Source organism: Pleurodeles waltl, chromosome 7, assembly GCF_031143425.1.
Source record: "Pleurodeles waltl isolate 20211129_DDA chromosome 7, aPleWal1.hap1.20221129, whole genome shotgun sequence".
NCBI lineage: Eukaryota > Metazoa > Chordata > Amphibia > Caudata > Salamandridae > Pleurodeles > Pleurodeles waltl.
In genome coordinates, this window is record NC_090446.1 from 422323273 (window position 1) to 422810859 (window position 487587).

Here is a 487587-nt window from a genome sequence, read left to right on the forward strand (position 1 = left end):
CTTAGTGTCATTTAGGGGATAACTAGGACTTAAGATACTTCTTAATGTTTTACCCCTACGGTATGTAATCTCAGGTTTTTCACCAATAATGTCTTTCAAGGAATCATCTTGTGATAGAATATACCAATATTTGTGTATATACTTGCGCAATGATTTTGCGTTCTGTGTATAGTCTGTAATCAGTCTAACCTTTCCTTGTTCATTTTTAATAGAATTTTTCTTAGGCTTAAGTGTATATTCTCTTTGTATATTTTTAGCTCGCCGTTTTGCACTATTGATGATACTTCTGTTGTATCCCCTTTGCTCAAAACGTTGACACATATCCTCAATACATTCTTCAAAGTCCTTATCCTCACTGCAATTGCGTCTCGCCCTAATCATTTCACCATATGGGATTGCTGATATTTGGTGATGCGGATGAGCACTTGCAGCATGTAGTATAGAGTTGCCGGCAGTTGATTTTCTATATAGCCTGCTCTGAATTCTGTTGTTATTAACATATAGTTGTACATCCAAAAAGTCAATAGAATGTTTACTATGTTGATACGTGAATTTTACATTCATATCATTTGCATTTAGATATTCACAAAATTCAGTGAGTTGTTCCACATTTCCTGTCCATATCATCAAGCAGTCGTCTATATACTGACCCCAATATAAAATGTTAGAGTGCCATTTGGCGGCATTAGGGCCCCAGACCCACCTCTCCTCAAACCAACCCATGAATAGGTTGGCGTAAGAAGGGGAGAATCTCGAGCCCATAGCCACTCCCTGTTTTTGCCTATACCAATTTCTCTTGAACAAAAAATAGTTGTTGTTCAAAATAAGTTCAATCATGTCAAGTATCATTTTCGTGTGCTCCCAAAGGGTGACTGATTTTTTGTTGAGAAAGGTCTCAACTGCCTTTAAACCCACCTCATGTCTAATGCACGTGTATAAAGAGACCACATCCAAAGTAACAAGTGTCATATTATCATCCCATTCCAAGTCACTTAGAACACTTAAAATATGTGTGGTATTTTTAATGAATGATGGTAAATTGTTAACCACAGGTTGGAGGAAAACATCTACATATTCAGATATTTTTTCTGTGGGCCCCGAGATTCCCGAAATAATCGGCCTCCCTGGAGGGAATGGTAATTGCTTGTGTATTTGTGGTACAGTGTAAATGCATGGGTATCTCGGTGTGGCCACTAGTAGGTACTGATATTCATCTTTATCCAATAATTTTCGTTCGTGCCATTGTTTCAATTTTTTCTGTATATTATTGGTCAGACCGGGAATGGGATTATACGTAAGTATCTCATAACAACATGTATCCTGCAGTTGAGAGATAATTTCTGCCTCATAATCGCGTGTGTTCATTATTACCACGTTTCCCCCTTTATCCGCTGGTCTTATAATGATTACATCATTATGTCGAAGTTCTTCAAGAGCCTTCTTCTCTCCTTGACTGAGGTTAGGGCAGGTAAAGTGCGGTTTAATCTTATCCAGATCTTTACAGAGTGTCGGGGACCCAGGCTTGGCTGTGCACAAAGGAAATCCTGGAACAGTACACAGGAGCCAGAGCAGCTGCAAATCATGAGGTACCCAGCTATGCAGTCTAGCGTGGGGAGGCAAGGACTTACCTCCACCAAACTTGGACTGAAGAGTCACTGGACTGTGGGAGTCACTTGGACAGAGTTGCTGAGTTCTAGGGACCACGCTCGTCGTGCTGAGAGGGGACCCAGTGGGCCGGTGATGCAGTCTTTTGATGCCTGCGGTTGCAGGGGGAGGATTCTGTCGTCCTACGGGAGATTTCTTCAGAGGTCCTGGTGCAGAGAGGAGGCAGGCTACCCCCAGAGCATGCACCACCAGGAAACAGGCGAGAAAGCGGCAGGATCAGCGATACAAGGTTGCAGTAGTCGTCTTTGATACTTTGTTGCGGTTTTGCAGGCGTCCTGAGCAGTCAGCGGTCGATCCTTTGGCAGAAGGTGAAGAGAGAGATGCAGAGGAACTCTGATGAGCTCTTGCATTCGGTATCTAAAGAATTCCCCAAAGCAGAGACCCTAAATAGCCAGGAAAGGAGGTTTGGCTACCTAGGAAGGAGGATAGGCTAGTAACACAGGTAAGAGCCTATCAGAAAGAGTCTCTGACGTCACCTGCTGGCACTGGCCACTCAGAGCAGTCCAGTGTGCCATCAACACCTCTGTTTCCAAGATGGCAGAGGTCTGGAGCACACTGGAGGAGCTCTGGGCACCACCCCTGGGAGGTGCAGGTCAGGGGAGTGGTCACTCCCCTTTCCTTTGTCCAGTTTCGCGCCAGAGCAGGGCTGGGGGATCCCTGAACCGGTCTAGACTGGCTTATGCAGAGATGGGCACCATCTGTGCCCATCAAAGCATTTCCAGAGGCTGGGGGAGACTACTCCTCCCCAGCCCTGACACCTTTTTCCAAAGGGAGAGGGTGTAACACCCTCTCTCTGAGGAAGTCCTTTGTTCTGCCTTCCTGGGCCAGGCCTGGCTGGACCCCAGGATGGCAGAAACCTGTCTGAGGGGTTGGCAGCAACAGCAGCTGCAGTGAAACCCCGGGAAAGGTAGTTTGGCAGTACCCGGGTCTGTGCTAGAGACTCGGGGGATCATGGAATTGTCTCCCCAATGCCAGAATGGCATTGGGGTGACAATTCCATGATCTTAGACATGTTACATGGCCATGTTCGGAGTTACCATTGTGACGCTATACATACGTAGTGACCTACGTATAGTGCACGCGTGTAATGGTGTCCCCGCACTCACAAAGTCTGGGGAATTTGCCCTGAACAATGTGGGGGTACCTTGGCTAGTGCCAGGGTGCCCACACACTAAGGGGGTCATTCTGACCCTGGCGGTCGGTGACCGCCAGGGTCACCGACCACGGGAGCACCGCCAACAGGCTGGCGGTGCTCCGTCGAGCATTCTGACCGCGGCGGTTGAGCCGCGGTCAGAAACGGAAAGTCAGCAGTCTCCCGCCGACTTTCCGCTGCTCGGGAGAATCCTCCATGGCGGCGGAGCGCACTCCGCCGCCATGGGGATTCTGACACCCTCTACCGCCATCCTGAGACCCGCCAGGAACAGGATGGCGGTAGGGGGTGCCACGGGGCCCCTGGGGGCCCCTGCAGTGCCCATGCCAATGGCATGGGCACTGCAGGGGCCCTCGTAAGAGGGCCCCACAAAGTATTTCAGTGTCTGCAATGCAGACACTGAAATACGCGACGGGTGCCACTGCACCCGTCGCACCCCTGCAACTCCGCTGGCTCCATTCGGAGCCGGCATCCTCGTTGCAGGGGCATTTCCACTGGGCCGGCGGGCGCTCTTTTGGAGAGGGCCCGCCGGCCCAGCGGAAATGTAAGAATGGCCGCCGCGCACCCACCCTTCACCAGGTGAAGGTTAGACATATAGGTGACTTATAAGTTACTTAAGTGCAGTAGTAAATGGCTGTGATATAACGTGGACACTATTTCACTCAGGCTGCAGTGGCAGGCCTGTGTAAGAATTGTTAGAGCTCCCTATGGGTGGCAAAAGAAATGCTGCAGCCCATAGGAATCTCCTGGAACCCCAATACCCTGGGTACCTCAGTACCATATACTAGGGAATTGTAAGGGTGTTCCAGTATGCCAATGTGAATTGGTAAAATTGGTCACTAGCCTGTTAGTGACAATTTGTAAAGAGAGAGAGCATAACCACTGAGTTTCTGGTTAGCAGAGCCTCAGTGAGACAGTTAGGCATCACACAGGGAACACATACATATAGGCCACAAACGTATGAGCACTGGGGTCCTGGCTAGCAGGGTCCCAGTGACACATAACAAACATACTGAAAACATAGGGTTTTCACTATGAGCACTGGGCCCTGGCTAGCAGGAACCCAGTGAGACAGTGAAAACACCCTGACATATACTCAAACAGGCCAAAAGTGGGGGGTAACAAGGCTAGAAAGAGGCTACTTTCTCACAGGACCCTCTTTTGTAACTTCACGTGGACTCCGGTTCACTCTTCCTCTAAGTGCCTGTTGGGGGTACTTCTGCGGGTGCTGCCTGCGTCCGTGAGGGCTCTCTGAGTTGCTGACCGCCCCCTCTGTCTCCTCCTCCAAGTGGCGACATCCTGGTCCTTCCTGGTCCTCAGCAGCACCCAAAAACCTCCACCGCAACCCTTGCAGCTAGCAAGGCTTGTTTGCGGTCTTTCTGCGTGGGAACACCTCTGCAAGCTTCATCGCGACGTGGGACATCAGTCTCCCAAAGGAGAAGTCCCTAGTCCTCTTCTTTCTTGGAGGACTCCAAGCTTCTTCTAAACAGTGGCAGCTTCCTTGCACCTTCAGCTGGGGTTTCCTGGGATCCTGCCCTTCACCCCCCCCCCCGGACACTGTCGCGACTATTGGACTTGGTCCCCTTGTCTTACAGGTACTCAGGTCTGGAAATCCGTTGTTAGTGCACTGCTGGTGTTTGTTCTTTCTGCAGTATCCCCCTATCACGACTTGTGTGCTCTCTGGGGGTAGTAGGTGTACTTTACTCCTACTTTTCAGGGTCTTGGGGTGGGGTATTTTTCTAACCCTCACTGTTTTCTTACAGTCCCAGCGACCCTTTACAAGCTCACATAGGTCTGGGGTCCATTCGTGGTTCGCATTCCACTTTTGGAGTATATGGTTTGTGTTGCCCCTATACCTATGTGCTCCTATTGCAACCTATTGTAATTCTAAAAAATGTAAATTAGCACTTGTATAGCGCACTACTCACCCGTTAGGGTCTCAAGGCGCTGTACTCATACCGCTATGGAACCCCTCCTGGCTTTTCCCTGTGAGGGGCCCACTCCTGAGCACCCCCAGGGTGAAGCCAGGCATCCAAGCGCTGTCGGGGCAGTTGTGGAGATTAAGCAAGCTATTGCCCAGAGTTGCAGAGTGGGACCCATGAATTAGATTAGGCACTGAGGCGAGAATTATCTGGTCAAGGGGAATTGAGCCCAAGACCTGCCGAAGCGGGACTTGAACCCTGGTCTTGAGCCAGATCTCTGCTTTAGGGTCTGCCGCTCTAACCATGGAGCCACAATTCTACACTGTTTACATAACTTTTCTTGCTCTTACTTACCTTATTTGGGTTGCTGTACATATAACTTGTGTATATAGCTTATCTTCCTACTGAGGATACTCACTGAGATACTTTTGGCATATTGTTATAAAAATAAAGTACCTTTATTTTTAGTAACTCTGTTGTAGGAGGCTGGCCTGGCTTGTAGTGGGTACCAGAGGTACTTACACCTTGTGCCAGGTCCAGTTATCCCTTATTAGTGTAGAAGAGGTGTTTCTAGCAGCTTTGGCTGATAGAAGGTAGCTATGGCAAAGCAGCTTAGGCTGAACTAGGAGACATGTAAAGGTCCTACTATACCACTTGTATCCTATGCACAATATCACAAGAAAACACAATACACAGAGTTACTAAAAATAAAGGTACTTTATTTTTATGACAATATGCCAAAAGTATCTCAGTGAGTACCATCAGTATGAGGATAAGTTATATACACAAGATATATGTACACAAACCAAAATTAGGTAAGTAATAGCAAGAAAAGTAATGCAAACAGTGTAGAATCACAATAGATTGTAATAGGAGCACATAGGTATAGGGGCAACACAAACCATATACTCCAAAAGTGGAATGCGAACCACGAATGGACCCCAAATCTATGTGAGCTTGTAGACTGTCACTGGGACTGTAAGAAAACAGTGAGGGTTAGAAAAATAGCCCACCCCAAGACCCTGAAAGGTAGGTGTAAATTGCACCTACTACTCCCAGAGAGCACAGAAGTCATGATAGGGGGATTCTGCAGGAAAGACAAACACCAGCAATGCAACAACAGTGGATTTCCGGACCTGAGTACCTGTAATACAAGGGGACCAAGTCCAATAGTCGCGACAGTGTCTATAGTGGGCAGGAGCCCAGGAAATGCCAGCTGAGGGTGCAAGGAAGCTGCCACCGGTTGGAAGAAGCTTGGAGTTCTGCAAGAAAGAAGAAGACTAGGGACTTCTCCTTTGGAAGACGGATTTCCCACGTCGCGATGAAGCTTGCAGAAGTGTTCCCACGCACAAATAACGCAAACAAGCCTTGCTAGCTGGAAGGATCGCGGTAGAGGTTTTTGGGTGCTGCTGTAGCCCAGGAGGGACCAGGATGTCGCCACTTGGAGGAGGAGACAGAGGGGGCGCCCAGCAACTCAGGGATCCCTCACAGAAGCAGGCAGCACCCGCAGAAGTACCCCAACAGGCACTTAGAAGAAAAGTGAACTGGAGTCCACGTGAAGTCACAAAAGGGAGTCCCACGACACTGGAGGACAACTCAGAAGGTTGTGCACTGCAGGGAGGAGTGCCGGGGACCCAGGCTTGTTTCTGCACAAAGGAAATCCTGGAAGAGTGCACAGGAGCCGGAGCAGCTGCAAATCACAGGGTACAGAGCTTTGCAGTCTAGCGTGGGGAGGCAAGGACTTACCTCCACCAAACTTGGACTGAAGAGTCACTGGACTGTGGGAGTCACTTGGACAGAGTTGCTGTGTTCCAGAGACTATGCTCGTCAGGATGAGAGGGGACCCAGAAGACCAGTGTTGCAGTCTTTTGGTGCCTGCGTTAGCAGGGGGAAGATTCTGTCGACCCACGGGAGATTTCTTCTGAGCTTCTGGTGCAGGGTGAAGGCAGGCTACCCCCAAAGCATGCACCACCAGGAAACAGTTGAGAAAGCCGGCAGGATTAGGCGCTACAATGTTGCTGGTAGTCGTCTTGCTACTTTGTTGCGGTTTTGCAGGCGTCCTGAGCAGTCAGCGTTCGATCCTTTGGTAGAAGGTGAAGAGGGAGATGCAGAGGAACTCTGATGAGCTCTTGCATTCGTTATCTAAAGAATTCCCCAAAGCAGAGACCTTAAATAGCCAGAAAAGGAGATTTGGCTACTAAGGAAGGAGGATTGGCTACCAAGAGAAGTAAGGGCCTATCAGAAGGAGCCTCTGATGTCACCTGCTGGCACTGGCCACTCAGAGCAGTCCAGTGTGCCCCCATCACCTCTGTTTCCAAGATGGCAGAGGTCTGGGACACACTGGAGGAGCTCTGGGCACCTCCCCTGGGAGGTACTGGTCAGGGGACTGGTCACTCCCCTTTCCTTTGTCCAGTTTCGCGCCAGAGCAGGGCTGGGGGATCCCTGAACCGGTGTAGACTGGCTTATGAAGAGATGGGCACCATCTGTGCCCATCAAAGCAGTTCCAGAGGCTGGGGGAGGCTACTCCTCCCCAGCCCTTCACACCTATTTCCAAAGGGAGAGGGTGTAACACCCTCTCTCAGAGGAAATCCTTTGTTCTGCCTTCCTGGGCCAGGGCTCCCTGGACCCCAGGAGGGCAGAAACCTGTCTGAGGGGTTGGCAGCAGCAGCAGCTGCAGTGGAGACCCCGGAAAGGCAGTTTGTCAGTACCCTGTTTCTGTGCTAGAGACCCGGGGGATCATGGAATTGTCCCCCCCAATACCAGAACGGTATTGGGGTGACAATTCCATGATCTTAGACATGTTACATGGCCATGTTCGGAGTTACCATTGTGACGCTATACATAGGTAGTGACCTATGTATAGTGCACATGTGTAATGGTGTCCCCGCACTCACAAAGTCCGGGGAATTTGCCCTGAACGATGTGGGGGCACCTTGGCTAGTGCCAGGGTGCCCACACACTAAATAACTTTGCACCCAACCTTCACCAGGTGAAGGTTAGACATATAGGTGACTTATAAGTTACTTATGTGCAGTGGTAAATGGCTGTGAAATAACGTGGATGTTATTTCACGCAGGCTGCAGTGGCAGGCCTGTGTAAGAATTGTCAGAGCTCCCTATGGGTGGCAAAAGAAATGCTGCAGCCCATGGGGATCTCCTGGAACCCCAATACCCTGGGTACCTCAGTACCATAACAAGGGAATTATATGGGTGTACCATTATGCCAATGTGAATTGGTAAATTTAGTCACCAGCCTGTAGTGACAACTTTGGAGAAGAGAGAGAGCATAAACACTGAGGTTCTGGTTAGCAGAGCCTCAGTGATACAGTTAGGCACCACACAGGGAACACATATAGGCCACAAATTTATGAGCACTGGGGTCCTGGCTAGCAGGATCCCAGGGACACATAACAAACACACTGACAACATAGGGTTTTCACTATGAGCACTGGGCCCTGGCCAGCAGGATCCCAGTGAGGCAGTAAAAACACCCTGACATACACTCATAAACAGGCCAAAAGTGGGGGTAACAAGGCTAGAAAGAGGCTACCTTCCTACACCCCCCCCCCCCAAACAAAGGACAATAAGGCAAACCTTGGCCAGTTGAGTCTTTATTGTCTAAGTGGTTATAAGTAGAGAGTACCTCTGCAGTAGCTTGGTTACTCCCTTTATCATCCACTATATGGTTACTTCCCTGTGGGGATGTAAACCATCCTGTTTGAAGTTCTTTAGCTAGCCAACAATGTGAAGTTATATTTTCAGAGTTCCTATTAGTATTTGTTAGTTTAGAGCAGTGGGTATTGTCCACTGGACCCATATCTAATGATGAGAATGCCAGACAGGGATGCTGTCTCAGTAAAGCCATAGCTGGGCAAACACTCCGTCCATATGGCTCTAAGAGAGAACAGGGTTGCTGTTTCTCTTGAGTTGGAGCAGGGCAGGAATGCTGTCCTATAAGCTCCACACTAGGGCAGGGCTGCTGTCCTAAGTGTTGTGAGGTAGTGCAGAGTTTCTGCACTAAACTTTCTCTGGGAGGGTTGGAGGGATGCTCCATGTTAAATAAAATGGTTCCCTTTTCCTCACCAATATTAGTTATCCCACAGAGAGGTACTTCTACCTCAGGGAGTTCAGCTTTGCCAGCTGATGGTTCCCTTGGTACAGGAGCCACCCCAGGAGAGGTTTCTCCTACCACAGGAATGGTATCCTGAATGGCAGGGTGGGTAGGGGATACTGTGATGCCCTTTTTACCTGTTGTTGGAGAAGGATCCTGAGTTTTCAGGCCTTTTTCTCTCCTTTGCCTTTTCATTTCAGCTGAAATGAGAGGAAGCAATTCCTCAGGGATACCCAGCATGGCTGCATGGGTATTAAACTCTACCTCAGCCCAACCTGAGGCCTCTAGGTCATTACCTAAGAGACAGTCTACAGGTAAGCTAGGTGATACTACCACCTGGTTAGGGCCAGTAACTCCACCTCAACTAAGCTGAACTATAGCTAAGGGAAGAAACTTAGTGGAGGTATGGACATCAATAATCTTGTACTGTTGTCCAATGATGCGTTGTTCAGGAGACACTAGGTTTTCAGTCACCAAAGTGATACTGGCACCTGTGTCCCTGTAGGCCTGGGCCTCTACACCATTTATTGAAACTGTCGGCCTGTACTTATCCATTGTAAGGGGACAAGCAGCCAGAGTGGCAAGGCCAATGCCACTAGGTGTGACAGAAACTGTCTTGGGACTGACTACCCCAGTTTCTATGATGGACCCATAAGTGAACCCAACAACACCCTTATTTTGACTGTTGCCAGCAGTTCCACCACTATTACCACTACTGCTAGGGGCACTAGAGTTTGGTGTATTAGTGGTGGTAGGCTCAGGGGGTTTACCTGGACAGGACTTATCCCCTGGCCTATGGTCTTTATTTTTACACACAAAGCACCAAGGATTTTTAATGTGTGTATGTTGTGAAGAAGAGGAATAATTTGATGTATCCCCACCCCCTGAAGAGTGTTTAGGATTTGAAGAAGAATCTTTGGTTTTACCCTTATCCCCATGCTTATCCTGAGATTTCTCACCATCTATCTTCTTGCCATCCTTGTCACCCCCTGTATGAACTTTTCTGTTCACTCTTGTTCTGACCCATTTGTCTGCCGTCTTTCCCAATTCTTGGGGAGAGGTCAGATCTGAGTCCACTAGGTATTGGTGCAACAAGTCAGACACACAGTTATTCAGAATATACTCTCTCAGAACAAGATTATACAGGCTTTCATTGTCAGATACCTTACTGCCATGTAACCACCCTTCCAAGGCCTCATTGAACAGTCCACAAAATCTGTCCAGTCTTGAGAGGACTCTTTTCTGGTGTCTTTAAACTTCATCCTGTATTGTTCAATGGTTAAGCCAAATCCATCCAAGAGTGCATCATTCAATACTGTGTAGTTCTTAGCTTCACTTTCTCAAACAGTAAGGAGCCTATCCCTACCCTTTCCAGTGAAAGATAGCCACAAAATAGTAGCCCACTGTCTTTGAGGGACCCCCTGTACCATACAGGCCCCTCTCAAGTGCAGCAAACCACTTGTTGATGTCATCCCCCTCCTTGTAGGGGTGTACTATCTTGTGCAGATTCCTGGAATCATGCTCTTTAACAGGATTACTAGCAGGAATACTGCTGCTGCCACCATGGGGTCCTAACCCCAACCTCTGTCTTTCCTTCTCAATGTCTAGGGATTCCCTATCTAAGGCCAGCTGTTGCTGTTTAAGCTTCAGTCTGGTCTCTTCAACCCTCAACTTTTTGAGTTCCCTTTCTAACAAGTTATCCTCAGGGTGGGTGGGTTGGGAATGCTTTCACACAGATGACAAATGGGAAACTTCAGAGGGGGACCTGCCCCCAACTGTCTGGACCCTGGTAACTTGGCTTCTAGGAATAAAGGATGCCCTACTGTGATGGGAACCTCCATTACTACCAACATTACAGGGTGTCCTGCTAGGGTGCAGATCCTGTTCAGAACCCTCTGCACCCTTCTCAGCGAACTTTCCTGAATCAGACTGGGAATTTTCTATATGTTCCAACCTCTCATTTGATGGACCAGCTTGGTTCTCATCTACCATAAGCATGTTGAACAGAAACTCTTTTGTAGGGTTCTTTCCTATAACTAAACCTCTATCTAGGCAGAGACTCCTTAAGCTCTTGTAATTCAAAATGTCATAAGTAGCACTGACAGGTTTGGGAGCAGAATCTACCACAGACATGATAGCAAAAGGTTTAGAGATAGTGAGAAGTGAGAAAAAGTTTTAGAACTTTAGAAAGCACAGAGAAAAAAACTTTTTCTAACTTTTAGAAAACTTTTAGAAGTTTTAAGAAACTTTTCAGAACTTTGTAAAAAGTTTAAGAGTAGAAAAGCAAACTTTTTTGGTTAAGTGTACATACACTGAACTGTTTGGTATATGATTCTCTTATGAAAAGTACAAAATGACGAAGTGGTAAGTAGTTACAAGTACTTATCCACACCGCTGCACAACCAATGTAGGAGGCTGGCCTGGCTTGTAGTGGGTACCAGAGGTACTTACGCCTAGTGCCAGGTCCAGTTATCCCTTATTAGTGTAGAAGAGGTGTTTCTAGCAGCTTAGGCTGATAGAAGGTAGCTATAGAAAAGCAGCTTAGGCTGAACTAGGAGACATGCAAAGCTCCTACTATACCACTTATATCATATGCACAATATCATAAGAAAACACAATACACAGTTACTAAAAATAAAGGTACTTTATTTTTATGACAATAAGCCAGAAGTATCTCAGTGAGTACCCTCAGTAAGAAGGTAAGTACTATACACAAGTTATATGTACAGAAACCCAAATCAGGTAAGTAAGAGCAAGAAAAGTAATGCACACAGTGTAGAATTTACAATAGATTGCAATAGGAGAACATAGGTATAGGGGTAACACAAACCATATACTCCAAAAGTGGAATGCGAACCACAAATGGACCTCAGACCTATGTGAGCTTGTAGAGGGTCGCTGGGATTGTAAGAAAACGGTGAGGGTTAGAAAAATACCCCACCGAAGACCCTGCAAAGTAGGAGTAAATTGCATCTAATACCCCCAGAGAGCACAGAAGTCGTGTTTGGGGGATTCTGAAGGAAGAACAAACACCAGCAGTGCACTGACAATGGATTTCCGGACCTGAGTACCTGTAAGACAAGGGAACCAAGTCCAATAGTCGCAACAGTGTCCAGGGGGACAGGAGCCCAGGAGACCCCAGATGAAGGTGCAAGGAAGCTGCCACCGGTTGGAAGAAGCTTGGAGTTCTGCAAGAAAGAAGGGGACTAGGAACTTCTCCTTTGGAAGACGATGTCCCATGTCGCGATGAAGCTTGCAGAGGTGTTCCCACGCAGAAATACCGCAAACAAGCCTTGCTAGCTGCAAGGGTCGCAGTGGAGGTTTTTGGATGCTGCTGAGGACCAGGAAGGACCAGGATGTCACCTTTTGGAGGAGGAGACAGAGGGGGCGCTCAGCAACTCAGAGAGCCATCACAGAAGCAGGCAGCACCCGCAGAAGTTCCCCAACAGGCACTTAGAAGAAGAGTGAACCGGAGTCCACGCGAAGTTACAAAAGGGGGTCCCACGACGTCGGAGGATAACTCAGAAGGTTGTGCACTGCAGGACGGAGTGCTGGGACCCAGGCTAGGCTGTGCATGAAGGAAATCCTGGAAGAGTGCACAGGAGCCGGAGCAGCTGCAAATCACGCAATACACAGCTTTGCAGTCTGGCGTGGGGAGGCAAGGACTTACCTCCACCAAACTTGGACTGAAGAGTCACTGGATTGTTGGAGTCACTTGGACAGAGTTGCTGTGTTCCAGGGACCACGCTCGTCAGGATGAAAAGGGACGCAGAGGACCGGTGATGCAGTCTTCTTGTGCCTGTGTTAGCAGGGGGAAGATTCCGTCGACCCACAGGAGATTTCTTCGGAGCTTCTGGTGCAGGGTGAAGGCAGGCTACCCCCAGAGCATGCACCAAGAAAAACAGTCGAAAAAGCCGGCAGGATTAGGCACTACAATGTTGCTGGTAGTCGTCTTGCTACTTTGTTGCGGTTTTGCAGGCGTCCTGGAGTAGTCAGTGGTCGATCCTTTGGTAGAAGGTGAAGAGGAAGATGCAGAGGAACTCTGGTGAGCTTTTGCATTCGTTATCTGAAGAATTACCCAAAGCAGAGACCCTAAATAGCCAGAAAAGGAGGTTTGGCTACCAAGAAAGGAGGATTGGCTACCAAGACAGGTAAGAGCCTATCAGAAGGAGTCTGACGTCACCTGCTGGCACTGGCCACTCAGAGCAGTCCAGTGTGCCCCCAACACCTCTGTTTCCAAGATGGCAGAGGTCTGGGACACACTGGAGGAGCTCTGGGCACCTCCCCTGGGAGGTACTGCTCAAGGGAGTGGTCACTCCCCTTTCCTTTGTCCAGTTTCGCGCCAGAGCAGGGATGGGGGATCCCTGAACCGGTGTAGACTGGCGTATGCAGAGATGGGCACCATCTGTGCCCATCAAAGCATTTCCAGAGGTTGGGGGGCGGGCTACTCCTCCCCAGCCCTTCACACCTATTTCCAAAGGGAGAGGGTGTAACACCCTCTCTCAGAGGAAATCCTGTGTTCTGCCTTCCTGGGCCAGGGCTGCCTGGACCCCAGGAGGGCAGAAACCTGTCTGAGGGGTTGGCAGCAGCAGCAGCTGCAGTGGAAACCCCGGAAAGGCAGTTTGGCAGTACCCGGGTTCTGTGCTAGAGACCCGGGGGATCATGGAATTGTCCATCAATACCAGAATGGTATTGGGGTGACAATTCCATGATCTTAGACATGTTACATGGCCATGTTCGGAGTTACCATTGTGACGCTATACATAGGTAGTGACCTATGTATAGTGCACGTGTATAATGGTGTCACCGCACTCACAAAGTCCGAGGAATTTGCCCTGAACGATGTGGGGGCACCTTGGCTAGTGCCAGGGTGCCCACACACTAAGTAACTTGGCACCCAACCTTCATTAAGTAAAGGTTAGACATATAGGTGACTTATAAGTTACTTATGTGCAGTGGTAAATGGCTGTGAAATAACATGGACGTTATTTTACTCAGGCTGCAGTGGCAGGCAGTGGCAGGCCTGTGTAAGAATTGTCAGAGCTCCCTATGGGTGGCAAAAGAAAGGCTGCAGGCCATAGGGATATCCTGGAACCCCAATACCCTGGGTAAATCAGTACCATATAGAAGGGAATTATATGAGTGTACCAGAGTGCCAATGTGAATTGGTAAATTTAGTCACTAACCTGTTAGTGACAAATTTAGAAAGCAGAGAGAGCATAACCACTGAGGTTCTGGTTAGCAGAGCCTCAGTGAGGCAGTTAGGCACCACACAGGGAACACATACAGGGCACATACTATGAGCACTGGGGCCCACAAGGATTAAAACAACATACATACAGTGAAATACGGGGTAACATGCCAGGCAAGATGGTACTTTCCTACACTCCACTGTGCCCCAGACCTCTGCCATCTTGAATGCAGAGGTGTGAAGGCACAATGGAGACCTCTGAGTGGCCAGTGCCAAGCAGGTTAGGTAGCCAATCCTCCTTTGAGGGCTATTTAGGGTCTCTCCTGTGGGTTTCTTTTCAGATAACGAATGCAAGAGCTCACCAGAGTTCCTCTGCACTTCTCTCTTCAAGTTCTGCCAAGGATCGACCGCTGACTGCTCCACGACAAATCCAAAACCGCAACAAAGTAGCAAGAAGACTACCAGCAACATTGTAGCGCCTCATCCTGCCGGCTTTCACGACTGTTTCCTGGTGGCGCATGCTCTCAGGGCTGTCTGCCTTCACCCTGCACTGGAAGCCAAGAAGAAATCTCCCGTGGGTTGACGGAGTCTTCCCTCTGCTAACGCAGGCACCAAACTTCTGCATCACCGGTCCTCTGGGTCCCCTCTGATCTTGACGAGCGTGGTCCCTGGAACACAGGAGCTAGATCCAAGTGACCCGACAGTCCAGTGATTCTTCTGTCCAAATTTGGTGGAGGTAAGTTCTTGCCTCCCCACGCCAGACAGTAAACCTGTGTACTGCGTGATCTGCAGCCCCAAGGGCTTCTGTGCACAGCACAGCCCAGGTCCCCAGCACTCCGTCCTGCATTGCCCAACTCGCTGAGTTGACCTCCAGCTTCGTGGGACCCTCTTTTGTTGTGTTGAGGCGACTGCCGTGCTCAGATTTCCTGAACACCTGTTCAGGTGCTTCTGCGGGTGCTGCCTGCTTCAGCGTGGGCTCTCTCTGTTGCTGAGCACCCCCTCTGTCTCCTCCTCCAAGGGCCGACCTCCTGGTGCTTCCTGGGCCCTGGCAGCACCCAAAATCTTCAACCGTGACTCTTGCAGCTAGCAGGGCTTGTTTGCGGTCTTTCTGCGTCTAAACAACTCTGCATCCTCCAGCACGTCATGGGACATCTTCTGACCAAAGGAGAAGTTCCTGGCACCTTCCGTTGTTGCAGAATCTTTGGCTTCTTCCACCCGGAGGCAGCCCTTTTGCACCTTCATCCGGGGTTTAGTGGGCTTCTGCCCCCCCTGGACACTTGCGTGACTCTTGGACTTGGTCCCCTTCCTTTGCAGGTCCAGGAATCCGTCTTCAGTGCTTTGCAGTCAGTTGTTGCCTTTGCAGAATCCCCTATCTCGACTTTATTGTCTTTCTGGGGTAGTAGGGTAACTTTACTCCTACTTTTCAGGGTCTTGGTGTGGGGTATCTTGGACACCCTTAGTGTTTTCTTACACTCCCAGCGACCTTCTACACACTACACTAGGCCTGGGGTCCATTCGTGGTTCGCATTCCACTTTTGGAGTATATGGTCTGTGTTTCCCCTATGCCTATTGTCTCCTACTGCATTCTATTGTGTTCTACAGTGATTGCACTACTTTTCTAAGTGTTTTACGTACCTGATTTTGCTTTGTGTGCATATTTTGTGTATTTTACTTACCTCCTAAGGGAGTGTATCCTCTCAGATACTTTTGGCATATTGTCATAAAAATAAAGTACCTTTATTTTTAGGAACTCTGAGTATTGCCTCCTACATTGGTGGTGCAGCGATGGGATAAGTACTTTTAATTGCTTTACCACTTTGGCATTGGTGTTTTTCATAAAAAAAACATATATCAAATACTTCAGAATATACACAGTAACCTAAACAATTTAACTTTCCTTCTCTAAAACTTTCTAAAAAGTTTCTGAAAAGTTTCTGAAAACTTTCAAAAGTTTTTCTCTGCTCTTTAAAAAGTTCTAAAAACGTTTTTCTCTCTGTCCTAAACCTTTTCAGTCATGTTTGCAGTAGAGCTTACTCCCATAGTTGTCCAGGCAACATATGGGAATCTAAACTTTAAAAGTTTGAGGGGTCTCGGCATTGAAAGAGGTTTAACAATTGGTAAGAATCCTACCAAAGATCTTCTCCTTAGCCTTCTCTTAGAAAGTGACCAGAACTAGTATGGCCCATCCCAGGATCAGGAGGAAGAGGAGGGGGGCACCCAGCAAGACTCAGAGGAGTCCCCTGAGGATGCTGGGGAGAGTTCTTCCAAGGAACTGTCAGCTAACAGGCCATCTAGTGACACTGGTAGTGGGAGGGGGGGTCACACACTAGTAGGGCACCTTTCACTCCTAAAGGCCAGGTTACTAGAGTCCAGTCAGTTAGGGACAGGTCTCCCTCTGCCAGTTCCCACATTTCTTCTGTGTCTCACAATTCCCAAGCCTCCCACCCTGAGGATAACGTAATGGAAAGGGAACTCAGAAAGCTGAGTTTGGAAGAGGCCAGGCTGAAGCTTAAACAGCAGCAGCTGGCCTTAGACAGGGAATCTCTGGATGTGGAAAGGGAAAGGCAGAGTTTGGGGTTAGTTCCCCATGGTGGCAGCAGCAGTGTTTTTTATAGTAATCCTGTTAGAGAACAACATTCCAGAAACCTGCATAAGATAGTCCCCCCTTACAAGGAGGGGGATGACATCAACAAGTGGTTTGCTACACTGGAGAGGAACTGTATGGTACAGATGGTCCCTCAAAGGCAGTGGGCTGCTATCTTGTGGCTATCTTTCACTGGAAAAGGTAGGGATAGGCTCCTTACTGTCAGAGAAAGAGATGCTAATAACTACAACGTTTTGAAGGATGCACTCTTGGATGGATTTGGCTTAACCACTGAACAATACAGGATTAAGTTCAGAGACACCAGAAAAGAGTCCTCTCAAGACTGGACAGACTTTGTAGACTGTTCAGTGAAGGCCTTGGAGGGTTGGTTACATGGCAGTAAGGCGACTGACTATGAAAGCCTGTATAATCTAATCCCGAGAGAGCATATTTTGAACAATTGTGTGTCTGGTTTGTTGCACCAGTACTTGGTAGACTCAGATCTGACCTCTCCCCAAGAATTGGGAAAGAAGGCAGACAAATGGGCCAAAACAAGAATGAACAGAAACGTCACAAAGTAGTATGGTAAGCCTTCTGACAAGGGTGGGGACAAAGATAAAAAACATTCTGAGTCTTCATCAGGCCCACAAAAATCCTCTGGGGGTGGTGGGTCCAAATCCTCTTGTCACAATCAGAAAAAGCCATGGTGTTATTTATGTAAAGTAAAAGGCCATTGGGCAAGTGATGCCACTTGTCCAAAGAAAAACACCAAGGTTCCCACTACCACAACCCCTACTGCAACCTCTAGTGCCCCTAGTAATAGCAGTGGTGGTGGGAAGTCTACTACAAATAGCCAATCCAAGGGTGTAGCTTGGCTCACTATTGGCAGTGTAGTTGGGGTTGGTCTTGTTAGGGAGACCACAGAGGCTGTTTTAGTAGCTGATGGTGGCATTGACTTTGCCACCTTGGTTGCTTGTCCCCTTAATATTGGTAAGTACAAGCAACTACCCCTAATTAATGGTGTTGAGGTTGAGGCCTACAGGGACACAGTAGCCAGTGTAACTATGGTTATAGAGAAACTGGTTCACCCTGATCAACACCTACTTGGTCAGCAGTACAAAGTGACTGATGCTCACAATAACACACTTAGGGGGTCATTCTGACCTTGGCGGTAAAAGGCCCATACCGCCGGTCAGAACTCCGCCATACTACCGCTGCGGCAAACCGCCACGGTCATTCTGACCACCAACTGTGAATCCGCCAAAAACCCGACATCCAAGGAAGGCCGCCTCATCAGCGGGCCGCGGAAAACTGGAGATGACCAAACCTCCACCGCCACGCCAACACAAACACGCCCATGCCATTCTGACCCACCAATCCACGCGGCGGTCTTTCAACCGCGGTATTCCATTGGCGGTACACACCGCCGCGGTCAAAATACACACACACATACAAAACACTGCCACATTGGGCAATTTGAAATACACACACCTGACACACATCCGAACAACACTCCCACACATCCATACAACTATAAAACACACACCCACATCACCCACAAACCCCTACGACCGAAGATCAGAGACGAAGGAGAGAGAGACACATCACAGAATAGAGAGCTACATCACACAGAGGCACACTACACCATCACACACACCACATAGAAGCACAAAGCACCACACACCAACACACTCATCACCATATACACCACCCCACACCTCATCCACACCACCCCATGGCACCCCAAAGGCACCCACGCTTTTCGGACCAAGAACTCCGGGTCATGGTGGAGGAAATCATAAGAGTTGAACCCCAGCTCTTCGGCTCACAGGTGCAGCACACCACTATAGCCAGGAAGGCGGAGCTATGGCAGCGGATCGTGGACAGGGTCAACGCGGTGGGACAGCATCCCAGAAATCGAGACGACATCCGCAAACGCTGGAACGACTTAAGGGGAAAGGTGCGCTCGATGGTCTCGCGACACAACATCGCAGTGCAGAAGACTGGCGGGGGACCCCCACCCACTCCACCCGAATTCACAGCATGGGAGCAAGAGGTACTAAACATCCTGCATACTGATGGCCTCGCTGGAGTACACGGAGGAATGGACTCTGGTAAGTACAATCTCAACTACTTCACCCCCCCCCCCAGCATGCTAACCCCCACCACCACCACCACCCTCACCCCCAACCCCCCATCACACATCCTCCCTGAGAATGTCTCTCCAGCACAACACACCCAACACCAACCCCTGCATGCCACCACAAACTATGGACACCCATCACCCAAGCATGACCACTGCACATACCCCCCCCCCCCCCAAAACACCCCCACAACACCTCCCCCAAGGGAATGGCAGCACTGGGGGACAAGGGCACCAATCAATGGGACGCAATAGCACACACAGAAACAATAACCATACTCTCTTACCCCATGCAGGACCCGAACGCCAACACACCGGCCAGGAGGGTCCAGAAATGTCCATCCCCCCCCCCCGGAAGAGGCCCCCAGTGATGACAGCAGCTCTGTCGACCTGGAACCTGATGACCAGCCCGGACCATCGGGGACCTCTGGACAGTCGGTTCCCCACACACAGGCCACAGCAGACCCAACCCCCTCTGGGACCAACAGCACAGCTCCCACCCAGCGGGCCCATGCCTTTGTCTCTAGGACAGGTCAATCAGCGGTGTGTCTGCCACTACAGGGCACCCAGGCTAACCCACCACCCCAACAACAACAGGGACCTGGGGGCAGTGGTAGTGGGCACACCGTCCAGGGGACAGAGGCCCAGGGAAACAGGGCAACTCGGAGGGCTGCTGTGCGACAGGGGGGGAGGAGAGGCCCAGGGAACCCACTCTCCAAGAGGCCCTCACCACCATCATGGCAGCCTACCACCACTCCCAAGAGACGATGGCGACGGTACTGGCCAGGTTCCAGGAGATCCAGGCACAGCAGGAGGAACGCTACATGGGGTTCAGCAATCAACTCACCAACATCTCTACCGCTATGGGGAGCATAGTCCAGGCCCTCAACCGGATAGAAGACACGTTGCGGGACCATGTGGCACCACACAGGGCCCCTGTCACTACCCAGGAACAGCCTACCACCTCCGCCGGCGCTAGTGGACAGGAGGCCCCACCACAACGACAGGCCACCAGAACCCCACATCCTGCTGAAGAACAACCACCCCGCAAGAGGAGCCTGAGATCAAAAAAATCAACAGAGTAGGATGTCAAGACCCCCGCCAGCATGAGACACCTCCTGAAGACATCCCACTGTCCCACATTGCCACCCTGTCCAACCTTGAACTGCCCCTGCTCCATCCTTCCACAGGCATATGGACAATGCACCTGTGAGACTGAGAACTGGACTCTGCCATGGCCATTACTCCACCCCCACCCATCACCGTGTTTATATCATGTACCATTATCTTGCACAAAAAATAAATCACTCAATGCACCGAAATCAAACAGGAGTCAGGCTGTATTATTTACAAATGTATAACACATTACCGATCAATTATGTTCTGTTAACTTTGTGCTGAACACATACCGAGATCAATAAGCATTAGTCCATGGGCTAACCAAGCAGTAGTCACGGAGTGGGACATACAGCACTGAAAAGGGAAGGGAAAATCAAACAGTTTAAAAGAACTGGGGGGTCATAGACAAAGTTGAGAAGCAGGAGGCTTGCAGGAAAAGTAAAATGGCGTGGGTGATTCTTACCTGTGTGCTACTGAAAATACTGTTGGATAACTCTGTCCCTGTTGTCTGTGTCGTCCTCTGAGTCTTCCTCCTCTTCACTCTCCGCAGGCTCCACAGCTGCTTCAACACCACCATCTGGACCATCCTCCTGCAGGAAAGGCACCTGACGTCGCAATGCCAGATTGTGAAGCATACAGCAGGCCACGATGATCTGGCACACCTTCTTTGGTGAGTACATCAGGGATCCCCCTGTCATATGCAGGCACCTAAATCTGGCCTTCAGGAGCCCAAAGGTCCTTTCTATGATCCTCCTAGTTCGCCCAAGGGCCTCATTGTACCGTTCCTCAGCCCTGGTCCGGGGATTCCTCACTGGGGTCAATAGCCAAGGCAGGTTGGGGTAACCAGAGTCACCTATTAGCCACACACGGTGTCTCTGTAGCTGTTCCATCACATAAGGGATGCTGCTATTACGCATCACATACGCGTCATGCACTGACCCAGGGAACATGGCATTCACATGGGAGATGTACTGGTCAGCCAAACAGACCACCTGGACGTTCATAGAATGGTAACTTTTCCTGTTTCTGTACACCTGCTCATCGTCTTTTGGGGGGACTAAGGCTACATGGGTCCCATCAATGGCACCAATGATGTTGGGAATATGTCCAAGGGCATAAAAATCACCCTTCACAGTGGCCAAATCAACCTCCTCAGGGAATATAATGTAACTCCGCATGTGTTTCGTCAGGGCAGACAACACTCTAGACAAAACTTTGGAAAACATAGGCTGAGACATTCCAGATGACATGGCCACTGTTGTCTGGAATGAGCCACTTGCAAGAAAATGGAGGACTGACAGAACCTGCACCAGAGGGGGAATTCCTGTGGGTTGGCGGATGGGGGACATCAGGGCTGGCTCCAGCTGGGCACACAGTTCATGGATAGTGGCACGGTCAAGTCGGTATCGTAGTATGATGTGGCGTTCTTCCATTGTCGACAGGTCCACCAGCGGTCGGTACACGCGAGGATTCATCCTTCTCCTCGCAAGTCCCAGCGGACGGTGCCTAGGAATGACGACATGGAGCACAGAGTCAAGCCAATCACTGGTACGTTCACCACAGCTTGCATAGCACATGGTTATCTATGTTTTGAAAGGCGTGTATGTGTGGCAATGCAAGGCCTAGGCCTGTGTGTCGCAGTAGAAATTATGCCATGTGGGCCCTTGAAATGGCGGCTGCCTGACCTGTGAAGTGGGACAATGGGATGTGAGGTCAATGCGCTGGCGGAGCACACCGTGGCGGTAGGCGGTCGAAGACCGCTACACGGAGCCGCATTGGTTAACATTGAAGCCTATGGGTTTCAGGAGCCAATGACGAGGTGCGCCGGCGGTAGCGGTACGCACCGCCGCGGGCGTGACCGCCATTTTCTATCTGCCTAATCACTCGAGACCTGATCATCCACAGGAGAGGACCTATACTGCAAGTGCTGCTGTGACCTCGGTCTGGAAGTGACAATGGCTGCTGCGACTGGGGAAAGGGCCCCTGCCTTCACATCTGAAGAGTTGGAGAAGGTGGGGCCAATCACATCTAACATGCAGTAAGTTGATGAATGTTTCCTTCCCACCCTGTACATGTCACATAGGTCAGCGCCCATCAGAAAGTCGAGATTTGGCGTGCCATCGCCAAGGAAGTCCGGGCCCTGGGGGTCCACGTCAGACGGGGCACCCACTGCCGCAAGAGGTGGGAGGACATCCGCCACGGAACCAGGAAGTCCGCCGAGTCACTGCTGGGGATGGCCTCCCAACCTAGGAGGGGTGCCAGTCGTACCCTGACCCCCCTGATGTCCCGGATCCTGGCAGTGGCCTACCCTGATTTGGATGGGCGCTTGAGAGCATCACAGCAGACACAAGGGGGTGAGTATCAGCACATTCTGCTATCTTTTTGCGCAGTGGAGGCGTCTGGGTGGGGGAGGAGGGTTGTGGGTGACATTAGGCCAGGGCGCTTTCTGCAGTGTAGTCCTCTCCCTTAGGCATGGTCCTGTGCTCCCGGCCCCCACCTCTGTAGGGTGACAAGTACAGCTATTGATGGTCCAGCCTCACACATCTGCGCGTTTGTCCTCTCTTGAACTGTTGTCTTAGTCAGAAGTACTGAGTAGTGTACCCCGAATGCGCGGCTTAGTGCATGAGGCTCCTGTGTCTGTCCTCTCCGCCAACGGTGTTGACATTGCATGCACTCAACCTGGTCTTCTTTTTTCTCCCCCCACCCTTCTTCTTCATCTTCTTGGGCATGTGTGCATTAGCATCATCAGGCGGAGGAGATTTGGCATCGGAGCACGAGGGAGCTGCAAGTCACAAGGCCCCGGTGGGCCCAGGAACAGACACCGAGGGCACCAGTGATCCGGAGGGCGAGGGGAGCACCACAACGGGGACCGGTGGTGAGAGCAGCGACACAGACACGTCCTCGGATGGGTGCTCCCTAGCGGTGGCGGAAACATCCGGGACCCCCGCCTCTACAGGTACAGCCGCCACCCAGCGCACCAGCCCCGCCCTCCCTGCAGTCCCTCAGCCTACGCTCCGTGCCCGCTCGCCCAGGAAGGCGGGCGTCTCCTTCGCCCCAGGCACCTCAGCCCCTGCCCCTGTCACCCCTGCTGCCCTCAGTGCGGAGCTCATTGACCTTGTGAGGACGCTCATTGTTGGGCAGACTACCCTTTTGAATGCCATCCAGGGGGTAGAAAGGGAGGTGCATCGGAGCAATGCCTACGTGGAGGGCATTCATTCGGGTCAGGCTGCCCATCAACGATCGTTCACTGCTCTGGCCTCAGCACTGACGGCAGCCATTGTCCCTGTTTCCAGCCTCCCTCTTCTGACTGCCTCCAGCCTGTCTCTGTCTCCTGTTCCTCAGCCTATCCCATCCACACCATCTGACCAGCCTGCACACACCTCAACACCCAAGGGCAGCTCATCCAGACACAAGCACCACAGATCCCACAAACACTCACCCAAGCAACACCCAGATGCAGACATTCCAACAGTCACTGCCACCCCTGTGTCCCCCTCCTCCTCGTCTCCCTCCTCCCTCCCTGTGACGTCTACACTCACACCTGCATGCACACCAACATCAGCCAGTGCTTCCATCACCACCACACCCTCCTGTACAGTCCGCACGCGTGCAGTCACCACCCCCACTGCCATTTACACGTCCCCTGTGTCCTCTCCCACTGTGTCTGTCACCCCCTCTTCCAAGACACACAAACGCAGGCAGCCACCCACCCAACAGCCATCCACCTCACGACAGCCTACAGCACCAGCACCTTCACCCAATGACAGCACACCTGACTCTCCTACAACGACATCCTCTTCCTCCACTCCCATCACCACTTCTCCTACCCTTTACCTTGGCCCTAAAAAACTTTTCCTGGCTAATCTTGACCTCTTTCCCTCCGATGACCTACCCCCTCCATCTGCAAAGAGTCCCAAGAGCACCACAGCCACCACTAGCCCAGCTTCGGGTGTCACTGTTGTGCATGGGTTCTGGAGTCCACCCTTTGCCAGCAGTGACACCTCAATCAGCAGCAAGGACACATCCAGCCCCCCCCCCCGGCAAGAGGACCAGGAAACACAAGGGCTGCCGTGCGAGGACTGACACGGCTGCCCCCAAGGAGCAAACTTCGCCCACTTCACCAGCCACATCATCTAGGGGAGGCAAGGGCCCGAGAGCCCCATCTAAGGAGCGTAAGGGCAGCAGGGTGGAGAAGTCAGGCAGCAGGAGCGTGGAGCAGGTGGGCCCCACATGCCACATCCCAGCTGGAAAGGAGGACACCAAAGGGCCCAGGACTCTGTCCCCGAAGGGTCCAGAAGCATCACGGTCGGAGGGCGACTGAGCAGGGAGTCCAGGCCAGGTCTGGCTCCCTTGACCTACTGGATGTGCACCGCTGAACAGGGCCCGCCGTGGAGAAGAGCACCGCTGAACAGGGCCCGCCGTGGAGAAGAGCACCGCTGAACAGGGCCCCGCCGTGGAGAAGGGCACCGCTGAACAGGGCCCCGCCGTGGAGAAGGGCACCGCTGAACAGGGCCCGCTGTGGAGAAGAGCACTGCTGAACAGGGCCTGCCGTGAAGATAGGCACCGCTGAACATGGCCCCGCCGTGCAGAAGAGCACCGCTGAACAGGGCCCGCCGTGCAGAAGAGCACCGCTGAACAGGGCCCGCCGTGCAGAAGAGCACCGCTGAACAGGGCCCCGCCGTGCAGAAGAGCACCGCTGAACAGGGCCCCGCCGTGGAGAAGAGCACCGCTGAACAGGGCCCCCCGTGGAGAAGAGCACCGCTGAACAGGGCCCGCCGTGGAGAAGAGCACCGCTAAACAGGGCCCGCCGTGAAGATAGGCACCGCTGAACAGGGCCCCGCCTTGCAGAAGAGCACCGCTGAACAGGGCCCGCCGTGGAGAAGAGCACCGCTGAACAAGGCCCGCCGTGAAGATAGGCACCGCTGAACAGGGCCCCGCCGTGGAGAAGAGCACCGCTGAACAGGGCCCGCCGTGGAGAAGAGCACCGCTGAACAGGGCCCGCCGTGAAGATAGGCACCGCTGAACAGGGCCCCGCCGTGCAGAAGAGCACCGCTGAACAGGGCCCGCCGTGGAGAAGAGCACCGCTGAACAGGGCCCCGCCGTGGAGAAGAGCACCGCTGAACAGGGCCCCGCCGTGGAGAAGAGCACCGCTGAACAGGGCCCGCCGTGGAGAAGAGCACCGCTGAACAGGGCCCGCCGTGGAGAAGAGCACCGCTGAACAGGGCCCGCCGTGAAGATAGGCACCGCTGAACAGGGCCCCGCCGTGCAGAAGAGCACCGCTGAACAGGGCCCGCTGTGGAGAAGAGCACCGCTGAACAGGGCCCGCCGTGGAGAAGAGCACTGCTGAACAGGGCCCCGCCGTGCAGAAGAGCACCGCTCCGCTGGGCCCTGCCGTCTCAAGCACCGCTCCGCTGGGCCCCGCCGTCTCAAGCACTGCTCCGCTGGGCCCCGCCGTCTCAAGCACCGCTCCGCTGGGCCCCGCCGTCTCAAGCACCGCTCCGCTGGGCCCCGCCGTCTCAAGCACCGCTCCGCTGGGCCCTTCCTGTCAAGCACCGCTCCGCTGGGCCCCGCCGTCTCAAGCACCGCTCCGCTGGGCCCTTCCTGTCAAGCACCGCTCCGCTGGGCCCTTCCTGTCAAGCACCGCTCCGCTGGGCCCTTCCTGTCAAGCACCGCTCTGCTGGGCCCCGCCGTCTCAAGCACCGCTCCGGTGGACCCTTCCTGTCAAGCACCGCTCCGCTGGGCCCCGCCGTCTCAAGCACCGCTCCGCTGGGCCCCGCCGTCTCAAGCACCGCTCCGCTGGGCACCGCCGTCTCAAGCACCGCTCCGCTGGGCCCTTCCTGTCAAGCACCGCTCCGCTGTGCCCTTCCTCTCAAGCACCGCTCCGCTGGGCCCCGCCGTCTCAAGCACCGCTCCGCTGGGCCCCGCCGTCTCAAGCACCGCTCCGCTGGGCCCCGCCGTCTCAAGCACCGCTCCGCTGGGCCCTTCCTCTCAAGCACTGTTTATGGTTCACTGTGCCCACCATGCCTCCTCCTTGAGCAGTGGACACTGTCATCCACCAGATGGACTGTGGCTTTGCACTCCCCAGGATGGTGAAGTGGGCAAGCCACCCACTGTAGAGACTTGAGAGACTGTGGCTTTGCACTCCCCAGGATGGTGAAGTGGGCAACCCACCCACTGTAGAGACTTGAGAGACTGTGGCTTTGCACTCCCCAGGATGGTGAAGTGGGCAACCCACCCACTGTAGAGACTTGAGAGACTGTGGCTTTGCACTCCCCAGGATGAAGCAGTGGGCAACCCACCCACTGTAGGGACTTGAGAGACTGTGGCTTTGCACTCCCCAGGATACATCAATGGGCATGGTGGCCCCTTCGTGGATCTGGCGTCGTGGACTCATGTGGCTGTGGTGCCTCCCCCTTCCCTTCCCCCTGAGGTGCCTGTAATTTTTTCATCAGATGCCCCTGCAGTGTTCTCTCCAAAGGACTCAGGTCTCCTGTGTGGGCTTTGCCCTTGTGTCGCTACACTGTAGCCCACGGACTGTTCCATTTAACTTTCATGTACAGGACTAATTGCCTCGGTTCTCCATGGCAGTGTACATAGTATCATTTTGTTATGGATATTTTGCATAGTTGATCGCTCCATATCAGAGTCTATTTTTTATAAAATTTTTCGTCCCAAATTATTTCTGTCTTTGCATTCTTAAGGGGGGTTTGGGTGGTGTCACTGTGCATTGTTGCTCTGCATTAGTGTGTACATAGTTTGGGGGGGGGAGGGGTGCGCATATGTGTGTGCCGTAAGCTTCCCTCCTCCCCCCTCCCGTGTGTCGTAGGTGCAGTACTCACCGTTGTCGTCTGCGCCGGAGTTCGTACTCGTGGTAGATGAGAAGGTAGACGAGAGCAGGTAGGATGTTTAATTCGGGTTCCATGCTGTCCTCCTTCCTCGTGGAGTGTGTTTTGGTGCGCGTTTTCCCGTTCGTAGTCTGTTTCCGCCGTGTTTTTATCGGCGGGGCTCCCGCCCCGGAAAAGGTGGCGGATTGGTGAGTTGTGATAGTGTGGGCGGTACATTGTCTGCTGCCTGCCTGTAGGCGGTGACCGCCACGCTGTTTGTCTGCACCGCCGCGGCGGTCGGAGTGTTAATGTGGCGGGCTGTGTTGGCGGTTCCCGCCAGGGTCAGAATTCCATTTTTTTGACCGCCGGCCTGTTGGCGGGTTGGCCGCCGCTTTATCACCGACCGCCAGGGTTAGAATCACCCCCTTAGCCACCCCATGGCTGTTGTGAATCTCAACTGGGGGGGGTTAATGGTCCAAAGAAAGTTGTGGTAGCCACTTAATTACCTGTAGATTGCTTACTAGGCAATGATTTGGAGACATCAGTTGGGCTGAAGTGGAGTTGGAGGCTCATGCAGCAATGCTGGGCATATTTTTGCTTTAACAAGGGCTCAGGCCAAAAAGTAAAAAGGACAGGGAAACTTGGATCCTGGAACAATGGGCCAAGTGCTCCAAAAAGCTAGTGGTAGGAAGGGTAAATCCCTGCCCACTATCCCTCCCTCACCAGAAGATTCCCCTTTTGAGGAAGTGGAATCCTCTCCCTGAGCAGAACCTACACCAGAGGAGCTGGCAGCAGACACTGCTGAGCTTTTGGGTGCAGGGGGGCCTGCTAGGGAAGAGCTGAGTGTGGCACAGCAAACCTGTCCCACACTAGAGGGTTTGAGACAGCAAGCTGTCAAACAGCAGAATGGGGATGTCAGTGATAGCCATAAGGTGTATTGGGAAGACCCCCTCCTGTATACTGAATCATGAGGCCCTAAACCTGGATCTGCCAGGAGATTGGTCATCCCTTTGCAATACAAGGAGTTCCTTCTTACCTTGGCACATGACATTCCTTTAGCTGGGCATTTGGGCCAACGTAAAACTTGGGACAGTCTTGTTCCCCTGTTTCATTGGCCTCATATGTCAGAGGACACCAAAGAGTTTTGTCGCTCTTGTGTGACCTGCCAAGCCAGTGGCAAGACTGGTGGCACTCCAAAGGCCCCTTTAATTCCACTTTCTGTGGTTGGGGTGCCCTTTGAAAGGGTAGGGGTTGACATAGTTGGCCCCCTTGATCTGTCCAACAGCTTCAGGCAATAGGTTTATCCTGGTGGTAGTGGACTATGCAACTAGGTACCCTGAAGCTATCCCCTTAAGGACCACTACAGCTCCTGCAGTGGCAAAGGCCCACCTGGGAATCTTTTCCAGAGTGGGCTTCCCTAAGGAAGTGGTGTCAGACAGAGGTAGTAGCTTCATGTCTGCATACCTCAAAGCGGTGTGGAAGGAGTGTGGTGTAACATACAGGTTCACTACTCCTTATCATCCACAAACAAGTGGTCTGGTTGACAGGTTTAATAAATAATGGGACTCCCTGAAAAACTCAGAAGGTGATGGGATGCCCTGTTACCTTGCCTCCTTTTTGCTTACAGGGAGGTACCCCAAAATGGAATGGGCTTTAGCCCATTTGAACTCCTCTTTGGGCACCCTGTGAGAGGCCCCCTTGCACTTGTTAAGGAGGGTTGGGAACAACCTTTAAAAGCTCCTAAACAGGACGTTTTGATTATGTACTTGGCCTAAGATCAAGAATGGCTGAGTACATGAAAAAGGCCAGTAAAAACCTTCAGGCCAGTCAGGATCTGCATAAGCAATGGCATGGCCAGAAGGCTGTCCTGACCCAGTACCACCCAGGACAGAAGGTGTGGGTATTGGAGCCTGTGGCCCCAAGAGCACTCCAGAACAAATGGAGTGGACCCCATCTAATTGTTGAGAAAAAGGGTGAGGTTACCTACTTGGTAGACCTGGGCACTGCCAGGAGTCCCCTTAGGGTGCTCCATGTCAACTGCCTAATACCCTACTATGACAGGGCTGATCTCACCCTGCTCATGGCAACTGATATGGGACAGGAAGAAGAGAGTGACCCTCTCCCTGATCTCTTCTCCACCACTGAAGATGATGCCTTAGTGGAGAGAGTAGTATTTGCAGATTGCGTTACTGCTGAGCAGAAAGATAACTGTGTAAATCTTTTAAGTCAGTTTTCTGAACTCTTCTCACTGATACCAGGTACCACTACTTGGTGTGAGCATATAATCAATACTGGAGACAGTTTACCTGTCAAAAGTAAGATTTATAGGCAGCCTGACCATGTCAGGGACTGAATTAAACAAGAGGTTCAGAAATGTTAGACTTAGGAGTGATTGAGCCGTCAGAAAGCCCATGGGCTAGCCCAGTGGTGCTTGTTCCAAAACCTCACAGTAAGGATGGAAAAAGATAGATGAGGTTTTGTGTTGACTATAGAGGACTCAACCAAGTAACCAAGACAGATGCTCACCCTATACCCAGGGAAGATGAGCTGATTCGTACACTGGCTTCTGCCAAGTATCTAAGCACTTTTGATTTAACTGCAGGGTATTAGCGGATTAAATTATCAGAAGTTTCTAAACCCAAGACTGCATTTTCAGCCATTGGAGGGCACTATCAATTCACTGTGATGCCCTTTGCTCTGAAGAATGCACCTGACACTTTTCAGAGGTTGGTGAACACAGTCCTGCAAGGGTTGGAAGCTTTTAGTGCAGCATATCTGGATGATATAGCTGTCTTTAGCTCCACCTGGGATGATCACCTGGTCCACCTGTGGAATGTTTTGGAGGCCCTGCAGAAGGCAGGCCTCACTATCAAGGCCTCAAAGTGCCAGAAAGGGCAGGGGAAAGTGGTTTATCTGGGCCACCTGGTAGTTGGGGAACAGATTGCACCACTGCAGGGGAAGATCGAGACCATTATGGAATGGGCTCCCCCTACAACTCAAACCCAGGTGAGAGCCTTTGTAGTCCTCACAGGGTACTATAGGAGGTTCATCAAGAATGATGGCTCCATTGCAGCTCCTCTTAATGACCTCACTAGTAAGAAGATGCCTAAAAAGGTATTGTGGACAGCTAGCTGTCAAAAAGCTTTTGATGAGCTCGAACAGGCCATGTGCTCTGCACCTGTACTAAAAAGCCCTTGCTCCTCCAAAAAGTTCATAGTCCAGACTGATGCTTCTGAATTGGGGGTGGGGCAGTGCTATCACAGCTTAATACTGAGGGCCAGGATCAACCTGTTGCTTTTATCAGCATGTGGTTGACCCCTAGAGAAAAGCGTTGGTCTGCCATAGAGAGGGAGTCCTTTGCTGTGGTCTGGGCACTGAAAAAGTTGAGACTATACCTGTTTGGTACTCACTTTATTGTTCAGACAGACCACAAACCTCTATTATGGCCTAAACAAATTAGAGGTGAAAACCCTAAATTGCTGAGGTAGTCCATCTCCCTACAGGGAATCGACTATACAGTTGAACATAGACCTGGGAGTACCCACTCCAATGCAGATGGACTCTCCAGATATTTCGACTTAGATAATGAAGACTCATGTGGGCAAGGTTAGCCTTATTGTCCCTCGTTTGGGGGATGGGGGGGTTGTGTAGGAAAGTACTATCTTGCCTGGCATGTTACCCCCATTTTTACATGTACGTCAGTCTGTTTTTGCCTGTCTCATTGAGATCCTGCTAGCCAGGACCCCAGTGCTCATAGTTTGTGGCCTGAATGTGTGTACCTCTGTATTGACTAACTGTGTCACTGAGGCTCTGCTAATCAGAACCTCAGTGCTTATGCTCTCTCTGCCTTTAAAATTGGCACTATAGGCTAGTGACCATTTTCACCAATTCTAATTGGCACACTGGAACACCCTTATAATTCCCTAGTACCTAGTTGGGTACTGGGGATCCAGGAGATCCCTATGGGCTGCAGCATTTCTTTTGCCACCCATAGGGAGCTCTGACAATTCTTACACAGGCATGCCACTGCAGCCTGCGTGAAATAAAGTCCATGTTATTTCACAGCCATTTACCACTGCACTTAAGTAACTTATAAGTCACCTATATGTCTAACCTTCACCTGGTGAAGGTTGGGTGCAAAGTTACTTAGTGTGTGGGCACCCTGGCACTAGCCAAGGTACCCCCACATCGTTCAGGGCAAATTCCCCGGACTTTGTGAGTGCGGGGACACCATTACACGCGTGCACTATACATAGGTCACTACTTATGTATAGCGTCACAATGGTAACTCCGAACATGGCCATGCAACATGTCTAAGATCATGGAATTGCCACCCCAATACCATTCTGGTATTGGGGGGAACAATTCCATGATCCCCCGGGTCTCAAGCACAGAACCCGGGTACTGCCAAACTGCCTTTCCGGGGTCTGCTCTGCAGCTGCTGCCAACCCCTCAGACAGGTTTCTGCCCTCCTGGGGTCCAGGCAGTCCTGGCCCAGGAAGGCAGAACCAAGGATTTCCTCTGAGAGAGGGTGTTACACCCTCTCCCTTTGGAAATAGGTGTGAAGGGCTGGGGAGGAGTAGCCTCCCCCAGCCTCTGGAAATGCTTTGATGGGCACAGATGGTGCCCATCTCTGCATAAGCCAGTCTACACCGGTTCAGGGATCCCCAAGCCCTGCTCTGGCGCGAAACTGGACAAAGGAAAGGGGAGTGACCAGTCCCCTGACCAGTACCTCCCAGGGGAGGTGCCCAGAGCTGCTCCAGTGTGTCCCAGACCTCTGCCATCTTGGAAACAGAGGTGTTGGGGGCACACTGGACTACTCTGAGTGGCCAGTGCCAGCAGGTGACGTCAGAGGCTCCTTCTGATAGGCTCTTACCTCTCTTGGTAGCCAATCCTCCTTCCTTGGTAGCCAAACCTCCTTTCCTGGCTATTTAGGGTCTCTGCTTTGGGGAATTCTTCAGTTAACGAATGCAAGAGCTCACCAGAGTTCCTCTGCATCTCCCTCTTCACCTTCTACCAAAGGATCGACCGCTGACTGCTCCAGGACGCCTGCAAAACCACAACAAAGTAGCAAGACGACTACCAGCAACATTGTAGCACCTAATCCTGCCGGCTTTCTCGAATGTTTCCAGGTGGTGCATGCTCTGGGGGTAGCCTGCCTTCACCCTGCACCAGAAGCTCCGAAGAAGTTTCCTGTGGGTCGACGGAATCTTCCCCCTGCTAACGCAGGCACCAAAAGACTGCAACACTGGTCCTCTGGGTCCCCTCTCATCCTGACGAGCGTGGTCCCTGGAACACAGCAACACTGTCCAAGTGACTCCCACAGTCCAGTGACTCTTCAATCCAAGTTTGGTGGAGGTAAGTCCTTGCCTCCCCAAGCTAGACTGCAAAGCTGTGTGCCGTGTGATTTGCAGCCTCTCTGGCTCCTGTGCACTCTTCCAGGATTTCCTTCGTGCACAGCCAAGCCTGGGTCCCCAGCACTCCGACCTGCAGTGCACAACCTTCTGAGTTGTCCTCCGGCGTCGTGGGACTCCCTTTTGTGACTTCGCGTGGACTCCGGTTCACTTCTCTTTTAAGTGCCTGTTGGGGTACTTCTGCGGGTGCTGCCTGCTTCGGTGAGGGCTCTCTGAGTTGCTGAGCGCCCCCTCTGTCTCCTCCTCCAAGTGGGGACATCCTGGTCCCTCCTGGGCCACAGCAGCACCCAAAAAACATCAACTGCGACCCTTGCAGCTAGCAAGGCTTGTTTGCGGTCTTTCTGCAAACTTAATCGCGACGTGGGACATCCGTCTTCCAAAGGAGAAGTTCCCAGTCCTCTTCTTTCTTGCAGAACTCCAAGGTTCTTCCAACCGGTGGCAGCTTCCTTGCACCTTCAGCTGGCATTTCCTGGGCTACTGCCCCCTCTGAACACTGTTGCGACTATTGGACCTGGTCCCCTTGTCTTACAGGTACTCAGTTCCGGAAAACTGTTGTCAGTGCACTGCTTGTGTTTGTTCTTCCTGCAGAATCCCCCTATCACGACTTCTGTGCTCTCTTGGAGTAGTAGGTGCACTTTACATCTACTTTTCAGGGTCTTGGGGTGGGGTATTTTTCTAACCCTCACTGTTTTCTTACAGTTCCAGCAACCCTCTACAAGCTCACATAGGTCTGGGGTTCATTCGTGGTTCGCATTCCACTTTTGGAGTATATGGTTTGTGTTGCCCCTATACTTATGCTTGTCTATTGCAACCTATTGTAATTCTACACTGTTTGCATTACTGTTCTTGGTATTACTTACCTAATTTTGGTTTGTGTACATACAACTTGTGTGTATATGGAAAATGTCACTTACCCAGTGTTCATCTGTTTGTGGCATGAGATGCTGCAGATTCACATGCTGTGCATTATCCTGCCATCTAGTGTTGGACTTGGAGTGTTACAAGTTGTTTTTCTTCGAAGAAGTCTTTTCAAGTCAGGCGATCGAGGGACTCCTCCCCTTTCGGCTCAATTGCGCATGGGCGTCGACTTCATCTTAGATTGTTTTCTCCGCAGAGGGTGAGGTAGGAGTTGTGTATATAGTAATAGTGCCCATGCAATGGAGTAAGTATGTATGTACATAATGTGTCTGAAAGTGCTATATATTTACAAATGTACAAGTTTTATCTTTATCAACTTATAACGGCTACAGGCTCCCGGGGAGGTGGGAGGGCGCATGTGAATCTGCAGCGTCTCATGCCACGAACAGATGTACACTGGGTAAGTGACATTTTCTGTTCGATGGCATGTGTAGCTGCAGATACACATGCTGTGCATAGACTAGTAAGCAGTTATCTCCCCAAAAGCGGTGGTTTAGCCTGTAGGAGTTGAAGTTGTTTGAAATAATGTCCGTAATACTGCCTGTCCTACTGTGGCTTGTTGTGTTGTTAACACATCCACACAGTAATGTTTTGTGAATGTATGAGGCGTAGACCATGTTGCTGCCTTACAGATTTCTGTCATGGGTATATTTCCTAGAAAGGCCATTGTGGTGCCTTTCTTTCTAGTGGAGTGTGCCTTCAGTGTAATAGGCAGGTCTCTCTTTGCTTTTACATAGCAGGTTTGAATACACTTAACTATCCATCTGGCAATGCCTTGTTTGGATATTGGATTTCCTGCATGATGTTTTTGAAAAGCTACAAACAATTGTTTTGTTTTGCGAAATTGTTTGGTTCTATCAATGTAATACATTAGTGCCCTTTTGATGTCTAATGTATGTAATGCCCTTTCAGCTACAGAGTCTGGTTGTGGAAAAAATACTGGGAGTTCCACAGTTTGATTTAGGTGGAACGGTGATATAACTTTTGGTAAAAATTTGGGATTTGTGCGTAGAACCACTTTATGTTTGTGTAGTTGAATAAAGGGTTCTTGTATGGTAAATGCGTGTATTTCACTTACTCTTGTAAGAGATGTGATAGCTATTAGGAAGGCAACTTTCCATGTTAAGTATTGCATCTCACAAGAGTGCATGGGTTCAATTGGTGGACCCATGAGTCGTGTTAATACAATATTGAGGTTCCATGAGAGAACTGGTGGTGTTCTTGGGGGAATTATTCTTTTTAGACCCTCCATAAATGCTTTTATGACTGGGATTCTAAAGAGTGATGTTGAATGTGTAATTTGCAGATAGGCAGAAATTGCTGTGAGATGTATCTTAATGGATGAAAAAGCTAGCTTAGTTTTTTGTAAGTGTAATAAGTAGCTTACAATGTTTTTTGTGGACGCATGCAGTGGTTGAATTTGATTATTATGACAGTAATAAACAAATCTTTTCCATTTGTTTGCATAGCAATGTCTTGTAGTAGGTTTTCTAGCTTGTTTAATGACCTCCATACATTCTTGTGTAATGTCTAGATGTCCAAATTCTAAGACTTCAGGAGCCAGATTGCTAGATTGAGCGATGCTGGATTCGGGTGTCTGACCTGTTGTTTGTGTTGAGTTAACAGATCTGGTCTGTTTCGTAGTTTGATATGAGGTACTACTGACAGATCTAGTAGTGTTGTGTACCATGGTTGGTGAGCCCAAGTTGGTGCTACTAGTATTAGTTTGAGTTTGTTTTGACTCAATTTGTTTACTAGATACGGAAGGAGTGGGAGAGGGGGAAAAGCGTAAGCAAATATCCCAGACCAACTCATCCATAACGCATTGCCCTTTGAGTGAGGGTGTGGGTACCTGGACGCGAAGTTTTGGCATTTTGCGTTTGTTGCGAATAGGTCTATTTCCGGTGTTCCCCAGTTTTGAAATTAAGTTTGCAGTATCTGGGGATGAATTTCCCATTCGTGGATCTGTTGGTGATCTCGACTGAGATTGTCGGCCAACTGGTTTTGAATTCCTGGGATGTACTGTGCTATTAGGCGAATGTGATTGTGAATCGCCCAATGCCAAATCTTTTGTGCTAAGAGACACAGCTGTGATGAGTGTGTCCCTCCCTGTTTGTTTAAGTAATACATTGTTGTCATGTTGTCTGTTTTGACAAGAATGTGTTTGTGGGCTATTAACGGTTGAAATGCTTTCAATGCTAGAAACACTGCTAGTAGTTCTAGTTGATTTATATGAAGCTGGCTTTGTTGAGTGTCCCATTGTCCCTGGATGCTGTGCTGGTTGAGGTGTGCTCCCCACCCTACCATGGAAGCATCTGTTGTGATCACGTATTGAGGCACTGGGTCTTGGAAAGGCCGCCCTTGGTTTAAATTTATAGGATTTCCACCATTGAAGCGAGGAGTGTGTTTGGCGGTCTATCAACACTAGATCTTTAAGTTGACCCTGTGCTTGTGTCCATTGTGTTGCTAGGCACTGTTGTAAGGGCTGCATGTGTAATCTTGCGTTTGGGACAATGACTATCCATGAAGACATCATGCCTAGAAGTTTCATCACAAACCTTACTTGATACTGTTGGTTTGGGTACATGTTTAGTATTACGTTTTGGAATGCTTGTACCCTTTGTGGACTTGGAGTGGCAATCCCTTTTTCTGTGTTGATTGTTGCTCCTAAGTATTGTTGTATTTGACACGATTGTAAGTGTGATTTTAGGTAGTTTATTGAGAACCCTAGCTTGTGAAGGGTTTCTATGACGTATTTTGTGTGTTGAAGACACTGTTTCTGAGTGCTGGTTTTTATTAACCAATCGTCTAGCTACGGGAATATGTGTATGTGCTATCTTCTGATATGTGCAGCTACTACCGCAAGGCATTTTGTAAATACTCTTGGTGCTGTTGTTATCCCGAATGGTAACACTTTGAATTGGTAATGTACTCCTTGGATTACAAACCTTAACTATTTCATGTGGGAAGGATGTATGGGTATATGGAAGCAAGCATCCTTGAGGTCTAATGTTGACATGTAGTCTTGTTGTTTGAGCAAGGGGATTACGTCTTGAAGTGTCACCATGTGAAAGTGATCTGATTTGATGTAAAGATTTAGTGTTCTGAGATCTAAGATGGGTCTCAGTGTTTTGTCCTTTTTTGGTATTAGAAAATACAGGGAGTAAACACCTGTTCCTTTCTGATGGTTGGTTACTAGTTCTATTGCTTCTTTTTGTAACAACACTTGGATTTCTAGTTGTAATAGATCCAAGTGCTGATTGGACATGTGGTGTGCTTTTGGAGGCACATTTGGTGGTAATTGTAAGAATTCTATGCAATAACCATGTTGGATAATGGCTGGGACCCACGAGTCCGTAGTTATGTCTACCCAATTTTTGTAATAATCTGTGAGTCTCCCCCCCCACCCCTGGTGTTATGTGTTGGGGATTTGTGACATTGGAGTCACTGTTTAATTTGTGGGGTTTTTGGGCTTTGGAATTTCCCTCTTGTTTTAGGGAACTGTCCACCCCTATATTGTCCCCGAAAGCCTCCACTTTGGTATTGGCCCTGGTATGTGGGTCTGGCCTGTTGAGGTTGAAGGTTCTGTGCTTTGGGCCCGAAACCCCCCTCTAAAGTGTGGCTTCCTAAAGGTGCCTCTGCTCTGTGGGGAGAAGAGTGCGCCCATGGCTTTGGCCGTGTCCGTGTCTTTCTTTAGCTTTTCTATAGCTGTATCCACCTCCGGCCCAAACAACTGTTGTCCATTAAAATGCATATTCAGCACAGCCTGCTGGATCTCTGGCTTAAATCCGGAGGTGCGTAGCCATGTGTGTCTCCGAATGGTGACCACTGTGTTTACTGTTCTGGCGGCTATGTCCGCTGTGTCCATAGCCGATCTTATTTGGTTGTTGGAGATACTTTGGCCCTCCTCCACCACTTGTTGTGCACGCTTTTGAAACTCTTTGGGAAGATGTTCAATGAAATGTTGCATTTCGTCCCAATGAGCCCAGTCATATCTTGGCAATAAAGCCTGTGAATTGGCAATGCGCCATTGATTGGCTGCTTGTGCTGCAACCCTTTTCCCTGCTGCATCGAACTTTCGACTTTCTTTGTCGGGTGGTGGTGCATCCCCAGAAGTCTGAGTTTGCCCTTTTCCGGGCTGCCCCTACTACCACCGAGTCAGGTGTTAGTTGTTGCGTGATGTACACAGGGTCCGTAGGGGGAGGTTTGTACTTCTTCTCCACCCTAGGTGTGATAGCTCTGCCTTTGACTGGGTCTTGAAACACCTGTTTCGCGTGTTTTAACATGCCTGGTAACATAGGTAGACTCTGGTATTGGCTATGTGTTGATGACAGGGGATTGCATAAGAAGTCATCCTCTATAGGTTCAGAATGCAGTGCTACGTTGTGAAAAGTAGCTGCTCTGGAAACCACCTGCATGTAAGCAGTACTGTCTTCTGGTGGTGATGGTCTTGCCGGGTAGCAATCCGGACTATTGTCAGATACTGGTGCATCGTATAGATCCCATGCATCTGGGTCATCTTGGCTCATCCATGTGTGCATTGCTGATTGCATCATTGGGGGTGTTGCAATTGGGGACAGTTCGGTGAGTGCTGTGGCGATGGCTGTGGAGAAAAACGTGGTGGAGTTTTTTCTTTAGCCACCTTTGCTTTTGGCTGTTTTTCAGTTTCCTGAAAAGCGAGTTCCCGTTTCATTTTAATTGGGGGACAGAGTTCTTATTTTCCCTGTGTCCTTCTGTACATGGAGCCTTCTCTGTGTATAGTCTGGCTCTCCCATCTCTAGTTCTTGTCCAAACTTATGGCCTTGTAGTTGTGATGGACGGCCTTGTTCTTCGGTATAGGAGCTTTGTTTCGGCTCCGAGGCGGGATGTTTCGGCATCAAAACCTTTTCAGCAGTCTTTTTCGGCTCCGAAGCCACCTTTTTTGGTTTCGGGGTGCCGATATCTCGGTGCCGAGTTTGGTCGGAGCCGGTATCTCGGTGCCAAGTATACTCTGTGCCGGTATCTCGACCGGAGTCGGATGTCTTCGGCATGTGTGTGCCCTTTTTCGGTGCCGATGCTTGGTCACCGTGCTTACGGGTTAAGCCATGGCCTGTCAGCAGTGGCATCCCCTGGGCTTTCATTATTATTGTGTAAGTTTTGGCCGGGGCTGTTTTACTCACGGTTTGTTGCCTCGCCAGCTGCTCACTCTCGGGCTCGTCTGAGTCCGAATCTGGAATGGAGAAAGTCTCCTCTTCTTCGACGTCGGGGTGTCCTGCCGAAGTCGACGCCATTTGAAGCCTTCGAGCTCTCCGGTCCTGTAGCATTTTCTTCGACCGAAATGCCCGACAGGTATCCTCTTTGTGTTCGGGGGACAAACACAAATTACAGACCAAATGCTGGTCTGTATAAGGATACTTAGCGTGGCATTCGGGGCAGAAGCGGAATGGGGTCCGTTCCATGAGCCTTGAAGACGCACGCGGTCGGACCGACCAGGCCCCGCCGGGGAATGGAAGCCCCGAAGGGCTACCGGAGCTGCTCTTTTCTTCGGTGTCGATGTGCTCTTACTAAACCGATACTGAGCGCAAACAATACAGTCAAATTTTCCGATAGTTAACTAACTTTTCCAAACCAAAAACGGTGCGAAGAGGAACACGTCCGAACCCGATGGCGGAAAGAAAACAATCTAAGCTGGAGTCGACGCCCATGCGCAATGGAGCCGAAAGGGGAGGAGTCCCTCGATCTCGTGACTCGAAAAGACTTCTTCGAAGAAAAACAACTTGTAACACTCCGAGCCCAACACTAGATGGCAGGATAATGCACAGCATGTGTATTTGCAGCTACACATGCCATTGAACATAAGTATATAAGTACTGAACTATTTGTATATAATTCTCTTATGAAAAGTACCAAATGACAAAGTGGTAAAGCAGTTGCAAGTACTTATCCCACCGCTGCACCACCAATGTAGGAGGCTGGCCTGGCTTATAGTGGGTACCTTGTGGTACTTACACCCTGTGCCAGGTCCAGTTATCTCTTAATAGTAGAATAGAGGTATTTCTAGCAGCTTAGGCTGATAGAAGGTAGCTATGGCAAAGCTTAGGCTGAACTAGGAGACATGCAAAGGTCTTACTATACCACTTGTATCATATAGAACAATATCATAAGAAAACACAATACTCAGAGTTACTAAAAATAAAGGTACTTTTTCTTTTATGACAATATGCCAAAAGTATCTCAGTGAGTACCCTCAGTTAGAAGGTAAGTATTATACACAAGTTATATGTACACAAACCCAAAACAGGTAAGTAAGAGTAAGAAAAGTAATGCAAACTGTGTAGAATTACAATAGGATGAAATAGGTGAACATAGGTCTAGGGGCAACACAAACCATATACTCCAAAAGTGGAATGCGAATCACGAATGGACCCCAGACCTATGGGAGCTGGCAGAGGGTCGCTGGGACTGTGAGAAAATAGTCAGGGTGTCCAAGATACCCCAGCCCAAGACCCTGAAAAGTAGGGGTAAAGTAGCCCTACTACCCCAAAAGGACACAATAGTCGTGATAAGGGGATACTGCAAGAACCACAAACACCAGCAAAGCACTGAAGACGGATTCCTGGACCTGAGGACCTGCAAGGCAAGGGGACCAAGTCCAAGAGTCGCGATAGTGTCCGGAGGGGCAGGAGCCCAGGAAACCCCGGATGAAGGTGCAAGGAATCTGCCTCCGGATGGAAGAAGCTTAGGATTCTGCAACAACGAAGAGGACTAGCAACTTCTCCTTTGGATGGAAGATGTCCCACGTCGTGCTGAAGGTTGCAGAAGTCTTCCCACGCAGAAATACTGCAAAAAAGCCTTGCTAGCTGTAAGGGTCGCAGTAGAGGTTTTTGGGTGCTGCTGGGGACTAGGAAGGACAAGGATGTCGCCCCTTGGAGGAGGAGACAGAGGGGGCGCTCAGCAACTCAGAGAGCCCCCACAGAAGCAGGCAGCACCCGCAGAAGTACCGGAGGAGGCACTTAGAAGATTTGTGAACTGGAGCTGGCTCAGAGTCACAAAGGAGGGTCCCATGACGTCAGAGTCCAACTCAGAGGGTTGAGCACTGCAGGACGGAGTGCTGGGGACCCAGGCTAGGCTGTGCATGAAGGAATCTTTGGAGGAGTGCACAGAAGCCGGAGCAGCTGCAAATCAAGCAGTACACAGGTATGCAGTCTAGCGTGGGGAGGCAAGGACTTACCTCCACCAAACTTGGACTGAAAAATCACTGGACTGTGGAAGTCACTTGGATGGAGTTCCTGTGTTTCAGGGACCACGCTCGTCAGGATGAGAGGGGGACCCAGAGGACCGGTGATGCAGTCTTTTGGTGCCTGCGTTAGCAGGGGGAAGATTCCGTCGACCCACAGGAGATTTCTTCTTGGCTTCCAGTGCAGGGTGAAGGCAGATGACCCCCAGAGCATGCACCACCAGGAAACAGTTGAGAAAGCCGTCAGGATGAGGCGCTACAATGTTGCTGGTAGTCGTCTTGCTACTTTGTTGCGGTTTTGAAAGCGTCCTGGAGCAGTCAGCGGTCGATCCTTGGCAGAAGTCGAAGAGGGAAGTGCAGAGGAACTCTGGTGAGCTCTTGCATTCGTTATCTGAAGAATTCCCCAGAGGAGAGACCCTAAATAGCCAGAAAAGGAGGTTTGGCTACCAAGAAAGGAGGATTGGCTACCAAGAAAGGTAAGCGACTATAAGAGGGGGTCTCTGACATCACCTGCTGGCACTGGCCACTCAGAGCAGTCCAGTGTGCCCCCAACACCTCTGTTTCCAAGATGGCAGAGGTCTGGGACACACTGGAGGAGCTCTGGGCACCTCCCCTGGGAGGTACTGGGTCAGGGGAGTGGTCACTCCCCTTTCCTTTGTCCAGTTTCGTGCCAGAGCAGGGCTGGGGGATCCCTGAACCAGTGTAAACTGGCTTATGCAGAGATGGGCACGATCTGTGCCCATCAAAGCATTTACAGAGGTTGGGGGAGGCTACTCCTCCCAGCCCTTCACACCTATTTCCAAAGGCAGAGGGTGTAACACCCTCTCTCAGAGGAAATCCTTTGTTCTGCCTTCCTGGGCTTGGGATGCCCAGACCCCAGGAGGGCAGAATCTTGTCTGAGGGGCTGGCAGCAGCAGCAGCAGCTGCAGTGGAAACCCTAGAAAGGCAGTTTGGCAGCACCCGGGTTCTGTGGTAGAGACCCATGGGATCATGGAATTGTCCCCCCAATACCAGAATGGTATTGGGGGGACAATTCCATGATCTTAGACATGTTACATGGCCATGTTCGGCATTACCATTGTGACGCTATACACTGTTAGTGACCTATGTATAGTGCACGCGTGTAATGGTGTCCCCGCACTCACAAAGTCCGGGGAATTTGACCTGAATGATGTGGGGGCACCTTGGCTAGTGCCAGGGTGCCCACACACTAAGTAACTTGGCACCCAACCTTCACTAAGTGAGGGTTAGACATATAGGTGACTTATAAGTTACTTATGTGCAGTGAAAAATGGCTGTGAAATAACGTGGACGTTATTTCACTCAGGCTGCCATGGCAGGCCTGTGCAAGAATTGTCTGAGCTCCCTATGGGTGGCAAAAGAAATGCTGCAGCCCATAGGGATCTCCTGGAACCCCAATACCCTGGGTACCTCAGTACCATGTACAAGGGAATTATATGGGGGTACCAGTGTGGCAATGAGAACTGCTAAATTTAGTCACTAGCCTGCAGTGACAAATTCAGAAAGCAGAGAGAGCATAAACACTGAGGTTCTAGTTAGCAGAGCCTCAGTGATACAGTTAGGCACCACACAGGGAACACATACTATGAGCACTGGGGTCCTGCCTAGCAGGATCTCAGTGACACAAGGGCTAAAACAACATACATACAGTGAGAAATGGGGGTAACATGCCAGGCAAGATGGTACTTTCCTACAGTCTTCGTATAATAAGTGTGTCAGTGAAATCCCCTTCAACCGTGGAGGGTGAGCATCCAAAGCTGGAGTCAAGTCTGCCATAAACAAGTTGAAGAGATGTGGGGCAAGCACACAGCCTTGTTTCACACCAAGGGTTGTGGGGATTTTCCTTGAAAGCCTTGTGCCATCACCAATTTTTATTAGTACTGATGTGTCAGAGTATTAAAAGATTATTGCATTCAAAGAGGGGCTGGGAGGCCCTACTGCTTCAGTTTACTCCAAAGCAGATGTCTCTTCACTCAAACAAAAGGCAGCCCTAAAGTCAATAAAGCCAAGATGTAGTTTTCTACGCCGCCGTCTACCCTGCTCTGTGAGAAAGAAGGTTATTAGGATATTCGTTGTGGTGCCCAGCCTTTTCATGAAGCCTGTTTGGTTCGGTGGAATAATATTGAGTTTATCTGACCATGCTGTTAGGTCAGCGAGGAGCAAGGACGCGTAATTTTTTGCCTCAACTTCTATAAGGGCAATTAGTCTGTAGTCACCCAGGTTATCTCTGTTACCTCCCTTGAAGATAGGATTGATTATAGAGCCTCGGCAGCTCTCCGAGATGGCTCCTCACAGTCTTATTTCCTTATATATGGAGGTCAGCATTTCTGACCAGAAGACTGCTTCTTCCCTAAAGATGGCTTGTGGAAGGCCATTTGGCCGGGGAGCTCCTTCTAGGCGGGCCTTAAGGAGTGCTCGATATGTCCTGTCAGTGGACAGAGTGAGATCGATCATCTCCCCGTCATCCGGCAGGAGAATGTTTCCCCTCTTAGGTGTCCACGGTGGTAATTGTTGGTTATTTCCACAGGGTTGGCATGTGGTTAGGAAAATAGGTGGCTCACCCAGCCGTTTTCAGAAATGTTTGAATTACTGATTAAGTTCCCTCAGGTATTTAAGTGATCGATGATTTCCCAGAATTTCCTGGGATTTTTCCCTTTCACAGCATATATTAGTTTAGACCAGAAAATAGTTGTGGTTTCGGTATTTTATTTTGATATTTGTCTTTTATATTCTTTTTTGTGTTCTTCAGTTGTATCCAGAGGTGTTGATTGCCTGGACATGCCTTCAGGCGTGTTGCCAGCTTCCTTTGTGATTTTTTTTCATGAGGTGGCTTGATTTCATTAGGTGAGCAGGGGTGATTTGACTGGGTTGCTGAGCAGGCCATGATAGATTATGGGAGTGCTTATCTAGTATTTTCTCTCTGAAGTTGTCCCAAGCGTCCATTATTTGTCCGTGGTTTTTTAGACTTTCCTGCATCTGCGACTTTGCCAATGAAGATAGAGCTGTATTGTGTCAGATGACCAGCATAGTCTCTTCAAGCTTGTTGACTCTATAGAGCCCACCTGTACCGGGGCATGGGGGTGGACAGGTAGGGAGGACCTAAGGGTGAGTATTTGATAGGAATGGTCGCTAGATGTGGTGTATTTTATTTTGAATTGTCGTACCAATGGGGATCAGAGGCAGTGTGACTAAGATGTAATCAAGAATAGACCTTGAGTTGGGACCATGGAAAGTGTGACTTGGTTAGGAATCACCTGGCAACCTTCTATTTAGGGCCGGTAATTTGAGATATTCCAACGATGTCACCAACTGCGCACCTGTGTTGTGACATTCCAGCAGGAGTTGTCAGCACTTAGGGGCATATTTATGGTACCCCAGTGCCACCTTGCACTGCATTAACGTCATTGTTTTTTTACTTTAATGTGGCCCAACGAGGCCAAAATCACAGTGCCTTATTTACAGGGTGGCCCAATGTATTCATTGTGCCACTCTAACCCCTTGCGCTATATTACACCTCCGCCAGGCATAAATGCATGCAAAGTGGGCGTTTCCCTGTTAATGGAGCTGGAAGAATGGCGTGAGGAAATCTATGAGATTTCCTTATGCCAATCTATGAGATTTCCTCGAGCAGGCGTTAAAACGGGCCTTCCATTCTTTAGAATGGAGCCCTATGTCCTCTGCAGGAGCAGCGCCAATATTTTGGCGCTACTCCTGCAGAGTACATCAATAGCATCAAGAATAATGAAGCTATTGGCCCCTAGCCTGCGCCATGGTGCGCCGTATTTTAAATACGCGCACAGATGGTGGCGGTAGTGGGGGTGCAAAGGGGCACAGGGAAAGTGGCGCTGTTCTCGGTGCAGCGCCACTTTCCATGAATCTGCCCCTTTAGTATTTCATCATCCACCTTCATCCTGATTAGGTTCAAGTTAAAATCTCCTGTCAGGATAATGCCCCAATCTGGGTGGCTCTGTCAATAGTCTGAGATAGTGTCAGTTAGCCTTTTTATTGCTGCCCGCTTGCGTGAAGGGCCAGTATGAATGTAAGAGTTAACCAGCAGCATCGGTGGCCTATCGTTATTGGTCCAGTTGGATAGTTTATTCACTTGGCAACCTGGGTCTTCTTGCGTGAGCTCTTCGGTATGCATTTTCAAGTCTAATGAGAAGTAATGTGCCAGACCACCACTTGGCCTTCCAAACTGCTTGTGCTTAACTGCATTTTTACGGTAGGACATGAAGCCCGAGAGCGGAAGATTCTGTTGAGAACAGGTTTCCTAGAGTGCAATTATGTCCATGTGGTGCCAAGCTTTGGGAGGACAATCAGTTTCTAGCAAGGATTGGGCACCTGCTATATTCCAGGATAGAAGCCTTAGGTATTCGGATCTGAACATGCCTCTGGTAATTCTGTTTCTCATGTGAGGAGCGTTGAGCCACTTCCATCTGGCACCAGCTGAGGATGTTTGAGTTTGGGTTGGCTGAATTCTTTGGTTACCTGGCTGCATGGGGGAAGCGCCTAGAGCACCCTTCAAAACCATTAAAGGTTGTGCATGTAGGAGGCTGGCCTCATTTGTAGTGGGTACCTTGGGTACTTACACCTTATACCAGGTCCAGTTATCCCTTATTATTGAAAATAAGTAGTGTTCTAGCAGCTTAGGCTGATAGAGGTAGCTGTAGCAGAGCAGCTTAGGCTCAACTAGGAGACATGTAAAGCTCCTGCAATACCACTATAGTTACACAGTACTTTTACACAATAAAAGACAATACTCACTGTTACCAAAAATAAAGGTACTTATTTTAGTGACACAAGGCCAAAAATATCTTAGAGGCAATACTCCTTCTGGAGGTAAGTATTATAGACAAAATATACCAAAATAAGATAAGTAAAGTCATAGGATAGTAGTGCAAACAATAGAAAATACCATAGAATGAAATTGGAAGAAATAGGTCTAGGGGCAACACAAACCATATACTAAGAAAGTGGAATGCGGATCACAGATTCACCCCCTAGACAAGAGTAGTGTGTAGAGGATCGCTGGGAGTATACTAACAATGACGAGTAAAATTCCCCACCCCAGAGCCCAGGAAAGTAGGAGCAAAGTACTGCAAGTTTCTTTAGGACACACTACAAGTCGTGAGTATACTTATTGCAAGAACTAAGCAAGACTCCAAGCAACAAATGGTGGATTCCTGGACCTGGAGAACTGTAAAGAGAGGAGACCAAGTAAAGAAGTTGCAGAATATTCCAGGAAGGACAGGAGCCCCTGCCAACCTAGAAGATGGAGCAAAAGAGGATTCTGCAGTTGGAAAAAGTCTGCAGAAGAGCACCAAAGAAGATGGCTGCTGGTTCCTATGTGATGCAAAGGATGTCCCATGTGGAGATGTTGAATGAAGGTGAGTTGCAGCGCAGGATTCGTCCAACAAGCCTTGGTTCAAGCAATGTCGCAGATTGTGTCAAAATGGCGCTACCTGGAACCAGGAGGGACCTGGGGGCCTCAACTCAGACTGAGGAGGCTCCCAACACTGGAGGGAACCCACAGATGACCAGGCAGCACCCACGGAGGTCCCAGGACACAGGGGCAAAGAAGGTGCAAATTGCGGTTGTTGCAGCACTACAAAAGAAGGTCCCACACCGCCGGAGAACTAAGGGAGTTGAGCGTCGCAGGATGGAGTGCTGGGGACCTGGGCCAGGCTGTGCACAAAGGATTCTTGCAAATATTGCACAGAGGCTTCAGGAGGTGAAGATGACGCGGTGCACAGGGGTGCTGTCGCAAACGGGGTAGGCAAGCTCTTATCCAAATTTGGACAACAGGACCTTAGGACAGCCTGTGTCGAAGGGGTCCACCACCTGTGCTCCAAGGAGCACGCTCGACGCCAGGAGAGGAGTCCAGGAGAACTGGTCATCGTCTTAGAAGGTGCCTGCTGGAGCAGGGAAGTGACTCCGGGGGAGATTTCTTCAGTCCTTCTGGTGCAGGGTGAAGATGAGTCCCCAGAGCATGCACACTGTGGAAACTGTTGCAATTGCTGGGTGGTGCTGAAGTTGCAGAGTCGAAGTAGCCCTTCTGGATACTTTGTTGCAGTTACAGCGGTTCCTGGAGCAGTCAGCGGTTGATCTGAGGTCAGAGGATGAAGCTGTAGTTGCAGAGGATTCCTGATGGAAACGTGCAAGCAGAAACTGAAGAGGAACACACAGGAGAGACCCTAAATTGCCCAGAGAGGGGGATTGGCTACCTAACCAGGTATGCACCTATCAGGAGGGGTCTTTGACATCACCTGCTGGCACTGGCCACCCAGAGGCCTCCACAGTGTTCCCACACCTTGGAAAACAAGATGGCTGAAGTCTGGGACACACTGGAGGAGCTCTGGGCACCAACCTTGGGGTGGTGGTGGACAGGGGGGTGGTCACTACCCTTTCCTTTGTCCAGTTTCACGCCAGACAAGGGACTGGGGGTCCCTGAACCAGTGTACACTGGTTTATGCAAGGAGGGAACCATCTGTGCCCTTCAAAGCATTTCCAGAGGCTCTGGGAGGCTACCCCTCCCAGGCCTGTAACACCTATTTCCAAAGGCAGAGGGTGTAACACTGTCCTTTCAAAGGAAATGCTTTGTTCTGCCTTCCTGAAGGGCAGAATTAGAGCTTAACATGCTGTGCGCTATCTTAGCCTAGGTAGGAGTTAGTCCATTGATTATATTGACAATATGATAGCATTGTTTTTATGCTACACTCTTTACAATTTTAATACGGTCATGTTGTGTCATTCTGGTTATTGCAGCTCACGCTTTGCTATCTAAGGTGCAGTTGTTTTATTAAAATCATTATTGAAATATATACTGCTTTGTTTGTCATTTATATATGAGACTGAATTGGTTGCGTAAGTGTATCACATGGTGAGGTCACACAAACACCATACAATACACCAGATTTCCTCACAATACCCATTGACGTTGTGTTTCTGGACTTGATGATTGTATAAAGAATGGTATCTACCTGTGGAATTTTAAAATAACATATATGGAATCTTAAACAGTTGTACAATAATTTTATTTTTTATGAACTTATTGATCGTATATTTTAGTGATCGCTATTTATCCGAAATAAAGACTTCGGCTACATTATGATTATTAAGTATGCATTTCACTTTATAGTAATAGAATAGTCCAACAAAAATAGGTTAATAGTTAACTGGTTGTATGTATTTATATTATCGATTTTGTATGTATCGGTGAATAACAGTTTTCTTGCTGTGCAAATAAAGCAACAAATATGAAAACACCTAATTTACAAAGCCATTTTGAGCACACTATTATCAATAAAGACAGTCCAGACAAACATTCTAAAACAATAGTCTAGTCATGATTTTTTTTTTATTATTGAATGTACAAAATAGATTATAAGACAATCGTATTGAGCTTTGTGACAGACAAATCTTTATTAGATATGTCTCCTGAAGGTGGATGTTCTAATCTCAGGAGCAAAGCAAATTACGTATGATGACTTCAGCAGACAATGGTTATTCCAATGCAATCAACCACCGCCTAACATGTCAAATTCAGTCTCTGAGAGGTTTAACAAAGTCAACGCCTGTTGGGAGGAGCAGAGAGCAGTAGAATGAACAAGTGATTCATTTAGAGAAAGCCACGAAAAACAGGTATTCTGCAGTTTTTGGGGTAATTGAGCAGAAACACAATTCTGAAAAGGACGATATGTGAGAAAAGAGGCCAGAAGGACCAATGGTTAGTCCATGTCTTAGCAATTGAAACAGCTGCGAAACGTGCTTCCTTCGGAACATTCAATGGATCTTTGCTCTCTTGTCCCTGCCACCTCTCCATCATCACCCCTCCTTCAACTTAAGTGTTTAAGAAGCATGCATTCAGCTCCAGCTTGCAACATCTTCTGGTTTGGTCTCCAGGACATTAGTGACCAGGCCAGTCCCAATGGTTCGGTTACCATCCCGCAGGGTGAATCGCTGGCTCTTCTCAAGTACCATCGGCTGTCGCAGAGTAAGGATCAGAGATGTGTCTTCCCCGGGCATCACCAGCTCCTATAAGAGAGAGACAGTCAAGCAAAGCTCAGGCGTAGAGCCAGTAAAGCAATACTTGAGGGAATGGGGCAGGTAAAGTGTACATGAAGAAAAACAGGAGGAAGGTTAGGCACCCCAGCTGATGTAGGGGAAATCACAAAAAAAAGAGATGGCAAGGCATGTGAAACAGTACGGCAAAGCTACACAGGCACAAGCAAGCTAAGTTGAGAAAACATTAAGGCAAATAACAAAAAAATACAGACAGTAAAGGGATAGCTATGGTATGGTCAATATAGTTGTGTAGAAGTTTGATGCAGATGGGTGATGCAGAGGGGTAGGTTTAACTTGATGATCACTCCAGGTGGGGAGATTGTTTTCCCAATACTGACATTTTGGGGCTATGATTTCAACAATATATAAATTACCGGAATGAACAGAACGTAACAATGTTTGCGTGCCTGTCTTCATCCGGTTTTTAGTGTTATTCATAACAGCAGTAGCTGTAATACACCAAACTTGACATGTTATCTTGGCCTCCCCGACAGGCCACATTGTGCGATAATGGGCAAATTACTACATAACCAGGATTCAGTCCATATATTTGCTGGCTGACTGTTTGAAGATGATGTTATCAATTCTAAATCAATTTGAGTGATGCTTCATTGTGCCTCTTGCTGAATGATAGCAAGAATGCTTCAAAAATAGCACGCAGTGGATAAAACCAAAGCACCTGTGTCTAAGCTCATTTAAAGACCACTACTATTTAAAAACCCACTAGTCCTGCCAAGCATACCAAACAGTCTCCTGTTTTTTTGGACTGACGACCTGGCTGTCCTCCCATCAACAGGGCAAAGTGAGAATCTAATCACTTGGACCTGCCATTAGCACGTCACAATAGCATCTGTTATTTACAAATGGCACAGATGTGACAGGGAGCACAATGAGAAAAAACTGAACAGATATGGTTTCCACTGTCTCAAGGAGCTAATCCTAATATCAATATGCTACAAAGGCCACCATTCAAAAAGACACCACTCATTGTCTAGTGTGGCACGGTTACCTTGTTTGAAGGCAATACGACCCTACAGGCCATGTCCCATGTCAGCGAGAACATCACAGGCATAAAGTTGGTAACAAAGGGTTTGTGTCGTCCGCCTTCCTCCTTACTGAGAATATAAACCTGCAGGATAGATAGGAGGGAAACCAGATTACTTGCCTTTCCTATAAACAACTGAAGAGGCAGTCTATACTGCCTAGTATTGTGCTACAATATCACAAGTAAATCTTCCAAAAATAACACTACTCATTAGTTCTAACAATACATTCTTGAAAAAAAAGAAAAAAAAAAAAAAAAAAGAAAAAAAAAAAAACAACATATCCCATCATGTTTGTTCCCAAAATATACAGTGTAGAGAACAAGGGCTAAGTATATGAAGTTAGGGTTAAGGATTAAGGATTTAGGGTCATTAAAGTTTTGAGATACGGGGTAGACATTATAGGTTAAGTGGGGATAGGGAATAGTGGTGGAGGTTTGAAGGTCAAAGATTTGGCGGAATAGGGTTAAAGTTTAATAGTTTGGTAAGGGGGTTAAAGGTACATGATTAAGGCTAAAGGGATGAGGGCTACAGAGGGGTGGTGATTATCCCCTTTGATTACGTATATTTGAATTCATGGTGCGAAACATATTCAATTTACAGTCTGCTGATGAGTGCTACAATTATTTTAGCTTATATGTTTTGGGGATAAGCGCATTTGTTTTTCACAGTGACTGAATGGAAATTACTTCAGTTTTGATGTGATGCAATTATATGTATTTAAAAGAAACGGATGCTATTTCCCAGTTAAAAACAATTAATAAACTAGGAACAACCTGTTGTGTAGCCATTTTAGTCATAGCTCCATGCATGTTATTTTAGCATACTAGGCCTCCCGCAATGCACTTTAACCTAGATATATTGTATTCAGCTTCATTTTATTATTGTTACAATAGCCACTTTTGCGGTCTTGTTTTATTTTACTCTATCTAGCTGTTCTTGCCTAGACCATCACTGCGTTCTCAAACAAGACATTCTTGCTCACTCCGTGTTTCTTTCAAGACTGTAGTAAGAGAGGTTGACAATGAACGTGGTACAAGTTTTGTCTCTGACATTCATAGAAAACACACATCCTTACGTAGGGACATTTTCTTAGAACATCAGTTGTTTTATTATAAAAACACTTCTTTGTCCCTTACACGTTAGAGGGAGTGTAGGAGGCTGGCCTGGCTTATAGTGGGTACCTTGTGGTACTTACACATTCTGCCAGGTCCAGTTATCCCTTATTAGTAGAATAGAGGTGTTTCTAGCAGCTTAGGCTGCTAGAGGTAGCTATGGCAAAGCAACTTAGGCTGAACTAGGAGACATGCAAATCTCCTACTATACCACTTATATCATATAGCACAATATCATAAGAAAACACAATACTCAGAGTTACTAAAAATAAAGGTACTTTATTTTAGTGACAATATGCCAAAAGTATCTCAGAGGATACCCACACCTAGGAGGTATGTAATATACTCAAATTATATGTACACAAACCCAAAACAGGTAAGTAACAGTAAGAAAAGTAGTGCAACCAATGTAGAATCACAATATGATGCAATAGGTAGACATAGGCCTAGGGGCAACACAAACCATATACTCCAAATGTGGAATGTGAATTACGAATCGACCCCAGGCCTATGGGACGTTGTAGAGGGTCGCTGGGACTGTGAGAAAACAGTAAGGGTGTCCAAAATACCCCACCCCAAGACCCTGAAAAGTAGGAGTAAAGTTACCGTACTACCCCAGAAAGACAGAATAGTCGTGATAGGGGTTTCTGCAAGAACCAAAAGCACCAGCATGACATTGAAGATGGATTCCTGGACCTGAGGACCTGTAAAGGAAGGGGACCAAGTCCAAGAGTCCCGAAAGTGTCTGGGGGGGAGGAAAGGGGGGGGGGGGGGCGGCAAGAGCCCACTACCACTAAACCCCGGATGAAGGTGCAAATGGGCTGCCTCCGGGTGGAAGAAGCCAAAGATTCTGCAACAACGGAAGGAGCCAGGAACTTCCCCTTTGATGAGAAGATGTCCCACGGCGTGCTGGAGGTTGCAGAAGTGTTTCCACGAAGAAATACCACAAAAAAACCTTGATAGCTGCAAGAGTCGCGGCTGAGGTTTTTGGGTGCTGCTGGGGACCAGGAAGGACCAGGATTTCGCCCCTTGGAGGAGGAGACAGAGGGGGCGCTCACCAACTCAGAGAGCCCCCACAGAAGCAGGCAGCACCCGCAGAAGTACCGGAACAGGCACTTAGAAGACCTGAGGACAGCGGTCGACTCAGAGTCACAAAGGAGGGTCCCACGACGTCGGAGTCCAACTCAGCGAGTTTGGCAATGCAGGACGGAGTGCTGGGAACCCAGGTTAGGCTGTGCACAAAGGAAGTCCTGGAAAAGTGCACAGAAGCCGGAGCAGCTGCAAATCACGCAGTACACAGGTTTGCTGTCTGGCGTGGGGAGGCAAGGACTTACCTCCACCAAATTTGGACAGAAGGGCCACTGGACTGTGGGAGACAATTGGACCCAGCTTCTGTGTTCCAGGGACCACGCTCGTCAGGATGAGAGGGGACCCAGAGGACCGGTGATGCAGAATTTTGGTGCCTGTGTTGGCAGGTGGAAGATTCCGTCGACCCACGGGAAATTTCATCTTAGTTTCCAGTGCAGGGTGAAGGCAGACAGCCCTCAGAGTATGCACCACCAGGAAACAGTCGAGAAAGCCGGCAGGATGAGGTGATACAATGTTGCTGGAAGTCGTCTTGGTACTTTGTTGCGGTTTTGCAGGCGTCCTGGAGCAGTCAGCGGTCGATCCTTGGCAGAAGTCGAAGAGGAAAGTGCAGAGGAACTCTGGTGAGCTCTTGCATTCGGTATCTGAAGAATACCCCAGAGGAGAGACCCTAAATAGCCAAAAAAGGAGATTTGGCTACTAAGAAATGAGGCTTGGCTACTGAAAGAGGTAAGCACCTATGAGGAGGGGTCTCAACGTCACCTGCTGGCATTGGCCACTCAGAGCTGTCCATTGTGCCCAAACACCTCTGAATCCAAGATGGCAGAGGTCTGGGACACACTGGAGGAGCTCCCCTGGGAGGTGCAGGTCAGGGGAGTGGTCCCTCCCCTTTCCTTTGTCCAGTTTTGTGCCAGAGCAGGGCTGGGGGATCCCTGAACCAGTGTAGACTGGCTTATGCACAGATGGGCACCATCTGTGCCCATCAAAGCATTTCCAGAGGCTGGGGGAGGCTACTCCTCCCCAGCCCTTCACACCTATTTCCAAAGGGAGAGGGTGTAACATCCTCTCTCAGAGGAAATCCTTTGTTCTACCTTCCTGGGACTGGGCTGCCCATGCCCCGGGGGGCAGAAACCTGTCTGAGGGGTTGTCAGCAGCAGCAGCTGCAGTGTAGACCCCGGAAAGGCAGTTTTGGCAGTACCCAGGTTCTGTGCTAGAGACCCGGGGTCTCATCAGAGGTTTCTGTTAAAAAGGAAGAGAAACCTCCCCAACAAAAACTACAATTTAAAAAGAAAAAGGTGGCAGCAGTTGCAGTTCGACATGCCACTCAAGAAGAGGGTCCTTTTGAAGAACAGGACATGGGCCCTAACACTGCTAGACAGCGCGGCAGAGGTCACAATCGTTCGCCGGAATCTTCTAGAGCATCTGGAGGTGAAAGCAACTGATGACTTTCTACAAGTAGAAACTGCGGACATGCGTGTCTCCACGCCTGAGAGGGTGTACAAAGTAACGCTACAGTTAGAAGGAGACATTGAACGCACAATAGACGCAATCTTTTGGAATCGCGTAGTGAACATATACGATATCTTGTTGGCTGAACAAGATTGGACACCTGAATTTGTCCGTACCTGTCCCCCCAATACCAGAATGTAGACCCAGTCTCCCACACCGCAGGCGATCCTGGCGCTCAAAATCCAGTAGTCTCATTAGTATAATGAAAGCCTACATGACATGGCGCAACAGGCTCTAATTTTCGGGTCCTCCTGAGTATCTCGGGTCTCACTATATACAAAGACACCTCAGTACTATATACGGAGACGTCCGTGGTATTGAGGATTTCCTCCTCAGCTAAGTAGAGAACACCTAACTGACACTGGAGGTTGTTCAAGCTTGAACTCTAAATGGATAATCCCCATTTGGTGTGCTTATCTCTGAACAAACTTACCATTCACTATGGCGAAATCGATACAGGTAGCAATTGCAGTCAATATGAGACCGCCCTTTACTGCACATTTATTGGAAAATGGCATAACGGCACAGGGGGGTCCAGTCACATTTGTTGTTGACGCAGATGCAGCACATAGAATAGGACTATTTTATTATTGGGTCACTTTTCCAGCAGTTGATGGGAATACAAATACATTTAATCATTATACACCAGCAAACGTACCTGGACAATAATAGAGCATATGCATGTTTAGAAACACCTTTAACATATCAAGAACATAATAATTGGCTTGATGGCGCCCTACCCCACACAATTTTACCAGTAAGGTTAGGTCCTCTAACTAATGATGGTCCTACCTGGCCTTTATTGCCCATTTATACATCTCACCCTGCTGCAGCGAACCTAACGGTAGCTGAAGTCCGTCGTTTATATACTGATCTGACGGCAATATACAGACATTCAGTACGGTTTGTAACGCAAACATTAAATACAAACCCAGTACGTGCTGCTCCAGCGCAACCACATGCAGTGACGCCAGGTATTAATCCTGCAACTGTGCGTTCAATCGTGGGTAAAGTACCAGCAAAAAGAAATTCCATTTTGGTTAGCTCAAAAAATAAATGCACTGGAAGCAGTTTGTCCTCACACAGGACCTCAGAATAAACATAGAATACTGTGCTTGCCATTTGGGATGGTTCCCACAGCAGATAACTGTAATACATGGGGCACGGTATTTGCCGCGCTCTATACAACCGCACACGATACATCGACACTTGCCAACTTACCAAAAGTGTTGAAACAAATTCAAGATGAATATGGGGCTGCCCCGGCCCTAGACTTGGGGATGCAATTAATAGGCAACTTTGCCACAGTATCCTCAATCATTTTAAGTAACCTTAAAGGGGAAGCAGTCGCACTAGCGGTGCACATGTGGCTCTGGGATGTTCCCCTACAGGATCAAGAATGTGAATTGCCAAATATTGTCGCAGAGACCTACTCTAGTATTGGTTGAGATAAACTGGGGGCCATAACAACAAAACCACAATTTCAGGGTAAAGCTAATTAAGATTTTAGCAAGCAGGCTCCTGAGGGTAATAAGAAACACAGGGATAAAAAAAAAAAAAAAAACACTACGAACTCCTAAAAAAGAAAGTGGAGAATCTCCGCGTACGGAGACCCCACAGAATAGATAGTATATTGATATCTGTCAGGCGTTTTTATATTATCACGATTTCTAAGTTTATGATACAAGCCAATCTCGTTCCTTTCAGGACTCATCAGAAAAATGCAGTGAGAGAGGTGGGCAGTCAGAGCTAATAACAGAGTACATGAAACCGAGACAGGAATCACAACGCTCATCAGAGGTTTCTGTTAAAAAGGAAGAGAAACCTCCCCAACAAAAACTACAATTTAAAAAGAAAAAGGTGGCAGCAGTTGCAGTTCGACATGCCACTCAAGAAGAGGGTCCTTTTGAAGAACAAGACATGGGCCCTAACACTGCTAGACAGCGCGGCAGAGGTCACAATCGTTCGCCGGAATCTTCTAGAGCATCTGGAGGTGAAAGCAACTGATGACTTTCTACAAGTAGAAACTGCAGACATGCGTGTCTCCACGCCTGAGAGGGTGTACAAAGTAACGCTACAGTTAGGAGACACTGAACGCACAATAGACGCAATCTTTTGGGATCGCGTAGTGAACATATACGATATCTTGTTGGCTGAACAAGATTGGACACCTGAATTTGTCCATACCTGCCCCTATGGGGAAGATGTTATCAAACCTTCTTTCTCGCCCTTAGTTCCAGAGGAGCTCACAGCATCCTACGCCATCGATTGGGCATTGCCGCAGGCACCCGGGTTATATCGCAATCACATAGGACGGGACAAAGATTCACCCTACCACGTAATTCCTATTAAAAATCAACCCCAACCTCAACCCCAGTATCCAATAAAACATGATGCTAAAGCACCCGTGAGAGAGATCCTCACACAACTGGAGTACCAGGGCGTAATTGAACCCTGCGTCTCCCCAATGAATAACCCGTTATTCCCAGTAGCTAAACCTGACCATTCATACTGAATAGTCTTAGACTAAAGACATTTAAAAAGTCATACACGCACATATGCTATACAAAACTCACATAGCACAATACTAATGAACAACATAGTGCGCAAAAAATACAAAACAACACTGGACATTTCCAATGGTTTCTTCTGCCAGAATATAGCCCCTGAGAGTACAGACTTAACAAGTTTCAGTGCACTAGGCTCCCAGAAACAATCCTGTTGCGTACATCAGGGGTACAAGAACAGTCCAGGACTGTTCTCAGTCCGTGTGACTGCAATTTTGCACGACATTGACCCTGAAGCATTGTCCTATGTAGACGATATCTACCGCATGGATGATGAATTGCTGCAACATTTAAGACGGGTAGCCCACATTGTTGTGGGATTTGCTGAATTTGGCTACAAATTCAACTTTAAAAAAACCAAAATAGCCTTCCTGAGCGTCCTGTTTGTGAGATAAGTAAATTTTGGACAGTCGTCCGCACACGGATTCTCAGAGACCTGCAGACAGACATGCTTGCAGCACATCATCTTCACACAAGGGACAATAAAACACACTTGGTCATCAGAGTTATTGCTGGTGCCATTGGTTTCACCTATGTAACTTTTAAAGATGGTGAGACCGTCCTGATTGCATAGAAATCACACTTGTACTCAACAGCAGAACAACGCTTTCCTCCTACTGAGAAAATTCTCACTGCTGTATAGATGGCTGTCGTTAAAGAAAGACCTCTAGCTCAGGGCAAATGCATTATCGTCGTCTCCCCAATCCCAGCCCTTGAGGCTGTCACCAAGGCCAGCGTTCCCAACGCTAAAGCATTACATCCACGTTGGATACAATGGGCCACGTCTTTGACAGCCACTGATGTAGACTAAATTTTTGATCCAAAATTACAAATTGAAGAATTTTTGCAATATGAACTAGAATGCCCAGTTCCTGCAAACACAATGCCTACTGATCAGTATCAAAGTGTCATGCACACCGATGGCTCTGCACAACCTGCAATTGGCACAAAGCATCAATACTCCGCTGCTTGCGCAGTCGTAAGCGGCTACATGGAGGATAATACATACATTACGCAACCCCTAAGGGATTGCACAGATAGCAGAGCTAAAGGCTCTGGTGATGGCACTGGAACATACAGATCCAGCACATCTAACACTGATTGTTTGTGAGTCGTACTATTGTGTCCAGTCCTTCAATGAATACCTACATTACTGCCGCCAGAATGGGTTCACAGACACTAAAGGTACCACCATTAAACACAGATTACTGTGGGGGAAAGTAGCGGATCTTAAGGAAACGCTACCAAATATCCATGTTGTACATACACTTGGGACACTAGCGTGTTGGAATCCACATTGCTGGGAATACACTGGCTGATGAAGCTGCAAAGTCAGCAGTCGCTACGGCCACTGTTGCTGCAGTAACCCGCTAAGATGTGAAACTGGACGAAGGCATATGGGCTGCTGTGAAAGCTACTGCTGATGGTACGCCCTATCTAAAAGCATTTCCTGCTAAATATTCCTACGACATGGGAGGCTGCCTAAACGCTGAGGTTGAGATACCAAGCATAGGGGTTCGAGAAAATTCCAATAAAGATATAAGACCAGAGTTTATTAAAGCAGCACATGAGGGGGCAGCATCTGCCCATCCTGGTGTGGCGGCTACAATATCATTGTTACAAGCCCATTTTTGGTGGCCAGGCCTATACAAAGAGGCCAAGCAGTATGTCCTTTGTTGTGACATCTGCCAACAAATTAAAGTTTCCACTGCTAAGCGCCCACCGCAGACACCCCTCCTAATTTCCAATAAACCTTTACAATGTGTGTACTTGGACAGTCGAGGTCCCCTAACACCGGACAGTGCATACAAATAATTTTAGTCGCTGTTAACCCTTGCTCCAGATTTCTATGGGTGTGGCCACAACGCTCGGCTGACGCTCGGACTATTAAAGATTTGCGAGTCTTTATCGGTACATATGCAGTTGCGGCTTTCCATTCTGACCAAGGCCCTGCTTTCGCCTCAAGGGCATTCAGGGATGCCATGGCTTCGTTGGGAGTCCAACTCCAGTACTCGTCTCCATTTCATCCTGAGGGAAATAGTGCTGTGGAGCAAACCATGATTTATAGCAATCCTTAACAGCCAGAGTCTTAGGTACGGGTCGTAGTTGGCTTAACCACCTGTATGGAGTCCAGAGAGACACTTAATCTTCCTAGAAGGTCCCTGGGGGGGTTGTAGTACATATGAGTGCCTGTTCGGAACTCAAATGTATGTACCAGATCCTGATGGTCCTGCCGTGGAGGCGGCAGAAATACCCTTTGACATAAATGAACGTGTCACTGTCTTACAGGATTTGCAACAGTTCCGTGACGACAACGCTTCTGCCACTGCTGCCTCCACAGGAATTGAGGATTTTCCTATAACACCTACAGGCTGTATTCCTTAAGTCCGGGATCTAGTATATGAAAAGGTTGCTGTGAAAAAGGAATTTGACCCTTCTTTTGTGCACCAGTCCCAGTTTTGGGAATACACGGTACCAGAACTGTGATACTACCACCACTGGCAGGTGCTAAAGAAAATCGCTTTGTCTCTATCGACAATGTCAAACTACACCATGTGGCTGATTCTGCACAGCAGACCAAGAGGAACAGCCAGTACTTCCCAAATCCCTCTCTCTACTCGTCAAGAAGTTCCTATACAAGTTGTAAGCAGCAACACGGACACCTCTCCGAGCTTGGGGAGGGTGGAAAATGACCTTGCATTGGTTCCACTAATATCAAATAATACAGAAATAACTGATCGATTTGACACAACTTCAACACAGATGGATAGCGCCATTTACTCTGAGCCACCGCAGGAAATACCCACTCCACCTACAGATACGACTCAAGTTTTTGCACAAACTGCTTCTGGATACTTTGCCGTCAATTAACAACAACGTTTTGGACTTGTTCGCCTCTTCGACACCTGAACTGTCAAAAACACGTAAGCTGATAAGCTGGCTTAAAGCAACTTACTTTATTCTTCCATATAACTATCTGTGGCTTTCCTTGAGTGTACTTGCTTTCCTACTTTGGATTGGGTTTGTCATAACGTTCTTTTTATTAATACATGGTAATTTTCTCCCTGAAAAATCAACAGCTGAGCTGGTGGATGAGGTCCTGAAACCACATTTTTCTTCTCATACGGTACGCAGAGACTTGTCTTTTGTGAACATTTCAGCCATACCAATTCCTGATGGGATTGTTTGGGATAAAGTAACATTTGATATATACGGCCCCACAGAGGTCATTCAAATACCATATGCGTTTAAACTTTCAATGAACGATATAATAATACCCAGAGTTGTTTGTGATGATTGGGATATGAAAGCAGTTGATTCTATGATGACTGAATTGCAGTATTATATTGTCTTTAAAAACGAAGATGTTTATCAATCTAAAGAGAATTATGGTGATATGTTTTGCTACAATTATTATGGGCACCATTTCATGGACACAGCAAGTACCCCAAAGACTGTTTGTATTTACACACAATGGGAACATTGTCTAACTCCTCCGCAAGGGAGTTCTAAAACATATTCTGAAAAGTTCACCTATTTTTCTGGGCACAGTGTTAAAAATGCTGAGTCATATTATTTTAAATAGACACCGACAGTAAATGTACGCATACTATTGACAAATATGAAATTTATTTATTTGGATTCCTTTGTTTCCCGGTTGACCATAGAAGGCTATGAATATTGGCTAAAGTCGATCGACTTAAAAAGCATGTGGGGAACCAGACATTGGCAAATAAGGGGGAAGGAAGCTTTGTTTAGAGCATGCCTGATACCTGTTCAAATGACATTTTCAAATGAAACTGTAGCAAAGATTAAGGAATTGAACAAGCCCAGTATTCCTACACCTGCAAAATGTTATAAATGGCAAAAATATATAAATGCAACTCAAGATCTGTGAGAAAGTAGCCTCTTTCTAGCATGGTTACCCCCACTTTTGGCCTGTTTGAGTGTGTGTCAGTGTGTTTTTAGTGTGTCACTGGGATCCTGCTAGCCAGGACCCCAGTGCTCATAGATAAAACCTATATGTCAGTGTGTTTTGCCTGTCTCACTGGGATCCTGCTAGCTAGGTTAGCCAAACTTTGTCCATATGGCTGTAAGGGAGAACAGGGTTGCTGTTTCTCTTGGGCTGGAGCAGGACAGGGCTGCTGTCCTATAAGCTTCACACCAGGACAGGGCTGCTGTTTAGAGGCAGTACAGGGTTGCTGCACTAAAGTCTCTCTGGGAGGCCTTGAGGGATGCTCCATATTTACTAAAATGGTGCAGTTTTGCACATCTGGATTAGTAGCTCCACAGAGAGGTACTTGTACCTCTGGGAGTTTAGCTGTGGTAGCTGATGGCTACTTTGGTACAGGTTCCACCCCAGGAGATTTTTCTTCCACCACAGGAATGGTATCCTTGGTGGGGAAGGGATACTTTGATACCCTTTTCACATGCTGGTAGAGAGGGATCCTGAGTTTTCAGGCCTTCTTCTCTCCTTTGCTTTTAAATTTCAGAAATGAGAGGAAGAAATTCCTCAGGAATACACAGCATGGATGCATGGGTACTAAACTCTACCTCAGCCCAACCTGAGGCCTCTAGGGCATTCCCTAAGAGACAATCTAGAGGTAAGCTAGGTAATACCACCACCTGCTTAGGGCCAGTGACTCTACCCCAACTAAGTTGTACTACAGCTAAGGGGAGAGACAGAGTGGAGTTATTGACATCAGTAACTTGGTACTTCTGTCCAAGGAGGTGTTATGCAGGTGACACTAGGTTTTCAGTCACCAAAGTGATACTGGCACCTGTGTCCCTGTAGGCCTGGGCCTCAACACCATTTATTAATATTGACTGCCTGTACTTATCCATGCAACTGGTCATCTCACACACCCACTCTGCCGGTCACACTCAACGCCATCTTCTCCTCCAGCAGCCACATCACCTTCATTCACACCACCGAACTCCACTGGACCGACCACCGTTGTGTTCATTTTTCCTTCCTGAAACCCACCAGCCACCACCACCAGCCCCGGATCCCCCACCACAAGTGGAACAAGATCTCCAAGGATCAACTGATCTCCAACCTCGCCCTACCACCCACAACCAACAACCCCAACGCCGCCGCCCTCAACCAGTGGCTCGACGACTGCGCCAACACCCTCACCCCTTTCAAGAAAACCACCATCACCGTCGCCAACAAGAAAGCTCCCTGATTCACAGCAGACCTTCAGTCCTCCAAGCGAGAATGCCGGATAGCAGAGAAGATATGGCTCCAAGAACATTCATAATGCAACCTCGCCGCCCTCAAATCAGCCATCTGCAAATACCACTAGATCTTTCTACAAAGAACGAATTGACAACAACACGCACAACAGCAAGGAACTATTCACCATTATCAAGGAACTCACCAACCAAAAGTCCTGCTCCGCCGACCCACCCCACTCACAAGACCTCTGCGACTCCCTCGCCACCTTCTTTCACCGCAAGATCACAGACATCCATGGAAGCTTCGCACCACTGTCTCCCACCACCAACATCAAGGTCGACCCCATCGGGCCCTGTCGCACCAACATACTGAGCGCCTGGACCCTCACCAACGATGAGGAAACCACCAAGACCATGAGCACCATCCACTCCGGCTCTCCCGCTGAACCCTGCCCTCACCACATCTTCAATAAAGCCAGCCAAATCATGGCCCCCCAACTCCGGACTATCATCAACAGCTCATTCGAGACCGCCATCTTCCCGAAGAGCTGGAAACACGCTGAGGTCAATGCCTTGCTCAAAAAGCCCAAAGCCGACCCCGAAGACCTCAAAAACTACTTTCCTATCTCCCTAGCCCCCTTTACCGTGAAGGTGATTGAGAATATAGTCAACAACCAACTTTCCCGCTTCCTGGAGAACAACGACCTACTCAACGTCTCCCAGTCCGGATTCCGCAAAAACCACAGCACTGAGACCGCCCTCATCACCTGCACCGACGACATCAGGAACAGGCTCGACAAAGCTGAAACCGTCGCCCTCATCCTTCTTTACCTTTCCGCAACCTTCAACACTGTCACCACACCCTACGCACATGCCTCTTCAACTTTAGAATTCGCCACAGAGCCCTGGGCTGCCTCACCTCCTTCCTTTCAGGAAGGACCCAAAGAGTGCGCCAACCCCTGTTCCTATCTAAGGCCACCAAGACCATCGGCTGAGTTCCACAGGGCTCCTCCCTCAGCCCCACCCTCTTCAATGTCTACATGGCTCCGCTCGCCAGCATCGTCCAATCCCACGGCCTCAACATTGTTTCCTACGCCGATGACACTCAGCTCATCCTCTCTCTCACGAAGGACCCCGCATCCGCTAAGAACAACCTCCACACCGGACTCCAAGCCATTGCCAACTGGATGAAAGCAAGCCGCCTCAAACTGAACTCACAGAAGACAGAGACCATCATCTTCGGCCCCAACAGCTCTGCATGGGACGACCCCTGGTGGCCTGCCACTCTGGGGTCGACCCCAACGCCAACCACCCACGCACGCAACCTCGGCTTAATACTGGACTCTGCGCTCTCTATGACCCAACAAGTCAATGCCATCTCGTCCTCATGATAAAACACCCTTCAAATGCTCCGCAAGACCTTCAGATGGATTCCCGTGGACACCCGTAGAACGGTCACCCACGCCCTTGTCAGCAGCAGACTGCACTACGGCAACGCCCTCTATGCGGGAACAAAGGACAAGCTCCAAAAAAAACTCCAGCGCATCCAGAACGCCTCAGCACGACTTATCCTCAACCTCCCTGGCCACAAAAACATCTCAGCTCACCTCAAAGACCTCCACTGACTACCAGTCAACAAAAGGATCGTCTTCAAACTCCTAATCCATGCCCAGTAAGCTCTCCACGACGATGGACCGGCCTACCTCAACGAGTGCCTCCACTTCCATGTCCCGACTCGCCAGTCCAGCTCCGCTCCGCCAACCTCGCCCTCACATCCGTCCCCCGCATTCACCGTACCACAACCGGCAGCAGATCCTTCTCCCACCTTGCTGCCAAAACCTGGAACTTTCTCCCTGCCAACATACGTACGACCAAGGACCTCCTTACCTTTAGGAAGCACCTCAAAACCTGGCAATTCGAACAGTAGCCCACCCGCACCAAGACCTTCTCGGTGAGTAGTGCGCTTAACAAATATCTGATTGATTGATGTTAAGGGGACAAGCAGCCAATGTGGCAAGACCAATGCCACCAGGTGTGACAGAAACTGTCTTGGGACAGTCTACCCCAGTTTTTATTATGGTCCCAAAAGTGAATCCAACTACACCCTTAGTTTGACTATGCCAGTAGTCCCACCACTATTACCACTACTGCTAGGGGCACTAGAGTCTGATGTCTTAGTGGTGGTAGGCTCAGGGGCTTTACATGAGCACGAGTTATCCCCTGGCCAATACCTTTATTTCCTCACACATAGCACCAAGGCTTTTTCTGATTGTGTGAAGAGTTTGAAGAAGATGAAGAAGGTTTATCCCCAGAGGAGTGTTTTGGACCTGAAGAAGGATCCTTGTGTTTACTTTTATCCCCATGCTTGTCCTGAGATTTTTCACCATCTTTCTTTTTGCCATCCTTGTCACCCCCGTATGAGCTTTTCTGCTCACCCTTGTTCTGACCCATTTTTCTGCCTTCTTTCCCAATTCTTGGGGAGAGGTCAGATCTGAGTCCACAAGATACTGATGTAACAAGTCAGACATACAATTATTCAAGATATGCTCTCTCAGAATCAAGTGATATAGGCTTTCATAATCAGACATCTTACTGCCATGTAACCAACCTTCTAGGGCCTTCTCAGAACAGTCTACAAAGTCTGTCCAGTTCTGTGATGACTCCTTTTTGGTCTCTCTGAACTTAAGTCTGTACTGTTCCTTGGTTAAGCCCAGACCATCCAAGAGTGCATTTTAAAGAACCTGGTAATTATCTCCATCATCCTCTCTGACGATAAGAATTCTGTTTCTACCTTTGCCAGAGAAGGATAACCAAAGGATGGCAGCCCACTGTACGTGAGGGACCCTCTGAACTTTACAGGCCCTCTCAAGTGCAGCAAACCACTTGTTGATATCATCATCATCCTTGTAAGGAGGGACACAGGCTGCAATTGCAGGCCTGTGCAAGGGTTTGTCTGAGCTCCCTATGGGTGGCTCTCTAAAGTGCTGAGATCCCCCTCTTCCTCCGCACACTATGTTGAGGCTCCCAGGTCCCCCCTGGGTCCACCCAGCGCCATTTTGACGCAAAGCGCACTTTTGTCGTAGCCAAGGCTTGTTGGCGACTTCCAAGTATAAATCGCAACGATCTTCACGTCGTGGGACATCCTTTGCATCATGCAGAAACCCACTGGCATCTTCCTATGGTGCATTTCTGCAGTCTTCGACTAACCGTGGACTCTTCTTTTGCACCCTGTTCTGGGTTGGCAGGGGCTCCTGTCCTTCCTGGAACTTTTTTCGACTTCTGGACTTGGTCCCCTTCCTTTGCAGGTCTTCAGGTCCAGGAATCCAGCAGTTGTTCTTTGCAGACTTGGTTGGCTGCTGCAAACTCCCAATCACGAGGTGTGGTGTGTCCTAAGGAAACTTGCAGTACTTTAATCCTGCTTTTCTGGGCTCTGGGGTGGGGTAATTTACTTACCTTTACTGTATTCTTACTCTCCCAGCGATTCTGCCCACACTACCCTTGTCTAGGGGGGAATTTGTGATTTGCATACCACTTTCTTAGTATATGGTTTGTGTTGCCCCTAGACCTATTTTCTCCCATTGCATTCTATAGCATTTCCTATTGTTTGCACTATCCTTTGTCTAATTACTTACCTTATTTTGGTGTCTAGTGTGTATATTGTGTATAATACTTACCTCCAGAAGGAGTATTTTGGTACTGTGTCACCCAAATAAACTACCGTTATTTTTTATATTTAATTGTGTATAAGTACTGTGTGACTATAAGTGGTATTGCAGGAGCTTTGCATGTCTCCTAGTTCAGCCTAAGGTGCTCTGCAATAGCTACCTCTATCAGCCTAAGGTGCTAGAACACTACTACATTTCACTTATAAAGGATAACTGGACCTGGTGTAAGTACCGAAGGTACCCATTACAAACCAGGCCAGCTTCCTACAGTTGCTTCATTAAAATATTATTGAAACATATACTGCATCTGGATGTCGTGTATGTGAGACTAATGTAATTGAGAGAAACAGATGAGACCCGAGTGACCACAGTTTCCCTGAGAAATCAACTATGTCATGCGCTCGGCTGCCCAATCATCCCCACCCTTGGTGGAGATGAGGCACTGCTAGTTAGCCGGAGCAAAACCCGGATTGGGGCGACAGTTGTCACATGTAGTGGGTCAGACCCAGTCTCCCACATCGCAGGCGATCCTGGTGCTCAAAATCCACTAGTCTCTTTAGAATCATAAGAGCCTATGTGACAAACCTAGCTCCCATTCAGCTAATTCCTGGATAACATGCATTCTGCAGGACTTTTATCATTGTTATACCAGCACTTGACAGAGGTGGTATCAGATAACACCTCCAATCACATAATTCAATAATGTTATCTGTATACAAAGAATCTCCTCCCGTTAGACAATCTGTGAATGAGGAGTATACTCTAGGACTCTAACATCCACATCATCATCACATCCTCTATATTTCCCCAAATCACACTTACCTGTGCTTCTACTTTCTGATGGGGCTTTATGGAACCAGGCTTGCACATCACCATTCCCCTTCGAACATCTTCTCTCTTCAGCCCTCGCACAAGGGCACCAAGGTTATCACCTGCCTCCGATCGGTCCAAGCTCTGATGGAACATTTCAATACCTGCAAAGTAGTAATAAAAGGTGGTGCACAAAATATCCATAAACATTTTTCACCATCTATAAAATGTGTGTACAGAAGTACTAACGTCAAGATAGACAGAAGCCGACAAGAGACTTGTAAACAGATAGCAATAACCTCTATCATCAACAAGATGAAACCTCCAGCATTTTTCTGAACAAATCAGAGGTACTTATCAAGCCTAAGAAGGAAGCTTTCTAGAAATTACTGGGTAGTCTATCAACAGAATGAGATAATGACCTCCTGCATGTATGTAGCTGAGACAAAACCAGTGAAGGAACCAAAGACCGTGGTCTGCACAGCACGGTAAGCTGCACAGCAGGGTTTGTGACAGGTAGTAGACATACTAGGAACTGGAACACTTACCAAAGATGGGACACAATTACCAAAGAAGGCACACAATAATCCGTCTGCGTATCAAATGCAACCAGTTAGAAGTAGGTACACAGTAGGAGCCTGACCTGTTACAACAGAGCGGATGTGTTTATTGTGTCCAACAAATTCACATTCATCTCCTTTCTTCACTGTTCCTCTCTCCATTGTTCCAGTTACCACTGTTCCACGGCCTGCCAGACACAAATGGACTAATTACAGAAGCAATACAAAATGGGCAACATTTACGTCCAAAATGGAGGACTCAAAGAAATAAGTTAACAGACTCCGATCCTCACCCACCCCATCCAATTGCTGCCCGCACTCCTCACCTTTCAAATTAAACTTATGCCACCAAACTAACATCGGTATTAGATGTCAATAAGTACATATAATGTGCTTGCTCTGAAGAAGGAAAAGATGGTGGTGCCTTAAAATAAATAGATTAAAATAATCATGCAATGCTTCAATTGAAGAGCAACCCGAACAGTACCTTGGTGTAGGAAAGTGCCCCTTGTGACATGGGCCCAACCCCCCCTCCCCTCAACCACACACACGTTTTGCCTGGTTTCTGGTGCAATTACGACTGAAAGTGCACTGGGTTTCTGCTAAACAGGTCTCCAGTGCCAGATCTCCTTTCCTAAAACTGCACAGTAGTTTTCCCCAATTGTCAAACCTTTAGTTGCCACTCTAAGTTCCTAGTAAATGGTACCTAGGGATGGGGTACTAAAAGGACACTGAAGGCTGCAACACAGATTGTGCCACCCTCAGGGACCCTCTCACCTGAGTGCACACAGTGTTACCTTCGTAGGCTGTGTCTTGGTGCAGACCTAAAACAAAAACACAACATGGCACACACCATGTGTGCCCTGTCCCCTGCATGCACTATATGTAAGTAACCCTCTGGCAGGCCTTCCAGCCCTAAAGGCAGGGTGCATTATATTTCATATGAGGGCATATCTGCATGATCCGATATGCCCACAATGCGTCTATGTCGATTCTCAGACATAGTAAGTGAAGAGTGCAGCCATTTTAAGTACATGTGCTGGACACCTGTCATCACGAGATGCCCAGCTACATGATGACTTCACTGCCAATAGGGATTTTTGGTATCAAACATCTCATATTAATAAACCCTCACTGAATCGAGTGATGGATTTATTAATACATGCACTTAGAGGGCACCTTAAAGGGGCCCCCATTCCAACCTACCAACTCCTAGAGTGGGCACTGACTGGTCAGCACCAGTGCAGCCACTTTAGACAGAGTTCTGGTCCCCTGAGGTGACAGTCAATGCTCGTGAGGTCTCAGAAGAAAGGCCTGCTCTGGGCAAAGGTGTAACCTCCTCTCTCAGGCAGGAAGGACATTCTAGGGTGGGGAGCTTCAAAGGCCTTGCTGCCTTTGAAATGCAACCCAGGCCTCTCCAAATGGCAGTGGAAGCCAACTCCCACTTCCTGACCCCACTGTTGGCAGCAGCACTGGCAGGAAAATTAAATAAATTAGGAGGAGTGCCCACTACTTTTTAAATTCCTCCATCTTGCACGGAAGGAATTAGGCCAATAGGGTTAGGGCTATGCCACTTCCCATATTTTTAATGTTTGACAGGATGCATACTGTTTCAAAGGAAATGTCTAGTTGTGAATGATTCTATGCATAACTTTTTTGCTCTTTCCTAGCTACAATACTAAATGAGTACCATGTGAACAGTTGTTTTTCTGTGCTAACACTGCAGACTTCGGGCAGAAGGTCGAAAGTTGTCAAATGCTGCCACTCAATCTCCATGCATGAAGGTAGGGTGTTGACAAGTTTGGGTAGGGAACCTTCCACGGCTGCTATGACAGAAGATCCTCCCGAACAGGCAGCCTGATCGGAGGACCATTCCTGATCTTGAGAAATCTGGTCAGAAGTGGTATGGGCGGAAAGGCGATCCAGGAGGCCTGAGTTCCTGGACTCAGGGTTCAGGAGGATAAGCCTGAAACTGCACCATGTCCAAAACAGCTCTAACGAAAACGAGCATTTGAGAGGGAATCAGGTGTGTCTTTGGCATGTTTATACTGAACCCCAGCAAGTGCAGGAGGTCCACTGTAGCCTGGAAGTGGGAGACGACAACCTAGGGCGCGCCCACCTTTAACAGCCAGTCATTGAAATAGGGGAAGACTGGCATCCCTGATCTCCGCAGATGAGCTGCGACCACTGCCATCACCTTGGTGAACACACCTATGGGGTGCTGATAAGGCCAAATGGAAGCATGGTGAACTGAAAGTGCTGGTGGCCTACCATGAACCGCAGGTAACGCCTGAGGGAAGACAAGACGGGAATGTGGATGTAAGCATCCTGCAAGTCCAATGCTACCATCCAGTCTCCTGGGTCTGGGGCAGACAGGACTTGAGTAAGTGTGAGCATTTTGAATTTTTCCTTCTTGAGGAAGAAGTTGAAAGGGCGCAGGTCTAAGATCAATCAGCAGATTTGTAGAGCACTTCATATCAGCTGTAATGGTATCCAGGTGCTGGCAGGGTCCAGCTGATTAGCTGAACAGCCAGGTCTTCAGGGACTTTTGTAACTCTAGAAGAGATGAGGTGGTCCGGAAATTAACGGATAGCTTGTTCGATGTCTTCACTTCTAGGTAGAAGGAGCGAGCTCCGCATCTGCTATGTCTGATGTGGGGATGAGGTTTAGAGAAAGAGAAGCAGAGGAGAGGTGTCTGGTGGGCTGATTAAAGTTCAGGCTATGGTTCAAGTAGGTGGGTTTGCAGTTGTGGTGGGCCTTGTATGCATGGGGTAGGAGCTTGAACTAGCATGTTTTCTGTACAGGGAGACAATGCAGTCCCCTGAGGTAGGGGGTGATCTGGGTTTATCTAGGGAGATTAAGGATGAGTCTGGCTGCTACGTTCTGTATGGTCTGTAGTCATCAGAGGAGGTGACGTGATCAGTGCATAGAGAGCATTGCCGTAATCAAATCTGCTGGAGATGAGGGCCTAGGTGTTTGCGCGCCTTGAGCTTTATAGTAGCCATTTGAATATCTTATGAAGCATGAGGAGGGTGAAGAAGTAGTTGAGATAGGATGAAGAACTCTGTCCTTCTTGGGCACCAGAAAGAACTAAGAATTACAAACACAACCTACTTCTGGAATTAGCACTCTCTCTAATGCTCCCTTGGACAAGAGAGTCATCACTTTCTGGTGGAAAAAGGAGAGGTGGTCCCCCGTTAGTCTTTTGCAAGAGGGTAAAACAGGTGAAGGGGAAGTCACAAAAGGGAGGGAGTAGTCCCTTCGGACACTCTGAAGAACCCGTGAGGGGAATAAGGGTAAACTAAAGGGTTTGGAGGCTGTGGCTGCCGGGGCAGTGGTGTACTGGCAAAACCTATAGCTGCCTGACTCAAGGAGTCTAGGTACCAAGTCCTTGGCCACAAAGAGGCTGGAAAGCTTGTGCACCCTGGTGGCTGGGTTTGTAAAGATGTGGCTGGATCCCCCTTCCGTGGCCATGAAAGGAGCAAAAGGCAGACTGGGGTTGGAGAGGGGCCATGGATAGACAAAACGTTCTGGCCATACCCCTATTATCCTTAAAGCGCTCCAGTGAGGGGTCCACCTCGTCTCGAAGGAGACGGGTGCCATCAAAGGGCCTGTCCATTAGCAATGCATGAACATCCCCTGAAAAACTAGTAATCCTCAGCCAGGTGTGGTGCTGTAAGTCCACCGTCGATGAAACCCTTCTGCCCAGAGAATCTGTGGTGTTCAGTCGAATGGTGAACTTGGCTGCATCGCTTCTGTCAGCAACAGTTTGGGAGAGCATGGCCCGGGCCTCCTCCGGGACCGTTGAAAGCATCTGTGGAACTGTATCCAACAGTGTGTGGAAGCCCAAAAAGCATGCAGTGTTGACAGACTGCAGTGTTGACAGACTGCAGTGTCAGACTTGTGGAAGAAAACATTTTCTTTCCCGAGATGTCCAGCCTCTTGGATTTCCTGCAATGCGCCAAGATTTAAATGGGATGTTGAGGCTTGGACCACCAGGCTCTCCAGAATAGGGTGTTGGGTGAGGAAGCAGGGGTCCCCTGGGGTGGGGTGATGGCGGCAGGCAATCAGCCTGTTCACAGGAGCCCCAGGTGCAGGGTTTAGGGTTTGGACCAAGAACCCACTGGGGGGGGGGGGGGGGGGGGGAGATTCAAAGATAGGAATCTGCGGCTAGAAGTCTCTCCCAGATACATTTGTTTCAACGATAATTTAGTCATTTTGATACTTCAGATACTATAAGAACTGAGGTATCGAATCATAGTCAGAGAGGGACTTCACGCTAGGATGATCATGTGAGAAATCACACCAGTTGGCAATGCCACTAAAAATAGCGCCTGTTCATTTTGTGATATAAGTATATTACAGGGTACCAATTACACATCATCTTACAAACAGAAGTATCCTTAATGCAGGGGGTGCAGTATTATTTGTTGTAAATGCACATGCTGCTTATGCCTTTCCAATTTTTTTTTTTACTCATGAGGGAGTTTGATACTGTAGATACTGCCTTTTCACACATATACCCCTGCAGCAGAGTTTCAACATCCCCATACTTACTAAGCTTTAAAATCCTTTTGACGTACTAAGAACATCAAAACTGGTTTGGGGTCAGTAGTCCCGTACAGCACTGAATGAGAGACTGGGTCCCTTGAGTATTTAAGCAACCACCTGACCTCTCTATTAGCACTGTTTACACCTTATCCGAATACAACACATTTGCAGGTTGGTGATTAAGATTATTAGATCAGATAGTAGGCAGAATGTAGTACAGACTGTTGCCGGAGCAGTTCCACTAGAACGTGTAACAGTGTAACATAACCCCAGGCTACCATACAAGCAATATAGTTCACATACTATAACCACCAATATGGGCAAGATGCCTGTAAAATGTGACAAAATTGCATTCTGGATTACTCGCAAAGCAAACATGCTAGAAGTGGGTTACCTCGTACAACACCCTAGGACAAGCACAGAATCTTAACTTGTCTTGCCCGAGCAATGGTGCCACACTTGAGAGTGCAAAGTTTGGGGATTTATATTTGCAGGTATCTATACTACTATGCCTGGCATGGCACACCCTCAATAGAAGTGGTCACAGCTGTATTAAAGCAAGTACAAAATGAACACAGAGCTGCACCCACACTTGATGTAGGGATAAAACTAATATGAAATTTTGGAACTGTTATTCAATCATTGCACTGGTTCCTTCAGGATCATGAATGGGAGCTACCACAGATAATTTGGGACATATACAAACTGTGGACTGTGAAACATTGAGCTTGCGAGCCATCAAACCTCATGATGTCAAAACAAAAAGTGAGACTGAGGGTTCTGTCAAAGAAAAAGCTGAGCCGGATACTAGGAAGTAGCAAAGAGTGGGGGAAAAAAACGACTGATTCTCAGTCAATTCAGGAGTTGTGCGAGGGTGGTTTTAATTTGAGCGAGTGTGACCGGATCCAAAAGCCGGATCTGTATCGGTATTCTGATAGCCGTTTATTCCATTCTTTTCACAGCTCCAACAGTAAAAGGTCAACAAGGAAGAGTATATCAAGTAGAAAAGTGAACCAGGAAGTAAAGCTGAGGCTAGTGTAAAGAAGGGACAGAAAGGTCCCAACTCTAAGACGCACCTTAAAAAGAAAAAAAAGGGCGGTCTAGTAATCAGTACAATAATGAGTTAGACGGTACCCCAGTGCACAAACAAGATTATTGGAGACCCAAGAACTATACAACGTGGCACTGGAGCGACTCCGCTGCCATGATTATAAAAACTACATAGCTAGGGCACATGAGGAGGAGGGGAAATCGGGGCGACTGTTGGCCTGGCTGATCTGCCCTGATATAGGAAGGACCCCTGTCACCCGATTGCTAACTGCAGGGGGCCTAGTGCTTTACTCACCCACCCATTTCAACAAAGAACCTAAGCACTGTTATGGGTCCATATATGGACCACCCGGGTAGAGATGCCGGAGACCATGGAGGGATTTCTGGCTACATTTCCTTGGGTGAATTTCTCCGAAGCTGACAGGGAGGCACAGGGAGCACAGTTGTTGGTAGGAGAGGTCAAGGCTGCCTTAAAAGTCCTAGCATCTGGTAAAATCCCAGGCACCAATGGCTTACCCCCAGAATTTCATAAACTCTTAATAGATACACTGTTGCCTAAGCTAACAGAACTTTACGCCGAGGCTTTTGAGAGGAGGACTCTGCTGGCCACAACCCGAGAAGCTCTAGTGATTTCACTGCCTAAGACTGTGCAGGCTAATGTAAAAGTCACTGATTTCTGTCTGCTCTCCAATTTAAACACAGACTTTAAGATACTCAATTAGCCCCTGGCCACTAGACTCCGACCCCATAAGAATACTTTGATACATAAAGATCGGAATGGGTTTATTCCCTCCTGTAATACCTCTCAGAATCTCGGGAGGCTCTACTCCCTACTCTTTGATAGTGTCCATCCCACGTACCCAGGGGCAATCAGAGTATTGGTGGACCTCGAAAAGGAATTCAACACGGAGCGCTTGGACTTTCTTGAAAAGGTCATGTTGCACATGGGGCTGGGAAAGGCTTGAGTCATCTGGGTTAAGCTGCTGAACAAGCCATACAGCAAGGGTTTGGACAGAACAAACGATATCAGACAGCTATGACATTCATATAGGGACTGTAGGAAATTACCATCCTGCCTGGCATGTTACCCCCATATTTCACTGCATGTATGTTATTTTAGTCCTTATGTCACTGGGACCCTACCAGGCAGGGCCTCAGTGCTCATAGTATGTGCCCTGTATGTGTTCCCTTTGTGGTGCCTAACTGTCTCACTGAGGTTCTGCTAACCAGAACCTCAGTGGTTATGCTCTCTTTGCTTTCCAAATTTGTCACTACAGGCTAGTGACTAAATTTACCAATTCACATTGGCATACTGGTACACCCATATAATTCCCTTGTATATGGTACTGAGGTACCCAGGGTATTGGGATTCCAGGAGATCCCTATGGGCTGCAGCATTTCTTTTGCCACCCATTTTATGCAGTCCCTGACATGGTCAGGCTGCCTATAGATCTTACTTTTGACAGGCATGCTGTCTCCAGTATCTATAGTGTGCTCACACCAAGACAAGAAGTGGTGCCTGGCACAGTAGAAAAGAGTTCAGAAAACTGACCCAGGAGATTTATGCAGTGGTCTTTCTGCTCAGCAGTAAGAAAATCTGCTAAAACTACACCTTCCACTAGAGCATCTTGTTCTGTGGAAGAGAAGAGATCAGGGAGAGGGTCACTCTCTTCTTCCTGTCCTTCATCTGTTGCCATGAGCAGGGTGAGATCAGCCCTGTCATAGTAGGGTTTCAGGCGATTGACATGGAGCACCCTAAGGGGACTCCTGGCAGTGCCCAAGTCAACCAAGTAGGTGACTTCTCCCTTCTTTTCAACAATAATGTGGGGTCCACTCCATTTGTCTTGGAGTGTTCTTGGGGCCACAGGCGCTAATACCCACACCTTCTGTCCTGGTTGGTACTGGATCAGAAAAGCCTTCTGTTCATGCCATTGCTTTTGCAGCTCCTGGCTGGCCTGAAGGTTTTTACTGGCCTTTTTCATGTACTCGGCCATTCTGGATCTTAGGTCCAGTACATAGTCCACTATGTCCTGTTTGGGAGCTTTTAAAGGTTGTTCCCAACCCTCCTTCACAAGACTGAGTGGACCTCTTACAGGGTGTCCAAAGAGGAGTTCAAAGGGGCTGAAGCCCACTCCTTTCTGGGGTACCTCCCTTTAAGAAAAAAGGAGGCAAGGTAACAGGACATCCCATCTCCTCCTGAGTTTTTCAGGGAGTCCCATTAGTCTGTGGATGGTACGGAGTGGTGAACTTGTAGGTAACACCACACTCCTTCCACATTGCTTTTAAGTATGCAGACATGAAGTTGCTACCCTTGTCTGATACAACCTCTTTAGGGAAACCCACCCTGGAAAAGAATCCCAGGAGGGCCTTTGCCACTGCATGAGCTGTAGTGGTCCTTAGAGGAATAGCTCCAGGATATCTTGTGGCATGGTCCATAACCACCAAGATAAACCTATTGCCTGAAGCAGTAGGACGGTCAAGGGGGTCAACTATGTCAACCCCTACCCTTTTAAAGGGCATCCCAACCACAGGTAGTGGAATAATGGGAGCCTTTGGAGTGCCACCAGTCTTGCCACTGGCTTGGCAGGTCACAAAAGACTTCCACAAATCTTTTGTGTCCTCTGACATCCTAGGCCAGTGAAACAGGGGGACAAGTCCCTCCCATGTTTTGATCTGGCCCAAATGCCCAGCCAAAGGAATTTCATGTGCAAGAGTTGGGAGGAACTCTCTGTACTGCAGGGGAATGACCAATCTCCTGGCTGCTCCAGGTTTTGGGTCTTTTGCCTCTGTGTACAAGAGGTTGTCCTCCCAGTAAACTCTATGTGAGTCACTGACATACCCATTTTGCTGTTTGACAGCTTGCTGTCTGAGACCCTCTAATGTGGGACAGGTTTGCTGTGCCACAATCAGCTTTTCCCTGGCAGGTCCCCCTCCACCCAAAACCTCAGCAGTGTCTGCTGCCAGCTCATCTGGTGAAGGTTCTGCACAGGGAGGAAATTCTTCTTCCTCAGAAGGAGAATCATCTGTAGAGGGAGTGATAGTGGGTAGGGATTTACCCTTGCTACCCCTAGCTTTAGGGAGCACTTGGTCCATTCTTCCAGGATCCAAGTTACCCTGTCCTTTTTGCTTTTTGGCCTGAGCCCTGTTTAAAGCAATATGTCCAGGAATGCCCAGTATTGCTGCATGATTCTCCAACTCCACTTCTGCCCAAGCTGATGCCTCTAAATCATTCCCTCGTAGACAGTCTACAGGTAAATCTGAGGCAACCACAACTTTCTTTGGACCTGTAACCCCCCCCCCCCCCCCCCCCAACCCCTCCCCATTTGAGATTCACAACAGCCATGGGGTGGCTAAGAGTGTTGTTATGAGTGTCTGTCACTTGGTACTGCTGACCAGGTAGGTGTTGTTCAGAGTGGACCAGTTTCTCTATCACCATGGTAACACTGGCGCCTGTGTCCCTGTAGGCCTGAACCTCAACACCATTTATTAGGGGAAGTTGCTTGTACTTATCCATATTAAGGGGACAAGCAACCAAGGTGGCCAAATCCATGGAACCTTCAGAGACTAAAACAGCCTCTGTGGTCTCCCTAACAAGACCAACCCCAACTACATTGCCAAAAGTGAGCCCAGCTACACCCTTGGATTGGCTATTAGTAGATTTGCTCCCACCACCACTGCTATTACTAGGGGCACTAGAATTTACAGCAGGGGTTGTGGTGGTGGGAGGTTTGGTATTTTTCTTTGGACAACTGGAATCAGTTGCCCAATGGCCTTTGACTTTACACAAACACCACGAAGGCTTTTTAGGTTGATTATTGGAAGAGGATTTGGACCCACCACCTCCACCAGAGGATTTTTGTGGGCCTGATGGAGACTCAGAATGTTTACTTTTGTCCCCACCCTTGTCAGAAGACTTACTATCCTTCTTCTTGCCATCCTTGTCACCCCCTGTATGAACATTTCTGTTCACCCTTGTTCTGACCCACTTGTCTGCCTTCTTTCCCAATTCTTGGGGAGAGGTCAGATCCGAGTCCACTAGGTATTGGTGCCCAAGTCAGACACACAGTTATTCAGAATATGCTCTCTCAGAATATTATTATACAGGCTTTCCTAGTCAGATACCTTACTGCCATGTAACCACCCTTCCAAGGCCTTCACTGAACAGTCTACAAAGTCTGTCTAGTCTTGAGAGGACTCGTTTCTGGTGTCCCTGAACTTAATCCTGTATTGTTCAGTGGTTAAGCCAAATCCATCCAAGAGTGCATCCTTCAAAACTGTAAGATTGTTAGCTTCACTTTCTCTAAAAGTAAGGAGCCTATCCCTACCCTTTCCAGTGAAAGATAGCCACAAAATAGCAACCCACTGCCTTTGAGGGACCCCCTGTACCATACAGGCCCTCTCAAGTGCAGCAAACCACTTGTTGATGTCACCCCCTTTTTGTAAGGGGGGACTGTTTTGTGCAGATTCCTGGAATCATGCTCTCTAACAGAATTACTATCAGGAATACTGCTGCTGCCACCATGGGGTCCTAACCCCAACCTCTGTCTCTCCTTCTCAATGTCTAGGGATTCCCTGTCTAAGGCCAGCTGTTGCTGTTTAAGCTTCAGTCTGGTCTCTTCAACTCTCAACTTTTTGAGTTCCCTTTCTAACAAGTTATCCTTAGGGTGGGTGGGTTGGGAATGCTTTGACACTGAAGACAAGTTGGAAACTACAGAGGGGGATCTGTCCCTAACTGACTGAACCCTAGAAACTTGGCCTCTAGGAATAAAGGCTGCCCTACTGTGATGGGAACCTCCATTACTACCCACATTACTAGGTGTCCTGCTAAGGGGCTGACCCTGTTCAAAACCCTCCCCACCTTCCTCAAGGTATTCTTCTAAGTCAGACTGGGAAGCCTCTATTAACCTCTCATCTGATGGGCCTGCTTGGGACTCATCATTTACAATAAGCATGTTAAATAGAAACTCTTTTGTAGGATTCTTTCCTATCACTAAACCTCTATCTAAGCAGAGACTCCTTAGGCTCGTGTAATTCAAATTGTCATAAGTTGTATTGACAGTTTTAAGAGCTGAATCTACCACAGACATGATAGCAAAAGGTTTAGAGATAGTGAGAAGGAAGAAAAAGTTTCAGAACTCTTTAAAGAACAGAAAAACTTTTTCTAACTTTTAGAAAACTTTTCAGAACTTTGTAAAAAGTTGTAGAGAAGAAAAGCAAAACTTTTTGGTTAAGTCTACATACACTGAACTGTTTTCTATAGGATTGTCGTATGAAAAGTACACAATGACAAAGTGGTAAGTATTTACAAGTACTTATCCCACCGCTGCACAACCAATGTAGGAGGCTGGTCTGGCTTGTAGTGGGTACCAGAGGTACTTACACCTTGTGCCAGGTCCAGTTATCCCTTATTAGTGTAGAAGAGGTGTTTCTAGCAGCTTAGGCTGATAGAAGGTAGCTATGGCAAAGCAGCTTAGGCTGAACTAGGAGACATGTAAAGCTCCTACTATACCACTTATATAATATGCACAATATCATAAGAAAACACAATACACAGAGTTACTAAAAATAAAGGTACTTTATTTTTATGACAATATGCCAAAAGTATCTCAGTGAGTATCCTCAGTAAGAGGATAAGATATATACACAAGTTATGTGTACACAAACCAAAATTAGGTAAGTAATAGCAAGAAAAGTAATGCAAGCAGTGTAGAATTACAATAGATTGCAATGGGAGCACATAGGTATAGGGGCAACACAAACCATATACTCCAAAAGTGGAATGCGAACCACGAATGGACCCCAGACCTATGTGATCTTCTAGAGGGTCGCTGGGACTGTAATAAAACAGCGAGGGTTAGAAAAATAGGCCACCCCAAGACCCTGAAAAGTAGGAGCAAAGTGCACCTACTACCCTCAGAGAGCACAGAAGTCGTGATAGGGGGATTCTGCAGGAAGAACAAACACCAGCAGTGCACTGACAACGGATTTCCGGACCTAAGTACCTGTAAGACAAGGCGACCAAGAAAACTCCAAAAACCCTAACTGCGAACCTTGCAGCTAGCAAGGCTTGTTTGCCGTCTTTCTGCGTGGGAACACCTCTGCAAGCTTCTTCACAACGTGGGACATCCATCCTCCAAAGGGGAAGTTCCTAGTCCTCTTCATTCTTGCAAAACAACAAGCTTCTTCCATCCGGTGGCAGCTTCCTTGCACCCTCAGCTGGCATTTCCTGGGCATCTGCCCACTCTTGACACTGTCGCGACTCTTGGACTTGGTCCTCTTGTCTTACAGGTACTCAGGTCCGGAAATCCACTGTTGTTGCTTTGCTGGTGTTGGTCTTCCTTGCAGGAATCCCCCTATCACGACTTCTGTGGTCTCTGGGGGTTATAGGTGCACTTTACACCTATCTTACAGGTTCTTGGGGTGGGCTATTTCTCTAACCCTCACTGTTTTATTACAGTCCCAGTGACCCTCTACAAGCTCACATAGGTTTGGGGTACATTTGTGGTTCGCATTCCACTTTTGGAGTATATGGTTTGTGTTGCCCCTATACCTATGTGCTCCTATTGCAATGTACTGTAACTTTACAGTGCTTGCATTACTTCCTTTTGCTATTACTGCATATTTTTGGTATTGTGTACATATATCTTGTGTATATTTGGCATCCTCATACTGAGGGTACTCAGTGAGATACTTTTGGCATATTGTCATAAAAATAAAGTACCTTTATTTTTAGTATATCTGTGTATTGTGTTTTCTTATGATATTGTGCATATGACACCAGTGGTATAGTGGGAGCTTTGCATGTCTCCTAGTTCAGCCTAAGCTGCTCTGCTATAGCTACCTTCTATCAGCCTAAGCTGCTAGAAACACCTCTTCTACTCTAATAAGGGATAACTGGACCTGGTACAGAGTGTAAGTACCCCTTGGTACCCACTACAAGCCAGGCCACCCTCCTACAATACGTATGAGCACTGGGGCCCTGCCTGGCAGGGTCCCAGCGACACATAGACTAAAACAACATATATACAGTGAAATATGGGGTTAACATGCCAGGCAAGATGGTACTTTCCTACAGGGAGTCCATTCCATGCATCCGGGGGCCTCCACCATGGACCCCCAGTACTGCCAAACCAGCGCTCTGATACTTGCACTGGAGATTCAGCTTTTGCCACCTCACAGACAGGGTTCTGCCCTCCGGGGTCTGAGCAGCTCAGTTCCAGGAAGGCAGAACAAAGCATTTCCTTTGGGAGGAGGGTATTACACCCTCTCCCTTTGTAAATAGGTGTTACAGGCTTGGGAGGGGTAGCCTCCCAGAGCCCCTGGAAATGCTTTAAAGGACACAGTGGTGCCCTCCTTGCATAATCCAGTCTACACCGGTTCAGGCACCCCAGTCCCTGCTCTGATGCGAAATTGGAAAGGGAACGGGGAGAAACCACTCCTCTGTCCATCAACACCCCAGGGGTGGTGCCTAGAGTTCCTCCAGAGTGTCCCTGGCGTTAGCCATCTTGGATTCCAAGGTCTGGGGACCATCTGGGAGCATATGAGTGGCCAGTGCCAGCAGGTGACGTCAGAGACCCCTCCTGATAGGTGCATCCCTGTTTAGGTAGCCAATCCCATTGTCATGGCTATTTAGTGTCTCTCCTGTGGGTGTTTCCTCAGATTCGGTTTGCAAGACTCCACCAGGACTCCTCTGCATCCTCTGCTTCAGCTTCTAACCGTCAGATCAACCGCAGACTGCTCCATGAACTCAGTAGCTGAAACAAAGTATCCAAGAAGGCTACTGTGACCCTGCAACTTCAGCTCCAGCCAGCAAATGCAACAGTTCCCAGGTTGTGCATGCTCTGAGGATTGACTGTCTTCATTCTGCACCAGGAGGACCAAAGGAATCTTCGTGGAGTGACGGAGTCATTTTCCTGCTTCAGCAGGCACCTCTCTGCAACGACAACCGGTACTCTGGGACTCCTCTCCTGTCAACAAGTATGATCCCCGTTACAAAGGTGGTGGACCAAAGTGATCCTGACTGTTCAAAGGTCCAGCTGTCCACATTTGGTGGAGGTGAGAGTTTGCCTCCCCGGGCCAGACAGTACCCTGTGCACCGCGTATTCTGCAGCTCCTCGGGTTTCTGTGCACTTCTTAAAGAAATCCTTTGTGCACAGTGTTGCCCAGGTCCCCAGCACTCTATTCTGTGAGGCTCAGCTCCCGGATTTCTTCTCTGGCGGCGTGGGATCCCTTTTTGTAGTACTGCGATGACCGCATTCCGCAACTCCTTTTTCCCCATGTTCTGGGACTCCTGTGGTTGCTACCTGGTCTTTTGAGGGCTCTCTAAAGTGCTGAGAGCCTTTGCTGTCTCCTCAGTCCGAGTTGAGGGACCAAGATCCCTCCTGGCCCAGGTAGCACCAGTTCCCGCCAACCGCAACATTTGCGTGAGCCAAGGCTTGTTGGCGGATACAAGGACGAAAACCAGACTGCATCCAACGCCTCAACGTGGGACATCTCTTGCACCAAGCAGGAACCCACAGCTGTCTTCTTTGGGAGATTTCTAACTTCTTCATCCAACAAGAGAATCCACTTCTGCAACTTCATCCGGGTTAGCAGTGTCTCCTGTTCTTCCTGGACTCTTCATCGACTTCTGGATTTGGTCTCCTCTATCCGTAGGTTTATAGGTTCAGGAATCCATTGTTGGTGTCTTGCAGTTTTGCTTGGTTTTTGCATAATCCTTTACCACGACTTCTAATGTGTTCTGAGGAAACTTTCTGTACTTTACTCCTGTTTTCCTAGGCAGGTACTTTACTTACCTTTGGAGTTTTCTTACACTCCCAGCGCCCCTCTACACACTACACTTGCCTAAGGGGGAAACTGACATTAGCATTCCACTATTTTAGTATATGGTCTATGTTGCCCCTAGGCCCATTGCAACCTATTGTGTTTTTCACTGGTTGCACTATTTTCTGACTGTGTACTTAACGGATTTAGGTTACTAGCGTATATATTGTGTATAATACTTACCTCCAGAGGGAGTATAGCCTCTAAGATATTTCTGGCCTTGTGTCAGTAAAATAAAGTACCTTTATTTTGGTAACACTCAGTATGTGTGACTATAGTGGTATTGCAAGAGCTTTGCATGTCTCCTAGTTCAGCCTTGGCTGCTCCGCCTCAGCTACCTCTTCACAGCCTAAGCTGCTAGACACTGCCTACATTTCACTAAGGTGGATCACTGGACCTGGTATAAGGTGTAAGTACTTCTGGTACCCACTACAAATCAGGCCAGCTTCTCACACTTCTGTGCTGCTATCTCAGTGGGTCACAATCCTGTGATCTGTCTCCCATGAATGTCTCCCGGCTTGGGAACACCAGCTGGTGCAGAAGCTACTAAGACGCATTAGGAACCATATAAGGCAGTCTCTTCCCCAACCATCGCCAAATGGGTGCATTGGGTCATGAAGAAAGCAGGCATTGACACAAAAATATTTGCTGCAGGGGCACAATGGCTTTAAAAGCGTTTACACTGGGTGCTAGATTGGAAGATATTATGAATGCAGCAGACTGGTCTTTGGAGTCAACATTCAAAAGGTTCTCTTTAAAACCAGTCATCCATAGGGATACTGGAGTAGTCAATAAGCTTTAAGTTAGCATAATTCTCTACTCAGGTGTAGGAGGCTGGCCTGGTTTGGAGTGGGTACCTTGGGTACTTACACTTTACACCAGGTCCAGTTATCGCTTAGCAGTGAAATGTAGTAGTGTTCTAGAAGCTTAGGCTGATAGAGGTAGCTATAGCAGAGCAGCTTAGGCTGAACTAGGAAACATGCAAAGCTCCTGCAATACCACTTATAATTACAAAGTACTTATACACAAGTAAAGACAATACTCAGTGTTACCAAAAATAAAGGTATTTATTTGGGTGACACAGTACCAAAAATATCTTAGAGACAATACTCCTTCTGGAGGTAAGTATTATACACAATATATACACTAGACACCAAAATTAGACAAGTAAATAGTCATAGAACAATGCAAGTAATAGGAAATGCTATACACTGCAATGGGAGAAAATAGGTCTAGGGGCAACACAAACCATATACTAAGAAAGTGGAATGCGAATCACGAATTCCCCCCTAGACAAGTGGAGTGTGTAGAGAATCGCTGGGTGAGTAAGAATACAGTAAAAGTAAGTAAAATTACCCTACCCCAGAGCCCAAAAAAGCAGGAGTAAATTACTGCAAGTTTCCTTAGGACACACTACACCTCGTGATTGGGATTTTGCAGCAGCCAACCAAGTCTGCAAAGAATAACTGCTGGATTCCTGGACCTGAAGACCTGCAAAGAAAGGGGACCAAGTCCAGAAGTCGAAAGAAGTTCCAGGAAGACAGGAGCCCCTGCGAACCCAGAAGAGGGTGCAAAAGAAGAGTCCACAGTTAGTCGAAGACTACAGAAATGCACCCCAAGAAGATGCCAGCGCGTTCCAGCGAGATGCAAAAGATGTCCCACGGCATAAAGATCATTGCAGAAGTGATTTTGTGTTGGAAGTCGCCAACAAGCCTTGGCTACGACAAAAGTGCATTTTGCGTCAAAATGGCGGTTGATGGACCCAGGAGGGACCTGGGGTCTCAACTCTGTGTGAGGAGGAAGAGTGGGGCTCTCAGCATTTTAGAGAGCCCACAGGATGCCAGCCAGCACCCCCGGAGGTCCCAGGACATGGGGACAAAGGAGGTGCAAAACGCGGTTGAGGCAGCACAACAAAGGAAGGTCCCACGCGGTCGGAGAACAACTCAGTGAGTTGAGCGTCGCAGGATGGAGTGCTGGGGGACCTGGGCCAGGCTGTGCACTAAGGAATTTTGCAAAGAGTGCACAGAGGCCTCAGGAGGTGAAGACGACGCAGTACATAGGGGTACGTCGCTCTCAGGGAAGGCAAGGTCTTACCTCCTCCAAATTGCATCAGCAGGACCTCAGGACAGTCTAGGTCATGATGTCCACCCCGGTGTCCTTAGGAGCACGCTCGTCGCTGTGAGAGGAGTCCCAGGGTACCGGTCATCGTCTTGGAAGGTGCCTGCTTGGAACAGGGGAGTGACTCCGTCACTCCACAGGAGATTTCTTCGGTCCTAAAGGTGCAGGATGAAGACAGGGAGTTCCCAGAGCATGAACACCGAGGAAACTGTTGCAGTTGCTGACTTGGAGCTGAGGTTTCAGAAGAAAAGTGTCTCTTGTAGACACTTTGTTGCAGTTACAGCATTTCATGGAGCAGGCTGCGGTTGATCCAAGGTCAGAAGAGTCTGAAGTTGTTGCAGAGGATTCCTGAAGTAAACTTGCAAGCAGAATCTGACGAGAACCCACAGGAGAGACCCTAAAAAGCCCTGAGAGGGCGATTGGCTACCTTATCAGCTAGGGACCTATCAGGAGGGGGGTCTGATGTCACCTGCTGGCACTGGCCATTCAGAGACCTCCACAGTGCCCCCACACCTTGCAAAGCAAGATGGCTGAAGTCTGGGACACACTGGAGGAGCTCTGGGCACCACCCCTGGGATGGTGATGGACAGGGGAGTGGTCACTCCCCTTTCCTTTGTCCAGTTTCGCGCCACAGCAGGGGAGAAGGGGTCCCTGAACCGGTGTAGACTGGTTTATGCTAGGAGGGTACCATATGTGCCCTTCAAAGCATTTCCAGAGGCTGGGGAGGCTACTCCACCCCAGCCCGTAACACCTATTTCCAAAGGGAGAGGGTTTAACACCCTGCTCTCAGAGGAAACGCTTTGTTCTGCCTTCCTAGGACTGGGCTGCCCAGACCCCAAGAGGGCAGAACCGTGTGTGTGAGGTGGCAGCAGCTGTAGCTGCAGTGCAAGCCTCATAGAGCTGGTTTGGCAGTACCTGGGGTCCATGGTGGAGCCCCCAGGATGCATTGAATTGGCTCCCCAATACCAGATTTAGAATGGGGGACAATTCCATGATCTTAGACATATTACATGGCCATATTCAGAGTTACCATTGTGAAGCTACATATAGGTATTGACCTATATGTAGTTCACAAGTGTAATGCTGTCCCCGGACTCACTAAGTCAGGGGAAATGGCCCTGAACTATGTGGGGGTATCTTTGCTAGTGCAAGGGTGCCCTCACACTGAGTAACTTTGCACCTAACCTTCAGCAAGTGAAGGTTAGACATATCGGTGACTTATAAGTTACTTATGTGCACTGAAATTGGCTGTGAAATAATGTGTGCGTTATTTCACGCAGGCTGCAATGGCAGGCCTGTGCAAGTGTTTGTCTGAGCTCCCTATGGGTGGCAAAAGAAATGCTGCAGCCCATATGGATCTCCTGGAACCCAAATGCCCTGGGTACCTAGGTACCATATACTAGGGACTTATATAAGGAGGGGCCCAGTGTGCCAACTGAAATTGGTAAATGAAGTCACTAGCCTATGGTGACAAATTTAAAAGCAGAGAGAGCATACGCACGGAGGTTCTGATTAGAAGAGCCTCAGTGACACAGTCAAGCACTACTGACAACACACATATTAGGCCACAAACTATGAGCACTGGGGTCCTGGCTAGCAGGATCCCAGTGAGACAGGCAAACCACACTGATATATAGGTTTTTTATCTATGAGCACTGGGGTCCTGGCTACCAGGATCCCAGTGATACAGTAAAAACACACTGACACACACTCACAAACAGGTCAAAAGTGGGGAGTAACCATGCTATAAAGAGGTTACTTTCTCACACCTCTATATATGATGGCAGGAAAATAGCCTAGCAGTGTTAGGGATGTGACCTCTTTCCAGAGGAAGTGGTCACATAGTGGGTGTAGCCTCCCAAAGGTAAGTGGCCCACTGGCCACTACTAGGTACTCCCCCTTAACATCCACTAAATGCAGTATTTAGTGGGCATCCCTATACCTCCAGATCACATTCGACAAACACAAGAAGACCAACGACAAAGTTCTCGAGAACATAAGTCCTGCTGCAAGAAGAAAAAGGTGCTAAACCCTGCCTGCTGCACCCAGGACTCGACAATCGCCACTGGGGGGGTCGATTGGACATCGGACAGACTCTAAGAAACCCCAGAGGACCTCCAACCTTCTAAAAATTGCAGAAAACTTCCCTCCAGAGTGAAGGCATCACTCCCTACACCCAGCAGGGGAGAACCAGTGAAGTACAGTTCACTGACCAGCCACTGACCAATGAACTAACACAGTAGTCAGAGCAAATTTCACTTGATGGACCTGGAGGACAAACCTTGCCAGTGTGCCATGTTTTTGTGGCACTTTGATTTCCAGTGGCTGAAATGTGCCATAGCCCGAGGTACTGGAACCCCAGTGCCAGAAACCCAGAAGAAAAGTCCACTCCGGACCCTCAGAGGACCAGAAATAAGCTAAAGTCAAGGGACTGCAGGACACCCAAAAACCACCCCCCAGAGTTGCCCTGCTGAACTGCAACCCACCCTCAAAGTGACCTGTAACTGGCTCCAAGGTCCGTAGAACGCACAATCCTTGGCTGACCAGATTTGCAAAGCAAGCGGCCTCCCTGGCCACTGCATCGGAAAAACAGCTGTGCTCTAGGGGTCCCTAATCCCTGGCGACCTCTACACTCCAAGGGGACCTACCAGACTTACCTTTAAATCCTCCTTTGCAGTGTTTCTCAAAGTGGTCGTCTCCTCTTTTCTGCACCAGCTCCAAGACTTTCAGCCGCTGCTCCCGCTTGAACCAGGAACTGCCTGAACTTTCCGGCTGGCCACAGGACATCTCGACAACCTCCACCTAAAATAGGAGGTGACACTTGTGAGAGCATTGCCTGATTGTATATGCATTTTTAAAGTTTTCTCCCATTGATTCCTATGGTATGTAACTACGCACAAAAAGACGATTTTTGTTAAACTTTGAAAAGTCTTAACTTAAAAAGTACTCATTCGATCTTGATGATCTTGGTCTTAAAATTTTTACAAGAATCTTAAGTATTTTTCTAAACTTGTCTCGAGTTAGTCTTTTGAGTGTCCACATTTATTGGTACTGTGAGTACAACAAATGATTAGCACATCTCCAAGATTTTCCTAACTGCTTGACCAAGTTACCATTAAAAAATTCAGCATTAGGTGGCCCACTTAATACCTCTGGATACCAAGGTGGGGTAGCTTGGACACTCTGCACAGTACACATCATTTTGTACACTATATAGAGAGCCAGCCTCCTACATTGGCATTCATACCAGTTCACTCATCCTGAGTTTACGTGTTCTGTAGTTTACAATTGTGCATCTTTGTTTTAATTTCATGCATTTTAAAACAACACATTTCACGTAGGGTAGAAATTTTTATACTTTATATTTTAATTAACCGAAGTAACAATGACTTGCGCACTTGCCATGCCCAGTGTTGACATTAATGATATCATTTCAGATACGATCAGTGATGTTATCATTTATGTCACAGAACACGTCATGGGTGATGCAACATGGAAGGTCATGAGTGATGCAACATGGAAGGTCATAAGCAGTGCATGGCAAGTGTGCAAGTTATAGTTACTTCAATTAAGTATTCAATCAATCAATCAATCAATCACATTTGTAAAGCGCACTACGTACCCGTAAGGGTTTCAAGGCGCTGAAAAGGGGAGGGGGGGGGGGGGGGGGGTGGGGGTGCTGCTACTGGTCGAAGAGCCAGGTCTGAAGAAGTCTCCTGAAGGTGAGAAGGTCCTGGGTCTGTCGCAGAGTGGTCGGGAGGGTGTTCCAGGTCTTGGCGGCAAGGTAGGAGAAGGATCTGCCACCAGAGGTCTTGCGCTGGATGCGGGGAACGATGGCGAGGGCAAGGTTGGCAGAGCGGAGTTGGCGGGTGGGGGCGTAGAAGTTGAGTCTGTTGTTCAGGTAGGCTGGTCCGGCGTTGTGGAGTGCCTTGTGAGCATGGGTGAGGAGCTTGAAGGTGATCCTCTTGTCCACGGGGAGCCAGTGGAGGTCTCTCAGGTGGTGGGAGATGTGGCAGCGGCAGGGTACGTCGAGGACCAGTCGGGCGGAGGCGTTTTGGATGCGTTGGATGTCTTTTCCTGGGATGCCTGTGTAGAGTGCGTTGCCGTAGTCTAGTCTGCTGCAGACGAGAGCCTGGATCACCGTTCTTCTGGTTTCAGTCGGGATCCATTTGTAGATTCTACGGAGCATGTGGAGGGTGTTGTACCAGGAGGAGGAAACTGCGTTGACCTGCTTGGACATGGTGAGGGCAGAGACGAGGACGAAACCCAGGTTGCGTGCGTGGTTGGCTGGCGTTGGCGGGGCTCCCAGTGAGGTGGGCCACCAGGAGTTGTCCCAGGCGGAGGGGGTGCGTCCGAGGATGAGGACCTCCATCTTGTCTGAGTTCAACTTCAGCCGGCTGTATCTCATCCACTCGGCGATGGACTTCATTCCCTCGTGGAGGTTGGCTTTGGCGGTGTGTGGGTCTTTGGTGAGGGAAAGGATGAGCTGGGTGTCGTCGGCGTAAGAGAGAATGTTGAGGTTGTGCTGACGGGCCAGTTGTGCGAGGGGGGCCATGTAGATGTTGAACAGCGTCGGGCTCAGTGAGGAGCCTTGGGGTACGCCACAGATGATGATGGTGGCTTCGGAGAGGAAGGGTGGGAGGCGGACTCTCTGGGTTCTGCCGGAGAGGAATGAGGAGATCCAGTTGAGGGCTTTTTCTTGTATTCCGGCTTCGTGGAGGCGTGTTAACAGGGTGCGATGGCAGACCGTGTTGAAGGCTGCGGATAGGTCCAGGAGGATGAGGGCTGATGTTTCGCCGTTGTCCATTTGCTGTCTGATGTCATCTGTGGCGGCGAGGAGTGCTGTCTCGGTGCTGTGGTTGCGTCTGAAGCCGGACTGGGAGGAGTCCAGGATGGAGTTGTCCTCGAGGTGGTGGGTAAGCTGGGCGTTGACGATCTTCACCGGGAAAGGGAGCAGGGAGATCGGTCGGAAGTTTTTGAGGTCGTTGGGGTCTGCCTTGGGCTTCTTAAGGAGGGCGTGGATTTCGGCGTGCTTCCAGCTTTCCGGGAAAGTTGCGGTTTCGAAGGATAAGTTGATGACCTTTCGAAGTTGGGGGGCGACGGTAGAGTTGGCTTTGTTGTAAACGTGGTGGGGGCATGGGTCCGAAGGGGATCCTGAGTGGATGGAGTTCATGATCTTGCGTGTTTCAGTGTCGTCTACGTAGGTCCAGGCGGTCAAGCGGTGGTGCAGGTGGAGTTTCCGGGGGTGGGGTCTGACGGAGGCATGGTGTTGAGGCTGTTGTGGATGTCGGCGATCTTTTGATAGAAAAAGGTGGACAGGGCGTCGCAGAGTTCTTGGGATGGTGGGATGTCGTTGACGTTGGCGCTGGGGTTGGAGAGCTCTTTCACGATGCAGAAGAGTTCTTTGCTGTCGTGTGTGTTGTTGTTCAGGCGTTCTGTGAAGTGGGATCGTTTGGCGAGTCTGATTAGCTGGTGGTGCTTGCGGGTGGCCTCCTTGTGGGCTGACAGGCTGTCGGGTATGTGTTCGAGGAGCCATTTCTTCTTTAGTTTCTGGCAGACGCCTTTGGAGGTTAGGAGCTCGTCAGTGAACCAGGTGGCTTTTTTTTATTCTTGGTTGTCTGTGGACCTCTTGAGTGGTGCAAGGGTGTTGGCGCAGTCGTTGATCCACCGTCGTAGGTTGAGTGCGGCGGTGTCTGGGTCGGTGGAGTCGGTGGGTGGGTTCTGGGTGAGGGTGCTGGTCATCGGTGACTTTGCTCCAGCGGCGGTGTGGTGGTTGTTGGGTGCGGTGGTGCTCGATGTGCTTCTTGAATGTGAAGTGGATGCAGTGGTGGTCGGTCCAGTGGAGTTCGGTGGTGTGGTTAAAGGTGACGTGGTTGCTTGCGGGAAGAGCGTGTGGCCGGCGATGTGGGTGGGTGTGTTGACCAGTTGTCTGAGGCCGAGGTTGGAGAGGTTGTCAATCAGAGATGTGGTGTTGGCGTCGTCGTTGTTCTCCAAGTGGAAATTGAGGTCTCCAAGGAGGATGTAGTCTGTAGAAGGGAGCACGTGGGTGCTCGTGAGGTCCGCGATGGAGTCGCTGAAGGGTGCTCGTGGTCCTGGGGGTCTGTAGATGAGCGTTCCCCTGAGAGTGGTGTTGGGGGTCAGTGTGGATCCGGAAGTGTAGGTGTTCGGCGGTCTTGAGGGTGTCGTCCGTGTGGGTGTGGATTTTGAGGGTGGATTTGTGGGCAATGGCTATTCCTCCTCCGATTCCGTTGGGGCAATCCCTTCTGGTGATCTTGTAGCCGTCCTGGCGATGTCAGGTGCTGAGGAGTCGTTCCACCAGGTTTCGGTCAGGAAGGCTACGTTTGGGGAGGTGGTGTCGAGCAGGTCCCAGAGCTCGATGGCGTGCTTGCGTGCGGAGCGTGTGTTGAGGAGTATGCAGTGGAGGTGGTTTGTGCCGGTTGGTGCAGGTTTCCTTGTTCTGTCGCAGGTGAAGTTGCAGGCGCAGCAGGAGAAGGGTCCTTTGGTGTACTTTGGTGAGGCCTGGAAGCATGTTGTGGAGCAGCCGGGGTTGAGGGCGATGAGCTGGATGGCCGAGTAGCGGCGTCTGGTGGTGCGGGGGTCGTGCGGACCAGGGGGGGTGGCACTGGGCGCAGTCCAGGCGCGGACCGGCGCAGACGGGCTTGCCTCTGGCGCGCCCGCTGCGCAGATGCGCAGCGCCAGCCATTAAGAAGGGAGGGGGGAGGGAGGAACAGCTGGGAGGGAGTGGCAGATGGGGGCGGGCCGCAGGGAGGCAGCGGCGGGGAAACGCGGCTAAGGGGAGCGCACAAGGGGCAAAAAGGAGTCACAAAACAGTCAAAAAAGCATAAACGTCACTTTAGCCTTTGTTATTTTCAGTGAATTGCCACCCCCTTCCACTATGTCCTTTAGCTATGTGTGGTGTTGGGCGCAGGGCCTGGCCCGCGGAGAGGCCTGCGCCCAACCTGCACATAGGCAGCTAATGCCCCACTGCTCGCCAAATGACCACCAGATATGCAGAAACAAACACTCACCCACCATTTTTGTCTTTTTTTTGGTTCCACTGTAATCTTGTGGGCATTTTGCAGTACTCCTTTAAAGTTTCACAGGGGCGGAAGGGAAGCGAGGAGCAGAATGCAGAGTACAGCAAGTTCACTAAGAAACAATCCCTGAACCCCCTCCCTAAGTGTCAGGGTACTACTACTAGAGACACGGGGACAGAGTTCCTGAGTCCTAAAATAGCATCCACAAGATTTATTTTCATGTAATGGCCAGTTGATCAGAGCTCGGTCTCGCAGGACTGGTTGCAGTCCAGCAGGACCAACCAATCAGAATGCAAAATTTATTGTTTTTTCCCCCCTCAGTATTTCCACGTTGCTAGATATCTATTAATTCTAGAGCTTAATGTAGGAACGTGCACCTTTTTGATATGGAGACCCCCACTTTTTTGCCTGGTATTTGATGCAATTTTAACTGAAAGTGCAATAGATTCCTGGTAACCAGGTCCCCAGTGCCAGATCTCGTTCCCTAAAACTGTGCAATTGTTACCCAATTGGCACCACTTTTGACACCTGTGTAAGTCCCTAGTAAATGGTACCCCTAGTACCTAGGGCATTGGTACCAAAGAGGGTCCACAAGGACGACAGCATCTACTGTGCCACCCTCAGTTACCCCTTACATAGCACATGCGGACTGCCATTGCAGACTGTGCGTCTTAGTGCAGCTTAAAGTGAAAACACGACATGGCACACAGCCAGTGTGCCGTGTCCCTTAACACTGCATGCAATACATGTATGTAACTCCTACAGCAGGCCTTACAGCCCTAGGGCATATTTGCAAGAGGAGGTATGCCCCCGCTGTGTCTTTGTCGATTCTTAGACATAGTGAGGGAACAGGGGAAGCCATTTTAAGTACATGTGCTGGACACTAGTCAATACGAGTTCTGCAGCAACATGATGGCTTCACAGTAAAATAGAAGTGTTCTTTTTTCAACCATCTCATATTAATAAACCGTCACTGATGCCAGTGATAGATATATTAATAAATGCACCCAGAGGCCACTTTCCAGCCATTTTAAGTACATGTGCCGGCCCTGGTCAATACAAGTTCCCCAGCATCATGATGGCTTCACTGAAAATAGGGATGTTTGGTATCAAATGTCTTGTGCTAATCAACCGTCACTGATGTCAGTGATAGATTTATTAATAAATGCATGTAGAGGGCACCTCAGAGGTGCCCCCTAAAAAACCTACTATTTACCTGTGTGCTGGCTGACTAGTTCTAACTAGAGCCTTTGCTCTTGGGCAGACAGGAAGCATACAGGAACAAAGCCTTCTCTGGCAGGGGTTTTAGCACACCCCTACCAACTGGATGGCCTACAAATCTGCATTCCAAGGCACGGGGCTTCAAAGAGGCCCACCAGACGTTGTAGGAGAGGATGCCAACCTCCCTGTCCCAGGGCCCATTTGGCACCTGGACAGGCTGCAAAATTAGTAGTCAGAGAGGCGTGCCCACCTCTCAGGTCAGGCCCACCCCTAAGGTGAGCTGCCTGATGTGGATGCCATTTTTGTAAATCTGCCATTTTGGTTATGGCAGAACTAGGAACTCTGGGGAAGGGTAGTACCCACTTCCCACAGGAAGTGGTCATATAGGTGGCATAATGATCCCAGGGGTAAGTAGCCCATTGGCTACAACCCTCCACTCCCCTAAATTCAGTATTTAGGGGAGTCCCTGGCACCAGGAAATCAGATCCCTGCTGACCAGAAGAAGAACGCTCTAGAGACGCAAAAGACAAGAACTGAAGACCAGTGACTGACTCTGTGCCAACCCTTCCAGCCTGCCTGATGACTTCAACAATTGAGAGAAAGACTCCTTGTCCTTCAGCTGCTGAACTTCCAAAAGCCCGGGAAGACTGTCAGTAAACTGAACTCCTGTGGGGCAGCGGAGCTGCTTCCCGGCACCTATGAAACACTGAAGAGGACTCCAGACCAGCAAAACCCGATGCTGGACACCACAACTGCACCTGTGCCCCGTAGCTAGAGTTCAAGTGAGCAAACGGTGCCAGTGTGGTCCCCAGCCTCTCCAGAGAATGTCCATAGGGGGTTTCTTTCAACTTTGACACTGATGACTGTAGCCTCTTTGTGCAGGCTCCCCTCAACCACAACCACCTTCTGTGATGGCAACCCAAAAGAACACTGCACCTCTGCACCCAGATGCCCCCGACCGAGGAGAAGAGAACCGCTGGTGTCCCTGCGTCCGCCACGCTTGTGAGACTTGAGCCCACTTATTGGTTCAGATGGACTGGTCCCCCAGTCCACGTCTGCAGTCTGTTTCTGTGGCCCCCCTCCACCACAACCAACACTGTTGATGTAAACCTGATGGTCCAAGAAGCCTCTGCACCCCGGATATGGATTAACGGCTCCTCAAACATTAAAGCCTGCAATTCAATAACTCTGCCCAAGGTTATGACCGCGACTAGAGAAACTACTTTACAAGAGAGGTACTGCATCTGGCAAAATTAGAATAGCTCAAAAGGCATTTCCACGAGTCTCCCAAAAACTACAATAAAGTTTCACACAGGAACCAGTGGTGTCCTTGGTGGAGGAATAACTCTTTTTAAGGTCTTCCATAAATGATTTAGCTACTGGGACCTTCAATAAATATCCATGTTGTTTGTCTTGCATGTAAGCCACTGCTAAATGGAGCCGAAAAATGTGTATGCCAACCTTGATTTCTATAAATTTGACACATAGCAGGTAGGATTGTATAAGTCTACTAATGTAGTGATGAACAAATAGTTTCCATTATTTGGTCTCCACCAGAACTAGATCCTCACACTGACCTGTTGCTTTTGACCACTGCTTGAACACAGAGTCCTGTAATGGATTCATGTGCAGTCAGGTGTTTGGAACTATTGCAATATATGATGCCATCATGCCCAGCAAATTCATGTTGGAGGAAGTGAAGTGGATGCAGCCTTTGAAATGCCACCACTCTGTCTTGGCTGGGATAGGCTTTACCTCTCACTGTGTCCAATAGAGCTCCAAAATAGGTTATATCTGTTAGGGGCAGGTGAGACTTTTTTGGCAGACACTGTGAAACTTAACTTATGAAGTGACACTACTTTGAGTGTGTGCTAATGCATAGCTGCTGGCTGCTGTTCCTTATCAGCCAGTTGTCCGGACGCGAATGGTGCTGCCGCACAGCTAACTTCTCACCACAGCTAGACTACCCTTGAGGGACTGTTGTGATGTGAATGGTAACACTTTGGATTGGTAGTGTTGTCTACTTATCACAAATTTGAGGTAGCAATGATGAGGCAGATAGATGGGGGTGTGAAACTAGGCATTCTTGAGGTTGAAGGCTGCCATTCTATATCCTATGTAGTGCAAAGGAACAGCATCCTTCAGGGGTGGTCTTCTTGAAGTATTCAGACAGTATGCAACGATTAAACAGCCTGCGTTTTAGGATAGGCCTTCCTGCCCTTTCTTTCAGATGAGGAAGTATAGGGGGTACACCCCTTGACCACTTTGGTGCAGAACTGGTTCTATAGTACCTCTAGTGAGAAGAACTTACACCACCTCATACAGCAATGTTTGATGTTCCTGACAGATTGTGGGTTGGCAATATGGGATGCTTACTGGTCTGGTGTGACTTTCTAAGCAGTATTATCGCAGGACAATTGACATGACCCACGTGTCCAGGATTATTTCTTCACACTGTGGAATAATAACCTCATCCTTCCCCAAATAGATGTATGACTATGGGAGGGGGAGAATGGTAGGCAAGTCATTGCTTGAGTATGGATTCACAACTCCTTTCCTTGGCCGCCTCTGCCTTTTCCTCTGTCAATGCCTTTAAGTTCTCCTCTAGCCTAAGTTTTCTGAGGCTGTCACTCCTGAATGGTTGATGTATGGAAAGCCAGAACGCTGTACTGTTGCTTAAGCTTCAGCTGTCCCTGTTGGCACTTAAAACCAGTTCAGCCTGTCTGCTAGGCCTTGGCCGGTTTACTGTCCTTTAGTTTCTTCCTCTCATGGTATCTATGGGTGTTAAAGTATAGTGTTTCCCATCAAATGTGACATTTATGATGTGCTGCTGAACATCAGGAAGGAATCCCAACACCTGCAGCTATGCATGTCTTCTTAGGAGGACACTGGTGTTCATCTCTCTAGAGGATGTGTCTGCTGCATCCAAAGCAAAGCTGATGTTAGCGCTGGATATTATTTTTCCCTTTTGTACCAACTCCTTACCAACGATGTTTCAAACCGTGCTTCACTGACCCCAATGGTACTCATCACCCCTTGAGAGAAGTCCCACTGATTGCCGAGGCACCACTGTGTTGCCACTCCTACTGCACCAATGTTGTGATTTTCCTTTAGTGGAGGAGGAGCATTGTCAGTTCTCTGCACGAAGGATCTTCTTAGCAGTGTGTACTACTAGATCCTAGTCAGGTGGTAAATGGTTTCTGACGTAGAGTGGGTTTATATTTCTTTTCCACCTTGTGTGTTACAACCCTCACTTTGACTGTCTCTTTAAGGTTCTGTTCTGCACACAGTCATGCTCTTTAGCATGGGCAGAAACTGCACAGAGTGCAGTGTTTTAGATAAGGGCTCCAGGAAGAAACTGTGTTCTTCCTCAATCATATTGAGGTTTCACATTATGGTGTTCTGCTGCTCTTTGAATCACTGCATGGCATGCCTCTGCACCACCTTGTGGGGAACACTAATGGGTATAGCACAGAGTTGGCATCATCCTGTGGACCTACACCATAATCCTGTCAAGGATCCGCTCCATTACCAGTAGAGACGAGTTCATGGTATGGGTCCAATAGGTCTAACTTAATGTCATGCTTTATATACGTATATGTTGACTGCTGTAGTGAAGGTGCAGTTTGTGGTGACTGTGGTGGTGGAGGCACAGGGATAGCTTGAGGCTCAGGAACGTGTTAAAATCCTTACTGATAGCCTACTTAAAAGTTAGTTTTCTCTTCTTTACAGGAGTTGGCTCTACGTCTTGCTGAGGAGGAAAATCCCATACCTTCCCTGAATGAGAGCAGATGTAAATTTTCCTTTGCTCAACATCAGGCTGTTCAGGGAGCTTAATGACTGGGTCTAATTTGCTTGCCGTCAAATATGCTGTCAAAACAGGTCTCAGAGCAGACTTCTGCACTTCAGGGCAGAGACAGTGTTTTCCAGCTTTGAGGCTTAGTGCCTTCTGCTCAAGGCTTGCCCGAAGAAAGGATATTCTGTTACTGCAGAGAGGCTCTAAACAGAACAGCTTAATTCCTTGTGGTCTCTAGGCAAGCAGAGACTGAAAACCCTTTGATGGCATGACCAATGGAACTCATTACTGCACTTGGGGCATTATTGGAAGGGCATGTTCTCCATAACCAACCCACCTGCGAGTCACACTATGCTGTGGGGCAAAGAAAAAACCTCTGGTCAGAGTCCAAGACCTTATTGGTGGAAAGTGTGCCTTTGCAGATGTGGAGACAATTTCACTGCCCAAAGTCTAACAATAACTAGTTTGATGGACCCAGAGCCACAAAAGCACATCCAAGTCCAATAGCAAGAAAAGAAAAACAATCTGAGGTGGAAGTCTTTTTACTGGTGCATTGTGGGTTTTGAGAAGGGATCACATATCACCTCGAAACAGAAAATGACACCTCAAAGAAAAATTTGCAACATCCATGCTAAACACTAGATGGCAGAAGTTTGCAAAGCCTTAATCAATATGCTACAAACGTATGGATTCATACTCGTACATCAAGTCAATTCATCCCTCCAGGTGGGTGGCTCAGCTTCACTGAAGATCCATTTTCATTTCACTGTAACAGACACATTGACCTAGTAACTCCCTCTAGTGGAGTATTAAAACTTTCCACAATTTCACACTAGCACTTCATATTCCATTCTCACTTATCATAATCCCATACGTCAAGGACACTTCATTTTTACTTTCAAATGTTGAAGCTAGATGTAAGAAGAACTTGGCATCTTCTTTACGTCCTCCAGCGAACTTGCTCCATGGCTCAAAACTGCATCTCCTGAGGACTCATTCTCTGTCACCTTCCAATTGATACCTTTCTTCCAAAATTCAGGATGCTCAAATGTTCAAAAGTGGAGAGTATAGGTGGAGCTCAGTACATATTTTAAAGGACATTCTAACCAATTCACAACATACTGGCTTTTGCTGTTTATTCTATATTTCTTGCCATGTGGCATACATATTTTGCAACTCTTTAATTGAGTAGCAAGGAATACTTAGGTAGAATCCACTAGTTATTTCTTGCATATATTCTTAGTCTGTGTTCTTGAAATGACTGCAGGTTAGTGTAAATCTAATAGAGCCTGCTTTCATGCACGTAATCTAAGGTTGTATGTACCCCCTCCAATATTCTGCCTATATCTAAATTATTATTTATCAGGTGCCAGTCTTTCCCCAGTTGGAACATTCTCTCAATTTTACTAGATTCACAATTAAAGTCTGTTAGCTGTATGGGGTGTGGCCAAGATGGTGGCCACAACGGCAGCACTTTAGCGAGCTCCACGACTGGTCCGCCAATAATCCTTCATAATCCTCGCCACCCAACTCCATACACCCGACTCTGAGCCCCGACATGCCATTCTGACAAGGGAGTTCCTGGCTGACACCCCCCACGAGCTCGGAGGCCATGAACGCCAGGTGGCCAAAGCAGCGATAGGACCCGCAACTGAGGGCTACACCAATCCCTGCCGGCAGTACCTGTGGGTGACTGAGACTGCGGCTACCGCGACAAGTATGCGAGATGAGGGGCCGGGTGATGTTGCACCCGGGGCCAGAGGTGTGCGCCAGAAGACGAGGCGATCAAGGCAGTGAGGTTACTGAGGCCCACCTCGGCAGGCAGTCTGTAGAATGAGGTTCCGCACTGGAGGGAAGACTCTCGGCAGAGCAACAGCACACCAGGCCACAGTGTCTGCCTGCTGGGGAGTCCCCAGCCGCAGTGTAGCACACCACTGCTCTGTACTGGGGGACAGACACTCTCAGTCTACCCGGCGGGCCACCTCGACGTAAGCAAACAACGGAGGAGCACGGACCTCTCCCAGAGGATTGGAGACTCCAGCTGTTGCTTCCACGTGGTCCACTGACTAGCGGAGATGCCTATGGCCTAGGTGACTGGGGCCCAACATCGCTGCTGTAGTGAATGTAGACAGAGACGATGGGACATGTGCGCAGTGGGACGCAACTCAACATCAGAAGGTGACGGAGGCTATTTGGGACCGCAACAAGCCACAAAATGACTGTCTGCTAACAGCAGGCTGTGCCACCAGGAAGAGTTCCTTGCCCCCCGCCTGTAGGCTGCTCCAGAGGGGTGGTGGAGGTTCAGTGGCAGTCCCTGAGTTAAGGAGTGGGCACATGATTAATACCCTGGGTGACACCCTATGCCCACCCCCCCCCCCCCCCCCAAGGACTATTTACTGTATTTACTGTATTCAGGACCCCACCTGTTGCCTTGCAGATCGCGGTCCTAGTACCCAGATCCTATCAGAGACTATTCTTGCGTGATGAATGTCAACGAAGCCTGACATGATTGGAGTGTTGGATATTGCAGCACAGGTGAAGCCTTCCCTGTGGTGACTGGGACTCTGTGTCCCCCCGCCCTCCATAGGTCTCTTGTGGTGGAAGAGTGGTGGCCCGGGGATGTAAAGGAAGACTGCCCTCACAGCTCAAGAGCATGGGGAGCTGAACTGCTCTGTCCCCCTCCACCTATTCCCCCAACATGGCCCTCACCTGGCACCTGAACCATGTAGAAGGATAGAACTCAAAGAGAGGTCCAACAGGTGAAAATGGATCAGTATATAGCACATGGAGCAATTGAGAGAGCAATGGGGCAAATCACAAGATCCGCCTGGGGAACTAATCCTAGCTGCGATAGAAGCATCCAACACAGCAGTGCAGGCCAAGCTAGACAACGACTTCTTAGATGTCGGACTATTAAGGATGGAAAGATCCTTGGCTACAGGGCAGCATCTAAATACACTGCAAGCTGAGGTGACTTCCCTGAAGATCACCCTCGCCAACTTAACAGCCAAAATGGACACCCTGGAGTGGAGGGCCGAAGTGGGAGGTGCAACCTCCCGCTTCGATCGTTTTCCAGAGGATGGCACAGGTCAGACACCCAAAAGTTTCCTGGAACCCTGGATCAAGGAGGCATGCCTGACCGCAATGTTATCTCCAGTTTTTGTAGTAAAGAGAGCACACTGAGCCCTCACCCCAAAACCACCTGTGGTAGTCACTCCTCATACTATCATTGCAAAAAAAACGAATCTATGGAGATCGCGACTATTCTACGAGAAGTATACTAGACGGACGATCCTAAGTTTGAAAACCTTAAGATCTGTATTTTCCCTGATTAGAACTGCCTAGTGCAGCAGCTAAGGACATCCGTTGGAGGCGTGAAACAAAAACTGAGGGCTATGTGACTCCAGTACATGCTGCTCTACCAAGCTGAAAGTTCTGCACGCTGACCATGCACATTTCTTCACTACTACTGAGGCAGTCTGGGACTGGCTTAAGTTGCAAGGGGATGGCCTGATTTTTGCACTGCGCGCAACTGGAGATAGCCTCACAGAGTCACAGACCGCTGGCAAAGGCGAGGAAAGAGGGGACTTGGTGGGCAGCACTAGTCTGGTGGATGGGATCCCGCCATCCGAGGGGTTCTGAGACTGCCGTTTTCAAGACAGAACATCATTATTGTACAGCTGGCAAAGTGCAGGTCATTGGCCAAGCACCATAAGACAGGAACTATGACTGAACTAATACGAGATCTGCTGGGACTCCTTCATATGGTTGATGTTGTGCTGTCAGGAGTGGGCAAGAGATGGGTGCAGGATATTGTGACTGTGGATGACTGATGTGTCAGAGCAGTACAAGGGCAATACTGGCAGAGTTAGTGTGTTCACTGACAATACCAAGTTGAACATAACAGAGTTGAGTGAGTGAGTGACGACGGCTGGAGGTGGTGGCTAGTTACTGTGGGCCTCGATATTAGCAATGAATGTTGGCGAGCGGCCGTCTCTGCGCTAGCTATTCCAGGGATGTGTGTGTATTGGTGCATGAAGATTAACTGCAGTGGGAGAGAGTTGGTAATTGTTTCTAGCTACCTTTAAAGGCATAATTGCTCTTTACTTCTTGTAATTTGATCAGGACTTTAAGTTGTGTACTGATAATTGTAGGCTAAGATATGAGGGCAGTAGCAATGATTTAGGATGCACATTTTAGGAAGCTGGCTCTGTATAGACTATATCAAAATTAGATATAGTGTGCACAGCGTCCAGGGGTTCCCCAGAGGCTTAACAGAGGCTAAAGTAGATAATACTAATGCTCTCTTTTGTGGTGGTGTGGTCGAGCAGTTAGGCTTATTAGAGGGTACTGCAAAGCATTTGTTGTACACACACAAACAATAGAAGAAGCACACACTCAATAACTTAACTCCAGACCAATGGTTTTTATAGAGCAAAAATATATTTTCTTGATTTATTTCTAGAACCACAAGATTCAAGTTGCAGGTATGTACTTCAATAGATGTGTGTTTCACACATATATCAATAGTACTTTATTTGGAATCGATATGTTGTACAGTTTTTGAAACATTGGCAATTATCTGTTTTAAAAGTTGAACATTTTCAGAAACAGTTCCTAGGGGGAAGAAAAGTTAGATCGATTTGCAGGGAAGTACAACACTTACAGTTCCAGTCTCTGGGGGTTAGGAAGTCCACAGGTTGGGGTTCAAGTTAACCCCAAATCCCCCCGACCAGCACCAAGGGGCCGGCCAGGTGCAGAGGTAAAAGTTGACGCAAATTTAACATTGGCTCCTATGGATACTGGGGCGCTCGGTTTCAGATTTGCAGACAGGTAATTACCAAAGTCTTCGGAGGGCAGACCTAGGGGATATAGAAGAGCACTGGAGGGACAACAAGTAGGAACCAAACACACACACTCAGTGGCACTGGGGCGGCCGGGTGCAGGGTGCAAATAAGGCGTTAGGTTTCCAATGATTCTCTATGAAGGGACCCCGGGGGTCACTCAGAGGCTGCAGGCGAGGTCTAGGGGGTCGACTCGGGTAAAGGACAGGGTGGACAGGGAGGAGGGCCGCCTGCTGAACGTAGCTGCACTGGAGGTCAGGTTCTCCAAGGCCTGGGGGCTGCGGGTGCAGTGTGTCTTTAGGCGTCAGATATCTTTGTCCAGAGCTTTCGCGGTCAGGGCAGTCCTCGGGATTCCCTCTGCAGGTGTTGTAGTGGAGGGGTCAACACAGTGTGGGCTCTTGCTCAGAATCGCCTGGAGATCCTCTGTAGCTGGCTGGGTCTCCTAGACACTGGCCATGGGGTTCTGTGCAGAGTTGTCAGGACTCACACATTGGGAGTGAGGCTGGAGTCCTTGCTGGTTGTTTCTTCTTGGACAGTGACGCTGTCCACTGGAGTTCTTGGTCCTTTTGGGTGCAAGGCAGTCCTCTGCAGCTTGGCAGGGGTCATTGGTTCTGCTGGAGGAGTCGCTGTTCTTGTGCAGGAGACAGGCCGGTAGGGCTGGGGGAAAGTCAGTTGTAGTCTTCCTTCTTCTCTGCTGGGGGTTCAGCTAAGCAGTCCGTCTTTCTTGTCAGGTCGCCCGGAATCTGACTTAGGCTCAGGGAAGCCCTTAAATCCTAGATTTAGGGGAGTTTCAGGGGTCAGAGGGGAGTAGCCAACAGCTACTGTCACTGAGGGTGGCTACACCCTTCTTGGGTCCACTCCCTTTGGGGAGGGGGGCACAAACCTAAACCTATTGGTCCCTGTCCTTCAAACCAAGATGGAGGATTCTGCAGGAAGGGGGGTCACCTCAGCTCTGGACACCTTAGGGGAGGTCCTAGCTGGGGTGGTCACTCCTCCCCGTTTTCCCTAATTTTCCCACTGGTTTTGCTGCCAAAAGTGGGGCTTTGCCCAGGGGGTGGGGGGGCAACTCTTCTGGTTGGAGTGCCCTTGGGCACTGTAACCCGAGGCTGGAACCTTTTAGGCTCACTTTAAGGTGTTACAGTTCCTACAGGGAGGAGGTGTGAAGCCCCTCCACCCAGGACAGACTGTTTCTGACCAGAGACTGCACAAAGGCACTCACCCTATGTGGTCAAAAACTTGTCTGAAAGTGGCAGGCTAGCACAGACCGGTCAGTACTGCACTAGAATGTCCGCTAACATACAGGGAACATCTCCTTCTTGGTGCATTTTTCAATAAATCCCACACTGGCATCAGTGTTGGTTTATTGTGCTGAGAGGTTTGATATCAAACTTCCTAGTATTCAGTGAAGCCACTATGGAGCTGTGGAGTTTGTAATGACAAACTTCCAGACCATATACTCAATATGACAACACTGCATTTACAAAGTCTAAGACTTAGACACTGTAGGGGCATATTGCTCATGCAGCAATGCCCTCACCTGTGGTATTGTGCACCCTGCCTTAGGGCTGTAAGGCCTGCTAGAGGGGTGACTTACCTATGCCACAGGCAGTGGTTTGTGGGCATGGCACCCTGAGAAGGGTATCAGTTGACTTTGCCTCTTTCTCCCCACCAGCACACACAAGCTGCAAGGGCAACAAACATGTGCTTGGTGAGCGGTCCCCCAGGGTGGCACAATACATGCTGCAGTCCTTGGGGACATTTCCTGGCCACAGGGCCCTTGGTACCAGGGGTACATTTTACAAGAGACATAACTGTGTGCCATGGGTCAATTGCAGAAACAAAGGTACAGATTTTGAGAAAGAACACTGGTGCTAGTGTCTGGTTAGCAAGGTCCCAGCACACTTTCAATCAAAGTTAGCATCAACATAAGGCAAAAAGTGGTGGGGTAACCATGCCAACAGTGGCACTTTCCTACACACACCCACAAATGAAAGAGGAGACAAACCTGTCCCAAGGTAGTATTAATTTTCTAAGTGGGAGAACTTAGAAAGACCATCTGCAGTCCCAGGTCTGTGTTCCTCTGAAAAGTCAAATTCCTGTAGGGAGATGGACCACGTCAAAGGTTTAGGGTTCTGACCTTTCATTTGCATTAGCCACATGAGCGGTATGGCAGTTTGAACAGTAAAGTGAATACCAAATAAGTAGGGTCTCGGGTTTTTCAGGGACCAAACCACAGCAAAGGCATCCCTCTCAATGGCACTCCAACGCTACTCCCTGGGGAGTAACCTCCTGCTAATGAAAGCAACAGGCTGGTCAAGGCCACCATCATTAGTTTGGGACGGGAATGCTCCTATCCCATCCTCAGAGGCGTCTGTCTGCACAATGAACTGCCTAGAATAATCGGGGGCTTTGAAAACTGGTGCTGAGCACGTTGCCTCTTTCAGGGTGTCAAAGGCCTTTTGACAGTCAAGAGTCCAGTTTACCTTTTTGGGCATCTTCTTTGAGGTCAGTTCTGTGAGGGGAGTCACAATGGATCCATACTCCTTCACAAACCTCCTGTAGTAACCAGTCAAGCCAAGGAATGCCCTGACTTCAGTCTGGGTTTTTGGAGCTTCCCAGTTCATAATGGTCTGGATCTTGGGTTGTAAGGGTTGCACTTGGCCTCCCCCTGAAAAGCAGCACAACTATACAACTGTGCCCTGCCCTATTTGGTACATTGATGCTTTAACAGAGGCCTGCTGATTGCAAGGCCTGCAAAACCTCCCTCATGTGGATCAGGTAATCCTGCCAGCTGGTGCTAAAGACAGCAATATCATCTAGATATGCTGCACTAAAGGACTCCAAACCAGCAAGGACTTGATTTACCAACCTTTGGAAGATGGCAGGGGCATTCTGTAAGCCAAAGGGCATCACAGTAAACTGATAATGCCCATCAGGTGTACAGAACGCAGTCTTTTCTTTTGCTCCAGGTGCCATCCTAATGTGCCAGTATCCTGCAGTTAAGTCAAAGGTACTTAAGAATTTGGCTGCACCTAATTTGTCAATTAGTTCATCTGCTCTGGGTATAGGGTGTGAATCTGTCTTGGTGACAGAGTTGAGACCTCTTTAGTCCACGTAAAACCTAATTTCTCTCTTGCCATCTTTGGTATGAGGTTTGGGGACAAAGACCACTGGGCTAGACCAGGGACTGTCAGAGTGCTCAATTACCCTTAACTCCAGCATCTTGTGGACTTTTTGTTATGATGGGTAAACTGTCTCCTGTGTCCACGTCATGAGTGCACAGGTGTGTCTGTTCAAGGGTGAAAGAGCAGCTCAGCCTACTGCCATAGTACTTGCCTGCAGTCAGTCTGCTGTTGGGCAAGAGGGTGTCTGAATAAACAACTCCATCCACTGATCCATCCTTAGGATCAGTTGACAGGAGGTCAGGGAGAGGTTCACTCTCGGCTTCCTGATCCTCATTAGTAACCATCAACATGATTATGTCTGCCCTATCTTTGTAGCGTTTCAGGCGGTTAACATGGATCACTGTCTTGGGTGTCCGGCTAGTGCCCAGATCCACTCAGTAGGTGACCTGACTCTTCTTTTCTAGTATTGGGCAAGGGCCACTCAATCTGTCCTGAAGTGCCCTAGGAGCCACAGGCTCTGGAACCCAAACATGCTGCCCTGGCTGGAATTCTACCAGTGCAGCCTTTTGGTCATACCACAACCCTGCCTTTTCCATGTACTCAGCCATCCTAGAGCGGAGGCCAAGCATATAGTCCACCACATCTTGTTTAGTCTCATGGGGAGGTCTCTCGCAGCCTTCTCTAATAAGTGCCAGTGGTCCCCTTGCAGGATGGTCTAACAGAAGTGCAAAGGTGGAAAACCCTACTCCTTTCTGTGGCACCACTCTGTAGGTGAAAAGCAGGCATGGCAGGAGGAAATCCCATCTTCTTTTGAGTTTTTCAGGGAGCCCCATGATCATGTCCTTCAATGTCTTGTTGAATCTTTCAACAAGGCGACTGGTTTGTGGGTGTATGGTGTGGTGAATTTATAAGTCACCCCACACTCATTCCATGTGTTTTAGGGTACGCTGACATGAAGTTTGCACTCTGTCAGAAACCACCTCCTTAGGACAACCCACTCTGGTAAAAATACCAATCAGGGCCTTTGCTACTGCAAGAGCTGTAGTAGACCTAAGGAGAATTGCTTCAGGGTATCTTGTAGCATGATCCACTACTACCAGTATATGTACTGGTTCCCTGAGGCGGTGGGTGGCTCAAGTGGACCCACAATGTCCACACCAACCTTTCAAAGGGAACTCCCACCACAGGATGTGGAATGGGGGGGGTGGGGGCTTTGGGTGGCCAACCTGTCTTGACAGGTGACACAGCAGCTACAAAACTCCTTACGTTTCTGGGACATATTGGGCCAATAAAAGTGGTTGACAATTCTGCTCCACGTTTTGGTTTGCCCAAATGCCCAGCTAGGGTGATGTCATGGGCCAAAGTTAGGATAAACTCTCTAAACTCCTCAGGCACTACCACTCTCCTGGTTGCACCAGGTTTGGGGTCTCTGGCCTCAGTGTAAAGGAGTCCATATTCCCAACAGTCCCTGTGGGAGCCACTAACGTCTCCCCCTTCTCCTGTTCAGCAGCTTGCTGCCTCAGGCATACAAGATGGGACAAGTATTTTGTCCCTGGCACAGCTGTTCCCTTGAGGGTCCCCCTGGGCCCAGGAGCTCAACCTGGTAAGGCTGTAGTTCCATGGACTCAGTTCCCTCAGGGGCTAAGACATCTTCCTGTTTCTTGAGCTGTTCAGGTGCTGGTCCCCCAGTCCTCTAACCTTTTCTCTTGGAAGGTTGGGCCATTATTACAGGCTCCAACACTTCTTTTTCACCTTGTGCTCTGCTTTGTGCTTGTTTTCACACACACCAGTTGAGGAATTCTCAGCATGGCTGCATGGGTTTTGAGCTCTACCTCAGCCCAAGCTGAGGACTCCAGATCATTCCCTAGCAAACACTCATCTGGGATTGTAGAAGAGACCACTACCTGTTTCAGGTCAGTAGCCCCTCCCCTTTCTAAAGTCACCATAGCCATGCAATGGACCTTAGTTGCATTGTCAGAATTGGTGACTGGAGAAGTTTGAACAGCCAGATACTGTCCTGGGGAAACCAGATTATCTGTCACCATGGTGACATTGGCATCTGTATCTGTCAGGGCTTCTGCCTTTGTCCCATTAATTAAGAGCTGCTGCCTGTATTTTTACATGTTAGATGGCCAGGCAGCAGGCGTGGATATATCCACCCTACCCTCTGAGACTAGAGTAGTTTCATTGTGAACCCTGATTTGCTTGGGCACACTGTTGATCCCACCTGGAGACTGGCTATTCCAGTACTAACTGGAGCAGTGCTAGGGGGATTCTTTTTGGGACAGGCCATGTCTCCAGTTTGGTGTCCATGCTGTTTACAGCTGTGAACCCGGCCTTCTTGGGATCAAAGATTTTACCTTTGTACGTACTTGTGGACTGTGAAGAGGCTCGAGGCCCACCCTCCTGAGCAGGATCTTGGAGCCCTTGTGAAGACTCATTGTTTTTGTCCTTAGGTGTCTCACCTCACTTCCCCTGGGGAGGCTTTGTGACCCCTTTCTTTTGGTAGCCCCCTGTGGAAGTCGTGGTCACCCTAGTCTTGACTCAATGGTCTGCCTTCTTTTGTAATTCCTGGGGAGAAATTGGACCTAGGTCTACCAGACGTTGATGCAACGTGTCATTGAAACAGTTACTTAACAGGTGTTCCTTCATAAACAAATAATAAAGCCCATCTGTAGGAAGCTGGCCTGGTGTGTGTGGGTACCTATGGTACTTACACCTTTTACCAGGTCTAGGTATCCACTCTTAGTGAAGTGTTGGCAGTGTCTAGAAGACAGGCTCTCTAGAGGTAGCTGTGGATGAGCAGCCAAGGCTTATCTAGGAGACATGAAAAGCTCATGCAATACCACTACAGTGACACAGTACTTACACACAAGAAAGAAACACTTGGTTGTACAAAAATAAAGGTACTTTAGTTTTGGCACACAGTATCAGAAAATACTAGAGAGGCAACCCTCCAATAGGAGGTAAGTAAATACACTATATAATTTCTTGAAACCCTCCAAAGCCCCAGGTCCAGAGAAGATACCGGGAAACCTATGTAAGTCTGAGCCAGTGATTTGGTCCAGTTATATAAATATGATATGTAATGCAATAGCAGCGGGGGGTTAATACCCAGTACGTGGAAAGGGGCTGAAATAGTTCCTATTTACAAACAGGGAGTGGTGAGTTCCTCTGGCAATTATAGACCTATTAGCCTTATTGATAATCTTTAAAAAAAAAAATGGCAAACAACTTTTGGGAAGGCTTTTAGATTGGGTTGATACCCATTACGAGATGTCTCCACTTCAGGCAGGCTTTCGCCCCAAAATTAGTACCATGGATCAGGTTTTTAGGATGGCACTTTTATTATGTAAATATGTAATGCTTGCTAAACAAAAATTGTATGTTGCCGTTGTGGACTTTCGGTCTGCGTTTGACATGGTCCCTAGAGGGAAATTATGTGATGTTCTATATAAAATAGATATTCCAACGAACATAATTTACCTCCTACAACGGTTACATGAGGGCACATACGGCCATGTGAGGTGGGGTAATCAGGGTGAATTGACAGAACATATTGCTATTCAACGGGGGGTTTGTCAAGGTTGTGTTTTGGCACCAACCTCATTTACTTTATACATAAATGAGGTGGTACAAGCTGTGTCTCTTTGCCAAAACGATGCCCCTTCCTTGAATGAGCAAAAGATCCCCATACTGCTTTTTGCAGATGATTCTCTCCTTATCTCTAAGACCCAAATGGGTCTCCAGACCCTTGTGGATAAGTTTACAACCTTCTGTACTGACCATGGCTGGAACTAAATGCTAGCAAAACCAAATTAATGGTGCTTAGCCCTCAATCAGCCAGGAGATGTACTATTACTTTAGCTGGGGCTCCCCTGGGGGAAGTAAGTTCAGTAGATTACCTGGGTGTGAGGATATCTAATAAATTGCTCTGGGAAGGACAGATTAACAAGAGTGTGTCCCTTCTCCAACATAGATCTGGGGCTATTCTGCGCTTTTATAAGAGTATAGCTACATCATCATAATTTTATTTGAATATCTGGAATCTCCGGTAAACTCCTCACTCTCTAGAAAATACTGTAATGGAACTCGATTTTGCACTGATGTAAATTTATCAAGTTTTATATACCTGTCCTGAATGAATTAAGGATGTGTTTTATTACTTTTTCTATTTATTTATAATTTTTCTTATACATATTTATTGCTAAATGTGTTATTATTTGATACTTTTATGGCTTGTTGAAAGTCGAATAAAGTCTGTTTGATGATGATGAGTATAGCTACAAAAGCCATTTCTCCGGCTATAAAGGTTTATCTAGCTAAAGTGCAAAATGCTGCTATTTATGGTGCTGAAGTGTGGGGCTCTTGTAAGACTTTTAAATTAGCGGTGGGTGAGAATAACTTTGCTAGAGCATTAATTGCGTGCCCAGGTAGCACTCCCCTGATCCCAATTTTGTTAGATCTAGGTTTTAATCGTATCTCTGATATGATAGCCCTAAAACTGCTATTGTTCTGGGTAACAATTTGAACGACTCCCCAGCTTGTCGTCTACAGGGATTCTCTTCGCAATCTTTTAAAAAGATCCAATGTCATATCCATTCCATGGTTTAGGCAGGTCTCTAATTGGTTCCGTATCCTGGGGATCGGGAATTATTGGGAGAACCCACAAGATTTGGAGAAGGACCACAAATTGTCTTTGAAAAAAGTATATTTGTCCTATGTTTGTTAGGAACAATGATCTCCTTGGCTTATCAAATGGATGATTGACTAATGCTTTCCTTGGTTTTAAATGGTATCCTGAGTTTGAGCCTTTTTTAGATCTCATCCCCAGTACTTTGGGGAAGAGTCTGTATGTTTGCTTTCATTACGGGTGTTTACCGCTACTGTCCTTTGCTAACAGTCGGAGGCCATTGCCGATACTTAGACTATGTCCATGTTGTAATTCTGCTTTGGAATCAGTTGAACATTTTATGTTCTTCTGTACAGCGTACGCCTTTCCCCGTCGTAAGTGGATTTGTCCAGTCTGTCAGATGCTCGGCTTTAGGCAATTTGTTACAGCCGTTATAATTTAAAGGAGTGATACTTCTGTTATTTTGATCCAGGCAGTTAGCAAGTTCCTTGTGGCTGCATGGTATATTCAGACTCATTTTTTTAAAGTATTGTAGTTCATAATTAGGCATGCTCTGGGATATGCATTGAGAGATTTTATTGGTCTTATTGTTAATAATGAATGATGTTTTTATTGTCTGTTTTTTATTTTTCTTCAGTGAATATTATTTGTGTATGTAATTATATGAATAATGTTTTTTCTGCTTTGATGGTTTATGAGCGAATAAAGCTTGTGTTACACTATATATATATATATATATATATATATATATATATATATATATATATATATATATATATATATATATGGAAAATGTCATTTTGATCCAGGCTGTTAACACAACCACGCAGTAGTGCTTGGTAAACGTATGAGGCGTAGACCATGTGGCTGCCTTACATATTTCAGTCATTGGAATGTTTCCTAGAAAGGCCATGGTAGCACCTTTCTTTCTAGTTGAGTGTGCTTTTTGTGTTATAGGCAGTTCTCTTTTTGCTTTGAGATAACAGGTTTGAATGCATTTAACTATCCATCTGGCAATGCCTTGTTTGGATATTGGATTTCCTATATGAGGTTTTTGGAAAGCAATGAACAATTGTTTTGTTTTTCAAATTTGTTTTGTTCTGTCAATGTAGTACATTAACGCTCTTTTTATGTCTAATGTATGTAGTGCCCTTTCAGCTACAGAATCTGGTTCTGGAAAGAACACTGGTAGTTCTACTGTTTGATTCAAGTGGAACAGTGATATGACTTTTGGTAAGAACTTAGGATTTGTTCGTAAAACTACTTTATGCTTGTGTATCTGAATAAAGGGTTCTTGTATGGTAAATGCTTGAATCTCACTTACTCTTCTTAGAGATGTGATGGCAATTAGAAATGCTACTTTCCATGTTAAGTATTGTATCTCACATGAGTGCATGGGTTCAAATGGTGGACCCATGAGCCGTGTTAAGACAATGTTAAGGTTCCACGAAGGAACTGGTGGTGTTCTTGGTGGGATAATTCTTTTCAGACCCTCCATAAAAGCCTTTATGACTGGGATCCTAAAAAGTGATGTTGAGTGCGTAATTTGCAGATAAGCTGAAATTGCGGTGAGATGTATTTTAATGGATGAAAAAGCTAGCTTTGACTTTTGTAAGTGCAGTAGGTAGCTGACGATGTCTTTAGCAGATGCGTGTAAGGGTTGTGTTTGTTTATTATGGCAATAATACACAAATCTTTTCCACTTATTTGCCCAAGTTGGTGCTATTAGTATGAGTTTGAGTTTGTTTTGACTCAATTTGTTTACCAGATATGGAAGGAGTGGGAGAGGGGGGAAAGCGTATGCAAATATCCCTGACCAACTCATCCATAACGCATTGCCTTGAGACTGATCCTGTGGGTATCTGGATGCGAAGTTTTGGCATTTTGCCTTTTCTTTTGTTGCAAATAGGTCTATTTGTGGTGTTCCCCATCTTTGGAAGTAAGTGTTTAGTATTTGGGGGTGAATCTCCCATTCGTGGATCTGTTGGTGATCCCAAGAGAGATTGTTTGCAATCTGATTCAGAATCCCTGGAATAAACTGCGCTATTAGGCAAATGTGGTTGTGAATCGCCCAATGCCATATTCTCTGTGGCAGGAGACACAACTGTGTCGAGTGTGTTCCTCCCTGTTTGTTCAGATAATACATTGTTGTCATGTTGTCTGTTTTGACAAGAATGTGTTTGTGGCTTATTATAGGTTGAAATGCTTTCAACGCTAGAAATACTGCCAGTAGTTCTAAGTGATTTATGTGAAACTGTCTCTGCTGAGTGTCCCATTGTCCTTGGATGCTGTGTTGATTGAGGTGTGCTCCCCACCCTATCATGGAGGCATCTGTCGTTATTACGTATTGAGGCACTTGGTTTTGGAAAGGCCGCCCTTGGTTTAAATTTATATTGTTCCACCATTGAAGCGAGGTGTATGTTTGGCGGTCTATCAACACTAGATCTAGAAGTTGACCCTGTGCCTGTGATCATTGTGATGCTAGGCACTGTTGTAAGGGCTGCATGTGCAATCATGCCTAGTAGTTTCATCACCATCTTCACTTGTATCTTTTTTTTGGGTACATGGCCTGTATTACATTGTGAAATGCTTGTACCCTTTGTGGACTTGGAGTGGCAATCCCTTTTGTTGTGTTGATTGTCGCCCCTAAGTATTGCTGTGTTTGACACGGTTGAAGGTGTGACTTGTAGTTGAGTGAGAAACCTAGTTTGTGGAGGGTTTCTATGACATACTTTGTGTGTTGGGAACACCGTTCTTGCGTGTTGGTTTTGATTAACCAATCGTCTAGGTACGGGAACACATGTATTTGCTGCCTTCTGATATGAGCAGCCACTACTGCCAGGCATTTTGTAAAAACTCTTGGCGCAGTTGTTATCCCGAATGGCAACACTTTGAATTGGTAATGTACCCCTTGGAATACAAACCTTAAGTACTTTCTGTGTGAAGGATGTATCGGTATATGGAAGTATGCATCCTTTAGGTCTAGTGTTGTCATGTAGTCTTGTTGTTTGAGCAATGGGATTAAGTCCTGCAGTGTCACCATGTGAAAGTGATCTGATTTGATGTAGATATTTAATGTTCTGAGATCTAATATAGGTCTCAGACTCTTGTCTTTTTTGGGTATGAGAAAGTACCGTGAGTAAACTCCTGTTCCTCCCTGATGAATTGGTACGAGTTCTATTGCATCTTTTTGTAACAACGCTTGGACCTCCAGTTGTAGAAGATCCATGTGTTGTTTTGACATAATTTGTGTTTTCAGGGGGAACATTTGGAGGGAATTTTAGAAATTCTATGCAATAACCATGCTGGATAATTGCTAGGACCCAAGTGTCTGTTGTTATTTCCTCCCATTGTTTGTAGAACTTGGTTAATCTCCCCCCCACTGGTGTTATGTGTTGGGGATTTGTGACGTTGAAGTCACTGCTTGTTTTGTGGAGTTTTGGAACTTCCCTCTACTTTTTGGGAACTGTCCCCCTCTATATTGTCCCTGAAAACGTCCCCGCTGATATTGGCTCTGATAAGTGGGCCTTGTTTGTGAGTTCTGTGCTTTGTCCTCGAAACCCCCCCTCGAAACTGTGTTTTACGAAATGTGCCTCTGCTCTGTGGGGAGTAGAGTGCACCCATGGCTTTGGCCGTATCAGTGTCCTTTTTAAGTTTTTCGATAGCAGTGTCCACCTCCGGCCCAAACAACTGCTGTCCGTTAAATGGCATATTCAGCACGGCTTGTTGTATTTCCGGCTTGAATCCTGATGTACGCAGCCATGCATGTCTCCGTATTGTCACTGCTGTGTTTACAGTCCTAGCAGCTGTGTCTGCCGCATCCATTGCTGACCGTATCTGATTGTTTGAGATACTCTGTCCTTCTTCCACTACTTGCTGTGCTCTTTTTTGAAACTCCTTGGGCAAATGTTCTATAAAGTGTTGCATTTCGTCCCAATGAGCCCTATCATATCTGGCCATCAAAGCCTGTGAGTTGGCAATACGCCACTGGTTTGCTGCCTGTGCCGCCACTCTTTTCCCTGCCGCGTCGAACTTACGACTCTCTTTGTCTGGAGGTGGTGCATCTCCTGAAGTGTGTGAGTTCGCGCTCTTGCGAGCTGCCCCTACTACCACTCAGTCTGGTGTCAACTGTTGTGTGATGTACACGGGGTCTGTTGGTGGCGGTTTATATTTTTTCTCCACCCTTGGAGTAATGGCCCTTCCTTTCACAGGCTCCTTGTTTGGAGTGTTTTAGCATTCCAGGTAGCATGGGGAGGCTCTGATACTGGCTGTGTGTGGACGACAGTGTATTAAATAGAAAGTCGTCTTCAATTAGCTCAGCATGCAGGCTGACATTATGAAATGCCGCTGCCCTTGACACCACCTGTGCGTAGGCTGTACTATCCTCTGGTGGTGACGGTCTAGCTGGATAACACTCTGAACTGTTATCTGACACTGGCGCATCATAAAGATCCCACGCGTCTGGATCATCCTGACTCATCCCTGTATGAGTTGGGGATTGCATCATTGGTGGAGTGGCTACCGGTGATGGTTGTGGAGAGCGTTGTGGAGATGGTGGCGGGGTTACTTGTTTAGCCACCTTCGCCTGTGGCTGCTTGTCTTTCTCTTGGAAGGCAAGTTTTCGTTTCATTCGAATTGGAGGGAGAGTACTGATCTTCCCTGTTTCTTTTTGGATGTGGAGCCTTCTTTGGGTGTAGTCTGGCTCCATTGTCTCCAGTTCCTGTCCAAATCTATGTGTTTGCATTTGTGAGGACAGGCCTTGTTCCTCTGTGTAGGAACTTGATTTCGGTTCCGAGGCCGGATGTTTCGGTATCAAAACCTTTTCGGCTGCCTTTTTCGGTTCCGACGACACTTTTTTGCTCTTTGGCGTACTGATTTCTCGGTGCCGACTTGGTTCGGTGCCGAGATTGCTCTGACCCGGTGTCTCGGGGTTGAGTCTGCTCTGACCCGTTGTCTCGGGGTCGAGTGTGCTCTGTGCCGGTATCTCGACCGGAGTCGGATGACTTCGACACATGCATGCCCTTTTTCGGTGCCGATGCTAACCAGAACCTCAGTGGTTATGCTCTCTCTGCTTTCCAAATTTGTCACTCCAGGCTAGTGACTAAATTTACCAATTCACATCGTCACACTGGTACACCCATATAATTCCCTAGTATATGGTACTGAGGTACCCAGGGTATTGGGATTCCAGGAGATCCCTATGGTCTGCAGCATTTCTTTTGCCACCCATAGGGAGCTCTGACAATTCTTACACAGGCCTGCCAGTGCAGCCTGCGTGAAATAACGTCCACGTTATTTCACAGCCATTTACCACTGCACATAAGTAACTTATAAGTCACCTATATGTCTAACCTTCACTTAGTGAAGGTTGGGTGCAAAGTTACTTGGTGTGTGGGCACCCTGGCACTAGCCAAGTTGCCTCCACATCGTTCAGGGCAAATTCCCCGGACTTTGTGAGTGCGGGGACACCATTATACGTGCGCACTATACATAGGTCACTACCTATGTATAGCGTCACAATGGTAACTCCGAACATGGCCATGTAACATGTCTAAGATCATGGAATTGTCACCCCAAGACCATTCTGGTATTGGGGGGACAATTCCATGATCCCCTGGGTCTCTAGCGCAGAACCCTGGTACTGCCAAACTGCCTTTCCGGGGTCTCCACTGCAGCTGCTGCCAACCCCTCAGACAGGTTTCTGCCCTCCTGGGGTCCAGGCAGCCCTGGCCCAGGAAGGCAGAACAAAGGATTTCCTCTGAGAGAGAGGGTGTTACACCCTCTCCCTTTGGAAATAGGTGTGAAGGTCTGGGGAGGAGTAGCCTCCCCCAGCCTCTGGAAATGCTTTGATGGGCACAGATGGTGCCCATCTCCGACAAGCCAGTCTACACCGGTTCAGGGATCCCCCAGCCCTGCTCTGGCGTGAAACTGGACAAAGGAAAGGGGAGTGACCACTCCCCTGACCAGTACCTCCCAGGGGAGGTGCCCAGAGCTCCTCCAGTGTGTCCCAGACCTCTGCCATCTTGGAAACAGAGGTGTCTGTGGCACACTGGACTGCTCTGAGTGGCCAGTGCCAGCAGGTGACGTCAGAGGCTCCTTCTGATAGGCTCTTAACTCTCTTGGTAGCCAATCCTCCTTCCTAGGTAGCCAAACCTCCTTTTCTGGCTATTTAGGGTCTCTACTTTGGGGAATTCTTCAGATAACGAATGCAAGAGCTCACCAGAGTTCCTCTGCATCTCCCTCTTCACCTTCTACCAAAGGATCGACCGCTGACTGCTCCAGGACGCCTGCAAAACCACAACAAAGTAGCAAGACGACTACCAGCAACATTGTAGCAGCTAATCCTGCCGGCTTTCTCGAATGTTTCCAGGTGGTGCATGCTCTGGGTGTAGCCTGCCTTCACCCTGCACCAGAAGCTCCGAAGAAATCTCCAGTGGGTCGACGGAATCTTCCCCCTGCTAACGCAGGCACCAAAAGACTGCATCACTGGTCCTCTGGGCCCCCTCTCATCCTGACTAGCGTGGTCCATGGAACACAGCAACTCTGCCCAAGTGACTCCCACAGTCCAGTGACTCTTCAGTCCAAATTTGGTGTAGGTAAGTCCTTGCCTCCCTACGCTAGACTGCAAAGCTGTGTACCGCGTGATTTGTAGGTGCTCCGGCTCCTGTGCAATCTTCCAGGATTTCCTTCGTGCACAGCCTAGCCTGGGTCCCCAGCACTCCGTCCTGCAGGGCACAACCTTCTGAGTTGTCCTCTTACGTCGTGGGACCCCCTTTTGTAACTTCGCGTGGACTCCAGTTCACTCTTCTTCTAAGTGACTGTTGGGGTACTTCTGCGGGTGCTGCCTGCTTCTGTGAGGGCTCTCTGAGTTGCTGAGCACCCCCTCTGTCTCCTCCTCCAAAAGGTGACATTCTGGTCCTTCCTGGTCCTCAGCAGCACCCAAAAACCTTTACCGCGACCCTTGCAGCTAGCAAGGCTTGTTTGCGATATTTCTGCGTGAGAACACCTCTGCAAGCTTCATTGCGACGTGGGACATCAATCTTCCAAAGGAGAAGTCCCTAGTCCTCTTCTTTCTTGCAGAACTCCAAGCTTCTTCCATCCAGAGGCAACTTCTTTGCACCTTCATCCAGGGTTTCCTGGGCTCCTGCCCCCCCCCCCCGGACACTCGCGACTATTGGACTTGGTCCCCTTGCCTTGTAGGTCCTCAGGTCCGGAAATCCGTTGTCAGTGCACTGCTGGTGTTTGTTCTTTTTGCAGAATCCCCCTATCACGACTACTGTGCCCTTTTGGGGTAGTAGGTGTACTTTACTCCTACTTTACAGGGTCTTGCGGTGGGGTATCTTGGACACCCTGACTGGTTTCTTACAGTTCCAACGAACCTTTACAAGCTCACATAGGTCTGGGGTCCATTCGTGGTTCACATTCCACTTTTGGAGTATATGGTTTGTGTTGCCCCTATACCTATGTTCTCCTATTGCAACCTATTGTAATTCTACACTGTTTGCATTACTTTTCTTGCTGTTACTTACCTAATTTTGGTTTGTGTACATATAACTTGTGTATATTACTTACCTTCTTACTGAGGGTACTCACTGAGATACTTTTGGCATATTGTCCTAAAAATAAAGTACCTTTATTTTTAGTAACTGTGTGTATTGTGTTTTCTTATGATATTGTGCATATGACACCAGTGCTATAGTAGGAGCTTTACATGTCTCCTAGTTCAGCCTAAGCTGCTTTGCCATAGCTACCTTCTATCAGCCTAAGCTGCTAGAAACACCTCTTCTCTATTAATAAGGGATAACTGGACCTAGCACAAGTTGTAAGTACCTTTGGTACCCACTACAAGCCAGGCCAGCCTCCTACAAGTGTTACAAGTTGTTTTTCTACGAAGAAGTCTTTTCGGAGTCACAGGATTGAGTGACTCCTCCTCTCGATTACAGTGCGCATGGGCATCGACTCCATTGTTAGATTGTTTTCCCGCAAAGGGTGAAGGAAGAGGTGATAGAATATAAGAATACAAAGAGATGTCCATGCAAACGTAAATGTATATACATATGTACAAATGTTAAACTTAAACAACTACAGGCTTCCGGGGAAGAGGGGGGGCACATGTGAATCTGCAGCACTACATGCCACAAACAGATGTTCACTGGGTAAGTGACATTTTCCGTTCAATGGCATGTGTAGCTGCAGATACACATGCTATGCATAGACTACAAAGCAGTTAGTCCTCCCAAAAATAGCAGTGGCTAGCCTGTAGGTGTTTAAATTGTTTGAAATAGTGTTCTTAAGACAGCTTGGCCTACAGTGGCTTATTGCTGTGAAAAAAACATCAACACAGCAGTGTTTTGTAAATGTATGAGGAGTTGACCATGTGGCTGCTTTACATATATCAACCACTGATATGTTTCCTAAAAATGCAATTGACGCACCTTTCTTTCTTCTAGAATCTGCTCTAGGAGTAATCAAAAGTTGTCTTTTTGCTTTGATGTAGCATGTTTGTATGCTTCTAACAATCCATCTAGCTAAACCTTGTTTTGATATAGGATTGCCTTTATGTGGTTGTTGGAAAGTAACAAAAAGTTGTTTTGTTTTTCTCAAATCTTTGGTTCTGTCTATATAGTACATAAGAGCTCTTTTGAGATCTAGGGTATGAAGAGCTCTTTCTGCCACAGAGTCTGGCTGTGGAAAGAAGACTGGCAATTCCACTGTTTGGTTGATGTGAAAAGGAGATACTACTTTAGGTAGTAATTTTGGATTTATTCCAAGTACAACTTTATGTTTTTGCACTTGGGAAAAAAGGTTCTTCTAGAGGGAAGGCTTGTATTTCACTAAGTCATCTTAAAGAAGTAATAGCTATAAGGAAAGTGACCTTTCATGTTAAATATTGAATTTTACAAGAGTGCATGGGTTCAAAAGGTGGTCCTATGAGTCTGGTAAGTACGATATTTAAATTCCACTATGGAACAGCTGGTGTTCTAGGTGGAATAATGCGTTTTAATCCTTCCATGAAGGCTTTAATAACAGGAACTCTGAATAGAGAAGTATGTTGAATATTCTGTAAGTATGCAGATATCGCAGTGAGGTGTATTTTGATGGATGAAATGTGATTTTTGTAAATGAAGTAAATAGCATACAATGGGGGTCATTACAACCCTGGCGGTCAAAGACCTACAGGACTGTTTTGGCGATTGCACTGCCAACAGTCTGGCGGTGCAATCTTGGGTATTTTGACCGCAGCGGAAGCGCCGCGGTCGCACCGCCGAGGCCGGCGGTTTCCCGCCACATATGCCCCGGCGGTGATAATCCGCCTGGGCAGCGCTGCCCAGGGGATTACGAGTCCCCGACCGCCAGCCTTTTCCTGGCGGTTTGAACCGCCAGGAAAAGGCTGGCGGTATGGGGAGTCGCGGGGCCCCTGGGGGCCCAATGCAGCTTTTCACTGTCTGCTATGCAGACAGTGAAAAGCACGAAGGGTGCAACTGCACCCGTCGCACGGCCGCAACACCACCGGCTCCATGTGGAGCCGGCTCCTGTGTTGCGGCCGAGATCCCCACTGGGCCGGCGGGCGAAAACCAGGTTTCCGCCGGCCGGCCTAGCGGTGGCCTCATAATGACCGCGCTGGAGTGCGGTTGCATTGGCGGCAGCCCGGCAGTCAGATACAGCCGCCCGCCAAGGTCACAATGAGGGCCAATATCTTGTGTGGATGCTGTAAGTGGGTCAGTGTTTTTAGATTGACAGTACTACACAAATCGTTTCCACTTGTTTGCATAGCATTGTCTAGTAGTAGGTTTACGTGCTTGTTTAATAACTTCCATACAATTCTGGTGGTAGTTTTAAGTAACCAAATTCTAGGACTTCAGGAACCAAATTGCTAGATTGAGAGCATTGGGATTTGGATGCCTGATTTGACCTGTGTTCTGTGTTAACAAATCCAGACTGTTTGGGAGTTTGGAATGGGGTACTACAGACAGATCTAGGAGTGTTGTGTACCAGTGCTGACGTGCTCATGTTGGTGCTACTAGAATCATGGTTTAGTGACCCCCCCCACCAATTCAATACTCCTCAGTGGTGAATCCTAAACCCTCAATCAGGGTAGCCTTCATGTGGTCATAGGATTCAGCATTTACACCAGTGAGTGTGAGGAGTATATCACTACACTTACCAGTAAACACTTCCCAATGGAGAGCTCCCCAGTGAGATCTGTTCAACTTTCTGGTTGCACAAGCTCTCTCAAAGGCTGTGAACCACTTGGTGATATCATCACCCCCTTCATATTGTGAGACAATCGCTTTGGGATTTTTTAGGATATCAGTATTCACTCTTACCCTATTTGTATTGCTACCACCATTAATGGGTGCTAAGCCCATTTCTGTTTTCTCCCTTTCTATAGCTAGGAGCTGTTGCTCCAAAGCTAACCTTTTAGCCATCCTTGTTAAAAGGAGGTCCTCTTCATTGAGGCTGCCCTCAATGTTCCCAGAAGAGCTGGACTCCCCTGTGGAAGGTCCAGATCCTGTGAGCACTATCCTTGGAGATAAGGGCCTTGGGGCCTTTGTTTCCCGAGTTAGGTGAGGAGGGGAAAGGTCATCCTCCTCATCTCTAATATTTTCCCTGTCTGAGTGGAGATCTTCCTCCTCAGCAGGGTGGTCCCTGGTGTACTCTGCCAAGAGCTCCCGGAGCTTGACCTTGGTAGGGTTGAAACCTGTTCTAATCTTTTTCAGCTTAGAAAGGGACCCTAACTCTGCCATCCCTACTCGGAGGTAAGGGGTGAGGTTGAATTCCACAACCATTTCCTCTGAGCTGCTCATTATGTTACTAAATGTTGGGATTACTTTTTAGAAACGAAAAAAGTACTTCTAGTAACTAACTCCTAACTTACAGTAACTTTTAAATCTAAAAAGAAATGTTAAAGGGACTTAACCAAGGCTCTAGCAGGACTTTTAAAAAAATAGCAAAAATTTGCCAAATTCAAAAATAGGTTTCTAAGGACAATTTTGGAATTTAGTTGTGTGATCAGGTATTGGCTGAGTAGTCCAGCAAATGCAAAGTCATAGACCCCACTGCTGATCCACCAATGTAGGAAGCTGGTTCTGTTTATTCTATATCAAATGAGATATAGTATGCACAGAGTCCAGGAGTTTCCCAGAGGCTTAACAGAGGCTAAAGTAGATAATACTAATGCTCTCTTTTGTGGTAGTGTGGTCGAGCAGTTAGGCTTATCAGAGGGTATGCAAAGCATTTGTCGTAGACACACAAGCAATAGAAGAAGCACACACTCAATGACAACTCCAGGCGAATGGTTTTTATATAGCACAAATATATTTTCTTAATTTAGTTCTAGAACCACAAGATTCAAGTTGCAGATAAGTACTTCAACAGATTTGTATTTCACACATATATCAATAGTACTTTGTTTGGAATCAATAAGTTATACTGTTTTTCAAATATTGGCAATTATCTGTATTAAAAGTTGACAGTGCAATTTTCAGAAACAGTTCTTGGGAGGGAAGAAAAGTTAGATTGATTTGCAGGTAAGTACAACACTTTCAGTTCCAGTCTCCAGGGGTTAGGAAGTCCACTGGTCAAGTTAACCCCAAACACCCCACACCAGCAACACGGGGCTGGCCAGGTCCAGGTGCAGAGGTCAAAGTTGAGGCAAATTTAACAGGGTCACTCCTCCCTGTTTTCCCTAATTTTCCCGCTGGACTTGCCACCAGAAGTGGGGCTTTGTCTGGGGAAAGGGCAGTTCCACTAGCTGGAGTGTCCTGGGGCTCTGTAACCAGAGGCTGGAGCTTTTGAGGCTCACTGCCAGGCGTTACAGTTCCTGCAGGGGGGAGGTGTGAGGCACCTCCACCCAGGAAAAGATTTGTTTCGGACCACAGAGAACACAAAGGCTCTCACCCCATGTGGTCAGATACTTGTCTGAAAGTGGCAGGCTGGCACACACTGGTCAGTCCTGCACTAGCAGTTTGGCTAACATACAGGGGACAACTCCAAGAGGCCCTCTGGGTGCATTTTTCAATAAATCCCACACTGGCATCAGTGTGGGATTATTGTGTTGAGAAGTTTGATATCAACATTTCAGTATTCAGTGAAGCCATTATGGAACTATGGAGTTCGTAATGACAAACACCCAGACCATATATTCAATATGGCTACAGTGAAGAAGAATGGACTTAAACAGTGTAGGGGTATATTGCTCATGCAGCTATGCACTCACCTGTGGTATAGTGCACCCTGCTTTAGGGCTGTATGACCTGCTAGAGGGGTGACTTACCTATGCCACAGGGAGTGGTTTGTGGGAATGGCACCCTGAGAGGGGTGTCATGTTGACTTTGCCTTTTTCTCCCCACCAGCACAGACAAGCTGAAAGGGCAGTGTACATGTGCTTCGTGAAGGGTCCCCCAGGGTGGCATAATAAATGCTGCAGCCCTTGGGGACCTTCCCTGGCCACCATGGGTACTTTTTACAAGGGATGTAACTGCATGCCATGGGTATGTCAATTGCAGAAACAAAGGGACACATTTTGGGAAAGAACACTGGTGCTGGGGCCTGATTAACAGGGTCCCATCACACTTTCAATCAATGTTAGCATCAACATAAGGTAAAAGGTGTGGGGGGGAGGGGCAACCATGCCAACAGTGGCACTTTCCTACACACGTTGGTTCTTTGTGGCACTGAGAGATACTCTGTTCCGAGAGTAGCTCTGCAGGGCGACAGCTGGGTACTTCGACACAAACTGGCTATCCACAGCCTAGAGGGGTTTGGAGTGACACACCGTGAAGGTAGGGATTTGCAGAGAATGCCTCTCCAGAACTGGAGGCACATGGTGAAGAGTTGAGAGGGAGTTGCTGGAAGCAGAGGAAACTCTGACGGACCTTCAGTGGTATGGGCCAGAGATTGGGGTGTGTTGTGACTACCTACTGTAGGTGCAGCACCAAGTTGGTGACATTTGGGACAGACTGGACTGCTTGACCACATGTGAATACCGACAGTTTCTGCATTGGGAGGAGGATAAATCGATGAGACTTTCAACATGGCTACTGCGATGGGAGCGTCCACCCCCCATTATTCTACCATTGAGACGTCATGATGGAATGAAGGTGACCACTCAGGCCGGCATAAACATGTTACTAAGGGACCATCTGACACAAGTTTATGGTGGGGGCCTGCGTGCTACCCCAGTGGCGGTTCAGGAATTTGTCAGATTTGTTCCTCCTACGCCTCACGGAGTCACAGATCAGGGGTCCTGAGGAGGACCTCCAGTTGGAGGAACTGCAGGAAGAGGTTGGAGCTATGGCACGCTGCAAGATCCCAGGCCCGGACGGGCTGCCAGTGGAATATTACCAGATGTTTGTAGGCCTCTTGTTGCCTCGCCTGCCGGAGTCACTTCAGGAATCCGGACAGTCCATGCAGGAGGCCCAGACTGTCATGCTCCTAAAGCCGGGCAAGGACCCAGGGATCCCAGTTCATATTGACACTTACCCACGGTGGGAGTAGACACCAAATTGCTACCTAAGGCCGTGGCAATGCATCTGGGATGTGTTGTGACTCACCATGTCCATGAGGACCAATACAGCTTTATGCCAGGCAAAGGAACTTATCTGAATCTGTGGAGACTGTACCATGTACTTCACTCTGTGGTGGGCACGGGCACACAGGCAGCCATGGTTGCACTTGATATTGAAATGTTTTCAACACCCTCTGCTGGGATTACTTAAGGGACGTATTTGGAAGGATGTAACTGGGATCAGTGTACCTCTTGTGGGTCTGCCTGTTTTACACCCAGCCGACAGACCGTGTCCGTACTGGAGCGGTGGTCTCTTGAGAGTATACCCATAGAGGGGAATGAGGCAGGGTTTCCCGTTGTCCCCACTTCTCTTAGCCTGGGTATGGGCCTCAATGCACAGTGGCTAAAATGTGACATGGCCCTGTGGGGTATAACTATGGGGAGCTGTACTCATGTTGTATCCCGCTACGTGGCTGACGTGCTAATTTCTGTGAACCATCTGCAACAATCAGTCACTGCAATGTTGGAAATTATGACAGCATTTGAGAGTGTCTCAGGCTTACGCGTCAACCGTCAGATACCTGCCATTTTCCTACTGGTGAGTCTGGAAAGGGGTGAATGCCTCTACCTTGCCCCGGACAGGGCTCAGCTGGTATAGCAATAATTTTCAATACCTGGGCATACAGACGGCCCCCACACGGAAACAGACAATTACAACTTAAACATGGATGAAGTGGTCACTCGCCTTGAAGCCTCTATAAACTTCTAGAACTGCTTCCCGCTCTCCATAATGGAGACAGCGGCACTGAGTAGGATGGTCCTGCTCCCCTGTTGTCTCAATGTGCTGCAAAATTGCATGTGCCGCATACAGTGGCCATGTTTAACAAATGGAACAGCCTTCTGTTATCCCTTGTGTGGGCCGGCAGTCGGAGCAGAGTGAAGTTGAAAGTGCTGAAACTGGGCATTGAGCTTGGAGGCCTGGGCATTCCAGACCTACATCTATACTACTTTGCTGGGGTACTGAAATACACTGTCCAATGGTGCTCAGAAGGCCCTACTGGAGAAAAAAACCCTCCTGGCAGGGTGGGATGATGTGGCAGATCTTCCAGGATATTGGGATATATGATGGGGGGAGGAGGGGTCGAGGATCCCAACGGAATCCCCATTTATAGTACACTAGGTTGCGGAGCTACGGGAGTGAGTAGTCACACTGGTACTCCGCAGAGCCCCATACGCGAAACTACTGCCACTGGACAGGCTTCCAGGCTTTAGACAGATACAAGGGGTGATGACCATGCCCTGATGGTGTGCTGGGGAGTGCTCCACAGCTGAAGACCTGTACCTAAATGGTGCTTTCCTCACTATGGAAGAAGCCCTGGGCTGCTATCAGCTGCCACCTGGTCTATTCCTGCAGTATGCCAAGAACTCCAGTACAATCCGGGAGATATGGCCAACCTTCCCCGCAGAACTAGAGGAGCCACACACACACACACACACACACACACACACACACTACAGTTTCTGCTGGACCTTGGCACCACCAGAGGGATGATCTCTCGCACAGGTAAAGCCCTGAAAAGCCCTGAACCTGATGAGGTTCAGGATAGATGGTCAGAGGGCCTGCCAAACCCTTCGCAGATGGGGAGTAGAAACAGACATATGCACAAGTTCAAGAGGTGGCCAGCAATGCTCGGTTTAAGCTCACAAAGTTCCACTCTCTGCACCATACTTATCTTACACCACAGAGACTACAGAAATTTACCCCGATGCACTCCTTCAAGTGCCCTTGCTGCAGATTTGAACCAGCGACATTTCTCCACATGAGTTAGAAATGTGTTGAGCTGCAAAGCTACTGGGCCGAGACACTAAGCAAGCTACAGGAGATCATGAGAATCCAGATCGAGACCTCGATCAAACACTGCCTGATGTGTATACTGCCAACTTCCTAAAAGGGGACCGAATACGGCATAAGTGTACTCTACTGGTCCTGGTACTGGCCAAACGCCATATTGCAATACACTGGACCCTGGTGCAGCTGGAGAGGTCGGCCCTGTCACCTGAGGAATGTACATGTGTGTGGAGATGAGCGGGGAGGTGTGAAAGCGCATGGCTGCGTATGTGTAGCAGTGAAGAAGGGAGGGTTCTGCGCAATGACTTCCAATATGCACCTTGCTGACGGCCACTGAACCGCGTCCCCCATGCCCTCCACCCCCTGAGAGTATTTTAGCCTGCAGCCAGGGATCGCCGAGGGTACAAATATATTGGACGGGTAGTACCCAAGTCTCCAGAAGCACATACAGCAGGGATTCTCTCTGCAGGGGAGTGAATACAAGTATTGGTAGATTCCACCTCCCTGATCCCACACATTCCCCCCTTCATACGTATGACAAAGGTAGTTGATCACACACTGTCTTCCTGTTGCCACAATTGTTAACTGTTAAGTAATGTTTGGAAAACAAATATCTTCTTAAACCCTTGCTGATCGAATGTCTGATGGCATTATATGAAAGCACTCTTGTGGGAGTGACCCCCAAGGGGCAAGAATAGCACAGGTAGTTGAGACTCTCCAGAGAGGTCCTATGGGGTCCATAGACTCACACTAACGTATTATTGTGCTATATGCCTGTCATAACTGGATGACTACAGTGAGCTCTACTATCATGCTTTTTATGTACTCACTGTATTTGACAATCCGTATATGATATTCTGTATGATCATAGAATAAATATAAGTTTTAAAAAAAAGTTATGAGCACTATCTCCTCAGTATGTTCTTTCTTCATCTGCAAATTGTTGTTTTTAGCTTTAAGGATAACCTCGTTTTATGCAGCTCTCTTCACAGATCTGTCTGCGTGCTACAGCATGTTTCTGAAATGTATACTGCTTTTGATGTGCTTGTTATGGGTTACATGGATGTTGTTCGACTACTGGATTGTGATCCTAACCATAACCTATGAATTACAGTAGTTTTTCCAGTTTAAATTCGTAACCATAAATGCACTGTAACAGTGTTTTAGATTAAAAATATATATATATATATATATTTTTTTTAACAGCAATGGCTGTAGGATGAGTGCCTGGCGCAGATTATCAGATCTCTGGTCCCTTAACCGGAGCGGTGTCCATAAGGAATTATTTTAGCAATCTGAGAATAAACACTTTACTCCATGCAAGTCAAATTCAGTTATTTTAATATGTAAAAGTCTTCAAATGGTTCCAAAAAATCTTCAATAGAAACGCAATGTAACGTAACAGCCACATCCAGCGACAACACATGTTTTGTGACCTTGTAGCTACTTAAGGGCTGGTAATGCCACAAAAAGATATACACAATAAATCAACACATTGAGAGAGTTATGAACTTGTTGAACATAAACCAGTAAGTTGTTGCATGACTTTTAAGAGGACAATCTGAATATCAAAAAGCTATCGACATTAGGCCACCATACCTCAATTACATACACTTTTTTTTAATTCTAAAAAGAGTTACAAAAAATAACATTCAGATAGAGTAGTGGATTCATTCAACAGAAAAGATTATTACTGCTTGACATTTCATCTACAGTTTAGCAAAAACTTAACACTGGGTCACCACAACGTATTCAGATATACATAACAATAAAGGTGTGATTGAGGAATATTTCAAGCAAGCAGAAATATGAAAACATGGGACAAAGCAAGAGAAAAAGATAAAGGAAGAAAAAAACAAGATGAAAAGCTTGAAGGGAAAAGCAAGCAAAATAATTCATTCTGTAACCTATAACCATTTGAGTGGTTAGCACTATTTAGAATTATAAACCCTCTTAAAACAATCAATAAAGGTAACCATTTTGACAATATAACATTCTTGTCATAAGTTACCTGATGCACAAAATGGATGAAAAATAGGTCACATACAGAAACCGGATTTTAGTGGCAGACACATAACAAGCATGCGTTCATGGGGAAACGATTCACAATCCCTAAAATATGGAGACAGAAAAAGACAAGAATAAAAAAAAAAAAACCTGTGTATCAAACTGTAGCAAGACTCCCTATTCAGCAAACATACATGTTGAGTTATCATCATGTTAGGCGATAACCCCCGTTTAGCTGATGCAATCTAAATCGCAGATAGTAACCTGAGAGAGTCTTAGATATTGATTTCCAAAATATCATGTTCCAAGCAGTCAGTCACCAAGCCCATCAAATCCTAGTGAAAACAAAAACTACCTTAAACTGTATTACACAATTATCTTCCGCCATTTCACAATAAATTGACTAGTTCATACACCTATGCATGGTAATAAAGAGTTAACAATAGGAGGCAATCTATATACCAGACCGAAACATAATCTTCATATACTTAAGAGGTTGCCCATCAAAATGTGTCAATCTCCACTCAAAAGGTGCCCATCCTACCAAACACCAACAGAACACTCAATTTCAAAGTCCGCACTAGCCACCACAATATTACACTCCTCAAAGAAAAAGATGCCCACAATACCAACAACAATGATGTGTATTAACACAAGTTGCCGTAGCTCAATAGCAAAATATCAAGGTCAAGTTAAACCCCATCCATCCATATTGAAACCGCTGCACACCCATATTCAGATTTGCAGCAACAAAAAGACCAACAATTATTATTCCAATTCTTTCAAAATGATAATTTCACAAAGAGAATCGAACCCATATCATAGGCCCTAACAAACCAAAAAAAGAACAATACCATTGGGCTATATGCGGTATGTACAGAATCCCCTCGAGACCCCCTAATGCTAAGCTCTACATCAATTTAAACTATTACATTTGAGAGAACAAAGCCTAAAAAAATAGGCCCCTCAAACGCCCGACACAATCAAATTCTTAGTTACTTTCATCCACAGGTATTCCCAGGATTCGAACGCATTACCCTGGCCATGTTGACCTACATGATTATACTCTTAAACTAGGAGGCCCGTGTAGTCTTAATCTAGGTCATTGACCAAATCGGGTAGGATAGTATCATCACTTAACACAACAGTAACACAGACTTAAACAAAATGCCCCAGTACCAAAGCTGAATCTCTTTAAAAAAAATTTTTATAAAATAAACATAAAACGAAACCAAAAATGTGAACTGCCCAGCCACAACCAAAATCAAATTTCAGGTTATAGTTCAAACTGAAGTACTCCCAGGGTTCAGACCCGTGTCCATGGCATATTACTCTGCAGAAATATACCCTTAAGCTACACAGCCCGTTTCCTCTCTTAAACCAGTTTCCAAGACCATACATGTACTTCATCAACACTACTGGCACCCAATCATATAATCTAAATGTCACAAGCCATTCGCTGGACCTAAGAATAAGAATTAATATTCCAGTTAAAATAAAGAATACTACAGCCTTAAGTATTCAAATTAACCATCTTAGTAGCCCCTTAAAACAAGGGTATACAATTCTATATCAAAATAAGTCCCTTCAAAATAGTATTCAGTTCAATGATCCAGTAAGTCTCCCTGACTCAGACCCTATCTATATCTCCACCTCGTCTGGTCTCTTTGGATATGTTCTGTACCCATGAATTTCAGTGGGTCTAATTCGGAATTAGAGTGTTAATGGTTAAAGTGTACAGCCATTGGCTACTTAGAGTCATTATTTGTTAATCGCTCATATATTTTCCTTCCATCTTTCCTTTAAGTGTTATTAAACCAACGTACTGTTCCTTACAAGGACAAGTAACCACATATATTCAATTTATTACATTGAAATTAGTGAATTAAAGAATATCAAATTCTTTCCTGCCGGTTACATCTGTAAAGATTCCCAGTTTGTTGACATAATTACAACACACACACTCTGATGAACTGATCATTGTGAGAGAAGCTGACAAAGAAGAAAATGTGGTGTTCGTGAATTTTTGTGAATACCATACGGAGGCTATGAGACAAGATTAGTGTGTTGGCAACGTCCATTAGGATACTGAAAAGTAAACTTAAAAACTATATATGTATCACCAATTAACTGATTTGGAAGAATACAATTTCATGAACGTTTCTTTTCCTGTACCCCGATTACATATTTTCTACCTAGGATACATAAAGGGGATAAGGTCCCTCCTAGAAGGCCTATCATATCCAGGATTGAGTCCCATACGGAACATGTATCTAAATATGTTGATGTATTTAAAGCAGCCTTTGTCAGCACACTACCTTCATATGGTAAGTGTAGGAAGTATGCTCTGTATATACTATCTCAAAGTGAGGGATAGTGTGCACAGAGTCTGTGTGTTCCCCTTAAAAGTTGATAGTGGCAATAATAGATAATACTAATGCTCTATTTGTTATAGTGTGGTCGAGCAATAGGCTTATCAGAGGGTAGTGTTAAGCATTTGTTGTACACACATAGGCAATAAATGGGAACACACACGCAAAGACTTAACTCCAGGCCAATAGGTTTTTATATTTTAAAAAATATTATTTTCTTAATTTATTTTACAACCACAAGATTCAGAATTCAAATACGTACATAAATTGTAAGGTACTTGGCACAGGTAAATATAGAACTTTGAATGAAAACAGTAATGTACACAGTTTGGCACAAAATGGCAATAAGCTATTTTAAAAGCGGACACAGTACAAAATTCAATAGTTCCTGGGGGAGGTACGTAATGGTTAGTTTGTCAGGCAAGTAAAGAACTTACAAGTTCAGTCTCCTAGGCATAGGCAGCCCACCGTTGGGGGTTCAAGTCAACCCCAAACACCCAGCACCAGCAACACAAGGCCGGTCAGGTGCAGAGGTCAAAGAGGGGCCCAAATCTCATAGGCGCCTATGGAGACTAGGGGTACCCCAGTTCCAGTCTGCTAGCAGCCAAGTACCTGTGTCCTCGGGGACCAGACCGGGGGGGTTTGTAGAGCATTGGGGGTCCCGAACAGGCACACAAAATACACCCTCAGCTGCACGGGGGCCGGGTGCATTGTGCAAAGAAGGTGTCAGTTTCTGCGTTGAAATCAATGTAGGGACCCGGGGGTCACTCTGGCAATGCAGGTAGGGCACGGGGGGGGCTTCTTGGGCCAGCCACAGACTGGGCAAAGATGAGAGCCGCCTACTGGTCACTCCTGCACCAGTAGTTGGTTCCTCTCGGGCCTGGGGACTGCGGGTGCAGTGCTTCTCCAGGCATCAGGTTCATTGTTACGGGACAGTCGCGGTCAGGGAGATCCTCTGGATTCTCTCTGCAGGCGTCATCGTGGGGGTGCAGGGAGGTCGTCTCAGGGTGGACACGCTGTGAGAGTCGCCTGTGGGTCCTCGCTGCAGTGCTGGTTTCTCTGGACACGGTCCGGGGGCATTGGGTGCAGATTGTTGGGGATTGAGGTGAGAGTCCCTTTAAAGATGTTTTTTTCTTATTGCTTTTGACAGAGCCGCTGTCCATGGGAGTTTCCTGGTCCTTTGGGTTTGCAGGGCAGTCATTTGAGTCGGCACAGGTCGCTGGTCCCGCTGGATGCGTCACTGTTGCAGGTTCTCTGAATCTAGAGACAGGACGGTATGGCTAGGGTCAAAGCAGTTGTTGTCTCCTCCTTTCCTGTGGGGTTTTCAGGTCAGCAGTCCTCCTTCTTGTTAGGTAGTCAGGAATCTGAATTCCTGGGTTCAGAGTTGCCCCTAAATGTAGTGGTGTGTTTAGGGCTGGAGGGCAGTAGCCAATGGCTACTGTCCCTGAGGGTGCTACACCCTCCTCGTGCCTCCTCCCTTTGGGGAGGGGGGCTCCTCCCTAATCCTACTGGGCTAAATCCTCCAAAGCAAGATGGACGATTTTTTAAGGAAGGGGTCACGTCAGCTCTGGACGCCTTAGGGGCTGTCCTGGCTGTAGGGTGACACCTCCTTGTTTTTCTCATTATCTCCTCTGGACTTGTTGCCAAAAGTGTGTGTGTGTGTGTGTGCGCGGGGGGGGGAGGTAGGTGGGCATCTCTACTAGCTGGAGTGCCCTGGGGAGTTGTAACACCAGGCTTGAGTCTCTAAGGTTCACTGCCAGGTGTTACAGTTTATGCAGGGTGAGGTGTGAGGCACCTCTACCCAGGACAGGCTTTGTTCCTGGTCACAGACTGCACAAAGGCACTCACCCATGTCGCCAGAAACTAGTCTGGAAGTGGCAGACTGGCAGAGACTGGTCAGCCTAGCACTAGCAGTTGGGCTGGCAGGCAGGGGGCATCTCTAAGATGCCCTCTGAGTTCATTTCTCAATAATTCTCACACTGGCATCAGGGTGGATTTATTGTGCTGAGACGTTTGTTACCAAACTTCCCAGTTTTCAGTGTAGCCATAATGGAACTGTTGAGTTTGTGTTTGACAAACTCCCAGACCATATACTCTTTATGGCTACCCTGTAATTACAATGTCTAAGAATTGGCATAGACACCATAGGGACATAGTGCTCATGCAGCTATGCCCTCACCTGTGGTATAGTGCACCCTGCCTTAGGGCTGTAAGGCCTGCTAGAGGGGTGACTTACCTGTGCCACAGGCAGTGGGTTGTGGGCAGGGCACCCTGAGGGGAGTGCCATGTCGACTTAGTCTTTTTTTCCCCACCAGCACACACAAGCTATGAGGCAGTGTGCATGTGCTAAGTGAGGGGTCCCCAGGGTGGCATAATACATGCTGCAGCCCTTAGAGACCTTCCCTGGCTACAGGGCCCTTGGTACCAGGGGTACCATTTACAAGGGACTTATCTGCGTGCCAGGGCTGTGCCAATTGTGGATACAAAGGTGCCATTTTAGGGAAGGAACACTGGTCCTGGGTCCTGGTTAGCAGGGTCCCAGCCCACTTTCAATCATAACTAGCATCAACAAAAGGCAAAAAGTTAGGGGGTAACCATGCCAACAGCAGCATTTTCCTACAATAAGGATACTAAACTCTTTTGGAGCCGGATACAGGACATCACAAGGGATACAGGTTACTTACTGGTGACCATGGATGCGAGTAGTCTTCTATGACATTGGCTCTATGTCTATGTGTCTCATGACATTGGTTTGGAGGCCTAAAATCTTTTATATTTACCAAGTCGGCTAACTACTTCAAACATTCAATTATGATTTTAGATTTGTCGGAATTTGTATTGTCCAATCATTTTTTCTACCATCAGGAAAGCACTCCTCATCAAGTGAGAGGGACCGCGATGGGATCCAAGTTTGCTCCCTTTATGCAAATCTTTTTTTCGGGCTGGCATGAGAGGAAACATGCCTGGAATGCCCCTTGGAAGAAGAACTCTGAGAAGGTGGTGTACTGAGGATGCTATATTGATGATATTTTTATGGACTTATAGAAGCTTCTAATTGCAGATTCCCTACCTTAGAATTTTCACCTAGGTGCCAGGCTGGATCCGGAGATTTTTTTTCTACGAACAATACCGTTGCGCATCAGTAGGTGGCATTGGTCAACTCTGTGGGCATCATTGGCGTCGTAGTCGCTGTGATGATGTCTGGAGTAGTACATAGATGCCACCTCAGCGCAATGACGTCAGTTCTTTTATTTCCGCGCCACGCGCTGATCCAGAGACAGCTACCCAGGTCTCTTTCTGACCGATTTTGAACCTTTATGGTGAGTTTTTTGGTGCGTCGAGGATGTTCCCGAAGACCAGACCTGCATGATGTCAGTGACGAATCCACATCAGATCTATTTGTGGTGCCTGGAGCGCGACCACGACCCGAAGTTGTGCTCCGAGTGCCGGGCCATACACATGACGGCCTTGAGGGAGCGGTCCCTCAAGCTTATGGCGGCCCGGTGCTGGACTCCAGTAGGTCCCAGTCTCGAGACTGCTCGTGGAGCCACCACTATACTTCCTCGAAGTCTTTGGGACAAGGTAAGAAGAAGAAGAGGTCCCGTTACCCTTCAACTTCACCCCGTTGCTCAGCTGATGCGACGAGGAAGGACACTCAAGGCCTCCGTCTTCAGAGCCTGCTTCTTTGTCCGCTACACGCTTTCCTGAGTTTCTGGGAGCTGGAGCAACCCCTGCCCAACTGAAAGACTTTTATGGGCTCATTTTGGGGCACGCCTTCGGGTTCTGCACCGGTGGCTTCGGCTCCAGCCACCGAGGTACCCTTCAGATCCGCTCTCTAATCCGCACTGGTGCCGTTCGTACCACTGAGACCTTTCCCGGCATTGGTTCGAATGCCGGCGCTGTCGACGTCTGTGGTACCCACCATAGACGTCGACCCATTACTCATACTCGACGACTCAGAACATCGTTGGCCGACGCCGGCTCTGTCTTCGATGGGGCCTATTCACCCCAGGTCAGATTGTGACCCTTTTTCTTACGGGTACGAATTCGAGGAAGGACTGGAGGGGTCCCTGGACCCTTATGAATACCAGGATGACCCCAATTTGGACGGGGCACAGGCGTTGGGTGACACTTCTCCAGACGCTGGCATGGTGTCTCCTCCTACCGAGGCTAAGGCGGAGGGAGCGACTTATTCTATGGTGGTCAGTAGGGTGGCTGATGTTCTTGGCCTTGTGCTGCCTATTGTTCAGGTCAGATCAAATCTAGTGACGGAGATGCTTAGGCCAAGGACATCTGAGCCCCTTCAAAGCCCTAACCAATGTCCTATTGGGTACTTGGTCCAGACCCAACACAGGGGCACCTGTGAACAGGACTATCGCACGCCCCCATAGGCCCGCCTCGAAAGACCCTAAATTCCTTTGCCAACACCCCACGCCTGAGAGCCTGGTCATCTAGGCAGCCTCTTCCTCGGGTGCATTCCCTTCTGCACCCCGGATAGGGAATCAAAAAGGCTGGAACAATTTGGGAAAATGAAAATGTCACTTACCCAGTGTACATCTGTTCGTGGCATCAGTCGCAGTAGATTCGCATGTTCTGCAATAGCTCGCCATCTGGTGTTGGGCCGGAGTGTTACAAGTTGTTTTTCTTCGAAGAAGTCTTTCGAGTCACGGGACCGAGTGACTCCTCCTTTTGTCTCCATTGCGCATGGGCGTCGACTCCATCCTCGATTGTTTTTCCCCGCAGAGGGTGAGGTAGGAGTTGAATTGTAGTAATAGTGCCCATGCAATGGAGTGACTAAGTATGCACTTATTTAAGGTTGAGATGATACATATATAAATAATTGAAGGTAACTTCCAAACTGCTACAGGCTCCCGGGGAGGCGGGTGGGCACATGCGAATCTACTGCGACTGATGCCACGAACAGATGTACACTGGGTAAGTGACATTTTCAGTTCGATGGCATCTGTCGCTGTAGATACGCATGTTCTGCAATAGACTAGTAAGCAGTTATTTCCCCAAAAGCGGTGGATCAGCCTGTAGGAGTGGAAGTAGTCTGAAATAATGTCCTTAATACAGCTTGACCTACTGTGGCTTGTTGTGCGGATAACACGTCTACACAGTAGTGCTTGGTGAATGTGTGAGGCGTAGACCATGTGGCTGCCTTACATATTTCTTGCATTGGGATGTTTCCTAGAAAGGCCATGGTAGCACCTTTCTTTCTGGTTGAGTGTGCCCTTGGTGTAATGGGCAGCTGTCGTTTAGCTTTAAGGTAGCAGATTTGGATGCATTTAACTATCCATCTGGCTATACCTTGTTTTGAAATTGGGTTTCCTGCATGAGGTTTTTGAAATGCAATAAAGAGTTGTTTAGTCTTTCTGATGTTCTTTGTTCTGTCAATGTAATACATTAATGCTCTTTTGACATCTAATGTATGTAGTGCCCTTTCAGCTACGGTATCTGGCTGTGGAAAGAACACCGGAAGTTCCACTGTTTGATTTAGATGGAACGGTGAAATAACCTTTGGCAAAAATTTAGGATTGGTCCTTAGGACGACTTTATTTTTGTGTAGTTGTATAAAAGGTTCCTGTATAGTAAACGCCTGAATCTCGCTTACTCTTCTCAGGGAAGTAATGGCGATGAGAAATGCCACCTTCCAGGTTAGGAACTGTATGTCGCAGGAGTGCATGGGTTCAAAAGGTGGACCCATAAGTCTAGTTAGGACAACATTTAGGTTCCATGAAGGAACAGGTAGTGTTCTTGGTGGTATAATTCTCCTAAGGCCCTCCATGAATGCTTTAATGACTGGTATTTTATATAGGGAAGTTGAATAGGTAGTCTGCAGGTATGCAGATATTGCTGCAAGGTGAATCTTAATGGAAGAGAAAGCTAGGTTAGATTTTTGTAAGTGAAGCAAGTAACCCACTACATGTTCTGGAGTTGTGTGTAATGGTTGTATTTGATTAATATGGCAGTAGCAAACAAACCTCTTCCATTTACTTGCATAGCAGTGCCTGGTGGATGGCCTTCTTGCTTGTTTTATGACTTCCATACATTCTTGGGTAAGTTGTAAGTGCCCGAATTCTAGGATTTCAGGAGCCAGATTGCTAGATTCAGCGATGCTGGATCTGGGTGTCTGATCTTTTGGTTGTGCTGTGTCAACAGATCTGGCCTGTTGGGCAATTTGATGCAGGGTACCACTGATAGGTCTAGCAGCGTTGTGTACCAGGGTTGCCTTGCCCAAGTTGGTGCTATCAATATGAGTTTGAGTTTGCTTTGACTGAGTTTGTTTACCAGGTAAGGAAGGAGAGGGAGAGGAGGAAAAGCGTAAGCAAATATCCCTGACCAGTTCATCCATAGGGCATTGCCTTGGGATTGTTTGTGTGGGTATCTGGATGCGAAGTTTTGGCATTTTGCGTTCTCCCTTGTCGCAAACAAGTCTATCTGAGGTGTTCCCCAGAGTTTGAAATAAGTGTTCAGTATTTGGGGGTGAATTTCCCATTCGTGGACCTGTTGGTGATCTCGAGAGAGATTGTCTGCGAGTTGATTTTGTATCCCTGGTATAAACTGTGCAATTAGGCGAATTTGGTTGTGAATTGCCCAATGCCAAATTTTTTGTGCTAACATGCTTAACTGCGTGGAGTGCGTCCCTCCCTGCTTGTTTAGATAATACATTGTTGTCATGTTGTCTGTTTTGACGAGAATGTATTTGTGAACTATTATTGGTTGGAAAGCTTTTAGTGCTTGAAAAACTGCAAGAAGTTCTAGGTGATTGATATGCAGTTTTGTTTGATGTACGTTCCATTGTCCTTGTATGCTGTGTTGATCGAGGTGTGCTCCCCACCCTGTCATGGAAGCATCTGTTGTTATTACGTATTGTGGCACTGGGTCTTGGAAAGGCCGCCCCTTGTTTAAATTTATGTTGTTCCACCACAGAAGCGAGAGGTAAGTTTGGCGGTCTATTAACACCAGATCTAGAAGGTGACCCTGTGCTTGAGACCACTGTGATGCTAGGCATTGTTGTAAGGGCCTCATGTGCAGTCTTGCGTTTGGGACAATGGCTATGCATGATGACATCATGCCTAGGAGTTGTAATACCATCTTTGCTTGTATCTTTTGTGTTGGATACATGCGTTGTATGATGGTGTTGAAATTTTGAATTCTTTGTGGACTTGGAGTGGCTACTCCTTTTGATGTGTCTATTATGGCTCCCAGGTATTGTTGTACCTTGCGTGGCCGAATCTTGGATTTTGTGAAATTGACGGTGAACCCTAGTTTGAAGAGGGTTTGTATGATATGATTTGTGTGATTTGAGCACTCTATTAACGAATGGGCCTTGATTAGCCAGTCGTCTAGATATGGGAACACATGTATTTGCTGCCTTCTGATGTGTGCAGCGACTACCGCTAGACATTTGGTAAAGACTCTTGGTGCGGTTGTTAATCCGAAAGGCAGTACCTTGAATTGGTAATGTATTCCTTTGAATACAAACCTTAGGTATTTCCTGTGCGATGGGTGAATTGGTATATGGAAATAAGCATCCTTGAGGTCTAAAGTTGCCATGTAGTCGTGCAGCTTTAGCAATGGCAATACTTCTTGTAGTGTGACCATGTGGAAGTGGTCTGATTTGATGAAAGTGTTGACTACTCTGAGGTCTAGGATTGGTCTCAGTGTTTTGTCCTTCTTTGGTATCAGAAAGTACAGTGAGTAAACTCCTGTGTTTATTTGTGTGTTTGGCACTAATTCGATTGCATTCTTTTGCAATAGTGCCTGCACTTCTATCTCTAGGAGATTGGAATGGTGTGTTGTTAAATTTTGTGCTTTTGGTGGTATGTTTGGAGGGAACTGTAGAAATTCTATGCAGTAACCATGTTGGATAATTGCTAGAACCCAAGTGTCTGTAGTGATTTTCTCCCATGCTCTGTAATAATGACCTATTCGTCCCCCCACTGGTGTTGTGTGGAGGGGGTGAGTGACATGTGAGTCACTGTTTAGTAGTAGGGGTTTTGGGGCTTTGGAATCTTCCTCTATTTCTAGGGAATTGCCCTCCTCTATATTGTCCCCGAAAACCTCCTCTATACTGTCCTTGGTAACTGGACGGTGTGGCTTGTGAGGTGCTGGCTTGTGTGCTTTGACCCCGAAACCCCCCTCGAAAGGGCGTTTTACGGAATGAGCTGTAATTCCCTCTGCTCTGCGGGGAGTAGAGTGCGCCCATGGCTTTGGCAGTGTCCGTATCTTTTTTGAGTTTCTCAATCGCTGTGTCCACTTCTGGACCGAACAGTTCTTTTTCATTAAAAGGCATATTGAGAACTGCTTGTTGAATCTCTGGTTTAAATCCAGACGTTCGGAGCCATGCATGCCTTCTGATAGTTACAGATGTATTAATTGTCCGTGCAGCTGTATCTGCAGCGTCCATGGAGGAGCGGATCTGGTTGTTGGAGATGGCCTGTCCCTCCTCAACCACTTGTTTTGCCCTATTTTGGAAGTCTTTGGGCAGATGTTCAATGAGATGTTGCATCTCGTCCCAGTGGGCTCTGTCATAGCGCGCAAGTAGTGCCTGGGAGTTCGCGATGCGCCACTGGTTTGCAGCTTGTGCTGCGACTCTTTTACCAGCTGCATCAAACTTGCGGCTTTCTTTATCTGGGGGTGGTGCATCTCCAGATGTGTGAGAGTTGGCCCTTTTCCTAGCTGCTCCTACAACAACAGAATCTGGTGGCAGCTGTGTTGTGATGAAAGCCGGGTCTGTAGGAGGCGGCTTATACTTTTTTTCCACCCTTGGTGTGATTGCCCTACTTTTGACCGGTCCTTAAATATGTCTTTTGCGTGCCGGAGCATACCAGGGAGCATAGGCAGGCTTTGGTAGGAGCTGTGGGTGGAGGAGAGTGTGTTGAACAGGAAATCATCCTCGACCTGTTCTGAGTGGAGGCTTACGTTGTGAAATTGTGCTGCTCTAGCCACCACCTGAGAGTACGCGGTGCTGTCTTCTGGTGGAGATGGTTTTGTAGGGTATGCCTCTGGGCTGTTATCTGACACTGGGGCGTCGTATAGGTCCCATGCGTCCTGGTCTTGGTCACCCTGGCTCATGGTGGTGTGAGCTGGGGAGTGTGATGGCGTTTGTGCTGGTGAAACGTTAATCACGGGCGGAGGAGAGGGTGGTGGTGTAACTCTTTTCACCACTTTTGGTTGTGGTACTTGTTCCGCCTGGAACTCCAACCTTCTCTTTCTCCTAATGGGGGGAAGGGTGCTTATTTTTCCTGTCCCCTGCTGAATGAAGATACGCTTTTGCGTATGGTCCGCATCAGTTGCTTGTAGCTCTTCCTCAAACCTATGCTTCTGCATTTGGGAGGTTAGCGAGTGCTCTTCTGTATAAGAGCCTGAAGCTGGGTCGCTTGCAGTTTGTTTCGGCGTCGAAACTGTGTCTGCGTGTTTTTTCGGCTCCGAGGTGACTTTTTTCCTTTTCGGTGCCGAAACCTCTCGGCGTCGATCTGTTTCGGTGCCGCTGTCTCGGCGTCGAGCCGTGTCCACACCGGCATCTCGGTGTCGAGGCTTGTCTCCAGCACTTTCTCGGTCCCGAGAAGGCTGCGTGCCGGTGTCTCGACCGGAGTCGGACGATCTCGGCACTGTTTGGGCCTTTTTCGGTGCCGACGGTCGGTCACCGATTTTATGGGTTGAGCCATGGCCTGGTGGCAGTGGCGTCCCCTGGGCCTTGTAAATGTTTCTTTGTGTGGTTTTCGACGTCTTACTCACGGTTTGTGTATCGTCGAATCCTTCGGAGTCTGAGTCTTGGATCGAGAAGGTACCTTCCTCTTCCTGTTCCTCGAACTCCCGTTGGGCTGTCGGTGCGGACGCCATTTGAAGTCTTCTGGCTCGACGGTCTCGGAGTGTTTTTCGGGACCGGAACGCACGACAGGCCTCGCAGGTGTCTTCGCTGTGCTCAGGTGACAGGCACAGGTTGCAGACCAAGTGTTGGTCTGTGTAGGGGTATTTATTGTGGCATTTGGGGCAGAAACGGAACGGGGTCCGTTCCATCGGCGTTCCTCAGCACGCGGTCGGGCCGACCAGGCCCCGACGGAGGATCGAAAAACTACCCCGAAGGGCACCGGAGCTCTTCGATCTTCGATGCGGTGTTGAATCTAAGTACGCCGATCCCGAACGCAACAATACCGACGAAAATCTTCCGAAATTAACTATTTTTTCCGTTCCGAAACTCGGAGCGACAGGAACACGTCCGAACCCGATGGCGGAAAAAAAACAATCGAGGATGGAGTCGACGCCCATGCGCAATGGAGACAAAAGGAGGAGTCACTCGGTCCCGTGACTCGAAAGACTTCTTCGAAGAAAAACAACTTGTAACACTCCGGCCCAACACCAGATGGCGAGCTATTGCAGAACATGCGTATCTACAGCGACAGATGCCATCGAACATATGTTTTCTTCCTCCAGTCTCCCGCTACGGACCATGAACACTGCATGCCTTTTGGACCACTATACCCACTCTCTGTGGGATACAGTCGTACAGGTTCTGCACAGATACCGGAGGAGGCCCGTGTTATTGTCTCCCACACTGTCACCGCTGGGAGAAAGGCGCCAAAGTTCATGATCAGATGTGGGCTGGACACGACTGACTCTCTAGGTAGATCGGTTGTGACGACGGTGGCCTCGAGGTGCCAACGCCTGGTTGCGTGCATCTGGTTTTTCGGGGATGTCCAACAGACTCTTATGGACATGCCTTTTTATGGCTCCAGTCTCTTTAGAGACAAGGTGGACTTGGCTTTGGAGAGGTTCAAAGACTACCAGGCTATGACTCGGTCCCTTGGCCTTTCCACTGCCCTTTGCCCCCAACAGTCCGCCTTAAATGGCAACGGAAAGGGCTCCCTGTCACGTCCCCATACCAGCCACCATGCCACTCATGCTGTTCGGGGACGCCGAATCCCAGGTGGGCATGGGACAGAGTACCAGAGGTCTGCCCAGTCCAGCCCTGCCCCCGCTGCAGCCTCCAAACCCCATAGTCTGTCTCCTCACTCTGATCCAGTTGGCGGCAGGATTAGCCATCACCTGCCCCACTGGGAATCCATCAATAAGGACAGGTGGGTTTTGCAGATCGTTCAAAGGGACTACTCCCTTCCCTTCAAATCTGCCTGATCAGCCATGCCTCCATCAGTCAGCCATATTCCAGAGGATAGTTTGGCACTTCTCTGCCAGGAAGCTGCAGCTGTCTTAGCCAAGGTAGCCATAGAGAAAGTCCCTGCACCAGAAGTGGGTCTTGGTTGTTATTCCCACTACATTCTGGTGCCCAAAAAGGACAAGGGCTTACGTCCTATCCAAGACCGTCAGGACCTCAATTTCTTCAAGAAGGAGAAATTCAAAATACTCACCCTGGTACAGCGCCTCTCAGCCTTGGACCCAGGAGACTGGATGGTAGCATTGGACTTGCAGGATGCTTATTTCCACATTCCCATCCTGCTTGCATACAGACGTTACCTACAATTTGTGGTAGGTGACAAGCAATTTACCATGCTCCCCTTCAGCCCTACCAGTGCCCCTCAGGTGTTCACTAAAATGATAACGGTGGTTGCAGCTCATCTGAGCAGGTTGGGGGGTTTCAGTCTTTCCCTACCTCGATGACTGGCTGTTGAAGGCAGACTCACCCCAGAAAGTAGGCTCCCACCTTCAGACTACTGCAAACCTCCTGCACACGCTGGGGTTCACTATAAACGTGCTGAAGTCACACCTGACTCCCTCTCAGGCACTCCCTTTCATCGGAGCTGTTCTGGACACAGTGCACTTTCTGGCTTATCCTCCCGAAATGCGAGTCCAAGATATTCAGGCTATGATTCGTATCTTTTGCAGCATTATGGAAATCTGTCTGACATGGTCCAGATCTTGGTGGGTCCATGGCAGATCCCTCTTGCTTCCCCAGTCAGATCTATCCATTGTGACAGATGCGTCACTTCTAGGATAGGGCGGCCACATGGGAGAGGTGGAAATCAGAGGCCACTGGTCTCCATCAGAGCCTGGGCTCCACATCAATCTTCTGGAGCTCCAGGCGATCAGGCTTGCGTTGGAAGCATCTCTTCGCCCTCTCAAAGGGAAGGTAGTGCAGGTGTTGACGGACAACACTACAGCCATGTGATATTGCAACAAACAGGGCGGAGTACGATCCTGGACCATTTGTCAGAAGTCACATGGCTGAAACGTCAGGACATTACCCTGGTGGTTCAACATCTGGCAGGCTCTCTGAACGCCAGAGCAGGCAAGCTCAGCCGTCGATGCACAGCCGATCACAAATAGCGTCTCCATCCGGAAGTGCCGCAAGGTCTCTTTCAACAGTGGGGCGAGCCTTGGTTAGATTGGTCTGCCTCCGTAGAGAATGTGCAATGTCAGCTGTTTTGCACGATGGAGTTTCTAAGGCGGCACTCGCTCTGAGACGTTTTTTGTCTCAAGTGGAACTCAGGCCTCCTTTACACCTATACCACTTCTGCCCAGAGTTCTCAAGAAGATCAGGAACGACCGGACCCAAGTTATCTTGGTGGCTCTCGACTGGGCAGGGAGACCGAGCTATTGAGTATGGCAACTGTTCCTTCACTCAGACTGCCTCTCAGACGGTTCTCCACCTGAACTTGTCCAATCTCCACCTTCACGCTGTAGGAGGCAGGCCTGGCTTATAGTGGGTACCTTGTGGTAATTACACCTTGTGCCAGATCCAGTTATCCCTTATTAGTAGGTTAGAGGTGTTCTAGCAGCTTAGACTGATATAGGTAGCTATAGCAGAGCAGTTTAGGCTGAACTAGGAGACATGCAAAGCTCCTACCATACCACTTATATCATATAGCTCTATATCACAAGAAAACACAATACTCAGAGTTACTAAAAATAAAGGTACTTTATTTTAGTGACAATATGCCAAAAGTATCTCAGAGGATATACTCCCTTAGGAGGTAAGTAATATACACAAAATATACACACACAAACCAAATCAGGTAAATAAACAGAAAAGTAGTGCAAACACTGTAGAACACAATAGAATTCAACAGGGAAAAATAGGCCTTGGGGCAACACAAACCATATACTCCAAAAGTGGAATGCGAACCACAAATGGACCCCAGGCCTAGTGTAGTGTGTAGAGGGTCGCTGGGAGTGTAAGAAAACACTAAGGGTGATGAAAATACCCCACCCCAAGACCCTGAAAAGTAGGAGTAAAGTTACCCTACTACCCAAGAAAGACAGTAAAGTCGAGATAGGGGATTCTGCAAGGACAACAACTGACTGCAAACTACTGAAGACGGATTCCTAGACCTGAGGACCTGTAAAGGAAGGGGACCAAGTCCAAGAGTCACGCTAGTGTCCAGGGGGGCAGGAGCCCACTAAACCCCGTATCAAGGTGCAAAAGGGCTGCCTCCGGGTGGAAGAAGCCAAAGATTAGGCAAAAATGGAAGGTGCCAGGAACTTCTCCTTTGGTCAGAAGATGTCCCACAGAGTGCTGGAGGATGCAGAGTTGTTTCCACCCACAAACAAGCCTTGCTAGCTGCAAGAGTCGCGGTTGAAGGTTTTGGGTGTTGCCAGGGCCCAGGAAGGACCAGGAGGTCGCCCCTTGGAGGAGGAGATATAGGGGGCACTCAGCAACACGGAGAGCCCATGCAGAAGCAGGCAGCACCCGCAGAAGCACCTGAACAGGCGTTCAGGAAATCTAAGCACAACAGTCGACTCAGCACAACAAAAGAGGGTCCCACGAAGTCAGAGTTCAACTCAGCGAGTTGGGCAATGCAGGACAGAGTGCTGGGGACCTGGGCTAGGCTGTGCACGAAGGAAGTCTTGCAAAAGTGCACAGAAGCCTGAGCAGCTGCAGTTCACACAGTACACAGGATTACTGTCTGGCGTGGGGAGGCAAGGACTTACCTCCAATAAACACAAAAAAGTATGGGCTTCACCAATGATACGGAGCTAAAACCACGGGAGATTATCCACGGGCTCCTAGACCTCGCTGGGTATCAAAAAGTGGGGTGTGAGTGCTGTGGGATGGTGATGAGTGAGGGGAGGGGGTATTTCTTTTACAGACTAGGTGGTCTCACACACTATATAGTGTCATGCTTCATCATTTGACCACCTAGCCCCACCCAGGTAGGACAGTGCCACCTGGGCGGACTCAACCTCACCGTTAAAGGAACGGGAGGGAGTGTGTAAATATATTTTTATCTGGAGTTAGTGGGATCCAGCTAAGGAAAGATATAAAAAACACCTAGGCAGTTACAAGTGTGCAATCTACACTTTTAATAGTGGTGTCTGCTGGTGTATTAATCCTATTATTGCAGAATCCTCTATCTCAACTTTACTGTCTTTCTGGGGTAGTAGGGTAACTTTACTCCTACTTTTCAGGGTCTTGGGATGGGGTATATTGGACACCCTTAGGGTTTTCTTACACACCCAGCGACCCTCTAAACACTACACTAGGCCTGGGGTCCATTTGTGGTTCGCATTCCACTTTTGTAGTATATGGTTTATGTTGCCCCTAGGCCTATTGTCTCCTATTGCATTCTATTGTGTTCTACAGTGTTTGCACTACTTTTCTAACTGTTACTTACCTGATTTTGGTTTGTGTGCATATATTTTGTGTATATTACTTACCTCCTAAGTGAGGGTATCCTCTGAGATACTTTTGGCATATTGTCACTAAAAGAAAGTACCTTTCTGGGTATTGTGTTTCTTATGATATAGTGCTATATGATATAAGTGGTATAGTAGGAGCTTTGCATGTCTCCTAGTTCAGCCTAAGCTGCTCTGCTATAGCTACCTCTATCAGTCTAAGCTGCTAGAACAGTACTAATCAACTAATAAGGGATAACTGGACCTGGCACAATGTGTAAGTACCATCAGGTACCCACTGTAAACCAGGCCAGCCTCCTACAAAGTGGTCAAAGGAAATTGACGTCACTGCGATGAGGCAGTGTAGGAAAGTACCATCTTCCTTGGCATGTTACCCCCATTTTTAACATGTGTAAGATCATGGCATTGTCCCCCCATTGCAAATCTGGTATTGGGGAGCCAATTCCATGCACCTTGGGGGCTCCACTATGGACCCCCAGTACTGCCAAACCAGCTCCCTGGGGTTTTCTCTGCAGCTACAGTTGCTGCCACCCCACAGACAGGGTTCTACCCTCCTGGGGTATGAGCAACTCAGTCCCAGGAAGGCAGAAAAAAGCATTTCCTCTGAGAGTAGGGTGTTACACCCTCTCCTTTTAGAAATAGGTGTTACAGGCTGGGGAGTGGTAGCCTCGACCCAGCCTCTAGAAATGCTTTGAAGGGCACAGAGGGTGCCCTCCTTGCATAAGCCAGTCTACACCAGTTCAGGGACCACTTGTCCTCTGCTTAGGTGCGAAACTGGACAAAGGAAAGGGGAGTGACCATGCCCCTGTCCATCACCACCCTAGGGGTGGTGCCCCGAGCCCCTCCAGTGCGTCCCAGACTTCAGCCATCTTGCTTTGCAAGGTGTGGGGGTACTCTGGAGGGCTCTGAGTGGCCAGGGCCAGCAGGTGACGTCAGAGACCCCTCCTGATAGGTCCATACCTGAAAAGGGAGCCAATCCCCCTCTCAGGGCTATTTGGGGTCTCTCCTGTGGGTTCCCTTCAGATTCTTCTTGCAAGTTTCCTTCAGGAATCCTCTGCAACTATTACTTCATCCTCTGACCTCTGATCAGCCACAGCCTCCTCCAGGAACCGCTGTAACAGCAACAAAGTATCCACAAGGGATACTTTCTTTCTGCAACTTCAGCTCCACTGCAACAGTTTCCACGGGGTGCACACTCTGGGGACTCCCTGTCTTCATCCTGCACCAGGAGGACCGAAGAAATCTCCTGTGGGGTGACGGAGTCAATCCCCTGCTCACGCAGGCACCTTCTACGACGATGACCGGTACCCTTGGACTCCTCTCACAATGACGAGCATGCTAAGGACACAGAGGGTGGACCCCATCGACAGACTGTCCTCAGGTCCTGCTGATGCAATTTGGGGGAGGTAAGACCTTGCCTTCCATGAGAGCGACGGTACCCCCGTGTACTGAGTCGTCTTCACCTCCTGAGGCCTCTGTGCACTATTTGCAAAATTCCTTTGTGCACAGCCTGGCCCAGGTCCCCAGCGCTCCATCCTGCGATGCTCAACTCGCCGAGTTGTTCTCCGGCGGCATGGGACCTTCCTTTGTTGTGCTGCACCAACCGTGTTTTGCACCTCCTTCATACCTGTGTCCTGGGACTCCCGTGGGTGCTCTCCGGCATCCTGAGGGCTCTCTAAAGTGCTGAGAGCCCCCTCTTCCTCCGTGCACAGAGCTGAGGCCCCCAGGTCCCTCCTGGGTCCAGCCAGTGCCATTTTGACGCAAAACGCGTATTTGACGTAACCAAGGCTTGTTGGCGACTTCCAACACAAAATCATGTCTGCGCCCATCTTCACGTTGTGGGACATCTTTTGCATCACACAGGAACCCGCTGGCATCTTCCTAGGGTGCATTTCTGCAGTCTTCATCCAACCGGGGGACTCTTCTTTTGCATCCCTGGGGACTCTTCTTTTTCACCCTCTTCTGGATTTGCAGGGGCTCCTGTCCTTCCTGGAACTTTTTTTTCGAATCTAGCAGTTGTTGTTTGAAGACTTGGTTGGTTACTGCAATAATCCATATCACGAGATGTAGTGTGTCCTAAGGAAATTTGCAGTACTTTACTCCTGCTTTTCTGGGCTCTGGGGTGGGGTAATTTACTTACCTTTACTGTATTCTTATTCTCCCAGCAATTCTGCACACACTACACTTGTCTAGGGGGGAATTCGTGATTCGCATTCCACTTTTAGTATATGGTTTGTGTTGCCCCTAGACCTAATTTCTCCTATTGCATTCTATAGCATTTCCAAGGATGCCTGTGGAGTCGACCGACGCCACCTACCGATGCGCAAGGGTATTGCTCGGAGAAAAAATCTCCGGATCCAGTCTGACAACTGGGGGAAAATTCTAAGGTAAGGAGCCAGCAACTAGAATATGTCTCTACCAGATATATCATTACCGAAGGTAAGTAACTTGTACATCTGGCATGGTATTTAACTATATCATAAGACATCCCATTAATATCTAAATTTGAACAGATATAGGGGGTTATTCTAACTTTGGAGGAGTGTTAATCCGTCCCAAAAGTGACGGTAAAGTGACGGATATACCACCAGCCGTATTACGAGTTCCATAGGATATAATGGACTCGTAATACGGCTGGTGGTAAATCCGTCACTTTTCCGTCACTTTTGGGACGGATTAACACCTCCTCCAAAGTTAGAATAACCCCCATAATGTCAACCTGAGTCTGGAATATGGTTATAGGAAAGGATTATGTTACTTACCCTGTAAACATCAGCTCGTGGCACGTAGTGCTGTAGAGTCACATGTTCTGCATACTTCTACCATTTAGTGTTGGGTCTAAAGTGTTGCAAGTTGTTTTTCTTCTAAAAAAAAAATAATAAACATTTTGAGTCACAGGATCGAGTGACTCCTCCTCTAAGTGATACTGCATATGGGCAACAACTCCTTTGTTACACTGTTTTCCCGCAGGCTGTAGCTACACATGCTCGGCATAGACTGTAAAGCAGTGGCTAGCATGTGGGAGTTGCAGTTGACTGGAAAAGTGTTTGTAGCACAGCTTGACCTACATTGGCTTGCTGACGTGGTAGCACATCCACAGAGTAATGCTTTGTTAATGTATGTGGTGTAGACCATGTAGCTGCCTTACACACGTCAGCTTTAGGGATGTTTCCAAGGAAAGCCATAAAGGCACCCTTTTCCTAGTAGAATGTGCTCTAGGAGTAACAGGTAACTGTCTTCTTGCTTCAGCATAGCAAGTCTCTATGCACTTTATTATCCATCTAGCTATTGCTGTTTTTGAATATTGGACTGCCCTTGTGAGGTAGTGAAAAAGCTACAAAGAGCTGTTTAGTCTTCCTAAAGTGTTTGGTTCTGTCAATGTAAAACATAAGTTCTCGTTTAACATCTAGTGTGGTGAGCTCTTTCTGCAAGAGTCAGGCTGCAGAACAAGACTGGTAGCTCAATGGATTGGTTGATATGGAACTGGGAAACCATTTTAGGAGTAACTTCAGGTTTGGGCGAAGGACCACCTTGTCTCTATGAATTTGGAAGAAAGGTTCTTCCAAGGTTAGGGCCTGGATCTCACTTACATGTCTGAGTGATGTGATGGCTACTATTAACACCACTTTCGAAGAAAGGTATTGAAGAGGACATGAATGAAGTGGCTCAAAAGGAGGGTCCATGAGCCTAGTAAGCACAATACTGAGGTTCCAGGATGAAGCAGGAGGCACTCTGGGAGGAATAACTCTTTTAATGCCTTTTGATTTAATAACTAGGATTCTGAACAAGGAAGTAGGTTGTCTGTTTTGTAGATATGCAGCTATAGCTGGGAGATGTAAGGGAACAGAAGTGTAAGCAAAATTTGTTTTCGGTAAATGGAGCAAATAAACAATGTCTTGAACAGAAGCTTTAATGGGAATAATACGTTTGGGTTTGCAGTAGCATACAAAATGTTTCCATTTTGCAACATAACATGCTCTGGTTGTGGGTCTACGAGCTTCCCTGAGAATGTCCATACACTCCGCATGCAAACCTAAGTAATCAAACTATGACTTCAGGAGTCATATCGCACGGTTGAGTGACTTGGGGTCTAGATGTCTGATCTGTCCTTGATTTTGAATTAGACGGTCCGGTCTGTTGGAGAGCTTCTCGTGGGGAACTACTGAGAAGTCCAGAAGTGTAGTGAACCATGGCTGAAGTGCCCAAGTAGGAGCTATAACGATCGTAGAGGGAGATGTTTGCCTGATCCCCTGAATCAGAAATGGAATGTGGGGGAAAGGTGGAAAAGCATAAGCAAATATTCCTGACCAGTTCATCCACAAAGCGTTGCCCTTGGATAGAGGGTGTGGGTACCTGGAGGCGAAGTTTAGCATTTTCTGCTGTGGCAAAAAGGTCTATCTGAGTAGTTCCCCACTGTATGAAGTATTTCTGAAAGACTTAATAAGTGGAGTTCCCATTTGTGGACCTGTTGCTGCATCCCGCTGAGCAGACCTGAAAAATCATTGTCAATTCCTGGGAGATACTCCGTCACCAGGTGAATGTGGTGGTGGGGAGCCCACTTGCATATTGTCTGAAAGAGTTGTGACAACTGGGACAATCATGCCCCCCACCTTGTCCGTGAGGATTAAGACAACCATGTGACAGAGGTGATGAAGAAATGCTTTCAGGGCTAGAACTACTGCCTGAAGCTCGAGGTAATTGATATGTAGTATCGGTGCCTGAGATCTCAAAGGCCCTTGTAGGAGGCTGGACTGGCTTGTAGTGAGTACCAAGGGGTACTTGCACCTTGCACCAGGCCCAGTTATCCCTTATTAGTGTATAGGGTGTCTAGCAGCTTAGGCTGATAGATCATGGTAGCTTAGCAAAGCAGCTCAGGCTGAACTAGGAGACGTGTGAAGCTACTACCGTACCACTTAGTGTCATATGCACAATATCATAAGAAAACACAATACACAGTTATACTAAAAATAAAGGTACTTTATTTTTATGACAATATGCCAAAGTATCTTAGAGTGTACCCTCAGTGAGAGGATAGGAAATATACACAAGATATATATACACAATAGCAAAAATATGCAATATAGTCTTAGAAAACAGTGCAAACAATGTATAGTTACAATAGGATGCAATGGGGAAACATAGGGATAGGGGCAACACAAACCATATACTCCAGAAGTGGAATGCGAACCACGAATGGACCCCAAACCTATGTGACCTTGTAGAGGGTCGCTGGGACTATTAGAAAATAGTGAGAGTTAGCAAAATAACCCTCCCCAAGACCCTAAAAAGTGAGTGCAAAGTGCACCAAAGTTCCCCTAAGGACAAAATAGTCGTGTTAGAGGGAAAATGCAAGGAAAACACAAATCAGCAATGCAACAACGATGGATTCCTGACTGAGGGTACCTGTGGAACAAGGGGACCAAGTCCAAAAGTCACAAGCAACTCGGAGATGGGCAGATGCCCAAGAAATGCCAGCGGTTGGTGCAAAGAAGCTCTTACTAGGCTGAAGAACTGTGAATACTGCAGGAACGACAAGGGCTAGAGACTTCCCCTTTGGAGGATGGATCCCCCACGCCTTGGAGAGTCGTGCAGAAGTGTTTTCCCGCCGGATGGACGCCAACAAGCCTTGCTACACGCAAATCGTGCGTTTGGCGTTTTTGGACGCTGCTGGGGCCCAGGAGGGACCAGGAGGTCGCAAATTGGACCTGCAGAGAGAGGGGACGTCGAGCAAGACAAAGAGCCCTCACTGAAGCAGGTAGCACCCGGAGAAGTGCCAGAAACAGGCACTACGAGGATGCGTGAAACGGTGCTCGCCGAAGTTGCACAAAGGAGTCCCACGTCGCCGGAGACCAACTTAGAAAGTCGTGCAATGCAGGTTAGAGTGCCGTGGACCCAGGCTTGGCTGTGCACGAAGAATTTCCGCCGGAAGTGCACAGGGGCCGGAGTAGCTTGCAAAGTCGCGGTTCCCAGCAATGCAGCCCAGCGAGGTGAGGCAAGGACTTACCTCCACCAAACTTGGACTGAAGAGTCACTGGACTGTGGGGGTCACTAGGACAGAGTCGCTGGATTCGAGGGTCCTCGCTCGTTGTGCTGAGAGGAGACCCAAGGGACCGGTAATGCAGCTTTTTGGTGCCTGCGGTTGCAGGGGGAAGATTCCGTCGACCCACGGGAGATTTCTTCGGAGCTTCTGGTGCAGAGAGGAGGCAGGCTACCCCCACAGCATGCACAAGCAGGAAAACAGTCGAGAAGGCGGCAGGATCAGCGTTACAGAGTTGCAGTAGTCGTCTTTGCTACTATGTTGCAGGTTTGCAAGCTTCCAGCGCGGTCAGCAGTCGTTTCCTTATCAGAAGGTGAAGAGGGAGATGCAGAGGAACTCGGATGAGCTCTTGCATTCGTTATCTAAAGTTTCCCCAGAGACAGAGACCCTAAATAGCCAGAAAAGAGGGTTTGGCTACCTAGGAGAGAGGAAAGGCTACTAACACCTGAAGGAGCCTATCAGCAGGAGTCTCTGACGTCACCTGGTGGCACTGGCCACTCAGAGCAGTCCAGTGTGCCAGCAGCACCTCTGTTTCCAAGATGGCAGAGGTCTGGAGCACACTGGAGGAGCTCTGGACACCTCCCAGGGGAGGTGCAGGTCAGGGGAGTGGTCACTCCCCTTTCCTTTGTCCAGTTTCGCGCCAGAGCAGGAGCTAAGGGGTCCCTGAACCGGTGTAGACTGGTTTATGCAGAATTGGGCACATCTGTGCCCAACAAAGCATTTCCAGAGGCTGGGGGAGGCTACTCCTCCCCTGCCTTCACACCATTTTCCAAAGGGAGAGGGTGTCACACCCTCTCTCAGAGGAAGTTCTTTGTTCTGCCATCCTGGACCAGGCCTGGCTGGACCCCAGGAGGGCAGCTGCCTGTCTGAGGGGTTGGCAGCAGCAGCAGCTGCAGTGAAACCCCAGGAAGGGCAGTCTGGCAGTACCAGGGTCTGTGCTACAGACCACTGGGATCATGGAATTGTACCAACAATGCCAGGATGGCATAGAGGGGGCAATTCCATGATCATAGACATGTTACATGGCCATATTCGGAGTTACCATGGTGAAGCTACATATAGGTAGTGACCTATATGTAGTGAACGCGTGTAATGGTGTCCCCGCACTCACAAAGTTCAGTGAATTGGCTCTGAACAATGTGGGGGCACCTTGGCTAGTGCCAGGGTGCCCTCACACTAAGTAACTTTGCACCTAACCTTTACCAGGTAAAGGTTAGACATATAGGTGACTTATAAGTTACTTAAGTGCAGTGTAAAATGGCTGTGAAATAACGTGGACGTTATTTCACTCAGGCTGCAGTGGCAGGCCTGTGTAAGAATTGTCAGAGCTCCCTATGGGTGGCAAAAGGAATGCTGCAGCCCATAGGGATCTCCTGGAACCCCAATACCCTGGGTACCTCAGTACCATATACTAGGGAATTATAAGGGTGTTCCAGTAAGCCAATGTAAATTGGTAAAAATGGTCACTAGCCTGTTAGTGACAATTTGAAAGTAATGAGAGAGCATAACCACTGAGGTTCTGGTTAGCAGAGCCTCAGTGAGACAGTTAGGCACCACACAGGGAACATATACATGCACACCTATGAGCACTGGGGCCCTGTGTGACAGGGTCCCAGTGACACATACATATAGGCCACAAACCTATGAGCACTGGGGTCCTGACCAGCAGGATCCCAGTGACACATAACAACCATACTGAAAACATGGTGTTTTCACTATGAGCACTGAGGCCTGGCTATCAGGATCCCAGTGAGACAGTGAAAACAGTGACAAACACCCTGACATACACTCACAAACAGGCCAAAAGTGGGGGTAACAAGGCTAGAAAGAGGCTACCTTCTCACACAACCCCCCCCCAAACGAAGGACAATAAGGCTAACCTTGGCCAGTTGAGACTTTATTGTCTAAGTGGTGATAAGTAGAGAGTAGCTCTGCAATAGACTGGTTACTCCCTTTATCATCCACTATATGGTTACTTCCCTGTGGGGATGTAAACCACCCTGTTTGAAGTTTTTTAGCTAACCAACAATGTGAAGATGTATTTTCAGAGTTTCTATCAGTAAGTTTTAGTTTAGAGCAGTGGGAATTATCCACTGAACCTATTTGTAATGATGGAAATGCCAGACAGGGATGCTGTCTCAGTAAAGCCATAGCTGGACAAAAACTTTGTCCATTTGGCTGGAAGAGAGAACAGGGATGCTGTTTCTCTTGAGTTGGAGCAGGGCAGGGATGCTGTCCTATGAGCTCCACACTAGGGCAGGGATGCTGTCCTAAGTGTTGTGAGGCAGTACAGGGTTTCTGCACTAAAGTTTCTCTGGGAGGGTTGGAGGGATGCTCCATGTTAACTAAAATGGTGCTATTTTTGTCACCAATGTTAGTTATCCCACAGAGAGGTACTTCTACCTCAGGGAGTCCAGCTTTGCCAGCTGATGATTCCCTTGGAACAGGTGCCACCCCAGTAGAGGTTTCTCCCACCACAGGAATGGTATCCTGAATGGTAGGGTGGTTAGGGGATACTGTGATACCCTTTTTACCTGTTGATGGAGAGGGATCCTGAGTTTTCAGGCCTTCTCTCCTTTGCTTTTTCATTTCAGTAGAAATGAGAGGGAACAATTCCTCAGGGATGCCCAGCATGGCTGCATGGGCATAAAACTCTACATCAGCCCAACCTGAGGCCTCTAGGTCATTACCTAAGAGACAGTCTACAGGTAAGCTAGGTGATACCACCACCTGCTTAGGGCCAGTAACTCCATGTAGGAAAGTACCATCTTGCCTGGCATGTTACCCCCATTTTTCACTGTATATATGTTGTTTTAGTTGTATGTGTCACTGGGACCCTGGTAACCCAGGGCCCCAGTGCTCATAAGTGTGCCTGTATGTGTTACCTGTGTAGTGACTAACTGTCTCACTGAGGCTCTGCTAATCAGAACCTCAGTGGTTATGCTCTCTCATTTCTTTCCAAATTGTCACTGACAGGCTAGTGACCATTTTTACCAATTTACATTGGCTTACTGGAACACCCTTATAATCCCCTAGTATATGGTACTAAGGTACCCAGGGTATTGGGGTTCCAGGAGATCCCTATGGGCTGCAGCATTTCTTTTGCCACCCATAGGGAGCTCTGACAATTCTTACACAGGCCTGCCACTGCAGCCTGAGTGAAATAACGTCCACGTTATTTCACAGCCATTTTACACTGCACTTAAGTAACTTATAAGTCACCTATATGTCTAACCTTTACCTGGTAAAGGTTAGGTGCAAAGTTACTTAGTGTGAGGGCACCCTGGCACTAGCCAAGGTGCCCCCACATTGTTCAGAGCCAATTCACTGAACTTTGTGAGTGCGGGGACACCATTACACGCGTGCACTACATATAGGTCACTACCTATATGTAGCTTCACCATGGTAACTCCGAATATGGCCATGTAACATGTCTATGATCATGGAATTGCCCCCTCTATGCCATCCTGGCATTGTTGGTACAATTCCATGATCCCAGTGGTCTGTAGCACAGACCCTGGTACTGCCAGACTGCCCTTCCTGGGGTTTCTCTGCAGCTGCTGCTGCTGCCAACCCCTCAGACAGGCATCTGCCCTCCTGGGGTCCAGCCAGGCCTGGCCCAGGATGGCAGAACAAAGAACTTCCTCTGAGAGAGGGTGTGACACCCTCTCCCTTTGGAAAATGGTGTGAAGGCAGGGGAGGAGTAGCCTCCCCCAGCCTCTGGAAATGCTTTGTTGGGCACAGATGTGCCCAATTCTGCATAAGCCAGTCTACACCGGTTCAGGGACCCCTTAGCCCCTGCTCTGGCGCGAAACTGGACAAAGGAAAGGGGAGTGACCACTCCCCTGACCTGCACCTCCCCTGGGAGGTGTCCAGAGCTCCTCCAGTGTGCTCCAGACCTCTGCCATCTTGGAAACAGAGGTGCTGCTGGCACACTGGACTGCTCTGAGTGGCCAGTGCCACCAGGTGACGTCAGAGACTCCTTGTGATAGGCTCCTTCAGGTGTTAGTAGCCTTTCCTCTCTCCTAGGTAGCCAAACCCTCTTTTCTGGCTATTTAGGGTCTCTGTCTCTGGGGAAACTTTAGATAACGAATGCATGAGCTCAGCCGAGTTCCTCTGCATCTCCCTCTTCACCTTCTGATAAGGAATCGACCGCTGACCGCGCTGGAAGCCTGCAAACCTGCAACATAGTAGCAAAGACGACTACTGCAACTCTGTAACGCTGATCCTGCCGCCTTCTCGACTGTTTTCCTGCTTGTGCATGCTGTGGGGGTAGTCTGCCTCCTCTCTGCACCAGAAGCTCCGAAGAAATCTCCCGTGGGTCGACGGAATCTTCCCCCTGCAACCGCAGGCACCAAAAAGCTGCATCTCCGGTCCCTTGGGTCTCCTCTCAGCACGACGAGCGAGGTCCCTCGAATCCAGCGACACCGTCCAAGTGACCCCCACAGTCCAGTGACTCTTCAGCCCAAGTTTGGTGGAGGTAAGTCCTTGCCTCACCTCGCTGGGCTGCATTGCTGGGAACCGCGACTTTGCAAGCTTCTCCGGCCCCTGTGCACTTCCGGCGGAAATCCTGTGTGCACAGCCAAGCCTGGGTCCACGGCACTCTAACCTGCATTGCACGACTTTCTAAGTTGGTCTCCGGCGACGTGGGACTCCTTTGTGCAACTTCGGCGAGCACCGTTTCACGCATCCTCGTAGTGCCTGTTTCTGGCACTTCTCTGGGTGCTACCTGCTTCAGTGAGGGCTCTTTGTCTTGCTCGACGTCCCCTCTCTCTGCAGGTCCAATTTGCGACCTCCTGGTCCCTCCTGGGCCCCAGCAGCGTCCAAAAACGCCAAACGCACGATTTGCGTGTAGCAAGGCTTGTTGGCGTCCATCCGGCAGGAAAACACTTCTGCACGACTCTCCAAGGCGTGGGGGATCCATCCTCCAAAGGGGAAGTCTCTAGCCCTTGTCGTTCCTGCAGTATTCACAGTTCTTCAGCCTAGTAAGAGCTTCTTTGCACCAACCGCTGGCATTTCTTGGGCATCTGCCCATCTCCGAGCTGCTTGTGACTTTTGGACTTGGTCCCCTTGTTCCACAGGTACCTTCAGACAGGAATCCATCGTTGTTGCATTGCTGATTTGTGTTTTCCTTGCATTCTCCCTCTAACACGACTATTTTGTCCTTAGGGGAACTTTGGTGCACTTTGCACTCACTTTTCAGGGTCTTGGGGAGGGTTATTTTTCTAACTCTCACTATTTTCCAATAGTCCCAGCGACCCTCTACAAGGTCACATAGGTTTGGGGTCCATTCGTGGTTCGCATTCCACTTCTGGAGTATATGGTTTGTGTTGCCCCTATCCCTATGTTTCACCATTGCATCCTATTGTAACTATACATTGTTTGCACTGTTTTCTAAGACTATACTGCATATTTTTGCTATTGTGTATATATATCTTGTGTATATTTCCTATCCTCTCACTGAGGGTACACTCTAAGATACTTTGGCATATTGTCATAAAAATAAAGTACCTTTATTTTTAGTATAACTGTGTATTGTGTTTTCTTATGATATTGTGCATATGACACTAAGTGGTACTGTAGTAGCTTCACACGTCTCCTAGTTCAGCCTGAGCTGCTTTGCTAAGCTACCATTATCTATCAGCCTAAGCTGCTAGACACCCTATACACTAATAAGGGATAACTGGGCCTGGTGCAAGGTGCAAGTACCCCTTGGTACTCACTACAAGCCAGCCCAGCCTCCTACACTCCACCCCAACTAAACTGAATTATAGCTAAGGGAAGAAACTTAGTGGAGTTATGGACATCAATAATCTTATACTGTTGTCCAATGATGTGTTGTTCAGGAGGCACTAGGTTTTCAGTCACCAAAGTGAAACTGGCACCTGAGTCCCTGTAGGCCAAGGCCTCAACACCATTTATTGAAACTGTCTGCCTGTACTTATCCATTGTAAGGGGACAAGCAGCCAGTGTGGCAAGGCCAGTGCCACTAGGTGTGACAGAAACTGTCTTGGGACTGATTACATCAGTTTCCACTATGGACCCATAAGTGAACCCAACTACACCCTTTGCTTGACTGTTGCCAGCAGTCCCACCACTAGTACCACTACTGCTAGGGGCACTAGAGCTTGATGTATTAGTGGTGGTAGGCTCAGGGGGTTTACCTGGACAGGACTTATCCCCTGGCCTATGGCCTCTATTTTTACACACAAAGCACCAAGGCTTTTTAATGTGTGCAGGTTGGGAAGAAGAGGAAGAATTTGTTTTATCCCCACCCTCTGAAGAGTGTTTAAGATTTGAAGTGGGATCTTTGGTTTTACCCTTATCCCCATGCTTATCTTGAGATTTTTCACCATCTTTCTTCTTATTGCCATCTTTGTCACCCCCTGTATGAACTTTTCTGTTCACCCTTGTTCTGACCCATTTGTCTGCCTTCTTTCCCAATTCTTGGGGAGAGGTCAGATCAGAGTCTACCAGGTACTGGTGCAACAAATCAGACACACAATTATTAAGTATATGCTCTCTCAGGATTGTGTTATACAGGCTTTCATAATCAGTAACTTTACTGCCATGTAACCACCCCTCCAAGGCCTTCACTGAATGGTCAATGAAATCAACCCAGTCTTGTGAAGACTCCTTTTTGGTCTCTCTGAACTTTATCCTGTACTGTTCAGTGGTTAAGCCATAACCATCCAGGAGTGCATTCTTAAGAACTGTAAAATTATTGGCATCATTTTCTTTCACAGTAAGGAGCCTATCCCTACCTTTTCCACTAAATGATAGCCATAGGATAGCAGCCCACTGCTTTTGAGGGACATCCTGTACAGCACAGGCCCTCTCAAGTGCAGCAAACCACTTGTTAATGTCATCCCCCTCCTTATAAGGGGGAACTATCTTGTGCAGATTCCTGGAATCATGCTCTTTTGCAGGATGACTATGGGGAATACTGCTGCTGCCACCATGGGTATCTAAACCCAACTTCTGTCTTTCCCTCTCTATTTCTAAAGATTGTCTATCCAAATCCAGCTGTTGCTTCTTGAGCTTCAGTCTGGTTTGTTCCACTCTCAGTCTATTGAGCTCCCTTTCTAACAATCTGTCATCAGGGTGGGTGGGAGGGACATTTCTAGATACAGAGGTGTGATGGGAATGAACAGAAGGAGACCTGTCCCTTACAGAGGGCACCCTAACAGCTTGGCTACCAGTATAATGTGAGAGCACACCATTAGTATGGTGTGATTCAACCTCTGTACCAACTATGCTAGACTGTCTAGTAATGGGCAGGCTGAGAAGTTTCTTTCCTGAACCTTTTCCTGGGGGAGTCCCTGGATCAGATTGAGAACCATTAGCTACTTTTTCTACAGATTGGGCACTTATGGCCTTATCCTGTACTCTAAGCATATTAATTAACAGTTCTAAGGAAGGATTCTTCCCTACACTCAAACCTCTCTCTATGCAGAGACTCCTTGCTCCTTTCCAGCTAAGGTGATCATATGCAAGTTTGGAGAGTTCAACATTTTGGCCTGTGCCAGACATTTTTTAGAGAGAGTTGAAGTGATAGAAAAAGAGAAAAAAGTTTTCAGAACTTTTTGGAAAGACAGAAAAAACTTTTTAAACTTTTAAGAACTTTTTGAAAGTTTAGGAGTACTTTTCAGCACTTAGAAAAGAGTGAAAAGAGGAAATGCAAAACTTTTTGGCTATGTGTATATACACTGACCTTGTTTTGTATATTTTTCTCTTATGAAAAGTACAATGACAAGAGTGGTAAGTAGTCTCAAGCACTTATCCCACCACTGCACAACCAATGTAGGAGGCTGGACTGGCTTGTAGTGAGTACCAAGGGGTACTTGCACCTTGCACCAGGCCCAGTTATCCCTTATTAGTGTATAGGGTGTCTAGCAGCTTAGGCTGATAGATAATGGTAGCTTAGCAAAGCAGCTCAGGCTGAACTAGGAGACGTGTGAAGCTACTACCGTACCACTTAGTGTCATATGCACAATATCATAAGAAAACACAATACACAGTTATACTAAAAATAAAGGTACTTTATTTGTATGACAATATGCCAAAGTATCTTAGAGTGTACCCTCAGTGAGAGGATAGGAAATATACACAAGATATATATACACAGTAGCAAAAATATGCAATATAGTCTTAGAAAACAGTGCAAACAATGTATAGTTACAATAGGATGCAATGGGGAAACATAGGGATAGGGGCAACACAAACCATATACTCCAGAAGTGGAATGCGAACCACGAATGGACCCCAAACCTATGTGACCTTGTAGAGGGTCGCTGGGACTATTAGAAAATAGTGAGAGTTAGCAAAATAACCCTCCCCAAGACCCTAAAAAGTGAGTGCAAAGTGCACCAAAGTTCCCCTAAGGACAAAATAGTCGTGTTAGAGGGAAAATGCAAGGAAAACACAAATCAGCAATGCAACAACGATGGATTCCTGACTGAGGGTACCTGTGGAACAAGGGGACCAAGTCCAAAAGTCACAAGCAACTCGGAGATGGGCAGATGCCCAAGAAATGCCAGCGGTTGGTGCAAAGAAGCTCTTACTAGGCTGAAGAACTGTGAATACTGCAGGAACGACAAGGGCTAGAGACTTCCCCTTTGGAGGATGGATCCCCCACGCCTTGGAGAGTCGTGCAGAAGTGTTTTCCCGCCGGATGGACGCCAACAAGCCTTGCTACACGCAAATCGTGCGTTTGGCGTTTTTGGACGCTGCTGGGGCCCAGGAGGGACCAGGAGGTCGCAAATTGGACCTGCAGAGAGAGGGGACGTCGAGCAAGACAAAGAGCCCTCACTGAAGCAGGTAGCACCCGGAGAAGTGCCAGAAACAGGCACTACGAAGATGCGTGAAACGGTGCTCGCCGAAGTTGCACAAAGGAGTCCCACGTCGCCGGAGACCAACTTAGAAAGTCGTGCAATGCAGGTTAGAGTGCCGTGGACCCAGGCTTGGCTGTGCACGAAGGATTTCCGCCGGAAGTGCACAGGGGCCGGAGTAGCTTGCAAAGTCGCGGTTCCCAGCAATGCAGCCCAGCGAGGTGAGGCAAGGACTTACCTCCACCAAACTTGGACTGAAGAGTCACTGGACTGTGGGGGTCACTAGGACAGAGTCGCTGGATTCGAGGGTCCTCGCTCGTTGTGCTGAGAGGAGACCCAAGGGACCGGTAATGCAGCTTTTTGGTGCCTGCGGTTGCAGGGGGAAGATTCCGTCGACCCACGGGAGATTTCTTCGGAGCTTCTGGTGCAGAGAGGAGGCAGGCTACCCCCACAGCATGCACAAGCAGGAAAACAGTCGAGAAGGCGGCAGGATCAGCGTTACAGAGTTGCAGTAGTCGTCTTTGCTACTATGTTGCAGGTTTGCAAGCTTCCAGCGCGGTCAGCAGTCGTTTCCTTATCAGAAGGTGAAGAGGGAGATGCAGAGGAACTCGGATGAGCTCTTGCATTCGTTATCTAAAGTTTCCCCAGAGACAGAGACCCTAAATAGCCAGAAAAGAGGGTTTGGCTACCTAGGAGAGAGGAAAGGCTACTAACACCTGAAGGAGCCTATCAGCAGGAGTCTCTGACGTCACCTGGTGGCACTGGCCACTCAGAGCAGTCCAGTGTGCCAGCAGCACCTCTGTTTCCAAGATGGCAGAGGTCTGGAGCACACTGGAGGAGCTCTGGACACCTCCCAGGGGAGGTGCAGGTCAGGGGAGTGGTCACTCCCCTTTCCTTTGTCCAGTTTCGCGCCAGAGCAGGGGCTAAGGGGTCCCTGAACCGGTGTAGACTGGTTTATGCAGAATTGGGCACATCTGTGCCCAACAAAGCATTTCCAGAGGCTGGGGGAGGCTACTCCTCCCCTGCCTTCACACCATTTTCCAAAGGGAGAGGGTGTCACACCCTCTCTCAGAGGAAGTTCTTTGTTCTGCCATCCTGGGCCAGGCCTGGCTGGACCCCAGGAGGGCAGCTGCCTGTCTGAGGGGTTGGCAGCAGCAGCAGCTGCAGTGAAACCCCAGGAAGGGCAGTCTGGCAGTACCAGGGTCTGTGCTACAGACCACTGGGATCATGGAATTGTACCAACAATGCCAGGATGGCATAGAGGGGGCAATTCCATGATCATAGACATGTTACATGGCCATATTCGGAGTTACCATGGTGAAGCTACATATAGGTAGTGACCTATATGTAGTGCACGCGTGTAATGGTGTCCCCGCACTCACAAAGTTCAGTGAATTGGCTCTGAACAATGTGGGGGCACCTTGGCTAGTGCCAGGGTGCCCTCACACTAAGTAACTTTGCACCTAACCTTTACCAGGTAAAGGTTAGACATATAGGTGACTTATAAGTTACTTAAGTGCAGTGTAAAATGGCTGTGAAATAACGTGGACGTTATTTCACTCAGGCTGCAGTGGCAGGCCTGTGTAAGAATTGTCAGAGCTCCCTATGGGTGGCAAAAGGAATGCTGCAGCCCATAGGGATCTCCTGGAACCCCAATACCCTGGGTACCTCAGTACCATATACTAGGGAATTATAAGGGTGTTCCAGTAAGCCAATGTAAATTGGTAAAAATGGTCACTAGCCTGTTAGTGACAATTTGAAAGTAATGAGAGAGCATAACCACTGAGGTTCTGGTTAGCAGAGCCTCAGTGAGACAGGCACCACACAGGGAACATATACATGCACACCTATGAGCACTGGGGCCCTGTGTGACAGGGTCCCAGTGACACATACATATAGGCCACAAACCTATGAGCACTGGGGTCCTGACCAGCAGGATCCCAGTGACACATAACAACCATACTGAAAACATGGTGTTTTCACTATGAGCACTGAGGCCTGGCTATCAGGATCCCAGTGAGACAGTGAAAACAGTGACAAACACCCTGACATACACTCACAAACAGGCCAAAAGTGGGGGTAACAAGGCTAGAAAGAGGCTACCTTCTCACAGCCCTGTACTGTGATGTCTTGAAGGTGAGAGCTCCAACAAGTCAGTGATGCATCTGTGGTCAGAATGATTTGAGGCACAGATCAAAAGGTTGGTGATGTTCCACCATTGCAGAGAGCGGCATGGTTGGTGGTCTAACAACATTAGATCTTCCAGGTGACCATGTGACTGAGCCCACTGACTAGACAGACACTGCTGTACAGGATGCGTGTGGAGTCTGGCATTGGGAACAATGGCAATGCAGGAGGCCATCATTCCTAACAGGCGTATAATAGTCCTGAATGTGTTTGCACAATTCTCCTGAAACTGGGGGAGAAGGGAATAAAAATTGAACCTGAGCCAGATTGGAGTATGCTACCCCAACTCTGCATTGAGAATAGTTTCTAGGTAGGGCTGTATGCGAAGGGGTTGCAGGTGGGATTTGGCAAAGTAGATTGTGAACCCCAGTGTGTGAAGGAGATCCACTGTCATCGGAGTGTGATACTGGCACTGTGGTAATGTGCTGGCTTTGATGAGCCAGTTGTCAAGGTAAGGGAACATGAGTATGTTTTGTCTTCTGAAGTGTGCAGCAACTATTGCTAAGCATTTTATGAAGACTCTGGAAGCAGTCACCACTCCGAAAGGCAGGACTTTGAACTGGTAATGTTTGCCTGCAAACACAAATCTTCTGTATTTTCGGTGTGCAGGGTGGATGTGAATATGGAAGTAGGTGTCCTTTAGGATTAGGGTTGTCATAAAGTTGCATTGTAGTAGAAGTGGATTAACGTTTAGAAGAGTAACCATATGAAAGTGTTCTGAAAGAATGTACTGGTTTAATGGTCTGAGGTCCAGAACAGGCCTGAGAAAGCTGCCTTTTTTGGGAATGAGGAAGTATAGTGAGTATACCCCTGATCACTGGTGCTGGAAGGAACAGGCTTGATGGCTCCTTTGAGAAGAAGGGATTGAACCTCTTATTTGAGAAGGGTGAGGTGCTCGTGGGACAGCTTGTGAGTGTGAAGAGGAATGTTTGCAGGAGTGGTAATGAGCTCCAGACAATAACCATGTTGGATAATGGAAAGGACCCATTGGTCCGTTGGGATGCTGACCCTTTCTGGATGAAAATCTTGTAGCCGTCCCCAGACAGGTGTGGAGTGGGCGGAGGGAAGACAGAGGTAGTCACAGCTTTGCAGTGGAGGTGGAGCCTTGGGAGGCAGTGCTCTTACCTCTGCCCTTCTTGTTGTTGTCTCTGTAGGACCCCCTATGGAAAACCCTAGAATAGGAGGGTTGAGGCTGTCTTGTTTGGGAAGTAGACACCTCGGAGAATGTGGATTTGTAACCACCTGTGAAGGTGGGGCGACAAAAAGTGCCCCTTTGTGTGTGGGACTGCGGAGCACCCATGGCTTTAGCTGTATATGTCTTTTTTCAGCTTTTCAAGGGTAGAATCCACTTGAGGACAGAACAAATGCTCCTTATCAAAGGGCATGTTAAGCACCGCTTGCTGGACCTCTGGTTTGAAACCACAGAATCAAAGCCACACGTGCCATCTTATTAAGACACTTGTATTAATGCTGCATGCAGCTGCATCTGTGGCATCTAGCTCCTGAGTCCCCAAGCGTTTTCTTCAACCGTCCGGATCTGAAGGTATCACAGTTAGCCTCCTGGTTATCGGGGGAGAGGCACAGGTTACACACAGATGTTGGTCAGTGTTAGGGTAATTTAACGTGGCACCAAGGACAAACAAAACGGTGTTCGTTCCATCAGTTCAGCATAATTGTCAATGCCGCATGGTGAGGTAGGGCGGAGAAGGGCAAGGACGCCCCGGAGGGTGCACGGTCAGTCCCCAGGACCGACAAACCGAGATGAGCCTGAAAATAGGAATGCACGAATGAGATTTCATGATGGAAAGAAAGGTTACAAACTGAAGCGAGTTGAAAGATGGAGCAAAGACACACGTCAGAACCAGATGGCGGAGAGAAACCAATCTAACAAAGGAGTTCATGCCCATACGCAGTATCACAGAGGGAAGGAGTCACACTCAATCCTGTGACTCAAAACACTTCTGCGAAGAAAAACAACTTGCAACACTCTGGACCCAACAGTTGATGGCAGGAGTATGCAGAGCATGTGTATCTACAGCAACACATGCCATCAAACATAAGATTTACTGCTTGGATTTGGAACTTTAAAATAATAATGATCAATTGGATTTGACACTATTGTAAACCCACTGCCACCAATTCGGTCCTTCATACGGATTCTGGTCGCCCAACGAGACAAATTCAAAATATTCCTTATGGAGAATTGTTCCGTGCCAAAAGGAACTGTTCTGTGGTATCTGACTATGGAATACAAGAAATGGCAATTACCAACAGATTCTTGCAGAGAGGCTACTGAGCTCAAACTATTTATCAAGCTAGAGAAAAGGCTGGTAGAATATATTGAGATGATCTCCTGAAACCTAAAAGACTGGGGACGGATAGACCAATTGATGATCTTGGGTTTATTACAGTATGTAGTGATAGGGAACAGGGATATTTACAAGTGTCTTCTCAAACCCTGGAAAGTTATTTCTTTGAAAGGGGATTTACAGCAATATACATCTGCCAAACCGTTAATGACATATAAAAAAGGACCTAGTTTAAAAACTTACTAAGTCCCAGACTGGTTCTGCATGATTGAAAGATAAAATTGTAGGTTGATATAAATGCTGCAAATGTGTGTGTTGCAAATATCCAATATGTCAACAATAATCTGAGAATCTTTACAGATCTGTCAGGAAAAACTTTTGAGAATCGCAATACAACAAATTGTGAATATGTTGTTACTTGTCCCTGTAAGAAACAGTTTGTTGGTTTGACAACACATACATATTAGGCGATTAAAAAACTACTAAGTATCCAATGACTGTACACTTTAACAAGGAACACTTTATTTCTGAATTACACACACTGAAATTCAAAGGTACAGAACATGTCCAAAGGGAAAGACGAGGTGGCAGTATGGACAAGAAGGTTTGAGTCAGGGAGACTTACTGGATCAATAAACTGAATTCTGTTTTGAAGGGACCTAATGTGGATAGAGAATTATATACCCTTGTTTGAAGAGATGCTAAAATGGTTATTAGGAATACTTTAGGCTGTATTCTTCTTTATTTTATTTTAACTGAAATATCAATTCTTTTTCTTAGATCCAGAAAATGGCTTGTGGCATTTGAATTATGTGATGGGCTGGCAATAGTGTTGATGAAGTACATGTATGGTCTTGGAAACTGATTGAATGTAGGAAATGGTCCGGGTAGCTCAAAGGTATATTTCAGCAGACTAATATGGCCATGGATATGGGTTTGAACCCTGAGAGTACTTAAGTTTGGACTATAGCCTGAAATTTGATTTTGGTTGTGGCTGGGCGGTTCACATTTTTGTTTTTGTTTTATGTTATTTTATTTTTTTGTTTTTTTAATAGATGTAGCATTGGTACTGGGGCATTTTGTTTAAGCCTGTATTATTGTTGTGTCAAGTGATGGTATTCTTTTCTTACCCAATATAGTTAGTGACATAGATTAAGACTAAACAGGCCTCGTAGCTCAAGGATATAATCCTGTAGGTCAACACGGCCAGGGTAATAGGTTCAAAGTGTGGGAATACCAGTAAATGAAATTAACTAAGAATTTGACGGTGTCAGGCATTTGAGGGGCTTATTTTTTTACAGGCTTTGTTGTCTCACATATCGTTTCAATTGACAGAGTTTAGCATTAGGTGGCATTGTTTTTTGGTTTGTTATGGTCTGTGACGTGTTCAATTCGTTTTGTGAATTATCATTTTAAAGAAATTGGAGAAATAATTTCTGATCTTTTCGTTGGTGCAGTCCTGAATATGGGTGTGAGATGGAGTCAGTATACATTGATGTGGTTAAAGTTAACCTTATTTTATTTCAAGTCTTCACAAAAGTTATATTACTGGTCCAATGATTAACTTGGATTTTGAAACTTTGAATTCTATTGGTCTGTGGTGGGATTAACAATGTTTGAGTTATGTCTGTCACGTTTTGCTGTGTAACCATATTTAAGAACTGTGCCTTAAGTCGGGCCGGTTTGAAAGACGATGTTTAATTGCTAATGGGCTACTTGTATTAGTAAGTATCATTATTGTTGCTATTGTGAGCATCTTTTTCTTTGAGGAGCGTAATGTTGTGGCAGATAGCGGAGACTTTGAAATTGAGTGTGTTGTTGTTTTTTGGTAAGATTAGCGCCTGGTTGCCTCCAATTGCAATCGCTTTACGACCGTGCATAGTGGTATGAACTAGTCAATTTAATGTGAAATGGATGAGACTTGTGTAACACAGTTTAAGGTTGTTTTCGCTTTCAGTTCTAGGATTTGATGGGCTTAGTGACTCTGCTTGAAACATGACATATTGGAAATCGATATCTAAGACACGCTCAAGTTAATATCTGCCATTTACAGTGCGCAACAGGTAAAAGAAAAAAAGGGGGGGTTATCTCCTAACATGATGAAAACACAACATGTAGGTTTGTTGAATAGTGAGTCTTGCTACAATTTGACACACATGGGTCTTTTTCCTTCTCTTCTTTTTTCTTCGTCTCCATATTTTAGGGGCCATAAATCATTTTTCCAGGAACACATGCTTGTTACGTATCTGCCACTAAAATCCGGGGTCTATTTGTGACTTATATTTTTCATCCATATTGTGCATCAGGTAACTTATGACAAGAATGTTAATTTGTTAAAATGGTTACCTTTATTGATATTTGTTTGAAGAGGGTTTATAATTCTAAATAGTGTTAACCACTCAAATTGTTATGGGTTATAGAATGCATTATTTTGCTTGCTTTTCCCTTCAAGGTTTTCCTCCTGTTTTGTCTTCCTTTATCTTTTTCTCGCGCTTTTACCCATGTCTTCATATTTCTGCTACCTTGAAATATTCCTCAATCGCACCTTTATTTTTATGTGTATCTGAATAGAGTGTGGTGACCCGGTGTTAACAGTATTTCATCAACTGTATCTGAAATGTCAAGCAATAATAATTTTTGCTGATAAATAATTCCACTACACTATCTGAATGTTGTTGTTTTTTTTATACCTTTTAGAATTAAAAAATGTGTATGTCATTGAGGTATGGTGAGTTAGGGCCTGAATTTGATCTTGACGGTGTTACCGCCAAGCCGTGTCAGCGGTGGACCCGAGAAGAACGTCAAGTCGAGAGTGTTCTGCCTGCGGTATTTAGATGTTAGAGCTCTGCAAGCAGAGGACTGGCAACGGATTGCTGATGGATGAAGACTGCGGTGGGACCCAATGGACTTAGTACAATGGCAGCAGTTATGTAATAGAGGTAAGTGACACATACACCCTGTACCTTAGCCATATGCGTCCCACTGCACTACATACTACACAACACATACACACCATCATCCATTACAAGTCCAACATAACTCGGTCATGCCAAAAACACACATTGACATACATCCATGACAACGCGCACACACCATTGACACTACACTCACAACACAACTACAACACAAACAGCTACACAAAAACACACAAGCACAACTACACACATCGTGACAATGTCCGCCACACAACACTCGTCTGAATGTGTCACATGACAACACAACATTGGTGTCATATGCAAGGACCCACATACAGACACAACCACATCATCCAATCCAGCCCCCTCCACCTCAACCAGCCAATCCACACACGTACTGCTACAATACAGGTGCCCTCGCAATGCGCACACATGAACACCGTTGACAAGAATGAGTGTACCGTCACTGTGGTGCACCACTCATTTGACAATAAATGACATCACAATGACGTGTATGTGTGAGATATGTGTTGTGTATCAGTGTGTCCCCGTCTGTCTGACCCAGTCATGTCCCCGACATATGCATGCCACAGTGATTGAAAAAAATGACTGACATGCATATGCCTGCAGTGGCCCGACCTCCCATGCAGTGGCCACCCAACGTACCCTAGCAATGCAGCATCTCTACCTGCGAGTTCGGTGACAGGGGGGGTTGTGTTTTCTCTGTGGGATGTCAACAGCAGCTGTTTTCCAGTCGTATCTAGTCGCAGATGGAGGTGGAATAGGGAAAAAAGGTGAGTTTTCACCCCCTTTCCCCTCCAATCGGGCAACTCAGAAGTAGAGGTCAGACGGACACTTTTTCATGGCAGTAAGGCACATGCAAATCTGCACGGTGGGAAGGGTGACTGGGGTCCTGGAGGCATCCACTTTACCAACTCCTGCCGTCTACGCGGTGGTGTTTCTTAGCTGATACTGCGGTTCAAATGCAGGCTATCGGACCACCAACATCTACATACGGCGGGTGGACCGTCATGGTGGTGGACGGGTTTTCAGTCAAAAAGTCAACAGCGGGACCATTACTGCCAACATCCATGTCAGGCCCTTAATGTCAAAAGCCTTTTGATATTCAGATTGTCCTCTGAAAGGCATGAAACAACTTACTGGTTTATGTTCACAGATACATGTGCTTTGCATAGACTGAAAAGCAGTCCCCTGCTAAAATAAGCGGTGGCTAGCCTGTAGGAGTTGGAGTAGTTTGAAATAGCATTTTAAGCACTGCTTGACCAACATTTGCTTTTTGGAAAGATAGCACATCCACACAGTAGTGTTTAATAAATGTGTGTGGTGTGGACCATGTGTAGGAAGGTAGCCTCTTTCTAGCATTGTTACCCCCCACTTTTGGCCTGTTTGTGAGTATTTGTCAGGGTGTTTTAAACTATCTCACTAGGATCCTGTTAGCCAGGACCCTGGTGCTCATAGTGAAAACCCTAGTTGTCAGTGTGTTTCATATGCCTCACTGGGACCCTGCTAGCTAGGACCCAAGTGCTCATAGTTTGTGGCCTGTATGTGTATCCCTTTGTAGTGCCTAACTGGGTCACTGAGGCTCTGCTAACCAGAACCTCAGTGCTTATGCTCTCTCTGCCTTTAAAATTGTCACTGCAGGCTAGGGACCACTTTTACCGATTCTAATTGCCACACTGGAACACCCTTATAATTCCCTAGAATATGGTACCTAGGTACCCAGGGTATTGGGGTCCCAGGAGATCCCTGTGGGCTGCAGAATTTCTTTTGCCACCCATAGGGAGCTCAGACAATTCTTACACAGGATTGCCACTGGAGCCTAAGTGAAATAACGTCCATGTTATTTCACAGCCATTTTACACTGCACTTAAGTAACTTTAAGACACCTATATGTCTAACCCTCACTTGGTGAAGGTTAGGTGCAAAGGTACTTAGTGTGTGGGCATCCTGGCACTAACCAAGGTGCCCCCACATAGTTCAGGGCAATTTCCCCGGACTTTGTGAGTGCGGGGACACCATTACACGCGTGCACTACATATAGGTCAATACCTATGTGTAGCTTCACAATGGTAACTCCAAATATGGCCATGTAACATGTCTAAGATCATGGAATTGTCCCTCCATGCCAAATCTGGTATTGGGGTGCCAATCCCATGCATCCCCGGGGATCCAGCATGGACCCCGGGTATTGCCAAACCAGCTCTCTGGGGTTTTCACTGCAGCTACCGCCAACCCACAGATAGGCTTCTGCCCTCCTGGGGTCTGGGCAGCCAAGTCCCAGGACGGCAGAACAAAGGATTTCCTTTGAGAGAGGGTGTTACACCCTCTCCCTTTGGAAATGGGTGTTAAAGGCCTGAGAGGAGCAGCCTCTCCTGGCCTCTGGAAATGCTTTGAAGGGCACAGATGGCGCCCTCCTAGCATAAACTAGTCTACACCGGTTCAGGGATCCCCCGGCCCCTGCTCTGGCACGAAACTGGACAAAGGAAAGGGGAGTTACCACTCCCCTGTCCATCATCATCCCAGGGGTGGTGCCCGGAGCTCCTCCAGTGTGTCCCAGACCTCTGCCATCTTGAATACAGAGGTGTGAGGGCACAATGGAGGCCTCTGAGTGGCCAGTGCCAACAGGTGACCCCTCCTGATAGGTGCTTACCTGACTAGGTGGTCAATCCTCCTCTGAGGGCTATTTAGGGTCTCTCCTGTGGGCTTCTCTTCAGATAACGAATGCAAGAGCTCACCAGAGTTCCTTTGCATCTCCTCCTTAAACTTCTGCGAAGGATCGACCGCAGACTGCTCCAGGATGCCTGCAAAACTGCAACAAAGTAGCAAGAGGACTAACAGTGACATTGTAGTGCCTAATCCTGCAGGCTTTCTCGCGTTTTTCCTGGGGTTGCATGCTCTGAGGGCTGTCTGCCTTCACCCTGCACTGGAAGCCAAGAAGAAATCTCCTGTGGGTCGACGGAATCTTCCCCCTGCTAACGCAGGCACCAAAGGTCTGCTTCACCGGTCCTCTGGGTCCCCTCTCATCATGACGAGCGTGGTCCCTGGAACACAGGAGCTGGAGCTGGATTCAAGTGATCCCGACAGTCCAGTGGTCCATCTGTCCAAATTTGGTGGAGGTAAGTCCTTGCCTTCCCACGCCAGACAGTAATCTTGTGTACTGGGTGAACTGCAGTTGCTAGGGCTTCCCTGCACTTTTGCGAGGAATCCTTAGTGCACAGCACAGCCCAGGTCCCCAGCACTCCGTCCTGCATTGAACAACTCGCTGAGTTGACCACCAGCTTCGTGGGAACCTCTTTTGTAGTGTTGAGACGACCGCCGTGCTAAGTTTTCTTGAACCCGTGTTCAAGTACCTCTGTGGGTGCTGCCTTCTTCTGCGGGGGCTCTCTGTGTTGCTGAGCGCCCCCTCTGTCTCCTCCTCCAAGGGGCGACCTTCTGGTCCTGGGCAGCACCCATTTTCGGTCAAGCTAGCAAGGCTTGTTTGCGGTCTTTCTGCAAGTAAACAACTCTGCATCCTTCAGCATTCCGTGGGACATCTTCTGTGCAAAGGAGAAGCTCCTGCCATCTTCCGTTGTTGCAGAATCTTCAGCTTCTTCCTCCTGGAGGCAGCCATTTTGCACCTTCATCCAGGGTTTAGTGGGCTCCTGCCCCCCCGGACACTTTCGTGACTCTTGGACTTGGTCCCCTTCCTTTACAGGTCCTCAGATCCAGGAATCCGTCTTCAGTGCTTTGTAGTCTGTTGTGGTCTTAACAGAATCTCCTATCACGGCTTTAGTGTGTTTCTGGGGAAGTAGGGTCACTTTACTCCTACTTTTCAGGGTCTTGGGGTGGGGTTATCTTGGACACCCTTAGTGTTTTCTTACACTCCCAGCGACCCTCTACACACTACACTAGGCCTGGGGTCCCTAAGTGATTCGCATTCCACTTTCTTAGTATATGGTTTGTGTTGCCCTTAGGCCTATTGCATCCTATTGTATTCTACGGTGTTTGCACTACTTTTCTAACTGTTTACTTACCTGATTTTGGTTTGTGTGTATATTTTGTGTATTTTACTTACCTCCTAAGGGAGTATAACCTCTGAGATATTTTTGGCATATTGTCACTAAAAACAAATACCTTTATTTTTAGTAACTCTGAGTATTGTGATTCTTATGATATAGTGCTATATGATATAAGTGGTATGGTAGGAGCTTTGCATGTCTCCTAGTTCAGCCTAAGCTACTCTGCTATAGCTACCTCTATCAGCCTAAGCTGCTAGAACACCTCCAATCTACTAATAAGGGATAACTGGACCTGGCACAAGGTGTAAGTACCATGAGGTACCCACTATAAGCCAGGCCAGACTCCTACACCATGTGGCTGCTTTGCATATGTCTGCCATTAGTATATTTCCAAGAATGCCATTAAGCTCCTTTCTTTCTAGTAGAATGTGCTTTAGGAGTTACTAATAGTTGTCTTTTAGATTTAAGATATCAAGTTTGAATACACTTTACTATCCATCTGGTCAATCCTTGTTTTAAAATAGGATTACCCTTATGAGACTGTTGAAAAGCCACAAAAAGTTGTTAAGATTTTCTAAAATCTTTTGTTCTGTCTATATAATACATAGGAGCTCTTTTGGGATCAAGAGTGTGGAGAGCTCTTTCAGCTACTGAATCTGGCTGCGGAAAGAAAACTGGCAATTCCACTGACTATTGATGCGAAATGGTGAAACCACTTTGGGTAGAATTTTTAGATTTGTCCTAAGTACTATTTAGTATTTGTGAATTTGGAAGACAGGTTCTTCTAAAGTGAATGATTGAATTTCACTAACTCTCCTTAGGGAAGTAATTGCTACTAGGAACGCACGTTTCCATGAGAGAAATTGAAGAACACAAGAACACATGGGTTCAAATGGTAGACCCATAAGCCTTGTGAGCACACTGTTAAGATTCCATAAAACTTTTATGACAGAAATTCTGAACAGAGAAGTATGCTGTCTGTTTTGGAGGTAAGCTGATATTGCTGTTAAATTCCATTTAGTAGACGAGTATGCAAGATTTGCTTTTTGTAAGTGAAGCACATAACATACAATATCCTGTACTGATGCTTTAAGTGGATCAATGTTTTTGGGTTGACAGTAATATACAAAATGTTTCCATTTAGCTATGTGCTTCCTTCAGAATGTCCATACATTCTGATGGAAGCTGTAGCTATCCAATCTCTATGACCTCAGGAGCCAAATTGCTAGGTTGAGCATACTGGGATTGGGATGCCTGATTTGACCTTTGTTTTGAGTCAATAGGTCTGGTCTGTTTGGGAGTTTGTGATGTGGTACCACAGATAGATCCAACAGTGTTGTGTACCAGTGCTGACATGCCCACATGGGAGCTATGAGTATCTTAGTGAGGGAAGTGTGACGGATCTTGTTGACCAGAAATGGAATTAGTGGGAGGGGGGGAAAAGCGTAAGCAAATATCACTGACCAATTGGTCTGTAGAACACTGTCCTTGGATCGAGGGTGTGGGTACCTGGATGCGAAGTTTGGGCAATTTTGCATTTTCGATTATTGCGAAAAGGTCTATGTTTGGTGTTCCCCACACGTGAAAGTACTGATGAATTACTTGTGGGTGAATCTCCAATTTGTGTATTGGTTGCTGCGTCCTGCTTGAGAGGTCTGCTTGTTGGTTGTGTATCCCTGGGACATACTCTGCTTTTAGGTGAATGCAAGTGTGATTTGGCCACTTCCAAATTGTCTGTGATAGAAGGGACAATTGGGTGAGTGTCGCCCCCCCCCCCCCCCCGATCCCCGTTTTTGAAGATTATACATTGTTGTCTGTCCTTATTAACACTGTCTTGTGTATGATCTGTGGCTGGAATACTTTGACTGCCAGAAATTCCAAGTGGTTTATGTGGTAAGTCTGCTGGATTGAGTCTCATTCTACCTGCATAGTAAGATTGTTGAGATGGGGTCCCCAACCTGTCATTGATGCATCTGCGGTGATTATGGTCTGGGGCACAGGGCCCTGAAATGGCCACCCTTTTGATAAGTTGGTGTGATTCCACCACTCCAGAGAGTTGTAAGTCTGGCGGTCCATCAACACTAGATTGTGAAGTTGACCCTGTGCCTGAGACCATTGTTGTGAAAGACACTGTTGTAGGAGTCTCGTGTTTAGACATGCATTGGGCACTATTGATACGCATGATGCTATCATTCCCAATAGTTTCATAATTAACCTTACTGTGCGAGTTTGATTGCATTATTGCTGAGATATGAGACTTTGAAACGCCTTAATTCTTTGTGGGTTTGGGTAAGCTAATGCTGACTGAGTGTTCAGAATTGCTCCCAGATATGGTTGTATTTGCGCTGGCTGAAGTTGAGATTTCTGGTAATTGATTGTGAACCCTAGACTGTGTAGGGTATTGATTGTGTATTGTGTGTGTTGTTGACAGGTTTGAATGGTGCTGGCTTTTATGAACCAGTCTACCCAGGGAAAGACATGTATGTACTGTCTTCTGAAGTATGCTGCAACCTGTGCTAGGCATTTAGTAAATACCCTTGGTGCTGTTGTTACTCCAAAGGGTAGCACTTTGAATTGGTAGTGCTTGCCTGCCAACACAAACCTTAGTATGTGCGGTGTGCTGGATGTATGGGAATATGGAAGTAAGCATCTTTTAGATCTAAGGCGGTCATGTAGTCTTGTTTTTGTAGTAAAGGAATTACATCCTCAAGAGTGACTATGTGGAAATGCTCTGAGAGAATGTATTGAATGAGGGTCTGAGATCAAGGATTGGTCTGAGAGTGCCATCCTTCTTTGGTCTGAGTAAGTATAGAGAATATACTCCTGTTCCTTGTTGAGTTATAGGTACTACCCCTATTGCACCTTTGAGTAGGAGTGACTGCACCTCTTGTTTTAACAGAACAAGCTGTTCTGAAGAAAGCTTGTGTTAGCGAGGGGGAATATTTGGTGGAGTGGAGATGAGTTCTAGGCAATAACCATTGTGGATAATTGATAGTACCCATTGATCTGATGCAATGTTGTGCCATTGATGGTAGAAATGTTGCAGTCTTCCTCCCACAGGAGATGTGTGCTGTGTGGGGATGCTGAGAAAGTCACTGCTTTGATGAGCTGGAGGCACTTCTTGTGGCAGTGGATTTCCCCCCACCTCTAAAGTTCTGTCCTCTATAGGATCAGTTGAAAGATCCTCTAGAGTAGTATTGTTGTCCCTGCTTTTGTTGGGACATAAAGGCTTCTAATGTTTGGGGTTTAAACCACACTCTGAATTGGGGCCTGCGAAAAGTACCCTGAACCGGTGTTGTGTAAAGAGCACCCATGGCTTTAGCTGTGTCAGAGTCCTTTTTTAATTTTCGATGGTGGTATCCAACTCTGGTTCAAATAACTGTTGTTGTTAAACATCATGTTAAGGACCGCTTGCTGTATCTCAGGTTTGAATCCTGAGGATCGCAACCAAGCATGCCACCTGATTATTATGCTAGTGTTTATACTCCTAGCTGCAGTGTTTGCTGCATCTAGGGCGGATCTAATCTGGTTATTGAAGACAGACTGTCCTTCTGTGACTACCTCTGTGCCCATTTTTGGTGTTCCGGTGGGAGATATTGCAGGACCTCTTGCAGTTCATCCCAATAGGCCCTATCATACCCGGCTAAAAGAGCCTGAGAGTTGGCAATTCTCCATTGATTTGCAGCTGGAGTTGCCACTCTTTTGCCTGCTGCATCGAATTTCTGGCTTTCCTTATCGGGGGAGGAGCATCCCCGGTGGACTGACTATTTCCCCTCTTCTTTGCTGCACTTAGAACAATGGAATCAGGTGGCAAGTGTTGAGTGATAAAGAGTGGATCTAATGGTGCAGCTTCATATTTTTTGTCCACTCTTGGTGTGAGTACCCTAGCCTTTACTGGCTCTTTAAAAATGTCATCAGCATGTTTTATCATGCCTGGAAGCACTGGTACACATTGTTACTCTTTGTGTGTAGAGGATAGCGTGTTGAATAAAAAATTATTCTTAATGGGATCTGCGTGCAGCTGCACATGTAGTATGTGGCTGCTCTAGCAATAACCTGATTATAGGCTGTGGTGGCTTCAGGTGGAGATGGCCTAGTGGCATATAGATCAGGGTCATTAGATGGGACAGGGTCTGGGTCATACACATCCCTTGGGTCTACGGTATAAGTAATAATGTCACCCATATAATCCCCAAGTGAAGATACAGGAGATTGCATAGAAAGCTGTGGAGGTGAAGGTGGTGGAGTATCAGGTGGTGGTGAAGTGGGAAGCAAAGGAGAATGCGGTGGTGAAGGCTGATGTATTGCCTTTAGTTTCTCCTTGTGTTTGAAGATTATGGCAGGTGAAGGCCCAGCTTTCAAACTTTCTTGGAAAGATAGTTTCCTTTTGGTTATAGAAGGAGGAAAGGCAATAGTTTTTTTCCAGTATCCTTATGGATTTGGATCTTTCGATTGTTTATGGTCCATCACTTCAAGTATGGGCCTAATGTCTGTTGATTCTTCTACAGATGGAGCATATTTCTTTCCCCCAGTTTTGAGCTCTGAAAGTTTGGTGACCGACTGCTTTTATTGGGCCGAAAATGTCAACTCTGAGACAGATCGAGTTTTTTTTTTTGTTCCGAAGAGAAGCTGGGGTGCTTCGGCTCCGAGGTGGTAGACTAATGCTTCAGTTCCAAAGTGGAAACCTCCACTTTCCGACTTGGTCCTAAATCAGGCGTGGCAGTCTGTTCGGTCTAATACATTTTGGTCTAGTGTTGGGCTCGGAGTGTTACAAGTTGTTTTTCTTCGAAGAAGTCGGTCATAGTGCGCATGCACATCGACTCCTTTGTTAGACTGTTTCCTGCAAAAGGGTGTCGGAAGGAGTGAAAGAGTGAAAGAATGTAAATGTGCTATAAAAGTAATAAGTAAATAAGATGTCCAAGCAAATGTAAATGTATATACATATGTACAAATAAGAAACTACAATGACTACAGGGTTCTAGTAAGGAGGGAGGGTGCATGTGAATCAGCAGCACTTCATGCCACGAACAGATGTATACTGGGTAAGTGACAATTTCCATTCAATGGCATGTGTAGCTACAGATACACATGCTATGCATAGACTAAAAATCAGTTGCTCTCCCGAAAAGAAGAAAATACATCCACACAGTAATGATTTGTAAATGTATGTGGTGTAGACCATGTGGCAGCTCTGCATATGTCTGCCATTGGTATGTTTCCTAAAAATGCCATAGAAGCACAGTTTTTCCTAGTGGAATGAGCTTTAGGTGTTATCAAAAGTTGTTGTTTTGCCTTAATGTAACATGTTTGAATACATTTAACAATCCATCTTGTGAAACCTTGTTTAGAGATAGGATTACCTTTATATGGTTGTTGAAAAGCAACGAAAAGCTGTTTAGTTTTTCTAAACCCTTTTGTTCTATCCACATGATACATTAGAGCTATTTTAAGGTCAAGAGTGTTAAGGGCTATTTCAGCAATTGAATCTGGCTGTGGGAAGAAGAAGGGCAATTCCACTGTTTGGTTAATGTGAAAAGGCAATACAACCTTTGGCAAGAATTTTGGATTAGTTCTAAGTACAACTTTATGCTTGTGTACTTGGAAAAAGAGCTCCTCTAGAGTGAATGCCTGTATTTCACTAACTCTTCTCAATTAAGTAATTGCTACTAAGAAAGCAACTTTCCAAGTTAGAAATTGAATCTCACACGAATGCTTGGGTTCAAATGGTTGCCCCATTAGTCTTGTGAGTACAATATTTAGATTCCAAGCAGGAACTGGTGGGGTTCTTGGTGGGATAATACATTTTAGTCCTTCCATGAAGGCTTTAATAACTGGAACTCTAAAGAGAGAGGTATGTTGTATAGTTTGTAAGTATGCCGATATGGCAGTAAGATGAATTTTAATAGATGAGAGAGCTAAATTTGCCATTTGTAAATAAGTAGGTAGCATACAATATCTTGTATTGATGCTGTAAGTGGGCCAATATTTTTAGATTGACAGAAATAAAACGTTTCCACTTGTTAGCATAGCATTGTCTAGTTGTAGGTTTGCATGATTGTTTGAGAACTTCCATACATTCTAATGGAAGTTGGAAGTATCCTAATTCTATGACTTCAGGAGCCAAATTGCTAAATTGAGAGCACTGGGATTGAGATGTCTGATTTGAAATTTGTTCTGTGTTAACAAATCCGGTTGGTCTGTTTGAGAGTTTGCAGTGAGGTACTACTGACAGATCTAGGAGCGTTGTGTACCAATGTTGTCGTGCCCAAGTGTGGGCTATGAGTATCATGGGGAGAGAAGTTTGACAGTTTGCTAACCGGAAATGGAATTAGCGAGAGAGTGGGAAAAGCGTAAGCAAATATCCCTGACCAATTGATCCATAGAGCATTACACCTGGACAGAGGGTGTGGGTGCCTGGATGGAAAGTTTTGGTATTTTGCGTTTTTGCTTGTTGTGAATAGGTCTATTTCTGGTGTCCCCCACTTTTGAAAGTACTATTGAAGTACCTGAGAGTGAATCTCTGTAGGGAAATGCCTCCCCTTGGCATGGTTACCCCCTAACCTTTTGCCTTTTGTTGATGCCAGTTATGATTGAAAGTGTGCTGGGACCCTCCTAACCAGGCTCCAGCACCAGTGTTCTTTCCCAAAACTGTACCTTTGTTCCCACAATTGGCACAGCCCTGGCACACAGATAAGTCCCTTGTAAGTGGTACCCCTGGTACCAAGGGCCCTGTGGCCAGAGAAGGTCTCTAAGGGCTGCAGCATGTATTATGCCACCCTGGGGACCCCTCACTCAGCACTTGCACACTGCCTCACAGCTTGTGTGTGCTGGTGGGGAGAAAATAATTAGTCAACATGGCACTCCTCTCAGTGTGCCATGTCCTCAACCCACTGCCTGTGGCATAGGTAAGTCACCCCTCTAGCAGGCCTTACAACCCTAAGGGAGGGTGCACTTTAGCACGGGTGAAGGCAAAGTTGCATGAGCACTATGCCCCTACAGTGTCTAAGCCAAATCTGAGACATTGTAAGTGCAGGGCAGCCATAACAAGTATATGGTCTGGGAGTCTGTCAATTACAAACTCCACAGTTCCATAATGGCTACACTGAAATCTGGGAAGTTTGGTATCAAACTTTTCAGCACAATAAATGCACACTGATGCCAGTGTTGAATTTATTGCAAAATGCACACAGATGGCATCTTAGAGATGCCCCCATCATGCCAGTCCGACTCCTAGTGTTAGGCTGACCAGTTCCTGCCAGCCTGCCACAACCAGCTGAGTTTCTGGCCACATGGGGTGAGTGCCTTTGTCACTCTGTGGCCAGTAACAAAGCCTGCACTTGGTGAAGGTGCTTTTCACCTCCACCTGCAGGAACTGTAAAACCTGCAGGTGAGCCTCAAAGGCTCATGCCTGTTCTTACAGCGCCCCAGGGCATCCCAGCTAGTGGAGAAGGCCCGTCCCTCCGGACACAGCCCCCACTTTTGGCAGCAAGTCCAGAGGAGATAATGAGAAAAACAAGGAGGAGTCACCCACCAGTCAGGACAGCCCCTAAGGTATCCTGAACTGAGGTGACCCCTGCCTTAGGAAATCCTCCATCTTGTTTGGGAGGATTCCCCCCCCCCAATAGGATTAGGGATGTGCCCCCCTCCTCACAGGGAGGAGACGCAAAGAGGGTGTAGCCACCCTCCAGGGCAGGAGCCATTGGCTACTGCCCCCCACACCTAAACACACCCCTAAATTCAGTATTTAGGGGCGACCCTGAACCCAGGAAATCAGGTTACTGCAACCTGAAGGAAGAAGAAGGACTGCTGACCTGAAAGTCCAGCAGAGACAATGGAGACGACAACTGACTTGGCCCCAGCCCTACCAGCCTGTCTCCAGACTCAAAGAACCTGCACAGCAACGCATCCAGCTCCACATGCCATCGAACATAAATATATATATATATATATATATATATATATATATATATATATATATATAAAATGTCACTTACCCAGTGTACATCTGTTTGTGGCATGTAGTGCTGCAGATTCACATGCTATGCATTACTTCTGCTATCTAGTGCTCGGCTCCGAGTGTTACAAGTTGTTTTTCTTCTAAGAAGGTTTTTCGGAGTCACGGGATCGAGTAACTCCTCCTCTCGGTCATACTGCGCATGGGCGTCGACTCCATTGTACGATTGTTTTCCAGCAAAAGGGTGTAGGAAGGAGTGATAGAGTGCAATAATATAAATGTTGTATAAAGAATACTAAGTAGAAAAATAGATGTCCATGAAAATGTAAATGTATATACATATGTAAAAATAAGAAAACTGCAATGACTACAGGCTTCCGGGGAGGAGGGAGGGTGCATGTGAATCTGCAGCACTACATGCCACGAACAGGTGTATACTGGGTAAGTTACAATTTCCATTCAATGGCATGTGTAGCTACAGATACACATGCTATGCATAGACTAAAAAGCAGTTGCTCTCCCGAAAAGAAGAAAATACATCCACACAGTAATGATTTGTAAATGTATGTGGTGTAGACCATGTGGCAGCTCTGCATATGTCTGCCATTGGTATGTTTCCTAAAAATGCCATAGAAGCACAGTTTTTCCTAGTGGAATGAGCTTTAGGTGTTATCAAAAGTTGTTGTTTTGCCTTAATGTAACATGTTTGAATACATTTAACAATCCATCTTGTGAAACCTTGTTTAGAGATAGGATTACCTTTATATGGTTGTTGAAAAGCAACGAAAAGCTGTTTAGTTTTTCTAAACCCTTTTGTTCTATCCACATGATACATTAGAGCTATTTTAAGGTCAAGAGTGTTAAGGGCTATTTCAGCAATTGAATCTGGCTGTGGGAAGAAGAAGGGCAATTCCACTGTTTGGTTAATGTGAAAAGGCGATACAACCTTTGGCAAGAATTTTGGATTAGTTCTAAGTACAACTTTATGCTTGTGTACTTGGAAAAAGAGCTCCTCTAGAGTGAATGCCTGTATTTCACTAACTCTTCTCAATTAAGTAATTGCTACTAAGAAAGCAACTTTCCAAGTTAGAAATTGAATCTCACACGAATGCTTGGGTTCAAATGGTTGCCCCATTAGTCTTGTGAGTACAATATTTAGATTCCAAGCAGGAACTGGTGGGGTTCTTGGTGGGATAATACATTTTAGTCCTTCCATGAAGGCTTTAATAACTGGAACTCTAAAGAGAGAGGTATGTTGTATAGTTTGTAAGTATGCTGATATGGCAGTAAGATGAATTTTAATAGATGAGAGAGCTAAATTTGCCATTTGTAAATAAGTAGGTAGCATACAATATCTTGTATTGATGCTGTAAGTGGGCCAATATTTTTAGATTGACAGAAATAAAACGTTTCCACTTGTTAGCATAGCATTGTCTAGTTGTAGGTTTGCATGATTGTTTGAGAACTTCCATACATTCTAATGGAAGTTGGAAGTATCCTAATTCTATGACTTCAGGAGCCAAATTGCTAAATTGAGAGCACTGGGATTGGGATGTCTGATTTGAAATTTGTTCTGTGTTAACAAATCCGGTTGGTCTGTTTGAGAGTTTGCAGTGAGGTACTACTGACAGATCTAGGAGCGTTGTGTACCAATGTTGTCGTGCCCAAGTGTGGGCTATGAGTATCATGGGGAGAGAAGTTTGACACAGTTTGCTAACCGGAAATGGAATTCGCGAGAGAGTGGGAAAAGCGTAAGCAAATATCCCTGACCAATTGATCCATAGAGCATTACACCTGGACAGAGGGTGTGGGTGCCTGGATGGAAAGTTTTGGTATTTTGCGTTTTTGCTTGTTGTGAATAGGTCTATTTCTGGTGTCCCCCACTTTTGAAAGTACTGTTGAAGTACCTGAGAGTGAATCTCTATAGGGAAATGCCTCCCCTTGGCATGGTTACCCCCTAACCTTTTGCCTTTTGTTGATGCCAGTTATGATTGAAAGTGTGCTGGGACCCTCCTAACCAGGCTCCAGCACCAGTGTTCTTTCCCAAAACTGTACCTTTGTTCCCACAATTGGCACAGCCCTGGCACACAGATAAGTCCCTTGTAAGTGGTACCCCTGGTACCAAGGGCCCTGTGGCCAGAGAAGGTCTCTAAGGGCTGCAGCATGTATTATGCCACCCTGGGGACCCCTCACTCAGCACTTGCACACTGCCTCACAGCTTGTGTGTGCTGGTGGGGAGAAAATAATTAGTCAACATGGCACTCCTCTCAGTGTGCCATGTCCTCAACCCACTGCCTGTGGCATAGGTAAGTCACCCCTCTAGCAGGCCTTACAACCCTAAGGGAGGGTGCACTTTAGCACGGGTGAAGGCAAAGTTGCATGAGCACTATGCCCCTACAGTGTCTAAGCCAAATCTGAGACATTGTAAGTGCAGGGCAGCCATAACAAGTATATGGTCTGGGAGTCTGTCAATTACAAACTCCACAGTTCCATAATGGCTACACTGAAATCTGGGAAGTTTGGTATCAAACTTCTCAGCACAATAAATGCACACTGATGCCAGTGTTGAATTTATTGCAAAATGCACACAGATGGCATCTTAGAGATGCCCCCATCATGCCAGTCCAACTCCTAGTGTTAGGCTGACCAGTTCCTGCCAGCCTGCCACAACCAGCTGAGTTTCTGGCCACATGGGGTGAGTGCCTTTGTCACTCTGTGGCCAGTAACAAAGCCTGCACTTGGTGGAGGTGCTTTTCACCTCCACCTGCAGGAACTGTAAAACCTGCAGGTGAGCCTCAAAGGCTCATGCCTGTTCTTACAGCGCCCCAGGGCATCCCAGCTAGTGGAGAAGGCCCGTCCCTCCGGACACAGCCCCCACTTTTGGCAGCAAGTCCAGAGGAGATAATGAGAAAAACAAGGAGGAGTCACCCACCAGTCAGGACAGCCCCTAAGGTATCCTGAACTGAGGTGACCCCTGCCTTAGGAAATCCTCCATCTTGTTTGGGAGGATTCCCCCCCCCCCCCCCAATAGGATTAGGGATGTGCCCCCCTCCTCACAGGGAGGAGACGCAAAGAGGGTGTAGCCACCCTCCAGGGCAGGAGCCATTGGCTACTGCCCCCCAGACCTAAACACACCCCTAAATTCAGTATTTAGGGGCAACCCTGAACCCAGGAAATCAGGTTACTGCAACCTGAAGGAAGAAGAAGGACTGCTGACCTGAAAGTCCAGCAGAGACAATGGAGACGACAACTGACTTGGCCCCAGCCCTACCAGCCTGTCTCCAGACTCAAAGAACCTGCACAGCAACGCATCCAGCTCCACATGCCATCGAACATAAATATATATATATATATATATATATAAAATGTCACTTACCCAGTGTACATCTGTTCGTGGCATGTAGTGCTGCAGATTCACATGCTATGCATTACTTCTGCTATCTAGTGCTCGGCTCCGAGTGTTACAAGTTGTTTTTCTTCTAAGAAGGTTTTTCGGAGTCACGGGATCGAGTGACTCCTCCTCTCGGTCATACTGCGCATGGGCGTCGACTCCATTGTACGATTGTTTTCCAGCAAAAGGGTGTAGGAAGGAGTGATAGAGTGCAATAATATAAATGTTGTATAAAGAATACTAAGTAGAAAAATAGATGTCCATGAAAATGTAAATGTATATACATATGTAAAAATAAGAAAACTGCAATGACTACAGGCTTCCGGGGAGGAGGGAGGGTGCATGTGAATCTGCAGCACTACATGCCACGAACAGGTGTACTAGGTAAGTGACATTTTCTATTCGATGGCATGTGTAGCTACGCATAGACTATAAAGCAGTTGTTCTCCCGATAAATTGCGGTGGCTAGCCTGTAGGAGTTGGAGTGGTTTGAAATAATGTTTTTAAGATAGCTTGACCAACATTGGCCTGTTGCTTTGAAAACACATTTACACAGTAATGCTTAGTAATTGTATGTGGAGTGGACCATGTGGCAGCTTTGCATATGTCTGCCATTGGTATATTTCCTAAAACTGCCATAGATGCAACTTTTTTTCCTAGTGGAATGTGCTTTAGGTGTGACTAAAATATGTCTTTTTGCATTAATGTAACATGTTTGAAGACATTTAACAATCCATCTAGCTAACCCTTGCTTAGAAATAGGATTACCTTTATGTAGTTGTTGAAAAGCAACAAAAAGTTGTTTAGTTTTCCTAAACTCTTTTGTTCTATCCACATAATACATTAGAGCTCTTTCAGGGTCAGGTGTGTGAAGGGCTCTTTCTGCGGTTGAATCTGGCTGGGGAAGAAGACTGGCAATTCCACTGTTTGGTGAAAAGGGGAAACAACCTTTGGCAGAAATGTTGGATTAGTTTTAAGTACAACTTTATGTTTGTCTACTTGGAAAAAAGGTTCCTCAAGAGTGAATGCTTGTATTTCACTAACTCTTCTTAATTAAGTAATTGCTACTAGGAATGTAACTTTCCAGGTTAAAAATTGAATCTCACAGGAATGCATGGGTTCAAAAGGTGGGCCCATTAATCTTGTGAGGACAATGGTCAGATTCCAAGCAGGAACTGGTGGTGTTCTAGGTGGAATAATATGTTTTAGTCCTTCCTTGAAGGCTTTTATAACTGGGACTCTAAAGAGTGAGGTATGTTGTACAGTCTGCAAATATGCTGATATGGCAGTAAGATGAATTTTAATAGATGAGAAAGCTAAATTTGACTTCTGTAAATTAAGTAGGAAGCATACAATATCTTGTATTGATGCTTTAAGTGGGCCAGTGTTTTCAGATTGATAGTAATAAACAAATCGCTTCCATTTGTTAGAATAGCATTGCCTAATTGTAGGCTTGCATACTTGTTTGAGAACTGCCATGCATTCTAATGGAAGTTGTAAGTATCCAAATTCTATGACTTCAGGAGCCAAATCATAAGTTGAGAGCATAGGGATTTGGATGTCTGATTTGTCCTTTGTTTTGTGGTAACAAATCCGGTCTGTTTGGAAGTTTGTAATAGGGTACTACTGACAGGTCTAGGAGTGTTGTGTACCAATGTTGTTGTGCCCATGTTGGGGCTATGGGTATCATGGTCAGAGAGGTCTGACGCAGTTTTTTGACCAGAAATGGAAGTAGTGGGAGAGGGGGAAAAGCATAAGCAAATATCCCTGACCAGTTGATCCATAGAGCATTGCCCTTGTCAGAGGGTGTGAGTGTCTGGATGTGAAGTTTTGGCATTTTGCGTTTTCACTTGTTGCAAATAGGTCTATGTCTGGTGTCCCCCACTTTTGAATGTACTGATGAAGTACCTGATAGTGAATCTCTGTAGAGAAATGCCTGTTGGCATGGTTACCTGAGAGTGAATTTCCCATTCGTATATCTGTTGGTGTGTTCTGCTTAGGAGATCCTCTAGCTGATTGTGTATTCCTGGTATGTATTCTGCTAGTAGATGAATGTGAATTGAACATTTCCATATTGTTTGGGCTAGAAGGGACAGTTGAGATGAATGTGTCCCGCCTTGTTTATTTTAGGTAATACATGGTTGTCATATTGTCTGTTTTTATCAAGATAGTCTTATGTTTGAGAAGTGGTTGAAACGCTTTTAGGGCAAGGAACACAGCTAATAATTCTAAATGGTTTATGTGATAATTTAGCGGTTTTGAATCCCATTCACCTTTAATGGTAAGGTTGTTGAGATGAGCTCCTCAACCTATCATTGATGCATCTGTTGGTATTGGGGTGTGAGACACAGGGTCTTGAAATGACTGCCCCTTCATTAAACTGTTGAAATTCTACCATTAAAGGGACATGTGCGTTTAGTGGGCTAACACTAGATCTTGCAATTGACCCTGTGCTTGAGACCATTGCTGTGAGAGGCACTGTTGTAGTGTTCTCATATGTTTAGCCTTGCATGCAGTACTATTGCCATGCAGGATGCCATCATTCCCAATAGTTTCATGATAAATCTTACAGTGTATTGTTGATTTGGCTGCATTTGTGGTGTGAGATTTTGGAAATCTTGTGTCCTTTGTGTATTTGGATAGACTAAGGCTTTTTGTGTATTGCGAATAGCACCCAGGTAAGGTTGCACCTGTGCTGGCTGAAGATGGGATTTTTGGTAGTTGAGAGTGAACCCTAGTGTATATAAGGACTTTATTGTATATTGAGTGTGTTGTTGACATTGTATAAAATTGCTTGATTTTATTAGCCAATCATCTAGATAAGGAAAGACATGTATGTGTTGTTGTCTTAGGTACGTTGCTATTACCGCTAGACATTTTGTTAATACTCCTGGAGCTGTTCTTATGCCGAATGGCAGAACTTTGAATTGGTAATGTTTTCCTGCTATCACAAACCTTAGTTATTTTCTGTGAGCTGGATAGATGGGTATATGGAAATACGCATCTTTGAGGTCTAAAGCAGTCATGAAATATTGTTTTTGTAGTAGTGGAATGACGTCCTGCACAGTTACCATGTGAAAGTATTCTGACAGGATATATAGATTTAGTGATCTGAGATCTAGGATGTGTCTGAGAGTGCCATCCTTTTTGGGAATGAGGAAGTATAGTGAGTATACTCCTGTTCCTTGTTGAGATTTTGGGACCAATTCTATTGCCTCTTTTAGTAGTAGCAATTGTACTTCTTCTTGTAATATAACATTGATTTATGGGGACAACCTGTGATAACGTGGAGGAATATTTGGAGGGATAGAAATCAATTCTAGGCAATAACCATTGCGGATAATTGAAAGTACCCATTGGTCTGTAGTGCTATTTTAACACAGAGTGGAATTGCTGCAGTCTGCCCCCCACAAAGGATTTGTTGTTGGCGTGGCCTTTTTCGGTGCTGAAGATGTTGCTTGGTCACGGTAGCTTTCTTACGGTCGGAGCCATGGCCTTCCGGCAGTGGCGTCCCCGAGGCCTTGTATTTGGGCTTGGATTGGGTCGTAGCAAACATACTCACGTGCTGGCCCCGCTGTTATTGGTCAGTTGATGTCGGACTCTTGTTCGGAATCGGACCCCCGAACAGAGATGGTGGTGTGGATCATCTCCTCCTCTTCTGCGTCGAGGCGTTCAGTGCTTCTGGACGACATCTCTAATCTTCGTGCTTTTCTGTCTCTTAGCGTCTTTTACGAGCTGAAGGATCTACAGGCTTCGCAGGTATCTTCTCGATGATCCGGCGATAAACACAGGTTACAAACCAGATGTTGATCTGTGTAGGGATACTTGGCGTGGCACCGAGGGCAGAATCTAAACGTGGTCCGGTCCATGAGGCTTCGACGATACTTTTGGTTGGGTCGACCAGGCCCAAGTTGGGCGCGGGTGCCCCAAAGAGCAAGTAGAGATCTGTATCCGCTGGTACTGAGGAGTCGGTGATGGATAATACGCGATCGAAAACAATACCTACGAATTTAGAGGGATTGTAAGATTTTTCCGACTCGAACAACCGGAGTGAAGAGGAACACGTCCGAACCCAATGGCGGAAAGAAAACAAACTAAGATGGAGTCGATGCCCATGCGCAATTGAGCCGAAAAGGAGTCGCCGCTCCATCCTGTGACTCGAAAAGACTTCTTTGAGGAAAAACAACTTGTAACACTCCGAGCCCAACACTAGATGGCAGGACCTGTGCATAGCATGTGTATCTGCAGCTACACATGCCATTGAACATATGGAAAATGTCACTTACCCAGTGTACATCTGTTCGTGGCATGAGACGCTGCAGATTCACATGCTGTGCATTATCCTGCCATCTAGTGTTGGGCTCGGAGTGTTACAAGTTGTTTTTCTTCGAAGAAGTCTTTTCGAGTCACGAGACCGAGGGATTCCTCCCTTTCGGCTCCATTGCGCATGGGTGTCGACTCCATCTTAGATTGTTTTCCCCGCAGTGGGTGAGGTAGGAGTTGTGTATATAGTAAAGGTGCCCATGCAATGGAGTTAGTACGTATGTACCTAATGTGTATAAGAATAGTATATATTTACAAATTTACAAGTTTCATTCAACTTATAACGGCTACAGGCTCCTGGGGAGGCGGGAGGGTGCATGTGAATCTGCAGCGTCTCATGCCACGAACAGATGTACACTGGGTAAGTGACATTTTCCGTTCGATGACATGTGTAGCTGCAGATACACATGCTGTGCATAGACTAGTAAGCAGTAATCTCCCCAAAAGCAGTGGCTTAGCCTGTAGGAGTTGAAGTTGTCTGAAATAATGTTAGTAATACAGCCTGTCCTACTTTGTTAACACATCTACACAGTAGTGTTTTTGAATGTATGAGGCGTAGACCATGTGGCTGCCTTACAAATTTCTGTCATAGGTATATTTCCTAAAAAAGCCATTGTGGCGCCTTTTTTCCAAGTGGAATGCGCCTTTGGTGTTATAGGTAGATCCCTTTTTGCTTTAATATAGCAGGCTTGAATACATTTCACTATCCATCTAGCAATGCCTTGCTTGGATATAGGATTCCCTGCATGAGGTTTTTGGAAGGCTACAAATAATTGTTTTGTTTTGCGAAACTGTTTTGTTCTGTCAATGTAATACATTAGTGCTCTTTTGATGTCGAACGTATGTAAGGCTCTTTCTGCGACTGAGTCTAGTTGCGGAAAAAAGACTGGGAGTTCCACTGTTTGGTTTAGGTGGAATGGTGATATAACTTTTGGTAAGAATTTTGGATTTGTACGGAGACCCACTTTATGTTTATGTATTTGTATAAAGGGTTCTTGTATAGTAAATGCTTGTATTTCGCTTACTCTTCTAAGAGAAGTGATGGCTATCAGGAAGGCTACCTTCCAAGTTAAGTATTGCATTTCACAAGAGTGCATGGGTTCAAATGGAGGTCCCAGGAGTCGTGTTAGTACAATATTGAGGTTCCACAAAGGGACTGGTGGTGTTCGCGGGGGTATGATTCTTTTTAGTCCTTCCATAAATGCTTTGATGACTGGGATTCGAAAGAGTAATGTTGAATGTTTAATCTGCAGATAGGCAGATATTGCTGTGAGATGTATTTTAATAGAAGAGAATGCTAGGTTAGATTTTTGTAAGTGTAATAAGTAACTTACAATGTTTTTTGCAGAAGCATGTAGTGGTTGAATTTTATTATTATGGCAGTAGTAAACAAATCTTTTCCATTTGTTAGCATAACAATGTCTTGTAGTAGGTCTCCTAGCTTGTTTAATGACCTCCATACATTCTTGTGTAAGGTCTAAGTGTCCAAATTCTAAGACTTCAGGAGCCAGATTGCTAGATTGAGCGCTGCTGGATTCGGGTGTCTGATCTGTTGTTTGTGTTGCGTTAACAGATCTGGCCTGTTTGGTAATTTGACGTGAGCTACTACTGATAGTTCTAGCAGTGTTGTACACCACGGTTGGCGAGCCCAAGTTGGTGCTATGAGTATTAGTTTGAGTCTGTTTTGACTCAGTTTGTTTACCAGATAAGGAATGAGTGGGAGAGGGGGAAAAGCGTAAGCAAATATCCCTGATCAACTCATCCATAGCGCATTGCCCTTGGACAGAGGGTGTGGGTAACTGGACGCAAAGTTTTGGCATTTTGCGTTTTCTTTTGTTGTGAATAGGTAGATTTTTGATGTCACCCAAAGTAGAAAGTAATTTTGTAAGATCTGGGATGAATCTCCCATTCGTGTGTCTGTTGATGATCTCGACTGAGATTGTCGGCTAATTGGTTTTGAATCCCTGGGATGTATTGTGCTATTAGGCGAATGTGATAATGAATTGCCCAATGCCAAATCTTTTGTGCTAAGAGACACAGTTGTGACGAGTGTGTCCCTCCTTGCTTGTTTAGGTAATACATTGTTCGTCATGTTGTCTGTTTTGACAAGAATGTGTTTCTGGGCTATTAGTGGTTGAAATGCTTTCAATGCTAGAAACACTGCCAACAGTTCTAAATGATTTATATGCAGTTGTTTTTGTTGAACGTCCCATTGTCCCTGTATACTGTGCTGGTTGAGGTGTGCTCCCCACCCCATCATGGAAGCATTGGTTGTGATCACGTATTGAGGCACTGGGTCTTGGAATGGCTGCCCTTGGTTTAAATTTATAGGGTTCCACAATTGAAGAGAGAAGTGTGTTTGGCAGTCTATCAACACTAGATCTTGGAGTTGACCCTGTGCTTGTGTCCATTGTGTTGCTAGGCACTGTTGTAAGGGCCGCATGTGTAGTCTTGCGTTTGGGACAATGGCTATGCATGAAGACATCATGCCTAGAAGTTTCATTACAAACCTCACTTGGTAGTGTTGGTTTGGTTGCATGTTTAATATTATATTTTGGAAGGCTTGTACTCTTTGTGGACTTGGAGTGGCAATCGCCTTTTGTGTGTCGAGTGTTGCTCCCAAGTATTGTTGTATTTGGGATGGTTGTAGATGTGATTTTTGGTAGTTTATAGAGAACCCTAGATTGTGTAGAGTTTCTATAACGTATTGCATGTGAAGCAGACACTGTTGTTGAGTGCTGGTTTTTATTAACCAGTCGTCTAAGTAGGGGAATACGTGCATGTGCTGTCTCCTTATATGAGCCGCTACTACTGCAAGGCATTTTGTGAATACCCTTGGGGCTGTTATTCCGAATGGTAACACCTTGAATTAGTAATGCACTCCTTGTATTACAAACCTTAAGTATTTCCTGTGAGAAGGATGTATGGGTATATGGAAATATGCATCCTTTAGATCTAACGTTGACATGTAGTCCTGTTTTTTGAGTAAGGGAATCACGTCTTGAAGTGTTACCATGTGAAAGTGATCTGATTTGATATAGAGATTCAGAGTTCTGAGGTCTAATATGGGACTCAACGTTTTGTCTTTCTTTGGAATTAGGAAGTACAGGGAGTAGACACCTGTACCTTTTTGATGTTTGGGCACTAGCTCTATTGCTTGTTTTTGTAACAATGCTTGAACTTCTAGCTGTAACAGGTCTAAGAGTTGTTTGGACATATTGTGTGCTCTTGGGGGCACATCTGGTGGGAAATTTATGAATTCTATGCAATAACCATGTTGAATAATGGCTAGGACCCATGCATCCATAGTTATGTTTGCCCAGTTGTGGTAGTATGTGGTAAGTCTCCCCCCCACTGGTGTTGAGTGGTGGGGGTTTGTGACATTGAAGTCACTGTTTGGCTTGAGGGGTTTTAGGGCTTTGGAATTTCCCCCTTGGTTTTGGGAGTTGTCCACCCCTGTATGATCCTCGATAACCACCTCTTTGGTACTGGCCCTGATATGTGGGTCTGGCTTGTGAGGTGGAAGGCTCTGTTGTTTGGGAACGAAACCCCCCTCTAAATTGTGGCCTTCTAAAAGTGCCTCTGTTTTGTGGGGAGTAGAGCGCGCCCATGGCTTTGGCCATGTCCTTTTTGAGCTTTTCGATTGCCGTATCCACCTCCGGCCCAAACAATTGTTCTTGGTTAAACGGCATATTTAGCACAGCTTGCTGGATTTCGGGTTTAAAACCTGAGCTCCGTAACCATGCGTGCCTGCGAATGGTTACTGCAGTGTTCACTGTCCGTGCTGCTGTGTCTGCCGAGTCCACTGCAGACCTTATTTGGTTGTTGGAAATTCCTTGGGCAAGTGCTGTATTATATGTTGCATCTCGTCCCAGTGTGCCCTGTCGTAGCGAGCCAGTAAAGCCTGCGAATTGGCAATCCGCCATTAATTTGGCTGCCTGTGCTGCCACCCGCTTGCCTGCAGCATCGAACTTCCGACTTTCCTTGTCGGGCAGTGGTGTGTCTCCTGACGATTGGGAGTTTGCCCTCTTTCTGGCTGCTCCCACGACCACCGAATCTGGTGTCAGTTGCTGTGTTATAAACATAGGGTCCGTTGGGGGAGGTTTATATTTCTTCTCCACCCTAGGTGTGATGGCTCTGCCTTTCACTGGGTCCTGGAACACCTGTTTGTCGTGCTTTAGCATGCCTGGGAGCATCGGCAAACTTTGGTAAGAGCTGTGAGTGGATGCCAAGGTATTAAATAAGAAGTCGTCTTCTATTGGCTCCGCATGCATTGCTACATTATGGAATGTAGCTGCCCTTGATAAGACCTGCATATATGCAGTGCTGTCCTCTGGTGGTGACGGCCTTGCCGGGTAGCAATCGGGAATGTTGTCTGAGACCGGTGCATCATATAAGTCCCATGCATCCGGGTCATCTTGCGGCATCCCCGTGTGTGTTGGCGACTGCATTGGGGGTATTGCTACCGGGGACAGATGTGGTGAGTGCAGTGGTGAAGGCTGTGGCGAAAACCTTGGTGGTGTTATGTCTTTTGCCACTTTTGCTTTTGGCTGCATTTCCGCCTCCTGGAATGCTAGCTTCCTTTTTATTGGAGGAAGAGGTTGAATTCTTCCAGTCTCTTTCTGGATGTGAAGTCTCCTTTGAGTATGGTCTGGCTCTCCCACACCTAACTCCTTCTCAAATCTGTGCCCTTTCATTTGGCTAGAAAGGCCGTGCTCTTCTGTGTAGGAGCCTATTTTCGGCTCCAAGGCTGCATGTTTCGACACCGAAGGTTTCGGTACGCTCTTTTTCGGCTCAGAGGAAACCTTTTTAACCTTGGGGGTGTCGAGCTCTCGACATCGAGTTGTTTCGGAGCCGGTATATCGACCGGAGTCGGATGTCTTCGGCTCTTAGGAGGCCTTTTTCGGTGCCGTTGTTTGGTCACCGTGTTTTCGGGTTAAGCCATGGCCTGTTGGCGGTGGCATCCCCTTGGCCTTTATAATTTTGAAGTGAGTCTTGGCCGGGGCAGATTTACTCACAGTTTTTGGCTGCGCCTTCGGCTGCTCAGTTTCGGATCGTCCGAGTCCGATTCGTGAATGGAGAATCTCTCCTCTTCCTCGACGTCAGTCTGTTCGGCCGGTGTCGACGCCATCTGAAGTCTTCTGGCTCTTTGATCACGTAGGGTCTTCTTCGATCGAAATGCCCGGCAGGCCTCACAGGTATCCACCCTGTGTTCTGGTGAGAGACACAGATTATAGACCAAGTGTTGGTCTGTATAAGGATACTTTGCGTGGCAATTCGGGCAGAAGCGGAAGGGGGTCCGGTCCATGCGTTTCGGCGATAGACGCGGTCGGGCCGACCAGGCCCCGCTGAAGAGTGGAAGCCCCGAAGCGTCGCCGGAGCGCTTCTTCTTTCGGTGTCGATGAACTAACACTAGACCGGTACCGAGCGTGAACAAATACCGTCGAATTTTCCGATAAATAGCTTACTTTCCCGATTCGAAATACGGAGCGAAGAGGAACACGTCCGAACCCGATGCCGGAAAGAAAACAATCTAAGATGGAGTCGACGCCCATGCGCAATGGAGCCGAAAGGGAGGAGTCCCTCGGTCTCGTGACTCGAAAAGACTTATTCGAAGAAAAACAACTTGTAAAACTCCGAGCCCAACACTAGATGGCAGGATAATGCACAGCATGTGTATCTGGAGCTACACATGCCATTGAACATATATATATATATATTTATATATATATATATATATATATATATATATATATATATATATATATATATGGAAAATGTCATTTACCCAGTGTACATCTGTTCGTGGCATGTTGCGCTGCAGATTCACATGCTGTGCACTGTTCTTGCCATCTAGTTTTGGGCTCGGAGTGTTACAAGTTGTTTTTCTTCGAAGAAGTCTTTTCAAGTCACGGGACCGAGTGACTCCTCCCTTTCGGCTCCATTGCGCATGGGCGTCGACTCCATCTTAGATTGTTTTCCCCGCATAGGGTGAGGTAGGAGTTGGTAGAATAAGGATACTAAAGATGCCCATGCAATGGAGTAGATATGTATGTACATAGTTTGTTGTAAAGGAATATTTATTTACATATATACAATTTACATGCAACTAAAACGGCTACAGGCTCCCGGGGAGGTGGGAGGGTGCATGTGAATCTGCAGAGCAACATGCCACGAACAGATGTACACTGGGTAAGTGACATTTTCTGTTCGATGGCATGTGTAGCTGCAGATACACATGCTGTGCATAGACTACAAAGCAGTAATCCTCCCAAAAGCGGTGGTCAGCCTGTAGGAGTTGAAGTTGTTTGAAATAATGTTCTTAATACAGCCTGTCCTACTGTGGCTTGTTGTATTGCTAACACATCTACACAGTAATGCTTAGTAAATGTATGGGGTGTAGACCAAGTGGCTGCCTTACAAATCTCTGTCATTGGTATATTACCTAGAAAAGCCATTGTGGCACCTTTCTTTCTAGTGGAGGGTGCCCTTGGTGTGATGGGTAATTCTCTTTTAGCTTTGAGGTAACATTTCTGAATAAATTTGACTATCCATCTGGCTATGCCCTGTTTGGATATAGGGTTACCGGCATGGGGTTTTTGGAAAGCTACGAACAATTGTTTAGTTTTACGAAATGCTTTTATTCTGTTTATGTAATACATTAGAGCTCTTTTTATGTCTAATGTATGCAGTGCCCTTTCTGCTACTGAGTCTGGTTGTGGAAAGAAAACTGGGAGTTCAACTGTTTGGTTTAGATGAAACGGTGATATGACTTTTGGTAAAAATTTGGGATTTGTACAGAGAACCACTTTATGTTTGTGTATTTGTATAAAGGGTTCTTGGATAGTAAACGCCTGTATTTCGCTAACTCTTCGTAGTGAAGTGATGGCTATTAAATAGGCTACTTGGATTTGACAAGAATGCATGGGTTCAAATGGTGGACCCATGAGTCGTGTAAGTACAATATTAAGATTCTACAAAGGTACTGGTGGGGTTCTTCGAGGTATGACTCTTTTTAGTCCTTCCATAAAGGCTTTAATAAATGGGATTCTAAAAAGCAACTTTGTATGTTTAATCTGCAGATAAGCAGATATTGCAGTGATATGATTTTCTATGGAAGAAAAAGCGAGATTTGCTTTTTGTAAGTTTAGTAAATAACTCACAATGTTTTGTATGGAGGCCTCTAGCGGCGTGAATTGATTTGCCTGGCAGTAGAAAACAAACCTTTTCCATTTATTAGCATAACAATGCCTTGTTGTCTGTTTCCTTGCTTGTTTAATGACCTCCATACACTAATTTGAAAGGTTTAGATAGCCTAATTCTAAGACTTCAGGAGCCAGATTGCTAGGTTGAGCGATGCTGGATTGGGGTGTCTGATCTGTTGTTTGTGTTGTGTTAACAGATCTGGTCTGTTTGGTAGTTTGATGTGTGGTACTACAGAGAAGTCCAACAATGTGGTGTACCACGGTTGGCGAGCCCACGTTGGTGCTATGAGTATTAGTTTGAGTTTGTTTTGACTCAGTTTGTTGACCAGGAAAGGAATGAGCGGGAGAGGGGGAAAAGCGTAAGCAAATATCCATGACCAGCTGATCCATAGAGCATTGCCCTTGGACTGAGGGTGTGGGTACCTGGAAGTGAAGTTTTGGCATTTTGCGTTTTGTTTTGTTACATACAGATCTATGTTTGGTGTCCCCCAGCGGTAGAAGTAATCTTGTAGAATCTGGGGATGTATTTCCCACTCGTGAGTTTGCTGGTGATCTCGAATGAGATTGTCGGCTAACTGGTTGTGAATGCCTGGTATATATTGTGCTATCAGGCGAATGTTGTTGTGACTTGCCAAATGCCAAATTTTTTGTGCTAGGAAACACAGTTGTGACGAGTGTGTCCCCCCCTGTTTGTTTAGATAATACATTGTTGTCATATTGTCTGTTTTGACAAGAATTGTGTTTGTGGACTAGAAGGGGCTGAAAGGCTTTTAGTGCTAGAAAGACTGCTAGCAGTTCTAAGAGATTTATGTGAAGTTGTTTTTGTTGATTGTCCCACTCTATACTGTGATTGTTGAGGTGTGCTCCCCAACCAATCATGGAGGCGTCTGTTGTGATAATGGCGTGAAGCACTGGATCTTGAAAAGGCCGCCCTTTGTTTAAATTTACAGGGTTCCACCATTGAAGCGAAGAGTGTGTTTGGTGGTCTATCAACACTAGATCTTGGAGTTGACACTGTGCCTGCGTCCATTGTTTTGCTAGGCACTGTTGTAAGGGCCGCATGTGTAGTCTTGCGTTTGGGACAATAGCTATGCATGAGGACATCATGCCTAGTAGTTTCATTACAAACCTGACCGTGTATTGTTGGTTTGGCTGCATGCTCGATCTTATATTTTGAAACAATTGAACTCTTTGTGGACTTGGAGTGGCAATTGCTTTTTGTGTGTTGAGTGTGGCTCCCAAGTATTGCTGTATTTGGGATGGTTGTAAATGAGATTTTTGGTAATTTATAGAAAACCCTAGTTTGTGTATGTAGGAGGATGGCCTGGCTTGTAGTGGGTACCAGAGGTACCAGGTCCAGTTATCCCTTATTAGTGTAGAAGAGGTATTTCTAGCAGCTTAGGCTGATAGAAGGTAGCTATGGCAAAGCAGCTTAGGCTGAACTAGGAGACATGTAAAGCTCCTACTATACTACTGGTGTCATAAGCACAATGTCATAAGAAAACACAATACACAGGACTTACTAAAAATAAAGGTACTTTATTTTTATGACAATATGCCAAAAGTATCTCAGTGAGTACCCTCAGTATGAGGATAAGTTATATACACAAGATATGTGTACACAAACCAAAATTAGGTAAGTAATAGCAAGAAAAGTAATGCAAGCAGTGTAAAATTACAGTAGATTGCAATAGGAGCACATAAGTATAGGGGCAACAAAAACCATACACTCCAAAAGTGGAATGCGAACCACGAATGGACCCCAAACCTATGTGAGCTTGTAGAGGGTCGCTGGGGCTGTAAGAAAACAGTGAGGGTTAGAAAAATAGCCCACCCCAAGACCCTGAAAGGTAGGTGTAAAGTGCACCTACTACCCCCAGAGAGCACAGAAGTTGTGATAGGGGGATTCTGCAGGAAGAAAAAACACCAGCAATGCAACAACAGTGGATGTCCGGACCAGAGTACCTGTAAGACAAGGGGACCAAGTCCAATAGTCGCAACAGTGTCGAGAGTGGGCAGGAGCCCAGGAAATGCCAGCTGAGGGTGCAAGGAAGCTGCCACCGGTTGGAAGAAGCTTGGAGTTCTGCAAGAAAGAAGAGAGCTAGGGACTTCTCCTTTGGAAGACGAATGTCCCACGTCACGATGAAGCTTGCTGAGGTGTTCCCACACAGAAAGACCGCAAACAAGCCTTGCTAGCTGCAAGGGTCGCGGGAGAGGTTTTTGGGTGCTGCTGTGGCCCAGGAGGGACCAGGATGTCGCCACTTGGAGGAGGAGACAGAGGGGTCGCCCAGCAACTCTGGGAGCCCTCACAGAAGCAGGCAGCACCCGCAGAAGTACCTGAACAGGCACTTGGAAGGAAAATGAACCGGAGTCTACCTGAAGTCACAAAAGGGAGTCCCACGACGCCGGAGGACAACTCAGAAGGTTGTGCACTGCAGGTAGGAGTGTCGGGGACCCAGGCTTGGCTGTGCACGAAAGAAATCCTGGAAGAGTGCACAGGAGCCGGAGCAGCTGCAAATCACGCAGTACCCAGCAATGCAGTCTAGCGTGGGGAGGCAAGGACTTACCTCCACCAAACTTGGACTGAAGAGTCACTGGACTGTGGGAGTCACTTGGACAGAGTTGCTGAGTTCCAGGTACCACGCTCGTTGGGATGAGAGGGGACCCAGAGGACCAGTGTTGCAGTCTTTTGGTGCCTGCGTTAACAGGGGGAAGATTCTGTCGACCCACTGGAGATTTCGTCAGAGCTCCTGGTGCAGGGAGGAGGCAGGCTACCCCCAGAGCATGCACCACCTGGAAACAGTTGAGAAAACCGGCAGGATGAGGCGATACAAGGTTGCTAGTAGTCATCTTGCTACTTTGTTGCGGTTTTGCAGGAGTCCTGAGCACTCAGCGGTCGATTCTTTGGCAGAAGGTGAAGAGAGAGATGCAGAGGAACTCTGGTGAGCTCTTGCATTCCTTATCTGAAGAATTCCCCAAAGCAGAGACCCTAAATAGCCAGAAAAGGAGGTTTAGCTACCAAGGAAGGAGGATTGGCTACCAAGAGAGGTAAGAGCCTATCAGAAGGAGCCTCTGACGTCACCTGCTGGCACTGGCCACTCAGAGCAGTCCAGTGTGCCACAAACACCGCTGTTTCCAAGATGGCAGAGGTCTGGGCACACTGGAGGAGCTCTGGGCACCTCCCCTGGGAGGTGCAGGTCAGGGGAGTGGTCACTCCCCTTTCCTTTGTCCAGTAAAGCGCCAGAACAGGTCTGGGGGATCCCTAAACCGGTGTAGACTGGCTTATGCAGAAATGGGCACCATCTGTGCCCATCAAAGCATTTCCAGAGGCTGGGGGAGGCTACTCCTCCCCAGCCCTGACACCTATTTCCAAAGGGAGAGGGTGTTACACCCTCTCTCAGAGGTAATCCTTTGTTCTGCCTTCCTGGGCCAGGGCTGCCTGGACCCCAGGAGGGCAGAAACATGTCTGAGGGGTTAGCAGCAGCTGCAGTGGAGACCCCGGAAAGGCAGTTTGACAGTACCGGGGTAATATGCTAGAGACCCGGGGGATCATGGAAATGTCCCCCCAATGCCAGAATGGCATTGGAGGGACAATTCCATGATCTTAGACATGTTACATGGCCATGTTCGGAGTTACCATTGTGACGCTGTACATAGGTAGTGACCTATGTGCAGTGCACGCGTGTAATGGTGTCCCCGCACTCACAAAGTCTGGGGAATTTGCCCTAAACGATGTGGGGGCACCTTGGCTAGTGCCAGGGTGCCCACACACTAAGTAACTTTGCACCCAACCTTCCCCAGGTGAAAGTTAGACATATAGGTGACTTATAAGTTACTTAAGTGCAGTGGTAAATGGCTGTGAAATAACGTGGATGTTCTTTCACGCAGGCTGCAGTGGCAGGCCTGTGTAAGAATTGTCAGAGCTCCCTATGGGTGGCAAAAGAAATGCTGCAGCCCATAGGGATCTCCTGGAACCCCAATACCCTAAGTACCTCAGTACCATATACTAGGGAATTATATGGGTGTACCAGTATGCCAATGTGAATTGGTAAATTTAGTCACTAGTCTGTTAGTGACAAATTTGGAAAGCAGAGAGAGCATAACCACTGAGGTTCTGGTTAGCAGAGCCTCAGTGAGACAGTTAGGCATCACACAGGGAACACATACAGGGCACATTCTTATGAGCACTGTACTAATTCTATGGCTTGTTTTGCTAATAGGTCTTGGACCTCTATTTGTAATAGGTCTAGGTGTTGTATTGACATCTTGTGTGTTCTTGGGGGAACATCTGGAGGGAATTTTGTGAACTCTATGCAGTAATCATGTTGGATAATTGATAGAACCCATGTGTCTGTGGTAATGTGTGCCCAATTGTGGTATTTTGTCAATCTCCCCCCAACTGGTTATGTGTGCTGGGGAAGTGTGACATTGAAGTCACTGCTTGTTACTAGGGGTCTGCTTGGCAGGCTGAAATTTTCCTCTTCCTCTTGGGAACTGTCCTCTGTAGGAACCACAAAACCCCTTTCTCTGGTACTGAAACTGGTAAGTGGGTTTTGTTTGGGAGGTGGATGGTTCTGAAGGTTCGTGTCTAAACCCTCCCCTAAACTGTGGTTTCCTAAATGTTCCGCTGTATTGAGAAAAATAGAGCACGCCCATGGGTTTGGCCGTGTCCGTGTCCTTTTTCATTTTCTCTATTGCGGTGTCCACCTCCGGCCCGAATAGTTGGTGTTGATTGAACGGCATATTCAATACCGCCTGCTGTATCTCTGGCTTAAAACCAGAACTTCGCAGCCATGCATACCTTCTAATGGTAACTGCTGTATTGACAGTCCGTGCCGCTGTATCAGCAGAGTCTAGTGCAGGGCGGATCTGGTTGTTGGAGATGGCCTGTCCCTCCTCCACCACTTGTTGGGCACGTTTTTGATGCTCTTCTGGTGGATGTTGGATAATATCCTGCATCTCGTCCCAATGTGCTCTGTCGTAGCGGGCAAGGAGGGCTTGTGAGTTGGCAATACGCCACTGATTGGCCGCTTGTGATGCCACTCTTTTCCCTGCCGCGTCGAACTTACGGCTTTCTTTATCAGGGGGTGGCGCATCCCCTGATGACTGTAAATGTGCCCGCTTTCTTGCAGCCCCCACTTCAACTGAGTCCCGAGGGAGCTGTTGTGTAATTAACACAGGGTCTGACGGGGGCGGTTTATATTTTTTTCGACCCTTGGCGTGATGGCTCTTCCTTTTACTGGTTCTTGGAAAACCTGTTGTGCATGTTTAAGCATACCCGGTAACATTGGCAGGCTTTGATACGAAGCATACGTGGATGCCAGAGTGTTAAACAGAAAGTCATCCTCCACTGGTTCTGAATGCATTGTAACATTGTGAAATGTTGCTGCTCTGGCCAGTACCTGTGTGGATAACACTCGGGACTGTTGTCCGAAACTGGTGGGTCCTATAGATCCCAGGGGTCCGCATCGTCCTGCGTCATCCCAGTCTGTGTGGGTGACTGTGCTATTGGTGTACCCACTGGTGACAGTTGCGGCGAGTGAAGTGGGGACGTTTGTAGTGAGAAATGTGGGGTAGGTGACTTTTCTCTAACCACTTTGTCTTTTGGTTGCATTTCAGTCTCATGAAAAGCCAGTTTTCTTTTGAACTTGAGCGGAGGGATGGTTTGTATTTTCCCTGTGTCTTTTTGGATATGTAGCCTTGGTTGAGTTTGGTCTAGCTCTTCCAAATCCAGTTCCTGCTCGAATCTGTGCCTTTCCTCGAGCTGTTGAGAGAGCCCCTGCTCTCCCGTATTGGAAGTCTTTTTCGGCTCCGAAGCCGTTTTTTTCGGTACCAAAACCCGATGGATGCTGTCGATCTCAGCTCCGAGAGGCTTTTCCGAGGTTTGCTCGACTCGACCACTCTATGTCGACTCTTTTCGGTGCCGGTTTCTCGACCCGAGTCAGAAGTCTTTGGCATTATTTTGGCCTTTTTCGGTGCCGATGATGGTATTTGGTCACCACCTTTTTGGTGGGTCGAGCCATGGCCTTCCGGCAGTGGCGTCCCCAAGGCCTTCTGTTTCTTTATCTGACCTTGGGTCTGGGACGGGGCAGGTGTAGTCACTTTTTGCGCCGCCGTCGGTGGCCAATCCCCGGAGTCATCCGAGTCCGAACCCTGAATGGAAATTCTTGTTTCTTCCTCCTTGACGTCGAGGTGTTGTATCAGCTTCGACGCCATCTGCAAACGTCTTGCACGTCGATCTCTTAGGGTCTTCTTGGATCGAAAAGCTTTGCAGGCCTCACAAGTATCCCCTCTGTGTTCGGGCGACAAACACAGGTTACAGACCCGATGCTGGTCTGTATAAGGATACTTGGCATGACACGTCGGACAGAAACGGAAGGGGGTCCGGTCCATGAGTCTTCAATGACAGGTGTGGTCGGGCCGACCAGGCCTTGGTTAAGTGCGGAAGACCCGAAGGGCTGCCGAAGCGGTCTTGTTGTCGGTGCCGATGTGTTTATACTAAACCGGTCCGGAAAGCAAACAATACCGACGGATTTCGATGATTTTCTAAGTTTTCCCGATTCGAATTACGGAGCGAAGAGGAACACGTCCGAACCCGATGGCAGAAAGAAAACAATCTAAGATGGAGTTGACGCCCATGCGCAATGAAGCCGAAAGGGAGGAGTCACTCGGTCCTGTGACTTGAAACGACTTCTTCGAAGAAAAACTACTTTTAACACTCCGAGCCCAACACTAGATGGCAGGAACAGTGCACAGCATGTGTATCTGCAGCTACACATGCCATTGAACACACACACACATATATATATATATATATATATATATATATATACACACACACACACACATATATATATATACACACACACACATATATATATATACACACACACACATATATATATATATATACACACACACACATATATATATATATATATACACACACACACATATATATACACACACACACACATATATATATATATATATATATATACAAACCATATACGCAGATGTGTAGAGTGTAACATTCTATTTATCACTGTTTTTTTTAAAGAACTTTCATTATAAGTGACATAACTATTGGGCATCATGAATTAACAGTTCTGGCACAGGTGTGACATTTCTGTAAATGAAAAAGGCCTTATAAATACATTATTAACAGACAGAGGGTTGGAACTGCCACATTGTTAAGTTAAAACGATGGACCGCATTCACAGGTAACACCATCATAAGTGCATTCATACACTACACGGCTGCCAGGGATAGGCATCTTGGGGCATGCACTCCCAAAGTGGTTTTAGAGGAGTGTGCTGCGAGACCTATCCAGTGAATGATTCTATCCTACTCATATCTACTTACAGACATCCTCAGCCAGCCCACAGTCAATTCAGAATATGTCACACACCATAGCTTACGACTCACTCATTGCATCAGATTCAACATCTGCATTCTGAGTCTGTGCTAGATATTCCAGTTATGGGCCCCAGATGTCCTCTGGGTGGCTACATTGTGGCATTAGGTTGTGATTTGCACCTGATTGGGTGATTGTAGGAAGTTGGCTCTGTATGCACTATTTCAAAGTAAGGAATAGTATGCACAGAGTCCAAGGGTTCCCCTCAGAGGTATGATAGTGGCAAACAGAGATAATTCTAATGCTCTATTTTGTGGTAGTGTGGTTGAGCAGTAGGCTTATCAGAGGGTAGTGTTAAGCATTTGTTGTACACACACAGGCAATAAATGAGGAACACACACTCGGAGACAATTCCAGGCCAATAGGTTTTTGTATAGAAAAATATGTTTTCTTAATTTATTTTAAGAACCACAGGTTCAAGATTTACAAGTAATGCTTTAAATGAAAGGTACTTCACTTAGGAACTTTGAATTGGCAAAATAGCATATACAGTTTTCACATAAATGACATATAGCTATTTTAAAACTAGACAGTGCAATTTTCAACAGCTCCTGGGGGAGGTAAGTGTTTGTTAGTTTTTGCAGGTAAGTAAACCACCTACGGGGTTCAAAATTGGGTCCAAGGTAGCCCACCGTTGGGGGTTCAGGGCAACCCCAAAGTTACCACACCAGCAGCTCAGGGCCGGTCAGGTGCAGAGGTCAAAGTGGTGCCCAAAACGCATAGGCTTCAATGGAGAAGGGGGTGCCCCGGTTCCAGTCTGCCAGCAGGTAAGTAACCGTGTCTTCGTAGGGCAGACCAGGGGCGTTTTGTAGGGCACCGGGGTGGACACAAGTCCACACAGAAAGTACACCCTCAGCGGCACGGGGGCTGCCGGGTGCAGTGTGCAAACAAGCGTCTGGTTCGCAATAGGTTTCAATGAGAGACCAAGGGGTCTCTTCAGCGATGCAGGCAGGCAAGGGGGGCGGGGCTCCTCGGGGTAGCCACCACCTGGGCAAGGGAGAGGGCCACCTGGGGGTCGCTCCTGCACTGGAGGTCGGATCCTTCAGGTCCTGGGAGCTGCGGATGCAGTGCCTTTACCAGGTGTCGGGTCTTTGAAGCAGGCAGTCGCAGTCAGGGGGAGCCTCGGATTCCCTCTGCAGGCGTCGCTGTGGGGGCTCAGGGGGGTCAACTCTGGCTACTCACAGTCTCGTAGTCGCCGGGGAGTCCTCCCTGTGGTGTTTGTTCTCCACAAGTCGAGCCGGGGGCGTCGGGTGCAGAGTTCAAAGTCTCACGCTTCCGGCGGGAAACGTGTGTTGGTTCAAAGTTGTTTCTTTGTTGCAAAGTTGCAGTCTTTGTGGAACAGAACCGCTGTCCTCTGGAGTTCTTGGTCCTTCTAGATGTAGGACAGTCCTCTGAGGCTTCAGAGGCCGCTGGTCCCAGTGGAGGGCGTCGCTGGAGCAGTGTCTTTAGAAGTGGGGAGACAGGCCGGTAGAACTGGGCCAAAGCAGTTGGTGTCTCCGTCTTCTCTGCAGGGTTTTTCAGCTCAGCAGTCCTTCGTCTTAGGTTGCAGGAATCTACTTTCCTAGGTTCTGGGGAGCCCCTAAATACTGAATTTAGGGGTGTGTTTAGGTCTGGGAGGTTAGTAGCCAATGGCTACTAGCCCTGAGGGTGGCTACACCCTCTTTGCGCCTCCTCCCTGAGGGGAGGGGGGCACATTCCTATCCCTATTGGGGGAATCCTCCATCTGAAAGATGGAGGATTTCTAAACATCAGAGTCACCTCAGCTCAGGACACCTTAGGGGCTGTCCTGACTGGCCAGTGACGACTCCTTGTTTTTCTCATTATCTCCTCCGGCCTTGCTGCCAAAAGTGGGGCCGTGGCCGGAGGGGGCGGTCAACTCCACTAGCTGGAGTGCCCTGGGGTGCTGTAACAAAGGGGGTGAGCCTTTGAGGCCAGTTCCTGCAGGGGGAGGTGAGAAGCATCTCCACCCAGTACAGGCTTTCTTACAAACAAAGGCACTCTCCCCATGTGGCCAGCAACATGTCTGGTGTGTGGCAGGCTGCTAAAACCAGTCAGCCTACACGGGTAGTCGGTTAAGGTTTCAGGGGGCACCTCTAAGGTGCCCTCTGGGGTGTATGTTACAATAAAATGTACACTGGCATCAGTGTGCATTTATTGTGCTGAGAAGTTTGATACCAAACTTCACAGTTTTCAGTGTAGCCATTATGGTGCTGTCGAGTTCGTGAATGACAGACTCCCAGACCATATACTCTTATGGCTACCCTGCACTTACAATGTCTAAGGTTTTGCTTAGACACTGTAGGGGCATAGTGCTCATGCACTTATGCCCTCACCTATGGTATAGTGCACCCTGCCTTAGGGCTGTAAGGCCTGCTAGAGGGGTGACTTATCTATACCTATAGGCAGTGTGAGGTTGGCATGGCACCCTGAGGGGAGTGCCATGTCGACTTAGTCTTTTTATCCCCACTAGCATACACAAGCTGGCAAGCAGTGTGTCTGTGCTGAGTGAGGGGTCCCAAGGGTGGCATAAGATATGCTGCAGCTCTTAGAGACCTTCCCTGGCATCAGGGCCCTTGGTACCAGGGGTACCAGTTACAAGGGACTTACCTGGATGCCAGGGTGTGCCAATTGTGGAAACAAAAGTACAGGTTAGGGAAAGAACACTGGTGCTGGGGCCTGGTTAGCAGGCCTCAGCACACTTTCAAATCCTAACTTGGCATCAGCAAAGGCAAAAAGTCAGGGGGTAACCATGCCAAGGAGGCATTTCCTTACAGTGATACAATATGGTATGTCGATGGGTAGGGGCTCTTTCATCCAGTGCATCGCTATCCTATGCCGCACCAGCAAAAGACCTAGGGCTGCGGGACGGCTGTTGTAACCCAGCAGTGCTGTCAGCGGCGTGCAGGGTAGCATTACCCCTGTGTTCTCTACCAAGATCTGACAGACTTCCAACCAAAAGTGTTGCACTCAAGGACAATGCCACGCTACGTGTACAAAACCATATTCGTCCAACTCACATCACGGACAGGGGGAAAAGCCTCTGAGTCTGTATTGAAATAAACAAGCTGGGGTATTATAGACTTGGTTTAGGTACTTAAAGTGTACAAAGCGATGACGGACATTTAAGGACACCGTGCTAATTACTGAACAACAATGCACCAATACATATGGCTAATAGTTTTGCCCAGGTCTTCTTGCCAGTGACTGCAGGTCTTCGTGCTGCTGAAGTGCTCGGCTTCTTGAGAGAGAGTATATAACTTCACAATCACACATGCCGACGATGAGGCCTTCAGTGTAAATATGTGAGGGCTAGAAGTTATAAGTGTTCTGCTAAAGTTTTGCCCGGCAAGGTCCGCAACTTGAGACACGCTCAGTAGTAGTGAAACAGGGTGACTGTGTGATTACATTAGATGGTTCACACTGATCCTGAACCAATCGCGTAGGACTCTATTCTCGAAAAAGTCGCTCATGCCTTGTATCCTTAGGCCATGCAGGGCTGTTATTGGGGCCCTTTCCAGTGTACAGAGGCCTAGAATGTAAATCCATTGTTTTCTTCCATAGACAGTGCCTAGTCCCTATGGGGTCTAGGGTGTGAAAATGGCGTATCGGTTTGCTGAATAGGAACTGGGGCAGCGTTAACGGAGATGCTGCGCCCCTCTCCAACCAGAGGTGGGGCACATTTGTCGGTTCACGTAGCCAGTAGCAGGTGAATGCACATTGTGCTGCTCTAGAGTCTGCCTCAAAATCCAGAGCATTAGGTCACCCCTGAGCTTGAGGAAGGGTAAGCATATCCCATCTCACCTGTGGTTGCTTGCCAGCGCACACCAGACGTACCAACAGGGCATGCGACGTGCAGAAGACTGAGGGAGGGGCTACGACTCAGAAGGTGAATTCTTGAGTGGGTCATGAGGACTCTCCCCTCCCTCAACAATGGTAATTTATAACTTACAATACTCTGGTCAATTGCATGTTTAGGCCAGGGCATTTTTACATGTACCTTTTAGTAACAAAACGTATTAAAACAAGTCCAGGATTCAAAGATTTAAATATGTGCAGTGAGGTAAAACCACATGGAAGAGACATGGCAGTGATAAGGAGAGTTGCTTCAATGTGCAAACCAATTGTAACATGCAATCTGGTAGACCGTAAACAAAGCAATTGTAACATGCAATCTGGGAGACCGTAAACAAAGCAATTATAACATGCAATCTGGGAGACCGTAAACAAAGCAATTATAACATGCAATCTGGGAGACCGTAAACAATGTTCTCATTTCACATTACTGTGGTAATCTGTATAGGAGTCTGGCCTGGTTTGTAGTGGGTAGCTTGGGCACTTACACCTTTATACCAGGCCCAGTTATCCCTTATTAGTGAAATGTAGTAGTGTTCTTGCAGCTTAGGCTGATAGAGGTAGCAGTAGCAGAGCAGCTTAGGCTGAACTAGGAGACATGGAAAGCTTCTGCAATACCACTATAGTTACACAGTACTCATACACAATAAAAGACAATACTCGGTGTTACCAAAAATAAGGGTACTTTATTTTAGTGACACAAGGCCAAAAATATCTTAGAGGAAATACTCCTTCTGGAGGTAAGTATTATACACAATATATACACTAGACACCAATATCAGGTAAGTAAATAGTCATAGGATAGTGCAAACAATAAAAATACCATAGAATGCAATACGAAGAAATAGGCCTAGGGGCAACACAAACCATATACTAAGAAAGTGGAATGCGAATCACGAATTCCCCCTAGGCAAGTGTAGTGTGCAGAGGGTCACAGAGTGTAAGAAAACTACGAAGGTGAGTAAAATACCCCACCCTAGAGCTCAGGAAAGTAGGAGTAAAGTACTGCAAGTTTCCTCAGGACACACTACAAGTCGTGATTAGAGTTATTACAAGAATCAAGCAAGACTACGAGCAACAAATGGTGGATTCCTGGGCCTGAAGACCTGTAAAGAGAGGAGACCAAGTCCAAAAGTCGCAGAAGATTCCAGGAAGGACAGGAGCCAACCTAGAATATGGTGCAAAAGAGAGTGCTCCGGTTGGAAGAAGTCTACAGAAGAGCACCAAAGAAGATGGCTGTGGGTTCCTGCGTGATGCAAAGGATGTCCCACGTCGACATGTTGGATGCAGTCGAGTTGCAGTGCTGGATTCGTCCAACAAGTCTTGGTTCAAGCAATGTCGCGGATTGCGTCAAAATGGCACTGCCTGGACCCAGGAGGGACCTGGGGGCCTCAACTCGGACTGAGGAGGCAGAGGGGGGTCCCAAAACTGGAGGGAACCCACAGATGACCAGGCAGCACTCATGGAGGTCCCAGGACACCGGGACAAAGATACAAATGGCGGTTGCTGCGGCACTACAAAAGAAGGTCCCACGCCGCCAGAGAACTACTCAGCAAGTTGAGCATCACAGGATAGAGTGCTGGGGACCTGGGCCAGGCTGTGCACGAAGGATTCTTTCAAATCGTGCACAAAGGCCTCAGGAGGTGAACATGACGCTGTGCACAGAGGTACTGTCGCAAACGGGGAAGGCAAGCTCTTACCTCCTTCAAATTTGGACAGCTGTACCTTAGGACAGTCTGCGTCAAAGGGGTCCACCACCTGTGTTACAAGGAGCACGCTCGTCACCAGGAGAGGAGTCCAAAGAACCAGTCGTCGTCTTAGAAGGTGTCTACTAGAGCAGGGAAGTGACTCTGTCACTCCACTGGAGATTTCTTCTGTCCTTCTGGTGCAGGGTGAAAACAGGGAGTGCCCAGAGCATGCTCACCGTGGAAACTGTTGCAGTTGCTGGCTGGAGCTGAAGTTGCAGAGTCGAAGTAGCCCTCCTGGATACTTTGTTGCAGTTACAGCGGTTCCTGGAGCAGTCTGCAGTTGATACGAGGTCAGAGGATGAAGCAGGATTTGCAGAGGATTCCTGATGGAAACTTGCAAGCTGAATCTGAAGAGGAACACACAGGAGAGGCCCTAAATAACCCTTAGAGGATTGGCTACCTAACCAGGTATGCACCTATCAGGAGGGGTCTCTGATATCACCTGCTGGCACTGACCACTCAGAGATATCCAGAGTGTCCCCACACCTTGGAAAACAAGATGGGTAACGCCAGGCACACACTGAAGGAGCTCTGGGCACCATCCCTGGGGTGGTCACTCCCCTTTCCTTTGTCCAGTTTTGCACCAGAGCAGGAACTGGGGGTCCCCGAACCAGTATAGACTAGCTTATGCAAGAAGGGCACCATCTGTGCCCTTCAAAGCATTTCCAGAGGCTACGGGCCGTTACCCCTCCCATGCCTGTAACACCTATTTCCAAAGGGAGAGGGTGTTAACACCCTTCTCCCAAAGGAAATGCTTTGTTCTGCCATCTGGGACTGAGCTGCTCAGACCCCAGGAGGGCAGAACCCTGTCTGTGAGGTGGCAGCAGCTGTAGCTGCAGTGCAAGCCTCAGTGCTGGTTTGGCTGTACTGGGGGTCCATGGTGGAGCCTCCAGGATGCATGGAATTGGCTCTCCAATACCAGATTTGGAATGCGGGGGGGGAGGGAACAATTTCAAGATCTTAGATACCTTACATGGCCATATTCCGAGTAACCATTGTGAAACTACATATACAGGGAGTGCAGAATTATTAGGTAAATGAGTATTTTGACCACATCATCCTCTTTATGCATGTTGTCTGACTCCAAGCTGTATAGGCTCGAAAGCCTACTACCAATTAAGCATATTAGGTGATGTGCATCTCTGTAATGAGAAGGGGTGTGGTCTAATGACATCAACACCCTATATCAGGTGTGCATAATTATTAGGCAACTTCCTTTCCTTTGGCAAAATGGGTCAAAAGAAGGACTTGACAGGCTCAGAAAAGTCAAAAATAGTGAGATATCTTGCAGAGGGATGCAGCACTCTTAAAATTGCAAAGCTTCTGAAGCGTGATCATCGAACAATCAAGCGTTTCATTCAAAATAGTCAACAGGGTCGCAAGAAGCGTGTGGAAAAACCAAGGCGCAAAATAACTGCCCATGAACTGAGAAAAGTCAAGCGTGCAGCTGCCACGATGCCACTTTCCACCAGTTTGGCCATATTTCAGAGCTGCAACATCACTGGAGTGCCCAAAAGCACAAGGTGTGCAATACTCAGAGACATGGCCAAGGTAAGAAAGGCTGAAAGACGACCACCACTGAACAAGACACACAAGCTGAAACGTCAAGACTGGGCCAAGAAATATCTCAAGACTGATTTTTCTAAGGTTTTATGGACTGATGAAATGAAAGTGAGTCTTGATGGGCCAGATGGATGGGCCCGTGGCTGGATTGGTAAAGGGCAGAGAGCTCCAGTCCGACTCAGACGCCAGCAAGGTGGAGGTGGAGTACTGGTTTGGGCTGGTATCATCAAAGATGAGCTTGTGGGGCCTTTTCGGGTTGAGGATGGAGTCAAGCTCAACTCCCAGTCCTACTGCCAGTTCCTGGAAGACACCTTCTTCAAGCAGTGGTACAGGAAGAAATCTGCATCCTTCAAGAAAAACATGATTTTCATGCAGGACAATGCTCCATCACACGCGTCCAAGTACTCCACAGCGTGGCTGGCAAGAAAGGGTATAAAAGAAGGAAATCTAATGACATGGCCTCCTTGTTCACCTGATCTGAACCCCATTGAGAACCTGTGGTCCATCATCAAATGTGAGATTTACAAGGAGGGAAAACAGTACACCTCTCTGAACAGTGTCTGGGAGGCTGTGGTTGCTGCTGCACGCAATGTTGATGGTGAACAGATCAAAACACTGACAGAATCCATGGATGGCAGGCTTTTGAGTGTCCTTGCAAAGAAAGGTGGCTATATTGGTCACAGATTTGTTTTTGTTTTGTTTTTGAATGTCAGAAATGTATATTTGTGAATGTTGAGATGTTATATTGGTTTCACTGGTAATAATAAATAATTGAAATGGGTATATATTTTTTTTTGTTAAGTTGCCTAATAATTATGCACAGTAATAGTCACCTGCACACACAGATATCCCCCTAACATAGCTAAAACTAAAAACAAACTAAAAACTACTTCCAAAAATATTCAGCTTTGATATTAATGAGTTTTTTGGGTTCATTGAGAACATGGTTGTTGTTCAATAATAAAATTAATCCTCAAAAATACAACTTGCCTAATAATTCTGTACTCCCTGTAGGTATTGACCTATATGTAGTGCACACGTGTAATGGCGTCCCCGCACTCACGAAGTCCGGGGATTTGACACTGGACGGGATGGGATGGGGGCACCTTTGCTAGTGCAAGGGTGCCCTCACACTTAGTAACTTTGCACCTAGCCTTCAGTAAATGAAGGTTAGACATATAGGTGACTTATAAGTTACATAAGTGCAGTGAAAATGGCTGTGAAATAGTGTGTGCACTATTTCACGCCGGCTGCAGTGGCAGTCCTGTGAAAGGATTTGTCTGAGCTCCTTATGGGTGGCAAGAGAAATACTGCAGCCCAAAAGGATCTCCTGGAACCCCAATACCCTGGGTATCTAGGTACCATATACTAGGGACTTATAGGGGGGGGGTCCAGTATGCCAGTTGGAATTGGTAAATGAAGTCACTAAACCTTAGTGACTAATTTGGAGGCAGAGAGAGCATAAGCACTGAAGTTATGGTTAGCAGAACTTCAGTGACACAGTTAAGCACTACTGACAACACACACATTAGGCCACAATCTATGAGCACTGGGGTCCTTGCTAGCAGGATCCCAGTGAGACAGGCAAAACACACTGACAAATAGGGTTTTCACTATGAGCACTGGGGTCCTGGCTAGAAGGATCCCAGTGAGATGCACACTCATAAACAGGCCAAAAGTGGGGGTAACCATGCTAGAAAGAGGTTACTTTATCACATAACCCCTCCCCCCCACCCCAAACGAAGGAGAATATGGATAACCTTGGCCAGTTGAGACTTTATTGTCTAAGTGGTGATAAGTGGAAAGTAGATCTGCAATAGAGTGGTTACTCCCTTTATCATCCACTGTATGGTCACTTCCCTGTGGGGATGTAAACCACCCTGTTTGGAATTTTTTATCTAACCAACAGTGTGAGTGTAAATTCTCAGAGTTTCTATTAGTATGTTTTAAATTTGGGCAGCGGGATGGGTCCACTGGGCCTATGTTAAGTGAAGGGAATGCTAGACCGGGATGCTGTCTCAACAAAGCCATAGCTGGGCAAAAAGTTTGTCCATATGGCTGTAAGAGATTGAACAGGGTTGCACTGTAGTAATAAATATATGAATGTGAGTACAGTCGCTCTAAATACCATGAATTATCAGGATACACTTATTTTCAGTGCCATGGTACCTATCTATATTAAAGGCACATGTATAATGTTTAATAAGTTGTATATTGCCATCAAGTGGGTTATGATGTATCACCCCTCCCTCTACAATGGCAATAGTGTTATTAGTCTCTGCACGTCTGCTTATATATTTCAAGCACAGCATTATTTCCATGTGTATAGGTTTTAAAAAAATGATATTTAAACACCAGTGTTCACAGGGCAAAATTTCTGCAGTATGTTAAAATCATATCTAAGAGGCATTGTAATCGTTTTCAGAGTTCCTTACAAGTGTAAATGAATTATAATGTACTATCTGGAAGTAAACCATGGTGTTCTCATGCCAGTTTTGCTCTGCTTTGGTAAACTGGAATTTCACCTTTGCATCGTCGTAATAAAGGCATCAATGAGCATTTATCACAACAGTTAGTCCCCATAACGAGTTAGTAGGCAACATTTATTTTCACTACCACAGAAAAAACAAATATATACATACATTTTAGATATAGATATATCTACACACTACAGTGCAAAGACCATATTTGCATTTATTACCACATTTCAGCAAAGGTGACGGAGAGAAAAAAAAGTTTCACTGCCTCACAGATTGCATGCAGCAATTACTTTAGACATGGAAAAATTCTCCTAATAGTCACATATCTTGAGTGTAACTTTACCTCGTTGCACACATTTAAACTCTTGCATCCTGGTTTTAGTTGAATACATTTGTGCCAACAAATACACACAAAAAGAGCATGGCGTAAACCGTATATATGCAGATGAGAATATAATATGACATTTGTTACCACTGTTGAAGGGGGGGGGGCTTCATGGCTTGGTCGAGGCTTCGACTCTAAAGTCATGACACTCCCCATGCTTAACAATAGCAATATACTGTATTCTGCACGTCTGAATATATATACTAATTTAGTTATACATACATGTACACAAATATACATGCTTGAGTGATTTTGTTTTACAAAATGCAGTGGTATAAAAACCCATATTTCTCAGGCAACAGTGAAATATGCTGCCCCGAACTTGGGATTATAGACACCAGGCCCTGTGCTTAGAGTTCACTGCAAATGCCAAAAGGCTATGAACAGTAGCTTCTGTGATATGGGTGCTGATGGTACAGAGGCTGGTCGCAGTCAATTATCATTTGCCTAGAGCCCACTACAGTTTGGCTCAAAGAAACACTCAGCATGCTCACTGTGCAAACCGTGGGAAGCACAGGATGCATAGTATACAAAATAAATAAGGACAGACAACAAGAAAAACACCACCAGAATCATCTTCACCAACTGCATGATCAAGGTAGCAGAATGGATGAAAACTAACTGCCTGAAGCTCAACTCTGAGAAGATAGCAGTGCTGATCTTCTGGAACAAGATCTCTCTCCGAGATTCATCCTGGTGATGAAAGAGCCTGGACCTACATGAAAACCCACTGACCACACCAGAAACCAGATAACCATCCTGGATGATAAACTCAACATGACAGCAAAGTCAATGCAATTAGCTCTTCCAGCTTCTACAACCCAAGGAAAATCCTAAAAGGGCTGCCCCAGAACACAAGATGTATTGTTACACAAGCACTCATCACAAGTAGACTATACTATGGCAACATACTCTACGTCGGGAACTCACACGGTGCCACTTTGTGTCACACGGTTTTGGCTCCCTTCACACATTCACTGGCTGAGGAGCCAAAATCACACAGTGGCAGGCAAAGCGAGTTGGAAACCACTGTAGAGAGTGGAGTTCCAGCTCGTCTTTTGAGGCTGCAAGCAGGTGATGTCCATTAAGGGGTGTAAAACTGCCACAGGAAATCAGTAGCAGCATCAGTAACCTTTTGTTTTACTTTTTTTTGTGAAAGAAGGTGGATGAGAGCAGCGAAAGGGGCAGAAGGCCCGCTCTGGAAGTTATCAGCATAAAGCCCTGCCCTCTTCTCACACATGCACGCTTACAAAGCACTGCACAACTTTGGACCAGCATATCTGAACAACTGCATACACTTTCACCAACCTACCAGATATCTATGCTCAAGCACACTCACTCACACACACACCTTGTATCCACAGAGGCAGAGCTGGAGGTCACTCATTTCCCTACATTGCAGCCAAAATCTGAAATGACTTCCCTCAGCACACTAGAGCCTTCTCTTTGCTGCCTGAATTCCCTAAGAGGCAGAAGACTTGGCTCTTTGGCTTACTCTACAGGGCCTCACGCCTCCACTCCAGCGCTTGGATACTCACAGGTGATTAGCGCACTCCACAAATCTACATAACAAAACATAGTATATTATAGAAAATTGCTGAGACGCGATTTATTTAAATGTTAAGTTATGGTTAATGATGCTCATGAAGACTTATGTTTAAATAACTATTTGGTGGGAGATGGCGCAGAAAGGGAGTTGGGTGTAGGCAGACTGAATCTGGTGACTACTGGATTTTGAGTTCGCAGAAAATATCCGTGGCTCAACAGTCAACTGTTTCGAGGTAAACGAGGGTATGGTCTCCTTCTCCAGTACCCTGTGGGATGGCTTCAAGACGGTCCTGCTGGGCAGGGCCTTTGCACTTATTGGTGTGAGCAAAAGACGAAAAAAGGCAAAATTTGTGCAATTAGAAGACAACATCAGGGACTTGGAGCAGAGGACTGCTGCAGCCCCATCGCCTGCAGCGCAAAGAAACAGGGCGCGGGCCCACACGGCCCTTAAACAGAAACTGCTAGGCTCGGCGGCGTTAAGCCAGGCTTCATTTCCAGAGGATCGTGTACAAATCAGGACACAAAGCGAGCAATCTGCTATACTGGGTGACGGAAGTTTATTTTATATATGGAATATTCACTGAAACTGTCTACGGTCTCAAAGATCGCTGGAAGTGTGAAATCTGGTTCAGTGACATAAAGAAGAATATGGTTGGAGTAAAGGGATATCTTTTCCTCATGAACATCTGACTCTGTGCTATGGAAGCCACTAATTTCAGGTCGGGCCCTAATCAAGCATGCAAGAGGTTCTTGTTTTAAAGATAAGAGAAGGGGCGACAGCGGACATCATTGACAGGTCCCTTGCGCAATTGGTAATGGATCTGAAAGGACCACATTTACGTGCACTGTAGCCCGAGGGGCTTGGTGTTTTAATGCCACCCATTTTCGGAATCTTCAATTAAATCTCAACATCGTGTGAAGCAGGTATGGCCAATGGACTGTATGAAATGCTTTTTGAGCATCAAGTGAGAAAAGGAAGTGCTGCTGTTTAGTCGATGGAGGTTCAACTGGGTGGATCTACGTGGCATGAAGCCGAACTGATCTCCATGGATCACAGTCGTGATTACCTTAATGATCCTAGTCACAAGGGATGTGGCCAATATCTTGGCTTTCATGTTAAAAAGAGAGATCGGGCGATATGACTCACAGCGGGCTTTAGGTTTACCTTCTTTATGGATTACCGTCCCAGTTGGTGTTGAAGATCTGGAGGCAACTGCCCTTGTTCCTTGCCTCCTGGAACATTGCCAGGAGATATGGCACTAAGATTCCAGCACAGTGCTTGAAGAATTATGCCGGGAGACCATTAGGCCCCGTTATCCTTCCGGTTTTCTTTCTGGAGATCACTGCCTGGACCTCTTCAAGCTCCATCTCTTTCTCTAGGTCTAAGGGATCTTTGCTTGCCAACGCTGGGACCTCACTGGCCACTAGGAACTCTCTGATTTGCATGTTATCAGCCAGAGCATATGAAGTGTAGAATTCTTTGTAGTATCTGGCGAACGCTCTCAAGATTAGAATGTCACTCAAGTAGGTTTCACCTGTCCCTGTTTCTATTGTGTAAATCCAACAGCCTCATCTCTTTCTTACTTCACCACGCAAATAGCTTCCCCACTTTATCCCGAACATCGTATAGAATATGTTGAGTCACCAGCTGTGGTTTCTGAACCTTTCCCTGGGCTAGGTCTCTATATTACTGTCTCAGCACCACTAATTGTTGCAGAGCTTCTGGTGGTGGGGCATCCGAGTATTCCACCTCAAACGTATTAATCTTTGCCTCCAACTTCTCAGTCTGATCGGATTCTATTTTTTTCTTGTGCGCTATGATGTTTTGTATGCAATCGCGTATGACCACTTTAAATACCTCCTGAATTGTGCAGGCCGAGGGGACAGATTCCACATTTTCCTCAAAGTACCTTCCTGTATTGATTCATATTTCTATTGCAACCTCAACATCCCTTAGGTCCCAGGCTTTTGGTTTCCAGCTCATGGGGCCCTTTGGTGCTCTTCGTTCCACAGTGACAGAGTAGAGTGGGCTGACAGACCCTAGACTAAATATTCTGTCCTTGTTACCTCACCTTTATCTCCTGCAAGGGCAAAAATACAATAAATTCGGAAAAAGACATGGGGACTCCAGAATAGTATGAATAGCCTCTTGTCTAAGGGTTATAGCACTGCCATAAATCAGACAGTCCCAATGTGGTTACAAAGCACACCAGTGGGATCTCACGTACGGGGACCACTGTGTGTACTGAACAAACATGGATGGAAGCAACATATCATTAACGACCCCCCAAAATATGAGATGATGAGGATTCTCGGAGAATGGTTGTGGCTTGCCTAATGTGGTGGGAAGGGAGGGAGGCGTAAACACTTACAATAGTGATGGTGGATCTACTCCATCCGTCCTGAACCACAAAATATGTACCTTGAGGGTCTATCCATATGCAGGTCTCTTCGTATGAGAACTGCCACCTCTCTGGAACCTGAAGTGAAGCCTGCATGGGCCAGCATACTGTATGCCCCCTACCCAAGAATGGACAGTGGGGTTTCTTCAGGCGTGTTTACTGTAATACTACCGCTTCAGGCGTAGTCAACGAATATACTGTGTCACCAGGCCTCTCTTAATTTTGCTGCCTGGCCCGTTGACATTCCAGGGTATGATTGAAAAGTGTGTGTCTTCTAGGTTTTTACCCCCCTGTCGTTTGTGTCCCTATACCTGCTCCTCAAATTGTATTTTATGGCTTGCATGCCCATCAGAAGGACATCAATGTTGCTCCATTAAAACGAGAACATAACTGTAGGAAAGTCACTCTTTTTGCCACGGTTACCCCCATTTTTTGCCTGCTATTAGTATACTTAAACTTTTCACTGGCATCCTGCTAACCAGGACCCCAGTAATTGCGCTTTCTCCCTCTAAATTCAGTTGCCTAGGACTCCGTACACCCCACAATTGGCATACTGGCAGCCCCTTATAAGTCCCTAGTATATGGTACTTAGGTACCCAAGGCATTGGGGAACCAGGGGTTTCCAATGGGCTGCAGCATGTATTGTGCCACCCATAGGAGCCCATGCAAAATGTGTCTGCAGGCCTGCCATTGCAATCTGCATGAAAAGGTGCATACACCCTTTCACCACAGGTCACTGCACCAGGTCACTATAGGTCACCCCTATGGTAGTCCCTTCTAGCCCAGAAGGTAGGGTGCAGGTTCCTGTGTGTGAGGGCACCCCTGAACGAGCAGATGTGCCCCTATGAACTCCAGTTTCATTGCACTGGACTGGAAGTTTAGGGAAGCCATTTTGCCCGTGTAGTGAACACAGGTCACTACTTGTGTCCAGCTACACAATGGTAACTACGAACCTGGGCACCTTTGTTATCAAACATGTTGAAATCATAGCCCACTACTGTTACCAGTATTGGTTGTATGATTCCATGCACTCCAGGGGCTCCTTAGAGGACCCCCAGTATTGCTCCTACCAGTCTTCAGGTGTTTTCCGGGCAGCCTGCACAGCTGCCACCCCTCAGACAGGTTTCTGCCCTCCTGCTGCTTGACCAGCTCAGGCAGGGGAAGGCAGAACAGACGATTTCCTGTGGGAGAGGGAGACAACACCCTCTCCCTTGGAAATCAGTCTTAAAAGGTTCAGTTTGCTTTGGAGGGCACATTTGGTGCCCTCCTTGCATAAACCGGTTTGCACCAGACAAGGGACAACATGGTTTCTCCGGCTCCTCCCAGCAACTGCAACATTTCCCGGCTATGCATCTTCTGGGGTCAATGAGACTTCAGCCTGCATCAAGAAGCAAAAAGGAATCTCCCTTGGAGTGAAGGAGTCATCCCCCTGCATCTGCATGCACCTACAGCAATGACGTCCGGCTGCATGGATCAACTCTCCTCTGGACCTGCATTGATCCTGCATCAACAGGTGGTGGTCTGGAATGGTCCCCTTGGTCCTCTCTGCCAGATGTCCAACTTGGGAGACGGTGAGCCCTTGCCTCTCCTTGCAGGACAGTATCTCTGTGCACTGCGACTCTTACAGCTACCAAGGCTTGTCTTCATCTCCAAGGGATCTTCAGGTTCAGACAAGCCTCGGCCCCCAGCACTTCTTCCTGCCAAGCACAGTCTCCAGTCTGCTTCTACAGCGACTCCTCTTCAGGTGTGCTGACTGGGCCTCACTGCGACTTAGTGTGCCTGCTGCCAGTGGGTTGCCTGTGGGGACTGCGACTGCTTCTGTTGGCTCTCCCGACTGCTGAGGGTCACCCCGGACTCCCTTCCAAGGGTCAAGTCCTTTTGGCCTTGCTGGTCCTCTTAAGCCTCTTCTACCGGAATCCACCTTTGGCTTCTTCTAGTCTGGTCCTGTTCTTGTACAATCCTTTTTCCAAATCCTCCTGTTAGTCCTTGGGGAGATGAGGTACTTACCTCTGGTCGCTGGGGGGTCACTGAGGAACTCACCTCTTGGGGTCCCTAGTTCTTCCAGCTCCCCTCTAAGAACTCCACATCCTTGGGTGGAGGACTGGATCTCGCATTTCACTTTCTTAGTATATGTTTTGCCCTTCCCCTAGGCCCCTCTCTATTTTTATAAGTATTACCAATGCTTGCTGTTCCTGTGCTAATTGTTGATTTATATTGTGTATATAATTAGTGTGTACTGACCTCCAGTTGGGGGGAGGGGGGGGGGGGGGGACTGCCTATAGGTATTCTAGTGTTGGGTTACAATAGTTAACTACCTTTATTTTTGTAACACTGTGTGGTTCGTTCACTTGTGGTCAGTTGCTGTGTGACTTTAGCAGTATTTCATAATGTAGGAGTCTGGCCTGGCTTATAGTGGGTACCCAGTGGTACTTACACCTTGTGCCAGGTCCAGTTATCCCTTATTAGCAGAACAGAGGTGTTGCTAGCAGCTTAGGCTGTTAGAGGTAGCTATGGCAAAGCAGCATAGGCTGAACTAGGAGACATGCAAAGCTCCTACTATACCACTTACATCATATAGCACAATATCATAAGAAAACACAATACTCAGAGTTACTAAAAATAAAGTTACTTAATTTTTATGACAATATGCCAAAAGTATCTCAGAGAATACCCTCACTTAGAAGGTAAGTAATATACACATGTTATATGTACACAAACCCAAAACAGGTAACAGTAAGTAAAGTAGTGCAAACAATGTAGAATCACAATAGGATGCAATAGGCAAACATAGGTCTAGGGGCAACACAAACCATATACTCCAAAAGTGGAATGCGAATCACAAATGGACCCAGACCTACGGGAGGTTGTAGAGGGTCGCTGGGACTGTAAGAAAACAGTCAGGGTTCCAAGATACCCCACCCCAAGACCCTGAAAAGTAGGAGTAAAGTTACCCTACTATCCCAGAAAGACACAATAGTCGTGATAGGGGGATTCTGCAAGAACCACAAGCACCAGCAAAACACTGAAGACGGATTCCTGGATGTGAGGCCCTGTAAGGCAAGGGGACCAAGTCCAAGAGTCGCGATAGTGCTTAGGGGGGGCAGGAGCCCAGGAAACCCCGGATGAAGGTGCAAAAGGGCTACCTCCGGGTGGAAGAAGCTGAAGATTCTGCAACAACGAAAAGGGCTAGGAACTTCTCCTTTGGATGGAAGGTGTCCCACGGCGTGCTAGATGAGGCAGAAGTGTTTCCACGCAGAAATACTGCAAACAAGCCTTGCTAGCTGCAAGGGTCGCAGTAGAGGTTTTTGGGTGCTGCTGGGGACCAGGAAGGACCAGGATGTCACCCCTTGGAGGAGGAGACCGAGGGGGCGCTCAGCAACTCAGAGAGCCCCTGCAGAAGCAGGCAGCACCCACAGAAGTACCGGAGCAGGCACTTAGAAGATTTGTGAACCGGAGTCACAAAAGGAGGGTCCTACGACATCGGAGTCCAACTCAGAGGGTTGAGCACTGCAGGACGGAGTGCTGGGGACCCAGGCTAGGCTGTGCACAAAGGAATCCTTGGAGAAGTGCACAGAAGCTGGAGCAGCTGCAAATCACACAGTACATAGGTCTGCTGTCTGGTGTGGGGAGGCAAGGACTTACCTCCACCAAACTTGGACTGAAGTATCACTTGACTGTGGATGGTCACTTGGATCTAGCTCCTGTGTTCCAGGGACCACGCTCATCAGGATGAGAGGGGACCCAGAGGACCGGTGATGCAGTCTTTTGGTGCCTGCGTTAGCAAGGGGAAGATTCCGTCGACCCACTGGAGATTTCTTCTTGGCTTCCAGTGCAGGGTGAAGGCAGACAGCCCTCAGAGCATGCACCACCAGAAAACAGTTGAGAAAGCCGGCAGGATGAGGCGCTACAATGTTGCTGGTAGTCGTCTTGCTACTTTGTTGAGGTTTTGCAGGCGTCCTGGAGCAGGCAGCGGTCGATCCTTGGCAGAAGTCGAAGATGGAAGTGCAGAGGAACTCTGGTGAGCTCTTGCATTCATTATCTGAAGAATACCCCAGAGGACAGACCCTAAATAGCCATAAAAGGAGGTTTGGCTACCAAGAGAGGTAAGAGCCTATCAGAGGGGGTCTCTAACGTCACCTCCTGGCACTGGCCACTCAGAGCAGTCCAGTGTGCCCCCAACACCTCTGAATCCAAGATGGCAGTGGTCTGGGACACACTGGAGGAGCTCTGGGCACCTCCGCTGGGAGGTACTGGTCAGGGGAGTGGTCACTCCCCTTTCCTTTGTCCAGTTTTGCGCCAGAGCAGGGCTGGGGGATCCCTGAACCGGTGTAGACTGGCTTATGCAGAGATGGGCACCATCTGTGCCCACCAAAGCATTTCCAGAGGCTGGGGGAGGCTACTCCTCCCCAGCCCTTAACACCTATTTCCAAAGGGAGAGGGTGTAATACCCTCTCTCAGAGGAAATCCTTTGTTCTGCCTTCCTGGGCCGGGGCTGCCCAGACCCCAGGAGGGCAGAATCCTGTCTGAGGGGTTGGCAGCAGCAACTGCAGTGGAAACACCGGAAAGGCAGTTTGGCAGTACCCGGGTTCTGTGCTAGAGAGCCGGGGGATCATGGAATTGTCCCCCCAATACCAGAATGGTATTGGGGTGACAATTCCATGATCTTAGACATGTCACATGGCCATGTTCAGAGTTACCTTTGTGACGCTACACATAGGTAGTGACCTATGTATAGTGCACGTGTGTAATGGTGTCCCCGCACTCACAAAGTTCGGGGAATTTGCCCTGAACGATGTGGGGGGCACCTTGGCTAGTGCCAGGGTGCCCACACACTAAGTAACGTGGCACCTAACCTTCACCAAGTGAGGGTTAGACAAATAGGTGACTTATAAGTTACTTATGTGCAGTGAAAAATGGCTGTGAAATAACGTGGACGTTATTTCACTCAGGCTGCAGTGGCAGGCCTGTGTAAGAATTGCCTGAGCTCCCTATGGGTGGCAAAAGAAATGCTGCAGCCCATAGGGATCTCCTGGAACCCCAATACCCTGGGTACCTAAGTACCATATACAAGGGAATTATATGGGTGTACCAGTGTGCCAATGAGAATTGGTAAATTTAGTCACTAGCCTGCAGTGACAATTTTAGAAAGCAGAGAGAGCATAAACACTGAGGTTCTGGTTAGCAGAGCCTCCGTGATAGTTAGGCACCACACAGGGAACACATACAGGGCTTACACTATGAGCACTGGGGTCCTGCCTAGCAGAATCCCAGTGACATAAGGGAAAAAACAAACATACATACAGTGAAAACGGGGGTAACATGCCAGGCAAGATGGTACTTTCCTAAACATAAGCTTTGCATGTCTCCTAGATGAGGCTTGGCTGCTCATCCACAGCTACCTCTAGAGAGCCCTGGCTTCCTGGACAATGCCTATACTTCACTAATAGGGGGTACCTGGACCTGGTATAAGGTGACAACACCAAAGGTGTCCAACACACACCAGGCCATTTTTCTACAGTAACTATTTTCCAAACCTGCACCATGTGACCCTTCCACTTCCCACCAAGCATTGCAAGCTTCAGACCCCAACATAACTTCCATTACTGCTCACAATCTGTAGGAGAGGTCAGTCACTCCACCACTCTCCCATCAACTTGTGCTAACTAAGGGCCAGATGTAGCAAAGGTTTTTACCCATTCTGTGTCTATGGGAAAAAGTGTTTGTACATATGGCCCTAAGTCTCTAGTCTACAATTGAACCACATGCTTCACTCCACTCACTGCATTCACACTAGCCTCCACACATGCATCCGGAAGGGAAGATATGGGAAACAAAGGGGGTGGAGAGTGGGCAGCTCACAGCTGGTGCCTCATCCCCTTATAGTACATATCGTGCCCACTGGAGAGCCCAATGGGCCCCCGGGGTGGAGGTGGGGATAAGATATATCAACGTGTTCCTTTGTCCCTTCATATAGGTGTTCCAGGGCAGGTATAGTCTCCGTGTCCTGGTTAAAGTCATTCTCTGTCTCACAATTCAGTGGGGGAGAAGGTGGGGTATCAGCACCCTGCAACTGTCAGGACTTGGGTGCTTAGCTAGGGAACTCCTCCTCTGTTTCCCTTCCATCTCTTATTCTGCCACCTGGTGTGTTCCTGGTAATTTGCCTACTTCTCAACTTTGTTGTTTTCCTCCTTCATTTAATGGTTCAAGTCCAGCTTTTGGGTCCCACCCCTAGGTCTCCACTTCCAGTGGCTGCACCCCGCTGTTTTGCAGGGGTCAGAGCCGGGCCGTTCTTCAATCCAGTGACAGGCATCTTCTGGTGTGGCAATAAATGGGCTTGGTCTTGAAACAACACCTTTGGCTTGGTGGGGAGAACAACATATACTGCAGTTTTATTGCCTGGAATTTAACGTTAACCGCATCGAAAGTCCTTCTCTGTTTCTGGACTTCACAGGAGTAGTCAGGAAAAAGCATGATGATGGAGTTTTTGTATCTGACCTCTCCCTTATTCCGCACCTCTCAGGGGATCACATCCCTGTCTTGGTAGTTCAGAAATCGGGCTCTCATTGGACAGGGAGAGGTGCCTGGAGGTGGCATGGACGAAAGTGCCCTATGTGCTCTTTCAATAACAAAGCAGGTGGGAAAGGTTTGTGCTGTAAAGGTAGTGCGGAGCCAGTGACTCAGGAAGTCAATCATGTTGGATCCTTTGGCACCTTCTGTAAACACTACTAAGTGCAAGTTGTACCATCTGGCCTGATTTTCTGCATCTTCAGCACTTCACATAAGATCGCTAGTGATTTTTTTAAGCTCCGTCCCATCTGACTTTTGGGTGCGAGTTACATCTTCCAGTTCAGAAACTTTCTCTTCCACAACAGTCCGCAACGTTCCGTAGATTCTGTTTCAGGAGCGAGACCTCTGATCGCACCTCCCCAATTTTGTCCTCCAGTCAAGATCTGGATGTCTGAATTGCCGTTAAAAGAGCTGCATTTTCAGGCATCATCCAGGTGGTCCAGCGGAGGAGTCAATGCCTTAGTATATCGGTCGATATTCCCTTGACAGGATGGTTTGGGGTCCTCATCTTTTGCCATCATGGAACACCAGTCCAAGCCAGCACAGGTTTTCAATCAGACATAGCAGACCTGTCTGGAGCTCTCAGTTCAGTCCCACAGAAGAGCAGGCAGCCATGAAGGGTGGGGAGGGAGGAGAACGAACACAGCCTCAATGTAACTCTACTGCCCCATCCATAGGCAGCTTCTCTGCTGTTGTGTCCAACTGCAGTCCTCCTCAGACTGAGAATATGATGCTCGCACTATTTCTCTGCCCTGCCGCCAGTCCTGCACTCCCAGTGGTGCGGCTGCAAATCAGGTTGGAGGGTGGGGACACACCGTAACCCCACCAGGCTTTCCTAGCCACTGCATTTAGGTGTATTCCAGTCCGCCAGCAACCTCCACTGGTTTAGCTCCCCAACGGCAATGACTCCGCGGCAGATCACTTCCTGGCTTCAAGGTGCGACTCCCAAGCCCGATGCAGTGTGGCTCTGACCCTCTGGGCCATGCAGTTGTGGGGGATCTCCCAGGTATAGTACAGTATCTACTGCCACCAGGGGGGTCAGGAGGAAGATGAAGGAGTAGGGGGGGGGGGGGGGGGGAGATGGGTAGGCCACCTCTCCCTTCTTAAATTTCTGGCTTCGTTTCCCAGGGCTACTGGTCTTCACTGGAGCCAGTCTGTGATTATTGACTCCAAGGCTTTCCCAGTCTCTATCATTAGCTGCTTTCGTGGCCAGATCGCAGCCCCCCAATTACCAGTGTCATGTCAGAGAGGCTCCCAATGTGTTCAGCTGGTTGGTGGCCCAAGAACTGTTGCCAACCCTCTTGGGCTCACTCACCATCTCCTGCCCTGCTGGGGTATGCTGTCCCTGGGTTCCAGTGGGATCAGGCATCTCACCGCCACCAGGCCTCTGTCCATGCTCTGCCGGGCTCATCAGTAAGGCTCTGAGAGTTCCTTTGTCCACTGCCTTACCGCCGTCCGATCTTCGCAAACTAGACCACCTTTTTTCTGTCACTCTGGTGGCCCGGCAGAGCCCCCTGACGTCCGATTAGCTGGAGACCTGCTCGCCACAGCAACTGTCTCCCTGCTGCTAGACCACAGGTGCTAACAACGCAAACCTATCACCGCACACCCCCACGGGTCTCTTGTCAGTTTGGGCAGGGGAGTAGGATGGGAAGGCAGCAATCATCACTAGGCAGCTGGCACAGCTGGTGGATCTGTGCAACAGTCACCAGGGACGTGACTGCTTGTCCGCATCGGCCCTAGTCCTGCACCGCTGCCTTCTTGGGAAGTCTCGTCCCAGCCTTCCTCATAATCGATTTTCTTTTGTGGCGTCTTTCTCCATCTCTTACCTACAGGCGATCTCAGGACATCTCCCTCTCTCACTGTTTGAATGCTTGGGATACCTTGGGTTTGGGGCTGGACTGACCTTCAGGGTGCAAGATTTACGGGGCCAAGCCAGAGCTTCATAGAACTGCGTCCGACTTGCCATCTTGCTGGCCACGCCCCATATAAAAAATAAATTTATGTTAACTTTAAACATTACACTTTGACAAAGTCAGTTAGCTTTAAAATACCATTAAACAGTGCTTTACAAAAACTGCAGCTGAGTGTCACTGGATCAGTAAACACCAAACGATGCACACCGGCGAATAAGTTATAAAGGTTACCTTTGTTTTGATTATCCTTATTCTGTACTAAAGCAACACCCCAGTTGCTCTAACACAGATTTTCTCTCTGTAAACATGATATAAAAATCAGAATCTGCAAAGGGCAGAAATGGACATTAATTGTTGCTGGAGGGCTGCAGAGAGCTATGTTTGAGCACAATTAAAAAATATTTATGGCAGGCTTTAAGTGGTTCAACATCTCGAGCATGTCAAATGAGGATTTTTCCCTTCAGCAACATTATTCCTACCATCCATGTTATTGTTGTTAGTTCCTGGGATCTACTTCCCCATCTCGTTCTGCAGCATAGCAGGGACCTCCTATCACTATGGCCGAAAAAATAATCTGATGCCTTGGTCACACAAAGGGGGTTTAATAGCTGTAGGAAAATGGCTCCCTGTTGCAGTTACCCCCCACTTTTTGCCTGATATTGATGCTGACTTGACTGAGAAGTGTGCTGGGACCCTGCTAACCCAGCACCAGTGTTCCTTCACTTACAAATGTACCATTGTTCTACAATTGGCACATCCCTGGTACACAGATAAGTCCCTTGTAAAAGGTACCAGTGGTACCAAGTGCCCTGTGACATAAGGGCTGCAGCATGTGTTGTGCCACCCTAAGGGACCCCTCACCTAACTCATGCACACTGCCATTACAGATTGTGTGTGTTGGTGGGAGAAAGGCAAAGTTGACATGGTATCCCCCTCAGGATGCCATGCCCACAAAATACTGCCTGTGGCATAGATAAGTCACCCCTCTAGCAGGCCTTACAGCCCTAAGGCAGGGTGCACTATACCACAGGTGAGGGCATAGCTGCATGAGCAATATGCCCCTACAGTGTCTAAGTCTATTCTTAGACATTGTAAGTACAGTGTGGCCATATTAAGTATATGGTCTGGGAGTTTGTCAAAACAAACTCCACAGCTCCATAATGGCTACACTGAATATGGTGAAGTTTGGTATCAAACTTCTCAGAATAATAAACCTACACTGATGCCAGTGTTGGATTTATTACAAAATTCACACCGAGGGTATCTTAGAAGATGCCCCCTGTAATTTACCCAATCCTTCAGTGCAGGACTGACTGGTCAGTGCCAGCCTGCCACTAACACAAGTTTCTGACCCCCTGGGGTGAGAGCTTTTGTGCACTCTGAGGATAGAAACCAGGCCTGCACTGGGTGAAGATGCTTCTCACCTCCCCCTACAGAAACTGTAACACCGGGTGATGAGCCTCAAAGGCTCATGCCTTTTGTTACAGCACCCCAGGGCGTTCCAGCTAGTGGAGAGGCCACTGCCCCCACTTCTAGCGGCAAGGCTGGAGGAGATAATGAGAAAAACAAGGAGAAGTCAGGACTGCCCCTAAGGTGCCCTGAGCGGAGGTGACCCCTGCCTTTAGAAATCTTCAATCTTGGTTTTGGAGGATTCCCCCAATAGGATTAGGGATGTGCCCCCCCTCAGGGAGGAGGCACAAAGAGGGTGTAGCCACTCTCCAGGACAGTATCCATTGGCTACTGCCCTCCTGACCTAAACACACCCCTAAATCTAGTATTTAGGGGCAACCCTGAACCCAGGAAACCAGATTCCTGCAACCTACAACAAGAAGGACTGCTGACCTCAAAACCCTGCAGAGACGACAGAGACGACAACTGACTTGGCCCCAGCCCTACCGGCCTGTCTCCAGACTCAAAGAACCTGCACAGCAACGCAACCGACAGGGACCAGCGACCTCTGAAGCCTCAGAGGACTGCCCTGAACCTAAGGACCAAGAAACGCCTGAGAACAGCAGCACTGCTCAAAAACAGCAACAACTTTGCAACTTTCTTGCAACTTTCAAAGACTTCACTCTTCCCGACGGAAGCGTGAGACTTCTCACACTGCACCGGATGCCCCCGGCTCGAGCTCCAGAGAACCAACACTGCAGGGAGGACTCCCAGGCGACTACGACCTCGTGAGTAACCTGAGACGACCCCACTGGAACCCCACAGCGACGCATGCAGAGAGGATCCAGAGGCTCCTCCTGACCGCGACTGCCTGGAACAAAGAACCTGATGCCTGGACCAAGCACTGCACCCGCAGCCCCCAGGACCAGAAGGAACCGAACTCCAGTGCAGGAGTGACCATCAGGCAACCCTCTGCCTAGCCCAGTCAGTGGCTGGCCCGAGAAGCCCCCTGTGCCCTTCCTTCACCGCTAGTGACCCACGGGTCCCTATATTGATTCCTATTGAAAACCAGACACCTGCTAAGCACAATGCACCCGGCCGCCCCTGTGCCGCTGAGTGTGTGTTTTGTGTGCCTACTTGTGTCCCTCCCAGTGCTCTACAAAACCCCCTTGGGTCTGCCCTCCGAAGACGCAGGTTTTTACCTGTTGGCAGATTGGAACTGGAGCACCCCTGTTCTCCATTGGCGCCTATGTGTTTTGGGCCCTCCTTTGACCTCTGCACCTGACCGGCCCTGTGTTGCTGGTGCGGTAACTTTGGGGTTGCCTTGAACCCCCAACAGTGGGCTGCCCATGCCCAGGAACTTGAACTTGTAAGTGCCTTACTTACCTGAAAAACTAAGCAATACTTATCTCCCCAGGAACTGTTGATTTTTGCAGTGTGTCCACTTTTAAAATTGCTTTTTGCCATTTAATCTAAAACTGTGTATGTTATTGCTCTAATTCAAAGTTCCTTACTTACCTGTGTGGAGTATCTTACATTTTATGTATTTACTTCAAATCTTGAATCTTGTGACTCTAAAATAAATTAAGGAAAGATATTTTTCTATATAAAAACTATTTGCCTGGAGTTAAGTCTTTGAGTGTGCGTTCCTCATTTATTGCCTGTGTGTGTACAACAAATGCTTAACACTACCCTCTGACAAGCCTACTGCTCGACCACACTACCACAAAATAGAGCATTAGAATTATCTCTAAGGGGAACCCTTGGACTCTGTGTATACTATCTCTTACTTTGAGATAGCCAACTTCCTACAATAGCCTACTCTCGAGGGATCTGGTTTCACCAGACACATCCATCTCCAAGAGAAAAAAAAAGGTTAAAACAAGTAGGACTTTCTGGCTCCAACCACTGGATGGTGGAATATGCACAGCAAAACATTACATTTTGAATTTATATTTAGGTAGGGCCTGAGAGAGCTTTCGCTGTCTTGCCAGCTGCATGACAAAAATCATAATAAAAATACAAACATACAGGGGCATTCTTTTGGTTAGCCCTCTCCATCCATTAGTCTATTCCAGTGTTATTCACATCTTGCTCCCTCCCACCAAAGCAAACCACTTGAGGCAAGGGGTTAGGCTACTTTAGCCAATGGCTCGCTGTAGGAAAGTGCCTTTTTTGACATGGTCACCCCCCCCCCCACACCACTTTTAGCGTGGTTTCTGGTGTCATTTTGACAGAAAGAGCACTGGGTTCCTACAAACCAGGTCCCCATTGCCAGATCTCTTTCCCCCAAAAACAAATGGGAAAACCTTTAGCACCCACTGGAAGTCCCCAGTAAATGGTACTCATGGTACCTAGGGCTTGGGGTATTAAGGAGGGTCCGAAGGGCTGCAGCATGAATTGTGCCACGCTAAGGGACCCCCTCACCAAGCACATGACAGGCTGTGTGGCTTGGTGCAGACATATGTTAAAACACAACATGGCACACAACCCGAGTGCCATGTCTCCTCAGCACTGCATACGATATATGTAATCACCCCTCTAGCATGCATTACAGCCCTAAGGCAGGGTGCATTATATTACATGCAAGGGCATATCTGTACAGTAAGTGACCAGGGAAGACATTTTAAAGGCATGTGCTGGACAGCGGTCACTACAAGTTTCCCAGCTACATGATGGCATCTCTGGTATAAATGGGGTCTCTAGAAGGCAGTCAGTTTACACCCTGTCCAAGTAGGGACCCTCACTCTAGCCAGGGTAAGGGAGTCACACAGGTAAGATAACACCTGCTTACCCCCTTGATAGAGTGTCACAAGCAGTCAGGCTTATCTCACAGGCAATGTGTAAAGTATTTGTACCAACACACACAGTAACACAGTGAAAACACCACAAAAGGTATACACACCAGTTTAGAACAATAGCCAATATTTATCTAAATCAAACAAGACCAAATGACAAAAATCCAACATACAGAAGCAAAGATATGCATTTTTAAAGTAAAAAAAGAGTCTTAATAAATAGAAATCAATGGATGCGTTGTTTTTACACAAAGTACCTGGTATGCGTCAAAATAAAGCTGCACGGGCGAGCATGCGTCAGAAAAGCAAGAGATGTGTCAAATTCTTACTTGCAAGTAAGGCCGTGCGTCGATTCTCTCTCTACCGGGTAAGTGATGCGTTGGTTTCCGGACAAGTAGCCTCAGATCTGTGCAGTGACGTTGAAGATTTTGACGCCAAGGGACGATGCGTGGAAAATCCAGACCCATGGCAATGATAAATCTGCTGTGAGCTGGCGAAGCATCGATTTCACCGGCACTGCAGCGATTTTTCAGCCCAGATGCAGGTGCTGCGTCGATTTTTCTGCGGCTCGGCCCTGGTGTGTTTTCATACTGGGTTCACCAGTTTCTCCTTTCAAGGGCCCAGGGACAGGATGTGCAACCACTTGGTAGGGAAGGAGTCTCCGCAAGAAAGCCTAGGTGCTGGGCCCTCAACACTTCCTGGAAGTGGTGCAAGTGGTCCCCACAGCTGGAGCTGAAGACAGCAATGTTGTTTAGGTAGGCAGTTCTCCAACCAGCATTCCGTCCATCATCTGTTCTTTTTGCATTTGTCACCATAAGTGGGAAGGGTATGCCCAGACGTTGGTCCCATGCTCACTGCACCACTGGATTCAAGCTAGCCTGGCTGATGAAGGGTGACACCCTGAAACTGGTCCCAGGATGCTTGTTTTCGGTCCAGTTCGGGCTGGACTGTTCCCATGGGGGGGGGGGGGGGATGTCTGCATTGTTCAGTATTACGTCCATCATCTGTTATTTTTACACTTTCTAAAACTGGCATTTTCAAACCTACAATCTAAAAACTAACTTCAATTAAAGATGTATTTTTAAATGGTGAGTTCAGAGACCCCAAACTCCAATCTCTATCTGCTCCCAATGGGAAATTACACTTAGAAGGTATTGATATTTGTCGGCAATCCCCATGTTTACCTCTGGGAGAAATAGGCCTTGCAATAGTGAAATACTACCAAATTTGTTTTGTCACTATCAGGACAAGTAAAACACACCACTAAATGTCACACTTTTTAAATATACTGCACCCTGCCCATGGGGGTACCTAGAGCCTACCTTAAGGGTGACCTACATGCAGTAAAAGGGAAGGTTTACCCACGTGCCGAGTCAAATTGGAAGTACAAAACTGCACATGCAGACATTGCAATGGCAGATCTGAGACATGGTTACATGGTGACTCGTCAGTGGCACAATCAGTGCTGCAGCCCCCAAGTAGCATTTGATTTACAGGCCCTGGGAACACATGGTGTATCATATTAGGGACTTACCAGTAAATCAAATGTGCCAGTCATGAAAAACCAATCCCCAACCCAATTTAGACAGGAAGCATTCACACTTTAGCACTAGTCAGCAGTGGTAAAGTTCCCAGAGTCCTAGGACCAGCAAAACAAATAAATGTTCAGCACACAATCATACCAGGAGGTAAGAAGCCAGAAAGACAGGGGAAACTACACAAAGAGCTGACAGGTCTAACAATGACTATAGGGATGTTTTGTATCAAACATCTCAAATTAATAAACCCTCACTGATGACAGGGAGGGATTTATTAGTAACTGCACCCAGAGGGCACCTTGGAGGTGCCCCCCAAAAACCTACCAGCTACCAGTATGTTGACTTACTGCTACTGTCAAGTTCAGCCACCACACGTTTCTGGCCCCCAAGGTGAAAGCCAGCGCTCTTTTTTTTTACAAATTATTTTTAAAAACTGTTGGGGCCCTGGTTAGGTCCAGTAGCTTAACACAATAAAAATCTTAAAAACTTACTTTAGTGAGGACCATAAAAACTGTGTTAGGATTTTTTTCTCTAGCCCAAAATGATCCCAACTTTAGAATAAAAGTGAGTACCACATAGGCTCTGGATAAGGAGCTGGACCTTACCCCTTACCTTCAGCTTACTCACAAGGAGTTAAGAGCCCTCTGTAAAAGGTACACAATTAAAACAGGCTCAAACCCTACCTCTCTAAAGCTTCAGGAGCTGTTGAAAAGTATGAGTAGGTCCATCCTTCTGATGAAACCACTGACCCTGTAGATAAGGGCATCTCTGGTGAAGGAGAAGGGTCTGGACCATCGATCCCCTGAAAGAGTGGAACTTGCTCCCCACAAACAACACAAGGTGCCTAGAGCACCCCCTCTAGTGGGGATGGCTCAGGTTCCTCAATGTCCAGTGAAGAACTATCTGAGGAAGAGATTATTTTAGAAAGACTGGCGGCTCGTCCTGGAGGATAGGATACTTGCCGCAGAAAGGGAACAAGCATAAATTAGTTTTTGCACCCAAGAATGGTGGCAGCAATTGAGTACCCTGGGACAGAGTAGGGCGCTCTGACTCTAAAATCCCCAAAGGGATTGTCCCCAAATATGAGGATGGTGATGATATCACCAAGTGGTTCACATCCTTTGAGAGGGCCTGTGTGTCCAGAGATGTTAGCAAAAAGAACAGGGGCTCTCTCCTTTGGGAACTTTTCTCAGTAAAGTGCAGGGATAGACTACTGATGCTGAATGAGGCAGGTGAAAGGTGCTATGACCTCATAAAGGATACCCTGACTGAGGGATTTGGGCTCACTTCTGAGGAGTACAGGATCAGATTCAGGGAGACTCGAAAACCCCAGTCCGTCCTGGATGCATTTTGTGGACTTCTCAGGGAAGACACTTGGTGGTTGGTTAAAGTGTAACAATGTGCATGATTATGAAGGGGTTTACAACTTATTGATGAAAGAGCACCTGCTGAGTAATTGTGTGCAGGAAAAGTTACATCAGTACCCTGTAGACCTAGGTCCACTTTCTCTTCAGGAGTTGGGGACCTGTCCCCACAAAAATAAGGTCTGTAGTGTACCTGCAGTAAATGCAGTGGTAAGTCTCCAGATGGGATTACAGGTAGGCCCTGACCGTGTCGGTGGCACCTACGGAAGCAACTTTAGTCTCAGAGAGTGGGGTAGATGTAGCTGCCCTGGCTGTCTTGCCCAGTAATAGGGAGAGATACAGACAACAGTTACATATTAATGGGATTAAGGCTGAAGCACTGGTGCCAGGGTCACCATGGTGACTGAGCAACTGGTGCCTTCAGATCAATATTTGACTGGTGAGACATATACATTCTTCAATGCTGATAATCAGGCTAAGGTACATCCCATGGCTATGGCATCCTTATGATGGGGAGGGGTTACTGGCCACAAGAAGGTGATGGTATCTTCTGCAATACCTGTACAATGTTTGTGAGGCAATGATCTGGAGTCCTTAGGATGGGTTGAGGTTGAAAGAAAAAAAACACAGGGCCATGCTGGGTAACTCTGAATGGGTTTGTGTAAACACAAGAGCACAGAGCAAGGCCCAGGGTGAAAAAGTAGAGTTGGAGTCTGGAATAATGGCGCAACTGTAGGAAAGTACCATCTTGCCTGGCATGTTACCCCCATTTTACTTTGCCTGCCTCAAAGGCAGTGGGCTGCTATCTTGTGGCTATCTTTCACTGGTAAGGGTAGGGATAGGCTCCTTATTGTCAGAGAAAGTGATGCCAATAATCACAAAGTTTTGAAGGATGCACTCTTAGATGGATCTGGCTTAACCACTGAACAATACAGGATAAAGTTCAGAGATACCAAAAAAAAAAAGAGTCCCCACAAAACTGGACAGACTTTGTAGACTGTTCAGTGAAGGCCTTGGAGGGTTGGTTACATGGCAGTAAGGTGACTGACTATGAAAGCCAGTATAATACAATCCTGAGAGAGCATATTTTGAAAAATTGTCTGTCTGATTTGTTGCACCAGTACTGAGTAGACTCAGATCTGACCTCTCCCCAAGAGCTGGGAAAGAAGGCGGACAAATGGGTCAGAACAAGGAGTGATCAGGAAAGTTCCTACAGGGGGTGACAAGGATGGCAAGAAGGATGGTAAGTCTTCTGACAAGGGTAGGGACAAAGATAAAAAACCTTCTGAGTCTTCATCAGGCCCACAAAAATCCTCTGAAGGGGATGGGTCCAAATCCTCTTCCCACAATCAAAAAAGCCATGGTGTTATTTATGTAAAAGTAAAGGCCATTGGGCAAGTGATTCCACCTGCCCAAAGAAAACACCAAGGCTCCCACTACCACAACCCCAACTGCGTCCTCTAGTGCCCCTAGTAATAGCAGTGGTGGTGGGAAGTTGTGTGAGGCTGGCCTGGCTTATACTCTGTGCCATGCCCAGTTATCCCTTATTAGTAGAATAGAGGTGTTTCTAGCAGCTTAGGCTGATAGAAGGTAGCTATGGCAAAGAAGCTTAGGTTTAACTAGGACACATGCAAAGCTCCTATTATACCATTTATATCATATAGCACAATATCATAAGAAAACACAATACTCAGAGTTACTAAAAATAAAGGTACTCTATTTTTATGAAAATATGCCACAAGTATCTCAGTGAGTACCCTCAGTTAGAAGGTAAGTAATATACACAAGTTATATGTACCCAAACCCAAAACAAACAGGTAAGTAATAGTAAGAAAAGTAATGCAAACAGTGTAGAATTACAATAGGATGCAATAGGTGAACATAGGTCTAGGGGCAACACAAACCATATACTCCAAAAGTGGAATGCGAATCACGAATGGACCCCAGACCTATGGGAGCTTGTAGAGGGTTGCTGGGACTGTAAGAAAACAGTCAGGGTGTCCAAGACAACCCACCCCAAGACCCTGAAAAGTAGGAGTAAAGTACCCCTACTACCCCAATAGGACACAATAGTCTTGATAGGGGGATTCTGCAAGAACCACAAACACTAGCAAAGCACTGAAGACGGATTCCTGGACCTGAGGACCTGCAAGGCAAGGGGACCAAGTCCAAGAGTCGCAACAGTGTCCAGGGGGGCCAGGAGCCCCGGAAACCCCGGATGAAGGTGCAAGAAGGCTGCCTTCGGATGGAATGAGCCTTGGATTCTGCAACAACGAAGAGAGCAAGGAACTTCTCCTTTGGATGGAAGATGTCCAATGGCGTGCTGGAGGTTGCAGAAGTGTTTCCACGAAGAAATACCGCAAACAAGCCTTGCTAGCTGCAAGGATCACAGTAGAGGTTTTTGGGTGCTGCTGGGGACCAGGAAGGACCAGGATGTCACCCCCTGGAGGAGGAGACAGAGGGGGCGCTCAGCAACTCAGAGAGCCCCCACAGAAGCAGGCAGCACCCGCAGAAGTACCGGAGCAGACACTTAGAAGATTTGTGAACCGGAGTTGGCTCAGAGTCACAAAGGAGGGTCCCACGACGTCGGAGTCCAACTCAGAGGGTTGAGCACTACAGGACGGAGTGCCGGGGACCCAGGCTAGGCTGTGCACGAAGGAATCCTTGGAGGAGTGCACAGGAGCCGGAGCAGCTGCAAATCACGCAGTACACAGGTTTGCAGTCTAGCGTGGGGAGGCAAGGACTTACCTCCACCAAACTTGGACTCAAGGATCACTGGACTGTGGGAGTCACTTGGATAGAGTTTCTGTGTTCCAGGGACCACGCTCGTCAGGATGAGAGGGGACCCAGAGGACCGGTGATGCAGTCTTTTGGTGCCTGCGTTAGCGCGGGGAAGATTCCGTCGACCCACAGGAGATTTCTTCTTGGCTTCCAGTGCAGGGTGAAGGCAGATGACCCCCAGAGCATGCACTACCAGGAAACAGTCGAGAAAGCCGGCAGGATGAGGCGCTACAATGTTGCTGTTAGTCGTCTTGCTACTTTGTTGCGGTTTTGCAGGTGTCCTGGAGCAGTCAGCGGTTGATCCTTGCCAGAAGTCGAAGAGTGAAGTGCAGAGGAACTCTGGTGAGCTCTTGCATTCGTTATCTGAAGAATTCCCCAGAGGAGAGACCCTAAATAGCCAGAAAAGGAGGTTTGGCTACCAAGAAAGGAGGATTGACTACCAAGAAAGGTAAGAGCCTATCAGAGGGGGTCTCTGACGTCACCTGCTGGCACTGGCCACTCAGAGCAGTCCAGTGTGCCCCCAACACCTCTGTTTCCAAGATGGCAGAGGTCTGGGACACACTGGAGGAGCTCTGGGCACCCCCCTGGGAGGTACTGGTCAGGGGAGTGGTCACTCCCCTTTCCTTTATCCAGTTTCGCGCCAGAGCAGGGCTGGGGGATCCCTGAACCGATGTAGACTGGCGTATGCAGAGATGGGCACCATCTGTGCCCACCAAAGCATTTCCAGAGGCTGGGGGAGGCTACTCCTCCCTAGCCCTTCACTCCTATTTCCAAAAGGAGAGGGTGTAACACCCTCTCTCAGAGGAAATACTTCGTTCTGCCTTCCTGGGCTGGGGCTGCCCAGACCCCAGGAGGGCAGAATCCTGTCTGAGGGGTTGGCAGCAGCTGCAGTGGAAACCCCGGAAAGGCGGTTTGGCAGCACCCGGGTTCTGTGCTAGAGACCCGGGGGATCATGGAATTGTCCCCTCAATACCAGAATGGTATTGGGGTGACAATTCCATGATCTTAGACATGTTACATTTCCATGTTCGGAGTTACCATTGTGACGCTATACATAGGTAGTGACCTATGAACAGTGCACGCGTGTAATGGTGTCCCCGCACTCACAAAGTTCGGGGAATTTGCCCTGAACGATGTGGGGGCACCTTGTCTAGTGCCAGGGTGCCCACACACTAAGTAACTTGGCACCCAACCTTCACTAAATGAGGGTTAGACATATTGTTGACTTATAAGTTACTTAAGTGCAGTTAAAAATGGCTGTGAAATAACGTGGACGTTATTTCACTCAGGCTCCACTGGCAGGCCTGTGTAAGAATTGTCTGAGCTCCCTATGGGTGGCAAAAGAAATGCTGCAGCCCATAGGGATCTCCTGGAACCCCAATACCCTGGGTACCTCAGTACCATATACAAGGGAATTTTATGGGTGTACTAGTGTGCCAATGAGAATTGGTAACTTTAGTCACTAGCCTGCAGTGACAAATGTAGAAAGCAGAGAGAGCATAAACACTGAGGTTCTGGTTAGCAGAGCCTTAGTGATACAGTTAGGCACCACACAGGGAACACATACAGGGCACATACTGTGAGCACAGCGGTCCTGCCTAGCAGGATCCCAGTGACACAAGGGCTAAAACAACATACATACAGTAAAAAATGGGGGTAATATGCCAGGCAAGATGGTACTTTCCTACACACTGCGCTTACAATATCTAAGGTTTTGCTTAGACACGGTGGGGGAATAGTGCTCATGCACATATGCCCTCACCTGTGGTATGGTGCACCCTGCCTTAGGGCTGTAAGGCCTGCTAGAGGGGTGACTTACCTATGCCACAGGCAGTGTGAGGTTGGCATGGCACTCTGACGGGAGTGCCATGTTGACTTAGTCATTTTCTCCCACCAGCACACACAAGCTGTGAAGCAGTGTGCATGTGCTGAGTGAGGGGTCTCTAGGGTGGCATAAGACATGCTGCAGCCCTTAGAGACCATCCCTGGCATCAGGGCCCTTGGTACCAAGGGTACCAGTTACAAGGGACTTACCTGAGTGCCAGGGCTGTGCCAATTGTGGTGACAAAGGTACAGTTTAGGGAAAGAACACTGGTGCTGGGGCCTGGTTAGCAGGGTCCCAGCACATTTTCAAATCATAACTTAGCATCAGCTAAGTCAAAAGCTAGGGGGTAACTATGCCAAGGAGGCATTTCCTTACAGTTGTAGTTTTTTCATAATAGATAGAGAGCCAGTGGTGATAGCTTCTGGATGGGGCATATTGGGTTCGTCAAACCAAATGTTTAGGTCTCCAATAATGCATATGTTTGAGTATAATGTAATAAGGTTTGAGACTATCTAAGAAAGCATCTGGGAATGTTTAGTTGTTAGGTGGAGGTCTGTAAAGGAGGAGAAAGTTACAGGAGGAAGTTGGAGTAGGGCGGCATCTGGTGAGGAGGGCTTCACAACCTTGTATGCAAATGTCTGTTTTACTGAGATTTATTGCCTGTTTCAATATAATAGCTAGTCCTCCTCCTATCTTGCCTATACGGTTTTGTGTGATGGTTTGATAGTCCAGAGGAAGGGCTTCATGCAAACACTGGGGCCATGTCATCTCCCAACAATGATTCTGTTATGAATAGTAAGTCAGGTTGTGTGTCTGTGAGCAGGTCGTAGATGTGGTGCTTGTTTTTTTAGAGTGACCGAGCATTTATGAGCTGGCAGTTTAGAAAAAGTGTGTTAGTGGCGGTGTTTTGCTTAAGAGAAGGGTAAGCAGTATATTTTGAGCTTGTAGCAGGTGTGGTGTTAGTTGCGATAACTGTGTGAGGGTCACAATAGTCTTGTTTTTCAATACAGTGTTCCTCTTCCAGCAGGTTTAGGAGGCATTTTATTGGGTCTGTGTGTGGGTGGTGGACTTGGTGGCTGAGAGAGACATGAAGACTGTACTTTTTTTGTAGGGTAGCCTTATTATGTAATAGACAAGGGGATGCGAAGTTGATAAGAGTGGCATTTTTATTTTGTTTGCGTCTGTTTAGTGTGAATGGAGTATGGGTCGGGTGGTGGAGGAGCATGCGGATCATGATGTAGGGCTCTAAACTGTGCAATGAAGGAGAGGCGGGTGAATGAAAGTTGCTGGTTTGGGGTGCTTGTGGTAGATGTTTGTGAAGAGTGAGAATATAGGGGTAAAACTGGACAGGATTTGTATTATTTGTGTAGTCATAAGGGTGGGAGTGGGTGTGACGATAAGTATAATGAAAGTTTGGGTTGATTTGATGTGCTGCAGTGTGTGGTCTGTATTGTTTTTGTGGAATAGTGAGAGCGGATAGTTATGTAGTTGTTTTCGGTGAGGGATTTTTATATGAATTAGTACTGGTGAGTGTAAATAGAGTATTACAGGGGTGTTGATGTGTTTTGGAGATGAATGTATGAGGTGTGTAAGAGGGGATGGATGTGTGTCAGGGGAGTTTGTATTAGTTGTGATGACTGGAAGAGGTAATATGTGTGGTGGAGTGGAGTGTGAGGATTGTATTATTGGTCGTAATTGGTGAAGAGAGAGGGAGGGCGTTTGTAGATGGTGTGTTGGAAGGCTGGGTTTAGGAATTGTCACGATGAAAGGTGGTCTGTGTGGAGCACATAGAGGATAGTGTTGTTGGTTTGTATGAACAGGGAGTGTTTATCTGGAAGGCTGAAAGTAATGTATAGTGTGGTTTTGTGTTGTGTGGGTGATGGCAGGTTGTGTTAGTGGGAGTGGACAGAAGTGTTTTCTGTGAGAATGAAGTTATTTTACTGTAGAAGTTGTGGTGGATATGTGTATATGTTTTGTAAATGGGGTATCCTGTTGTATGATGGGACATTGCAATTTGTATGCGGTCAGTTTGTGATGCAGGAGTTGGATGTCTTTGCAGATAATGTGTTTGCATGTCGATGTATGTGTAGGGTGTAAAGTCCTTTTTGGTAAATGGTAAATTGGACAGCATTTCGGGCCCTAGGCCCTACCTGTCAGGAGCAGACCCACAACAGGCAACTGCCCTTATCCTCTCCGCCCTTAGCTGAGACGCCCTGAGCCCTAGGCTTAAATAGCCCTACTGGCCAATAGAAACCTAGTCCTAACCAATCAGATTTGTAGCCCTAAAGCTCACAATCAATGGGAGACCCAGCCCTAATCACCAATCATACCCCTAATCCTGACAACCAATCACAACCCCAACCCAAAAACCAGGAACCAATCAGAATCTCAGCCCTACTATCAATCACAAGCCTAGCCCTAAAAAACAGAAACCAATCAGCATCTCAGCCCAACTATCAATCACAAGCCTAGCCCTAAAAACCAGAAACCAATCAGCATCTCAGCCCAACTATCAATCACAAGCCTAGCCCTAAAAAACAGAAACCAATCAGAACCCCCGCCCAACTACCAATCAAAAGCCCAGCCCTAAAAAACAGGAACCAATCAGAATCTCAGCCCTACTGCCAATCACAAGCCCAGCCCTAAAAACCAGGAAATAATCAATCTCAGCCCTACTGCCAATCACAAGCCCAACTCTAATCCCTAAGCCAATAAAAAACCAGCCCCCAACAACCTATCACAACACCATATGCAACAACCAATAGAAACTTATATAAGGGCCAAACTGACTGAAGCCCAGTCCCTGTGGGAAGGGAGAAGACAGCTACTGCTCTATTCAGAATCTCCTTGGATACAGACAGGCTGAATCCACACTTCCAAGCTAGCAGTCTACTTTCCAGGTAAGGGAGGGATTGTAAAAAAAACACTGAAATTCTGCTTATCGCACACTCTGAAATGTGGTTTTTTTAAGGTAAAAGACAGGGGATGCAGACAGTTTCTAAACACAATTTAAATCACAGAAACAGATTAAGCCGTCTCCTAAACACCTTACCTAGGTCTTTTAGGAATCCTTGATCACTGGGCTGTATTAAGGAACAGGGAAAATGCTGGGCTCACAAAATGGAGGTGGCTATCTTGGGCTTCCCTCCACAAAGTTAAGGGGCCAGAGCAGGTGGTGGTGGTGGTGGTGGTGGGGGGGGGGGGGGGGGGAATTGGTCAGGTTGCCAGGGACTCAGAGAGCCAATCAGCTAGGCCCAGCCCCTGTGGAAAGGGAGGAGGCAGCTGCTGCTCTATTCAGAATCTCCTTGGATACAGACAGACTGAATCCACATCTTCCAAGCTAGCAGAGTCTACTTTCCAGGTAAGGGAGAGATTGTAAAAAACAGTGAAATACTGCTTGTCGCGCACTCTGAAATGTGGCTTTTTGAGTGAAAAAACAGAGGATGCAGACAGTTTCTGAACACAATTTAAATCACAGAAACAGATTAAGCTGTCTCTGAAACACACACTGCAAGATGTATGAAGCCTTTTTACTTAGAAAAGAGGGTTGGGGGGGGGGGACTTTTATGCAGTCTGTCACAAACTAAAAGGAAAATTTCACAGTCATGACTAAAAAACACCTCTTTAAAAAGCCAAGCTGCATGAAAAACAGAGTCTACAGTAAACAGGCACGGGTAGCAGTAAAAAACACTTTAAAACAAATAATAAGATTTCCCAGAAACGTCTGGGTCTCCTTCCCTAGTTCTTTTAGGAATCCTTGATCACTGGGCTGTATTAGGGCACAGGGGAAATTCTGGGCTCATGTAGGAAAGTACCATCTTGCCTGGCATGTTACCCCCATATTTCACTGTATATATGTTGTTTTAGTCTATGTGTCACTGGGACCCTGCCAGGCAGGGCCCCAGTGCTCATAAGTATGTGCCCCTTATGTGTTCCCTGTGTGATGCCTAACTGTCTCACTGAGGCTCTGCTAACCAGAACCTCAGTGGTTATGCTCTCTATGCTTTCCAAATTTGTCACTAACAGGCTAGTGACTAAATTTACCAATTCACATTGGCATACTGGGACACCCATATAATTCCCTAGTATTTGGTACTGAGGTACCCAGGGTATTGGGGTTCCATGAGATCCCTATGGGCTGCAGCATTTCTTTTGCCACCCATAGGGAGTTCTGACAATTCTTACACAGGCCTGCCAGTGCAGCCTGAGTGAAATAACGTCCACGTTATTTCACAGCCATTTACCACTGCACTTAAGTAACTTATAAGTCACCTATATGTCTAACCTTCACCTGGTGAAGATTGGGTGCAAAGTTACATAGTGTGTGGGCACCCTGGCACTAGCCAAGGTGCCCCCACATCGTTCAGGGCAATTTCCCCGGACTTTGTGAGTGCCGGGACACCATTACATGCGTGCACTGTAAATAGGTCACTACCTATGTACAGCGTCACAATGGTAACTCCGAACATGGCCATGTAACATGTCTAAGATCATGGAATTGTCACCCCAATGCCATTCTGGCATTGGGGGGACATTTCCATGATCCCCCGGGTCTCTAGCACAGAACCCGGGTACTGCCAAACTGCCTTTCAGGGGTCTCCACTGCAGCTGCTGCCAACCCCTCAGACAGGTTTCCGCCCTCCTGGGGTCCAGGAAGCTCTGGCCTAGGAAGGCAGAACAAAGGATTTCCTCTGAGAGAGGGTGTAACACCCTCTCCCTTTGGAAATAGGTGTGAAGGCTGGGGGGGTGGGGGGGGGGGGGGGGGAGTAGCCTCCCCCAGCCTCTGGAAATGCTTTGATGGGCACAGATGGTGCCCATCTCTGCATAAGCCAGTCTACACCGGTTTAGGGATCCCACAGCCCTGCTCTGGCGCGAAACTGGACAAAGGAAAGGGGAGTGACCACTCCCCTGACCTGCACCTCCCAGGGGAGGTGCCCAGAGCTCCTCCAGTGTGTCCTAGACCTCTGCCATCTTGGAAACAGAGGTGTCTGTGGCACACTGGACTGCTGTGAGTGGCCAGTGCCATCAGGTGATGTCAGAGGCTCCTTCTGATAGGCTCTTACCTCTCTTGGTAGCCAATCCTCCTTCCTTGGTAGCCAAACCTCCCTTTCTGGCTATTTAGGGTCTCTGCTTTGCGGAATTCTTCAGATAACGAATGCAAGAGCTCACCAGAGTTCCTCTGCATCTCCCTCTTCACCTTCTGCCAAAGGATCGGCCGCTGACTGCTCAGGACGCCTGCAAAACCGCAACAAAGTAGCAAGACGACTACTAGCAACCTTGTATCGCTTCATCCTGCCGGCTTTCTCGACTGTTTCCAGGTGGTGCATGCTCTGGGGGTAGCCTGCCTTCTCTCTGCACTAGGAGCTCTGAAGAAATCTCCCGTGGGTCGACGGAATCTTTCCCCTGCAAACGCAGGCACCAAAAGACTGCATCACTGGTCCTCTGGGTCCCCTCTCAGCACGACGAGTGTGGTCCCCGGAACTCAGCAACTCTGTCCAAGTGACTCCCACAGTCCAGTGACTCTTCCGTCCAAGTTTGGTGGAGGTAAGTCCTTGCCTCCCCACGCTAGACTGCATTGCTGGGTACCGCGTGATTTGCAGCTGCTCCGGCTCCTGTGCACTCTTCCAGGATTTCCTTCGTGCACAGCTAAGCCTGGGTCCCAGACACTCCTTCCTGCAGTGCACAACCTTCTGAATTGTCCTCCGGCGTCGTGGGACTCCCTTTTGTGACTTCAGGCGGACTCCGGTTCACTTTTCTTCTAAGTGCCTGTTCAGGTACTTCTGCGGGTGCTGCCTGCTTCTGTGAGGGCTCCCCGAGTTGCTGGGCGCCCCCTCTGTCTCCTACTCCAAGTGGCGACATCCTGGTCCCTCCTGGGCCACAGCAGCACCCAAAAACCTCTACCGCGACCCTTGCAGCTAGCAAGGCTTGTTTGCGTTTTTTCTGCGTGGGAACACCTCTGCAAGCTTCATCGCGACGAGGGACATCCATCCTCCAAAGGGGAAGTTCCTAGTCCTCTTCTTTCTTGCAGAACTCCAAGCTTCTTCCAACAGGTGGCAGCTTCCTTGCACCCTCAGCTGGCATTTCCTGGGCTCCTGCCCACTCTTGACACTGTCGCGACTATTGGACTTGGTCCCCTTGTCTTACAGGTACTCAGGTCTGGAAATCCACTGTTGTTGCATTGCTGGTGTTTGTTCTTCCTTGCAGAAACCCCCTATCACGACTTCTGTGCTCTCTGGGGGTTATAGGTGCACTTTACACCTACTTTTCAGGGTCTTGGGGTGGGCTATTTTATTAACCCTTACTGTTTTCTTACAGTCCCAGTGACCCTCTACAAGCTCACATAGGTTTGGGGTCCAGTCGTGGTTCGCATTCCACTTTTGGAGTATATGATTTGTGTTGCCCCTATACCTATGTGCTCCTATTGCAATCTATTGTAACTTTACACTGCTTGCATTACTTTTCTTGCTATTACCTGCATAATTTTGGTTTGTGTACATATATCTTGTGTATATAACTTATCCTCATACTGAGGGTACTCACTGAGATACTTTTGGCATATTGTCATAAAAATAAAGTACCTTTATTTTTAGTACTTCTCTGTACTGTGTTTTCTTATGATATTGTGCATGTGACACCAGTGGTATAGTAGGAGCTTTACATGTCTCCTAGTTCAGCCTAAGCTGCTTTGCCATAGCTACTTTCTATCAGCCTAAGCTGCTAGAAACACCTCTTCTACACTAATAAGGGATAACTGGACCTGGCACAAGGTGTAAGTACCTCTGGTACCCACTACATGCCAGGCCAGCCTGTTGTAGTTTAGCAGCAATTAGATTAAGCATTAGCAGAAGACATCTTGTATTTGTAACTATTGTGAACATTTCGCGGAATCCATTTTGTATTCATGGCAGCCATTTTCTCTGCCACATGCTGCCATGTTCTCACCATGTGCTCTGTCCTACCTTTCTGTTAACTACTCTTGAAATCTGCCTAGTGACAAGTTATATTTAGCATCTCCCACTTTCGCACATGCTCAGTAAGGTCTGCAGCTGTTAGTCCTTGAAAACTGTTAGCTCCTCCTACCTGTCGACTGTGCATTTTCCACATGACCTTACATGTATACAAGTCTTGCTTCTATAATTGTACCACCTCCTTTTAGCCCCTGCGTGGGTATAAAAGGACCATGCTCTCTCAGTTCAGGGTGCTACTTCAGACATTACCTGAGAGTGCTGTTTGAACTGTAGTACCACCTCATGAGGTTAATAAACTTTGTCTTTTATTTCAGTTCCTGTGCCAACTTCTTCCTACATGGTCTGAGGACTTTGTGCACAGAAAGGTGAACCCCTTGCACTAGTAGGCCTTGCTGAGGCTTACTTCAACAAATTGGCGCCCGAACAGGGACTCATCAGTGACTCGGACGCCCAACCGATTGGTCGCGACAAAGGATTGGGATCTCGCTGCGGACGATCAATGCCTGAGGAGACCCGAGTCTTGGCAACCACGGCGTTTTTCCCTTCTTTCTGATTTGACCATCCAGGTGGCGCCGGTCCTCAACTGAGATCCTTTTTGTTCATTCGTCATGCAGTGACCATTTGGTCGATTTTAGAACTTGGCAGTTGGAACCTGGACACCCTGTGATTGGTAAGAGCCATTTTACGGCACTTGCTGTGGGTTTTGATGCCTTTGTTTGGTAATGTAGTTTAGCACTACTTACTGTGGCTCTCGTGTTTTGGGTGACTAGTCAATTTGTATGTATATTGAATTGATGTATAAATGGCAATTTATATAGGCAGGTAATGAGGAGAATTTTCTCCAATTTAATTTTGATTTGAACGGCACCTTAAGTGCTACTTTGATTATAATATTGCATATTTTGCACTATTTTTGGCATGCCTGTTTTTAGCGCACTTCGTAGGATGTGTTGCTTTTGTAATGGTACCAATTTGAGACTGGAAGAATCGCAACCGGCACCCCCAGAGGGGACGCCAAATAGAGATATGTATGTTAAACATAGTCTTTCTTCTATAATGTACAGCACATTATGGAATAAATACACTTGTGAGGATCCTGAGTTACGTTGGCCTATGCATGGGTCATTTGATTTGCGAAAGATTGAGTATGTGGAACAATGTATGTGTAAGCGAAAGTCTAGGCAAGATATGTTTGACTGTGTACGAATGTGGGAGAAAGAAGTGCGTGGACGAGTGAAGCGTGAGCAAGCCTTGCTTGAAAAAGAGCAGCGGAAGAATATATATGTGAAAGCATTGGAAATGAGAAAGAAAGAAATAAATGACTTCAAGGAACTAGAAGAGAAAGAATGTAAATTACAAGTAACTGGCCAATACACCGTTAGGCAACCTCTCTATCCTTAATAAACCACATGATGATTTATTGTTACTAGATCGCCCTCCACCTCCGTATGTCGTCCCTTCTGCCCCTCATGAGTTAGTTAAGGCCTTCAGTTCAGAGCAACAGAAGATGCAAGACAGTCGCTCTATGTTGCCTGCTGACCGTGCATCTGAGCTTAGATCTATTGCTCGTAAAACAATTCGTAGCGTTGTCCCTGCTTCTGAACTTTTAGACAACATGAAAGGGTGGACGGAAAAGGAGCAGCTATATTTTACTGAGGCATTTGGCTCAGAAGTTATTGAACTATATCGGAAATATTCTGATGAGTTAGAGCCCGATGAAGTAGCAGCTGATCATAAGCAAATGCGTGATGGTCTTTTTGTTTTCTCCCAGGTGGCTGATGCAATCAGGCGTTTAATGAAATTATGTGTTGTGGCAGTCCGTTTGCAAGAGGAGAAAAGGGCTGTGGACGTAGTTGCACGGACATCTCAGACCGTCGGGGTGCAAGCTTCCATCTTCGGAACAGATAAGACTATGATAGTTCACGCGAAACCAATGCGGGAGGCCGTGCCTTTGTATGTTCCTCCTAAAGGATTGGGTACAAGTGATGATAAAACTTCTGTTGATGCTAAGGGTTATTTTATTTATAATTGGGTGTATACTCCTTGGAATAGGGCAGATGTAATGGCACTTAAAACAGCATTACCTGACCCGCGAAAAATCCAGCCGCCTTTTATGAGGAAGTTGAGGGAGCAATTAGTTCTTGTACTATGACTTTGGCTGACATAGATTTATTTTTTGGATTGATATTACCGCCAGATATGTGGAGAACTGTTCGTAAAATTGATGATCGTGCAGTTTTTGGGGCGTCATGGAAAGAATTAGAACAGATGGACGGGGATAGGGAACCTGCGAAAAAGCCATATCAGTTGATTCTAGATCTTCCTGCAGCCATATTAGTGAAGTTAAAAACGATTATTCCCCCTAAAAAGATAGATTGGACTGTTTTAGCGTCTTGTAAGCAAAAGGCAGATGAATCGGTCTCTGATTTCTTTACATGCTTTGAAGAAGCATTTCATGATTTTAGTGGTCAGTTATTGTCAGATGATACGGGCAGACATTTGTTTGTCGATAAATATGTCGCAAATCTGTTACCAGGAATAGCTAGTCGTCTAAAAGCTAGTGAAAGTTCATGGACTACCTCTACTCCGGTTTCTCTTTTGACTATGGCTCAGTATTATGAATGTCAGGAATTAGAAGCAAAAGGTAGCGAGGACAAAATAATTAAAGAATTAAGGACAAAGGTTATGTTGGCTCAAGCTTATGGTCCGCCTTTTAGAGGTAGTGATAGAGGTGGACGTGGATCTTATGGTGCTTCTTACACTTGTTCAAATTTGTCTGTTGATCAGTGTGCGTATTGTAAGAAATTTGGGCACTGGGCTGCTGATTGTCCAGCACTACGTGTTCAGCAGTGTTCACATGGTCGGGGACAAATGAGAAATCGCTCAGGATATTCAGGACCTAGAATAAGCACGAATGATCATGCTAGGGTTGATGCTAATGTACGAGGCAGGATGGGTTTAACACTTTTGATAGACGGAACCAATACCAGATGTCTAACTATGTGCAGCCTGATTTCCAAGACACTGCTTATGCATAGGATTGCCTAGGATGGGGTAAGGAATCAGTTGAAGTTCCAGTAGATCAGAGGGGTCCCTATGTTACAGCACATGTTTTGGGTTCTACTGATCAGTTTCTGGTTGATACAGGAGCTACTCGTAGCGCCTTGTCTAAACAATTGATTCCATGGGCTCCCCTGTCTGGCTTAACCATTACATCGATAGGTTTCGATGGAACACCTTCCCCTAGCCCATTGTCACAACCACTTGCATTCCATGTTGATAAATTTACTGCTCCATGTCCATTTTTGCTTTCTCCAAATACACCAGACAATATTGTGGGTCTTGATATGCTCAAGTATTTCAGGGCTACAATACGATGCTCTCCTGAAGGGGTGCGTGTTATTTTAAATGATAATCATCCTGTGATGGAAAGAGTTTGTCTTGTTAAAGAGGATATTGCATTAGCTTCACTCCCTAGTACTTTGTGGGCTACTTCAGATACTGATGTGGGACAAATGATTATTCCACCGGTACATATTAGTGTTAAGGAGGGAGCTGTATTGCCACGTTTGCCTCAATACAAAATTTCACAGGAGGGCGAAGAAGCACTCACGCGAATTGTGCATGATCTTATTGCAGTTGGAGTTGTTGAGGAAGTTCTGTATAATGTTTGTAACAGTCCGATTCTTCCTATTCTGAAAAAGGATACTGATACTAGGATTTACCGATTCATTATTGATTTACGAGAAGTCAATAAGATTGTGATACCACAATATCCTGTGGTATCTGACATCACAACACTTCTTACTTTGGTTCCCCCGACAGCAACTACGTTCTCTGTGATAGACTTGAAGAATGCTTTCTTTTCGATCCCTATTCATCCTGGCAGCCGATATTTGTTTGGTTTTACTTTGAATAAACGATCATATAGATTTTGCAGAGTTCCTCAAGGCTATACGGAGAGTTCAAGTATTTATAGTCAAGCGTTAAAACAACAACTTGATTCTTTTATTTTGCCTGAAGGTGTGGCTCTCATACAATATGTCGATTATATTTTGTTGGCGGCGGATACCCCTGAGCAATGTGAAAAGTGCACTTTGTCCTTACTTTCTTTTCTTGCTTCACACCATCATAAAGTGTCACAAAAGAAATTGCAATATTGTAGACCAAAGGTAACCTATTTAGGTCACGTTTTTTCTAAGGAGGGCCGTGCACTTACATCAGATCGTATTCAAGCAATTTTAGACACACCAGTACCCTCTACTCAGAAAGATGTTCGGGCATTCCTAGGTCTTACTTCCTTTTGTAGGCAATGGATATTAGGGTTTTCACACATTGTCAAACCTTTGCTAGCACTTTTGACTAAAGATACTCCAATGCCCCTCCCATGGACAGATGAATGCGAGACTGCTTTCAGGCAGCTGCAACAAGCCCTTTGTTCCGCACCAGTGTTAGGTACTCCAGATTACATGAAGCCTTTTGCACTTTACGTACATGAGAAAGATGGATGTGCATTGTCAGTTTTAGTACAGACACATGGCGATAAGCAGCGTCCCTGTGCATATTTTTCAGCAGTACTTGATCCTGTCGCTCGAGCGTTGCCTGGGTGTTTTCGTTCAGTTGCCGCAACAGCTGTGTCAATACGTCAGAGTGAAGGGATAGTTTTGTCACATAAGCTGTTGGTGTTAGTACCCCATGCGGTTGATGCTCTTTTAAATCAAACAAAGACACAACATTTAACTAGCGCCCGTATCACAGGATATGAGTTGACATTGCTGGCTCCTCACATTACACTGAAGAGATGTGCAACACTAAATCCAGCCACTTTGTTGCCATATCAGATGACTCAGCCTCAGTCACAAGAAACACATGATTGTATATTCCTTACCGAAGAACAGACAAAGGGTCGTATTGATTTACAAGATACGCCCCTTTTAGATGTAGACGGGGAATTGTGGGTTGATGGGTCTTGTTTGAAGTTGCGAGATGGTACGACCTCAGCTGCATATGCAATCACCACAATACACACGGTAGTGGAGACAGCTCGTATACCACAGAAGTCATCTCAAGCAGCTGAACTAATAGCTTTGACACGATCATGTGAGCTTAGTACTGACTTATGTGTGAACATTTATGCAGACAGCTGCTATGCTTTTGGAGTGGCTCATGATTTTGGTTTGCTTTGGAAGGAGAGAGGCTTTCTCACATCCCACGGGATGCAGATAATGCACGGAGAATTAGTGCATAACCTCTCGACTGCATTGACATATCCAAAGAAACTAGCTATTGTGAAATGTAGTGCACATAAGAAAGTTACCGATAAGATAGGGCAAGGTAATGCTCTTGCAGACCGCGTAGCACGTGAGACTGCGATGCAGCGAAGTACTACTTCTATGTATGTAGTGAAGTCACAAGCTGAACGTTGGCATAATGCTAGACAAGACGTATTAGATATACAGAAATCTGCTTCTGTGAAAGAACGTGAGCAATGGTCTGAAAATGGAGAATTGGATGATGAGGGCTGTTGGAGGAATAAGCAGATGGATAAATGGAAATTGCCTATAGCTTTTGTACAACCTATGGTTCAGATGGCACATGGGCTGGCACATGTTGGAGCTTCAACAATAACGAAGTTGCTTACGCAAGTTTGGGAGCATCCAGAAATTTCCAGTACAGCTAAGAGAGTAGTACAGTCTTGTTTGATCTGTTTCAATACAATCCTGGAAAAGGGACACGTACTCCTGCGGGAGGGTTTGCTACACCAACTGCACCTTTTGAAGTTCTACAAATGGATTATATTCAGCTTGAACGCTGCAACAATTTAAAGTATGTCTTGGTGGTGGTGGTATGTGCCTTCAGTAAATGGATAGAGGCGTATCCCACAAAGGATAATACTGCCATTACCACAGCGAAGGTGCTTTTCAAAGAATTTTTCCCTAGGTTTGGTGTTTGCAGACTTTTATGGAGTGATAACGGACCTCATTTTGTTGGGGAAGTTATTAAGTATGTCCTGAAAGGATTAGGGATCAAACAGAAGTTCCATGCGGTTTTCCACCCACAATCAGCAGGGTTGGTGGAAAGGTTTAATGCTACTTTGAAGCTGAAGTTAGCGAAGATACAGGCTTCCACATCCTTAACTTGGCCGGATGCATTACCATTGGCATGATTGTCTATTAGGTCAGTGCCACACTCTCGACTCTGCCTTAGCCCATACGAAATAGTATTTGGGAGGCCAATGAATATTTGGGGAGTTCCTAGGCCAAAATCCGTATATGATGTACCTTGTGTCCTGATGAATGATTATTTGGCACAGTTAACCGACAATTTGGTTTCTATTCATCAACCGGTTCGAGAAGCACTTCCTGACAGATCTACAGGTGAAGGCCATGAACTACGACCTGGTGACCAGGTGATGATTAAGTCTTTTGAAAGATCAAGCCGCTTGGAACCACGGTGGCGAGGCCCAGAACAGGTGCTCCTTGCGACAAGGACAGCAGTTCGAGTGACGAACCGAAAGAATTGGGTCCATAGTACTCACTACGAGAGAGTGCTACCTACCTTGGTGGAACCTGCTGTGCTGACCGATCATCGAGAGATTTTGACTACAGAGAAAGGACGTGCTATATCACCTGACGAATCTGCAGAGGTCTTCCCGGACCATACGACTTCTGGAGTGTCGCGATATAATTTGAGACCGAGGAAAGAATCTGAAAATGTTTTGAAAAAACTTGTTGAGCTACCGCCCTGGGTTAGTGAAACGGAGAGCCAATGTGGCAAGGGGGGGGGGGGGAATCAGCCATGCATTAGAGTAGTGAGACCCGTCTTGGCCTGTGGTGAAGAAATCAGCTGCTGCCCAGGGATAAGAGCTCCAACGATTGTTTTTAATCCATTTCTGAAAGGGTCGATTATTACTGTTGCTAAAATGAATAACAAACTGATCATTAGTACTATGGGGTTTGTTGTTGTTTTGGTGGTTACAGCAACAATCACCTGGTTTGTTGAAAAGAAGGCTCCTGCTCTTGAGTTTTTTGTTGCCACTACTCCAGTACCAGAGGATCACTATTACTTTACACTTCCCTATCAGGAGCAGAAGCACCGTCAATCGTACTTCAATAATACTTTCATTCAGATGTTGCATCATACTCATAATGCTACAAATACTACTGTTGGGTATGTGGAATGATACCTGCGCATCAAAAGAAAGGAGGAACACCTTTCATTCCTCTTCCTTTTTCACACAATGGTTCTTGTCAAGCTTGGTACATGCTTTTGTTTGCATCTGGAAAACGTACAGAGGGCGGACTTCTTTTTCGCCTTAATAAAATAAGTATGCTACCAAGACAAACATGGGTATCCCCAAGCCAAAGGAACTAAATGGGAATGGGAAGAGTATCAACCGGACAATGTTTCAATACCATATGTCTTCACAAATATAAGAGACTCTGACAAGAAAGAACAATTTGTGATTTCTGTTACAAAAACTAAAGCAGATTTATGTATACGTAGCATTGGGCGAATTCCAGTAGGAATAAGCGATTGTACCTTGATTTTAACTATTGAGGGTGTAAATAATAGTCGTTTTATAGCTTCACATAATACATATTTTGTTTGTGGTAACTATAGATATTAGCAACCACCTGTTGGGTGGTCAGGTGTGTGTTATGTATCTTTTCTATTACCCCCTGTGTTTTTGGTCCCTGCATCATATCACCGAGATTTAAAACTGTTCAATGACATCATTAACAATAGATATAAAAGGGAAATAACTACAAATGAGGTAGACCAAAGGGATACTAGACTGCAACAATATGTTGATTTTAATTTAGGATTGTTCCCCTTTGTGGGTGCTGCGTTAAACAGTAGGAAAGTGAGACGATTGACTAGGGTTGTGGAAGCTGTTACCAATCAGGCAGCTCTGGCACTTGGGAATATTACTGAGGAGCTCCAAATTGCGAGGATTGTAGCGCTCCAAAATCGTATGGTACTAGATGTGATATTAGCTGACTGAGGTGGTGCATGTCGCATCATCGGTAGTAGTTGCTGTGTTTTCATTCCCGATCACTCACCTTCAGTATATGATGCAATATCTAAATTGCATAAAATTGCTGCAGAAATCCACACAGAGACTGGTACTTGGACTTTTTCTGTATGGTTTTGGGCTCTTGTTTCCGCCTGTGGCTGGAAACTACTGACTATCCTGTGTGTAATGATTGCAATATTTTTCACATGCTGTATCTGTATTCAGTGTGGTCCAATGTTCTGCTCCATGTGTATTACTGTTTGTATGCCTACCAAAAGAAATATTACAGAAATGAAAGCACAACATATGTTAGATAAAGAAATAGCTGAAATGATGAGCATAAATATACAAGATGAACATTTAGATTATCCCAGAAAGACGAATGTCTTCAGCTAATGCTGAAAGGGTCGTCTGTTGTAGTTTAGCAGCAATTAGATTAAGCATTAGCAGAAGACATCTTGTATTTGTAACTATTGTGAAGATTTCGCAGAATCCATTTTGTATTCATGGCAGCCTCTGCCACATGCTGCCATGTGCTCACCATGTGCTCTGTCCTACCTTTCTGTTAACTACTCTTGAAATCTGCCTAGTGACAAGTTATATTTAGCATCTCCCACTTTCGCACATGCTCAGTAAGGTCTGCAGCTGTTAGTCCTTGAAAACTGTTAGCTCCTCCTACCTGTCGACTGCATTTTCCACATGACTTTACTTGTATACAAGTCTTGCTTCTATAATTGTAACACCTCCTTTTAGCTCCTGCGTGGGTATAAAAGAACCATGCTCTCTCAGTTCAGTGTGCTACTTCAGACATTACCTAAGGGTGCTGTTTGAACTGTAGTACCACCTCATGAGGTTAATAAACTTTGTCTTTTATTTCAGTTCCTGTGCCAACTTCTTCCTACATGGTCTGAGGACTTTGTGCAGAGAAAGGTGAACCCCTTGCACTAGTAGGCCTTGCTGAGGCTTACTTCAACAAGCCTCCTACAGCTCACAAAATGGAGGTGGCTGTTTTGGGATTCCCTCCACAAACTTAAGGGGCCAGAGCAGGTGTGGGAGGAGGGCTCATGTTGCCAGGGACTCAGAGAGCCAATCAGCTAGGCCCAGCACCTGTGGGAAGGGGGGTGTAAGGAAATGCCTACTTGGCATGGTTACCCCCTGACATTTTGCCTTTTGCTGATGCCAGTTGTGTTTCAAAGTGTGCTGGGACCCTGCTAACCAGGCCCTAGCACCAGTGTTCTTTCCCTAAACTGTACTTTTGTTCCCCCTATTAGCACAGCCCTGGCACCCAGATAAGTCCCTTGTAAACGGTACCCCTGGTACCAAGGGCCCTGATGCCAGGAAAGGTCTCCAAGGGCTGCAGCATGTCTTATGCCACCCTGGGGACCCCTCACACAGCACATGCACACTGCCTCACAGCTTGTGTGTGCTGGTGGTGAGAAAATGTCTAAGTCTACATGGCACTCCCTCAGAGTGCCATGCCAACCTCACACTGCCTGTGGCATAGGTAAGTCACCCCTCCAGCAGGCCTTACAGCCCTAAGGCAGGGTGCACTATACCACAGGTGAGGGCATATGTGCATGAGCACTATGCCCCTACAGTGTCTAATCAAAACCTTGGACATTGTAAGTGCAGGGTATCCATAAAGAGTATATGGTCTGGGAGTTTGTCAAATACGAACTCCACAGTTCCATAATGGCTACACTGAAATCTGGGAAGTTTGGTATCAAACTTCTCAGCACAATAAATGCACACTGATGCCAGTGTGGAATTTATTGTAAAATGCACCCAGAGGGCATCTTAGAGATGCCCCCTGAATACCAGTCCGACTCCTAGTGCTAGGCTGACCAGTTTCTGCCAGCCTGCCACAACCAAACGAGTTGCTGGCCACATGGGGGAAGAGTGCCTTTGTAACTCTGTGGCCAGGAACAAAGCCTGTACTGGGTGGAGGTGCTTCTCACCTGCCCCTGCAGGAACTGTAACACCTGGCGGTGAGCCTCAAAGGCTCATGCCTTTTGTTACAGCACCCCAGGGCATCCCAGCTAGTGGAGATGCCCGCCCCTCCGGCCACTGCCCCCACTTTTGGCGGCAAGGCTGGAGGAGATAATGAGAAAAACAAGGAGGAGTCACCCACCAGTAAGGACAGCCCCTAAGGTGTCCTGAGCTGAGGTGACCCCTGCCTTAAGAAATCCTCCATCTTGAGATTAGAGGATTCCCCCAATAGGATCAGAGATGTGCCCCCCCCTCCCCTCAGAGAGGAGGCACAAAGAGGGTGTAGCTATCCTCCAGGACAGTAGCCATTGGCTACTGCCCTCCTGACCTAAACACACCCCTAAATTTAGTATTTAGGGGCACCCCAGAACCCAGGAAATCAGATTCCTGCAACCTGAAACAAGAAGGACTGCTGACCTGAAACCCCTGCAGAGATGACGGAGACAACAACTAATTTGGCCCCAGCCCTACCGGCCTGTCTCCTGACTCAAAGGAAACTGCACAGCGACGCATCCAACAGGGACCAGCGACCTCTGAAGCCTCAGAGGACTGCCCTGAAACCTGAAGGACCAAGAGACTCCCGAGAACAGCGGCACCGTTCACCCACAGCAACATCTTTGCAACAAATAAGTGTTTTGGTAACACTGAGTATTGTCTTTCGTGTGTGAGTACTGTGTGACTACAGTGGTATTGCAAGAGCTTTGCATGACTCCTAGTTCAGCCTTCGCTGCTCTGCCTACAGCTACCTCTAGACACTGCATACATTTCACTAATAAGAGATAACTGGACCTGGTATAAGGTGTAAGTACCATAGGTACCCACTACAAACCAGGCCAGCCTCCTACACCACGGTATCCCAGATCACGCAAAGGTCATCCTGAGTTGAGGAGCCCCAGCGCAGAGCGTGCGACCCATGTGGCGCTTCGGCGCCTGGTATTTGAAAGACCCTGAATGTGTCCAATTCACTGACCAAGGACTAACAAACTATTTCCGAGAGAACCGTGGCTCAGTGGCCTTGGCCGAGATCCTCTGGGCAGCCAGCGAGCCAGCCTTGAGAGGTAGCATTAAGGGGAATGTCAAGCGGCGGGAAGCCCAGCAAATCACTGAGCTGGAGATGGCGGAGCTGGAGCGACGCACTGGACCGCTGGGGCGGGTAGAAGCAGGGCGGCAGCTGGAGCTTTGGCGCGCAAAGTTCAGGCAGGTGTCCCTCGCGGAGGCTCTACAGCATTGGCAAGCCTCAACCCAAAGAGTGTATGAGCTGGGTGACAAACCTGGAAAACTGGTCTATCGGTTGGCAAACTGCGATATCTCAGCCCGAGGGGTGCCACTGATCAGGGATTGGGGGCAGGCATAGCACAAGAGGACCTGCCGGCAATTGTCACCACCTTCGCCTCATACTACGAGTGCCTGGACACCCCCCCCCCCCCCCCAAGAGACCTGTAGGAAAGTACCATCTTGCCTGGCATGTTACCCCCATATTTCACTGTATATATGTTGTTTTAGTGTATGTGTCACTGGGACCCTGCCAGCCAGGGCCCCAGTGCTCATAAGTGTGCCCTGTATGTGTTACCTGTGTTATGATTAACTGTCTCACTGAGGCTCTGCTATCCAGAACCTCAGTGGTTATGCTCTCTCATTTCTTTCAAATTGTCACTAACAGGCTAGTGACCAATTTCGCCAATTTACATTGGCATACTGGAACACCCTTATAATTCCCTAGTATATGGTACTGAGGTACCCAGGGTATTGGGGTTCCAGGAGATCCCTATGGGCTGCAGCATTTCTTTTGCCACCCATAGGGAGCTCTGACAATTCTTACACAGGCCTGCCCTTGCAGCCTGAGTGAAATAACGTCCAAGTTATTTCACAGCCATTTACCACTGCACTTAAGTAACTTATAAGTCACCTATATGTCTAACCTTTACCTGGTAAAGGTTGGGTGCTAAGTTACTTAGTGTGAGGGCACCCTGGCACTAGCCAAGGTGCCCCCACATTGTTCAGGGCCAATTCCCCGGACTTTGTGAGTGCGGGGACACCATTACACGCGTGCACTATACATATGTCACGACATATGTATAGCGTCACAATGTTAACTCCAAACATGGCCATGTAACATGTCTAAGATCATGGAATTGTCACCCCAATGCCATTCTGGCATTGGGGAGACAATTCCATGATCCCCCGAGTCTCTAGCACAGACACGGGTACTGCCAAACTACCTTTCCCGGGGTTTCACTGCAGCTGCTGCCAACCCCTCAGACAGGTTTCTGCCCTCCCGGGGTCCAGACAGGCTTGGCCCAGGAAGGCAGAACAAAGGACTTCCTCAGAGAGAGGGTGTTACACCTACTCCCTTTGGAAAAAGGTGTTAGGGCTGGGGAGGAGTAGCCTCCCCCAGCCTCTGGAAATGCTTTCATGGGCACAGATGGTGCCCATTTCTGCATAAGCCAGTCTACACCGGTTCAGGGATCCCCCAGCCCTGCTCTGGCGCGAAACTGGACAAAGGAAAGGGGAGTGACCACTCCCCTGACCTGCACCTCCCCTGGGAGGTGCCCAGAGCTCCTCCAGTGTGCTCCAGACCTCTGCCATCTTGGAAACAGAGGTGCTGCTGGCACACTGGACTGCTCTGAGTGGACAGTGCCAGCAGGTGACGTCAGAGACTCCTTCTGATAGGCTCCTTCAGGTGTTGCTAGCCTATCCTCTCTCCTAGGTAGCCAAACCTCCTTTTCTGGCTATTTAGGGTCTCTGCTTTGGGGAATTCTTTAGATAACGAATGCAAGAGCTCATCAGAGTTCCTCTGCATCTCTCTCTTCACCTTCTGCCAAGGAATCGACCGCTGACTGCTCTGGAAGCCTGCAAAACTGCAACAAAGTAGCAAAGATGACTACTGCGACCTTGTAACGCTGATCCGGCCGCCTTCTCGACTGTTTTCCTGGTGGTGCATGCGGTGGGGGTAGTCTGCCTCCTCTCTGCACTAGAAGCTCCGAAGAAATCTCCTGTGGGTCGACGGAATCTTCCCCCTGCAACCGCAGGCACCAAAGAACTGCATCACCGGTCCTCTGGGTCTCCTCTCAGCATGACGAGCGAGGTCCCTTGAGCTCAGCAACTCTGTCCAAGTGACTCCCACAGTCCAGTGACTCTTCAGTCCAAGTTTGGTGGAGGTATGTCCTTGCCTCCCCACGCTAGACTGCATTTCTGGGAACCCCGTGTTTTGCAGCTGCTCCGGCTCCTGTGCACTCTTCCAGGATTTCCTTTGTGCACAGCCAAGCCTGGGTCCCCGGCACTCTAACCTGCAGTGCACGACCTCCTGAGTTGTCCTCCGGCGTCGTGGGACCCTCCTTTGTGACTTCCGGTGAGCTCCGATTCACTCCACTTCGTAGTGCCTGTTCCGGCTCTTCTGCGGGTGCTGCTTGCTTCTGAGTGGGCTCTTTGTCTTGCTGGACGCCCCCTCTGTCTCCTCACGCAATTGGTGACATCCTGGTCCCTCCTGGGCCACAGCAGCATCCAAAAACCCTAACCGCGACCCTTGCAGCTAGTAAGGCTTGTTTGCGGTCTTTCTGCACGGAAACACCTCTGCACGACTCTTCACGACGTGGGACATCCATCCTCCAAAGGGGAAGTTCCTAGCCCCTGTCGTTCTTGCAGAATCCACAGCTTCTACCATCCGGTGGCAGCTTCTTTGCACCCACAGCTGGCATTTCCTGGGCATCTGCCCACTCCCGACTTGATCGTGACTCTTGGACTTGGTCCCCTTGTTCCACAGGTACTCTCGTCAGGAAATCCATTGTTGTTGCATTGCTGGTGTTGGTCTTCCTCGCAGAATTCCCCTATCACGACTTCTGTGCTCTTTGGGGAACTTAGGTGCACTTTGCACCCACTTTTCAGGGTCTTGGGGTGGGCTATTTTTCTAACCCTCACTGTTTTCTTACAGTCCCAGCGATCCTCTACAAGGTCACATAGGTTTGGGGCCCATTCGTGGTTCGCATTCCACTTCTAGAGTATATGGTTTGTGTTGCCCCTATCCCTATGTGCCCCCATTGCATTCTATTGTGACCATACATTGTTTGCACTGTTTTCTATTGCTATTACTGCATATTTTGGTATTGTGTACATATATCTTGTGTATATTTGCTATCCTCATACTGAGGGTACTCACTGAGATACCTTGGCATATTGTCATAAAAATAAAGTACCTTTATTTTTAGTATATCTGTGTATTGTGTTTTCTTCTGATATTGTGCATATGACACTAGTGGTACTGTAGGAGCTCCACTCGTCTCCTAGTTCAGCCTAAGCTGCTCTACTAAGCTACCTTTTCTATCAGCCTAAGCTGCTAGACACCCCTCTACACTAATAAGGGATACCTGGGCCTGGTGTAAGTACCCCTTGGTACCCACTACAAGCCAGTCCAGCCTCCTACAAGACCCTCAGCCAATGGCGGTACGGGAAAACCTCATTCGGGGTGACATTACGCTACCCTTGCTTCCGTCGTTCCCGGCAGCAGAATTGGACCAGCCACTGTCGGAGGAGGTGAGAGATGCCATCTCCGCACTCCAATCCGGGAAAACGACAGGGCCTGACTGTAGGAAGCTGGCTCTGTATCTACTATATCAAAATGATATATAGTGTGCACAGAGTCCAGGGGTTCCCCAAGAAGCTTGACAGAGACAATAATAGATAATACTAATGCTCTATTTGTGGTAGTGTGGTCGAGCAGTTAGGCTTATCAGAGAGGGGAGTGTTAAGCATTTGTTGCACACACACCAGCAATAAGTGAAAACACACACTTAATGACTTAACTCTAGGCCAATAGGTTTCTATATAGAAAAATATTATTTTGTTAATTTATTTCTAGAACCACAAGATTCATTTAGTAAGTACATCAAATAAAAGGTACTTTGCATAGTAATACTTAGGACTTTGAATAGAATCAATATTGTACACAATTTTCTCAAAAAGCTATTTTAAAGAGTGGACACACTGCAATTTTCAGAGAAGGTAAGTACAGTACAGTTTATGAGGTAATTACCACACTTACGGGTTCAGTCTCCAGGGCCTAGGTAGCCCACCATTGGGGGTTCAAGGTAACCCCAAACACCCAGCACCAGCAACACAGAGCCGGTCAGGTCAAACAGGAGCCAAAATAACTTGGGCCCCTATGGAGACGGGGGTACTCCGGTTCCAGTCTGCTTGCAAATATCTGCATTGTCGGAGGGCAGACCAGGGGGGCCTGGAGGAGTTCTGGAGGGGCCCCAAGTAGGCACAAAAACCACACCCTCAGCTCATGGGGGCGGTCGGGTGCAGTGTGCAAACAGGGCACCAGGTTCTCAATAGAACTCTATGGAGGGACCCTGAGGTCACTTAGGCGCTGCAGGCAGGGCACAGGGGGTCCCTCTCTGGTAAGTCACCAACTGGGCAAGGGTGAGGGCCGCCTGCTGTTCGTTGCTGCACCGGTGGTCTGTTTCTCTCAGGCCTGAGGACTGCGGGTGCGGTCCTTCTCCAGGCGACGGATATCTTCGTCCTGGGCAGTCGCGGTCAGGGGGGTCCTCAGGATTCCTTCTGCAGGCGTTGTCGAGGTCAGCTCAGGGTGGACACGTTGTCGGAGTCGCCTGGGGGTCCTCTTTGGATAGTTGGCTTCTCTGGACACGGGCCGGGCGCTTCGGGTGCAGAGTCGTTGGACTCACGCTTCTGGAGAGAGGTGAGAGTCCCCTAAAGTTGGTTTCTTGGTCTTCTTTTTGGACAGGTCCGCTGTCCGAAGGAGTTTCTAGGTCCCCTGGAGACTTTTCAGGGGTGGCTGGTCCTGCAGGATGCGTTGCTTCTTTTGTTGCAGCTTTTCGAAGTAGGAGACCGGCTGGTAGGGCTGGGGCTGAGTCAGTTAGTTTACTTTAGGGGATTTATAGAGCATGGCTACCTGGAGGCTTCCCAGCGCTACAAGGTAGGTAGATCTCATATCAATGCCAAGGAATTGCTTAAAAAGAGAATAAGAATGCCCTTTTCTTCTATGCAGGGTTTTCAGCTCAGCAGTCCTTCTTTCTTGAGGTTGTCAGGAATCTGATGATCTGGGTTCAGGGTCGCCCCTAAATACAAAATTTAGGGGTGTGTTAGGGTCAGGGGGCAGTAGCCAATGGCTACTGTCCCGGAGGGTGGCTACACCCTCCTTGTGCCCACTCCCTCTGGGGAGGGGGGCACATCCCTATCCCTATTGGTTCATACTCTTCCAAAGCAAGAGATGGAGGATTTTTCAAGGAGGGGTCATTTCAGCTCTGGCCACCTTAGTGGTGGACCTGACTGGAGGGGTGACTCCTCCTTGTTTTTCTCATTATCCCTCTGGACTTGCCGACAAAAGTGGGGGCTCGTCCAGGGGTGGGGGCATCTCATTGGCTGGAGTGCTCTGGGGGCATTGTAACACAAGGCCTGAGCATTTGAGACTCACTGCCAGGTGTTACAGTTCCTGCAGGGGGGGTGGGCTTTGTTTCTGGCCCCAGAGATCACAAAGGCTCTCAACCCCAGCAGGCCAGAATTTTGTCTCTCAGTGGCAGGCTGGCACAGACCAGTCACTCCTCCACTGAAGGATTGGGTTTAATAAATCCAACACTGCCATCAGTGTGGGTTTATTATTCTGAGAAGTTTGATATCAAACTTCCTACTATTCAGTGTAGCCATTCGGGAACTGTGGAGTTTGTTCTGACAATCTCCCAGACCATATACTTAACATGGCCACACTGTACTTACAATGTCTAAGAATGGACTTAGACACATATTGCTCATGCAGCTATGCCCTCACCTGTGGTATAGTGCACCCTGCCTTAGGGCTTTAAGGCCTGCTAGAGGGGTGACTTACCTATGCCACAGGCAGTGTTTTGTGTGCATGGCACCCTGAGGGGGACGCCATGTCGAATTTGCCTTTTTCTCACCACCAAAACACACAATCTGCAATGGCAGTGTGCACGTGTTAGGTGAGGGGTCCCTTAGGGTGGCACAACACATGCTGCAGCCCTTAGGGGCCTTCCCTGGTCACAGGGCCCTTGGTACCACTGGTAACTTTTACAAGGGACTTATCTGTGTGCCAAGGGTGTGCCAATTGTGGAAACAATGGTACATTTTTAGTGAAAGAACACTGGTGCTGGGGCCTGGTTAGCAGAGTCCTAGCACACTTTCAGTCAAGTCAGCATCAATATCAGGCAAAAAGTGGGGATGTAACAGCAACAAGGAGCCATTTTCCTACACCAACAGATACCTGGTTGAATATTACAAGCAGTTTCAGACGCACCGGACACATTCCCTGGTTGAGGCGTATGAGGAGTGCTCCGTTGTGGGTCCTTCGCTCAGGGGCAGGACTGCGCCACGATTGTGATCATATCTAAGGAGGACCTGCCCCGGGACCAATGTTCGTCGTATCGGCCTATCTCGCAGATCAACGCGGACATTAAGATAGTTGCAAGGGTCTTGGCGACCCAGCTGGTACGGACACTGCCCCGCCTCGTGCATCCTGGCCACGGTGGCTGCATGCCTAGAAGGAGCACATGTCACTGTCTCTGCCGGGTTCAGGCAGCGCTTTCACAGGCGGATCGGTTGGGAGATAGGTTGGCACGCCTTTAGATGGATTTTAGTAAGACCTTTGACACCCTGGCTTCGAACTTCCTGGAGAGGGATCCTAAAGCGGATGGGCTTTAGGCCCAAAATTCAGGAGCATGGTCCACCTACTGTATCATAGCCCCTCGGCGTGGGTGAATGGCAACCTCTCAGATTCCTTTCCGACCAGATGGGGGACACGCCAGAGATGCCCTCTCTGCCCCTTGCTGTTTGCCCTGGTCATCGAGCCGCTGGCTTGCCTTATTCATAGGTCCCACTGATCGATGGTTGGAGGTGGGGGTCTAGCCACGAAGATAGGGTGTCCTTGTATGCGTACGATGTCTTGGTGTTCCTAGGGCAGCCCTGGCATTCCGGCCCTCGTTGCCTTGAGCTCCTGAAACTGTACAGTGAAGCCTCAGGGCTATGCGTAAACCCCAGGAAGTGACTGCTGGTGGAGGTGCAGGGTGCCGTGGGGGAGCGAGCTGGTGCCCGGACATCCCGTTAAGGTGTAACGCCTTCAAATACTTGGGGATTCACCTCTCCCAGCTCCCGGCTCTGGCATGGCAGTTGAATTTTCAGCCCCTATCCCGCGCACTGGGGGATGACCTGGCCCACTGGGCTAGACTGCCCCTGAACCTCTGGGCTGAAACACCCTTTTTAAAATGATCTGCCTCCCCAGCTATTTGTACATCCTGACAAACTTTCCCTATTTGGTGCCCCGCTCCTGGTTTCAATCCCTCACTTCCAAACTTAACTCCTTTATATGGGATTGGCCTTTTGCTCTGCGCAGAAGTCACTCTATGAGGGCAGAATGGGTGTGTCAGACCTCTACATCTATTATCTGACAGCTCAGCTGATCCCATTCAATGGGGGGATGGGACGATCCGACCTACCGCTTGGAGCTGGGTTTCTTTGGCTTTGAATGCCTGTTGGGAGAGTAGTATGGCGATCTGCTCCCACAGGGGGCCCCTGACTGCACGCGGTTGACAGGTTGGGACCGATGCCTCACCAAGCTGACGCCTCTGTGGCAGGGAACATGGTTGCAGCAGGTGTACTGGATGGAAGTTTTTCGACAATGGGACACCATTGGAATCACATATCTTGGGGATGTCTGCACTGGTGATACTCTCATGTCCTTTCAGAAGCTGAGGGAACACTATGGCCTAGCCGGCTTCCAGTTTTTTTGCTTTCTTCAGATGAGTCATGCATTGCAAACCTACTTGCCGTCCGGGCTCTCTTTCTCCCGGCTCACAGCCTGCTTCGGGCAAAACTGCTCTTGTGGCGCTTGGGGAGGAGGGCCATTACCCAGATCTATCGATCCTTGCTCACTAACGCACCGGACTGCCTCGCCCGGTTGCAGGATGAGTGGGCGGCCTGAGTGCGAGAACTGGACGAGGATGACCGAAGGGAGGCTTACCTAGCACCAAGGGAACTGGCCATTTCTGCCAGGTTAAGAATGATCCAGATAAACTACTTTCACATGTCATACCGTCCCCTCGGAGACTGACATATTCATCCAGGGACCCTCCCTGCTTGTATGAGATGTGGTCAACCAGGGGCGCCCGTGTTGCATGTGGCATGGGTGTGTCCAGGGATACAACCTTTTTAGGAGGGGGGGAGCGGGACATCTCGGCGGTCCTTGGTTGTCCCACTGAATTGAGAGCGAGGGTGGCGCTTCTGGAGGAGTGGGAGGGGTGAGGGCTGATCGAATATTCATGCGGGTCACCTGTCTGGTGGCTAAGAGGGAGAATGCACAGCTCTGGAGAGGCCCAACGGTACCATCACTCTTGAAGTGGCGATCCGGAGCTGACTTGTGCTCTCCATTGGAAAAGCTGATGTAGGAGGCACAGTGCTGTCCCCACAAATACGAGAAAATTTGGGGGAAGTGGCGGGCTTACAGGGGGCTGCCTGTGTGAACTAAGGTTATGTTCTGTGGGGGGTTGGGTGGACTGGACTGGGTTGGGGTGAGATGCACAGGACTGGAGTGAGGTAGATTGGACTGCGCTCAAATGGAGTGGACTGGATTGTAGTGGGGTGAATTGGGATGAGTGGGGTGAGGTGGATTGGAGTGGGGGCAGATGGTTTCTGAGTGGAGTGGGTTGTTTGGGTTTCGAGTAGGGCAGGTTGTTATGGTTTAAAGTGAGGCACATTGTAGTGGGAAAGACTGAAATTGACTGGAGTAGAACAGATTGTTTTGATAGAAGCGGGGCAGATTGCTTTGTATTGAAGCAGGGCATATTGTTTTGGATTGGGGCAGGGCATATTGTTTTAGATTGGGGCTGACTGGAGTGGGGCAGATTGTTCTGGATTGGAGTGGGGTGGATTCTTTTGGAGTGGTGCAGATTGTTTTTGATTAGAGTGGGGGAAATTAGAGTGGAGCAGATTAGATTGGGAGGATTGGAGTAGGGTGGATTGGAGTGGAATGGATTGGGGTGAATGGTTTGGATTAGAGTGGGGTGGATTGGTATGAGGTTCAGTGAGGTTGAATGGGGTGGGTTGTGGTAGGGTGGATTGGGGTGTACTGCACAATTATGTGTTAATGCATCATTCGAGAAATTACACATGTATGAAAATGCCTCTCATGGCATGGTTGCCACCTAACTTTTTGCCATTTGTTGATGCTAGTTATGATTGAAAGTGTGCTGGGAACCTGCTAACCAGGCCCTAGCACTAGTGTTTTTTCCCCCTAAACTGTACCTTTGTCTCCACAATTTTCACAGCCCTAGCACACAGATAAGTCCCTTGTAAGTGGTACCCCTGGTGCCAAGGGCCCTGTGGCCAGGGGAGGTTTCTATGGGCTGAAGCATGTACTGCGCCACCCTGGGGACCCCTCAATCAGCACATCTACACTGCCTCACAGATTGTGTGTGTTGGTGGGGAGAAAATGACTAAGTCGACATGGCACTCCCCTCAGAGTGCCATGCCCACAACCCACTGCCTGTGGCATAGCTAAGTCACCCCTCAAGCAGGCCTTACAGCCCTAAGGCAGGGTGCACTGTACCACAGGTGAGGGCATATGTGCATGAGCACTATGCCCCTACAGTGTCTAAGCCAATTCTTAGACACTGTAAGTGCAGGGTAGCCATAAAGAGTATATGGTCTGGGAGTTGGTCAAACATGAACTCCACAGTTCCATAATGGCTACACTGAATACTGGGAAGTTTGGTATCAAACTTCTCAGCACAATAAATGCACACTGACGCCAGTGTGGGATTTATTGAAAAATGCACACAGAGGGCATCTTAGAGATGCCCCCTATATACCAGTCCAACTACTAGTGCTAGGCTGACCAGTTTCTGCCAGCCTGCCAAATCCAGACGGGTTTGTGGCCGCATGTGGTGAGTGACTTTGTCACTCTGTGGCCAGGAACAAAGCCTGTACTGGGTGGAGGTGCTTCACACCTCCCCCTGCAGAAACTTTAACACCTGGCAGTGAGCCTCAAAGGCTCAAGCCTGGTGTTACAGCACCCCAGGGCACTCTAGCTAGTGGAGATGCCCGCCCCTCCGGACACAGCCCCCACTTTTGGCGGCAAGTCCGGAGGAGATAATGAGAAAAACAAGGAGGAGTCACCCACCAGTCAGGACAGCCCCTAAGGTGTCCTGAGGTGAGGTGACCCCTACCTTATGAAATCCTCCATCTTGTTTTGAAGGATTCCCCCCAATAGGATTATGGATGTGCCTCCCTCCCCACAGGGAGGAGGCACAAAGAGGGTGTAGCCACCCTCCAGGACAGTAGCCATTGGCTACTGCTCCCCAGACCTAAACACCCCCCTAAATTTAGTATTTATGGGTGACCCTGAACCCAGGAAATCTGATTCCTGCAACCTTAGCAAAGAAGGAGGACTGCTGACCTGAAAGCCCCGCAGAGACGACAACTGACTTGGTCCCAGCCCTGCGAGCCGGTCTCCAGACTCAAGAACCTGCACAGCGATGCATCCTGCGGGACTAGCAACCTCTGAGGACTGACCTTCACCTAAAGGACCAAGAAACTCCAGAGGACAGCGGCTCTGTCCAAAGCTGCAATAAAGAAACCATCTCCAAAGATGACTCCAGCCTCACTCCGGAAGCTTGAGTCTTTTCACACTGCACGCAACGCCCTGGCTCGTATCCAGAGAAACCAACACCGCAGAGAGGACCCCCAGGTGACTCCGACGATGTGGACACCCTGAATCGACCTCCCTGCACCCCTACAGTGACACCTGCAGAGAGGATCCAGAAGCTCCCCCTGACCGTGACTGCCCAGTAACAAAGGAACCCGATGCCTGGAAGAAGCACTGCACCTGCAGCCCCCAGGACCGAGAGGAACCAACCACCGCTGCAGGAATGACCAGCATGCGGCCCTCATCCTAGCCCAGTCAGTGGCTGGCCCGAGATGCCCCTCTGTGCCCTGCCTGCATCGCCAGAGTGACCCCCGGGTCCCTCCACTGACTTCAATACAAAACCCAACGCTTTGTTCACACACTGCACCCGGCTGCCCCTGTGCAGCTGAGGGTGTATTTTGTGTGCCTGTTTGTGACCCCTCCAGTGCTCTACAAAAATCCCCTGGTCTGCTCCCTGAGGACACAGGTACTTACCTGCTAGCAGACTAGAACTGGAGCACCCTGGTCCTCATAGGCACCTATGCTATTTGGGCCCTACTTTGACCTCTGCACCTGACCGGCCCTGTGTTGCTGGTGGTGGGTGATTGGGGTTGACTTGAACCTCCAACGGTGGGCTGCCTATGCCCAGGAGAATGAACTTGTAAGTGCTTTACTTACCTGAGAAACTAACTAATACTTACCTCCCCCAGGAACTGTTGATTTTTGCACTGTGTCCACTTTTAAAATAGCTTATTGCCATTTTTTTCCAAAACTCTGTATATTACTGTTTTAATTGGAAGTTCCATACTTACCTGTGTTAAGTACCTTACAATTTATGCACTTACCTAAATGCTGAATCTTGTGGTTCTAAAATAAATTAAGAAAATAATATTTTTCTATATAAAAACATATTGGCCTGGAGTTAAGTCTTTGAGTGTGTGTTCTTATTTATTGCCTGTGTGTGTACAACAAGTATTATCTAATTTTGCCACAATCAACCTCTAAGGGGAACCCTTGGACTCTGTGCACACTATCTCTCATTTTGAGATAGTATATACAAAGCCACCTTCCTACAACACGTAATAAAGAAACAATGACGGTTTGCAATATTTCAAACAAGTTAAAAGTAATCTTTTGAGAAAACACCTACGAACAAAAAGAAAACATGAGTGGAACGTGAGAAAAGACAACTTGGCAAAATAAAAGAAAGTTGGCTTAAAAAAATTAAACTTTGCAAATTTGTTTCTGCTACTGGACATGTTTTTGGCAGTCACAAGCCTTCTGTTTGCAGGGCACTAGAAGTTAAAAAGAACCTCGATCACATAGGGAGCAGCGGACTGGCACTCATTAAGGTGAATCAATCATTGCTTGGTCCCTGCTCCACACAGAGGAATGGAAATGATGCCAGGCTTGCCATGACGAATTACGAGCCTGTAAAAAAAGAGTGCCATGCAAACCAACAAATGGGGAGCGACAGGTGGGTTCCAAGCACTGTACTGTACACAACAGAGTATCTCAAGTAAGACGCATGCATTAGCACATGCACTCACAGGCTCAACCCTAAAAATTACCATTGTAGTCTTATATTGGGACATTTATTCCAGGGAGATGAGCTCCACGAACTTTGACACTAAACAGTTCAAATATCAACATACCACAACAGTGACCCAGATTTTGATGCGTGTTCGACCTGGCATCCTTGGCGAGATTCCCCTGAACGTTTTGCCTTCAGAGCTCCTGTTTTAGCCGACTATGTTTTTGCTGGCCTTAGGATTCTGCACACTTTACCAGTGCTAAAGTGCTTGAGCTCGTTCTCTACAACACAACATTTGCATATACCCAATTGGCATATTTAATTCACTTAAAAATCCCTAATAAGTGGTACGAACTGTGCCCAGAGGCTGTAATTTAAATGCTACTAGTAGGCCTCCAGCACTGATTGTGCCACCCCCTCCAGTAGTCCTTTAAACATGACTGCCATTGCAGAGTCTGTGTGTGCAGTGTTAAACAGAAAATACATTTTTTGCCAGGCCCAAAACTTCCTTTCAATACATATAAGTCACTGCTAGGGTTGGCCCGAGACAGTCCAGAGGGCTGGGCGCAATGTATTTAAAAAGGTAAGATATGTACTTCTTAGTTTTGCATGTCCTGGTGGTGAAAAACTCTTAGATTCATTTTTCACCACTGCAAGGCCTATCTCTCCCATAGGCTAACATTGGAATTGCCCCATTACACTTTAAAGTCATACTTTCCAAATGGGAAATGATAAGCCCTTTAAGTTTAGTGTCGCTCGGATCACAATTTAAAAGCCTAACTTATGGTGAAGTTGCATTTTAAATTGCAATTCTGAAAATGCCACTTTTAGAAAGTTGGCATTTTTTGCCTCAGCCATTTGGTGCCTGCAGCTTGTCTCAGGTCACAACAGGGTGTAGTTGGAAGTCGGGGTTTGTGTTTTCCCCCTACACAGCCACACACAATGGGAACCTAGGTATACTTGATTGGTCATCTGTGACTTGATGGGCCATCCCGGTCAGGACAGGAGGGAGGAGCTGGACACAGCCTCACATATACCTTAATAGGCTATGTCCTGTCCTCACACAAAGGGGTGCATACCCCCTGTAGTTAGTGTAGGAAAGTACCATCTTGCCTGGCATGTTACCTCCATATTTCAATGTATATATGTTGTTTTAGTGTGTGTCACTGGGACCCTGCCAGCCAAGGCCCCAGTGCTCATAAGTGTGCCCTGTATGTGTTCCCTGTGTGATGACTAACTGTCTCACTGAGGCTCTGCTAATCAGAACCTCAGTGGTTATACTCTCTCTGCTTTCTAAATTGTCACTAACAGGCTAGTGACCAATTTCACCAATTCACATTGGCATACTGGAACACCCTTATAATTCCCTAGTATATGGTACTGAGGTACCCAGGGTATTTGGGGTTCCAGGAGATCCCTATGGGCTGCAGCATTTCTTTTGCCACCCATAGGGAGCTTTGACAATTCTTACACAGGCCTGCCACTGCAGCCTGAGTGAAATACTGTCCACGTTATTTCATAGCCATTTACCACTGCACTTAAGTAACTTATAAGTCACCTATATGTCTAACCTTCACCTGGTGAAGGTTGGGTGCTAAGTTACTTAGTGTGTGGGCACCCTGGCACTAGCCAAGGTGCCCCCACATCGTTCAGGGCAAATTCCCCGGACTTTGAGAGTGCGGGGACACCATTTCACACGTGCACTATTCATAGGTCACTACCTATGTATAGCGTCACAATGGTAACTCCAAACATCGCCATGTAACATGTCTAAGATCATGGACTTGTCACCCCAATGCCATTCTGGCATTGGGGTGACAAGTCCATGATTCCCCCTAGTCTCTAGCTCAGACCCGGGTACTGCCAAACTGCCTTTCCCGGGGTTTCACTGCAGCTGCTGGCCCAGGAAGGCAGAACATAGGACTTCCTCAGAGAGAGGGTGTTACACCCTCTCCCTTTGGAAAAAGGTGTCAGGGCTGGGGAAAAGTAGCCTCCCTCAGCCTCTGGAAATGCTTTGATGGGCACAGATGGTGCCCATCTCTGCATAAGCCAGTCTACACCGGTTCAGGGATCCCCCAGCCCTGCTCTGGCGCGAAACTGGACAAAGGAAAAGGGAGTGACCACTCCCCTGACCTGCACCTCCCAGGGGAGGTGCCCAGAGCTCCTCCAGCGTGCCCCAGACCTCTGCCATCTTGGATTCAGAGGTGTGCTGGCCCACTGGACTGCTCTGAGTGGCCAGGGCCAGCAGGTGACGTCAGAGACTCCTTCTGATAGGCTCTTACCTGTGTTACAAGCCTATCCTCCTTCCTAGGTAGCCAAACCTCCTTTTCTGGCTATTTAGGGTCTCTGCTTTGGGGAATTCTTCAGATACCGAATGCAAGAGCTCATTAGAGTTCCTCTGCATCTCCCTCTTCACCTTCTGCCAAAGGATCGACCGCTGACTGCTCAGGACGCCTGCAAAACCGCAACAAAGTAGCAAAGACGACTACTGCAACCTTGTATCGCTTCATCCTGCTGGCTTTCTCGCCTGTTTCCTGGTGGTGCATGCTCTGGGGGTAGCCTGCCTCCTTCTTGCACCAGGAGCTCTGAAGAAATCTCCCGTGGGTTGACGGAATCTTCCCCCTGCAACCGCAGGCAACATAAGACTGCATCACCGGTCCTCTGGGTCCCCTCTCAGCACGACGAGCGTGGTCCCTGGTGCACTCTTCCAGGATTTCCTTTGTGCACAGCCAAGCCTGGGTCTCCGACACTCTAACCTGCAGTGCACAACCTTCTGAGTTGTCCTCCGGCGTCGTGGGACTCCCTTTTCTGACTACGGGTGGACTCCGGTTCACTCCTCTTCTAAGTGCCTGATCCGGTAGTTCTGCGGGTACTGCCTGCTTCTGTGAGGGCTCCCTGACTTGCTGGGCGCCCCTCTGTCTCCTCATCCAAGTGGCGACATCCTGGTCCCTCCTGGGCCACAGCAGCATCCAAAAACCCTAACAGCGACCCTTGCAGCTAGCAAGGCTTGTTTGCGGTCTTTCTGCGTGGGAACACCTCTGAAAGCTTCTTCACGACGTGGGACATCCATCCTCCAAAGGGGAAGTTCCTAGTCCTCTTCTTTCTTGCAGAAACCAAAGCTTCTTCCATCCGGTGGCAGCTTCTTTGCACCCTCAGCTGGCATTTCCTGGGCATCTGCCCACTCTCGACATTGTCGCGACTCTTGGACTTGGTCCCCTTGTTTCACAGGTACTCAGGTCCGGAAATCCACTGTTGTTGCTTTGCTGGTGTTGGTCTTCCTTGCAGAAACCCCCTATCACGACTTCTGTGCTCTCTGGGGGTTATAGGTGCACTTTACACCTACTTTTCAGGGTCTTGGGTTGGGCTATTTTTCTAACCCTCACTGTTTTCTAACAGTCCCAGCGACCCTCTACAAGCTCACATAGGTTTGGGGTCCATTCGTGGTTCGCATTCCACTTTTGGAGTATATGGTTTGTGTTGCCCCTATACCTATGTGCTCCTATTGCAATCTACTGTAACTTTACATTGGTTGCATTACTTCCTTTTGCTATTACTGCATATTTTTTGTATTGGGTACATATATCTTGTGTATATTTGGCATCCTCATACTGAGGGTACTCACTGAGATACTTTTGGCATATTGTCATAAAAATAAAGTACCTTTATTTTTAGTATATCTGTGTATTGTGTTTTCTTATGATATTGTGCATATGATACCAGTGGTATAGTAGGAGCTTTGCATGTCTCCTAGTTCAGCCTAAGCTGCTCTGCTATAGCTACCTTCTATCAGCCTAAGCTGCTAGAAACACCTCTTCTACACTAATAAGGGATAACTGGACTTGGTACAGAGTGTAAGTACCCCTTGGTACCCACTACCAGCCAGGCCAGCCTCCTACAGTTAGTCTGGAGGCGGGGAGGGCAGGACATCTGTGCACTTCAAGGGCATGTCTCTAAAGTCTCCTCCACAACAAAGGCACCACTGGGTATAAGAACTGGACCTCAGACCCCAACACCACTTCAGTACACGTCTGGACCCTGGGGATACTCTGCCAAGAAGGACTGTTGTGCTGCTGCTGAAGGACTGCCACTCTGCTGTAATGCACTCTGCTAGACTTCTGCTTTGCTGTGCTGACCTGTTGCCCTCTTGCCTGGAAGTGAGAAGGACTAAACCTGCATCTTTCAAACCCAGAACCCAGAGTGACTCCAAAGGTTAGGTAGCTGGCCTCCTGATCTGAAGTCTGAGGGACATGTAAGACTTCCACCCACCCTGCTTCTGCACCTGCACTATGGCATCTGGAAGTCTTCTCTACCAAGTGGTTCCAACTCCAGTCCTGGCCCCTTGGAAGAGGGCCTAGGGTGTTTCCCAGCAGCAGACATCTTCTCTGCTGAGCGGCACATCCCCAAAGAGGACTGATAACTCCTCGGCTGAGCAGCACAGCCTTGAGAAGAATCGACATCATCTCTGCTTAACATTGCATCGAAGAGCAAAACAGATGCATCTCCTCAGCTGAGCGGGACATCCTCAAGCAGAACTGATACCTAACCACTGCTGCATGGACTGGACCCAGTGCAGAAGACTTGCATGGCCACCAGATCCCGCATCTTGGGTTTGACACATCACTTTGGACCTGTCCCTGCGTGACGCTTCTTTGGAATGGGTCCTCGCATCCTTTGTCAACGGCAACTTTTAATATGACGGCAAACCGCTGCATCGCAGCTTCCATGCTCATCAGAACCAACACATTACATCAGCTGCGCAGCACATCCCTGACACTGGACTTTGCATCGCCAGGCCCATCAACAGATTACTCAACAACACAACAGGACCTCAAACTGCAGCCTCGCCGCATCTCAGAACCAATGCATCCATCGGCTGCACAACATCTTCACCTCGAATCCACACAATGCTACACAAACTAAGATTTAAGGTAATTTGTTCAGCGGGCTTCAATGAGTCCCTGTAGCCAGTCCTCGAGCCAACATAGTCACCCTGACCTTTTGACTTTGTCCAGGGCAGATGTAACCACATAGATCCCCAGTAGGCACCTTTTGATTATAAGCGCTATTCTACAATTATTTTATTTATTAAATTAAATTCTTTTTTTTCTAAGTTGGTGTGTGATCCTTTTTGTGTGGTGTTTTTTACTGTGTTACAGTTTGAAGTGTGCACAAATACTCCACACGTTGTCTTCAAGTTAAGCCTGACTGCTCTATGCCAAGCTCCCAGAAGGTGAGTACAGATTTATGTGGGGTTTTCTTGTGCCTTACCGTGACAAGAATTGTGGTTGCTGCCTGACCAGGGCTCACAACCCAGTCAACCAACAATCCAATTTTTCACAATGTGTGAATACAGTATTTACCTCAGGCTACCCAGCAGAAGCTCTGTCACAGACATCATGCAATACTCAATGTCTTGGAGAACAAGCACCATCTAATTGCCTCTGCCACGAAAAGGAGAAGCTACTATGTCAAATACTCTTGACTTTGCCCCCACCTTTACATGTTAAAACAGTCTCAGAGCTAATTGTGCTGTCTCTTAAGAACACACCATAGTCAATGGTGGAAACCGCTCTGGCCTCATGTGAGGCACACAAAAGGTGATGGGAGGAATGCTTGCAATAAGCCTAACTACTGGGACTACGGTGTAGTCCGAGTAATAACAGTGGTTAACATTAATTCAAGCAGTGCCTCCATCACTTCTTTGTATTCTTCAGTGTCCTTCCTTAGGTGCAGGTATGACCAAATGTGGGCCCTGTGCCCATTGTGCTACTGGAACCAAACAATACCCGAATGACAAGCCCTAAAAAAAAGAATAAACCGGTTTTGGGTTGCTTGTGTGTCAATTCAGGCAGAACCTGATCTGGCAGTTCAGACTGGACTGCTTCTCTGCAGCAAAGACCCAGGCTGACTCGCATATAGCTGTGTCTAATCCGAGGCGGCAAAACAATGATGGACTGAGATGCAGCCCCAAATAATTACAAATGGCTGAGATTAATTAAAACATTTCACCCATTGCTGCTTTGTTTACTCCAGTGCAATGCCTTAAGTGAGATGAGTAAGCTCAGATGTGGTTCCAATGCACACTGTGCAATTCAAGCAACGCTGCACCCAACTGACGAGCCCCAATCAAGACAAAACAAGTCTCTGGTTGCTTGCGTTTTGGGTCAGAGAGGGCCTAGCTTGGCGGTTTGGGCTTGACTGTTCCTACTGGAGCAGGGCCAATGCTGATTTGATTATAGCTGGGTCTAGAGGCATGGTGAGCAAAATAATGATGAGACTGAAATATGGCCTGAGTAATTACCAGCGGCTGAGATTAGTATAAAACATTCCACGCATCTGTTTTTATTTCAGTCATGCTAGGCACTTCTTCTTACCTGGAATGGAGTAAACCCCCTCTATTGGTAGGAGAAAGGGTTTATCAAGGTCTCGTGCTGGAAGTGGAATATACTTATCAACTGCATCCAGAAGGTGCATGATGGAGTTCAAGCCAATCTCTGGATTTCGATGCTGATTGAAAAAGTGCAGTGTTAGAGCTACTCAGTACATTTATCTTACACAAACGTTAGTCACATCTAAACACTCATTTGAGAAACCACCCAAACACCAACCCTCCACTAGTGAAGCATTCTCCAGCCTACCTAAACCTAACATCCACTACAGTGTAACCCCATAAAGCCAAGAGTAGGCACACTGACAGTCACAGAAAGGTATCACCACTCATATTCCCAGAACCACAGGTACACTCCGGCATAATCTGCCCAAAAGCAGAACCAACATCAAAACCCATTCATAGCCATACCCAAAGCCTGCCAAACTAATACTGCAGTAACTGCTTGGCTGTTGAAAAATGTTGCACCCCACTACCCAAAACTAAGCAGATGAAGTGTTCCTTACATAAAAAGTCTTCCAAAGAAATGTCATGTCCACCTAAACCCCACTAGTAAGAGCCACCCAAAATTTTGAAGACTAGCTAGACCTCAACCTTAAAATTAAATCTAATTTGCAGGTCTCCTTGGACCTCACCTCTAGCGCACACAGGGCAGAGCCAACAATAACAGGTGTTTTCTCTCCGTCATATCCAAATTCAGTCAGAAGCTCTCGGATCTCCAATTCCACCAGGTCTAACATTTCCTTGTCGTCCACCGCGTCAGCTTTATTGATATACACCACAATGTGTTCCACTCCAATCTGAGAAAAAGCACAAATGTCAGCATGGGACAAGATTTTTTCCTGTCGAGATCAATGTGGGAGGCAGGGCCTATACCTCAATAAAGGATTGATTTTATGCCAGCAATAAATGCCCCCAGTACCATGATATTATTTTTACAATGGCTGTCAAACACCCCTGAGAATTATTAGACTCACCTTCTGCTAGACATGAGGTATCCTTAGTTGGGGTCAGCATTGATGATGAAGAGCTCACCCAAAAACAAATCAAATATGTTGTCAGTGGTATTAATGAGCACTGTGGGACTCACCCCACTTCAGAGAAGATTAAGACTCACCTGTTTTGCTAGCAGTAAGTGCTCCCTTGTCTGCGGCATCTGACCATCAGTTGCTGCTACCACTAATATGCAGCCGTCCATCTGGGAGGTGCCAGTGATCATGTTCTGAGAGAAAAAAAGCACCAGATAAATCAGCAAGGACTGCACTCAACCAAGGTGCACCCTAACTCCTCTACTCCCACCCAGAACTCTATGATCGGGAATTCTGAGGCACTCAGCATGCAGCCCGAGGTACCATCTACAATACGAATTCAGAAAAAATATTTTAGTGCTCCAGCATGCAAACTTCCACAGGTATGCAAGCTTGTAAGAAAAATCCTTTACAAAGGTGAGATCTCAAACACTCAGAAAACTTCTACAATCCGTCTACTCTATGCTCCTAAGATGCTATTTCAAAATCTCACTTAGGCCATTCTTTTTCTACTAATTGTTGGTCAGAAACTTTGCACCTGCTGTGCATCTATATTTTATTGTTTAAGGCACTGTTGTATAGTTTGTGACATGAAATATTTAATTATTTTGACATGTTTCGTCAAAGAAGTATGCTTCATCGTTTACCTGGTTCTGTCATTAAGTTTCTAGACACTCAGATGTGGCAAGGGTGGTTAGGCCCACCAGAATAAGCTGGAAAACAAATCAGCAGCCATACGTGTGGGAGTTGGGAGCAGGCACTATATGCACATCACTGGTTTCACAACATTAGACAAGTACCACATGAAGAGCTGGAACGAGTATGAGGACTAGTAGTTCCACGCCCTCTGAAGGCAAAGCTCCTCGGGATCTCCATTGGGCCCAGGGCAGAAATACACATCAAGGACTGCCCGGTATGGTTGTGGTCGAGATTGGCAGCCAGCACGGGGAACGACGTGATCTACTCCCCCAGGCTTCTCGTATTTAATAACCCATGACTAGAAGTGACATCTGAACCAGTGGCCAGGAAACAACTGCTTGACAGACAACTCTGCACTATGGGAGAAATATAGAGAGAGGGCTCATTCATTACATTGCGGGCCTAGAGTCTTTGAGCCTGACACCACCTTAGACATATGCATTTACCACTGACTGCCCAGATCAGTTCGGAAGCACTATACGGGGTTCCCAGCTGAACCAGCAGAATGGAAGTTGCGGACACTTGTGATTTCATGCGCACTTCCCACCAGACCTATCTCCCTTATGTATGCTACAGCAATGCAGACTATGCCCAGCACAGAAATACCAGGAACAGCCCGGACAAACAGGAGCCAAGACCTAGGGAAAGACTGAGGAATGAAATATGGACATCTTGATGTATACAAACACATAAAATATTCGCTAATGGTAAACACCAATTGGTACACTACAAATACCTGTATTGGCTCTACCACACACCATTTAGCCTATTTAGCAAAGGGCCTGCAACTGAAGCAAGATGCCACAGATGCAGAGCACCTGACGTGGACTTTCTGCACCTAGCGTAGAAATGTCAACAATCCACTAATACTGGTACAATATAGTCCTGAAATTGAACAATATGGTCAAGACCCAAATCCCTCGGTCACCACTGGTGGGCCTACTAGGATAAGTGTGAGATACTGCTAACCGCATAGAAAGATCACTGTGATAGCACTACTATTAGCTAAATCAAGGGTAGCCATGTGCTGGGGTAAAGGTAGACCCCTCAAGAAAGAAAAGTGGGTACACAACATGGTATGGTGCAACACATAATCAGAAAACTATAGCATGCTGCTACAGCATTCCAGACCCAAATGCATATGGGGTCGTTGATGCAATATTTACTATCAGAAGGGGGTGACCAGGAAACAAATAGCCAATAAAGGCTGATAAAAATATTCTTGCTGTTTTTAGGTCTCACCTGTGACAGTGCATGCGCTCTCGCTTGCAAGAGACATTGTATACAATAAGAGGCTTGCACCCCATTGTCTTCATTGTCACTCTTACTTGCTGCCTTCTAATTAGCCAGGGTGTACTGGTTTCACTTTTTCTTCTTTTGGCTGGAGCATGCACCAAGTAACTGATTGCTTAATCTTGATTGCTGTCCTTTCGCTGTTCACGCTGTGATTGAGGTACTACTTTTATTTTTTCTTCTTCTTGGTGACCTTTGTTGAACCTATTGCCATTTGTACCTATGTTTTACTATGATACACACACTTCAAAGAAGCCCCCTTCTCCTTTGAAATAGATGTTTATTGTGACCACAGATGTTAACTACTTCCAAATGTATTTCACTAAGACATCAACATGGGTGTAATTCCCTTCTTTATGCGATCGTTTTTTTTTTCTAAATGTCATTTTTTTGTTTTTCAAGCATGGGGAGATTAACTGATTTTCTCAGAAGCACAGGGGTGTTGTGGCGAGAGCTAACAAGCATTGGCAAAGCCTTTGAAATTATTGGCTCTGCTATTGTTTTTTTTAATGCTGTACAGCATGGGAATTGCAGATTTTGGTAATGATCTATCGTCATGCTCTATAGCAGTGTGGCTGCTGTGCGGCCTGGCTAAAAATAGTAATAAACAAGCATTTGCAATGCAATGGGTCTCGTTTTTGATCGGGTTGGACCTACTAGTAAACAGTTGACGTAAGCAAGCCGATTCAAAGGGCTATAGCTGTCATAAGCATGAGCGCGAAGGAGAGACACAAAAGGAAAAAGAAGTTTGCTTGCAGTCAAACGTATTAGTAACAGTGCAATTATCCATTTTAACAGGGACGATGGCCAAGGCAGTAACAAAACTGCTCCAAGGAGGCACAAACATAAAGCATTCAGCAATGATAAAGGATTTTTGAAAGGCAAGCCCATGAACAAGTGATAGTGATGTGCGTGCAGTGGACGTGGTTAAAAGCCCAGATAGAGTACAAAATGTCAGAGCGCTTGCGCACTCGACCTAAAAGGGACTATGTTTCATCCAGAGCTAATGCACTTTATAAAAATAAAAAAAAAGAAAAATAAAAAAGTGCCTTAGCCTTTGCTGTCTTATTTCACTTTTTTAAAGACGTTTTAGCCACAGTGCAAATAATCCACACAGCTCTACAGCTGACTACAAAACGTTGCCAAAGCCATTAGCTCTCATCAGCGTGACCTATTGGCTTTGCCAATCCTTGTTACAGCAAGCTGTGTGTCATCATTCTAATATTTAAACATTGATTGTATAAATGTGTATTTATGCAACAGACAGACCACTGACAGAAATCAGTGTTACCAACGTAGAGATGTATACATTTTGTAACATTTGAATTAGACTACTGCAATGGGGAAGTTTTTTTGTTCTGTTGAACCACGTAAAAATGAGAAAAAAGTGCTGCTGGTATTCCTCCTATTATCGTTTGCTTTCTTCCTAGTGTGGCCTTCTTGTGCCCCATGACACAGGACAGTTCCACTAAATCCCACCGAATAACAGCCGATTACAGAAATCTCTCATTGCTTCCTCTCCCCCTAACTGCATATTTAGGGACAGATGGAGCTACACAGTGGAGACCTTGACAAAATAACTAGTTGATCCTCTACCTCTTTTACTACTGTAAAGTAGTCTTTAGGCTTAGTTTCAAAGCAACCAGACCACTTCAAATAATTTATCTTCAGTGCACCTGAGGCACTAACTTTGAATTTTATGTTAAAACGTCAATACAGAGCATAGCCAAGCTTTGTTCTGCAACTCCACAAGTGTTTGTCAGTCCTTCTTAGGACTTGCTTAATAAAGTGCATGCACTGCCTCTTGTGATCTTTTATTATCTTAGACAGGGCTTGGAGGCGACCATTGCTTATCATTGTTTGACTTTGTTTTCACTCCCATTTCTTTAGTTTTTTGTCAGCTTGTGTATGTAGGCTTTTCTTCCTCTTCCTGTATTTGTCCCTCCCTCTCTGCTTAAGCACTCTAATAGAGTGTGTATTTTCCAACTGTATCCAGCCCTTTCCGTTCACCCTCAGTTGTCTGTGTGCCTCACCCGCCCCCCCCCCCCCCCAGCACCCACCCACCCTTTGGTGTGCGTTTGCTTTCTGAAATCTGCCTGCCCACCCTCTATTTTGCGTGTGCTTCCCTCAGGCCCTCCTGCCCATTCCCTGTTGTCTGTGTGATTGCCCGAAACCCTCCTACCCACTCACCACAATCTGCTTGCTTGATCCCCGCATCCCGCCGCCATTCATTATCCTTGTGTTTGCCTCAGCTCCTACCACTCACAATGTTGGCCATGCCCATGCCCTAGCCCCTCCTACCCACTTTCCTTTGTCCATGTGCTGCCCTATTCCCTTATTCCTCTCCCCGTGTCCTTCTCTTCCGCCTTCCCTTCATCCGTGTTGACTCGCACCCCGTTTGTTTTATTTTTTCCCCCAATAAACAGAGGAGTGGATTGGGACGAGGAAACAGGGAGGGAGAACACAGATGTGAGAAGAAAACAGACAGGAGAGGATGGCGCACGGGGCTAAAAATAATAGAAATTGTAAACAGCAAATAATTGTGCAATTATTGTGTGTATCTTTCATCCCTAATAAACTTTTAAAAAAACAGGAAAAAAAATAATAAAAAAGCTCAATTAAAAAACCCCACTAAAGTCCATTAGCACTGGCTGCATCATAATGCGATGCTAATCAACGGCCAAGCTGCTGATTAGCATAGCTATAAATCATTGCCAACGCCATTAGCTCTCATAGGCAAGACTTACTGGTTTTGCCAGTACTTGTTTTGTTTCATAATCTGTTGGATTGTCTCAGTCTCAAAGAAGTCATGTTCACATTTCAAAGAAATCTACAATTGTTGGAATTAAGCACTGCGTGTATCTTCACTGCTGCAAATGTGTTTTAGTATTTGAAAATAAATCTACTATTCACAGAATTAAATGCCTCTTCCTAACATATTACTTAGTAACATTCAGCTACAGGAACCCATGGTAACCCTTGTGATTTGAGCAAAAAGGGCAGGCATGCATTATTTTCAAAATCCAAGTTTCCTTTTTACCACAACTTTTATTAGGAATCACTTCAGAGCTTATAGCTTTTCAAAGTCTGGTTGCTTAATGAGTTGTCACATATGCATTCAAGTGTTCAAAATTACTATTGAATTTGAATGCACTGAAAGGTTAGAAAGGAAAATTTCAGATTATAAATGCACCAACTGTATATTTTCTACCTGGATTCTTTTAAGAAAAAGCTCACCTGTCTTTAACAATGGTTAACACAACACGATTTCACCCTACACCCTCTTATCAATGGTGCCACTGATTTAAAAGTCTTGGTCGCGAGCCTTTTTAGAGCCAGCTTCAAATGCTTCTTGCTCCTTGTGAGATATCTGTGACAAGCCATGCATAGGTGTCAGCCTTTTCAACCAGTTCATGCAGTCACTGAGACAACCAACCATCTTCAAATGTGAATGTGGTGGTGCTATTTGCTAATTAGGGCCCCGGGTATTTGGTATGTGATTGCAAGACCTATTAATGAGCTGTTGAGACCTATCTCAAAGGAGGTGACGTAGGGTTGTGCCAGGGTCAGTACATGCAATAAGGATGTTAATGTCCAGCCGGCATAGCGAGATTTAGCAAGCACAAAAATATCACAAAATATATAAATATATTTATATGAGAAATGACAAATAAAAAAAAATGCAATATCCCATTCCGAAACAAAATGGTAAAGCAATAACAAGGACCAAACAAGGGCCCCTGGCTCTCTTCCCCCTATCGGGACTATGGAAATTATGATTATTTCTTTTTTAATCAATAAAGGTTTACAGATTTGTGAATGTGTTATTTATCTAATCAGGTGTAAAAAAAAAAAAAAGAAAAGTTGGGATCTGTTTCTGTGTAAAGGTAAAAGATACAGCAGAACCTGTGTATATAAAATCATGTCTAGATATCTACAAACATTTCTAATGAAATACTGATTTCCATTCACAGGTAACATATCCAGAATTTTCTCCTCCCCCCCCGGAGAGCGACCCTGGTCTACGGGGTCGCTCCCCTTGCGTGACATTGGGGCAAAAAAAAAAAAAAGCCCCGGTGCCTAGTTGTTTCTGCCCCCCTTGGAGGCAGATTGACCTAAAATCTGCCAATCTGCCCCCAAGGGGGGCATAAATGGTCTAAATACAATTTGCCCCCCAGGGGAGCGACCCTTGCCTAATGGATCGCTCCCCATCTCTAAAAAAAGAAACACAAAAAAAAAATTGCCCTGCCACCTAGAGGTTTCTGCCCCCCCCCCCCCTAGGGGCAGATCGGCCTAATACCAATAGGCCAATCTGCCCCCAGGGGAGGGCAGAAATGGCCTAAAATAAATTTGCCCCTCCACCCCACCCACCCCGGGGAGCGACCCTTGCTTACTGGATCGCGACCCTTGCTTACTGGATCGCTCCCCTTGCGTGACAGCGCAAAAAAAAAAAGATCCCTGGTGCCCAGTGGTTTCTGCCTCCCTTTGGGGGCATATTGACCTAAAATCGGCCAATCTGCCCCCAAAGGGGGCAGAAATGGCCTAAATACAATTTGCCCCTCCAGGGGAGCGTCCCTTGCCTAAGGGGTCCCTCCCCATCTGTAAATCAACAACAACAACAAAAATCCCAGGGGCCTAGTGGTTTCTGCCCCCCTTCGGGGCAGATCGGCCTAATTAAAATAGGCTGATCTGCCCCCCAAGGGGGCAGAAATGGCCTAAAATAAATTTGCCTCCCAGGGGAACGACCCTTGCCTAAGGGGTCGCTCCCCTTGCGTGAAATTCACGAGAAAAAAAAACTCCCTGGTGTCTAGTGGTTTCTGTCCCCCTTGGGGGCAGATTGGCCTCATAAAAATAGGCCAATCTGCCCCCAAGGGGGGCAGAAATGGACTAAATATAATTTGCCCCCTATGGGAGCGACCCTTGTCTTAAAGGGTCGCTCCCCACCTCTAAAATAAAAAAAATTAAAAAAAAGAAAGTATCCCTGGTGCCTAGAGGTTTCTGCCCCCCCTGGGGGCAGATCGGCCTAATAATAGGCTGATATGCCCCCAGGGGGGCAGAAAAGGCCTTTAAAAAAATGCCCCCCCCCCCCCCCCCCCCCCCCCCAAGTGACTCCAACTTTTAGAGTTGGAGTGCCCTGCTGGGCTGGGACAAAGGGGTGAGCCTTTGAGGCTCACCGCCAGGTGTCACAGCTCCTGCCTGGGGGAGGTGTTAGCATCTCCACCCAGTGCAGGCTTTGTTACTGGCCTCAGAGTGACAAAGGCACTCTCCCCATGGGGCCAGCAACATGTCTCTGGTGTGGCAGGCTGCTGGAACTAGTCAGCCTACACAGACAGTCGGTTAAGTTTCAGGGGGCACCTCTAAGGTGCCCTCTGGGGTGTGTTTTGCAATAAAATGTACACTGGCATCAGTGTGCATTTATTGTGCTGAGAAGTTTGATACCAAACTTCCCAGTTTTCAGTGTAGCCATTATGGTGCTGTGGAGTTCGTGTAAAACAGACTCCCAGACCATATACTCTTATGGCTACCCTGCACTTACAATGTCTAAGGTTTTGTTTAGACACTGTAGGGGCACAGTGCTCATGCACTGGTACCCTCACCTATGGTATACTGCACCCTGCCTTAGGGCTGTAAGGCCTGCTAGAGGGGTGTCTTACCTATACTGCATAGGCAGTGAGAGGCTGGCATGGCACCCTGAGGGGAGTGCCATGTCGACTTACTCATTTTGTTCTCACTAGCACACACAGGCTTGTAAGCAGTGTGTCTGTGCTGAGTGAGGGGTCTCTAGGGTGGCATAAGACATGCTGCAGCCCTTAGAGACCTTCCTTGGCATCAGGGCCCTTGGTACTAGAAGTACCAGTTACAAGGGACTTATCTGAATGCCAGGGTGTGCCAATTGTGGATACAATGGTACATTTTAGGTGAAGGAACACTGGTGCTGGGGCCTGGTTAGCAGGGTCCCAGCACTCTTCTCAGTCAAGTCAGCATCAGTATCAGGCAAACAGTGGGGGGTAACTGCAACAGGGAGCCATTTCTTTACACAAGCCCCCCCCAGCCCACAGGCCAGGAGACTCAGCCCAAGCTGGGAGAGTCTTCCTAGTCTGTCAGGCGAGGAAGAGTAGGAGAAATAGGCTGGTTAGTTGCAGGGCCTACTCTGCCTTACATCCTTCTGTTCAGGTCATTCCCTTTGGGGAACTGACCTACTTCCACAGTGATAGGACCTAGTCTGAATTGCCTCTTGTCTGCCTCTTCAATGTCTCCACCCATTCTTTCTATTTTGGTCTTAGAGGTATCCACCTCTGCTAACCTTATCTTGGCCAGGGTTACCCCTAGCTTACCCAGAGAGGTTACCCAGAGCTGGAGTAACCCCACCATGACTAATAGGGTCAGGGGGCCTAACTTGCTATTTGGCATGGGGTCAGACCACCATGCTAAGGATAGTGCAGCCATAAAGGCTAACACCCAGCAGAGGCCACTGACAGCTGTCAGTGCCCAGAACCACACCTTTAGCTCTTCACCTAAAAGGGAAGGGGCTAAGTTACAGGCCTCTTTGGGTTCAGGTTGCCTGTCTGCTGTATTAGAGTGGGGGGGTTACCACATCTTGTAGTAAACACCCTTCTTCCACTCTTTCTTCTGTTAGCTGAGGAGCCACCCACTCAGGTTTAACAGTTGCCTGACTAGCCAGGACTTCTTGTGGGTCAGGTTGGACTTTATCAGGGCCATTTTTGGAGTTCTCCCCTACTGGAGCAGAATCTCCTTGGCTTGCTGTAACCTTGGCTAAAGGTTGTCCACCCTTCCTACTCTGTTTTCTTTTCTTCTTCTTCTGGGGCCTGCTTGCATTTACTGCAGAGGCAGGACTTCCAGAATCCTTGGGAGAGGACTGGCACTGGACCAGTTCCCCTCTTGGGCTCTGACTAACCTCTGGGTAGTCATTTCCAAGGAGACAATCAAGGGGGAGGTCTGTACTGACTACTACCCTTCTCCAGCTAAGAGTGCCACCCACTTCTATGGGCACTAAAGCCACAGGCCTCTTAGTGACCCTGTCTAGGCTAACTCTTACCCTGGCAGTCTCACCTGGGATGTACTGGTTTGAGAGCACCAGCCTGTCATGCACAATAGTGTGACTGGCACAAGTGTCTCTCAGGGCAGTGGTTGGGATTCCATTCACCAGTAGGTGGTGGAAGTGTCTACTTCCCTCTGGAATCTCCAACTCACCTGTTGGGCCCTGTTTCCAGTTGAAGGCTATGAAGACCTCCTCATCTGAGGAGTCATCTCCCATGGCTACACTGGTTACCCCTGGAATTTTGTTCTGGGGTTTGTTTTTGGGACAAGAAGTGTCCTTGGTGTGGTGCCCAGACTGTTTACAGTTGTGGCACCATGCCTTAGTGGCATCCCAGTTCTTACCCTGGTACCCACCTTTGTTTTGGGTTGTGTCTTGGGGCCCACCCACCTGTTCTGGTTTTTGGGGGCCTACAGAGGACTCTTTTTCTTTGCTTCTAGTGTCACCCACTTTCTCCTGGGGAGTTTTTGTAACCCCTTTCTTTTGGTCACCCCCAGTGGAAGTTTTGGTTACCCTAGTCTTGACCCAGTGGTCTGCCTTCTTTCCCAATTCTTGGGGAGAAATTGGACCTAGGTCTACCAGATACTGATGCAACTTTTCATTGAAGCAGTTACTTAGAATGTGTTCTTTCATAAACAAATTATAAAGCCCAACATAGTCACACACTTCATTTCTAGTTAACCAACCATCTAGTGTTTTTACTGAGTAGTCTACAAAATCAACCCAGGTCTGGCTCGAGGATTTTTGAGCCCCCCTGAATCTAATTCTATACTCCTCAGTGGAGAATCCAAAGCCCTCAATCAGGGTACCCTTCATGAGGTCATAAGATTCTGCATCTTTTCCAGAGAGTGTGAGGAGTCTATCCCTACACTTTCCAGTGAACATTTCCCAAAGGAGAGCACCCCAGTGAGATCTGTTTACTTTTCTGGTTACACAAGCCCTCTCAAAAGCTGTGAACCATTTGGTGATGTCATCACCATCTTCATATTTTGTTACAATCCCTTTGGGGATTTTTAGGATGTCAGGAGAATCTCTGACCCTATTTAAGTTGCTGCCACCATCGATGGGACCTAGGCCCATCTCTTTTCTTTCCCTTTCTATGGCTAGGAGCTGCTTTTCCAAAGCCAATCTTTTGACCATCCTGGCTAACAGGGGGTCATCTTCACTGGAGTTATCCTCAGTGATTTCAGAGGTGTTGGTCTCTCCTGTGAGGGAACCAGCATCTCTGACTATTATTTTTGGAGTCAGGGTTTGAGGGACCCTGTTCTCCCTAGATAGGACTGGTAGGGGGGAATTTTCCTCCAAGTCACTATCCTCTTCCTCTGAGTTGCTACCCTCAGAGGGGTTGGCCTTTTCAAACTCTGCCAAAAGCTCCTGGAGCTGTATTTTGGTAGGTTTGGGGCCCATTGTTATTTTCTTTATTTTACAGAGTGACCTTAGCTCCCTCATCTTAAGATGGAGGTAAGGTGTGGTGTCGAGTTCCACCACAGTCCCATCTGTGCTAGACATTTTGCTTCTAAAAGTTGGAATACTTTTTAAGAATCTACAACTGGTTCTAGAATCTAATTCAAACTTTTAAACTCTAAAAGAAATGCTAAACAGGATCTAACACAAGGCCCTAGCAGGTCTTTTAAGAATTTAGAAAACTTTTCAAATTGCAAAAAATCAATTTCTAATGACAATTTTGGAATTTGTCGTGTGATCAGGTATTGGCTGAGTAGTCCAGCAAATGCAAAGTCTTGTACCCCACCGCTGATCCACCAATGTAGGAAGTTGGCTCTGTATGTGCTATTTCAAAGTAAGGAATAGCATGCACAGAGTCCAAGGGTTCCCCTTAGAGGTAAAATAGTGGTAAAAATAGATAATACTAATGCTCTATTTTGTGGTAGTGTGGTCGAGCAGTAGGCTTATCCAAGGAGTAGTGTTAAGCATTTGTTGTACATACACATAGACAATAAATGAGGTACACACACTCAGAGACAAATCCAGCCAATAGGTTTTTGTATAGAAAAATATCTTTTCTTAGTTTATTTTAAGAACCACAGGTTCAAATTCTACATGTAATATCTCATTCGAAAGGTATTGCAGGTAAGTACTTTAGGAACTTTAAATCATAAAAATTGCATGTATACTTTTCAAGTTATTGACAAATAGCTGTTTTAAAAGTGGACACTTAGTGCAATTTTCACAGTTCCTGGGGGAGGTAAGTTTTTGTTAGTTTTACCAGGTAAGTAAGACACTTACAGGGTTCAGTTCTTGGTCCAAGGTAGCCCACCGTTGGGGGTTCAGAGCAACCCCAAAGTTACCACACCAGCAGCTCAGGGCCGGTCAGGTGCAGAGTTCAAAGTGGTGCCCAATACGCATAGGCTAGAATGGAGAGAAGGGGGTGCCCCGGTTCCGGTCTGCTTGCAGGTAAGTACCCGCGTCTTCGGAGGGCAGACCAGGGGGGTTTTGTAGGGCACCGGGGGGGACACAAGCCCACACAGAAATTTCACCCTCAGCGGCGCGGGGGCGGCCGGGTGCAGTGTAGAAACAAGCGTCGGGTTCGCAATGTTAGTCTATGAGAGATCTCGGGATCTCTTCAGCGCTGCAGGCAGGCAAGGGGGGGGTTCCTCGGGGAAACCTCCACTTGGGCAAGGGAGAGGGACTCCTGGGGGTCACTTCTCCAGTGAAAGTCCGGTCCTTCAGGTCCTGGGGGCTGCGGGTGCAGGGTCTCTCCCAGGCGTCGGGACTTTGGATTCAAAGAGTCGCGGTCAGGGGAAGCCTCGGGATTCCCTCTGCAGGCGGCGCTGTGGGGGCTCAGGGGGGACAGGTTTTGGTACTCACAGTATCAGAGTAGTCCTGGGCTCCCTCCTGAGGTGTTGGATCTCCACCAGCCGAGTCGGGGTCGCCGGGTGCAGTGTTGCAAGTCTCACGCTTCTTGCGGGGAGCTTGCAGGGTTCTTTCAAGGCTGCTGGAAACAAAGTTGCAGCCTTTCTTGGAGCAGGTCCGCTGTCCTCAGGAGTTTCTTGTCTTTTCGAAGTAGGGGCAGTCCTCAGAGGATGTCGAGGTCGCTGGTCCCTTTGGAAGGCGTCGCTGGAGCAGGATCTTTGGAAGGCAGGAGACAGGCCGGTGAGTTTCTGGAGCCAAGGCAGTTGTCGTCTTCTGGTCTTCCTCTGCAGGGGTTTTTCAGCTAGGCAGTCCTTCTTCTTGTAGTTGCAGGAATCTAATTTTCTAGGGTTCAGGGTAGCCCTTAAATACTAAATTTAAGGGCGTGTTTAGGTCTGGGGGGTTAGTAGCCAATGGCTACTAGCCCTGAGGGTGGGTACACCCTCTTTGTGCCTCCTCCCAAGGGGAGGGGGTCACAGTCCTAACCCTATTGGGGGAATCCTCCATCTGCAAGATGGAGGATTTCTAAAAGTTGGAGTCACTTCAGCTCAGGACACCTTAGGGGCTGTCCTGACTGGCCAGTGACTCCTCCTTGTTGCTTTCTTTGTTCCCTCCAGCCTTGCCGCCAAAAGTGGGGGCCGTGGCCGGAGGGGGCGGGCAACTCCACTAAGCTGGAGTGCCCTGCTGGGCTGTGACAAAGGGGTGAGCCTTTGAGGCTCACTGCCAGGTGTTACAGCTCCTGCCTGGGGGAGGTGTTAGCATCTCCACCCAGTGCAGGCTTTGTTACTGGCCTCAGAGTGACAAAGGCACTCTCCCCATGGGGCCAGCAACATGTCTCTGGTGTGGCAGGCTGCTGGAACTAGTCAGCCTACACAGACAGTCGGTTAAGTTTCAGGGGGCACCTCTAAGGTGCCCTCTGGGGTGTGTTTTGCAATAAAATGTACACTGGCATCAGTGTGCATTTATTGTGCTGAGAAGTTTGATACCAAACTTCCCAGTTTTCAGTGTAGCCATTATGGTGCTGTGGAGTTCGTGTAAAACAGACTCCCAGACCATATACTCTTATGGCTACCCTGCACTTACAATGTCTAAGGTTTTGTTTAGACACTGTAGGGGCACAGTGCTCATGCACTGGTACCCTCACCTATGGTATAGTGCACCCTGCCTTAGGGCTGTAAGGCCTGCTAGAGGGGTGTCTTACCTATACTGCATAGGCAGTGAGAGGCTGGCATGGCACCCTGAGGGGAGTGCCATGTCGACTTACTCATTTTGTTCTCACTAGCACACACAGGCTTGTAAGCAGTGTGTCTGTGCTGAGTGAGGGGTCTCTAGGGTGGCATAAGACATGCTGCAGCCCTTAGAGACCTTCCTTGGCATCAGGGCCCTTGGTACTAGAAGTACCAGTTACAAGGGACTTATCTGAATGCCAGGGTGTGCCAATTGTGGATACAATGGTACATTTTAGGTGAAGGAACACTGGTGCTGGGGCCTGGTTAGCAGGGTCCCAGCACTCTTCTCAGTCAAGTCAGCATCAGTATCAGGCAAAAAGTGGGGGGTAACTGCAACAGGGAGCCATTTCTTTACACCTTGGCTCCAGAAACTCACCAGCCTGTCTCCTGCCTTCCAAAGATCCTGCTCCAGCGACGCCTTCCAAAGGGACCAGCGACCTCGACATCCTCTGAGGACTGCCCCTGCTTCGAAAAGATAAGAAACTCCCGAGGACAGCGGACCTGCTCCAAGAAAGGCTGCAACTTTGTTTCCAGCAGCCTTGAAAGAACCCTGCAAGCTCCCCGCAAGAAGCGTGAGACTTGCAACACTGCACCCGGCGACCCCGACTCGGTTGGTGGAGATCCAACACTTCAGGAGGGACCCCAGGACTACTCTGATACTGTGAGTACAAAAACCTGTCCCCCCTGAGCACCCACAGCGCCGCCTGCAGAGGGAATCCCGAGGCTTCCCCTGACCGCGACTCCTTGAATCCAAAACCCGACGCCTGGGAGAGACCCTGCACCCGCAGCCCCCAGGACCTGAAGGACCGGACTTTCACTGGAGAAGTGACCCCCAGGAGTCCCTCTCCCTTGCCCAAGTGGAGGTTTCCCCGAGGAACCCCCCCCTTGCCTGCCTGCAGCGCTGAAGAGATCCCTAGATCTCCCATAGACTAACACTACAAACCCGACGCTCGTTCTAACACTGCACCCGGCTGCCCCCGCGCCGCTGAGGGTGAAATTCCTGTGTGGGCTTGTGTCCCCCCCGGTGCCCTACAAAACCCCCCTGGTCTGCCCTCCGAAGACGCGGGTACTTACCTGCTGGCAGACTGGAACCGGGGCACCCCCTTCTCCATTGAAGCCTATGTGTTTTGGGCACCACTTTGAACTCTGCACCTGACCGGCCCTGAGCTGCTGGTGTGGTGACTTTGGGGTTGCTCTGAACCCCCAACGGTGGGCTACTTTGGACCAAGAACTAAGCCCTGTAAGTGTCCTACTTACCTGGTTAACCTAACAAATACTTACCTCCCCTAGGAACTGTGAAAATTGCACTAAGTGTCCACTTTTAAAACAGCTATTTGTCAATAACTTGAAAAGTATACATGCAATTTTTATGATTTAAAGTTCCTAAAGTACTTACCTGCAATACCTTTCGAATGAGATATTACATGTAGAATTTGAACCTGTGGTTCTTAAAATAAACTAAGAAAAGATATTTGTCTATACAAAAACCTGTTGGCTGGATTTGTCTCTGAGTGTGTGTACCTCATTTATTGTCTATGTGTATGTACAACAAATGCTTAACACTACTCCTTGGATAAGCCTACTGCTCGACCACACTACCACAAAATAGAGCATTAGTATTATCTATTTTTACCACTATTTTACCTCTAAGGGGAACCCTTGGACTCTGTGCATGCTATTCCTTACTTTGAAATAGCACATACAGAGCCAACTTCCTACATTGGTGGATCAGCGGTGGGGTACAAGACTTTGCATTTGCTGGACTACTCAGCCAATACCTGATCACACGACAAATTCCAAAATTGTCATTAGAAATTGATTTTTGCAATTTGAAAAGTTTTCTAAATTCTTAAAAGACCTGCTAGGGCCTTGTGTTAGATCCTGTTTAGCATTTCTTTTAGAGTTTAAAAGTTTGTAAAAGTTTGAATTAGATTCTAGAACCAGTTGTAGATTCTTAAAAAGTATTCCAACTTTTAGAAGCAAAATGTCTAGCACAGATGTGACTGTGGTGGAACTCGACACCACACCTTACCTCCATCTTAAGATGAGGGAGCTAAGGTCACTCTGTAAAATAAAGAAAATAACAATGGGCCCCAAACCTACCAAAATACAGCTCCAGGAGCTTTTGGCAGAGTTTGAAAAGGCCAACCCCTCTGAGGGTGGCAACTCAGAGGAAGAGGATAGTGACTTGGAGGAAAATTCCCCCCTACCAGTCCTATCTAGGGAGAACAGGGTCCCTCAAACCCTGACTCCAAAAATAATAGTCAGAGATGCTGGTTCCCTCACAGGAGAGACCAACACCTCTGAAATCACTGAGGATAGCCCCAGTGAAGAGGACATCCAGTTAGCCAGGATGGCCAAAAGATTGGCTTTGGAAAGACAGATCCTAGCCATAGAGAGGGAAAGACAAGAGATGGGCCTAGGACCCATCAATGGTGGCAGCAACATAAATAGGGTCAGAGATTCTCCTGACATGTTGAAAATCCCTAAAGGGATTGTAACTAAATATGAAGATGGTGATGACATCACCAAATGGTTCACAGCTTTTGAGAGGGCTTGTGTAACCAGAAAAGTGAACAGATCTCACTGGGGTGCTCTCCTTTGGGAAATGTTCACAGGAAAGTGTAGGGATAGACTCCTCACACTCTCTGGACAAGATGCAGAATCTTATGACCTCATGAAGGGTACCCTGATTGAGGGCTTTGGATTCTCCACTGAGGAGTATAGGATTAGATTCAGGGGGGCTCAAAAATCCTGGAGCCAGACCTGGGTTGACTTTGTAGACTACTCAGTAAAAACACTAGATGGTTGGATTCAAGGCAGTGGTGTAAGTAATTATGATGGGCTGTACAATTTATTTATGAAAGAACACCTGTTAAGTAATTGTTTCAATGATAAACTGCATCAGCATCTGGTAGACCTAGGACCAATTTCTCCCCAAGAATTGGGAAAGAAGGCGGACCATTGGGTCAAGACTAGGGTGTCCAAAACTTCCACAGGGGGTGACCAAAAGAAAGGGGTCACAAAACCTCCCCAGGGGAAAGGTGGTGAGACAGCCAAAAATAAAAATAGTCAAGAGTCTTCTAAAGGCCCCCAAAAACCTGCACAGGAGGGTGGGCCCAGAGCCTCTTCACAAAACAATCCTGGGTACAAGGGTAAAAACTTTGATCCCAAAAAGGCCTGGTGTCGAAACTGTAGTCAGTCTGGACACCAAACTGGAGACAAGGCCTGTCCCAAGAAAAGTTCCACTCCAAACTCCAATCCAGGTAACACTGGAATGGCTAGTCTCCAAGTGGGATCAACAGTGTGCCCAGAGCAAATCAGGGTCCACACTGAAGCTACTCTAGTCTCTGAGGGTGGGGTGGATTTAGCCACACTAGCTGCCTGGCCCCCTAACATGCAAAAATACAGGCAGCAGCTCTTTATTAATGGGACAAGTGTAGAGGGCCTGAGGGATACAGGTGCCAGTGTCACCATGGTGACAGAAAAACTGGTTTCCCCTGGCCAATACCTGACTGGAAAAACTTATACAGTCACCAATGCTGACAATCAAACTAAAGCACATCCCATGGCAATGGTAACTTTAGAATGGGGAGGGGTCAATGGCCTGAAACAGGTGGTGGTCTCCTCAAACATCCCAGTAGACTGTCTGCTTGGAAATGACCTGGAGTCCTCAGCATGGGCTGAGGTAGAACTAAAAACCCATGCAGCCATGCTGGGTATCCCTGAACTGGTGTGTGTAAAAACAAGAGCACAATGCAAGGCACAGGGTGAAAAAGTAGAGCTGGAGTCTGGAAAAATGGCCCAGCCTACCAAGAGAAAAGGAAAGTCAGTTGGGAAACCAACTGCAACACAGTCAGAAAAAGAGAACCTCTCTTCTCAGGAAGAAGTTCTGCCCTCTGAGGGAACTGAGCCTTTGGAGCTTGAACCTTATCAGGTTGAGCTCTTAGGCCCAGGGGGACCCTCAAGGGAAGAGCTGTGTAAGGGACAAGAAACCTGTCCCTCTCTTGAAGGCCTTAGGCAGCAAGCTGCTGAAGAGTCCAAGGGCAAGAAAAATGGAACACATAGGGTCTATTGGGAAGATGGACTCCTGTACACTGAGGCCAGAGACCCCAAACCTGGTGCCACTAGGAGAGTGGTAGTGCCTCAGTCGTTCAGAGAGTTTATTCTGACCTTAGCCAATGATATTCCCCTTGCTGGGCATTTGGGACAAACCAAGACGTGGGAGAGGTTAGTCAACCACTTCTACTGGCCCAATATGTCCCAGAAGGTTAAGGAGTTTTGCCTCTCCTGCCCCACCTGTCAATCCAGTGGTAAGACAGGTGGGCACCCAAAGGCCCCCCTCATTCCACTTCCAGTGGTGGGGGTCCCCTTTGAAAGAGTGGGTGTGGACATAGTTGGCCCACTGGAACCTCCCACAGCCTCAGGAAATATGTACATCCTAGTAGTAGTGGATCATGCTACTAGGTATCCTGAAGCTATTCCCCTTAGGTCGACTACTGCCCCTGCAGTAGCCAAGGCCCTCATTGGTATCTTTACCAGAGTGGGTTTCCCTAAGGAGGTGGTGTCTGACAGAGGTACCAACTTCATGTCAGCATACCTAAAACACATGTGGAATGAGTGTGGAGTGACTTACAAATTCACTACACCATACCATCCACAAACTAATGGCTTAGTTGAGAGATTCAACAAGACATTAAAAGGCATGATCATGGGGCTCCCAGAAAAACTCAAAAGGAGATGGGATGTCCTCTTGCCATGTCTGCTTTTTGCTTACAGAGAGGTGCCACAGAAGGGAGTAGGATTCTCACCCTTTGAACTTCTGTTTGGTCATCCTGTAAGGGGACCACTTGCTCTTGTTAAAGAAGGCTGGGAGAGACCTCTTCATGAGCCTAAACAAGACATAGTGGACTATGTACTTGGCCTTCGCTCTAGAATGGCAGAGTACATGGAAAAGGCAACCAAAAACCTTGAGGCCAGCCAACAGCTCCAGAAGTTTTGGTATGACCAAAAGGCTGCACTGGTTGAGTTCCAACCAGGGCAGAAAGTCTGGGTTCTGGAGCCTGTGGCTCCCAGGGCACTCCAGGACAAATGGAGTGGCCCTTACCCAGTGCTAGAAAGGAAGAGTCAGGTCACCTACCTGGTGGACCTGGGCACAAGCAGGAGCCCCAAGAGGGTGATCCATGTGAACCGCCTTAAGCTCTTCCATGACAGGGCTGATGTGAATCTGTTGATGGTAACAGATGAGGATCAGGAGGCAGAGAGTGAACCTCTCCCTGATCTTCTGTCATCAGACCCAAAAGATGGCACAGTAGATGGAGTGATCTACTCAGACACCCTCTCTGGCCAACAGCAAGCTGATTGTAGGAGAGTCCTACAACAGTTTCCTGAACTCTTCTCCTTAACCCCTGGTCAGACACACCTGTGTACCCATGATGTGGACACAGGAGACAGCATGCCTGTCAAAAACAAAATCTTTAGACAGTCTGACCATGTTAAGGAAAGCATCAAGGTGGAAGTCCACAAGATGCTGGAATTGGGAGTAATTGAGCGCTCTGACAGCCCCTGGGCTAGCCCAGTGGTCTTAGTCCCCAAACCTCACACCAAAGATGGAAAGAAAGAGATGAGGTTTTGTGTGGACTACAGAGGGCTCAATTCTGTCACCAAGACAGATGCTCATCCAATTCCAAGAGCTGATGAGCTCATAGATAAATTAGGTGCTGCCAAATTCTTAAGTACCTTTGACTTGACAGCAGGGTACTGGCAAATAAAAATGGCACCTGGAGCAAAAGAGAAAACAGCATTCTCCACACCTGATGGGCATTATCAGTTTACTGTTATGCCCTTTGGTTTAAAGAATGCCCCTGGCACCTTCCAAAGGTTGGTGAATCAAGTCCTTGCTGGCTTGGAGTCCTTTAGCACAGCTTATCTTGATGATATTGCTGTCTTTAGCTCCACCTGGCAGGATCACCTGGTCCACCTGAAGAAGGTTTTGAAGGCTCTGCAATCTGCAGGCCTCTCTATCAAGGCATCCAAATGCCAGATAGGGCAGGGAACTGTGGTTTACTTGGGCCACCTTGTAGGTGGAGGCCAAGTTCAGCCACTCCAACCCAAGATCCAGACTATTCTGGACTGGGTAGCTCCAAAAACCCAGACTCAAGTCAGGGCATTCCTTGGCTTGACTGGGTATTACAGGAGGTTTGTGAAGGGATATGGATCCATTGTGACAGCCCTCACTGAACTCACCTCCAAGAAAATGCCCAAGAAAGTGAACTGGACTGTGGAATGCCAACAGGCCTTTGACACCCTGAAACAAGCAATGTGCTCAGCACCAGTTCTAAAAGCTCCAGATTATTCTAAGCAGTTCATTGTGCAGACTGATGCCTCTGAACATGGGATAGGGGCAGTTTTGTCCCAAACAAATGATGATGGCCTTGACCAGCCTGTTGCTTTCATTAGCAGGAGGTTACTCCCCAGGGAGCAGCGTTGGAGTGCCATTGAGAGGGAGGCCTTTGCTGTGGTTTGGTCCCTGAAGAAGCTGAGACCATACCTCTTTGGGACTCACTTCCTAGTTCAAACTGACCACAGACCTCTCAAATGGCTGATGCAAATGAAAGGTGAAAATCCTAAACTGTTGAGGTGGTCCATCTCCCTACAGGGAATGGACTTTATAGTGGAACACAGACCTGGGACTGCCCATGCCAATGCAGATGGCCTTTCCAGGTTCTTCCACTTAGAAAATGAAGACTCTCTTGGGAAAGGTTAGTCTCATCCTCTTTCGTTTGGGGGGGGGGGTTGTGTAAGGAAATGCCTCCTTGGCATGGTTGCCCCCTGACTTTTTGCCTTTGCTGATGCTATGTTTACAATTGAAAGTGTGCTGAGGCCTGCTAACCAGGCCCCAGCACCAGAGTTCTTTCCCTAACCTGTACTTTTGTATCCACAATTGGCAGACCCTGGCATCCAGATAAGTCCCTTGTAACTGGTACTTCTAGTACCAAGGGCCCTGATGCCAAGGAAGGTCTCTAAGGGCTGCAGCATGTCTTATGCCACCCTGGAGACCTCTCACTCAGCACAGACACACTGCTTGCCAGCTTGTGTGTGCTAGTGAGGACAAAACGAGTAAGTCGACATGGCACTCCCCTCAGGGTGCCATGCCAGCCTCTCACTGCCTATGCAGTATAGGTAAGACACCCCTCTAGCAGGCCTTACAGCCCTAAGGCATGGTGCACTATACCATAGGTGAGGGTACCAGTGCATGAGCATGGTACCCCTACAGTGTCTAAACAAAACCTTAGACATTGTAAGTGCAGGGTAGCCATAAGAGTATATGGTCTGGGAGTCTGTCAAACACGAACTCCACAGCACCATAATGGCTACACTGAAAACTGGGAAGTTTGGTATCAAACTTCTCAGCACAATAAATGCACACTGATGCCAGTGTACATTTTATTGCAAAATACACCCCAGAGGGCACCTTAGAGGTGCCCCCTGAAACTTAACCGACTGTCTGTGTAGGCTGACTAGTTCCAGCAGCCTGCCACACCAGAGACATGTTGCTGGCCCCATGGGGAGAGTGCCTTTGTCACTCTGAGGCCAGTAACAAAGCCTGCACTGGGTGGAGATGCTAACACCTCCCCCAGGCAGGAGCTGTGACACCTGGCGGTGAGCCTCAAAGGCTCACCCCTTTGTCCCAGCCCAGCAGGGCACTCCAGCTTAGTGGAGTTGCCCGCCCCCTCCGGCCACGGCCCCCACTTTTGGCGGCAAGGCTGGAGGGAACAAAGAAAACAACAAGGAGGAGTCACTGGCCAGTCAGGACAGCCCCTAAGGTGTCCTGAGCTGAAGTGACTCTAACTTTTAGAAATCCTCCATCTTGCAGATGGAGGATTCTCCCAATAGGGTTAGGATTGTGACCCCCTCCCCTTGGGAGGAGGCACAAAGAGGGTGTACCCACCCTCAGGGCTAGTAGCCATTGGCTACTGACCCCCCAGACCTAAACACGCCCTTAAATTTAGTATTTAAGGGCTACCCTGAACCCTAGAAAATTAGATTCCTGCAACTACAAGAAGAAGGACTGCCTAGCTGAAAACCCCTGCAGAGGAAGACCAGAAGACGACAACTGCCTTGGCTCCAGAAACTCACCAGCCTGTCTCCTGCCTTCCAAAGATCCTGCTCCAGCGACGCCTTCCAAAGGGACCAGCGACCTCGACATCCTCTGAGGACTGCCCCTGCTTCGAAAAGATAAGAAACTCCCGAGGACAGCGGACCTGCTCCAAGAAAGGCTGCAACTTTGTTTCCAGCAGCCTTGAAAGAACCCTGCAAGCTCCCCGCAAGAAGCGTGAGACTTGCAACACTGCACCCGGCGACCCCGACTCGGCTGGTGGAGATCCAACACTTCAGGAGGGACCCCAGGACTACTCTGATACTGTGAGTACAAAAACCTGTCCCCCCTGAGCACCCACAGCGCCGCCTGCAGAGGGAATCCCGAGGCTTCCCCTGACCGCGACTCCTTGAATCCAAAACCCGACGCCTGGGAGAGACCCTGCACCCGCAGCCCCCAGGACCTGAAGGACCGGACTTTCACTGGAGAAGTGACCCCCAGGAGTCCCTCTCCCTTGCCCAAGTGGAGGTTTCCCCGAGGAACCCCCCCCCTTGCCTGCCTGCAGCGCTGAAGAGATCCCTAGATCTCCCATAGACTAACACTACAAACCCGACGCTCGTTCTAACACTGCACCCGGCTGCCCCCGCGCCGCTGAGGGTGAAATTCCTGTGTGGGCTTGTGTCCCCCCCGGTGCCCTACAAACCCCCCTGGTCTGCCCTCCGAAGACGCGGGTACTTACCTGCTGGCAGACTGGAACCGGGGCACCCCCTTCTCCATTGAAGCCTATGTGTTTTGGGCACCACTTTGAACTCTGCACCTGACCGGCCCTGAGCTGCTGGTGTGGTGACTTTGGGGTTGCTCTGAACCCCCAACGGTGGGCTACTTTGGACCAAGAACTAAGCCCTGTAAGTGTCCTACTTACCTGGTTAACCTAACAAATACTTACCTCCCCTAGGAACTGTGAAAATTGCACTGTGTCCACTTTTAAAACAGCTATTTGTCAATAACTTGAAAAGTATACATGCAATTTTTATGATTTAAAGTTCCTAAAGTACTTACCTGCATTACCTTTCGAATGAGATATTACATGTAGAATTTGAACCTGTGGTTCTTAAAATAAACTAAGAAAAGATATTTGTCTATACAAAAACCTGTTGGCTGGATTTGTCTCTGAGTGTGTGTACCTCATTTATTGTCTATGTGTATGTACAACAAATGCTTAACACTACTCCTTGGATAAGCCTACTGCTCGACCACACTACCACAAAATAGAGCATTAGTATTATCTATTTTTACCACTATTTTACCTCTAAGGGGAACCCTTGGACTCTGTGCATGCTATTCCTTACTTTGAAATAGCACATACAGAGCCAACTTCCTACAGCAGCACTGCCAGATTGGTGGAAAAGCCCTTTAAGGGACAGAAACTTGTTCAGTTGCCAGGACAATAGGTTGAGCACCTGGTTGATATTCCAGAGCACCAAGTATAGCAGTGCCGGTGGAGGGGGACAATCATTCTTCCAAAGAGTTGACACACACAAGGATGTCCTCCCCATTGGGGCACCCTTCACCAGGGTGTGACCCACTGAGATAGAGCAGAAAGTGTTAATGGATCGATAGGCCAACCCTTCAGTCGCTAGAAAATGTAACACCTGAACTAGGTCTGTGACTACAGGATCTGCACCCCTTCGCAGACATCAATGGGTCCATTGGGTCCATGCTGATTTGTACCTCTTGATGGTACTATTCGTCCATGCCTTGGATAAGAGTTCTTCAGCCTGTCGTGAAAAGCCCGGGACCGACCAGCGTCCCTTGTAATCCGCAAAGCCATCAAGGATAGGGGGCCCTCCGGCACCAAATTGTGAGGGAGCTGATTTGGACTGAAAAGGAGGTGAGGAAACAGGGGGAGTCAGAGTGGAGAATCTCAAGAAAGTTCCAGAAGAACCAGAATCCATACTTGAGACCTCCAAATTGGGATGATCATTGCCATGTCTGCTCGCTATCTCCGGATGTGGGCTGAGGCCAGAGTGATCATAACCCTACCCCAGAGACCAATTCTGCAGAAAAGAGTCAGTTGCAGCCGCTTGTGGGTCTGGCCTCTAGCTAAAGAACCTGGGGCAACTGGTGGTCTAGACGCGAGGCAAAAAGGGCCACTGAAAATGGACTCCCTTGTTCTTGTAACTCTGCGAACACCTCCGGATTGATCTTCCACAGACTGGAGTCCAGCAAATGTCAGGAGTGCCAGTCTGCCACCTGATTTGCCTGATCCGGAAGGTACTCTGCTGTCACTGAGACCTGATGGTCAAGGGCAGTATGGCCAAAAACTGTTCGCTAGGTCTGAGGGTACTTTGCAGCATGTGCCCCCAGATGAATGACGTGTGGGATAGCTGAGACGTTGACCATCTTGAGCAGAATGCAAGATTGGACTCTGTCCTTCGTCCAACATCGGACTGGGAAAAAGCCGGCCAGGAGTTCCAAGCTGTTAATGTGCAAGGTTTGCACCAGAGGGGACCACGGCGGTCCTGTAGAGAAATCGTCACAGTGCGTGCCCCATCCAGACCTGCTGGCGTCGGACTCTATGACGAGGTCCAGAGCCGAGCCAAAGAGTGCTCTCCAATTCCACACTTCCATGTGAGAAAGCCACCAAGAAATATCCACTCACACATCGTCGATGAGGGATACCCTCTGGGAATACATAAGACCCCTACGAAGATATGACACCTTTAGCCTTTGGAGGGCCCAGGAATGTAAGGAACCTGGAAAGACAGCCTGAATCGATGAGGACAGCAGCTCTACCAGATGAGCCATTTGTCAAAACAAAGGGTGAGGTTTCATCAGGGTCCATTTTAGCTTGTGTCATATTTTTGTACGTTTTCGGGGCGGCATGCTGAGAGAAGAAGTAGTTGAGTCCATGATGAAACCCTAGAAGTTTGCCATTTGGGAAAGGACCAGAAAGGACTTTGGGCCGTTGATCACAAACCCCAAGCCTTCCAGTAGGTTGATCGCAATCTGTAATTGGACTGACAGCTGAGGGGGGCATTGGGCCATGAGGAGCATGTCTTCCAGATAAATATTGAGCCATTTTTCCTGCGCTCGAAGATGTGCCACCACCGGTTTGAGGATCCTGGTAAAACTCAGAGAGTCTGAAGAGAAGACTTCAAAACTTGAATGCATGTCGGAACCAAAGGAACTGAAGGAACTTCCTGTGGAGCAACAAAAAAAAAAATAGGGACCGCCAGGTAGGCGTCCTTGAGATCCAGGCTGTAGGAAAATGCCTCTCTTGGCATGGTTACCGCCCAACTTTTTGCCTTTTCTTGATGCTAGTTATGTTTGAAAGTGTGCTGGGACCCTGCTAACCAGGCCCCAGCACCAGTATTCTTTCCCTAAGCTGTTCCTTTGACTCCACAATTGGCACAGCCCTGGCACACAGATAAGTCCCTTGTAACTGGTACCCCTGGTACCAAGGGCCTTGTGGCCAGAGAAGGTCTCTAAGGGCTGCAGCATGTATTATGCCAACCTGGGGACCCCTCACTCAGCATATGCATACTGCCTCACAGCTTGTGTGTGCTGGTGGGGAGAAAAAGACCAAGTCGACATGACACTCCTCCATGCCGACAACCCACTGCCTGTGGCATAGGTAAGCCACCCCTCTGGCAGGCCTTACAGCCCTAAGGCAGGGTGCACTATACCTCAGGTGAGGGCATAGCTGCATGAGGACTATGCCCCTACAGTGTCTAAGTCAATTCTTAGACATTGTAAGTGCAGGGTAGCCATAAAGAGTATATGGTCTGGTAGTTGGTCAAACACAAGCTCCACAGTTCCATAATGGCTACACTGAATACTGGCAAGTTTGGTGTCAAACTTCTCATCTCAATGATGCCAGTGTGGGATTTATTGAGAAATGCACACAGAGTGCATCTTAGAGAGGCCCCCTGTATACCATTCCAACTACTAGTGCTAGGCTGACCAGTTTCTGCCAGCCTGCCACATCCAGACAGGTTTCTGGCCACATGGGGTGAGTGCCTTTGTGTCAGGAACAAAGCCTACACTGGGTGGAGGTGCTTCACACCTCCCCCTGCAGGAACTGTAAACACCTGGCAGTGAGCCTCAAAAACTCAGGCCTGGTGTTACAGTGCCCCAGGGCACTCCAGCTAGTGGAGATGCCCACCCCCGGACACAGCCCCCACCTTTTGGCGGCACGTACGGAGGAGATAATGAGAAAAATAATGAGTCACCCCCCAGCCAGGAGAGCCCCTAAGGTGTCCTGAGCTGAGGTGACCCCGCCTTAGGAAATCCTCCATCTTGCTTTGGAGGATTCCCCCCCCTGCAATAGGATTAGGGATGTGCCTCCCTCCCCACAGGGAGGAGGCACAAAGAGGGTGTAGCCACCCTCAAGGACAGTAGCCATTGGCTACTGCCTCCCAGACCCAAAAACACCCCTAAATTGAGTATTTAGGGGTAACCCTGAACCCAGGAACTCAGATTTCTGATGACCTACAACAAGGACTGCTGACCTGAAAGCCCAGAAGAGACAATGGAGACAACAACTGACTTGGACCCAGCCCTACCGGCCTGTCTCCAGACAGAAAGAACCTGACCAGCGATACCTCCAGCGGGACCAGCGACCTCTGAGGACTCCAAGGACTGAACTGCACCCAAAGGACGAAGAAACTCCAGTGGACAGTGGCTCTGTCCACACAGCAACAAAGAAACCATCTTTAAAGGGACTCCAGCCTCACTCCGGAAGCGTGAGTCCCCAACACTCTGCACCAGACGCCCCCTTCTCGTGTCCAGAAGAACCAACACTGCAGAGAGGACCCCCAGGCGACTCCAACGATGTGGGCACCCTGAGACGACCTCCCTGCACCCCACAGCAACGGCTGCATAGAGGTTCCAGAGGCTCCCCCTGACCGCGACTGCCCGGTAACAAAGGAACCCGACACCTGGAAGAAACACTGCACCCGTAGCCCCCAGGCCTGAGAGAAACCAACTACCAGTGCAGGAGTGACCAGCAGGCAGCCCTCATCCTTGCCCAGCCGGTGGCTGGCCCGAGAAGCCCCACTGTGCCCTGCCGGCATCATCAGAGTGACCCCCTGGTCTCTCCATTGATTTCTACCTAAAACCGAACACCTACTTCACACACCGCCCCTGTGCCGCTGAGGGTGTATTTTGTGTGCCTGTTTGTGACCACCCCACCTCAGTGCTCTACAAAACTCCCCTGGTCTGCTCCCCTAGGACACAGGTACTTACCTGCTAGCAGACTAGAACCGGAGCACCCCTGGTCTCCATAGGCGCCTATGCTATTTGGGCCCTACTTTGACCTCTGCACCTGACCAGCCCTGTGTTGCTGGTGCTGGGTGTTTGGGGTTAACTTGAACCCCCAACGGTGGGCTGCCTATGCCCTGGGAGACTGAACTTGTAAGTGCTATACTTACCTGAAAAACTAACCATTACTTACCTCCCCCAGGAACTGTTCATTTTTGCAGTGTCCACTTTTAAAATAGCTTATTGCCATTTTTGCCAAAATTGTGTACGTTACTGTTTTAATTCAAAGTTCCATACTTACCTATGCCAAGTACCTTACAATTTATGTATTTACTTGAATTCTGGATCTTGTGGTTCTAAAAACAATTAAGAAAATAATATTTTTCTATATAAAAACCTATTGGCCTGGAGTTAAGTCTTTGAGTGTGTGTTCTTATTTATTGCCTGTGTGTGTACAACAAATGCTTAACTCTACCCTATAATAAGCCAACTGCTCGACCACACTACCACAAAATAGAACATTAGTATTATCTAATTTTGCCACTATCAACCTCTAAGGGGAACCCTTGGACTTTGTGCACACTCTCTCTCACTTTGTAGGAAGTTGGCTCTGTATATACTATCACAGAGGTGAGCCATCTAATCAAATAGTCGAAGTATGTCCCGCTGGAGGTGTCGATACACTAGCCATTCTTGGAACCCTTAGGTTGATCACGGGACATTGACCCCTATCGTTCTTCTTCAATAGAGAGAAGTTGTTGACAAATTAGTACGAGTGAATGGATGTCAGATGAATGGCCCCCTTGTCAAACAAAGAGCGGACCTCTGCATCTATCAGAGAGACTTCCCGTGAAGAGAACTGAATCAGGCAGGGGGCTTTGGCCTCCTCTCTGGAAACCCTATACCGCTTGCAGAACCCAAACATCCGCTAAGATATCCCTCCAAATGTGGAGGAAAAACACCAGTCTGCTCCCCACCTGTGCCATAGAAGAAAGGTGAACCCTTACTGGGATTAGTTGGCTTGGACTGTCCCTCTGCATAAGTGGCTTTTGGTGGGATAAAAGCTGGCGAAGTGCATTTGATCCTGGTAGCAGCCTCGCCTTGAGGTTTGCCCTCTGGAGGAGTATTGGGATGCAATCTGGCCGGCCGAGCAGCCATACCATGGCCAACCCCCTTTGGAAACCCTGTGGTGAAAACACACGCTTAATGGACATATGGGCCTTGTCCAGGGAGGTGAATGTATTTACAAATTTGCCCATCTCCTGTATAATAGGCCCTCTGAAGAGCCCCCCCTTGGGCTACCGCACCTGCCTCTGAGTTGTCGAGGTCGCCAAGCTTTGGATCCACTTTGACCAGCAAAGAATATCAGTGTTCCACAGTTGGTGTTACCAAGGAAGATAACCGCTCTCTGCGACCACCACGATAGGTGTAGGTGTGTGTGTGTGTGTGTGGGTGTGTGTGTGTGTGTGTGTGTGTGGGGGTGGGGGGGGCTTTTGCAGACCCAACAGGTCCAAAGGAGCAAGGCAAGAAGATGCAGAAAGGGACTGAAGCTTCACAATATTGATCCAGGCCTGGGAACATTCACCCCGGTGCTAAGAAATAATGGGGTTATTCTCCTGGGAATGTTTTCCTTCACAGTCACAATGCAAAATACAGACCCCGAAGGGCATTCACTGTCATGCAATACAGACCCTATTGGAGGGTGTCAGCCTGTGATATCAGTCAAGTTTAACCACTGGTACAGACCCCACTGTGAATGGGGTCGTCATGCTGCAGGTTAAGGCTCCTGCAGCATGATACCGGCTACACGGTGCGCGATTCTGATGCTGTCAGTGATGGCATTGACAGAATCGTGAGTCCCGGGTGGAAACACCCACCAGAACCAACAGTGCCTCCTGGCAGGTAGAGGACCGCACTGCAGAGCCGCACCTAAGGAACGGCCGCAGAGGAATGCAAAGCTTTCCTGCGGCCTCAAGCTACCAGCGCCCTCTCTCTGCAGTAACTCCTGAGACACTCTGTTACAATACCTCTCACACCTTACATACAGTTCAGACAAGTAAAGTGAGAACGACTTAACTGTGGCTGCGAGTAGCAAAGAAAGAGGAAGGCTCGTCATGGAGAAGGGACTATTACAGATGTTAGAGGAGCCTGATTAGATGATGTTATTGACTAAACACTATTGTTTGATTAGTTGTGATCTCTAACCACTCCCAAAGACTCTTAAGACTGGTAGTTTTGTTTGCTTTTTTAAGGTTTAAGTAGGTTTAAAAAATGGCTGCTGTTATAAAAAGTGAAGCATAATTCTCGCCTCCGGCCCTGACAGAATTACAAGATCACTTTATAGACCAGATTTATAAACTGCAAGATTTAAAGGTCAGAATATTGATATGTTTCAGAGTAATTATTACATGTAACACTCTACATTCGGAAAACATCTATAGAATCCTACTTGTAGTAGAATAAATTAGGAAGTAAAAATGCAGGGCACCAAAGAAATAACAGAACCCAAGGGTGTATGAAAGGCAACATATAGAGCTTTAGCTTTAGGTATCTATGAAGTAAAGTTACTTATACAAATAAAAAAAGAAAACTCAAAAAACATCTTTCTACATCATGACACTTCAGCATCTATCAAATGTACATGGCCAATGTTAAATGTCTCTGCGCGATTTGTTGGCAGAGGAGGCGGCGGCAGCACAAACCAGGGCAGGAGCCCTTTAAATCAGTCCTCGCGCTCCCGCCTCACGGGAAGAGCGATTTGTTGGCAGAGGAGGCGGCGGAAGCACGAACCAGGGCAGGAGCCCTTTAAATCAGTCCTCGCGCTCCCGCCTCGCGGGACGCGCCCGGGCCAAGGGCGGGCCTGTTCTGCACCCGTCAGCGGCCGGCAGAGGCGGGCTGGGCCCCCCCCTCTGAGAACTTGGTTCGTAAGTCTCCAAACAGGTACTCCATTTCTCTTCTTTGACTCCCTGCGACCATACTCTTGTAGCCTGCACCTCTGCCCTTCTAAAAAAAATCCCCAAAATACTGGGATAAATCCATCTACCTCTCTTTGCCTCCATTTCCCTACAAACAACTGTTAGTTACCTTACCGCCTCAGTGAACTCTTACTTCGCAGTCAACCACTATAGAACCGTTGTGCCTAAGGCAGTTAGTAATAATGGGAAAAGGAAGCAATCTAGCGTAAATGATACCTCGCTTCAAAAAAACCATACGTCAATTTTGAAATCTATCTCAGGAGCTATGGGGGAAATCGACAAACAGATTACCAATGTCAAGGGAAAAATACTTACCCAGAATAGGCCATTAGTACCCCTTAGTCCCCCCCCACTAACAATAACTCCTGAGTACTCGGCAAAGCCTTTTGAAAGTGGAACCCAGACTAAAAACATAAATGGTTGTATTCAAGACACAACTGATTTTATTTCAGATGGTGATGACCATCCTCCCTCACCAAAACGCAAGAGGAAACCCCAACTGGCAAGGAAGGACATAGCACCCGAACAAGAGCCGCCTGTTAATGTTAGATCTGGCTCTTTGAAAGCCCAATCTAACGCATTCATCCAAAATGCTCAAACTCGCCCTCAAAACGAAAAACCTGATCATAAGAATAAACACCATACAGCGTTAAAGCATAAAGGGAAAACTAGTGCTGCAGAGCCAATGACTGCTTTAGAAAAATTAGTTACCTCACGCTTTGATCAAGTAATGGAACGCCTAACCCAACTGGAAGGAAAAATTGACTATTTGCTTAAAACACTAAATCCACAACTAATAAACCCATTAGCCTCAATTATACAGCAGCCTCGTGATACTGATCTTAATGCTAGCACCCCTCTAATGCATCAGACCCAACCACCCACTCCTCAGATTACCCAAAGACAAGTTGACCCTTGTGTCTCACCCGATAGAATTGATAATGCCCAATCCCACAAAACTACGCTAAAAAGTGGGGAACACGTAACTATTCCTAAAGTTTACCAGGGCGCCCCTTTAACAGGGAGAGATATACTTGACCTCCCGCCTGCGGCAACCCCCTATGTGGCAGTTCTTGCCAATGTTCCCACTCTATCTGGAGCACAGGGGGAATCATGGGCAGCTTTGAGGAACAAGGCCCTGAATTGGATTGCAACCCGCCGTACACCTGGTCTGACAAATACACTTTTTAAAGACATTAAGATGGTTAGAAGGTGAAATGGGTGGTTAGAAACCATAACATATTTTGGGGCGATTGCGTAGTTCTTTCATTCAAAACCCCTACGCTGGTTGAAGACATCTTAAGAAATCTAAGCCCACATCAGATTACCGACCATGGCGTTGCCCTGCTTCCCTTGGGTTTTTTCTATACGAGTACTAAAGGCCATGATGGTCCTGGCCTTCGTCTTGAGGACCAAAGAACCAGGCCTGAGTTGCAATACACGATTTCTACTGCGAATAGATTTTGGGGGCTCAGCATGGAAGATACAGATTGACTATTATCTGATAAGGAACCTTGCAGGCTCAAGCACCCTACAGAAACACCAGACCTAGCCCATCTGGGTGCGGACAATTTGGCAGTAGACCCTGGAGAAGAACAATTGGACATGGAACCTTCCTTTAGACAATCTGCCAAAGATGAACTGTTTCCAAGAGCCCTGCCAAAATAAATCTCTACCGTGCACTGTCTCCTCTCGTATGTATAGAAAGCAATATCATCCCAGAGAAAACTCAGGCAATTGATAAGTCCCCTGCGGGTCAGGTTAAAACAATGCGTAAAGACCTTTTCTCATTTTTATTTTGGAATGTGGCTGGCCTTCGATCTAAGGTGGAGAATGAGGTCTGGTTAGAATATATCCAGCGTTTTCCCTGGGTGTGTCTTCAAGAGACCTGGTCTGTGAACCCGATTCACATAAATGGCTATTGGACATTTCATACTCCTGCCGTTCCCTCTGCACGGGGCAGGGCTAAGGGCAGTTTGTGTACTTTTATATCCAACAAGTGTGATATAATCAAGGACATTGCTTTAACATCTAATATGTTTTATCAAGTGGTTACATGTGACTTAAAAAATATTGCACAATTGGTGGTCATCAATTTTTATAATAATGTACCTCTTCAAGATCTCCGATCAGTACTTAACCTCCTCCAGGATGATATAGATCGAGCATGTGATTCTTAAAAAAAAAAAAAACAGTCCTATATTGTGTGGGGAGGCGATTTTAACATATATCTGTCCTCGATCGACTAATGGATACTGCCCTTATGCTCCTGATGGCGATGATGATTCATTACACTTCACACACAATAATTCAGGCAATCTGTTGAATGAAGTTTTATTTAGCTTTGATCTCATCCTGTGCAATAGCCTGACCCATGGTAGACCACAACTGAAACCCACTTTTAACGGTAGGCATGCCAACACGACAATTGATTTTATTTTACTTTCCAATAACCTTCTCCCTTATGTACTTGATTATGACATTCAAGATATCATATTTAGCGACCATAACCCTCGAACCGTAGGCCTCACATTTCCCCAACATACTCTCATACACAGGGAAATGGAAGAGATAGTAGAAAATATTGAACTGGGAGCAAGAAACGGTTATACCATCCGGTGGTCAGACATTAAACCCACAGGTTTTATGAAACGATTAGTGACTAATTATTTTAAAGAATTTAATAATTGCCTCGCAGGTAATATGAGTCCAAGAGATTGTATTGGGGCCTTTACCGTAATTACGGCTGGTATAAAACAGTTTCTTAAGGCAAGTTTTAGCAAATCGAGATCGAAGGAGGACAAAGGCTGGTTTAATGCTGAATGCACACAAGCCCGTAAGAATCTAAAATGCCATTTACACCTACAAAACACGGACAAACGCCAATTAAGTTTAAAGAGGAAGGAGTATAAAAATGCCATAAAGAAAAGAAAACAGAACTTAAAAAATGAGGCATGGCAATCCCTCCACGATGCAAGCCTCCGGAATGATAATGTCAAGTTCTGGAAAATTGTGATGAAGAAATACCAAAAATTTAAATCGCCATCACGGAAGAAGAGTGGGTTGCCTTCTTTTCTGCCATATACTCCTCAGAAAATTTGGCACTGGAAACAAATCTCCCTAAATTAGACTCACATGCCATCATTTCACCATTTACTCTAAATGAGGTTATTGACGCTATCAATGCAAGTAAAAGCGGAAAAGCCCCAGGCCCAGATGGAGTTCCAGTTGACATCTACAAATCTAATGTGCCTCTTTGGGGTCCACTATTGACGCAGGTGCTACGCGCCTGCTGTTCAACTACTTTCATCCCGACCTGGGCTGAGTCTATAATCATTCCAATCTATAAAAAGGGAGATCGCCATAATCCTGCATGTTATCCTCCTATTTCATTGCTCGACACACTTGCAAAGATTGCGGGACGTATCATTTAAAATAGATTACAAGACTGGACAGAGGAAAATCATATCCTCTCTGATCTACAATACGGGTTTAGGGCTGGTATAGGGACAACGGAACAGGCTCTTAACCTAGAGATCATACTTGGCAAATAAGGGCCAAGCCCGGAGCCCTATACCTTGCATTTGTCTATCTAACCTCCGCATTCGACTGTGTGGTGCATTCAAAATTGTGGCCTATCTTGCTGGACATTGGGGTTGACACTACCATAGTCCACTTTATTAGGGAATTGTACGCTGGAGCAAAAGCTAAGGTTCGCTATGGGCGTCAGGGGGAATGCACCTCACCTTTTCCCATTGAACGAGGGGTGCGCCAAGGCTGTGTGTTAGCTCCCCTACTGTTTGCTTTATACATTAATAGCCTAGAGGGGACTCTATCCGATGCCTGTGGCAATCTCCCACAAGTACGCTCTCGGAAGATCCCGGCGCTCCTGTATGCGGATGACTCTGTTTTGATGGCCCGCACCCCAGTCGCTTTGCAAAGACTAGTAACAACCTTTGATAATTGCATGGATGCCTTAGGTCTTAAAATTAATCACACTAAAACCTTTTCTGTGACATACTCCAGAAGTCGCACAAAGAATTGTCATATTGATTTAAAAGGCGCAAAACTAGTCGACACAGGGACATTCTCGTATTTAGGCATTGTGTTCGATGACAAAGGCACATGGGTACAAGCCATAAAAGCGAGAAAACTGTTATTCACAAAAACCGTTATGGTGATAAAAAACTTTTCTAAAAGGGTGGGGAGAGCAATTCCTAAAGATATGAGGACTCTCTACAATGTGAAATGCGTTTCAGTAGCACTGTATGGGGCAGGACTTTGGGGCTACCAGGACTGTACTACCCTACAGTTGACTGAAAACGCTTTCCTGAAAACAGTCCTAAGCGTCCCGCAATCAACGTCAACATTAGTATGTCATTCAGAAAAGGGAGTAACATACCTTACAGATCTCATTCGTGTTCAACCAATTTTACTTTGGCATAAAGTATGGACCTCTGACCCTGCGAGGCTGAATAGGGCTATCATAGCAGATGCCCTAGCACTTACTCGCACAAAATCCCATGGTTAAATTATATAAAGAATTTTCTTATTAAATTAGGCCACCCCAAGCTGTATTTTACTCCAGATGAATTGAAAACAATTTCCAGGAAAGATCTGAAAAACACTTGCCTCACCCACCTGGCCGAATTGAGATGGGATGTGGAGGCAAATAAACAGTGTCAGGAGAAACCATATGATACAGCAAACGAATGGTATAGAACCATACTTATGTAATGTTTTGAACCCAAGACATCGGTTTGTTCTTACGCGTTTGAGACTAGAGTCTTTTCACCGCCTCGTTAGCTTTCCCCTGATTAATGACTGGTCTCTACAACTGGAAAAATGCCAATGCGATAATGTCTCTGACCAAAATACAATGCATACACTCCTCTTTTGTAAATATTATTCAACTCCTAGGAAAATGTGTGTGATACCACTTTTAAAATTAATGCATTTTAAACAATGTCGTCCAGCTTTTTTTGTATCTTTTATCCCTTCCGTCTATTATGGTTTGCAACGGATTAGCCTTATTCCTGTGTTCAGTGATTAAGGCCGGATCATACTTTGAGGCAAATGAGTGAGACTTTTAAGCGTTATATTTGAGATTACCTTACCAGTTTTAACCAAATTGTTTACTAACTTTTACCACTTCTTTTATTCTCTTACCTGGTTGTATTCATATTTATATTTATATGCATTTTACTATTTGCATTCCTCTTTTTTCCTCTTTGGAAATCGTTTTTTATGTACAATGACTTTTAGGATTGTTAAAATCAATCGAATAAAGTTTCTTTGATGAAATGTCTCTGTAATTTCTGAATGCGCCATTAACTGTACTGTTAAGCTCAGCAACAATTGCCATATTCCACTTACGCTATGTACAACTATCATGTTGCAAAGCTCTATATCACCTTGGGTGCAGGGCTATGAATGAGCTATAGCAAGAACTAAAATAAGTAGTCAAGATAAGAAAGGATTTTAAGACTTAATTCAAAGCTTGAATTGTCCACAAATGCCTCACAGGACCCGAAAATATCTTCTGCAAGATATCAGCAAAAAGCAGAGCAATAGAAGACTCAAGAAAGTGATGTGGCACCTTTCTCCAAAGGAAACTAATAATTACCACATGGCATAATATCTTTAGGTAGATACTGATAGGTCTGAGCTGGTAATGAAAATACCTCAATTTACACTTGCTCTTTCAGACATGCGGGCAGTTCTTCATTATGGGAAATCAGAAAAATGCCTTAAACCAGAAGAACGAGTTACTTACCTTCGGTAACAACTTTTCTGGTGGATACATTAGCTACCTGTGGATTCCTCACCTATTGAATACTCCCATTGCGCCAGCATTCAACGGAAATCTTCTTCCTAGCTTCTGCACTTTGACGAAGATGTCACAATTGCCCACGCGACGCCGTCTGACGTCATACAGGCAATAAGAGGTCCTCGCCGACGTCAGTACCAAATTTTTTTTACGTGCCTCAGAATAACAGACCATTAAGATAAATGAACAAATAGCAATATTTAATGATATTCCAAATAAATACATTAAGAACTTTTTTTTTTAATAAATAAATGAATACACAAATAAATATATATATATATATATATATATATATACACACACATATATACAGTATATGTACAAGTCCTCAAAAACCAAGAGGAGCACACCCAAGAAGAACTTGGTTAGACCAGACAGGCAACGGGGAGGCGGGTGGGACCTTGAGGAATCCACAGGTAGCTAATGTATCCACCAGAAAAGTCGTTACCAAAGGTAAGTAACTCGTTCTTCTGATGGATACAACTACCTGTGGATTCCTCACCTATTGAATAGAGTCCCAAAGCAGTACCGCACTCGGTGGTGGGTGCCTGAATGGTCAAACCAAGAAGTCCTGCAGCACTGACCGTGCAAAATGGCCATCCCTCCGAACCTCAGAGTCCAAGCAGTAATCCTTCGCAAAAGTGTGGAGGGATAACCAGGTTGCGGCCTTGCAGATGTCAACCACAGGAACACCTCTAACCAAGGCCGACTTAGCACTGGTGGAATGAGCTCTTATACCATCAGGGGGTACTTTCTTTGCTAAAGAGTAACACATTTTAATGCAAAGAATGACCCACCTGGAGAGTGTTCTCTTGTGGACTGACTTTCCTCTCCTCTTTCCCACGTACCCGATGAAGAGCTGATCCTTCCGCCTGAAATCCTTCGTTCTATCCACATAAAAGCTTAGCACTCTCCTTGGGTCTAAGCGGTGTAGTCTCTCTTCTTCTTTTGAAGGATGAGGCGGAGGATAAAACGTGGAAAGAGTAATCGTTTGGGCCATATGAAAGGGTGAAACAACCTTCGGTAGGAAAGCAGCCTTGGTCCTCAACACCACCTTATCCCCATAAAAAGATGTGTAAGGGGGTTTTACAGATAGAGCCTGCAGCTCACTCACTCTCCTTGCAGAAGTAATTGCAACCAGGAAAACCGTCTTTAGGACCAATAACCTTAAGGGGCAAGAATGTATAGGCTCAAACGGGGAACCCACAAGAAAAGTCAGAACTAAGTTTAAATCCCACTGAGGCATAATGAAAGGAGTGGGAGGAAATCTGTTAATAAGACCTTTCAAAAATCTAAGTACTATAGGGGATGTGAATAGAGAAGGCTGGTCTGGAAGACATAGAAAGGCTGACAGGGCAGACAAGTATCCCTTAACCGTAGCCACTGCACAACCCCTCTGTGCCAGAGACAATGCAAAAGATAAGATATCTGATAAGTGAGCACTTAAGGGATCAATTTGCCTCTCTCCACACCAAATCACAAATTTAGCCCACCTATTAGCGTAGATAGATTTAGTGATTTAGATTTAGGAACTCAGGTTGCCCCGTTCAATCTCCAGGCATTAAGGTGCAGGCTCTGGAGGTGGGGGTGTAAAACCTGCCCCTGCGAGAGGAGGTCTGCCCTCAGAGGGAGACGGAGCGGAGGGCACAGTGAGAGTTGGAGAAGGTCCGTGTACCATACCCTCCTTGGCCAATCCGGAGCTATTAAGATGACTTGGGCCCGGTCTTGGCGAATTTTCCTCAAAACTCGAGGAATCAAGGGTATGGGGGGAAATGCGTAAAGCAACTGGTCCCCCAATGCTCCTTGTCCCGGATACTGGAGGCTGCAGAATAACAGGCAGTGCGAGTTCTCCCGAGTGGTAAACAGATCTATCCGAGGAAACCCCCACATCTGGAAGATTAGACGGACTTGATCCGGATGGAGACGCCACTCGTGATCGGCCGAGAAATGGCGACTGAGACTGTCCGCACGTACGTTCAAGACTCCGGCCAGATCATTTGCTACCAAGCAAATCTGATGGTCATTTGCCCAGAACCAAAGCCGTAGAGCTTCTCTGCAGAGAAGGTACGACCCTACTCCTCCCTGTTGGTTTATATACCACATCGCGGTAGTATTGCCCGTCAGGACCTGAACCGACTGACCGCGAAGGGATGGGAGGAAGGCCTTGAGAGACAGACGTACAGCCCGCAACTCCAACAGATTTAAATGAAACATCTGTTCTACTGGAGTCCAAAGACCTTTGATCACCAGGTCCCCCAGATGAGCTCCCCACCCTAGAGTGGCAGCATCCGTTATTACTGTGGCCACAGACGGAGATTTCAAGAACGGCCTTCCTCGGGAAAGATTGCCGTCCGCAATCCACCATTTCAAATCCGTGGCAGCATCTCTGGAGATCCTCACCGAACCTTCGAGATCTCCTTTGTGTTGAGACCACTGCCTTCGGAGGCACCACTGAAGAGCCCTCATGTGCCAGCGAGCGTGAGTGACCAGCAGTATGCAAGAAGCAAACAGACCGAGCAGGCGCAGGACCTTGAGGACTGGAATGACCGCTCCACTTCGAACCAACGCCTGAATGTCCTGAATCCGCTGAGGCGGAGGAAAGGCTCGATTCAATGTTGTATCCAGAACTGCCCCTATGAACAGGAGGCGCTGAGAGGGCTCTAGCTGAGATTTGGGCACATTCACTGAAAAACCCAGGTCGAACAACAACTGAGTTGTCGACTGAAGGTGATGGAACACGAGCTCCGGAGACTTGGCTTTGATGAACCAGTCGTCCAGATAAGGAAATACTGCTATCCCCTTCCTTCTGAGCTCTGCCGCAACCACCGATATCACCTTTGTGAAGGCTCGAGGTGCTGAAGTAAGACCAAACGGGAGGACCGCAAACTGATAGTGCTGCGACCCCACCACAAACCGGAGATACTTCCTGTGCGACTTGAGTATCGGGATATGAAAGTAAGCATCCTGCAAGTCGACAGACACCATCCAATCTCCATTGTTCAGCGCCAAAAGCACCTGAGCTAGGGTCAGCATCTTGAACTTTTCCTGTTTGAGGAACCAATTCAAGATCCTCAGGTCCAAGATTGGCCTCAACCGACCATCCTTCTTGGGGATCAGGAAGTATCTCGAGTAACAACCCTGACCCCTTTCCTGCTCTGGAACCAACTCCACTGCACCCTTTGAAAGGAGGACTTCAACCTCCTGTTCTAGTAACAGGAGGTGTTCTTCTGAACAATAGGAGGGACGGGGCGGGATGGGGGGCGGAAACTCCCGAAAGGGTAGGGCATAGCCTTTTCCCACAATGCTGGTAACCCAGGAGTCCGATGTTATGACCTCCCACTTGTGGAGAAAATTCAGTAACCTCCCCCCTAAAGGAGTGGAGTGAGAAGGAATTGGCGGAAGCCTAAGGCTGCTTCCCATGCTGCACCCCTCCAGAGGATGAGGAAGAGGCAGAGTGCTGCGGAGTGTCTCCCCTGGTGCGGACCCTACCCCTCCCTCTGAAAGATCTATAAGAGAGAGCAGAGGTGGGTTGCTGGAATTTTCCTCGAAAGGAGGAGGAACTACAACCAAATCCTCGAAACCTCCTAAAAAATCTGGAGGAAGCAGAAGAAGAGGCTTGCAAGCCCAACGACTTGGCAGTGGCCCTTCTCTCCTTGAACCTTTCTAAGGCCGAATCCGCCTTGGCGCCGAAAAGCTTGTCGCCATCAAAAGGAAGGTCCAAGAGGGTCGATTGTACATCAGAGGAAAAACCAGAGCTACGAAGCCAGGCCTGCCTCCTCGTAGCCACAGCAGTACCCATAGCTCTAGCAACAGAGTCAGATGTATCCAACCCAGATTGAATAACCTGGGTTGCTGCTGCCTGAGCATCAGAAACCAGGCTCAATAATTCTTGAGGAACCTCAGTGTGCGTTGACTTAATCTCGTCCATCAGGGTGTAAATGTATCTCCCTAAGATGCACGTAGCATTGGTAGATTTCAAAGCCATGCTACATGACGAGAAAACCTTCTTCGATGACATGTCCATCTTTTAAGAGTCTCTATCCGAGGGCACAGCTGGAAAGGACCCAGGAGCAGATCGAGCTGAGCAAGAAGCCTGAACTACCAGGCTTTCAGGTGTTGGATGCCTGGAAAGAAAGCCTGGGTCAGCCGGTGCAACCAGATATCTCCGAGCCACAGATCTATTCACGGCCGAAGATGACACCGGCTTCTTCCAGACTTCCATAATAGGTTCCAGTAGTGCCTCATTAAAAGGCAAAAGTGTCTCTGCAGTTGTTGAGGCAGGATGCAACACTTCTGTGAAGATGTTTGGCTTGGTCTCAGACACCGGCAAAGGGAGGTCCAAAAAGTCAGCCGCCTTTCTAATGACTGAATGAAAAGTCGCTGCCTCCTCTGTGTACTCCCCAGGTGATGACAAGTCCCATTCAGGAGAGGTGTCCAGACCACTAGCAGTGTCCAAGCCATGGAGACCTTCACAAGAGTCCTCAATCTCCACTTCCTCCAATGCCGGTCTCCTGTATTCCTACTCTTCAAGGAGGCGAAGAGCAAGCCTCCTCGAATGCAGTCTCTCCTCTATCCTCTGCGTCGACATGGCGTCAGCAGATGTCGAAGCTTGACGCCGATCCTCGGATCCGTCAGACGCCTGATCTAAAGGCGCCATGGTTTTCTTCGGCGCCGGACGTGGACCAGGACGGACTGAAGACTGTTCCGGAGTCAGTGGAGGTCTAGTCGGCGTCGCTGGCTGAGACCCTGAAGCCACAGGAGCCGATACCGGCGCCGAGCCCACTTTTCCCAAGGGAAGAAAGGGCATAAAGGGTGCCGGTCGAAGTGGAGCCGGAGCACCCATGTTGAAGGCCAGAGGGCCTGACGGACCAGCCGGTCCACCACCGGGGGACACCTGTTGGAAGATGGAGAATATTGCATTTAAGAATGCGGTACTATCAACTCCAGGGGCCGGGAAAGCCGGGTACTGAGGTGCCTGGTTCGAAGGAGACATCGACGCCGGTCCCGACGTCTGCATAGACGGAGAAAACACCTGAGGCTTTGGAACCTCGAACACCGAAGGAGGATTAACCGATGACACTGGTGAAGTCGGAGATGGTAACGGCGTCGGCGGCTGGGGAGAGACGGTGGGACTAACTTCCCAAGTCTTTCGACGTCGAGTCGATGGTGACCTCGATCGAGACCTCTCCTTACTCGACCGGCGTCGAGATTCTCAACGACGCCGGGAGTCCCGATGACACCGATGCGACTTGGGTGAAGACGACTTTCGGTGATGTCTTTTCTCCTTCCTCTTTGACTTCGCAAGAAAAAGTTTGGCCTCACGTTCTTTCAAGGCCTTTGGATTCATACGTTGACAAGAATCGCACTTGTCAACGTTGTGGTCGCAACTAAGACACCACAAACAGTCAGAATGTGGGTCCGTTACCGACATGTTGCCTCCACACTCTCGGCAGGGCTTGAATCCTGACTTTCTTTGCGACATTGTAATGTCTCCAAGCAAAAATAGCCAAAAACACACTGTAACTATGTCGAGCAGCAACAGTAGCTCCCTCGAAGATAACCGTTTCGAATGGCACGGAAAAAAGGGAACTGACGTCGGCGAGGACCTCTTATTGCCTGTATGACGTCAGACGGCGTCGCGTGGGCAATTGTGACTTCCTCGTCGACATGCAGAAGCTAGGAAGAAGATTTCCGTCGAATGCTGGCGCAATGGGAGTATTCAATAGGTGAGGAATCCACAGGTAGTTGTATCCATCAGAAACCTGTATTACAATAAAAACACAATAACAGCCAACAGTTTGACTCTCTGGAACGCAAAATGATGCATGAATTGCAAACTCGCAGGATGCAGACACAATCTCGTAGAACAACAGCCCCTCAATGAACTGAAACAAAGGCAATGAGGTATAGTAATTAGCATATATTAAGACATGAGGATGGCAACTGAACATTGAAGCAGGCAAGGCAAGCATAGCATGAAATAGACTACTAGCCAAGTCGCCAACGTATTCCTATGGGGCTTCTTTGCTCTCCTGTTTACTGAATCTCTGACATAGCACGTTGTCAACTGAGGCGAAGAAAGGCAAGGCGAGCAGGCAGCATGGAGTCATGCGGGCCAAACGAGGTGCCGTGGCACAGACAGAGGACCGGGGGCTGGAGGTAATGGATGCAAACGGAAAGCATGGCTTGAGGGGAAGCTGAGGCTGCAGCACCCTGAGTAATGGCTGTAACGGCTGCTTTCGGACCTGGGGAGTGGGACCTTTGCCTCCAGGAAGAGCAAAGGAAGAGCTGTGGTAGGTCACGGGTGAGAGTGGGTGTTTCGCTTTCACCGCTCTTATCGCCTCCTCTGCTTACCACAGCGCATGGGAGCCCACCACCATGCCGGTGCTTGTGCCCTCTTTGCGGCTGCTCTTCTTCCCCCCCACTCTCCAGTGCCTTGGAGCTCCCATTGTATCCCGGCCTATTTTGATCTGACCTGTGTCGAGCTGCACGCTCATGCACTACTTGGCATTCCTTGCCAACCCCTTCTACCAGCGGTTAGCGGCCCGACGTCTCAAAAGACAGCTACAACTATAGTGCCACTGGAAGTGCTAGCGAAAGTTTAAGAACGCAAATATTCAAATCCTAAGCAAACTCTTGGGGGACAACAACAATAAGAAGCTAAAAAAAAAATGAAGACAATACAGCTACAGTAAAGCAAACAGTAACAAATAGCAACAAAAGAAAGTATGAGGGGATGGGGACTTGAGGCCTGTCATAACCACCAACAACAGAGACATTAAAGGAGCCCACGCAGTTTGTTAGTTAATTTCAGCATGCTCCAGGAGGGCCTAAACCTTTTGGGGACTACAGGTGTGCTCCATGGGGTCAGGTGGGTGCCTGGAACCAAAAAAAGGCAAGGGATACAGGCATAGGCTCTGTATGTGGTTGAGCCCCATGTTCTTGGAAGCAGCCCAACTAGGTTTGGGTGCAGCTTGCCCCCTGGGTGTGATCCCGCCCTTGCTCTTGGCATTCCACCTGCGAATCTCCGTGAACTCCAGCATCCTGCAACTGTCCTGCCACCTCCCAGTGATCCATTGTGCCGACCTGCAGATTCCACAAGCCCCTTGGCCTCTAATCCTTCCCAAATCCCCCCCAAAGCCCTTAGGGACAGGAACAAGATTTCTAGGAACAAGGGCTATTTCAACAACGCTGCATGCTTGTGCCTCTCTCCCGCCCAGACCAGGAAAGACCACCAATCAAAGGGGAGGTGTTGCAGCACACCATGGCCGGAAAAGCAGTTTCGGTTTTTGGTTAACCCGGTTTGTGTATTCAAGGGCTCCCAGAGCAGCTGGTCCTTAGGGACACCTCAATCTAAGCATCTAAATCGGCGCTTCAGCTTGGTGACTAGCCTCACAGTGCGTTGCTGAGTGCCCCTCTGCATGGTTGGGTTCCCCTTCCCTATCATCATTTGGAATTCTGCCCATAGAGAGGGGAGTGGCGGTGCAGTCCCCGAGTCTTTGAGGTCTAAGACCCAAGCTCAAGGAAGAGTCATTAGTCAAAAGGCTTCTCAGAGGCGACAGCACAAGGTGACAATCTAGCAGAAACTTGGGAGAATGGAACACGAAGCACCACACTAATGCCCTCACAAGAAGACCAAAAAGACAAGCATTTTTAATGCAGCGGGTCTCGCATTTGCTCGAGTTAGAGCTATTAGTGGTGTAAAGAAAAATAAAACGCAGCGCAATCGCACTATGTAAAATGCAGCGCGATGGCACTGCGTGTAAAATAAACAGATAAAGTAGTCCGGACCCCAGGCTCAAAACATCAAGCCTCGTATGTTTCTAGTAGTTTACCGGTGCTGTGTAGGGGGGGTAAATACCGGAAAAGGCATGACGTATGCATGCCTTTCACAATTGAAAGCAAGCAGATTTTAAAAGGCAAGCCCCCAAACCAATGTAAGTGACTGGTGTGACATGGGCGTGGTTTGAAGCCCAAAGAGATTACTGAATGGACTGAGCGCTCTGCGTTGCCCACAAAAAAGGATAAGCTGCTCTATCCCTGAAAAGGGGGATGCGGGAAACCCCAAGTACCACCCAACAGTGAACTAGGCAGCATGCCACAATGATGTGGTGCCCTGTTTTTTTAAAGTGTGTGGGGGGGGGGGTGATTACAACTGTTTAACTAAACCTCTGATCAATCTCGCCCAATGGTCCCAGGAGCACAAGCCAAAACCCTCTACAACCACCTCAAGCACTGGGCGATATATACATAGGTTACAGATGCATGGTGCAGTATGCACCCATTGCTCAGGGAATATTCCCACTATTCAGGACTGCACAACGTACACACCAGGACAGACTATCTACTGCAATGCAGAGGCACTTGCGACAGTAGCTTGTGCCAAGTACCTGGGATGCACCACATCAGACCATTGCCCACTACTCCTACAACTGGGTAGGGGGGCACAGGCACCCTTGCATATCCACCTGGCACCAGGTGCCTCCCAGCAGAGGCCTTATTTGATGAACCCTTTCGAGACACCATATTAGCACACATCACTACCTCTTTCACGGACGAAGGCACAGCGTCAGACCCAGATATAGAATGGGATGCCTTCAAGGTGGTTTTGTGGGGACATGCAATCAAAACGATATACAGCGCCAAAATAGTTCTGCAATGGGAATTATGCACCCTAGAACCGACATCTGCACCTATGAACAGCGACTCCCAGATGACCAGACGGCGGCTGTCCCCTGGTATGTGCACGTCTGGAACACACGGAGCTATCTGAGAAACTGCGTAGAATAGATTATAGAGAGTACTTGGCCAAAAAACATGCTGAAGGCGATATGGCAGGCAAACTGTTGGCCTGGCTACTTTGTTCCAAAACACCCAGGGTCCCTATTACGGCCATTTGGGACAAGATGCGCCTCATATTTAATATCCAGGAGGATATCAATGCTACCTTCCGAGCGTTCTACGCCAAGCTCTACTCAGCCCCACAGCCAAACCAAGAAGCCCCGATCAAACCATTCCTAGGTGCCCTTCAGCTGCACCAACTTCAGGCGACACACAAGGCAGGCCTCAAAGCTCCTCTGTCTATCACATAGATTGCAGAGGTAATCAAACATATGGCAAGACACCAGGAACGGATGTATGGCCAGTAAAATGTTATGCTGTGTTCTGACCCACACTTGCCCCACACCTGTTGACAGTGTTTCCCTGTGGGCATATTCCTGACTCAATATGGGAGTCGACACTGGCGTTCTCCCCAATTGGTGTTTTGACCACTGACTGTGTTGCACCATTTTGCACTTGGCTTAGCAGTACACCGTCACATTAGTGGTCACCAGTTACAGACTCCATTTAGTATTCAGCTTAGCCTTAGCTTCACTGCCACGTTAAAGGTGCGAGTAGTTTTCCGTACAAAACATGCTATGCAACTTGTTTTCTATTCTGTGTGTTCTTTTTCTCACCGAAGAGCTAGGACATAAGGTGGAGGAGTCAGTTAGCAAGATAAGGATGTACTAGACTGATGTTTATGGTACAGCAGGGAATGGTTTAGTTTTGGGAAAGACACCTTGGGACTTTGGCCAAGTCCTGACGTGTTTCTTTCAAAGCTGACCCAAAATAGTCAGCATTTTTTAATACTTCAGCGGGAGGGTTTTTTCCAGAAGGATCCTTCCGCATTTGTTTAAAATATATAAGAGACCCAGGTAGAGAGTGGGAGATTCAGAGACCTCAATCAGGATTTTCAACGTAGAATGCCTGATATATTTCCCGTGAGGGTAGAGTTCTCTCTTTCTTGTTGCAGTGGAACGGGGTCATTGGCTTGCTGGCAGGAGAAAGATGAAGCACCAGACAGGCCCTACGGTGATGCATTGTTATTAATTATTTGCTTTGCATTGTGTATGAATATAGAAAATGTCACTTACCTAGTGTACATCTGTTCTTGGCATGAGACGCTGCAGATTCACATGCTGTGCATTATCCTGCCATCTAGTGTTGGGCTCGGAGTGTTACAAGTTGTTTTTCTTCGAAGAAGTCTTTTCGAGTCACGAGACCGAGGGACTCCTCCCTTTCGGCTCCATTGCACATGGGCGTCGACTCCATCTTAGATTGTTTTCCCCGCAGAGGGTGAGGTAGGAGTTGTGAGTATACTAGATATGCCCATGCAATGGAATAGGTATGTATGTACATAGTGTGTATCAAAAGAATATTTATTTACAAATTTACAATTTTCATTCAACTAATAACGGCTACAGGCTCCCGGGGAGGTGGGAGGACGCATGTGAATCTGTAGCATCTCATGCCACGAACAGATGTACACTGGATAAATGACATTTTCCTTTTAATGGCATGTGTAGCTGCAGATACACATGCTGTGCATAGACTAATAAGCAGTAATCTCCCCAAAAAGCGGTGGTTTAGCCTGTAGGAGTTGAAGTTGTTTGAAATAATGTTCTTAATACAGCCTGTCCGACTGTGGCTTGTTGTGTTGCTAACACATCTACACAGTAATACTTAGTGAATGTATGAGGCGTAGACCAGGTGGCTGCCTTACAAATTTCTGTCATAGGTATATTCCCAAGAAAAACCATTGTGGCGCCTTTCTTCCTAGTGGAATGTGCTCTTGGTGCAATAGGTAAATCTCTTTTAGCTTTAATATAGCAAGTTTGAATACATTTAACTATCCATCTGGCGATGCCTTGTTTGGATATAGGATTACCTGCATGAGGTTTTTGGAAGGATACAAACAATTGTTTTGTTTTACGAAAATGTTTTGTTCTGTCAATGTAATACATTAGTGCTCTTTTTATGTCTAATGTATGCAAGGCTCCTTCGGCTACTGAGTCTGGTTGCGGAAAGAAGACTGGGAGTTCCACTGTTTGGTTTAAGTGGAATGGTGATATGAAAAAACCAAAAGTACACAGTTCCAGCCAATAGACTAGTACAAATGTAAACAGTAAGTAATTAAGTCTATGAGTCTGCTCTTATTAGAACAAGAGCCCTCACTCACCAAATGGTGACATGCTTCATCATCGGGCGTTTGCTCCTCGTCAGGCCGGCACTGTAATGTCGGACGGGCCCCTCGTGGGGGCTCTTTGCCGGAGATCTTTTGAGTGTAAAGAATGCTGGTAGCCGAGTGCTAGTATGTGGGATTGGTATATGGGTATGTGAAAATAAAAATGGCTAGAGGTCTGGAAATATCGTATTTAATCAACCCAGACCCCTGTCATGATTAAAAACATGTGGGTAAGGATTAGAAGTAATGTCTAGTCCACCCTCAGAACCAAAAAAACTGTCAGTCCCTGAATTAGGGGAATGTGGGGAGTTAGAGTACAGAACTAACTATACTTCTATCATCGGGGTCAACATGTTTCTCGCAAAAAATGTCTGTTAAGATCGTTGCGATTCGTCAGGACCAAAAAACGTACCTAATCCACATGTTATAACACAATACAGGATTTCTTCGTACCATAAAAACCCTCCTTGTATTAAAGGATGGGCCCCATCGGGATAGCGATAAGCATCAGTGGTCCAGGCTTGTATAGTCAACCCGCTCGTGTGGCCACCGGGTGGATAACCTACCCCTGCTCCGTGTCCCAGAAAAAGTTGGTGATTCGACCTTTGATAAGAAATTGGGATTTGTACGGAAAACCACTTTATGTTTATGTATTTGTATAAAGGCTTCTTGAATAGTAAATGCTATTAGAAAGGCTACTTTCCAAGTTAAGTATTGTATTTCACAAGTGCATGGGTTCGAATGGTGGTCCCATGAGTAGTGTTAATACAATGTTAAGGTTCCACGAAGGCACTGGTGGTGTCCTTAGGGCTATGATTCTTTTTAGTCCCTCAATAAAAGCTTTAATGACTGGGATTCTAAAAAGCGATGTTGTATGTGTAATCTGCAGATAGGCAGATATTGCAGTGAGGTGTATTTTAATGGAAGAGAATGCTAGATTAGACTTTTGTAAGTGTAATTAGTAACTTACAATGTCCTTTGTGGAGGCATGTAGTGGTTGAATGTGATTAGTGTGGCAGTAGCAAACAAATCTTTTCCATTTGTTTGCGTAACAATGTCTTGTTGTAGGATTTCTAGCTTGTTTAATGACCTCCATACACTCTTGTGTAAGGTTTAAATGTCCGAATTATAAGACTTCAGGAGCCAGATTGCTAGACTGAGCAATGCTGGATTGGGGTGTCTGATCTGTTGTTTGTGTTGTGTTAACAGATCTGGTATGTTTGATAATTTGATGTGAGGTACTACTGATAAGTCCAACAGTGTTGTGTACCACGGTTGGCGAGCCCAGGTTGGTGCTATGAGTATTAGTTTGAGTTTGTTTTGACTTAGTTTGTTGACCAGATAAGGAATGAGGGGGAGAGGGGGAAAAGTGTAAGCAAATATCCCTGACCAACTGATCCATAGTGCATAGTCCATAGTGCATTTCCCTTGGATTGAGGGTGTGGGTACCTGGACGCGAAGTTTTGGCATTTTGCATTTTCTTTTGTTGCGAATAGGTCTATGTTTGGTGTTCCCCAGCAGAGGAAGTGATCCTGTAGGATCTGGGGATGAATTTCCCATTCTTGAGTTTGCTGGTGACCTCGACTGAGAGTGTCGGCTAACTGGTTCTGAATGCCTTGTATGAATTGTGCTATCAGGCGAATGTGATTGTGAATTGCCCAATGCCAAATCTTTTGTGCTAAGAGACACAGTTGTGACAAGTGTGTCCCCCCTTGTTTGTTGAGAATACATTGTCGTCATGTTGTCTGTTTTGACAAGAATGTGTTTGCGGGCTATGAATGGTTGAAATGCTTTTAATGCTAGAAACATTGCTAGCAGTTCCAAATGATTTATGTGAAGTTGTTTTTGTAGATTGTCCTATTGACCCTGTATGCTGTGCTTGTTGAGGTGTGCTCCCCACCCTATCATGGAAGCATCTGTTGTGATAATAGCTTGAGTCACTGGGTCTTGGAATGGCCGCCCTTTGTTTAAATTTATAGGGTTCCACCATTGAAGCGAGAAGTGTGTTTGGTGGTCTATCAACACTAGATCTTGAAGTTGACCCTGTGCTTGTGTCCATTTTTTTGCTAGGCACTGTTACTGTTGTAAGGGCTGCATGTGTAATCTTGCATTCGGGACAATGGGTATGCATGAAGACATCATGCCTAGAAGTTTAATTACAGACCTTACTGGGTAGTGTTGGTTTGACTGTAAGCTTGATGTTATATTTTGTAATGCTTGGACCCTTTGTGGGCTTGGAGTGGCAATTGCCCTTTGTGTGTTGAGTGTTGCTCCCAAGTATTGTTGTATTTGGGATGGTTTCAGATGTGATTTCTGGTAATTTATAGAGAACCCTAGTTTGTGTAGAGTTTCTATGACATACTGTGTGTGAAGAAGACACTGTTGTTGAGTGTTGGTTTTTATTAGCCAGTCGTCTAAATATGGGAATACGTGCATGTGCTGTCTCCTTATGTGAGCAGCTACTACTGCTAGGCATTTTGTGAATACCCTTGGGGCTGTTGTTATCCCGAACGGTAACACTTTGAATTGATAGTGTACGCCGTGTATTACAAACCTTAAGTATTTTCTGTGAGAAGGATGGATGGGTATGTGAAAGTACGCATCCTTGAGATCCAATGTTGACATGTAGTCCTCCTTTCTTAGTAAGGGAACCACGTCTTGAAGTGTTACCATGTGAAAGTGGTCTGATTTGATGAAGAGATTCAGTGTTCTGAGATCTAAGATAGGTCTTAACGTTTTGTCCTTTTTTGGAATTAGGAAATATAGTGAGTAGACGCCTGTTCCTTTCTGATGGTTGGGTACTAGCTCTATTGCTTGTTTTTGTAATAGTGCTTGTACTTCTATTTGTAATAGGTCTAAGTGTTGTTTGGACAGATAGTGTGCTCTTGGTGGCACATCTGGCGGGAAATTTGTGAATTCTATGCAATAACCATGTTGGATAATGGCTAGGACCCATGCGTCTGTGGTAATGTGTGTCCAGTTTTGATAGTATGCGGTCAGTCTCCCCCCCACTGGTGATAAGTGTTGGGGTTTTGTGACATTGAAGTCACTGTTTGGTCTGGCTTGTTTTGGGTGTCTGGAACTTTACCCTTCCTCTTGGGAATTGTACTCCTCTATAGGAGCCACAAAACCCTCCCCTTTGGTATTGTGCCTGATAGGTGGGTCTGGTTTGAGAGGTGGAAGGCTTTGGTGTTTGCATTCGAAAACCTCCTCTGAATTGTGGCTTCCTAAATGTGCCTCTGACTTGTGGGGAGTAGAGCGCACCCATGGCTTTGGCCGTGTCTTTTTTCAACTTTTCAATTGCTGTGTCCACTTCCGGCCCAAACAATTGTTCCTGGTTAAAAGGCATGTTCAACACCGCTTGTTGGATTTCTGCCTTGAATCCAGAGGTTCTTAACCATGCATGCCTGTGAATGGTTACTGCAGTGTTGACTGTTCGTGCTGCTGTGTCTGCAGAGTCTAGTGCGGACCTTATTTGGTTGTTGGATATTGCCTGTCCTTCTTCCACAACCTGCTGGGCACATTTCTGGTGTTCTTTGGGCACGTGTTGTATAATGTGTTGCATCTCGTCCCAGTGTGCCCTGTGGGCTTGCGAATTGGCGATCCACCATTGATTGGCTGCCTGTGCTGCCACTCGTTTACCCGCTGCGTCAAACTTTCTACTCTCTTTGTCAGGCGGTGGTGCGTCTCCTGACGATTGAGAGTTTGCTCTCTTTCTTGCTGCTCCTACAACCACCGAGTCCGGTGTAAGTTGTTGTGTTATAAACACAGGATCTGTTGGGGGAGGCTTGTACTTCTTCTCCACCCTAGGCGTGATAGCCCTGCCTTTAACTGGCTCCTGGAATACTTGTTTTGCGTGTTTGAGCATACCTGGAAGCATTGGCACACTCTGGTAGTAAGCGTGGGTGGATGCCAAGGTGTTGAACAGGAAATCATCCTCTATTGGCTCAGAATGCATTGTTACGTTGTGGAACGTAGCTGCCCTGGATAGTACCTGTGTATATGCAGTACTGTCCTCTGGAGGTGACAGTTTTGTTGGGTAACAATCCGGACTGTTATCTGATACTGGTGCGTCATATAAGTCCCATGCATCAGGATCCTCCTGTGTCATCCCTGTATGTGTGGGTGACTGCATCTGAGGTGTTCCCACTGGAGACAGTTGTGGTGAGTGTGGTGGTGAAGGTTGTGGTGAAAACCTTGGTGGTGGGGATTTTTCTCTAGCCACCTTCGCCTTCGGCTGCATTTCTGTCTCCTGAAATGCCAGTTTTCTTTTGGTCTTAATTGGAGGGAGAGTTTGTATTTTTCCAGTCTCTTTCTGGATATGCAACCTCCTCTGTGTATGGTCTGGTTCGTCCATACTTATTTCCTCCTCAAACCTATGTCTTTCTTTCATTTGGCTGGTAAGTCCTTGCTCTTCTGTGTAAGAGCTTCTTTTCGGCTCCGAAGCCGCTTTTTTACCGATGTTTCCAAATATGTATTTTTCGGTTCTGATGCTGTTTTTCTCACTTTGGGTGAGTCGAACTCTCGGTGTTGAGATCGTTCGGTGCCAGAATCTCGACCGGAGTCGGAAGTCTTTGGCAAATCTCTGGCCTTTTTCAGTGCCGATGTTTGGTCACCTTCTTTTCGATGGGTTAAGCCATGGCCTGCTGGTGGTGGCGTCCCCATGGCCTTGAAAATCTTTGTGTGAGTTTTGGACGGGGCAGGTTTACTCACTGTTCGCTGCACCGTTGAGGTTCAGTCACTTTCAGATTCGTCCGAGTCCGATCCCTGGATGGAAATTCTTTTGTTCTCTCTGACGTCGAGTTGCTATTTCGGTGTCGACGCCATTTGAAGTCTTCTCGCTCGTCGATCACATAGGGTCTTTTTTTATCAAAACGCTCAACAAGCCTCACAAGTATCTTCACTGTGTTCTGGTGATAAACACAGATTACAGACCAGGTGCTGGTCTGTGTAGGGATACTTGGAATGGCACTTCAGACAGAAGCGGAAGGGGGTCCGGTCCATTATTCTTCGACGATGAATGTGGTCGGGCCGACCAGGCCCTGCTTAAGAACGGAAGCCCCGAAGGGCCGCCGGAGCGCTCCTGCTGTCGGTGCCGATAGAATAACACTAACCCGGTACCGAACGAGAACAATACCGTCGGATTTTTGATATTTAGCTAACTTTCCCGATTCTAAATACGGAGCGAAGAGGAACACGTCCGAACCCGATGGCGGAAAGAAACAAATCGAAGATGGAGTCGACGCCCATGCGCAATGGAGCCGAAAGGGAGGAGTCCCTCGGTCTCGTGACTCGAAAAGACTTCTTCGAAGAAAAACAACTTGTAACACTCCGAGCCCAACACTAGATGGCAGGATAATGCACAGCATGTGTATCTGCAGCTACACATGCCATCGAACATATACATATATCAATATAAGTGTTTGTATACTTGCATGTATGCATTTGCTGTTTATAGACTGAAGATTCTTTGTACATGGTCTTACTTCATTGTTGCACTTTTGCCTATGCAGGCCTTCCTTCATGAGCCTTACAAAACAATATAATAAATATCTTCTTCAGATTAAGAAGTTCATTCCAGAGAATCTTTTCGACTCCTTTCAGTGTGTGTATTTTGGCTCAGTCAGTAGAAAAGCAAAACAGTGCCCACGCCTCAGAGTAGGGCATCCGAGCAGATGGCACACTGTCTCGATCTACATAGACGATACACTAGTGTACATAAGGAATCATATCCTCGTGCGACCTAAACTAATGGCCCTGCTACAGCAATTCAGACTGGCGTCTGGTCTAAAATTGAACTGGGATAAATTACAACTGCTCCCTCAGATAGCTTTGCCAGATTTCCAGTGGAGGGTACTCCCACATACCCCATTATCATGGGACTATGATATAATGAGATACTTGGGAGTCAGGGTACATCACATCATTAAAGACCTGATTGAACGCAATGTAGGCAGGGCCCTTAATAGCGCCCAGGAGTCCCTCTCGTTCTGGACGTCCTTGCTACTATCTCAGACAGGTACGATAGCTATATCCAAGATGTTAATCCTGCCCCGCTTGCTATACTTCTCTTCCACTCTGCCAGTGTTGCTACCGACCAGGATTCTAGTAGACATGCATACGCTCCTTGCTGCACAGATATGGAGCAAGGGCACATGAAGGACAGAACTTAAACTTTATGCACCACTCAAGCGAGATGCACTGGGGACCCCGAACCATACATATTATGTGGCTGCTCAACACCAGTGGCCCATAAAATAGCTTGCAGGCAAACGCATGGCTAAGCTACCCCCACACGTAATTCAGTGGCTGATGGACCTAAAGAGAGAGCTACCCGCAAATGAGGGAAACACCTTGAAGAAGGAGGCAAAAACATGCTGCACTAAATATGTGACCAAAGCGTGCAACATGGCCCCATAAAAACCAGAAATGCCACTGTGGGTGATGCCTAGATGCTGCGACATACAGATCTGCCCGATGCAAGAGCATGGACAGACAGGATACTCACTGTCTGGGGGTGATCTGCTGACAGACAAGATTCTCAACACATTTGAGAACTTGGTAGACCACTATGACATACCACAGGTCTCTTTCCTAATATATGCCACTTTCACCAGACATCTACACTTGTTATGGCACAAAACACATGTTGAGCCAGAGACCTCCACATTATTACAGGTCCTAAAAACACACCGGGATGACTGCAAGGCAGTAAAATGCCTAAATTCCTCCATGCGATTGGACAGGAAATCCCCCCCTTACACCAACTCCACGCATAATGAGACACTGCCCTCAAAACGACAATGACAAACAATGGCTGCAGTGCCTGGAAACAACAAAGCTCATCTTTACCAATGAAAGGCTCAGGAACACACAATTCAATTACCTGCATGTAGGAGGCTGGCCTGGTTTGTAGTGGGTACCTTGGGTACTTACACCTTACACCACGTCCAGTTATCCCTTATTAGTGAAATGTAGTAGTGTTCTAGCAGCTTAGGCTAATAGAAGTAGCTATAGCAGAGCAGCTTAGGCTGAATTAGGAGACATGCAGAGCTCCTGCAATACCACTATAGTTACACAATGCTTAGACACATGTAAAGACAATACTCTGTGTTACCAAAAATAAAGGTCGTTTATTTGGGTGACACAAGGCCAAAAATATCCAAGACGCAATACTCCTTCTGGAGGTAAGTATTATACACTATATATACACTAGACACCCAAATAAGGTAAGTAATTAGACATAGGATGTGCAAACAATAGGAAATGCTAAAGAATGCAATAGGAGAAAATAGGTCTAGGGGCAAAACACAAACCATATATTAAGAAAGTTGAATGCAAACCACGAATTCCCCCCTAGACAGATGTAGTGTGCAGAGAATCACTCGGAGAGTAAGAATAGAGTGAAAGTAAGTAAACTAACCCACCCCAGAGCCCAAAAATCCAGGAGTAAAGTAATGCAAGTTTCCTTAGGACACACTAAAAGTCGTAATTAGAGTTATAACAAAAACCAAGCAAGACTGCAAACAAATGGTGGATTCCTGGACCTGAAGCCCTGTAAAGGAAGGAGACCAAGATCAGAAGTCTTAAGAAGTTCCAGGAAGGACAGGAGCCCCTGCCAACCCAGAAGAGGATGCAAAAGTAGAGTCCACGGTTGGTTGAAGACTGCAGAAATGTACCCAAGGAAGAAGTCAGCAGGTTCCTGCATGATGCACTGGATGCCCCACGGAGAGAAGTTGGATGCAGGTTAGTTTTTGCGCTGGATTCCTCCAACAAGCATTGGTTCTGGCAAAGTTGTGTTTTGTGTCAAGTTGGCGCTATCTGGACCCAGGAGGGACCTGGGGGCCTCAACTCTGGGTGAGGAGGAAGAGGGGTCTCTCAGCACTTCAGAGAGCCCTCAGAGCACCAGATGGCACCCACGGGAGTCCCAGGACACGGGGACAAAGGAATGGCAAAATACAGTTGGTGCAGCACTACAAAGGAAGGTCCCACACCCTCGGAGAACAACTCAGCAAGTTGAGCGTCACAGGATAGAGTGCTGGGGACCTGGGCCAGGCTGTGCACAAAGGAATTTTGCAAATAGTGCACAGAGGCCTTGGGAGTTGAAGAAGACGCAGTGCACAGGGGTGCTGTCCTTCTTGGGGAAGGCAAGGTCTTACCTCCTCCAAATTGGAACAGCAGGACCTTAGGACGGTCTGTGTCGATGGTGTCCACCCTCTGTGTTCCAAGGAGCAGGCTCTTCCCCAGGAGAGGAGTCCATAAGAACCGGTCGTCGACTTAGAAGGTACCTGCTTGAGCAGGGGAGTGACTCCGTCACTCCATGGGAGATTTCTTCAGTCCTTCTGGTGCAGGGTGAAGACAGGGAGTCCTTAGAGTGTGCACACCGTGGAAACTGTTGCATCTGCTGGCTAGAGCTGAAGTTGCAGAGGAAAAGTAGCTCTTCTGGATACTTTGTTGCTGTTACAGAGGTTCCTGGAGCAGTCTGCGGTTGATCTTAGGTCAGAGGATGAAGTAGTAGTTGCAGAGGATTCCTGCTGGAAACTTGCAAGTAGAATCTCAAGAGAACCCACAGGAGAGACCCTAAATAGCCCTGAGAGGGGGATTGGCTACCTTATCAGGTATGCACCTATTAAGAGGGGTCTCTAATGCCACCTGCTGGCAATGACCACTCAGAGGCGTACAGAGTGTCCCCACACCTTGGAAAACAAGATGGCTGAAGTCTGGGACACACTGGAGGAGCTCTGGGCACCACCCCTGGGGAGGTGATGGACAGGGGAGTGGTCACTCCCCTTTCCTTTGTCCACTTTCAAACTAGAGCCGGGACTGGGGGGTCCCTGAACCGGTGTAGACTGGCTTATGCAAGTATGGCACCATCTGTGCCCTTCAAAGCACTTCCAGAGGCTGGGGGAGGCTACCCTTCCCCATCCTTTAACACCTATTTCCAAAGGGAGAGAGCGTGTAACACCCTGCTCCCAAAGGAAATGCTTTCTTCTGCCTTTCTGGGACGGAGCTGCTCAGATCCCAGGAGGGCAGAACCCTGTCTGTGGGGTGGCAGCAGCTGTGGCTGCATTGCAAGCCTCAGAGAGCTGGTTTGGCAGTACTGCGGGTCCATGGTGTAGCCCCCAGGATGCATGGAACTGGCTCTTCAATACCGGATTTTGAATGGGGGGGACAATTCCATGATCTTAGACATGTTAGATGGCCATATTCGGAGTTACCATTGTGAAGCTACATATAGGTATTAACCTATAAGTAGTGCACGTGTGTAATGGCATCCCCACACTTACAAAGTCCCGGGAATTGGCCCTGAACTATGTGCGGACACCTTTGCTATTGCAAGGGTGCCCTCACATTTAGTAACTTTGCACCTAGTCTTCATTAAATGAAGATTAGACATATAGGTGATTTATAAGTTACTTACGTGCAGTGAAAACGGCTGTGAAATAATGTGTGCACTATTTCACGCAGGCTACAGTGGCAGTCCTGTGAAAGGATTTGTCTGAGCTCCTTATGGGTGGCAAAAGAAATGCTGCAGCCCATAAGGATCTCCTGGAACCCCAATGCCCTTGTTACCTAGGTACCACATACTAGGGACTTATAAGGGGGGGGGGTCCAGTGTGCTAACTGAAATTGGTGAATTAAGTCACTAGCCTATAGTGACAAATTTAAAAGCAGAGAGAGCATAAGCACTGAGGTTCTGATTAGCAGAGCCTCAGTGACACAGTTAAGCACTACACACACACACATTAGGCCAGTGAGACAGGCAAAACACACTGACATATAGGGTTTTCACTATGACCACTGGGGTCCTGGCTAGCAGGATCCCATTGACACAGTAAAAACACACTGACACACACTCACAAACAGGTCAAAAGTGGGGGTAAGCATGCTAGAAAGAGGCTACATTCTCACACTTCACCACACATACCTCACCCCGCATCAGCTGTCACGCATGTATCGAGGAACACCAGATACCTGCCATCCCACTGATTTTGTACTCATGGTCTGGGAGTGTCCATACTTGGTTTCCTATTGGGAAGCAATTACAGAATACATAACGAATGCCACAGGCACACCTATGGGGAGGAAGGGTACCCACTGCTTACTGGGAGTGACTACCCGCTTGGCTGAGTATAAACCTGTTAATAAATTTAAGGACCTCGCCTTGATATTTGCGAAGCACAGAATAGCACTGGGCTGGAAGTCAACAGCCATACCCCATCCCACCCCATCCGGCTGTGGCTATCGCACCTCCAATCCAGCATCTTGGCAGAACAACAAATACTGTGCGACATGGGACCAGGGGGTGCTAAACAGGCTATATACCCACCGACCGGCAGACATACTTAGAAATTATTCAAGCTAAATCTGACACTATGCCACCGTAGCTACCTGGATAGACACAAGCGCAACACATCCTTCCATGCCCTTAGTGTCCCGGACTTCTTTAGCAACAGCACCCCGAGCTGAGGTCGCAGAACACCAAAAAAAAGCAAACACAGAAGACGCTTCGGTGGTGCCGGACACTCTAGAGAGACAGGATAACCAATCATCACTCACAGGTCCAGCTTGGATAGCAGAAGCACAACAAACGTCAACACAAAAGGCACACCAGCTGCGCCAGTAGTCCAAGAACTACAAGACACACAACCACAAACCTTTTGTTGATGCTAGTTATGATTGAAAGTGTGTTGGGATCCTGCTAACCAGGCCCCAGCACCAGCGTGATTTCCTGAAACTGTACCTTTGTTCCCATAATTGGCACAGCCCTGGCACACAGATAAGTCCCTTGTAACTGGTACCCCTGGTACCAAGGGCCCTGTGGCCAGGGAAGGTCTCTAAGGGCTGTAGCATCTATTATGCCACCCTGGGGACCTCTAATTCAGCACCTGCACACTGCCTCACAGCTTGTGTGTGCTGGTGGGGAGAAAAAGACTAAGTCGATATGGCACTCCCCTCAGGGTGCCATGCCCACAACCCACTCACTGCCTGTGGCATAGGTAAGTCACCCCTCCAGCAGGCCCTACAGCCCTAAGGAGGATGCACTATACCAGACTTGAGGGCGTAGTTGCATGAGCACTATGCCCCTACAGTGTATAAGCCAATTCTTGGACATTGTAAGTGCAGGGTAGCCAGAAAGAGTATATGGTCTGGGAGTTTGTCAAACACAAACTCCACAGTTTCATAATGTGTACACTGAAATCTGGGAAGTTTGGTATCAAACTTCTCAGCACAATAAATCCACACTGATGCCAGTGTGGGATTTATTGAAAATGTATACAGAGGGCATCTTAGAGATGCCCCCTGTATACCAGTCCAATTCCTAGTGTTAGGCTGACCAGTTCCTGCCAGCCTGCCACAACTAGAAAAGTTTCTGGCCACATGGGGTGAGTGCCTTTGTCACTCTGTGCCCAGGAACAAAGCCTGCACTGGGTGGAGGCGATTCTCACCTCCCCCTGCCGGAACTGCAACACCTGGAGGTGAGCCTCAAAGGCTCATGCCTGTTACAGCTCCACAGGGCATCCCAGCTAGTGGAGATGCCCGTCCCTCCGTACACAGCCCCCTCCTTTTGGCGGCAAGTCCGGAGGAGATAATGAGAAAAACAAGGAGGAGTCACCCACCAGTCAGGACTGCCCCAAAGGTGTCCTGAGCTGAGGTGATCCCTTCCTTAAGAAATTCTCCAACTAGGTTTTGGAGGACTCCCCCAATGGGAATAGGGATGTGCCCCCCTCCCCTCAGGGAGGGTGCACAAAGAGGGTGTAGCCACCCTCCAGGACAGTAACAACTGGCTACTGACCCCCAGACCTAAACACACCCCTAACTGAGTATTCAGGGGTGACCCTGAACCCGGGAAATCAGATTCCTGCAACCTGAAGAAAGAAGGAGGATTGCTGACCTGAAGAGACGACTGAGACAACAACTGACTTGGCCACAGCCCTACCGGCCTGTCTCCAGACTCAAAGAACCTGCACAGCGACGCATCCAGCGGGACCAGCGACCTCTGAGGACTGACCCGCACATAAAGGACCAAGAACCTTCAGAGGGCAGCGGCTCTGTCCAGTAACTACAAAACAGCAACAAGAAACCAACTTTAAAGAGACTCCAACTTCCCGCCAGAAGCGTGAGTCTTCACATTCTGCACCCGACTCCTCCGGCTAGAGTTTGGAGAAACCAACGCTGCAGAGAGGACTCCCAGGCGACTCCAACAACGTGGACACCCTGAGTCGACCTCCCTGAACCCCCACAGCGACGCCCGCAGAGAGGATCCAGAGCCTCCCCCTGACTGCGACTGCCTGGTAACAAAGGAACCTGACTTCTGAACCAAGCACTGCACCGCAGCCCCCAGGACCCAGAGGAACCACTTACCAGTGCAGGAGTGACCAAAAGGCGGCCCTCATCCTAGCCCAGTCGGTGGCTGGCCCGAGAAGCCCCCCATGTGCCCTGCCTGCATCGCAAGAGTGACCCCCGGGTCCCTCCATTGTTTTCAATACAAAACCCGACGCCTACTTTGCACACTGCACCCGGCCGCCCCTGTGCCGATGAGGGTGTGTTTTGTGTGCTTGTGTGTCTCCCCCCCCACCCCCATGCTCTACAAAACCCCCCATGTCTGCTCCCCGAGGACGCAGGTACTTACCTGCTAGCAGACTGGAACCGGAGCATCCCTGTTCTCCATAGGACCCTATGTTTTTTGGGCCCTCCTTTGACCTCTGCACCTGACCAGCCTTGTGTTGCTGGTGCAGTGGATTTGGGGTTGCCTTGAACCCCCAACAGTGGGCTGCCTATGCCCAGGTGTAAGGAAATGCCTCCTTGGCATGGTTACCCCCTGACTTTTTGCCTTTGCTGATGCCAAGTTATGATTTGAAAGTGTGCTGAGGCCTGCTAATCAGGCCCCAGCACCAGTGTTCTTTCCCTAACCTGTACTTTTGTTTCCACATTTGGCACACCCGGGCATCCAGGTAAGTCCCTTGTAACTGGTACCTCTGGTACCAAGGGCCCTGATGCCAGGGAAGGTCTCTAAGGGCTGCAGCATGTCTTATGCCACCCTGGGGACCCCTCACTCAGCACAGACACACTGCTTGCCAACTTGTGTGTGCTGATGGGGATAAAAAGACTAAGTCGACATGGCACTCCACTCAGGGTGCCATGCCAACCTCACACTGCCTACAGGTATAGATAAGTCACCCCTCTAGCAGGCCTTACAGCCCTAAGGCAGGGTGGACTATACCATAGGTGAGCACTATGCCCCTACAGTGTCAAAGCAGAACCTTAGACATTGTAAGTACAGGATAGCCATAAGAGTATATGGTCTGGGAGTCTGTCATGCACGAACTCCACAGCACCATAATGGCTACACTGAAAACTGTGAAGTTTGGTATCAAACTTCTCAGCACAATAAATGCACACTGATGCCAGTGTACATTTTATTGTAACATACACCCCAGAGGGCACCTTAGAGGTGCCCCTTGAAACCTTAACCGACTACCAGTGTGGGCTGACTAGTTTTAGCAGCCTGCCACAGACCAGACACGTTGCTGGCCACATGGGGAGAGTGCCTTTGTCAGTCTGTGGGTAGTAACAAAGCCTGTACTAGGTGGAGGTGCTTCTCACCTCCCCCTGCAGAAACTGTAACACCTGGCGGTGAGAATCAAAGGCTCACCCCCTTTGTTACAGCGCCCCAGGGCACTCCAGCTAGTGGAGTTGCCCGCCCCCTCCGGCCACGGCACCACTTTTGGCGGCAAGGCCGGAGGAGATAATGAGAAAACCAAGGAGGAGTCACTGGCCAGTCAGGACAGCCCCTAAGGTGTCCTGAGCTGAGGTGACTCTGAATTTTAGAAATCCTCCATCTTGCAGATGGAGGATTCCCCCAATAGGGATAGGAATGTGCCCCCTCCCCTCAGGGAGGAGGCACAAAGAGGGTGTAGCCACCCTCAGGACTAGTAGCCACTGGATACTAACCCCCCAGACCTAAACACCCCCCTAAATTGAGTATTTAGGGGCTCCCAGAACACAGCAAGATAGAATCCTGCAACCTAAGACGAAGAAGGACTGCTGAGCTGAAAAACCTGCAGAGAAGACGGAGACACCAACTGCTTTGGCCCCAGCTCTACCGGCCTGTCTCCCCACTTCTAAAGACACTGCTCCAGCGACGCGTTCCACAGGGTCCAGCGACCACTGAAGCCTCAGAGGACTACCCTGCATCTAGAAGGAACAAGAACTCCCGAGGACAGCGGCTCTGTTCCACAAAGACTGCAACTTTGAAACAACACACGTTTCCCGCCGGAAGCGTGAGACTTTGCACTCTGCACCCGACGCCCCCGGCTCCACTTGTGGAGAACAAACACCACAGGGAGGACTCCCCGGCGACTACAAAACCGTGAGTAGCCAGAGTTGACCCCACTGAGCCCCCACAGCGATGCCTGCAGAGGGAATCCCGAGGCTCCCCCTGACCGCGACTGCCTGCTTCAAAGACCCGACACCTGGTAAAGGCACTGCATCCGCAGCCCCAGGACCTGAAGGATCCGACCTCCAGTGCAGGAGCGACCCCCAGGTGGCCCTCTCCCTTGCCCAGGTGGTGGCTACCCCGAGGAGCCCCCCCCTTGCCTGCCTCGCTGAAGAGACCCCTTGGTCTCCCATTGAAACCTATTGTGAACCCGACGCTTGTTTGCACACTGCACCCGGCCGCCCCGTGCCGCTGAGGGTGTATTTTTTGTGCAGACTTGTGTCGTCCCCCCCCAGTGCCCTACAAAACCCCCCTGGTCTGCCCTCCGAATACGCGGGTACTTACCTGCTGGCAGACTGGAACCGGGGCACCCCCTTCTCCATTGAAGCCTATGCGTTTTGGGCACCACTTTGACCTCTGCACCTGACCGGCCCTGAGCTGCTGGTGTGGTAACTTTGGGGTTGCCCTGAACCCCCAACGGTGGGCTACCTTGGACCCAACTTTGAACCCCGTAGGTGGTTTACTTACCTGCAAAAACTAACAAACACTTACCTCCCCCAGGAACTGTTGAAAATTGCATTGTCTAGTTTTAAAATAGCTATATGTCATTTGTGTGAAAACTGTATATGCTATTTTGCTAATTCAAAGTTCCTAAAGTTGAGGACAGAAGGGCCACTGGACTGTGGGAGACACTTGGACCCAGCTCTTGTGTTCCAGGGACCACGCTCGTCAGGATGAGGGGGGACCCAGAGGACCAGTGATGCAGAAGTTTGGTGCCTGCGTTGGCAGGGGGAAGATTCCGTCGACCCACGGGAGATTTCTTCTTGGCTTCCAGTGCAGGGTGAAGGCGGACAGCCCTCAGAGCATGCACCACCAGGAAACAGTCGAGAAAGCCGGCAGGATGAGGCGCTACAATGTTGCTGGTAGTCATCTTGCTACTTTGTTGCGGTTTTGCAGTCTTCCTGGAGCAGTCAACGGTCGATCCTTGGCAGAAGTCGGAGGGAAGTGCAGAGGAACTCTGGTAAGCTCTTGCATTCGTTATCTGAGGAATAGCCCAGAGGAGAGACCCTAAATAGCCCAAAAAGGAGGTTTGGCTACTGAAAAAGGAGACTTGGCTACTAAGAGAGGTAAGCACCTATCGGGGGGGGTCTCTGACGTCACCTGCTGGCACTGGCCACTCAGAACTGTCCACTGTGCCCCAACACCTCTGAACCCAAGATGGCAGAGGTCTGGGACACACTGGAGGAGCTCTGGGCATCTCCACTGGGAGGTGCAGGTCAGGGGAGTGGTCACTCCCCTTTCCTTTGTCCAGTTTCGCGCCAGAGCAGGGCTGGGGGATCCCTGAACTGGTGTAGACTGGCTTATGCAGAGATGGGCACGATCTGTGCCCTTCAAAGCATTTCCAGAGGCTGGGGAGGCTACTCCTCCCCAGCCCTTCACACCTATTTCCAAAGGGAGAGGGTTTAACACCCTCTCTCAGAGGAAATCCTTTGTTCTGCCTTCCTGGGACTGGGCTGCCCAGGCCCCAGGGGGGCAGAAACCGGTCTGAGGGGTTGGCAGCAGCTGCAGTGGAGACCCTGGAAAGACAGTTTGGCAGTACCCGGGTTCTGTGCTAGAGACCCCGGAAAGCATGGAATATGTAGTGCACGCGTGTAATGGTGTCCCCACACTCACAAAGTCTGGGGAATTTGCCCTCAACAATGTGGGGGCACCTTGGCTAGTGCCAGGGTGCCCACACACTAAGTAACTTGGCACCTAACCTTCACTAAGTGAGGGTTAGACATATAAGTGACTTATAAGTTACTTATGTGCAGTGAAAATGGCTGTGAAATAACGTGGACATTATTTCACGCAGGCTGCAGTGGCAGGCCTGTGTAAGAATTGTCTGAGCTCCCTATGGGTGGCAAAAGAAATGCTGCAGCCCATAGGGATCTCCTGGAACCCCAATACCCTGGGTACCTAGGTACCATATACAAGGGAATTATAAGGGTGTTCCAGTGTGCCAATGAGAATTGGTAAAATTTGTCACTAGCCTGCAGTGACAATTTTGAAGCAAAGAGAGAGCATAAACACTGAAGTTCTGGTTAGCAGAGCCTCAGTGATACAGTTAGGCACCACACAGGGAACACATATAGGCCACAAACGTATGAGCACTGGGGTCCTGGCTAGCAGGATCCCAGTGACACATATCAAACATACTGACACATAGGGTTTTCACTATGAGCACTGGGCCCTGGCTAGCAGGATCCCAGTGAGACAGTAAAAACACCCTGGCATATACTTACAAACAGGCCAAAACTTGAGGGTAACAAGGCTAGAAAGAGGCTACCTTCCTACAGTGTGTTCCTCATTTATTGCCTGTGTGTGTACGACAAATGCTTAACACTGCCCTCTGATAGGCCTACTGCTCGACCACACTACCACAAAATAGAGCATCAGTATTATCTAATTTTGCCACTATCAACCTCTAAGGGGAACCCTTGGAGTCTGTGCACAATATCTCTCACTTTGAGATAGTATATACATAGCCAACTTCCTACAGACATGGTTACCCCCACTTTTTGCCTATCAGTGTGCTTAGATGGTTTTCACTGCGATTCTGCTAAGCAGGACCCTAGTGATTGTGCTCTCTCCCTCCAAATTTGGTTACCTTGGACCTTTGTGCACTCCACAACTGGCATACCGGTGCCACCTTATAAGTCTCTAGTATATGGTACTTAGGTTCCCAAGGTATTGGGACACCAGGGGTCCCACATGGGCTGCAGCATGTATTATGCCACCCATGGGAGCCCATGCACAATGTGTCAGCAGGCCTGCCATTGCACCCTGCATGAAAAGGTGCATGCACCCTTTCACCACAGGTCAATAAACTAGGTCACTGTAAGTCACCCTTATGGTAGGCTCTTCTAGCCCAAAGGGCAGGGTGCAGGTCCCTGTGTAAGGGCACCCCTGGATGAGCAGAGATGCCCCTACGAACTCCAGTCCCAATGCACTGGACTTTGTAAGTGCAGTGAAGCCATTTTACCTGTGTACTGGCCAGAAGTCACTACCTGTGTCCAGCTACATAATCGTAACTCCAAACCTGAGCATGTTTAGTGACAAACATGTCAGAATCGTACCCCACTACTGTTGCCAGAGGACCCTCCCATGTATTGCTCCTACCAGTCTTCCAGGGTTTTGGGGCAGCCCATGCTGCTGCAACCTCTCAAACAGGTTTCTGCCCTCCTACTGCTTGACCAGCTCAGGCAGGGGAAGGCAGAATAAAGGATTTCTTGTGGGGAGGGGTAGCCTCCCCAGGCCACCAGTTTGCTTTGAAGGGCACATTTGGTGCCCTCCTTGCATAAACTGGTTTGCACCAGTCCAGGGTACCCAGGTCCCTGCTCTGGCTCGAAACTGGACAAAGGAAACGGGAGTGACTGCTTCCCTGTCCATCACCACACCAGGGGTGGTGCCCAAAGCTCCTCCAGGTGGCCACTTCATTCTGCCATCCTGAAAACAAGATGTGCAGAGGCTCTTAGGAGCATATGAGTGGCCAGGTCAGGCAGGTGACTTCAGTGAGCCCCTCTGATAGGTGGTCACTGCGCAGAGTGACCAAACCCCCTTTATGGGCTATTTAGGGGCTCCCTTGTGGGTGGGTCCCCAGATTCGGTATGCAAAACTCTACCAGGACTCATCTGCAAGGTCCATTTCTGTTCCTGGTCACCAGAACCACAACTGGACACTTTAGGAACCGGCAAGACTGCAACTCCTGTGATGACCTCGCCTTGCCACATTGTTTCACCGGCTCCTTCAAGCAACTGCACCATTTCCACAGCTGTGCACCCTCTGGGGTCGGCAAGACTTCAGCTGCACTCAGAAGCAAGAAGGAATCTTTCTTGGAGTGAAGGAGTCACTCTCCCCTGCATCTGCAGGCACCTACAGCAACAATGTCCGGCTGCGTGGATCTGCTCTCCTCTTGAACTGTGTGGATCCTGCATCACAGTTGGTGGTCTGGAGCGGTCCCTTTGGTCCTCTCTGCTCGCTGTCCATCTTGGGAGACTGTGAGCCCTTGCCTCCTCTTGCAGGACAGTACACCTGTGCACTGTAACTCTTGCAGCAACCAAGGCTTGTTGTTTCCTGCTCAAAGGGACCTTCCGGCTCAGAGTAGCCCCAGCCTCCAGCACTCCATCCTTGCAAGGTCAGTCTCTTCTCTGTTGCTCCAGCAACGTGGGACTCCTTTCCAGGTGTGCTTATTGGGTCTCACTGCAACTTACTGTGCCTGCTGCAGTGGGTTAGCTGTGGGGGCTGCGACTGCTTCTGCTGGCTCTCCCAACTGCTGAGGGTCAGCCAGGGCTCCCCTCCAAGAGTGGAGTCCCCTGGACCTTACTGTTCCTCTTCAGCCCTGCAACTCTTCTTTTGCCTCCTCTTGCATTTGCCAAGGCTTGTTGATGATTCTCCTAACCACTGACCATCTGTGACCCGGCGACCAATGTGGGACATCATTTGCACGCTCCAAGGACTTCTCTGCAGCTCCTGGGTTCCACAGCTGATCTTCTCCTTCTCCCGTCGAACCCAATCTTTATCCACAGAAGGGTGGGTAGTAGTTCCTGCCCAACTGGACACTCCATCTTGGACTAGACTCTGTCCCCCTCTGGGTTCTGCTGGTCTGGTCCTGTTCTTGCTCAATCCATTTCCTAAGTCCTCTTGTTAGCTCTCGAGAAAGACCAAGTATTACCTCTGCTCGCCTGGTCGCTGGGTGTCACTTAGGTACTCACCTTTTGGGGTCCTGTGCTTTCCTAGCTCCCCTCTAAGGACTCCATATCCTTGGTTGGAGGACTTCACTTCACATTGCACTATTTTACTATTTGGGTTGGCCCTCCTCTATGGCCCTCACTATTTTTCACTAAATCTTAACAATGTATGTTATTTTCTATAGTAATTCCTAAATATATATGGAAAATGTCACTTACCCAGTGTACATCTGTTCGTGGAATGAGACGCTGCAGATTCACATGCTGTGCATTATCCTGCCATCTAGTGTTGGGCTCGGAGTGTTACAAGTTGTTTTTCTTCAAAGAAGTCTTTTCGAGGCACGAGACCGAGGGACTCCTCCCTTTCGGCTCCATTGCGCATGGGCGTCGACTCCATCTTAGATTGTTTTCCCTGCAGAGGGTGAGGTAGGAGTTGTGTATATAGTAAAAGTGCCCATGGAATGGAGTGAGTATGTATGTACATAATGTGTATAAAAATAGTATGTATTTACAAATTTACAAATGTACAATTTTCATCAACTTATAACGGCTACAGGCTCCGGGGAGGCGGGAGGGTGCATGTGAATCTGCAGCGTCTCATGCCACGAACAGATGTACACTGGGTAAGTGACATTTTCCGTTCGATGGCATGTGTAGCTGCAGATACACATGCTGTGCATAGACTAGTAAGCAGTTATCTCCCCAAAAGCGGTGGCTTAGCCTGTAGGAGTTGAAGTTGTCTGAAATAATGTTTGTAACACAGCCTGTCCTACTGTGGCTTGTTGTGTTGTTAACACATCTACACAGTAATGTTTTGTGAATGTATGAGGCGTAGACCATGTGGCTGCCTTACAGATTTCTGTCATAGGTAGATTTCCTAGAAAGGCCATTGTGGCGCCTTTTTTCCTAGTGGAGTGTGCCTTTGGCGTAATAGGCAGATCTCTTTTTGCTTTAATATAGCAGGTCTGAATACATTTCACTATCCATCTGGCAAATCCTTGTTTGGATATTGGATTTCCTGCATGAGGTTTCTGGAAGGCTACAAACAATTGTTTTGTCTTGCGAAATTGTTTTGTTCTATCAATGTAATACATTAGTGCTCTTTTGATGTCTAACGTATGTAAGGCTCTTTCGGCTACTGAGTCTGGTTGTGGAAAAAAGACTGGGAGTTCCACTGTTTGGTTTAGGTGGAACGGTGATATAACTTTTGGTAAGAATTTGGGATTTGTATGGAGAACCACTTTATGTTTATGTATTTGTATAAAGGGTTCTTGTATAGTAAATGCTTGTATTTCACTTACTCTTCTAAGAGATGTGATAGCAATTAGGAAGGCTACTTTCCAGGTTAAGTATTGCATCTCAAAAGAGTGCATGGGTTCAAATGGTGGACCCATGAGTCGTGTTAATACAATATTGAGGTTCCACGAGGGAACTGGTGGTGTTCTCGGGGGTATGATTCTTTTTAAACCCTCCATAAATGCTTTGATGACTGGGATTCTAAAGAGTGATGTTGAATGTGTAATCTGCAGATAGGCAGATATTGCTGTGAGATGTATTTTGATAGAAGAAAATGCTAGTTTTGATTTTTGTAAGTGTAATAAATAGCTTACAATGTTTTTTGCAGAAGCATGTAGTGGTTGAATTTGATTATTATGGCAGTAATAAACAAATCTTTACCATTTGTTTGCGTAACAATGTCTTGTAGTAGTTTTTTGAGCTTGCTTAATGACCTCCATACATTCTTGTGTAAGGTCTAAATGTCCAAACTATAAGACTTCAGGAGCCAGATTGCTAGATTGAGCGATGCTGGATTCGGGTGTCTGATCTGCTGTTTATGTTGAGTTAACAGATCTGGTGTGTTTGGTAGTTTGATATGAGGTACTACTGACAGGTCCAGTAGTGTTGTATACCATGGTTGGCGTGCCCAGGTTGATGCTATTAGTATTAGTTTGAGTTTGTTTTGACTCAATTTGTTTACCAGATAAGGAAGGAGTGGGAGAGGGGGAAAAGCGTAGGCAAATATCCCTGACCACCTCATCCATAACGCATTGCCTTTGGACTGAGGGTGTGGATACCTGGACACGAAGTTTTGGCATTTTGCGTTTTCTTTTGTTGCGAATAGGTCTATTTCTGGTGTTCCCCAGCGTAGAAAGTAAGTTTGTAGTATCTGGGGATGAATTTCTGTAGGAGGCTGGACAGGCTTGTAGTGAGTACCTAGGGGTACTTGCACCTTGCACCAGGCCCAGTTATCCCTTATTAGTGTATAGGGTGTCTAGCAGCTTAGGCTGATAGATAATGGTAGCTTAGCAGAGCAGCTTAGGCTGAACTAGGAGACGTGTGAAGCTACTACAGTACCACCTAGTGTCATATGCACAATATCATAAGAAAACACAATACACAGTTATACTAAAAATAAAGGTACTTTATTTTTATGACAATATGCCAAAGTATCTCAGAGTGTACCCTCAGTGAGAGGATAAGAAATATACACAAGATATATATACACAATACCAGAAATATGCAGTATAGTATTAGAAAACAGTGCAAACAATGTATAGTTACAATAGGATGCAATGGGGACACATAGGGATAGGGGCAACACAAACCATATACTCCAAAAGTGGAATGCGAACCACGAATGGACCCCAAACCTATGTGACCTTGTAGAGGGTCGCTGGGACTATTAGAAAATAGTGAGGGTTAGAAAAATAGCCCACCCCAAGACCCTGAAAAGTGAGTGCAAAGTGCACTAAAGTTCCCCAAAGGACAAAGAAGTCGTGATAGGGGAATAAGGCAGGAAAGACACAAACCAACAATGCAACAACGCTGGATTTCCAATCTGGGGTACCTGTGGAACAAGGGGACCAAGTCCAAAAGTCACAAGCAAGTCGGAGATGGGCAGATGCCCAGGAAATGCCAGCTGCGGGTGCAAAGAAGCTTCTACTGGACAGAAGAAGCTGCGGTTTCTGCAGGAACGCAAAGGGCTAGAGACTTCCCCTTTGGAGGACGGATCCCTCTCGCCTTGTAGAGTCGTGCAGAAGTGTTTTCCCGCCGAAAGAACGCCAACAAGCCTTGCTAGCTGCAAATCGTGCGGTTAGCGTTTTTGGACGCTGCTGTGGCCCAGGAGGGACCAGGAGGTCGCAAATTGGACCAGGAGGTAGAGGGGACGTCGAGCAAGACAAGGAGCCCTCTTAGCAGCAGGTAGCACCCGGAGAAGTGCCAGAAACAGGCACTATGAGGATGCGTGAAACGGTGCTCACCCGAAGTCGCACAAAGGAGTCCCACGTCGCCGGAGACCAACTTAGAAAGTCGTGCAATGCAGGTTAGAGTGCCGTGGACCCAGGCTTGGCTGTGCACAAAGGATTTCCGCCGGAAGTGCACAGGGGCCGGAGTAGCTGCAAAAGTCGCGGTTCCCAGCAATGCAGTCTAGCGAGGTGAGGCAAGGACTTACCTCCACCAAACTTGGACTGAAGAGTCACTGGACTGTGGGAGTCACTTGGACAGATTTGCTGGATTCGAGGGACCTCGCTCGTCGTGCTGAGAGGAGACGCAAGGGACCGGTAATGCAGCTTTTTGGTGCCGGCGGTTGCAGGGGGACGATTTCGTCGACCCACGGGAGATTTCTTCGGAGCTTCTAGTGCAGAGAGGAGGCAGACTACCCCCACAGCATGCACCACCAGGAAAACAGTCGAGAAGGCGGCAGGATCAGCGTTACAGAGTTGCAGTAGTCGTCTTTGCTACTATGTTGCAGTTTTGCAGGCTTCCAGCGCGGTCAGCAGTCGATTCCTTGGCAGAAGGTGAAGAGAGAGATGCAGAGGAACTCGGATGAGCTCTTGCATTCGTTATCTAAAGAATCCCAAGAGACAGAGACCCTAAATAGCCAGAAAAGAGGGTTTGGCTACCTAGGAGAGAGGATAGGCTAGCAACACCTGAAGGAGCCTATCACAAGGAGTTTCTGACGTCACCTGGTGGCACTGGCCACTCAGAGCAGTCCAGTGTGCCAGCAGCACCTCTGTTTCCAAGATGGCAGAGGTCTGGAGCACACTGGAGGAGCTCTGGGCACCTCCCAGGGGAGGTGCAGGTCAGGGGAGTGGTCACTCCCCTTTCCTTTGTCCAGTTTCGCGCCAGAGCAGGGCTGAGGGATCCCTAAACCGGTGCAGACTGGCTTATGCAGAATTGGGCACATCTGTGCCCAAGAAAGCATTTCCAGAGGCTGGGGGAGGCTACTCCTCCCCTGCCTTCACACCATTTTCCAAAGGGAGAGGGTGTAACACCCTCTCTCAGAGGAAGTCCTTTGTTCTGCCATCCTGGGCCAGGCCTGGCTGGACCCCAGGAGGGCAGATGCCTGTCTGAGGGGTTGGCAGCAGCAGCAGTGAAACCCCGGGAAAGGCAGTTTGGCAGTACCAGGGTCTGTGCTACAGACCACTGGGATCATGGGATTGTGCCAACTATGCCAGGATGGTATAGAGGGGGCAATTCCATGATCATAGACATATTACATGGCCATATTCGGAGTTACCATTGTGAAGCCACATATAGGTAGTGACCTATATGTAGTGCACGCGTGTAATGGTGTCCCCGCACTCACAAAGTCCGGGGAATTGGCCCTGAACAATGTGGGGGAACCTTGGCTAGTGCCAGGGTGCCCTCACACTAAGTAACTTAGCACCCAACCTTTACCAGGTAAAGGTTAGACATATAGGTGACTTATAAGTTACTTAAGTGCAGTGGTAAATGGCTGTGAAATAACGTGGACGTTATTTCACTCAGGCTGCAGTGGCAGGCCTGTGTAAGAATTGTCAGAGCTCCCTATGGGTGGCAAAAGAAATGCTGCAGCCCATAGGGATCTCCTGGAACCCCAATACCCTGGGTACCTCAGTACCATATACTAGGGAATTATAAGGGTGTTCCAGTAAGCCAATGTAAATTGGTAAAATTGGTCACTAGCCTGTTAGTGACAATTTGAAAGAAATGAGAGAGCATAACCACTGAGGTTCTGGTTAGCAGAGCCTCAGTGAGACAGTTAGTCACTACACAGGTAACACATTCAGGCACACTTATGAGCACTGGGGCCCTGGAGAACAGGGTCCCAGTCACACGTACATCTAAAACAACATATATACAGTGAAAAATGGGGGTAACATGCCAGGCAAAATGGTACTTTCCTACAATTTCCCATTCGTGTGTCTGTTGGTGATCTCAACTGAGATTGTCGGCCAACTGGTTTTGAATCCCTGGGATGTACTGTGCTATTAGGCGAATGTGATTGTGAATCGCCCAATGCCAAATCTTTTGTGCTAAGAGAGACAGTTGTGATGAGTGTGTCCCTCCTTGTTTGTTTAAGTAATACATTGTTGTCATGTTGTCTGTTTTGACAAGAATGTGTTTGTGGACTATTAGCGGTTGAAATGCCTTCAATGCTAGAAACACTGCTAACAGCTCTAAATGATTTATATGCAGTTGCCTTTGTTGAACGTCCCATTGTCCCTGTATACTGTGCTGGTTGAGGTGTGCTCCCCACCCCATCACGAAAGCATCTGTTGTGATCACGTATTGAGGCACTGGGTCTTGGAATGGCCGCCCTTGGTTTAAATGTATAGGATTCCACCATTGAAGCGAGAAGTGTGTTTAGCGGTCTATCAACACTAGATCTTGAAGTTGACTCTGTGCTTGTGTCCATTGTGCTGCTAGGCACTGTTGTAAGGGCCTCATGTGTAGTCTTGCGTTTGGAACAATGGCTATGCATGAAGACATCATGCCTAGGAGTTTCATTACAAACCTCACTTGATAGTGTTGGTTTGGATACATGTTTAGTATTACATTTTGGAAGGCTTGTACCCTTTGTGGACTTGAAGTGGCAATACCCTTTTGTGTTTTGATTGTTGCTCCTAAGTATTGTTGTATTTGACACGGTTGTAGATGTGATTTTTGGTAGTTTATAGAGAACCCTAGTTTGTGAACGGTCTCTATGAGGTATTTTTTGTGTAGAAGACAATGTTGCTGAGTGCTGGTTTTTATTAACCAATCGTCTAAGTAAGGGAATACGTGCATGTGCTGTCTCCTGATGTGAGTGGCTACTACTGCAAGGCATTTTGTGAATACCTTTGGGGCTGTTGTTATGCCGAAAGGTAACACTTTGAATTGGTAGTGCACGCCTTGGATTACAAAACTTAAGTATTTCTCTGTGGTTTGGGCACGAAACCCCCCTCTAAAGTGTGGCTGTCTACAAGTGCCTCTGCTCTGTGGGAAGTAGAGGGTGCGCCCATGGCTTTGGCCGTGTCTTTTTTCTGTTTTTCTATTGCCGTATCCACCTCCGGCCCAAACAATTGTTGTTCGTTGAAAGGCATATTCAGCACAGCCTGCTGGATTTCTGGCTTAAATCCGGAGGTTCGTAACGTCTACGTATGGTTACTGCCGTGTTCACTGTCCTTGCCGCCGTGTCTGCTGAGTCCATAGCCGACCTTATTTGGTTGTTCGAGATAGCTTGGCCCTCCTCAACAACCTGTTGGGCATGTTTCTGGAACTCTTTGGGAAGGTGTTGATTGAGATGTTGCATTTCATCCCAATGTGCCCTGTCGTATCGTGCCAATAGAGCTTGAGAATTGGCAATTCGCCATTGATTGGCTGCCTGTGCTGCCACCCTCTTGCCTGCTGCATCGAATTTCCAACTTTCTTTGTCGGGCGGTGGTGCGTCTCCAGAAGTTTGTGAGTTTGCCCTTTTCCGGGCTGCTCCTACTATCAGGAGTTAACTGTTGTGTGATATATACAGGGTCGGTAGGGGGAGGTTTATATTTCTTCTCCACCCTAGGCGTGATGGCTCTGCCTTTTACTGGGTCCTGAAACACCTGTTTGGCGTGTTTTAACATACCTGGCAGCAAGCTTTGGTATTGGCTGTGCGTAGATGACAGGGTGTTGAACAAAAAGTCGTCCTCTATGGGCTCTGCATGCAATGCTACATTATGGAATGTAGCTGCCCTTGAAACCACCTGCATGTATGCAGTACTGTCCTCAGGTGGTGACGGACTTGCCGGGTAGCAATCAGGTCTATTGTCTGAGACCGGTGCATCATACAAATCCCATGCATCCGGGTTATCTTGGCTCATCCCTGTGTGTGTTGGTGACTGCATCATTGGGGGTGTTGCTACCGGGGACAGATGTGGCGACTGTGTTGTCGATTGCTGTGGAGAGAACTGTGGTGGTGTCTTTTCTTTAGCCACTTTCGCTTTTGGCTGCATTTCCGCCTCTTGGAATGCGAGCTTGCGCTTCATCTTTATTGGAGGAAGAGTTCTGATTCTCCCCGTGTCTTTTTGTATATGCAGCCTCCTCTGGGTATGGTCTGGCTCTCCCATGCCCAGTTCCTGTTCAAATCTGTGACCTTGTAGTTGTGTTGAAAGGCCTTGTTCCTCTGTATAGGAGCCTTGTTTCGGCTCTGAGGCTGCATGTTTCGGCACCAAAATACTTTCGATAGTCTTTTTTGGCTCCGAGGAAACCTTTTTGACTTTCGGGGTGCCGAACTCTCGGTGCAGAGTCTGGTCGGAGCCAGTATCTCGACCGGAGTCGGATGTCTTCAGCTGCTGGGAGGCCTTTTTCGGTGCCGATGTTTGGTCACCGTGTTTTCGGGTTAAGCCATGGCCTGTTGGCGGTGGCGTCCCCTTGGCCTTCATTATTTTGGTGTGAGTTTTTACCGGGGCTGGTTTACTCACGGTTTGTTGCGTCTTCGGCTGCTCGCTCTCGGACTCGTCCGAATCTCGAATGGAGAATCTCTCCTCTTCTTCGACGTCGGTGTCGACGCTATCTGGAGTCTTCGAGCTCTTCGATCTCGCAGTGTTTTTTTGGATCGAAATGCCCGACAGGCCTCGCAAGTATCCTCTTTGTGTTCGGGGGACAAACACAGATTACAGACCAAGTGTTGGTCTGTATAAGGATACTTTGCGTGGCAGTTGGGGCAGAAGCGGAAGGGGGTCCAGTCCATGAGGTTTGAAGATGGACGCGGTTGGGCCGACCAGGCCCCGCCGAGGAGTGGAAGCCCCGAAGGGCTGCCGGAGCTCTTCTTTCTTCGGTGTCGATGTGCTAACACTAACCCGGTACCGAGCGCAAACAATACCGTCAAATTTTTTGATGGATAACTATCTTTTCCGAACCGAAATACGGAGCGAATAGGAACACGTCCGAACCCGATGGCGGAAAGAAAACAATCTAAGATGGAGTCGATGCCCATGCGCAATGGAGCCGAAAGGGAGGAGTCCCTCGGTCTTGTGACTCGAAAAGACTTCTTCGAAGAAAAACAACTTGTAACACTCCGAGCCCAACACTAGATGGCAGGATAATGGACAGCATGTTTATCTGCAGCTACACATGCCATCGAACATATTAGTGAGTACTTAATGTAGGAAAGTACCATCTTTCTTGGCATGTTGCCCCTAATTTCTACCTGATTGTCAGTATGTTTGCCTGTCTCACTGGGATCCTGCTGGTCAGGACCCCAATGCTCATAGTTTGTGGCCTAATGTGTGTGTTGACAGTAACTGTGTCAATGAAGTTCTGCTAACCAGAACTTCAGTGCTTATCCTCTCCCTGCTTCCAAATTAGCCACTACAGTTTTGTGATTTAATTTACCAATTCCACACTGGACCCTCCTTAGAAGTCCCTAATGTATGGTATCTAGGTACCCAGGGCACTGGGGTTCCAGGAGATCCTTATGGGCTGCAGCATTTCCTTTCCCACCCATAAGGAGCTCAGACAAACCCTTTCACAGGACTGCCACTGCAGCCTGCGTGAAATAGTGCACACATGATTTCACAGCTATTTTCATTGCACTTAAGTAACTTATAAGTCACCTATATGTCTAACCTTCGTTTACTGCAGGCTAGGTGCAAAGTTACTAAGTATGAGGGCACCCTTGCACCAACAAAGGTGCCCCCACGCTGTCCAGGGCAATTCCCTGGACTTTGTGAGTGCGGGGATACCATTACACATGTACACTACATACAGGTCAATACCTATATGTAGTTTCACCATGGTAACTCCGAATATGGCCATGTAAGGTGTCTAAGATCATGGAATTGTCCCCCCATTCCAAATATGCTATTGGGGGAGCAATCCCTTGAATCCTGGGGGCTCCACCAAGGACCCCCAGTCCTGCCAAACCATTTCTCTGAGGGTTGCACTGCAGCTACAGCTGCTGCCACCCCCCAGAGAGGGTTCTGCCCTCCTGTGGTCTGAGCAGCTCAGTCCCAGAAATGCAGAACAAAGCATTTCCTTGGGGAGGAGGGTGTTACACCCTCTCCCTTTGGAAATAGGTGTTACAGGCTTGGGAAGGGTAGCCTTCCAGAGCATCTGGAAATGCTGTGAAGGGCACAGATGGTACCCTCCTTGCATAAACCAGTCTACACTGGTACAGAGACCCCCAGTCCCTGCTCTGGTGCTAAACTGGACAAAGGAAATGGGAGTGACCACCCCAGGGGTGGTGCCCAGAGCTCCTACAGTGTGTCCCTGGTGTTAGCAATCTTGTTTTCCAGTGGCCAGTGCAGGCAGGTGATGCCAGAGAGCACTCCTGATAGGTGCATACCTGGGTAGGTAGCCAACCCCCCTCTCAGGGCTACTTAGGGCCTCTACTATGGGTTCCTCTTCAGATTTGGCTTGCAAGTTTCCTCAAGGAATCCTCTGCAACTCCTGCTTCATCATCTGACCGTCAGATCAACCGCAGACTGTTCCAGGAACCACTGAAACTGCAACACATTATCCAAGAAGGCTACTGTGACTCTGCAACTTCAGCTCCAGCCAGCAACTGCAACAGTTTCCAAGGTGTGCACGCTCTGAGGACTCCCTGTCTTCACCCTGCACCAGAAGGACTGAAGAAATCTCCCGTGGAGTGACAGTCATTTCCCTGCTCCAGCAGGCACCTTCTAAGACGACGACCGGTTCTCTAGGACTCCTCTGCTGGTGACGAGCATGCTCCCTGGAACACAGGTGGTGGACTCCTTCGACACAGACTGTCTTAAGGTCCAGCTGTCCAAATTTGGCAGAGGTAAGAGCTTGCCTTCCCTGTTTGCGACAGTACCCCCGTGCACCGCATCATCTCTACCTCCTGAGGGCTTTGTGCACTATTTGCAAGAATCCTTTGTGCACAGCCTGGCCCAGGTCCCCAGCACTCTATCCTGTGACACTGAACTCGCTGAGTTGGGACCTTCTTTTGTAGTGCTACAGCAACCGCAATTTGCACCTTCTTTGTACCCATGTCCTGGGACCTCCGTAGGTGCTGCCTGGTCATCTGTGGGTTCCCTCCAGTGTTGGGAGTCCCCTCTGCCTCCTCAGTCAGAGTTGAGGCCCCCAGGTCCCTCCTGGTTCTAGGCAGTGTCATTTTGATGCAATCCGTGGCATTGTTGGAACCAAGGCTAGTTGCACGAATCCAGCGCTGTACCTCACCTGCATCCAACATCTCGACGTGGGACAATACTTTGCATCAAGCAGGAACCCACAGACATCTTCTGTGCTACTCTTCTGCAGACTTCTTCAAACCGGAGAATCCTCTTTTGCACCATCTTCTAGGTTGGCAGGGGCTCCAGTCCTTCCTGGAATATTCTGCGACTTCTGGACTTGGTCTCCTTTCTTAACTGATCTTCAGGTCCAGGAATCCACCATTTGTTGCTTGCAGTCTTGCAGTCTTGCTTGGTTCTTGCAATAACTCGAATCACGTCTTGTAGTGTGTCCTAAGGAACCTTGCAGTACTTTACTCCTACGTTCCTGAGATCTGGGGTGGGGTATTTTACTTACCTTTGGTGTTTTCTTACACTCCCAGCGATCCTCTACACACTACACTTCCCTAGGTGGAATTTGTGATTCGCATTCCACTTTCTTAATATATGGTTTGTGTTGCCCCTAGGCCTCTTTCTTCATATTGCATTCTATGGTATTTTCTATTGTTTGCACTATTCTGTGACTATTTACTTACCTGATTTTGGCCTCTAACGTATATATTGTGTATAATACTTACCTCTAGAAGGAGTATTGCCTCTAAATTATTTATGGTTTTGTGTTACTAAAATAAAGTACCTTTATTTTTGGTAACGCTGAGTTTTGTCTTTTATTGTGTATAAGTACTGTGTAACTATAGTGGTACAGCAGGAGCTTTGCATGTCTCTTAGTTCAGCCTAAGCTGCTCTGCTACAGCTACATCTATTCAGCCTAAGCTGCTAGAACACTGTCTACATTTCACTAATAAGGGATAACTGGACCTGGTACAAGGTTTAAGTACCTAGGGTACCCACTATAAACCAGGCCAGCCTCCTACACTCACCTCCAGTTGGGGGGGACTGCCTTTAAGTAATCTAGTTCAGTGCTACTGTAATAAAGTACCTTTATTTTTTCAACGCTGTGTGGTTCCTTTCAGGTGTGATAAGTTATTGTGTGACTGCTCATGTATTGCAAGTGCTTTGCACTCCTCCTAGATAAGTCTTGACTGCTCATCCACAGCTACCTTTAGAGAGCCCTGGCTTCCTAGACACTGTCTTCATTCACTAATAGGGGTTGCCTGGACCAGGTATAAGGTGCCAACACCATAGGTGACTACCACAAACCAGGCTAGCTTCCTACACACCTGTCTACCGCATGCTAGTGAAACAGGGGAGATTTCGATCCGGGGGAAGAAACTGGCAGGTATATATGCTCCCCAGGGACAATTAGTGCCCATAGATGCCATAGTGAAAGATATTGACACGATCCAAAACAGGGAGTGAGGTGAGAAATGCTTGCCGGCCAGTTGGTGCTCAACATTTTCTAGCTCATGCTTTGTTCATCAACAAGACCAAGTCTCAAAAATCGAATATGACAGGGAGGAAGAATGCCTTCCCTCATTTTCAACCTCTGATACAGTAATAAAGCTCTAAACTTCATGGTCAACGCAGAACTACTTCACGCAGACAAACTAGATGTCTAAATAAACATACTACAGTCTGTGGTGTCATTATCACAAGAATTGATAGGAAGCTGGAACGTCTAAACAGTTTAATACCTAGAACTTAAGAATCAGCACAACTGACGCCAAGGCAAGACTCATGCCACTGCAGCCCAATTATACAGAAATTAGAATCTCTGCCCGAAATCCTGAGTTCCTTGATAGGGGACTTGAAAAAGGACAGGAGAGGCCTAGCGGCCAAGAAACTGTCTTCTCTGCAACAAAGCCTGAGTCCAGGAATCCTTGCGAGACACTGAAAGTAGAGTGGCCTCACCAAGACCATCTCTGGAGACCGCGAAGCGAAAGCTATGGGGTCAACCGACAGCCAGGCAATTTTTGACCAAACAAATCAACCATCAAAATTGGAGGCAACTGGCTTGGCCCAGCAAGAGCATCAGAAGGACCAAAAACAAGGGCAGGAGCACACCATCACAGAAGTCAAAGCCCCAAGCACTGGTTCCAATGCACAGGCCACTGGGCGTGCATCTATACAAAAATAAAATGAAAAAGCTGAACAAAAGCTCCAAAACTAGAAATTTGAATCTTCCACTGGCTCTAGAAGGGCAGCATGGACCCAAAGGGGAAAAATGACAGACCCACAATAGACCTACATAGCTCCGCCAACTGCAACACAAAGATTTCACCAATGAGGAGGCGGACACACCCACAACTGACACCTCCAATCTAAAACGCAAAGTAGAGCTGGGACTGCCTCAACAAACAGGACACTTGTTTCCAACAATATACACCTGTATGAGGCTGGCCTGGTTTGTAGTGGGTACGAAAGAACAAGTTACTTACCTTCGGTAACTAATTATCTGGCAGAGAGTCTATCTAGCTGCAGATTCCTTACCTTAGAATTCCCTGGCGTCAGCTTTGAATCCAGGAATTTTTCTGCTGAGCAGCACCCTGCGCGCGTCGTCAGGCGTCGTCGTTCGGATCCTCGTGCGTTGTCCGGCTCCGCGTGCCGTCGTCAGCATCGTTGGAGCTTTGTGACATCACGGTCTTCTATATAGGCACCACCCCGGCGTGCTTACGTCAGTTCTTTTCCACAACTTCCCACACCAGAAGCGCAGAGTCATTTTAGTTTTACGCTTGATTGTTTGAAGAAAAAGACATGCCCTTAAGAAAGGCAAAAATACCAAAGCATAATGCATGAATATCCGCAGAGCGGGGAGGCCTGGATGGGTGGAGGGAATCTGCAGCTAGATAGCCTCTACCAGATAATTTGTTACCAAAGGTAAGTAACTTGTTCATCTGAAAGAGACATCTACCTGCAGATTCCTTACCTTAGAGTAAATACCCAAGCTATAACTCCTGGTGGTGGGTCGCAAGGATACATTTCACAGCAGTAAGTCCTGCAGGCCCGAGCGGGCAAAATGCCCCTCACTCCTCACTTGGCTATCCAGGCAGTAGTGTCTTGCAAACATGTGCAAGGAAGCCCACGTTGCTGCTTGGCAGGTGTCAAGATACCGGTACGCCACGAGCTAACGCAGTGGTAGCAGCCTTTCCTCTGGTAGAGTGAGCCCTCAAACCCTCCGGAGGCTGCTTCTTGGCCAAAGCGTAGCAAATCTTTATACAGAGAACAGCCCAGCGCAAAATGGATCATATCTGTACTGTCCGACCCTTCTTTGCACCAACGTATCCCACAAAGAGTTGGTGGTCCACCCGGAACTCTTTTGTGCGGTCAAGGTAGAACGATAACGCTCTTTTTGGGTCCAGCCAATGGAGATGCTCCTCTTCCTTAGAGGGATGCCGTGGCGCGAAAAAGGTGGGCAGGGTGATACTTTGATCCAGATGGAAAGGGCTCACCACCTTGGGGAGGAAATAGGCACGAGTTCTGAGGACTACTTTATCAGGATATATCGTGAGATACAGCAGTTTCGATGATAAAGCCTGCAGCTCACTCACTCTCCTGGCGGATGTAATTGCATTAATGGATTAAATTGAATCTTCCCTCCAACTGGATGGACATGGTCCTGCAGAACCACACTAGGAGGGCTTGGGCACAGTGGAGGGGGGCTGAGTGGTGGCCGACCGCTGGCCAGACCCTCTGGGTCTGACGGTACCACAATCATGTCCTCTTCCGGGACGGTGTGAAGCCTGAGGACGATGGGTGAGTTGTGGCTGGCGTTGTACAGCGCCCCTTCCAAAGCCTCAAAAGGGATGGAAGACAGACTGCTGTCGAGCTGGTGCTGAGAGACCCAAGGATCTGGCCTTAGCTCAAGAATCCTTGAACCTCTCAAGCGCGGAGTCTGCCTTCTCACCAAAAAGGCGAGAGCCATCAAAGGGCATGTCCATCAACCTTGACTGGACATCTCCTTAAAAGCCAGTTGAACGTAGCCAGGCGTGGCGACATAGGACCAATGTTGATGCAATCGCTCTACCCGGCGAGTCGGTCGTGTCCAATCCACACCTGAAAGTAAACCTGGCTGCAACTTTCCTATCCTTGATAGCTTGGGTGAGAGTGTCCCATACGCCCTCCGGGACCTGGGGCACCACATGTGCCACTGTATCCAATAAAGTATGGGGAAAAACGGCTGTAGGAATTTGGCTCTGTATATACTACCTCTAAGTGGGAAATAGTGTGCACAGAGTCCAAGGGTTCCCTTTAGAGGTTGATAGTGGCAAAATTAGATAATACTAATGCTCCATTTTGTGGTAGTGTGGTCGAGCAGTAGGCTTATCAGAGGGTAGTGTTAAGCATTAGTTGTACACACACAGGCAATAAATGAGGAACACAGACTCAAAGACTTACTCCAGGCCAATAGTTTTTGAATCTTTATTTTGCAGAGACCTTAGCTCCCTCATCTTAAGATGGAAGTAAGGTGTGAGGTCGAGTTCTACCACATTCTCTTCTGCACCAGACATTATGCTTCTAAAAGTTGGAATACTTTTTAAGAATCTAAAACTATTTCTAGAACTTAATTCAAACTTTCACAAAACTTTTAAACTCTAAAAGAAATGCTAATCGGGACTAACACAAGGCCCTAGCAGGACTTTAAATTTTTTATAAAAATAGCACAAATTTCAAAAATCAGTTTCTAATGACAATTTTTGGAATTTAGTCGTGTGATCAGGTATTGGCTGAGTAGTCCAGCAAATGCAAAGTCTTGTACCCCACCGCTGATCCACCAATGTAGGAAGTTGCCTCTGTATGCACTATTTCAAAGTAAGGAATAGTATGCACAGAGTCCAAGGGTTCCCCTTAGAGGTAAGATAGTGGCAAAAAGAGATAATAATAATGCTCCATGTTGTGGTAGTGTGGTCGAGCAGTAGGCTTATCAGAGGGTAGTGTTAAGCATTAGTTGTACACACACAGGCAATAAATGAGGAACACACACTCAAAGACTTACTCCAGGCCAGTAGTTTTTGTATAGAAAAATATATTTTCTTAATTTATTTTAGAACCACAAGATTTAAGGTAAGTACATAAAATGCAAGATACTTCACACAGGTAAGTATAGAACTTTGATTTAAAACAGTGGTACACACAGTTTAGGTTAACCCCTTCCCCGCCAGGGACGTAATGGTTACGTCCATGGCAGCGCCCGTGTGGCGCCATGGACGTAACCATTACGTCCTGGGACTGGCAGTCGGGGGAAGCGCTAGCGCTTCCCCCGAGGGCCGCCCCCCAACAACCCCAGGCCAGGGCTGAAAGGGGAATCCCTTCCCCTTTCACGCCCACCCCCCCCCCCCCCACCCCTCCCCATGACGTCAGCGCGCGATCGCACGCTGATTTCATGGAAAGGGGGAAAGACGCGCTGGAAGCCATTTGCTTCCAGCGCGTCTAAGGGAGAAGGTGAGTTTTTCACCTTCGTGCGGGGTGGGGGTGCTCTGAGACAGGCATAGAGGGAAAGGAAAGGGTTTTCCTTTCCCTCGATGTCTCTTTGAGCATTCCTGCTGCCCGATCGCGATGCGATCGGGCAGCAGGAATGCCCACTAGACACCAGGGATTTCTCTTTTGAGTGCTTACTAGTGTAGGGGAGCGACCCCTTGGGCAAGGGTCGCTCCCCTTTGGGGGCAAATGTATTTTACGTCGTTTCTGCCCCCCCTGGGGGCAGATTGGCCCTATTTTTAGGCCGATCTGCCCCCAAGGGGGGCAGAAAGCCACTAGACACCAGGGATTTTATTGTTGATTTGTATTTTTTGTGTTGGGGGGCGGCCCCTTGGGCAAGGGTCGCTCCCCTTTGGGGGCAAATGTATTTTACGTCGTTTCTGCCCCCCCTGGGGGCAGATTGGCCCTATTTTTAGGCCGATCTGCCCCCAAGGGGGGCAGAAAGCCACTAGACACCAGGGATTTTATTGTTGATTTGTATTTTTTGTGTTGGGGGGCGGCCCCTTGGGCAAGGGTCGCCCCCAGGGGCCCTCATGTATTTTTGGGCAGTTCAGAGGCCTATTTTTTTTAGGCCTTTCTGCCCCCAAGGGGGGCAGAATCCCAATAGCGCCAGAAATAGTATGTATGTATGTGTGCTTTGTGTTGGGGGGTGGCCCCTTGGGCAAGGGTCGCTCCCCCCGGGGGCGCAATGTATTTATTGTCGTTTCTGCCCCCCTTGGGGGCAGATTGGCCCTATTTTTAGGGCGATCTGCCCCCAAGGGGGGGCAGAAAGCCACTAGACACCAGGGATTTTATTGTTGATTTTTATTTTTTGTGTTGGGGGGCGGCCCCTTGGGCAAGGGTCGCCCCCAGGGGCCCTCATGTATTTTTGGGCAGTTCTGCCCCCCTTGGGGGCAGAGAGGCCTATTTTTTTTAGGCCTTTCTGCCCCCAAGGGGGGCAGAATCCCAATAGCGCCAGAAATAGTATGTATGTATGTGTACTTTGTGTTGGGGGGTGGCCCCTTGGGCAAGGGTCGCTCCCCCCAGGGGCGCAATGTATTTATTGTCGTTTTATTTTTAGGCCGATCTGCCCCCCTTGGGGGCAGAAAGCCACTAGACACCAGGGATTTTATTGTTGGTTTTTATTTTTTGTGTTGGGGGGTGGCCCCTTGGGCAAGGGTCGCCCCCAGGGGCCCACATGTATTTTTGGGCAGTTCTGCCCCCCTTGGGGGCAGAGAGGCATATTTTTTTTAGGCCTTTCCGCCCCCAAGGGGGGCAGAATCCCAATAGCGCCAGAAAGATATGTTTGTATGTGTGCTTTGTGTTGGGGGGTGACCCCTTGGGCAAGGGTCGCTCCCCCCGGGGGCGCAATGTATTTATCGTCATTTCTGCCCCCCTTGGGGGCAGATTGGCCCTATTTTTACGCCGATCTGCCCCCAAGGGGGGCAGAAAGCCACTAGACACCAGGGATTTTATTGTTGGTTTTTATTTTTTGTGTTGGGGGGCGGCCCCTTGGGCAAGGGTCGCCCCCAGGGGCCCACATGTATTTTTGGGCAGTTCTGCCCCCCTTGGGGGCAGATATGCCTATTTTTTAGGCCTTTCTGTCCCCAAGGGGGGCAGAATCCCCATAGCGCCAGGGATACTATATGTGTGTGTGTGTGTGTGTGGGGGTGTGGCCCCTTGGGCAAGGGTCACCCCCCCCAAAGGGTGCAATGTAATCTGGTCGATTTCTGCCCCCTCCCCTTGGGGGTAGATTGGCCTATTTTTTTTTAGGCCCATCTTCCCCCAAGCAGAGAAGACTAGACACAAGGGAAAATGAAAAAATGGTTAGTGGCGGAGTGTTTGTCAACTGGCGAAGTATTTGCTTTTATGATAATAACAGTTTTTCTCCTTTTTGTTCTAGTTCAAAGCTTTTGCTGACTTTGCTGTGGCTTGTTGCAGTTTTGGCAGTAGTTGTCCTGCGGTTTGCGTAGTTGCATGTTTTAGGTAAGTAAATCAATTTACTCCAAGTGAGTATTGTTGCAATGCATGAATGACATGTTTGTAGGTGGTGTACTGAATGCAGGATTGTGTGTGAAATTGTCCTTAGAGTTATGCACAATGATTATTGTGTTGTCTTATGTCTAATTTGCTTTTTTTTTTCTCTTTTTAGTGGGATATCGTTGGTGATTGCTGTGGCTGTGCAGAGTAGTTGCTGGTGAGTCAAGCTTTTTCAGGCAAGTGAGCAGTATAGTTTTTGAGTTTATAATTCTTAGTGATAAACCTATACTTTGTTACTTATCTTACACAGTGCTGGTTGTTGGTGGTGTATTTGTCCAGTTAATTTTTGTAGGAAGGATCATGGCCAGCCGTAGGATGACCGCTCAGCAGGTTGTTAGTGTGCTTTTTGAGTCATCTTCTGACCATGAATATGAGACTGACTCTGCATCTGAGGCAGAGGAGGAAGTGCAGGATTCTGGAAGTGAATTTTCTGTCAGAGATGAATCATCTGATGATGAAGCCACTCTCAGTGCTGATGAAGGGCCTGTTTTAGAGGAGGACAGTGATGTGCCAATGGTGCAGGAGCCAGCGGCTGAAAGGCTTCCCATTGGAAGACCTGACGCATGGGTTGCACCAAACATGGAGCAGCCACAGTTGCCTGCGTTTACTGGTTTTCCAGGGTGTCGAGTTAATACGGAAAACTTTTTGCCCGTCAACTTTTTTGAGTTGTTTATGGACGATATATTTTTGGAAGAGATTGTTGAGCAGACTAATTTGTATGCAGAGCAGTTTTTGAGGGACAACGCTGCCAGACTTAGGCCACACTCTAGAGCTAGCCGGTGGATTCCCACAAATCTGGAAGAGTTGAAAAAGTTCTTGGGTTTAACTTTTTTGATGGGGCTGATAAGGAAGCCGTCGCTGTCTTCATATTGGTCTACTAGTCCCTTGATGGCAACTGCTATATTTCCTGCCATCATGAGTCGTAACCGGTATGAGCTTCTTCTTCGGATGTTGCATTTTGTAGATAATGCTTTAGCCTTGCCACGAGATCATCCTGATTCTGACCGTCTTTTTAAGATTAGACCTGTCCTTGATCATTTGGTAGATCGGTTTTCAGAGATCTATGTTCCAGGGAAAGAAATATCTGTAGATGAGTCTTTGGTCCTATTCAAGGGTCGTTTGGTTTTTAGGCAGTACATTCCTAGCAAGAGGGCACGGTATGGAATTAAATTGTATATGCTGTCAGAAAGTAGTACAGGATATGTTTATAATTTCCGGGTCTACACTGTTAGGGATTCCAATATTGACCCCCCTGGTTGTCCTCCCACTTTTGGAGTTAGTGAGAAAATTGTGTGGGAACTTGGTAGACGACTGTTTAACAAAGGTCACCATTTATATGTAGATAACTTCTACACTGGAGTTCGGTTGTTCAAGGAGTTGTTCAGAGTGGACACTGTTGCTTGTGGCACAATCCGCTCTAATCGGAAAGGCTATCCAAAAGAGCTTGTCTGTAAAAAACTTGAGAAGGGACAGTGCAGTGCCTTGCGGAATGATGAGCTGCTAGCTCTGAAATTTGTAGACAAGAGGGATGTATACATGCTAAGCACCATCCATGATGAGAGTACTTCACCTGTGGCTGTTTGGGGTCAGGTTGCCGAAGTGCGCAAACCTGTGTGCATCTTAGACTATAATAAGCACATGGGTGGTGTTGATAGAGTAGATCAGAGGTTAGAACCTTATACTGCTGCTCGTAAGTCTTATGTGTGGTATAAGAAATTAGCGCTTCACTTGTTCCACTTGGCAACTTTTAATGCTTTTGTTGTGTTTAAGGATAGTTCTCCAGAGTCAAGGATGACATTTGTGAAATTTCAGGAGTCTATCATAGCTAGCCTTGTTGTGCTGGAACAGGCAAGAGTTCCTAGAGAAGCAGTGGTGGAGGATGTGGCTAGATTGAAAGATCGTCACTTTGCTGAGCACATTCCTCCCACGGCCAAAAAAAACTTTCCTGCTAAGAGATGTAGAGTCTGTGCTCGAAGAGGTATCAGGAAGGAGACTAGGATGTACTGCCCTGATTGTCCTTCAAAGCCTGGGCTGTGTGTGGGTGGCTGTTTCAGGAGCTACCACACACAGAAGAATTATTGGGAAATTCCGTGAGCGTAAACTGGTGTTTTATATTTTTATATGTTCGGTTTCACGGTTGGCATTAGTCATGTATTCAGTTAGAGCTTTTGTGTTTGTAGTTTTTACTAAATTTATGATTAGTGGTTTCTTTGTTGTTTAAAAACAAAAAAAAGGGGATGGCATGTGTAGAGTGGCGCTTGGCTGGCGGCGTGGGTGGGGTGGCGCTTGGCTGGCGGTGTGTGTGGGGTGGCGCTTGGCTGGCGGTGTGTGTGGGGTGGCGCTTGGCTGGCGGTGTGTGTGGGGTGGCGCTGGGCTGGCGGTGTGTGTGGGGTGGCGCTGGGCTGGCGGTGTGTGTGGGGTGGCGCTTGGCTGGCAGTGCCGGCCAAACGCCAGTCCACACACTCATCAGCTGGTGTGATTGCTGTATCAGGCATGTGGGCGTATGAAAGTGATGGGCCCTTGACTGGCGCTGTCTGTGGATGCGAGTCTTGTAATGTGCTGGGCCCGTGGCTGGCGGCGTGAATGGTCTAGTGCATGTCATGTATGAAAGGTGTGTGAATGGACTGTAAAGCGGTTGGTGCCTTGTCGTGGCTTTACAGCTCACGAGCTGTGAGTCATTGGTTCAGTTTTTTGGCCTTTCAGTTATTACCAGTGCATTTCACTTTTGTGAAATCTCTTGTTAATAAAATTTGATCTACTGAACCATCACTCACCCTCGTGCCAAATCCAACCAGTATGTGTGGTACAAATGACAAAACCTGCTCCGCTGTAATCAGGCGTCGCAGCACACTTGAGACACGCTAGGTGCCTCGGGTGGGACCCCGATGATGAAGCATGCCACCAACTTGGTTGGTGGGTGAGGGGTTTAGTGTTTGGCACATCACGGACGTATGTGCACACATCAAAGTGATATATTCCAAAAATACCTGTGTTTGGGGGGGGAGGGCCCACCTATGTTTTTGGTCCTGGGTGCGGCCGTCATGTAGGGAAACCTACAAAACCCAGAAACTTTTTAAAACTAGGCACCCCAAGGAGTCTAGGGAGGTGTGGCTTGTGTGGCTCCCCCAACATTTTCTTACCCAGACTCCTCTGTAAACCTCAAAATTTGTATAAAAAAGCATATTTTCCTGATTTTTCTTAGTAGGATCACCGCTCCAGCACAAAATTCCTACTCCCCAGTGTTCCCCTCAGTCTCCCAAGTAAAATGACACCTCACTTATGTGGGTCCCCAAAGCAGAGTCAGTCTAAAGATGTATAAAAGAATATGCCCTTATAAACTTGCTGTGCTATCCCTTCTATCCCTTCAGGTTTTGGGCCTTATTCTGTTGCAGGCACCTGGCCCACCCACGCAAGTGAGGTATCATTTTTATCGGGAGACTTGGGGGAACGCTGGGTGGAAGGAAATTTGTAGCTCCTCTCAGATTCCAGAACTTTCTGCCACAAAAATGTGAGGGACATGTGTTTTTTTTAGCCAAATTTTGAGGTTTGCAAAGGATTCTGGGTAACAGAACCTGGTCCGAGCCCCGCAAGTCACCCCTCCTTGGATTCCCCTAGGTCTCTAGTTTTCAGAAATGCACAGGTTTGGTAGGTTTCCCTAGGTGCCGGCTGAGCTAGAGGCCAAAATCTACAGGTAGGCACTTCGCAAAAAACACCTCCGTTTTTTTCCAAAATTTAGGATGTGTCCACGTTGCGCTTTGGGGTGTTTCCTGTCGCCGGCGCTAGGCCTACCGACACAAGTGAGGTATCATTTTTATCGGTAGACTTGGGGGAACATAGATTAGCAAAACAAGTGCTATTGCCCCTTGTCTTACTCTACATTTTTTCCTTCCAAATATAGGAGAGTGTGTAAAAAAGACATCTATTTGAGAAATTCCCTATAATTCACATTCTTGTATGGTCACCCCGGAATTCAGAGATGTGCAAATAACCACTGCTCCTCAGCACCTTATCTTGTGCCCTTTTTGGAAATGCAAAGGTTTTCTTGATAGCAATTTTTTACTCTTTATATTTCAGCAAATGAATTGCTGTATACCCGGTATAGAATGAAAACGCACTGCAGGGTGCAGCTCATTTATTGGCTCTGGGTTCCTCGGGTTCTTGATGAACCTACAAGCCCTATATATCCCCGCAACCAGAGGAGTCCACCAGACGTAACGGTATATTGCTTTCCATAATCTGACATTGCAGGGAAAAGTTACAGAGTAAAACGTAGAGAAAAATTGATGTTTTTTTCACCTCAATTTCAATATTTTTCTCTTTCAGCTGTTATTTTCTGTAGGAAACCCTTGTAGGATCTACACAAATGACCCCTTGCTGAATTCAGAATTTTCTCTACTTTTCAGAAATGGTTAGGTTTCTGGGATCCAGCATTGGTTTCATGCCCATTCCTGTCACTGACTGGAAGGAGGCTGAAAGCACAAAAAATTGCAAAAATGGGGTATGCCCCAGTAAAATGCCAAAATTGTGTTGAAAAATTGGGTTTTCTGATTCAAGTCTGCCTGTTCCTGAAAGCTAGGAAGCTGCTGAGTTTAGCACTACAAACCCTTTGTTGATGCCATTTTCGGGGGAAATCCACAAGCCTTCTTCTGCAGCCACTTTTTCCATTTATTTTTAAAAAAAACGAAATTTTCACTGTATTTTGGCCAATTTCTTGGCCTCCTTCAAGGGAACCCACAAAGTCTGGGTACCTCTAGAATCCCTAGGATGTTGGAAAAAAAGGACGCAAATTTGGCTTGGTTAGCTTATGTGGACAAAAAGTTATGAGGGCCTAAGCGCAAACTGCCCCAAATAGGCAAAAAAAGGCCTGGCACAGGAGGGGGAAAAGGCCTGGCAGCGAAGGGGTTAAAATGGCTGTAGGAAGTTGGCTCTGTATATACTATTTCAAAGTAAGAAATAGTGTGCCCAGAGTCCAAGGGTTCCCCTTAGAGGTAAGATAGTGGCAAAGGTAGATCATTCTAATACTCTATTTTGTGATAGTGTGGTTGAGCAGTAGGCTTATCAGAGGGTAGTGTTAAGCATTTGTTGCACACACACAGGCAATAAATGAGGAACACACATTCAAAGACTTACTCCAGGCCAATAGGTTTTTATATTGAAAAGTGTATTTTCTTAGTTTATTTTAAGAACCACAAAGTTACCACACCAGCAGCTCATGGCCGGTCAGGTGCAGAGGTCAAAGAGGTGCCCAAAACACACAGGCGCCTATGGGGAACAGGGGTGCTCCGGTTCCAGTCTTCCAGCAGGTAAGTACCTGCGTCCTCGAGGGGACAGACCAGGGGGGTTTTGTAGAGCACCGGGGGGGGGGGGGGGGGGGGGGGGGGGACACAAGAAGGCACACAGAGTACAGCCTCAGCGGCAAAGGGGCAGCCGGGTGCAGAGAACAAAGCAGGCGTCAGGTTTCAGGTAGGAATCAATGGAGGGACCCGTGGGTCACGTTAGCGGTGCAGGAAGGCACAAGGGGGGCTTCTTGTGACAGCCACCGCCTGGGCTAGGCAGAGGGTCGCCTAGGGGTCACTCCTGCGTTGAAGTTCGGTTCCTTCAGGTCCTGGGGACTGCGGGCGCAGTGTTGGTTCCAGGCGTCAGGTTCTTTGTTACAGGCAGTCGCGGTCAGGGGGGAGCCTCTGGATTCTCTCTGCAGGCGTCGCTGTGGGGGCTCGGGGAGGTCATCTCTGGCTACTCACGGGTTTGCAGTCACCAGGGTGTCCTCCCTGAGGTGTTGGTTTTCTGCAGGTCGAGCCGGGGGCGTTGTGTGCAGAGTGTAAAGTCTCACGCTTCCGCCGGGAAACGTGAAGTCCTTGGAAGTTGCTTCTTTGTTGCAAAGAAGTAGGTGGTTTTGAACAGGGCCACTGTTCACTGGAGTTTCTTGGTCCTTTAGTCCAGGGCAGCCCTCAGAGGCTTCAGAGGTCGCTGTTCTCTGTCGGATGCGTCGCTGGAGCAGGTTTTCGAAGTTAGAGACATGCCGGTAGGGCTGGGGCCAAATCAGTTGTCGTCTTCCTCCTCCTCTGCAGGCTTGTAGGTCAGCATTCCTTCTTTCTTCAGGTTGCAGGAATCTGTTTTCCTGGGATCTGGGGAGCCCCTAAATACAGAATTTAGGGGGGTGTTTAGGTATGGGAGGGCAGTAGCCAATGGCTACTGTCCTTGAGGGTGGCTACACCCTCTATGTGCCTCCTCTCTGTGGGGAGGGGGGCACATCCCTAATCCTATTGGGGGAATTCTCCAAACTCAAGATGGAGGATTTCTCAAGGCAGGGGTCACCTCAGCTCAGGGCACGTTCGGGCTGTCCTGACTGGTGGGTGACTCCTCCTTGTTTTTCTCATTATCTCCTCCAGCCTTGCCGCCAAAAGTGGGGGCAGTGGCCGGAGGGGCGGTGTAGTAAAGTACCATCTTGCCTGGCATGTTACCCCCATATTTCACTGTATATACGTTGTTTTAGTCTGTGTCACTGGGACCCTGCCAGGCAGGGCCCCAGTGCTCATAAGTATGTGCCCCTTATGTGTTCCCTGTGTGATGCCTAACTGTCTCACTGAGGCTCTGCTAACCAGAACCTCAGTGGTTATGCTCTCTCTGCTTTCCAAATTTGTCACTAACAGGCTAGTGACTAAATTTACCAATTCACATTGGCACACTAGTACACCCATACAATTCCCTAGAATTTGGTACCCAGGGTATTGGGGTTCCAGGAGATCCCTATGGGCTGCAGCATTTCTTTTGCCACCCATAGGGAGCTCTGACAATTCTTACACAGGCCTGCCAGTGCAGCCTGCGTGAAATAACGTCCACGTTATTTCACAGCCATTTACTACTGCACTTAAGTAACTTATAACTCACCTATGTATCTAACCTTCACCTGGTGAAAGTTGGGTGCAAAGTTACTTAGTGTGTGGGCACCCTGGCACTAGCCAAGGTGCCCCAACATCGTTCAGGGCAAATTCCCCGGAATTTGTGAGTGCGGGACACCATTACACGTGTGCACCATACATAGGTCACTACCTATGCATAGCGTCACAATGGTAACTCCGAACACAGCCATGTAACTTGTCTAAGATCATGGCATTGTCACCTCAATGCCATTCTGGCATTGGTGGGACAATTCCATGATCCCCCTGGGTCTCTAGCGCAGTACCCGGGTACTGCCGAACTGCATTTCCGGGGTCTCCACTGCAGCTGCTTCCAACCCCTCAGACATGTCTCTGCCCTCCTGGGTTCCAGGCAGCCCTGGCCCAGGAAGGCAGAACAAAGGATTTCCTCTGAGAGAGGGTGTTACACCCTCTCCCTTTGGAAATAGGTGTGAAGGCTGGGGAGGAGTAGACTCCCCCAGCCTCTGGAAATGCTTTGATGGGCATAGATGGTGCCCATCTCTGCATAAGCCAGTCTACACCAGTTCAGGGATCCTCCAGCCCTGCTCTGTCGTGAAACTGGACAAAGGAAAGGGGAGTGACCACTCCCCTGACCTGCACCTCCCAGGGGAGGTGCCAAGAGCTCCTCCAGTGTGTCCCAGACCTCTGCCATCTTGGGTTTAGAGGTGCTGGGGGCACACTGGACTGATCTGAGTGGCCAGTGCCAGCAGGGGACGTCAGAGACTCCTTCTGATAGGCTCTTACCTCTCTTGGTAGCCAATCCTCCTAACCTGGTAGCCAAACCTCTTTTTCTGGCTATTTAGGGTCTCTGCTTTGCGGAATTCTGCAGATAACGAATGCAAGAGCTCACCAGAGTTCCTCTGCATCTCCCTCTTCACCTTCTACCAAAGCATCGATCGCTGACTGCTCTGGACGCCTGCAAAACCGCAATAAAGTAGCCAGACGACTACTAGCAACATTGTAGCGCCTCATCCTGCCGGCTTTCTCGACTGTTTCCAGGTGGTGCATGCTCTGGGGGTAGCCTGCCTTCACCCTGCACCAGAAGCGCCGAAGAAATCTCCTGTGGGTCGACGGAATCTTCCCCCTGCTAATGCAGGCACCAAAAGACTGCATAACTGGTCCTCTGGGTCCCCTCTCACCCTGACCAGCGTGGTCCCTGGAACTCAGCAACTCTGTCCAAGTGACTCCCACAGTCCAGTGACTCTTCAGTCCAAGTTTGGTGGAGGTAAGTCCTTGCCTCCCCACGCTAGACTGCATTGCTGGGTGCCATGTGATTTGCAGCTGCTCCGGCTCCTGTGCACTCTTCCAGGATTTCCTTCGTGCACAGCCAAGCCTGGGTCCCGGCACTCCTTCCTGTAGTGCACAACCTTCTGAGTTGTCCTCCGGTGTCGTGGGACTCCCTTTTGTGACTTCGCATGGACTACGGTTCACTTTCCTTCCAAGTGCCTGTTCAGGTACTTTTGCGGGTGCTGCCTGCATCTGGGAGGGTTCCCTGACTTGCTGGGCGCCCCCTCTGTCTCCTCCTCCAAGTGGCAACATCCTGGTCCCTCCTGGGCCACAGCAGCACCCACAAACCTCTACCGCAACCCTTGCAGCTAGCAAGGCTTGTTTGCGGTCTTTCTGCGTGGGAACACCTCTGCAAGCTTCATCGCGGCGTGGGACATACATCCTCCAAAGGAGAAGTTACTAGTCCTCTTCTTTCTTGCAGAACTCCAAGCTTCTTCCAACCCGTGGCAACTTCCTTGCACCCTCAGCTGGCATTTCCTGGGCTCCTGCCCACTCTCGACACTGTCGCGACTATTGGACTTGGTTCCCTTGTCTTACAGGTACTCAGGTCCGGAAATCCACTGTTGTTGCATTGCTGGTGTTTGTTCTTCCTGCAGAATCCCCCTATCACGACTTCTGTGCTCTCTGGGGGTTATAGGTGCACTTTACACCTACTTTTCAGGGTCTTGGGGTGGGCTATTTTTTTAAACCTCACTGTTTTCTTACAGTCCCAGCGACCCTCTACAAGCTCACATAGGTTTGGGGTCCATTCGTGGTTCGCATTCCACTTTTGGAGTATATGGTTTGTGTTGCCCGTATACCTATGTGCTCCTATTGCAATCTATGTTAATTCTACACTGTTTGCATTACTTTTCTTGCTATTACTTACCTAACTTTGGTTTGTGTACATATATCTTGTGTATATTACTTACCTTCTTACTGAGGGTACTCACAGATACTTTTGGCATATTGTCACAAAAATAAAGTACCTTTATTTTTAGTAACTCTGTGTATTGTTTTCTTATGATATTGTGCATATGATATAAGTGGTATAGTAGGAGCTTTGCATGTCTCCTAGTTCAGCCTAAGCTGCTTTGCCATAGCTACCTTCTATCAGCCTAAGCAGCTAGAACACTAATAAGGGATAACTGGACCTGGCACAAGGTGTAAGTACTTCTGGTACCCACTACAAGCCAGGCCAGCCTCCTACAGGCGGGCATCTCCACTAGCTGGGATGCCCTGGGGTGCTGTAACAAAGTGGGTGAGCCTTTGAGGCTCACCGCCAGGTGTTACAGTTCCTGCAGGGGGAGGTGAGAAGCACCTCCACCCAGTACAGGCTTTGTTCCTGGCCACAGAATGACAAAGGCACTCTCCCCATGTGGCCAGCAACATGTCTGGTGTGTGGCAGGCTGGCAGGAATTGGTCAGCCTACACTAGAAGTCTGGTATGTATTCAGGGGGCATCTCTAAGATGCCCTCTGGGTGTATTTTACAATAAATTGTACACTGTCATCAGTGTGCATTTATTGTGCTGAGAAGTTTGATACCAAACTTCCCAGTTTTCAGTGTAGCCATTATGGAACTGTGGAGTTTGTGTTTGACAAACTCCCAGACCATATACTCTTGGGGCTACCCTGCACTTACAATGTCTAAGGTTTTGCTTAGACACTGTAGGGGCACATAGTGCTCAGGCACATATGCCTTCACCTGTGGTATAGTGCACCCTGCCTTAGGGCTGTAAGGCCTGCTAGAGGGGTGACTTACCTATGCCACAGGCAGTGCAAGGTTGGCATAGCACTCTGAGGGGAGTGCCATGTTGACTTAGTCATTTTCTCCCCACCAGCACACACAAGCTGTGAGGCAGTGTGCATGTGCTGAGTGAGGGGTCCCCAGGGTGGCATAAGACACGCTGCAGCCTTTAGAGACCTTCCTTGGCAACAGGGCCCTTGGTACCAGGGGTACCAGTTACAATGGACTTACCTGAGTGCCAGGGTTGTGCCAATTGTGGAGACAAAGGTACAGTTTAGGGAAAGAACAATGGTGCTGGGGCCTGGTTAGCAGGGACCCAGCACACTTTCAAATCATAACTTAGCATCAGCAAAGGCAAAAAGTCAGGGGGTAACCATGCCAAGAAAGGCATTCCTTACACAACCCCCCTCTAAACGAAAGAGGATGAGACTAACCTTTACGAAGAGAGTCTTCCTTTTCTAAGTGGAAGAACCTGGAAAGGCCATCAGCATTGGCATGGGCAGTCCCAGGTCTGTGTTCCATTACAAAGTCCATTCCCTGTAGGGATATGGACCACTTCAACAGTTTAGGGTTTTCTCCTTTCATTTGCATCAGCCATCGGAGAGGTCTATGGTCAGTTTGAACTGTGAAGTGAGTACCAAAAAGGTATGGTCTCAACTTCTTCAGGGAGCAAACCACAGCAAAAGACTTCCTCTCAATGGCACTCCAACGATGGTCCATGGGGATAACCTACTGCAAATAAAAGCAACAGGCTGGTCAAGGCCATCATCATTTGTTTGGGACAGGACTGCTCCTAACCCATGCTCAGAGGCATCAGTCTGCACTGTGAACTGCTTAGAATAATCTGGAGCCTTCAAAACTGGTGCTGTACACATAGCTTGCTTCAGGGTGTCGAAGTCCTTTTGACAGTCCACGGTCCAGTTCACTTTCTTGGGCATTTTCTTAGAGGTCAGGTCTGTGAGGGGTGTCATTACTGATCCAAATCCCTTTACAAACCTCCTATAGTACCCAGTCAAGGCAAGGAATGCTGTGACTTGAGTCTGGGTTTTTGGAGCTACCCAGTCCAGAATAGTCTGGATCTTGGGTTGGAAAGGCTGAACTTGGCCTCCACCTACAAGGTGTCCCAAGGAAACCACAGTACCGTGCCCTATCTGACATCTAGGTGCCTTGATAGAGAGGCCTGCTGCTTGCAGGGCCTGCAAAACCTTCTTCAGGTGGACCAGGTGATCCTGCGAGTTGGAGCTTAAGACAGCAATATCATCAAGGTAAGCTGCACTAAAGGACTCCAAGCCAGCAAGGACTTGATTCACCAACCTTTGGAAGGTGGCAGGGGCATTCTTTAAGCCAAAGGGCATCACAGTAAACTGGTAGTGCCCATCAGGTGTAGAGAATGCGGTTTTCTCTTTTGCTCCAGGTGCCATTTTTATGTGCCAGTACCCTGCTGTCAAGTCAAAGGTACTTAAGTATTTGGCTGCACCTAATTTGTCTATGAGCTCATCTGCCTTTGGGATGGGGTGAGAGTTTGTCTTGGTGACAGAGTTGAGCCCTCTGTAGTCCACACAAAACCTCATTTTTTTCTTGCCATCTTTGGTGTGAGGTTTGGGGACCAAGACCATTGGGCTAGCCCAAACTCCAGCATCTTGTGGACTTCCACCTTGGTGCTTTCTTTGACTTGGTCAGACTGTCTGAATATTTTGTTCTTGACAGGCATACGGTCTCCAGGGTCCACTTCATGGGTACACAGGAGGGTCTGACCAGGGGTCAAGGAAAAGAGCTCAGCAAACTGCTGGAGGGCTTGCCTGTAGTCAGCCTGCTGTTGACCAGAGAGGGTGTCTGAATAGATCACTCCATCTACTGAGCCATCTTTAGGGTCAGTGGAGAGGAAATCAGGGAGAGGTTGACTCTGCTTCCTGGTCCTCATCTGTAACCATTAACATGTTTACATCTGCCCTGTCATGATAGAGCTTAAGGCAGTTAACATGGATCACCCTCTTGGGGTCCTGCTAGCGCCCAGGTCCACCAGGTAGGTGACCCGACTCTTCTTTTCTAGCACTGGGTAAGGGCCACTCCATTTGCCCCCGAAGTGCCCTGGGAGCCACAGGCTCCAGAACACAGACTTTCTGCCCCAGCTGAAACTCAACCATAGCAGCCTTTTGGTCATACCACAACCTCTGGAGTTGTTGGCTGGCCTCAAGGTTTTTGCTTGCCTTTTCCATGTACTCTGCTATCCTTGAACGTAGGCCTAGTACATAGTCCACCACATCTTGTTTAGGCTCTTGGAGAGGTCTCTCCCGGCCTTCTTTTACAAGTGCCAGTGGTCCCCTAGCAGGATGGCCAAACAGAAGCTCAAAGGGAGAAAACCCTACTCCCTTCTGAGGCACCTTTCTAGGCGAAAAGCATGCATGGCAAGAGGACATCCCATCTCCTTTTGAGTTTTTCAGGGAGACCCATGATCATGCCCTTCAATGTCTTGTTAAATCTTTCCACAAGACCATTGGTTTATGGATGGTATGTTGTGGTGAATTTATAAGTCACCCCACACTCATTCCACATGTGCTTTAGGTAAGCTGACATGAACTTGGCACCTCTGTCAGAAACCACCTCCTTAGGAAATCTGACTCTGGTAAAAAATAACTTTGAGTGCTTTTGCTACTGCAGGGGCAGTAGTGGACCTAAGGGGAATTGCCTCAGGGTACCTGATAGCATGATCCACTACTACCAGGATATACTGGTTCCCTGATGCTGTGGGAGGTTCAAGTGGACCCACTATGTCCACTCCCACTCTTTCAAAGGTGACCCCGACCACTGGAAGTGGAATGAGAGTCCTTTGGATGGCCATCTGTTTTACCACTGGCTTGACAGGTGACACAGGAGGTGCAAAACTCCTTTACCTTCTGGGACATATTGGGCCAAAAGGATAAGTTACTTACCTGTAAATCCTAGTTCTCTTCCAGGGGTATCCTCATCAAAGTCATAAACATTGAATATTCCCGCCCTTGTGCGGGGACCCCGGAGCATATATAAAATACATACACATTATACATGTGTAACAAACAGTCATGCAGGCTATCATGTTAAAAACAGGCTAAAATGCTTTATTTCTATGAAGTTTTTTTTTTTTTTTTTTTTTAAATACTACAATAGAGCATAAATAAGTACCCAAGCTCCTAAAACTAGGCTTGGGGAAGTAAGCAGTAGCAAACTCTAGTGAAAAAATAGAGAAAACTGCATTGAAAAACAATGAAGCATTCTTAGCCAATAGGCTGCATGTAGGTTAACACAGGAGAACCATAAAAACTTTGGCACTGTGCCTTTAAGACCCTGAGCACCTCCAGTATCCCACCATGCCTCAGGGGTGAAGGAAAGGTGACAGTTGGTTCACAGTTAGGTCAGTTCTTTTTACGGTGACAATTTGTATAATTGAATCAAAATACTGTCTGTCCTGCACTTCCAGTAGACGTGTGTCCAGGGAGGAGGGTGGGTTGTTTATGACTTTGATGAGGATACCCCTGGAAGAGAACTAGGATTTACAGGTAAGTAACTTATCCTTCTCTTCCAGGGGATCCTCATCAATAGTCATAAACATTGAATAGATTAGCAAGCCCATCCCTAAACCCAGCGGACTGTCCGATAGAAGTGCAGGAATAGACATGTCTTACGCAAATAAATTCCTTAGAGAGGCCTGCCCCACTTGGGCATCCGCTCTTGCATCTGAGTCTAAACAATAATGTCTTGTAAAAGTATGGACAGACTTCCATGTAGCAGCCTTACAAATCTCAGATATAGGAACATTGTTAAGGAGAGCAGCAGTAGCCGCTTTTCCCATTGTGGAATGCGCTCTAGGTCGCGCTAGCAATTGTCTATTAGCTAGCTGGTAAGTATTAACAATACAAGAGACTATCCATCTTGATATTGTTCGCTTAGATGCTGCTTCTCCTGTCCTTAAATGACCATAGTTCACAAACAAGCGGTTAGAGTGTCTAATCGATTTTGTCTTGTCCAGATAAAATGTCAGCACTCTTTTCAAGTCTAATGAGTGCAATGCTTTCTCAGCCGGAGTTTCCGGATTGGGAAAGAACGTCGGTAAAGTTATGGTCTGATTAATATGGAATTCTGACACCACCTTCGGAAGGAAAGATGGGTGAGTTCGTAGAACTACTCTATTGTCATGAAAAACCGTGTACGGTTCTTTTGCAGACAAGGCCTGGATCTCACTGACCCTCCTCGCTGAAGTAATGGCCACCAGAAAAGCCGTTTTCCACGTAAGGTGTTGTAAGGAGGCCTTATGGATAGGCTCGAAAGGAGGGCCCATAAGTTTTGCTAGGACTATGTTCAGTTCCCACGGAGGAGAAGGCCTCCGAATTGGCGGAAAAACTTTCTTCAAACCTTCTAAGAAATCCTTGACTACAGGTTTCGTAAAGAAGGATTCCTGAGAAGGTGACTTGCGATAGGCAGTAATAGCAGACAAATGTACCTTAATAGATGATACCTGCAGACCGGATTTCGCTAGGTGAAGTAAATAGGACAGTATGACGTCCTCCTGCACCCGTATGGGATTATGGCCTTGCTGACAGCACCATATGTAGAATCTCTTCCACTTAAAAGCGTAGGAACGCCGCGTGGAAGGCCGTTTGGACTCTTTCAAGATGTTCATGCACTCCTGCGAGAGTCCTAGGTGCCCATACTGCAGGAATTCAGGAGCCATGCTGTTAAGCTCAGAGAGGGTAGGTTGGGATGCAGAATCCTGCCCTCCATTCTGCTCAGAAGATCCGGTCTGCACGGCAGCCTCCTGTGAGGTTTTTCCGACAGGTTGAGGAGATCCGTGTACCAGAATTGTCGAGGCCATTGTGGCGCTATAAGAATCATTCTGGTCCTGGATCCGTAAAGTTTGCTGATCACTGCCGGAATGAGGGGAATCGGCGGAAAAGCGTAAAGAAATGTCCCTGACCAGTCGATCAACAGGGCATTCCCTCGAGATCCTGGACGGTAGAACCTGGATGCGAAGTCTGGGCATTTCCTGTTTACATCGTCTGCGAAGAGGTCCAGTTGAGGCCGACCCCATTGAGCGAAGATGTATTCTGCGACTTCGTCGTGCAGGACCCAATCGTGAACGTCCTCCAGGTGTCTGCTTAGAAAGTCTGCTTCTACGTTCTGCTGACCTGGCAGGTGAACTGCTGTGATTGACATTCCTCTGGCCAGGAGCCAATGCCATATCGCTTGGGACTCTCGTGAAAGGGGTTGGGATCTCGTTCCCCCTTGTTTGTTCAAGTAATACATCATGGTTGTATTGTCCGTCTGTATCAATAGAGTTTTCCCCTGAATTAGCGGTGTGAAAGACTTGAGAGCCAGATGGACCGCTCTGAGTTCTAGCAGATTTATGTGGTACTGCTTCTCCTTGTCTGACCACAGACCCTGCGCTTGAAAAGGACCCAGGTTAGCCCCCCATCCCTGAAGAGACGCATCCGTTACCAGAGTGTCAGATGGAAGTACCTGGTGAAACGAAGCGCCCACTGACAGGTGAGGTCTGTGCATCCACCATCTCAATGACTGCAGTGCTACCTCCGGTAGCCGCATTGTGTCTTCCCAGCGACCTGTTCTTTGGCTCCAATTGGCCTCCAATGCCTCTTGGAGGGGTCTCATGTGGAGTCTGGCATTTGGGACAATAAAGATGCACGATGCCATGGAGCCCAGTAGTGATGTCACCTGACGTGCCGTAGGTGCGCTGGCTCTCAACAGGTCCTGGCACTTCTTGTTTATTGAGGACAGTCGTTCCTCCGAAGGATACACTTTTTGTAGTTCTGTGTTTATGATAGCTCCTAGGTAGTGAAGACTCTGCGTTGGAGTCAAGGTTGACTTCTGGTAATTGACCTGAAGACCTAGAGCTTCGCAAACTCCTAGTACAATGTCCCGATGGCTTCTCGCCTGCTCCGGAGAAGAAGCCTTTAGTAGCCAGTCGTCTAGGTATGGATATATGTATATCCTTTGTCTTCGTAGATGCGCCGCCATCACTGCCATACATTTCGAGAAAACTCTTGGAGCAGATTTCAGGCCAAAGGGTAGAACCCTGAACTGGTAATGCTGTAACGCTACTCGAAAGCGCAGGAATTTTCGATGCTTTGGAGCTATTGGGATGTGGAAATACGCATCCTGCAGGTCGATGGAGCACATCCAGTCTCCCTGATGCAGTTGAGGGAAAATTTGGTGAAGCGCTAGCATTCTGAACTTCTGCTTTCTTATGTATTTGTTCAGCAGTCTTAGATCCAGGATTGGCCTGAAAACGCCCTCTTGACCCTTCTTTGCTACTAGAAAGTAACAGGAGTAGACCCCCTTTCCTCTGTGGGCAGGTGGAACCCTTTCTATGGCATTCTTTCTTAGGAGGGCGAGAGCCTCCTTGCGTAGCAAGGTGAGGTGAGCCGGATTGTGTTTGGTTGGTGTCAAGTGTGGTGGAGGCTGCTTGAAAAGGAGAGAATAGCCATGTTCGACAATATTGAGCACCCATTTGTCTCTTGTGATAGAGTGCCACTCGTGAAGATGAGCAATAATACTTCCCCCCCACCGGAGTGGTGTACAGTGTCGAGGGAAGCGAGACTTCATTGCTTAGTGGGTGCTTTTGGAGTGGACTGTTGAGGTCTACTTGACCCTCGCTCCCTTGTGTTTCTTCGCTGAAACAGAGGGCGTCCCTGTCGTTGCGGAGACCTTTGCGACCAATGAGGGGTTTGAACCCTCTGTTGGAAAGGGCGTCTATCGTACGGTCTGTACCTCCGCCTGAAATCTTTCCTTCTTTCGAGGCCTACCGCCTTCATGGTATCCACCTCGGTCTTCATGCGGGCCATCTCTTCGTCTGCATGGGCACCGAATAGAGAATTCCCGGCAAATGGGAGATTCAGGATACGTTGTTGTGCCTCCTGTTTCAAGCCAGTGAGCCTCAGCCAGGAAGATCTCCTCGCACAGATACCATGTGCGTACCCATGAGCCGCCAAATCCGCCCCATCCGCTGCCGCGCTGATAACTTGGTTAGATACCAGGCATCCTTCCTGTAGAATCTCTTGGAAATCTTGCCTGTCTTCTCTGGGCAGTTTTTCTGTAAATCTACTGAGGGAATCCCACAGAGAACGATCGTACCTGCCCAGGAGCGCAGACGCACTAGAGACCTTCATTGCTGAAGCCGCTGTCCCGCACATCTTTCTTCCCAGAGAGTCTAAATGCCTGCTCTCTTTATCCGGGGGTACCGTGGATGAAGATGCCACCGAGTGGGTCTTTCGGGCGGCAGCTATGATCACTGAGTCTGGTGGCGGATCCTTCCTAAGGAATAAAGGGTCTTGCTCTGGAGCCTTGTACTTTTTAAGAATCCGAGCCGGGGCAGACTTAAGCGAGGCTGGGGCCAGAAAAGTGTCCATGGTTGGCTGCAACAAACCAGGCACTAGAGGCAGCAACTTTTTCGACGCTGATCTCTGTTGTAGCGTCTCAAAGATGATTGATGAGGAGGTAGACGGTTCTGGAACCTCTATATTGAGTTTCTGCGCTCCTCTTAGCAACACCTCGTTGAAAGTGGTTATGTCATCCACTGGTGAGACTCTAGCAGGTGGTGAATCTGTAAGAGTAGGTGAGTAACGCCCGACAGAAGAACCTGATGAAGACCAAGAGGGTGATCTTCTTGAGCGCGACCTGGATCTCCGTTGAGAGCGAGATCTGCTGCGGGACGCTGTAGCCGAGCGCCTAGGCCTCGCGGTCGGCTGTCGAGGAGCTGAACGAGCCCGTTCTGCCCCGGCTGTCGGCGATGGCGTTCTTGGCGGGGAGGCAGTGGGTGAATACATTCGCGAATATTGCGAATCTGGGGAGGCCGCTGGTCTGTTGAGGCTCTCCAGCCATCTCGGAGATAGGTTGATGGGCGAGACATGCCCAGGAGATGCTCTTGACCGAGAAGAGTCGCTCGGTATGGAGACCACTGGAGACTGAGCCTTGTCTGGCGAGGGACGATGTTCTGCTCCCTGTTGGACAGGTAAAACCTGCGTCGACGTCGATGGCTGTTTCGACGTCGAAGGACGCCCAGTCGCTTGGTCCTGCCTCGACGTTGATTGCCTCGACGTTGAGTGCCTTGACGTCGAACGGCGTTCCTTGGACCTCGACCTGCTCGCCGTCGTGTGCCTCGACGTGGAGCGATGGGAGGTTGACGGCGGATGTTTCTCGTGCCGTCGTGGAGATCTCGACGCCGTGTGTCCTGACGTCGGGGGCGCACAGCCTTTGGCGGCGACCGGGCATGCCGGCGATGGCTCGACGTCGATCGGCGGGCTGCCGTCGACGGAGACCTGCCCCTGCTCTGATGTTCCCTTGACGCCGTTCCCTTCGACGTCGGGTGTGTCGCCGTCGACGGCGATCTATGCCGGAGGGACGGTGGTAGCGACGACGTCGACGGTGAACAAACAGGTATTTTCCTACCTGTCGACGTCGACCGGGCCATTCTCTCCTGAGAATGGCCTTCTGGATGCCTGGGGAGTGAGGAGGACAATGTTCTTTTCCTCTCCTGAAGCCCATGAAGTCGGATCTTCTCTCTGTCTTTCAGAGTCCTCCTAGACATGTTCTTACAGTACTTACAAGTGTCAGGGCAGTGACTCTGAGGCAGGCACACTATGCACAGAGAGTGGGGATCTGACTGGGCCTTCTTCTTCCCACAAGCAGGGCATTTGACAAAAAGAGAAGGCATTTTTCTGTCAGAAAAAACCTTCCTAGCTCAGACAAAGATGTTACTTATCGAGTGAAAAGTGAAAAAACGCTTTTTTAAAGAATTTTTCTGAGGAAAACTCAGAAAAACTGAGAGCTCAATGCTCCAGGATCCTCTCAGAAGAAGCCGGAAAAAAGAACTGACCTAACTGTGAACCAACTGTCACCTTTCCTTCACCCCTGAGGCATGGTGGGATACTGGAGGTGCTCAGGGTCTTAAAGGCACAGTGCCAAAGTTTTTATGGTTCTCCTGTGTTAACCTACATGCAGCCTATTGGCTAAGAATGCTTCATTGTTTTTCAATGCAGTTTTCTCTATTTTTTCACTAGAGTTTGCTACTGCTTACTTCCCCAAGCCTAGTTTTAGGAGCTTGGGTACTTATTTATGCTCTATTGTAGTATTTAAAAAAAAAAAAAAAAAACAACTTCATAGAAATAAAGCATTTTAGCCTGTTTTTAACATGATAGCCTGCATGACTGTTTGTTACACATGTATAATGTGTATGTATTTTATATATGCTCCGGGGTCCCCGCACAAGGGCGGGAATATTCAATGTTTATGACTTTGATGAGGATCCCCTGGAAGAGAAGAAATGGTTGACTAATCTCTCCCATGTCTTGATTTGTCCCAAATGCCCAGCAAAGGGAATGTCATGGGCTAAGGTCAGAATGAACTCCCTAAACTCCTGAGGCACTACCACTCTCCTAGTGGCACCAGGATTTGGATCTCTTTCCTCAGTGTCAAGAAGCCCATCTTCCCAATGGACCACTGTGGGTTCCCCTGAGTTTTTTTCCCTTGCTCAGCTGCTTGCTGTCTTAGGGCTTCAAGAGAGGGACAAGATTCTTGCCCCTTACACAGCTGTTCCCTTGAGGGTCCCCCGGGCCCAAGAGCTCAACCTGGTAAGTCTGCAGCTCCATGGACTCAGTTCCCTTAGGGGATAGAACATCTTCCTGGAAAGAGAGGTTCTGTTTCTTTTGCTGTGTTGAAGCTGGTTCCCCAGCCTTCTTTCCTTTTCTCTTGGAAGGTTGGACCATTATTCCAGACGCCAACACTTCTTTTTCACCCTGAGCCCTTCTTTGTGCCCTTGTCTTGACACACACCAGTTCAGGGATACCCAGCATGGCTGCATGGGTCTTGAGCTCTACCTCAGCCCATGCTGAGGACTCCAGATCATTCCCTAGCAGACATTCCACTGGAATTGCAGAGGAGACTACCACCTGTTTCAAGACAGTGACTCCTCCCCATTCTGAAGTTACCATTGCCATGGGATAGACTTTAGTTTAATTGTCAGCATTAGTGACTGGATATGTCTGTCCAGCCAGGTACTGTCCTGGGGAAACCAGTTTGTCACCATGGTGACACTGGCACCTTTATCCCTCAGGGCTTCTACTTTAGTCCCATTGATTAAGAGTTGCTGCCTGTATTTTTGCATGTTAGGGGGCCAGGCAGCAAGTGTGGCTAAATCCGCCCCACCCTCAGAGACTAATGTAGCTTCAGTGTTAACCCTGATTTCCTCTGGGCACACTGTTGATCCCACCTGGAGACTGGCTATTCCAGTGCTAAATGGAGTAGTAGTTGTGGGACTTTTCTTGGGACAGGCCTTGTCTCCAGTTTGGTGTCCATGCTGACTACAGATTCGACACCAGGCCTTCTTGGGATCAACGTGTTTACCCTTATACCTATTTGTGTATTGTGAAGAGGCTCTGGGCCCACCCTCCTGAGCAGGTTTTTGGGGCGCTGTAGAAGACTCTTTACTTTTGCCTTTGGATGTCTCACCACTCTTCTCCTGGGAAGGCTTTGTGACCCCTTTCTTTTGGTCACCCCCTGTGGAAGTCTTGGTCACCCTAGTCTTGGCCCAATGGTTGGCCTTATTTCCTAATTCTTGGGGAGAAACTGGACCTAGGTCTACCAGATGTTGATGCAGTTTGGCACTGAAACAATTACTTAACAGATGTTCTTTCATAAACAAGTTATGCAGCCCATCATAATCATTTACACCACTGCCAATTATACAACTATCAAGTGTTTTGACTGAGAAGTCAACAAAATCAACCCAGGTCTGGCTCGAGGATTTTTTAGCCCCCCCTGAACCTAATCCTGTACTCCTCAGTTGAGAATCCAAATACCTCAATCAGGATAGCCTTCATGAGGTCATAAAATTCTGCATCTTTACCAGAGAGGGTGAGGAGTCTATCCCTACACTTTCCAGTGAACATTTCGCAAAGGAGAGAACCCAGTGAGATCTGTTTAATTAAACAACTACAAGCCACGGCCCGTGACCAGATCTATCTTAAGGAGCACCAAAAAGGGAAGCAGACCTCCACCAATCACAGAGGGTAATCTATTAATAACAGCAAACAAAAAAGGAGGTGCACTATACAAGCACAGAAATCCCCAAACTGTAGGTGGCTTCCTAACACCCTCAGCTTTCGACCCTGGCGTACAGCCTACCGCAAACCTCAACCAAGCAATAAGTCCTTGCTTGAAGAACAGCTCATGGAAGATACAAGGCTTAAGTGATTCTGAAGCCAAGATGGCAGTCATGAGCGAACTGAAGAAATGCAACTTTATCTCCTTGCAGGACACCTGGGCTTTCCACTTGTCTCCCTGGCCCGACTTTACAGCCTATGAATCACCAGCAGTAGCCTCACGGTCAGGGTGCCACGCCTCGGGGGGTGTCAATCTATGTGAAAAAGTACCTGGAGGCAAATGCCACAACACTCTGCAAAGGGATTGGGGACTACATCTTTCTCGAATCATCACTGGCAAAGACCAGCAATGTAAGAACTGGGCTCACCCTTATTTTAGGGTCTATCTATCTGAGCCTGGAAAAACAAGAAGAGAGGTAATGATGGTCACACCGTTCCTTATTCTGAAAGCTCTATCAGCTTTACACCCAGCTGGTATGTGGGCCGTGACGGGTGACTGTGCTAGGGCCCGCCAAGGAAATAAAGTGGTCTGTGGCAAATCACAACATGCAAGGGGTAATTGTGGACCACATCCTGGATACGACCTGGTGAGTAAGCTGGGAAATCATCCTTATAAATTTCTGGGGGTCCCTGGCCGAACATCTAATGAAAAAATCTTGGCAGCTCGGGAGAGACAGAAAATGGCAAGTCATCCGTGAACACTAGTTCTACAGCCAACACAAAACATCAAATAACAACCTTAAAACACAGCTTAAATAAAGTCCTGCGGAAGTTTACCAAGGTCAAGGGGCTAAGATATGACCTATATATAGTGCAAGCGTGTAATGGGATCCCCTGCACTCACAAAGTCTGGGGAATTGGCCCTGGACAGCGTGGGGGCACCTTTGCTAGTGCAAGGGTGCCCTCACACTTGGTAACTTTGCACCTAGCCTTCAGTAAATGAAGGTTAGACATATAGGTGACTTGTAAGTTACTTAAATGCAGTGAAAATTGCTGTGAAATAGTGTGTGCACTATTTCACGCAGACTGCAGTGGCAGTCCTGTGAAATGGTTTGTCTGAGCTCCTTATGGGTTGCAAAAGAAATGCTGCAGCCCATAAGGATCTCCTGGAACCCCAATGCCCTGGGTAACTAGGTACCATATACTAGGGACTTATAAGGGGGGGGGTCCCAGTGTGCCAATTTGTAGGAGGCTGGACTGGCTTGTAGTGAGTACCAAGGGGTACTTGCACCTTGCACCAGGCCCAGTTATCCCTTATTAGTGTATAGGGTGTCTAGCAGCTTAGGCTGATAGATAATGGTAGCTTAGCAGAGCAGCTTAGGCTGAACTAGGAGACGTGTGAAGCTACTACAGTACCACTTAGTGTCATATGCACAATATCATAAGAAAACACAATACACAGTTATACTAAAAATAAAGGTACTTTATTTTTATGACAATATGCCAAAGTATCTTAGAGTGTACCCTCAGTGAGAGGATAGCAAATATACACAAGATATATATACACAATAGCAAAAATATGCAGTATAGTCTTAGAAAACAGTGCAAACAATGTATAGTTACAATAGGATGCAATGGGGAAACAAAGGGATAGGGGCAACACAAACCATATACTCCAAAAGTGGAATGCGAACCACGAATGGACCCCAAACCTATGTGACCTTGTAGAGGGTCGCTGGGACTATTAGAAAATAGTGAGAGTTAGAAAAAATAACCCTCCCCAAGACCCTGAAAAGTGAGGGCAAAGTGCACTAAAGTTCCCCTAAGGACAAAGAAGTCGTGTTAGAGGAATAATGCAGGAAAGACACAAACCAACAATGCAACAACTGTGGATTTCCAATCTAGGGTACCTGTGGAACAAGGGGACCAAGTCCAAAAGTCATAAGCAAGTCGGAGATGGGCAGATGCCCAGGAAATGCCAGCTGCGGGTGCAAAGAAGCTTCTACTGGACAGAAGAAGCAGAGGTTTCTGCAGGAACAAAAGGGGCTAGAGACTTCCCCTTTGGTGGACGGATCCCTCTCGCCGTGGAGAGTCGTGCAGAAGTGTTTTCCCGCCGAAAGAACGCCAACAAGCCTTGCTAGCTGCAAATCGTGCGGTTAGCGTTTTTGGACGCTGCTGTGGCCCTGGAGGGACCAGGAGGTCGCAAATTGGACCAGGAGAGAGAGGGGACGTCGAGCAAGACAAGGAGCCCTCTCAGCAGCAGGTAGCACCCGGAGAAGTGCCAGAAACAGGCACTACGAGGATGCGTGAAACGGTGCTCACCCGAAGTCGCACAAAGGAGTCCCACGTCGCCGGAGACCAACTTAGAACGTCGTGCAATGCAGGTTAGAGTGCCGTGGACCCAGGCTTGGCTGTGCACAAAGGATTTCCGCCGGAAGTGCACAGGGGCCGGAGTAGCTGCAAAAGTCGCGGTTCCCAGCAATGCAGCCCAGCGAGGTGAGGCAAGGACTTCCCTCCACCAAACTTGGACTGAAGAGTCACTGGACTGTGGGGGTCACTTGGACAGAGTCGCTGGATTCGAGGGACCTCGCTCGTCGTGCTGAGAGGAGACCCAAGGGACCGGTAATGCAACTTTTTGGTGCCTGCGGTTGCAGGGGGAAGATTCCGTCGACCCACGGGAGATTTCTTCGGAGCTTCTGGTGCAGAGAGGAGGCAGACTACCCCCACAGCATGCACAAGCAGGAAAACAGTCGAGAAGGCGGCAGGATCAGCGTTACAGAGTTGCAGTAGTCGTCTTTGCTACTATGTTGCAGGTTTGCAGGCTTCCAGCACGGTCAGCAGTCGATTCCTTGGCAGAAGGTGAAGAGAGAGATGCAGAGGAACTCGGATGAGCTCTTGCATTCGTTATCTAAAGTTTCCCCAGAGACAGAGACCCTAAATAGCCAGAAAAGAGGGTTTGGCTACCTAGGGGAGAGGATAGGCTACTAACACCTGAAGGAGCCTATCAGCAGGAGTCTCTGACGTCACCTGGTGGCACTGGCCACTCAGAGCAGTCCAGTGTGCCAGCAGCACCTCTGTTTCCAAGATGGCAGAGGTCTGGAGCACACTGGAGGAGCTCTGGACACCTCCCAGGGGAGGTGCAGGTCAGGGGAGTGGTCACTCCCCTTTCCTTTGTCCAGTTTCGCGCCAGAGCAGGGCTAAGGGGTCCCCTGAACCGGTGTAGACTGGCTTATGCAGAATTGGGCACATCTGTGCCCAAGAAAGCATTTCCAGAGGCTGGGGGAGGCTACTCCTCCCCTGCCTTCACACCATTTTCCAAAGGGAGAGGGTGTCACACCCTCTCTAAGAGGAAGTTCTTTGTTCTGCCATCCTGGGCCAGGCCTGGCTGGACCCCAGGAGGGCAGATGCCTGTCTGAGGGGTTGGCAGCAGCAGCAGCTGCAGTGAAACCCCAGGAAGGGCAGTTTGGCAGTACCAGGGTCTGTGCTACAGACCACTGGGATCATGGGATTGTGCCAACTATGCCAGGATGGCATAGAGGGGGCAATTCCATGATCCTAGACATGTTACATGGCCATATTCGGAGATACCATTGTGAAGCTACATATAGGTAGTGACCCATATGTAGTGCACGCGTGTAATGGTGTCCCTGCACTCACAAAGTTCAGGGAATTGGCCCTGAACAATGTGGGGGCACCTTGGCTAGTGCCAGGGTGCCCTCACACTAAGTAACTTTGCACCTAACCTTTACCAGGTAAAGGTTAGACATATAGGTGACTTATAAGTTACTTAAGTGCAGTGTAAAATGGCTGTGAAATAACGTGGACGTTATTTCACTCAGGCTGCAGTGGCAGGCCTGTGTAAGAATTGTCAGAGCTCCCTATGGGTGGCAGAAGAAATGCTGCAGCCCATAGGGATCTCCTGGAACCCCAATACCCTGGGTACCTCAGTACCATATACTAGGGAATTATAAGGGTGTTCCAGTAAGCCAATGTAAATTGGTAAAAATGCTCACTAGCCTGTTAGTGACAATTTGGAAAGAAATGAGAGAGCATAACCACTGAGGTTCTGATTAGCAGAGCCTCAGTGAGACAGTTAGTCACTACACAGGTAACACATTCAGGCACACTTATGAGCAGTGGGGCCCTGGGTTACCAGGGTCCCAGTGACATATACAACTAAATCAACATATATACAGTGAAAAATGGGGGTAACATGCCAGGCAAGATGGTACTTTCCTACACAATTGAAATTGGTAAAAGTGGTCACTAAACTATAGTGACTAATTTGGAAGCAGAGAGAGCAAAAGCACTGATGTTTTGGTTAGTAGAAGGTCAGTGATACAGTTAAGCACTACTGACAACACACATATTAGGCCACAAAATATGAGCACTGGGGTCCAGGCTAGCAGGATACCAGTGAGACAGGCACAACACACTGACAAACGGTTTTATCTATGTGCACTGGTGTCCTGGCTAGCAGGATCCCAGTGAGACAGTAAAAACACAACTGACAGACACTCACAAACAGGCCAAATGGGAGGTAACCATGCTAGAAAGAGGCTACTTTCTCACACTGCCAGTTCGGATTGGTCAAGTATTTTTGTTGATACAAGCCAAATAAACCTCCACTTAGCCTTCCTCACCCAAAATAAGACGGGATTGGTAGAAGGCTTAGGAAAGCAAGACCTTGTAGATGTTTTGGCCACTATGAATAAATTGCAAGTTGCAGAGAGATCGCTAACTTGTGCACCCTTGCAGACAGTGCCCTAAATGGATGCAACTGCACTAAAAACTGCTGACCGGTAGCACCGTAAAAAAGTTGAACACAAAATGTTAACTTCACTCATGGAAAAACAGAGCAAGTGTTAAAGGGGTGGGGCAGCAGAAGTTTAATAAAACTACGAAGACGAATTTTAGCCCAACTGCTATTACAGCAGTAGTCCAGTTTTAAGGCCCAAATGAAAATGAAGGGACCTATATTGAGCATTACAGACTATAACAGATGCCAAACTGTTACAGAAACCTACTATATAATACAAGAATGTTCTAACAAGCATGAATGCTGGTAAACCTTCATCAGATGAAGTGATTTGCTCTACCGGGGCTCATTCCAATTTTTATTTTGTGTCAGAACTCTCCAAAGCACACACTCATCATTCTCCCCTCTCAAGACTCTCCCCATTCACCAACCTAGAACTGCAATTAATTAATTTACAAGTACATTCTGAAATCTGATTACCTAGTACATTTACACCTTCACAGAGCGCTGCTGAACCACCAACAGCAAAACACGTTGATTCTGAAGGTACCCAAACTAAAAGCAGAAAATAATCCTCTTATCTTTTACCTCTGACTTCAGCAAGAACAAGCCCCACACCCAATAATTGCACCCTCACTATTGACCTTAGGAAAGAATAAAAGGCCCATCTCAATGCATGTATACTTCCAGCTTACTATTACATCAACTCAGATAAACTTGCATATTTTATACAAACCTGGGCCATTGTAAATAAGTGAATTGTATCCAACATCAAATCGCCTCTAGTGTTTTTGCAAACGTTCACCAATGTGCATGTAACCTGCATCCTACGGCACACAATGTCAAGTTCCTGTTGTAGCACATCACTGGTCCCCTTGGCTAGGTGGCTGCTGTATAAATATTTGCAAAATAAACAATCGTCCCCCTGTCCCAATCCCCCACTCACATTACCTACCAGGCCCCATCCTTTAAATCTGAAGACAATACCCAGAACCAATATCCTCCTGCCGCTTTACACCCTAATGCTTCTTCTTCTCTTCCCAGTTTCCAAACTCTCCATAGGGCATCCAGCCTGTACCAAGTAACATGAAGTAGTACCTTAACATAGTCAGCATGCCCGGGGCAGTCCGTGTGCGCATAGTGACGGTTTGCAGTGGTGTATTCCACATGGGAAGCATTAATAGTGATCCCACGAGCCTTCTCTTCTGGAGCGTTGTCAATATCTTCATATTTCTTGAACTTAGCTCCCCCAGCTTCGGCAAGAACTGTGAGGAATAAAGACGAGTGTCAGAGCTATGGAGATTCTTAGCACTCTAACTGCTGAGAGTAAACATTAACCCAGTAAGCTGCCCTGAAGCCTACCATGGCCACACACTTGTTTTTGCTTTAGCTATTCTTTGGATGGAATGACCCTCAAAAATATTATAAACGTATTTGGCACACCAGCACCTCGAATTACCCTATATAGCAACACAGAGGCTTTTTCCACATCAGCTGAGGAAATGTCTGGCTCATTACTCTCTGGAGGAGACATTAAAAAAACGACAAGACCAAAGTAAGGAAACTGGGAGTATCCACTAACAATGACTTTTGAGGCAACAACCAGAATAAAATGTCCCAATTATTACAAGTGCAATCTTCACCTACTGCCAGCGACTTACTTACAAATCCCTTGGAGGACCTTTGACGTTACCTTTTGTTAAATGCCAAGCTAGATAAACTGTGTAAGAGGTAAGATCATTTACTGTTTGTAGGAAGGTAGCCTCTTCTAGCCTTGTTACCGACCCTTTTGGCCTGTTTGTGAGTATATGTCAGAGTGTTTTCACTGTCTCACTGGGATCCTGCTAGCCAGGGCCCAGTGCTCATAGTGAAAACCCTATGTTATCAGTGTGTTTGTTATGTGTCACTGGGATCCTGCTAGCCAGGACCCCAGTTCTCATAGGTTTGTGGCCTGTATGTGTTCCCTGTGTGGTGCCTAACTGTATCACTGAGGCTCTGCTAATCAGAACCTCAGTGTTTATGCTCTCTCTGCTTTCTAAATTTGTCAGTGCAGGCTAGTGACTAAATTTACCAATTCTCATTGGCACACTGGTACACCCATATAATTCCTTTATATATGGTACTTAGGTACCCAGGGTATTGGGGTTCCAGGAGATCCCTATGGGTTGCAGCATTTCTTTTACCACCCATAGGGAGCTCAGACAATTCTTACACAGGCCTGCCACTGCAGCATGAGTGAAATAACATCCACGTTATTTCACAGCCATTTTTCACTGCACATAAGTAACTTATAAGTCACCTATATGTCTAACCTTAACTGGGTGAAGGTTGGGTGCCAAGGTACTTAGTGTGTGGGCACCTTCCCACATCGTTCAGGGCAAATTCCCTGGACTTCGTGAGTGCGGGGACAACATTACACGCGTGCACTATACATAGGTCACTACCTATGTATAACGTCACAATGGTAACTCTGAACATGGCCATGTAACATGTCTAAGATCATGGAATTGTCACCCTAATACCATTCTGGTATTGGGGGGACAATTCCATGATCCCCCGGGTCTCTAGCACAGAACCCGGGTGCTGCCAAACTGCCTTTCCGGGGATTCCACTGCAGCTGCTGCCAACCCCTCAGACAGGATTCTGCCCTCCTGGGTTCCAGGCAGCCCTGGCCCAGGAAGGCAGAACAAAGGATTTCCTCTGAGAGAGAGTGTTACACCCTCTCCCTTTGGAAATAGGTGTGAAGGGCTGGGGAGGAGTAGTCTCCCCTAGCCTCTGGAAATGCTTTGATGGGCACAGATGGTGCCCATCTCTGCATAAGCCAGTCTACACCGGTTCAGGGATCCCCCAGCCCTGCTCTGGCATGAAAATGGACAAAGGAAAGGGGAGTGACCACTCCCCTGACCAGTACCTCCCAGGGGAGGTGCCCAGAGCTCCTCCAGTGTGTCCCAGACCTCTGCCATCTTGGAAACAGAGGTGTTGGGGGCACACTGGAATGCTCTGAGTGGCCAGTGGCAGCAGGTGATGTCAGAGACCCCCCTCTGATAGGCTCTTACCTTTCTTGGTAGCCTATCCTCCTTTCTTGGTAGCCAAAAATCCTTTTCTGGCTATTTAGGGTCTCTCCTCTGGGGAATTCTTCAGATAACGAATGCAAGAGCTCACCAGAGTTCCTCTGCATCTCCCTCTTCGACTTCTGGCAAGGATCGACCGCTGACTGCTCCAGGACCCCTGCAAAACCACAACAAAGTAGCAAGACGACTACCAGTAACATTGTAGCGCCTCATCCTGCCGGCTTTCTCGACTGTTTCCTGGTGGTGCATGCTCTGGGGGTCATCTGCCTTCACCCTGCACTGGAAGCCAAGAAGAAATCTCCCGTAGATCGAAGGGAATCTTCCCCCTGCTAACGCAGGCACCAAAAGCCTGCATCACCGGTCCTCTGGGTCCCCTCTCATCCTGACGAGCGTGGTCCCTGGAACACAAGAACTCTAAGTGACTCCCACAGTCCAGTGATCCTTCAGTCCAAGTTTGGTGGAGGTAAGTCCTTGCCTCCCCACGCTGCATTTGTTATCAAATGCATGCTGCCCTGTGTGCTCAACTGTGCCACTCCTGCCTGTTGCTGGCGCAGCCTCCTGGAACACAGTTGCAGTAGGTGTGGACATAACAGGGATGGTGTTGGTCATGCAGGCTGCATTTGTTATCTGAAGAGAAACCCACAGGAGAGACCCTAAATAGCCCTCAGAGGAGGATTGGCCACCTAACCAGGTAACAGCCTATCAGGAGGGGTCTCTGACATCAGCTGCTGGCACTGGCCACTCAGAGGTCTCCATTGTGCCCTCACACCTCTGCATTCAAGATGGCAGAGGTCTGGGACACAATGGAGGAGCTCTGGGCCCCACCCCTGGGGTGGTGATGCACAGGGGAGTGGTCACTCCCCTTTCCTTTGTCCAGTATCGCGCCAGAGCAGGGGCTGGAGGATCCCTGAACCGGTGTAGACTGGCTTATGCAAGGAGGGCACCATCTGTGCCCATCAAAGCATTTCCAGAGGCTGGGGAAGGCTACTCCTCCCCAGCCCTTAACACCTATTTCCAAAGGGAGAGGGTGTTACACCCTCTCTCAGAGGAAATCCTTTGTTCTGCCTTCCTGGGACTGGGCTGCCGAGACCCCAGGGCGGCAGAAAACTGTCTGAGGGTTGGCAGCAGCGGCAGCTTTAGAGAAAACCCCAGAGAGCTAGTTTGCCAGTACCAGCGGTCCATGGTGGAGCCCCGGGGATGCATGGCATTGGCACACCAATACCAGATTTGGCATGGGGGACAATTCCATGATCTTAGACATGTTACATGGCCATATTCAGAGTTACCCTTGTGAAGCTACATATAGGTATTGACCTATATGTAGTACACACGTGTAATGGTGTCCCCGCACTCACAAAGTCCGGGGAAATTGCCCTTGTAAGGAAATGCCTCCTTGGCATGGTTGCCCCCTGACTTTTTGCCTTTGCTGATGCTATGTTTACAATTGAAAGTGTGCTGAGGCCTGCTAACCAGGCCCCAGCACCAGTGTTCTTTCCCTAACCTGTACTTTTGTATCCACAATTGGCAGACCCTGGCATCCAGATAAGTCCCTGGTAACTGGTACTTCTAGTACCCAGGGCCCTGATGCCAAGGAAGGTCTCTAAGGGCTGCAGCATGTCTTATGCCACCCTGGAGACCTCTCACTCAGCACAGACACACTACTTGCCAGCTTGTGTGTGCTAGTGAGGACAAAACGAGTAAGTCGACATGGCACTCCCCTCAGGGTGCCATGCCAGCCTCTCACTGCCTATGCAGTATAGGTAAGACACCCCTCTAGCAGGCCTTACAGCCCTAAGGCAGGGTGCACTATACCATAGGTGAGGGTACCAGTGCATGAGCATGGTACCCCTACAGTGTCTAAACAAAACCTTAGACATTGTAAGTGCAGGGTAGCCATAAGAGTATATGGTCTGGGAGTCTGTCAAACACGAACTCCACAGCACCATAATGGCTACACTGAAAACTGGGAAGTTTGGTATCAAACTTCTCAGCACAATAAATGCACACTGATGCCAGTGTACATTTTATTGTAAAATACACCCCAGAGGGCACCTTAGAGGTGCCCCCTGAAACTTAACCGACTATCTGTGTAGGCTGACTAGTTTTAGCAGCCTGCCACAAACCGAGACATGTTGCTGGCTCCATGGGGAGAGTGCCTTTGTCACTCTGAGGCCAGTAACAAAGCCTGCACTGGGTGGAGATGCTAACACCTCCCCCAGGCAGGAATTGTCACACCTGGCGGTGAGCCTCAAAGGCTCACCTCCTTTGTGCCAACCCAGCAGGACACTCCAGCTAGTGGAGTTGCCCGCCCCCTCCGGCCAGGCCCCACTTTTGGCGGCAAGGCCGGAGAAAATAATGAGAATAACAAGGAGGAGTCACTGGCCAGTCAGGACAGCCCCTAAGGTGTCCTGAGCTGAGGTGACTCTAACTTTTAGAAATCCTCCATCTTGCAGATGGAGGATTCCCCCAATAGGGTTAGGATTGTGACCCCCTCCCCTTGGGAGGAGGCACAAAGAGGGTGTACCCACCCTCAGGGCTAGTAGCCATTGGCTACTAACCCCCCAGACCTAAACACGCCCTTAAATTTAATATTTAAGGGCTACCCTGAACCCTAGAAAATTAGATTCCTGCAACTACAAGAAGAAGGACTGCCTAGCTGAAAACCCCTGCAGAGGAAGACCAGAAGACGACAACTGCCTTGGCTCCAGAAACTCACCGGCCTGTCTCCTGCCTTCCAAAGATCCTGCTCCAGCGACGCCTTCCAAAGGGACCAGCGACCTCGACATCCTCTGAGGACTGCCCCTGCTTCGAAAAGACAAGAAACTCCCGAGGACAGCGGACCTGCTCCAAGAAAAGCTGCAACTTTGTTTCCAGCAGCTTTAAAGAACCCTGCAAGCTCCCCGCAAGAAGCGTGAGACTTGCAACACTGCACCCGGCGACCCCGACTCGGCTGGTGGCGATCCAACACCTCAGGAGGGACCCCAGGACTACTCTGATACTGTGAGTACCAAAACCTGTCCCCCCTGAGCCCCCACAGCGCCGCCTGCAGAGGGAATCCCGAGGCTTCCCCTGACCGCGACTCTTTGAACCTAAAGTCCCGACGCCTGGGAGAGACCCTGCACCCGCAGCCCCCAGGACCTGAAGGACCGGACTTTCACTGGAGGAGTGACCCCCAGGAGTCCCTCTCCCTCGCCCAAGTGGAGGTTTCCCCGAGGAATCCCCCCCTTGCCTGCCTGCAGCGCTGAAGAGATCCCGAGATCTCTCATAGACTAACATTGCGAACCCGACGCCTGTTCCTACACTGCACCCGGCCGCCCCCGCGCTGCTGAGGGTGAAATTTCTGTGTGGACTTGTGTCCCCCCCGGTGCCCTACAAAACCCCCCTGGTCTGCCCTCCGAAGACGCGGGTACTTACCTGCAAGCAGACCGGAACCGGGGCACCCCCTTCTATCCATTCTAGCCTATGTGTTTTGGGCACCACTTTGAACTCTGCACCTGACCGGCCCTGAGCTGCTGGTGTGGTGACTTTGGGGTTGCTTTGAACCCCCAACGGTGGGCTACCTTGGACCAAGAACTAAGCCCTGTAAGTGTCTTACTTACCTGGTTAACCTAACAAATACTTACCTCCCCTAGGAACTGTGAAAATTGCACTGTGTCCACTTTTAAAACAGCTATTTGTGAATAACTTGAAAAGTATACATGCAATTTTGATGATTTGAAGTTCCTAAAGTACTTACCTGCAATACCTTTCGAATGAGATATTACATGTAGAATTTGAACCTGTGGTTCTTAAAATAAACTAAGAAAAGATATTTTTCTATACAAAACCTATTGGCTGGATTTGTCTCTGAGTGTGTGTACCTCATTTATTGTCTATGTGTATGTACAACAAATGCTTAACACTACTCCTTGGATAAGCCTACTGCTCGACCACACTACCACAAAATAGAGCATTAGTATTATCTATTTTTACCACTATTTTACCTCTAAGGGGAACCCTTGGACTCTGTGCATGCTATTCCTTACTTTGAAATAGCACATACAGAGCCAACTTCCTACAGCCCTGAACTATGTGGGGGCACCTTGGCTAGTGCCAGGGTGCACTCACACTTAGTCACTTTGCACATAACCTTCACTAAGTGAGGGTTAGACATTTGGGTAACTTATAAGTTACTTATGTGCAGAGTAAAATGGCTGTAAAATAACGTGGACGTTATTTCACTCAGGCTGCAGTGGCAGTCCTGTGTAAGATTTTGAGCTCCCTCTGGGTGGCAAAAGAAATGCTGCAGCCCATAGGGATCTCCTGGAACCCCAATACCCTGGGTACCGAGGAACCATATACTAGGGAATTATAAGGGTGTTCCAGTGTGCCAATTAGAACTGGTGAAAATGGTCACTAGCCTGCAGTGACAATTAAAAAAGAAGAGAGAGCATAAACACTGAGGTTCTGGTTAGCAGAGCCTCAGTGATAGAGTTAGGCACCACACAGGGAACACATATAGGCCACAAACTATGAGCACTGGGGTTCTGGCTAGCAGGATCCCAGTGACACAGGCAAAAACAAACTGACACACAAGTAAAAATGGGGGTAACATGCCAGGCAAGATGGTACTTTCCTACAACTATGTACTAGGCCTACGTTCAAGGATGGCAGAGTGCATGGAAAAGGCAAGCAAAAACCTTGAGGCCAAACAAATGAGTTTCAGTCAGGCCAGAAAGACTGGCTTCTGGAGCCTGTGGCTCCCAGGGCACTTCAGGACAAATGGAGTGGCCCTTACCCAGTGCTAGAAAAGAAGAGTCAGGTCACCTACCTGGTGGACCTAGGCACTAGCAGGACCCCCAAAGGGTGATCCATGTTAACCGCCTCAAACTCTTCCATGATAGGGCAGATGTAAACATGTTGATGGTTACAGATAGGGACCAGGAAGCAGAGAGTGAACCTCTCCCTGATCTCCTTTCCACTGTCCCTAAGGATAGCACAGTAGAGGGAGTTATCTATTCAGACACCCTCTCTGGCCAACAGAAGGCTGACTGCAGGCAAGTCCTCCAGCAGTTTGCTGACCTCTTTTCCCTAACCCCTGCTCAGACACACCTGTGTACCCATGATGTGGACACAGGAGACAGCATGCCTGTTAAAAACAAAATATTTAGACAGTCTGGCCAAGTTGAGGAAAGCATCAAAGTGGAAGTCCAATATATTGATGATATTGCTGTCTTTAGCTCCAACTGGCAGGATCACCTAGTCCACCTGTGGAAGGTTTTGCAAGCCCTGCAAGCAGCAGGCCTCTCTTTCAAGGCATCTAAATGTCAGATAGGGCAGGGTACCGTGGTTTACTAGGGTCACCTTGTAGGTGGAGGCCAAGTTCAGCCACTCCAACCCAATATCCAGACCATTCTGGACGGGGTAGCTCCAAAAACCCAGGCTCAAGTCAGGGCATTCCGTGGCTTGACTGGGTGCTATAGGAGGTTTGTGAAGGGTTATGGATCAATAGTGACACCCCTCACGGAAGTTACCTCCAATAAAAAGCCCAAGAAAGTGAACTGGACCGTGGAGTGTCAAAAGGCCTTTGACACCCTGAAGCAAGCAATGTGTACAGCACCAGTTTTGAAAGCTCCAGATTAAGCAGTTCATTGTGCAGACAGATGCCTCTTAACATGGGTTAGGGGCAGTCCTGTCCCAGACAAATGATGATGGCCTTGACCAACCTGTTGCTTTTATTAGCAGGAGGTTACTCCCCAGGGAGCAGCGTTGGAGTGCCGTTGAGAGGAAGGCCTTTGCTGTGGTCTGATCCCTGAAGAAATTGAGACCATACCTTTTTGGTACCCACTTCATAGTTCAAACTGACCACAGACTTCTCAGATGGCTTATGCAAATGAAAGGAGAAAACCCTAAACTGTTGAGGTGGTCCATATCCCCACAGGGAATGGACTTTGTAATGGAACACAGACCTGGGACTGCCCATGCCAATGCTGATGGCCTTTCCAGGATCTTCCACTTAGAAAATGAACTCTCTTGGGAAAGATTAGTTTCATCATCTGTCATTTGGGGGGGAGGGGTGTTGTGTAAGGAAATGCCTCCTTGGCATGGTGTACCTTTGCTTCCACAATTGGTATAGCCCTGGCACTCAGATAAGTCCCTTGTAACCAAGGGCCCTGATGCCAGGGAATGTCTCTAAGGGCTGCATCATGTCTTATGCCACCCTGGAGACCCTCACTCAGCACATACACACTGCCTCACAGGTTGGGTGGGCTCGTGGGGAGAAAATGACTAAGTGGACATGGCACTCCCCTCAGAGTGCCATGCCAACCTTACACTGCCTGTGGCAGAAGTAAGTCACCCCTCTAGCAGGCCTCACAGCCCTAAGGCCAGGTGCACTATATCACAGGTGAGGGTATATGTGCATGAACACTATGCCCCTACAGTGTCTAAGCAAAACCTTAGACATTGTAAGTGCAGGGTAGCCATAAGAGTATATGGTCTGGGAGTTGGTCAAACACGAACTCCACAGTTCCATAATGGCTACACTGAAAACTGGGAAGTTTGGTATCAAACTTTTCAGCACAATAAATGCACACTGATGCCAGTGTGCAATTTATTGTAACATGCATCCAGAGGGAATCTCAGAGATGCCCCCTGAATACCAATCTGACTACCAGTGTTAGGCTGACCGCTTTCTGCCAGCCTGCCACAACCCAGACAAGTTGCTGGCCACATGGGGAGAGTGCCTTTGTCACTCTGTGGCCATGAACAAAGCCTGGACTGGGTGGAGGGGCTTCTCACCTCCCACCTGCAGGAACTGTAACTCCTGGTGGTGAGCCTCAAAGGCTCACCCCTTTTATTACAGCGCCCCAGGGCATCCCAGCTAGTGGAGATGCCCGCCCCTCCAGCCACTGCCCCCACTTTTGGCAGCAAGGCTGGAGGAGATAATGAGAAAAACAAGGAGGAGTCACCCACCAGTCAGGACAGCCCCTAAGGTGCCCTGAGCTGAGATGGCCCCTGCCTTTAGAAATCCACCATCTTAAGTTTGGAAGATTCCCCCAATAGGATTATGGATGTGCACCCCTCCCCTCAGGGAAAAGGCACAAAGAGAGTGTAGTCACCCTCCAGGACAGTAGCCATTGGCTACTGCCCTCCCAGACTTAAACACACCCCTAAATGTAGTATTTAGGGGCACCCCAGAACCCAGGAAAGCAGATTCCTGAAAACTGAACCAAAGAAGAAGGACTGCTGACCTACAAGCTTGCAGAGACGACGGACCACGACAACTGCTTTGACCCCAAACCTACCGGCCTGTCTCCTGAGTCGAAAACCTGCAACCAGCGACGCATCCAACAGGGACCAGCGACCTCTGAGGACTACCCAGACCCCAGGATCAAGAGCAGTGGCTCTGCTCAACAACCTGAAACAAACTTGCAACTTTTCTACAACTTTAAAGAACTCACTCTTCCCGCCAGAAGCGTGACACTTCACACACTGCACCAGACTCCCCCAGCTTGAGATCCAGAGAACAAACACCACAGGGAGGACTCCCCCGCAACTGCGCCCGAGAGTAGACAGAGACGACCCCACTGGACTCCCACAGCGACGCCTGCAGAGAGAATCCAGAGGCTCCCCCTGACCGCGACTGCCTGTAACAAGGGACCAGACGCCAGGACCAAGCACTGCACTAGTAGCCCCCAGGACCAGAAGGAACCGACCTTCAGTGCAGGAGTGACCCCCAGGCGACCCTCTGCCTAGCCCAGGTGGTGGCTGGCCCAAAAAGCACCCCCTGTGCCTGCCTGCACCGTTAGAATTCAATGGAGGGACCCAGGGGTCACTATCTAAAACCCAACGCGTGCTTTGCACACTGCACCCGGCTGCCGCTGTGCCACTGAGGGTGTGTTTTGTGTGCCTACTTGTGTCCCCCCCAGTGCTCTACAAAACCACCCTGGTCCGCCCCCGAGGACATGGGTACTTACCTGGTGGCAGACTGGAACCGGAGCACCCCTGTTCTCCATAGGGGGCTATGTGTTTTGGGCTCCTATGTGTTTTGGGCACCTCTTTGACCTCTGCACCTGACCGGCCCTGAGCTGCTGATGTGGTAAGTTTGGGGTTTCCCTATGCCAAGGAACTGAGACTTGTAAGTGTCTTACTTACCTCACAAACTAACCTTACTTACCTCACAATCTAACCCTTACTGAAACTGTTGATTTTTGCACGGTGTCCTTTTTTTAAATAGCTTATTGCCATTTTAACAAAGACTGTATATGATATTGCTTGAATTCAAAGTTCCTAGCTTACCTGCGTGAAGTAACTTGCATTTTATGTGTTTACTTCAAATCTTGAACCCGTGGTACTTAAAATAAACTAAGAAAATATATTTGTCTATGTAAAAACCTATTGGCCTGGAATTGTCTCTGAATGTGTGTTCTTCATTCATTGCCTGTGTGTGTACAACAAATGCTTAACACTACCCTCTGATAAGCCTACTGCTCGACCACACTACCACAAAATAGAGCATTAGAATTATCTAATTTTGCCACTATCTTACCTCTAAGGGGAACCCTTGGACACTGTGCACACTATTTATTACTTTGTATTAGTATATACAGAGCCAAATTCCTACACCTAGATTAGGTGGGGGGGGGGGGGGGGGTGTTAGGGGTCAGAGGGAAGTAGCCAATGGCTACTGTCTCTGAGGGTGGCTAGACCCTCCTTGTGCCCACTCCCTTTTTGGGGGGGGGGGGGGGGGGCACATTCCTATCCCTATTGGTCCCTGTAGGAAAGTACCATATTGCCTGGCATCTTACCCCCATATTTCACTATATGTATGTTGTTTTAGCCCTTGTGTCACTGGGATCCTGCCAGGCAGGACCTCAGTGCTCATAGTATGTGCACTGTATGTGTTCCCTGTGTGGTGCCTAACTGTCTCACTGAGGCTCTAACCAGAACCTCAGTGGTTATGCTCCCTCTGCTTTTTAAATTTGTCCCTGCAGGCTAGTGACTAAATTTACCAATTCACATAGGCATACTGGTACACCCATATAATTCCCTTGTATATGGTACTGAGGTACCCAGGGTACTGGGGTTCTAGGAGATCCCTAAGGGCTGCAGCATTTCTTTTGCCACCCATAGGGAGCTCAGACAATTCTTACACAGGCCTGCCACTGCAGCCTGAGTGAAATAACGTCCACGTTATTTCACAGCCATTTTTCACTGCACTTAAGTAACTTATAAGTTACCTATATGTCTAACCTTCACTTAGTGAAGGTTGGGTGCCAGGTTACTTAGTGTGTGGGCACCCTGGCACAAGCCAAGGTGCCCCAACATCGTTCAGGGCAAATTCCCTGGACTTTGAGACTGCAGGTACACCATTACACGTGTACACTATACATAGGTAACTACCTATGTATAGTGTCACAATGGTAACTCCGAACATGGTCATGTAACATGTCTAAGATCATGGAATTGTCACCCCAATACCATTCTGGTATTGGGGGGACAATTCCATGATTCCCCCGGGTCTCTAGCACAGAACTCTGGTGCTGCCAAACTGCCTTTCCGGGGTTTCCACTGCAGCTGCTGCTGCCAACCCCTCAGACAGGATTCTGTCCTCCTGGGGTCCAGGCAGCCCTTGCCCAGGAAGGCAGAACAAAGGATTTCCTCTGAGAGAGGGTGTTACACCCTCTCCATTTGGAAATAGGTGTGAAGGGCTGGGGAGGAGTAGCCTCCCCCAGCCTCTGGAAATGGTTTGATGGGCACAGATGGTGCCCACCTCTGCATAAGCCAGCCTACACCGGTGCAGGGATCCCCCAGCCCTGTTCTGGGGCGAAACTGGACAAAGGAAAGGGGAGTGACCGCTCCCCTGACCAGTACCTCCCAGGGGAGGTGCCCAGAGCTCCTCCAGTGTGTCCCAGACCTCTGCCATCCTGGAAACAGAGGTGTTGGGGGCACACTGGACTGCTCTGAGTGGCCAGTGCCAGCAGGTGACGTCAGAGACCCCCTCTGAGAGGCTCTTACCTTTCTTGTTAGCCAATCCTCCTTTCTTGGTAGCCAAACCTCCTTTTCTGGCTATTTAAGGTCTCTCCTCTGGGGAATTCTTCAGATAACGAATGCATCTCCCTCTTCGACTTCTGCCAAGGATCGACCGCTGACTGCCCCAGGACGCCTACAAAACCGCAACAAAGTAGCAAGACGACTACCAGCAACATTGTAGCGCCTCATCCTGCCGCCTTTCTTGACTGTTTCCTGGTGGTGCATGCTCTGGGGGTCATCAACCTTCAGTGCACTGCTGGTGTTTGTTGTTCTTGCAGAATCCCCCTATCGCGACTATTGTGCTCGTTTGGGGTAGTAGGTGTACTTTACTCCTACTTTTCAGGGTCTTGGGGTGGGGTATCTTGGAGACCCTGACTGTTTTCTTACAGTCCCAGCGACCCTCTACAAGCTCCCATAGGTCTGGGGTCCATTCGTGATTCGCATTGCACTTTTGGAGTATATGGTTTGTGTTGCCCCTAGACCTATGTTTGCCTATTACAACCTGTTGTAATTCTACACTGTTTGCATTACTTTTCTGACTCTTACATACCTGTTTTGGGTTTGTGTACGTATAATTTGTGTATATTACTTACCTTCTTACTGAGGGTACTCACTGAGATACTTGTGGCATATTGTCATAAAAATAAAGTACCTTTATTTTTTGTAACTCTGTGTATTGTTTTTTCTTATGATATTGTGCATATGATACAAGTGGTATAGTAGGAGCTTTGCATGTTCAGCCTAACTTGCTTTGCCATAGCTACCTTCTATCAGCCTAAGCTGCTAGAAACACCTCTATTCTACTAATAAGGGATAACTGGACCTGGCACAGAGTGTATGTACCACAGATTATCCAGTATTGGATCTTTCATAAATTCACATGCTTGAATCATCCCTGTCGTCGAAGTGGGAGTCGCACAGTACATAAAATAGCAATAAATAATAAATAAATAAAAATTGCCATAGGCTATTATGGAGTCAGCACTTGCTCACATAGCCTATCCATGTCCTTTTTGTGAAAGGACCCAAACCTGACTGCTGTTTAATCAGGCACCAGCACCCTCTAGAACCTTCTCCAGAGAAGCTCCCTTCCTCAGATTTTCTACCGCACGTCGTGTGAAGGGAGTCTCCCTGAGCTCTGCTCAGTTTATCTTCTACTTCAGAACTTTTTCTCTCAAAAGAGTTGAAAATATGTCAGATTCTTCTAGGAAAGGCCTTTTCCGCCCTTGCAAGACCTGGGGAAAGAAAAGGCTCCATGTGGATGACCCACATAAAGACTGTTTGTATTGTCTCTACCCACACCACCAGGTTAAGGACTGCAAAATATGTTGCACTTTCTCCACAAAGACCCTCAGAGACCTTGAGGGCAGGCTCCTGACATGGTTAGAGGCCAAATCATGTACTTCAGGTGAGGAGAGTGGGTCAGAGAGGCCACACAAAAGGTCCAGATCTGAGGACCTAGGCCACACAGAAAAATCCAGGAAGAGGCAGAAATCACATCATGGGAAGGGCTTACAGACTTCTCTGAGCAATCCTCTCCTCTTCAAAAGAAGGAGTCCTACCGTCTATCTCCTTCCTCAGAGCCTTCCACTTCTGGAAAAATGACTCTAAAAATTAGATCGACGACGACAACACCGTCGACGACCGTGACGACGACGACGGTACCAACAACTACCGTCTCCACTACATCGTCGACGAGACCGTCGTCAGCGTCGACGACCTTAACATCGACGGTAAGGGATCCGATCCCCTCTCTCAAGACTCCATCCACGAGTACAGTAAAAACATGGTCGGTTGCAACACCGTCGACGACTGCCCCGTCGACTATAACGTCAGCGACGCCATTGTCATCGGCGCTTTCGCCATCGACGGGGACACAGTCAAAGAAGCTACCGTCAACGACACTACCGTCGGCGAAACCATCGTCGGCGGAAAAATCGGTACCATCCACGGCTGCATCAACTTTCACGCCATCGACAGCAGTGGTGCCTAGTAGACAGGTTGAGGCCACTCCTACCTCTTCCAGGTCTCCAGATCTCCGAGCCATGGTCAGGATCAGATCTCTACCTGCACCGGACATTTATCCAACCGACACATCTCCAAACAAGGTGTCGGCTTTAGTACCCAGTCATCTTCTTGACTGGGAGGAATCTGACGAAGGTCCTTTCGGAGATGCACATAGCCCCTCGCAGCTCCATGTCAAATACCAAGATGAGGATGAAGAGGATGAGTATGAACAATATCAACCATACTACTCTCATCAGGAGCAATATTACGAAACACGAGAGCCTCAACACAGAGATACCGTACAAATGCCTTCCTCCTTAATCCAGGATTTACAATCCATGCTTCAGGATTATAGGAGAAGGTTCCCAGCAGAAGATCAACCACCAGCGCCGGTCTTTCCGGTGACACCAGTTAATGCTCCTCCTCCTCCAGCTACTCCAAGATTGACATCCCACTCGGTGTTAGCTGCACCCCCCAGAGATGAAGGTTCCACTTCAGGGGAAGAGGAACAAGAAGGAGGAGAAATTTCCACTCCACAACATCCTACCGAGGAATGAGATGATTACTTGGCCCCCACTCCTTCTCCACCACCTCCTCGCCCCTCTGATTCTCCGCCCGAGGACATAGGTGGTTTCCATAATCTTATGGACAGAGCCGCGGTACGTTTCCACCTTCCAACATCTGTCTCCCAGTCGGAATGTTTCCTACATGATTTCAAGGAGCAATCACGGAAGTCGGTACGGTCCATTCCGATTATTGATTTCATATGGAGCGAGGGCACAAAGATTATGTGAAACCCGGCTACGGTTCCTCCAGTTCCACAAAAACTGGATAAAAAATACAAGGCAACCCAAGATTCCCCGGCATGCCTTACTGGCCATCCAAAGCCTGACTCAGTCATCTCACAGGCTGCTCAAAGACGCTCCAAAAATCCATCAACGCCTATCTCTACTCCTCCAGACAAGGAAGGTCGCAGACTTGACAATATAGGCAAGAGATTCTCCTCCATGTCTGCAATCACTGTCAGGGCAGCAAATTCTTTAGCGATTTTAGGCCGATATGACCGGCAAATGTGGTCCGACATGCAACCTTTCCTGGACCTCATCCCGGAAAATAAACAAGCAGAGGCACGAAAGATCCTACAGGAAGGTGAGCGTACGTCGGAAGAAATTATCGACTGCGCTCTTGACATAGCCTCTACTGGTTTCCGCCAACTAGCGGGTGCCGCGGTCTTACGACGACAAGGTTGGCTCAAGGCCACATCTTTTAGACCAGAAGTGCAGTCCCGAATCCTAGACATGCCTTACGATGGCGAATCTCTATTTGGCAAACATGTGGATGACGCACTTCAAGCCATCAAGACGGACACAGACACCGCCAAGTCCCTGGGTACCCTGCAGTCCCGGAAACAGCCCTTTCGAGGGGCTAGAGGAAGAGGTTTCACCTAATTTCGAAGTTCCTTCCATAGACAATAACAGCAATCCCAGTACAGGCCTTCATACCACCAGCAGTACAGGCAATCATCCACTGCCTCCTATACCAGACAAGGAGGTAAACGAAGGCAGGGTTCGCAATCCAGAGATCAACCCAGAAAACAATGATCTTCTACAGGCACCGGCAATGCTCCCCCAATGCCTACAACATCAGCAAATAGGAGCAAAGATTTCCAACTTCATCCAAGAGTGGAAGAAAATAACATCAGACAGATGGGTGCTGGATATAGTGACATGAGGTCATACCCTGGAATTCACACAAAAGTCACCGCTTCACCCACCAACATCAAGCAGGTCTCTCCATCTTCGTCTGCTTCAAGCGGAAGTCTTCAGCCTTCTGGCCAAAGGGGCTATCGAGGCAGTTCCTCTGCAACAACGGGGTCTCGGATTCTACTCCCGGTTTTTCCTCATAAGGAAGAAGTCAGGAGAGTGGCGTCCTATATTAGACCTCAGGAAACTCAACAAGTTCCTTCTAAAACAATCCTTCAGAATGATCACACTGTCAGATATCTTGCACCTCTTGAATCCTGGAGATTTTATGACAACTCTAGATCTCCAGGACGCCTACTTCCATATTCCAATACACCAAAAGCATCGCAAATATCTCTGTTTTACAGTAGCCGGTGCCCATTATCAATTCAGAGTCCTACCATTTGGCCTCCGATCAGCTCTGAGAATCTTCACGAAATGCCTTGCCCCAGTCGCAGCCTCCCTCAGAAGCAAGGGTTTCCAGGTGTTCCCATACCTGTACGACTGGCTCATAAAAGCTCTGTCATCTCTACTAGCCTCCAAAGCCACAAATGCCTGCCTAAAACTATTCAACAGTTTGGGTCTAACAGTGAACCTACAGAAGTCAGTTGTGCTTCCCGCACGCAGGAGAGTTTTCCTGGGAGCAAAATTAGACACTATCCAAAACAAGGCATATCTTACCTTAGCAAGGCAGCAGAAGCTGACCCAATTGGCTGTCACAATCTCCGCAAGAAAGTTCGTTTCAGTACGACTATTCAAATCGCTTCTGGGCATGATTTCCTCAGCCATAGTCCTAGTACGGCTAGCAAGACTCAAAATGAGGCCGCTGCAAGAAGAACTGCAACTTCAATGGACCCAGTCGCAAGGATCCTTTGACGACTTCATAACTATCACACCAAAGATTCGGCAGGCGTTAGAATGGTGGTCTCACATTAACCACCTCTCCCACGGTCTAACTTTTCTGGCACCAATAACAGATTTCGTCATCACCACGGACGCCTCCTTGGAAGGATGGGGAGGCCACTTACAGGACATGCGCATTCAAGGCAGATGGTCCAAGCTCCAAAAAGAGATGCACATAAACCTGTTGGAGCTGAAGGCGATTCATCTCACGCTCAAAGCTTTTATGCCACGCATCGCAGGATCATCAGTGTTAGTCAGAACAGACAACACAACAAGCATGTTCTACATCAACAAGCAGGGAGGAACAAGATCCCTCTCCCTCTCAAGAGAAGCTCAGTCTCTCTGGAACTGGCTCACACTGAACAACGTCCGCCTCAGGGCAGAGCACCTGGCTGGGGTCAACAATGCTCTAGCGGACTCTCTCAGCAGGACAGACGACAACTGTCACGAGTGGGAACTCAACCAGACCATACTCGAGGACATCTTCCAACGATGGGGTCGGCCGATCCTAGACTTGTTCGCCACCAATCTGAACGCCAAATGCCAGTTTTACGCCAGTCGATACCCACTTCCGGGTTTGTGGGGAAATGCTCTTTTGATAAGATGGTCCGGGATCTTTGCATACGCTTTTCCCCCCATTCCACTGATTCCCAGGCTCCTCAGGAAAATGAAGACCGAATGCTGCAGGATCATTCTCATAGCCCCAAGTGGCCGAGGCAGTACTGGTACACGGAGCTCCTACTCCAGTCAGTAGCCAATCCAGTCCGCCTCCCTTGCAACCACAATCTTCTAACGAAGAACCAGGGTCTCATCTTACATCCTGACCCAACTTCACTACACTTGCATGCTTGGCTCCTGAGTACAGAGAGTTCCAAGATATGAACATTGATCAAGAATGTAGGCTCATATTTTCTAAGGCACGAGCAGAGAGCACGAACAAGACATACAAACTCAAATGGAAGAGATTCTGTGTTTGGTGCTCTCAGAACAATTTTCACCCATTTCAGATTAATCCTGAGCAAATTCTTTCTTACCTGCTCTCCCTCTCCAAAGCTGGTCTTTCCCATGCATCAGTCAAGATTCACCTGGCAGCTATAGCCTCTTACAGACGATCGGCGGACATGCCGTCTATCGGCTCAACCAGAGTCATCAAACAGTTTATGAAAGGGCTGTTCCGCACCTTTCCTCCGGTACGCTTACCTCCGCCAGAGTGGCATCTTAATATTGTTCTCTCCCAACTCATGAAAGCTCCCATTGAGCCCATTCATAGGGCGGAACTCAAGTACATCACCTGGAAAGTGTCAACCTTGCTCGCTCTCACCTCTACCAGGAGAGTCAGTGATATACAGGCGTTCACTACTAAAGAACCCTTTTTAGTTTTCTCTGAGGACTTCGTTATGCTCCGAACCAATCCCAAATATATTGCCAAAGTTCCATCTTCGTTCCACCTCAATGAACCCGTTATTCTACGAACCTTTTTTCCAAACCCTACTACGATAGCAGAGAGAACTCTCCACTCTTTGGACATCAAACGATTGTAGGAGGCTGGACTGGCTTGTAGTGAGTACCAAGGGGTACTTGCACCTTGCACCAGGCCCAGTTATCCCTTATTAGTGTATAGGGTGTCTAGCAGCTTAGGCTGATAGATAATGGTAGCTTAGCAGAGCAGCTTAGGCTGAACTAGGAGACGTGTGAAGCTACTACAGAACCACTTAGTGTCATATGCACAATATCATAAGAAAACACAATACACAGTTATACTAAAAATAAAGGTACTTTATTTTTATGACAATATGCCAAAGTATCTTAGAGTGTACCCTCAGTGAGAGGATAGGAAATATACACAAGATATATATACACAATAGCAAAAATATGCAGTATAGTCTTAGAAAACAGTGCAAACAATGTATAGTTACAATAGGATGCAATGGGGAAACATAGGGATAGGGGCAACACAAACCATATACTCCAAAAGTGGAATGCGAACCACGAATGGACCCCAAACCTATGTGACCTTGTAGAGGGTCGCTGGGACTATTAGAAAATAGTGAGAGTTAGCAAAATAACCCTCACCAAGACCCTGAAAAGTGAGTGCAAAGTGCACTAAAGTTCCCCTAAGGGCAAAGAAGTCGTGTTAGAGGAATAATGCAGGAAAGACACAAACCAACAATGCAACAACTGTGGATTTCCAATCTAGGGTACCTGTGGAACAAGGGGACCAAGTCCAAAAGTCACAAGCAAGTGGGAGATGGGCATATGCCCAGGAAATGCCAGCTGCAGGTGCAAAGAAGCTTCTACTGGACAGAAGAAGCTGAGGTTTCTGCAGGAACGAAAAGGGCTAGAGACTTCCCCTTTGGTGGACGGATCCCTCTCGCCGTGGAGAGTCGTGCAGAAGTGTTTTCCCGCCGAAAGAACGCCAACAAGCCTTGCTAGCTGCAAATCGTGCGGTTAGCGTTTTTGGACGCTGCTGGGGCCCTGGAGGGACCAGGAGGTCGCAAATTGGACCAGGAGAGAGAGGGGACGTCGAGCAAGACAAGGAGCCCTCTCAGCAGCAGGTAGCACCCGGAGAAGTGCCAGAAACAGGCACTACGAGGATGCGTGAAACGGTGCTCACCCGGAGTCGCACAAAGGAGTCCCACGTCGCCGGAGACCAACTTAGAAAGTCGTGCAATGCAGGTTAGAGTGCCGTGGACCCAGGCTTGGCTGTGCACAAAGGATTTCCGCCGGAAGTGCACAGGGGCCGGAGTAGCTGCAAAAGTCGCGGTTCCCAGCAATGCAGCCCAGCGAGGTGAGGCAAGGACTTACCTCCACCAAACTTGGACTGAAGAGTCACTGGACTGTGGGGGTCACTTGGACAGAGTTGCTGGATTCGAGGGACCTCGCTCGTCGTGCTGAGAGGAGACCCAAGGGACCGGTAATGCAGCTTTTTGGTGCCTGTGGTTGCAGGGGGAAGATTCCGTCGACCCACGGTAGATTTCTTCGGAGCTTCTGGTGCAGAGAGGAGGCAGACTACCCCCACAGCATGCACAAGCAGGAAAACAGTCGAGAAGGCGGCAGGATCAGCGTTACAGAGTTGCAGTAGTCGTCTTTGCTACTATGTTGCAGGTTTGCAGGCTTCCAGCGCGGTCAGCAGTCGATTCCTTGGCAGAAGGTGAAGAGAGAGATGCAGAGGAACTCGGATGAGCTCTTGCATTCGTTATCTAAAGTTTCCCCAGAGACAGAGACCCTAAATAGCCAGAAAAGAGGGTTTGGCTACCTAGGAGAGAGGATAGGCTACTAACACCTGAAGGAGCCTATCACAAGGAGTCTCTGACGTCACCTGGTGGCACTGGCCACTCAGAGCAGTCCAGTGTGCCAGCAGCACCTCTGTTTCCAAGATGGCAGAGGTCTGGAGCACACTGGAGGAGCTCTGGACACCTCCCAGGGGAGGTGCAGGTCAGGGGAGTGGTCACTCCCCTTTCCTTTGTCCAGTTTCGCGCCAGAGCAGGGCTAAGGGGTCCCCTGAACCGGTGTAGACTGGCTTATGCAGAATTGGGCACCTCTGTGCCCAACAAAGCATTTCCAGAGGCTGGGGGAGGCTACTCCTCCCCTGCCTTCACACCATTTTCCAAAGGGAGAGGGTGTAACACCCTCTCTCAGAGGAAGTCCTTTGTTCTGCCATCCTGGGCCAGGCCTGGCTGGACCCCAGGAGGGCAGATGCCTGTCTGAGGGGTTGGCAGCAGCAGCAGCTGCAGTGAAACCCCAGGAAGGGCAGTTTGGCAGTACCAGGGTCTGTGCTACAGACCACTGGGATCATGGGATTGTGCCCACTATGCCAGGATGGTATAGAGGGGGCAATTCCATGATCATAGACATGTTACATGGCCATATTCGGAGTTACCATTGTGAAGCTACATATAGGTAGTGACCTATATGTAGTGCACGCGTGTAATGGTGTCCCCGCACTCACAAAGTTCAGGGAATTGGCTCTGAACAGTGTGGGGGCACCTTGGCTAGTGACAGGGTGCCCTCACACTAAGTAACTTTGCACCTAACCTTTACCAGGTAAAGGTTAGACATATAGGGGACTTATAAGTTACTTAAGTGCAGTGAAAAATGGCTGTGAAATAACGTGGACATTATTTCACTCAGGCTGCAGTGGCAGGTCTGTGTAAGAATTGTCAGAGCTCCCTATGGGTGGCAAAAGAAATGCTGCAGCCCATAGGGATCTCCTGGAACCCCAATACCCTGGGTACCTCGGTACCATATACTAGGGAATTATAAGGGTGTTCCAGTAAGCCAATGTAAATTGGTAAAAATGGTCACTAGCCTGTTAGTGACAATTTGGAAAGAAATGAGAGAGCATAACCACTGAGGTTCTGATTAGCAGAGCCTCAGTGAGACAGTTAGTCACTACACAGGTAACACATTCAGGCACACTTATGAGCACTGGGGCCCTGGGTTACCAGGGTCCCAGTGACACATACAACTAAAACAACATATATACAGTGAAATATGGGGGTAACATGCCAGGCAAGATGGTACTTTCCTACAACGATGCCTAAAATTTTACCTGCAAAGTACCAAGCACATCAGAAAATCAGACCAACTCCTAGTATCTTATTCTCTGGGACATCAGGGAACAGGAGTAACCAAGGCCGCTATAGCCCGATGGATTTCTTCAACAATCCAATTTTGTCACACCAAGGGAGGAAAACCCTTGACTAGGCGCCCGAGAGCCCACTCCACAAGAGCAGTCTCCACATAGGCTGCTTTGTTTCAAGGTATTGCTCTTGATAAAATTTGCCAGGCTGCGACATGGAAAACTACGTACTCCTTTACGCAGCACTATTGTTTGGAGTCATCACAAAGAACAGACTCTCTAGTAGGACAAGCTGTGCTACGCCATCTATTTCATTAAGGTGAGACCTTTCCTTAGTTATAGTCATATGGTTTGAGATGCAAATAACTATGTTTCTATTATGCTTCCATGTGAATATGTAAGGTGTATGTACTTATGAATGTGTATACATATACATATGTCTGTATTTACAGCATGAATTTTACTATATATATATATATATATATATATATATATATATATATATATATATACACATATATATATATACACACATATATATACACACACACACACACACACACACACACATGTACTTAAAGTATCTGTATTCCTTCGTAACTCACGGTCAGAAATGTATGAGTTTACTATGATTATTATTATTATTATTTATATTTGAGATAGAGGGTCTTCATGCTCGCACCCTCCCACCACGCTGGATACAATGTTTATCAACCATACTGCTGTCTATTCAGATTCAAGCATGTGAATTTATGAAAGATCCAATACTGGATAAGAAAACAAGTTACTTACCTGTAACTACAGTTATCCAGTATTGGTATCTTTCATAAATTCATATGCGAACCACCCTCCTCCTCTTTGATGCTTGCATTTCCTCTCAGGTTTTAATTTTTCCCTCTCGTGCTGGAAAATCTGAGGAAGGGAGCTTCTCTGGAGAAGGTTCTAGAGGGTGCTGGTGCCTGATTGGACAGCAGGCAGGTTTGGGTCCTTTCACAAAAAAACATGGATAGGCTATGTGAGCAAGTGCTGGCTCCATTATAGCCTATGGCAAAACATTTTTTTTTATTATTTATTGCTATTTTATGTACCGTGGGACTCCCACTTCGACAACGGGGATGATTCAAGCATGTGAATTTATGAAAGATACCAATACTGGATAACTGTAGTTACAGGTAAGTAACTTGTTTTCATACCCACTATAAGCCAGGCCAGCCTCCTACATTGGTGGTGCAGCGGTGGGATAAGTACTTGAAACTGCTTTACCACTTTGTCATTTTGTACTTTTCATAAGAGAATCATATACCAAACAGTTCAGTGTATGTACACTTAACCACAAAAGTTTGCTTTCCTATTCTAAAACTTTACAAAGTTCTGAAAAGTTTCTTAAAGCTTCTAAAGGTTTTCTAAAAGTTAGAAAAAGTTGTTTCTCTGTGCTTTCAAAAGTTCTAAAACTTTTTCTCTGTTCTCACTATCCTTAAACCTATACTATCATGTCTGTTGTAGATTCCACTCTCAAAACGGTTAATGCAACATATGAGAGTTTGAACTATAAAAGTTTGAGGGGTCTCTGCCTGGATAGAGGTTTAAGTATAGGAAAGAACCCTACAAAAGAGTTTCTTTTTAACATGCTTGTTGTGGAAGACCAGAACCAGTCTGGTCCATCAAATGAGAAGTTAGAAAATGGGGAAGCTTCCCAGTCTGACTCAGAAGAGTTCCTTGAGAAAGTTGGGGAGGGTTCTTATCAGGGTCTGCCCCATAGCAGGTCACCTAGTGATGCTGGTAGTGATAGAGGTTCCCATAACTGTAGGGCATCCTTTATCCCTAGAAGCCAGGTTACCAGGGTCCAGACAGTTAGGGACAGGTCCCCCTCTGAAACTTCCCATATTTCATCTGTGTCAAAGCATTCCCAACCCACCCACCCTGAGGATAACTTGTTAGAAAGGGAACTCAAAAAGTTGAGGGCTGAAGAGACCAGACTGAAGCTTAAACAGCAACAGCTGGCCTTAGATAGGGAATCCCTAGACACTGAGAGGGAAAGACAAAGGTTGGGGTTAGTTCCCCATGGTGGCAGCAGCAGTATTCCTGATAGTAATCCTGTTAGAGAGCATGATTCCAGGAATCTGCACAAGATAGTCCCTCCTTACAAGGAGGGGGATGACATTAATAAGTGGTTTGCTGCACTTGAGAGGGCTTGTATGGTACAGTTGGTCCCTCAAAGGCAGTGGGCCGCTATTTTGTGGCTGTCTTTCACTGGAAAGCGTAGAAATAGGCTCCTTAGTGTTAGAGAAAGTGAAGCCAACAACTACAAAGTTTTGAAAGATGCACTCTTGGATGGATTTGGCTTAACCACTGAACACTACAGGATTAAGTTAAAAGAACCAGAAAAGAGTCTTCTCAAGACTGGACAGATTTTGTGGACTGTTCAGTGAAGGCCTTGAAAGGGTGGTTACATAGCAGTAAGGTATCTGACTATGAAAGCCTGTATAATCTTATTCTGAGAGAGCATATTCTGAATAACTGTGTGTCTGACTTGTTGCACCAATACGTACTGGACTCGGGTCTGACCTCTCCCCAAGAATTGGGAAAGAAGGCAGACAAGTGGGTCAGAACAAGGGTGAACAGAAGAGTTCATACATGGGGTGACAAGGATGGCAAGAAGAAGGATGGTAAGTCTTCTGAGAAGGGTGGGGACAAAAGTAAACATTCTGAGTCTTCATCAGACCCACACAAATCCTCTGGGGGGTGGTGGGTCCAAATCCTCTTCTAATAATCAACCTAAAAAGCCTTGGTGTTATTTGTGTAAAGTCAAAGGCCATAGGGCAACTGATTCCAGTTGTCCAAAAAAAAACACCAAACCTCCCACCGCCACAACCCCGGCTGCAAATTCTAGTGCCCCTAGTAATAGCAGTTGTGGTGGGAAATCTACTACTAACAGCCAATCCAAGGATGTAGCTGGGCTCACGATTGGCAATCTAGTTGGGGTTGGTCTTGTTAGGAAGACTACAGAGGCTGTGTTAGTCTTTGATGGTGGCATTGATTTTGCCACCTTGGTTGCTTGTCCCCTTAATATGGATAAGTACAAGCAACTTCCCCTAATAAATGGTGTTGAGGTTCAGGCTTACAGGGACACAGGAGCCAGTGTAACTATGGTGATAGAAAAACTGGTCCACCCTGAACAACACCTACTTGGTCAGCAGTACCAAGTGACAGACGCTCATAACAACACTCTTAGCGACCCCATGTCTGTTGTGAATCTCAACTGGGGGAGGGGGGGGGGGGGGGGGTTACTGGTCCAAAGAAAGTTGTGGTTGCCTCAGATTTACCTGTAGACCGTCTACGAGGGAATGATTTAGAGACATCAGCTTGGGCAGAAGTGGAGTTGGAGGCCCATGCAGCAATGCTGGGCATTCCTGGGCATATTTTTGCTTTAACCAGGCCTCAGGCCAAAAATCAAAAAGGACAGGGTGACTTGGATCCTGGAACAATGGACCAAGTGCTCCCTAAAGTTAGGGGTAGAAAGGGTAAATCCCTACCCACTATCCCTCCCTCTACAGATGATTCCCCTTCTAAGGAAGAGGAATTTCCTCCTTGTGCAGAACCTACACTAGAGGAGCTGGCAGCAGACACTGCTGAGCTTTTGGGTGGAGGGGGGCCTGCCAGGGAAGAGCTGAGTGTGGCAAAGCAAACCTGACCCACACTAGAGGGTCTCAGACAGCAAGCTGTCAAGCAGCAAAATGGGGATGTCAGTGACAGTCAGAGTATACTGGGAAGATAACCTCTTGTACACAGAGTCAAGGGACCCAAAACCTGGAGCAGCCAGGAGATTGGTCATTCCCCTGCAATACAGAGAGTTTCTTCTCACTCTAGCACATGACATTCCTTTGACTGGGCAATTGGGGCAGACGAATACTTGGGAAAGACTTGTCCACTTATTTCACTGGCCTCATATGTCAAAGGACACCAAAGATCTTTGCAAGTCTTGTGTGACCTGCCAAGCCAGTGGCAACACTCATGGCACTCCAAAGGCCCCTCTAATTCCACTTACAGTGGTTGGGGTGCCCTTTGAAAGGGTAGGGGTTGAAATAGTTGGCCCCCTTGACCCTCCTACTGCTTCAGGCAATAGATTTATCTTGTTGGTAGTGGACCATGCCACAAGATATCCTGAAGCAATTCCTCTAAGGACCACTACAGCTCCTGCTGTAGCAAAACCTCTCCTGGGAATCTTTCCCAGAGTGGGTTTTCCAAAAGAGATGGTGCCAGACAGAGGTAGCAATTTCATGTCTGCATACCTAAAAGCAATGTGGAAGAAGTGTGGTGTTACCTACAAGTTCACCACCCCTTGCCTTCCACAACCAAATGGACTGGTTGAGAGGTTTAATAAAACTCTCAAAGGAATGATAATGGGACTCCCTGAAACACACAGGAGGAGATGGGATGTCCTGTTACCTTGCCTCCTTTTTGCTTACAGAGAGTTACCCCAAAAAGGAGTGGGCTTCAGCCCCTTTGAACTCCTCTTTGGGCACCCTGTAAGAGGTCCACTTACTCTTGTAAAGGAGGGTTGGGAACAACCTTTAAAGGCTCCTAAACAGGATATGGTGAATTATGTACTTGGCCTAAGATCCAGAATGGCTGAGTACATGAAAAAGGCCAGTAAAAACCTTCAGACAAGCGAGGAGCTGCAAAAGCAATGGCATGAGCAGAAGGCTGTTCTGCTTTAGTACCAACCAGGACCGAAGGTGTGGGTATTGGAGCCTGTGGCTCAAAGAGGAATCCAAGACAAATGGAGTGGACCCCAGGGTGAGGTTACCTATTTGGTAGACCTGGGCACTGCCAGGAGTCCCCCCTTAGGGTGATTCATGTCAACCACCTAAAACCCTACTATGACAGAGCTGATCTCACCCTGCTCATGGCAATAGATGAGGGACAGGAAGAAGAGAGTGACCCTCTCCCTGATCTCTTCTCCACCACTGAATCAGATTGTGAGAAAGTAGCCTCGTTCTAGCCTTGTTACCCCCACTTTTGGCCTCTTTCTGAGTATATGTCAGGGTGTTTTCACTGTCTCACTGGGATCCTGCTAGCCAGGGCCCAGTGCTCATAGTGAAAACCCTATGTTGTAAGTATGTTTGTTATGTGCCACTGGGATCCTGCTAGCCAGGACCCCAGTGCTCATAAGTTTGTGACCTATATGTGTTCCCTGTGTAATACCTAACTGTCTCACTCAGGCTCTGCTAACCAGAACCTTAGTGGTTATGCTCTCTCTGCTTTCCAAATTGTCACTAACAGGCTAGTGACCAATTTCACCAATTCACATTGGCATACTGGTACACCCATATAATTTCCTAGTATATGGTACTGAGGTACCCAGGGTATTGGGGTTCCAGGAGATCCCTATGGGCTGCAGCATTTCTTTTGCCCCCCATAGGGAGCTCTGACAATTCTTACACAGGCCTGCCAGTGCAGCCTGCGTGAAATAAAGTCCACGTTATTTCACAGCTGTAGGAAGTTGCCTCTGTATGCACTATTTCAGTAAGTAATAGTATGCACAGAGTCCAAGGGTTCCCCTTAGAGGTAAGATAGTGGCAAAAAGAGATTATACTAATGCTCTTATTTTGTGGTAGTGTGGTCGAGCAGTAGGCTTATCAAAGGAGTAGTGTTAAGCATTTGTTGTACACACACAAGCAATAAATGAGGAACACACACTCAAAGACAATTCCACGCCAATAGGTTTTTGTATAGAAAAATATATTTTCTTAGCTTATTTTAAGAACCACAGGTTAAAATTTTACATGTAATACTTCAAATGAAAGGTATTGCAGGTAGGTACTTTAGGAACTTTGAATAATCAAAATAGCATATATACTTTTCACATAAATCACATATAGCTATTTTAAAACTAGACACTAAGTGCAATTTTCACAGTTCCTAGGGGGAGTAAGAGTTTGTCAGTTCTTGCAGGTAAGTAAACCACCTACGGGGTTCAAGTTTGGGTCCAAAGAAGCCCACCGTTGGGGGTTCAGAGCAACCCCAAAGTTACCACACCAGCAGCTCAGGGCCGGTCAGGTGCAGAGGTCAAAGTAGTGCCCAAACGCATAGGCTTCAATGGAGAAGGGGGTGCCCCAGTTCCAATCTGCCAGCAGGTAAGTACCCGCGTCCTCGGAGGGCAGACCAGGGGGGTTTTGTAGGGCACCGGGGGGGACACAAGTTAGCACAGAAAGTACACCCTCAGCGGCACAGGGGCGGCCGGGTGCAGTGTGCAAACACGCGTCGGGTTTCCAATAGAAATCAATGGGAGACCAAGGGGTCTCTTCAGCGATGCAGGCAGGCAAGGGGGGGCGGGGCTCCTCGGGGTAGCCACCACCTAGGCAAGGGAGAGGGCCTCCTGGGGGTCACTCCTGCACTGGAGTTCCGATCTTTCAAGTCCTGGGGGTTGCGGGTGCAGAGTCTTTACCAGGCGTCGGGATCTGGAAAGCAGGCAGTCACGGTCAGGGGGAGCCTCGGGATTCCCTCTGCAGGCGTCGCTGTGGGGGCTCAGGAGGGGCAACTCTGGCTACTCACGGTCTCGCAGTCGCCGGGGAGTCCTCCCTGAAGTGTTGTTTCTCCACAAGTCGAGCCGGGGGCGTCGGGTGCAGAGTAGCAAGTCTCACGCTTCCGGCGGGAAACGCAAGTTGTTTTAAAGTTGCTCCTTTGAAACAAAGTTGCAGTCTTGGGTGAACAGAGCCGCTGTCCTCTGGAGTTTCTTGGTCCTTCTAGAGCAGGGCACTCCTCTGAGGATTCAGAGGTTGCTGGTCCCTGGGGAGAGCGTCGCTGGAGCAGTGTATTTAGAAGGGGGGAGACAGGCCAGTAGAGCTGGGGCCAAAGCAGTTGGTGTCTCCATCTTCTCTGCAAGGTTTTTCAGCTTAGCAGTCCTCTTCTTCTTATGTTGCAGGAATCTGAGTTCCTAGGTTCAGGGGAGCCCCTAAATACAGATTTTAGGGGTGTGTTTAGGTCTCGGAGGGCAGTAGCCAATGGCTACTAGCCCTGAGGGTGGCTACACCCTCTTTGTGCCTCCTCCCAAGGGGAGGGGGTCACATTCCTATCCCTATTGGGGGAATCCTCCATCTGCAAGATGGAGGATTTCTAAAAGTCAGAGTCACCTCAGCTCAGGTTGCCTTAGGGGCTGTCCTGACTGGCCAGTGATGACTCCTTGTTTTTCTCATTATCTCCTGCGGCCTTGCCGCCAAAAGTGGGGCCGTGGCCGGAGGAGGCGGGCAACTCCACTAGCTGGAATGCCCTGGGGTGCTGTAACAAAGGGGGTGAGCCTTTGAGGCTCACCGCCAGGTGTTACAGTTCCTGCAAGGGGGAGGTGATAAGCATCTCCACCCAGTACAGGCTCTGTTACTAGCCACAGAGTGACAAAGGCACTCTCCCCATGTGGCCAGCAACATGTCTCGAGAGTGGCAGGCTGCTAAAACCAGTCAGCCTACACGGGTAGTTGGTTAAGGTTTCAGGGGGCACCTCTAAGGTGCCCTCTGGGGTGTAGGTTACAATAAAATGGACACTGGCATCAGTGTGCATTTACTGTGCTGAGAAGTTTGATACCAAACTTCACAGTTTTCAGTGTAGCCATTATGGTGCTGTGTAGTTTGTGCATGATAGACTCCCAGACCATATACTCTTATGGCTACCCTGCACTTACAATGGCTAAGGTTTTGCTTAGACACTGTAGGGGCACAGTGCTCATGCACTGGTGCCCTCACCTATGGCATAGTGCACCCTGCCTTAGGGCTGTAAGGCCTGCTAGAGGGGTGACTTATCTATACTGCATAGGCAGTGTGAGGTTGGCATGGCACCCTGAGGGGAGTGCCATTTCGACTTACTCGTTTTGTCCTCACCAGCACACACAAGCTGGCAAGCAGTGTGTCTGTGCTGAGTGAGGGGTCCCCAGGCTGGCATAACATATGCTGCAGCCCTTAGAGACCTTCCCTGGCATCAGGGCCCTTGGTACCAGGGGTACCAGTTACAAGGGACTAACCTGGATGCCAGGGTGTGCCAATTGTGGAAACAAAAGTACAGGTTAGGGAAAGAACACTGGTGCTGGGGCCTGGTTAGCAGGCTTCAGCACACTTTCAAATCAAAACTTAGCATCAGCAAAGGCAAAAAGTCAGGGGGTAACCATGCCAAGGAGGCATTTCCTTACAACAGCCATTTACCACTGCACTTAAGTAACTTATAAGTCACCTATATGTCTAACTTTCACCTGGTGAAGGTTGGGTGCAAAGTTACTTAGTGTGTGGGCACCCTGGCACTAGCCAAGGTGCCCCCACATCGTTCAGGGCAATTTCCCCGGAATTTGTGAGTGCGGGGACACCATTACACGTGTGCACTATACATAGGTCACTACCTATGTACGGCGTCACAATGGTAACTCCGAACATGACCATGTAACATGTCTAAGATCATGGAATTGTCAACCCAATACCATTCTGGTATTGGGGGGACAATTCCATGATCCCCCGGGTCTCTAGCACAGAACCCGGGTACTACGAAACTGCCGTTCCGGGGTTCCCACTGCAGCTGCTGCTGCTGTCAACCCTCAAACAGGATTCTGCCCTCCTGAGGTCCAGGTAGCCCTGGCCCAGGAAGGCAGAACAAAGGATTTACTCTGAGAGAGGGTGTTACACCCTCTCCCTTTGGAAATAGGTGTCAAGGGCTGGGGAGGAGTAGCCTCCCACGGCCTCTGTAAATGCTGTGATGGGCACAGATGGTGCCCATCTCTGCATAAGCCAGTCTACACCGGTTCAGGGATCCCCCAGCCCTGTTCTGGCGCGAAACCGGATAAAGGAAAGGGGAGCGACCACTCCCCTGACCAGTACCTCCCAGGGGAGGTGCCCAGAGCTCCTCCAGTGTGTCCCAGACCCCTACCATCTTGGAAACAGAGGTATAGGGGGCACACTGGACTGCACTGAGTGGCCAGTGCCAGCAGGTGACGTCAAAGACCCCTCTGATAGGCTCTTACCTTTCTTGGTAGCCAATCCTCCTTTCTTGGTAGCCGAACCTCCTTTTCTGGCTATTTAGGGTCTATCCTCTGGGGAATTCTTCAGATAACGAATGAAAGAGCTCACCAGAGTTCCTCTGCATCTCCCTCTTCGACTTCTGCCAAGGATCGACCGCTGACTGCCCCAGGATGCTGGCAAAACCACAACAAAGTAGCAAGACGACTACCAGCAACATTGTAGCGCCTCATCCTGCCGGCTTTCTCGACTGTTTCCTGGTGATGTATGCTCTGGGGGGTCATCTGCCTTCACCCTGCACTGGAAGCCAAGAAGAAATCTCCTGTGGGTCGACGGAATCTTCCACCTGCTAACGCTGGCACCAAAAGACTACATCACCAGTCCTCTGGGTCCCCTCTCATCCTGACGAGCATGGTCCCTGGAACACAGGAACTCCATCCAAGTGACTCCCACAGTCCAGTGACCCTTCAGTCCAGGTTTGGTGGAGATAAGTCCTTGCCTCCCCACGCTAGACTGCAAAGCTGTGTACTGCGTGATTTGCAGCTGCTCCGACTCCTGTGCATTCTTCCAGGATTTCCTTCGTGCACAGCCTAAACTTGATCCCCAGCACTCCAGCCTGCAGTGCTCAACCCTCCGAGTTGGCCACCGGCGTCGTGGGACCCTCCTTTGTGACTCTGAGCCAGCTCCGGTTCACAAATCTTCTAAGTGCCTGTTTGGGTACTTCTGCGGGTGCTGCCTGCTTCTGTGGGGGTTCTCTGAGTTGCAGAGTGCCCCCTTTGTCTCCTCCTCCAAGGGGCGACATCCTGGTCCTTCCTGGTCCTCAGCAGCACCCAAAAACCTCAACCGTGACCCTTGCAGCTAGCAAGGCTTGTTTGTGGTATTTCTGCGGGGAACACTTCTGCAACCTTCATCGCGACGTGGGACATCTTCCATCCAAAGGAGAAGTTCCTAGTCCTCTTCGTTCTTGCAGAATTCCAAGCTTCTTCCATCCGGAGGCAGCTTCCTTGCGCCTTCATCCGGGGTTTCCTGGGCTCCTGCCCCCCCCGGACACTATCGCGACTCTTGGACTTGGTCCCCTTGCCTTGTAGGTCCTCAGGTCCAGGAATCAGCCTTTAGTGCACTGCTGGTGTTTGTTGTTCTTGCAGAATCCCCCTATCACGACTATTGTGCTCTTTTGGGGTAGTAGGTGTACTTTACTCCTACTTTTCAGGGTCTTGGGGTGGGGTATCTTGGACACCCTGCCTGTTTTCTTACAGTCCCATCGACCCTCTACAAGCTCCCATAGGTCTGGGGTCCATTCATGATTCGCATTCCACTTTTGGAGAATATGGTTTGAGGTGCCCCTAGACCTATGTTTGCCTATTGCAACCTATTGTAATTCTACACTGTTTGCATTACTTTTCTGACTCTTACTTACCTGTTTTGGGTTTGTGTACATATAACTTGTGTATATCACTTATCTTCTTACTGAGGGTACTCACTGAGATATTTGGGGCATATTGTCATAAAAATAAAGTACCTTTATTTTTTGTGACTCTGAGTATTGTGTTTTCACATGATATTGTGCATATCATACAAGTGGTATAGTAGGAGCTTTGCGTGTCCCCTAGTTCAGCCTAAGCTGCTTTGCCATAGCTACCTTCTATCAGCCTAAGCTGCTAGAAACACCTCTATTCTACTTATAAGGGATAACTGGGCCTGGCACAGGGTGTAAGTAACTTTGGTACCCACTACAAGCCAGGCCAGCCTCCTACAGCCCCTGTCCTCCAAACCAAGATGGATGACTCTGCAAGGAGGGGGTCACCTCAGCTCTGGACACCTTAGGGGTGGTCCTGGCTGGGGTGGTCACTCCTCCCTGCTAGGGGAAAAATCTTCACCAGCTGAAGTGCCCTGGAGCACTGTAACCCGAGGCTTGAGTCTTTGAGGCTCACTGCCAGGTGTTACAGTTCCTGCAGGGGGAGGTGTGAAGCACCTCCACCCAGGACAGCCTCCGTTTCTGACCACAGAGTGCACAAAGGCACTCACCCCATGTGGTGAGGAACTTGTCGGAAAGTGAGAGGCTGGCACAGACTGGTTAGTCCTACACTAGCAGTTGTGCTAACATACAGGGGGCATCTCTAAAGATTCCCTTTGTGTGCATTTTTTCAATAAATCCCACACTGGCATCAGTGGCTACACTGCACTTACAATGTGTAAGAATGGACTTAGACACTGTTGAGGCATATTGCTCATGCAGCTATGGCTTAACCTGTGGTATAGTGTACCCTGTGTTAGGGCTGTAAGGCCTGCTAGAGGGGTGAATTACCTACTCCTGAAAGGGTTGCATGTCAACTTTGTCTTTTTATCCCCACCAGCACACACAAGCTGAAAGGCAGTGTGCATGTGCTGAGTGAGTGGTCCCTAGGGTGGCATAATACATGCTGCAGCCCTTAGTGACCTTCCCTGGCCACAGGGCCCTTGGTTCTATGGGTACCTTTTACAAGGGACTTTACTGTGTACCAGGGCTGTGCCAATTGTGGAAACAAAGGTACAATTTTAGGGAAAGAACACTGGTGCTGAGGCCTGGTTAGCAGGGTCACAGCACACTTTAAATCAAACTTTGCATCAACACTAGGCAAAACGTGGGGGGGGAACCATGCCAACAGTGGCACTTTCCTACACAACCCCCTCCCAAATTAAAGAGGATTAGACTAACCTTTTCCAAAAGAGTCTTCGTTGTCTAAGTGAAAGAACCTGGAAAGGCCATCTGCATTGGCATGGGCAGTCCCAGGTCTTTGTTCCACTACAAAGTCCATTCCCTGAAGGGATGTGGACCACCTCAAATCACCTTTCATTTGCATTAGCCATTTGAGAGGTCTGTGGTCAGTTTGAACAACAAATTGAGTGCCAAACATGTATGGCCTCAGCTTCTTCAGGGACCAAACCACAGCAAAGGCCTCCCTCTCAATGGCAGTCCAATGCTGCTCCCTGGGGAGTAATCTCCTGCTACTGGAAGCAACAGGCTGGTCAAGGCCATCATCATTGGTTGGGACAGGACTGCTCCTATCCCATGTTCAGAGGCATCTGTCTGCACAATGAACTGCCAAGAATAATCTGGAGCTTTAAGAACCGGTGCTGAGCACATTGCTTCTTTCAGGGTGTCAAAGGCCTTTTGACAGTCAAGGGTCCAGTTTACCTTCCTTGGCATCTCCTTTGAGGTCAGTTCAGTGAAGGAAGTCACAATGGACCAAATTCCCTTCACAAACCCACTGTGGTACCCAGTCTAGCCAAGGAATGCCCTGACTTGAGTCTGGGTTTTTGGAGCTTCCCAGTCCAGAATTGTCTGGATCTTGGGTTGTAAAGGTTGCACTTGGACTCAAATTACAAGGTGGCTACAGGAGGCTGGCCTGGCTCATAGTGGGTGCCGTGTGGTACTTACACCTTGTGCCAGGTCCAGTTATCCCTTATTAGTAGAAAAGAGGTGTTTCTAGCAGCTTAGGCTGATAGAAGGTAGCTATGGCAAAGCAGCTTAGCCTGAACTAGGAGACATGCAAAGCTCCTACCATACCACTTATATCATATAGCACAATATCAGAAGAAAACACAATACTCAGAGTTACTAAAAATAAAGGTACTTTATTTTAGTGACAATATGCCAAAAGTATCTCAGTGGATACCCTCACTTAGGAGGTAAGTAATATACACAATTTATATGTACACAAACCCAAAACAGGTAAGTAACAGTAAGAAAAGTAGTGCTAACAACGGGATGCAATAGGTAGACATAGGCCTAGGGGCAACACAAACCATATACTCCAAAAGTGGAATGCGAATCACGAATGGACCCCAGGCCTATGGGAGATTGTAGAGGGTCGCTGAGACTGTGAGAAAACAGTAAGGGTGTCCAAAATACCCCACCCCAAGACCCTGAAAAGTAGGAATAAAGTTACCCTACTACCCCAGAAAGACAGTATAGTCATGATAGGGGATTCTGCAAGAACCACAACTGCTACCAAAGCACTGAAAACGGATTCCTGGACCTGAGGACCTGTAAAAGAAGGGGACCAAGTCCAAGAGTCATGCAAGTGTCCAGGGGGGGCAGGAGCCCACCAAACCCCAGAAGGTGGTGCAAAAGGGCTGCCTCCGGGTGGAAGAAGCCGAAGATTCTGCAACAACGGATGGTGCCAGGAACTTCCCCTTTGGTGAGAAGATGTCCAACGGCGTGCTGGAGGTTGCAGAAGTGTTTCCACGCAAAAATACCGCAAACAAGACTTTCTAGCTGCAACAGTCGCAGTTGAGGGTTTTGGGTGCTGCTGGGGCCCAGGCAGGACCAGGAGGTCGCCCCTTGGAGGAGGAGACAGAGGGATCGCTTAGGAACTCGGAGAGCCACCACAGAAGCAGGCAGCACCCACAGAAGTACCGGAACAGGCACTGAGAAGATCTGAGGACAACAGTCGACTCAGAGTCACAAAGGAGGGTCCCACGACGTCGGAGTCCAACTCAGCAAGTTGGGCAATGCAGGACAGAGTGCTGGGGAACCAGGCTGGGCTGTGCACAAAGGAATCCTTGGAAAAGTGCACAGAAGCCGGAGCAGCTGCAAATCACGCAGTACACAGGTTTGATGTCTGGCGTGGGGAGGCAAGGACTTACCTCCACCAAATTTGGAAAGAAGGGCCACTGGACTGTGGGAGACACTTGGACCCAGCTCCTGTGTTCCACGGACCACGCTCGGCAGGATGAGAGGGGACCCAGAGGACCGGTGATGCAGTCTTTTGGTGCCTGCGTTAGCAGGGGGAAGATTCCGTCGACCCACAGGAGATCTCTTCTTGGCTTCCAGTGCAGGGTGAAGGCAGACAGCCCTCAGAGCATGCACCACCAGGGAATAGTCGAGAAAGCCGGCAGGATGAGGCCCTACAATATTGCTGGTGGTAGTCTTGCTACTTTGTTGCGGTTTTGCAGGCGTCCTGGAGCAGTCAGCGGTCGATCCTTGGCAGAAGTCGAAGAGGGAAGTGCAGAGGAACTCTGGTGAGCTCTTGCATTCGTTATCTGAGGAACAGCCCAGAGGAGGGACCCTAAATAGCCAAAAAAGGAGGTTTTGCTACTAAGAAAGGAGGCTTGGCTACTGAAAGAGTTAAGCACCTATCAGGAGGGGTCTCTGACGTCACCTACTGGCATTGGCCACTCAGAGCTGTCCATTGTGCCCCAACACCTCTGAATCCAAGATGGCACAGGTCTGGGACACACTGGAGCAGCTCTGGGCACCTCCCCTGGGAGGTGCAGGACAGGGAAGTGGTCACTCTCCTTTCCTTTGTCCAGTTTCGCGCCAGAGCAGGGCTGGGGGATCCCTGAACCGGTGCAGACTGGCTTATGCAGAGATGGGCACCATCTGTGCCCATCAAAGCATTTCCAGAGGCTGGGGGAGGCTACTCCTCCCCAGCCCTTCACACCTATTTCCAAAGGGAGAGGGTGTAACACCCTCTCTCAGAGGAAATCCTTTGTTCTGGCTTCCTAGGACTGGGCTGCCTGGACCCCAGGAGGGCAGAAACCTGTCTGAGGGGTTGGCAGCAGCAGCTGCAGTGGAGACCCCGGAAAGGCATTTTGGCAGTACCCGGGTTCTGTGCTAGAGACCCGGGAATACATGGAATTGTCCCCCCCAATACCAGAATGGTATTGGGATGACAATTCCATGATCTTAGACATGTTACATGGCCATGTTCGGAGTTACCATTGTGACGCTATGCATAGGTAGTTATCTATGTATAGTGCACACGTGTAATGGTGTCCCCGCCCTCACAAAGTCTGGGGAATTTGCCCTGAACGATGGGTGCCCACACACAAATTAACTTGGCACCTAACATTCACCAAGTGAGGGTTATATATATAGGTGACTTATAAGTTACTTATGTGCAGTGAAAATGGCTGTGAAATAACGTGGACGTTATTTCGCTCAGGCTGCAGTGGCAGTCCTGTGTAAGAATTGTCTGAGCTCTCTATCGGTGGCAAAAGAAATGCTGCAGCCCATAGGGATCTCCTGGAACCCCAATACCCTGGGTACCTAGGTACCTTATACAAAGGAAATAAGGTATAGGAGGCTGGCCTGGCTTGTAGTGGGTACCAGAGGTACTTACACCTTGTTCCAGGTCCACTTATCCCTTATTAGTGTAGAAGAGGTGTTTCTAGCAGCTTAGACTGATAGAAGGTAGTTATGGAAAAGCAGCTTACGCTGAACTAGGAGACATGTAAAGCTCCTACTATACCACGGGTGTCATATGCATAATATCATAAGAAAACACAATACACAGAAGTACTAAAAATAAAGGTACTTTATTTTTATGACAATATGCCAAAAGTATCTCAGTGAGTACCCTCAGTATGGGGATAAGATATATACACAAGATATATGTACACAAACCAAAATTATGCAGGTAATAGCAAGAAAAGTAATGCAAGCAGCGTAAGGTTACAATAGATTGCAAAAGGAGCACATAGGGATAGGGGCAACACAAACCATATACTCCAAAAGTGGAATGCGAACCACGAATGGACCCCAAACCTATGTGAGCTTGTAGAAGGTCGCTGGGACTGTAAGAAAACAGTGAGGGTTAGAAAAATAGCCCACCCCAAGACCCTGAAAGGTAGGTGTAAAGTGCACCTACTGCCCCCGAGAGAGCACAGAAGTCGTGATAGGGGGATTCTGCAGGAAGAACAAACACCAGCAATGCAACAACAGTGGATTTCCGGACCAGAGTACCTGTAAGACAAGGGGACCAAGTACAATAGTCGCAACAGTGTCGAGAGTGGGCAGTAGCCCAAGAAATGCCAGCTGAGGGTGCAAGGAAGCTGCGACCGGATGGAAGAAGCTTGGAGTTCTGCAAGAAAGAAAAGAGCTAGGGACTTCTCCTTTGGAAGCCAGATGTCCCACGTCGCGATGAAGCTTGCAGAGGTGTTTCCAAGCAGAAAGACCGCAAACAAGCCTTGCTAGCTGCAAGGGTCGCGGTAGAGGTTTTTGGGTGCTGCTGTGGCCCAGGAGGGACCAGAATGTCGCCACTTGGAGGAGGAGACAGAGGGGGCGCCCAGCAACTCAGGGAGCCCTCACAGAAGCAGGCAGCACCCGAGGAAGTACCTGAACAGGCACTTGGAAGTAAAGTGAACCGGAGTCCACGCAGAGTCACAAAAGGAAGTCCCACGACGCCGGAGGACAACTCAGAAGGTTGTGCACTGCAGGATAGAGTGTCGGGGACCCAGGCTTGGCTGTGCACGAAGGAAATCCTGGAAGAGTGCACAGGAGCCGGAGCAGCTTGAAATCACGTGGTACCCAGCAATGCAGTCTAGCGTGGGGAGGCAAGGACTTACCTCCACCAAACTTGGACTGAAGAGTCACTGGACTGTGGGAGTCACTTGGACAGAGTTGCTGAGTTCCTGGGACCACGCTTGTCGGGCTGAGAGGGGACCCAGAGGACCAGTGATGCAGTCTTTTGGTGCCTGCATTAGCAGGGGGAAGATTCCGTCGATCCACTGGAGATTTCTTCAGAGCTCCTGGTGCAGGGAGGAGGCAGGCTACCCCCAGAGCATGCACAACCTGGATACAGTCGAGAAATCCAGCAGGATGAGGCGATACAAGGTTGCTAGTAGTCGTCTTGCTACTTTGTTGCGGTTTTGCAGGCATCCTGAGCAGTCAGCAATCGATCCTTTGGCAGAAGGTGAAGAGGGAGATGCAGAGGAACTCTGGTGAGCTCTTGCATTCGTTATCTAAAGAATTCCCCAAAGCAAAGACCCTAAATAGCCAGAAAAGGAGGTTTGGCTACCAAGGAAGGAGGATTGGCTACCAAGACAGGTAAGAGCCTATCAGAAGGAGTCTCTGACGTCACCTGCTGGCACTGGCCACTCAGAGCAGTCCAGTGTGTCCCCAGCACCTCTAAATCCAAGATGGCAGAGGTCTGGGACACACTGGAGGAGCTCTGGGCACCTCCCCTGGGAGGTGCAGGTCAGGGGAGTGGTCACTCCCCTTTCCTTTGTCCAGTTTCGTGCCAGAGCAGGGCTGGGGGATCCCTGAACCAGTGTAGACTGGCATATGCAGAGATGGGCAGCATCTGTGCCCATCAAAGCATTTCCAGAGGCTGGGGGAGGCTACTTCTCCCCAGCCCTCACACCTATTTCCAAAGGGAGAGGGTGTTACACCCTCTCTCAGAGGACGTCCTTTGTTCTGCCTTCCTGGGCCAGGGCTGCCTGGACCCCAGGAGGGCAGAAACCTGTCTGAGGGGTTGGCAGCAGCAGCAGTGGATACCCCAGAAAGGCAGTTTGGCAGTACCCAGTGTAGGAGGCTGGACTGGCTTGTAGTGAGTACCAAGGGGTACTTGCACCTTGCACCAGGCCCAGTTATCCCTTATTAGTGTATAGGGTGTCTAGCAGCTTAGGCTGATAGATAATGGTAGCTTAGCAGAGCAGCTTAGGCTGAACTAGGAGACGTGTGAAGCTACTACAGTACCACTTAGTGTCATATGCACAATATCATAAGAAAACACAATACACAGTTATACTAAAAATAAAGGTACTTTATTTTTATGACAATATGCCAAAGTATCTCAGAGTGTACCCTCTGTGAGAGGATAGGAAATATACACAAGATATATATACACAATAGCAAAAATATGCAGTATAGTCTTAGAAAACAGTGCAAACAATGTATAGTTACAATAGGATGCAATGGGGACACATAGGGATAGGGGCAACACAAACCATATACTCCAAAAGTGGAATGCGAACCACGAATGGACCCCAAACCTATGTGACCTTGTAGAGGGTCGCTGGGACTATTAGAAAATAGTGAGAGTTAGGAAAATAACCCTCCCCAAGACCCTGAAAAGTGAGTGCAAAGTGCACTAAAGTTCCCCAAAGGACAAAGAAGTTGTGATAGGGGAATAAGGCAGGAAAGACACACACCAACAATGCAACAACGCTGGATTTCCAATCTGGGGTACCTGTGGAACAAGGGGACCAAGTCCAAAAGTCACAAGCAAGTCGGAGATGGGCAGATGCCCAGGAAATGCCAGCTGCGGGTGCAAAGAAGCTTCTACTGGACAGGAGAAGCTGCGGTTTCTGCAGGAACGCAAAGGGCTAGAGACTTACTGTAGGAAGTTGGCTCTGTATGTGCTATTTCAAAGTAAGGAATAGCATGCACAGAGTCCAAGGGTTCCCCTTAGAGGTAAAATAGTGGTAAAAATAGATAATACTAATGCTCTATTTTGTGGTAGTGTGGTCGAGCAGTAGGCTTATCCAAGGAGTAGTGTTAAGCATTTGTTGTACATACACATAGACAATAAATGAGGTACACACACAGAGACAAATCCAGCCAATAGGTTTTGTTATAGAAAAATATCTTTTCTTAGTTTATTTTAAGAACCACAGGTTCAAATTTAACATGTAATAGCTTGTTTGAAAGGTATTGCAGGTAAGTACATTAGGAACTTTAAATCATAAAAATTGCATGTATACTTTTCAAGTTATTGACCAATAGCTGTTTTAAAAGTGGACACAGTGCAATTTTCACAGTTCCTAGGGGAGGTAAGTTTTTGTTAGTTTTACCAGGTAAGTAAGACACTTACAGGGTTCAGTTCTTGGTCCAAGGTAGCCCACCGTTGGGGGTTCAGAGCAACCCCAAAGTCACCACACCAGCAGCTCAGGGCCGGTCAGGTGCAGAGTTCAAAGTGGTGCCCAAAACACCTAGGCTAGAATGGAGAGAAGGGGGTGCCCCGGTTCCGGTCTGCTTGCAGGTAAGTACCCACGTCTTCGGAGGGCAGACCAGGGGGGTTTTGTAGGGCACCGGGGGGGGACACAAGCCCACACAGAAATTTCACCCTCAGCAGCGCGGGGGCGGCCGGGTGCAGTGTAGAAACAGGCGTCGGGTTCGCAATGTTAGTCTATGAGAGATCTCGGGATCTCTTCAGTGTTGCAGGCAGGCAAGGGGGGGGTTCCTCGGGGAAACCTCCACTTGGGCAAGGGAGAGGGACTCCTGGGGGTCACTTCTCCAGTGAAAGTCCGGTCCTTCAGGTCCTGGGGGCTGCGGGTGCAGGGTCTCTCCCAGGCGTCGGGACTTTGGATTCAAAGAGTCGCGGTCAGGGGAAGCCTCGGGATTCCCTCTGCAGGCGGCGCTGTGGGGGCTCAGGGGGGACAGGTTTTGGTACTCACAGTATCAGAGTAGTCCTGGGGTCCCTCCTGAGGTGTTGGATCTCCACCAGCCGAGTCGGGGTCGCCGGGTGCAGTGTTGCAAGTCTCACGCTTCTTGCGGGGAGCTTGCAGGGTTCTTTCAAGGCTGCTGGAAACAAAGTTGCAGCCTTTCTTGGAGCAGGTCCGCTGTCCTCAGGAGTTTCTTGTCTTTTCGAAGCAGGGGCAGTCCTCAGAGGATGTCGAGGTCGCTGGTCCCTTTGGAAGGCGTCGCTGGAGCAGGATCTTTGGAAGGCAGGAGACAGGCCGGTGAGTTTCTGGAGCCAAGGCAGTTGTCGTCTCCTGGTCTTCCTCTGCAGGGGTTTTCAGCTAGGCAGTCCTTCATCTTGTAGTTGCAGGAATCTAATTTTCTAGGGTTCAGGGTAGCCCTTAAATACTAAATTTAAGGGCGTGTTTAGGTCTGGGGGGTTAGTAGCCAATGGCTACTAGCCCTGAGGGTAGGTAGACCCTCTTTGTGCCTCCTCCCAAGGGGAGGGGGTCACAATCCTAACCCTATTGGGGGAATCCTCCATCTGCAAGATGGAGGATTTCTAAAAGTTAGAGTCACTTCAGCTCAGGACACCTTAGGGGCTGTCCTGACTGGCCAGTGACTCTTCCTTGTTTTTCTCATTATTTTCTCCGGCCTTGCCGCCAAAAGTGGGGCCTGGCCGGAGGGGGCGGGCAACTCCACTAGCTGGAGTGTCCTGCTGGGTTGGCACAAAGGAGGTGAGCCTTTGAGGCTCACCGCCAGGTGTGACAATTCCTGCCTGGGGGAGGTGTTAGCATCTCCACCCAGTGCAGGCTTTGTTACTGGCCTCAGAGTGACAAAGGCACTCTCCCCATGGGGCCAGCAACATGTCTCGGTTTGTGGCAGGCTGCTAAAACTAGTCAGCCTACACAGATAGTCGGTTAAGTTTCAGGGGGCACCTCTAAGGTGCCCTCTGGGGTGTATTTTACAATAAAATGTACACTGGCATCAGTGTGCATTTATTGTGCTGAGAAGTTTGATACCAAACTTCCCAGTTTTCAGTGTAGCCATTATGGTGCTGTGGAGTTCGTGTTTGACAAACTCCCAGACCATATACTCTTATGGCTACCCTGCACTTACAATGTCTAAGGTTTTGTTTAGACACTGTAGGGGTACCATGCTCATGCACTGGTACCCTCACCTATGGTATAGTGCACCCTGCCTTAGGGCTGTAAGGCCTGCTAGAGGGGTGTCTTACCTATACTGCATAGGCAGTGAGAGGCTGGCATGGCACCCTGAGGGGAGTGCCATGTCGACTTACTCGTTTTGTCCTCACTAGCACACACAAGCTGGCAAGCAGTGTGTCTGTGCTGAGTGAGAGGTCTCCAGGGTGGCATAAGACATGCTGCAGCCCTTAGAGACCTTCCTTGGCATCAGGGCCCTTGGTACTAGAAGTACCAGTTACAAGGGACTTATCTGGCTGCCAGGGTCTGCCAATTGTGGATACAAAAGTACAGGTTAGGGAAAGAACACTGGTGCTGGGGCCTGGTTAGCAGGCCTCAGCACACTTTCAATTGTAAACATAGCATCAGCAAAGGCAAAAAGTCAGGGGGCAACCATGCCAAGGAGGCATTTCCTTACACTTCCCCTTTGGAGGACGGATCCCTCTCGCCTTGTAGAGTCGTGCAGAAGTGTTTTCCCGCCGAAAGAACGCCAACAAGCCTTGCTAGCTGCAAATCGTGCGGTTAGCGTTTTTGGACGCTGCTGTGGCCCAGGAGGGACCAGGAGGTCGCAAATTGGACCAGGAGGTAGAGGGGACGTCGAGCAAGACAAGGAGCCCTCTTAGCAGCAGGTAGCACCCGGAGAAGTGCCAGAAACAGGCACTACGAGGATGCGTGAAACGGTGCTCACCCGAAGTTACACAAAGGAGTCCCACGTCGCCGGAGACCAACTTAGAAAGTCGTGCAATGCAGGTTAGAGTGCCGTGGACCCAGGCTTGGCTGTGCACAAAGGATTTCCGCCGGAAGTGCACAGGGGCCGGAGTAGCTGCAAAAGTCGCGGTTCCCAGCAATGCAGTCTAGCGAGGTGAGGCATGGACTTACCTCCACCAAACTTGGATTGAAGACTCACTGGACTGTGGGAGTCACTTGGACAGAGTTGCTGGATTCGAGGGACCTCGCTCGTCGTGCTGAGAGGAGACCCAAGGGACCGGTAATGCAGCTTTTTGGTGCCTGCGGTTGCAGGGGGACGATTCCGTGGACCCACAGGAGATTTCTTCGGAGCTTCTAGTGCAGAGAGGAGGCAGACTACCCCCACAGCATGCACCACCAGGAAAACAGTCGAGAAGGCGGCAGGATCAGCGTTACAGAGTTGCAGTAGTCGTCTTAGCTACTATGTTGCAGTTTTGCAGGCTTCCAGCGCGGTCAGCAGTCGATTCCTTGGCAGAAAGTGAAGAGAGAGATGCAGAGGAACTCGGATGAGCTCTTGCATTCGTTATCTAAGGAATCCCAAGAGACAGAGACCCTAAATAGCCAGAAAAGAGGGTTTGGCTACCTAGGAGAGAGGATAGGCTAGCAACACCTGAAGGAGCCAATCACAAGGGGTCTCTGACGTCACCTGGTGGCACTGGCCACTCAGAGCAGTCCAGTGTGCCAGCAGCACCTCTGTTTCCAAGATGGCAGAGGTCTGGAGCACACTGGAGGAGCTCTGGGCACCTCCCAGGGGAGGTACAGGTCAGGGGAGTGGTCACTCCCCTTTCCTTTGTCCAGTTTCGCGCCAGAGCAGGGCTAAGGGGTCCCCTGAACCGGTGTAGACTGGCTTATGCAGAATTGGGCACATCTGTGCCCAAGAAAGCATTCCCAGAGGCTGGGGGAGGCTACTCCTCCCCTGCCTTCACACCATTTTCCAAAGGGAGAGGGTGTAACACCCTCTCTCAGAGGAAGTCCTTTGTTCTGCCATCCTGGGCCAGGCCTGGCTGGACCCCAGGAGGGCAGATGCCTGTCTGAGGGGTTGGCAGCAGCAGCAGCTGCAGTGAAACCCCGGGAAAGGCAGTTTGGCAGTACCAGGGTCTGTGCTACAGACCACTGGGATCATGGGATTGTGCCAACTATGCCAGGATGGTATAGAGGGGGCAATTCCATGATCATAGACATATTACATGGCCATATTCGGAGTTACCATTGTGAAGCTACATATAGGTAGTGACCTATATGTAGTGCACGCGTAATGGTGTCCCGCACTCACAAAGTCCGGGGAATTGGCCCTGAACAATGTGGGGGCACCTTGGCTAGTGCCAGGGTGCCCTCACACTAAGTAACTTAGCACCCAACCTTTACCAGGTAAAGGTTAGACAAATAGGTGACTTATAAGTTACTTAAGTGCAGTGTAAAATGGCTGTGAAATAACGTGGACGTTATTTCACTCAGGCTGCAGTGGCAGGCCTGTGTAAGAATTGTCAGAGCTCCCTATGGGTGGCAAAAGAAATGCTGCAGCCCATAGGGATCTCCTGGAACCCCAATACCCTGGGTACCTCAGTACCATATACTAGGGAATTATAAGGGTGTTCCAGTAAGCCAATGTAAATTGGTAAAATTGGTCACTAGCCTGCTAGTGACAATTTGTAAAGAGAGAGCATAACCACTGAGGTTCTGGTTAGCAGAGCCTCAGTGAGACAGTTAGGCATCACACAAGGAACACATACCTATAGGTCACAAACTTATGAGCACTGGGGTCCTGACTAGCAGGGTCCCAGTGACACATAACAAACATACTGAAAACATAGGGTTTTCACTATGAGCACTGGTCCCTGGCAAGCAGGATACCAGTGAGACAGTGAAAACACCCTGACATACACTCACAAACAGGCCCAAAGTGGGGGTAACAAGGCTAGAAAGAGGCTACTTTCTCACACCCAGGTACTATGTTAGAGACCTGGGGGATCATGGAATTGTCTCCCCAATGCCAGAACTGCATTGGGGTGACAATTCCATGATCTTAGACATGTTACATGGCCATGTTCAGAGTTACCATTGTGACGCTATACATAGCTAGTGACCTATGTGTAGTGCACGCGTGCAATGGTGTCCCCGCACTCACAAAGTCCAGGGAATTTGCCCTGAACGATGTGGTGGCACCTTGGCTAGTGCCAGGGTGCCCACACACTAAGTAACTTTGCACCCAACCTTCACCAGATGAAGTTTAGACATATAGGTGACTTATAAGTTACTTATGTGCAGTGGTAAATGGCTGTGAAATAACGTGGACGTTATTTCACTCAGGCTGCACTGGCAGGCCTGTGTAAGAATTGCCGGAGCTCCCTATGGGTGGCAAAAGAAATGCTGCAGCCCATAGGGATCTCCTGGAACCCCAATACCCTGGGTACCTCAGTACCATATACAAGGGAATTATATGGGTGTACCAGTATGCCAATGTGAATTGGTAAATTTAGTCACTAGCCTGTTAGTGATAAATTTGGAAAGCACAGAGAGCATAACCAATGAGGTTCTGGTTAGCAGAGCCTCAGTGAGACAGTTAGACATCACACAGGGAACACATACAAGACACATACTTATGGGCACTGGGGCCCTGCCTGGCAAGGTCCCAGTGACACAGACTAATACAACATATATACAGTGAAATATGGGGGTAACATGTCAGGCAAGATGGTACTTTCCTACATAAGGGTGTTCCAGTGTGCCAATGAGAATTGGTAAAATTAGTCACTAGGTTGCAGTGACGATTTTAAAGCAAAGAGAGAGCGTAAACACTGAGGTTCTGGTTAGCAGAGCCTCAGTGATACAGTTAGGCACCACACAGGGAACACATATAGGCCACAAACTTATGAGCACTAGGGTCCTGGCTAGCAGGATCCCAGGGACACATAACAAACACACTGACAACATAGGGTTTTCACTATGAGCACTGGGCCCTGGCTAGCAGGATCCCAGTGAGACAGCAAAAACACCCTGACATATACTCACAAACAGGCCAAAAGTGGGGGTAACAAGGCTAGAAAGAGGCTACCTTCCTACAGTGTCCCAGGTATACAACTGTGCCCTGCCCTATCTGGCAATTGGATGCTTTGATGGAGAGGCCTGCTGTTTGCAAGGCCTGCAAAACCTTCCCCAGATGGACAAGGTGATCCTGCCGGCTGGAGCTAAAGACAGCAATATCATCTAGATGTGCTGCACTAAAGACTCCAAGCCAGCAAGGACGTGATTCACCAACCTTTGCAAGGTGGCATGGGCATTCTTTAAACCAAAGCGTTTAACAGTGAACTGATAATGCCCATCAGGTGTAGAGAATGCTGTCTTTTCTGAGGCTCCAGGTGCAATCCCACTTTGCCAGTACCCTGTAATTAAGTCATAGGTACTTGGAAATGTGGCTGCACCTAACTTGTCAATTAATTCATATGCTCTGGGTATGGGGTGTGCTTCTGTCTTAGTGACAGAATTGAATCCTCTATAGTCCACACGGGACTGTTACAGTGCTATTTACCCCTAACTCCAGCATCTTGTGGACTTCCACTTTGAAGCCCGCTTTGAGTTGGTCACATTGTCTACAGATTTTGTTCTTGACAGGTAACCTATCCCCTGTATCCACATCATGGGTACACAGGTGTGTCTGACCAGGGGTCAAGGAGAAGAGCTGACCATACTTCTGTAGGACTTGCCTGCAGTCAGCTTGCTGTTGGCCAGAGAGGGTGTCTGAATAGACAACTCCATCTACAGATCCATCTTTAGGGTCAGTTGAGAGGAGGTCAGGGAGAGGTTCACTCTCTGCTTCCTATCAGTAACCATCAGCATAGTTAAGTCTGCCCTATCATTAAAGAGTTTCAGGCGGGTAGCATGAATCACCCTCTTGAGTGTCCTGCTAGTGCCCAGGTCCACTAAGTAAGTAACCTGACTCTAGGACTGGGTAATGGCCCCTATCTGTCCTTAAGTGCCTTGGGAGCCACAGGCTCTAAAACACAGACTTTCTGGCCTGGCTGTAATTCAACCACTGTAGCCTTTTGGTCATACCACAACTTCTGGAGTTGTTGGCTGACCTTAAGGTTTTTTGGATGCTTCTGCATGCTTCGGAAGATCTACAAATGGATCTCCACGGAAACCAGAAGAACAGTCACCCAAGCCCTCATAAGCAGCAAACTGGACAACAGCAATGCCCTCTACGTGGGAACCACACCCAAACTCCAGAAAAGACTGCAACGCATCCACAACGCCTCAGCACGCCTCATCCTGGACATCCCCTGCTACTGCCACATCACAGTCCACTTGAGAGACCTCCATTGGCTCCCCATCAACAAGAGAATCACCTTCAAACTCCTCACCCAAACTCACAAGGCACTGCTGTAGGAAAGTACCATCTTGCCTAGCATGTTACCCCCATTTTTACTGTATGTATGTTTGTTTTTGCCTATGTGTCACTGGGATCCTGCTAGTCAGGACTTCAATGCTTATAAAGTATGCCCTGTAGGTGTTCCCTGTGTGGTGCCTAACTATCACTGAGGCTCCGCTAACCAGAACCTCAGTGTTAAACTCTCTCTGCTGTTAAAATTATGACTGCAGGCTAGTGACTAATTTTACCAATTCTAATTGGCACACTGGAACACCCTTATAATTCCCTTGTATATGGTACCTAGGAACCCAGGGTATTGGGGTTCCAGGAGATCCCAATGGGCTGCAGCATTTGTTTTGCCACCCATAGGGAGCTCAGACAATTCTTACACAGGACTGCCACTGCAGACTGAGTGAAATAATGTCCACGTTATTTCACAACCATTTTACACTGCACTTAAGTAACTTATAAGCCACGTATATGTCTAACCCTCACTTAGTGAAGGGTAGGTGCAAAGTTACTTAGTGTGTGGGAACCCTGGCACTAGCCAAGGTGCCCCCACATTGTTCAGGGCAAATTCCCCGGACTTTGTGAGTGCGGGGACACCATTACACACGTGCACTACATATAGATCAATACCTATATGTAGCGTCACAATGGTAACTCCGAACATGGCCATGTAACATGTCTAGGATCGTGGAATTGTCACCCCAATACCATTCTGGTATTGGAGGGACAATTCCATGCATCCCCGGGTCTCCAGCATAGAGCCTGGGTACTGCCAAACTAACTTTCCGGGGTGTTCTCTGCAGCTACCACTGCTGCCAACCCTCAGACAGGTTTCTGCCCCCCTGGAGCCTGGGCAGCTCAGTCCCAGGAAGGCAGAACAAAGGATTTCCTCTGAGAGAGGGTGTTACACCCTCTCCCTTTGGAAATAGGTGTGAAGGGCCTAGGAGGAGTAGCCTCCCCTAGCCTCTGGAAATGCTTTGAAGGGCACAAATGGTGCCCTCCTTGCATAAGCCAGTCTACACCGGTTCAGGGATCCCCCCAGCCCTGCTCTGCTGCAAAACTGGACAAAGGAAAGGGGAGTGGCCACTCCCCTGACCAGCACCTCCCAGGGGAGGTGCTCAGAGCTCCTCCAGTGTGTCCCACACCTCTGCCATCTTGGATGCAGAGGTGTGAGGGCACAATGGACAGCTCTGAGTGGCCAGTACCAGCAGGTGACGCCAGAGACCCCTCCTGATAGGTGCTTACCTTTCTCTGTAGCCAATCCTCCTCTGAGGGCTATTTAGAGTCTCTCCTGTGGGCATCTCACCAGATAACGAATGCAAGAGCTCACCAGAGTTCCTCTGCACTTCCCTCTTCGACTTCTACCAAGGATTGACTGCTGACTGATCCAGGACACCTGCATAACCGCAACAGAGTAGCAAGAAGACTACCAGCAACATTGTAGCGCCTCATCATTGCCGGCTTTCTCGACTGTTTCCTGGTGCTCCATGTTCGGAGGGCTGTCTGCCTTCACCCTGCACTGGAAGCCAAGAAGAAATCTCCTGTGGGTAGACGGAATCTTCCCCCTGCCAACGAAGGCACCAAACCTCTGCATCACCAGTCCTCTGGGCCCCCTCTCATCCTGACGAGCGTGGTCCCTGGAACACAGGTGCTGGGTCCAAGTGTCTTCGACAGTCCAGTGGCCCTTCTGTCCAAATTTGGTGGAGGTAAGTCCTTGCCTCCCCATGCCAGACAGTAACCCTTTGTACTGTGTGAACTGCAGCTGCTCGGGCTTCTGTGCACTTTTGCAAGACTTCCTTTGTGCACAGCCTAGCCCAGGTCGCCAGCACTCCGTCCTGCATTGCCCAACTCGCTGAGTTGGACTCCAAGATCGTGGGACCCTCTTTTCTTTCTCTAATTCGATCATTGTCCTCAGATCTTCTAAGTGCCTATTCAGGTGCTTCTGCGGGTGCTACCTGCTTCTGCGTGGGCTCTCTGTGTTGCTGAGCACCCCCTCGGTCTCCTCCTCCAAGGGGCGACCTCCTGGACCTTCCTGGGCCCTGGCAGCACCCAAAATCCTCAACCGCGACTCTTCTTGCGGTCTTTCTGCGTGGAAACAACTCTGCATCCTCCAGCACGCCGTGGGAAATCTTCTGACAAAAGGAAAAGTTCCTGGCACCTTCCATTGTTGCAGAATCTTCGGCTTCTTCCACCCGGAGGCAGCCCTTTTGCACCTTCATCCGTGGTTTAGTGGGCTCCTGCCCCCCGGACACTTGCGTGACTCTTGGACTTGGTCCCCTTCCTTTACAGGTCCTCAGGTCCAGGAATCCGTCTTCAAAGTTTTGCAGTCAGTTGTTGTCCTTGCAGAATCGCCGATCTTGTATTTACTGTCTTTCTGGGGTAGTAGGGTAACTTTACTACTACTTTTCAGAGTCTTGGGGTGGGGTATCTTGGACACTATTAGTGTTTTTTTACATTCCCAGCGACCCTCTACACACTACACTAGGCCTGGGGTCCATTCGTGGTTCGCATTCCACTTTTGGAGTATATGGTTTGTGTTGCCCCCTAGGCCTATTTCTCCCTATTGTATTCTATTGTAATTCTACATTGTTTACACTACTTTTCTAACTGTTACTTACCTGATTTTGGTTTGTGTGTATATATTTTGTGTATATTACTAACCTCCTAAGGGAGTATATCCTTTGAGATACTTTTGGCATATTGTCACTAAAATAAAGTACCTTTATTTTTAGTAACTCTGAGTATTGTGTTTTCTCATGATATAGTGCTATATGATATAAGTGGTATAGTAGGAGCTTTGCATGTCTCCTAGTTCAGCCTAAGCTGCTCTGCTATAGCTACCTCTATCAGCCTCAGCTGCTAGAACACCTCCAATCTACTAATAAGGGATAACTGGACCTGGCTGTAGGAAAGTACCATCTTGCCTGGCATGTTACCCCCATTTTTCACTGTATGTATGTAGTTTTAGCCCTTGTGTCACTGGGATCCTGCCAGGCAGGACCCCAGTGCTCATAGTATGTGCCCTGTATGTGTACCCTGTGTGGTGCCTAACTGAGAACCAGAACCTCAGTGTTTATGCTCTCTCTACTTTACAAATTGTCACTAACAGGCTAGGGACCAATTTCACCAATTCACATTGCCATACTGGAACACCCTTATAATTCCCTAGCATATGGTACTGAGGTACCCAGGGTATTGGGGTTCCAGGAGATCCCTATGGGCTGCAGCATTTCTTTTGCCACCCATAGGGAGCTCTGACTATTCTTACACAGGCCTGCCAGTGCAGCCTGAGTGAAATAACGTCCACGTTATTTCACAGCCATTTATCACTGCACTTAAGTAACTTATAAGTCACCTATATGTCTAACCTTCACCTGGTGAAGGTTGGTTGCAAAGTTACTTAGTGTGTGGGCACCCTGGCACTAGCCAAGGTGCTTCCACATTGTTCAGGGCAAATTCCCCCGACTTTGTGAGTGCGGGGACACCATTTCACGTGTGCACTATAAATAGGTCACTACCTATGTATAGTGTCACAATGGTAACTCCGAACATGGCCATGTAACATGTCTAAGATCATAGAATTGTCACCCCAATGCCACTCTGGCATTGGGGAGACAATTCCATGATCCTCCGGGTCTCTAGCACAGAACCCGGGTACTGCCAAACTGCCTTTCCGGGGTCTCCACTGCAGCTGCTGCTGCTGCCAACCCCTCAGACAGGTTTCTGCCCTCCTGGGGTCCAGGCAGCCCTGGCCCAGGAAGGCAGAACAAAGGATTTCCTCTGAGAGAGGGTGTGACACCCTCTCCCTTTGGAAATAGGTGTGATGGCTGGGGAGGAGTAGCCTCCCCCAGCCTCTGGAAATACTTTGATGGGCACAGATGCTGCCCATCGCTGCATAAGCCAGTCTACCCGGTTTAGGGATTCCCCCAGCCCTGCTCTGGCGCGAAACTGGACAAAGGAAAGGGGAGTGACCACTACCCTGACCTGCACCTCCCAGGGGAGGTGCCCAGAGCTACTCCAGTGTGCCCCAGACCTCTGCCATCTTGGAAATAAAGGTGTTGCTGGCACACTGGACTGCTCTGAGTGGCCAGCGCCAGCAGGTGACGTCAGAGACTCCTTCTGATAGGCTCTTACCTCTCTTAGTAGCCAATCCTCCTTCCTAGGTAGCCAAACCTCCTTTTCTGGCTATTTAGGGTCTCTGCTTTGGGGAATTCTTCAGATAACAAATGCAAGAGCTCACCAGAGTTCCTCTGCATCTCCCTCTTCGACTTCTACCAAGGATCGACCGCTGACTGCTCCAGGACGCCTGCAAAACCGCAACAAAGTAGCAAGACGACTACCAGCAACATTGTAGCGCCTCATCCTGCCGGCTTTCTCGACTGTTTCCAGGTGGTGCATGCTCTGGGGGTAGCCTGCCTTCACCCTGCACCAGAAGCTCCGAAGAAATCTCCAGTGGGTCGACGGAATCTTCCCCCTGCTAACGCAGGCACCAAAAGACTGCATCATCGGTCCTCCGGGTCCCCTCTCATCCTGACGAGCGTGGTCCCTGGAACACAGCCACTCTGTCCAAGTGACTCCCACAGTCCAGTGACTCTTCAGTCCAAGTTTGGTTGAAGTTAGTCCTTGCCTCCCCACTCTAGACTACAAAGCTGTGTACTGCGTGATTTGCAGCTGCTCCGGCTCCTGTGCACTCTTCCATGATTTCCTTCGTACACAGCCTAGCCTGGGTCCCCAGCACTTCGTCCTGCAGTGCATAACCCGCTGAGTTGGCCTCCGACGTAGTGGGACCCTCCTTTGTAACTTCGTGTGGACTCCGGATCACTATTCTTCTAAGTGCCTGTTGGGGTACTTCTGTGGGTGCTGCCTGCTTCTGTGAGGGCTCTCTGAGTTGCTGAGCGCCCCCTCTGTCTCCTTCTCCAAAAGGCGACATCCTGGTCCTTCCTGGTCCTCAGCAGCACCCAAAAACCTCTACTGCGACCCTTGCAGCTAGCAAGGCTTGTTTGCGGTCTTTCTACGTGGGAACACCTCTGCAAGCTTCATCGCGATGTGGGACACCTGTCTTCCAAAGGAGAAGTTCCTAGTTCTCTTCTTTCTTGCAGAACTCCAATCTTCTTCCATCTGGAGGCAGCTTCCTTGCACCTTCATCCAGGGTTTCCTGGGCTCCTGCCCCCCCCCCCCGGACACTGTCACGACTATTGGACTTGGTCCCCTTGCCTTGCAGGTCCTCAGGTCGGGAAATCCGTTGTCAGTGCACTGCTGGGGTTTGTTGTTCTTGCAGAATCCCCCTATCACGACTATTGTGCTCTTTTGGGGTAGTAGGTGTACTTTACTCCTACTTTTCAGGGTCTTGGGGTGGGGTATCTGGGACACCCTGACTGTTTTCTTACAGTCCCAGCGACCCTCTACAAGCTCACATAAGTCTGGGGTCCATTCGTGGTTCGCATTCCACTTTTGGAGTATATGGTTTGTGTTGCCCCTATACCTATGCTTGCCTATTGCAACCTATTGTAGATCTACACTGTTTGCATTACTTTTCTGACTCTTACTTACCTGATTTTGGTTTGTGTACATATAATTTGTGTATATTACTTACCTTCTTACTGAGGGTACTCACTGAGATACTTGTGGCATATTGTCATAAAAATAAAGTACCTTTGTTTTTAGTAACTCTTTGTATTGTGTTTTCTTATGATATTGTGCATATGACACCAGTGGTATAGTAGGAGCTTTGCATGTCTCCTAGTTCAGCCTAAGCTGCTTTGCCATAGCTACCTTCTATCAGCCTAAGCTGCTAGAAACACCTCTTCTACACTAATAAGGGATAACTGGACCTAGCACAAGGTGTAAGTACCTTTGGTACCCACTACAAGCCAGGCCAGCCTCCTACACAGGGTAGCCATAAAGAGTATGCGGTCTGGGAGTTTGTCAAACACAAACTCCACAGTTCCATAATGGCTACACTGAAATCTGGGAAGTTTGGTATCAAACTTCTCAGCACAATAAATCAACACGGATGCCTGTGTGGGATTTATTGAAAAATGCACACAGAGGGCATCTTAGAGATGCCCCCTGTATACCAGTCCAAATGCTAGTGTTAGGCTGGACCAGTTCCTGCCAGCCTGCCACATCCAGACAGGTTTCTGGCCACATGGGGTCAGTGCCTTTGTCACTCTGTGGCCAGGAACAAAGCCTGCACTGGGTGGAGGTGCTTCTCACCTCCCCCTGCAGGAACTGTAACACCTGGCGGTGAGTCTCAAAGGCTCAAGCCTGGTGTTACAGAATCCCAGGGTACTCCAGCTAGTGGAGATGCCCACCCCTGCGGACACAGCCCCCACTTTGGCAGCAAGTCCAGAGGAGATAATGAGAAAAACAAGGAGGAGCCTCCCATCAGTCAGGACAGCCCTTAAGGTGTCCAGAGCTGAGGTGACTCCTGCCTTAAGAAATCCTCCATCTTGTTTGGGAGGATTCCACCAACAGGATTAGGGATGTGCCTCCTTCCCCTCAGGGAGGAGGCACAAAGAGGGTGTAGCCACCCTCCAGAACAATAGCCATTGGCTACTGCCCCCCAGACCTAAACACACCCCTAAATTGAGAATTTGGGGGCGACCCTGAACCCAAGAATTCAGATTCCTGCAACCTGAAGAAAGAAGGACTGCTGACCTGAAAGCCCCGCAGAGACGACGGAGACAAATGACTTGGCCCCAGCCCTACCAGCCTGTCTCCAGACTCAAGGAACCTGCACAGCGACGTATCCAGCGGGACCAGTGACCTCTGAGGATTCAGAGGACTGACCTGCACCTAAAGGACCAATAACTTCCTGAGGACAGCGGCTCTGGCCAAATACAGCAACCAAGAAACCAACTTTAAAGAGATTCTCGCCTCACTCCGGAAGCATGAGTCTTCACCCTCTGCATCCAACGCCCCCAGCGCGAGTTCAGGAGAACCAAAACCGCAGAGAGGACTCCCAGACGACTCCAGCGACGTGGACACCCTGAGTCAACCTCTCTGCACCCCCACAGCGACGCCTGCAGAGAGGATCCAGAGGCTCCCCCTGGCCATGAATGCCCGGTAACAAAGGAACCCGACACCTGGACAGAGCACTGCACCCGCAGCTCCCCAGAACCGAGAGGAACCAACCACTGATGCAGGAGTGACCAGCAGGCGGCCCTCATTGTAGTCGTCCAGTCAGTGGCTGGCCCGAGAAGCCCCTATGCCCTGCCAGCATCACCAGAGTGACGTCCCTCCATTGTTCCAAACACAAAACCTGACACCTACTTGGGCCACCCCTGTGCCGCTGAGGGTGTATTTTGTGTGCCTGTGGGTGTCCCCCCCAGTGCTCTACAAAACCCCCCTGGTCTGCTCCCCAAGGACGCAGGTATTTACCTGCTAGCAGACTGGAACCGGAGAACCCCAGTTCTCCATAGGTGCCTATGGTATTTGGGCCCTATTTTAACCTCTGCACCTGACCGGCACTGTGTTGCTGGTGCTGGGCGTTTGGGGTTGACTTGAACCCCCAACGGTGGGCTGCCTACGCCCAGGAGACTGAACTTGTAAGTGCTTTACACACCTGAGAAACTATTACTTACCTCCCCCAGGAACTGTTGATTTTTGCACTGTCCACTTTCAAAATAGCCTATTGACATTTTTGCCAAAACTGTGCACATTACTGTTTAAATTCAAAGTTCCATACTTACCTGTGTGAAGTACATTACAATTTATGTACTTATCTAAATTCTGAATCTTGTGGTTCTAAAATAAATTAAGAAAATAATATTTTTCTATATAAAAACCTATTGGCCTGGAGTTAAGTCTTTGAGTGTGTGTTCTCAGTTATTGTCTGTGTGTACAACAAATGCTTAACACTACCCTCTGATAAGCCTAGTGCTCGACCACATTACCACAAAATAGAGCATTAGTATGATCTAATTTTGCCACGATCAACCTCTAAGGGGAACCCTTGGACTCTGTGCACACTATCTCTCACTTCGAAATAGTATATACAGAGCCAACTTCCTACAGGCTCACATTCCAATCCCATGTATTTTAACTGTATTCTGCAGCTACAGCCCCAGATATTTCTCTTCGTATCAACTCTGTCACCCCTGCTTCTCTATTCCACATTAATGTGGTTTTAAAGCTGTAATCTTGTTTACTATTTTCTGGATATCTTTAAAAATAAACATTTAAAAAATGCTCTGCTCCATAAACTGTTGTGGTTTGCTTTCACATAGAAGACTACATAGCACACAGAGAGGGGCTGGGCATCAGGAGTACAAGTGTCGCTAGAGGGAGTAACCATTTTTTTCCCTCTGCATGTGGTTGTGTGAAAAGAGTGGGGTGTAAGTCTGCTATGTATGCGGGGGACTTCAGTCTTCCAGTGGTGATGGAGATACTCACTCTTGGTGATGGCTGCTGTAAGGGTGGTCTTGCCATGATCCACATGCCCGATGGTGCCAATGTTCAGGTGAGGCTTGTCCCGCTGATATGTTTTCTTTGCTTCCACAGCATATTGCCGCAGTAGTACAGAGCAAAAAGCTGCTGGCTGGGCAAGATGATTCTGAAAGTTTAAAATATACACACTTGAAGTCAGGTGATAATGGAATCTTTTTACACAGTCAGAATACATATGGTGAACAAGTGTTTTTTCAGCCACGCACTGCTCAACCTCATTAACTCAGATTTTCCCAGATTATGAGATACAAGGAATGTCTCCCCCGACTCCCTAAAAAAATAAATCATCAGAATGTATCAATGTGTTTGTTGTTAAACATATGGTGTCTAGGAAATTTCTAAAAATAAACACTGATCCAAGGAGCAATAGAATCCAAGTTACTGCATGCAGTTTAATGAAGCCGGGAACCACTTTGCCTGAGTTGCACAAGCCTGTGTAAATCCTGACTCTTCTGTGCCAGATCCTGCAAATCAAGTTTAGCGTTGTCATGTATCTTTCACTTGCGTCTCAGGTATCCACATTCATTCAAACTCTGTGCTGGGGCTGTCGAAGCTTGTGCAACCCTCTAGATTTGAAGCCATGCCGTTTCACTTTTTCTGCACAGCTCTACAGATTATAGCACATTCCAATGCATGTCTGCACAGCCCTATAAAGTATGTGTCTTAGTTCAATCAGGGCACTGCATCCTGTAAGATCATTTGCCTGAGATCTTTACAACCATACAGGTTTCATGCCAATACTGGATGGTCCATTATGCGGAGTCTCCTTTATTGAGCTTCCCAAAAACAGTCACAATTTCACAACAGCAAAAGAATCAACTATCAATCACACATTCTAATCCTTCTGAAACGCAGCCTTTTTTGAGCCAATTCTCAGGTGATAAGTCATTTTTTACCTTTGCTCTTCATTTACAGCATTTCTGTGGGTGGTTGACAGATCTTAACAAATGTCTGATTAACATCCTTGTACGAAAAAGGACTGTTTCATATGCCATTGGAGGTAGTTTTGATTCAAAGTTCTTGCGTGTTAGATAAGGCACATGAAATCCGTGTTTTAAACAGCTTAAAGTTTGGCAATAGTATGCTGAGATGGCATGTCATAGGGTTAGGTTACAAGAAGTCTAGAAAACGTTTATTAGCTAGTAGATCATTCTTTCCAAGATGACGGATGGCTCTGGGTTAGGTGACCTTTTGTGAGTGCTGTCTGGGGTTGGTGCAGGGATAAGAGTTCAAGCAGGGCTGCAGCACCCGCAGGAGACTTCTTTACGCTTACACACCAGAAGTCTTGTTGGAGGTGGTGTGTTAGGGCTGCCAGTGTATTCTGATGCACACATGGAGCACCAGTTAAGGTTATGCCGGCACAGAAAGCGCTGGCTAGAGCATGCTTTGATATGTGCTCCTGAGAGTAGATTTCAGCAGAAAGTAAAGGAAAGAATTAAGGCCATGTGTGTAAATCATCATTCTTAAGGTTGATAGTGGCCATTTTAGAACAATTCATTTACAGTTTTAGAAGATGACAGTTATCAAATTTAGTGCCTCTTCATGAGAGGAATCATCAAAGTCATTTTTTTTTTTTTTAATACTCAACTGAGAACTTTAGGTGAGTGCAGCTTAGGATGGAGCTATCTTCATCAAAAAGTGGATTGGCAACAGAGGAGTTGCCAAATTGACAAATCTGATTGCATTAGTTTTAGGATGGCTGCCAAAAAGCCCTGAGGGCAGCCTTTGTGAGTAAGCCATGAAAGAAAAGAGTGTGAGGCGGGAGGTGCAAGTAGAGTTTCCAGAGGATATTTTTTTTCCCTTACAAGATTCACACAGGGAAGGAAGGAAACAGAAGACAATGGATAACAGAAGAAAGCTGGGGTCCAGTCTGTTCCCTGTTAAGAAGAATTCAGTTATCGAAGTGTTGTCTAACAACCACTATTTGTTAAGAACAAAGCAGAAAGTGTTTTCTGCAAAAAGAGGTTTACTGTTTAGTTCAAGATCTGCCTGCAGGTGCTAGGAAGGCTATTGTTGGCAGATGCTTACTAGATGAGGTAAATGAAAAAAATACAAGGCCCCCTTTCAGAGTCGGAGTATGATTTCTGAAAGATGTATTAATCTTGCATGATTCAGATAATTTAGAGGATGGTAATATCAAACGTTGCATGGATGATGACGGGAATAAAATGGCGATTTTAAGCATTCCCCAGGGCAGAGAGATTTTGTTACCTCAGAGGTATATATCAACCATCAATCAAAATCAAGAGATTGGTAGCCTTTCGACCACGTGCTAAGATATTTACATTGTAACATAAGGAAGCCTCTGAAGGCAGAGGAAATAAATAAATTGAGGACGGAGTATTCGAGATCTATGGCGCAAGACAGTTTGACAAACCCCACATTTAGACTCAATTGAAAAGTACATGATAAAATTGGGAAAGTACCCAAAAACGGTTTAGAAGAGTCTCTCAGCGTATGTGAAGACAAGCAACTGGTGTTACTGATACAGTGGTGTGAACCTTTGACATGAATGAAGAAGCTATTATGAAAGGTATCTAGGTGGATACTGAGTGTCTCATTGGTAGAACACAGAGAACCACGCTTGCTATGGAAATATTAACATCGCAATTTCAGCAGAAAAGTGAAAATCCATCCTAATCAGGTTATATCCTAACTTATTGGGAATGGTCTTGGTCGAGGGCTATTCTAAGGCCCAGAATTATTTGCTTGGTGACGATTTTCTATAGGGGTTGGGAAAATAAGCTGCAACTTTCATACATTTGTACATGTCCAGAATGCTACGAAGAATGTTTCTGGCAGGAGTGTTTTTGTTATGCAGGTAGGTAGGGAGTTGGCTTTCCAGGTCGAAGCCAACATACATCTCCAAGGTTCTATCAGGGACAATAATATTATTACAAAGGAAAAGGAAAGTCTAGGGACTTTCAAGCTGCCACTGTATTCTACACTCAGAGAGGAAGAGGGGGGTACGACAAGGAGTAACTGGAGTGCAGAACCAGGATTAGAAGATACATCGGGAGAGAGCTATCCTCCCTGTCAGTTGCATCAACGTATGGTAGAAGGACATTTGAGTTTGTACAGACAAGGAAGAAGATCATGTCAGAACCATGTATTCTGCTGGCTTTTATGAGCTACAAAGTACAGTTTAAAGAGGAAATGGAGCAGGCAAGGTTTCCACAGCAGATTCAATTTTCACAAGAAAGGATATTGGTCAAGCAAGATTCCAAAAGTGTAAAGAAGGGAGCCTTAGAAGAAACTGTGGAAGGATAGCTGGAATGCTTGCACTGAAAAATTTACGTTACAAATATTATCATGTAGCATTACATAAGAAAGAATGAAAATAAGTGACATGGCTTTGCTCGAATTAACACTGCTTTATTTTTGGTGATTTTCTATAATCAGTATCTCATAGTGGTCAACCAACATGTGTTTCGCCCCCCTAGTGTAGTGCAGCTGTGAGGTTCTTTCAAGGCCTAAGGAAAAATGACCTGCTGAGAGGGTGGTCACTGAAGCATATGGTTTATTGCGGAGGTCTGAGTTTTAGGGTGCAGGTTCCTGTGTGTGAGGACACCCCTGCATGAGCAGAGGTGTCCTTACGAAATCCAGTTCCAATGCACTGGACTTTGTGAGTGCGGGGAAGCCATTTTACCCCTGTACTGGCCACAGGCCACTACCGGTGGTCCAGGTACATAATGGTAACTCCGGACCTACGCATGTTTGGTATCACACATGTTGGAATCATACCCCAGTACCAATGCCACTACTGGTGGCATGATTCCATGTCCTCTGGGGGCTCCTTAGAGGACCCCCCAGTATTGGTCCTACCAATCTTCCAGGGTTTGGGGGCAGCCCAAGCTGCTGCAACCCCTCAGACAGGTTTCTGCCCGCCTGCTGTTTGACCAGCTCAAGCAGGGGAAAGCAGAACAAAAGATTTCCTGTGCGAGAGGAAGTCAACACCCTCTCCCTTTGAAATAGGTGCTATATGGCTGTGGGGGGGGGGGGGGGGGGGGGTTTGCCTCCCCACGCCACCGGCTTGCTTTAAAGGGCACACTTGGTGTGCCCTCCTTGCACAAGCCGGTTTGCACCACTCCAGGGACCCAAAGTCACTGATCTGGCACGAAACCACACAAAGGAAAGGGGAGTGATCACTCCCCTGTCCATCACCTGGTGGTGCCCAGAGCTCCTCAAGTTGGCCACTTGATTCTGCCATTTTGGAAACAAGATGTGCAGAAGTGCCTGGGAGCATCTGGTTGGTCAGGACAGGTACTACTTCAGTGACCCCCTCTGATCGGTTGTCACCCTGCAGAGTAACCAAGCCCCCTGTTCAGGCTATTTAGGGACTCCCTTGCAGGTGGTTCCCCAGATTAGGAATGCAAGACTCCAGCAGGACTGCTCTGCTTCAACCTCTTCTGCTCCTGGCCACCAGACCTGCTGCTGGACTTCATAGGAGCCAAACAAGCCTGCAACTCCCAAGACAACCTCGCCTTGCAACATTGTTTCTTCGGCTCCTTCCAGTAATTGCAACATTTCCACGTCCGTGCATCCTCTGGGGTTGGCAAGACTTCAGCTGCACCAAAGAAGCAAGAAGTAATCTCCCTTGGAGTGAAGGAGTAACTCCCTTGCATCCGCAGGCACCTAAGGCAAACAACATCTGGCTGCTGGCGTCTGCTCTCCACAGGAACTGTGTGGATCCTCCAACACAGGTTGTGGTCTTGAGTGGTCCTCTCTGCCCATCTTGGGAAACAGTGAGCTCTTGCCTCTCCTTGCAGGACAGTACCCTTATGCACCGCGACTCTTGAAGCACCCAAGGCTTGTTGACTTCTACTCCAAGGGATCGTCAGGCTCCAAGTAGCCTCAGCCACTTCATCTTTGCAAGGACAGTCTCTCATCTGCTGCTCCAGCGACGTGGGACTCCTCGTTAGGTGTGCTGACTGGGCCTCACTGCAACTTACTGTACCTGCTGCCAGTGGGTTGCCTGTGTGGGCTGTTACTGCTTCTCCTGGCTCTTCCGACTGCTGAGGGACAGTCCTGACTCCCCTCCAAGGGTTGAGTCCCCGGGACCTTGCTGGCCCTCTCCTTCCCTGCAAATCCTCATCTGCCCAGATCTGCATTTGCCAAGGCTTGTTGGTGGTCCTCCTGACCACTGACCATCTGCGACCCGCCGTAGGATATCATCTGCATGACTCCAAGGACCTCCCTGCAGCTCCTGTGCTCCACAGCTGATCTTCATCTTCCTTCGTCGACCCGGATCTTCATTCACAGGAGGGAGGGTAGTGACTCCTGCTCCACTTGGACACTCCTGTGTGGACTGGACTCTGTCCCCTTCTCTTGCAGGCCCTCTACTTCCAGAATCCACCATTGGGTTTCACTGGAGTGGTCCAAGTCTTGCGATCTTCCTTTTTCAAGTCCCCTAGTCAGTCTTTGGGAAGACCAGGTAACTTACCTCTGCTCTCCTGGTCACTGGGGGGGGTCACCTAGGTACTCAGCTCTTGAGGTCCAGAGTTCTCCCAGTTCCCTCCCAACTATTCCACATCCTTGGATGAGGGACCTAACTTTGCATTCTACTATTTTAGTATACGGTTTGGTCCCCCTATAGGGCCCTAGCTATTTTCTATTATTTCTTGCCAATGCTTGTGGTTTTTCCACTCTAATTCCTAATACTTATTGTGTATACAAGTATATATATATATATATATATATATATATATATATATATATATATATATATATATATATATATATATATATATATATATATATATATATATATATGGAAAATGTCACTTACCCAGTGTACATCTGTTTGTGGCATGAAGTGCTGCAGATTCACATGCTATGCATAGCTCTTCCGACATCTAGTGTTGGCCTCGTACTGTTACAAGTTGTTTTTCTTCGAAGAAGTCTTTTTGGAGTCACGGGATTGAGTGACTCCTCCTCTCGGTTACAGTGCGCATGGGCATCGGCTCCACTCTTAGATTGTTTTCCCGCAAAGGGTGAAGAAAGGAGTGATAGAATATAAGAATACAAAGAGAAGTCCATACAAATGTAAATAAATGTATATACATATGTACAAATGTTAGAAACTTAAACGACTACAGGCTTCTGGGGAGGAGGGAGGGTGCATGTGAATCTGCAGCAATACATGCCACGAACAGATGTACACTGGGTAAGTGACATTTTCCGTTCAATGACATGTGTAGCTGCAGATAGACATGCTATGCATAGACTACAAAACAGTTAGTTCTCCCCCAAAGAAAGCAGTGGCTAGCCTGTAGGAGTTGAAGTTGTTTGAAATAGATTTCTTAACACAGCTTGGCCTACAGTGGGGCTTCCTGCTGTGAAAAAAGCATCAAAACAGTAGTGTTTTGTAAATGTATGAGGAGTTGACCATGTGGCTGCTTTACATATATCAACCACTGGTATGTTTCCTAAAAATCCCATTGACGCACCTTTCTTTCTTGTAGAATGTGCTCTAGGAGTAATCAAAAGTTGTCTTTTTGCTTTGATATAGCATGTTAGTATGCATTTAACAATCCATCTTGCTAAACCTTGTTTTGATATATTTTGATTGCCTTTATGTGGTTGTTAGAAAGCAACGGAAAGTTGCTTTGTTTTTCTAAAATCTTTGGTTTTGTCTATGTAGTACATACAAGCTCTTTTGCGATCTAGGGTATGAAGAGCTCTTTCTGCCACAGAGTCTGGCTATGGAAAGAAGACTGGCAATTCCACTCTTTGGTTGATGTGAAAGGGAGATACTACTTTTGGTAGAAATTTTGGATTTGTTCTAAGTGCAACTTTATGTATGTGTGTAGGAAAGTGCCATCTTGCCTGGCATGTTACCCCCATATTTCACTGTATATATGTTGTTCTACCATCTTGGAAACAGAGGTGTCTGTGGCACACTGGACTGCTCTGACTGGCCAGTGCCAGCAGGTGACGTCAGAGGCTCCTTCTGATAGGCTCTTACCACTCTTGGTAGCCAATCCTCCTTCCTAGGTAACCAAACCTCCTTTTTTGGCTATTTAGCATCTCTGCTTTGGGGATCTCACCAGATAACAAATGCAAGAGCTCACCAGAGTTCCTCTGCAACTCCCTCATCACCTTCTGCCAAAGGATCAACCGCTGACTGCTCAGGACGTCTGCAAAATCGCAACAAAGTAGCAAGACGACTACTAGCAACCTTGTATCGCTTCATCCTGCCGGCTTTCTCGACTGTTTCCAGGTGGTGCATGCTCTGGGGGTAGCCTGCCTCCTCTCTGCACCAGGACCTCTGAAGAAATCTCCCGTGGGGTGACGGAATCTTCCCCCTGCAACCGCAGGCACCAAAAGACTGCATCACTGGTCCTCTGGGTCCCCTCTCAGCACAACGAGCATGGTCCCTGAAACTCAGCAACTCTGTCCAAGTGACTCCCACAGTCCAGTGACTCTTCAGTCCAAGTATGGTGGAGGTAAGTCCTTGCCTCCCCACGCTAGGCTGCATTGCTGGGTACCGCGTGATTTGCAGCTGCTCCAGCTCCTGTGCACTCTTCCAGGATTTCCTTTGTGCACAGCCAAGCCTGGGTCCCCGACACTCCTTCCTGCAGTGCACAACCTTCTGAGTTGCTGCCTGCTTCTGTGAGGGCTCCCTGAGTTGCTGGGCGCCCCCTCTGTCTCCTCCTCCAAGTGGCGACATCCTGGGCCACAGCAGCACCCAAAAACCTCTCCCGCGACCCTTGCAGCTAGCAAGGCTTGTTTGATGTCTTTCTACGTGGGAACACCTCTGCAAGCTTCATCGCGACGTCGGACATCCGTCTTCCAAAGGAGAATTCCCTAGCTCTCTTCTTTCTTGCAGAACTCCAAGATTCTTCCATCCGGTGGCAGCTTCCTTCACCCTCAGTTGGCATTTCCTGGTCTCCTGCCCACTCCAGACACTGTCGCGACTCTTGGACTTGGTCCCCTTGTCTTACAGGTACTCAGGTCCAGAAATCCACTGTTGTTGCATTGCTGGTGTTTGTTCTTCCTGCAGAATGCCCCTATCACAACTTCTGTGCTCTCTAGGGTAGTAGGTGCACTTTACACCTACCTTTTAGGGTCTTGGGGTGGGCTATTTTTCTAACCCTCACTGTTTTCTTACAGTCCCAGCGACCCTCTACAAGCTCACATAGGTTTGGGGTCCATCCGTGGTTGGCATTCCACTTTTGGAGTATATGGTTTGTGTTGCCCCTATACCTATGTGCTCCTATTGCGATCTACTGTAATTCTACACTGTTTGCATTACTTTTCTTGCTATTACTTACCTAATTTTGGTTTGTGTACATATATCTTGTGTATATATCTTATCCTCATACTGAGGGTACTCACTGAGATACTTTTGGCATATTGTCATAAAAATAAAGTACCTTTATTTTTAGTATATCTGTGTATTGTGTTTTCTTATGATATTGTGCATATGACACCAGTGGTATAGTAGGAGCTTTACATGTCTCCTAATCAGTCTAAGCTGCTAGAAACACCTCTTCTACACTAATAAGGGATAACTGGACCTGGCACAAGGTGTAAGTACCTCTGGTACCCACTACAAGCCAGGCCAGCCTCCTACAATGTGCACTTGGAAAAAAGGTTCTTCAAGAGTGAATGCTTGTATTTCACTAACTCTTCTTAAAGAAGTAATAGCTACAAGGAAGGCGACCTTCCATGTTAAAAATTTAATTTGACAAGAATGCATGGGTTCAAAAGGTGGTCCCATGGGTCTGGTAAGTACGATATTTAAATTCCACGATGGAACAGGTGGTGTTCTAGGTGGAATAATGCATTTTAATCCTTCCATGAAGGCTTTAATAACTTGAACTCTAAATAGAGAAGTATGCTGAATAGTCTATAAGTATGCAGATATTGCAGTGAGGTGTATCTTGATGGATGAGAAAGCTAAATTGGATTTTTGCATATGAAGTAAATAGCATACAATATCTTATATGGATGCTGTAAGTGGATCAGTGTTTTTAGACTGACAGTAGTAGACAAATCTTTTCCATTTGTTTCCGTAACATTGTCTAGTAGTAGGTTTATGTGCTTGTTTAATTACTTCCATATATTCTGATGGAAGCTTTAGGTAATCAAACTCTAAGACTTCAGTAGCCAAATCGCTAGATTGAGAGCATTGGGGTTTGGGTGCCTTATTTGAGCTTTGTTCTGTGTTAACAAGTCTGGTCTGTTTGGGAGTTTGGAATGAGGTACTACAGACAGATCTAGGAGTGTTGTGTACCAACGCTGACGTGCCCACGTTGGGGCTATGAGTATCATGGTGAGTGAAGTTTGATGAAGTTTGCTGACAGTGAAGGACTGGGAGAGTGGGAAAAGTGTAAGCAAATATCCCTGACCAATTGATCCATAGAGCATTGCCCTTGGATAGGGGATGTGGGTGTCTGGATGCAAAGTTATAGCTTTTTGCATTTTCGCTTGTTGCAAATAGGTCTATTTTCGGTGCCCCCCATTTTTTAAAATATTTTTGAAGTACTTGAGGGTGAATCTCCCATTGGTGAGTTTGTTGGTGATTCCTGCTTAGGAGATCTGCTAGCTGATTGTCTATCCTTAGACTGTATTGTACTAACAGATGAATGTGATTGTGAATTGCCCATTTCCATATTGTTTGGGCTAGTAGGGGCAGTTGCGATGAATGCGTCCCGCCCTCTTTGTTGAGGTACTACATGGCTGTCATGTTGTCTGTTTTTTATTAGAACAGTCTTCTGTTTGAGAAGCGGTTGAAACGCTTTTAGGGCAAGAAATACAGCTAATAATTCTAGGTTGTTTATGTGAAACTGTTTCTGCTTCGCAGCCCATTCCCCTTGAATGGTATGATTGTTAAGATGAGCTCCCCAACATATCATGGATGCATCTGTTGTGATTATGGTCTGAGGCACAGGGTCTTGAAATGACCACCCCTTCATTAGATTGCTGGGATTCCACCATTGAAGGGACACATGTGTTTGCTGATCCATCAACAGTAGATCTTGAAGCTGACCGTGTGCTTGAGACCAATGTTGTGAAAGGCACTGTTTTAAGGGTCTCATGTTTAGTCTTGCATGTGGAACTATAGCTATGTAAAATGCTATCATCCCTAAAATTTTCATTATGAATCTTACAGTATATTGTTGATTTGGCTGTATCTGTGGTATGAGATTTTGGAAAGCTTGTATCCTTTGTGCATCTGGGTATGTTGGGGCTTTTTGAGTATGTAGAATAGCACCTAGGTAAGGTTGTTCTTGTGCAGGTTGAAGGTGTGATTTTTGGTAATTGAGAGTGAACCCTAGTGTATGTAGGGTTTGTATCACATATTGAGTGGGTTGCTGGCATTGTGTAAAATTGCTTGATTTTATTAGCCAATCGTCTAGATCTGGAAAGACGTGGATGTGTTGTCTTCTTAAGTAGGCTGCTACTACTGCTAGACATTTTGCTAACACTCTTGGAGCTATTGTTATGCCGGATGGCAACACTTTGAACTTGTAATGTTTTCCTGCTATGACGAACCTGAGGTCTTTTCTGTGAGCTGGAGGGATGGGTATGTGGAAATACGCATCTTTGAGGTCTAAAGCAGTCATGCAATCTTTCTTTGTAGTAGTGGAATGACATCCTGCAGAGTTACCATGTGAAAATGTTTCTTATCAAAAGGCATATTAAGTATTGCCTGTTGAATTTCAGGTTTAAACCCAGAGGAGCATAGCCATGCACGCCTTCTAATTGCAATGGCAGTACTGACACTCCTTGCGGCTGTATCAGCAGCATCAAGGGCAGACCTTATCTGGTTACTGCTTATAGCCTGTCCCTCTTCCACAACCTGCTGTGCTCTCTTTTGATGCTCCTTTGGGATGTGCTGTATAAGATCTTGCATCTCGTCCCAATGGGCCCTGTCATACCTGGCTAGAAGTGCCTAAGAATTGGCAATTCTCCATTGGTTAGGCACTTGGGAGGCGACTCTTTTGCCAGCTGCATCAAATTTGCTTCTATCCTTCTCAGGAGGAGGTGCGTCTCCTGATGACTGGCTGTTTGCTCTTTTCCTTACCGCACTGACTACCACTGAGTCTGGAGGGACCTGATGTGTGATATAGTCTGGGTCCGTAGGGGCAGGCTTTTATTTTTTGTGAATTCTAGGGGTGATGACTCTAGCTTTGACAGGCTCATTAAAAATTTGCTCAGCATGTTTAACCATTCCAAGCAACATCAGGAGACACTGGTACCTGGAGTGAGTGGAAGACAGTGTGTTAAATAGAAAGTCTTCTTCCAGGGGTTCAGAATACATAAGCACTCAATGATAAGCTGCTGCCCTAGAGATTACTATAGTGTAGGCAGAAGTGTCTTCTGGAGGAGCAGGTTTAGATGGGTAGAGGTCTAGATCATTGTCCGGAATGTGATCAGGGTCATAGAGATACCATGGGTCTACTGTATCTCCATGTGAATATAATGAATGTGTTGGAGAAGGCAATGGTGGTGGACTATTGTGAGGTGAAAAAGAAAGCTGCCGAGGTTGAGGAGGAGAAGTAGGGAGAGGTGCTGGTTTCTCCTTTTGTTTCTGCACTTTTGCTGGTGGTTGAACAGAGTCCAACTCCTCTTGAAAAGCCCGCTTTCTTTTAGTTTTTCAAGGAGTGTAGGGGGCTTGCCTGGCTTATAGTGGGTACCTTGTGGTACTTACACCTTGTGCCAGGTCCAGTTATCAACTATTAGTAGAACAGAGGTGTTTCTAGCAGCTTAGGCTGAACTAGGAGACATGCAAAGCTCCTACTATACCACTTATATCATATAGCACAATATCATAAGAAAACACAATACTCAGAGTTACCAAAAATAAAGGTACTTTATTTTAGTGATAATATGCCAAACGTATCTCAGAGGATACCTTCACTTAGGAGGTAAGTAATATACACAAATGATATGTATACAAACCCAAATCAGGTAAGTAACAGTAAGAAAAATAGTGCAAACAATGTAGAATCACAATAGGATGCAATAGGTAGAACTAGGCCTAGGGGCAACAAACCATATACTCCAAAAGTGGAATGCGAATCACGAATGGACCCCAGGCCTATGGTAGGTTGTAGAGGGTCGCTGGGACTGTGAGAAAACAGTAAGGGTGTCCAAGATATCCCACCCCAAGACCCTGAAAAGGAGGAGTAAAGTTACCCTACTACCCCAGAAAGACAGTATAGTTGTGATAGGGGATTCTGCAAGAACCCCAACTGCTTCCAAAGCACTGAAGACGGATTCCTGGACCTGAGGACCTGTAAAAGAAGGGGACCAAGTCCAAGAGTCACGCAAGTGCCCAGGGGGGGCAGGAGTCCACTAAACCATGGATGAAGGTGCAAAAGGGCTGCCTCCGGGTGGAAGAAGCCGGAGATTCTGCAACAACGGATGGTGCCAGGAACTTCCCCTTTGGTGAGAAGATGTCCCACGGCGTGCTGGAGGTTGCGAAGTGTTTCCACCCAGAAATAACGCAAACAAGCTTTGCTAGCTGCAAGAGTCCCGGTTGAGGATTTTGGGTGCTGCTGGGGCCCAGGAAGGACCAGGATGTCGCCCCTTGGAGGAGGAGACAGAGGTGGTGCTCAGCAACTCAGAAAGCCCCCACAGAAGCAAGCAGCACCGGAACAGGCACTTAGAAGATCGGAGGACAACAGTCGACTCAGAGTCACAAAGGAGGGTCCCACGACGTCGGAGTCCAACTCAGCGAGTTGGGCAATGCAGGACGGAGTGCTGGGGACCCAGGCTAGGCTGTGCACAAAGAAAGTCCTGGAAAAGTGCACAGAAGCCAGAGCAGCTGCAAATCACGCAGTACACAGGTTTGCTGTCTGGCGTGGGGAGACAAGGACTTACCTCCACCAAATTTGGACAGAAGGGCCACTGGACTGTGGGAGACACTTGGACCCAACTCCTGTGTTCCAGGGACCACGCTCGTCAGGATGAGAGGGGACCCAGAGGACCGGTGATGCAGAAGTTTGGTGCCTGCATTGGCAGGGGGAAGATTCCGTCGACCCACCGAAGATTTCTTCTTGGCTTCCAGTGCAGGGTGAAGGCAGACAGTCCTCAGAGCATGCACCACCAGGGAACAGTCGAGAAAGCCGGCAGGAAGAGGCGCTACAATGTTGCTGGAAGTAGTCTTGCTACTTTGTTGCGATTCTGCAGGCGTCCTGGAGCAGTCAGCGGTCGATCCTTGGCAGAAGTCGAAGAGGGAAGTGCAGAGGAACTCTGGTGAGCTCTTGCATTCGTTATCTGAGGAATAGCCCAAAGGAGAGACCCTAAATAACCAAAAAAGGAGGTTTGGCTACTAAGAAAGGAGGCTTGGCTACTGAAAGAGGTAAGCACCTATCAGGAGGGGTCTCCGACGTCACCTGCTGGCACTGGCCAATCAGAGCTGTCCATTGTGCCCCAACACCTCTGAATCTAAGATGGCAGAGGTCTGGGACACACTGGAGGAGCTCTGGGCACCTCCCCTGGGAGGGGCAGGTCAGGGGAGTGGTCACTCCCCTTTCCTTTGTCCAGTTTCGCGCCAGAGCAGGGCTGGTCGATCCCTGAACCGGTGTAGACTGGCTTATGTAGAGATGGGCACCATCTGTGCCCATCAAAGCACTTCCAGAGGCTGGGGGAGGCTACTCCTCCCCAGCCCTTCACACCTATTTCCAAAGGGAGAGGGTGTAACACACTCTCTGAGGAAATCCTTTGTTCTGCCTTCTTGGAACTGGGCTGTCCAGGCCCCAGGGAGGCAGAAACCTGCCTGAGGGGTTGGCAGCAGCAGCAGCTGCAGTGGAGACCCCGGAAAGGCAGTTTGGCAGTACCCAGGTTCTGTGCTAGAGACCCGGGGATGCATGGAATTGTCCCCCTAATACCAGAAAGGTAATACAACATCAGCTTTATTCGATCAATTGACCATAAAAGCAACATAGAAAAACAAAAACTTGTAAATAGTACATAAATAGTCATTTTTGTTTAAATCCAGCATCTACAAATTAGTTTAAGATCATTAAAACAATAAAAAACTCAGATTATACATAAAACTCTAAGAAAAATAAAACCTTAGGTTGCTTTTTGGAGATGACAGCATGTGCGCCATGCTGTCACTAGATACTTGCTTACTGGAAGAATTACATCAACTGAGTTATGACTTTTTAACACCCGTAGAGCCAAGGAACAGTTCTTAAATCCCATAGCCCTACAAGTATTGCAAATCCATTTTGATCGCGGAATCGCATAAGCTGGATAGAAGAACATAAAATGTTCAATGGTTTCGGAGGTGCTACGACAAGCAGGGCATATATCAGGAAGACTGATCGGCCCCCACCTATGAATCAATGACATCAGGGGCAAAGAGCCAAAACGAAACCTTGCATATAGACTCTTGCCCTGCAGGTCCCATATGATGTCCAGATAAGATTCAAACTTTGGAGACCATTTAAAATCAATAAAAGAATTAGTTAAACGACCATGAGATTTACAGGTTATATTGTTATCCCTAACATAAGACCAATAAATTAACTTTAAAACATTTTTATGCCGTCTCTCTAGTTTGTGGGGATTTTCCCGATAGTCGCCCAAACCCAGCAAACAAAGCCAATGGGACACGTGACAAATCCAAGGGAGAGTGTTAGCATTTGGACATTTTAATAGGTCAAGTAAAGAGGTCTTGTATATATCTAATTCAGGGGTAGTCCATAGCCTGATCCAGTAAAGAAGGGGTCTTAAAATAACTAGATCTGCTACTCGACTTAACCCCAAATCCAAAAATAGTGGACCCCATGGGTGTAGAGCGTGGACACGCTATCAGAGCCCTTGCAAAGTTGTTTTCCCCCACTGAGATCTTATTACAGTTGGAGAAACCCCATACTTCCTCTCCATACATGGCTGCACCTTGTGCCTTACCTATATAGATTTTTATAGCTGGGGAAACAGCTTTTGTAAGGGAACTTTGATAAAAGCGCAGTATGGCTGAAGCTGTGTGTTGTAACAACCCTGCGCTTTTTAGGATCTGCTCTTCCCATGATAGTTTGCTGGTTAGCCTGACTCCCAGGTAATCTATAGAGCTAACTTCCTTCAAGGGGACTCCATCAAGGTGGATGGGACATCTTTTGCTGGGCCCTTTGGATAACACCATCAGTTTTGTTTTATTAATGTTAACCTCCAGCCCATGACTGCTACAGAATAGATTGAACTGATCAACAAGAATTTGCAGCCCCATTGGTGTCTTGGAAATAAGGAGCGAATCGTCCGCGATAAGTAGGATAGGGATTTTTTGTGTATTCAAGGAGGGAGCATCATTCTGGCATGTGGACACAACCTTCACTACTTCGTTAATAAATAAAGTGAATAGTAAAGAGGCTAGCACACAACCTTGGCGAACTCCCCTTCTAATTGGAATCTGTTCTGTCAGTTCGCCTTGCTCACCCCACCTCACTTGGGCATAAGTATTTTCATGTAATCGTTTTAGGAGGAGTAGTAAGTCCTCTGGAACTCCCAATCCACCCAACACTTCCCACAATTTGGCTCTTGGGACCAGGTCAAAAGCAGATCGCAAGTCTATGAATACTACATATAGGCATTGCTTGGCGATAAGGACATATTTCCAGTACAATATGGCCACTCGAAAGTCCTGGTATACCGTGCTGGTTTTAGCACGGAACCCTGCCTGTAATTGGAAAAGAATTTGGTGCTCCTTGACTCAGCTGGTTAGCCTCTGTAGAATTTGCTTAGCGAAAATCTTTTGTAAGTGGTCTATAAGGCTAATTGGCCTGTAATTGGCTGGAAGGTTAGCATTTCCTTTTTTATAAATAGGTATAATTTCTGTCCCCTTCCATGTACCTGGGATTTTTCCCCCAGCAGCTATACTATTTGAGATGACATTAATATACCAGGACCAGATATTTGGTTCTGATCTATAAAGATCTCCAGGAAGTTTATCCTGTCCGGGTGCTTTGCCAAGTTTCAGACTGTTTATAGCTTCAAGGGTTTCTTCTACTTTAAAAATGAGATGACCCTTGGGAATATGCTGGGCCCCCACTTGGGAGGGCGTACTGGGGTTCAAATCCAATAGAATTGGTGAGGAGTGGACTACATTAGTGTCCATTGAGCCCTCTGGTAGGGCATAAAGAGTGGGAAAATGCTCTACCCAGCTTTCTGGTTGTATGTGGTTGCTGGGGCAACTCCTACCTCCATTTTCTCTTTTAGACAGAAGTTCCCAGAAACGCTTGTTATTCTTCTCTCTAAAGGCATTTAATGATACCTGCCACAATGAATCCTCCCACCGCTTTTTTGCATTGGACAGGGTTCCTTTATATTAGGGACCTAGCTTGTTTAATCTCCCCCTGGGAACCGGACATTACTACGGCTTTTAGCCCAGACTTAGCCTTTAAGCACCTCTCATCAAACCATCCCTTACGTGCCCCCTTTCCTTCGCATGGCTTTAACCGCCTTGCTTTGTAAAAGAACCCCCGTAGCTGAATGGCCATGCTATCGTGTATTTTAAGGATCGGAATATCCCCCACAGCCTTGTCTTCGTACTCAGCCAAACTATTCAAAGAAATTTGGTATATTGCTCTAACATGGTGTGGGTTGGACATCACTTTTGGCCAGGTAATCTTAGTGAATTTATTGTTCCAACATGGTGACGGGATTATTGTAGCATGATTATTAAGTGTTCTTCTGAACATTTCTCCAGAGAGGGTAAGAAGCAAGGGAAAGTGATCGCTATCGCTTCTCACTACTACTTCTATGTCTTCCAAGTGGGGCCACAACCTGACATCAACTAAAAAATAATCAATGGTGCTTGTGGACTTGCCCCTTTTAAACGTTGGTGCAATGTTCGTATCAGATGGTGTTCTGCCATTGCAAGCCCTAAGGCCATGTTTTAAACATAATGCAGCTAATTGCGTGGCCACCCGAGATTTTTACAGGGCAGAGTAATAGATAATTGTGGGATACCCCACAACTCATCCTCTTCATCGGTTAGGCCACTAGTAAGGGTGGAAGGTTCAAAGGTACAATTAAAATCTCCAGCTACAATTAAAATGGTCGAGGGGTGGAGGTTTTCTACAAATTCGGACAAAATGGCAAAGGTGTGAGACTCAGAGCTGCATGAGACCGATCGTATATAAACATTAACAATAACAAGTGATAAGCTTCTTTTGAACGTAATGCACATAGCTTTTACATCTATAGAATCAATTCCCAGAAGCTTGTAGGCACACTGCAGGTTCTTGTTTACAAGTAGCAACAACCCACCTTTCGCCCGGCCAAACCCCTTCAGAATGGTATTGGGGTGACTATTCCATGATCCTAGACATGTTACATGACCATGTTCGAAGTTACCATTGTAACGCTACATATAGATAGTGACCTATATGTAGTGCACGCATGTAATGGTGTCCCCGCACTCACAAAGTTCGGGGAATTTGCCCTGAACAATGTGGGGGCACCTTGGCTAGTGCCAGGGTGCCCACACACTAAGTAACTTGGCACCTAACCTTCACGAAGTAAGGGTTAGACATATAGGTGACTTATAAGTTACTTATGTGCAGTGAAAGATGGCTGTGAAATAACGTGGTCGTTATTTCACTCAGGCTGCAGTGGTAGTCCTGTGTAAGAATTGTCAGAGCTCCCTATGGGTGGCAAAAGAAATGCTACAGCCCATAGGGATCTTCTGGACTTCCTTTGTGCACAGCTTAGCCTGGGTCCCCAGCACTCCGTCCTGCATTGCCCAACTCGCTGAGTTGGACTCCGACGTCATGGGACCCTCCTTTGTGACTGAGTCGACCGCTGCCCTCAGATCTTCTAAGTGCCTGTTCCGGTACTTCTGCAGGTGCTGCCTGCCTCTGTGGGGGCTCTCTGAGTTGCTGAGCACCCCCTATGTCTCCTCCTCCACGGGGCGACATCCTGGTCCTTCCTGGGCCCCAGCAGCACCCAAAATCTTCAACCGCGACTCTTGCAGCTAGCAAGGCTTGTTTGCATTATTTCTGCGTGGAAACACTTCTGCAACCTCCAGCACGCCACGGGACATCTTCTCACCAAAGGGGAAGTTCCTGGCACCATCCGTTGTTGCAGAATCTTCGGCTTCTTCCACCCAGAGGCAGCCCTTTTGCACCTTCATCTGGGGTTTGGTGGGCTCCTGCCCCCCGACACTTGCTTGACTCTTGGACTTGGTCCCCTTCCTTTACAGGTCCTCAGGTCCAGGAATCCGTTTTCAGTGCTTTGGTAGCATTTGTGGTTCTTGCAGAATCCCCTATCACGACTATACTGTCTTTCTGGGGTAGTAGGGTAACTTTACTCCTACTTTTCAGGGTCTCGGGTGGGGTATTTTAGACACCCTTAATGTTTTCTTACAGTTCCAGAGACCCTCTTCAACCTACCGTAGGCCTGGGGTCCATTCATGATTCGCATACCACTTTTGGAGTATATGGTTTGTGTTGCCCCTAGGCCTATTTCTACCTATTGCATCCTATTGTGATTCTACATTGTTTGCACTACTTTTCTTACTGTTACTTACCTGTTTTGGGTTTGTGTACATATAATTTGTGTATATTACTTACCTCCTAAGGGAGTATATCCTCTGAGATACTTTTGGCATATTGTCACTAAAATAAAGTACCTTTATTTTTAGTAACTCTGAGTATTGGGTTTTCTTGTGATATATTACTATATGATATAAGTGGTATAGTAGGAGCTTTGCATGTCTCCTAGTTCAGCCTAAGCTGCTTTGCTATAGCTACCTTCTATCAGCTTATGCTGCTAGAAACACCTCTATTCTACTAGTAAGGGATAACTGGACCTGGCACAAGGTATAAGTACCACATGGTACCCACTATAAGCCAGGCCAGCCTCCTACAGTAGCCCATTGGCTGCCAACCGCATCCTATCCTGAGAGCATTTTCTTACCATAAACAGGGCACCCAGAACTCAGAGCTTGTCTGGAGTTGAAAAAGGACAGTATGAGGAGTGCCCTGGTGCACCACTGAACCGGCAAAAGAGAGGCTGCACTAACATGGTTTGCACTTGCGGATCCTGGTAGCTAACAAAGGAGAATGACTGTGCCTGCTCGAGTACGAGTCATATCCAGAGCCCAGCTAAAGCCAAGAGACTCCAATGGTCAGTGTGCTAGCCTCCTTTTCACAACACAGGGACACAGCAGCTGAGAAGCCTGGTTGGGAGCCCAGAATCTTCAAGCCCCCGCTGCCAACCGCCACCATACGCACCAGAAATCAGCACCTGATGCTTAAAGTTGATCCCGAACTCGTGAGCCCGGTAATCATCAAAGTGCTGGTTGGTCACCCAGAAGCAGAGTTATTGCCCAGGTAAGGATTTGGTTGTCAATCAACACAAGCTTTATTCGGTCATAAATAACCATCAAAGCATAAAACCACAACAATCCAAAAAATTACATACTTGATAGAAAACAAAAAAAATACGAAAGTTAAAAAACATCAATCAACAGTTATAGTAAGATAAAACTTCCATTCCATATCCTGCAGCATACATAGTTACAGATTTTTTTTTTTTTTTAAATGAGTACGTGTGCGCCATGCGGCCACAAGGAACTTACTAACAGCACAAATTGAGGCAAGTGAGGTATCGCTCCTCAAGATCCTAAGGGCGATACAACATTGTCTTATGCCCATATTCAGGCAAACTGGACGAATCCATTTACACAGGGGAAGGGCGTACGCTGGACAAAAAAAAACATAAAATGTACAACAGATTCAGAAACATCATTACAGCCAGGACATGAGTCGGTGTTGATAGTGGTCTCCAGCTACCGGTTAAGGGCATTAGCGGTAAACACCCGAATCTAAAACGAGCATACAAGCTCTTACCCATTAAGTCAGAAATAAAATCTAAATAGGATTCCACTTAAAAACAAGGAATTGAGTAGTCAGTCGCCCATTTGATGTACAAAGAAGATAGTTATTTCTGACAAGGGACCAATAGGCAGATTTCAGAATTTGTTTCTGGCCCTTTCCTAGATTCTGAGGGTTCTCCCAGTAGTTCCCAAGTCCCAGGGTGCGAAATCAATTTGACACATGCATGAGCCATGGGATGGAAGCTGCATTAGGTCTATTTAGAATGTCAAAGAGTGAGTCTCTGTAAACGGTGGCTCTGATGTGGTACACATCCTCACCCAGAAGAGTAAGGGTCTCAGAGCTATCACATCAGAGATGCGAATAAGCTCAAGATCCAGATAGACCGGAATCAAGGGTGTACTACGTGGACACGCAAGTAGAGCTCTGGCGAAGTTGTTTTCACTCACAGACAATTTGTTAGTATTAGAGAAGCCCCACACCTCAACACCATTGGCCGCAGCACTCTGCGCTTTTGCAAGATAGATCTTGATAGCTGGAGAAATAGCTTTCGTTGCAGCGCTTTTATAAAAGCACAGAATGGTGCCTGGCCTATGATGAAGAAGTGATAAACTTTTACTGATCTGATCCTCCCAACGTAAGTTGTTTGTAATTCTTACTCCCAAATAATCTATTGAGCAAACCTTACTTAAGGGGGCCCAGTCTAAAGTAATGGTACATCTCCTAACTGGTCCTGAACTAAGTACCATCAGTTTGGTTTTACTAGCATTGAGTTCCAGGCCATAGTCTACACAGAAAGCACTGAACCTGTCAACAAGAATCTGAAGACCCATAGGGGTTTTAGAGATGAGGAGGGAGTCATCTGCAAAAACTAATATGGGAATTTTCTGCGCATTAAGGGAGGGGGCGTCATTTTGAAAGGAGGACACAGCATGCACCACCTCATTTATAAATAAAATAAATAGAGTTGGTGCAAGAACATATGCTTGACGAACCCCCCGCTGAATGGCTATATGGTCAGTTAATTCTCCCAAACTACCCCATCTCACCTGGGCATGTGTGTTCTGATGCAACTGTTGTAGTAAATAAATTATGTTGGCAGGGGTACCTATTCTGTGCAAAACATCCCATAGGTTTTCTCTGGGGACCATGTTGAAGGCAGACCGAAGATCCACAAAAACAACATAAGTTTTGCTTCGCCAGGACTACATATTTCCAATATAGGAGGGTCAGCCTAAAAACCTGGTCCACCGTACTGGTTTTCGGGCGAAAGCCCGTCTGAAGTGGGGATAGCACCTGATGGTCTTGTGACTAGTCCAATAGCCTAACCAAAAGCTGTTTGGCAAAGATTTTCTGAAGGTTGTCAATAGGCTAATTGGTCTGTAGTTGGCAGGGGAGCTCACCACGCCCTTTTTGTAAATGGGGATTATTTTGGCCCCTTTCCAGGTGTTGGGAATTGGGCCTCCTGCAGCTATGGTATTTGAGATAATATTTATGTACCAGGACAAAATTACTGGTTCAGATTTAAAAAGATCCCCCAGTATCTTGTCAGGGCCTGGTGCTTTGGCAGATTTTAGAGAGTTAATAATAGCAGCTGTGGTTTCCGCCAGAGTAAAAACAATAAAATCATCATAACTAGAAATGTCCTTTCCTGGATCATTGAGCAGATAGCACGTTTTCGCCCGCTTGCATCATGAAAGTACAAGGTGGGGCATAAAGTTTGGAAAAATATTCCACCCAACTTTCAGGTTGGTTATAAATGCGGATTATGCCTTTGCCCCCTCTGTGTCTATTGGACAATTGCTTCCAGAATGTCACATTATCATTGTATTTAATTGCATCAAGCTATTTCTGCCACGTTATGTCTTCCCAGCTTTTCTTGGCCTGTATTAAGGTTTTATTATAGGCTAATCTAATCACCCCCTGTGAGTGAGTCAAAATGGCTGATTTTAGAGCTGATTTGGCATTAGAACAATCCTTATTAAACCACTCCCTAGTTTTGTAATCATCAGGAGATTGCTTAGTAGTAGTCTTCCTACAGAAACTATCCTGTAGATTCCTCATAATTTTTTCACGAATGCTGAGTATTGGAATGTCACGGACCTCTCGTTCCTCATAATCAGCCCCAACATCAACGAACCGTTGATAAATTAACTTGATCAAATAAGGATTAAACATTACTTTTGGCCAACTGACATGAGTATGACTATTGTTCAAAAGAGGCCCTGGAACCACAGTGAGATGGATGTTCTGCGATCTCCTAAATACGTTACTATGTAGGGTAAGAAGCACGGGATTATGGTCACTCTTGTGACGGAAATCCACCTTCGTGTCTATTAATAATGACCAAAGCCTAACATCCACTAAAAAATAGTAACGCTGGAGAACAAACCTCGCTTAAAAGTAGGTGCAATATTCAAATCAGAACAGGTGCGTCCATTGCAGGCCCTAAGTCCATATTTAAAGCATAGGGAAGTCAACTGTAAGGCAGCACGTGAGTGAGTACACTGTGGCTTATTCATCAATTGAGGAAAGCCCCAGAATTCATCCTCTTCGGCCGTCAGATCACTACTTAAACAGAGAGGTTCAAAAGTACAATTCATATCCCCTGCGACCACTAATTTGGTTGAAGAATGCAGGGTGTCTATATATTCGGACAACTGAGCCAGTGTCTGAGACTCTAATCTCAGGGAGACAGACCTGGCATATACATTAATTATAGTCATCTTAAAATCGTGGTCAAATACAAGCTGGACACCCAATAAGTCGAAGGAGTCTATATTTAATGCAAAATGAACACACTGTAATTTCTTGTTTAAGAGTATCATGAGTCTCCCCTTAGCACGGCCAAAGCCCCCCGCTGGTACCAAGGGCCCTAATGCCAGGGAAGGTCTCTAAGGACTGCAGCATGTCTTATGCCACCCTAGGGACCCCTCACTCAGCACATGCACACTGCTTCACAGCTTGTGTGTGCTAGTGGGGAGAAAATGACTAAGTCGACATGACACTCCCATCAGAGAGCCATGCCAACCTCACACTGCCTGTGGCATAGGTAAGTCACCCCTCTAGCAGGCCTTGGAGCCCTAAGGCAGGGTGCACTATACCACAGATGAGGGCATAAGTGCATGAGCACTATGCCCCTACAGTGTCTAAGCAAAACCTTAGACATTGTAAGTGCAGGGTAGCCATAAGAGTATATGGTCTGGGAGTCTGTCAAACACGAACTCCACAGCACCATAATGGCTACACTGAAAACTGGGAAGTTTGGTATCAAACTTATCAGCACAATAAATGCACACTGATGCCAGTGTGCAATTTATTGTAAAATACACCCAGAGGGCATCTTAGAGATGCCCCCTGAAAACATACCCGACTTCCAGTGAAGGCTGACTAGTTTTTGCCAGCCTGCCACACACCAGGCATGTTGCTGGCCACATGGGGAGAGTGCCTTTGTCACTCTGTGGCCAGGAACAAAGCCTGTACTGGGTGGAGGTGCTTCTCACCTCCCCCTGCAGGAACTGTAACACCTGGCGGTGAGCCTCAAAGGCTCACCCCCTTTGTTACAGCGCCACAGGGCATCCCAGCTAGTGGAGATGCCCACCCCTGCGGCCACTGCCCCAACTTTTGGCAGCAAGGCTGGAGGAGATAATGAGAAAAACAAGGAGTCCCCCCCCCCCAGTCAGGACAGCCCCTAAGGTGTCCTGAGCGGAGGGGACTCTTACTTTTAGAAATCCTCCACATTGTAGAAGGAGGATTCCCCCAATAGGATTAGGGATGTGCCTCGCTCCCCACAGGGATGAGGCACAAAGAGGGTGTAGCCACCCTCAAGGACAGTAGCCATTGGCTACTGTCTTCCCAGACCTAATCCCACCCATAAATTCAGTATTTAGGGGCCCCCAGAACCTTGGAAACTAGATTCCTGAAACCTAAAGAAGAAGAAGGACTGCTGACCTAAAGCCCTGCAGTGAAGACGGAGACGACAACTGATTTGGCCCCAGCCGCACCGGCCTGTCTCCCTACTGTAGGAGGCTGGCCTGGCTTATAGTGGGTACCCTGTGGTATTTACACCCTGTGCCAGGTCCAGTTATCCCTTATTAGTAGAATAGTGGTGTTTCTAGCAGCTTTGGCTGATAGAAGGTAGCTATGGCAAAGCAGCTTAGGCTGAACTAGGAGGCATGCAAAGCTCCTACTATACCACTTATATTGTATGCACAATATCATAAGAAAACACAATACTCAGAGTTACTAAAAATAAAGGTACTTTATTTTTATGACAATATGCAACAAGTATCTCAGTGAGCACCCTCAGTAAGAAGGTAAGTAATATACACAAGATATATGTACACAAACCCAAAACAGGTAAGTAAGAGTCAGAAAATTAATGCAAACAGTGTAGGATTACAATAGGTTGCAATAGGCAAACATAGGTCTAGGGGCAACACAAACAATATACTCCAAAAGTGGAATGCAAATCATGAATGGACCCCAGACCTATGGGAGCTTGTAGAGGGTCCCTGGGACTGTAAGAAAACAGTTAGGGTGTCCAAGATACCCCACCCCAAGACCCTGAAAAGTAGGAGTAAAGAACACCTACTACCCCAAAAAAGAGCACAATAGTCGCGATAGGGGGATTCTGCAAGGCCAACAAACACCAGCAGCGCACTGAAGACGGATTCCTGGACCTGAGGACCTGCAAGGCAAGGGGACCAAGTGCAAGAGTCGCAATAGTGTCCAGAGGGGGCAGGAACCCAGGAAACCCCGGATGAAGGTGTAAGGAAGCTGCCTCCGGATGGAAGAAGCTTGGAATTCTGCAAGAACGAAGAGGACAAGAAACTTCTCCTTTGGATGGAAGATATCCCACATCGCAATGAAGGTTGCAGAAGTGTTCCCACGCAGAAATACCGCCAACAAGCCTTGCTAGATGCAAGGGTCGCGGTAGAGGTTTTGGGTGCTGCTGAGGACCAGGATGTCGCCCTTTGGAGGAGGAGACAGAGGGAGCGCTCAGCAACTCAGAGAGCCCCCGCAAATGTAGGCAGCACCCGCAGAAGTACCCCAACAGGCACTTAGAAGATTTGTGAACCGGAGCTGGCTCAGAGTCACAAAGGAGGGTCCCACGATGCTGGAGGTCAACTCAGAGGGTTGAGCACTGCAGGACGGAGTGCTGGGGACCCAGGCTAGGCTGTGCACGAAGGAAATCCTGGAAGACTGCACAGGAGCCGGAGCAGCTGCAAATCATGCAGTACACAGGTTTGCAGTCTAGCCTGGGGAGGCAAGAACTTACCTCCACCAAACTTGGACTGAAGGATCACTGGACTGTGGGAGTCACTTGGATAGAGCTCCTGTGTTCCAGGGACCACGCTGGTCAGGATGAGAGGGGACCCAGAGGACCGGTGATGCAGTCTTTTGGTGCCTGCGCTAGCAGGGGGAAGATTCTGTCGACCCACAGGAGATTTCTTCTTGGCTTCCAGGTCAGGGTGAAGGCAGATGAACCCCAGAATGTGCACCACCAGGAAACAGTCGAGAAAGCCGACAGGATGAAGTGCTACAATGTTGCTGGTAGTCTTCTTGCTACTTTGTTGCTGTTTTGCAGGCCTCCTGGAGCAGTCAGCGGTCGATCCTTTGGCAGAAGGTGAAGAGGGAGATGCAGAGGAACTCTGGTGAGCTCTTGCATTCTTTATCTCTAGAATTCCCCCAGAGGAAAGACCCTAAATAGTCAGAAAAGGATGTTTGGCTACCAAGAAAGGAGGATTGGCTACCAAGAAAGGTAAGAGACTATCAGAGGGGGTCTCTGACGTCACCTGCTGGCACAGGCCACTCAGAGCAGTCCAGTGTGCCCCCAACACCTCCGTTTCCAAGATGGCAGAGGTCTGGGACACACTGGAGGAGCTCTGGGCACCTCCCCTGGGTGGTACTAGTCAGGGGAGTGGTCACTCCCCTTTCCTTTGTCCAGTTTCGCGCCAGAGCAGGGCTGGGGGATCCCTGAACCGGTGTAGACTGGCTTATGCAGCGATGGGCACCATCTGTGCCCATCAAAGCATTTTCAGAGGCTGGGGGAGGCTACTCCTCCCCAGCCCTTCCACCTATTTCCAAAGCGAGAGGGTGAAACACCCTCTCTCAGAGGAAATCCTCTGTTCTGCCCTCCTGAGCCAGGGCTGCCTGGACCCCAGGAGGGAATGAATCCTGTCTGAGGGGTTGGCAAGAGCAGCAGCTGCAGTGGAAACCCCGGAAAGGCAGTTTGGCAGTGCCTGGGTTCTGTGCTAGAGACCCGGGTGATCATGGAATTGTCCCCTCAATACCAGAATGGTATTGGGGTGACAATTCCATGAGCTTAGACATGTTACATGGCCATGTTCGCAGTTACCATTGTGACGCTATACATAGGTAGTGACCTATGTATCGTGCACATGTGTAATGGTGCCCCCGCACTCACAAAGTTCGGGGGATTTGCCTTGAACGATGTGGGGGCACGTTGGCTAGTGCCAGGGTGCCCACACACTAAGTAACTTTGCACCCAACCTTCACCAGGTGAAGGTTATACACACAGGTGACTTATAAGTTACTTAAGTGCAGTGGTAAATGGCTGTGAAATACCGTGGACGTTATTTCACGCAGGCTGCAGTGGCAGGCCTGTGTAAGAATTGTCTGAGCTCCCTATGGGTGGCAAAAGAAATGCTGCAGCCCATAGCGATCTCCTGGAACCCCAATACCATGGGTACCTAAGTACCATATAAAAGGGAATTATATGGGTGTACCAGTGTGCCAATGAGAATTGGTAAATTTAGTCACTAGCCTGCAGTGACAAATTTAGAAAGCAGAGAGAGCATAAACTCTGAGGTTCTGGTTAGCAGAGCCTCAGTGATACAGTTAGGCACCACACAGGGAAAACATACAGGCCACAAACTTATGAGCACTGGGATCCTGGCTAGCAGGATCCCAGCGACACATAACAAGCACACTGATAACAAAGGGTTTTTACTATGAGCACTGGGCCCTGGCTAGCAGGATCCCAGTGAGACAGTGAAAACAGCCTGACATATACTCACAAACAGGCCAAAAGTGGGGGTAACAAGGCTAGAAAGAGGCTACCTTCCTACACCTACTTCGATGAAAACTGCAACAGCGACGCATCCAACAGGGACCAGTGACCTCTGAAGCCTCAGAGGACTGCCCTGCACCCAAAGGACCAAGAAGCTCCGTGAACAGCGGCTCTGTTCAACCATCTGCAACTTTCTGCAACAAAGAAGCAACTTTAAAGACTCCACGTTTCCTGCCGGAAGTGTGAGACTTTCCACTCTGTACCAGACGCCCCCGGCTCCTCCTGCGGAAAACAAACACCCCCGGTGACTGCGAGCCCGTGAGTAACCAGAGACGAACCCCCTGAGCCCCCACAGGAACGCTTGCAGAGGAAATCCAGAGGCTCCCCCTGACTGCGACTGCCTGTAACAAGGGACCCGACGCCTGGAACCAACACTGCACCCGCAGCCCCCAGGACCTGAAGGAACCGAACTCCAGTGCAGGAGTGACCGCCGGGAGACCCTCTGCCTAGCCCAGGTAGTGGCTACCCCGAGGAGCCCCCCCCACTGTGCCTGCCTGCATCGTTGAAGAGACCCCCGGGTCTCCCCACTGATTCCAATACAAAACCCGACGCCTGTTTGCACTCTGCACCCAGCCGCCTCTGTGCCACTGAGGGTGTACTTTCTGTGCCTGCTTGTGTTCCCCCCCCCCCCCCCCCCCCCCCGGTGCCCTACAAAACCCCCCTGGTCTGCCCTCCGAGGACGCGGGTACTTAACTGCTGGCAGGCTGGAACCGGGGCACCCCTGTTTCCATTGAAGCCTATGTGTTTTGGGCACCACTTTGACCTCTGCACCTGACCGGCCCTGAGCTGCTGCTGTGGTAACTTTGGGGTTGCCTTGAACCCCCAACGGTGGGCTACCTTGTCCCAACTTTGAACCCTGTAAGTGTTTTACTTACCAGTGAAGTTAACAATTACTTACCTCCCCCAGAAACTGTTGATTTTTGCACTGTGTCCACTTTTAAAATAGCTTATTGCCATTTTTGTCAAAACTGTACATGCTATTGTGATTATTCAAAGTTCCTAGAATACCTGAGGGAAATACCTTTCATTTGAAGTATTACTTGTAAATCTTGAACCTGTGGTTCTTAAAATAAACTAAGAAAATATATTTTTCTATATAAAAACCTATTGGCCTGGAGTAAGTCTTTGAGTGTGTGTTCCTCATTTATTGCCTGTGTGTTTACAACAAGTGCATAACACTACCCTCTGATAAGCCTACTGCTCGACCACACTACCACAAAATAGAGCATTAGAATTATCTCTCTTTGCCACTATCTTACCTCTAAGGGGAACCCTTGGACTCTGTGCACACTATTTCTTACTTTGAAATAGTACATACAGAGCCAACTTCCTACAGTACCCCAACCGTATAAATAGTACCTCATATGCTCCACAAACCTCCACCCTGGTTCTTAACAACAGGTCGACTCGTTTCAGCCTGATATAAAGCATCATCAGATAGCTTAATAAAATCAGTAGAGGAGATAGTTGTTCCAGCCTGCACCTGGGTACCAGTAGTCCCCTGAAGGCCCTTAACATGATCGGCAGACTGGGCTTTATATGGCCTCTCTGGCCCACATATGTTCCTGTCCTTAAAACCAGAATTATACTTCCAGCTTACAGTTGCTGGCACAGCCGGGAGACCCTCTACATGGGGAACAGGCGAGCTTTCAGGAGGGCAGATAATAGCCAGCCCCAGGGGAAGCTTGTCTACTTGAGTGCTGTATTCAGACACAAGGGAAGCAGTGGGTAAGCCCCCTGGAGCGGGCTAGATCCCACCCCCATTTACCCTCAGGCATTTGCACACACACCTCTGTGCCAGTTCACCCGTAAATCTATTCACCGTCAACAACACCAAGCTCTTTTAGTATGTCTAATTTCTGAAGGATGGACGCCAGATCAGGTTTCCCACAAGGCTGTGACAGACTGTCCAGGTCCAAAGGCCAACTAGTCACAGTACAAGCTCCAGAATGTAAGTGTAGATCACAGTCATGAGACCCCCCCCCCCCAATCTCTAACAGAGGCTCATAATGATTAAAACATGGGATATTGGAAGTCACCAAGACCTCTGGACTTAACAGGGGACGGGGAGCCTTTTCCCCCATAGGAGAGTGTAGTAAAGTACCATCTTGCCAGGCATGTTACCCCCATATTTCACTGTATATATGTTGTTTTAGTCTATGTGTCACTTGGACCCTGCCAGGCAGGGCCCCAGTGCTCATAAGTATGTGCCCTGTATGTGTTCCCTGTGTGATGCCTAACTGTCTCACTGAGGCTCTGCTAACCAGAACCTCAGTGGTTATGCGCTCTCTGCTTTCCACATTTGTCACTAACAGGCTAGTGACTAAATTTACCAATTCACATTGGCATACTGGTACACCCATATAATTCCCTAGTATATGGTACTGAGGTACCCAGGGTATTGGGGTTCCAGGAGATCCCTATGGGCTGCAGCATTTCTTTTGCCACCCATAGGGAGCTCTGACAATTCTTACACAGGCCTGCCAGTGCAGCCTGAGTGAAATAACGTCCATGTTATTTCACAGTCATTTACCACTGCACTTAAGTAACTTACAAGTCACCTGTATGTCTAACCTTCACCTGGTGAAGGTTGGGTGCAAAGTTACTAAGTGTGTGGGAACCCTGGCACTAGCCAAGGTGCCCCCACATCGTTCAGGGCAAATTCCTCTGACTTTGTGAGTGTGGGGACACCATTACACGCATGCACTGTACATAGGTCACTACCTATGTACAGCGTCACAATGGTAACTCCGAACATGGCCATGTAACATGTCTAAGATCATGGAATGTCTAATGATCTGGCATTGGGGGGACAATTCCATGATCCCCCGGGTCTCTAGCACAGAACCCGGGTACTGCCAAACTGCCTTTCCGGGGTCTCCACTGCAGCGGCTGCCAACCCCTCAGACAGGTTTCTGCCCTCCTGGGGTCCAGGCAGCCCTGGCCCAGGAAGGCAGAACAAAGGACTTCCTCTGAGAGAGGGTTTAACACCCTCTCCCTTTGGAAATAGGTGTGAAGGCTGGGGAGGAGTAGCCTCCCACAGCCTCTGGAAATGCTTTGATGGGAACAGATGGTGCCCATCTCTGCATAAGCCAGTCTACACCAGTTCAGGGATCCCCCAGCCCTGCTCTGGCGCGAAACTGGACAAAGTAAAGGGGAGTGACCACTCCCTTGACCTGCACCTCCCAGGGGAGGTGCCCAGAGCTCCTCCAGTGTATCCCAGACCTCTGCCATCTTGGAAACAGAGGTGTTTGGGGCACACTGGACTGCTCTGAGTGACCAGTGCCAGCAGGTGATGTCAGAGGCTCCTTACTGATAGGCTCTTACCTCTCTTGGTAGCCAATCCTCCTTCCTAGGTAGCCAAACCTCCTTTTCTGGCAATTTAGGGTCTCTGCTTTGGGGATCTCACCAGATAACGAATGCAAGAGCTCACCAGAGTTCCTCTGCATCTCCCTCTTCACCTTCTACCAAAGGATCGACCGCTGACTGCTCAGGACGCCTGCAAAACCGCAACAAAGTAGCAAGACGACTACTAGCAACCTTGTAACGCTTCATCCTGCCGGCTTTCTTGACTGTTTCCAGGTGGTGCATGCTCTGGGGGTAGCCTGCCTCCTCTCTGCACCAGGAGCTCTGAAGAAATCTCCCGCGGGTCGACGGAATCTTCCCCCTGCAACCGCAGGCACCAAAAGACTGCATCACTGGTCCTCTGGGTCCCCTCTCAGCACGACAAGCGTGGTCCCTGGAACTCAGCAACTCTGTCCAAGTGACTCCCACAGTCCAGTGACTCTTCAGTCCAAGTTTGCTGGAGGTAAGTCCTTGCCTCCCCACGCTAGACTGCATTGCTGGGTACCGCGTGATTTGCAGCTGCTCCGGCTCCTGTGTACTCTTCCAGGATTTCCTTCGTGCATAGCCAAGCCTGGTCCCCGACACTCCTTCCTGCAGTGCACAACCTTCTGAGTTGTCCTCCGGCGTCGTGGGACTCCCTTTTGTGACTTCGGGTGGACTCTGGTTCACTCCTCTTCCAAGTGCCTGTTCAGGTACTTCTACGGGTGCTGCCTGCTTCTGTGAGGGCTCCCTGACTTGCTGGGCGCCCCCCTCTGTCTCCTCCTCCAAGTGGCGACATCCTGGTCCCTCTAGGGCCACAGCAGCACCCAAAAACATCTACTGCGACCCTTGCAGCTAGCAAGGCTTGTTTGCGGTCTTTCTTCCTGGGAACACCTCTGCAAGCTTCATCGCGACATGGGACATCCATCCTCCAAAGGGGAAGTTCCTAGTCCTCTTCTTTCTTGCAGAACTCCAAGCTTCTTCCAACAGGTGGCAGCTTCCTTGCACCCTCAGCTGGCATTTCCTGGGCTCCTGCCCACTCTCGACACTGTCGCGACTATTGGACTTGGTCCCCTTGTCTTACAGGTACTCAGGCCCAGGAATCCACTGTTGTTGCATTGCTGGTGTTTGTTCTTCCCGCAGAATCCCCCTATCACGACTTCTGTGCTCTCAGGGGGTAGTAGGTGCTCTTTACACCTACCTTTCAGGGTCTTGGGGTGGGCTATTTTTCTAACCCTCACTGTTGTCTTACAGTCCCAGCGACCCTCTACAAGCTCACATAGGTTTGGGATCCATTTGTGGTTCGCATTCCACTTTTGGAGTATATGGTTTGTGTGGCCCCTATACCTATGTGCTCCTATTGCAATCTACTGTAACTTTACATTGCTTGCATTACTTTTCTTGCTATTGCCTGCATAATTTTGGTTTGTGTACATATATCTTGTGTATATATCTTATCCTCATACTGAGGGTACTCACTGAGATACTTTTGGCATATTGTCATAAAAATAAAGTACCTTTATTTTTAGTACTTCTGTGTATTGTGTTTTCTTATGATAGTGTGCATATGACACCAGTGGTATAGCAGGAGCTTTACATGTCTCCTAGTTCAGCCTAAGCTGCTTTGCCATAGCTACCTTCTATCAGCCTAATCTGTTAGAAACACCTCTTCTACACTAATAAGGGATAAGTGGACCTGGCACAAGGTGTAAGTACCTCTGGTACCCACTACAAGCCAGGCCAGCCTCCTACAGAGAGCCACCTACCGTGGCCAGATCACTGCGCAGGGGAATGCTTGACACAGGTGGAGAATTAGGTCTCAAAGCTTGGAAGTGCCATGTTTTGTTCATTCTCTATGGTGGGGGGGGGGGGGGGGGGGAATGGACAGTTGTGGCTTTTTCTTAAATAAATCAGGAATCTTTTTTAGCAGAAGTATCAGAAGTACCATGTTTTGTGGATGGTATGTTGGAATTACTTCTCAAAATGGCTTCCACCTCTTCAAATAATATATCAATGTCTTCTAAAGGGTTACTTCCTTTGTTAGACAGGAATCTCGTTTTACTATTAAACCGTTTTTGGGGTTTTTTTTTTTTATTCCATTGGGGTGTGCGGGTACATCCACAGCCTTACGTTTCTCCATATCTGTTCAGTCGATGGTATAGTCAGAAACAATGAGCGTAACCAAGGCAACTCCCAAAAACAAAGACTTACTTCCCAGGTGTTAGATGGGTGCACCCCACCCAGCCTCTGTCGGGCATAGAAGGGCTCGTCTAGGCCCGGGCACACGCCCCAGCGCGTATCGCGAGTCTAATGCGCTTATGAGTGCCTGAGGAAGCAGAGGAGCCTGGGGGATGTGGTCCCACTCCAGAAGTCCCGCTGAGGAAGCACCCACCGAAAAGCAGCGCATCCTGTGCTGTGCGAGTCTAGTGCACTTATGAGCGCCTGAGGAAGCAGAGGAGCCTGGGGGAAGTGGTCTCATCCCAGGAGTGACGCCAAGGAAGTGCCCAGCAAAAAGCAGCACGTCTCCGGCAGACCAGTTTCCGCTGACTTGCCGCCGCCTCGGTCCAAGGGGAGCCTGTAGTCCAAAACTTCCTGTGACACAAGCTACCCACCTCTAACCTCCCCCGCATCCAGCAGAAGAGTCAGTGGGGGACAGGGCTCAACTCAGTATCTTTGTGTGCTGTCACCGGCGATCCAAGGACTGCGGGGGAGAGTGCACCGCCTGTCTTGACCCGGACGACCTTCGGGGCAGCCACAGTGCCCAGTAAGCACCAGCGCCTCCCTAGACGAAGAACGATTTCCACCAGACCGGATTTGATTGTGACTGAAATACCTAGTGGCGAAAGGACATCTGCCAACCCTGAGACGACTTTGAGGGATGTTAACCCTGTGACCAGAACCGCCTCACCCCTTTGTGTGGACCAAGGAGTAGTTACAGGAAAGACCCCCGTCGACCACATTGCACCCTTGAGCATCTTTAGCATCCTTCATCCCTTGCATCAAGACCACTTCCAGGAGGAATCAATTGCAAAAGGGGATTAAGTGCTTAGAGCTGCCTGATGACTGCTTCACCTGTAGAGGTAACTGCTTCAAAGGACATTCCTGTCCCCCTGACTGTCTCCTTACTGGACCTGGTCACCGAAAGGGACTACGTGGTTGCATTACAACTAGCCCAGCTTTTTGGTGAAATAGTTTTTAAGTATAAAATTTATTGAATTTGCCAATGCTTGTACACGGTTAAGTCAAATGTTTTGATTTATTATACCTTGTAATTTCTATATCTCCAGAACCCTTGGTGTATCTTTTTCATTGTGGTGCCTAAAATAGATAAAAATATAGTCTATTTTTATAAATTAGTGAGGATTTCTTTGGTGTCTTGTCGATTTCTTCTTCAATTGCTTTGGTGCTGTTCAAGTATGTTACACGTGTTCCGTTGTGTAAGCCTTGCTGCTCAGAACCACAGCTACCCAGAGTTGAGCTGAAAATTTGACAAACAAAACCTAAGGGTTCTAAAGGTGTGTTATACAGTGAGGGCACACAATCATACAACATAATACACCCTATTTTCTCAGATTGAGCCCTCAATCTTGATATTTTAATTTACGATTTTCACAGCAATAGTGTAAAGAAAATCAAAATATGATTAACACATGGGGGTTCGGAATACCTCTCCCTGAATGACCCGCCCATGCTTGAAAAATACTGAATAGAACGATAGTATGTACATTAGTCATGTCTGAAATAAACATTTTTGTTTCTTACTCTCAGGAGGTTCAGGTGACTAGGCACTTGGGAAATTTCTGTATCTGTTAATAGCAGCTATGTGGTTTGTTTGTAGGTTAGCAAGGACAACTGAGTCTGGGGCAGAGCCAACAATGCTTCCTGACGACAGAATTTTGTAGGAGCCTTTGAAGAAGGGGATGGGTTTTATTATTTTCTGTTTGGAGTTAATGTATTCTCTGAAATCTGCAAAGAGGCTATGTTCCAGAAGAATTAAAATGTTTCTGAATGTTGATTCTGTTGCTATGGTGCTGGGGTGTGTTTGATGCATTCATCAAATGGCACTGCACATAACTTGAGCTTCACTGTCTTTAATAAAATTTCTATTTTCTTTACACTAAAGCTTACAAAATCACACTTTTCCACAGTGCCTACCAAGAGGAAGGGGGTGGGGTCGTCTGTACCAGTCCTCCTGTTTGGCCAATATATTATTGCAAAATATACACCAGGCACACAGGAGATCTATTAAGAGTGCAGCCTCCATGTCAATCAAGTCCCTCCTACCCATTTGAAAGGTCCTAAAGATTATTTACTTTAAACCACCCACCACCTAACCAATGAATGTTCAACCCCGCACACTTCACCAGCATAAAGACAACACACACCAGTGTACAAAAATAGACGTCAATAGCCAACAGAGAAAGACTCACCGCCTGGAGGCTGCTAAGCAGAAAGCTGGAAACTGACCTTCCTAAAACTGAAAGAAAGACAACAGTCACAAATAAGATGTACTCAACAAAATCGCCACATTAAGCTGACGGCATGGTGGGCACTTAGTGAGACCCCAGGGACCAAAGAAAGAGGACGACTCTGGCAATGGGGGAAATTATCCAAACTTTGGTAGGTGCAAAAATATGTAAGATTTCCCTGAATGGTCCCAGTTTTGGGATCTCTGTCTCGGTGTCCTGGCACGTGTCTACAAGTTAAATACATGTCCTCGTTTTGGGAGAGAGCTTCAGTACAGTTAATATTCTAAGCAAGCTCGTACTTCTGTAACTTTCTTTCTCTCTCTCGTGTAACAACGCTTACCGGAGTGATAGGAAGGGACCTACCTTTAAAAGTACAGCTGCTGAGCTTGTTCACTCATACAAAGAGAAAAGGGGTAACTGTTGGGTCTGACACGAGATAATATCAATCAATCACAACATTTGTAAAGCGCACTACGTACCCGTTAGGGTTTCAAGGCACTGAAAGGGGGGGAGGGGTGCTGCTACTGGTCAAAGAGCCAGGTCTTAAGAAGTCTCCTGAAGGTGAGAAGGTCCTGGGTCTGTCGCAGGGAGGGTGTTCCAGGTCTTGGCGGCAAGGTAGGAGAAGGATCTGCCACCGGAGGTCTTCTGCTGGATGCGGGGAACGATGGCGAGGGCAAGGTTGGCAGAGCGGAGTTGGCGGGTGGGGGCGTAGAAGTTGAGTCTGTTGTTCAGGTAGGCTGGTCCGGCGTTGTGGAGTGCCTTGTGAGCGTGGGTGAGGAGCTTGAAGGTGATCCTCTTGTCCACGGGGAGCCAGTGGAGGTCTCTCAGGTGGTGGGAGATGTGGCAGCAGCGGGGTACGTTGAGGACCAGTCGGGCGGAGGCGTTTTGGATGCGTTGGATGTCTTTTGCTGGGATGCCTGTGTAGAGTGCGTTGCCATAGTCTAGTCTGCTGCTGACGAGGGCCTGGGTCCCCATTCTTCTGGTTTCCATCGGGATCCATTTGTAGATTCTACAGAGCATGCGGAGGGTGTTGTAGCAGGAGGAGGAAACTGCGTTGACCTGCTTGGACATGGTGAGGGCGGAGTCGAGGACGAAACCCAGGTTGCGTGCGTGGTTGGCTGCCGCTGGCGGGGCTCCCGGCGAGGTGGGCCACCAGGAGTCATCCAACGCGGAGGGGGTGCGTCCGAGGATGAGGACCTCCGTCTTGTTGGAGTTCAACTTCAGGCGGCTGTATCTAATCAACTCGGCGATGGACTTCATTCCCTCGTGGAGGTTGGCTTTGGCGGTGTGTGGGTCTTTGGTGAGGGAGAGGATGAGCTGGGTGTCGTCGGCGCAAGAGAGAATGTGGAGGTTGTGCTGACGGGCCAGTTGTGCGAGGGGGGCCATGTAGATGTTGAGCAGCGTTGGGCTCAGTGAGGAGCCTTGGGGTACGCCGCAGATGATGTTGGTGGCTTTGGAGCGGAAGGGTGGGAGGCGGACTCTCTGGGTTCTGCCGGAGAGGAACGAGGAGATCCAGTTGAGGGCTTTTTCTTGTATTACGGCTTCGTGGAGGCGTGTTAACAGGGTGCGATGGCAGACCGTGTTGAAGGCTGCGGATAGGTCCATTAGGATGAGGGCTGATGTTTTGCAGTTGTCCATTTGCTGTCATCTGTGGTGGCGAGGAGTGCTGTCTCGGTGCTGTGGTTGCGTCTGAAACCGGACTGGGAGCAGTCCAGGATGGAGTTGTCCTCGAGGTGGTGGGAGAGCTGAGCGTTGACGATCTTCTCGTTGACCTTCGCCGGGAAAGGGAGCAGGGAGATCCGTCTGAAGTTTTTGAGGTCGTTGGGGTCTGCCTTGGGCTTCTTAAGGAGGGCGTGGATTTCAGCGTGCTTCCAGCTTTCCGGGAAAGTTGCGGTTTCGAAGGATAAGTTGATGACCTTTCGAAGTTGGGGGGCGATGGTAGAGTCGGCTTTGTTGTAAACGTGGTGGGGGCATGGGTCCAAAGGGGATCCTGAGTGGATGGAGTTCATGATCTTGCGTGTTTCAGTGTCGTCTACGTGGGTCCAGGCGGTCAAGCGGTTGGCACAGGTGGAGTTTCTGGGGGTGGGGCCTGATGGAGGCGTGGTGTTGAGGCTGTCGTGGATTTCGGCGATCTTTTGACAGAAAAAGATGGACAGGGCGTCGCAGAGTTCTTGGGATGGAGGGATGTCGTCGACGTTGGCGCTGGGGTTGGGGTTGGAGAGCTCTTTCACGATTCAGAAGAGTTCTTTGCTGTCGTGTGTGTTGTTGTTCAGGCGTTCTGTGAAGTGGGATCGTTTGGCGAGTCTGATTAGCCGGTGGTGTTTGCGGGTGGCCTCTTTGTGGGCTGACAGTCTGTCGGTGTGTGTTCGAGGAGCTATTTCTTCTTTAGTTCCTGGCAGACGCGTTTGGAGGTTAGGAGTTCGTCAGTGAACCAGGCGGCTTTTTTTCTTTCTTGGTTGTCTGTGGACCTCTTGAGTGGTGCGAGGGTGTTGGCGCAGTCGTTGATCAACCGTCTTAGGTTGAGTGTGGCGGTGTCTGGGTCGGTGGAGTCGGTGGGTGGGTTCTGGGTGAGGGTGCTGGTCATCGGTGACTTTGCTCCAGCGGCGGTGTGGTGGTTGTTGGGTTCGGTGGTGCTCGATGTGCTTCTTGAATGTGAAGTGGATGCAGTGGTGGTTGGTCCAGTGAAGTTTGGTGGTGTGGTTAAAGGTGACGTGGTTGCTTGCGGAGAAGATTGGGTCAAGCGTGTGGCCGGCGATGTGGGTGGGTGTGTTGACCAGTTGTCTAAGGCCAAGGCTGGAGAGGTTGTCAATCAGAGATGCGGTGTTGGCGTCGTTGTTGTTCTCCAAGTGGAAATTGAGGTCTCCAAGGAGGATGTAGTCCGTAGAAGGGAGCGCGTGGGTGCTCGTGAGGTCGGCGATGGAGTCGCTGAAGGGTGCTCGTGGTCCTGGGGGTCTGTAGATGAGCGTTCCCCTGAGAGTGGTGTTGGGGTCAGTGTGGATCCGAAAGTGTAGGTGTTCGGCGGTCTTGAGGGTGTCGTCCGTGTGTGTGTGGATTTTGAGGGTGGATTTGTGGGCGATGGCTATTCCTCCTCCAATTCCGTTTGGGCGATCCCTTCTGGTGATCTTGTAGCCGTCCGGGATGGCTATGGCGATGTCAGGTGCTGAGGAGTCGTTCCACCAGGTTTCGGTCAGGAAGGCTACGTCTGGGGAGGTGGTGTCGAGCAGGTCCCAGAGCTCGATGGCGTGTGTAAGGAAATGCCTCCTTGGCATGGTTACCCCCTGACTTTTTGCCTTTGCTGATGCTATGTTTTGAATTGAAAGTGTGCTGAGGCCTGCTAACCAGGCCCCAGCACCAGTGTTCTTTCCCTAACCTGTACTTTTGATTCCACAATTGGCACACCCTGGCATCCAGATAAGTCCCTTGTAACTGGTACCTCTGGTACCAAGGGCCCTGATGCCAGGGAAGGTCTCTAAGGGCTGCAGCATGTATTATGCCACCCTAAAGACCCCTCACTCAGCACAGACACACTGCTTACCAGCTTGTGTGTGCTAGTGAGAACAAAATGAGTAAGTCGACATGGCACTCCCCTCAGGGTGCCATGCCAGCCTCTCACTGCCTATGCAGTATAGGTAAGACACCCCTCTAGCAGGCCTTACAGCCCTAAGGCAGGGTGCACTATACCATAGGTGAGGGCACCAGTGCATGAGCACTGTGCCCCTACAGTGTCTAAGCAAAACCTTAGACATTGTAAGTGCAGGGTAGCCATAAGAGTATATGGTCTGGGAGTCTGTCAAACACGAACTCCACAGCACCATAATAGCTACACTGAAAACTGGGAAGTTTGGTATCAAACTTCTCAGCACAATAAATGCACACTGATGCCAGTGTACATTTTATTGTAAAATACACCACAGAGGGCACCTTAGAGGTGCCCCCTGAAACCTAACCGACTATCTGTGTAGGCTGACTGGTTCCAGCAGCCTGCCACACTAGAGACATGTTGCTGGCCCCATGGGGAGAGTGCCTTTGTCACTCTGAGGCCAGTAACAAAGCCTGCACTGGGTGGAGATGCTAACACCTCCCCCAGGCAGGAGCTGTAACACCTGGCGGTGAGCCTCAAAGGCTCACCCCTTTGTCACAGCACCGCAGGACACTCCAGCTAGTGGAGTTGCCCGCCCCCTCTGGCCCCGGCCCCCACTTTTGGCAGCAAGGCCGGAGAAAATAATGAGAACAACAAGGAGGAGTCACTGGCCAGTCAGGACAGCCCCTAAGGTGTCCTGAGCTGAGGTGACTAACTTTTAGAAATCCTCCATCTTGCAGGTGGAGGATTCCCCCAATAGGATTAGGGATGTGACCCCCTCCCCTTGGGAGGAGGCACAAAGAGGGTGTACCCACCCTCAGGGCTAGTAGCCATTGGCTACTAACCCCCCAGACCTAAACACGCCCTTAAATTTAGTATTTAAGGGCTTTCCCTGAACCTAGAATTTAGATTCCTGCAACTACAAGAAGAAGGACTGCTGAGCTGACAAACCCCTGCAGAGGAAGAACAGAAGACACCAACTGCCTTGGCCCCAGACTTACCGGCCTGTCTCCTGCCTTCCAAAGAAACCTGCTCCAGCGACGCTTTCCAAGGGACCAGCGACCTCTGAATCCTCTGAGGACTGCCCTGCTTCGAAAAAGACAAGAAACTCCCGAGGACAGCGGCACTGCTCCAAAAGAACTGCAACTTTGTTACAAGGAGCAGATTTAAAGACCCCTGCAACTCCCCGCAAGAAGCGTGAGACTTGCAACACTGCACCCGGCGATCCCGACTCGACTGGTGGAGAACAACCAACTCAGGGAGGACCCTCCGGCGACTCTACGACTGTGAGTAACCAAAGTTGTCCCCCCTGAGCCCCCACAGCGACGCCTGCAGAGGGAATCCCCAGGCTCCCCCTGACCGCGACTGTCTGAACTCCATTTCCCGACGGCTGGGAAAGACCCTGCACCCGCAGCCCCCAGCCCCTAAAGAAACAGAACTTCTGTGCAGGAGTGACCCCCAGGAGGCCCTCTCCCTTGCCCAGGTGGTGGCTACCCCGAGGAGCCCCCCCCTTGCCTGCATCGCTGAAGAGACCCCTTGGTCTCCCATTGAAAACTGAAGGAAACCCGACGCTTGTTTGCACACTGCACCCGGCCGCCCCCGCGCTGCTGAGGGTGTACTTTCTGTGCTATCTTGTGTCCCCCCCAGTGCCCTACAAAACCCCCCTGGTCTGCCCTCCGAAGACGCGGGTACTTACCTGCTGGCAGACTGGAACCGGGGCACCCCCTTCTCTCCATTATAGCCTATGTGTTTTGGGCACCTCTTTGACCTTTGCACCTGACCGGCCCTGAGCTGCTGGTGTGATAACTTTGGGGTTGCTCTGAACCCCCAACGGTGGGCTACCTTGGACCAAAAACTGAAACCTGTAAGTGACTTACTTACCTGTGAAATCTAACAAAACTTTACCTCCCCCAGGAACTGTGAAAGTGTCCACTTTTAAAACAGCTTATTGTGTTTTATGTAAAAAGTATACATGCTAAAGTAATGATTCAAAGTTCCTAGAGGACTTACCTGCAATACCTTTCAAATGAGATATTACATGTAAAATTTGAACCTGTGGTTCTTAAAATAAACTAAGAAAATATATTTTTCTATAACAAAACCTATTGGCTGGATTTGTCTCTGAGTGTGTGTACCTCATTTATTGTCTATGTGTATGTACAACAAATGCTTAACACTACTCCTTGGATAAGCCTACTGCTCGACCACACTACCACAAAATAGAGCATTAGTATTATCTCTTTTTACCACTATTTTACCTCTAAGGGGAACCCTTGCACTCTGTGCATGCTATTTCTTACTTTGAAATAGCACATACAGAGCCAACTTCCTACAGCGTGCTTGCGTGCGGAGCGTGTGTTGAGGAGTATGCAGTGGAGGTGGTTTGTGCCGGTTGTTGCAGGTTTACTTGTTCTGTCGCAGATGAAGTTGCAGGCGCGGCAGGAGAAGGGTCCTTTGGTGTACTTTGGTGAGGCCGGGAAGCATGTTGTGGAGCAGCCCGGGTTGAGGGCGATGAGCTGGTTGGCCGAGTAGCGGCGTCTGGTCGTGCGGGGGTCGTGCGGACCAGGGGGGGTGGCGCTGGGCGCGGTCCAGGCGCAGACGGGCTTGCCTCTGGCGCGCCCGCTTCGTGGACGCGCGTCGCCAGCCATTAAGAAGGGAGGGGGGAGGGAGGAGCAGCTGGGAGGCGGGAGGGAGCAGCAAATGGGGGCGGGGCCACAGCGGCGGGGAAACGCGGCTAAGGGGAGCGCACAAGGGGCAAAAAGGAGTCACAAAACAGTCAAAAAAGCACAAATGGAACAAAAAGGAACAATAAAGCAAGGCACAGAATACAGTCACAAATACGGTGAAAACGGCACAATGCACACGAGTCTAGCGACGCTTACCAGAAGCCCACTAGACACCAGGGATGAGGCGCAGGTGGAGGAGGGCCTCAAACACGCTAGCAGCAGCGTGGGCGGGGGTCAGGGACACGGACACAGCAAGGTGGTGCTGCGGACGTGGGGGAGGGAGCGCTTGACCGAAATCAGGTTGTACAGCATCTCAACACTGCAGGATGCGCATGCAGCCACCAAAAAAGTGTTTTGTGACAGAGTTAATTTGGATTGAGAAAACACACTGATACGCGTTTCATCCTACACGCTAAAGCTTTTCCAAGGCAGAACTACAATTCTTCCAAGGCCGATATGGTATTTTGCCAAAAGAAATAGAGTGAAAGATCAATTCACGTTTCTTTAAGAAAGAAGTGCAGTGAGAATGAAGCTGAAGCCTAGATTCAAACCAAACAATATGATTAATACAGTGAGAATGTTTATTACTTTTGCATGTGGTGTCTGGATTTGCATCTTAAAACGAAGGGAAGCTGACACCTGCTATAAATCCTAATTGAAAGGCGTTTATCCTTTTAATAATGGGCAGTTTGTTTGGTTAAACAGAAAATTACTTTGAAACAACCATAGCATAGGAATTGCGAAATACTGTAATGAATGCCAAATAGCAGCCCCCCCCACCAACACTGCATTATGGCAGAGGTCATAACATCACACCAGCTACACATATCCAGAAGACACCGGGTTTACGAACTAGACCCGGGCGTAATTTTTTTTACAAGAGTGGATCCTTGTATAATTCACAATTATAGGGTTTTGTATATTTTGGCTAATTTTTATGTAATGTTTTGTTTAGCAGGTACGCAATTTTAAGACTTTGTCCCCTGCATCTGACTTGCTCAAATAATATATTTTTTTGCACTCATCGTCAGACAGATGTGTGCAACAGAAGTTAGGTATATCCCTCATTAATAATTTCCACGCAGGATTTCGGTTAAATACATTACACAGTTTTGGTAAAACGGATGCCTTCATGTTAGGGGTAAATTTTACAACAAGTAATGGAACGCTGAACTTTAGTTGTGAAATCACCACAAAACTGGGTTACCGTTTTTAGCCAAGAAACAAGACTTGAATGCTGCATCTTGGGCTTGGTATCGCTGTCTAAATACTAAGAAGGTTGATAAGCTTTTACTCATTTGTATTGACCTAAGATCTGTCCATTGTTCAAGTGAGTAATACGTGAAATGTGTATATTTATTTAAACTTCGGGTCTGTGGAACCTCGCGTGAGTGGGGTGTGGGAGAACTGCTTTCATTCTGTGGTCTTTTTATGTCATTAATAATGTATCCTTTTCTTCTTTAACTGACTTCTACCGGGGACACTTTCCCTTTGGGTGTTTGTTATCGTGTATTTGAATAAAAATCTTAACGAACAATGCAGGTGTACTGTTTGTTAATCTTGAAATGGTCACGCTTCACAGTTTTAAAAACGTGGAGTATGCCGCTTTAGCGACTCCGTCTTACTGCAATGTTAAGCGAGGGTTGTTGGTAACTGCAGCCCTACAGTGCCCATCGTCATTACTAGGTCATAGTTCCACTCGTCAGTCTTTGGTAACCCCCAATGTTAATCCTTGGGGGCCGATCCTCAAAGTCCACCACAACGTGGAGGTGTACTTGCATAGTGGTTGGGGGGCAGAGGCAAACCGCCGATGATGACATGGGGAATGAGATTTTAGTCGGGCTGCAGGGCTTGGGTGACGAGTACCTGGGGTTTAGGTGGAGGTAAGGACTGCTAAAGGTAAAGTTAGCAATCAGAGGTCCTGGTTAGGTGAGGGCTACTTGAGATTATAGTATTCTGGTGATGTCTAATGCAGCAGTAATCGTGGCATGTTGAGGTTAAATGCAGGTGGAATTTTTAAGGGGTAAAGCTACAGTAATAATATGATTAGGGGTGCAAGAGTTCCCATAGTGATATCAGCATCGCCCCATCAGACCCCCGCGTAATGCCCTTTGCATGACCCTTTACTTACCGATACCTCGGCTCCTCACCAGCATCATGCGCGCCGCCATTTTGGATCAGAGAGGACGTGATGTCATTTCGCAAGGGATTTCATTTCCGCATTCAACCATCGCAAGAGAGACAGAGCCCAGCGACCACTCAAAACAAAAGACAGACAAGCGTATGAGAATACATAAAATACACTACAAAGCTGCCTATTAACAGACACTGTCACTGTCCACTGAAAAAGCAGTGACGTGGCCCTGATTTTGTATGGTAGATAGGTCCAGGTTACAGATCATGGATATGTCGTAAATAGGGTAACGTTTTAGGATGACCAGATTTCCAGAATAAACAACCATTGGCATAGCCAATAGGTCTCGTCTTTGTAGGGTGACCAGATTTTGAGGAGCAAAAATCGGGACAGGTCAGACATAAAAGAAGGACTAACAACTCTACGCTCACTTTCTGGCCTGTCCCGTTTTTTTGCGTAGCTTTGTGAATGTGACCATATATGTGTGTGTTTACAAAAATTGAAAAGGAGACCCAGCACATCAAAGTGTCCATAGATATCCACAAAATTATAACATTCCTTCAAAAATCACAGTTCTTATGAAAACATTTAGTTCTTTATTTATCCACAATGACAATATCTAATCCATCATAGCCAACGCGTATCGTCCAAACTGACTTCTTCAGGGCAGAAGCTCTTTTCTCCTTTAGTACTTTTTCTGCATTTTGCCACTTTTGTTTCTCAATTGTGAGGAGATACTATTGTTCTCTCTGCTCCTTTCTTTGCTCACTTTTTGATGACAATTTAAGTCTGTATTGTTCAGAAGGTTGAATCTGGAAAATTTAGATTTGTAAACAAGTACAGTGGATCTTGAGCGAAGACCTGGAAGCTAAGAAAGTGAGGAAAGGGTGCTTTCTTCTGTGATGTAAATTCGTATCGCGCCGGAGGCTGATAAAAGAGTTTAACAGAATGGAAGCGAGGACCTACTGGCAGAGCTTCTTCAACAGATTTATTTTGCAGAGCAACCTTGACTCAGCAGCAAGAGTGATGACTCTTAGCAGGATATGAGCCGTGGGTTGATCATCTGGCAAAGAGGTTACTAGGGAAGGAAGCAGCGCTGTGTATACCTAGTCTAACTCCTGTTGTCAGGCCAAAATGCAGTTATTGGGAGCATTAAAGGCAGAGAGCTACCGAGAGCTAAGAGAATCCAGGGCTGCGTACAAAGTTGCACTTAAAGACGCAAAAAAAGAGTGGGAAACTAAATATTGGAATGGGCTGGTAGATGCACTTCATGAGAAGGATTTTAAACTTTTTTGGAAATTAGTGGCAAACAAAGGCAGCTCTCAAGAAATGGAGACTTACCCCGTAATCCAGCCAGGAACCTGGATGACACATTTTAATAAGGTATATAGGAAACCTCAAATTAATAGTATTACTATACCTCTATTCAAATCTAATGAACTCGTTGTTAACACATCACCTGATGGGAGAGCTATACCTCCTAAATTTGCTCTGTGTTTTGTCTCTTTAAAACAAACAATTTCGTCTCTCCAGTCAGTACAGAGAGGGAATGCCCCTGGGTTGGATGGTATCCCAGGAGATTTATATCTGTCCCGACCGACAACTTGGTCTCTGTAATTAAATTCGCTCAGCAATGAGCTACCGAGGGGGGGAGGACTTCCCCCCACGTGACAAGGAGCAATTATAGTCCCTATTTACAAGAAAGGGCCAAGGGAAGAACCTACTAACTATAGGCCAATCAGTCTACTCGATGTCAGTCAAAAAATATTTAGCAAGCAGGTATTGAATAGACTACAGGCATGGATAGAGGACTCTCATATTCTTTCCAACTTTCAGGCAGGTTTCAGGAAAGGAATGAGCACAATAGACCAGGTATTCAGGTTTAACCTCCTTTGTTGGAAATATCTGTCACTGGATAAAAGTCATTTGTATGTAGCTTTTATTGACTTAAAAGCTGCCTTTGACATGGTTCCACGAGACTTACTGTGGAACATTTTGGAGAGTTACCAACTTGATGGAGAACTATTAAGACTGATTAGGTATCTCCATGAGGGGACGTACGCCCAAGTACGATGGTCCCAAAGTGGCGATCTAACAGAAGCTATACCTGTCAACAAGGGGGTTAGGCAGGGGTGTATTCTGGCCCCAACTTTGTTTAATCTTTACATTAATGGCGCAGAGGACCAACTGTTACACTGCAACCATGACGCCCCAAAGCTTGCTAGAGTCTCTGTCCCCATTTTAATGTTTTCTGACAATACCTTATTAATCTCGAGAACACCCCTGGGCTTGCAAAATTAACTGGATGCTTTTTATAATTTCTGTTCTAATAGAGGACTTGAAATAAATCCATCAAAATCAAAGTTTATGGCTTTTAAACCGCACAAACGGTTTAGGGGGAAATGACCATAGCAGGCCAACCAGTGGAGAGAGTCAGCCAATTCGATTACCTGGGGATTAGGCTAAGCGATGACCAAAAATGGACAGCGCAGATTGGGAAGAGTCTGAAAGTTTTAAGGCAGAGGTCATCAGTGATAGGGAGGAAAATTGCTAATATTGCGCAAGGGGAGATATCACCTGCTATTACTGTATATAAAGCAGCAGCAGTCACAGCTTCAACCTATGGTGCTGAGCTTTGGGGACACACTAATTCCAGCTGCCTGACTACGGTAGAAAACCGTTTTCTACGGAACTTCCTACGACTGCCGATGAGCATCCCTCTCATTCCGAATGGATTCGATCTAGCCTTAAATGAGATTCACAATGAAATTGCACTAAGACCACTTAAGCATTGGGTGCGCCTTTGGACTTCTGAGTATCTGTCCACCCTCCATATAGTATTAAAGGAGTTTCTTGCAGGTGATTGTGTATGAAAGATCCCTTGGCTGAGCCACATCAGAGACATGTGTAAACTCCTTAAAATGGAGGAGATGTGGAGTGCTCCTCACAACCTGACCAAGGAAGTAAATGAGCGTATAAATAGGTGCTACTGGGAGAACATCTTGGCGCAAATTTGGGCGAAAAATCAAGGTAGTCGGACGCTACAGTTTCTGGATTACAAATGCAGCCCCAAATTTGAGGCATATTTGGACAATGTAAATCCTCCCTATACCAAAACACTTTTTATTAAGTTCAGGTTAGTGATTCTCCCGCTAAAGACATTTACTGCACGATGGAGAGTGGAGGATTGTAATTCAATATTTTGTCATCATTGCCAAAAGTCAACAGAGTCACTCGAGCACTTTATGTTTTTCTGTCCTAGATATTTGGTGCCTAGGAAGAAGTGGATTGCCCCGCTATGTAGGGTAATGGGTGTAGGAGGCTGGCCTGGGTTGTAGTGGGTACCAAGGGGTACTTACACACTGCACAAGGTCCAGTTATCCCTTATTAGTGTAGAAGAGGTGTTTCTAGCAGCTTAGGCTGATAGAAGGTAGCTATAGCTGAGCAGCTTAGGCTGAAATAGGAGACATGCAAAGCTCCTACTATACCACTGGTGTCATATGCACAATATCATAAGAAACCACAATACACAGATATACTAAAAATAAAGGTAGTTTATTTTTATGACAATATGCCAAAAGTATCTCAGTGAGTATCCTCAGTATGATGATAGCAAATATACACAAGATATAGGTACACAATACCAAAAATATGCAGTAATAGCAAAAGGAAGTAATGCAAGCAATGTATAGTCACAATAGATTGCAATGAGAGCACATAGGTATAGGGGCAACACAAACCATATACTCCAAAAGTGGAATGCGAACCACAAATGGACCCCAAACTTATGTGAGCTTGTAGAGGGTTGCTGGGACTGTAAGAAAACAGTGAGGGTTGGAAAAATAGCCCACCCCAAGACCCTGAAAAGTAGGTGTAAAGTGCACCTATATTCCCCAGAGAGCACAGAAGTCGTGATAGGGGAATTCTGCAAGGAAGACCAACACCAGCAATGCAACAAAGGTGGATTTCCAGACGAGAGTACCTGTGGAACAAGGGGACCAAGTCCAAGAGTCGCGACAAAGTCGAGATTGGGCAGATGCCCAGGAAATGCCAGCTGAGGGTGTAAAGAAGCTGCCACCGGATGGTAGAAGCTGTGGATTCTGCAAGAACGAAGAGGGCTAGAAACGTCCCCTTTGGAGGATGGATGTCCCACATCGTGAAGAAGCTTGCAGAGGTGTTCCCATGCAGAAAGACCACAAACAAGCCTTGCTAGCTGCAAGGGTCGTGGTTAGGGTTTTTGGATGCTGCTGTGGCCCAGGATGTCGCCAATTGCGTGAGGAGGCAGAGGGGGCGCCCAGCAAGACAGGGAGCCCTCACAGAAGCAGGCAGCACCCGCAGAAGTCCCAGAACAGGCACTACGAAGAGGAGTGAACCAGAGCTCACCCGAAGTCACAAAAGGAGATCCCACAACGCCGGAGGACAACTCAGGAGATTGTGCACTGCAGGTTAGAGTGTCGGGGACCCAGGCTTGGCTGTGCACAAAGGAAATCCTGGAAGAGTGCACAGGAGCCGGAGCAGCTGCAAATCACACGGTACCCAGCAATGCAGTCTAGCGTGGGGAGGCAAGGACTTACCTCCACCAAACTTGGACTGAAGAGTCACTGGACTGTGGGAGTCACTGGGACAGAGTTGCTGAGTTCCAGGCACCACGCTCGTCCTGCTGAGAGGGGACCCAGAGGACCGGTGATGCAGTTCATTTGGTGCCTGCGGTTGCAGGGGGAGGATTCCGTCGTCCCACGGGAGATTTCTTCAGAGCTTCTAGTGCAGAGAGGAGGGAGACTACCCCCACAGCATGCACCACCAGGAAAACAGTCGAGAAGGCGTCAGGATCAGCGATACAAGGTTGCAGTACTCGTCTTTGCTACTTTGTTGCGGTTTTGCAGGCGTCCTGAGCAGTCAGCGGTCGATTCCTTGGCAAAAGGTGAAGAGAGAGATGCAGAGGAACTCTGATGAGCTCTTGCATTTGTTATCTGAAGAATTCCCCAAAGCAGAGACCCTAAATAGCCAGAAAAGGAGGTTTGGCTACCTAGGAAGGAGGATAGGCTAGCAACACAGGTAAGAGCCTATCAGAAGGAGTCTCTGATGTCACCTGCTGGCACTGGCCACTCAGAGCAGTCCAGTGTTCCAGCAGCACCTCTGTTTCCAAGATGGCAGAGGTCTGGAGCACAGTAGAGGAGCTCTGGGCACCTCCCCTGGGAGGTGCAGGTCAGGGGAGTGGTCACTCCCCTTTCCTTTGTCCAGTTTCGCGCCAGAGCAGGGCTGGGGGATCCCTGAACCGGTGTAGACTGGCTTATGCAGAGATGGGCAGCATCTGTGCCCATCAAAGCATTTCCAGAGGCTGGGGGAGGCTACTCCTCCCCAGCCCTGACACCTTTTTCCAAAGGGAGAGGGTGTAACACCCTCTCTCTGAGGAAGTCCTTTGTTCTGCCTTCCTGGGCCAAGCCTGGCTGGACCCCAGGAGGGCAGAAACCTGTCTGAGGGGTTGGCAGCAGCAGCAGCTACAGTGAAACCCCGGGAAAGGTAGTTTGGCAGTACCCGGGTCTGTGCTAGAGACTCGGGGGATCATGGAATTGTCTCCCCAATGCCAGAATGGCATTGGGGTGACAATTCCATAATCTTAGACATGTTACATGGCCATGTTCGGAGTTACCATTGTGACGCTATACATATGTCGTGACATATGTATAGTGCACGCGTGTAATGGTGTCTCCGCACTCACAAAGTCCGGGGAATTTGCCCTGAACGATGTGGGGGCACCTTGGCTAGTGCCAGGGTGCCCACACACTAAGTAACTTAGCACCCAACCTTTACCAGGTAAAGGTTAGACATATAGGTGTCTTATAAGTTACTTAAGTGCAGTGGTAAATGGCTGTGAAATAACGTGGACGTTATTTCACTCAGGCTGCAGTGGCAGGCCTGTGTAAGAATTGTCAGAGCTCCCTATGGGTGGCAAAAGAAATGCTGCAGCCCATAGGGATCTCCTGGAACCCCAATACCCTGCCTGGGTACCTCAGTACCATATACTAGGGAATTATAAGGGTGTTCCAGTATGCCAATGTGAATTGGTGAAATTGGTCACTAGCCTGTTAGTGACAATTTGGAAAGCAAAGAGAGAGCATAACCACTGAGGTTCTGGTTAGCAGAGCCTCAGTGAGACAGATAGTCATCACACAGGGAACACATACAGGGCACACTTATGAGCACTGGGGCCCTGGCTGGCAGGGTCCCAGTGACACATACACTAAAACAACATATATACAGTGAAATATGGGGGTAACATGCCAGGCAAGATAGTACTATCCTACACAACCCCCCCCCCCCCCCAAACGAAGGACAATAAGACTAGCCATGACCTGATGAGTCTTCATTGTCTAAGTGGAAATATCTGGCGAGTCCATCTGCATTGGAGTGGGTACTCCCAGGTCTATGTTCCACTGTATAGTCCATTCCCTGTAGAGATATGGACCACCTCAACAATTTAGGGTTTTCACCTTTCATTTGTTTTAGCCAAAGTAGAGGTTTGTGGTCTGTCTGAACAATGAAGTGAGTGCCAAACAGGTATGGCCTCAACTTATTCAGTGCCCAGACCACAGCAAAGGCCTCCCTCTTTATGGCAGACCAACGCTTTTCTCTAGGGGTCAACCTCCTGCTGATAAAAGCAACAGGTTGATCCTGGCCCTCAGAATTGAGTTGTGATAAGACTGCCCCTACCCCTAATTCAGATGTATCAGTTTGAACAATGAATTTCTTGGAATAACATGGGCTTTTTAGGACAGGTGCAGTGCACATGGCCTGTTTCAGCTCCTCAAAAGTTTTCTGACAGCTAGCTGTCCACAATACCTTTTTAGGCATTTTCTTTGAAGTGAGGTCATTAAGAGGGGCTGCAATGGAGCCATAGTTCTTTATGAACCTCCTGTAGTACCAAGTGAGGCCTAAGAAGCCTCTCACCTGGGTCTGAGTTGTAGGGGGAACACAATCTATGATAGTTTGGATTTTCCCCTGAAGTGGTGCAATCTGTTCTCCACCTACAAGGTGTCCCAGATAAACCACTTTCCCCTGCCCTATCTGGCACTTTGAAGCCTTGATAGTGAGGCCTGCCTTTTGCAGGGCCTCCAAAACTTTCCACAGGTGGACCAGGTGATCATCCCAGGTGGAGCTAAAGGTAGCTATATCATCTAGATATGATGCACTAAAAGCCTCCAACCCTTGCAGGACTGTATTCACCAACCTCTGAAAAGTGGCAGGTGCATTTTTCAAACCAAAGGGCATTACTGTGAATTGGTAGTGCCCTCTAATAGTCGAAAATGCAGTTTTTGCTTTAGCATCCTCTGATAACTTGATCTGCCAATACCCTGCAGTCAAATCAAAGGTGCTTAGATACTTGGCAGATGCCAGAGTATCTAGGAGCTCATCTGCCCTGGGTATAGGGTGAGCATCAGTTTTAGTTACCTGGTTGAGACCTCTGTAATCTACACAAAACCTAATTTCCCTTTTCCCATCTTTGGAATGAGGCTTTGGTGCAAGCACCACAGGAGAGGCCCATGGACTTTCAGAGAGTTCAACCACTCCCAGTTCAAGCATTTTATGAACCTCTTGTTTTATGCAGTCCCTGACATGGTCAGGCTGCCTATAGATCTTACTTTTGACAGGCATGCTGTCTCCAGTATCTATAGTGTGCTCACACCAAGAAGTGGTGCCTGGCACAGTAGAAAAGAGTTCAGAAAACTGACCCAGGAGATTTATGCAGTGGTCTTTCTGCGCAGCAGTAAGACAATCTGCTAAAACTACACCTTCCACTAGAGCATCTTGTTCTGTGGAAGAGAAGAGATCAGGGAGAGGGTCACTCTCTTCTTCCTGTCCTTCATCTGTTGCCATGAGCAGGGTGAGATCAGCCCTGTCATAGTAGGGTTTCAGGCGATTGACATGGAGCACCCTAAGGGGACTCCTGGCAGTGCCCAAGTCAACCAAGTAGGTGACTTCTCCCTTCTTTTCAACAATATTGTGGGGTCCACTCCATTTGTCTTGGAGTGCTCTTGGGGCCACAGGCTCCAAGACCCACACTTTCTGCCCTGGTTGGTACTGAATCAGAACAGCCTTCTGGTCATGCCATTGCTTTTGGAGCTCTTGGCTGGCCTGAAGGTTTTTACTGGCCTTTTTCATGTACTCAGCCATTCTGGATCTTAGGCCAAGTACATAGTCCGCTATGTCTTGCTTAGGAGCTTTTAAAGGTTGTTCCCAACCCTCCTTTACAAGTGTTAGAGGACCTCTTACAGGATGTCCAAATAGGAGTTCAAAGGGGCTGAAGCCCACTCCTTTTTGGGGTACCTCTCTGTAAGCAAAAAGGAGGCAAGGTAACAGGACATCCCATCTCCTCCTGAGTTTTTCAGGGAGTCCCATTATCATTCCTTTGAGAGTTTTATTAAACCTCTCAACCAGTCCATTTGTTTGTGGATGATAAGGTGTGGTGAATTTGTATGTTACACCACATTCCTTCCACATGGCCTTTAAGTATGCAGACATAAAGTTGCTACCCCTGTCTGATACCACCTCTTTTGGGAAACCCACCCTGGAAAAGATTCCCAGGAGGGCTTTTGCCACTGCAGGAGCTGTAGTGGTCCTTAGAGGAATTGCTTCAGGATATCTTGTGGCAGGGTCCACTACCACCAAGATAAACCTATTCCCTGAAGCAGTAGGAGGGTCAAGGGGGCCAACTATGTCAACCCCTACCCTTTCAAAGGGAACCCCAACCACAGGCAGTGGAATAAGGGGAGCTTTTGGGGTGCCACCAGTCTTGCCACTGGCTTAACAGGTGACACAGGACTTACAAAAATCTTTTGTGTCCTCTGACATCCTAGGCCAATGAAACAGGGGGACAAGTCTTTCCCATGTTTTAATTTGCCCTAGATGTCCAGCCAAGGGAATGTCGTGGGCTAGAGTTAGGAGGAACTCTCTGTATTGCAGGGGAATGACCAATCTCCTGGTTGCTCCAGGTTTAGGGTCCCTTGCCTCTGTATACAAGAGGTTGTCCTCCCAGTAAACTCTATGTGAGTCACTGACATCCCCATTTTGCTGTTTGACAGCTTGCTGTCTTAGACCCTCTAGTGTGGGACAGGTCTGCTGTGCTACACTCAGCTCCTCCTTGGCAGACCCCCCTCCACCCAAAAGCTCAGCAGTGTCTGTTTCCAGCTCCTCTGGTGAAGGTTCTGCACAGGGGGGGAAATTCTTCTTCCTCAGAAGTTGAATCATCTGTAGAGGGAGGGATAGTAGGTAGGGATTTACCTTTACTAAGCCTAGCTTTAGGGTGCACTTGGTCCATTGTTCCAGGATCCAAGTCACCCTGTCCTTTTTGCTTTTTGGCCTGAGCCCTGGTTAAAGCAAAAATATGCCCAGGAATGC

General features: G+C 47.9%; 1 protein-coding gene across 1 annotated transcript; it reads right to left on the reverse strand.

The window, feature by feature from the left end:
• Positions 1–47601: 47601 nt before the first annotated feature.
• Positions 47602–478313, reverse strand: TUFM (Tu translation elongation factor, mitochondrial). Its single transcript, XM_069243925.1, has 11 exons — positions 478189–478313; positions 469713–469759; positions 435007–435166; positions 379907–380073; positions 269819–269923; positions 269337–269501; positions 268688–268820; positions 65961–66065; positions 65330–65481; positions 49351–49470; positions 47602–48311 (listed from the first exon to the last, which is right to left on the reverse strand). The coding sequence occupies exons 1-11, from the start codon at positions 478226–478228 to the stop codon at positions 48141–48143; spliced, it is 1365 nt and encodes a 454-aa protein (XP_069100026.1). The 5' UTR covers positions 478229–478313; the 3' UTR covers positions 47602–48140.
• Between the last annotated feature and the right edge of the window lie 9274 nt (positions 478314–487587).

Bases quoted from the DNA above. Each gene is read 5' to 3' on its own strand.
- TUFM (XM_069243925.1), bottom strand. From the start codon at position 478,228: ATGGCGGCGCGCATGATGCTGGTGAGGAGCCGAGGTATCG. The intron at 435,167-469,712 runs GTGAGTCTTTCT...TTAAACTTTCAG, and splicing joins TGCTTAGCAGCCTCCAGGCG to AATCATCTTGCCCAGCCAGC. The intron at 66,066-268,687 runs GTAAGAAGAAGT...TGTGTCTGGCAG, and splicing joins GGGGGTTTACTCCATTCCAG to GCCGTGGAACAGTGGTAACT.